We start from the raw sequence: 576716 nt of genomic DNA, 5'->3' as shown, positions 1-576716 counted from the left end.
GCGCATGAAAGGTTGCTCAACATCATCAATCATGGGGAAAATGCAAATCCAAACCGTAATAAGATATCATTTTATACCTGTTAGGATAGACATAATTTTAAAAATGATTGGAGAAACTGAAATTCTCATTCATTGCTTATATGAATGTAAAATAGACCAACTCTATGGAAAAGTTTGGCCATTTCTTGAAAAGTTAAACCATATATGCCAGCAATTCCACCTTCAGATATGTACCCCCCAAAACTGGAAACAGGTCCAGAAAGTGATGCTTGTATATCAATATTTATTTCAGCATTACACACATTAGTTAAAAGGTGGAAATGACTCTAGTATCTATCAATAGTTGAATGATGAATCCAAATGTGGTATATGTTCACAGTGGAATATTATTCAGCAATAAAAAGAAATACCTCTGATGCATGTTACAACAAGGATGAACCTTGAAAACATTATGTTAGTGAAATAAGCAAGATAAAAGGGGACTATTATTATTATTGCAATTTTATGAAATATTGAATGGAAAAATGTGTAAGTAAACTAGGGATTACTGGGGCAAAGGTGAGGGGTCATTAAGGAGTTATTGCTTAATGGTTACTAAATATCTGTTTGAGATGAAAACATTTTGAGATAGATAGTGATGCTGGTTGCACAATATTGTGAATGTGATTAATGTCACCAATTTGTACACTACAAAATAAGTGGCGACTATTTTACCAAAATAAAATTTTATGCCATATATATTTCATGTTACAGAGATATTTTTACCAAAATAAAATTTGACTCATATAATTAATGAATATTTAAGTTTTGTATTAAAACCATGCACAAATAAAAGAAATTCTGCTGGGACCAAAAACAGAAAAAAAAGAAAGAAGTTCATTCCTTGCTCTTCTTTTTTTTTTTTTTTTTTTTTTGAGACGGAGTCTTGCTCTGTCACCCAGGCTGGAGTGCAGGGGCGCGATCTCGGCTCACTGCAAGCTCCGCCTCCCGGGTTCACGCCATTCTCCTGCCTCAGCCTCCCAAGTAGCTGGGACCACAGGCGCCCGCCACTACGCCCGGCTAATTTTTTGTATTTTTAGTAGAGACGGGGTTTCACCGTTATAGCCGGGATGGTCTCGATCTCCTGACCTCGTGATCCGCCCGCCTCGGCCTCCCAAAGTGCTGGGATTACAGGCGTGAGCCACCGCGCCCGGCCTCCTTGCTCTTCTTTACAGGGAAATTAATTGAATCGCATATCTTGAAACCACAAAGTCATGGTTACACTTACAGTCTGAACAATGTATTAAATTTTAGAGTCTCCACAAAAAATTTAAATGCAGGGGTGAATATTTATTTTCAATAAGGAAGTGCATCACAGCAAATTGCAACTCAAAAAAACTGACATATGTAAAAAAATCCCAAGAATCTGCACATACATGGTTTTTATTAATTGACTTTCTGATATACCTCTATGCTTTTCCTATTTCTTTTGCTCTTTATTCTTTGAAATTTTCTTCATATAATTATGATTTCTGAACCATTTTACACAGGAAGAATAGAAAGATGATTCAATATTTTCACTAGTATAATCTGCACCAAAAAGTTTACTTTTGTGATAAGAGTTATTTTCATGCCCTAGGAACCTCAGTATCCCTTCAGGGAATCTTTATTTGCAGCCATTACAGTTTACTTTCCCTCACCCTACTGACCCCACCTGTCCTGCAGGAGCAAATGTTTGCCCTAAAGGCCATGCTCATATTCTAAGGGATTTAATGCACATCTCAGATAAAGTTCTGAGCTTTCTTAGGCGATCTCTAGATGGAGTTTTTTGATACTATTTCCATATACACTTCAGCCTCAGAAGTTTCAGTGTCTCCCAAAATAACGAGATTTCATAAAAGCATTTAATGTTACAGCTCAGAATGACCATGAAAAGCATCTAGTCCAGGACTTTTTAAACTTTACTCACCTAAATTCCACTATCACAATTTTGCCACTTCCATATACCACCTTTGCAGTTATTTGCTTAGAATTTATTTCCTAATTGTTTACTTAGTCATGCATGTTAATCTGGCTTGACACAATTATATTCATAAAATCTCATGCTTAGATTGAAATGTGTATATATATATGTTTGATGTACATTAAAATACATTTATACATACAAAAGAAAAAATGGTTGATGATTTAGAAATAAGAAATCTCAATGATGAAAACTACATAGAAATCTTGCATTTTTAAAAGTAATTATCATTTTTATTTAAGTGAAGTAGTGAAACAGTAATGTGTTTTCTGTTTTTCTCTAGGAATTTTTTTTAACAAGAATGATGTTGTTCATTAGATTATAGTAATGCTCAGTGCACTCAAAAATCATTTTAATCAAGTGAAAAAAAGGAATAAAATTGAGTAATAAAGAAAGCAGGTGAGGGAGCCAGGCCCAGGGTTAACGGGGGACAGAAGAAATGCTTTGCTTTGGCCACTTCCTCTATGAATCTATAAAAAAATTCCCTCTCATTTCTACATGTAGAAACAATCATTCCACACTTTACACACTATATAGCCTTCTGAACTTTGTTGTTTACCTTTTTCTCCCACAGCCTTCAAGCTCTTGGGAGCACTGAATAGGCCTTACTATCATAGACATTTCTATTGCCTGGTATCATGTTAAGTATCTGGGAGGTATTCACTATTATTGAATAAATGGCCAGAAAAGTATGTATAAAAACAGACACCTAGAAAAATCACTTTAATACTTATTGTAAATATGGATAAATAATAATAATAAATAAATAGAATAGCAAATCTAAGATCGGAACACCCATAAGAAGAACTGAACGAATACAGATTTAAGATGATAAAGACTAGAAGATTTTTTTGTAAACTTCTGTGCTCTGACATGTCAGTAAACTCCCAGTTTAAAAAAAAACTCACAGAACACATATAATTGGCTTAAACCAAGACACAACAAGCCATGCATACCTCTGATTCTTGACACTAGGAACAGATACTTGCTGAAGACATAGAAGACATGGTCTTACCCTCCCATCAGCTACGTTTTCTTTACAATGTTATATTTTATGTCCAAAGAGACTTCTGCCAATATGAGATTTCTAACTGGACAGCCAGTATATTTCCTAAAGGATTATTTAAAACACAACTCCATTTGTTTTAGCACTTTGCCAAACTTCAAATATTTTTTGATCAGGAAAACAGACACCATCCCTACCACTATGATGGTTTTTGCCTAATGAGAGAGAGACAATAAACAATTTTTAAAGCCATGCATAATTGCAAATTTTGATAAATGACAAGAAGAAAACACCCAAGATGAACTGAGGAAATATATGGGGAACTTACATAGGGATAAACAAGAAAAGACTTCCCAAGGAACAGAAGATCAATTCCAGGTCTGATGGAACAATCCTTATAAAAGCAGCAAGACAGAGAATTCTAGGCAGAAAAGTGTTTGAAAAGTCCCTGAGTTGAGAAAGTGCTTGGTTGAGCCTAAAAATGTACAGAAGACGAGGGAGATTAGTGTGTTTCAAATGTAGCAGAGAAGGAGCTGAGATGAGTTTGGAGAAGAAATTCAAGCCCAGATTGTACAAGGTACTATAGGCAGTAAGAAGTTTTGCTTTCATTCTATGTGTAATACAAAGTATGCTAATGGTTGTAGATATGCACGGCTATGCAGGATGAGTAAGATCTGGAGGCTATGGTTAATAGTACTGTATTGTACATTTGAAATTTGTGGACAGTAGATCTTAAATGTTCTCATCACAAAAAGCATGGTAACTATGAGAGGCAATGGATATGTTCATTAGCTTGCTGGTGGTGATCATTTCATAAAGTAAACCTATATTAAAACATCCATGCTGTATACCTCAAAATTATGCAATTTTTATTTGTCAATTATACCTCAACCAAGCTAGAAAAAGTAAAAATTGAAAGGTAAAAAGGCAAGATGCAAGAATGCTAATAATAATTATTTCAGCTGCTTGGTGAATAATAGATTAGAAGAGGTAATGGAAAAATTGGGAAAACCATCAGAAATCCATTAAATTGCTCAGGAGATAGGTAACAAAATTTAGGATAATTTCATTAGGATAATGATGGTGGATGATGATGGTTGGCATGGATAGAAATGGAAGATTTAGAGGCATTATTTGGGAAGTCGATATTAATATTGCAGGATAAAATTTAAGATGTCGAGTTTCTGTCTTGACTAACTACATGTGTGCCATTTACTGGAAAAGGTAAAAATAAAAGAGCAAGGGATATGCAGAGGAAAACCAGTAGTTTAGTTTTGAACTCATGAAGATTACAATGCTTGTAAAACATCCACGTTTTAGGTACGTAGTGGGCAATTGGAGACACAAGTCTTTAAAACTTGTATATATAAATCTCATGATATAAATATGGATGATATAAATCCAAATTACACATAAATATAGAATATGAATGATGTAAATTTTAAATGAAATTAATTAGATCCAGTAGAGGGAAGAATTTAATAATATAGGAAGGGTCAGTAGCAGAGATAGAGGGAGAGAAGTCCTTAAAAATGCAGTAGGAGTTTGGTTTCTAGATTGGCTTTTTATAGATGAGGTGACATCTTGTGTTTTTGAGAAGACAACAAGTAGCAAATTGGTGCAGAGAAAGAAAAGTGTGCAGTTTTGGTGTCGGGAAAGTGAAGAAAGTCTCTTCTAAAGGTTTCATTATTTTTTCAGGTTTGAGAGACAAGAAAAAAGGTAAAATAGTCATCATACAAGATGAATAAAGAAAACAAGAAACTCTTCAAGTTTTACAACCAAAAATTACCCAAACCTCCTAAATGGGTTGGATGTCCTCTTAGTCAGGACATTCTGGCAGAGTTGTGCCACACTTAAGAGACCAAGGTTGAATCATCTTAGACATGCTGCCTATTAGAAGTGGGGCAATGAAAACCGAATGGTTCCCAGGGAAAGACGGCTTAATTTAAATGTCCCTATTTCACAAAGCCCACTAAAATAAGCATTGCTTTAATGCTTAAATAATCAGAAGGCATTTTTCTTGTTCTAGTTTTCTACTCTGTTGAAGGATTTCTGCCAGAAGAATAAAAGAAATCACACAGAAGAGCCTGTTCTCTCCGGATTTCTAACAGTCACTAAAATGCAGAGCATAATGTTGCAGTGAACTTCAAATTTTAGTACGCATTTTACTATGCAATTTCTGGAGCCTGCCCTCAGAGAATATGATTATATGTTTGGAGTTATATGCAATTTTAATTAGTTCCTCAAATGATTTTGAGGCATGGACTATATTTTGAGAGAAATAAAATAGGGATGAACCTAAATGGTAGATGTAGTGACTTCAACATTCTATCCATGTGCATTATCTTTAAGTTCAGGGATTATTATAATAGGAATTAAGAGCATCAAAAAGCAGAAAAATATATATGTATTTTCTATATATAATTGGGATACATGAGTTTTGCAATCTGATGAAGGCAAATTAAAGACAAACACTATCATTTTAAGATTCTCTGTTTTGACACATCTGTCGAAACCTAAACTCGGGTAGAGGTGAATTGACATCAATTTTATTTAACAAATATACTTTTAGACATAGAACTAAAATTAAAATTGATTTTACTGCAACTAAAGCTACACAGCTGGCATTAAATTGCTGTTGAGTAAGACAAAGCATATGACAAGAACGTATTTCCAAAGGTGCATTATAGAACTGTCAAAATATTCTGAAATATAAATCTTTACAATCACTTTATAACTGTTTCTTTCTTAAGGTAATATTTCTCTCTTTATATGTTAAAATATTATATCTAATAAGTCAAATAACCAGATAAGATAATGTAGAACACAATAAAACAAGTTTAAATGCTTATTTTATCAAGATTTAAAAAATAGCAGTAGCCCAGCAAGCATTTACATTTTCAACTATATTTTTGAAGTTGTCTTAAAAAATAAAGGACACTATACTAGCAATAAAGGAGTAGTAGAAGATAGTATAAGGAAGACAAAAAAAGTTTTTACATGATGTTTACATTTCTGAACTTTTTCTAGAATTATTAAAGCTGGAAGAAATGCATTTTTAATATTCCAAATTTAGGAATTAAACATTTCAATTATTTTTTGCTTTAATTTTATATGTAGAAACCAGTGTTGACTTAGAAACCCAGAGCCTGTAGCCAGGATGGCTGAGAGATCATGAGCAAACGTCTTTCAGTTTTCCCATCTGTAAAATAGGATAACAGTGATACATACTATAAGTCTTCTGAAAGTGTGAAATGAATTAATATACAAAAAGCCCTTACACCAGGATCTGGCACATATTAAATACTCTGTATTCACTCTTAGTAGCATATAAATTTTATTTTAATATTTAATTTGAAGTTTTTCTGCTATTTTATCCAAATTACTCTGAAATTATTCTGAGGGTAGTTTATACACCCAGTGGCAGCTGAGGTTACCATGTGGCAGAGTGCAGACAAAAAAAGATGTGTTTGGAAGTCTACTGGAGATTTAAAGTTTATTTTGGTGCATAAAGAAGGAATCCAGGACATGAATGACATTGTGGAGATGCTACACCTATATTGGACTTACTTTCTTCAGACTTCTTGTAAGTGAGGAAAATACATAGTTATTTGGTTAGGAAATTGTTTTTAGGTCACTACATGCAGCCACAGAGCCTAATTGACAGATCCAGTAAACTTCGATTTTTTCTTAAGAAACAAAGTATCATCTGCATTTTGATCATCTGAAAACTAAAACTAGAAAGTAATTCTCCAAATGCATTCAATAGCTAGATAGCAGAACCACAACATTCAGGTCCCTTGATTCTCTATTCTGTGCAATCATTCTGACATTGCTCTGCTCTGGTTCTCTACTTCTACCTGACAAATATCGCTTCCATCCCACTTCCCTTGAAGGTAAATTATAGATCCTCTTCTTTGCATCTCTGTAAGTTTCCTCAAGGGAACTACATATTAGTGCTTCTGGATCTTGTCTCTTAATCATAAATTTCCTTTTCTATTTCTCTTTGAAGGAAGAAATAATATTTTCCTATGCATTTAAGCACCTGAGAAATGAATGAGCTGAAATGAATGATTTGTTTTAGAAATAAAGAAGCAAAGTTTTAAGAGTAGTATAGAGTTAGTGTCACAGAAATTCCATTTCATGTTAACAGTGACATTGACAACTAGTATTATTGAATGCTTGCTATGTACTGATGATGATGCGTGGCACTTATCAAATGTTTGCTATGCCCCATGTCCTATACATGAATTAACTCATTTAATCCTCAAAATATATTTATGAGCTTAACATTGTTATAATTCCTCTATGATAGATGCAGATATTGAGGTCATGTGATCCTCAATTACATGTTGGTAACCACTAGAATTAACTTACCTCTTATTTCCATTGTCAAAGCATTCTACTTTCCCTTAGCTTGAAGAAAAATGAATTACTTGCAATGTAGCTATCAAGTCTTTAAATATCTCTTTTTCTGTACTACTCAGTCTGACCACATTCTTCCCATCTAAAACTTGCTTTGACTTCTAGGTTCCCCCTTCCAGACAGATACCACTTTGCAAAAAAATATTTTTGTGCCCCTCTATATTCCTACAAATAATTTCCTCATTTGGGCTTCTATCCCAATTTGCCAAAATTATTATTATTATTTATTATACTTTAAGTTCTGGGGTACATGTGCAGAACGTGCAGGTTTGTTACATAGGTATACATGTACCATAGTGGTTTGCTGCACCCATCAACCCATCATCTACATTAGTTATTTCTCCTAATGCTATTCCTCCCCTAGCTCCCCAGACCCCAACAGGCCCTGGTGTGTGATGTTCCCCTCCCTGTGTCCATGTGTTCTCATTGTTCAGCTCCCACTTATGAGTAAGAACATGCCATGTTTGATTTTCTGTTCTTGTGTTAGTTTGCTGAGAATGATGGTTTTCAGCTTCATTCATGTCCCTCCAAAGAACATGAACTCGCCCTTTTTTATGGCTGCATAGTATTCCATGGTGTATATGTGCCACATTTTCTTTATCCAGTCTATCATTGATGGACATTTGGGTTGGTTCCAAGTCTTTGCTGCTGTGAACAGTGCCACAATAACTATACGTGTGCATGTGTCTTTATCATAGAAGGATTTATAATCCTTTGGGTATATACCCAGTAATGGGATTGCTGGGTCAAATGGTATTTCTAGTTCTAGATCCTTGAAGAATTGCCACACTGTCTTCCACAATGGTTGAACTAATTTACACTCCCACCAACAGTGTAAAAGTGTTCCTATTTCTCTCCATCCTCTCCAGCATCTGTTTCCCTTTTTCTTTTTCTTTTTCTTTTTTTTTTTTTTTTGAGGCGGAATCTTGCTCTGTCATCCAGGCTGGAGTGCAGTGGCATGATCTTGGCTTACTGCAGACTCTGCCTCCCAGGTTTATGCCATTCTCCTGCCTCAACCTCCTGAGTAGCTGGGACTATAGGCATCTGCCACCACGCCCAGCTATTTTTTTGTATTTTTAGCAGAGACGGGGTTTCACCATGTTAGCCAGGATGATCTCGATCTCCTGATCTCATGATCCACCCTCCTGGGCCTCCCAAACTGCTGGGATTACAGGTGTGAGCCACCGTGCCTGTCCTGTTTCCTGACTTTTTAATGATCACCATTCTAACTGGTGTGAGATGGTATCTCATTGTGGTTTTGATTTCCATTTATCTAATGACCAGCGATGATGAGCTTTTTTTCACGTTTGTTGGCTGCATAAACGTCTTCTTTTGAGAAGCGCCTGTTCGTATCCTTCGCCCACTTTTTGATGGAGTTGTTTGTTTTTTTCTTGTAAATTTGTTTAAGTTCTTTGTAGATCCTGGATATTAGCCCTTTGTCAGATGGATAGATTGCAAACATTTTCTCTCATTCTGTAGGTTGCCTGTTCATTGTGATGATAGTTTCTTTTGCTATGAAGAAGCTCTTTCATTTAAATAGATCCCATTTGTCTATTTTGGCTTTTGTTGCCATTGTTTTTGCTGTTTTAGTCATGAAGTTTTTGCCCATGGCTATGTCTTGAATGGTATTGCCTAGGTTTTCTTCTAGGGTTTTTATGGTTTTAGGTCTTACGTTTAAGTCTTTCATCCATCTTGAGTGAATTTTTCTAGAAGGTGTAAGGAAGGGATCCAGTTTCAGCTTTCTGCATATGTCCAGGCAGTTTCCCAACACCATATTAACTAGGGATTCTTTCCCCATTGCATGGGCCCCAGACTCCCGCTTCTCTGCCTTTACAACTATCATAACTTGCATCTTAAGAATTAAACTTATCTTTGCTACAGGCCTTAAGGATTATCCTGCCCAACAATTCTTAACAGCTTGAAGGCCCCACTACTATGTAAGTGTTTGGGAAGGATGCACTTGAACAGCACCCACCTTTAAGAAAGCCCAAAATGTTACAGAGATTATTTTAACATAGCAATGACTCTAAAAATGTTCTTGTGTTTAGAGTGCAAAATATTGATATGTTGAAAAAATATATTAAAATATTCTGGAAAAAATCACTTCTAAACATTATAGTATAGTAGATGAAGTTAGACTGCAAAACTCTTGAATGTAGGGACCACTGACTTTTATATTTTATAAAATAAATTTTCTCTCTCTCCCTCTCTTCCACTCTGTTTTAGAAAGTTAATTATGCACCTCAATTCATGGCAAATGACCACCATTAGTCTTTCAATTCAATTATTTAGTATATTTTAACTATTCCTCATGCATTCCTTTCTCTTCCAAAAGGGTGAATTATTCTAATATGTTTGATATGTATAAATTTATTTCTATGTAGTCTTATAAAAGTGAATTGTGTTTGTTCTTATATTTTTAGCTTACTAAAATGATATTGAACTGTAGAGTTAGTGATTTTTACTTTTTTCGCTAAGCATGTTGTTTTCAACATGCGTGTTCATCTGACCTATTCTCTAGTGTTTCCGAGTAGTACATCACAGTGTACATCCACCACATCTACCTACCCATCCTGAAATTACAGATGTTTGGAGATAATCCAACTTGCCAATATCTTAAGCAATGCTGCAAAAAATAACCTGTGCATTTTCTCATGTGAACTTCTATAAGAATGTCTTTGAGCTATACGTCCAGGATATAAATTGCTAGTTCATAAGGCATATGAATATTTGGTTTTACTAAGTACTGCTTGGCTGCTTTCTAAAAAGCCTGCAGCAATGAGAGCTCCTATAGTCCACATCCTGAGATACACTTGGCATTATCCGGGTTCTTAATATATCTAAAATGACATATAGTTATATAGTTGTTATTTCTCTAGCTACCAATAAATATGATAATCTCTTCATAAGCTTTTTTCCTGTGAACTCTGAAGAGAAATATACTAATTAAAAATAATTATTTTACGTGGTCAATCAAAGCCAGTGATGTCCCTCAACTTATTCAGATCATCTTCTATGTTTATTATTAAGTGTGAAATTTTTCCACAAAATACTTGGTTGAAAATTAATTTATTGTATTCTTGGTTAAGCTAAGTCCCAAATACATTGTAGCTACATGGGTATTTTAAGTGTTTTATTGTCATTTATATTTGGTTATAATTGGTATAGAAGGGAATAATATTGATTTTATACTATTCATTATTTTAACCAACTTTATGATTTCATTAAATTATATCATTAATCCAAATAGTTTATTGACTGTGACCGTTTTTGATTGACTTTAGGTAAATGGCCACTTAATCTAACTAAAATCTTTTGTTTATGTTTCAATTCTTACACTTCTGTTTCTTTTTTCTTCAGAGCATTAATAGTGACATCCATAGAACCCTTCCTAACAGACTGGAAGGAGGAACATGGAGCAGACTTTTTTCCAACACAGCCTAGATATTTATGGCTTAAGTCTTTACAGTTAATTCAATTCAGAATAAGGAAATAATTTTGCATAATCCTACAAGTTATTTTTAGTAGATTTTAGCAGAATTGTTTACCACATTTTTAGCACATATAATGCAGCCAACACTTCTGTCATTGGCTAGCACATTTTAAAAATATTTCCATTCTAAAGCTCTCCAAACCTTATTATAAAACCATGCTTAAAAAATATAACTAATAACTGCATTTGGAAGATATGCATTGTGGATGGAAACAGAATTTACATTCATTGGTAAGAAAAATACTTGATATTTTCTAACATGTTTTTTCAATGATAAAAATCATATTATCATTGCCATCTAAAATGTGAATAATGATAAAAATTTATTTATACTGTTTACCATTTTTTTTTTGTCCTTAATAGAGTTCTTAATCAGGACTCTATGAAATCTTAGAGTTTTCCAGTGGCATCTATTGTTTCTGTTGCCATTCTCAGCATCTCATCCCTCACTTCTTTTGCCGATAGTACCTCAATTATTCATTCATAAACTTCCCCCCCGCCCCACTCACCCCTCATTTACTCCAACAATGGATCTGTGACTCATACCCAAACAGCAGAACATCTAGTGCACACTAGTTATAGTGACTGGTTCAAGGATTAGCATATGGGTTGAGCCAGGTCAATGAGTCTCTAACCTGGGATTTTACTGCAAAAAGAAGCTCTCTTTCCCACAAGGATATTAAAAGTGTTAAAATTGAATGTCTAAACTACAGATGGTCCTCTTGCCACTCTTATCACAGGAGAGCAGAGGCACAGATTCCTGATGACACTATTTGAACATCTGGTTTCAACTTTGTTGGAAATGAGCTTTACCCTGAGCTTCTCAGTTTCTTATTAAAATCAGCTTGACTTGGTTTTATATTTTTTCAACTGGGAAAGTCTTAACTAATAATTTGATTCCAATGATTGTTTTTGAGGTTTATAAAAACTATGAAGTTATTTGCAAATGCTCTGTGTGTATGTGAATGTGTGTAACAGGGTATTTTTTTACAGTTTTACAGATTTTTTTACAGTTTTTACAGATTTAAGGTTTGCTCTGATGAATGGCATATTAGACTGCCGATTTCTGTTAAAAGGTTATCTTTAAAGTTTCAAAGAAGATAAGTCAAAAAGTAATTAAAAATCACTTAGTCATTGACATTTTCAGGACTTTATTGTTTGTAAGTTAATTCATGAGTGTTTGCAGGAAGACAAAGATCAGGAAAGCTGTTTCTTAGCAGCCAATGTCAATGGCTAAACAAAATGTTTTTTACCAAAACTTTATTCAGAAAATAGAAACTCTATTACAACTATACAAATAAACATGCATTACATAAACTTGACTTACTATATGCAAATATACATAATTCAATTTAAGGCATAAAAATTAATTTATTAAAAATAAACATAAGCATATGCACTAGTTCATAAAAGACGGTCTAATGTGAATGAGATCATTTTTAAAACTTTCATCTGAAGATAAGAATATAATAAAACTCTTGAAGATAGTGAATTGCTTCAATCACTTAGAAAGAACTTGACCCACATGGGATATTCAGTAAACCTTTTAGGATTTTACTCCTTGAAATTTCAACTAATTATTATATACACAAGAATTAGATACTTGAGGAAGCAATTAATTGTTATAGCACAACTATTGGTAACTAAAAGTGCAGAAGATGTGCTTTATTCTTTGAAAAGCCTAGGAACTATTTTTCTTTAATTATACTTTTTTTTTTTTTTTTAACAGAGACTGGGTTTCGCTTTGTTGGCCAGGCTGGTCTCAAACTCCTGGCCTCAAGCAATCCTCCCAAATGCTGGGATTACAGATGTGAGCCATGGCACTCAGACCAGGAAGCTATTTCTTTATGTAAATATAGGTATGTCTCTACAGCTGGACTTAAACATGCATCATGACGATCAGGTTTGTTGTTGTTTGTTTCCAAGATAGTTATTCAAACACAAAGGTCATCGTAGTTAAAACTGATAGATGCAAGAGGAAGATAAGGGGGAAGGTCCCAGGAGAATTTCCCACTGGTCTGCACACGGGAAGGATGGAGTGGAGCCTTGGGAAGTTCCCGCTGTTTGCAGGAGGAAGGAGCCTGGCCTCTCCTGTTCCTGGGTGGTTCAGTCTGTGAGGCAGAAAACCTGTGAGCAGAATTCTATGTATCTGACTTTGCTGAGAGTTATTTTTCTTTTTCCCCTTTGCCAGTTAATTCCCTTCCCCCTTACCCTTCTAATTGTCTACGTGACTAACTTTTCCTGGTTGTGTGGCAAGAACCCGTTTTTTTCTACAACAAAACAACCTGCATCGTGGTCTTTATAATACACTACAACTAAAGTAGTGATATCATTTGTTGTCCAAACTGTGATAATTTTGAGAGTGAAGATGGTTCTGATAATAATTGTGCTGGGATGAAAACCGAAGCTGTCATGAACAAACTGAAATATATGATTATCCTAGCTACAAAATCCTATCCTGAAATATGTGATTATCCTACCTAGTTCAAAATTATTTCCTTTTTTTTCTGGAAAAACAGATGAAACTTTGGAACATTCTTTACAGAATAGGCTCAGGATGGCAAATCTCCCATTGATTGCTGTTTGGAACACTGAGCTAATTGAAAGGTCATCTTAGAGCTCAGCAGGAAGACTTGCCATGATCAATTTTCAGTAGAGGAGTCAATGATACAGGTGTGGAGTAATTTTTGGCTTTGATGGAGAGTGTTTTTTATGATTGGAATAAATTTTTTATTATACTTTAAGTCCTGGAATACATGTGCAGAATGTGCAGGTTTGTTACATAGGTATACATGCGCCATGGTGATTTGCTGCACCCATCAACCCATCATCATCAACCTATCATCAACCAACCTATCATCAACCAGATAGTATTTCTCCTAATGCTATCCCTCCCCTAGCTCCCAAGTCCCCAACAGGCCCCAGTGTGTGATGTTCCCCTCCCTGTATCCATGTGTTATCATTGTTCAACTCCCACTTATGAGTGAGAACATGCAGTGTTTGGTTTTCTGTCTCTGTGTTAGTTTGCTGAGAATGATGGTTTCCAGCTTGATCCATGTCCCTGCAAAGGACATGAACTCATCGTTTTTTATGGCTGTATAGTATTCCATGGTGTATATGTGCCACATTTTCTACATCCAGTCTAACATTGATGGGCATTTGGGTTGGTTCCAAGTCTTTTCTATTGTGAATAGTACTGCAATAAACATACGTGTGCATGTGTCTTTGTAGTAGAATAATGTATAATCCTTTGGGTATATACCCAGTAATGGAATTGCTGGGTCAAGTGGTATTTCTAGTTCTGAATCCTTGAGGAATCACCACACTGTCTTCCACAGTGGTTGAACTAATTTACACTCCCACTAACGGTGTAAAAGTGTTCCTATTTCTCCATCCCTTTGTTTTGAGCCTATGTGTGTCTTTGCATGTGAGATGGTTCTCCTGAATACAGCACACCAATGAGTCTTGACTCTATCCAATTTGCCAGTCTGTGTCTTTAAATTGGGGCATTTAGCCCATTTACATTTAAAGTTAGTAGTATTATGTGTGAATTTGATCCTGTCATTATGATGCTAGCTGGTTATTTTGCCCATTAGTTAATGCAGTTTCTTCATAGTGGCTATGGTCTTTAAATTTTTGCATGTTTTTTGCAGTGGCTGGTACTGCTTTTTCCTTTCCAAATTTACTGCTTACTTCAGGAGCTCTTGTAAGGCAGGCCTGGTGGTGGCAAAATCCCTCAGCATTTGCTTGTCTGTAAAGGATTTTATTTCTCCTTCACATAAGTAATTTAAAGCAGTTTTTCTAATTCTGTGAAAAAAGTCAATAGGAGCTTGATGGGTGTAGCACTGAATCTATAAATCACTTTGGGCAGTATGGCCATTTTCACGATATTGATTCTTCTTGTCCATGAGCATGGAATGTTTTTCCATTTGTTTGTGTCCTCTTTTATTTCCTTGAGCAGTAGTTTGTAGTTCTCCTCGAAGAGGTCCTTCACATTCCTTGTGAATTGTATTTCTAGGTATTTTATTCTCTCTGTAGCAATTGTGAATGGGAGTTTCCTTGTGATTTGGCTCTCTGTTTGTCTACTCTTGGTGTATACAAATGCTGCTTGTGATCTTTGCATATTGATTTTGTGTACTAAGACTTTGCTGAAGTTGCTTATCGGCTTAAGGAGTTTTTGGGCTGAGACAATGGGGTTTTCTAAATATACAATCATGTCATCTGCAAACAGAGATAATTTGACTTCATCTCTTCCTATTTGAATACACTCTATTTCTTTCTTTTGCCTTATTGCCCTGGCCAGAACTTCCAATATTATGTTGAATAGGAATGGTGAGAGAGAGCATCCTTGTCTTGTGCTGGTTTTCAAAGGGAATGCTTCCAGATTTTGTCCACTCAGTATGATATTGGATGTGGGTTTATCATAAATAGCTCTTATTATTTTGAGATAAATTCCATCAATACCTAGTTTATTGAGAGTTTTTAGCTTGAAGGGGTGTTGAACTTTATAGAAAGCCTTTTCTGCATCTATTGAGATAATAGTGTGGTGTTTGTCATTGATTCTGTTTATGTGATGGATTACGTTTATTGATTCGTGTATGTTGAACCAGTGTTGCATCCCAGGGATGAAGAATTCCTTTGGGAAATGCTAGAGATACTTGGAATTCTGGATTACTGATGCCTATAATAAATAAAAAATCTAAGTTTTATATTGGGCAATTATGATATATACAGTCGCTTCTTTAAAATTATTAAATTTCTATAATCAGAAAAAAAGCATGGAAATGTTGAAGTATGGATAAGATTAAAAAGTCCAAGTTAATATAAGAGGAGGCTTTAAAATAATAAAAAATTTATTGATTTGCTTCAAAGAATCACTTTGTTCACTGTTTTATGCACAGAAACTAGAATGGCGTATTTGGTGCTTCATAAATAATTTAATAATGAATACATGGATATTTACATACACACCTGTGATCTTTTTTCTCTTTCTCTATTTCAATCACTTCCCACAAAAGGCAAGGGTATTAAGGGTTAGAAAAGAGCAAGACTGTTCAGCAAGCCCTAGAATAGTGGAGAGAAATGCCATGCACGGCTTCTGGAAAGAGCTGTGGTGAGACTGGGAGGAGTCCATTCTTAAACAGACGTATCTCCAACTAGCAGTCTGATCTTAAAATCTGACCTCAAGATATGTAAACTCTCTCAGCATCTCTTATCTTTAAAATAAGATAAATAAGCCTAACATTTTAATGTCCCTTAAAGTTTTATAATTTTAAGTCATGGCTTTTGTTCTCATACAAGTGGCCTATGCTGCTGCATATTAACAGGGAGACTGTTAAAGTGGATGGTTAAAGTCTTAAAGGTTTTCTAGCTATTCTATCTCATTTCAATTCTTTCTTCAATCTAATTTCAAAACATTTCATCAAATTTTCCCCAATATTTTTGGTGTTTCTTAATTACTTGGGGTGGAGAATATCTGATAATACTTTTCCAATATTTTGTTAACAAATATCTGAGAAAGATATGCATTTGGCAGAAAATCATAAGAGATTTACTACCTATGACAATTGGTGCCTGAGTAACATTAGTGGCTATGTATCCATGTTGGTAATTTAGAGGGGTTGGTCTGACTGACTGATTATTATTCTCATGTTGTTTAAGGTTATCTCAATTAGCAAACCATGATCCAAGTCTGACACAATTATTAGAATGAACAGATTTTTCTCAACATGTCTAGTAGCTGCTGAGAATGAACTGAGGACCCCAGGAAATCATTTCCAATTCACACAAGGGCTCCAATCTAATTTATATCGTGTGCTCAGTTATCAAAATTAGAATGTTGCTTTCCTGGGGTTAGAGTAGGAAATGTGTACATCTCTATACTGTTTGAAATATTATAATAAATACATAGTACTTTTGCAATTTAAAGATGAAGTAAAGTAGAAGATATCTGACTAAAGGCATCACCTCCTCCACAAAGAACAGAAATAGTGAGTATGTAATCAAACAACAAATGGAGCATCTAAGAGATAACATTGGAATTCAGTAGAGAAATAAAAAAAAAAACCTGAGAAATGGAAGAAGTGGACAGTGAGGTAGCTGGTTCAGTTGGGATCATCTGGGAGCCTGGAGAAGCTTCCCAGTGCAGAGGAAAAAGACAAGTGAGAGATATTCAGCAATCTACAGTCCCACTATGGATTCCTGGAACCCTAGCCACAGAAGAGCCCCTCATTTCTGTGAGCCCTGAGACTAGTATTGGGAGCAATGGCATTGTTCCAGGGAGAGAGATCTCATGCTGGATCCCACACACCCCTGAGACCCAAGCAGTTAGAGCATGGCGCCATTTGAGTGCCCAGCCTCCCAGCCTGCATTCTGCCTGAGGGCCCAACAGCTCCTGCATCTCTACATCCCTGGAAACACTGACATCTCCCCATGTCCACTCAGAGGGCTGCTGCTATGCAATACCAACTGGACCCCCGGGAGTGCAGCAGGGTCCCCAGCACTCTAACCCACACAGTGTACTATATACCCAGAAATGGGAAGTGAAGCACAGAGAGGAGGCTGCCTCCAGGACAAAGGGAACAAAAACATGCACTTCACAAAGCCCCAAAGCTGCCTGCCTGGAGCTGCTATCACTGACAGCAATTCAGCCCTCAACAGCAGCAGGACAACTGTGCACTTGCATATACCTGAGATCAGGCTTCCCCCAACCCTCTCAGTGGCTATCATAGCTGCCACCACAAAAGCACACTGCCTGGAGGGCTGAGTATTACCCTTTCCTGACCAAAAGCACCACTGAAGAGCCTGAGGATAGGTCCACCTGGTGTGGCACTGCTCCTCCAGTGCCCCAGGGGCCTAGGGATTATCACACCCCATATACCATCACTGGCATTTGTGCACTCCTCCTGGAGACCTGAGCATGAACTCACCCAGCCTGCCACCACCACTACTTCTAGCACCCACTTGACTGTACCGCCTGGAGTCCTGAAGACTGGACCACTCAGCTTGTTGCAGCCACAGAAAATATCATCCTGTGCTGCCTGCAAGCCCAGGGTTTTTTCCCATCACTGCTAGTGCCATTGCCCATGCCACACATGCTGCCCAGGGGCCTGAAGACATGCATGCCCACCTACTCAGTGCATTTCTTCCACTGCTGATACCCAAGCAAGCCACCTGGAGGATCAAGAATCAGCCCACCTGGACCCATTAACACTGATGACAGTGCACACTGCCCAAGGGCCCAAGGACAAGCAAGCTCAGGCTACTGTTTCCACCACTGGGGCCTGAGGGCTGGCACGCCTGGAGTCTGCATCCTCAGCAAAGCTTCATCATAGCCTCACTAACAGCTCAAGCCTAAGCCACTAAGGAAATCACAGATATTACTGATATTGTTTATAGCCAAAGAAATTATACAGAGACTATGCTACTGCACTCACTCAGAATCAAAACTGTTCTAACCAACGAACACCATAGATACACTTTCAGGAAAAAATCATCCCCTATGAAAGTCAATCCAAAAATTGGAAGAAATGACTGTTACTAGATGTGCATAAGCATAAGTACATAAGAAACATAAAAAAGCAAGAAAATATGACACCTTGAAAGGAACGTGATAATTCTCCAGCAACAGAGCCAAATGGGGAAAAAAATATGAAATACCACAAAAAGAATTCAAAATAATGATATTAAAGTAGTTCAGTGAGATACAAAATAAAACATATTAAAAATACAAAGAAATTAGAAAAGCAATTCAAGGAATGAATGAGACATTCAAAAAAGATTGCTATCTTTAAAAAGAACCAAATACAAGTCCTGAAACTAAAGAATTCAAGGAATAAAATAAAATACAATCAAGAGCTTAACCATAGATTATATCAAGCAGAAGAATTTCAGGACTTGAAGACATTTTGAAATTGCCAATTCATACCAAGAAAAGAGAAAATAATAAAAAAATAAGTAAGAAAGCTTATGTGACATATGAGATGCCATAAAATGACTAAATACATGAATTATATGAATTTTAAACATTCCAAAATGTGAAGAGAAGCACAATGACATAGAAGACATATTTAAGAAAATAATGCCTGATAAACTCCCAAGCCCAACAAGAGATTTAAACATGCAAATACAGGAAGTTCAGAAAGCCCCAAGGAAATAAAACTGAAAAAGTAATTTTCATGGCACATGGTAGTCAAACCGGCAAAAGTCAAAGAGAGAATTGTAAGAATGGCAAGAAAAAAGCTCTACAAGAAATGCTTAAGGGAGTCTGTATTAGAGTTCTCCAGAGAGACAGGACTGATAGGATATATGTATATATGAAAGGGAGTTTATTAAGGAGAATTGACTCACACAATCACAAGGTGAAGTCTCATGATAAGCTGTCTGCAAGCTGAGGAAGAGAAAAGGCTGTAGTGTCTCAGTCTGAGTCCAAAAGCCTCAAAAGTAGGGCAGCTGACAGTGCAGCCCTCAATCTGTAGCCAACGGCCTGAGAGCCTCTGGCAACCACTGGTGTAAGCTCAAGAGTCCAAAGGCCGAAGAACCTGGAGTTTGATGTCCAAGCACAAGAGGAATGGAAGGAAACTTCTGGCACGGGAGAAAGACGGAAATGAGAAGAATCAACAAACTAGCTTATCCCACCTTCTGCCTGCTTTGTTCTAGCCACGCTGGCAGCAGATTGAATGGTGCCCACACACACTGAGAGTGGGTCTTCCTCTCGCAGTCCACTTACTCAAATTTTAATCTCCTCTGGTAACACCCTCACAGACACAACCAGAAACAATACCTTATCAGCTATCTAGGCGTTCTTCAATCCAATCAAGTTGATAGCTAATATTAACCATCACAGAGTTGTAAACCTGAAAGCAATAGGACAATATCTACCGTCATAAAAACATACTGGTAAAGCAAGTACAAAAACATGAAAGAGAAAGAACTCCAATGTTACCACTACAGAAAGCTACCAAAGAATAATCACAGAAATAAAATCATAAAAAACTAAGGAAAGGCTGGGCACGGTAGCTCATGCCTATAATCCCAGCACTTTAGGAGGCCAAGGCAGGAGGACTGTTAGAGCCCAGGAGTTCAAGACCAGCCTGAGCAAAATAAGGAGATCCAATCTCTACAAAAAAAGTTAAAAATTGTCCAGGCATCGTGGCATATGCCTGTTGTCTCAGCTGCTCAGGAAACTGAGACAGGAGAACTGCTTGAGCCCAGGAGGTCAAGGCTACAATAAGCTGTGATCATGCCACTGCACTCCAACCTGAGCAACAGAGTAAGACCCTGTCTCAAAAACATAAGAAAAAAGAAAAGAAAAGAAAAGAAAAATATATATATACATACACAATATATGTTATGTAAATAATATATATCTTTATATAATATATACATAAAGAACAACTAGGAAACAATTAACAGAATGATAAAAATAAGTCCTAACATATCAATCATAAGCTTGAGTATAAACAGATTAAATGATCCTCTTAAAAATATATATACTGGGTGAATAGATTTTTTTAAATATCCCAATTATATGCTATCTACAAGAAGCACACTTTGCTGTAAAGATAAAATGTGCTTTGTCTTTTAGAAATAGAGACTGAAAGTAAAGGGATGGAAAACATATTCCATGCAAATGAAATCAAAAGTGAGCTGGAGAAGCTGTACTTGTAACAGATAAAAAAAGACTTTAAGTCAAAAACTGTAATAAGATGCAAAGAAGATCATAATGTAATAATAAACCAAGTCAGCAAGATTGTTTAACAATTCTAATATGTGCACCCAACACTGGAACATCCAGATATATAAAGTAAATATTATTAGACTTAAAGTGAGTTATAGCCTCTGTTACAATAATAGGTGGTGATTTCAACACCCTACTCTCAGCATTAGATGGATGATTTACACAGAAAATCAACAAAGAAATATTGGCTTTAAATGGCATTTTAGACCAAATAGACTTAATACACATTTATAGAGTATTTTATCCGACAGCTGCAGAATACAGATTTTTCTCATAGTCAAATAGAACATTCTCCAAGAGAGACCACATGTTAGGACACACATACCAAAAAAAATCCTCAAAAATTTTTAAAAATATTGAGATCATATGAATTATCTTCTCAGGCCATAAGTGAGTAAAATTAGAAATCAATAACCAGAAGAACCTTGGAAATTGAACAAATACAAGGAAATTAAATAACATGCTCCAAAATGACCATTGGGTTAATGAAGAAATAAAGAAGAAAATAAAACATATTTTGAAACAAATGAAAATAAAAACACAACAAATCAAAACCTGTGGATACAGCAAAGTCAGTGCTAAGCAGAAATTTTATAGCAATAAACACATCAAAAAATAGATTTGAAGAAAAATCTAACACTGTGTCTCAAGGAACTAAAAATGCAAGAGCAAACCAAACCCAGAGTTAGTAGAAAGGGAAAATAATAAAGCTCAGAGAATAACTAAACAAAATAAACATTTAAAAAATAAAACAAAGTATTAACTAAACAAAAAGGTGGTCTTAGAAAAGATAATCAAAATCAATAAACCACTAGCTGGGCTAACCAAGAAAAGAATGGAGAAGATTGAAATAAACAAAATCATAAGCTGAAACGGGACATTACAAATGATACCACAGAAATACAAAAGAAGAGACTATTCATAACAAATACTATTCTGAACAATTATATGCTAACAAACTGTAAAACATAGAGAAAGTGATAAATTCCTGGAAATAAGCAACCTACCAATATAGAATCAGGAAGAAATAGAAAGCCTGAACATGCTAAAAACAAGTAATAAGATTGAATCAGTAATAAAAAAGTCACCCAAAAAAGAAAAGCCCAGGAGTAGATGGGTTCACTGCTGAATTATACCAAGCTTATAAAGAAGAATTAAACCAATCCTCCTCAAAGTATTTCATTAAAGAGGAGGAAAAATATCCCCAACTCATTCTTTGAGGCCAGCCTTGCCCTGATCTAGAACCAGACAAAGACACAATAAAAATGAAAACTATAAGCTGATATCCATGATGAACATAGACACAAAAATCCCCAACAAAACACTGGTACATTAGAAAGATAATACACCATGATCAAGTGGAATATATGCCAGAGATAAGTAAATCAAAAATAAAGTTTTAAGCCCCACAACTGACTTAATGGACCCTTCTTCCTATCTAAAGGTGTTCCAAAGTAAACCTGAAGAAATAGTTCCAGCCATGATGGAAAGGGAGGGCCAGACATGCCTCACTATACCCTCCGCCCTTTAGAACTCAAGCACAACCAATCAGCATTAACATTAAAGCAGAGATCTTAAAAGAGACAAAACAGACTCTTTGCAGCAATAAGATACAAAATTCCAACCTGACTGTAGTATAGCATCACATAACAGATAGCAGGCTCTGAAAGAAATCACAGTATTTTACCCCTAAATGTATTTCTTTGACATATTTTGAAAAGGCCCTGCAAAGCTATCTCTTGTCAAAATAAAATCTACATTCTGTAGAGAATCCTATTCCATTTCCAGGTCTTTCTCTGATCCAGAAGAGATTACCTATGAGTCTGGCACATTTTAGCATCTAATGAGAGATATTTACTATCTATTCTCTCTGAAGCCAGCCACCTGGAAACTTCAACTGCATGACAAGATCCATGGCTTCCACAACCCCCCTTATCTTAACTACAAACATTTATTTCTGCTGACTTCAATTCTCTGGACAGAGCTTAGCTCTTTTAACCAATTACCAAGAAATCTTTGAATCCACCTATGACCTGGAAACCCTCACTTCAAGTTGTCCCCTCTTCCTGATGTATACCTTACATGTATTGATTGATGTCTGTCTGTAACTTCTGCTAAAATGTATAAAATCAAGCTGTAACTCAACAATCTTGGGCACATGCTTTCAGGGCCTCTAGATATTGTGCCTTAGACCTTAATTACTCATATTTGGCTCAGAATAAATCTCTGAAAAATATTTTACAGAGTTTGACTTTTTAAATTGTTGTCAATAGATGCAAGGATGGCTCTGTATATGCAAATCAATAAACAGTATGTGTCACATCAATAGAATGAAGGGTAACAAACAATTGTCTTAATAGATGTAGGAAAATAATTTGATAAAATTCAACACCATTTTTATGATAAAAACTCTGAACACATTAGGCATAGAATGAAGATACTGCAAAATGATAAAGATTAGATATGACAAAACAACAGCTAACATCATACTGAATGGGAAAAAGCTGAAAGTCTGTGCACTAAGAACTGAAACAGTACACAGACGCCCACTTTCACCAATCCTATTCAATGTAACACTGGAAGTCATAGCCAGAGCAATCAGGCAAGAGAAAGAAATAAAAGACATCCAACTTGGAAAAGATGAAGTCAAATTGTGTCTCTTCCCTGCTGATATGATCTTATATTTAGAAAAGCCAGAAGACTCCACCAAAAAACCTCATAGTTCAGATAAACACATTTTTTAATGTTGCAGGATACAAAGTCAACATACAAAAATCAGTAGCCTTTCTATATACACCAATATCAAACTAGCTGAAAAAGCTAGCTGAAATCAAGAAGGCAATCCTATTTACAAAAGCAACAGAAAAAGATATACCTAATAAAAAATTTAATGAAGCAGATAAAAGATTTAGATAATGAAAACCATAAAACACTGACGAAAGAAATGGAAGATGGTGTATTAGTCCATTTTCATGCTGATGATAAAGACATACCTGAGACTGGGAAGAAAAAAAGGTTTAATTAGATTTACAGTTCCACATGGTTGGGGAGGCCTCAGTATCATGAAGGGAGATGAAATGCACTTCTTACATGGTGGCAGCAAGAGAGAAATGAGGAAGAAGCAAAAGCAGAAACCCCTGATAAGCCCATCAGATCTTGTGAGACTTATTCACTATCATGAATAACATGGGAAAGACCAGCCTCCATGATTCAATTACCTTCCTCTGGGTCCCTCCCACAATATGTGGGAATTCTGAGAGATAAAATTCAAGTTGATTTTTGGGTGGGGACACAGCCAAATCATAGTATTCCACCCCTGGCCACTCCAAATCTCATGTCCTCATATTTTGAAACCAATCATGCTTTCCCAACAGTCACCCAAAGTCTTAACTCATTTCAACATTAACCTGAAAGTCCACAGTCCAAAGTCCCATCTGAGACAAGGCAAGTCCCTTCCACCTATGAGCCTGAAAAATCAAAAGCTAGTTACTTCCTAAATAAAATGGGGGTGCAGGTATAAGGTAAATACAGCCATAACAAATGGGAGAAATTGGCCAAAACAAAGGTGTTACAGGGCACATGCAAGTCCAAAATCCAGTTGGGCAGTCAAATTTTAAAGCTCCAAAATGATATCCTGTGACTCCAGGCCTCACATCCAGGTCATGCTGATGCAAGAGGTGAGTTCCCATTGTCTTAGGCAGCTTCACCCCTGTGGCTTTACAGGGTAAAGCCTCCCTCCTGGTTGCTTTCATGGGTTGATGTTGAGTGTCTGAGGCTTTTCCAGGTGCACAGTGCAAGCTGTCAGTGGATCTACCATTCTGGGGTCTGGACAATTGTGGCCCTCTTCTCACAGCTCCACTAGTCCCAAATAGGGACTCTGTTTGGGGGCTCTGACTCCACATTTCCCTTCTGCACTGCTGTAGCAAAGGATCTTCGTGAGGGCCCCATCCCTGCAGCAAATTTTTGCCTGTGTATCCAGGCATTTCCATACATCTTCTGAAATCTAGGTGGAGGTTTCCATACCCCGTTTCTTGACTTCTGTACACCCACAGGCTCAACACCATGTGGAAGCTGCCAAGGCTTGGGGTTTTCACCCTCTTAAGCCACAGCCCAAGCTGCATGTTGGCCCCTTTCAGCCAAGGCTGGAGCAGCTGGGACACAGGGCACCCAAGTCCCTAGGTTGCATACAGCATGCAGACCATGAGCCTGTCCCAAGAAACCATTTTTTCCTCCTGGGCCTCTGGTCCTGTGGCTTTACAGGGTAAAGCCTCCCTCCTGGTTGCTTTCACGTGATGGGAAGGGCTGCCATGAAAGTCTCTGACATGGCCTGGAGACATTTTCCCCATGGTCTTGGGGATAACATTAGGCTCCTTGCTACTTATGCAAATTTTTGCAGCCAGCTTGAATTTCACCCACAGAAAATGGGTTTTTCTTTTCTATGGCATAGTCAAGCTGCAAATTTTCCAAACTTTTGTGTTCTGCTTCCCTTATAAATCTGAATGCCTTTAACAGTACAAAAGTCACATCTTGAATGCTTTGCTGCTTAGAAAATTCTTCCATCAGATACACTAAATCATCCTTCTCAAGTTCAAAGTTCTACATATCTCTAGGGCAGGGGCAAAATGCCACCAGTCTCTTTGCTAAAACTTATCAAGAGTCACCTTTATTCCAGTTCTCAAGAAGTTCCTCATCTCCATCTGACACCACGTCAGCCTGGACCTTATTGTCCATATCACTATCAGCATTTTGGTCAAAGCCATTCAACTAGTCTCTAAGGAGTTCCAAACTTTCCCACATTTTCCTATCTTCTGAGCCCTCAAAACTGTTCCAACCTCTACCTATTACCCAGTTCCAAAGTCACTTCCACATTTTCAGGTATCTTTTCAGCAATGCCCCACTATACTGGTACCAATTTACTATATTAGTCCATTTTCACACTGCTGATAAAGACATACCCGAGACTGGGAAGAAAAAGAGGTTTAATTAGTCTTACAGTTCCACATAACTGGGGAGGCATCAGAATCATGGTGGAAGGTGAAATGCCCTTCTTACGTGGTGGCAGCAAGAGAGAAATGAGAAAGAAGCAAAAGTGGAAATCCCTGATAAACCCATCAGTTCTCATGAGACTTATTCATTATCATGAGAATAGCATGGGAAAGACCGACCCCCATGCTTCAATTACCTTCCCCTGGATCCCTCCCACAACACATGGGGATTCTGAGAGATACAATTCAAATTGAGATTTGGGTGGGGACACGGCCAAACCATATGAGAGGGCACAAACAAATCAAAAGACATACCATGCTCATGGGCCATAAGAATTAATATTGTCAAAATTATCATACTACCCACACAATCTACAGATTCAATGCAATCCCTATCAAAATACCCATGACATTTTTTCCACACAAATAGAAGAAAAATTCTAAAATTTGTATGGAATTCTTAAAAAGCCTATTAGCCAAAGTAATTCTGAACAAAAAGAACAAAGCTAGAGGCATCACATTATCTGACTTAAAAACATGTTACAAATCTATAGTAACCAAAACAGCATGGCATTGGTATAAAAACAGATATATCGACCAATGGAACAGAATAGAGAACCCAGAAACAAATTCATGTATTAATAGTCAACTGATTTTTGACAAAGATTCCAAGAACATACACTGGGGAAAGGGCATCCTCTTTAATAAATGGGGCTAGGAAAATTGAATATTTGTATGCAGAAGAATGCAGTAAACCCCTGTCTCTCTCCATTTAGAAAAGTAAACTAAAAATGAAACGACTTGAACATAAAACTTGAAGCATAAAAAATACTATATTTCAGAAGAAATATAGGATGCACTCCAGACATTGTTTTTTGCAAAAAATTTATGGTTAAGACTTCAAAATTGCAGGCAACAACACCAACAATAGACAAATGGGACTCTTCTAAACTAAAAATCTTCTTCATCGTAAAAAAAAACAACCAACAGAGTGAAGAGACAACCTTGTAAACTATTCATCTAACAAAGTACTAGCATCTAGGCTATACAAAGAACTCACACAACCAAACAGCAAAAATAGTAATAATAATAATAACCCATTAAAAGGTGGCCAAAGGATCTGAATAAGCATTTCTCAAAAGAAGACATGTAAATGGACATCAGGTTTATTTAAAAAATGCTCAACATCATGAAGCATTAAGGAAATGCAAACCCAAACTGTAATGTGTTACCATCTTATCCCTGTTAGAATGGCTATTATCCAGAAAAACTAAACAGATGCTGGTGAGAAAGTGGAAAAAAAAGTAAACTTTCATACACTGTTGTTGAGAATGTAAATTAGTACAACCATTATGGAAAACAATATGAAGTTTTCTCAAAAAACTAAAAACTACCATATGATTTGCCAATTTCACTGGTGTATATTTATCTAAAGAAAATGAATTTGGTATATCAAAGGGATGCCTGCACCCCAATATTTACTGCAGCATAATTCACAATATCTAAGATATGGAATCAACCTACATGTCCAACAACCAATGAACGTATAAATAAAATTTTGTATATATACAGAATGGGATACTACTCATTCCTGAAAAGGAATAAAAATATGTCATTTGTAGCAACATGGATGGAACTGAAAGTCCTTAAGTTTAGTGAATTTATCTAGGCACAGAAAGACAAATATGGCATGTTCTTACTCATTTGTTGGAGCTAAAAATGTTAGTCTCATGGAGGTAGACAGTAGAATCATAGTTACTTGAGCCTGAGAAGAGTATGTGTGTGGGTTGGAGGGATAAAGAGAATGTTAGTTACTGCGTACAATTATTTAGTTAGAAGGAATAAGTTTTAATGTTTGATAGCAAAGTATGGAGACTATAGTTAACAACATCATATTGTATATTTTAATGTAGCTAAAAGGCAGGTGTATTAGTTCATTTTCATGCTGCTGTTAACGACATACCTGAAACTGGGCAATTTACAAAAGAAAGAGATTTAACAGACTTACAGTTCCACATGGCTGGAGAGGTCTCACAGTCATGGCAGAGGCAAAGAGGAGCAAGTCACATGTTACATGGATAGCAGCAGGCAAAGGGAGAGCTTGTGCAGGGAAACTCCTGCTTCGAAATCCACCAGGTTTCATGAGACTTATTCACTATCATGAGAATAGCATGGGAAAGACCTGCCCCCATGATTCAATTACCTCCCACAGGGTACTTCCCACAACACGTGGGAATTCAAGATAAGATTTGAGTGAGGACACAACCAAACCATATTCCACCCCTGGCCCCTCCTAAATCTCATATCCTCACATTTCAAAACAAATCATGCTTTCTCAACAGTTGCCCTAAGTCTTAACTCATTTCAACATTCATTCAAAATGCCACAGACTAAAGTTTCATCTGAGATGAGGCAAGTGCCTTCCACCAATGAGCCTGTACTATCAAAATCAAGTTAGTTACTTTCTAGATAGAATGGGGGTATAAGCATCGGGTAAATAAACCCATTCCAAATGGGAAGAATTGGTCAAAACAAAGGGACTATAGGCCCCATGCAAGTCCAAAATACAGTGGGGCAGTCAAATTTTAAAGCTCCAAAGTGATCTCCTTTGACTCCATATCTTACATCCAGGTCACACTGATGCAAGAGGTAGGCTCCCATGGTCTTGGGCAGCTCCATTCCTGTGGCTTTGCAGGGTATAGCCTCCCTTCTGGCTGCTTTCATGGGATGGTGTTGAGTGTCTGCACCTTTTCCAGTGCACTGTGCAAGCTGTCAGTGGATCTACAATTCTGGAGTCTGGAGGATGGTGGCCCTCTCCTCACAGCTCCCCTAGATGGTGCCCTAGGAGGGACTCTGTGTGTAGGCTCCGACCCTACATTTCCCTTAGGCACTGCCCTAGCAGAGGTTCTCCATGAGGGTCCCGCCCATGCAGCAAACATCTGCTTAAGCATCCAGGCATTTCCATACATCTTCTGAAATCTAGGCAGAGGTTCCCAAACCTCAATTCTTGACATCTGTGCACCCACAGGCTCAACACCACGTGGAAGCTGCCAAGGCTTGGGACTTCCACCCTCTGACGTCACAGCCCAGGCTGTACCTTGACCCCTTTTTAGTCAAGGCTGGAGTGGCTGGGACGCAGGGCATCAAGTCCCTAGACTTCACACAGCAGAGGGACTCTGGGCCTGGCCCATGAAACCATGTTCTCTTCCTAAACCTCTGGGCCAGTGATGAGAGGGGCTACCACAAAGGCCTCTAACATGCCCTGGAGACATTTTCCCCATTGTCTTGGTGATTAACATTCAGTTGCTTGTTACTTATGCAAATTTCCTCAGCTGGCTTGAATTTCTCCCCAGAAAATGGAATTTTCTTTTCTATTGCATTGTGCTGCAAATTTTCAAAATTTTATGCTCTGTTTCCCTTTTAAAACAATGCCTTTAATAGCACCCAAGTAACTTCTTGAATGCTTTGCTACTTAGAAATTTTTTCCACCAGATATACTAAATCATCTTTCTCAAGTTCAAAGTTCCATACATCTTTAGGGCAGGGGCAAAATGCTGCTCGTCTCTTCACTGAAACATAACAAGAGTCATCTTTGCTCCAGTTCCCAACAAGTTACTCATCTCTATCTGAGACCACCTCAGCCTGGATTTAATCATCCATATCATTATCAACATTTTGGTCAAAGCCATTCAACAAGTCTCTAAGGAGTTCCAAACTTTCTCACACTTTCCTGTCTCCTACTGAGCCCACAAACTGTTCCAACCTCTCTGCCTGTTACTCAGTTTCAAAGTCGCTTCCACATTTTCAGGTATCTTTTCAGCAGTGCCCCACCCTACTGGTACCAATTTACTGTATTATTTCATTTTCATGCTGCTGATAATGGCATAGCTGAGACTAGGGAATTTACAAAATAAGGAGGTTTAATAGACAGCTTACAGTTCCACATGCTGGAGAGGCCTCACAACCATGCGGGAAGGCAAGGAGGAGTAAGTCACGTCTTACAGGGATGCTGGCAGGTAAAGAGAGAGCTGGTACAGAGAAAAAGGAAACTCTTTCTTATAAAACTATCAGGTCTCATGGGACTTATCCATTACCATGGGAACAGCACGGAAAGACCTGCCCTCATGATTCAAATACCTCCCACTGGGTTCCTCCCACAACACATGGGAATTCAAGATGATATTTGGGTGAGGACACCACCAAACCATACCAGCAGGTCTTGAAGAGTTCCTAACACACAGAAATGATAAATGGAGGTAATGGATATCCTAATTACCCTGGCTTACTCATTACACATTATATGCATGTAAAAATTATCACATGTACCCACAAAATATACACAAATATTATGTATCAATAATTTTTTGAAAAAATCTGCATTCTCTTTATAGCAGGATACAATTGGAAATTTTGGTTATATTACCAAGGCCTTCACTGAAATATCATAGTTGAGAATGTGCCTTAAATGCATGGTTCCAAGAGTTCCTAGCCTGTGTTTATTTTAAAGAAATATTGTCACTTTCTGGCAGGCTCAGGAATCTTAAGACTGTAAGTAAAATCTAAAGTCTGCCTAGGTTTGCTTTCTAGCCTCAATAAATTTTTAAATCTGAGATTTCTATGTGGTCAAAGTGGAGAGAAAAAAATATATTTTTAAAGAAAACTGTAATATATCTGTTATTAGACTGTAGCTCTGTGCATTCTCTTGAAGTTATTATCTACCTGTAGACTACAGTAGATTCTGAATTCTACTAACTTCCTGCATTATTTGGCTACAATTCTCTAACTAAAAACAAAAACTGTCCTATTCCTGAAACCTTGTAAGCTGAAACAAGTTTTAAGAAACAAGTCTCGTATCTGATATGTGGGCCACACAAATAGTTTACCAAGCCAACTGAGGTAGCTGATGGTTTCACTCTGTTAACAGCTTTTTCTAAGATGTCAGAACAAAAATTCATAGCATAAGGAAATTTGAACCCCTCTTTTTTTTTTTTTTTTTTTTGACGGAATCTCCCTCTGTTGCCCAGGCTGGAGTCCAGTGGCACGATCTCGGCTCACTGCAAGCCCCGCCTCCCGGTTGAACCCCTCTTAATGCCTACCATTTTTATTTGGCAGGATAATAGTGTAATAGAAATTTCACTATGAGTATCTTCTAATAATTTGACAGAACCTAACCTAAGGAATCTTTTAATATCCATTGTTTAAATGAGAATATGTCTGTGCAATTGCTAATACTACAGACTGTAACTGGAGATATTCCTCTGGGAATATATACAAAAGAAAACAGGCCACATGATTACAATAGGTATCATCTAATTCCCTAGGGTCGTTTGATTTATTCAACTGGCTGTTTTGAAGCTTAGGATCCGGGTTCAAAATCATTATGCAAGCTGGAAATGTCATATTACTATTAACTTATTCTGCATTTTCCCTTTATAAACTTTGTATATATTACTTGCTGAATGTTTTCAAAAGTGCAACTCCTAATAAAATAATGTTAGCCTAACACTTTGGGCTGATGCTAAGAACAGACAAAATTGAGCTTAATAATGGACTCCAGGTAGACTTAGCTTGAGGTCACGCCCTGGCGAACCTCTCTTCTTGCTCAAATATGGCTAAAAGGGTTTTGACAATGACTCCTAGCCACCATTCTCTTCCCTCACTGTGGAACAAGACCAACAACTGACAAAACTCCATCCTAGCACGGTGGGACATCAACACCTAAGTCCAATATGATTAATCTGACATGCATTCAGAGAAAAACCTCGGTCAAAAGAGGAAAAAGGTAACTATAGTTAACGACAGTGTATTGTATATTTTATTATAGCTAGAAGACAGGTCAAAATCAAAATTGGGTCGCTAGTGTTAACCCTGCCCAACAACCAATGCTATCACAAAAGACTACAAAAATCACAACCTTGCTCAAAGGCCACTGCATTTCACAAATATACTTCTGTGAGAACATCTTCCTAGTAACTTTCTCTCCAACCTCAGACTGGCATCACACTTATTCTTATTTGTAGCTAAATATAATCATTTCAAAACAATTATGTAATCCTCCTAATTTTTTTCTTTAAAATCCTTATTTCCCTGAATATGCACACAGTTTACTATGATACATATATTCCAGTTGCAATACCTGATTTCCAAATAAATATATTTTTTCTGTAAAAAAAGAAAAAACATGAAGTAAGGTAGATTAAATGAAATCAAATGGTTGCTTTTTAAGGTTATTACAAATTTAAGATGGCTAGATGCAAATTAGCTGCTTATACAACCATTAATTGCTATTATTAACTGTTAGATGCAATTAATTACTTTATACAATAATCAAGAAAGTTGATGCTATGCATAGCTCCAATATACAGGGGGTTGACAAGTAGAAAATTTTCCTAGAAATAGGAAGGTTATGTCCAAGGTTTACACATTTTTAGTTTTGAAAATTATTGCTAAATTTCCCTCCAAACATATTATTCCCATTTACATATCCAACATTAAGAACTTTTTCAATTTTTTACTAATATGAATCATCAATTTTTTAAATCAAAGTTTAATTACATTTATTTTAATGTTAGTGAGTTTGAGCATTCTTGCCAGTGTCTATCGGCCCTTAATACTTTATTGCTGGGGACCAATTTCAAAGGAGGAAACACAAAGCAGTGAAAATATGGCCAGATCTTTTTATTTATTTATTTTGTCCAATCCTGGTATCATGATTTCACCCGTGAAATTGTGTCATTGCTAAGTGAATATGATAAATTGTCATAAATGACCCCATGAATTGTATTATTAAAACTCAGCATCTAAATATTTCAATGATTATAATTGACTGGGTGTAGTTAATTGAGACTTGAAGAGAAAATACTTTAATGCAATATGATTATTCCAGATCAAAAGTAAGTTGCACTTTTTAAAAAGAAACCCACAAAAAAGAAATATATTGACTCTCCTTTTTATTTTTCTCTAAATGTTCCAAAACTGGAGTTCAGGTTCTGTTCACCTCTGACGAGCAATACCGCTGTGGAAAAATTACTTAACTCTGTGAGGCTAGGCCTTCCTGTTTACAAAACAGAACTAATGAGAGTTCCTATTTCAGAGGATTGAAATAATAATGGGAGGTAATGCTTGTAAAATGCTTATTACATTAAATATTCTCAATAAATAATGCTATTAGTAAGGCTGAAACATCCAGTTTATCAATTTTTTTATTATAAATTGATTTATTATAATCAATTTATCAAGTGATTATAATAAATCACTTATATCTAAGACAAAATATATAATGAAAACTAGAATATGCTGAAATTGAAACAATATAATATGAATTTGAATGGAAATGGAAACTTAATGCTTCTTCAAGTCGTCTTTACTCATTCCAAGTCTTTTACAGTGTCTGATTAGAAGAACAGATAAAATCATGAAGTCCTGTAGAGGTTGTATTCCATTACATAAAAAAAATTACAGAGCAAGGGTGAATTAATTAAATTCAAAACAGGAAAAAAAGAAAAATGCTGTAATTTTGTTTATAAAATATGCATTTCATTTTAACTTGATTTTTTGCCCAAAACTTTAAAAAATCAACATTATTTTACCAGTAATAATTTAAACTCTTGTTAAATATTAATATTACTATCTATAATGTGAATATGTTTGTCACTTTTTAAATAGCCACTTTAATGCTAACATAATTGTTAATACTAACATAATTGGTAATTACGGGGAAAATCTTAAGATAAAAATGAGTCTAAAGAATTGAATGGAAAAGGAACTCACGAAAAATACTTTGAAATGGATTCTAATTACAAAGTGAATTTAAAATTATCCATCCTGAAAACCAAAACAAAGTCAAAATATAACTATAGCTAATTTATGAAAATCAAATTAATTGGCTCTAAGACTAGACTTCATGGCAAGTTTTCTGTCATATTTTTTGAAGGTTACCATATAAAATAAAATTATACATTTTAAGAGGATTGGTGACAAATTTCAGAAGGCAAGTCATGTTGCTAGATGGTTCTTTGCAATGGAAACCACAATTGACTCACTACAATATAATACTGGGTATCCAGGGGAAGAAAGAGCTATCTAAAAAGTACTGTGTTTTAAGAGTTCACATATGTCTGTAATATTTATTTGTAATGAGTAAAACAACAGTCTTAAAATTGCTTATGAAAAATAATCTATAAGAAAGTTACTCAAGGTAACACAGCACATGAGTAGCGAAGCAGCATTTAAACTCATCTCTGTCTAAGACTAGGAGGCACTAGGATGTATGTGTATTAAATGTTTGGGCTTTAACATCAGACACATCAGATGTGTAGTTTACATCAAAATTTCATTTCATTCTAATTCATTAACTATGACTCTAGTACTCTAGTCCTCAATCTTAGTTCTGTTTTCAGACTTTTTTGGAATATTCAATCCATACAGACTGGGTGATCTTCAAGTTCCCTCCTGAGAAGGGTGGTTGTAAAAATATGCAACAATCTGCATGGCTTCAGTACTACCAATCAGAACTTAGACCAGATGCAAACAACCAGATCCTATGAACAGACGATTGATGGATGAATATTAGTATTGCTCCCAGGCATTTTGGACCTGGGCTTTCCTATTGACTCCCTACATACTTCTTCTCCCAGCCCCTCTGTTCACTCACCAGGCTCTACTTCATCCAACATACACAAACTGGGGAGAGGGAAGTTGTGGGCAAAAAAAGTAGAATTGGCAATTTTAAAATAGCTGCTTAAAAGAAAGACAGACTGTTTTCTTGATTTGTATCTTTTATTTAGAAAATTTTTTAACAGAGTATGCACTTAATTGAGAAAATAAGAAATGGATTATGATTTAACTAAAAATATCTAAATTGGAATGAATAATTTGCCTAGTAAACAGAAATATGTTTATTTTCAATATACTGAAATAGGTTTCAATGAATCATTGAATCCTATTGAATCACTGAATCATTGAATAGGTTTCAGTGATCAAAGCTGGTATATTCAACAAAAGACCAAACATTAACCTACTGCAAAATAAATACTGAAATTAGAGGTGAAGCTTTCAAAGAAGGAAAACTAAGTCTTACTTCAGTTAATAAAACTATGATTTTTATATCCAGAATATAGGAATCAAAATGTCTTTAGTCTGACTTGTGTTCTCTGTATTATACCAGGTGGTTTTTACATGCTATTTATGTTTTTCTCTTAACAACTCTAAAAGACTATAAGAAAGAAACTACTAATTCCCATTTTACAGTTGAAGCTCTTAAACTCAGAAAGTCTAAGTAATTTTGCTAGGAATTAAAGTGGCAGAGTGAGGCTGCACTTTTACTTACCCTTCCACAGTAGAGTTCACAGGAGAAATGTGCCTAGAGGAATTGTTTACAGTCCAATGCAGTGGGAAGAAAAGAGCAATTACTAGTGGAAGACAGAACTTGTAGATATAACTAATATCTAAACGTGGTATCTTTTGCCTGAGAAAAAATGAGTCTCAAATGTAGTAAATACAACATATTCTCACCTACAAGCAAACTTCATGTTAAAGATACACATTTAATTGAACTTTTCGCCTTTAAGATCCAAAGTTTCCCCTTCATTTCCATAGCCACATTCTATTGCAATTGCTGGCACTAAAATCGTTCCATTCTAAGGGTTGTAGTTTAATGATGTTTCATTATAAAATGACATTTATATGTTGAAACACTCTGTTTAGCGGAGTTGTGTGTGCATGTGTTTCTGAGAATTATAACATCTGTGGGAAATCCTGTGTTTTGCAGTGTGTGGTCAACCAAATAGGCACTGCTTCCCAAGAGCAAAACGGTCAAATCTCATAGATAAGATTCTTCAATCTTTATTTCATTCCTCTTTTCAGACTGTTATTTCGAAGTCATGGATCTCCATTAATTAAAAATATTAACAAATTCTTAGGCAATGCCCTCAAGCAAGAGCCTCTTTTGAAGACGGTCCCTCTGAGCTTTATATAACATGAGTCCAGTAAAAGGCCTGAAGAGATATTATGTCTCATGAAATGCTTTTTGGCATCATTTGGAGAGTAATGTTTCTAAGCTGTACTAATAATAGTCTATGCATTATGAAGGAAGGCAGCCTACTATAACAGTTACGTAACCAGCATGCCTGGGGCATGTGCTTTGTAAAGAATGCGCCAATGCCAAGCAAAACAATGAGCCTAATTCTCATGCACATCTGTTGCAGGTCTAAAGAGTTTTTCTCTTGACTTTGTTAAAAGAAGGTAAAAAAAAAAAAAAAAGGTGATTTGCACCTTTTGTAAACTGAAATATTAGGAGGGCGATTTTCAGCCTCCAACTTCAACTTCTTTGAAGTATTCGATGTTACTTGTCCAACTTCCTTCTGCCCTTCTGAAGGCTGGGAGACTGAGCCAGATGTTGGCTCATAAAGGAGCGACTTTGAGTTTTGGCAGTGGAGGGTCTGGAATAAGCAGTTACCACTTGAGAAGAACCGATATGTCAAGATCACTGTGATGAGCAGAGAGTGACATCTGTGATCAAATGACTGAGCTTCAACTCGGCAGGACCTAATTCAAAAGAACTAAATAATATAAAGCAAAAACTACAGAGTGAAGAGTGTAAATATAAGAAGAACAAATTAGAGTAAAATAAGTCAAGAATTAGCTAAGATTGATTCTGAGCAATTTCCCTAAACTTGAACTGGAAACAGTGTCAGGATTCCCAGGTGATATTAGCTGGCCTAAAGGACCCTGTTCTGATTGAACAGCCTCTTCTTTGGCATGTGTTCCCAAGCTTTCCTGTATTTCCCTGGAAAAAAACTGAGATATGTGCAGAGCTCTTAGAGTTATTATGACTGCCTTCCAGACAGTTTAACTTTCCAGATATTGAGACTGGTTTTGGTGCACATGGAGTCCAATATGTTCTCTACTGTGTATTCTTGTTTCCACCATGGGCTATTGAGGATAGATGTGGTGTGGTGGTGTGAAAATACGAAACCATTAGTATTCCAACAGAGTTGCTAAGGAACAGTAAAAAAGATTTAAAGGCCTAAGAAAGGGTGCCAGAAATTTGGTGTGCTATCTATGAAGCATTTGGTTTCTCCTCATAGAATAGGCAGTGTTCTGGATGGAAGTACAGGAATGACAGGGCTTAGACCCTCTGAATTGAGTTTTTATGTTTTTCCAAAGCCTCCTGATGCTTTCAAATCTACCACTGTAAAAAAATGAAAAAGCACATGTTAATCACACAGAATTTCCAAATCACACACACATCTACCATTTTCTCTCTTTTATACACAACTGATCTTGAGACAAGCCTTTGATAAAAAATGGACATGGCTAAGCTAAGCTTAGACTTTTATACTTATAAATTGTCAATAATGGGCCCCACTGCTGGTGGTATTTGGAGTGGTGATAACCCCTTACAGGTAATGGCTTCACAATTATTAAGATTATCCCCAATTTTAAGAATTGTGGAGTAGGGTGGTTTCCATTAATGGAATTGGAAATCTTAACCAAGAAAAAAAAGAAGGTGTTGTGAGGATTCATGTGAGATAATATACAGATATACACAAAGTATCTGGCACATAAAAGTGTTCACTGCATCAAAGATCTTCCTTCTTTACCTACTTTTCAAAAATTCACCTCCTAATATGTCTTCATTCCAGTCTTGTGAAAAAATTACATGCACTACCCTACTTACAATTACTTTGTCTTGTCTATTAAAAATACCTTTTAAAACTGTTAATCCCCTTTCCTTCACCATTATCCCTGGGGCTGGGTGCTAGACTTGTGTTTCTATATCTCAGATCTAATCATGTTACTACTTTCCACTTACTTTAGGAAAAACCAAAAATTCTTTATTATAATTTATGTAAATCATTATACATTTTATTTATATAAATCATTGCCCTTTGTGGAAACAATATGGCTATAGTTAACAAATTATTGAGCTATGACAATCAATCAGTAAGCATTTGCTAAAATTTTCAACTGGGTTTATTTCCAGTTTCCACACATTTTATTTTGGGTAATCTCTCTTAAATACATCCCTTTATCCCCTGTATATTAAAACTGTATTAGGAGTCTCCATATACATATATGTATATGTATGCTACAAACAGAAAGACCCAGAAACAATGTAATAATGTTTTACAGGTTATCTGGGCCTCTCTTAGCCCAGTCAAGTTGACACATGAAATTAACCTTCAAAAACACTCAACGAAGAATTATCATGTCGTGAAAATAAAAGAGATAAAATACATGAAGCATCTAGGACATAATGAGTGCCAGATTAACTTTAGATGTACATGTATTCCTCTCTCCAGCTCTATGTCCTGTCATCGCCCATTCAACTCAAGTTGAGAATTACTTCAGGTTTTCCAGTTCCTAAAATTAAGGTATTGGTGAGGCCGTCCAAGCCTATCTAGTTAATATCTGTACAATAATTGTCTTTGGGTATTGATAATGCTGCCCCTTCTCTCTAAAATATCCTAAATTACTTCTTTACTCAGAAAACGCTTGTATTTTATCTAGGCTAATTCCTCAACTGCTCCATTTAAAAGCAGTATTTCCCTTTCCAAATTTTATAGAACTACTACTTCACTTTGTTATAATACTGATCTCATTGTGAAGCAGTTGCATCTGCCATTGCCACCTGTCATTAGAGTGGATATCTTGGAGGAAAATACCCACTTAATTATTTCTATATTCCCCCAAATCTAAGCAGATTTTGGCTCACATGCTCATACTCAATATATACACAAATCTGACAAAGTTAATGAAAAAGTCCAAATCGGGAAAAAACTTTCAAAGTCTAATTTGGAAAATAAAGTTTTAAACATTTAATGACAAAGATCTATTGAGCTAAAATTTATGGGAAAAACATCAGGTATACTTTATAAAATCATAAAAAAGGAAATTAATCCTACAAAAATGGAGATCATCATATCAAAAGATATGGCAAATAAATTGTTTAATTATGTTATCTAGGTACTAATGAAGTTTTTTTTCCAAGAACCTCATGAAAATTTAGTATTACATAAGACTAAAAAAATTATGAGATGTGAGGCTTAAAACATTATATTTTAAAATATTTATGTTTGTCACTTTCTAACAAGAAAGAGTTACTCTCTCTTGCTATCTTAGTGCCTCGCGTCCGTATATTCACATTACAGTTAACAAGTCTCCTGTGAGAAGAGATAAGAGTAGAAGCAGAAGTCTGAGATTGGGAGTTATTGTCTGTACTGAGTCCCAGTTTAGAAAAAAATAAGGAGAAAAAGCAAAAGTATTAGAAATAGAAAATATCTTCTGAAGAGACAGACATTATTATCCCTTCAAGTTTTGCTTCCACTTGTTCAGCAAACTCCCTTGGCATTTGATAATCATAAAATAAACTCTTAAAATACACACACACACACACACACACACACACTTAACAGTAGAATGAATTCAATGTTTGAATTATTATGTGAGGCTATTAATACAAAGAAATATATGGCAAAAAGGCACTTTGGGAATTCAGTTAAATGCATTCTTATTAAACATTATACAAAGGATCTGACACAGAGAAATTCTATGGGCCTCTTAAATCAATACATGATAAAGGATCTTCCAGATGTAAAGAAAAATTTAGTTCAAAGTAAAGAAAACACATTGCAAGTGCCCCAAGCATTATGCATATAACAAAATATACAAAGACAGACTTCCAGGTTTTTAGATCATTAACTCCTACAAGCCTAGGTAGTTTGTACAATAGTCTATATTGGGCTTTGAACATCACCTCAGACTTCAAGCAATATTTTAAATGCTAAAAATTAAGAGCAGCATTATAAAAAAATGAAATATCCTAAAGTCACACTTCCATAAGCACACAGAGAAACACACACACACAAATTAAACAAAAAATACATAAATTGTAAATTTTCTAATCTGATCCCCTCCAATTCCAGGAGTAACTGGATCAGTTCCATGATTAAAACATAAGGGCAAAGTGGATTAATATGTCATCTTGTGCTTTCAAATTATGATGTGATTGTGGTTTTGCTTAGAGCTCTCTGAGCAAATTACACAGTCTGCACTTTGATATTTATTTAGGAAGTGTTGCCTACATTAAGCAGGTGCTGACCTCTATAACCCTAACAATCTCAGTCATCAGATCTTCCTTGTATATGTTGTTTTGCGTTGTTTTATCAACTAAGAAGTAGGGAGGAGGCTTTTAAAAATCTCCACTGAACTCTATTAGCACCATGTATAGAACTCCCTCTCTCAGACAACAGATCCTTTTCTTTTTTTGTTGTTCTAAGGGATCCTTTTCTGATTGACATTTAATGATCAATTTTCCCTCTAAATCCCCTGCTCAGTAAATAAATCCATTAGCCATAGACATTCACATTCACTATTTCTTGTGTAAACTCATCTCGATGACTTTTTTCAACCCCTAAGCGTTTTGGAAAAGGTACAATTTCTTTGCTTTTTAATAGCTATTAAGGCCCAGGTACATCTGCACCTTCACACACACAAAAAAAATGGCTTAGATCATCCTTTAAACTATATTTGTAAAACTGATAAGCCTTGAGGCCTGTATTCTGAAAAGCATGTAAACTCAGCTCTAGAATGCATACTGTGTATCTGTCCTTTATAAACGTACAAATTAAATTACCTTGGCCTATCTAACCTACTTGTAGAAAAGCATTATCTGTAAAAGTAAAAAAGACAAGCAGCTCTATTTAAGAGAGGCAAGACCTCCTACCACTATTAGACAATCTTATCAATTTTGGGTCATGTGAGGGGCCTGGTGTTCTGCATATCAGTTCAATAATGAAGGAGAGCATACCTATATCACTGCAATATTCACTACAGTAGTTGCATATTGACACTCAGTAAACTGTGCTGTAAGTCCTAAGACATTCTTGACTCTCTTGAATATTTGTAGAGATACAAAATACTGAGGCAAACCTAGTATACCACAGATGTCTGCCCAAACCCTATTTAAACCGGGATTCTGGACAGTTGAGAGAACCAGAATCACACAAGAATAGTTAAGCACTTAGTGATCCTCCATCTCACTCCAGCGTATGCTGAGATGAGATCCCTGAAAGCCTTCCATGTTTTCCAATATCTGATAGTGATGTTTAACTAGAAAAATTGGTTCATAGTGTGGCCAGAATTGGTGGGTTCTTGGTCTCGCTGACTTCAAGAATGAAGCCACGCGGACCCTCGCAGTGAGTGTTACAGTTCTTAAAGATGGTGTGTCCGGAGTTTGTTCCTTCAGATGTTCAAATGTGTCAGGAGTTTTTTCCTTCTGGCGGGTTCGTGGTTTCACTGACTTCAGGAGTGAAGTTGCAGACCTTTGCAGTGACTGTTACAGCACATAAGGAAGGCCTCCTGGACGCAAAGAGTGAGCAGCAGCCAGATTTATTGCAAACAGCAAACGAACTAAACCACCACCGCGTGGTAGGGAACCCCAGCGGATTGTCGATGCGGGTGGCCTGCTTTTATTCCCTTATCTGGCCCCACCCACATCCTACTGATTGGTCAATTTTACAGAGAGCTGATTGGTCAGTTTTGACAGAGCACTGATTGGTATGTTTACAAACCTTTAGCTAGACACAGAGTGCTGATTGGTGCATTTACAAACCTTTAGCTAGACACAGAGTGCTGATTGGTGCGTTTACAAACCTTTAGCTTGACAGAAAAGCTCTCTAAGTCCCCACAGGTCTCAGAAGCCCAGCTGTCTTCACCTCTCACTGGCACTCGCCTGGGGACTTTGCTGCACCTAGCCCAGGCACTCTCCAGCAGCCCAGAGGGAGCTCCTCCCAGACAACCAAGCGGAAAAGAGGCGAAGCCAGAAAGAGACAGAGACCTGCCATCGTGGCCAAGGACCCCACGAAGAGGGAACAGAGGTCCACGCACGGGACCCAACCTCTGATCAAGCCCAGCAGGCACAGGCCTGCCTCGCGGAGTGCAGGCCAGCCGAGCCTGGGCCGCCCATGCCGAGCCCGGGCCTGCCCATCCCGCACCCATCCGGAAACCGCGCCTGCCAGCGAGCACTCCCCGCAGCCCCAGCTCCCGCCCACGCCTCTCCCTCCACACCTCCCCGCAAGCAGAGGGAGCCGGCTCCAGCCTCGGCCAGCCCCAGAGAGGGGCCCCTACAGCGCAGCGGCGGGCTGAAGGGCTCCTCCAGCGCAGGCAGCGTGGACGCCTAGGCCTAGGAGGCGCTGAGAGCGAGCGAGGGCTGCTAGCACGTTGTCACCTCTCAATAGGAATTCTCTAAGGGTATATACAGACTTTTGGTCCAGCTATAAATAACTTTAAAGAGATGTGCCCAAATTCACATAACATTGCAGAACTCTGATAATTCAGTAGTCTCTTGAAATGTCTTTACTTTTCTGGAGCCTGCCAGATTGAAAAACTCACAGGTACTAAGGTCTGAATTTGAATCAAGTGATACATGATCCTGTAGAGAACTTCATGTGTTAAAACATAAGTAGGATGGAGGAGAAACTCTAGTGTGGGTTCTTTGGTCAGTTTTACTATTAAGGTAATGAGCCATGGTCAGGAAAGTGTTGAGGGCACTATGATTTCCTCATTCTTTAAACTGATGGAACCATTTCTATTATAGTCATTAGACGTTTGCAAATCTGCTGTCTTTAGAACATTGCTGGACTGGTTTACTGAGGAGTCTCAACCCTTTGCATAAACATAAAATGGATTGTGTTTTCCTTCTCTTCTTTCAACCTTGCCTTTTGGAACATATTGAAATTCATCCCCCAACCTCCCATGAAATCCTATTTGTGACCAACTCTTTCTAGTTATTTTTGCTCAATAGAATGTAGTGCAATCTGTATAAAACTTCTCAATTCACATGCAAGCAAAAGCTCTGCAACATTCATGCTCCCTTTTATAGAAACTTGCTTTTCTTGGTGGTTGAGAACAGGAAGAATTAAAAAGGGCAAAAGTCTCTACTTGGTTGCTGATCACTGCTCTTTGGAAGCTGCTTCCTCTTAAGCCATATCCTCTCTGCAGCCAGCAATCAAACATTTTTTCTCTTGCAGGATGCACTATTGGCTTTTCTGGAATGCCCCAGGAGGCCTCAGATCTATACAATTTCCTGACGTGAGTTATCTGGACTCAGATCTTCCTCTTCCATTTGTAGCTGTCCATAGACAGCCCCTCACTGCTGTAGGTTGTTTGCCCAGTGAGCAGCCTTCTTGGGTGGGATACTGGTAATATAACCAATCTGAGTTTTTTTTTTATGATATCGACTGCTCAAAGAATATGCTGCTCATATCCTTGACTCAAATAGCAGCAACGAAGTCTGATCTGTAGCCACATCCCCTTCCATCTCTCTTCATTACCTTTTTTTGGTGCCACTTGAAGATGGGTCAAATCTAAACATATATATATATTATATATATAACATATGATATATGACATGTCACATATATGTCTGTCTCTACTAAAAGGAGATATGTCACATATAATGTCACATATATAACATATACCTCACATATATAACATATATCTCACATATACAACATATACGTCACATATGCAACCTATACGTCACATATATAACATATATGTCACACATATATGTTGTTATTTTTTAAGATGGAGTCTTGCTGTTGTTGTCCAGGCTGGAGTGCAGTGGCACAATCTCGGCTCACTGCAATCTCTGCCTCTCAGGTTCAAGCAATTCTCCTGCCTCAGCCTCCTGAGTAGCTGGGATTACAGGTGCCTGCCACCACGCCTAGCTAATTTTTGTACTTGAAGTAGAGACAGGGATTTGCCATGTTGGCCAGGCTGGTCTCAAACACCTGATCTCAGTTGATCCGCCCTCCTTGGCCTCTCAAAGTGCTGGGATTACAGGAGTGAGCCACCACGCCCAGCCCTAAGCATATTTTTAAAGGGGAATTGCATCCTAATTTCCTCTTCTTATCGACCCTCCCCAAATGTTTACAACTATTTTTTCTAACGTTTTATTTTTTCACTTGGCTTCAAAGAAGGGAAAACCAAGTCCCGTCTTCTTGATTGGAGGAAAAAGTACTTTAGCAATAATCCTCGAGTCAATCCACAAGACTCAAGAAGCTTTCCTCAAGTCCTTTTCTCTGCAATTCAAGTTCTTTCTGTAAACTAGTAGAACGGGTGGAGTAGTGCTGAACTCCAGGAGGAACTTTCGACTGTCTTTAAGAACCTGCACAGAAGTCTTTAACCCCAGTTTCTGACTGCTATGACCTCTTTAGAGTGAAAGACTTGTTTTCACTTGTGGATCCTGATAGCCAATTGTAGGTATCTAGAAGACTCTCCAAAATCCAGTTACATAGGTCTTAAGCAGAAGGACCTTACCACCTCCGCCATGGCTACACCCCATTATTAACCTCACCAGTGAGGAGTTCTGTCTTCCTCTTCATGGTAGCCAAGCAGTACAGAAAAATCCCCAGTCTGATTTAAAATTAACATTTGTATCAGTGAAGGTAATGCATATATTTTGTTCCACTTAATTAAAATCAGATTAACAATGTTTCCAGCTTATTAAAACTTTTTGTGCTTTATTCCCCTGGTAGCAATAGCCACAAGAGTCCCAATGGCACAGAAAAACGATCTTGGGTCTAGAGATCATGCAGTGAATCTTGGCATTGGGCCTTTGCCCATAAAGCTGGTCATTTTGCTCTGTTTTATGTTTTACACCTGCACATTACAAAGATCTACTTGTAATGGGTTGGACTGATGACCCCTTCTCCCTGTTATAAAGAAAGGAATCTGGTTTTAAATACCACATTTATCTCAGATGGCTCAAACAGAGCCATTCAGTGCTTATGTGGTGGCACTTTATAATAAAAGCAATCATAGGAATGAATAAAAATTGTTCTTAACACAATAATGAGGTTTTTTTCAATAAGCAGAATCAAAGATATAAATATAGAAAGCATTTGTGTTTTTCAAGTAATACTATTGTATCTTGAAAAAGTAGGGCAAAGAACCATAAGAACTGCAATGAGGAAATATCTTAAGAGGAAAGTGGTTGCAAATTATACTGATGGAAAGAAGGTCCTGGAGATAGAGCCTCCAACATATATTACCAAGTAAACCCCTTAGTCCAGCTTCGTCGATCTCACAAAAGAGCCGTAAGATATTGCTGTTCCCATTTTGCAATAGCATACTAGCTTTCCTGTGTGTGTGTGTTTGTGAGAGTTACTTTTTTCCTAATTGTCACCAAGAAAACCTTATGAACAGCCTTAGTAAAGCCTGTGCTAAAGAAAGCCTAATTCTGCAGGTCACAAGAAAGGAAAGGGTCTCAGATTCCCTCAGGAAATAGGGAGGGGTAGAGTTTCCTGAGGAGGGAGTTTTTGTTTTTATTTTAGCATTTTTATTCTGTTTTAAAAATTGTGTTTTAATTGACTAAGTAGTGTATGTATTCATCATATACAACATACTGTTTTGAAATATGTATACATCGTGGGATGTCTACATTGAGCTAATTAACTTACGTATTACCTCACATACTTGTCATTTCCTCTGGTGAGAACACTTAACATCTACTTTCTTAGCAAATTGCAATAATAAATATATTGTTATTAACTGTAGTCCTCATGTTGTACAATAGAACTCTAAATTTATTTGTCCTATCTAACTAAAATTTTATATCCTTTGGCCAACATCTCCCCAACCCTGAATATCTCCCCAACCCCGAACATCTCCCCAACCCCGACTGCCCCTGGCTCAGTTTCAGATAACACCATTTTACCCTCCGCTTCTAGGGGTTCAACATTTTTAGATTCCACACATAAGTGAGATCATGTGGTATTTGTCTTTCTGTGCTGGGGTTATTTCACACAATGTCCTCCAAGTTCATACATGTCGCTGCAAAGAAAAGAGATTTTTGATGCTTGAAAGATGAGCATAAGAAGGATATAAGGGAAACTGGAAGAAATAGTGTGTGGTTGTGAGGGACATAATTGGTCACACTTTCCAAAGGCATAAACTCTTGGTGTTCCTTCCACCACCTCTGACTCTTTCTGAAGCACATGGAGATGAGCTAATTATTTTTGTCCCAACTTGTAATTCTTTGTGTGGCTTTGGGATGTTGACTCAACTGTTCACCTAAAAACATCAAGACATACATTAAGCATCTTGCTGAGTTAGAGTCTCTTCTCTCAGCAGAAGCTGAGGAAGAGAGAGTACCTGTCTCTAGTCACCAGGTGAGGGCATATCCTCACAAAGCAGAGGAACAGTGTCTCTCCTCCTCATCTGCATTCCTAGGTGTCAAACACAACAGCAAACACTCCCCAGGTATGGGACAACAGATCACTTGTCTTTGTCTTCTTTTCATATCCTACCTGAGGGCATTCTATTCTGGGAAAGAAAGGATAAGTCCTAACACCAACCCTCTACAGTACTAAAAATAAAACATTGAGAAAAGATTTGGAAAAGGTTATGTTTTCTTTAAGTTACTAAATATAATAAATAAAGCAACCAAGATACACCATCCAGCATATAACTCATCTGACAAGGAGTAGAATCCTCTCTCTGCTTCTTTAATCTTTCCCTTGCTACTGGTTCTTTCCCCAGCATGCGCAGAGCTCGTGTCTCTCCCACTCTGGGTCTTCTGGCTATGTTTGTCTGCCTAACTCTATTTTGCTTGTACTCTGTGCATTTTCTTCTAGGTTTCTTGAAATGATAATCCACATTCCACATTTATCTCCTTTAATCTCTCTTCATTTGGTTGAAAACCCACTATAATCTGGCACCTTCACCTTTCCTGAGTTGCTCTTCTAGCCATGGTCGTCACAGACCTCAATATTATCAAATCTGACAAATATTTTCTGAATTTTATATTTTGTACATACTTTGACTATTATCAAAATTCTCTTAAGTCCAGAGCATCCCAGATTTTTCCTCCTTTTCTGGATAGACAGTGCCAGTGTCCTTTGTGTTTGCTGTGTTCACACTGGGAGCCCAGAGTAGGTCCCCGTCCTGTGGTCTTTGCTCCATAACCACACCCAGCTCAGAGTTTTAACTCAACCACATTTATGCCGATGACTCTTCTAAGTCCTAATATGCCCATTCCACCATCACTGGACTAACTCATCTGAAATATCCTAAGAGACCACACATCAACCAATGTTCAAATTTTTCATTGTTCAGAAAAAATCTTCCTCTCTTCAGTATTCTTGCATGGTCTCTGGTTTACTTCTTATCTTCAACAATGCCACAAATATTTTTAATGCATGAATTCATAATGTTTAATAAAAATCAGAAATAGCCGTCTCAATCATATGATGAAAGTGATTCACACTTTCACTCCAAACAATCAAGTTAATTGAGTATACAACTCCAACAGTTAAAAACTTAAAATCATTCACCATTTTCCTTCCTATTTGAAGCTTTTTTTGTCTCTTTTGTTTCTCTGCCACACCATAATCCATAGACAGCTTGAAATGAAAAATTGTTGTCTGTGTTTCCTACCATATTTACTATATAAAAAGTATCAAGCCGATCACATTGAAATATGTTTATTTGTGTACATGTAATTTTTTACTATAATTTGAGCTTCCTAAAGGCAAAAACTATACCTATATAGTTTTTATTTTATCTGTTTCTGGCATAGTTGACACTTAATATTAAATATTTCTGACAAAAAATAAAATCCATTAGATGTTTTCAATGTAGGATTTTCTTCTTGCTTTAACTTTTACATAAGACTTTATTAGATGATGTAATATACCCTTTGAAACATCTCTTTAATTTTAACTAAATGATCCACTATGCTTACAATAGGGACAGGTAAATAGTAACTGCTTCTGCTTAAAGAAAGCACCATAAAGAAAGATGCTGTCATCTCAGCAGTTTGAGAGGCTGAGGTGGGCAGATTGCTTGAGGCCAGGAGTTTGAGACCAGCCTTGCCAACATGGCGAAACCCCATCTCTACTAAAAATACAGAAAGTAGTCAGGTGTGGTGGCACATGCCTGTAGTCCCAGCTACTTGGAGGATGAGGTAGGAGAATTGCTTGAACCTGGGAGACGGGGGTTGTAGTGAGCCAAGATCACGCCAGTCTGAGTGACAGAGCAAGACTTTTTCAAAAAAAAAAAAAAAAGAAGAAGAAAGAAAAAAAAACCCACCATAATTAATGAATGATAGTCCATAAAACTGTAGTAAATTTACTGCTATTCAATTTGAGACATGTGGATGGAAATCTCAATGATTTGGAGAGTTTTTTCAATTATAATTATACACCACAGACTCAGATTCTTCCAGGCACTAGTTTTCATAGCCCTCCAAAAATCTTTGCCAGAAGGGCTACATTGCTGCTAATTGGATGGTGTCCTATCTTTCAGCTGAATTACAGTAAAAAATTGTCAGAGGAAAAAAAAGTTGGAATCACAATCAAACACTATTTTCTCCATCTCTAAAAAATGGAATGAAGCATATTAGCTATTTTAGAGGAATGTTCCAAAAACGAATGGTCACTGAAAATGTTATTAAACCTTCTATAATTTTCAGAGCATTTTTATGTAATAAGATTACATGTATATAATTATATCATAATTCCTAATTCAGTTTTGAGATTTTGGACTAGAATAATGACAACTTTTAATTAAATGGATCACAATATCATTACTCAATCAGTCTTCTGTACATTGATCTAGGCAAAGAATTTATGACTAAGACTTCAAAAGCACAAGCAACAAAAAACGAAAATAGATGAATGAGAGTTAATTAAACTAAAAATCTTCTGCATAGCAAAAGACTTTACCAACAGAGTGACAGACAATCTACAAGATAGGGAAAAATATTTGTACCCTATGGTTCTAGAGGGGACTGATATCTAGGGTTTACAAGGATCTCAAACAATTCAACAGCAGCAACAAAAGCAGATAACCCATTATAAAGTGGACAAATAATATTAACAGACTTTCTTTAAAAAAAGACATACAAATGGCCACTAAGCGTAGGAAAGCAATGCTCAACATCACTAGTTATCAAAGAAATGTGAATTAAAACCACAATTAGATATCATTTTACACCATTATGAAAAAGACAAAAAAAAAAAACAGATGTTGGCAAGCGTGCAGAGAAAAGGAAATGCTTATACATCATTGGTGGGAATGTAAATTAATACAGCCTCTATGGAAAACAGTATGAAGATTTGTCAAAGAACTAAACATAGAGCAATCTCTATGTTAGTTCAATCCAGCAATCTCACTATTGGGTACCTACCCAAAGGAAAAGAAATCACTATATTAAAAATATAGCCGCACTCATGTTTACTGCAGCACTATTCACAATAGCAAAGATATGGAATTAACCTAAGTGTCTATCAAAGTATAATTGGATTAAAAATGTGTAATAAGATAGATGATAGATAGATACATAGATACATGTGGTGTGTGTGCGTATACATACGTGTGTGTGTGTATATATATATATATATATATATACACACACACCTCATACACAATGGTAAATGAAATAATTCAGAAACAGAAAGTCAGATGTTGCATGTTCTCACTTGTAAGTTGGAGCTAAATAATGTGTACACCTGGCCTAGAATGTGGGATAATAGACATTGAAGACTGGGAAGGGTGGGTGGTAGGATAGGGATGAGAAATTACTTACTGGGTACAATGTACATTATTTGAGTGATGGATACGTTAATAGCCCAGCCTTAACCACTATGCAATATATCCATGTAACAAAATTGCACTTGTAACCCTTAGATTTATGCCAAAAATCTTCTGTAGTTATTTCAAATCAAATTTCAGACCTTAAAAAGATCTCTGCCTAAATGAGTTCTACTTTTAAATCTTCTAAAGAAAATCAAGTTAATTACATAGAAATCTGAAGAGTTGGTCATTAATCCATGATTTCTATGATGAATATATAAAACTGAAAGATGATCTATTGGGTGATGTGGCTTCAATGGTTTTATAGTCTGAAAAGTTTTATTTATATAAAAATTTATATTTGTATAAAAACATTGTTACCTAGAGAGTAAAAAGCTTAATTTGTTGTAGTCAACAACTTGAAAATTATTGTGTCAATGATACAGTAATTTCACAATTTTAACTATAATTTTTTTTTAAAGGATAGGAAAAATAAACTCCAGGAGCATCCGGAGTCTCTTGGACCACACATAAACTCCAGGAGATTCTTGAACAAATGGCGCATAAATTATTTGTTATACAAAAAAACAAAAATAGAAAAGGAAAGAAAGGAAAGTCAATACGTTGTTTGGTAAATAAAACTAAAATTCTATTACTCCAAAAATATATGTTTCACACTATTAAAAATATTTATATCCTCAGAATTCACCTGCCAAAATCATGATAATTCACTGATAGAATTTATTTTTCAAAATTTGTTTCTCAGAATACATATAGGTCTAATTCCCTTGCATTTAAAATGTAAAAGCAATTCCTCCATAGAAACAGTAACTTAAAAGATAAGTAAAAGATATAAAAGGCATAGCTTTATAAAAATTCCTTTATATCTGGTAAGAATTTATCTTGACATGAATTTGGCTGCCAGATTTTCATTTCCTACTGTCTAGACAGCCAGTCTAAATACTACACTCTAAAACCTCCCTGGAGCATAATTCCCCCAAAGACTGCTTAAAGCTCCTAGTAGAGGGAACTACTCTAGAAACTCCCATTTTATTACTTTCCTATGGTACAGTTTATGTCCAGAAAAATAGAATACAGACTTCCTTAGAAGGGGGGAAAAAAACACTCAGTCATTGTTTAACTTGTAAAATCAATAAGACCTTAACAATCAATCACCCACTCAGTCCACAATCCTCCTGGTGGCTTTTAAGCTGTGTTCAGCAGTCAGGCTGAGCAGTTTTTAAAAGAGAAAAACTATTTTCATGAAACAGACAATATGTAAAATGTTTCCTGAGAGAAAAAGAAACCCCAGGAGTTAAAATGAATGCTCTCTATAGATAATTATAACACTCGATTTCTAGACAGATGTTTTGTGAAAAAAAGAGAGAATAAAATAAAATAACTTTGTCTCTAACATCATAGGGAGCAGTGAATCATAATCACTTTAAAATCCAAACAAGAAAAAAGGGGTTAAATCTGAGAATAACTATAAGACTTGGAGAAAGTCAGCCAAATTCAAGCAAGATATCCATAGGGGTGCTTAAAGTAAGAATATAATTTAGCAGTCAGGTACGGAAATTAATCTAAGATCAAAAGTCAATAAAAGACAATGAGGCAGAAGGATGGCAAGGAATACAGGAAATGGACACTATCAAGAAACATTCAGAGAAGAGCAGAAAGATACTAAAATATGTGAGTACTAGTTTGACACAAGAAAAGCTGTATTAAAGAATATATGGAAATTATTATTTTGTATTGGCCTCCTGATATGGTTTGGCTCTGTGTCTCCATCCAAGTCTCATCTGGAATTGTAATCCCCACGTGTGGAGCGAGGGACTTGGTAGGAGATGGTTGGATAATGGGGCAGTTCCCCCATGCTCTTCTTCTGATAATTAGTGAATTCTCACGAGATCTGATGGTTTAAAAGTAGCACTTCCTTCTTTACTCTCTCTTTTTCCTGCCGTCATATGAAGAAGGTCCTTGCTTCCCCTTTGCCTTCCACCATGATTGTAAGTTTCTTCACAAATTACTCAGTCTCAGATATTTCTTTATAGCAGTGTGAAAATAGACTAATACTCCTCCCTACAAAATTGTGATATTCTTACATTGAACAATTTTTAAATAAATTGTTATAAACTGCAGTTCCTGGAACATAACAATATATTCAGAAAAAAAAGTTTATAGAAGATATGGAATGGGGCCGGGCACAGTGGCTCACGCCTGTAACCCCAGCAGTTTGGGAGGCCGAGGCGGTTGGATCACCTGAGGTCAGGAGTTCGACATTAGCCTGACCAACATGGTGAAACCCCATCTCTACTAAATACAAAAAATTAGCCAGGCGTGGTGGCACATGCCTGTAATGCCAGCTACCTGGGAGGCTGAGGCAGGAGAATCGCTTGAACCCGGGAGGTGGAGGTTGCAGTGAGCCAAGATTGTGCCATTGGAATCCAGCCTGGGCACCAAGAGCAAAACTCCGTCTCAGAAAAAAAGAAGTTATGGAATGGAAGGAGACAAGAATGGCAGATATATGCACCAAAGTAGTTCTTGAATAATACCTGGCTCCTCTTACTTGTTAATGTCTAGAACTTACAAATAAACCTTAGCCTGCAGCTGAAGAGAGAAGTAGGTATGTAAAAGTTTATAGCAAGAGAAACAGGATCAGCAACTTACAGCTGGCAGATTGTGACATAAGTTTTTCCATAGAGGGATCTCAGGAAAATAATGACTAAATATCACATTCAAAAGGAACTGAAAATCTAAACATTCAATTATGAGTATCACATTCCTAAATGTGTCTTCTTATTTACATTAGATTAATATGTTCTATTTTTTCCTACATTTTTCTTCATTTATGCTTTAAACATAGGATGGCTTTTTTTTTCCTACAAAGAGCCAGAAAGTAAATATTCTGGGCTTTCAGATAGCATATAGTTTTTCTTACATATATATTTTTTCAGGTGTGTGCATATGTAATGTTTTAAAAATGTGAAAACAACTCTTATCTAGAGGGCTGAAAAGAAACATGCCACAGGCCGTAGTTTACCAACCCCTGTTTCAGAATAAATTGCTTTTTGACATCATTGGGATCTCATCAATTGCTGTTGATCATAAATATATCAAAGGCAAACACAATCAAACAATAATTGGGTATGTGAGCATTCAGTTTGCTTCCTTCTCTCATTTCACCCACATACATATGATGTTAATATTCAAAATCTTGTGCATCTATTAAGCTGGCAAAGAGTAAGGATTGACATGCTGATGTGTCAGTGGTTTTCTTGAGTTCTGGGCTTGGTTTGTACATATTTGTAAGTTAATGGAAAGCAAAAATATTTAGCTAAGCTTGGAAATACAACTATGTTGTATTTGCAGGCATGTTTTATGCTAAATGGAGATGTTTAATTTACATAAGTTTCTGATAAGTTGAAATTCAATATGACCCAAATAAATGTCAGTATAGATATTGTACGATAACACCCCCTTTTTTTTTAAGAAACCAAACCACACACATGATTTTTAAAATTTTCATTGAAGGCATGTTTGGAAAGGCTAATGACAATATTTTCAACGTTTATTTCCATAAAGCACAAATATTTAAAACTGCCTTATCTATCCTCATTTTATTAGGGGGAATGTGTTAGGATTATTATTCATGTATTCAGCAGATGTTTATTGAACAGCTAACTTGTCTACTTAGAATATAATGAGGAACAAGATAGACATGGTCCTTACCATGATAGAGTCTATTTCCTATAAGATTGAGAGGTGATTTTTAAAAAGAAAAAGAAAAAGTAAGGTATAGTCTATGAAAAGTGAAAGATGTAAGCATAACAATCTGGATAAATGTCATAGCCTCTAGAAAGAAGTAATATTAAAGCTTAGAACTAAATATGGAAGAAAAAGAAAAAATTTAAAGAAATGTGGACAAGCATTCCAAGCCTGAAGAGGATCAGTAAAAAAGCATCACACAAAAACAGTTTAGTGTGTTAAAGGAATTATTATGAGGTCAGTTGTCTGAGGTAGTGAACAAGCGGCATGAAATAAAACTGAGGAAGAAACTGAGATTAAGACTCACACTGCTACTCGGAGAGAAGACTGGAGGAGGAAACAGTAGAAGCAGAAAGACCAGTGAAGAACGAATATGCCCCCTTCCCTCTGTGAAGAATCTATATATTTTCCAGGTGATAGATGACAATGGTTCAGAATAAGTTAGTGGCACAAGGATGGAAAGGGATGAATGGACACGGAGATGTGGGGCAAGGGGAAGGTTGAGGCCACAGTCTATTTTCATATCTGTGGGAATTATGCAATAGATAGAGAAAAATTAATTACGCAAAAGCAAGAAGACATAACTAAAAATTCAAAGTTCTTTCGAACTCAATTATATTTTATTTAACATATTTTAAATAATAAAAATAATGGGGGAAATTTGTTTAAACTCATAGAAAAATTTAAAATGGAATTTAAAATGTAACTATGAACTCTTCCCTATGTTCAAGTTTAAACTCATTAAAGATAAATATTTGTCACATGCCAGCCTATCTGCTAGATACTGAGATTAAAAATATATATAAATCTTGACATTTATGAGCTTATATTTCAGGTACTACTTTTCTTTGGTAAACATATTTAAGAGTATTTCATATTTTTTCTTTCTATTTTCTGTTGTATCTTAACCAAGCAAATCAATGAGATGCTTTAAGACTTCACAAGGACTCTGCCTCTGCCTCTTGCTTTTCTTCCTCTCCCTTTCCCTTCCTAAATAATTGATTTGTCAAACCATTAAGTGAAGCAGAGCAGTGTATATCTGCATTGGGGATGGGAAATCTCTGGGTCCAGAGTAGGGTGTTGAAGCCCAAGCAGGGTGATGAGGATATCTACATAGAAACATGGGTGTGGCTGGACAGTTTTGTATGGGGAGTCAGGGCTAGAGCAAGCTGAGGTGGGTATGCATACATTGGGGTGGTCCTGTGCAGGGGGTTGGATCTCAAGCAGGATGTGGAGGAAATGCATCATCCTGCTGCAGGGTTTGGCGTCCAAGTAGGATGAGAAAGGTGTCCATGAAGGCACCTTATGTATGGAGTAAAAGCTCAATCAAGGTAAGGATGGCATCTGTAAAAGAGTCAGCCCAGCATGGGTTATCAGAGTTGCAGCAGGGTGAGGAAGGAATCTATGCATGGGAGCAGACAGGTGTAGAGGTTTGGAGCTCATATATGGCAAGGAGAACATCCATGTGGGCAAGCACTCTACTATGAGAGACTGGAGCTTGAGTGGAGTGGGGAAGGCATCCATGAGGCAACATGCCCCAGTGCCATAGAAGCCGAAGCCATGAAGAGGATCTAGTTAGAGTGGGGTTCAGAGGGCATCTACCTGGTGGAGGAGTGGTCATGGAGATGGGAGATTTGTTACTCTCAATCTCCCAGAGGAATCAATTGACTAAATATATATAAAGTGTAATGGGAGCTAGGATTCTCACTATCAAAGAAGGAATGGAAAGGAAAAACTGGAATGCATGCTGAGGTGTTGAATTGGAATTAGAAGTGTCATTGTGAGCCAGGTATGGTGGCTCATGCCCACAATCCCAGCTATTCTGGAGACTGAGGCAGGAGGATTGCTTGAACTCAGGAGTTCAAGGCTGCCATGAGCTATGATTGTGCTGCTGCACTCCAGCCTGGGCCAAAGAGTGAGACACTATACCAAAAAATAAATAAATAAATAAATAAATAATAAAGAAATATTATTGTGAATTTATACTACATAATACTTATAGATAAAAATATAATACAGTGTATATCAATATATATAAGATAATACTATATATATAAAATATTTTCTGTAGCTCTGTCTACTGAGAGGGCCTGGGAGTAGCAACACCCCAATGGCAATAAGCATATGTAGTATATAAATTGTGGCTTCTGAACACAGTCTTCTCTAACAGAAACTAGGGTTCCTTGGAGATTCAGTGAATTCCAGTGCTGGGGCAGGAAAAGTACAGAATAAACCTGGAACTTACTGCTGGGCCGGAAACTAAGAAAAGCTGAAAGTAAGGTGGAGACGTGCTAAAAGAATACAGAAACCAGCTTCAAGAGGCTCCCACTTCTCAGGCCAGCAACCATATGAGTAGCATTAAAAGCAAACAAAACAAAGTGTTAGCACTAGATTATAAATTGGCTAACAAAATAAGAAACCATAATCTATATAGATATAAGCTAACAAATACATGAAAGTATATCAATTTAAAGCTTTAAAACGGAAGAGGTATCTATATAGTTTTAAAGTATCTTCCATAAAATTCATATTGTTTTGAAAGTAGAAAAGAGACTCTTTTAAATGGAGGAGTCAGGCAGATACACGTTTAATTAAAAATCAAGTACTATTATTTTCATTAGTAGGACAAATCAAAATTATGCATCACCTGATAGGTTGGACTGGTGAAAACAAAGTGTCACTTTTGTGGTATTTCTGCCAAAGGTGCATAAAATGAATCTAATCATGAGAAAATATCAGAAAGAACAAAATTGGAAGACATTCTAAGGAAGAACAAACAACAAATGAACAACAAACTAGCCTGTAATATTTTAAAATGTGAAAAATATGAAAGTCAAAGAAATGCTAAGAAACCCTTTCAGACTGAGGAAACTAAAGACACATTACAACTAAATGCAATGCTTGATTCTAAACTGGATCATTTTGAATTAAGAGATTTTTATTAAAACTATTGGTGAAACTTGAATGGGGTCTATGGATTGGATTATAGTAATGAATCAATGTAAATTTCCCTGATTTGGGTTGTTATATTGTGCCTGCATACGTATATTCTAAGACATCGGGCATTAGATCAGTAGTTACTTTCTAGTGGTTATAAAAACAAACATTCTTCTACAATATTTAAAACATTTCTGTAATTTGAAATTGTTTCAAAATTTAAAATTAAAATACAATTTTTTAAAATTAAAAATACAAATCTACTTTGCTTTAATAATGGTCTCTGTTCATTTATTCAGTTAATTCATGTATTCATTTACTTTCATTTAGTCATGCAGAAATTTGTGTTAAAACTATTCTGTGACAGGCTTAGCATGAGAAGTTCAAACATTTGATATCCATGTTTCATTTAATCATAACATCCTTGCAGCGTATGAATAGTTACTCTAATTTGTACACAGAAATAATGTTTGGCTAGTTGTGAAAAAACCCACATACAATATAGGAGAGCCTGAGTTCAATTCCAAGCCTTATAGATTCCAGTCAGAACCTAATATTTAACTCAATGAAAGACATTTTAGATAAGTCATGTATCCTTTTGATTAAGTAGTCAATTAACAAATAATTGTGGTATAATTTAAACTCACCTTAAAACCACAGTATCATTTTTCTACCTTACTATTACTGTTTTACAATAACTTCTAACAAGGAAAGAGAAATAACAGGTGAAAATATAATTAGGAAAAGACATGAAGGAAACAAATGTATATTACACAGTGAAAAAAGCCAACCTGGAAAAATTACATACAGTACAATTTCAACTGTATGACATTCTAGAAAAGGCAAAACTATGGAGACAATAGAATGATGAGTGATTGCCAGGGGTTGGGGAGAGGCAGAGATGAATAGGCAAGCACACAGGATTTTAAGGCAGTGAAACTATTTTGTGTGACACTATAATAGTGGGTACATGTCATTGTACCTTTGTACAAACCCATGTAGTGCACAACACCAAGAATGAATGAATGTGATTGAAGAATTTTTGAAATTTTTATCACATGCAGTTTGTGCAATGAAATTATTGAACATCACCTAATATCAATATGATTATATATATATATCATACACATATATACTACCACACATATGTGTTTCATGATTTATTTTTACACATGTGTATGTATACCCACATGTTGTAGGTATATACATACACAGTAAAGAGAGAAAACATACCCAATAAAGTTTTGCTTTATAATGAGTTTGGTTCCACAATGAAGAGTCAAAGGCTCTTGGAAATACTTTAGGAAAATGCCTGATTTAAAACACACTCCCAGCCACTTTTATTAATTACGGAACAACAACATTTCCTCCATTAGAAATAGGTCATTATTTCTTTGATTGAGAACCATATAAAATTGGTTGACATTTGTGTGTCTTTCAACAGAATTACATGTAGCACTGTGAGTTTACACTGACAGATGATTTTCAGAACTGAGACTAAGGGGCAGCAGATTCCTAACGCCTATGCCTCACTCACCCATTAAGGGAACTTGGAAGACAGTAAACTGTAGAATTTAATTTATAAGCATGTTTTGTTTGTGAAACGAGTATTTAAGTGTAGATTCACATAGGTTTAATATATAAGACAATACTCCATGAATGTGTGTCTGTAGGTATGGATTCTGTTATAAGTCATAGAGTAGGCTCTGAAATTTATGAAGAAAACCTGTAAAAATACACCAGGAGAAAAATTGGTTAAAAAAAAAAGTTTTACTTGGTCAGCCACTTCAACAAATAGTTATCTGTTGCTAGTTCAATACTGCATGCTAAGTAGTGTGAGATGTTTCTGTCCCAAAGAAGTATTTTCGATGTGAGAACAAATTGAGTGAGAAGAAGAGTAGGAAAAGGGAGAGAGGACAAAGAAAGAAATTTTATAATTTTAAAAAACATACCTTAACTTTACAATATTTATATATTATACTAATCAATTTTGAATCATAGAATGTTTCTTAATTTAACAAACTAGAAATTTGTACGCCCATTAAGCATCAATAGAAATAAAAAATCTGGACAAAGAACTACATTAGAAAATTGAAAGCATAGGCAATGGGTTAAATACAATTTGATTGAGCATGTCTGACTGCAAGATTGATGAACAAAATAAGTTCATTGCTAAAAGTGTGTGTGTGTGTGAGAGAGAGAGAGAGAAAGAGAGAGAGAGACAGAGAGAGAGAGACAGAAATATAATATTATTACTATCCAAGCAGCCTTGTATATTGGAAAAATATAACTTTGAAATCAAACTATAGAAACAAAAACTTTATTTAATATCTGAAAGTGGACTAAAAATACAAAAATAAAGAAAAAATGTGACTGCTCTATAAAATCTATCCTTTTCTCTTTTCTTCCCCTGTAGGCCCATAGGGCAATTCCCCATGCAACAGCTCCATTGCTGATGTCTGTGTGGCAGCAAGTGACATTACTGGCTCATATAAATTATCCTAAGGGTGGATTGATGGTTGTTAAATCACTACTGAGTCACATCTATGTTCATCCTATAGAGTTGCAGAGGCAAGTATTACAACCAGTAACTGTGTGTAAGTTGCTGGCTCTGGTTCAGTAACTCCACAAAAGTCAAATCCATCTTGTTTCTTGCGGAGAATATCATAGAATGAGGGAAACCTCTCCTGCAGCAGGCACATGGGCACATGAGTGCAGCCTAAATGTCTTCTGGGGCCTCTCCAGCCCTCAAGAGCAAAGTAAGTTTACTATGAAGCTGCATAGAACAACAACAACAAAAAAAACTCACTAAGTTAAATTTCTGCTAATTCCTGAGAATTACCTCCTATCTCCATTTCTGTGGTTTCACACATGCTACTCTTTCACATCATTACTTTTATTCTTCCCAAATATGGGTGTCCACAAAGCTCTCAATAAGTATATCATGAATTTTAGTAAATTTCACTAGAAATGAAAAATAGAGAGTGGGCTTACAGCCACATGACCTCTAAATTGCATACATTCCCCTCATTTCTCTTTCTTATACCCTTCTCCCGTTTTCAAAAAAAATACAAATAGTCAAAACATATTCAAAACAAAACACCTTGTCATTTGGAATGCAGATTAACTCCCTTCTCTATAAATGTCAGTATTATCTGACACTCAGGCTCACAATGATTCAAATTCCATCTTAAATGAACCTATCAAGAAATCACTCAAATATTACATGTACTATCAGAAGAATTCTAGTAAATGGGACATTCTCAACTTTATCACCTGTAGTACATATTGATATACAGCTCACATGTACTCAACACAAGTATAAAAATCTGTACACACATGACAGCCACTAAGTGTTTTCTGGGAAACCAGATGATTTCGCAAGAGGTTGAAGAGTCAAGAAAGACATTTACCTCCCAGTGTCTGCCTCTAATAAGATTACTCACTTTTTGATGTGGGAGAACTGGCCCAAGTTTGGTCCTCTGCTTTTCTCAATATATTTATTCCCTTTTGAAGCTAAATTTATTCAGCCTTTGATTTTCAGAAATATTGCAGACTAAATAACCCAAGACCGCTGCCTCTGAACAAAATCTATTTGTAAAGATCGCTAATACATGGCTCTCACATGATAGTAAAGGAAAACCTGTAATAGCTTTGATGTTCAGATGCCAACACTGATATTCAAATATATCTAAAATATGGTATCAATTTGTCTTCTAGCTCTAGGATTGCTTCTTTTGTAGCAATGGCCGCCAAATAGAATAGGTGTCATGTTACAGGGTAATCACCATTACTTTGGGATTGTGCTTTCTTGAGATTTCTTCTAAAATGCACTATTGGCCTCTCTTTGCCTGCCTCTCCAAACCCCTGTTTCTGCCCAGGGCTGGCAAATTTGGAAGAGGAAACTGAATATACCCCGAATGCAGCTAAAAATCCTATGAAATATTTCAATTAACCTTATACATAAAGAGTAGAAAGCGGTTGCCCATCTTTATTGATGTGTTCAAAACTGTGGGCACAAGGATAGAGTGTAAAAACAAGAGTTGGTTATTGCTCTCTCCAAAATGCCAGCAAGATGTAATGTAGAGTCATGAAAAACACCTAATTTCCAATCACTATGAACTCATCAGTAAACTGATGACTGGTTTGCAGTACTCTGCAGGTTCCCAAGTCTATAGGCTGTGTAAAATACATCTTATTTACATCATAATCCTAATTTCATAAAATCTCCCACTGTAAACTTTCTCTAGTGAATAGTTGTCATGTTTTAATTGTCCAGGGTATTTAGATAATCCATTTTCTGTTTAGAGAATTCTTGAAATTCTAAGCTATGGAGTTAGCTATCTCTTTGTTGATTAACCAACACCATTAGCCTCTAAGCCTGACTTGAACCCTCCTGAAATTGTGTAACTTTCTCAATAACCTTTAGTTGATGCCTTTTCTACTTCAATGGCTGTGGATACTGTTAAATATATCTGAAAATCTGAATAAATCCTCTGAACTTCTTTTAGGCAAAGTTAGGCAGAACTGCCTGCTCCCACTCTCCCACCTATACTGGTTGCAATGGTCTTTGTTAACCTGTGGCTTTGCTCCTAATAATATCATTAAATTCAAGAGAGGAGCTTTAACGAAAGTTCAGTGTACATCAGAGGTAGTTGTGCTTTTCAAGTCTTAGGAGAACTGTCCTTAATGTTCAAAAACTTTCTCTAAATACATCAGCCCCTCATTTGTTTCTTTTTTGAACTCTAAAAATACAAACTGCCTGTATAATGCAATTACCTTTTCTGAACTTAGATTCCTTTTTCAAGAGAGCAGAGAAAGCTAATTTTATCGAATTTGTACTATGGATAATGCACTGAGATAAATGCTTTATGTAATCATGTCCTTTGACTTTCCCTTCCTGACTACAAAAGCTACATCAGTTCTCTACTTTTACATTACAGAAAAGGAAAGCAAGGCTCACAACAATTATACAACTTGCTGACAGTCACACAGTCAGGACTCAAACACAAGTCTGTAAGATTCCAGCTATTTTCTTTCACTACACTTAGCAACACAGATCTCAGTTTTAGATCCAGCTTATAAAATATTGAAGACCATGTCAGGTATAATACTTTGTATTTCAGGGAAAAAAAGCCTCAGGGGATGATGGTTCCCATGGAAACATGGGAAAGCAGTAAAGAAGGGAATTGAAACTAGATTGAGCTCACACTCTTGGATAGGACAATCCTAGTTGGTAGGTCCTTAGGAGCAGGCTCCTAGGTGAACCTCTCAAAACACAGCAGCTTCATTTGCATCGTAGAAAATGGTTTACATTATTTAATGATGGCCAAAAGAGAAATTTCTATAGTGGCTAACCCCAGGAAACCAGGATTATGCCATTCATAAGCCATAACTGGACTCCGAGTCAGTTCTGCTCGTTTGTTATTGAGTGTCTGATATATACTAGTCATTATTAGGTATGGAAAATACAGAAGATAAGTGATTTTTGCAAAAATTAGCAACAACACAATCCAAAACCTAAGACATATACCCCTCCTTGCTATATACAAAACTCTAATTTTATGATGGATTTTATTATAAAATGATGATGATAGTGATAAACTAAAGAATATACATTCAGAAATTATTTAGACCAGGAATTGGCAAACATTTCTATAGAGGTTCAGATAATAAACATATTAGGCTTGTGGAAGATACAGTCATTGTTGCAAAAACTCAACTTTGTTGTTGTAACATAAAAGCACCCAAAGACAGTAAACAAATGAGTGTGACTATGTTTCAATAAAAGCAGTTGGCAAGCAGATTTGGTCTATGGGGCATAGTTTGCTGACCTCTGATTTATATACTGTTTACAAGAATGCTATAATTTATTTAACAGTAAAAATTAAAATTATAGAATGTTTTTGAGCAAAGCTCAAAGATTGAAGTCAAAGGTACAATTATTCTCACATTTAAAAATTGCAAAAAAAAAAAAAAAAAAAAAAACTGAGCCAGACACAATTCCTGAGGGCTTAGCGTCCTTAAAATCTTACCACTGCCACATTCCACTCCTGGCTAACTTAAAGAGAGGAGAAAAAATGGGACAGGAGAGAGGGTTTTTCAACATAAATATACAAGCTTTCTATTTTATGAGAAATAAATGTTAGTAATGGGAACAAAAGTTCTTCTGCTAAAGGAACAAGAATGTCTTCTGCCCCCAAGTCAAGTTTCATGGCAGAAAGTTTTAGCTCAACCACAACCAAAGATTTGAGAAGGGAAGGTGATCACTTCATTCCTTGGGTGGATAACTCATGAGCTGTAGGATCCTGAGTTTCATCCTTGTGCCACAATTAGAATGAAATTAATCATAGGGAGGTAGTTATTAGGTGCATTTGACATATAACCTCTGCAATTTGAGGCAGTGTTTACACATTAAGATTGGTATCCATTTCTAGTCTATGGGTTTCTAAGAACTTGAAACTTGCTAGAAAATCTTGTATCAAAAGAAAGAGCAACAAACCAGTTACAATATTTTGGTGAAGAAGTATAATCCTAGTTCTTGGACACCTTCCCTTAAAAGCAGTAGAAGAAGAAGTTGGCATTTTTCATGAAGGGGTACAAACATTCAAATAGATGTCAGGCACTAGGAAACACCCAGGGACATCAAGTCTCTTGCGTGGACAATTTACCAAGAAAGACTTGGGGACATGAACCACTGATGAGATTAAAGGAGAACCATCTGACTTTTTCTTAAAGGTTCTTCAGTAATGAAAAAGAATTAGATGAAACTGATCACTCCTCCCAAGGAAACTTGTGCAAATCCCATAAAAGACAATCACATTGGTGGAGCTGTGTTCCACCAGCAGAAGATGACCTCAGACAAATTGACACTGCCCTGTGACCAATACAAACTTGCTTATAATAGAAATTATTATCTCTCATGTCTGTGTGACTACAACACTTGTAATAGCTCAAAAATGTTAAAGATGTGTTTAGCATGGTTGCCCACGTCTTCCCCCTTTACTCCAAACAGAAATACAACTCAAGCCTATGATGGAGAGAAGAAGGTTACATTTAAATTGAGTTTGAGGTGGAACTTTCAAAATGACTTAGAATTTTATTAACTAAAGGATAAGTGAAAATTGTGGAAACTTCAGAAGTTAAGAGATGTGAAAGGAGTACTTTGCAGGTTATGCCTGGAAACAGTAAAATTAAAATATTTCTTATTCATTAATAACAGAACAACTCAAAATATGACACACAGAATGGTGGTTAGTTTGCTCAAAATATTTAAACAGATGATAGGATGGTTCAGGGAAACGTGTTTTAAAATTAGAAAGAACTTAGAAATTACTATATATGTATAAATTTTAACTAGACCACCCATCCGTGATATTGATCCCCAATTATGTCTATTGTTTAAGTTTATTCATTCAGGAAAAGAAGAAAATGCTGATTCCGCTCCTATTCCACCCATTTTTCATGGATTCTAGAACATACAGGGGAAATTTCTCTGGAAATAATTTATTTACATGGGTCACCTACACCTCAAGTAAGAGTCAAGGAGCAGTATTTGGATCCTGGGCATGTTTGAAGTAGCACTGCATTTTCAAATTGTAATTGAAGCTTGTTCTGTGACCATGTAATAAAGGCAAAAATATTATCATGTATCAATGGGATGAATATACAATAACCCACTGGATATTCACTATGTGCTAATTCATAACAAGATGTTCGCAGTTACTACAGTATTAGTTACTCAGTATGAATGCAGTAAAATAACCAGGCCTTTTATTTATTTATTTTTATTTTTTATTTTTTCAAGTGGCTAACCTTTTTTTTATTATACTTTAAGTTCTAGGGCACATGTGCACAACGTGCAGGTTTGTTACATATGTATACATGTGCTGTGTTGGTAACCAGGCCTTTTAAATATCATGTGATGATTAAATACCTTGTCTCACAAGATCCTCTAACAAAATAGCTCTGCTTTCACTAACAATGTTAATTCCAAATTTAAACATCCCCCAAATATAACTGTTTTGAAAATACGGGAGAGTTAAGTTTCACTTAATACGAGAGAAATAAATTGTCATTTTCCATTTTCCTATAAGTAAGTCAATATACATTGACCAAAATTGAAAATTCAAAAAATATTAGAAAGCATATCATTAAGCAAACAGTTGAAGGTACTGCCTCTGGAAAATGAAACACAAAATTGTGTTACAGTGAGTGTGTAAGCTGGGTCTCTGTAAAGATCCAAATCCTTGGTGATTAAGAGTTCAGAATTCAGTAATTTTCAATTTAGAGAGGCAATAGAGTGCAAAAAATAATATGTATTATGTAACACTTCCAAAGGAGTATTGGGCAGCACCCTATAATCAATCACATTTATTCATATTTCTGATGTGAAACATTTGAAAGTTCATAGTTCATAGATTACAAAAAACAAAGATTCTAAATAGCCTTATGTAACTTTAGGTACGGTTTTACAACAAATATGTTTTATCTTTTATTTTTCAAAGCTTTCTAAAAACTTGAATTGTAGATAAGGAATATTTTTACCTGTTTGAAATTTTTGGTTTTAAAACCATGTACATGTTATTTAATTAAAATACAGACACTTTTTTAAAAAGGTAAATAGGTAAAGAGTAAACCAATGTACAATTAGGAAAAACTGAAGATTGTTTATAAACATGCAGTAAATTAAACATAAAAATAATCAACATGATCAATATATATAGAATATTTGAATGACTTTACAATGGCATCAAAAATGTTTCTTCACTTAATGATTTTATTGGTTCCACATTGAAATTCTACAGTGTACAAGAAAGGATTAAATTAGTAGGACGGGGTTGTTGAAACCCCACAGGTTCCCAAGAGAGACCTTTTTTTCAGGACTAGGCCTTGACTGGCTCCTGACAGCTGAGCTCTGAGCCCTTGGAAGGTTTTGTCTAACAAAATGTTTCTGTATGCAGGCAGGCTTGGACCATGCTAACGATTTGACCAAATAGCTTATGCTAACAATGTGGTTTATGCTGAACAATTGTTCTTTTCTCTGGTAGTCTGGGGTCTGAGTAGCAGAATGGCTGAGCATTAAGTAATATGCAGTGCTTTACTGACTGACCCCCCAGTAGAAACCCTGGGAGCCAAGGCTCAAGTGAGCTTTTCTGGCCTGCTGGCCAGAAGAGTTGCTACTCTTCACACATGTTGGCCCACATCATTGCTGGGAAAATTAGGTTTCTCCTATGAGACTGCACTGTACTTGGCCCATGTACCTTTTTTTTTTTTGGCTGATTTTAATCTGTATCTTTTCACTCTTTTCACTGTCATAAACTGTAATCCTGAGTATAAGACCTTTTGAATCCTGTGAGTCCACTTAGTGAATAACTGAAACTGAGGACAGTCTTAGGGACCACCACATGTGGTGTTAAAGATTATCTTAAAATAGTAACATTTGGCATCAATTATGTATTTCTGATGCCAGAAATTAGGTTACCAGGACTTCTTTGTTTTGTTAAGTTGGCCAGCGATTGTTACACTTATGTACTATACATTTCTTTTAACTTTTGATCTTATGTTTTGTTGTTGTTTTGCATATTAATAGCCTCTCTGAAGTCTAAAATTCTGTCATTTGAGTAGGAGCAATCAATGGCCACTACCTTACGTTCTGATGCCTTCTCAGGAGATGCATTACACCAATTTTTCAGGTAAAATTTAATCCTGAGTTTTGGTATGAGCCATAACAAGTAATATGTGCCATGTGGGAGAAACTATTGATCCTTTCAGCTGGGTTCACACAAGCCAATATAGCAGAATCTCATTTAAGCTACAAGTAATGTAAAATTGCTAGCAACAAGTACCAAGAACAAATACACGTTGCTTCCACCTAACTCATACTTGCTGTTTAGAAGATGGCCCGAAATAATGTATATGGGAAGGGCATTGTAAATTCAATAAAGATGCTAGTTCCTACCTTTACTATGCATTTATAGATTAAAGCAGTTGCCAAATTGCTCAGTTTCTTTTCCTCAAGATAGATAGATACCCTCTTCAGCTCCGTAAAGAAGTAGTCTTGTAAGATTGCTGGTGTCTGGATGATGTCCCAGTGAGAAGGGAAAGGATTTCAGAGTAATATCCTGCTTAACAAGGTAGGATAGAATCTGCAATGAGGCTTCTCCAAAATCAGGGATAATAAATTTCTCTTGAGTGATCTATTATCAGATAGCTGGAATGGACCACATTCCCAAAGGAATTTCTAACTTGAAGAATAATTACAGCAGATTCTTTCTGACTAATGAGCCTGTTTTTTCAAGGTTGAGCACAAAATATTCGAAGACTAAAGGTTTTGTGTAAACCAAGTTTCATCTGCTGTGATCATTAACTGAACACCCTTCTCTAACACATAACTGATGTTTTATATCTTGTTTTATATCTTTTGTCTTTGAGCTGTATTTTTCTGCCAAGCATGCCCTGCCGCTTGCTGTGTTGTCGGGTCCTTCCACTTCTAGTCACAGTAAAAAGAAGCAAACCTGCAGAGAGAGAGCATCAGATATTTTCTTTCCTGCTGTGCTTTCAAAAATGTTCATATAAAAATATGTCAAATGTAGAAAATTGTTACTGTAACCTGTGAAAAGCATACCTTGAAAATAAATTTCAAATACAAATGTTTTATTTTCCTAGAGAAAAAGACATAATACATTGTAATTTGGAAAGAAAAGAAAGATTCTCTGTCCTCCACAAGTCTATTCCTTTCATTTTCTTCACTTTGCCTCTCATACAGAAGTCCACTGACATTAAGTAGAGTAGAATTCAGCCCATATTCCTCAGCACCCCATTGAAAGACAGAAAAGAAAGTATTGACGTAACTGAAAAGGCAGAAAGGAGTATAGTATGAGTCTGATCTATACCCATTCTCTTTCTATTTTCTGCTTCTTAACACTTCTATCTATTTCACATCCCTTAGGATTTGATTTTAGAAGAATGAAGTTATGAATGTGAAGGGACGGACTATTACCAATGCAAATTCAGCGAATACATATGATCATGGTTATTTACATCATCAAGGACTATCTATTAAAATGAAGAGTATCTCAAGTAAAACAAAACAAAGTCAGGTATCTAATTATACATAAATAAAAGGACAATAGCTAATCAAAAATCCACTGATTTTACTTTCCAATGTTTAAAGTCTTTGATAAATTTAGGATCTCATTTTGCTTCCAAAACAAATCGCCATCATTTAATTGGTATTAAATTTACTCATGCCAGATACTTTTCTAGGCACTCAGGATATAGCATTTAACAAAACAGACAAAAATCTGTCATGACAGAATTTATGCTGCAACGGAAAAGATTAGACAACACACAAAGTAAATGAATACATTAGATAATTTACTGGAAAGTAATAAGTGCCTTGGATAGAAAGAAAGCAAGTTGGTGTGGCTGGGGAGAGCAAGGGAAAGAAAGGGGAAAAGCAACAGGACCTGTGGTGAGAGAGGCAACTGGGCCAGGCTCACCATGGACTTCGCATAATTCATAATGACTCTGGCTTTTAGTTTGAATGAAAAGAAGGGTCACTAGGTTGTTAAACAGATGAGTAACATGTCTCAATTAAGAATTTTTAAAATCACTGTGACATGAAATCACAGAAAGAAAGAAAATAATTTGTAACCTCAATTTCTTCTTTTTAGAAAGCTGGGGAATCAGATTGTTTATGTCATTAACTGGAAAGTTATGAAATGAGCCAGAAGACTGGATTTACAATTCTTGGGGACAAGAAATAGATCCAAAAATGAAAATGCTGAGGGAAGCAAATCATTTAGAAAAAATGTCCCTGGGATATCAAGAAATTTCTTGGGAAATAAAACAAGTGGAATCATTCCATCCCTCTTTTTTTTCTTGAGAAATCCTCCATTATTGTCAACTCCTGGCTCTCACTTCACTCATCACCCTGGTGGCTGCAGTCCATCCGGTCCTCCTGGCTTGAATGCACCTGCCATCCTGAACATTCTGTGATCAGGCTACTTCACAGACACATTATCCACCTACCTCTGCCATAGCCTAATTCACTTCACTTATTGAAGTTCCCTTTGATGTAATGTTTCTAAACTGCTGTTTCAGAGGCTTTACTCACATTAATCTCACAAGCCTTCTGAAGTACATTTTGTACTTTAACCCCTTCATGTTCTTCAAAGCAGAAGGGATCTTAAGAAAGTGCAATGTAAGTTGTTAACATCTAGGATAAAGACATGCAGGGCAACTTACAGGAAACAAACCATATTAATTAAGTATTTAAAAATTATTTATTTTGTTCAGGAAATGAATAATTCTGAATAACAATAATAAAGATAGGTTAAAGACAGAGCAAGTTCCGTGAGTCATCAGACAGCTTAAAAGTGTTACAGACTGAATTATGCCACCCACCCCCTTCCCCAAATTAATAGATTGAATCCCTATCTTTCCCACAATGTGACTGTATTTGGAGAAAGGGTCTTTAAAGAGGTAATTAACAATTAGCAATATGAGACCATAAGGATGGGACCCTAATCTAATAAGACTGGTGACACAATAAGAAAATGAAGAGATACCAGGGTCTTGTGCTCATACATGGAAAGAACCCTGTGAGGACACAATGAGAAGGTGATTCTTTGCAAACCAAGGAAAGGGGCCTTAGGAGAAAATCAACTTGCTAGTGCCTTGATTTCAGACTTCTAGCCTCTATAACTGTGACAAAATAAATTTCTGTTTTTTAACCCCCAAAATACCAGTCTGCAGCAGACTATCATGTGCAACACAAACTGACTAATACAAAGAGATTGAAGAAAGGCAGGACTTCAGTAAATAAGACTAGAGGTTAGGATGTGGGAAAGGGTTAAAAAATAGGGATTGGCGGCCGGGCGCGGTGGCTCATGCCTGTAATCCCAGCACTTTGGAAGGCCGAGACGGGCGGATAACGAGGTCAGGAGATCGAGAACATCCTGGCTAACACGGTGAAACCCGGTCTCTACTAAAACTACAAAAAAATTAGCGGGCATGGTGGCGGGCGCCTGTAGTCCCAGCTACTCGGGAGGCTGAGGCAGGAGAATGGCGTGAACCCGGGAGGTGGAGCTTGCAGTGAGCGGAGATCTTACCACTGCACTCCAGCCTGGGCGACAGATGGAGACTCCATCTCAAAAAAAAGAAAAAAAAAAAGGGATTGGCTTGTCTTAACTGTGGAGAGATTAGTAGTTATATGACCATGAAGATGATCTCTAAGTTTGAGCTGAAGCCCTAGAGAGAAATCAGACCTACACAGGTATAGAAAATGCATACAAGTTACTTGCAACTTGTTAAAGACTGCATGTTTGTGTCCCCGCGTAATTCATATGTTGAAACCCTGACCCCTAATGGGATGGTATTAGGAGGTGGGCCGCTGAGAGGTAACTGGGTTTAGATGAAATCATGAGGGTGGAGTCCCACAATGGGTTTAGTGTCCTTATATGAAAAGGAAGAGATTAGAGCTAGTGCTCTATGCCATGTGAGGATATAACTAGAAGGAGGATGTCTACAAGACAGGAATTAGGCACTAACCAGACACTACATCTGCCAGTGCCTTGATCTTAAACTTCAGTTTCCTTGAATAATGGATTGTTGTTTAAACCACCCAGTCTATGGTATTTTAATTATAGCAGCCTGAGTTAACAACGACTATTTCTAAAAAGTAGACTTTTTTTTGATAATATAGTTCTGCCTGAACTGTGCTCAAATGGATAAAACAATGAATTGCAGTGAATTGTAACCCTATGTAATAAATGTAGATTTTCTCATTATGAAATATGAAAAAATTTAATATTTTACAATTTTGATTTTTTAACTCTACTAGTTATCACAAAGGTTTTATTACACTCTCATTTTTATATGACTCTATTATCTCCATGACAATAGGTAAAAGAATATGTCTAGTGGACAATAAACAATTATGCTTAAAAATTGGAGAATTATACAAATAAGATACAGACTTATAGAACACTCTGACAAGAAACATTGGAATCATTTGGTGTAGTTCTCTCATTTTACAAATAATATAAGTGAGGTTTATGTAAGATAATAGGTTAAAGACTTCCTTATGATGGCCGTGCAGAGGAGTCGTTAGAGCCCAGGGTTTATGCTTCCTACAGCAGTGTTAATGTCTATCTCCAAACATGGGCTTCATAAACACAAACACATTCCAACATTCCTTATTGCTAAATGCTAAGTAGTTGCATTTTAGAGCTTGAATTTCAGGAATTGTGTAATCTGATTGTCTTTATTTTGCAGGTGAGGGAATTGAAACACAGATATTTAGTGGATGGAGCATAACATCACACATCATTCTCCTTACAGACACAGAGCTACAACTGAGTTACTGACTTACAGCTCTGTTAGCTAACAGACTCCCTTGTGCTGAAACTAGTGGCATGCCAATGATTGAGCAGCCAAAGCAGGCAATAAGATAATTCATTGTCTGTAGAGAAATTAAAAACAATAATAAAACAGACTCATTTGGTCTGTTTTTAATTATCCCATGCACCAGTAATTACAAAGAATTTCAGTGATAAAATGTTTCTCTCTGAAAAAAATGTTATTAGTGAATATCCTAAACAATTGTTGAAGACATCGTTTAATAATATACATGTAAGCTTCAAATTCGCACATATTTATTATTTATCCATTATAAACATTATCTTATATATGAAAGTAAATTTGGAGAATTTCCAGATATGCAGCTACACAATGAATCCCTGATGTACCTGAACTCATTTTATTTACTGAAAGCAATGTAGTCTATGTTTAGCTATCAGGATAGTTTTGTTCAGCCTTAGAGAGAAATCAGACCTACACAGATGTAGAAAATGCATACAAGTTACTAGCAACTTGTTATATAAAAGGACACATTTTGTTCAACAACTTGCCTATAAAGAGAATTTGAGTATATTCACTCCTGCTTTTAAATCAGTTCTCAACACCCAGAAATGAAGCAAATGGTCATACACAACATACATTCATATGTTCAACAAGAAATTAAAAAGTTCCATCCAAATGAAAGAAAAATCAAAAACAAGAAGTGACAGCTTTTCAGATGAGAAAGAATCAGTGCAAGATCTCTGTCAATACAAAAATAGAGTGCTTTGACACCCCTAAAGCATCATACTAGCTCTTTAGCAATAGACTGTAACCAAAATGAAAATTCTGAAATGACAGGTAAAGATTCAAAACATGGGATTCAAGTAAGTTCAGTGATTAAAAAAAAAAAGAGGGAGAAAATTTAAAACCAACACAAAGAAATCAGAAAAACAAGTAGGGATATGAAAGTCAAGATGGATATATTTTAAAAACAACAACAACAGAAATTCTAGAAATAAAAACATCTCTGAAGCTATTTTGAAATATTGTTGAAAGCATTAAAGATAGGTTAGATGAAGCAGAAGAAAGAATTTCAGGTCTTGAAAACTGGTCTCTCAAATGAACTCGGAATAAAATAAAGAAAAAATAATGTTAACAAATGAAAAAATCTTAGGAAATTTGGGACTACGTGAAGTGAACAAACCTATGCCTTATAGGCGTTCTTGAGTGAAAAGAAGAAAAAGTTTAAAAAAATTGACAACCTATTTGAGGAAATAATTCAAGAAAATTTCCTCAAGCTTGCTAGAGATGTAGAGATTCATATATAAGAAATTTGGAGAATACCTGGAAGAAACTCTATGAGATGAACATCAGCAAGGCATATAGTCATCAGACTATCCAAGGTCATTGTGAAAGAAAAAATCTTAACGGCAACTAGAGAAAAGGATCAAATCACCAATAAGGAAAATCATATAAGTCTACAATAAACTGTTCAGTAGAAACCTTACAAACTGGAAGAGATTATGAGCCTATCTTTAGTTTTCATTCAACTTATTTCCAAAAAGTCATTCAACAATTTTATACCATGCCAAAGTAAACTTCATAAATGATGGAGAAATAAAGACTTTCCTAGACAAGAAAATGCTAAGGGAATTTGTCACCATTCTCAAAGGAATTTTAAACATGGAAATAAAAGGATGATACTTGCCATTATAAAAGCACATGCCAAAATAAAGTTCATAGATTCTATAAAGCAGTTATACAACTGAGATTACAAAAGAAATAGCTGACAACAACACTATGACAGAAACAAAACTTCACATATTCATATCAACCTCGAACATAAATAGCCTAGATACTCCACTTAAATGATCTAAGCTGTAAAACTGGATAAAAACAAGACCTAACCATCTGAAGAAATACACAGGCTCAAAGTAAAGTGGTGCAAAAATAGATATGAAGCACATAGAAAACAAAAGCAAGAAGGAATAACTATTTTTATATCAGATAAAACAGACTTTAAGTTAACAACAGTATAAAAAGACAAAGAAGGTCATAATATAGTGATAAAATATTCAACAAGAAGATTTAACTGTCCTAAATATATATATATATATACATATATACATACACAAACACCAAAGCGAACAGATTTATAAAACAAATACTACTAGACCTGTGAAAATAGATAGCAATACAATAATAGTGGAGGACTTTGAAACCCCACTGACAGCACTAAACAGATCATTGAGGTAGAAAATCAACAAAGAGACTCTGGACTTAAAGTGGACCCTATACCTAATGGACCTAATAGACATTTACAAAAAATTCTACCCAACAGCAGCAGAATATACATTTTGTCATCTGCACATAGAACAGTCTCCAAAATTGGCAATATACTTGGCCATATAGCAAGTCTTAATAAATTTATAAAAATCAAAATCATATCAAGTATCTTCTCAGACTACAGTGCAATAAAACTAGAAATCAATGTCAACAGGAACTCTCAAAAATATACAAGTACATGGACATTAAACAACTTTCTTTTGAATGACTTTTGGGTAAACAATGAAATTAAACAGAACTCAAAATAGTGTTTGAAATGAATGAAAATAGAGACACACAATAGTAAAATTTCTGGGATACACCAAAAGCAGTGCTAAGAGGAAGGTTTATAGTATTAAATGCCTACATCAAAAAGATGGCAAGATCTCAAATTAACAGGCTAAAATTGTGTGTCAAGGAACTAGAAAAATAAGAACAAACCAAACCAAAGGCAAGCAAAAGGAAACGAATAACAAAGATCGGAACAGAACTAAATGAGATTGACACCAAAAAATGATACAAAGTATCAATTAAATGAGAAGTTAGCTCTTTAGAAAGATAAACAAAATTGATAGACCACTGTCTGGATTAACCAATAAAATAAGAGAAAAAATTCAAATAAGCACAATCTAAAATAATAAAGGTGACATTACAACTGATACCACAGAAATACAAAGACCGTCAGAGACTACTGTGAGCATCTGTACAATCACAAACTACAAAACCTAGAGAAAATGAGTACATTTCTTGAAACATACAGGCTCCCAAGATTGAACCAGGAAGAAATAGACACCCTGAACAGACCAGTAATGAGTAGTGATATTGAATCAATAATAATAAATTTCCCCAAAACCAAAGCCCAGGACCAGAAAGATTCATAGATGAATTTTACCAGATGTACAAAGAAAAGCTTTTACCAATCTGCAACTATTAAAAAAAAAATGAGGTGAAAGGACTCCTCGTTAAATTATTCTAGGAAATCAGTATTATCCTGATACCAAAATCCACAAGGACACACAAAAAAGAAAACTACAGGCCAACATTCCTGATGAACATAGATGCAAGAATCCTCAACTATATACTAGTAAACAGAATCCAATAGAACATCAACAAGATAATACATCATGATCAAGTGGGCTTTAATCAAGAGATGCAAGGATAGTTCAACATGCACAAATCCATAAATGGGATTCACCACATAAGCAGAATTAAAAAGAAAAACTATGTGACCATCTCAATAGATGCAGAAATAATTCATTAAAATTCAACATTCCCTTCATGATAAAAAAAATTTCAACATATTAGACATTAAAGGAACATACCCTATAATAATAAGAGCTATATATGACAAACCCATAGTCAACATTACACTGAATGAAGAAATGTTGAAAGCATTCTGCCTAGGAACTGGGACAAGGCAAAGATGTCCACACTCAATACTCCTATTTAACGTAGTTTTAGAAGTTCTACCAGATCAATCAGGCAACAAGGCATCCAAATGGAAAAAAGAAAATACAATTATCTCTGTTCACTGATGACATGATCTTACACCTAGAAAACCCTGAAGACTCCTCTAAAAGACTCCTAAACCTGATAAATTACTTCAGTAAAGTTTCAGCATATAAAAGTCAATGTACAAAAATTAATAGAATTTCTATACGCCAATAACCATTTCCATACAACATTGCTTATTGGTGTATGGAAATCCTACTGATTTTTATACGTTGGTTATTGGTATATAGAATAATTGGTTATTGGTATATAGAATAATTGGTTATTGGTATATAGAATAATTTGTTATTGGTGTATAGAAATCCTATCCAATAATTGGTTTTTGGGGTATAGAAATCCTATAATCTAATAATTTGGTTCTCAAGCTGAGAACCAAATCAAGAACTCAACCCAATTTATAATAGCTACAAAAAATATATATCTAAGAATATATTTTACCAAGAAGGTGAAAAATCTCTGCAAGAACTACCATAAAACATGGATGAAAAAATTTTAGATGACACAAGCAAATGGAAAAACCTCCCACACTCAAGTATTGGATGAATTATTATCATTAAGATGACCATACTGCCCAAAGCAATCTATAGATTCAATGCAATTCCTATCAAATTACCAACACCGTTTTTCACAGAATTGGAAAAACAATTCTAAAATTCCCTTGGAGCCAAAAAAATGCCTAAATATCCAAAACAATCCTAAGCAAAAAGCACTAAGCTAGAGGCATCACATTACCTAACTTCAAACAATATAATAAGGCAACCAAAACAACATGGCGTTGGTACAAAAATAAACACATAGATCAATGGAACAGAATATGTGATGCAGAAACAAAGCCACGCACCTACAACAAACTGATCTTTGACCAGGTTGACAAAAATGAACAATAAGGAAAGCACACCAAATTCATTAAATCGTTCTGGGGTTGGGCACGGTGGCTCACATCTGTCATCCCAGCACTTCGGGAGGCCAAGGCTGGTGGCTCACTTGAGGTCAGGAGTTCAAGACCAGACTGGCCAACATGGTGAAACCCCGTCTCTACTAAAAATACAAAAATTAGCCAGGGATGGTGGTGGGCACCTGTAATCCCAGCATTTTGGGAGACCAAGGCAGGTGGATCACTTAAGGTAAAGAGTTCTAGACCAGCCTCGCCAGTATGGTGAACCCTGTCTCTACTAAAAATAGAAAAATTAGCTGAGTGTGATGGTGGGTGTCTGTACTCCTAGTTCCTCGGGAGGCTGAGGCAGGAGAATCACTTGAACCCAGGACTAAATTAGAACCACTATTCAACCTAGCCATCTCACTACTGAGTATCTACCCAAAGGTAAAGAAACAATTATATATATATTATATATAAAGACACTTGCACTCATATGTTTACCACAGAACTATTCACAATAGTGACATCATGGAATCAACCTAAGTGTCCATCAGTTGATGATTAGATAAAGAAAATGTGGTGTATATATACACTATGGAATAATATGCCGCCGTAAAATAAATAAAATAACATCCTTTGCAGCAACATGGATGAAGCTAGAAGCCATTATCATAAGTGAAAATACTCAGAAACAGAAAATCAAATACCACATGTTCTCACTTATGTTTAAGAACTAAACATTGGGTAAACATGGAAATAAAAGTGAAAATAATAGGCACTGGGCACTCCAAAAGGGAAGAGGGTGGGAGGGGGATGAGAGCTGAAAAATTATGTTGGGTACAATATTCACAATTTGCATGATGAGTACACTATAAGCTCAAACCTTACCATTATGTAATACATCAATGTAACAAACCTGGACATGTACCCTCTGGATCTAACACAGTAATAACTAATTAGCTAATTAATTGGCTTTCATTATAGAATAAGTGACTCATATTTGGGAAGTCAAATTCAACTAATCTGAAATGTTTACTGAAAAGTAAACATTTTTTGAGGTAGCAAAATTGTATTATATAATATTGAAAAAAATACAACTTTATTTAAAAATACCTATTCACCTTTATTTCCTTTGTGTTTCCCACAGTGGCTTAATGTAGAAACTATGGTGGCTTAACTGAGCTGAACATGATAGAAGAGATGTATTTTCACCTCTACTCTCCCTAGTTTTCGTAGTCTATAAGAGGATACCCTCAAATAACTTGTGCACACACGCACACGCACACACGCACACACATGACAGTGTTGCACACTACTTGCAACAAGTTTCTGGATTTTATTTTAGTACCAAGAAGTTACTTGAAATGATATAACTAGTTATTCAAACAATATTTTTAAATTATCTCAGTTATTTTAAAATTCTATAATTTTGAATCTTGATTTTCTAAACAACCGGCTGCCTTGTATTATTACGGACTCACTTATGTTTTATAAAATAATTGTGTCTATGGAAGCTCTGAAGTTTATTCACAATAGTTAATCCAGAAAAGGTTCTTTTTATAGCACAAGTTCTTACCTTGGACTTTGGACAATTCATAAACACTCTGATATGGGATATAACATTTCATACATGTGCAAATTTTTCTGAGAGAGAATTCATAGCTGTCATCAGCTTTCTCAAAGAAGCTGGAAGTCTAGATGAGTTGAGAAGTTGAAGCCTCGTAAGTGCTATTAACTACTGGATTCCAAGAATTAAAAAGTCTCATTTTAAAAATCTGGGTGAGAGACATACAGACGTTTGAAATAATATTTTCTCTAAATGTCTGATTGCTTAAAATAGTTCATAACCAAGTGTAATGCATTTATAAAGAATGAATTTCCTAAAGACAAAAACGATCAATAAATTTTTCTTTAATCAAAACATTGTATCATTGTTGCAGAGTAAGTATTTGATATATAAATACAAGCAGATAGACAGATAGGTATGATTCCAAAAGGTTTGTATTAAAAGAAGTCTTGATCTATTTGCTAACCTCTTACAGAATACTGGAGAATTGAAAAAGCTTTAACTATTTTATTGTGAAAGAGCTGTCATTAAACCCTGAGGCATTGTTGAGGCATTGAGCGTGGCCATTGGGATCTCTATGATGTCACCTTCTCACCACAGTGTAAAACCTATGCTCTAGAGGAAGTTCTGGCAGGGAGTGTCAGTTCAAAGCTGTTTGAATTACAGATACAATTTGTTTACTGTTTTTGAAAATTAAAATTATTCTTTCTCTTGTTTTGATAAGTACCATTTGGTACCAGGGCAATTTTACTTACTTTGTACCACTGGAAGCTGAGAGAGAGAGAGAGAGAAAGAAAGAAAGCATTTTTCTTATTGAAAAAAGCAAAATTAAATATTCTATAAAATAAAACCATCACTATTGTTCTATGTTTAATCAACATAATTGAATTTACTAATTATTTGTTTTATACAAATTAGGAAAATTTTAAAAGGTATCTTAAATGTCAAATTCACTTAAATTATTATAAGTCTTAAATTCACAACTTAAAAACTTTCCAATTCAATGCAGTATGGAATTAGAAATAGCTATTATTTGCAAATTGCTGGGTTAAACAAGGGTAACAATGCAAAAATGAATATGACATCATTTCTTCCCTCTAAAAGACTACATTCTAGTGAAAAAAACAGAAATTTAAGAAATTAATCACAATTTTAGCAAAAGTAAAGACAGAAACATTTAAATTTAAAGAACTGTTTCTTTTTCTTTCAGAGGTTAACCTTGTGTCATATGTATTTGTTTTTTAAAAATAAGATATTAGATATGTTATTGCTCCACCACCACTATCCTTTACTTCCTCCGACTCAAACCCTTCCCCAAATCACCACCTTGAAGTTGTGCTTATCATTGTGTAAATGCACCTATAGCAATATACAGTATTGTTTTGTGCAGATTTAAAATATTCCATGAAAAGCATAGCTCCACTTAATTTTCTAAAGAAAGTAGTCTAGCTTCTGTCTTATCCTTTATTCTGCATCTATTACCAAAATTTCAATATTTGTTAAAATTTTCTCATTTGGAAAATAAGAATCTTTTCTTACCTGTGAAAAACCGATATAGATACAAGTTAGTCCGCATAAGATGGACAAAAATCCTGTGAATAACTGATATAGATACAAGTTAGTCCACATCAAATGGACAAAAATCCCTGTGAATATTAATGGTAAGCAAAATGATTAATAAGATCTTTACATTTACAAATGAAACTAACATTAGGAAAATATGCTTATCTTGCATTGATTATATTAAATCTTTATGTTATTTTTTAAAATAATGGTTCAATTACTTATATTTATGGTATCTTTTTCTGGCAATTTATGTGATAGCATAAATCTACATTAATGATTTTGCATTTGACTTTATTTTCACTATGTTTTTGTTAATCATTTTTATTAAATTTTCAAGTCTTCCTTAATCTATTGATATTTTAATTATTCTCTACTGAAGCCCAATTATGTCAACACTCTTGCCAATTTTCTTTTTCAATGGTTAGTTGGCCTATCTCTGTTATAATTTTTTTTTTTTTGAGATGGAGTTTCGCTCTTATTGCCCAGGCTCACTGCAACCTCCACCTCCCAGCTTCAAGCGATTCTCCTTCCTCAGCCTTTTGAGTAGCTGAGATTACAGATGCCCACCACAATGTCCAGCTAATTTTTATATTTTTGGTAAAGACAGGGTTTCATCATGTTGGCCAGGCTGGTCTTGAACTCCTGACCTCAAGCGATCCACTCGCCGTGGCCTCCCAAAGTGCTGGGACTACAGGCCTGAGCCACTGAGCCTAGCCTCTACTATAATTTTGTCAGTGCCTTTTTAGCTTGAGCTTAATACCACCTTCATTAAGTAAAATTATTTAATTTGCAATTAGTTTGCATTGTCTTTTCATTGTGTCCTCAGATATTTAGCACATCAGATTATCAGGAAAGACAGATCAACAAGGATATTGACAGAAAATATATTATGATAGAAAAGAGGGTTGAAATCAGATTCCCTTTGTAGTATACAATTCATTGGCAAATAATGTCATTTATACAAGTTTGTGTTATGAAATACCAAGATAACCTTAATGCTTCCTCAGCTTTACTAAATTTCAGTTAAATTTCTTTCTAAATATAGGCCCCTGACTTTCCTTTTCTTACAGCATTTACTCTAGATTACTTAATTGCAAATTTTTTACCTGCCTTCTTGTGCATATAAATTTCTTTAACAGATTTGCCATAGTTAAGCTTCTTGGCATCTTTAAGACAGAGGGAATGTCATATTCAAGTATCTAGGAACCACCTATTTGAAATGTAATTTTTCATGAAGATAAGTCTTTTACATCTCAGTATCTTAGAAAGGGTGGGTGCCTAACTTTGGTAGGCACCTTGCTTCAGTCTTCATTAAGATATTAGAAAGTTTTCTTTTGGGCAAGACCCTGTTAGTGAATACAGGTGGCCTAAGATTTTCCCCTCACTCCACCACAATTCATAGAACTTTAGACCTTTGATGCAATGGTATGATGTTCAATCTCTTTCCCAGTTGGAATATCTTGAATAAAGTCTTTCTTGCCCATTTAACTTTGCCCACTGCAATTTTTCTTTGACAATGTTTTCTCTAATTCATTGACCTAATTACTAGGACTCATATAATGGATTCTAAAGTAACCATATGTATTTCAAAATTTGGCAGTTGGTAGAGGGTTACTGTTTTCTACAGGAAGTCAAGAAACTTTGAAATGAATAAATTATCTTTATTAGCATGTTTACAGTTTATCCTTAAGAGATATATTGTATCTTTATTAATCAAATTGCAAGGTTTGATTCTAAAGAGCAAGGGCTCTGCCTTATGTTCTTTTAATTTCTGTAATGCCTAACACAATATCTACCACATAAAGAGAACCACAAAAATATCATGTTACATGAATATAGTCATTTGTTTCAAAAATTAATATCTCAAAACAGTTAAGACATAATCACAAGTTATATTTTAATTTCAGTGTACCTACTTACATTTCAGAGAACACAAATATAAAACAAGTGAAAATAATCTAAATGTCCAATTGTAGAGAATTAGTTCAATAAATAATAATAATTATGTATGAAATGGAATAATGGGCAAAATGTATATCACAATATGTGATTGGAGGAATGGCTGATTACAGACCTGGGATAAGAAATAGACAAGATCAGACTGTGATGTTCTGTTATTACTGAGAAAAGAAGCTATCAAGTAATTTGGCTCTGGTGAAAATGGCATAGAGCCAACATGAAAGGGCCGTGAACAATTCAGTGTACAAATAAATAATAAATTAATGAATACAACTGATCAAACACATTAATATTTTAAAGACCTAGGAGTTCATAGTGCTATTTTTAACAAGGAAGGAAGGAAGGAATGAAGGAAGGAAGGAAGGAGTAAAAAAGGAAAGGAAGGAAAAAAAGGAAGGAAGGAAGAAATCTGACTAATTTTACACCATCAGGATAACCATAGCACCAACTCCTTATTCTAAAACTTGACATTTAAAAGAAAAAAAAAGATATTGATTGTGATCTTCTGCACAAATTATTTTAGTTTTACCAAATCATCTGAGTTGATAGAAGAAAATTCTTTAAGTTAAATTCTAACAAATAAATATGGAATGATGAAATTTTAAAAATCAATATTTACAATTGCTGTTAAAATCATTGATTCAGGCAGTGTTTATTAATAAAATGTTAATTGGGAACCTTATAATGAAAGAATAAAGTTGCCACCACTTGAACCGAATGATCAGTCTCAGCCCTCCTAAGCGTACGAAATGTAGACATTTAACATTGTATGACTGTATGCACTATAAAACTGAAAACACCACCTGTGATGTGTTTTCCAGGAAAAGAAATGTCTAATCTAAATGCACTCAAGCTTCTAGAGCTAAAATATATTACAATAAATACAAATAAAGAGGAAAAGTTCATCAACATCACAAAGAAACAAACTAACTCACAGTGGAATACTTTGTCAGTCAACTGTACTGATTTTCTATGGGCAGCATATTACAAAAGATTTAGTGACCAACACAAACTTTGTTGTCTTACAGTTCTGTAGGTTAGAAGTTTGAAATGAGTCTCACTGGGCAAAAATCAAGGTATTGTCAGGGCTATAACTCTTTTTGGAGTCTCTATTGAAAAAATCTGTTTCTTTGTTTTATCCATGTAATAGAGACCACTCACATTCCTTGATTCATGATCCACTTCCTTTATCTTCAAAGCCAGAAAAGTTGCATCCCTCTGACCATTCTACTGCAATCTCATTTCTCTCTAACTTTCCTCTTGTGTCTTTCTCTTTCACTTTAGGACTCTTGTGATTAATTATATTGGGCCCATCTGGATAATCCAGGATAATCTCCACCTGAAGGTTTTTAATTTTATCACATCTAAAAAATCCATTTCTTATGTAATGTAACATATTCACAGGTTCTGAGAATTAGGATAGAACATCTTTCAGGGCCATTAATCTGCCAACCTCAACAACTGACCAATTTTCTTTAGTAAATCAATGACATTGAAAAGTTAAAGGTAAAGATCATTGTGCTAGGTTTAAATATACATAAGAGACACAAAAAATTGTTACATTGGTTATTTTCAATACTAATTCAAACTTTAAAAGGTAATTTTGTTAGGTGTAATGCTTCGTTTATGATGATGTGAGAAAATGTCCTGGTATTTTAGAGATACATACTGAAGTATACAGGGGATTATATAATTTTTGGACTGTCTTTAAAATACCTCAGCTACAAACAAAAAATAAAAGTGAGGCAGGGTAAGAGAACCAAAATGTAGCTATACCTATATATTAGTGAATATATTACAGGGATCCATTATACTGTCTCTTTATTTTTATGTATACTTGTGAATTTGCATACTAAATATTATATACATGTATATTTGTTGAAAATAGATTATAAAGTTCTATGTACAATATAAACCTATTCTTGCTTTTTTTTAAACAAACAAGTGTGGGTGTGGGTGTGTGTCAATACTATGTGGAAAGGTATATAATACATTAACTAGGTTATTTCCTAAAGAAGCAAATATGGATAACAATCCCCCTTTATTTTTTTTTGACTTGCCTATATTTTATAACTACAATGAGTATGTATTTTGGGATAATTAGAGTTAATGATAAAAATGAGAGGCAACAGAGGCATAGATTTATATCTTCCCAGGTTCAGAAAAACAGAAACACAACATGTTGACCACACACTTTCTGCCAGACATTGTACCCGAAGCTATAGTATATATTTCACAGGATCCTTCTGGTAGTCTCAATAGCTTCATACCATTTTCCCCATAAAGTAAATCCTTCAGTGGCATACAGCAAGCAAATAATGATTTGAGATTTAAATCCATATCTGTCTGATGTTAAATCCTATTGTTTTTTGAAATGCCATGCTAGCACTACTCTTTTTCCCTATGCTCAGCACAAACAGGCTCATGCATACATTTATCAGAGAGAGTTCAAGTTCCAGCTATTTGTTGATCTGGAAAACTGGGTCATTTCCTTTCAAACCCAGCTTGCACTAGGCGTCTCAATAAGCAAAACTGCCATCCACTTGAGAAATAAGTACCACTTAAATGGCATTGCCATACTTACTCCTACTATTCTAGAGCCTCTTGGGATTATTTTTAATTTCCTCATCCCTGCTGGAACTCTGTAACTGCATTCCACACAGCTATAATTCTAAGAGAGGTCCACTGTAGAAAATTCTGTCCTTCCCACAAGGCATCATACGTGGTTCCCTAAAGGTCCACTCAGTACTCCACCACTATGGTTTTGGACATGAAGCATCTAAGTCACGTCTTATTTGTCATCATAATGTTCAGTAGAAAAAGTGGTATTTGTTTTACCTAAACATAAGGAAGGTGAATACTGCATGGCAAAAACAGTGTTATTTACAGAAAGAGAGCAGATCGCTTTTACTTACTTTCAATGCAACTCACAACCCTGCCTTACAAAAGCAGCATCCATCCAAAATGCCTATGACGTGACTGTAGAAATAAATATCAATAAATTTATTAAATTGAGTCTATCAAAATAAAGGCAGGACTAGATTGTGGAAATCTAGCATTAAGCTTTCCTCACTAAAAGCTAAAATTTGAAAAGCTTAATGCTAAAAAAGGTGTGGATGCTCTCTGATTTGGGAATTTATTAGAGGATTTATGTGATTTATCCTTGGTCTTTTAGAATAAAATAAATTAATTCTATTTAAAATCCAAGTTCTTAATAAGCCTGATGTCTTTTGCACTGATTGTACAACAAAAAGAGACTACATCCCTAGCAACAAACATGCTTAGCAGCACACAAATTTCCAACCTGTTATTCTCTAAGCTCTGCTTTTTTCTGCCTCATAACATGTATGTCATCCACCCACATCCTTTGGAGCCCTCCCACCAGAATTTTAGTTGTATTATCTTTCACTAGAGCTATAGATGTAGACCCCAGTGGATCCAACTGCTTCCAGTCTTACCCTTCTTCAAACCACCTTGCACAGTAAAGCCAGTGGTTTTCCAAAAAGCAAATATACTTCCAATATGCCAGTTATAATCTCAGTTATTTAGCATGATGTATACAGTCCTTCACAGTTTTAGCCTTTGCCAACTTTTCAACTTCATCTCCTATTATTTCTCAGTCTTCACACTGCATTAAATCAAAAATCATTTGTATTTTCTTCAAAAAAAAAAAACTAGGTTCTATCTTAAACCTCAGAAAGGACACCTTTCCACCCACACTTTTGCAGCTTTTTTCCCTACCCATAGACAAAAAAAATTGATCTGTTTCTATTCAGCAATGGCCTTTGGGAGTATCTCCAGATACTTTAGGAAAACTACATTCTGTTTTCCTAAACCGACTGCCTTAATGACCCTACAATAGGCCTTTGACGCTCCTCTCACTTTTCTCTTCTTCTCTATATGTCTCCCCCAACTAGGCGTTGCCTTATTCCCAAATTCTGTGCAAGTTAAAAACATTGATCTGGACAAAACAGAGAGATTCCTCAAAATAAAACTGCCATCTTAAATGTCACCTTAATGGGATATGCCTCCCACAAACTCTTGGTTGGAGTTAAAATATTTCACAACTTTCACAGGATTTTTGTCTAAATTTAACAAATATTTTCAAAGTAGTCATAGTCAAAAATACTCTTAAAATTTCTCAGAAGGGTGCCACTTTAGAGGATAATAGACTATCTCTCAGTATGTCTTTCATCATTAGGAGAGACCACTAATCAACATCTGAGCACCAGTGAAGGGATTTCTAGGACTGTGCTGTTCAATACAGGAGCCACCAGTCATATGTGGGTATTGAGCACACGCAGTGAGGCTAGTACTACAAGTTAAAATGATGACATGTGAATAACTTGGTTAATAATAAGATATATTATTAAAATGATTTAACCACTTTCAGCTTCCAGTCTGGCATGTAAGGAGCTTAGAAGTTGCCACTCTAACAACAAGTAAAAAGTTGAACAAACTGAAAAATCAACAATTCTCAAATCCATCAGAGAAATGAAGCCACAAGTCAAATCACCACCTCCAAAATTGGAGAGACCAATAGTTGAACACAGAGAATCACAACTCACTAGAGCAGAAACTCTTGACCATAAATCTCTGTAAGAATCAGTGCCAGATTAGAAAAAACTGACCTGTAATTGATGAATTACTGGAGGTTCCGTGCGGGCAGATCTGTGTGTGAAAAACAACAAGCAGATCTCGCCATAGAGAGGTCCTCACAGTTTTGTGAGGTTCACCTCCAGGAACTCTACTGTTAGGTTCTCACAGAAAATATCAGGAAAGTCTCCCCTGTGCTTCCGGCAGGGAGAAGGGAAAATCAATCATTCTGGAATAATCCAGAGAATTCTGTTTCATGAAAAAAAAAAAAAGGTCTGCCCTCAGGAGCCTCAGGAGAAACTATTCTACCAGAGCCTAACCTGTTAGAGTTTTATCAGAGCCTAGAAGAAAGGCGAAGGAAATATTTAACTCCAGGACCCTCAAGCCATCCTCTCGCACCTAAGGTGTGTTTGAGGCAAGGGTAGAACTGAGTAGTGCTGATGAAGTTTTAGTCTGGGGCACAGGCTCACCGACAGACTGAGGCCTAATGATAGGACTATAGAATACCTGCTTTCCCCATACTACCACGACATTATTAAAGACTTAATTACTACAGTTATTTTCACCCTGTAAATTATGCCAACTTTTAACAAAAAATTACAAGCCATAATAAAGGGCAAAAATAACACAGTTTGGAGAGACTGAACAAGCATCAGAAGCAAAGTAAGAAGATCTCGCAAGAATGTTGGAATTATCAAACCAGGAATTTAAAATAACTTGCTGGGCCATGTGCGGTGGCTCATGTCTGTAATCCTAGCACTTTGGGAGGCTGAGGCAGGTGGATCACTTGAAGTCAGGAGTTCGAGACCACCCTGGCCAACATGGTGAAACCCCATCTCTATTAAAAATACAAAAATTAACTGGGCATGGTGGCTCGTACCTGTAATCCCAGCTATTCTGATGGCGGAGGCACAAGAATCACCTGAACCCTGGAGGCAGAGGTTGCAGTGAGCTGAGATCACACTACTGTACTCCAGCTTGGGCCACAAAGCAAGGCTTTGTCTCAATAAATAAATTAGTTAATTAAATTAAATAATTTGCTAAGTGTTTGGGGTTTTTTCCTGCAAGATGGCTGACTGGAGACATCAGCCACCAGTTCTCCTCAGAAAGTAGAACCAAAGTTACAGGTGAAAAATCATGACCCAAGTGGCATACTGAGTGAAGAGTGCTAGAATATATCGGAGAACCTAAAGGAAGAAGTTGGAGAAGTTGGGGAACATACAAAGGAGGGTAGAGTTTGGCAGAAATCTATCCCTGAACATCTTGTAGTCCCAGAGAAAGGGTAGGTGGAGGCATTTTACTGCTTCACCCATCCCTGTGGCAGACTGCTGACTTTCAAACTGTCAGAGAGACCTCTACTGTCATGAGCCCAAGCCTTGAGAAATTTGGGAGCTCCTTCAGGGCGGAGTCCTGGTCTGGTGGTTTACACAGTTTCATTCACCCTCCCCCCAGAATTGAGCTGAGACCATGAGTGCCATGCTGGATGTACACTCACTGTGCATCCCCCCTATCCTGTCCAGGCATTGTCAACCCTTGTATCACCACACCACTAGTCTTCCTGCAAACTTTCCCCAGAATCTGCTCAGCCTGCAGCAATCACAAAGGACTAGCAGGACCCAGGAGATCCGTGGGATTCCCAGAGATCTAATCTGTAGGGTGGGCTGCTCCTAGGGGAAGAGAGAGTGCAGCATACCAAAGTGACCCTTAGGACAAAGGAAGCCAGAGCATGTGCTCTCCTCTGCTTGAGAGCGCCCCACTTGTGAACTGAAAGTGATTGTGCTCCTCCCAGCAGAGACACAGGTGTGGCACTAGGCTCGGTAAAGGAAGAATATGATTCCATCCCAGTGGCCAAGCAGCACAATTACCTGGGAATGAACAAGGAGAGGGGGATGTCTCTTGTCACCCCCAATGGTATGGATGCAGCCACAGCTGTTTCCAAGGGGGTTAGTGCAGGTACACCAAAGGCTGGACATTCTAGGGCTATTATGCATGGCTGCACTCGCACTGATGGTGTGTTCACTGGCCCAGGCCTGCACAAAGGCGAGAGCCCCTTCTGCCTCCCTACATGGAGCAGCAGCATTCCTGCAGTGGAACACAGGTGAGCCACAAAGTTGCTGTTTTGGGCTGATGGAAAAGGTTCCACCCTGAAGCCATTTTGGCAGTAGCCACAGGATAGGCATTTTTCACAGCCATCAGTTATATTGCGATCTGGAGATAAATGACAGTGTCTATCTGAACCAAAAAATTACAAGCTCTTGGGAAAGAGTGTGATAGGGAGATATACTATATTTGTCTGAGCAGGATGTGTAGCTGGTACAGTACCCTCAGCAGGGACCTGGGTACACTTCACCATGAGCTCTCCTGGCCACCCCTATAAGGGCAGGTGCTTTGGCTCATCATTGGGATATCCAAGAAAGAGCTTAGTGATCCATCTCCACCCAGCTTTGTCCCCCACCAGGTACTGAGCAGAGAACTCAGGACATTGAGCATTCTGCAGACAAGCTCATCATCTATGACAACAGAGGTTCCCTCCCAGAAAAAAAGATCAAGCACATACCCATCAGATTCTGCCACAGCCAGCAGCTCTTACCCATAAGCACCACCTACTGGATTGGAGGTTAAACTATACAACCAAATAAAAAATCTGGGCCAGGCGTGGTAGCTCACAACAGTAATCCCAGAACTTTGGGAGGCCGAGACGAGCACATCACGAGGTCAAGAGATGGAGACCATCCTGGCCAACATGGTGAATCCCTGTCTTTACTAAAAATGCAGAAATTAGCCGGGAGTAGTGGCACACACTTGTAATCCCAGCTACCCAGGAGTCTGAGGCAGGAGAATCTCTTGAACCTTGCGGGTGGAGGTTGCAGTGAGCCGAGATTCGGAGATTCGTCATTGCACTCCAGCCTGGGCAACAAGAGCAAAACTTCATCTCAGAGAAAAAAAAAAAAAAAAAAAGTTTCCAAAATTGACCATATGCTTGGCCATAACGCAAATCTCAATAAATTTTTTAAAAAGATCATATCAAGTAACTTTTCAGATCATGGTGGAACAAAACTAGAAATTAATATCAAGAGGAACTCTTAAAACATACAAACACATGGAAATTAAACAACCTGCTCCAGAATGATCTTTAGGTAAATGAAAAAATTAAGGCAGAATTTAAAAGTTTATTGAAATGAATGACAATAGAGATGCAACATACCCTAACTTCTTGGATACAGCAAAAACAATGTTAAGAGAAAGTTTAAAGCATTAAATGCCTACATGAAAAAGAAAGATCTCAAATTAACAACTTTATGCTGCACCCCTAGGAACTAGAAAAATAAAACTAAACCAAACTCAAAGCTAGTAGAAGAGAAAAATAACAAAGACCAGAGCAGAACTAAATGAGATTGAGACCAACAACAACAAAAGCAAAAATACAAAGGATTAACATTTTTTTCTTTGAAGCAGTAAAACTGATAAACCATTAGTCAGATTAAAAAAGAATTAAGGAAAGAAGATTCAAATAAACACTTAAAAGATAAAGGTGACAATACAACGGATACCAGAGAAATATAAAGATTACTATAGACTACTTTGAGCATCTGTGTGCTCCCAAACTAAAAAATCTAGGTGAAATAAATTCCTATAAATATGCAAGCTTCCCAGATTGAACTAGGAGAAGTAGACATCCTGAGTACAGCAATAATGGGCAATGAAATTGAATCAGTAATAAAATAATCTCACAGTTCAAAAAAAAAAGCCCGGGACTTTTTGGACAGGCTTTTAAATTACAGCCAAAATTTACCAGATGTATATAGAACTGGTACATCTACATTCCAATCCCACTGAAACTAAGGAACCCTTCCTAACTCATTTTTTGAAGCAGTATCACCCTAATAACAACCCAGGAAAGGACACAACACCAAAAAGAAAACCGTAGGTCAATATCCCTGATAAACATAGATGCCAAAATTCTCAGCAATATAATAGCAAACAGAATCCAGGAGCACATCACAAAGATAATACACCACGACCAAGTAGGTTTTGTTCTGGGGATTCAAGGATGGTTCAACATATACAAATAAAAAATGTGATTTATCACGTAAACAGTATTAAAAGCAAAAACCATTTGATTATCTCAATAGATGTAGAGAAAGCATTCGATAAAATCTAGCATTGCCTCATGATAAAAACCCTCAACAAATTAGGCATCAAAGGAACATACATCAAAATAATAAAGGCCACATATGACAAACCCTCAGCCAACATCATACTGAATGAGGAAAAGTTGACAGCATTCCACAAGACAAGGATGCTCACTCTCACAAATTGATCTATAGATTCAATGCAATCTCAAGAAAAATCCCTGCAAGTTATTTTGTGAATATTGACAAACTTATTCTAAAATTTATATGGAAAGATAAAAGACTTAGAATAGCCAACTCAGTGCAGAAAGAAAAGAACAAAGTCAGAGGACTGAATCTATCCTACTTCAAAACTTACTATAAAGCTGCGGTAGTTAAGATATTGTGCTATTTGCAAAAGCACAAGAATGGACAAATAGATCAATGGAACAAATAGGGAGCCCAGAAACAGACCCACATAAATAAAGTCAATTAATTTTTGACAAAGGCACAAAGGCAATACAATGAAGCAAAGATAGTCTTTTCAACAGATGGTGCTGGAATAACTAGACATTGAGATTCCATAAAATAAATCTAGACACAGATCTTACTCACTTAGCAAAAATTAAGTCAAAATTACCACAGACTTAAACATAAAACACAAAAATAAAACTCCTAAGAGATAATTGTGTTAGTCTATTTTGCATTGCTGTAAGGGAATACTTGAGACTGGGCAATGTATAAAGAAGAGAGGTTTATTAGGCTCAGGGTTCTGAAGGCTGTACAAGCATGGCATCAGTATCTGCTTGTCTTCTGATAAGAGACAGGAAGCTTCACTCAGGGCAGAAGGCAAAGTGGAAGCAGGCATCTCACATGGTGAGAGAGGGAACAAGAGAGAGATAATAAGGTTCCAGGTTATTTTTAACAATAAGTTCTCTTGTGAACTAATAGAACAACCAAACTTACTCATTAACAGGGGGTGGAGGCCGGGAACAGTGGCTCATGCCTGTAATCCCAGCACTTTGGGAAGCCGAGACAGGCGGATCACCTGAGGTCGGGAGTTCAAGACCAGCCTGACCGACATGGAGAAACCCTGTCTCTACTAAAAATACAAAATTAGCTGGGCATGGTGGTGCATGCCTGTAATCCCAGCTACTTGGGAGGCTGGGGCAGGAGAATGACTTGAACTCAGGAGGCAGAGGTTGCAGTGAGCCAAGATCACGCCATTGTACTCCAACCTGGGGAACAAGAGTGAAACTCCATCTCAAAACACACACACACACACACACACACACACACACACACAGACACACACAAAGAAAGAAAAAAAAAAAGCAAGGGGTAGCACCAAGCCATTCGTGAAGAATCTGCCTCCACTTTCCAGCACTTCCCACAATGCTTCACATCCAAAATTGGGGATCACAGTTCAACATGATATTTGAAGGAGACAAGACATCCAAATCTTATTGATAACATAGATAACTTTGGGTATGGCCATGACTATGTAAAACATGAAAGGCTTGTTACATAAAAGAAATAATTGACAAGCTGGATTACATAAAAATTAAAAACTTCTTGTCTAAGAAAGGCAATGACAAGGAGAACACAAGCCATATATTAGGATAAAATAACTGCTTAAGACCCATCTTATGAAGGATGTTATCCAAAACATACAAAGAACTTCTAAAACTTAATAAGAAAACAATCAATCCAATTAAAAAATGGGCAAAAGACTTGAACATACAGCTCACTAAAGAAAATGTATGAATGATAAGTAAACATATGGAAAATGTTCAGCATCATGTGTCATAAGAGAACCAGAAATTAAAATAATAATGAGATACCACTATACATCTATTGGAATGGCTGAAATCTGAAACTGATGAGTGTGAAGCAACACGAACTTTCATTCATTGCTGAAAAGAATGCAAAACTGATGGTAGTGGGAAAAGATAGGTTCCTAGGCAGGAAGGGGCAGGTCCTTGGTGAAACCCTACCTTCAAGCCAGGGAGGGCCTGAAGCCTGGGGACTGGACTGCCAGTTCCAGGTGAAGTCTATGAACTGGAGTGAGAAATTCCTTGATGTCATTCAAGCAGTACTTTTTCTGGGCCCACCCATGGACCAATTAGCACATACTTCCTCCTGCTCATGGATCAATCATCACACACTTCATTCTGAGCTCATAAAAACCCTGGTTTCAGCCAGCCTCCGATTCTCATCACGACTACCTACCTGCAGATAGGAGCTACACATTTCATGTCTCCTCTCCTCAGAGAGCTGTTCAATCACCCAGTAAAATTCTTCTCCACCTTGCTCACCCTCCAGTTGTCAGCATAACCTCATTCTTTCTGGATACAGGACAAGAACTCAGGACCCTCCAAAAGGCAGGAGCAAAAGGAACTGTAACACTTTCCTGGATGGCTCACGGAGCTGTGGGCCGGAACTAAAGGGGCTGTAATATGTTCCTGGCTGGCTCACTGAACTGCAGGTGGTGACATGCTCCCGACCTGTGGGAGTGAAGAGTGGTGACCATTCTGGGGGCTCAGGCCTCAGGATTCCCTGAGCCAGAGCAGTAACACTATAGTCCTTCTACCCTCTGCTGGTGCTGAGTGGCCACCCCACACAATGGGAAGCAGCAGTGGGGCTGCGCTAGCCCAGGAGCTGTGGGCCAGAGTGGGGCAGCAGGACTGAAAAAGCGGTGACACAAATGGGCTGAAACATACCCCCCCGAAATACGCTCCCCCATTTTGCCACACTGTGGGCAATGAAAAGGAGAGAAGAGCTGCAGCCCTTCTGGGAGCCCAGATATCAGGGCTCCCTGAGCCAGGGCTGTGACACACTGTAACAGCCTCTTTGGGGCTCTGCAGTTCCTGGTGTCTCCAAGCTTTTGGGCACCACCACGTTCCCTTCATCCAGATGCTGGTGCCCACGGTGGAAGCCTGTTGTGGCACATCTGGTCCAGCTGTAGCCTTGCACAGAGCTAGAACCTATGCCAGTGCCAGGAGCTGCCCACCCCACAGCAGCAGCTGGTGTACCTGACTGTGTGTAGTGGCCAGACCCTGCACTCACTTGCTCACACACCCCTCACCACTCTGCACCTGGCTCGCTCTTTGCAGGTGTGGGATCTGGGCTGGTAGCATGAGCCAAGCACAGACTGCCTGGCCGAGTGTGCAAAATGAGTTCAGCAGGCAGGAGCAAAAGTCAAGCAGAGGTGCTGCCAACCACAAAAGTTTCCGGTTGGCGAAGCAACACCCAAAGGATCCTGTGACGAAATGGTACAGCCAATCTGGAAGACAGTTAGCAGTTTCTTGTAAAATGAAACATACTTTTAACATAGGTTCCACCATTGCTCTCATTGGTATTTATCTAGAAGAGTTGAAAACTTTGAAAACTTAAGTCCACATGAAAATCTTCACATAGATGTCTATAGCTGCTTTATTTATAAGCGCCAAAACTTGGAAGCAACCAAAATGTTATTTTGTAGGTGAATGGGTAAATAAACTGTGGTACATTCAGAAAATGAAATGTTGTTCTTTGCTAAAAAGAAATGATCAAGTCAGGAAAACACATGGAGGAAACTTGAATGCATATTACTAAGTGAAAGAACCCAGTCTGAAAAAGCAACATACTGTGTGATTCCAATGATATGTCATTTAGAAAAAAATAAAACTATAGAGGGAGTAAGTCAGCAGCTGTATAGGTTGGAGTGGGGGAAAGAATGAATAGATGCATCACAGAAGATTTAGGGGACAGTAAAAATATTCTGTACGTACACTTTAATGGATACATGTTAGTGTATGTTTGTCCAAATCTATGAAATGAATGTACAATACTCAAAGTGAACCCTAATGTAAACTATGGAATTTGGGTGATTATATATCAATGTTTAGAGATTTTAATACATGTATCATTATGGTGCAGGATGTCAGTACTAAAAGAGATTGTGGATATGTGTAGAAAAGAGGTATATGGGAACTCTGTGAGTTCTGCTCACTTTGGCCATGAACCTAAAACTGTTTTTAAAAAATAAAGTTTATTAATTTTTAAATATTCATGTTCACAAAGAAAATCAGAAAGGTCTTTTTTGATGTTTTAATTATTTACATTCTCAGATAACTGACCCATATTTTCAAATCTACATGGATGGTATTGCAATATTTTAAAACATTTTTATCAAAAATTACCTATTTATTTTACTTTTTAAACATATTCAGTAAAATATTTAAAATTACTTATGTGGCCAATATAATACTTCTTTTGGACGGTGCTTCTCTAGAAAAATAGCAGATTTGTATTTCCCATGTCAAGCTACCCCCAACTGTAAGATTCATTGAAATAAATGGTGGATTCTTTTTCTCTTTTGGTTAAATTGTAAAGTTAATTTAGTAAATAAATGTGTGAAGGAGATCTGGTCTATTATTTCTACTCTGTTCATTACGCACATACTTTCTAATGTTTCTCAAATAAGACTTTTAGTCCTTCCTTCTCTTCATCTCATCTCTTTTTATTATTATGTGTTGTGGGTATGTTTTATAACATCATGTATATTTTTCAGGAAGCAATTTAAGGGCATAGGCCTTTACTCCAATAACATCTGGCATGAGGAGAAATATATATATTATAAATATGTATATTATAATATATATAAAGTCTATTATAATATATAAGATATATAATGCTTAATATATTAACTGTACATTATATTATAAATATAAGTATATATGTATATGTGTGCATGTAATATTTTATATAAATATAAAGTGAATAAAATTACAAGTTTATTTATGGCCAGTTTCTTAGACAATGCCAGTGACTTGAAAGAATAAACAAATGTCACATAAATAACTATTTCAAAAGTAATTTATTTTATTAAAAAGATACTAAATTTCCACTATAGACATTTATTTTTGTATGTGTGATTGAATTTAAAAGGAAAAATCATATATTTACATTTTAACTACCTACATTAAGATTGGATGTTTCCAAACCAAAATTATCATTTTTGTGTGATTCTTTGGAGCAAAGAAATTTTGCCATTGTCTTCTAGAAGTCCTTCTTAAAAACCAGCAACCTGGCTGAATGTCACATAATAATAATTTTTGATAGGCTACTGTGAAAGCAGAACATTTATAGGTGTAAATGTGTATCTGTTTGTGATGCATTGATTGATTGACGTTTTTAAAAAATATGTCATTTACTCATTTGATAGTTCAGACTATAAATTAATTGAATTGAACTTCTTTTGATAGCTGTAAGATAGCTTGTAGAAAAGACGCTTTCCCCAAAAAATAGCTAGGAAACATCTACCAAGGCAACTAGGATTTGACAGGTCAGAATTCTGAAGAGAATGAAAGCTCACTGAAGTGAGCTCAGCATTAAAGTACGCTATACTTTTCCTATAAGTTATATACCAAATCATAAGCTACACATGGAAGAGAGGTGGCCTGAGGCATCAGCTAGAAAAATCAGAATATGAGATGAGGGTTCAGCAGTCACATGTGGTTGGCAACCTAAACTCAAGAATTCAGGTGTACTGAGCATACAAGGCCTCTGGGGCAACAATCCCAAAGAGAAAGTGCATTAAGGTGAACACACATATTGTGTTGCTTTCCCCAATATGCTCTTTACAAATATCTAAGTAGCTTCATGGCCAAAGGCTAATAAACTAAGTAAAATGCTGGGAAAGCTCAAAACTTTTGGAAGTTTCATAGATTAGAGGTAATAGAGTTAGAATTCAGTCTGTCAACGGAGAATGACCCTGGCAAACACACCAGCCTTCCACATGGGATTCTACTATTGATGTAAGTTAGGAATAAGTAAATCTGAACATGAATTTACCCTAATAAAATATTTGAGTCCAATTCTGCATGAATTTAATCCCAAATTGAATTATGGTAATTTATCCCTACTCTAGCTGCATGGCAGAAAGCAATTTTAATTCATTGTTCACTGTGGCTAATAATCTCGACAAGGCTTTATAAACAATGTCTGATAGTCGATCAAGGATAACTATTATATCAAATAAAAAAGACCATATGACTGAAAACCCAGGGGGAAGAAAAAACAAGAGAGACAGACCCAAAGATTATCTAGATGTTAGATCTTACATATGGATTTTAAAATAACTGTGATTGACATATTTTTAAAAGATGAAAAGATTGAAATATAACCTGAGAACTGAATATATTTTAAAAGATAATTACATGGAAATTTGAAAAACTAAAAATATTATGTCTAAAATTAAGATACCAAAAGATTGGTTTAATAGGAGATTGGATATAGAAGAAGAGAGAAGGTAAACAGAGAATGCAGATCAATAAAAATATTCAGATTGATTCATGGGAAGCAATAAAGGATGGAAAATATATAGCATAGCTAAGAGAAATTTAATAATAAACTTGTATAATTGGAGACTAAGTAGAAGAGGGAGATAGAGAAGTGATAATTATTTGGAGATACCAGTGAAAAATTTTCAAAAGCGATAAAAAATATAAAGCTACAGATGTAGGACTCTTTAAGAACCAAAAATGGCAAATGCAAAGAGAATCACACCTAGAGACAACATAGTAAGACTTTTGAAAACCAAATTTCAAGAGAAGATCTTCAATAACAACAAGAAAAAAAACATATCCTACTGTCAAAGAAGCAACAATCAGACTGATAGTTTTCTTTTCAACAGAAACAATAAAATCCAGAAGACTATTAAGTGACAATTTAAAAGTGCTAAAATAAAATAACTGTCAACCTAGAACTCTGTATTTTGTGAAATCAGATGGTGAAATGATAACTTTTTTTAAAAGTTAGAATTTGTCACTAACAGGTTGACACTGGAAAACACTTAAAGGAGACTATTAGTTGGAGAAAAAATAATTACAAATGAAAGCAAAAAATTTCAGAAAATAATAGACATAATTAGAAAGCACATGCTTGTCTAAAATAAAGATAATTGTTGCAGGCCAATTTCCCAGGTGACCTTGGATCGACAAAGCTCCTCCCCTTTTCTTGCTTATAGTACTCCAGAGTACCCACAGAATGTACTGGGAATGCAACATCTGAGATAGGAAGGAGCTGGCTGAAAGAGGCCAGGCTTTGTTCCGCTCCATTCCTCCAAAACAGGATGTCTTTCAACAGTTTACCCCAGCAAGTCACAATGCCCTTGGGCATAAACCCCAGAGCAGGCTGCTTTCCTGGTCCCTCAGCTGCAATGCAAGTGGGTCATGTGCAGATGAGATTCCAGCCACCTTAGAAAGCTTTCCTGAGCCTTAGGGAACCAGCTTGTGATGAATTCTTGGCTTCTGTTGTTCCTTGCTACCTAGCTGTAAGTAATAAATTTACTTCATGTAACTTGGTATGTGTGTGGGGGTGGTGGGGCATGTTCTGTCTTACCAGATTCAGACAAGTTGGTAATCAATCAATAGAACCTGCCTCGCAATGATAATGATGATGATGATGATGATGGTGATGGTGATGATGATGACAACCATGATGGCAATAATGATGATGTTGCATTTTGGGGTTTAAAATATAGAACTGTAATATTCATTTCAACAATAGCACAAGAGGCTAGATCTTAAAAGAAGACAAATTGTATAGGAAGTGGTAAAAGTATTAAATGATATTAGATTGTATTAAAGAATCCACGTTGTAACTTCCTGGGTAACCATTAATGATTAATAAAATAATATTTTTCAAAAAGTCATTAAAGGGAAAAATGGAATGATTGATGACAACAACAACAAAAGTCCCAGATTGATCCAAAAGTAAGAAAGGAAAGAGAAGCAGAACACAGAGAAATTGAAGGGGAATTTGAAGGGGGAATTTGAAGGTAATAGACTTAAATTCTAATATAGCAGTATTTTATTCATAAAAAGCCAAAAGATTTCCAATTATTTGTTAGGTATTACTGAAGCTAGACATAGGCATGGCCGATGAACTAGTAATTGCACTCCCAGTCCTATAGCCCACAGAATGCATATGTACCTGTGTCAAGACAATTACAAGAATCTTATAGCAGCATTATTTAGTAATAGCTGAAAACTGAAAACAATCCAAATATCTATCAACTACCAATCTACTAAAATAGATAAATTGTATATTTTCAATAAATTACTATACAGTAGAGAAAATTTAATTACTACTAAAGGAATCACTTAAATGAATTACATAAACAAAATGCTAAGTGTAAAAAGCAAGACATAAAAGAGTATATAATCCATGAATATACTTAATTCAAAAAGAGTGAAAACTAATAGATTGTTTTAAAATCAGGATAATGTTAATCCTTGGAAAGATGAAGAGGTACTAAATGAAAAAGTGCCGTGGGTTTACAGTATGTTGGTAACGGTCTTTCTTTTTTATTCTTGATATTGGTCATTTTTTGAAAATCTATTAAGCCATACACTTACAATTGATGTACTTTTCTGAATGATGTTACAAGTGAATAAATAAAATAATTTAATGTAAATAGGTAATGAGAGCTCTCCATATAAGGCAAATTTTAATATGTGGTATTTTGTAAGTTAAATAAAATGAATTATGAAAATATTTAGCCAATATGCAAACTTTATTATTCTGAAAATATTATTTCTTGCTTGTCATCAAAATAATAAAAAATAGATTAGGCCTATTTTTTAGTATAGTCTCAACCCAGCAAAACAGATGTGTAAGTAACTTTCTCTTTATCTAATCCTTTAGCCAGTACTCACTGTCTAATCTATGTGTAACTTTATGTACTTTGAAGAATATAAATATATAAATAGCATAGTAGCACTCTAGTTTATGTGAAGTGTGAATGAGAGAAAAATTTGCTTCCTGGTTAATTTTCTGTTCTAGTCTAGCTTACTACCATAGCAAGCATCTCCTCCAAGGATGGTAACTTTTGTTTAGTCTAGGAAATTATGTCCAAAGCAGTCAGCAAGTTTTGTTAGTTGTTCTTGAGTCATATAATCACTTTTGGAGATGTATAAAAAATGTAAAAGGTTTATTTTTTGTATTTAAAATACACTTTACTGGAACAAATCTATCATGATTTCCCCTGTTAATAACATTTGGGAAGAGCAAATACAAATAAAAATGTGTGGTTTAGAGCTCACATGTCAGGAGAAATATTCTAGAGCACTCTTCATGAACTGCTTAACCAGATTTTGTCTCAAACTTCAGGGGCTGGTGTGAATTTAAGTTCAGGACTAACACCAGAATGATTATTTGATGGCAGCCTGAAGGGGTTCTTCTGAGAGGTCAGAGGTAATGCTGCATTTCCAGTGCAACGTCTTTCACAAGAGATATTAAATTCAAATTATCCCAGGGAAACATTAAGTCACTTGTTCCACTGTTGATAAATAGAAAAGGTATGTGTACCATCTCTAAACAATACCCTTTCTAAACTTCAAGGTCAGCTTCTGGCCCTTGGTGAGTCTTAAAGTGCTGCTACATCTGCTATAAATCCCCAAAATTATATAATGCATCTCTTTATAGGGTGAGAAAAGCATGCGGGTTTGTAGATGAGGAAATGTGCTACTCTGAAACTTGAAATCTATTAGAAATTGATTTAAAACTCTTGCCAAATTATTCCTGAAGTAAACTGAAATCTGGAATTATGTATTTATGAAGCTTTGAGGATTAATTTGGAAAAGAACTTCTGTTTTGCTCAGGAAAGTATGTGCTCTCTCAGTCTACACATATACTCTGCAATAGTGTTTACATTTCATACCTAAAATTTCCATCTTATTTCCAATAAGCAAATTAAACAACATTGGTTAAGAGCTTAGTCTCTGCTGCTTTCACGTTGCTGGGTCAGTAAGGGGCTCATAAATTTGTGGGAGTTATGAAACAGAAAAAGCAGTATCAGTGTAATCAATATAGAACCAAATGCCAGACAATCAACACTAAGGAAAGCATGGTTAAGGAACATTCCAGGCAGGATAAAGAGTATAACTAAAGATCAAAACATTAAAAAGGTACCTGCTGTATTTGGGAGACAGAAAGGTGAAAGCCTGAGGGAGTAGAAGTTATCAGTTTGAGAAATAAGTAGTAAAGTATAATGAAAGCTAATAAAGTGCAGGGGATGGCAAAATTTGAATGCCAGAACAAGCATTAGGGACTCACCATTGACTCATTTCTTTGGACAAGACTTGCAGCAAAATATTAAATAGACTAAAAAGAGATGGAAGGAGTTTGAAACAGATGAGCCAGCTACAACATTTGCTGAGTTAGCCCAGCATGTGGTCTACAACAGTATTAACAAGAATGGAGAAAACAGAACCATTGAAACTTCATGACAAAATATATACAGCAGGTGAAAGGAAACAGAGGGATTCCAGTATATTAAACATGCATATTGTCCTTCATTTGTGTTGTAATAATACTAATTCATAATATCAGTCTAGATTGTTTTAATTCTAATGACTAGTTCAACACATTTGACTGATAAGACTGAGTTGTTCACATAATTGTCTGTTTACTGATAGTTTAAATTACATAGATTAATAGGAAATCTCAAGGGGTAGGAAATCAGAGAGTATCTAAAATCTTAATTTCAGGCCTTCTATTGAGATAAGCTATTTTCAAAGGCTCGCAGCTTATTTTTTAGCATGTTCTAAAGAGAAAACAACAATCATAAACAATGACAAAAAATATTTATGCAGCACTTAGCATGTGCCAATCACCACGCTAAGCATTAAAATAAATTTTTCCATTTGCTCCTCACAAAATCTTTATTTATCACCATATTATAAGACATAAGCAACATAACCATTACTCCCTGTTGACAAAACTCTGTCCTTACTATATGTACAGTCCTAAAATAATTTTTTTTTTTTTTTGAGATGGAGTCTCCCTCTGTCGCCCAGGCTGGAGTGCAGTGGTGTGATCTCGGCCCACTGCCAGCTCCACCTCCAAAGCAATTCTCCTGCCTCAGCCTCCCAAGTAGCTGGGACTAAAGGCACATGCCACCACGCCCAGCTAATTTTTGTATTCTTAGTAAAGGTGGGGTTTCACCATATTGGTCAGTTTGGTCTCAAACTCCTGACCTCAGGTGATCCGCCTGCCTTGGCCTCCCAAAGTACTGGGATTACAGCTGTGAGCCATCACGCCCAGCCTAAAATAATCTTTTATAGCACACTCTGCTTGGTACAGTTGAAAAATCACATCACAAGAGTGAGTTAAGATATCTGTTTTGAAAACTTTGGTCTGTTAATAACTGGTTGTGTGACTTTGGGTAGGTGAATTAATCTTATTGGCTTACAATTTCCCCATATATAAAACGAGAAGATTGGGGTACCATGATTCCTTTAAGCAAGACAATTATATGACTAAATGATATACCATATAGCATGTTATTAAGTTTGCAGCACTGAAAGAATTTATAATGGGCACTTACTCTTGTGTTGATATTCACAGCAATAATGATCTCTTCTTTTTCTCTATAGTCAGAGAGTTAAGGATCCTGGCTGCTTGCAACCTCAACTTTTAATTACTCAGCTTTGTAGATGATGATAAATACTGTTTTTGAAGAACATTATTTTGCTCTGCTCAGTCCACATGTTTTATTTTACTCTACATTTCATTATGTAGAAGAGCTTTGCATCTTTACTCTCAGCATTAATATTCAATTATGAGTTATCATTGATGCTAGTGATATTATAATGTTAAACCCGCTTAATGCATAGATACATTTAGAAAGGACATATTTAGCATGAATTGCACTGGCACTTTACAATTAAGGTTCAGTCCCTTCCAGAAAGTTATAACTATGAGCATTGTGCATGGGGAAGTTGGGAAACGAGATTAAATTATTTTTTAAATTTTAAAATCGCAGATATGCATGTACACACACATATAGAAAATATATTTTTGCTACTCAACATCTGTTAGTAATCTGAATCACAACTTGCACTTGCTTGAGTTTGGCAGTAACTGTTTTCTTTAAATGTTAAGCATAATCTCTATGGATTTGTTCCAAAAGCAAATATCAAATTCATTTAGACAAATTTTTAACTAATTTGTCTAAACTAATTAACTAATGTATAAATAAATTATTAAGATTAAAGCAAATCTCATTGTATTCAGTTAATTATAATAAAAATAAGAAGTGACACATTTTATATGTACTGACTTTTAAAAAAAAGAAAACAAATTGATTCAAGTCTTCCCAAAATATCAAGAATAATGAAATTTTATTCTTATCAAACATGAATTTCCAGTGTGTTTCATTATGACACACCGTAAGTGTGGGATTCTTCAATTACATGCAAGTTGGTAGAATTTTTCAAAATCTAACTTAAAACATAGGAAGCAAACTGGCATCAAGCTGAACACACATTTCACTTGTACTAACTCAACACTGCATTTCAAAAAGATGTGAATGGGACTAAAATATCAATTTAAATAGTTGGAAAAATCACTCCCTTTTTGCATAAGCTTAGGCATGAGATGGGAGACACAAATTTGCTATCTTCCAAATGAGTCTTCATCCCCTTGTGCATTTCAGCATGAGCATCTTCCTGTGTTTAGCATAATCCTGTTGGTTAAAGGTGTATATTTTACAACGTGACCCCAAATAGTAGCCAAATGACTTCAACATGTTTTTAACCAAAACAAAACCAAAGAACGTTAATGTGTTCTCCCAATGGGGAAACATCAACTAGTTTTGCTGGAGTTATTAAAAGACTGTATGTCACCAACATAGTGCTTTCCCAAGGAATTTTCAATGGCAAGTTTGCTAACATATCATTTTTTATTTATTTTGTCTACTGGACTTCATAAAAAAATTAAACTATAGTATATTTTTAAATTTTGAACACACCTGTGCATTTCATTTGACACTTTCTATAGCAGTATGATCATACATTATCATTGATCTTTTTTCTCCCATCCTTTACTGCAGTACCACACAACTAAAATGATCTTTTTGATAAATTCTAGAGACGATATCTGTTGTTCTGAAGACAAAATCTCTCCAGGGTACAGCTGCCATATTTTATCTTAGAGAAATAAGAAATATGAATTAGATTTTGAGGCAAAATATTGCAAATTCCCAGCCTGTGCAGACCAGAGAACACCTAATGTCTATAGAGAATTAAAGTACTTGCCTCTCTCCTGAATTTAGCCATTTTGGAAGACTTTTGGAAGACTTTTTGGAGACTTTTGGAAGGCCACTGGATCCAACTGGGCATCAGCAGCTCTGATGAGCAAAATTTCTCCCAGGTCATGTGGTTGGGAGAGAATGGCCTCTCCTCTGCTCTCATCCAAAGAGACCTCAAAAACAGAGGTCTCCGTGTCTTTCCACTACTTTCACACTCACCTTATTCCTAATGTTTGCTTCCATGTATAACTATTTAAAAATTATACAATTAGGCCAGACGTGGTGACTCACACCTGCATTCCAGCACTTTGGGAGGCCAAGGTGGGCAGATCACCTGAGGTCAGGAGTTTGAGACCAGCCTGGCCAACATGGTGAAATCCTGTCTCTACTAAAAATCAAAAAATGAGCCAGATGTGGTGGTGCACACCTGTAATCCCAGCTACTCAGTAGGCTGAGGCAGGAGAATCTCTTTAACCTGGGAGGTGGAGGTTGCAATGAGCCAATATTGTACCACTGCACTCCAGCCTGGGAGACAGTGTTAAAATCTGTCTCAAAAAATATATATATATATATCCAATTGGAAATTGAGACTTTTCAAAATAATTCATCCATCAAAGAGGAAATCAAAACAAATTACAGATTACTTGAAATTAACAAAAATAAAACTATTTCATATCAAGAGGTAAGACCACGTTGGTCTATGTTTATTAAGAACCTTGGACTTACTCAGTAATTGGAGACAACAGATACCTCTGGAGGCAAGTAACTACAGCAGAGTTCAAAAGTGAGGACTTTTAAAGTCTTAAACCTGGAACATTCTAACTCTTCTTGGACTCCAAAAGGATTCTGGAAGAAAGTTGATTATTTCTGGAGAAGTTGATGAAAAGTGTTTTGACCTTGGGGATACCAGAAAGGTTGATAGAGAAAGTGGAGACAATTATGGAAAGTAGATTGAATGATCGCTTCATACTTAATGGTGGACTCCAATCAAGCCAAGAAAAATAAATTTTATGAAATATATGTTTATATGATAATCTATAAATTTTACAGGATTATATTTTGGTATTAAAATTATTGGAGCATCAACATGTAAAATAATACTTAAATACAGTCACCTTTGGCATTTTGCTGACTTTTAGTCATATAAAAACCAGAGCTTTTACACATATTTTTTATTCTGTCAATACAAAAGTATTTTCGTTGAGGGAGAAAGATAAAACATATTTTATGTAGTAGTTTGTTGGCTAGTCTTGTAAATTTTAAGTATTTAGACATTTGAAATGTGGGCCTCCATTTGTACTTTTGTCACAAGTCTTGTAGATATGAGTAATGGACCTGTTTTTCATATGCTACTTTTTAGATAAAATCTGCTCAGATAAAGTATAAATATGTGTATTTTGAATGGATCACAGGTCATATTTTAACTGAAGTAAGAGCTTCTCTTAGCACCACTACTATTACCACAACACAACTCAGAATACCAAGTCAATAAGAGATATAATAAAGGTGATATCAGAAGTCAGTGTTTGGTCTTTATTTTTATTTAAATTTTTATCTTTAGAGTTTATTCATATTGATAGGATTTCTCATATAATTATAATGAAAGAAAAATTTATTTAAGTTAAAAACATTTCTTCAAAATAAAATTTATATGAACCAAACAATATTGGCAAATGGGCTTTACTGAGTATAGATTCCAAAAATGAGATCTTAATGGTATGTATTACCCATTAAAACAATTTTCATTTTACACGTGATGTTTTAAAGAAGCAATTACGATTGTAGGGTAATTTTACCATAATTGTATTATTGGCAGTTTTTTAGGAAGCTGAAGCTACACTAAAATCTTTAACATGCTCTCTGTGAAAAAATGTGTTGAAGGAGCCTCATGCATACATAATTTAATGTGTCCATAAAGATAAATTCATTAAAAAACCCTATCTTGAAAATCAGAAGAGCCTCATGGTCTTCAATCATAGAGATTACAGCCTTTCTAAGCCATATGTGGAAGTAACATCTGGTTCATAAATTGATTAGCATTCCTTAGGACATCAGAAATTGCCTATGGTAAGAAGTCCAGTATGCCAGTATCCATGTCCACTAAATATTTAGTGACAAAGCAACTTTACATATGTCCCACAATACTGATTCTATAAATTTCATCTACACTTACAATTTAGAAAGGAAACAAATTTTTAAATCACCTTGTGTAGAACTCAACTATTAATAGATATAATAAAAAGCACATTTGGTTTATTTCCATCAGCATTCATTTGAGAGGTAACAGTTTGTCTCAGAATTAAGTGGCAAAATAAACATCAGTTACAGGAATTGCCTAATCACAGATTCCTTTGTGGAATACAAATACTACTTTATATTTTGGCTATAACTGGATGGCACATTCTTAGTAGCTACTTCATAAATCACACTTTTTCTCTTTAAAATGTTTTGGTCAAACTGGAAGCTTGCATTGTTCCACTGCCTAACTGTAGCACCCCCTAAAAAAAGCATAAGTTCAAGAGAGCACAGCACAGCTGATGCATGTAAACAGTAGCCTTCTCTTTGTATAATATATTGATAGAGGGTAATTATCTGCCATAGCTCTGTGCTTAAAGACAGGTTGGAAGATGAATAATGGATGCTTGCTTTTGGAAAGATTGATTCTTAGCAATACATTTATAAGAAATTCTACAAAATGAATATGACCAATATATAATTACATATAGCAAATGGAAAGAACGGCTTGAATAAAGCCACATACAGGAACATGTCTCATGTCTGAAATGGTGAAAAGCAACACAAAGTCCAATGTAAACACCTCATATTTCTAGTGAATCTGATTTAATTTAATTTAATTTTTAACATTTAGAAAGTGTTTGTTTTCTTCCTCACCAGTTTGCTAAAAGTTGAAGAAAAATGAGTGCTATCCTTGTGTAAATGTGCACACGCTTTTTATTCTGTTAACAGTAGGCTTATTCTTGTATTCCTGTAAAATACTGGTAGTCTCTTTAATCTTGATATTGTTTAGTTAAAGGAATAACAGATGGTTAAAATTTTATGTATACATTTGTTGCTGGCTACAACATTGCTTCCTTGGAAAAAGTAGGGAATATACTTGTATACTTGGATAAAAGCACATAAATGTTTAAACAAAAAACAAAACCTTGGTTTCAATCTACTTTTTGATGTAACAAAAATAAAATGAACAAATACCACCTACAAATAATAGCTCAGGCCACCCTCATGAACTTCGCCTGAGGAGAGCCCATGCCTTTGGCATGAAAGATGCAGCTACACTGTGAGAAGACTTTGGTTGGTAGATAAATAGTGCTGCCTTAAATAACCTGCCAGACTCAGGAACTGAAGCCAGGGACAGAACACCACAGTCAATCCTGTGAGTCACTCTGTAAGAGGAAAATATTGCAGAGAAGTATAGATGTTATCTAAAAATAAGTGGGAATGATAGAAAAAAAAAGTTAGTGAGTATAGAACATGTAGTGCCATTTAAAGAAAATATTTGTATAGATATAGAGAATGTGTGTGCATATTCATGTTTATATCTGTGGGTATGTGTGCTTGGTTTGTGTGAGTCTGTCAGGTGTGTGTTAGATGTGTTTTCTGTGAATTATCTTTCCTAATGTAAAAAACATATTGGGGATATGTGGGTATGCTGTCTTTTAGTAATATCATATTAATCTTAATGTTTAAGTATGTGTGTTTGAGGCTATTCTTTGTGATAATATGATATTGCTATCCGGAAATGAATGTCTTTCAATACTTACTTATAAAGAAAACAGAAGCCTCTTTATCTTTTCAGAAGTCAATGTACGTATCTGCTAGAATTTTCTCATTTATACTCAGTGTAATTATACATGCTCTCTACAAACATCTGGGACTCTTTTTCCTTCCATTTATTTCATTTCTATGAAAAAAAAAACAGAACAAAGTATTTTGTTCAGGGTTTTCTTTTTTCAGGCAGGCATTTTCTTAAAATGGACATGAATATTTTTTCAATTAAAGTGCATGTAATAAAGTATGTGCAAAAAAAGACCTGAATCAATGTATTTCTTCCAAGAAAGAAAGAGAAATGAACTTATGGTTGTGCAATTTGGAAGGCAGAAACTGGGTTAGAGCCACGTAATAGAGAACAATGTCAGAGAGGCATTTTGGGAAGAAGCGTAGAAAGGCCAGGCTGCTGGGCATTGTGTAAGAAAAAGGAGCTAACAGGCCAAAATGTCTTGGGCAAGTAGGAGAAAAAAGAAATTTAGGGGAAATAAAAGGTATCATACTATTTTTAGGTTGATACACACACTATGTCAGGCTGTTCTTACATTGCTGTAAAGAAATACCTAAGACTGGGTAATTTATAAAGAAAATATGTTTAATTGGCTCACAGTTCTGCAGGCTATACAGGAAGCATAGTAGCAGCTGCTTACGGTGAGACCTCATGAAGCTTCCAATCATGACAGAAGGTGAAGGGGGGAGCAGGCACATCTTATGGTGAAAGCAGGAACGAGAGAGAGAGGAGAGGAGCTACACACTTTTAAATGACCAGATCTCCTGAGAACTCATTCACTATTGCAAGGACAGTACCAACAAGATGGTACTAAAACAATCATGAGAAATTTGCTCCCACTAGGCCCTATCTCCAATACTGGGGATGACTATTCAACATGTGATTTGGCTGGGGACACGTGTGTGTGTGTGTGTGTGTGTGTGTATATTCACTCACACATATATACATACACTGGTTCTAAATTTGGAATATGGATTTATAGAGGAAGAAAGGCAGAAAAAGAACAATAAGATAGCAGATATTCAGAACACATACGTTATATGATAATATTTAGTGCACTCTGTCCTAAATGAACTTGAATTTACTCTAGTAGAAGAGAATTATAAAAAGGTAGGGGGTTCTTTTAATGCACTGGTGAATCACCTAAAGTCAGGAGTTTGAGACCAGCCTGGCCAACATGGTGAAACCCCATCTCTACTAAAAACACAAAAATAAATTAGCAGGGCAGGTGGTGCATGCCTGTAATCTCAGCTACTTGGGAGGCTGAGCCAGGAGAATCACTTCTACCCAAGAGGTGGAGGTTACAGTGAGCTGAGATCGCTCCATTGCACTCCAGGCTGGGTAACAAGAGTGAAACTCTTGTCTCAAAAAAAAAAAAAAAAATCTTCAAATAGAGTTCTGTCTCCTGGGGCCATTTATACCAGTGGACTAACACAAGGCAAAATTACAGGTTTATCAGTTGACTTTATTTAGTGCTGCACTGGGAAGTAAATCCCTTTTTTTTTCTTTTTTTTTTCCGACAAAAGCCCAGGCTGGAGTGCAGTGATGCAATCTTGGTTCACTGCAACCTCCCCCTCCTGGGTTCAAGCAATTCTCCTGCCTCAGCCTCCCAAGTAGCTGGGATTACAGGTGCCCGCCACCATGCCCGGCTACTTTTTTGCATTTTTAGTAGAGACAGGGTTTTGCCATGTTGGGCAGGCTGGTCTCGAACTCCTTACTTCAGGTGAAATCCTCTCTCTTATATCTACCTACTATCCATTCTAACAAGAGGTATGTGGATAAATTCAACCTAGATATGTGGAAAAAAATTAAGGCTGAAACATTATTAAATTACATTACATTACAAATTGCAACAAGACACAACTTTTGATTAGACAATTTTGAATATTGTTTCACAGGTGTTAACAAGACTTTTAAAAAATTTGACACTATTGAAATTTTGGACCATATTTCTTGTTCAAATATTGGATCATATTCATTGTATGGGTTTGTCCTGTACATTGTAATGTACAGCAGTGTCCCTGTCCTCCACCCAACAACTTCAAGGCATGACAATCAAAAGGTATGTCTTAAGATATTGCCCAATGTCTCTGGGCTAGAGAGTAAAATTATCCCTAAAATTGATAGCCACTGGTTTAAACTAAGTAAGTTTAAACTCAGCACTAAAATTTTGGGGAACAGAATTTTACCAGAAAAAAATAAACTTTAGTGCCTATTGTTCCAAGGTAAAAATAATGTCTTCTAAATAGTCACTAAATAGTTTCAGTAATGTCAAATTTTCAAGTGTGCAATTGAAATTTGTGTGTTTCTATGCACCACAAAGTAACTGATACACATGAATCCTAATGCAGTAGGTCATAATACAATATTTTGGGCAAAGAGTAGCTTGAATACTGTTTGAATAACAACTATGTTGGATATCTAATTAAGATGTCACCATCTATCCACACCCTCAATATATATTACCGGTGTTCAAAAGACATGCTAATCATAAGCAAAATATTAAAAGAGAAAACCAGAAACAAAACTAGAATCAGATATTAAATAAAAATTTTTTGTAGTTTCCAAAGACAGAAGAGAAACTCAAAGCAGAGAATGGAGCTGTACTCACAGATTCATCCTCATAACTTGCTGGAATCCAGGTGCAGAATCAGGAAAGAATGGCTGGAAGGTGAAAGTGATAAGGGAGACTGAGGTTTGGCTCAATGATGGAAGTCAGTAGTTAGATTAGTATCTTTCTGTTCAACAAGCTTTAAAAAAAATAGCCATTGTGAAACTCTGCCCAAGGCTTCAATTTACGTATAGAGAGAAACTTCCTCTCTTTCATTTGAGACATTCCTTATGAGATGATTTTATTTCTTCCTAAAGTTTATCTTATAGAAAAGAGCTTCCCACTAGGGGTGTCAAGAATGGCTTACAGATGTACATGAGATACTGATATCCTCAGCCCTTAGCATAGCTGTTGGAGATTAGAACAGGGGTAGCCTTGGGGCTGATCTCTGGCCATGAGTATCCTCACCTACTTAAGCCAACACACTGCAAAAATATTATCATTTTATATGTGTGCTGTGATCTGAAAATGTTTAGGAGTCAAAGCATTAGTACTTCCCTTTATAAGGGTCTGTATTATTTTGTTAGGGCTGCCACAACAAAATACCAACACTGGGTGAATTAACAGAAATTTATTTCTCACAGTTCTGGGAACTATAAGTTCAAGACCACGGTGTTGGTAGGTTTGGTTTCTTCTGAAATCTCTCCCCTGGTGTGCAGATGGCCATCTTTTTTGCTGTGTCTTCACATGATCTTCTCTGTGAATGTCTATTTCTGATGTCCATTTTGTGTCCATATTTCCAGTTTTCTTTTTTTTTTTTTTTTTTTTTAAGACAGAGTCTCGCCCTGTCACCCAGACTGGAGAACAGTGGCACGATCTCAGCTCACTGCAACCTCTGCCTACTGGGTTCAAGCGATTTTCCTGCCTCAGCCTCCTGAGTAGCTGGGATTAAAGACGTGTGCCACCACGCCCCGCTAATTTTTGTATTTTCAGTAGAAACGGGGTTTCACTATGTGTGCCAGGCTGGTCTAGAACTCCCGAACTCAGGTGATCCGCCTGCCTTGCCCTCCCAAAGTACTGGGCAGAATTCCATTTTTTATAAGGACTCCAGTCAAACTGTATTAGGGCCCATCCAAATGGCCTCAGTTTAATGTAATCACCTCTTTAAAAGCCCTCTCTCCAAATACAGTCACATTCAAAGGTACTGAGGATTAGGGCTTTAACATGAATTTGGGAGAAACACAATTCAACTATAACAGGATCTACTGTTGGTAAACCCTGTTAGTATTTTATCTGAAAATGTCTTTCTTTCACCCTCAATATTAAATGATAATTCAATTGGATATGAAATTGTCAGCTAGAGTTTTAGCCTTCACTAATAATGAACTAAGAAATTTGGATAAATCTTCACGCAAGTTACAATTTTTTAAAAAAGCAGAGAAAAGAAAAACCTGCACATAAAGGCACTGCAGAACTAGTAAGGAAGTGGAGATAAATGGGGCCAAGATCTAGGAGAAGGAGCTCTAGAAAGATGACCTTGATGCTCCCCTGTAAGCATTTGACAATTCTGAAAGAGGTGGCTGAGATGCGGAGAGGCTGAGCAGTGATTTCCACAGGCTGACAGGCAAATGGTACAATACAAAGTAAAAAGCCTCATAAAGAAGGCAGTGTCTGGTAAAGCCTCTCTCCAGATTTGGGGCTAGAAAAACCCAAAAGTAATTGAAATTTGACCTTTGATGATACTGAAGCCCAGCTTTAAGTCATTTCATTCTCTGATTGGTTTATAGTAATTTGCCATTGCTGATGCCACTCAGTGCCCCTTCTGCTCCTGAAAAAGGAAAAATGAATCCGTTTTGGAGGAAGATACCATCATTGCAGACTTCAAATCATCTTTCATATATATATATAATATCTAGCATATATATATACATATATATGTAGTATCTAGCATATATATATACATATATATATAGAGAGAGAGAGAATCTAGCATACATTTTTAAATGACTAGACATTTGAAGATAAAAAACAATGTGAACAAAATTTGTAAGAAATAAAAGGTAACAGAACAGATTGCAAGGGCTTCCAGATAATACAGTTATCAGATACAAATTTTAAAGTAATTATTATTCTGTTCAAGAAAATAAACAAAAAGATAAAATATTTATGAACCGAACATTTTAAAAGATCTAACAGAATTTTTAAAAATAAATATATATAATGACTGAACTGACCATTTTATAAATATATTTACTAGTAAATTTTACATAATAAAGGAATTAATGAGTTGGGATGGGTCAGAGAAAATATGTTAAATAAGCACAGAGGAAAACATTAAAATGTGAAATGCTGAAAGAATGTAAAGGTTCAGTCAAAGATATGCATAGGAATTCCAAAGGAGAAAAGACAGAACATAAAATAAAAAGCAATAGTTGAATAAATAATAGCTGACAATTATCCAAAACTGATTAAAAAAAAATCAAGCATCTGATTTAAGAATTCTCAGGCAAGATAAATATAAACAAAACTGAAACTAAACACATAGTTATAAAACTACCGAAAATCAAAGACAAAGATAAAATCTTATATGTAGGCAGAAAGAGAAGAAAAATAACTTTGAAAAGAACATCAAAAGAAGGTTAATTTGCAGCAAACACATTGGGAGTCAGAAGACAATATTATATCCTTCTGGGTCCTTTGGGACTCTTTGCAAGGAAGAGGCAGGGGTTGGGAGATTGCTAACAAATGTTATAACCACAAAAATATCAATCAAAAATGGAAGAGAAAGGTTTTGGAAAGAGATAGAGGTGGTGGTTGCACAACATTTTGAATGTACTAAAAGTTACAGAGTTGTTCATTTTCAAATGGCTAATTTTGTCCAGTCACAGTGGCTCACACCTGTAATACCAGCACTTTGGGAGGCCAAGATGGGTGGATCACTTGAGGTCAGGAGTTTGAGACCAGCCTGGCGAACATGGCGAAACCCTGTCTCTACTAAAAATCAAAAAATGACCCAGGCGTGATGGCGTGTATCTGTAATCCCAGCTACTGGGGAGGCTGCAGCAGGAAAATTGCTTGAACCCAGGAGGCGGAGGTTGTAGTGAACCAAGGTGGCGCCACTGCACTCCAGCCTGAACTACAGAACGAGACCCTGTCTCAAAAGAAATAAAAAATAAAAATAAAATGGTGAATTTTATGTTATGTTTATTTCACCTTAAAAAAAATAAAAAGAAGTTAAAATAAATCTCCAATAATTAAAATTAGAGAGGTTTCATCATCAGCAAATTCATATTAAAAATATTTAATTATCTTAAAAGATTAAGTGATTATACCTGTAAAGATTCAATGACTGTTCATGATATAATCTTTTAGCACACTAGCAAGTAACCTCCCTAAGTTAGAGTAACATCATGCTAAATGGGAAAATTTTGAAAGCTTTCCCTCTCAGTTTGATAAGGAAACATCATTGTAATAGAGGTTACTGTCAAATAAATTCAAGAACAGAATATAACTATAATTGTACACAGACATTTAGTAGATTTTTTTAATTTTTGAAAGCAAGTCTCAAAATACAGTCACTAGAGGAACTTGTGAAGTTTTTATGTTCATTAGTAAGAATAATTAGTAACATCTCAAAGTGTTTACATCCGCTTTTGAAGCTATATAATTGAAAAAAGACAGTATATGTGAAAGTAGAGTTTTGGACCTAATGGGGAGGAAAAAGATAGGTAATCTTTTTGCGTTAGTACGCACACAAAAGTGTTTATAAAGAGACAAACTTCATCTGCATTATATGCATTTTTCTGACAGACTTAACAAGTAGATAAAATTATGTGATATAAGATTTATATCACATAATTTATATATTAATACCAGATTTATACTGGTATTAATTTCGGAAAAGAGAGGGGAAGCTATTGAAATTAGGTTTTAATTTTTCTTCATTTTTAATTTTTTATTCTAATCTTTAAAAATTTTACATACAAAAGCTAAACCAATAATATCATTTTAATGAGAAGGCGTGTTTCTTTTGGAAGCATATGGAGTATGAAAGCATTTGTTTTATGTGATTCCCCTTTATTTGTTCTTGATGAAAGCCTAATTAGATGTTCAAATTTGTATCAAGCTCAAGGTGATAACTCTTAGACATTAGAAAATTTTTAATCATTAATGAACTTCAGCAAATTTGATACATATAAAAATACTTTTTCAAATGTTTTTAAATATTAAAACATATAAGAAATCCATCCAAAATAACTCTATATATCAGGAGTGAGGATTTATGAAAATGAGTATACCCAGACCAGTAACGTTCATGCCTTCACTTCTCCATCTCCCTTGGAATTGCAATGTGAGGAGATAATATTCTTACAGTAATGTTTCTTTCAAGATTATATAGGGGAATTTGGGACCAGAGAGGTTTCTTCATAGTACAGCAGCAAATGAGATTCTTGGGTCCTCTTTTGTGGATTTATATTTTTCTCTTTCTCTAAAGTCACTTGCAGGGACAAAAATTATGTCCAAATATGAGCTCAGAAACCAAAAATAAGTACACATATGAGAAGTACGATTCTATAAAACAAGAGAAACAAAATGGACAAACACCATACATGATGCAAAATTTCTACAAAAAAAAAATGGTCAAGAGCTTTTCATAAAAATAATAAAATATCCTAAATCATATTAGAAAATGTACAGTAGTATACTTATGATATATTACAGTAGCAACATGTGAAGTCAAGATCCCATCCAGAATAATAACTGTAAAAGATGTGGATAAGTATAGTTTTGAGCTTTCCATTGTTGCTGTACTCCAAAGCAGGCCAGAACATATAGAAAATAGGTATTGAATGAGTTCATTTGTAGTGTTTACTACAAAAAAAATCAGCTGCAGAGTAGATAAATAATTTCTGGTGTAGTCATATGCTACATTACTATAGAGTATGGAAATAAATTATGTATTCACACATCAAATGGATTAATCTTCAGAATAGAATGGTAAAAGTAAAAAACAAGTCAGTAGATTTGATATGATATAATTTTTGTAAAGTTCAAAACCATGAAAAAGGAAACAACATTCTGTTTAGGGATACTCCTATATGTGGTAAAGATATTTGCAAAAATTAATTGAATTATAGGCTTTGATTATTTACATCTGTGAATACAGAAAGAGAATGGGATCTGGAATAGGCCTTCAGAAGCCTCAAAAATTTAGTAGATTTCTGGTATTTTTCCCCTGAGGTAGAAAGTGAGTAAAGGGATGTTTGTTTTGTTGTTATTATCTATATTTGAATAATATGCTAAATATGTTATTTTGTGTATATTCAATTTTCATAGAAACAATTTTGAAAATGAAAAGAAAAAGTAAAAAATCAGCCATCATAACTAGAAGAAAATTAGTATGTAAATTTTTAAATTGCTGGAGGAGTGGGGAAGCTCAAAGAACTCACTCAATCTAGCGAATTCAGGAGAACAAATTTGAAGAATGAATACAGGGATACAATCTCAGCAAGTGGAAAGGGAAAGTGCACACTTGGAAAAGGGAACAACTGTCTAGGGAATGGCAAGGAAACTGGTGATTTTGCTCCAGAGGAGAGGTAACCAAATATGTGAGGTTAACCTAAAAACATAGGTGACAGCCCAAAGGAACCTCAATGCCTGGTTAATGAGTTTGTGAGGTTTATTTTTGTTCTATATGTAAAAAGCACTGGGAGTCTGCTAAAGATTTTTAGATAAATAGTGTATCCTCAATACATTATGTTGGAAAGCTAAGCTGTTTGTCCTGAAGAAGATGAATTGCAAAGAACAGATAAGAAATAGACAGCAGAGTAAAGGTCTTGAAATCATCGAATCAAGGCTTGACTGTTACTTTTTGGCATTTAATGCAAGCATTGATTTTTGGTATTTATGCTTAGACCTTTTAAAGAAAGTACATTTCCGCAGTGTGACTTGCTATGTACCTTTGCTTCACGGATACAGGCAATTGGTCTGCATTTTATATGCTTGTAGTCCAAATGTTTATTGCAGTAAACAAACATTATTGGTTTCTTTCCCCCAGAAAGCACAGTGAAAAAAGGCTAAGATAAATAAACAAAGCAAAAGTCAGGTAAGAAGAAAAAAAAAAAAAAGAGGAAGATAAAGAGGGAGGGAGAGAGAGAACACAGTAAAGAGGGCATAAACAGTGGGCTGGGGACCAGAAAACCAAGTTCAGAGAAGGTGGCTGGCCTTAAGCAAAGCACTTAACCTTTCTTGCCTTCAGTTTTCTCATCTGTTAAAAAAAGGAGTTCAGCTAGATGACCCAAATTCCCTCCAGATAAGTGTGTGGCATTATTCTATTACAGTTTATGATTCCATTACAGAGTTTACAGTCATTCTTAGAGAGTTTTCTTTGAAGATACTGAGGCAAGAATTCAAAAATGTTAAAACTGTATTACATAATTTTATATATATAGACATAAATTTCTTCAGTTTCAGAGTTTTACATTTTTTCAAGAGCTTAATTTGTATTTAGGAACAAAATGAGGACATTAAGGACAGTGTTCCAGCCTCCTAGCAAATTGTTGTTACTTTGTTGATAGAGAGCAAGAGGAGAAATCCAGTGATCTGCCCAGAACTGCTCATTATCACATGTTGTTTTCAAAACCAGAATTTAATTATCTTTTTGCCTTTGCTGTTTTAAAATGATGGTATTTTCAGCAACATATGCAGAGCTTTTAATTCTGTAAAGATTTGCCTTTTTAAGGTACCCAACCCTTGATCCCTAATAAGTATTCCAAAAAGAATAATTGTACTAAAAAGCAGCAGAACAATTAGAAGATTTGATGATTAAGAAATTCAAATTAATCAAAATGAATACCATTAATAAGCTAATAATGGAATTACTATTATAGTAATCACAATTATAAAGGATAGGGGACCAAGAAAGCTATTCATAGAAAGTCAGTATCAAGTAGATTAACTTATTTTTGTCTTTTCATTTCAACTCAGAAGCAGAGAAAAATATTGGTTGTCCGGTCTAATGTGTCTTTGTTTATATATTTTATGTTTCCTTACTGTAGTGTCTTTTCTACTGGTGACTCGCTAACAAATTTACATAGGTAAAAAAAATGCTAATAAAGTAAATCAGCAAGTGTGATTTAAGATAGCAAATATTTCGGGGAGCTTATTTGTATCAAAATTTTTGCATAAAAATTTTGGGTACATTAGTACAATTAATTCTTAAACTGATGACAAAGATCTTCTCCTTGACCAAACTGTAGCCAGGCTCCTCTGAACATTTTCTTGACTAGGCCTCAATCTTGCCCTATAAAAACCTGATCAAAACACTAACATAGTTTCCAGTAGTGAGGTCACTTTCCTAGGATGACCCTAGCCCCCACTTAAAGTGCCTATCTGTCACTCCTTTGGAGCCCATCATAGTACTCGAAATGCACTCCCATATTACAAAGCATTCATTCTTTTAAACGTCTCATCTTTTTCTCTTAACAACAGAGGTAAGAAGTAGATTATGAGGTCCCATTTTAATTACCACCATTTTTTAAATTAATTTCAAGACTATCTGGGGAAAAAATAAACCTTTACTATTGTCCTAAATTCCTCAGTTTCTCTTTTTTCTACTCAAAATTTTCACATTCAATTTTTAAATATTAAAAGAATTCTCACATGCAGCCACCTTTTTAAAGCTACACTCACGTGGATGGGTAATTTCTGTTGCAGAGCAGCATTTTAGTTAGAATCTCTCAGCTACAAATTAATGAATACTTAACTAAGGTTGTTTAAACAATAAATATATTTATTTATTCCACACAAAAAAGTTAAAAATAGACTTTTATTTAGCAGTCAGAAACTAGATTCTTTCCAATTTCTGTTGTGCCATTATCAGTTGTTGGTAAAGGTTTTTCTTGGCACAAAATGGCAGTTGCAGTACCAACGACCATATTCTTTTTTTTTTTTTTTTTTTTTTTTGAGACGGAGTCAGGCTCTGTCGCCCAGGCTGGAGTGCAGTGGCGCCATCTGGGCTCACTTGCAAGCTCCGCCTCTCGGGTTCACACCATTCTCCTGCCTCAGCCTCCCGAGTAGCTGGGACTACAGGTGCCCGCCGCTACGCCCGGCTAATTTTTGTATTTTTAGTACAGAAGGGGTTTCACCGTGTTAGCCAGGATGGTCTGGATCTCCTGACCTCGCGATCCGCCCGCCTCGGCCTTCCAAAGTGCTGGGATTACAGGCTTGAGCCACCGCGCCCGGCCGCCCAACCACCATATTCTTAAACGATAGCACCCCAGGCAAGGAAATGAGTGATGGCATAAAGACCTTTACTATATGCTGTTCTTTCTTTTATCATAAGTTAAACCTTGAAAAATTAAAAAAAAAAAAAAAAAGGCACTCCAACCAAGACTCCCGTTTTAGCTAAAATGCAATTCCAAAATTGTTGGCAATTAAGTGGACTATGGTTGGCACAGACAAACACAACTTATTTGCCAGAGCTAGACATGGTTGCCACTCAAACACATTAAAATGTCTCAACTTAGAAATATGGATAAATGGCTATTTCCTGAACTAACAACAATTACCACAAAAAGAAACTTTTTCTCAATGTTGTGCAAATTGCGGCTGTTTTTAGTCACTATTTGCCTTTCACTAGGGCTTGGAATAAATTTTATAAAATTCTATGATAATATGGATTAAGGAATGGCTTTACTGAGAAAAGGAGAAACATAAAACATAAAGGCTAAGTCTGTAAGGTAAGAGAACGTAACTATTCTACATTCTCTATTTTTTTCCATAAAATTGTATGTTGGGGCCTGGAATAAATTACAAGTTTCTATTTCAGTGAAGCGATCCTATTACCCCATAACTCTTTATTCTTATACTTAGTTAGAAGATGCACAGACTCTGAACAGCAGGGATTGGGTATCCACGTTTTTGAGGAGTTTTATGGGAATGACATAAAGACAATGTCACCTGAAGATAATGGGTCTTATAAAAACTTGTAATCTATGTGTCAACAGGAGGCCATTGCTCCTATGGAAACTTGCAGCCCTTCCAATAGAAAAGTTGAACAGAGCTGTTACAGCCAGCTCATTTTTCAGGCAATTCAGAATGACAATATATAATCATTTTCAGAAAATTCTTCCCCGTGGTCTCATCACGTATGAATTTTTCCAACATGAGAATTGGCCTGTCTGGATACTGAATAGGAAGAGAATGAAAGTGGTGTTACTTTTTATCTCTTCATCCTAATCTCCCATTCCCTGTTTGACTCTGGGGTCCAATTAATTGGAGTTCATCTTAGTTAGTCCAGGTTGCCATAATATAGCATGTATACAGTCACACACAATCAGTCATCCCTTGGTATACCTGGAGGATTGGTTCCAGACACTCCCACTATGTCCCCTAGTATACCATGTATACTCAAGCTCTGCAGTCAGTCAACCCTGCAGAACCCACATATATAAAAAGTTGCACCCTCAATATATGGGGGGTTTTTCATCCCACCAATAATGTATTTTTTAATCTACTTTTGTTGAAAAAAATCCAAATGTAAGTGGACCTGTATAGTTCAAACCCATGTTGTTCAAGGGTCAACTGTTTAAGGAGGCTAGAAAGTCCAAGGTCAAGGTGCCTGTTGATTAGCTTCCTGGTAAGGGCTCTCTTTCTAGTTTGCAGACAAGCATCTTACTGTATCCTCAGATGGAGGAGAAAGAGAACATCTCCTGTTTTTGTTATAAGAGCACTAATCCCTTAATGAGGGCTCCACCTTCATGATCTAATTACCTCCCAAAATCCCCACTTCCAAATACAGTCATGTTGGAAATTAGGGACTCCACATATGAATTTTGGGAGGATCCAAACATTAACTCCATAGCAGAATTTATTCTTCTCCTTGGGAGTGAGTCAGATTATCTATTTTTTGTTTTGTTTTGTTGTGCTATTGTTGCTTAATAAGTTCTGTGAGGGTAGAAAAGTTGAATTTTGTCACCTTTAGTGACCTCAAAGGACAAGTGAGCATGGGTTAGTACCACCAAAGGCAAAGCCCGTGTCTCTCTTGGCTCATTTAAACATAACCTGCCATTTTCTCACTAAGGTCAAGGTAGTAAAAGTACAAGGATTATTATTTCTTCTTGCCCATTCCTCACAGATTTGTGATCCTGCAAAGGGTCCAGAGCCTTCAGTACATCAACCAGCAGGAATCACTTGATAAGGTTTGTCTGTGTGCCCATCCAAATCTCATCTTGAATTGTAGTTCCCATAATCCCCACATGTCATGAGGGGGCCCAGTGAGAGGTAATTGAATCATGGGGGTAGTTTCCTCCATGCTATTCTCATGATAGTAAGTTCTCACAAGATCTGATGGTTTTATAAGGAGCTTCCCCTTTATTCAGCTCTCATTCTTCTCTTTCCTGCCATCATGTGAAGAAGGACATGTTTTCTTCCCCTTCTGCCATTATTGTAAGTTTCCTGAGGCCTCCCCAGCCATGTAGAACTACGAGTCAATTAAACCTCTTTCTTTTATAATTATCCAGTCTCGGGCAGTTCTTTATAGCAGTGTGAAAATGGACTAATACAATCATCAACTCAATCAATCTCAAAGTACCAGCTGTTGGTAATCTCAGGAATGCAGGGGTGGAAAGGGCATGATACATTTTCTCCCCATCATAAGAGTGATAGTCAATACTCCTGTAAGAACATACAGGCTAAGAAAAAAAGCATAACAAATTTATCTAAAATTTTATGTGCCATGGAAACCTTCACAATGAGGAACCAAAGATACAAAGAAAACTATCCATTTTTATGCTTAGGTTTGATGAAGAATGGACAGCTATGTAGAAATAATAATATGATTGGACAAAAGGGTATAATCTAATGCTAATAGACTGAATTGGGAAACCCAGAAAGGATGTCAGTTTAGATTCTTCTTGACCCCTCTGTATAATATTCCTTTCTCCTGGGAATCGGGTAGGACCCATCTGGAACAAGGGTCTCATGACTTATTATCAGGCAAGAGTAGGTCAGAGAATTTCTTTATAGAAAGCTCCTAGATAGGCAGAAGATTAATAATACTGGTTAGTATGACTGACTTTGGAGAAAATGGATTGTAGTTTCTATGACTTGCCTTGAATAAAAGGAATTCTGGTTTCTATGACTGGCTTTGGGGGAGAATGAGAGGCAGGTGGCAGGAGGGCAGAAGAAGGTCAAAGAGACCTTGGTTCTGAGGCTGCTTCTGAGGCTTTCCAACATCTTTTCATTCATCACATTTAGCATGCCAAGGGGCCATACTTTGGGGTATTATTTTCTGAGCTACAACAGGATCCATGGCTACTTACACAGAGGATGATTTCTGAAGTCACAATTACTATTGTGGTGTCAAGCATGGATGACACTGCTGTCTGTGTTGGTCAGAACAGTGGTCATCACCTCTATCCCCTTAGGCAGTGTCAGTGTTGATGACGATTCCAGCTCCTGAGCTGCCGATGGCCACATGGATGTTATAAATGTCAAGGTTCAGGTGCTAATTTATACACAAAAACCAATGACCCCTTGCTGTTGACTTTTCTACACAAATTCTACAAATATCTGTCATGACTTAAGTCCTAAGCCCCTTTATTTCCTATTTCACCATCTTAAGGTTTTTGTCATAACGTACAGGAAGATAATGAGTAAATTGCCCTTTACTGCCATTGTAATACTCTATATCAATGACCTGTCTGCTTCAACCAACTTCCCTTATAATCAGTTCTTATTAGAAGTTCCCTGATTGTCTCACATAAATACATAAATCCCTGCCTTAAATCACTAGTCTTCCAAATATGCCTGAATGATAGGATGAACACAGCATAGGCTCAATTTAATCTCCTCCCTCCTTCCACCTCCCAACATTAGAATCTGGAATCATTATCCCTTTCTATATTTGCTGTTTTTATCTGTTTCCCTATGAGGATTGTCAGTGAAGATCCTTAAAAGTAAATAAGCTTAAGTGATTATTTCTAAGATCATCAAATAAAAAAATGACTTTAATGCTCCCCAATTGTATTTCTTGCATTGCTTAAAGGTTTTTAAATAGTAATTCCTGTTTTTACAGTTTAAAAAAAATTAAAGATAAACAAAAAACACAAAGATCAGCTATCTAGAAATAAAGAGAAAAACAATGTTTACAAAATAGGCAGTTCAGCGATAGCTACTGAGATAAAAGAAAGAAGGCAGAATGTTGGAACTAAACAGAGATTCTTCCTAAGCGATCTGGGCAGAGGTCTGTGGTCAGTTGACAGAAGCGCCCCTGTGCATTCCCTTACAGCTCCCTCCCCACTTCCTCAGCCTTTTAATACACTTTTCAAACCAAAGTCTCTATATTCTGTGACTAGTATCTCAATTCTGGCCCTGTGTTCTGTTTTTATTTTATTATTATTATTATTATTATTATTATTATTATTATTATTATTATTATTTTGAGACAGAGCCTCACTCCGTCATCCAGGCTGGAGTGCAGTAATGCGATCTCAGCTCACTTCAATGTCCACTTCGCTGGTTCAAGAAATTCTTCTGCCTCAGCCTCCCCAGTAGCTGGGATTACAGGTGCTTGCCACCACGCCTGGCTAATTTTTGTATTTTTAGTAGACACAGGGTTTCACCATATTGGCCAGGCTGGTCTCAAACTCCTAACCTCAGGCTATCTGCCCACCTCAGCCTCCCAAAGTACTGGGATTACAGGTGTGAGCCACCATGCTTGGCCCCTGTGTTCTGCTTTTTACATGTATCTGTATGAACCCTGTAACCATATATACAATGCAGAGAATGTAGTATTCCAACCTCATGTGAAACTATAATTAAATATCATTTTCTGGAACAATATGATCAGAGAACAAGATTAATTCACACACACACGCACACACCCACATGCGCACACACACAAATCACAGAATGGCAAATTGACCTGAGTTTTCTGCCTTCCACTGAAATCGTGTTTGCCCTTGGCAATTTGAAAAACATTACAAAAGAAAATGAGGAAGAGACTCTGACAGACAAATTAATTGGAAGAAAATCAAAATATGCTGGAACTAAAAGAAATCTTAACACTTTAAGTACATTACATTAACATCCTCAATTGATCACTCTCTCCTAATCCACATTCTTTGCCATATGATGTGGCTGTTCCTCATCCCATGAAAGAAACAGAGATATCCCTTGCTTTTGAGTTTGTCAAATGATCTGTTGTGGTTAATGGAATGTTAACAGAAGCTTGTGCTGTTGTACCTGCTCTCTTTTACATCTGCCATAGCATGAGAAGAATAAGCCTATGGTCTCCCAGGAGGAGAACCGAGACAAATGGAGCAGAGCCATCCACAGAAGTACTCAGCCTGAATCAGCTGACCCTCAGCTGACCTGCAGATTTGTGAGTTAGGCAAATGCACATCACTATATGCCACTGAGAATGTGTAGTTGATTGTTACACATCTTTTTTGTGGCCATAAATTAACTGACACTGAGCCCACCAACTTCAACTCCTCTAATTTAAAGAGGATAAAATTGGACCCCAAAAGTGGAACAGACTCACAGTAGTGGCAGGACTGAAAGTTAGGCCTTGAAATAGAACCATAAAGATCTGGGTTTTACCATAGGCTCATATACTTGCTGACCACATTGGCCTTAGAAAGCCAGTTAGCTTGCCTGAATTTCACCATTTCATTTTTAAATGGAAATAATGAAATGGGAAAAGTTCCCTTATCCCCCTTGCAGGGCATGCGACAGGGGTGAGACTCACTTCCTCAGTGCCCCTCTGCTCAAACGCCTAAGGAGAGCATGCAGTCATGCAGTTTGTGGGGAGCATTTTGGGCTCCAACCCCATGGAATCGTCTAAGGTTGAGTGTTTACAGCTCCCAAAGCCCCGATGGGCTTGTGTTACATCGTGCTATTTCAGTTTTGCTGTCTGCAAGCAGCTTGTGTCAATAAGCTCAATTAGACCTTCTGTCTTATCACAAGGACTAGGGCTTTCTGTATCCCATGTTCTTGCCTTCGTGTAAGGATCACACGTGGGCTTGGAGAATGGCTGCAAGGTTTTACTGAGTAGAGGTAGCTCTCATCAAGGTGGATAGGGAAGCCAGAAGGGGGATGGAGTGGGTTGGTGGTGTTCCCCCGGCATCGGGCCGCTCAGCGGCTGGTATCTCCTCCGACCACCCCCGACTAAATTCCACATTGTCCCACTGTCAATGTCCCGTTGATGTCTGCTGGTGCCTGTCAGTGTGCTCTTCTGTTCCTCTACTCCTCTTGATGTCTGGCCACCTGTGTGTGTGCCCACCAGCGTCTTGGGGTTTTTATAGGTTCAGGATGGGGAGTGTGGTGGGCCAGAGTGGTCTTGGAAAGTGAAACATTTGGGTGCAAAAACAGGAGTGCCTGTCCTCACTTAGGTCTGTGGGCACAGGTCTGAGGGTGGAAGAGCCCTCACCAGGGTTCCTGCCCTTCTCTACCCAGCACCTCCCTGTCCCCTACTGTATCAATAATATATACAGTACCCTGCATAAACAATTATAAATTACATGGCCTAAATAAGATAATCAATGTGAAAACACTTTGTGGAAGAGAGAGAAAGAAGCTAATGTGAATTTAGTGCTTACTTTATGCCAAGTACATGATTAAACATTTATTTATATTATACCAAATTATCTCCTTTAGTCCTATTAATACCTATCTATTAGTAAGGTAGGTGCTCATTCATTTGGTCAACAACAGCTGATTATTACATGCTTACTCAGAGCCATTATTTAATGAATGAGTAAATTAAGGCTAAGGGAACTGGTGTAACTTACCAAGTAACTTAACCTATAGTACTTGGGATGATTTTATTAATCAGTAGGTAGCCTACTAGTTGTAGCTCAGGAAAACTGTTAACCATTGCTAAATAAATACATTTTTGCTATTGGTGACCTAAAAACATTACAAAGTTATTCAAATTAGAATGTCTGTTTTTATATCTTTTAATCTCAGATTGTATTAGAAAAATCTTTAGTTTTGGTATCCAAGGTGTCATGATCTATACATTATATCTCCTCCCATTAACAGTCACTCTGTTCTCTAATTATAACTCCATTTCACCTACACTGGAAGATGACTGCCCTTCTCTCTGAGGTGCTCCTAAAAGCATAAGGTGCATTTCAAATGTGCCACATGGCCTATATTATTATTCAAACTACACCAAACAAAACTTCCAAAGTCATTAACAATAAATAGATTTAACTTCTCTGGATGAGGATTGCCTATTTTTTCAGGTTTCTCCTAAGAGCTTTCAAAATGAAATATATCAAGATATGTACCGCAAATTGGGAGAAAAACATAAGAGAAAAACAATTTTTATTTATACCAATAAATATTATTTGAGGAAATATGAAGTCAGTTCTCTAAATTACTGGGAATGCTTATTAGCAGTACAGAATCTTGCCTTGAGTGAGACTTAACAGAAAGCCATAAGAAGATTGAACATTGTATGAGGGCACATAAACTCTCTGACTTTTTTCTCAGCTTCAAGAGTATTGAGTTAAAACTCCTTCTCTATTACATAGTGGTTTTACATATGAGAAGAGCTTTTTTTGAGATGAAATCTTATGCAATTTCTTAGGGTCTTCAGGCCTTTTTGTTAATCCAGATTAAAGTAAATCACTCAGAATCTGAGAGGATTAAATAATATAATTTTATTCTACCTCAAAATCTCTTCCCCAATAAAATTTATTTGACATAGATTCTATTAGCAGGTCTTAAAATTTAACAATATTCTAAAGAAAATGAGGGAGGACACCAGAGGGAAGTGGTGGAACCCTGACAGAATCTGAGATGGCTTGCCTCTTGGCTAGGTTTCATTCTGATTATTTTCATTGCACTGAGTCAAAATCTTCAGAACACAAAGAAATGAAGGGACAAGCAATGAGGGCTTCCTCTTCACCTCCCAATAAAGCTTTGCAAGTCCATTCAGCTCTTTATTTTTGAATAGAAACCTTCAACTCATAATTTCTGAACAAAAATGGGCTATGGACAAGAACTGTGTAAACATTTCCTATTCTTTTCATTGATGAAAGAATTTTATTCATATTTTGGAAGGGAGCATGCAGTTGGAAATAATCTTATATAAATTGTTTAATAATAATAGTTAACTGACTTAATAATAATAAATAACGGCCGGGTGTGGTGGATCACACCTGTAATCCCAGCACTTTGGGAGGCCGAGGCGGGTGGATCACGAGGTAATGAAATCGAGACCGTCCTGGCTAACACGGTGAAACCCCGTCTCTACTAAAAATACAAAAAAATTAGGTGGGCGTGGTGGTGGGCGCCTGTAGTCCCAGCTGCTTGGGAGGCTAAGGCAGGAGAATTGCGTGAACCTGGGAGGCGGAGCTTACAGTGAGCCGAGATCGCGCCACTGCACTCCAGCCTGGGCGACAGAGCGAGACTCTGTCTCAAAATAATAAATAAATAAATAAATAAATAACTAGTTTAATAGTATATATATGTATATGTAAAGTGGCAGGGCAGTCTTTCATTTCACGAAGGGACTATTAACTTAAAGGTCTTCTTTAATTAGGAAAACATGCAGTATTTTCAGTAGAAAAATATTAATGTATACTGTGGAAGATGCAGGTGGCTTTGTGGTAGTATCCTTTCTGCAGTCCACATGGGATAAACTCTAGTAAGTGCTTCCTTATTTCCTGTCTGCATTTCAAACAATGCTTAAAACTGACTATGTCAGATTTAAATTATAATGTATATTTGCAAATCCAAAAGTGCTCTTGAAAAAAAATTTTTATTTCAAATGGAATTCATCCCTGGGTAAAGTGAGTTTTGTGTTTGTTGTTTTTAATCCCTACCCAAATCAATTTCCTTTTTATTTGGGGTTCAGGAAGAGGAATGTGTAAAGCTTTTATATCTTTTAAGTGGGCTTTTGCTTAAAGATAATAATAGATAGTATCTACACCAAAACACCTCCCCCATAGCCAAACTATTTATGTCAATATGCATATGGTGGCATGATATTTTGAAATATTGTCAGAGATTCTCTTAATTTTTTTGTAATACTTGGCCTTTCTTTCATTCGAACACCTAAACTGTGGGATCTGCTTTAGGGTAATGATTTCATAAGTACAGAAAAGAAATTTGAGATTTTAGGGGCAAAAAATAAAAAGCCTAAATCAGAGCCTTAATAAATTTGTAAGATGAGGAGTCTCTGCCTCCTACCATGATAGCCAAAGATTTGATTGGCATGGGGGGTAGGAAGATGGCATAGGTCAGGAAAGAGCAGCAAGGAGTCAAAGTGCGGAGGAAATAAGGAATGATTAGAACCTACAGTTCCCTAAGATAGGTGGATTTTGGGCTCTGTCCAGTAGTCTGATAATTGAGGGGTACTTGAAACGCCAATTTGTTTGGGGATAGTGATGGATGTACCCGGAAATCACTAGATTTATATCAAATAACATTTCAAAGGCAGGTGAGGAAAGAGAAAGTATTCTAAGAACCCACAATTCTTAATGCCATCATGAGATTGAGACCCATTTTTTTGAAACACTCAGTCTTATCTGTTGGCCTGAGCTGCTCCAGAAGCAATTCTCAGCCATGAAGGCCTTAGCTAGTAAAAAGGAAGGAGACAGAGAGAAAGTAAGCCATTTGCAGCTTCTACTAAACTTCCTGGCAACTGGTCTGCAATCCACAGAGTCATACCTGGTGTGTGAAGGTGGAGGGACAATTTAATGAGAAAGCAGCAGTAGGCATAAATATTAAACATTAAAGGGGAAATTTACATTTTAAAGGGATTGGTAAAGCAATATGCACACAAGTGAAATATGTTGAAGCACTATTAGGCAGGTCTGTGTTATGCCTCCCTTGGTGGTAGTGTGAAGGTGCATACGTGCCTGGCAACCAGGAATGTACTGACTTTGCTTATGCTAATTATGGGCAAGAGCATGGAGTTCACTGCCCCAGAGAATCTGCTAAATAACAATGGTTGTTTGCCTCTCATAAAGCACAGCTATGTGACATAACTTGCAAAAATGGATAAAAGTTTGGAGAACTAAAAGGGAATAACTTTATTTTTTAATATATACTTTGCAAATAGTGCTTTTGTATTTACAAAAATTCAAATGACTAAGTTCATTTTCAATGACACCAATAAAACTAACCTGGGGTTCTCTATAAAATCAATCTGCCTTCTTTCTAATCATAGAACAAAGTAAGAATATCTAATACATGAGCAAAGAGCTTGATAGCTAAGAATCACCTCATGTTAAAGTGGTATTTGAAACAAGAGGCATGTACCTACAGATTGATGTTGCAAAGAAACTGGGAATGAGCAAGTGTCAAAGAAAAACTGTACCAACAGTTAAACAAGACAGACTTTGTCCAAGACTATTGCAGTAAGAGGGGAAAGATTGAACTCAACTTTGTTAAAATAGAAAGTGGGAGAGTTTTTAAGCTACTGTGAGCTCCAGTGAGCTACTGGAAAAGTCCTGAAGGCCCTTAGGGTCACAGGAGAGCTATTCAATGTGATTAGTACATGTGTGTTTGCTAATTGGTGCTTATGGAAGTTAGGCTCCTACCCTCCCTCAGAGACGGTAGAGAGGGACCCTATCTTTCTTGTTGATTGTTTTTCAAAGAGATAGCTCCTATGACCTTGAGAAAGACATTATTGGGTTGTAAAACTAGCAAGAGGCTAGGAGAAAATGCACATCACAAAGGGGCAGAGAAATAATTTGCAATAAGTTTTCTAAAGTAAATGCTCTAAAGAAAGGGAGATAAGGGGTTTATAGTCAGGAAGAAACCTGTTTTAAAGTCTAGCCAAGATAAAAGGAATGATAAGGCTGCCCTCATCAGAAGGTGGAACTGGGTTTGGGATGGATTTGGAGATACTATCACCTCCTAACAGTAAGACATAGCCATGAGGACATGGGGACTCAGGACTAGCAGTCTCCTATGCTGTTATTGGGACTAGAAGAAGGAGGCACATCTCTGTTTCTTTCTAGGCTCTTTTCACCACTAGTAGGCTAGTGAATGTTTCCAGAACAAAAAAAAGTTTATTTTGTAGCATTTGCTAATTTCCATAGTGTAAATACTTTCACCATGGCTTGTCTCAAGCTACCAATCTGATCACATTGAAAAGTGAATTTGGGAGGAGATATGCATAATTGGCTCTTCCAAGGCTGAAGACCAGTCTGCTCAAGCATGCCTCTGCTCTTCAGCCACACATACTAGAAAAAAATAGGAAGGGCAGACACCGAGAAATGAAAATAATATATGCTAAGACTCAAACTCCTAGTTAGTGAGATTTTAGACAACTTCATATAGATAAGTTTAAGGTATGCATAGCTTAAGAATTATAACAGACTTACTGACTTATAACACCTTATAAATTACAGCTGACTTGATTCTCATTATTGATTTCAGATGAAAAACCTGAGGCTCTCACCTTCTTATAACTAGTAAATAGCCACACTGGTAATGAACCAAAGGATGAACCTGCTTCCCAAAGCCTCTCTCTCTCTGTGCTATGTAGAGTACAACCTGTGTGTTAAGTGGCACCCATAAGCTTGACCACGAATGACATTTACAAACCGTTTTCCCAAGGTCCACACCCTCAAGAATATGCTTTATTATTTAACTGAAGATCTCACAATTTCTACAGATTGATACCCCCTTTAAGGGTAAACGTTCAGAATATTTGTCTGCGAGGTGTATCATTACTCCATCGGCTGCCTTTGCAAACTAGCAGTGGATATTCTGATATTACTCGATAGGTTAAAGAGGAAAGACATTCTTTTATTTGGGAGGAGAAAGGTACAGGAAATCTTTGTTATATTTTTTGTATGTATGTATCTTTTTAGAAGCAGGGTCTTACTCTGTCACCCAGGCTGGAGAGCAGTGGCACAACCCTAGCTCACTGCACACTCAAAATTCCATCTTAAGCAACCCTCCTGCCTCACCCTCCCCAGTAGCTAGGACAACAAGTGTGTGCCACCAGGCTAGGCCTTTATTTTGTTATGATTATTTTCTTTTTTGGTAGAGACCAGGTCTCACTATATTGCCCAGGCTAACCTCAGACTCCTGCCTTCAAGCAATCTTCCTGCCCAAGCCTCACAGATAGTAAATTTTAATAGTTTGATGCTCTATTATAATAAGTTGGAAAGCAAATACAAGTCTAAATGGAAGAGAAACAAAAATAAAGGCTTTTGGAAACCATAATCAGTAGACATTCATCTTTGTATTCTTAGTTTTCTGCATGTTGCTTGATATGGTTGGGCTCTGTGTCCCCACTCAAATCACACCTTGTAGCTCCTATAATTCCCATATATTATGGGAGGCACCTGGTGAGAGATGATTGAACCATGGGGGTGGGTCTTTCCCAGGCTATTCTCATGATAGTCAATGGGTCTCGTGAGATCTGACGGTTTTAAAAACAGGAGTTTCTCTGCACAAGCTCTCTTTCTGCCTGCTGCCATCCACATAAGACGTGAGTTCCTCCTCCTTGCCTTCCGCCATGATTGTGAAGCATCTGCAGTTATGTGGAACCGTAAGTCCAATAAACCTTTCTTTTGTAAATTGCCCAGTCTCTGGTATCTCTTTATCAGGAGCATAAAAATGGACTAATACAGTAAACTGGTACCAGTAGAGTGGTGCGCTGCTGAAAACATACCTGAAAATGTGGAAGTGACTTTGGAACTGGGTAACAGGCAGAGGTTGGAACAGTTTGGAGGGCTCAGAAGACAGGAAAATGTGGGACAGTTTGGAACTTCCTAGAGACTTGTTGAATGTCTTTGACCGTGATGTTGATAATAATATGGACGATGAAACCCAGGCTGAAGTGGTCTCAGATAGAGATGAGGAACTTGTTGGGAACTGGAGCAAAGGTGACTCTTGTTATGTTTTAGCGAAGAGACTGGGCATATTTTGCCTCTGCCCTAGAGATTTGTGGAACTTAGAACTTGAGAGAGATGATTTAGAAGAATGGTAGATTTAGAGTATCTGGTAGAAGAAATTTCTAAGCAGCAAAGCATTCCAGAGGTGGCTTGGGTGCTGTTAAAAGCATTGTTTTAAAAGAGAACAGAGCATAAAAGTTTGGAAAATTTGCAGCCTGACAATTCAATAGAAAAGAAAATAAAATCACATTTTCAAGGAGAAATTCAAGCCAGCTGCAGCAATTTGCATAAGTAACAAGGAGTGGAATGTTAATCACCGAAACAGTGGGGAAAATGCCTCCAGGGCATGTCAGAGACATCTGTAGCAGCCTCTCTCATCACAGGCCTGGAGATTTAGGAGGAAACCATGGTTTCATAGGCCAGGCCCAGGGTCCCTCTGCTGTGTGCTGTCTAGGGACTTGGTGCCCTGCGTTCCATCCACTCCAGCTGTGACTAAAAGGGGCCAAGATATAGCTGAGGCTGTTGCTTCAGAGGGTGGAAGCCCAAGCCTTGGCAGCTTCCACGTGGTGTTGAGCCTGTGGGTGCACTGAAGTCAAGAATTGAGGTTTAGGGACTCGGCCTAGATTTCAGAGGATGTACGGAAATGCCTCAATGCCCAGGCAGAAGTTTGCTTCAGGGGTGGGGCTCTCTTGGAGAACATCTGCTAGGGCAGTGCATAAGGGAAATGTGGGATTGGAGCCCCCACACAGAGTCCCTACTGGGGCACCACTTAGTGGAGCTGAGAGAAGAGGGCCACCATTCTCCAAACCCCAGAATTGTAGATCCGCTGACAGCTTGCACTGTGCACCTGGAATAGCCAGGAGGAAGGCTGTATACTCTAAAGCCAGCCCATGAAAACAGCCAAGAGGGAGGCTGTACCCTACAAAGCCACAGGGACGGAGCTGCCCAAGACCATGGGAACCCACCTCTTGCATCAGCATGACTTGTATGTGAGACTTGGAGTCAAAGGAGATCATTTTGGAGCTTTAAGAATTGACTGCCGGGCCAGTAGCCCCCCATGTTTTGGGCTAATTTCTTCTATTTGAAATGGCTGTATTTACCCAATGACTGTACCCCCATTGTATCTAGGAAATGACTAACTTGCTTTTGATATTACAGGCTCATAGGTGGAAGGGACTTGCCTTGTCTCAGATGACACTTTGGACTGTGGACTTCTGAGTCAATGCTGAAATGAGTTAAGACTTTGGGGAACTGTTGGAAAGACATGATTGGTTTTGAAATGTGAGGACATGAGATTTGGGAGGGTCCAGGGGCGAAATGATATGGTTTGGCTCTGTGTCTTCACCCAAATCTCATCTTGCAGCTCACATAATCCCCATATGTTGTGGGAGAGACCTGGTGGGAGATGATTGAATCATGGGGGCAGGTCTTTCCTATGCTGTTCTTGTGATAGTGAATGGGTCTCACGAGATCTGATCATTTTCAAAATGGGAGATAACCTGCACAAGCTCTCTCTTTGTCTACTGCCATCCACATACGATGTGACTTGCTCCTCCTTGCCTTCTGCCATGATTGTGAGGCCTCCCCAGCCATGTGGAACTGTAAGTCCAATAAATCTCTTTCTTTTGTAAATTGCCCAGTCTCGGGTATGTCTTAATCAGCAGCATGAAAATGGACTAATGCCTTGCTGAACTCATGGTAGGTGCTTGATACTAGTTTGAAGGAAGGAGAGATAATTGGAAGGGAGGATGGGTGGAAGGAAGAATGGAAAGACAGAGAAGGAGAAAGGCCAGAAAGTGGGGAGAGGCACTTGGTGGTTTACACCCTTTAAGGATCTTGAAGAATGAAAAAGCTGTCATAGCAGGGAAAGTAGACATATTTTGACATTGAACTATGTGCTGGCTTCTATAGGCTTCCTAAAATTAAGTGAATTTTATTTAAAATATTTAACTTGCCAAAACATAAAATTCCCGTAGTCAGTCTTATTTGTAGGGCGTGCTTGTTAACTTTTATACTGGACAAAGGGAGGGCTATTTTCATTGAAAATAATTTCAATGAAAAGTATATATATTTGTATTTCAAATTGCATATACATTGTATGTGTATTTTTTTACTGTGGAAAATAAGAGAGTTTATTTTATTCAAATTGCATAGCCATAAGGAATCAAATAAAAGTGCTAGAAAGCATTCCCTCTTTATTTAATAAAGTCAATGAACTGCCTAACTGGAGGGTATAGTTTTTATTGGCATCGCTGTTGTAGATTAATAGCTTCTCTGATGCAGCCACTGATAAAAAGTATTTTTTTTTGGTTTTTAATGGAATACTGTTCTATGGGGAATATTATAATCTTCCATTGCAGTTATTTGTAGAGTAGTTTATTTTCTCCCATTTGCAAAATTTTCATTTGCTATCTAGACAATACTACAGTTAGATAACACTGTACACTTAGGATTAATGGATTTTGTCATAGTTTTCTTTTTTTAATTAAGCAATTATCAAGCATTAAATACTTACCTGTTAATAAGTACTCGTTGACTAGACAATAGTATTTATGTTATGAACACTTACATTACAAAAGAATGTAAGGCCTCTCGAATTCTCTATACAACCTAATGTTATTAGTCGATAACTTTTCCAAGACCCTAGGTAAATAAACCATGCTATACTACAACTATAATCATCAGGATCAGCTGCTCATTAAATTGGAGAAATTAGTTTGCAGAAGCAGAATCTGATTTTGATTAAGTTGCAAACTATAATTTGTTTGTTGGTTTAAAATCAGTAAGAAGTCTTTCATGTGTTTTCTTCTTCTTTATCTCTATCTATTCAGAAGAAAAATGATTATTGTCAGGAGGCACTAAGCACCTCAGGAAAAGTAGAACCTCTTGATAGAAAGTGCTTCTGCCAGATAAGAGAAGATGATGAACTAAGGTCATTTAAGGTTAAGCTTCAAAAATAAACCAGAAGAAGACACCCAAGATGTATTGGATGAGCTGTTGTGATGATAAGGCTAGCTCTAGGCCTTAGAGAAATGAGGCCTGGTAGAAAAGACAGTAGGCAAACAAGATTTAAAGAATTTATCAATTTCTACCTTAGGAACTCTAAAGATACTGAAAAGACACCAAAATGGCTGTATTTTATTAATATTTAATTTAATAATATTTCCAAGATTTTTGCTGATTAACATATTTAAATATACATGCACATTGGGGTAATGCTCGGCAGGGCACCCACCATCAGAAAGAACAATGGTGACACTGATGTAGGGTCCTGGAGGAGCCCTGCTGGACCAGGTATTAACCCTTTAGGTCTTGGATTATGGAGACCTGGTAGATCCCTGGTAGAGAAATGTCTTAGTCCATTCAGGCTGCTCTAGCAAAGTACCCTAGACTGGGTGTCTTATAAACAACAGAAATTTGTTTTTCCTAGTTCTGGAGGTTAGAAAGTCCAACTTCAAGACCCTGGCAAATTCAGTGTCTAGCGGAGGCCTGCTTCATGTTTTATAGATGGTGATTTCTTGCTGTGTCCTCACATGGTGGAAGGTAAAGGGCAGCTCTTTGAAGCCTCTTTTGTAAGGCACTAATCCCATTCATGAAGGCTCTATCTTCATAATGTAATCACCTCCCTAAGGCCCCATTCCAAATACCATTATATTGTTGATTTCATTTCAACATATGAATCCTAGGAGGACACAAATATTGTGTTCTATAGCAAAGAAGTTAGTGAATATATACAAGTTTCAGCATTTTATTATCAATGTGTTCTAATTTAATATAAGCACCTTCACATGTTTAATTCTATGGGTATTTATTTCTGCTAGTAGGTGTTCTCCAGGGTCTTTTGACTAATATACATTCCTTCATACCCTCCAAACCCTGACACACTTTTAATTATGCAATATTTCATCATGCCATCCAATCATGATTTTTAAATACTGTGCCCTTATGTTTTCCTCTCACTCTATGTTTTAAGAGTAACTTGCACAATGACACCAATATCATGAAATAAATAGTGAGGCCCTTATAGGTTGAATTTTTTTCCTGATTTCACTCATTCTCCCCAGTAAGTTTGCTAATCGCTACCCTCTTCATCCTGCAAATGAGAACTATTAAACTCAAAGAAAATGTATAATCAACTTATCTCGTGAGCCAGAAATATGCATCTTATGCAGAAATATATGTAACAGCCACAAAAAAAATCAACATATAGATATTTATAGTCCCTTCTTCCTCCCCATACACACATCTCATGGAAGATTTTCATCAGCATTGTTTATCCCTTGCCAGCTTATTATGCAAAGAAAATAATGGGAAATAGTACTTGGGGGTCAGGAAGGGAACACAAATATTAATACTCATGTCATAATTCTTGTTACACACACAAACACGCACACCCCTTGAATGTGATTATCTTGTCTAACCGAAATAGTAATATCTAAAGGGATCTTGCACATCGCACCTTCTGAATGATGGATTTAACCAAATGAACAAATGAACAAGTGACTATCCAACCAGAAAGTAGTTCTTTCTAGGAAGAGTTCTTTATTTGATATCTCTGTTCTTCCCAGATCATCAGTATTATATTTCACTGCGCAGTCAGCCATGAGTATAACCAAATATCAGAATTTGAAAGAAATCTTTAATCAAATTCTTTTAGACTCACCAATGTTCATTACCCACATTCTGGCAATGTCACTATCTTTTTTTCATTTACTGAGTCCCTTGAGATGGTACGGTCAGTGCAAAACTAGGGGGAAAAAAAGAGTTTTATTAATTCACTGAGCATTTTTATAGTACTTAATACGTACTGGCACCAAATCACTCAATATCTCTTTTAAAAGTATGTAAAGTATAACTGCATCAGACACAGGCCTTAAATTTTAGAAAATTCCAGGGCATTAGTAAGTCCAGATAAGCATACAGAATAATAATACAGGATTAAAAGTACCATGATAAATGGAGAAATGTACTATAGTAGCTATAAGATCAACACAGGATGGCAGCCCATGGAAGGGCAGTGGATAGTGACAGGGGAGGACCAATGAGTCTCTAAAAGAAAAAGAGAACAGGTGTTTCAAGCAATTTAACAAAATTATAAAGGGAACAGGCTATAAAGTTGTAAATGATTCAGAAAGATGTGAGTTTGTGTTTCATGGTTTAATAACTATAGGACCTAGGCTGACAACTTTTCTTCTAAGAAACTGTTTACTCAATCTATTTACACCTTAGAGAGTGAGAGAGCAAAAGAGAAAAATAGCACTCAGCAGCATGTAAGTACTCAAAAAAATCGTGTTTTTTATCTGCAAATTTATGGTGACAAATCCAGGTGACTGTAAATTATTTCTGGGTATCTAGAGTGAAAAGCAGCTTAGATAATGATAAGGCAGAAAGAGTTCGGAGTTAAAGGAATTTCTGGTAGAAATTACTAGTTGTTGCAGGTTGAGATTTCTGGAAGCAGATGTAGAGGGACAGGTGGCTCAAAATATTTATAAGGGATTAAAACCTACGACAAGAGGGAACAGAAAACAAGAGAGAGCAGAGAAAGAAGTCAAACTGAGACAGAAGCTTGACAAAGCCTCAGCCACCCATATAGAAAGTGGAGGCTTATTGCATGGGCTAAAATGGCCAGGCCTTTATACTCCTACCTCCCTCAGTCACTAAATAGGGGCTCCCTCTGGAAGGGCATGGCCTTGAACAAGGAAGCTCTTCACAGCTGAGATAAACTGCTGGAATATGTTTGCTAACCAAACTTCCAGCAGCTTGGCAGCAAGAATAATTTGGGTAGTACATCACTTCAGCAGCCCACCCGTGTTGGCCAATAGGCTGTATTCTCCCGCTTCTGGGGGGAGTCAGCCCTTCTAAGTTCCCTTGGAGGTGATCTGAGCAAATGACTCAGTGATTCTTTGTAGACAATAGAAATCCCAGGTGTGAGTCTTCCATTTCTTTTGTAAATGTGGCATTGTTAGAGACTGTTAAGGAAGACAGCTACAAGATCAGATTTGCCTTAAGAAAGATCAATCTGGAAACAATATACAAATGTTTTGAAAGAGGATGAGGCTGGAGGCATAACTAATTAGTTGCTGCTTGGGTGAGACAAATAGGATGACCAAGGAAAAGGATTTAGAGTAAAGGAAAGCAATTAAAACTACAATTAAGGGTTAACTACACTATTTAATAACAGATTGGTTGTAGGGCAGAGTATGCAGTCTGGAGTAAGATTAGTGTAATGCTGGTGTTGTTTTATTTCCCATCAGAGTGGCTCTGATAGAGCAACAATAGCAGGTAATATTTACTAAATGCTTCTGTGCACCTGCTACTCTGCTCATCACGTTTCACACATTGCCCTATCTTCTGGATAGTCACTAGTTATCTCTTCTACCTTGCTGACAGAACCCTGGCTTTATGTAGTAACTAGTCATTCATGTATATTTATGGGGCTTCCCTCTCCCCAGGGGGCAAATGTTCATTAGTCTATGCCAATCATAATAATTCTATTTCTCTTATCAATGATTTATTAGATATGATCATGTGACAGGAAAACAAGAGAACGAGAAAAGCCAAATCAGAGGCTTCTGGGATTGCTTTCTCCTCATAATTAAGAAAGGGAGAACTAAGGTAGGGACTTGGTTACTGGTTTGGGCCACTACCAGGTGAAGCCCAATGCCAGCAGTTTCCCCTTTTTGTGGTCAAGAGACTACCAGAGAGACCGACACAGGCCCTTCACATCCCAGCTCCGGACTTACTTGTTTAACCACTTGGGGTGTCTTCAGTTACTTGCAGCTTATTTTTCTCATTGTTTAAACCACATTTGGTGTATTCAGTTACTTGCACCTAAGAATTCTAACTAATATTAATGTGTTTAGCATTATCTGTGTATAGAGGAGGAAGGAAAAGGAGCAAGCAAAAGCCCCAGGCTTCCCAAATCTTCCAGGGAGAGTGGAAGGCCCTCTAACATATTTGGAAGTCATGCCAATGAAAACATTAAAATCTTAAATGCTAGTGTTTGAAAAAATAATTTCCTTTTTGACTTTTTCCTACAACCTGACCTCAGGCTTTCACAGTCTTGAGGTTTCTTCTCAAATGTTAAACATCTTTATTTCATAAGATTTCAACATCCCAGCTGTTTTTCCTCACTTCATACTATGACCCTTAAACATTGACTGCCACCCACGCCCCACCTTACCAAAGTAAATGAAAAGTGTCATTAGCTCTGAATAGTTGTTAGTGGCTCCTAAAGAACTGACTATACAAATTCAACTTTTCATTAGTAACTGTGTGTGCAGTTTTACAACATCTAATAGGGCACTATGCTCTGCAGATCCAAGGACTAGGAGTGGCTGTTTCTGTAGCTGTATATTTTTCAAGGACTGTATTACTTAGAACAGAAGATGCTGCTACCAAATTCTCAGGTGGTGTCTTCTGGTTTCACAGTCTCATTAGTGGCTAGGGTGAAACTATACTTTACATCAGGATAAAATTGTCTATGTTTTCTTCCTTCAGTAAAAATAACTTCAGTCAGTAACACCTTTAGAATTGTATTCTTTTTATTTTAATTTTAAAGTGTTTTTCTAATGAAGGCAAGGATAATCCTGAAGGGTAAACATGACTGGAAAAAGCATGTGTTCTAAACCAAAAGAGGAATTAGAGAATGTTAAGCATTATAATAACTGTAACCAAATCTTATCTTTATGATTTTCTAAAGGAAGGTTTAGTTCTAAATTGAGTATTTAAGTATAGACAATAATAATACATTATCTTAATAAGATGCTATATTTCCCAAAAATGAAATTTGGTATTAAATGCCAATTCCTCCACTTGTGGTTTAGATTTTGTCTTATCTCCTTCTCAAAGACTTTCCTCAAACACATCTCTTTCTTGCATCAACAATTTCTCAATTATTTATAGAATATTACACCAGCTGAAAAACAAGCATTATTTTTTTCCTTGAAACAAAACCTCCACATCTTTTGAACTCCACATCATCTTTCTACTGCTGCCCCATTTCTTTCTGCCCAATTCATTGTAAACCATCTTGACAAACTTAGAATCACCTCATATGATCTTCTAAATCCACTATAATCAGCTTTTTATTCTCTTTCCAGCAGAGAAAAATGTTGTCATGGTAACAAAAAGTTTGCTCAGTGGTCACTACTCTTTCCTCATCTTATTTAGACACTTCAATTCCTTTAAGCATAGGTGAGCACCTCCCTTCCTAAAACCCTCCCATTTCTTGGTGTCTAGAACCCCACAAGCTTCTGATTGAGTGCCTACCTTGTAACTGCTTCATCTCAGTCTCCTTTGTGGGTTCCTTTTTCCTTCTGAGCCACAAAATGTCCTTGGCTCCGTTATCTTCCTTAAACATGCTTTCCCTCTTAGCAATATTTTGTGAGTCTATGGCTTTAAATATAACCTGTTTGCTATGGCTTCCACATCTATAACTTAAGATTCAAACTTGCCCTAAAACTTCAGACTTATATCCAACACACTTGATATTTGATTTATTAAATGTTATTCAATAAACATTTTAAAATTAACACAACCAAAACAGAACTCTTGATTCTCCACAGGACCCAACCCCCTAACCGGCTTCTATCTCAGACTAATTAGGGTTTATTTTATTATTATTTTTAAATAAACAACTCCATCTGGTTTCTTTTTCTGTTTTGAGACACGGTCTCACTCTGTTGCCCAGGATAAAGGCTGGAGTGTGGTGGTGCAGTCTCAGCTCACAACAGCCTCTACCTCCTCAGCCCAAGTGATCCTCCCACCTCAGCCTCCTGAGTAGCTAGGACCACAGGCACATACCACCACATCCAGCTAATTTTTGTATTTTTTGTAGAGATGGGTTTTTGCCATGTTGTCCAGGCTGGTCTCAAATTCCTGGGCTCAAGCAATCTGCCCAGCTCAGCCTCCCAAAGCACTGGGATTGCAGGTGTGAACCACTGCACCCGGTTTATCTGGTTTCTTAAGCCATACACTGGGAATTTTCCTTGATTTCTCTCTATCCATCAGATATTCTTGTTATTGGTGGCAGAGATTCAAGTTACTGGGAGCTGCCAGTTGTGTATCTGTATGGCTCCATAGCAACTTTAATTCTTGCCTCCTCAGATGAAAGAATTCCACTGAGGGGCATAAAGCAGAAAGAGACCAAGGCAAGTTTCAGAGCAGGAGTGGAAGTTTATTTTAAAAGGCTTTAGAATAGGAAAGAAAGGAAAATTCACGTGGAAGAGACCCAAGTGGGCGCCTGAAGGTCAAAGAGAGAGAGAAAGAGAGAGAGAAAAAAAGGACTTTTAACCTTGATCCTTGGAGTTTGTAGGCTCACCGCTTTCCCATGATTCTTCCCTTAGGGTGGGCTTCCCACATGCCCAGTGCTTTCTTTGCCCTTTGGAGTTGAGCAGCTGCAGTGTGTTTAGGGAGTAATAAACAGAGGCTTTCTTTCCTCTTCTGATGACATGTAGCTGGAGATCATACATTGCCATTTTTGTCTCTTAACACCCATGTCCAGGAAGTTGCTTCTCCCAGGGGCTGGCATTCAATTAATATTTTAAATGTTAACAGTAGGTTCCATCAGGAGATTGTCACTCCCTGGCTGCCAAATTATCTTTTTAGAGAGGCAATGCAATAATTGCCAGTCTATCACCCGACATTCCTAGTGGGTTGTGACAGGGAGCCCTCTCCTGCCCCACTCATGCCTATCTCTGCCTATATCATCCTCACCCTCATATATGCATATCTAAATCATCAACATATCATATGCAATTTGCTTCCTAGATAGATCCCACATCTGTCTTCTTGTCCTACATTTCCTCTATTATAACCATCATTACCTATTCAAATTATTCACAGTACCTTACCTAGCCTCCCTGCCTCAATTCTTGTCCCACCTCGATAGTGTTTGGTCCACTTGTTTTTCTACTTATGCAGTTAACATCACTGAAGTATGAGTTACATGCATGAAAAACCACCTATTTTAAGTTTACATTTGATGAGTTTATATACCCCCTCACACCAATCAAGCAATGAAATATTTCTATCACCCCCCCAAATTGTTCCTTTTGTCATTTGCATTTTACGCTTGCTTACCTATGGCCCAGAAAACAACTGATACACTCTCTGCTACTATAGATTAGTTTTACCTGTTCTGGAATTAGTTCTACATGAATTCATATTGTGTATGCTCTTTAATGTCTTTGGTAGCTCAGCATAATGTGAAATTCATCAATGTTTTATGTCTAAATAGTTTGTTCCATTTTATTGCCGAGTAGTATACCATTATTTGCATATATCACAGCTTGTTTATCCATTCATCTATTAAGGATCCTTGTTTTGTTTACAGCTTAATGCTATTATGAATAAAGATGCTATTAACATTTGCATGCAAATCTTTTTGAAGACATGTTTTCATTTCTCTAGGGTAGATAACTAATAGCAAAATTGCTGGAACTCATGCTGACAAACTCTTTCCCATGGTTATACTATTAAACACTCTTACTAGCAAGTATGAAGTTCTTTTTCCACATTCTCACCAATCCTTGCTATTTTCACTCTTTTCAACTGTTACCGTTCTCATGGATATGCAATGGTATCTCACTGGAAATTTTAACTGGCATTTCACTGATGACTAATGGTGTTGAGCATCTTTTTCTCTGCTTAGTAGAAAGGATATCTTATGTATGAATTTTAGTAACATAACATTTATGTTACGTTATGTTAAATGCAATGTTTGGTAACATTTTTTGCCCTTTACATATCATATATATCATATATAAAAAACATACATATGATATATATATAAAACATATATATGATATATATATGTTTTATATATATGATATATACAAAACATACATATGATTTATATATGTTTTGTATATATGATATATACATAAAACAAAAGGGTTATAAATACATATAAAAGGGTTTTATATATGTAAAAACAAAACATATATATAAGTATATATATATATATATATATATACACATACTTCTTAAGTCACACTCTGGGAATTTTCCTTGATTTCTCTCTATTCATCAAATATCCTCACTCTCAAAAGTACATATCAAAATAATCAACATATCATACACAATTTGCCTTCTATGTATATATAGAAGAATATCTACCATTTTGTAGTTTGCCTTTTCATTTCGAGTGTTTTAAAGAATAGAAATGTATAATTTTGATAAAATTTTAATTGACTTTTTTCTTGTATATTTAGTGAGTTTTGTATCATTTCACTAAGCTCTCTCTGCCCCAAAGTAACAAAGATTCTTTTATGTATTTTCTTTTTTTTATTATTATTATACTTTAAGTTTTAGGGTACATGTGCACAATGTGCAGGTTAGTTACATATGTATACATGTGATATGCTGGTGTGCTACACCCACTAACTCGTCATCTAGCATTAGGTATATCTCCCAATGCTATCCCTCCCCCCTCCCCCCACCCCACAAAAGCCCCCAGTGTGTGATGTTCCCCTTCCTGTGTCCATGTGTTCTCATTGTTCAATTCCCATCTCTGAGTGAGTATATGCGGTGTTTGGTTTTTTGTTCTTGCGATAGTTTACTGAGAATGATGATTTCCAATTTCATCCATGTCCCTACAAAAGACATGAACTCATCATTTTTTATGGCTGCATAGTATTCCATGGTGTATATGTGCCACATTTTCTTAATCCAGTCTATCATTGTTGGACATTTGGGTTGGTTCCAAGTCTTTGCTATAGTGAATAAGGCTGCAATAAACATACGTGTGCATGTGTCTTTATAGCAGCATGATTTATAGTCCTTTGGGCATATACCCAGTAATGGGATTGCTGGGTCAAATAGTATTTCTAGTTCTAGATCCCTGAGGAATCGCCACACTGACTTCCACAATGGTTGAACTAGTTTACAGTCCCACCAACAGTGTAAAAGTGTTCCTATTTGACCCAGCCATCCCATTACTGGGTATATACCCAAATGACTATAAATCATGCTGCTATAAAGACACATGCACACGTATGTTTATTGCGGCATTATTCACAATAGCAAAGACTTGGAACCAACCCAAATGTCCAACAATGATAGACTGGATTAAGAAAATGTGCCACATATACACCATGGAATACTATGCAGCCATAAAAAATGATGAGTTCATGTCCTTTGTAGGGACATGGATGAAATTGGAAATCATCATTCTCAGTAAACTATCGCAAGATCAAAAAACCAAACACCGCATATTCTCACTCATAGGTGGGAACTGAACAATGAGATCACATGGACACAGGAAGGGGAATATCACACTCTGGGGACTGTGGTGGGGTGGGGGGAGGGGGGAGGGATAGCATTGGGAGATATACCTAATGCTAGATGACGAGTTAGTGGGTGCAGCGCACCAGCATGGCACATGTATACATATGTAACTAACTTGCACAATGTGCACATGTACCCTAAAACTTAGAGTATAATAATAAAAAAAAAGTGTTCCTGTTTCTCCACATCCTCTCCAGCACCTGTTGTTTCCTGACTTTTTAATGATTGCCATTCTAACTGGTGTGAGATGGTATCTCATTGTGGTTTTGATTTGCATTTCTCTGATGGCCAGTGATGGTGAGCATTTTTTCATGTGTTTTTTGGCTGCATAAATGTCTTCTTTTGAGAAGTGGCTGTTCATGTTCTTCACCCACTTTTTGATGGGGTTGTTTGTTTTTTTCTTGTAAATTTGTTTGAGTTCATTGTAGATTCTGGATATTAGCCCATCTGATATTAGTCAGATGAGTAGGTTGTGAAAATTTTCTCCCATTTTGTAGGTTGCCTGTTCACTCTGATGGTAGTTTCTTTTGCTGTGCAGAAGCTCTTTAGTTTAATTAGATCCCATTTGTCAACTTTGGCTTTTGTTGCCATTGCTTTTGGTGTTTTAGACATGAAGTCCTTGCCCATGCCTATGTCCTGAATGGTAATGCCTAGGTTTTCTTGGAGGGTTTTTATGGTTTTAGGTCTAACGTTTAAGTCTTTAATCCATCTTGAATTAATTTTTGTATAAGGTGTAAGGAAGGGATCCACTTTCAGCTTTCTACATATGGGTAGCCAGTTTTCCCAGCACCATTTAGTAAATAGGGAATCCTTTCCCCATTGCTTGTTTTTCCCAGGTTTGTCAAAGATCAGATAGGTGTAGATATGTGGCATTATTTCTGAGGGCTCTGTTCTGTTCCATTGATCTATATCTCTGTTTTGGTACCAGTACCATGCTGTTTTGGTTACTGTAGTCTTGTAGTATAGTTTGAAGTCAGGTAGTGTGATGCCTCCAGCTTTGTTCTTTTGGCTTAGGATTGACTTGGCGATGTGGGCTCTTTTTTAGTTCCATATGAACTTTAAAGTAGTTTTTTCCAATTCTGTGAAGAAAGTCATTGGTAGCTTGAGGGGGATGGCATTGAATCTGTAAATTACCTTGGGCAGTATGGCCATTTTCACGATATTGATTCTTCCTACCCATGAGCATGGAATGTTCTTCAATTTGTTTGTATCCTCTTTTATTTCCTTGAGCAGTGGTTTGTAGTTCTCCTTGAAGAGGTCCTTCACATCCCTTGTAAATTGGATTCCTAGGTATTTTATTCTCTTTGAAGCAATTGTGAATGGGAGTTCACTCATGATTTGGCTCTCTGTTTGTCTGTTATTGGTGTATAAGAATGCTTGTGATTTCTGTACATTGATTTTGTATCCTGAGACTTTGCTGAAGTTGCTTATCAGCTTAAGGAGATTTTGGGCTGAAACAACGGGGTTTTCTAGATATACAATCATGTCGTCTGCAAACAGGGACAATTTGACTTCCTCTTTTCCTAATTGAATACCCTTTATTTCCTTCTCTTGTCTAATTGCCCTGGCCAGAACTTCCAACACTATGTTGCATAGGAGTGGTGAGAGAGGGCATCCCTGTCTTGTGCCAGTTTTCAAAGGGAATGCTTCCAGTTTTTGCCCATTCAGTATGATATTGGCTGTGGGTTTGTCATAGATAGCTCTTATTATTTTGAGATATGTCTCATCAATATCTAATTTATTGAGAGTTTTTAGCATGAAGGGCTGTTGAATTTTGTCAAAGGCCTTTTCTGCATCTTTTGAGATAATCGTGTGGTTTTTGTCTTTGGTTCTGTTTATGTGTTGGATTACATTTATTGATTTGCGTATATTGAACCAGCCTTGCATCCCAGGGATGAAGCCCACTTGATCATGGTGGATAAGCTTTTTGAGGTGCTGCTGGATTCGGTTTGCCTGTATTTTATTGAGGATTTTTGCATCAATGTTCATCAAGGATATTGGTCTAAAATTCTCTTTTTTGGTTGTGTCTCTGCCAGGCTTTGGTATCAGGATGATGCTGGCCTCATAAAATGAGTTAGGGAGGATTCCCTCTTTTTCTATTGATTGGAATAGTTTCAGAAGGAATGGTACCAGCTCCTCCTTGTACCTCTGGTAGAATTCGGCTGTGAATCCATCTGGTCCTGGACTCTTTTTGGTTGGTAAGCTATTGATTATTGACACAATTTCAGCTCCTGTTATTGGTCTATTCAGAGATTCAACTTCTTCCTGGTTTAGTCTTGGGAGAGTGTATGTGTTGATGAATTTATCCATTTCTTCTAGATTTTCTAGTTTATTTGCATAGAGGTGTTTGTAGTATTCTCTGATGGTAGTTTGTATTTCTGTGGGATCAGTGGTGATATCCCCTTTGTCATTTTTTATTGCATGTATTTGATTCTTCTCTCTCTTTTTCTTTATTAGTCTTGCTAGCGGTCTATCTATTTTGTTGATCCTTTCAAAAAACCAGCTCCTGGATTCATTAATTTTTTGAAGGGTTTTTTGTGTCTCTATTTCCTTCAGTTCTGCTCTGATTTTAGTTATTTCTTGCCTTCTGCTAGCTTTTGAATGTGTTTCTCTTGCTTTTCTAGTTCTTTTAATTGTGATGTTAGGGTGTCAATTTTGGATTTTTCCTGCTTTCTCTTGTGGGCATTTAGTGCTATAAATTTCCCTCTACACACTGCTTTGAATGTGTCCCAGAGATTCTGGTATGTTGTGTCTTTGTTCTTGTTGGTTTCAAAGAACATCTTTATTTCTGCCTTCATTTCGTTATGTACCCAGTAGTCATTCAGGAGCAGATTGTTCAGTTTCCATGTAGTTGAGTGGTTTTGAGTGAGTTTCTTAATCCTGAGTTCTAGTTTGATTGCACTGTGGTCTGAGAGACCGTTTGTTATAATCTCTGTTCTTTTACATTTGCTGAGGAGAGCTTTACTTCCAACTATGTGGTCAATTTTTGAATAGGTGTGGTGTGGTGCTGAAAAAAATGTATATTCTGTTGATTTGGGGTGGAGAGTTCTGTAGATGTCTATTAGGTCCACTTGGTGCAGAGCTGAGTTCAATTCCTGGGTATCCTTGTTGATTTTCTGTCTCGTTGATCTGTCTAATGTTGACAGTGGGGTGTTAAAGTCTCCCTTTATTAATGTGTGGGAGTCTAAGTCTCTTTGTAGGTCACTCAGGACTTGCTTTATGAATCTGGGTGCTCCTGTATTGGGTGCATATATATTTAGGATAGTTAGCTCTTCTTGTTGAATTGATCCCTTTACCATTATGTAATGGCCTTCTTTTGTCTCTTTTGATCTTTGCTGGTTTAAAGTCTGTTTTATCAGAGACTAAGATTGCAACCCCTGCCTTTTTTTGTTTTCCATTTGCTTGGTAGATCTTCCTCCATCCTTTTATTTTGAGCCTATGTGTGTCTCTGCACGTGAGATGGGTTTCCTGAATACAACACACTGATGGGTCTTGACTCTTTATCCAATTTGCCAGCCTGTGTCTTTTAATTGGAGCATTTAGTCCATTTACATTTAAAGTTAATATTATTATATGTGTATTTGAAGCTGTCATTATGATGTTAGCTGGTTATTTTGCTCGTTAGTTGATGGAGTTTCTTCCTAGTCTCCATGGTCTTTACATTTTGGCATGATTTTGCAGCAGCTGGTACTGGTTGTTCCTTTCCATGTTTAGTGCTTCCTTCAGGAGCTCTTTTAGGGCAGGTCTGGTGGTGACAAAATCTCTCAGCATTTTCTTGTCTGTAAAGTATTTTATTTCTCCTTCACTTATGAAGCTTAGTTTGGCTGGATATGAAATTCTGGGTTGAAAATTCTTTTCTTTAAGAATGTTGAATATTGGCCCCCACTCTCTTCTGGCTTGTAGAGTTTCTGCTGAGAGACCAGCTGTTAGTCTGATGGGCTTCCCTTTGTGGGTAACATGACCTTTCTCTCTGGCTGCCCTTAACATTTTTTCCTTCATTTCAACTTTGGTGAATCTGACAATTATGTGTCTTGGAGTTGCTCTTCTCGAGGAGTATCTTTGTGGTGTTCTCTGTATTTCCTGAATCTGAATGTTGGCCTGCTTTGCTAGATTGGGGAAGTTCTCCTGGATAATATCCTGCAGAGTGTTTTCCAACTTGGTTCCATTCTCCCCGTCACTTTCAGGTACACCAATCAGACGTAGATTTGGTCTTTTCACATAGTCCCATATTTCTTGGAGGCTTTGCTCATTTCTTTTTATTCTTTTTTCTCTAAACTTCCCTTCTCGCTTCATTTCATTCATTTCATCTTCCATCGCTGATACCCTTTCTTCCAGTTGATTGCATCGGCTCCTGAGGCTTCTGCATTCTTGATGTAGTTCTCGTGTCTTGGCTTTCAGCTCCATCCGCTCCTTTAAGCACTTCTCTGTATTGGTTATTCTAGTTATACATTCTTCTAAATTTTTTTCAAAGTTTTTAACTTCTTTGCCTTTGGTTTGAATTTCCTCCTGTAGCTCGTAGTTTGATCATCTGAGGCCTTCTTCTCTCAACTCGTCAAAGTCATTCTCTGTCCAGCTTTGTTCCATTGCTGGTGAGGAACTGCGTTCCTTTGGAGGAGGAGAGGTGCTCTGCTTTTTAGAGTTTCCAGTTTTTCTGCTCTGTTTTTTCCCCATCTTTGTGGTTTTATCTACTTTTGGTCTTTGATGATGGTGATGTACAGATGGGTTTTTGGTGTGCATGTCCTTTCTGTTTGTTAGTTTTCCTTCCAACAGACAGGACCCTCAGCTGCAGGTCTGTTGGAGTTTGCTCGAGGTCCACTCCAGACCCTGTTTGCCTGGGTATCAGCAGTGGTGTCTGCAGAACAGTGGTTTCTCGTGAACCGCGAATGCTGCTGTCTGATCATTCCTCTGGAAGTTTTGTCTCAGAGGAGTACCCGGCCTTGTGAGGTGTCAGTCTGCCCCTGCTGGGGGGTGCCTCCCAATTAGGCTGCTCAGGGGTCAGGGGTCAGGGACCCACTTGAGGAGGCAGTCTGCCCGTTCTCAGATCTCCAGCTGCGTGCTGGGAGAACCACTGCTCTCTTCAAAGCTGTCAGACGGGGACATTTAAGTCTGCAGAGGTTACTGTTGTCTTTTTGTTTGTCTGTGCCCTGCCCCCAGAGGTAGAGCCTACGGAGGCAGGCAGGCCTCCTTGAGCTGTGGTGGGCTGCACCCAGTTGGAGCTTTCCGGCTGCTTTGTTTACCTAAGCAACCCTAGGCAGTGGAGGGCGCCCCTCCCCCAACCTCGCTGCCGCCTTGCAGTTTGATCTCAGACTACTGTGCTAGCAATCAGCAAGACTCCATGGGCGTAGGACCCTCCTAGCCACGTGCGGGATATAGTCTCCTAGTGCGCTGTTTTTTAAGAGTGTCGGAAAAGCGCAGTATTCAGGTGGGAATGACACGATTTTCCAGGTGCTGTCTGTCACCCCTTTCTTTGCCTAGGAAGGGGAACTCCCTGACCCCTTGCGCTTCCCGAGTGAGGCAGTACCTCGCCCTGCTTCAGCTCGCACATGGTGTGCTGCACCCACTGACCTGCGCCCACTGTCTGGCACTCCCTACTGAGATGAACCCGGTACCTCAGATGGAAATGTAGAAATCACCCGTCTTCTGCGTCGCTCACGTGGGAGCTGTAGACCAGAGCTGTTCCTATTCGGCCATCTTGGCTCTTCCCCCTCTTTTATGTATTTTCTTTAAATTTTAGTTTAAATTACTCTTTTACTATACTTTAAATAACTGCAGGACCTTTCATTCTGTCACTGTCAAATTGTGTTTCTTTTTTCCTCTCTCTCTTTCTTTCTGTCTCTCTCATCAATCTAGCTGGGGGTTTAACAATGTATTTTAATATTTTCAAAGAACTAACTTTTGGTTTGATCTACCTTTTATATTATTTGTCCATTTTCTAATTTATTTATCTTTAGCCTTATCTTTAGTGTTCCTTTCCTTTTGCTCTTTTGGGATTTGTTTATTCTTTTTCTAGTTTCTTTGGGTCCATGCATAGATCTTTGACTTGAAACAATTATTCTTTTCTAATATAAGTATTTGTTGCTAAAAATTTCCTCTTATGTACTATTTTCAGTACATCCAACAAAGTTCAATGTGTAATGCTTTTCTTTACTTTCAGTTCAAAATACATTTAAATTACTTTTATAATTTCTTTTTCAACCTATCAATTTTTCAGAAGGGTAATTTCTCAAAAGTTTGAGATACGCAGATTTTTTGTTATAAATTCCTCATATAATTTTGTTGGTTAAGGTATCTTCTATGATTTTAATACTTTTGAAGATATTGAGATGTTTTTTCAAAGTAATTACATTTGAACACAGAAAAGCCTCCCCTCTTACATCCAGAAAACTTTTTACAAGATTTTTTTTTAATTTCCACTTAGTTGAAGGTCTTATAAGAACCCATTTCTCACACAATCCCTGAGGCATAATTAGGAGAAAATTTTTATCAAATGCTATTTAGAAATGGCAGAAAATTATTCTATCAATAAAACCAATAAATAGGTCATAATAAAAACTAAACACTTGGAAATATAATGCTAGAAAATTCACCAAATGAAATAGCCATTTAAAAAATCATATAATCAAGGGGATATATGCATATAAGCTCATTCTGTAATGGGAAGTACTAATGTACAGTAAGTAGTTTAAACATAGTGAAAGAACAGTGAGTTTATGTGAAAACAGGCTACATTTTTCTGGGATAATAATGTACCAGGTTATTTGTGCTAAAATAGAATAAAATATTTTGACCACTTGGAACTCCTTACATCAAATAGCCAGGAATATGAAGCATCAGCATTAAAAACAGTTTTTTTCTTCTCAAGATAGGAAATGGGAAATTAGTTGTAGGATATTTCATCCTACAACTAATTGAAATCGTTATCCTACAACTAATTTCCCATTGTATTCCATGGGAATTAGTATTGACTACATCATCAATATAATGATGTATATTCCCAACTAATTTTACATTAGTATTGACTACAATGTAATAGTAAGTAGTAATGACTACAATGATGTATTTGGCCTATGAGACACCTGATTTCACATTGAAGGGAGGCATATTTTGGAAATGACTTCCTAGTTGTTACATAGACTTCAAAAGTGTACCCATCATTTGTTAAAATTGGTAGCAATTTCAATTCTGAAAGCAGGCCTTTATTCCCAACTAATATTACATTAGTACTGACTACATAGTTGTAGTAAAAAAAAAAAAAAAAAAAAAAAAAAAAAGGCCTGCTAAATAAAAAATTTGGATAAAAAATTAGCCAGGCATGATGGGACTCTCCTCTAGTCCTAGCTGCCTCAGGAAGGTGAGGCAGGAGGATTGCTTGAGTCACAATTTTGAGGTACAGTGAGCAATGATCACACCGTTGCACTGCAGCCTGAGTAACTGAGTGAGAACCTATCTCTAAAAATAATAATCGTAATAATAATCATAATGAAATAAAACATACTTCTTCTAGATGACACACAATTGTATTTAGCCTTTTAATTAAGTGTAATAGTCTCTGGATTTATTTGGAAAGTTTTGATTATTTATAATTAATCTATTTATATGGTTGTTTTGGGGTATATCTGGCTATTGGTTTTCAATTTGTCTCATACATTTTTTGTTCGTTTACTCTGCATTTGACTATTTAAATATTTTAATTATTCATTTTTCTCTATTATGGCCTTACTAGCTATAACTCTTAAATTTTATATAGTAGGAGCTCCAAAGTTTGCAGTGTGCATCTTAACTTATCATAGTCTATTTTCAAGTATGTTATTCCACTTCAGATAAATGTTAGAAATGTATAATCATATACTTCTATTTCACCTTTCTCTTCTTTTTACTATTATTGATGTGAGAGCTACATCTACTTATGTCATAAACCCAACAGATATATTATTTTTTATTTAAATAGGAAAAGATATTTTAAATAAATTGAAAAATGAAAGAATTAAAAAAAAATCACATAGCTACTATTAACACCTCATTCCTTACTACAATTCTTGATGAATGTTTGTTTAGCCAGAAAAAACTTTCTTTAAACTTTCTTAAAGTGCTAGTCTTCTGATGAGGAATTCTCCCAGCTTTTCTTTTTCTGAAAATGTATTTATTTTACCTCCATTTCTGAAGAATATTTTTTTCTGAAAACAGAATTCTAGGTTGGTAGGCTTTTTTCTAGGAATTTAAAGGTATTGTTCCAGTATATTCTGGTTTGTATTGCCTGTGGTGAAAAGTCAGTGTTAGGTTTATTTCCTTGCATTTAATCCCTCTTTTTTCTCTTATTGCTGTTCTCTTTAACAATAATTTTATGAGATTTGAATTGCATGCCTCAGCTTCTTTTGTTTGTTTCCCTGGTTGGAATTTGTTGAACTTTCTAGAACATGTGAGCAAATTTAGAAAATGTTAGCCCATTTTTCCTTCAATTTTTTGTCACCACCTTTCTGGAAGTTCAATGGCACTCTTGTTCAACTTCTTAGGATTATCTTATAGTTTACTGAACATATTTAATGTTAATATAAATATATGTCTTATTATTTTCAATATTTTTTCTAGTGGTGCTTCTGTATGGATAATTTCTATCACTATATTTTTTAAGTGCACTGATCATTCTTCTGGAATGTTTAATCTGCATAAAGTTTAGAAACACATAAAATGTATTTTCTAAATGTCTGGAAACTTTCCTTTTCCTGTGGCCCTAGAGCCGGTGTCCACGGTAGGGGCTCTCTCACGGTTTCTGAGCCCACAGTACAATCTGTGATGACACACAGCTTGTTCTGTTTAATGCACATGTAACACAAAAGAAAGAAACTTCCTATACCATCTCTTCAGAAGTCGTGGAAACTTGCTTCCTTTGGTTCCTCAGAGGGAGCTATCTGCTTGGAGCAAATTCCCCGATGCCCTTGACCACATTTACCTTGTGCAAAAATCACACCTGGCCAATGAGTTCAAAAAGCACGTTTGCAAAGCTTCCTGAAAGCCGTCGAGGCATGGCTTCATGAGGGCCATCGCGGGCACCCCGATGTCTCTGTGATTCCCTGGCAGGGTGCGTTTCTCAATACTGAGACCCTAGTTTGCTCAGGCATTTTGTCTCCAGGGCTCCCGCTGGATAGGCGCATACTGCCCTGGGGAGTAAATGCGGGGAGTTCACAAACTGTGCCCGACGCATGTTTTAGCCAGGGTCCTACTAACTACTCAGTAAAAGAACGTATTGTATTCCTCCAGTGTTAAGCTATAGCCATGTTAAAAGTCACTGTGTATTTTTTTCTCAGCATCAAATAGCTTATAAGTTCTTCTCTGCCTTGTTAGTGCATATTTTTACATTTCTGATACTGTAAAGAATATATCCAGTATGTAAATGAATGTTCTATAAATCCTTTGTATAGTCATTTTCTCTGCTCTTTAAATATCATCTCTATTCAGAGTATAATAAAATTATGAACTTGGTAAAAAAAATGTATTTTCTAGAGGGTCCTAGAGGTTCTATCTGGTTCCTTTTTAATATATTTTATTTTTCTGCTTACTACATTCATGTTTATATCGATCTTTGAAAGACTGGATATTTTCCTTTCCCAGTGCTCAGGTTACCATAATGAACATTTGTGGGTCGTTCTGGTGAAGCATGGAGAGTTACTACTAGTTATTTGTCATAGTGGAAAATTACCCTTTATCATAGGCCTAGACTCTATTTTAGTCAATGAGGTTATGGTCTGAGCAATGGACAGATCTGGAACCTGGGGAAAGGATAGTGATTTTTCAGTGGACAGTTTTCCTGTTTCCTGATCATCCGTCTTTGATTTGCTTTGATTTTATAAATTAAATAAAACCCTAGTTGACTGCCTGTTAATTTTTCCTCAAGGACTGACATAAACTGCTGTTTTCATATCTCACTGTGAGTAAAGACTCCTCTGCCTGCCACTCAGATGTTGCCAGTCACTGTACTTACCTTGCTTCTGATAGCTAAGCAACACCATCTTGTCTTTGTTATTTTGAGGTCCAATCATTCTAATAACTATCACTCAGTTCTGTAACAGCATCTCTTGTGTTCTCTAGACCTTCTATGCAACACTGTCAGCAGTTTATCAAGACTTACTGTGTATATTCAATTTAGCATGCCCACCTCTCTGATGCTTTTTTTTCCCCACTATCTGCCTGGCAACTCTAGCATTTCTACTTAATTTATTTGGGGTCAGCAATTTTTTCATGTTCCAAAAACTATCCTAGAAGATTAGTATGATCTCACAGGGTAGATGCATTAAATTAGGTTTCCTAGGATGATACTCACATTTTGATAAACTCTCACCTCCCTAACTTCCTGTTCTGTTCTGTTCCCTATGATTCAGGATTCTCAGCAGCAATCTCATGCACACAGGCTCATCTAATGATGGAAAATTGATACATATTGGTCAGATTCTACAGTAACTTCTGTATATTTTAACCGTTTTCCTCCTTAGCCAACCTAACAGGTGTCCATATGGATGTTTTGAAATTTATGCTGGTACCATCTTAGGCTGAGTTCTCTGGAAATGGGGATTTGAAATGAGAAGGTTAATTGAACAGTGTTTTTAAATTTGCCTGTAAGAATGTGAGAAAGGCAGGATTTGGCAGTAGAAGAAGCTAATCCACAGTGCAGTTGCAGTTGAGTGATCAGCCAACTTACAGAAAGTTTTGGAACTTGGGGTACCCTTTAGAGTTTTCCCAAAATAAGATAGTGATGACAGATCTTCAAACCCTGCATCACCCAGTTATCTATCACCCAGATACCAGATCTTCAAACTGCATCACCCAGTTGTCCACAGGCATCCTCCTTCATCTTCTCACTTTACCACAAGAAGGAATATAATTTTAAACAATGCAGCTTTTTGATGAAGGAAAATCCATTGGCTTTGTGTTATTCTGTCAGCAGTTGGCAGATAGATGCATTGGCCCTGAAGAGGTGATCTGAGAGGAAATCATAATATCTACTGCAGATATATGAAATGTTGAAAGCAAGTTTTCTAGTTTTTTCTCTTACTATTTCTACACTTACATTCAGCAATTGTTTAATGCTAATTAATCATCTTGGTCAAGTTTAGTTTCATGTTATAACTTAGTAAAATCTACCTTTTTATGTTTTCTATTTTCTATTTCAGTTTGTGGCATTACTATTCACCTCATTTAATGAGGTAAAACTCTGGGATTCATCTTTGAATCCCTTATTTTTCTGTCCCTGGTCTTGCTTTTTCTGCTTACAATGCCGTTTCACCCTCTTCTCTACATAGTGAAATCACATGCATCCTTCAAGGGTGAGCTTTAATATATCTTCTTTTTTGGAGTCTTCTTTAATTGCTCTAGGTAGCATTAATTATTCTTCCCTCTGTGCTACTAATATAGTTTCTACATCCTATTAGTCAGCTTGGGTTGCTATAACAAAATGCCCTAGATTGGGTAGCTTCAACAATAAAAATTTATTTTTTTATAGTTCTGGGGGCTGATAGTTTAAAATTGGCATGCCAGCATGATTAGGTTCTGGTAAGGACTTTCTTCCTGGCTTGAAGACAACTGCCTCCTTGCTATGTCCTCACATGGCAGAGAGTAAGAGGAAGCTCTCTGGTGTCTCTTATTATAAAGGCACTAATCCTATCCTGAGGGTGCCATCCTCACAACCTCAGCTAACTCTGATTACCTCTCAAAGTTTGCATCTCCAAGTACCATTATATCGGGTTTCACTTCCACATATGAATTTTGAGGAAACATAATTTCATCTGTAGCATACTTTATTCTATAAAAGGTCTTACCACATTGTGTTGGTGTAAACAGTATATATGTGTAACTTCTCTTTAAATGAGATTCTAAAAAGCAGGCACAGTCTCATTTTCTTTTTTCTCTTTTTTTTTTTTTTTTCTCTTAGAGACAGACTATGGTTTTTGCTCAATCACCCAGGCTGGAGTTCAGTGGTATGATCATAGTTCATTGTAACCCTAAACCCTTGGGCTCAGGCAGTCCATCCACCTCAGTCTCCCAAGTAGCTGGAACTACAGAAACACACCACCAAGCTTGGCTAATTTTATTTTTATTTTTGTGGAGACAGGGTCTCTCTATGTTGCACAGGCTGGTCCCAAACTCCTGGCCTCAAGCAGTCCTCCTGCCTTGGCCTCCAAAGTGCTGAAATTACAAGCATGAGCTACCACACCCAGTCTCATTTTCTTTTGATCTCCAGTGGCTAGCACAGAGACAACTATTGGGATACGTCTAAGGCCTATTTGCTAAATTTTGAAATAATCTATATTATGCATGTGCCATATTTAATATAAAATGACAAGCCAATATCTCTAATCATATGGTTTTTTATTAATGCTGGTATATTGACAATATTAATATTGCGGTAGTGATGAATTAGTTATGCTTAGGTGGTAAACCTTATTTTGCATTCATAGAACATTGTACTTGCACTTCATAGCACTTTTCACAAATGTAACGAATTAGATGTATAATGAACTCTTTAGCATTTTTACTATAGTTGCACAAGGATGGGGAATATATATGTCCTTTTTACCTACATATCTTATGCGGAGTGCAATGCCTTACACTGAAAAGGAACTCAATAATTTTTTTTTTTTTTTTTTAAGACAGAGTCTCACTCTGTCGCCCAGGCTGGAGTGCAGTGGCACGATCTCGGCTCACTGCAAGCTCTGCCTCCCTGGCCTGGAACTCAATAATTTGTATCAAATTATAGGCATAAAAGTATTGAGCTTGCAACTGTGGAAAACATGGCTATGGAAAAATAGAACATTTCAAATATTCACTAAGGAAGAAAATTTTACACAGGTTAGCCTGGGTATTGATTGCCAGTGTTAAATAATAATAATAATAATAGTAGTCGCACTTAGAAAAGAAAAAGCCAGCTTTCTTTGAGAGTAATTATGAAGATTTTGAGGCTAAACTTCTGAACTAAAAGAACAATCTTTGTAAGGAATAACTGTAGTAACTAACCAGTTGATAAAGCTTTGAAAATTCCAGATATTGAAAGCCCTGAATGCCCAAATCACAATTTAGTCACAGGTAAACACATGGGTAGAAAAGATGTAAATTCCAAAGAAAGTGTGGTGATACATATAGTGTTTTCGGAAACAATAACTTAGTCTACACTAAGGTAAAAAGTTATGTAAAGGAATATTAGGGTACACATATTTGGTGAAATTTATACATGAGATGTTTACAAACTGACACAGTAAATGACTAGAATGCTAAACTGTCAGTGATTAAGAAATGGTAAGGATTATTATTTCTATATGTTTTATTAAATATTTTACATAACATCTATTTTTCAAAAATGTGAAAGAATATTTAAAATTTCAAAAATTTGGTAAACTTATTATTGCTAATCTTGAAAATCAACTGAGTGCAGAATTGTCCATTTCATCTCATGTATCCCTCTGATGACTCTCTCCTTCAGTTGACTACAAACACTACCATAATACTGGCTCTTTTGAAGAGCACATTCAGTGGAAGTAACTGGGGCTTATAAACTAAAATTGACATTTGGCTTAAACTATGATATGAACCCATTAGCCAAAGGACAGTAATAAATACAAAAAGCACATATGGGACCCTGAAAATTGATGACTCAATAGGCTGATTTAAATAAGGATGACTCACATTCCAGTAAATCTTCATTACTCTGAGGAAACTAGGTTGTAACCTTTTAGTGTTCTAAGAATAAATTGGTTATTGATCATAAACAAAAGTCAGAATTTGATGCACGCATAATGGAATAAGAAACAGGGAAATATTCTTCATGATAATGGCAGTTAACACTTCCATGGACCTTCTGTTGAAGTAATCCAAATCTACTTTAATGAGCTTTTCTCCCACAAGAAACATTTTCTAACTTGTGTTCCTTCTGTGTGCCGGATGGCAGGATTTATTTTCTAGAGTAATGGCATCGAGCCCATAGAGCTTTCTTGTTTTGGACTTATAACCTCCTCATTCTCATTTCTTTCTTAGTTTATAATTAAATGGAACAGCACATATACATCTATGCAATTAATCATTAATATTGTAGCATTTTTCCTATGCAGTCTCTGAAAGTAATTTTCAGATATGTAGTTTTAAGTGTATCAGCAATTTGTCTTGGAGAAACACTGAGCAAAATGTGTTTTTACCTTATGTCTGAAATTACGGATGATTGTTTGTGTTTTTATAAAATTTCTTTTTGTGTTAGCTGTTCCACATAAAATAACAATAAAAATTTCAATATTAATACAAGAAGTTGGAAAATGACATTTTAAAATAACTTATTTTTAATAATTATTAATTATAAAAATGGCTTAATACAGTCTGAGCCATAAATGGGATTTAACTTTTTACTAAGTTAAAAAGGAGATATTATGAATAAAAATCCTTAGTAGGAAAGAATAATTACTTTATCAATGACTACAAACACTGTATGTGAGTTTAAGGAATAATTTATGTGCCAGGCACGGTGGCTCACACCTGTAATCCAAGCACATTGAGAGGCCGAAGTGAGCAGATTGTCTGAGCTGAGGAATTTGAGACCAGCCTTGGCAACATAACGAGACCCCATCTCTATTAAAAATTAAAAAAAAAATAGCCAGGCGTGGTGGCGTGTGCCTGTGGTCCCAGCTACTTGGGAAGCTGAGGTGGGAGGGCCATTTGAGCCTGGGAGCAGAGGTTGCTATGAGCCAGATTGCATTACTGCATTCCAGCCTGGGTGACAGAGCAAAAATGACAAATTACACTTTAGGCAGAAATATATCTATATGAAAATATAAGCTTAAATTTTGGTTGCTACATTAAAACAGAAATATATTGCCATGTTAATTATCAATAAATATTAACACTTTAAGCAAGATACTGTTTAAGCTGATAAATTCTATGAATGGGTCAATGATTATTCATTACTTTGTACATTTTCAGAACTATGTACATTATTAGAATTAACATGTTTATTTGCAATGACACACAAGGAATCTGATTTAACCTTTCATACATTTGTACAGTAATTACATCAGTTGATCTTTTAAATGTATTATTTTAATTACTTAATGTATTACTTTAAAATATCATCTGAAATTATATGGTACTCTTTTACCAGAATGAGATAAACAAGATTAATAAAATTAATGTGACTTTAGTAAAAAGTGATCAAGAAAAAGTAGAGAAAACACGAATTATTAATATTTGAAATAGAATAGGGATGTTTTATAGATCATTTGTACTTAAAAAATTAAGAGTCTATTATAATCAACTTTATGCTAATAAACTTGACAACATAGATGAAATGGAAAATCCTTTAGAAAACACAACTTGCCAAAATTGATAAAAGACATAGAAAGTTTTAATTTCGTCTTAAATGCTGTAGAAATTTAGTTAATTTTCAGAATCTTATTACAAAAACTGAAATAGTTACATTGTTGAATTCTATCAAACACATAATGAATAAATCATGCAACTTCACAAAAACGCTTTTAAAGATATAAGAGGAGAAAAGCCTTTACAATTTATTTTATGAGGCAATCATAACTGTAACACCGAAATTTGACAAAGTCATTCTAAGAGAAGGTTATATAAATTGAAAAAAACCTTGAATACAAATTGAATCTGACAACGTATAGAAAGACAATATATTATTAAGTTGAGGTTACCCCTGTAATAAAAAGTTGGCTTAACATTTGAAAAATAACCAACAGAAATAACATATTAACAGAATACAGGAGAAAATGTCTTTATTTCAATAGTCTCAGAAAAAAACATTCAACCCACATGGGTAATAAAAAAGAGCAACTTTTATTCAACCTACAACCTACAAAAAGGCACCTAAAAATACAACTAAGATGATTTATATGATGAAATATTGAACTTTTCCCCCTAAAGTTCCCCCTGCATGTGAATTATACTGTAGGTTGTTCTAGGTGGTGAAAGAAGACAATAAGAATTAACTAAATATAAGGCATTAAGATCAGAAAGAAAGAACAATTCTGTTTATTTGTAAGTGACATGATTATCTTTGCAGAAAATTCTTACTAATTTCCAAAGCAACTATTAGGTTGGTGCAACAGTAAATGACAAAAACTGCAATTACTTTTGCACTGACATAATAAGTAACAGTAAGTAGCAAGGTTTTTTGGTACAACATCAATATACAAGAGTGTTTTGCCTTTCTAGATATTGCGGAAAACAATTGAGAGATGAAATTTTGAAAGCTTTATTTTTAATAATGTCAAATAACATGTAAAAAGAAATTTATCAAAAAATACAAGATCTGTGCACTAAAACGTTGCTAAGACAAATTAAAGAAAACAAAAAAGAAATGGGAAGATATGCTTTTTATGTATTAGAATATTCAGTATGATTAAAAATGCAGATTATTTCAAAAATTGACCTAAGATATGATACATCCCTAATCAATATCCCAAGTAACTGCTTTATAAAACCGACAAGCTAATTCTAAAATTTACATTAAACATTGTCAAGGGGGATGGAAAGGATTTTCAGTAGCCTAATTTTGCAAATAAATAAATAAATAAATAAAGGTCCAAGTTGGAGGATTTACCATGCCTAAATTTAGGGATAAATATATAAATATAGATCCAGTGATCAAGACGTATTGACATAAATAGGGCAAACAGATCAACAGTACAGAGTCCAGAAATGTAGCTATACTATACCGTAATTCAAGAGGGTCAGTAAAATTTTTAAAACAAATGATATTTAAACAGTTAACTGTATATTAACTATAAAACTAACTCAATATTTTGAAGGAGGGATGGTAAAAATTCTTGACTCTTACCGATACAGGAGTTAAGAAGAAATCACTTAGGCAGATAGTAAGGGTATGGGAGTCCTCGTAAGGCTTTTCTTTTTAAGGAAAAGCAGCCCCAAATCATTTTCTACCGAAGAGCAGCCTGTAAAGTCAAGCTGCAGACATAGGCAAGCAAGCTGGGAGCTTGCACTGGTGAATACCAGCAGGAACTAGGGACTAGACATGTTCAACATGGCGGCTCCACCTTCCCTTCTCTTTCTCAGCCACGTGTCCTGTAAGGAACAGACAAGATAGCCCTGATCAACTGGAAAGTCTATTTGCATAATAAGACTAGGGGGGGGCCACCAGCCTTTCTTGGGCACTATGTAAATGTCATACCTGATTGAACCAATTTGTGAGCCCTATGTAAATCAGACACCACCTCTTCAAACTGGACTATAAAATCAGGTGCTTTTCCTGCCAGCCAGTCCTTGCGGCTTGGAGATCCCTTTCTCTGTGGAGAGAGCTGTTTCTCTTTCTCTTCTCTTCTGCCTATTAAACCTTGGCACCTAAACTTTTTGTGTATGCCCTGTCCTAATTTTTCCTGGCACACAATGGTGAACCCCAGGGTATATACCCCAGACAACGTAGCTGCTTCATTACCTCACAGCAAACATAAAATACACGTTGGAGAAGGATTATTATAGTCCATAACTTTTGAGGTAAAATTATAATGCTGTCAATGAAATCATAGGAGAATATCTTTGTGACATACAAGTAAGCAAATACATCTTTGGCAGGACACAGAAATAATTCTAGAAGAAAGAAAATAAAGTATCAAAACTTTTAAAAATCTGTAAATCAAAGGACAGTATGAAAAAGGATAGGAGCCAGGGGTGGTGGCTTATGCCTGTAATCCCAGCACTTTGGGAGGCCAAGGCAGGCCGATCGCCTGAGGTCAGGAGGTCAAGACCAGCCTGGCCAACACAGCGAAACCCTGTCTCCACTAAAAATACAAAAATTAGCCAGGTGCAGTGGCGTGGGCCCGTAGTCCCAGCTACCCGGGAGGCTAAGGCAGGGGAAGTGCTTGAACCCTGGAGGCGAAGGTTACAGTGAGCCAAGATCGCACCACTGCACTCCATCCTGGGCGACAGAGCAAGATAGTCTCAAAAAATAAAAAAGGATAAGGGTTCTGGTTCAAGATGGCTGACTAGCAGCAGCTAGTGCATACCTCTCCCACAGAGAGGAAATAAAATCACGTAAATACTCTTCACATGGATCATTAAGGAGATCATTCTGAGATTCATAAGAGAAGTGACAGGACCCACAGAAAGCAGAGAAGAATGAAGCCAAGAAGCTGAGTAGTGGCTGACTGAGGACCAGCGCAAAGCCAGAGGAGGCTAATGCATAGAAAAGATGAGTGATAGTTAGATGCCCAGGGATCCACACCTCTGCCATGGACCTTTACATTCCTATTCATGGAACCTCCACATTGACACAGAAGACCACCTGGAGAATTCAAAGGCACCACCCAACCTTACTTGTAATCCTGTAGGTCTTTGATCTGTAAGCAGCACAGTGCCAGCTGCCACTGTGTCTGGAATTTATTCCTTCCAGTGGGTTCTTGGTCTCGCGGACTTCAGGAATGAAGCCATGGACCCTCACGGTGAGCGTTACAGTTCTTAAAAATGGTGTGGCTGGAGTTTGTTCCTTCAGATGTTCAGATGTGTCCGGAATTTCTTCCTTCTGGTGGGTTCGTGGTCTCGCTGACTTCAGGAGTGAAGCCGCAGACCTTTGCAGTGAGTGTTACAGCTCTTAAAGGTGGCAAGTCCAGAGTTGTTTGTTCCTCCCCGTGGGTTTGTGATCTTGCCGGCTTCAGGAATGAAGCCTCAGAACCTGGAAGTGAGTGTTACAGCTCATAAAGGCATTGCAGACCCAGAGTGAGCAGCAGCAAGATTTATTGTGAAGAGCCAAAGAACAAAGCTGCCAGAGAGTGGAAGGCGACCCCTAGCTGCAAGCTAGGGTGGCCAGCTTTTACTCCCTTATTTGGTCCCGCCCACATCCTGCTGATTGGTCCATTTCACACAGCGCTGATTGGTCCATTTTACAGAGTGCTGATTGGTGTGATTACAATACTTCAGCTAGACACAGAGTGCTGATTGGTGCATTTACAATCCTTTAGCTAGATACTAAAGTTCTCTAAGTCCCCATCCGGCCCAGAAGCTCAGCTGGTTTCACCTCTCACCACCACCCTGCCAAGAAAGGAAGCCAGGCACTTCCGTGTGCTCCTGGTGTAGTTTCTGCAGCCATGGTACGGGAAACAGCCAGAATATGTACCACAGGACTCTACATGCTGCTTCTGCCCCTGTAGTTCCTGGACCAGGGAGGGTTGGGGGAGGCTGGGCAATATCACGTGCCTCCAGCACAGATACCGCAGCTGAGGTGTAGAGGAGTAGGGGGCAGACTAGGTGACCCACGACACCCTGCCTTGGCTTCTCCTTACCAAAAGAGGTTTGCTGGCTTCAGTGACAGGAACCCAATGCAGCTGCCACCCCTACATTGACCGAAAGGCAGTGCTCACCTCCGCCCCCCACACGGAGCCGCAGTGTTTACTGCCTTAGAGAACAGACAAAACATAAAGCTGTCTGTACTGCGCTGAGTGACTATGTTCTGCCTCACAAACTACAATCATGGAGAGTTGCAAGACAGGCATTTTCCATGGATCTCAGTCACACCGTGACCTGGAGATAGAGCATAGTGTGGATCTGAACCGAATGTCCTGAGCCTCAACACATGGATAGAAAAGGGAAATAGATCATGTTCCTGCCTCTAGGATGTGGAGCTGATGTAGACCCCTCACCCCCCCAACAGAGACCACAGTGCATTTCACATTTCACCAGGAGCTCCCCACAACCACCCGTATCGGGACTTTTGCCTGTGCTCATCACTGAGTCATTCATGGGCAACCCAGGGTGTCCAGTTCTACCAAATTGGGTTCACCCACCCAAGCTGAACAGGAAGCTCTGCACACAGGGCACTCTACTGTCCAGACCATCACCTGAAACAAGAGAGAGTACCTCATAGTAAACAAAGATTAAGTATATACTCATCTGCTTTTGCTGCAACTGGCTCTTCCCCATCAGCACCACCTACTGGCTTGCAGGTTAAACCACACAGCTCAATATAAAATGTGCTGACAGAAGTGTACACAGCTATAGAAGCTAAGCCAAAAAGACTCTATCCAACATATTCTACAATTCCATTCCCTGTAGAGGGTGAGAAAAGGGAAAGAAAAAAATAGCAAAAGAAAACAAAATCATGTTCAAATGAAAATAATTTCAAAAAGTAGAAGTTACAGCCTCTGAGAAAAAATCAGTGCAAGAATTCCAGCACCATGAAAAATCTGAATGTTGTGGCACCACCAAGGGATCACACTAGCTTTCTAGCAATGGACTCTTACCAAAATGGAAACTCAGAAATAAAAGATAAAGAAGTCAAAGTATGGATTGCAAGGAAACTCAACAAGAGCCAAGAAAAGATTGAAAATTAACAATGAAAAAATACTAAAGCAATTCAGGAAATGAAAAAGATAAATTTCAAATAATCAGACAGAAATTCTGGAAATAAAATAAATTTACTTAAGAATTTAAAAATGCAATTGAAGGCTTTAACAGTAGACTAGACCAAGAAGAAAGTTTCAGAGCTTAAAGACATGTCTTTTGAACTAACCCAATCAGACAGAAATAAGGAAAGAAGAATTTTAACATGAACAAAGCCTTAGAGAAACAAAGTATTACGTAAAGTGACTACAACTACATCTATGAATTATTGAAAGTCCTGAGAGAGGAAGAAGAAGAAATAAGCAACATGAAAAACATATTTGAGATAATAATTCAAGAAAATTTCCCTAATCTTGCTAGAGATGTAGACATCCAGACACAAGAAATGGAGAGAACATCTGTGAGACAGTATGCAAGACAAACATCATTAAGGCGTATAGCCTTCAGACTATCCAAAGTCAATGCTTTAAAAACAAAATATTAAAGGCAGCTAGAGCAAAGGGTCAAATCAGAGAACCAATCAGATTAACAATAGACTTCTCAACAGAAGCAATACAACCCCAAAGAAGGGGCCTATTTTTACCCTTCTTAAAGAAAACAGGTGCCAGCCAAGAATTTTATATCCTGCCAAATTAAGCTTCATAAATAAAGGAAAAATAAGGTCTTTCCAAGACAAAAGAGAATGTTTTCCCACTACACTGCTCCTACAAGAAATTCTCAGTGGATTTCTAAACATGGAAATGAAAGGACAATACTTACCATCAGAAAAGAAAAAATAAGTACAAAGCTCACAGATCCTATAAAGCAGCTAAATAATGGAAAATAAAAAAACTACTCAATAAGAACATTATGTCAGGCACAAAACCTCACATGTTAATATTAACCTTGAATGTAAATGGCCTAAATGCCCCAATTAAAAGTTACAGAGTGGTAAACTGAATAAAAACAAAACAAAACCCAACCACTTGCTGTCTACAAGAGACCTACCTACTGGGTAAAAACACATTCAGACTCAAAGTAAAAGAGTAGAAAAATATATACCACACAAATGAAAAACAAAAGTGAGCAGGAGTAGCCATTCTCATATCAGATAAAACAGACTTTAAATAAACAAGCATAATAAAAGACAAGGGCACTACATAGTGATAAAAGATTCCATAAAATAAGATTTAACTATCCTAAATATATATGCACCCACTACTGGAACACCCAGATTCATGAAACGAATACTACTAGACCTAAGAAAACAGACAGGAATACAATGACAATGGGGGACTTCGGTACCCCCACTGACATGACTATAGATCACTGACATGGTTTGGCTGTGTCCCCACCCAAATTTCGTCTTAAATTATAGCTCCCATAATTCCCACACCTTCTGCCATGTTTGTGAGGCCTCCCCAGCCACATGGAACTGTGAGTCCCTTACACCTCTTTTTCTTAATAAATTATCCAGTCTTGGATATATCTTTATCAACAGTGTGAAAACAAACCAATGCAATCATCAAGGCAGGAAACCAACGGAAAAATTCTATATTTAAACTGTTGTCTAGGCCAAATGTAACTGATAGACATTTACAGAGTATCGTGCCCAAAACTGCACAATATACATTCTCATCTGCTCAAGGAACATTCTCCAAAATTGACCATTTGTTTGGCCATAAGGCAAGTCGCAATAAAGCAAAAAAACAACAACAACAACAACAAAAATTATATCTAGTATTTTCTCAGGCCACAGTGGAATAAAATTAGAAATCAATACAAAGAGAACACTCAAAACTACACAAGGGCATGGAAACTAAACAACTTGCTCTGGGACAACTTGTGAGTAAACAATGAAATTCAAGCAAAAATTAAAAAGTTCTTTGAAACGAATGAAGATAGAGACACAACACACCAAAACCTCCGGGTACAGCAAAAGCAGTCTGAACAGGAAAGTTTATGGGATAAAATGCCCTAGATAAAAAAGGTAGAAAGCTCTCAAGTTAAGCAAACCTAAAGTTGCACCTAAAGGGACTAAAAAAACAATAAACTAGACCCAAAGATAGCAGAAGAAAATAAGTAATGAAGACCAGAACAAAACTTAATTAGATTAAGATGAAAAGAATCATACAAAGTATGAATTTAAAAAAATGGTTCCTTAAAAGGATAAATAAAATTGACAGCCCACTAGCTAGGCTAAGAAAAAAAGAAGATTCAAACAAACAATCAGAGATGATAAAGGTGACATTACAACTGATAACAGAGAAACAGAAAAGATCATCAGAGACTACTATAAACACCTTTACACTCACAAATCAGAAAACCTTGAAGAAATGGACAAATTCCTGGAAACATACAACCTCCCAAGAATGGAACAAAAATAAATCAAAACCATGAACAGACCAATAATGAGTAATGAAATTTAATTAGTAATAAAAACCTTTCACCAGCAGAAAATGCCCAGGATAGATGGATTCACAGCCAAATTTTATCAGATGTACAAAGAACTGGTAACAATATTACTAAAAGTATTCCAAAAAATTGAGATGGGATTTATCCCTAACTAATTCTACAAGTCCAGTATCATACTGATACCAAAATCAGGCAAGGACACAACAATAATTGAAAACTACAAGCCAATATCCCCGATGAATATAGATGCAAAAACCCTCAACACTATACTGGGGAACGGATCCAACAATGCATCACAAAGATAATTCATCACAATCAAATGGGTTTTATTCCAGAGATGCAAGGTTGGTTCAACATATACAAATCAATAAAGATCATCTATCACATAAACAGAACTAAAAAGTCATATGATCATCTCAATAGATGCAGGAAAACATTTGAAAAAATTCAACAATTCATGATAAAAACCCCAATGAACTAAACATAGACAGAAATACCTCAGCAAAATAAGAGCCATATGTGACAAGCCCACAGGAAACAGCATAGCAAATGGGGAAAATTTGAAAACATTCCCCCTAAGAACTGGAATAAGACAAGGATGTCCACTCTCACGATTCTTATTCAACATAGTCCTGGAAGTCCTAATCAGGTGAGGGAGGGAAATAAAGTGCATCCTAATTGGAAAAGAGGAAGTTAAATTGACTCTGTTCACTGAAGACATGATCATATATTTAGACACTTAGACTTGATAAGCCCCTTCAGTAAAGTCTCAGTATACCAAATCAACATAGAAAAATCAGTAACATTTCTGTACATCAGTAACGTTGAAGCTGAGAACCAAATTCAGAGACCAATCCCATTTACAACAGCCACTCAAAAAAATAAAACACCTAAGAATACATTTAGCCAAGAAAGTGAAAGATATCTACAACAACTACAAACACTGCTGAATGAAGCCATAGATGACACAAGCAAATGGAAAAACATTCCATTCTCATGAATTGGTAAAATGAATATTGTTAAAATGACCTTATTACCCAAAGCAATTGACAGATTCGACACAATTACTATCACATTTCCAATGTCATTTTTCACAGAATTAGTAAAAACAATCCTAAAGTTCAACCAAAAACAAAAAACAACAACAACAACAAAAAAAGACCAAGCTGGGCTCAATGGCTCACACCTGTAATCTAAGCACTTTGGGAGGCTGAGGCATGCGGATCAACTGAGGTCAGGAGTTCGAGACCAGCCTGGTCAACATAGTAAAAACCCATCTCTACTAATAATGCAAAAATGAGCCAGGCATGGTGGCAGGCACCTGTGATCTCAGCTACTCGGGAGGCTGAGGCAGGAGAATCTCTTGAACCTGGGAAGCAAGAGGTTGCAGAGAGCCAATATTGTGCCCCACTGCACTCCAGCCTTGGTGACAGAGCCAGACTCCATCTCAAACAAACAAACAAACAAAAGCAATTCCAATAGCCAAATCATTCCTAAGTGAAAATAACAAATCTGGAAGCATCATATTTCATTTCCTTTCTTCAAATTACAGTACAAAGCTATAGTAACTAAAGCAGCATGCTACTGACAAAAATAGACACATAGAGCAATAGAAGAGGAAAGAGCACCCAGAAATAAAACTACATACTTATAACCAACTCATCTTTAATAAACTTGACTTAAATAAACAATGAAGAAAGGATACTCTATTCAATAAATTGTGCTAGGAAAACTGGCTAGCCATATGCCAAAGAATGAAACTGGACCTCTATCTCTCACCATAAACAAAAACTAACTGATGGATTAAATATCCATATGTAAGACTAGAAACTATAAAATTACAAGAGGAGAACCTAGGAAAAACTCCTCTGGATATCGGTGTAGTCAAACAATTTATGAGGAAGACTTCACCAGCAAGTGGAATAAAAACAAAAATACACAATCAGAAGTTAATTTAACTAAAATGCTTCTGCACAGCAAAATACATAATCAACAGAATAAACAGCCTACAAAATGGGAGAAAACATTTGCAAATGATACCTCTGGCAAAGGATTAATATCCAGAATCTGTAAGGAACTCAAACAACAAGAAAAAAACAATTCCATTAGAAATTGGGGAAAGGCCATAAACAGATATTTCTCAAAAAAAGAAATACAAGCAACCAACAAAGATGAAAAAACTCTCAACATCAGTAATCACCAAAGAAAAGCAAATTAAAACCACACTGAGATATCACATTTCACCAGCAGAATGGCTTTTATTTAAAAAGTAAAAAACCCCACAGATATTGATGTAGATACAGAGAAAAAGGAATGCTCATACACTGTTAGCTGGAAAGTAAATTAATTCAGCATCTATAGGAAACAATATGGAGATTTCTCAAAGAACTAAAAATAGAACTACCATTCCACCCTGCAATCCCACTGCTGGATATCTACCAAAAGGAAAGGAAATCATTAAATTAAAATGATATCTACACTCTTATGTTTATTAATAGTGTTATTTACAATAGTAAAGTCCTAGAACCAACCTAAGTGTCCATCAACACATGATTAAATAAAGAGAATGTGGTATATATACATATATATATGCACCATGTAATACTATGCAACCATAAAAAGAATCAAATCATGTCCTTGGCAGCAACATGCATAGGACTGGGTGATGGGTACACTAGAAACACAACCCCCACCATTACACATGTAATTCTCAAGTTACAAACAAGTACATGCACCCCCTGAATCTAAAATGAAATAAAATTAAGAGGGATAAGTAATTATCATCTGGGAGAAAATGTAGCAAATATTTATCTAACAAATAATTTGTATCCATAGTACATTAAATAATTCTACAACTCAGTATAACTGACATAAATAATTCAATATAAAATGAACAAATACTTGACATTTCACAAGGAAATAAAAATAAAAGTAAATAAACGTATTGAAACATGCTTAACATCATTAGTCATTAAGAAAATTTAAATTAAAACCAGAGAAAATATCATGACACACCCACTATAATGGTTGAGCTGCGTTTAAAAAAACAAAAACAGAACACTAACAACCCAAGTGTTTACCAGAATGGGAAACACCAAGAACTCTCATAATGTACTATGGGAATGTATACAATAAAAGAATTTTGAAAAACTGCTTAAAAAATTCAGCATATACCTTATTCATTACCCGGAAATTCTAATCCTAGGTATTTGTGCAAGAGAAATGAAAACACACAAAGCCTTGTACAAAATACACACAGCAATACTCAGAAGCAAAAACTAAAAACAACTGAAATATTCATCAAGAGAAAAATGAATAAATGTATTTGATTGTAATATAATTATATTTTAGAATATTGCTCAGCAGCAAAAAGGAATACAATTCTTACATATACGACAATATAGTTGAATCTCATAGACAAGCTGAGGAAAAGAAGTTGGACATGAGAATATACACTTGATGATTCCATTTATGTAAAGATATAGAAAAGTCAAAACTAATGTGAAACAAATAGTCGCCCCAGAGTGAGTAGACATTGAGTGTTAGGGACACATGAGAATTTCCATAGTGATGGAAATTTATATCTTGACAGAGTTGTACAAACATCTATCAAACTCATTAAATTTCACATTTTAGATCGGTTCATTCTTAATGTATCTAAAATTTACCAAAAAATAACTTTAAGCAGATATTGAATTTTAGTTACTAGGTTTGCTTTTCTTGATATTATAAGTTGGCAATTTTGAAACTATTCTGTCTATATTCTAGAGTTGAGCAAATGAATATAAATTTTGGGAATAGTGGGAGCCATATTTTTCACTGTTGGGGAAATAAATTACAAATATGGAAAAGGGAATGTCCAAAGAGTATATTGTGTTGTTGATTTTGAAAGAGAACCATCAGTATTAACTCATGGCTTTTAATATATAGGTAAAACAAAGAAACAAATACAAATAAAGAAATAAATACAGTGTGTATATGTATATATACCTTAATATCTTGTGTATATATATATTTTCACTCTGCCTAGAAGCAATAAATTACCAGTAGCAATGAATACATTTAGCACTCAGAAGCTTGGTTACTAAATACTATTTTTCATTTGAAAGGAGCTAGACTTTCTTAGAGAAGACTGATTCCAGATCTTGGGCAAGGAAAATGCAAAATAAGCCTATAACATATTTGCCAGAAAGTAATAATATTTTTGAAGAATTACAGTAATACATAAAAAGTCAAATTGAAGGGGTTCCTAATTCCCAAATCTGTATGAATTTGACTATTATCCAAAATACATAATTATAATATTACATTATAACCCATAGTGTAAATTAAGAATCCATTATTCCATTCTAATATAAATTAACAAGCAAGTAGGACAATTTCTTACAGAAAAATGTCAAATGACAAAGAAGGAATCACTGAATTAGGGAATCATCAATGGATGCTAAAACTAGTCAGTAAACGTTTGACTGATAGTTGAATATCTACATATTAAACTCCTCCAGACTACTGATTAGTTGCAAGTGAAAAATAGCCACATTACAGTGGAGAAGAATAGTAGTCTCCACCTTAAGTAATCAAAGTTAATATGAGCAATATAGGTATAAAACAAACTCATGGGCCTCCTGATATTCACTAAAAAGTCTATATCAATTTTGTGATACATCTGACACAAATGCGTAACCCGGGTCTATCCATCACAAAAACAAATCAGAATAACCCAAATTAAGAGACATTCCACAAAATAACTATTTTGTACTCTTTAAAAATGTTAATATCAAGTAAGAAAAGAGAGTCATTTTCAGATTAAACTGAAGAGATATGACACATAAGTGCAATGTGGGATCTTAGGCTGGATCCTGGACTGGGAGCAGGAGATGGAATTTAGCCATTTTGAGATATTTGATAACATTTGTACATGGGCTTTCAGTAGGACCATATTGTTTTAACAACGTAAAATTTTCTGATCTTGATTATTGTGCTGTTGTGTAAGAAAATATCAGTGTTTAACAAATGCAATTAGAAATCTTTAGAGGTAAAGAGACATAATATCTACAACTAACAAATGGTTGAGGGGTAGAAAGAGAATGAGAACAAGTGACTGCAACTGGGGCAAAAAGTAAACAAGTGAGAAACATACATATGGGAATTCTCAATATTATTGCAACTTTTCAATAACTTTATATATAGAAATAAAAAGTTGCAAAAATTAAAAGAGAGGCTGAGAAGTAGTAACTAGTAATGTTGAATATAAAAAATATATATATAGCCCTGGAATCTAAGTGCAGAGAGTGTGTCAAGGATGAGAAAATGTGATCAATTGTGTCAAACGATGATGACAGCCCAAGTAAGATGAGAATGAGAAATAACCACAGATTTTTTTTTTTGACCAAGTTTTTATGCTGCTGATGGGAATAAGTCAGGAGATAACAAAAACAAAATAATGATCCAGGATAGAGAGGGGACAGTCACTGGAGGGATATACTTAAGTAGGTGAGAATGTACTCTAGTGCATAAGTAGATGAATTAGTTTTAGACATAAGCTTGGGTGGATCATCTTGTGACAGATGGGAAGGCAGAGTCAGCCAATGCAGATACTTGTAGATGGGTAAAACTGGGGGTGGGAGTTTGTGGAAACTTTCTTCCTTCAGTTTAAATGTTCAGTCATCAGTTAAGAATGAGGATATGAAGAGACATAATAGTGATTAGAAAAGAAAGAATATATATAATTTGAGTAGAAAAATAAAGGAAGACTTCTAAAGAGCATTAAAGACACAAACTCTTCTTGTTCATGATTTTATAGTGGAATGGAGGAGCGAGTTTATTGTTCTTTCCAGACTTATCCAATTTTATGGATATATATCTACATCAATTTTATGGATATATATCTACATCTATATATGGGTATTTGAAGAGTTAGATTTAACCATAGCTCTAGTTTAGCCTACAACTAGCCTAGAAGGGAGGGATAAAGGAATTGAAGTTTTATCAAAAGGAGTGTTTATAATAACTAAGTGAATAATTTAAGCTATGTAAGGAAGGAAAAATGTTAAGAATGTAAGTGGCTGTGGCTGCAATTGATTGAAGTGTGGGACAGGCTTTTGGAATGGGAAATGAGGCACTAAAGGAAGGGGAGGAGAAAGAGAAGAGGTATTCAAAGTGAAATACAGAAAATAATGAATAATGTAGAGTTTGGGGTAAAAATAAGATCTAGAGTATGGTCAGAAATGGTTGATGAAAGATTGAAGTCAAGATGAGAGGTACTCAAGAAATAAGGGGGAAAGATACTGGAAGATCCATCTATGTGTATATCTTTACATTGTCAAGAATTAAGACAATGGAAGTGTTGAAGATAGCAACAAACAGCCAGGAGCTAAATATTCAAGAAAGGAAGAGGAATAGCCAGGGCATAGGCAAATGACAGAAAGAATGAAAGATAAAGGTTACTGTAATCTTTTATCATAAGATTTAAGTCTAGGTGGTGGGGAGGTTTCCAGAGGATCAGACAAGAACGGTCTGAAATGGCCTGAAAGCAAATTGCATTATAGATGACACCAACCCTCTCTTAAAGCTCAGTGATAAAGACAACTAGGGGTGAAAAAGCAGCCAGTGATTGGACGCTTCAGGGGAAATTGATTCTTTCAGGAGAATTCTGGATTTTTTTTTAAGAACTGGGAAGTGAAGGGAAGTTTAGAAAAGAGTTTGTGAATGCATTTTTTTTTTTTTTGGTATTGATAATGTACTGTGAATTCCAAAGAGTATGTTAAACCTTTCTGAGAAAGGGATAGAACAAGAGATAGAAAGGGTAATTAGAGTGAGGTGACCATGATAGAGAAATCTAAGGTTCTTGGTGGTAATTATATAAAGACGAAGGGAAAGTTTAATAAAATTACTTGTTTTGGATTTAAGACAAATAGAGATAGCAAGGTTGTGAATGTAGGGAATAGGGAGTGATGAGTATCTGGTGCACCATCTTGACCCAGTTGATTGAGGAAAGCAAATCTGGGAACTTACGTCTTACTCACTCTGTGAAAACCTATTTATGGCTGGAATTTTAGGAGTTCAAAACCTGAAGAGATCTTAGACCAGTGGGTGTGTTTACCCCTGAATCCTATTGACAAAGGGGCAATTTTACGTCAAATTCAATCCAACTTAAAGATTTTTATATTCTGTAAAATAAAAAGTTACACATTCTAGCTAATATTAATATTTGTTTAGTACTAGTACTATGCTATGTACTGTAAATGTATACTAAGTGTGTACGTGTTTTAATTCAATTAATCCAGACAACATTAAGAAATAGGTACAATTATTTATTTTAGAAATAAAGAAACTGAGGTAGGGAAGTTTAAGTAGCTTATCAAGATCACAAATCCAGAATTGTTTTTAAGCCAGGATTTTATCCCAAGGAATTCAGCTCTATAATCCATATATTTATGTAAATGACAACAAATGAAAATACAATGCTCCTTTATAGTCTCTCCTAGTAGAACTTCATTTTTATATGTTAAAAGCTCACCTACAGGACTTCCAAACCAGTGCAATGGAATGAGAAAACTATGTTGTTCCATTTCAATTCCTACCTTTAATAGAACACCTGGAATCATCATCTTTTATATTTGGTGATGAAAGTTATGTTTAATGGATTCACTTATTTCCTCTTTGCAAATTTTAACTATTGAACTATTAAAAACATTCGTTTTTTATGTTAATTACAGCTATTAGGTAACATAGAAACACGTTCCACCTCAGGAAGAGACATTTAAGAAGTATTTTTAACAACAACAATGCTTCCAAGACTGTTCCTTCTCTTTGGCTAGAGAACAGTCATCAGAGATACAGCTGTGAAAGCAGCACAGAAGTGGAAGTATCACTAGAAAAAAAAACTGTAAATAGCTCCTCAAGGAACAAGGCAATAGAGAGGTCAATTATTTGGAAAGCCGTTAGACAAGAGCCTGTTCTGATTTGCATGTCCCAAGACTCTGCATTTGGGAATCTAGGGTGATAAGTGTGATCAAACATTATTTTAAGCAGCAGCCAGATGGATGCTCAAATTACATGCTTTGGCTTCCAGCAGTTTTCATGATAGGTTGATTGTGCAATGTTTCCTACACTTAGCGGGTGCCTTACTGTCCACTCTATGCAATTCAAATTGATGGCAAGCCAACAGTCATCAAACTAAACATAATATTGTCTTGGATTAATATTTTCTACAAATTTTATGAGTTTGTAGCAGTAATTATAAAATATATCCTCAATTTTGCAAATTTAAAATTTATTCTATTAAATTTGGGGGCTATATGGGGTAAGGGGCACACAGGCACATACTTCTATTTTATCATATTTAATTTTTCCTTGCTATGAGTTATTATTAATTTTATTACTCTGAACAGAAATGGAACATAAATGTCCACAAGTGCTTCCCCAGTTTCTAGATGGGAGAAACTAGACTAAAAATCAATAAATGCCAGACCGAAGAAAAATCAGTAAACCGAGGTTTAATACAGTACGCATGACCAGGAGAATTTTATCTTTACTTTTAAAAAATGTACTTAATAAGGCTTAATTATGCCAGTTTATTTTTACTTTGTCTTCATGGAAACTAAGTGCTTAATAATCTTTTCTTTGTAAGCATTATTCACACATTTGAAAATTATTTGTCGATTTTTCCCTGACTTGTTTCTTCTCTAAGTTAAATCATGTCCAATTCTTTTGTTATCAATCTTCTTATCTAACCCTGTAACCACTTCTGTATGTTTTTGGCATTATAACTAACGAGTCCTTTAATGTTCTCCAGAGTAATAGTTTAACATATGAAGACTTCAAGAGTAAAAAATAAAGAAATAAACTAAATGGAAGGTGAAAAATACATCAACCACTCCTATTACCTATTATCCTGCTGATGATCCAGGACTATCTTCCACTTCCTAAGATATAGTAATTACCAGATGCACTTTCTATATGTACATAGTGTTCTTGATACTCAGAATTCAAAGCTTATTTGCTGTTTGCCAGTAGTGATGGTAAAGTTAAATCAAACAAATCTATTTCCTTGCTGTCTCCCTTGAGTAGTAAACGTTGCTAAGAAAGCTGGAACAGATCCTGGAACCATGGATACTTGCATGTTGAAGTGTTTTCCTCTTTCGCAGGAAACCTTGAGGCTTTCAGCTACTCACACCCTAGATACAGGTTCTATGCATGCAGAAGAGCATATTATTTGATGCTTCCAAGCTACTGGGAAAGCTGAAGGAAGACCTGACTACAACTGAGCCAGCTGAGCACTACTCATCCCAGACTGACAACTAGAAGTTTTGCACAGAAAAAGAGGGATGAACTGGGATAGGAAGGCAGGCTCAGGGAAAGCAGCATGGTATCAGGGATCTGGAGTGAGAATGAGTACCAAAGGAACATGGTTGAGATCTTCACATTTGTTCCAACAAAGAAGCGTGATTGGTCATCCATTATCAATGCCGCCTTGGTAAAAGAGTCTTTATAGCCCACTCCATTCACATCCCCAAGTTTTTACATAAATCAATCATACAACCTTTCATTTGGGACCCTAAGCTCTGAGCGTGACATCTCTCCCCTATTGTGTTACCTACCAATTATCATGAGGCCCTCTCCCTGTCCAGATGAGCACCACAGTAACAGCCCTGCAGAACACACCAGTCCCTGAGTAACACTGCATCTAATCATCAATTATTGGATGCTCCTTGTTGCCCCTTTCTACTTTGTCTCTTATAATAAATTAGTTTTGGTTGCTTTTTTAAAAAAATTAACACTACAGTCTTGGCCTCAGACTTAATAGTAATGCAAGCTGCCTGGATGTCTGTTCTTTCACCCTTCCAAAGCAGGTGTAATATAACTCATAATAGAGTGGCTCACAAATATCACGTGAATTGAATTTGTTGATGGTTGGTGAAGCTGCAGAGTTAAATGTGATTACTCACCATGTCTAGTTCTAGACCAGCATCACTATTGCATGCATAGCCAGATAGAATATGAGCCATCATCATGATCACCACGTGTAACCCTTGTAGCCTTGCCTATAAGAAGCTAATTTGCTCCTAACACATAGTTGAATATTAAGTATATAAATAGATTGCCCTTTGATTGACTACTATGCTTTTTGCTAAAATGAGGTTAGTCATTTTCATGTTATTTGGGATTTGACCTCTTAAAATACATTTTTATAATTTTTCATTTATCTTAGTTTTTTTTTTTTCTATTTTACTAGCCCAATCAATGTTCACATAGCTCCTTGGTGTTTCCTCCTCATCTCTCTGACTTCCAAATAACGGACTGTCCTAGGATTCTATTCTTGTATACTGCTTTATATAAAATATTGTTTTAATAACACTTACTTTCCCAATCTTCATCATTTTCTATTCACCACACACTGCTGTATTTTTCTTTATATTTCTTATTAGCATTGGACATATTCTGTATTTGCTATTACATTTGTGTTTACTGATCATCTAACTATTTTCATTATAATACAAGCTCTATTGTTTTTCTTGCGTTATTTTATCCCAGTTCTTAAAATCATGCCTCAGTCTAGTAGACACTGATTAAATATTTGTAGAGTGTTAGTATCAATCCTGGATTTCTAACATATTTGTTTCTTGTATAATTAATACATTTGTAAAGTAATTAAACATACTGTATTCCCTCAAATGATTTCTGCCCTACCAAGTTGATAGAATTATAGAAATATTTGATTATTATGTTTTGTAACTACCAGTACAGATGATAACTTAAGCCATTAATGTGAACAGAAAATAAGACAGGCCTTTACATTTTTTTTCTCTCTCTCTCTTTCTCAAATAAAATATAGGAACAAACAACAAAAAGAACAAGTTTAATGGTAAGTTTAATGGTTAAGTTAATCATTTTACCACAAGAGGGCATAAGTTCATTTATAAAAATCTATGACAGTGCTCCATGTAATTGGAGAAAAACAAAACACAAAAAATGAAACATCCACAGTGAAATCGTCAATCCTTCTCCTACAACTTCTGAGGAATTTCTTTGGACAGATGAAAAAAATAAATATTTCTATTTATTTTCTATCCTACCAGGTGCCTGCCTAAGAATTTCATTGTTTTAAGAAGCACTCTTTTAATTTCAAGCTTTTAGTGGAAAGCATTATATAGATGGGAGTTTATTGAAGAAATTATCTCAAAGAGTTTTCTTGGCTTTGCAAAAGAAGGTCTTAATGATAAAGTGCTTTATTTAAGAAAGTGACAATAATTGGGGTTTGAAGGCAGTTAAAGACAGAATGGTCTGAAAATGTGGTCAGCTGAGAAGATGGCTGTACTTTGGATATGAAAGACGACAATGCGTAGGATATGAACAAAGAAAACCTCACATTCTGCAATGCAAAATGTGAAAATTTAGATTAATACTATTAATCTAAACACATTAAAATGAGTGCTGGCCCTTGAGCTAGGCTATCATCCTCCCGTATTTCTCTTGTTTCAGTAAAATTTGCTAGACCCAGAAAAGCCATGTGCTATTTGTGCTTTGGTGAAGGAGAATAGAGGTGGTGTTCAGTCTGAGGAGAAACAGTGTGGAGAAGGACACCAAGTCCAAGGGGTGACCTGAGGAACCGAGCAATCAGTGGCAACAGGCAAGTGGAGCAGTTGGGGAAGGGAGAAAAGAACATTCTGCAGAGAGGCTGAGAAGGAACTGGTTTATCCTACAGTTGTGACAAGCAGGGGAAGAGGGAGTTTACTCAATGTGGAAAAAAACAGATATTTAGAGGATTTGGGAACTCCAAAGTAGCAAAAAATTGGCTTATACAGAAGAAAGGCTTTTACATCCAGTCATCTAGTTATTTCAAATTCTAGTCTTGAAAAAATAAGAAACAACAAACAGAATGCATTAGCATGCTCACTTACAAAACTTCTTTTACTGAAATGTACAGTACTTCATTGTTAAGCTCTTGGCTTTTATTGCATTTCTTGGCACTTTGTTTTCTTCTTTCTAGTGAATTAATTATATAGCTTAATATTCTTCAGTTTTGCCCTGATTTCTAGGAAGTTAAATTTTATGCTTTGCAATGCAAATGTATTAACCCTTACAGTAAAAGCATCTGCTTTATCTCCTGTCTTTTGCTACTAGGTTCGTGTTTGTGACCATGAATTATTTTGCATGAATTGCCTTTGGTATAGGCTTCCTCAAGTCCTTTTTGGAAGGGAGCATCATAAAATAAATCATTTCAGAATACCACAGGTCAGGAACATATCACCCGATGGGCAATCCAGAAAGGACTCTACCTTCCATGCCCAGTTGGTGGAGTATTGACAGAAGATGCTTCTTTCGGTGATGTGCCACTCCAAGTGGTGACTTTAGATATAGTAGTTTATTTAGAAATGGAATGGCTTCCTTTAAAGCAATCTTAATTTCTCTCTAAGAAAATATATATGCTTTCTGGCATCTAAATTCAATGACATCAAGGAAATGGTTTGAGTATGAGTGAGCTCTACCATCCGTACCAAAGGTCTTCTCAGTCTGTATTTTAATTGCCAGATTCCTTGTCTCTCTCTAAAATAGATTCTAGGTTCCATGAGGGCAAGCTCTCTATTTGGTTCTTCATTCAATCCCTATTCACCTGATAAAATTTGGAACATATCTGCTCAGTATTTGTTAAATGAGTAAAGGAGAATAGTGAAGAGCAAGATTTTAAATTGGACCTAGCCTAAATTCAAGGATTATGAGTTTCCTGGAAGAAGGGTTGATGACTTTAAAGTGTAGTATTTCATGAAGACTCTTAGAAGTTAAAGCCGCCAGTAGGTTGAGATAATTTGCCTCTAGAAAAGGCTGAAGAGAACTACTTTGGGGCTTCCTTTGGTAATTTAATATTCATGTTATTTTTGTCAGTATTTGCAGCAGGTAATGTTGATAGATCTTTTCTGCTTTGAAAAACCTATATCTAAAAGAGCCTTCTCACAAAAACGGGAGGCTGCTTCTCAAATCTCAAGTGAAAGCAAACTTTTATCTCTTCCCTCTTTTGCTTTTAGTTTTGCTTCAGTTATTTTAATTTTCTTAGCAAATTGAATTATTTAGGAAAACATCAGTGTCCAGTTTATATCACATATGCTGAAGAAAATAAACCATGCCAATAAAAATCCATTGGCAAAGGCAATTTCCACTTCAGCACCTCTCAGTATTCTCTCGAATGGTCTACATGGAAGGAGTAGTTTAGAACTATTTCCTTTTTCTTGGGGGATGGGAGTGTTTTTCTCTGAGAAAAATAAATGATTTTAACTTCTTAACCATCTGCTAATTGTTCATGACAATACAACTTTAATACCTACATACATTAGTTAATATTTGGTAGAGTATTAATATTTTTAATGTGCAAATAGAATATTCTGACATTTGAAATTCAAATGGATACTTTTTATTTCCTTTAAAATAACTGTTAGGCTACATAGTGGACATTTTTATTTGTTCTACATTAATTACTATGTACATTCTCCTGTTGAAAGTGTTGAATTTCTAAGAGAAGCAATTTTGTGACTAAGCCACAATGATTGTAAGAACACATCTCCTATTTTATGCCATAATTAAACAACTGTTTGTTTGTTATTCTTAAAAGTATGATTTCATTCCAGAGGGGGATAATATTTAATGGTATCTTTAAACAGAAGCCTTAACATTAATTGACATCACACAGCAAATAAAATTTAACAAACATAGTATTTTCTGATGTTTTGTAAATATCCCTAAGGAGGATGCTTTGCTTTTTGAGATATATTTATCTTATTTCCTTGTGTTTCCTTAACTAATGTCTACATCTGTACTTTTGGAAAATAATAATTACTGCACCAAAGGCCATTTCTCCAGTGAACGTTCCTATTATCTCTCAAACTTAGGTTTTTCTCCCTTCTTAATTTCATTTCTTGTTAATTGAGTAGAATTTCCTGAAATGAATGAAAGACTTTTCATACATCACTATCATTATTATCAAATAATAAGAATATAGTTCAAAAATCTATAGCATTTATAAATGCTATAACACTGGCTATGGATATTCTTGAAGAAAGAGGTGCTCTCAGTTTCTACACTGGAATATACACAAGTGCATGGAAAATCAACTACACCAGTGGCCCATGCAGTGTTGATTGTAAGAGCAGAAAATAACCTAAATACCCCATGACTGAGAAATGAGTGATTACATTCTCATTTAAGATAGATAAAGCATTATCATGAGATACAAGTAACAATTTAAAATATATATATAATATATATTTTATATATATATATCTTTTCATATATAGACAAAAAGATCTCCAAGATTTATTCTTTTTAATTTTTTTAACTTTTAATTTTGTGGGTACATGGTAGGATGTATATTTATATATTTATGGGGACATGAGATATTTTGACCAGGTATGTAATGCATAATAATCACATCAGGATAAATAGGGTATTCATTACCTCAAGCATTTATGCTTCGTATTTCAAACAATCCAATTACACTCTTTTAGTTATTTTAAAGTGAACAATTGCGATTTTTTTTTTTTACTATAGTCACCCTGTTGTGCTAGCAAATACTAGGTCTCATTTATTTTTACAACTATATTTCTGTACCCATTAACCAACCCCACTTCCCTGCTACCTTCACTGACTACCCTTCCCAGTGTCTGGTAACCATCATTCTACTCTCTAAGTCCATGAGTTCATTCATTTTAATTTTTAGCTCTCAGAGATGCATGAGAACGTGTAATGTTTGTCTTTCTGTGCCTGGTTTATTTCACTTAACAAAGTGACCTCCATCCATATTGCTGCAAATGACAGGATCTCATTCCTTTATAATGACTGAATAGTACTCCATTGTATGTTAAGTTTCACGTTTTCTTTATCCACTCATCTGTTGATGGACACTTAGGTTGCTTCCAAATCTTGGCTATTGTGAATAGTGCTGCAATAAACACGGGAGTGCAGATATCTCTTTGATATACTGATTTCCTTTCTTTGGAGTATACAGCTAGGAGTAGGATTGCTAGCTCATATGGTAGCTCTATTTTTAGTTTTTCAGGAATCTCCAAACTATTCTCAATAGTGGTTGTACTAATTTACATTCCCACCATCAGAGTGTGAGAGGTCTCTATTCTCTGCATCCTCAGCAGCATTTGTTATTGCCTGTCTTTTGGATATAAGCCATTTTAACTGGAGTGGGATGAAATCTCATTGTAGTTTTGGTTTGCATTTCTCTGATGCTTAATGACGTTGAGCACACGGCCTCCTGTAACCATGCCCTGGGCTACTGCCTATGTTAGCTCAAGGCCCTGGAGCTCTACAATTAGCAAGTGGCAAAGTTAGCAAGGTCTGTTACCTTTCCTTCAGGACAGTTATCTCCCCCTGGCCAAGGCTGGGGCCAGAGGTGCTGTCTGGGAACCAAGGACTAGAGTAAAAAAACATAAAAGTCTACCTGACGTTCTATTGCACTGCAGCTGAGCTGGCTCTCAAAGTACAGGATGCAGTTATTCCCACTCTTCCCTACCCTTGTCAAAAGTAGAGGAGCCTTGCCTCATGGCCACTGCCACCACAGACCCATGGGGAGTACTGCCAGGCTACTTCCAATGTTCCCTTAAGGCACGAGGGCTCTTTAGTCCACTTGTGGTGAATGCTGCCTGGCCTGGGACTCACCCTTCAGGACAGTGGGCTCTCCTCTGTCCCAGGGAAGGTATAGAAATGCCATCTAAGAGCCAAGTCCTGGAATCAGGAACCTCAAGAGCTCTCATTTTGTTCTATACCCCTGTGGCAGAGCTGGTACCTTTGGTACAAGACAAAGTCTACTTTATTTTTTCCTTCATTTTTCTCAATCAGAAGGAGTTCTCCTTATAGCCACCACTGCTGGGAATGTGCTGAGACTCACCTGAAGAAATCAAGTCTCAGAATATCACCCAAGGCCCACAATGTGCTACCTGGTAGGGCTGTTGGTTATTTCAGGCCCAAGGGCTCTTTAGTTAACAGTTGATGAATGCTGCCAAGAATAGTCCTTTCCTGCAAGGTAGTGGGTTCCCTTCTATCCAAGGGTGTGTCTAGAAATGTTACCTGTGAGCTAGATCCTGCAAAGGGGGCCTTACAACTATGATCAGTGCCTTACCCTGCTGTGCCTGAGCTGGTATCCAAGATGCAAGACAAAGTCCTCCTCACTCTTCCCTCTCCTCTCCTCAAGCAGAAGGAAGGGATCTCTTTTGGAGCCACAAGCCATGCTACCTGGGGCTAGGGGAGGGATGGTGACAGCTCTCTCCCAGCCACCCTGGTGGTGTCTCAGTAGGTCATGTGCCACCACCACCCCCCACCACACACACACACACTGGCTCTGAACCGAGTTCATCCCTGGGACTTGTCTAGGAGTTGCAGTTCTTGTGACCTAGACGAACTTTGAAGTTTATTTAGGGCCCCAGAGCACTCCAGCCCAACGTGGCAAGGCTTGCAGGAAGTCAAGTTTCAATCGCTGGGATAAGTGATTCCCCTCTGTCTAGGGCCGCTGTAATCACTCCCTCTGTGGTTGGGCATCAGCTGTGTTCAGTCCAGTTTTGCTTTCTGAGATCAATGCACTGTCTCACAATTACTTTTCTCTCCCTCTCCCAATGGCACAGATTCTCTCTGTGCAGGGTAAGGCTGCTGCTGGGGGATGGGGATGGGTGGCATTGGTGATTCAAGACTGTTTCTCCTACCTCTTCAGTGCCTCTTTCAGCAATATCAAGTTAAAACCAGGTACTGTAAGTGCTCACCTGATTTTTGGTTCTTACAGTGGTGCTTTTTATTTGTAGTTAGTTGTTAAATTAGTATCCTTTCTGGGGCTACGATTGGTGTAGACTTCTATTCTGCTATCTTGCTCTACCCCTCTCTCCCAAGATCCATTTTTCAGTGGAACAAATTTAAGTGGTAAAGCATTATATAAATTATGATTCTATGAATGTAAAGCATGTATGTACTCATATTCATATACACACAATACTATTTTTCTGTTGACATTTATATTTACATCAAAGATGACAGTGATTCCCTCTAGAGAAGAGCGTGCAAATGGTGGCATACGGGGACTTTTGTTTTATATGTATTATTTTTATTTTTATAATAATAATGAATTTAAAATATTTCTTATGTAAAGTGAAAACTTGAATTTAAAGTAATGTAAGACACTATGTATCTTTCTCATATCATGGTCAAGCTTTTTTCCCTCAATTTCTAGTTATTTCAAGTTAAAGTATATTTCCTTTAAATATGATAAAGTACTGCATATTTCCTGCTTCCTAATTTTCCAAAGGAACTGTTGTTAGTGCACTAAATATTATTCATTTTTGCAGTCTTTCATGTTTCACTAAAAATTTACTATATATTTTATTTGGATTCAATTATAGAAACATGGAAATTATTCAGAAATAGATTCGTTAGCAAATTGCAGATTCAATTTGTACATTAAATAATATAAGAATAAACACTATTGAAATATTTAGATACTTTTCCAAATACACTGTAGAGCATCCTCAGGGAAATTGACTGGTGCTTGCACAACATATGTGTCCATGGCTTAGAACACTCATTTTGATTATAAGCATTGGTTAAATTAGTCTTCCAAGGATTAGCTTTAGATTATGATTAAAAAGACCGCAGTGTCTTTAATTCTGTGGACTTCCTTCTCTCTGATGGATCACACTGCATGCCATAATGGGTTCTATTTTTTCACTTCTAAATCTCAAATATTTCGATTGATGTAGTTGTTTTATAAATTCATAGCTGGCAAAAGACTAAAGAAAGTATATAACTGGTTAGGCAAGTGCTTATAACTGTGGAGACCTGCGTTTTCTGTGGAACCCATGGATCTCCTTTACATAATTACTTTTAAATTTTGAGTGTTTTTGTTTCCTCAATCAAAGCCTCAGGAATACCTGAATACTTTGACTATCCTCAATAAACAATCACTTCTTTAGACATGCCCAAACCAAAAAGTATGAGGGATGCTTTCATAGAATCAGCATAAAATGTGCCCCGACATGTTAAGTACTTGTTGAGTAAATACAATGTTATACTACTTTAGTGTTCCTTTTTCCAAAAAACAAGCGATAAAAACACCATACTAAAATGTGCACGTCAGTTATTGATAAAATATATCTACCAATACATTAAACTATCATGATGGAGTGTGAATGCCCATAGTTACAATTTCCCTTACAATCCCTTTTGTCACCTATAAAGTGTATTGTGCATTATGAACCAGAACTGCAGTGTGATGAGCTGTTCACAACAGGAGATATGAGTCTCACCAACTGACCACTCTTGTGCACATATTTACAGAAACGAATAAACATTAGTGTAGTAGAATCCTCGAAGATTAAATGTGCATATGCTGTGACTCCACTTTATCAATTTGCTCTTGAAAATACACGCTGAAAATTTTATTTTCTCATGTTTGCATATAATTTAATGCCTGAAATCCTCAATATTCAAACTAGTGCATGATGAATTAGTGTCACATTTTGAAAGTCTTGTGGCAGAGTTAGATGGTTGTGTATACCATCATTTATTTTCTGCAGCTTCTTTAGTGTCAGAATGCCAAATTCATTCAACGTGGCCAGCCAAAAGACTAAATTCCTTAATTCTCCTTGTGCTTCAGATTTGAACAATGCCAAACATACCAAAATATTGTATGAGTAGTTTTCAGTAAGTTTTCTTTAAAAGAAGAAAATAGCTGTCTCCTCATCCTACTGCCTGGAACATGCATACAATGTCTGGAGTTCCATCTACTGTTGTGCATCATGAGGAAAAACATTATAGTTTAAGGATGTCAGAGCAGAAAGTTGAAAGAAGCCTGATTCCTGATGATTTCATAGAGTTTCCTTTTCAGGTATAAACAGACACTTACTTATTATTTTAAGTTTTCTGGCAAACATAGGCAAACAATTTAATGCAAGTTAGTTTCAACACATTTTTATATATGTTTATTGTAAGTCTATCTGCAGTTGCTGAAGTCATTATGAATTAATACAGGCCTACTGAATAAACTTTTTATCTCCATTGAGTATTATATCCTATAAAAGTTTGAAAATGCTTCCAAGGCCATTCTTAATTTTTTAATTTAGAATTTTGCTCTCTTTGGTATAGACATACCTCAAAGATGTTGCTGGTTCCAGGCCATTGCATGAAGTGAATATCTCAACAAAGCCAGTCACACAATTTTATTTTGTTTGTCAGTACATATAAAAGTTATTTTTATAATATACTATGGTCCATTAATTGTGCTATAGCATTATGTCTAAAAAATATATATATGAATTTAAAAGTACTTTATTAGTAAGAAGTGCTAACAATCATCTGAGCCTTCATGAGTCATCTTTTTGCTGGTGGAGGATATTGTCTCTATGTTGAGGGCCTTGCTCTGGATTAGATTTTGGATTAAGGGAATGTTGTGGATGGTTTGATCTTCTATCTAGACCACTCAAACTTTCTCCATGTCAGCAATAAGGCTGCTTCACTTTTTTGTTTTATCATTTGTGTTTTTACTAGAGCAGTTTTAATTTTCTTCAAGAACATTTCCTTTGCATTCACAACTTGGCAAACCATTTGGCACAAGAAGTCTAGTTTTCAGCCTATCTCAGCTCTCAATATGCCTTCCTCACCAAACTTAACCATTTCTAGCCTTTGATTTAAAATGAGAAACATGCAACTCTTTCTTTCATTAAACACTTAGGGGACATTGTAGGGTTATTAATTGGCCTAATTTCAATATTCTTGTGTCTTAGGGAATAGGGAGGCCTAAGGACAGAAGAGAAATAGGGGAACGGCTGCTTGATGAAACAGTCAAAACACACACATTTATTGATTAAGTTCGCCATCTTATATGGGCGTCATCCTTGGCACCCAAAAACAATTACAACAGTAACATCAAAAATCACATATTACCATAACACATATAATAATATGAATATCAATATACTAATGATGCATATGCTTGAAATAGCGTAAGAATTACCAAAACATGACATAGAGACACAAAGTAAATGCATGCTGTTGGAACATGATGCTGATAGACTTGCCCCATATAGGCCACAAACCTTCAATTTGTAAAAACCACAACATCTGTCTGAAGCACAACAAAGCAAAGCACAATAATATGAGTCATGATTGTATTCATTTTGAGCCTCTTTTTCTTATAGTTTATACTCAGTCAGATATATTTTAACCTATTGTTTCAAATATGTAACTTTCTGCATCTCTTTGTTTTGGCAGTGCAAGTAAATCTTTCCTGTTGATGAGTGAGAGAGATTATAGTGGACTTGGTGGTGGGAGGAAAATGTCATCTTAGTCTTTTCAGGAGTTAAACATACCTACATTTGTTGTACTGGATACATTCAGCACATAACCACATTCTATTAACAAGGAACCACGTATATTATACAATGGTGGTCCCACAAGGTAATACCACATTTTCAATGTATCTTTTCTATGTTTAGGTATGTTTAGATTCACAATTATCATTGTGTTACCACTGCTTACAGTATTCAATACAGTAATTTGTTGTACAGGTTTGTGCCCTGCAAGCAAAATAGGCTATAGCATCTAGGTTCATGTAAGTACATTATATGATGTTAGAACAATAATGAAATCACCTAACTCCTCATTTTTCAGAAAGTATCCCTGTTTTTAAGCAATACATGACTATACTTCTGTCATTTCTGCATACTTAACTGTTTTTACCCTTCTTATTGTTTTACTCTTCGTACTGTTTTATTCTTTATATTGTTTTTACTCTTCATATTTTTGTTTCTTTACCTAGGATGTAGATAGGTGAGATCTGATTTCCATCTAACCAGTCTTCTCTGCACTACTCTCTTTTTTCTCTTTGCACAACTCTAGATTTTTTCAGGTCTTCTGATGTCTTACCTTCTTCCTCTTTGCAGTGCTTTGCACATGATTTTTCCCTTTTTATCCACTAGTCACCCTTCAGATCTCAGTTCAAAGCTTTCTCTACCCACTGGGTTAGAGCCACTGGACATGTGATATCTCCAAACCATATACCTTTTTTTTTCTTTTTATTTTATTTTTTTCTGAGGCAGGGTCTTAATCTTTTCAGGAGTTAAACATGCCTACATTTGTTGTACTGGATACATTCAGCACATAACCACATTCCATTAACAAGGAACTACGTATATTATACAATGGTGGTCCCACAAGGTTATACCATATTGTCACTGTGTCTTTTATATGTTTAGGTATGTTTAGATACACAACTTCTGAAGGTCTTGCTCTGTCATCTGGGCTGGAGTGCAGTGGCACAATCTTGGTTCGCTGCAAACTCCTTCTCCTGGGCTCAAGCCATCCTCCCACCTCAGCTAACCAAGTAGCTGGAACTACAGGCACCCACCACCGTAGCCACCTAATTTTTTATTTTTTGTAGAGACAGGATTTCACCATGTTGTCCAGGTTGGTCTCGAACTCCTAAGCTCAAGTGATCCCCCTGGCCTCGGCCTCTCGAAGTTCTGGATTAACAGGCGTGAGCCACCACGCCCAGCCCACATCCTTTTCTTTATAGAATTTAGCATATTGTAATTTTTTTGTTAACGTGTAATTAAATGTTTAATGTAGTTCTCTCCAACTAGATTTTAGACTCTATTAAAATAGTCTATGTATTTTTTCTTACCCTTTTGTTCCTAATGACCTGCATAATTCATGTCCCATAGTGAGCACTCAGTAAATAAGCAAGATTATCTTACCTAAGTAAACATAATAATTATGTGAATAGGGGCCAGCAAGGAGAGACTTGCATGTTATGTGTAAGACACCAGCACTCTAAAAGAAAATGTTAAGAAGTGAAGATTATCTACATTGGCATTTCGAGATAAAAATGAAACCTGTTAAGTAGTACTTCTCAGTGGGAACTGGCAATTGTTTAATAGATTTGTAAAAGTAATACTGACTTGTGAGAATAGCAGGTTTAAAAGTTGAAGATGAAAGAAGAAACAGTGATGGACAAGTGAAATAACTAAGAAAGTAAATATAATCAAAACTTAAGAGAAAAAACAGACTAAATTCAAAGAAAATTTTAGACACTTTTTCTAGTCTGGCCACCTCCAGTCTCTAACTCACTTTATAAACTACTACTGGAGTTATCCTGCTGAAGAGCAGGCCTGATCATTTCACATATTTGCAGTCTTTTAGACATTCGTGAGAGAGTACAGCTGGTAAAGTGCTGCTTATCACTGAGTATATGCACAAAATAAAGAACTATATTTTTTATCACATATGCTTGATTAATTTTATTGTCAAATATTTTTGGGAAAGTTGGCTTTCCTATTTATAAGTTCAAATAATTTACAGATTGAAGCAATCAGCATGGATTGCTTCATGGATGAGTTCAGGCATCTATACTTCAATGCCTATCATCTCACAGGAACTGGCAATTTGATTCCTTGCTTGATTATTTTAATGTACAATATATTACTTTTCAGAGGTTCAAATCATGCAAAACAAACTAATTTTCTTCATTACATTGCAAGGTATTCTAAGTACCAGGAGATATTGCAGAGTGTAAACCAATTTAAGTGTACAGAACAACATGTTGGGAGTTTGATTTTATATCATAGTTTGGGAATAAGCCTAATGACCTATTCTTTTAATTGTTATAAGCAATTTGTTTGAATTGTACACTACAAACAGCCCTTTTTGATTGAGTTCCATTTTTGCTCCAGTATGATTACCTACTCATAGGTAGATGATAGATAGATGATAGATAGATAGATAGATAGATGATAGATGGATGGATAGATAGATAGATAGATAGATAGATAGATAGATAGATGATAGAAGTTCTTAGCAGACTTCTGGATAACAATAATGAGAACACTTAGGATTAGTGACCTTTTTTTTTAATCTAATTATTATGTTCTAAACAGAATTCCAGAAACAAAACTTAGAAAAAATCCTTACTGATACAATACCTGAGCTTTCTGTTTTCTAGCAATGTTCCCTTGTATTAAAATTAATTCTCAATAGTTATAACTATAATGTTAAAATAGCCCTTCACAAGAAAGTCATAGTGAAAAATATACCATGTTTTTCAGAGCTTAGAAAACAGAAAGCACAATTTTATACTACAAAAATACTTGAAATATCAATCTTCCATTAGTTCTGAATTAATATGACAAAAGCTTGCCAATAAACCAAAAGAAACTTGTTTTCTTGGTAATGAAAACCAAATCAAATAAGCAACTACAAACAATACAAACAACAGATTTATTTAGAAAAATAAACTGAAAATGCTGTTTGGCTATAAAAACTGTTATATGCCAAATACAAATTACAAATGACTTTTTAATTAAGAGAACAAATAGATGTTCAACACAAATGCTTAGTGTGCATTTCACTGTATTTGACTTCTTGGTTTTTAATGATATCAAATGATGGTCATTAAAAACTTTGGATCCCTTTTGGATTCATTTGACCACACTGATGCTTTTTCATTGTTATTCTGTAGATGTTTTTAAATTTGTTTTAAAATCAAATCCATTTTTTATTAGATAACTGATTTTTTTTTTTTGAAAGAAGAAAAATCAATGTCTTGAGAATTCTTACATTTTTCCATTTTGGATTCCTGCAAAAAACTGCTTGCTGTGGTCTCAAAACTCATGGGACCATCTGTGCAAATAACAGCACACATCATTACCCTGAATGGAAGTGACAGTGCAAATATTAGAAGTTCACTGAGAAGTAATCAGTAAGAACTGACTTCCCTCCTCTTCCAACCAATATAGCATGAAGGATTGAATGTGAAAATTTTTCAAGCAATTGACAACAATGCTATTATCTCAGTATGGCTTTGAGGCTATACACAAGATGGCAAACATTCTCTGTCTGCAAACAGCAACATTCGTCCTAAGACTGTGCATTGCTGCAATGTTTCTCTGTTCATTCAGTTTTCTTTTTGTCTACATATTTTGAAATGATGTGTAATTCTGGCTACAGGTACCTCATCTCTCTGTACTTTAAACTTCCCAAATGATAAATCAGTTTATAATTTACTGGTTTAATTGCTTAATATTAATTTTGTTGGTCTCACATCTGGGAACAGTTTATTTCCAAAGTGAAACAAGATGAGTTGGTTTGGTGTTTATGTTTTGTTGGCTTCTTGATAGTCCTTTCCATTTATTTATTTTATCTTCATGGTAATTTCTGAGTGAAGAGATTTAAGGCTGTGGCTTTTTTTACCCCCAAGGCTCTGCTCATGGCTGTCAGATAGAGGAAGATGATTTTATGCAGACTCTATCAGCGATCATTTGTGCTCCAAGGTTGAGGGATTTGCTGCTCTGAGATGGCCAGGCTTCTGGTTACTTTAGAATTAGATCTGTCCTCAGGAAGTCATAAAGATGAATCAAGTGAGAAAAACGAATTGACATGCCCCCAAGTAAAGGTATTCCTTCCAACCTGAAGGAGCTGTCAGAAGAAGGAAAACAAAATATAAATATGATCAGTTTAAACATAAGTATGGTTTAACAAAAACACACAAAGATTATTAAAAATGAAGCAATCATTTGCTAATAATAATCTTAGATTATTTACATTGTCAAGCATTTTATTTTAAATGTCTAAACATACTTTAAATAAATATTCCATTTAAATTGTATATATTATTTTATAACTTAGTTATCAAAATTTAAGTACAGTAGTATGATTATACCTAAATTAAAAGATCTTCCCTTATTCCTAACAGTGTTTAGAACTTCAGATAAATTTGTCATTAAGTATAATAAGTTCTCAAAATAGTTAAGAAATGCTTTTCCATTGAGGTAGATCTTTCATTTGAAATAATAACCACAAAGTGCATTTTCACAACACTGTATAATGTAAGAATGATGTAATTTTTATTGCAGTCTATACAGTTTAAACTTATTACCAGATTAAAAAAGGGTTATTTTTTCCTTGATATAGCAGAGAATTAGCCATATAATTAATCTTCCTTCACTTTAGGAATATCTGCAATACTTTTAAATAAGTACATTAAAATATATCCATATCTCTAATTAATGATTTTTTGGAAAACAAAAAGAAATGCCACAATTATCACCCTGACAACCCAACATCAGACATGTTTAGCACCACTTAATGTGGAGTGTGTCTGTGGTCTTCTATTTAAGTTAAGATGTAGTAAAGAATATTGATGCTTACACTCACAATAATAGGTTCAGAATGTTATTACTATAAACCTAGTATAATGATTAATTGATTTATAAGTTATCAGAAAAGTCAGAGACAGAGGAATGCCTTTAAGTGTATTTTTTTAATCTTAAAGTCCATCTGAGAACCCCCTGTTTTAACCCTTTCATTTGGGGTTAGGCAAACCCCAAAGAGAATGTGGTTTTCTCCCATGTAGACACACGAACATACATACAGGCAGCACAGTAAATAATTTAGTCATTCTGTGACAAAATTACTAGTCACTATTCTATTAGATTAATAAGTGATAATTTTCATTATGTTACCCAACTACCAAGACAATGTTTTAGTACTAAATGATCTAAATGAACAATCAAAAAGGAAAAAAAATCAGTAACTCTGCTATCTCCAAGATTAAAACCAGAAAAATCACTGAACACAGGTCAGTGAGACTCGAGGGCTTACTCTGAGTCATTACTAAAGGTGTTCATGAAAGATAAAGAAATAGTAAAAAACAATCTTTCATCATGGAGTTGCTTAAGAAGATGCAAGAACTTATCTGTACAAGAAAGTGGAAAAGCCTGTTTGGAACTGGCCTAACTTTATATAATCCCAGCAGCATTGCTTGCCTCTATTGGTGCCATTTTTGTATCATCTAGAAATATAAGTCTCTATGTATGTAAAGGAAACCAGCACTCAAGCTGTTATTAATGAACAAGCAATAGTCCCACAATAATATTTTTGTTTTACTATTAAATAAAAATCTTAAATAGTATGAAAAACACACAAAGCCGACTTTCCACAAATGTGTGGGTACATAATTCATGGATTTGAAACAAAGATAATTAAATGTGCCAATTATAGTTTTAACGGTTATGTAATATGGGAGTCTTCAGCAGCCTTTGATAAGCTGCTACAGCTTATTAAAACTTCAATCTATTATTTGTTTAAAAATATTGATTCATCACCTACTGTGTACTACTCTAGAGTCCATGGATACAAAAAACTTATTTCTTGCTCTCCAAGGAGATTAGTATCTGAAAGTTAAAAAAGCAAACATTCATAGTAAAAAATTGGTGACACAATATATGTAAATATAATATGTTAAAATGAACACGGCGGTAGTGAGCCTACAAAAGGTGGCATTTGAATTGAAATTTAAGGGGTAGGTTGGAATTTTCAAAAATAGTAAAATGTTACTAGTTATGAAATAAGGGTATTTCAAGCAGAGGGAGAAGCATGATCAAAGGCATAGAAGCAAGAGAGAGAGTAAGACCTTTAATATTGCATAGCATAAAATTATAAAGAGAAAATATAAGTTTCTGAAGAGCTTGACAGAGGACAGGGTGTCCTTTTATACTATGTAAAAGTAGATATTTATGCTAATGGTACTGGAAAATGTTGAAAAATTTTGATGAGGAGCGTGCCTAGAAGTGTGGAAAGTACAACGGAGGAGGAGGAAGTACTTACGCTCCATATTTTCAGTAAAGACATGGCGAAGACACCGGCTGAAAGCAATTAACTATGAGTACAGTTGCAGATGCTTTCTTAATGGTAAATTGAAGTGAGCAAACTAACCCATTCCTTCTTCCTAAATTAAGAGATCGTTTTATTCAATTACCATGCATTCAAGATAAGAGCAAACATTATTATAGGCGTTTCTTGTTCCACCAAATTTTTAGGTATCTTATGGAAGCGGATATTTGCCTCTCAGCCCTCAGTGGCCATAAGTTAAAAGTAGAAAACAAAATCATCTTACCATTAGAAGTCTATATCTCCTGATTAGATTCTAAGATTGGATATTAAAGGAATGTATTTTAAAATATCACTGAATTTTGAAGATTTGTTACATATATCCAGGCTTCTCACTGGTTGGTATGAGATACCACATTTGATCCATTACCTCAGACCCACTAAACAAAGCCTCAAATTGCTTTTCATGTAAAATTTTGCCTATTTAATAATTTTATGAACTTCCATTATTGTTAGTTATAAAATACACAAATTTTTAAACCACATTTTTTTGCATGTTTACTTCAAATATAGAGACATAATATACCATCACTGTTATACAAGTTAAATAAGTCTACTCCACATTGAAATAATAAAAAATAAATGATCAACAGAAAGATCTTGTACAATCAAAAATGAATTGAAGCATTCTCTATGGAAATGCCTTCTGACCCATTCTTCATATCAACGGGTTAATTGCTCTATTCTGTTTGAAATGACTTGGCTTAAAACCATATAAGTTTTACTCACTTTTTGGATGGAATAGGTCAAAGTTTTCAAGCACTTCAAGGGTCATATTCTCATTCTTGTAAATGTTTGGAGGCCCAAATGCAATATGCAAAATGTGAATGATGCTAGATAATTTTTAGTCTTGAAGCATTAAATGTCAAGTTAATTAATTTATGTAAGTAACATATTAAGTGACTGAGAACATTTCTATGCAGTAAGGGCAGTATGATTTAAAAATGCCAAAGACAGCAAGCAAAGCTAAGGACATGCTAAAAATAATACAAAAAATTTTTCTAAACAGACATGTCTCATAATTATATATTTATTTGCATTTTGGTAAAATTTTTATAATTTTCTTCTTTATAATCTATATTTATATATTTTAATTACACACATTTTTGTATATTATAGTTTTGAAATATATTTTATAAAATATATGATACTTAATTTAAAATAATATATATAATATACAATTTAAAATATTTTAAACTATAGGACAATGTGTCATGTGTCTGTTGCATTATAAGAAGTAGTAACTGTTAAGAGACCAAAATCATGTTAAAAAAAATCTGTCTTATTTCTCCTGACTGTTAAAAGCAGCCCTCCCAAACCAGATACAGTTTATCCATTCTGCTTTATTCTTATTATAGGCAATGTTGTCTAGTAATATGGCTGACAATCTACCAGTATCTGGTTTCCATGAAAATAAAACTTGAAAGTTAACCCAGGGTAATTTTTATTTTTATGGAAAAGAAGAATATGTTTTGCTATCCCTCTATTCACATTAAGAAACAGAAATATTTGGGAATTTAGATTACCAAACAGACAAGATTTTGTGACTCATAAAACAATAAAATTCAACATAACAGGTATGCATTTAACCCAAGAAACCAAAAAAAAAAAACAAAAGCTTTCTTCCACAAACTGTGAAATACTAATGAAAATTTAAAAATTAATAAAAACTAGCAAAGCTACAAAAAATGAAAAACTTGATTTTTTAAAATCTTTTTTTTTTAAAGAATGACTAAAATATATATATTGCCATGGAAGAATAAAAAGAAAAACATAAAAAGCAAATGGGTAACTTTAGAAATCAGGAAAAAAGAGCATTTAAGAGACTTCTAGGCCAGGCGCGGTAGCTCACATCTGTAATCCCAGCACTTTGGGAGTCCGAGGCGGACGGATCACAGGTCAGGAGTTCGAGACCAGCCTGCCCAATATGGTGAAACCCCGCCTCTACTAAAAATACAAAAACTAGCCAGGCATGGTAGCAGGTCCTGTAGTCCCAGCTACTGAGAAGGCTGAGGCAGGAGAATTGCTTGAACCTGGAAGGAGGAGGTTGCAGTGAGCTGAGATCGCGCCACTGCACTCCAGCCTGGGTGACAGAGAAAGACTCTGTCTCAAAAAAAAAAAAAAACAACAACAACAAAACACACACACACATACACAGAGACTTCTATGTGTACAAGTAAATCAAATAATTAATCTGATAGAAAAATATAAATTACTAACTTTGCCTTAGGAAACATTTAATCAATACCAACAAAAGAAAATGAAAGGCAGTCAAAGCTTTCCCACTGAAATAAGGCGTCATGATGAGATGAGCTTTCTTGATGCTGGGCATTCTTGTAATTGGTCATGTTCTTTGCTTATGGGCTGTTATAATAGATACTGATTCCTATTTGGGACCTAAGTGTCAGCCAGGATAACTCTCATACCCACGTATGGTCTCCATCTTTCATACTTGTCACTTTGCAGAGTTAGAAAAAGGTTGTAGCCCTAGACACTTGTCAAAACTCTCATGGAAAAAAAATAACCAATACTGCCTTACTGGCAAGCTTTGTTTATGATATTTGTATTATTCTAATGAAGCCATTAGCAAGTGTGGCCTACTGTAGTCATGTGAGATTGTTCAGTTGAGCCTACAACTACTGGATGTTATACACAGGGAGAGATTCCTTTTATTTGCACTTATCAAAATGTTACTGGTTTCATCTAATAGCAGCGGGTGGTCAGGCTAGGTGTGGAGTAGCCTGTGTAGCACCTGCAACTAGTTACATAGTTTAAAGATACACCTAACACCTGAGAACCATTAGGATGGTGCCATGGATATTCCTGTCCTGGTCATAATGAGCCCATGGTTTTGTGATTCTAAGAGAAGAGAGAATTTTGAATAAGATGTTCAATGTCATTCTTCTAGGAAGAATTAGCAAAAAATGTAAAACGTGCTATAATAGAGAGTTGAGCAAAAGTTTCCTTGAGACCTGGGAAAAAAGTTTCAAAGAGCTTTCATGGATAAAAATTATATTTAATCTAGCTCTTAAGACAGGTATTTCGTCTTTGAGAAATGTCTACTCCGATCTCTTGCCCATTTTTATTCAGATTTTTTTGCTATTGAGTTTTTTGAGTTTCTTACATATTCTGGTTATTGAGTTCCTTATAGATTATTGTGAGTTGAATAGTTTGCAAATATTTTCTCCCATTCTATAGGTTGTCTCTTTGCCAACAGGCATATACAAAATATGCTCAACATATATAATCATCAGAGAAATGCAAATTAAAACCACAATGAGATATCATTTCACTCCAGTTAAAAATGGTTTTTATGAAATAGAGAAAATAATAAATGCTAGCAAAGATGTAGATAAAGTAAAGCTCGTACACTGTTGGTAGGAATGTAAATTGGTATAGCCATTATGAAAAATAGTATGAAGAATCCTCAAAAAACTAACAGTAGAACTACCACATGATCCAGCAATTCCACTGCTGTGTATATAGCTCCAAAAGAAAGAAATTCAGTATATTAAGAGATATCTGCACTCCCATGTTTATTGCAGCACTACTCACAATAGCCAAGATATGAAATAAATATAAATGTCCATCAACCAATGAATGGATAAGAAAAAGTAGAACATATATACAATGAAATATTATTCAGCCATAAAGTAGAAAGATATCCTTTGTAATTACATGGTTGGAACTGGAGGACATTATGTCAAGTGAAATAAGCCAGCCACAGCAAGACAAATACACATGTTCTCGTTCATAGGTGGGAGCTTAAAAAATTATCTTATGAAGGTGGAAAGTAGAATGATGATTACCAGAGGCTGGTATGGGTAGTGGGAATGGGGGGAAAAAGGGGTTGGTAAATGGGTACAAAAATTCAGTTAGATTGTAAGAATAAGATCTAGTGTTTGGTAGCACAGTAGAGTGACTATAGTTAACAATAAATTATTGTATATTTCCAAATAACTAGAGTGGGTTTGGAATGTTCCCAACACAAAAACATGATAAATGTTTTAGGTGATGGGTGTCCAGATACCCTAATTTGAGCATAATACATTGTACACTTCTATCAAAATATTTCACATACCCCTTAAATACATACAACTATTATGTACTCATAAAAATTAAAACAATTTAAATTTTTTTAAAAGATAGATAGGCAGCATATTACCAGTTTGAAAAAAGAAAGTTGAGGGAAGCATCCTAGGTAGACAGAGAAAATGATCTCAATGCAGTTTTTAAAACATGATGCCATTCTACCTATCTAGTACGTTCTACTTTCTGCCCATGTATCAGTTCTAAGTTTTGAGAAGTTTGTTTTGGCTATTATGTGGATATATATAGAATTAAATACCTATGATTGAATTAGAAAAAGTCATTTATGGGTGCACTTCATTGTAATCTTTAAGTCTGATTAAATAGCTGCTTTAGAAAAAACGTTTCATTTCATGCTTCGCAAACTATGAATACTGAGTAAATCACATTGAAAATGATTATTGTAATGTGAAGAAAATGATATTACTAATTCTATCATTGGTTCTAAGTTAACACAAATAATTCTTTCTTATGAATTATATATGACATTTTCTAAAATGCAATTGTGATTCTGATGGCTGCACCTGTTTTCCTGAGTCTGAGAGCAGTGCGAGCACTGCCTAAGGAATCTGTACATCCACCAGCAAGACATACTGCATGAACTTTGAGTAAGTTCTTCTTATATTGAGGATATTTAGTAAGTGTGCATCTGCCTGACAAGCAACAACTTAGAGAGATGACAATTTAAATCTTTAAGATTAGATGGTCATTTTCTAAAGTAAGCACCTGATACCCTGAAAAATAATGCACTTCAGAATTGCCCTTCTCATCTGAACTGGTGGGTTCAGACAGTTATATACATTAACATTAGTTCCAAATTACCAGGACCAGCCACAAAATTTGCAGGGCCCAAAGAAAAATAAAATTCAGGGCTCTGTTTGTTTGAAAAAGCAGGATAAAAGCTCTTTCTTTCTCATCCAGTCTCTCTAGATGTACCACTTAATGCCTGTTCCACTGGACACAGGGATGCTTACAGAGTGAACACAGACCTTCACAATCCCTGGAGCCCTACCTTGTAACTTATGACTGCAGTGCTTTGGTCCCCACTGAGATAGAGGGAAGCAGCATATGGGAGGGAAAATAGGTAGCCAGGAACTTATCCAGGGAAATGTGGAACCAACCCCGAGGGGAAGCGCTGAGATCCTAGTCACGTGTCACTGTCCCATCAGGCTTCACTTTTAAAACACAATTTGAAAGATAAAACAATTAAAATCATCAAGATGGTGACTGTAGACCTTAATAAAACCCCAAGTGCCATGGGGTGCAGTTATGAGGGTGGGCTGCATGTATGGAGGGATTGTGGTTTTGGAGGGGGGTACTTCTGAACACTGAGCACAGGGGCCTGTGCAAATGCACTGGTCAACTGGTCACACACTTAATGAAGCTAATCCTGCAAGTCTGTTGCAAATTGATGGTTTAATCTGTCCCACTCCAAACTTTTACATTAAAGTCCAAAATAACACCAACCACACACTCAGTTTAGATTGGTATTATGGTTTATTGTGGGTGTTTTTTCATTCAAGAGTCACTACAGAAGAACAATGTGCATGAAAGAAAAGTAGTAATATGAACAATAGTAGAAAGAATGCCTTGAACTATTTATATGCAAATCACTGTTTTTATTAGTAAATTACAAATACCCACTTGTTAAAGTTTTTACAATTTTACCTAGAAAAATAGAATTTTTATCAATTCTTGCAACCTTTTCCCTTTAAAATAAGGACATAATTTGTAAGGTCTATCTACAATATTCAAATACTTGAAAAATGAATTTGGTGAAATTCCCTAAGAAAATAAGCTATAGATATTAATGAAGATATAGAAGCTCTGTTGTCCATGAAACATCAGTATTCGCACAAGAAAAAAACTGCTTTTATTACTATCTGAAACTGTATCTCTTTTTTCACATATGTATATTGACGGGGTTGAGAACATGGTACTCCAAAATATGGCTCCTTGTCATACTGGGTATTTTAAGCTTAAGAAATGTGAGAAAACCACAGAAGCAGGAAGGTGTCCCTGACCTTCTCCTGATCTCCCTGAAGCAGATCATAAAATCCTTATGTGAGAGATGCCTCCCATACACCAAGGAAAGGAGCACTTACCTCTGAAGACAAAGCATCACAGAGAAGAATCTGAACAGACTTTGCTCTGTTTCCTCTAGTTTATTACCATTAGATCATATTTTTTTATTCACTCATGCGTCTCCAAAAGCATTCCCATTTTCATCAAAAGTAGCATAAAAATACCCAGGTCTACCCGTTTCTTCTGGTCTTCTTTTCTTTATAAATGCTTCTATGTCACATACAACTTATATTTTAAAAATTTGTATGTTTTTCTCTTGTTAATCTCGTTAGTCTTGTTAGTCTTGTTTCAGACGCTTCAGCCATGAATCTGAGAAAGCGGATAGAAAAGAATATTTTCCTGTCTATGATATGCCCATGTAGAATATCATCAGTTTGAAAAAAAAATTGTCAATTATTTTGCCAATTAATTCAGTTGAAATAAATGTTAACATAATATTTAATAATTATGAAAATTAGATAGATACATAGATATTTCTGAGATGGAGTCTCGCTCTGTTGCCAGGCTGAAGGGCAGTGGCGCGATCTCGGCTCACTGCAACTTCCGCCTCCCAAGTTCAAGGAATTCTCCTGCCTCAGCCTCCCAAGTAGCTGGGATTACAGGTGCCTGCCACCACGCCCAACTAATTTTTGTATTTTTAGTAGCGATGGGGTTTCACCATGTTGGCCAGGATGCTCTCGATCTCCTGACCTCGCGATTCCCCCCGCCTCGGCCTCCCAGAGCGCCGGGATTACAGGCTTGAGCCCGCCCGGCCGGAAATTATATTTCATGAAGGATGTCATTAAGGTTACTACGATGTAGTAACTTTTTAACATACTGATAATATCCTTATACAATTATTCGATATGTGTATTGTAAAAAAACGTTGAAAAGCTTATCTTAGAAGCCTAGCTCAGACTTAATTTGGGATTTTTTGACAACCTATTGAAAAAATTGTAATATTATTATATACATTTTAGGATTAAATATCAAAGTCAAATTCTAGCACAGAAAAGGAGTAAATGATGTAAAACGAAAATGTTTTTCCGTCTCTTAGATCCAAGTTGAAAATATTATCATGAAAAATGTTTTCTAGAAATCCCTTTCTACTGCCTGTTATGGGCACAAATAAACAATTAAATTAGTTAAGATCACCACCAGCTTCTTATAATTAAGTGTAAATTCCAATCACTTACACAGTACTCCTTCTACAGGAATTAAGCAATATTAATTAAATCATTTATTTTATGTGCAATTCTATAGTACTTCCTTAGTTATAGGCTAACATTGAACTTTTTATATAAATTGGTTAATTAGCAAATGCTGATGAACTCTAAATACAGTGCCTGGTAGGATGTGATGTTTTTGGAGTCTGGGGCTCATAAGTAAGTTCCATCCCATGGTAGGTCTGAGAATCTGTACAAGATAGTTTTTGAGACTCAGTTTTCCTTTCTGTAAACAACAACAACAAAAAGGATAGACATTAATATCTAGCTCCCAAGGTTGATGACAAAAGTAAATGAGAGCATAGGTACAAATGAATATGCAATGTTCATTTATTTCCCCTTTATAAAGAGACATAAACAGTCAACAGATATAAATTTTTGTAGATCACTCCACAGGAATGCTGAACAAGCTACCCAAGAGCTTGATTCTTGAAAAGGACCCAAGGCTACTTGGCACACGTCGATGGGAGAGCTGTCATACACCCTGAGTCCAATCTCTGACAACTGAAGGAGGTGGCAGTAGCAGATATGCCAAGAAATGAAACTAGAATCAAAGTAATTCTCTTGCTTTTTCCTTTGCTGTTATTAAGAATATCAGCATGTGCCATTTTTGCAATCAGAGAGTTGTAAATACCCTCTAATATTTAATTATTTTGGGGTAATACAATACAGAGCATAAAAAGTACTACAGTATAAATGCTAAAAGACCCAATTTAGAAAGTCACCAGAATACTGTGTCATTTTGCACGAACACAGAAAAGCACACGAAATGCGAACATTTACTGCATCATCTGAGGAAGTGGGGGATTCAGCTATATAAAACAAGGATGTTTTCTCTAGGATGTTTCTTGATCCTAACTAATGGTGTTCAGAGGATAGTTTGTTGTGTTTTTTTGTTTTGTTTTGTTTTGTTTTCCCTGAAAAAGCTCTGCTTTCAGAATGTTTCCATCAACCTAAGCTAAGCAGGGATTTTATTCATGATAATGATTGTGAACTGTTTTCTCTAAAGCCAAAAATGTTTTTGAAAACTTTTTCATCCTAAATCCCTGTTTTCCTGCTCCTCCTTTTAATTTCCTTTTTATTCACTGATGTGCTGCTTACAGAAACTGTTGCAGCCAGATTGGAGAGCGCTGTGAAATGAATGGCTGTGATATTTATCCCTCCTTCTGGCAAAACTTCTTTGTGTAACTGCATTAAACCCTGCGGAATCTAATGTTAACGTGTGCATATTTTACTAAGTTCCATTGGAAATGAGGCATGCTGGAAGAATGACATCATTTTTTCATGGTGGAATGAGAGTACCTTCAATCAGAATAGAATCAAAATGCTAACATTTCTCCCTCCTCCTTGTTTAAACATTTTTGTCAAACCATTTCATTTCCATTTTTAATTTATTACTTGAAACAAGTAATAACAATACTTCCCTCTCTAATATCCACTGATGCTTTTCAGCCATAAAATGCATTAGACAAGCGATCAAATGCTGCTTTCATCTTTACAAAACCCCACTTCTTTTTTCCTCTGGCTTTCAAATAAATGACAAAATGCCTTCCATGAATCAGCAAGTTGGATTTTGTGGGTTGCAATTTTATGAATTTAATCAGGTTAACTTGTCTCCCTTACCAAAACACAAGCAGGGTTAGAAGTCAAAAACAGTTTGGTCAGCCATGACTAATCTGCTGAATACAATCACGTTAAATTCTGGAAAAGGAATCTGGGATTTTCCTCTGTTATTAAGGTCCCTGAAGCTATTGGACTTGGGAAAACATCTAGTTGTCTATTCAAGACGGCGTCTCTATTCTCCACTTCCTTTTTTAAAACATTGTACTCAAAAGACATTAGAAATAAAGCAAAATAAAATATATACAACTTAAATTTTATTTTTCTTCTAAAATGTTTTTCTCTTTAGGCAAACATGAATAATGTAAGATTAAGGATAGGAAAAATGTCTTGCTCCAACTACAATAGAATGGTGTTTCTTGAAAGCTCTTGAAAGTGCAACATTAATAAAATCTCTTAAAATGGTTCTGTTTTACTTGAGCAGAATAAGATATCCTACAAGTTTAATTGGCAGGTATCTAGGATATTTTTTACTTAACCTGAGAATGGGTCAATTCCTTACCACCTGTCTTTTTTTAACACCTATTATTCTTGTAAATTAGACAAATAACTGAATGATCAGCAGTCTTTATTGCCATTAAACTTGTAATTAATTTTAGGTTTTAGGCATCTTAACATTGCCAGGATATTTCCCAAATAGTATTTAATAACATAGTGTTATTAATACTCCAAAAGAAGTAAACTACACTATCGAAGTGCCACTGTCATACTATGTTCAGAATTAAATATAATAACTTCCATAATGGTGAAACCAAAAGTAGTTTCAGTGTTTGGTTCTCAATGTATTTTTGGTTCAGATAGAGTCTAATAAAGTCAACTTAATATTTTCTCTTTTACTTCCATGAACAATATGCAAACATATAGCACGTATGATTTCCACATTTTTAATTTTGCATTATCAATCAGCACTGACTTTAATAGATTCGCAGTATTCAGTGCGCTTCTGTATATATTGGATTCAAAGGACAATAAACTTAGTAAGACACTGTGGTATGTATAATGAAATAAATCAGAAGGCCTCTTTTTAGTCCTGGCTTTTTCACTTCCTATGTATATCACTAGTCTAGATATTGAAATTTTATGGTTCTCAGATTCTCATCTGACAAGTGTAGATTTGGATAATAAAACCTGGAGAAATGCTTCATAATAAACCATAAAGGACAAAACTAATGAGAATAGGGAAAAGTGAGCAAAAAGGAAGGAGCAGGTGGGGAACTTATTCACGTGAAATTCAAGTCTTGCCTGATAGCTCAAAATTGCTAAAAAATACCAAATTTGAGGCCGAAAATAATTATGTTTTAAGTACAAAATAAAATATACAAAATAAAACACAACAGCAATTTTAAATTTGTATTACTTTTAGAAAAAGTTAAGTAATAAGCGTATTTAACCTCTTATTGATAAATGTTAACAAGCACAGTGTCCGACATATGGCTGGCACTCAATAAGTAGATTGAATAAATATATTGAACAATAAAACTCATTTGGTTATTTTCATTGCCTTAAAGTTATTAAACTTGATGATATGTTAAAAATTATTCACATCAAGTCTGCGAAAATGTCTCTTTGCCCTGGTGTTAACCTCCACTAATTTCTCATAGAGGTTCTCTATGAGAACCAAGAGCTTGGGGACCAAGCTGTGGTAATAGAAGTTGTTGTTGTTGTTTTAATTTACACCAAATTTCCTCCAGCCTTCTAGGATTTCTGAATTTAATTCAGATCACATAATATCTTAAACAAAATTTTGGATAGTGTTGCTTTATTTATACAATTTAAGCCTGTAAACCCCTACATTCTACAACCCCTATTACTGCATAAACCTTTAATCAACAATAATAAGAATTACGGTCAGAATAAAAACAGAGCAATACTTTTAGAACATTAATACATATGTATTTTACAATTCATTATTAATTTTGACCCTATTCTGCAAATTTTGATATGAGAGAGACTTTAACAAAGATTGCAATGAAGTACAAATACAAATATAATCTATGAGAAATTTAAACAATATCTGTTATCTCTCTGTTTTGAAATAAATGATTTTAAATCTCAAATTCTTTTATTTAGGTGGTATTGTATTCTATACATGAAACAGGAAATCATGTGAATTGCTCAAACTATTTTGGAACCTTATTTATCTATGCTCTTAATAACAGTCATTTAGAAAACTGAAATCCAAGCTCTAATGTTTAGAGCTCATATTGAACTTTTCATTTCACTCCTTCCATGAATTCATGGATTTTCTATTACTTAGTATTAAGCAAAGTCTAGAATTTCCATAGAGTTTTCTCTAATCCAGTTATAGAAATATTTATTGAAAATGTACATTTGTGGCCTGAACTGCCCAAAGTGCTTGAAAACCAAAGATGAAAAGATGTTAAAGTACCAAATGATTTTTGAGCAGAAATATAAGAATGATGAACTCCACTTTGGGGAACTGGAAAAGACTTTGAAGCCCAGCTTCCTTATGAAGGATGAATAGAATTTCAACAAGGGAGGGAAAATCACTGAGGCAAAGTAGGAACAGAGTAAAACATACATATCCAATGATGACGAGAAATCAATGTAGTTAGCCCCTAGACTCCAGTGGGAGCAGCAACAGTGAGAGACAAGGCCCCAGAGGGAGCTTAGACCTGCATTTATAAGATCCTGACTGCCCTGCTGTAGTTAGGATGTTACCATGTAGACAGTAGGAAGACAGATCTTTTAGTGTTTTTATCTGGAAAGTAAGCTGGTTAGATTTATAGTTTAGGCCAGGCATGGTGGCTCACACCTGTAATCTCAGCACTTTGGGAGACCAAGGTGGGTGTATCACCTGAGGTCAAGAGTTCGAGACCAGCCTGGACAACATGGTGAAACCCCATCTCTACTAAAAATACAAAAAAAAAAAAAAAAAAAAAAATAGCCAGGCGTAGCAGCAGGTGCCTGTAATCCCAGCTACTCGGGAGGCTGAGGCTGGAGAATCGCTTGAGCCTGAGAGGTGGAGGTTGCCATGAGCCGAGAATGTGCCATTGCACTCCAGCCTGGGCAACAAGAGTGAAACTCCATCTAAAAAAAAAAAAAAAAGGAGAAAGAAAAAGAGAAAAGGAAAAGATGTATAGTTTAGAAAGATGTCTATCCAGTGGTGTGAAGAATGAAATAGAAATGAACAGAATCAGGAATAGCAGGTTAGGAAACTATTAATGCTATATTTCAACTAAAAGAAAATGAGATATTGAACTGAGAAAATGGCAGCAGGGGTAGAGACGAGGGGGTGGATTTGATTATTATTTAGGGTGTAGAATGGACAACACATGAAAAATAATTGAAGTTGAAAATGAGGAGGTGAGGAAGATTTCCTATTATTGTTTCTGGTCTAGTGACTTGGACTGATAGTAATGCCATTTCCTAAGACAGGAGAAGAGGACAAAGAGGAGGTTATGGAAAAATACCTACTTAACTGTATAGTATATGCTATTATGCAAAATAATAAATGTGTATCACAAATAATATGTAATATATCAAGAGTAAATTTTCAACATGTTGGTTAAAGTGGAAAGTCTAATTTCTTAAATCACAAGTTGTCCAAAAGGAACTCTTTGTTGATATTGTTTCTGTTAATAAAAAGGATTCAATTGGGAATCTTTAAACTTTATTTTAGTAAGTGTCATGCCTTTAATGAGTAAGGTTAGAGTATGTGCGGAAAAACAATGCCTAAAAGAGAAGCTTGGCTGCATGGAAGGAAGATAATGTGTGATTAATACAGTAAAACTCTTTGAGGTTGTAAATAAATCCAGTGGCTGGTTTTTGAAGTCATAAATACCTTAAGAGAATCAGATGAAAGCTATAGACCTGCTCTCTTATAAATATTCAGATTTATGTACATAATATTTTGCTTATGATTGTAAGATGGCTATTCATGGACTCCCTTGTATTGCAGGGACCTTAGCTTAATTAAGATCCCTTGGTTTAGAGTTTAGAGTTGAACAAGTTTAGTTGTAGAAAAGTATTATTTTAAAAATCACATATAGATTTAGAGGTATCTTTTTAGTACTAATAGGGAATTTCTCCCTTCCAAGTTAATTCCTAAAGATCAGGGTTTTACAACTCAGCAGGATTGACAGTTGTGCTAAATAATCTTTTATTGGGGTTGAGAAACAGAGACTTGCCTGTGAACTGTAGAATGATCAGTAGCATCGGGTGGCTTCTATGCACTTTGTCAAATTTCTCCTAGAAGTTAAAATTGCCCCCGTTTGAGAGGTCTTACTACAGAGAATAATATTTATACATATAAAACTCCAACATAAGAAATCAAGTTAGGTATTATTTTTCTGAAGAAAAAAATTCATGAGAAAATTTTCTAGAATAGAACTACAAAGTGAGTAAGCAGACAAAGCCATAGTTGAGCTTTCCTGTTTTGGGGGAACAACACAATCTTTTCTCCTGCATCCCTATTCTGTTATATAAGTGAAACTTATCCCTTCTCCATAGGTAGCTAAGAATCGTACAATTAAATCATGAAACCATAGCAGCTGCTTTTTACCTCTTTGCTTTCCTCTTGTTTAGAAAAAGTAATCTCCTCTTTAAGAAATTAAATACTCAACCTTAAGAAACTGAGAAACTGATATTTTCATAGCAACAGGAAATCAACTCAAAAATAAAACATTATAAAAGCTAGTTAGTAATACTACCATTTGCAGTGTGACTTTATAAACACATTAACTTTATCAAGTTTTGTAAGTGGTAATCTGCAAGCTACGGAATATCAAGTACAAAAATATGTTAATACCCACACATAGAGATGCTTATTAATATTCAATATAAAGGCTGTTTACATCTTTTTGCTATTTCTGCCTTGCTCCACAAAACAATGCATTTAGTCTGCCTTTATCATAATTTATATTTCTTTGTACTTCATATTTTTCAGTAAACTAGACATCTGTGTTTGTTCCCTGTACTCATTTACTTGTCTTCTAATAATATCCCCCATCTTTATTCTAGTGGACATTCCCTCTCCAACTCTTAGCTCACATGATTCTGATAGTCTGGCAGAGAGATAGCCATCTTTCCTTCAAAAAAAACAAAAATAGAACACCTAATTTTTAGTTAAGTAGTTGACCATGTAGAATAAATTCTAACTTGAAGTTAGGTGTGGCTGTGTGACAAAGTCATAAAAGGAAAGAAATGAAAGTATTGAGTGGCAGCTTCTGGAAACCTTTTGAAAAGAAAGCTAGACCCATACCTGTGGCCAACAATTTTCTTCCATTCCTCCTACTACTGACTAGAACATTGATTTGATAGCTGTAGCTCTGGCTGCCATTTTAAACAGTTAGTATGAACTTACTATGTCAGGAATGGCCAAGAGAAACATTCAAAACAAACTCAGTCCTTATGGACTTTGCAGACCAGAGCTGCCATATGAGCCCTCATCTGCCTCAAGGCTTCTTTGTAAGAAATACACTTGTACCTTATTGTTTTCAAGTCACTGTGATTTGGGGACTCTTATTCATGTGGGAACCTAATCTTAACTGATACTAATAAAAATTTTAACTGACACTGGGTAAGAGTCTTAACGGATACTAGTAAGAATCCATTCTCAAGTCAGGTTGGAGTCTGTGATCTAAGTCAAAGCCACACACAGATTACATTCCTTTGTTTCAGAAGTAGACACATGCTATAGCAATATCTATATAATATAGTATACTTACAGTACCTCAAGACTATTGTTCTTCCAGAAAAATTTGGGTGAAAGAGGTACAAAGATGATGTGAATCAAAAGTCCAAAATGTCTAGTATATTTTGGCTTAAATGTAAAAATTCGTATGAGCTTCAGATAAAGTAAAATCTTCATGTGAAAACTGTATATGGCTTGAAGGGATGGGACTGAACAGCCTCAGGGTTATGCTATTAAAACAAATATTTAGAGAGCCATGGAAGATGTTTTGTGAGCATCAAAGACTGTAAATGAGATAGTCTGATGTGAACTTAACAAATTCTGGAATTTGTAGAAAACCATGGTATTTGGTGCCTAATTGCATCAAACATTTTGTGACAAAGCGTTATCCATCAAGCTAAATCATCTTATATCCATTCCAGTCAGCCCTTCTAGGTGGTTGACTAGTCTGTGAGAAAGAATAAAGAAGTTAGTAGCTTTTAAAATGTGGCAGAATTTTTTAAAGTACTAATAATGCTAGGAAATATTGAGTTTATTAATAATACATAAGCTTTACATTAACGGTATATCTCAAGTAATTATTACTGATGGCCACAATCACATTCAACCATTATTGAATTATGCATTCTATATGTCAGGTACTATTGTATATACTCCAGATACAGTAGTAAACAAAAGAGATTAAAGATTACAGATGAGATTACATGGTAAAGTAAGCTAAGTCAAAATTCAGGAGGGTTTTGGAGTTTGAGTGAGGAGTAGAAGAGGCAGAAAAACGCTTCTCAGATGAGAAGAAACATCTTAGGATTTTGGAACAGTTAAAAAGGAAGAAAACAGGGCTTGCAATACTGCATGTTTTGAGTTTTGCATATTGCTTAAATTTGAAAAGATTCATTTACTTGTCAAATCTCAGAGATAGGACATGGCAGGTACATGATATTCCTATGCTTGTTTTTTAATGTTAACATATTCTTTAATCTTTGAATTAATACATGATTATTTAAAATCCTTGGAAAATAAGAACAGCTTAAAGAAAGGATATAATATCAATCTGACACTCAGAGGCATCCACTATTATAGCTTTCTTTTATTCCAGTTTTTAAACATTTTTTCTTATTTGATCTAATTTTCAATGCATATTTTTATAACATAAAAATCACTGGAATATAATTATTTAATGGCTACATAATTCATATAATATAAAGTCGTGTTTCTAGTCATTTTTAAAATTAAAGTATATATTTTCATAATATAAAATATACTAACAAATATCTTGGACATAGGATTTCAGCATTTAAGCAGTGCTGAGTTGGTACGGTTCACTGTTAATCCCCTTCAGACTGGAGCACTCTGAGTTGAGAGCTGGTGATTGCTGCTTCCCCTCCCTCATTCACCACTCTTGACATCCAGCCATCTCCTTTGCATAAAAGTTCATTTATGAATAATAAAAATGACTTTATTATGGTTTCACCCTTAGTGTCATATTCCCTGACAAGTTTTGAGATTGAATTAGGTTTCCATAGAGACATCTCTCGATTGTATAGTGGCCTGTCCTAAAGCCCAAATCTCCTCACTCTACTAAAGGGATGATGATGTAAACTGCCAGAATCAAGACATCTGCTTTTGTGTATAGTATGCTGCATCATCTCTTAGGCTATTCTCTGGCTCATACCTGGTCATGGTCAGAACTACTGCAATGTGTTTGGGTTGTTGCTAATGCATGTTGCATCATTTTGAGTATTAGTGCTCATTTTTAAGTAGAAAAATAGCTTTAAAAATTCCTTCTTTTAGCAGTCCATAACCAGAAAGCACATTATTTGCCTATAATCTTTAAAATGTTTAATATATATTTAAAGTATACCTAAAGATGGTTCATGTATTATCAGAAAGGATTTCTGTCCATTGGTTTATTCTTTACTTAGTCAACAAAAATACATCTAACTTACTTAATTTGAACCATGAACAATACAAGGTACCAGAAATGAATAAATGAATGTTATATTATCTTAAAAATTAAAGAATTCTCAAATCCAATAATAAAGATAGACATTCAAATAAATAGAAAAGATGCAAGGTGTGTGTGTGTGTGTGTGTGAGAGAGAGAGAGAGAGAGAGAGAGTGTTCCAATGAGTCAAATACTCACAGAGTTATGGGAATTCAGAAAAGCTAGTAAATGAGTTGTATGTCCTTGCAAAAAGATGATGATATCTCAATTTTGTTATAAAGTATTTGTAAGAATTTACAAAGCAGAGGCAAGTAGGGAGAGCTAGTCAGTGAAAACAGTGTGTGCGATAAAAGTTATGAAAATTGGGTTATTTGTCTACTTGAGTTGTAGGTGCTCCCTATATTTTTTATAAATCAACCCTTTATCAGATACATGATTTGCAAGTATTTTCTCTCATTCTTTAGATTGTCTTTTTATTCTGTTGATTATTCCTTTTGTTTTGCAGAACATTTTTAGTGTGATACAGTCTCACTTGGCTATTTATGTCTTTGTTGCCTCCTTTTCGTATCTTAGTAATAAATCATTGCCAAGATCAATGTCAAAAAGCTTTTCCCTTTATGTTTTTGTCTGGTAGTTTTATAGTTTCAGACCTTATGTTTATGTCTTCAATCTATTTAAAGTTGATTTTTCTGTATAATGTAAGGCAAGGGTCCAGTTGCCTTCTTCTATATGTGGATACCCAGTTTTCCCAACGCCATTTGTGGAAGAGACTAATATCTCCATCATGGATTCAACTGATCGTGTATGAATGGATTTATTTATGGGCTGTCTATTCTGTTCTACTGGCTTATGTGTTTGTCTTTATGTCAGTGCTATAGAGTTTTAATTACCAGGGCCTCATAATACATTTTGAAATCCGGAAGTGGGATGACTCCAACTTTGTTCTTCTCTGTCAAGATTGTGTAGGCTATTTTGGGTCTTTTCTGGTTTCACATGAATTTTAGGATTTTCTTTACTTTATAAAAATGTAACTCAACAATTAACAATAACCCAATTTAAAAATGGGCAAAGGACTTGAAGAGACATTTTTTTCAAAGAAGACATACAAGTGACCAACAGCTGTAAGAAAAGACGCTCAACCTCATTATCAAAGAAATGAAAGTCAAAAGTACAACGAAATATCACCTCACACTTGTTAAGTTGGCTTTTATTAAAAAATCAAAAGAAAACAAGTGTCAGTGAGGATATGACAAAATTAGAACCTTTGTACACTGTTGGCAGGAATGTAAATTGGTACAGTCATTAGAGAAAAGAGTATGAAGTCTCCTCAAAAAATTAAAAACAGGACTACCATATAATCCAGCAATTCCGCTTCTGGGCATATATCCAAATGAATTGAAATCAGTAAGTCAAAAAAAATCTGCATTCCAATGTTCATAGCAGCTTTAGTCGCAATAACCAAGAAGTGGAAACAGCTCAACATCTACTGACAGATTAATGGATAAAGAAAATATGGTACATACATAGAATGAAATATTACTTGACCTTTAAAAAAAGGAAGTTCTGCAATAGAAACAACAGGGAATGGAAAATGAGAAGTTGTTCAGTAGGGTATAAAGTTTCAGTTGTGCTACATAAATAAGTGCTAGAGATCTGATGTACAATATAGTGCCATAGTTAACAATATGATATTATGCCCTTCAAAATTTATTAAGAGGGTAGATCTCATGTTGTGTGTCCTTACCACAAAAAGAGGGAGGGGGAGACACAAGAAAACTTTGGCATGTGTTGTATACGTCTATTGCCATTACTGGTGATGGTATCATAGTGTTTGCATATGTCCACATTTACCAAATTATATACATTAAATATATGCAGTTTTTGTGTATCAAATACCTTAACAAAACTATTAAAAATCAGCTGTGTAGAAGTGTTGTTCCGAGGACTAAAGAAATTTAAAGGTTCAACATTGTCTGATATTAAATAGGTGTATGAACCTCAAAAAAAAAATAAAGGCATGAAGACATGAGGTATCTTAATTTGAGGACACTGAGAAGTATTTTATTATTTTGTAGATCAGGTACATGTTGGCGGATGGGTGGCTGAGTTTGCATATATAAATTTTGGTAAGACTGTCAAAGACTTTGGGTTGTACTCTTAGAGTAATGATCAGGAGATAATGAATGACATCGTTTTAATTAATTTTTTAATTAGCTTCACAGCAATACATAAAAGTATATCCACTGAAGACCACAGCTGTAGGCAATGTCTAAGCGGGGAAAGGAATCAGTCAAACCTATTCTCAGATTATTTTCTTGCTCTTACTCTTAAATTAAATTTGCCAGATATGTGCTCCTTTCAAATATTTTTTGACTTTAATCAAAGTCTTAAGAAATGTAAGCTGCAGCAACTCTGACTGCAACCATTTATTTTTTTTCAAAATAATTCTGCAAACCTTTGTTTTTCTCTTTGTAATTTCCTTCTTATAAAACCTCAGGTGAATACGATGAGTAAAGTGTATTATTCTCCCCATACTTATTGAGTATTAATTCAGGATTCGGAGTTCCTGAAGGTAGGTATTCACACCAGCTTCTATAATCAATTAGAGACAAAGTCGGAAAGTCAATAAATTCTATATATATATTTTTTTACCAAATAACTGATAATTTTCAAGGAATGAAGGTAAAAAAATCATTGCTTAAAATACTATAGAGACATCTCAAAATAAGGAAAATATGAGGGATTAAAATGAATAATTTATATTGAGAAAATAACGAATAAATTACAATAGCTAGCACTGTTTCTTTAAAAAATATTCTAGAATTATATTGTGTGGTGCATTTTATAAAGACCTATCTACAATCACTGAAAACAAGAATAAGGGAAAATTAAGATTTGTTTTTGAAAATTAAAATATGTATTAAGGTTGAGTGGAAACTACATATTGTATTATTTCATTTATGTGATATGACCAAATGAGGCAAATTGCTAAAGATAATTACTGGTTGATTTGGGCTGGGAGTAGGTGGATGAGAATTAACTTTCAATGAGGTTTCTTTCTGGGGTGATAACACTATTTTAAAATTAGATTGTGGTGATGGTTGCATAATTCTGTAAATATACTGAGAAACACTGTACCCTTTTAAGTGGTGACTTTTATAAAAACACTTTTATTGTGATATAATTGATATATCATAAAAGTGGAGTAGCAAGAGCTCAGTCACTCTAAGTTGTGAATTTTTTTAATGCAAAAGTTGTATTTGGAAGGGGTATTGGAATTGGGATGAGATATAGTGAGAACCTTGTTTCAGTGAAGTCTTATATTCAAGATTGCCATATCTGCTATAGCTTTTTCATTTGCCTTTCTTTAAATAGTGCCTTTTTAATAGGCAATTTCTTCCTGTGACATCATGTTTGTTGGACTGTTTTCAACTTCCCTTTGTGATTTGGCTGTTGTGAAATAGTACTTCCAAACTTTATGCAATCAAAGTAATTTCTGTATTCTCAGGGAGGTGAGATTACTGAATTTAGGACTCAGATGACAAAAAATCTTTGACTCTTCAAATTGGAGTGAAGGAGAACAGCTAATGCTGCATTTGTAACCCTTCACTTATGTCTTTCCTGACATCACTTTGCCCCAGTCATGACATTTGCTCATATTGGTGATTGTAAAGAGCCATGCTTGAAAGGATTGTGAAATACAGTATTTTATTGGAGAGTATAATTAGCATAGAACTTTGTGAAGGTTTGCCTTTGATTTGGGCATGACAAAACATATTGCCTACTTCTATGGTGCCCTGAGGCATCACTAAGTCAACCAATGTCCTAAAATCCTGCAATCTGGACTGAGATGTTTTGTCTTTGTAATAACAAGACATTATTAACAGCTCTTAAAGATGAGAGCAGCCTAACACAAATGCGAATGTTAACTTTTAACCCTTTAAAATTATTTGCTGTTAATTCTTGCTGTGTTCACATCAAAATGTTGTTATCCAGTTGTGACCATCTGTTCCCAAAATTTAAGCAAATGTAAGTGGAGTAACTTAAAGAATGGATACATAAACATTCTTGTTTTATTAGTGTTTTTACATCAGATTTTAAAACATTTTCTCTTAGTATTCCAATTTCTGAAATAAAAAATCACTAATATTTGTCTTCATTCAGTCACCACTGAGGAGGAGATAAAACAGGTACTTTGAAATAAGTTTAAATCAAATATTCTACCTGCCAGAATTGACAATTAACCAGGATTATACTAACCCCATTTTTTTCATTTACTGGCATTAATAGAAGGGGCACCATTTGGGGAATTGTCAATTTGTAGCAATATGTCCAAAGGTCATTAATTTTTATCAAATGTTTATAATCATCTATTGTATACCCAACTCTATAATTAGCTGCTTATAGCCTTGTGGAAAAATAACGGTCTTGTGCTATATTGAGGATTACAGTTACTAGAAAATCAGTGCAATGGAAAATCAGAGTGAGCTGATTCACTTAAGAGGGAATTAAGCTGATTAATTAAAAGTGGGTAGAAATAAAAGTCACCACTTTGATAATGAAAACATAACCCACAAAGAAAGATGTTTGCAATGTATATATGACACAATTGACTAGTACTGAGTGTGTCAAAACTATGTGCATCAATGAAAAAAAGATATAATAGAAAAGTAATAAAATAGTTGAATAGAGGGTTCACATTGGATGAAATCCAAATGGCCAATAGATGTGTTTTCTTAATGCTTAACTTTATTAAGAAAAAGAAAAATGAAAATTAAAACCACAACATGATACCACTACATACTCTAGAATAGATAAAACAAAAGCAGGCAATGACTAGTTTTGGGAAGGAGGCAGTGCAACCAGAACCCTGGAATGCTGCTGGTGTCAGGTGTAAATTTGCATTAATACTTCGGAAAGCTATTTGAAGTATGTACTTAAGCTAAAAATACAGACACAAAACTCACGGATTCCATTTTTTGTGTATAATACCTAGATAGATAGCTTTACCAAAGTACAGGTACTAAAATATTTACAGCATTACTGTTTATAATAGCCCTAAACTGCAAAGGCCACTTATTAACTATACCTATAAACACTGGAATGGATAAATAAATTGTGGTATGTTTCCATAACAGTAGTATACAGCAGTGAGAATAACCATCAAAATCCACACGCAACAACATGGTGAAGATTGTAAACACAGGATCACTCAAAATAAGTTAGTTATAAAAGGCTATGAACTTACCTCTCCATGTATAAAACAGACAAAACTAAACAGTGGGATTAGAAATCAGGAAAGAAATTATCTTGAGTGTGAGAAATAGTGACTAAAAGGCATATGGGGGCTTTGGAAATGTTGGTAATAATCTATTTCTGGATATCAATGCTAGTTACATACTATGTTTAGTTTGAGAAAATTCATTGAGTTGTAAACTGATGATAGGTGGACATTAATGTATACATATTGCAATTCAATAAAGGTTTTTAAAAATGGATAAAAGAGGTTTAGAAAAAGAAAAGAAGGTAAAGAGGTTAATTTTTGTATTAAAGAATACTTTTTACAGCCAAATATTTTCAGGAAAAAATGTTCTTTTAAATGAAAGGCAGAACTTTGAAAACTCTAAAAACTACCCCAGAGTTGGATGTTTTTCACAGTTTATGTGATGCAATCTGCTTAAGCTGATTTATTCTAAACAGCTTTTCACCACTGTCACAGTCCAAAATCAACAACTGTTATTTATACACGTAAGAGACTTCCAAGGGACATTTGAATCATCAAAAACAGACTAAGATACATTCAACTTCTTTTAAGTCTATTTGGTTACACTGTCTCTCTTTAAACATCATTAGAGGCACATGCGATATGTAAGGGAAAATATTTCACAGATTATTTTCTGGTCATGCAATTGTTCATGACCCATTATTTATATTTTAAAGACCTTTTATTTCATTTTAGAACCATATAATTTTGTTCTCTTTTATGGTGTTATAAGTAGAACATACATATTTGAAATCAAAATAAATATGTCAGGTTTCAAAAGACAGAGGATATCATTCAAACATCTTGGGAAAGGGTGAAGAATAAAGCACTCAGGAGGTAGGCTCTTCAGTCTTTTGCAGTCATGGTTATTCCTCAAAAAGGAGAAATGATCAACACAGGCATCCTAGGAAATGATGCAAATTTGGGGGGAGGTTTTACATTGTTGTATGATGAGAAAGGTTAATGAATTTAAATTTCAAAGTAGAACCATAAATGCCAGTGGGTGGCAGAAAGTGCTAATTATTAATTATCTAATTTTCTTGATGTTAATACGAAATGAAATACCTTTGACAGGTAATTGAGGATGACCTCTACAAGTAATAAGGTGCTTAATTAAGAACTTCTAAATGCATTATATACACTTCTTTGACTTCTTTGCATTCTTCAGTTGTCAACACTAAAATAAAATTTAATCTTTTCCTTGATTAATCAAGGATTTAAAAATCTTCATCGTATGTTATCCATAGTTAATAGGCCACCTCGCCAACTAGTTTTGAAAAGCCTGACACCAAAATCAGAAAAGGACAGGAACACACAGCGATAAAACTACAGGCCTATATCTAGAATATAGACACAAAAAATCTTCAACAAAATACTAGCAAAGTAAACCCAAGAGCACATTAAAAAAAAATTAAATAATGATCAAGTGGGATTTATCCAGGGATGCAAGGCTGGTATAACATAGACAAATTGATAAATGTGACATATTACATCAAGAGACTGAAAAGATGAAAACATATGATAATCTCAATACATGCAGAAAACGCATTTGGTAAAATTCAATATGATTTCATGATAAAAACTTTCAACAAACTAGGCATAGAAGGAACATACTTCAACATAATAAAGGCCATGTATGATACACCCACAGAAAACACCACACTGAAAAGGGAAAGCTGAAAGCTTTTCCTCTAAGAACTAAAACAAGACAAATATGTCTTCTTTCACCACTACTACTCAACATAGTAATGGAAGTCCCAGCCAGAGCAATCAGACAAGAGAAAGAAATAAAAGTTCTCTAAACTTATAAACGTGAAGCCAAACTGACCCTCTTTACATTTAGAGGATCCTCTTACATTTAGACGATCCTACAGATTCCACCAAAAATCTCTGAGACCTGATAAGCAAATTCAGTAAAGTCTCAGGATACAAAATCAATATAAACAATCAGTAGCATATCTGTATATTAATAATAAACTAGCTGAAAAAGAAACGAAGAACCCAATTCTATTTATAATAGTTACAAAAATAAATAAATAAAACACCTAGGAATAAATTTAACCAAGAAAGTGAAACACCTCTACAAGTAAACTTACAAAAAACTGATGAAAGAAATTGAAGAAGACATGAACAAAGAGAAAGAAATCCCATGCTCATGGATTGGAAGAATTAATATTGTTAAAACGACCATACTATTCAAAGCAATCTAAAGATTAAGTATAATTTTTATCAAAATACCAACATTATTTTTCATAGAAATAAAACAATTCTAAAATTAATATGGAACCAAAAGAAAGCTCAAACAGTCAAAGCAATCCTGAGCAAAAAGGACAAAACTGTAAGTATCACATTACCTTACCTTGGAAAATATGTCCAAGGTTATAGTAATAAAAACATTATTGCAGGCCAGGCGTGGTGGCTCACACCTATAAGCCCAGCACTTTGGGAGTCCAAGGCAGGCTGATCACTTGAGGTCAGCCTGGCCAACATGGCGAAACCTCATCTCTACTAAAAATACAAAAAAAAGAGCCAGACGTGGTGGATTATGCACCTGTAATCCCACTTACTTGGGAGGCTGAGGCAGAATTGCTTGAACCGGGGAGGCAGAGGTTGCAGTGAGCCGATATCATGCCACTGAACTCCAGCCTGGGTGACAGAGTGAGACACTGCCTCAAAAAAAAAAATTGCTATTAAAATGGACACATAGACAAAAGGAACAGAATAAACAATCCAGAAACAAATCCACATATTTACAGCCAACTGATTTTTGTAAAAGGTGCCGAGTATGCCACAGACACATATTGGGGAAAGTACATTATCTTTAGTACATGAGGCTGGGAAAACTGGATATTCATATGCAGAAAAATGACACTAGACCCATCTTACCACACACAAAAATCAACTCAAAGTGAATGAAAGACTTAAACCTAAGATCTCAAGTTACAATGTTAGTAGAAGAAAACAGAAAAATAACGACATTCGTATTGGCAAAAATATTATGGCTAAGACCTCAAAAGCACAGATAACAAAAACAGAAATAGACTAATGAAAGTATTTTAAATTAAATGCCTCTGCACAACAAAGGAAACAGTCAACAAAGAGACAACCTGTTGAGTGGGAGAAAATACTTGCAAAGTATTCATCTGACAAGGAACAATATCTAGAACACACAAGGTACTCAAGCAATTCAACCAGGAGAAAACAATGCCCTTAAAAAGTGGGCAAAGAACCTGTATAGACATTTCTCAAAAGGAGACATACAAATGGCCAAGATTGCTTGAGCCCAGGAGAGCGGCCTGAGCAACATAGGGAGATTTCATTTCTAAAAAACAAAACAAAACAAAAAACAACATTAGTCAACATATTTAATCATCAGGGAAATGCAAAAATGCAAATCAAAACTACAACAATCACAATAATATATTATCTTACCCTACTTAGAAAAGGTGTTGTCAAAAATAGATGCTGGCAAGGATGCAGAGAAAAAAGAACTCTTACATACTACTGTTAGGAATGTAAATTAATACAATTATTATGAAAAACAGTATGGAGATTTCTTTAAAAACTAAAAATAGAACTACCATGAAAATTTGCATCTCCACTGCTGGATATTTATCCAAGGAAAGGAAATTAACATATCAAAGTGATACTTGCCCTCCACCATGCTTATTAAAACACTATAGCAGTAGCCAAAGATACATGCAATCAGCCTAACTGTCCATCAACGAATGAATGAAAAGAAAATGTGGTATGTATAAACAGTGGAATAATAGCCATAAAAAAGACTGAAATTCTGTCACTTTCAGTAACATGCATGAAAACTGGAAGTCATTATGTAAAATTAGCCAAGCACAGTAAGATGAACATTGCATATTTTCGCTCATATATGGGAGGTAAAAATGTTGATCTCATGGAGGTAGAGAATAGAATGATAATTATCAAAGGCTGGGAAAGGTATGTTTTTGGGGGGAGGTAAATGAAGAGAGGTTGGTAAATGGGTACAAACATACAGTTAGACAGAACGAATAAATTCCAATGTTCAATAGCAGAGTAGGGTGAGTATTGTTAACAACAATATATTGTGTATTTTAAAATAGCTAGAAGAGAGGATTTGAAATGTTCCCAACACATAGAAATGATAATGTATATCTTTAATACCCTGTCTTGATCATTACACATTCTAGGCATATAACAAAATATTACATGTACCACATTAGTATGTACAAATATTATGTACTGATAAAAAAAGATAAATCTAAACAAAATATACCTTGATTTTAAAATAAACTTTTGATTTATGTATAATTTTGCAACCTCTAACTAGTAGATCTAAACACTTATGCATGATTGCTAATACCACGAACAAAAGAGAATCGGGCATTTCCGTTATGTTCCTCTTTATAGATATAGTCTTTGAGATATAGTCTAGGGGTAGTTTTGCCAAGGGGAAAAAAAATCAAATCCTTATCTGGGCAAGATTCTACCTCCAAACACCATTAACAAAAAATGATCCTGTTATAAACTACACCTTGGGGATGTAATCAGCAAAGTTCAGGCCATGAGAAATGTATGAGTTAAACAATCCAGTTTCCTCAAAAAATAAACTAGAAGAAATACAGAAGATATGGAGGGAACCATGCATAGAGATTAATTAAAATAGGCTTAAAATACATATGAAGCAATAGATACAGGAGGGCCTTGAGTCTTGATTTTTAATATAAAATAATGTATAATAAAATAATAAATTTTATATGTATAAGACAATTAGAAATGTTAACACTTAATATTTTATCCCATTAAGAAATTATCATTAATTTCTTTAGAAAATGTGACCTGGTTTGGTCTCCCTCCAAAACAGATTCTGAAACAAGAACTGTAGGACAAGCAACTTGTTTGGGAGGTAATCTCAGGATACAAATAGAGAAGTGAGGAAGCAAGGCAAGGAAAGGAAGGGATTCCATACAAGATGCACTATCCATCAGGTTTTCATTGTGCTACCGGAGCTCAATCCTGCTGTAATGTATATCAAACTTCAGAGGTATTTTAACTGAGGGAGGCAAGCTGGGGAATTTATCCACTAAATTCCTATTTGATATTGGTCGAAGGTTGCTCCCTGGGGCCTTAACTCTCCAGCCCTTGCAGCTTATTCTACACAAAGGTCTAATGTGATCCTGTGGTCAGGAAAAATGAAAGTATTTATTAGGTAAAGTCTCAGGTAATTAAGCAACATGCTTTGGCTTTAGAGGTAAATGCTAAGGGGATATGAAAGAAGCACCAGGCTCAGTCCTGTAGTACCTTAAAGATGTAGTGGTGATGGTGAATAAAACAAGGGGTTTCTTGTTTTAGATATAACTACCAAAATTTTATAAATAAAATATGATACCTGGAATATGCTTTAAACTAATATGAGGGGGAGGGAGAAGATGCAAGTATAGATGAGACAGGTTTGGTCAGTAGTTAAAAATGGCTTAAGAGGGTATGGGTATATTGTATAATTCTATTTTCATATATATTTGAAACATTATTTCTATATGTCACCATATTTATATAAATTAATTTAAACATGAATTCTTACTGATATGCCCAACTTTTATCCATTACAACATGGCTCATTCTACCATCCTCCTCTTACTAATCTGTACATTTACTGCAACAGTGAGAAATATGGCTCCAATCATCCACCATTCATTTGCTTAATTATTCAATTCAATTATACATGTGTAGTAATATCAAAATTAACTTACACCCTGTTAAGAAACAACTTTATCAACAAGTACGCATATTTAGGTCTTTTTGCTTTTAGACTTAGAGACTCTAGTCCTATACAAAATGACTTAGATTAGCACCTTTTACACACACCCCCTTCAGAGAGCAATATTATTTCATACATTGTTATTAGAGTTAGGTTCTGTTGTCATATTATGCATTCCTTTTGGGATCCCCCAACCTTCTAAATGATTTTCAAGAAACAACTTTAACAACAAGTGTATTTATGCAGTTCTTTTTGTCTTTAGACTTCAAGACTCTAAATCCTATCCAAAATTACTTAGGTCAGCACCTTTTACACACACCCACTTCAAAGAGATTGTTTCATATTTAATTTAGATTCTGTTATTATGAATTCCTTTGTGATCTCCAAAACTTTTAACTGATTTTTTAATTTGTATACACTAAGGTTCACTCTTTGTACTATAAAGTTTTATGAGTTTTGACAAATACATAATGTTACAAGTCCACCATTACAATATCATAAAATTTAATTACTCTTTCTAAAGACAAAATCTTGTGCTTCATATATTCAACCCTCTATGCCTCCTCCTGAGCCCATGGAAGCCACTTATATTTTTACTGTATCTATATTTTCTGCTTTTTCATATAATGTTATATAATTAGAATCATATAGTATATAGTCTTTTTTAGACTTAAGAGTTCTTTATATGTTTTGGATACAAATCTCTATAAGATAAATGTTTTGGTAAGATTTTAATATAGCACTAAAATTATTGGGGTGATATGAATTGTAATGTATATCATAAGGGAAATTTTAAGAAATAATGGTATAGGCTGGGTGTGGTGGCTCACGCCTGTAATCCCAGCACTTTGGGAGGCCGAAGCGGGCAGATCATGAGGTCAGGAGATCAATACCATCCTGGCTAACACGGTGAAACCCTGTCTCTACTAAAAATACAAAAAATTAGCCAGGCATGGTGGCGGGTGCCTGTAGTCCCAGCTACTTGGGAGGCTGAGGCAGGAGGATGGTGTGAACCTGGGAGGCAGAGCTTGCAGTGAGCTGAGATTGTGCCACTGCACTCCAGCCTGGGTGACAGAAGCAAGACTCCGTCTCAAAAAAAAAAAAAAAAAAAGAAATTATGGTACAAAAATCAATGTACAACTCTTCAATAACTGCAATTTCTATTTGTATCAGCAAGAATGTTCAAAAGGAAATATGCTCAAAATAAAAAATATGACAAAGTTATATAACTGATAGACAAATATATTTTTTAGACTAATGTATTAGTTTGTTTTCATAGTACTATAAAGAAATACCTGAGACTGGGTAATTTATAAACAAAGGAGGTTTATTGACTCACAGTTCTGCATGGCTGGGGAGGTCTCAGGACAGTTACACCAACAGGAGGCCAAGGGGAAGCAAGGCACGTCTTACATGGCAGCAGGAGAGAGAGAGTGCAGGAGAAACTGCCACTTTTAAACCATCAGATCTTGTGAGAACTCCCTCACTGTCATAAGAACAGCATGGAGAAAACTTCCTCCATAATCCAGTCACCTCCTAGCAGATCCCCCCTTCAATATGCGGGGATTACAATTCTACATGAGATTTGGGTGGGGACACAAAGCGAAACCATATTAACTAAGTAAAAACAAAGCTTTCATTTTTCTCATGCTCTACAACAGAATGAAAATAACTTTCCAATTTCTTGAAGAGATCATATATAAAAGCTGATAACATCTAAATGAAATTCAAGAGCTGATGCATATGGGGCCTATGATACAGAGCCCAGCAACAATAAGTCTTGAGAAGTATTTGCTATTATTACTTTCACTTATTATGAAAATCAGTACTCATCTAAAAATACTACATTTGAGAATACAAAAAATTTGCGTAACATATTTCATAATAAATATAAACTATTTCCATTATTTTTGCATCAAATTTGATTCCAAATAAGTTACTGACCTAAATGCATAATTACAAATACCTACAGTGAAAAAATAGTTAATAATGTTAATAAAGTTTTAACAATAAAGTTACAAGAATAATAGAGTAACATGTTAATGAAGTCTTGACAATAAAATTACAAAAGTAGCCATATTAAAAATAGTTTTACATTCTAAATTTACATGTAATTACTCACTCCTTATTTATCTCATAAATCATAGGTTAATGATAATTTTTTACTCCAATGCATTTGTCAAAATCTTCATAGAATGGTTATGAATATGAAAACTATAGTTCCATTTTTCTATTTAAATCGAGGCTAGCAATATCACCTTCATTTTGAGTATATCAGTCACTACAATTTCTCAAAATAAAAGCAGTAAGAGATTTATATTTGCCATTAGTTACACATCGCCAATTCACCAAACCTATGATCTCAATTCATCTGGTATTATCTATAATTATTACTTTATTATTTAAAATTAAATGAAGAATATCATGATTCTGTGTTTAGAAATATTTGTGTCAAGGAGTATTTATAATCATATAATAACGACAAAATAAATTTAAATTATTTTCTTGATTTCAAACACCACATTATTTTTCTTTTACTATATAGCAAAAGAAAAAGAAAGCCAGTAGATCAAATTTTCACCCAGAAAACACTGCTGAAAGAACTCACAGATGAGACAAATGGAGAAACATTCCATACTCATGGAATGGAAGAATCACTATCATTAAAATGGCCATAATGCCCAAAGCAATCTACAGAGTCAACGCGATTACTGTCAAACTACCAATGTTATTATTCACAGAACTAGAAAAACTATCCAAAAATTCATATGGAACCAAAAAAGAACCTGCATAGCCAAAGAAATTCTATACCAAAAGAACGAAGCCAGAGGCATCATGTTACCCAACTTCAAACTGTACTATAAGGCTACAGTAACCAAAACATCATGGTAGTGGTACAAAAGCAGACAAATAGACCAAGAAGAGAATAAAGAACCCAAAAATAAGGCCACAAACCCACAGCCATCTGATCTTCAACAAAGTTAACAAAAATAAGCAATAAAGAAAGTACTCCCTGTTCAATAAATTGTGCTGGTATAGCTGGATGTCCATAGGCAGAAGAATAAAACTGGACCCCCTACCTACGTGTCCCCATATACAAAAACTAAATTAACTAAATTAACTAAAGAAGGATTAAATAATTAAATGTAACACCTTAAACTATAAACTTTAGGTTTCCCCAAGAAAACCTAAAGAATACCATTCTGGATATTGTCCTTGGGAAAGAATTTATACTAAGTTCTAAAAAGCAACTGCAACAAAAACAAAAATTGACAAGTAGGACCTAATTAAACTAAAGAGCTTCTGCACAGCAAAAGAAACTATCAATGCAGTCAACACACAACCTATACAGAATGGGAGAAAATATTTGGAAACTATGAACCCAACAAAGGTCTAATATAAAAAGTTCTATTCATAAGGAACTTAAACAATTAAGCAAAAGTCAATCCCATTTAAAAAAATGGGCAAAAGACATGAACAGACACTTCTCAAAAGACATACAGGCAACCAATAAACATGAAAAAAAATGCTCCACATTACTAATTATCAGAGAAATGCAAATCCAAAACATAGTGAGATACCATCTCATACCAGTCAGAATGGCTATTAAAAAGTCAACAAATGGCCGATGCTGGTGAGGCCGCAGAGAAAAGGAAATGCTTACATACTTCTGGTAGAAATGTAAATTTGTTCAACCACTTTGGAAGGCAGTTTGGAGGTCTGGAGGAAGGGAACCTAAGGCCAATTCACACCAACTTCCTACAACTAAATCAAAAGGAAAATTCCAACTTCCCATGCTCAAGTAACAAAAGGATCAGAGGGTACTCCCTTTGCAAGCCCCTCCCCACTTCTGTGCAGATGAAAAATGGAAAGTACCTCTGATTGGTCCCCTACTGCAAACAATCAGACTGGTTGCAGGCCAAGTCTTCATGTGTAACTTTGTAACTTCACTTCATTCTCTGATTGGTTCCCTCAGGCAACCAATCAGACATTTACATAAAGTGTAACTTTGTAACTTCATTTCAGCCTCTGACTGGTCACCTTCCACAACCAATCAGACTAGTTGCAGGTCATTCCTTCATTTACATAGGGTGTAAACTAAGTAACCAATGGGAAACCACTAGAGGGTATTTAAACCCCAGAAAATTCTGTAACCAGAGCTTGAGCCACTTGCTTGAGCCCCCTCCCACTCTGGAGTACACTTTTCTTTCAGTAAATCTGTGCTTTCATTGCTTTATTCTTTTGTTGCTTTTTTGTGCATTTTCTCCGATTCTTTGTTTAAAACAACAAGAACCTGGACTACTCATAGTCAAGAGTCACCACCAGTAACACTATTACTGGGTATGTATCCAAAAGAAATAAATAATTCTACCAGAAAGGCATGTGTACTCATAGTTCATCACAGCATTATTCACAATAACAAAAGACATAAAATCAACCTAGGTGGTCCTCGACAGTGGACTGGATAAAGAAAATATGGTACATATACACCACAGAATACTATGCAGCCATAAAAATGGATGAAATCATATTATTTGCAGTAACATGGACACAGCTAGAGATCATTATCCTAAGTGAACTAACACAGGCATAGAAAATCAAATACTGCATGTTCTCACATAATTCGGAGCTAAACAACAGGCACTCATGGACATAAAGATAGCAACAATAGACTCTGGAGACTGATGGGAGGAAGGAATGAAAAAGATAAGGGTTGAAAAACTAGGTATTGGATACTATGCCCAGTACCTGCCTGACAGGGTCAATCATACTTCAAACCACAGCATCTTGCAATATATCCACATAAGAGGCCAAACATGCATCCCTTGAATCTAAAATAAAAGTTGAAATTATTATTTTTTATTTTTTTTAGATTTTTTTTAAATTTTATTATTATTATACTCTAAGTTTTAGGGTACATGTGCACAACGTGCAGGTTTGTTACATATGTATCCATGTGCCATGTTGGTGTGCTGCACCCATTAACTCGTCATTAAGCATTAGGTATATCTCCTAATGTTACCCTCCCCCCTCCCAAAATGACAAAAGAAAGAAGTGAAAAAAACTTAGTCACATAATACAGCTGAAAAATGATCAACCCTAGGTTTCAACACAAGCATTTTCTCCTCTCTGGTTTGTACACTCTATGATATTCTATTCCCAATTTTCTATAGCATTATCAAGTAAAATATTTTCACTCTCCTTATACCTCATGGTTTCTGACTATTGAACTACGAGGTTTTGATCCATATCTTTTGACCTTGCTCTTAATTTTTAATTTACCAATGGTATAGAGTTAGCAATAAAGAAAAGTAAAGATGTTATCAATATCATATTCATCTGCTGAGGAAGACAACTTTTTACAATTTTGCTTATGTTTTAGTTATATCAGGAAGAAAACAATATTTCTAAAAATATTCTGCTTAATATATAATATATAAATACTTTATATATTATATATAAATATATAATAATATATAACGATATATATTATATATAATATATAAAATATAAATATATTATATAATATATATTATATATAATTACATATAATTATATAATATATAATATATAATATACATAATAAAATACATACTATATATTATATAATATATACTATATACTATATATTATATAATATATACTATATACTATATATTATATAATATATAGTATATAGTATAATATATAACATATAATATATATGTTATATATTATATATTTATATACATCATATAACATATATTTATATATAACATATAATATTTATATGTTATATATTATATATTATATATTATATATTTATATATTATTTTATATTTATATTTTTATATTATAATATCTAATTATATATTATATTATATATTATAATATATAATTTATAATATATAATTATATATTATATATTTATATTTATATTTATATATCATATTTATATATTATATATTAAGCGGAATATTTTTAGAAATATTCTATTTTCTTCCTGATATAACTAAAACATAAGCAAAATTGTAAAAAGTTGTCTTCCTCAGCAGATGAATACGATACTGATAAATCTTTACTTTTATATATTATATAATATATATATTATATATGTTATATATTATATTATATAACATATATTATATATAATATATAACATATATTATATATAATATTTATATACATTTATAGAGATTTATAAATATATATTATATATAATATATAAATATATAATATATAAGATATTATATATAATATATAAGTTATATATATTATATATAAATATATAATAAAACTCAAGGGATGTTAGAGTACATATAATTACATAACTGAAGAACTTTTTTATTCAAATTTGAATAATGATATTATATATCTCATATGGCAGTTGTAAGAATTGAACAAGGCAATGTATGTGAAAGAATCTGGCACAGTGATTGGCATATAGTAAGAACTAAAATGTTTCTTATACCTAATTCATCACTATCATCACCATCACCATTGTCACCATTCTCACACTGATCTGAATTCTGAAGCAAGTGTAATTTTAATAAAAAATAAACACACAGATATAGATCACTCACCATTCTTTACTCATCAAGTTTCTAAGACTCCATTATTTAACTAAAAATTTCTAAATTTATTCAAGCAAAACTCATGGCTTCTGACTTGTCTCAACAAATGGGGACATTTCTTTTTGTTCTTGGCTCAGTTACGTACCTGTTCTTCCTCTTACTTGAATGGTAACTTATTATTTGCAGCATGCAAAAGACGTTTTAACCTCCTGTGGTCTTATTTCCAACCCTATTTCTGTGCTGAAATTATACTTTCACAAATGAGTGACTGATTGTCAGATTCAAAGGCCATTTCTTATTCGCTCCGCTCCTGGGCTTCTTTAGACCATTTAATTCATTTGACTTGTATTTTCCTTAAATTTCTTTGGTTTACTTCCCTCCAAATCTACTTTGTACACCAGATTGACCTTTTACAAATGCTCACTCATTGCTCTGCTAACTCCTCTGCTCAAAACCAAAGTCATATCATTCCTCTGCTCACAACAATTAATGTTTCCTCATCTATTCGTGGAAAAATAAAAAATCCTTAGTGTGACATTTGACATCAATAATATTATCCTAATTTATCTTTATATAACTTTTTAATGAAAGAGATGAAAAAGTCTTACATTGTTGTCTGATCTATTTCACCAGCATTTTGCCCATTCTGTACCTGAGAAAATATATTATATACATTATTGAAACTTCAACTTTCATTTTTTCATTTTCCATCTACTGCTTTCCACTGACTAAGCTAAATAACTATCTCGTAATGAGTATTTTCCCTACTTGAGCTAAATTGATTTATAAACCTACGAAGAAATAGAAACTTATAACCAAATATCATTCTTTAAACTTCTGAGCTAGATATAAAAGAAATAATATATTTATGACTTTTTATCCTGTTACACAATCTAGGAATATAGAAGTTAATAATTGTTGGTCTCACATAATGGTATCATTTCACATAGGAAATTTTTAAGGAAAATCTTATTTTCCCTTTTCTTTTGGGTCTCACTAAGTCAGTTTGGTCTAAGCACAAATAAGCCTAATCAGTGCATAGATAAACAGCAAGATGAGAAAATGTCTCTCATGTACAAATGTTAGGCCCCTTACTGTCCCTCCTCACCTTCAAAAAAACAATAAACAGGTTATGAAGCCAGGTTTCTCTGTTATTGTGTATTATTTCCCCGCTTTCCTCAGGCCCGCATTATCTCCACTGTTATCTATTCTGTAACCCATCATGGATGCCAAGGTCTCGTCTGGAATTAATGTATTTATAGCTTATTTCACATGGGTCTTCTCTTGTCTAATGGTCAAAGAAGTTGAAAATATATTTCCCTGGAGTAGGCAGTGATTCATAAAAAATGACCAATTTTCTATTTGGAATTCAGTTTTTTTAGCAAGTCTTCCTATAGTAACAAACTCCTAAATGATGTATAACTGTGTATGACTGTAATAACCAGGACAATGTAATATAATTAATATTAATTTATTTAGAGGTGTTTCAAGAACTACATTAAGATACCACAAGCTTCTTCAGAAAAAGTCAGTTCCTCTTGACAATGAACAATTTTAAAGATAAAGTGGAAATCTTTGAACTATCTAAATAAAGAAGTTACTGGAGTTTAATATCACATAATTCTGAGGAGGCAAACTTAAATGAATATTCCAGAAGTACACTGAAAACATAAATACATAAAGGCCTACCTGTGAGCCTGTGTTAATGGAGAACACTAAAGTACTTCCACCCACCCCCTACAAAGATGTCCTGATAGTGAAATGAGATTAGTATTTCCATATGATTGGTTCATTTTCATCCACCTGTTCTTTCAAAAAATGTTGTCATAAACTTATAAGGTCAGAAAGAAAGCATGTTCATATTTGAAGTAATTCAAATAAAAATATTTTACTTATTATATTTCTTTTGTGGATCCTGAGAGGTAAGTTCTCTGAAAATACACCATTATGAAAAGGAATTTAAACTGTAAAGCTAAAATTAAAAAAAAATGCCCAATATCACTAATCATCAGAGAAATACAAGTCAAAACCACAATGAGATATGGTCTCACTGCAGTTAAAGTGGCTTTTATCACAAAGATCAAAAAATAGGGAGTGCTGGTGAGGAGGCAGAGAAAGAGGAATGCTCTTGATACATGTTGATTGGAATATGCAAATTATTATAGTCACCATGGAAAACAGTATGGAGCTGTCTCAAAAAAACTAAACATAGAATTACCATATAATCCAGCAATACTTTTGCTAGGTGTATCTCCAGAAGAAAATAAATCAGTATGTACACCCATATTTATTGAAGCACTCTTCACAATAGCCAAAATATGAAATTACCTAAGTGCCCATCGATCAATGAATGAATACGGAAAAGTGGTTCATATACAGTGGAATACTACTCAGCCATAAAAATGACATTAATGAACTCTCATCATTTCAGCAAGATGGATGGAACTGGAGGACATTATGTCAGGTGAAAGAAGCAAGTCACAGAAAGACAAATATCACATGATCTCCTTCATATATGGAAGCTAAAAAAATGATCTCATGGAGACAGAGAATAGAATGATGGTTACCAGTGGCTGGAAAATGTGGTAGGGAGTAGGGGATAAATAGGGGTTGGATGAAGGAATAAGTTCTAATGTTTAGCAACACAATACTGTGACCACAGTTAACAATGATTTACTGTGTATTTTAAAATAACTAGAGAAGTGGACTTAGAATATTCCCAACACCATAAAAAATGATAAATGTTTGAAGTGGTGAATATCTCGATTACCCAGATTTGATCATTATACATTGAATTCTTATATCAAAATAACACATGTGCCTCATAAATATGCACATATGTATGTATCCATAATTTTTTTTTTTGAGATGGAGTCTCACTCTGTCACTCAGGGTGGAGTGCAGTGGCGAGATCTCAGCTCACTGCAACCTCCGCCTCCCATGTCCAAGCGATTCTCCTGCCTCAGCCTCCTCAGTAACTGGGATTACAGGTATGCGCCACCACACTGGGCTAATTTTTGTTTTGTTTTTTTTTTAGTAGAGACAGGATTTCACCATGTTGATCAGGCTGGTCTCGAACTCCTGACCTCAGGTGATCCACCTGCCTCGGCCTCCCAAAGTGCTGGGATTACAGGTGTGAGCCACCGCGCCTGACTCTGAAAAACTTTTTAAATAAAATGAAGTGTTATCCAATATGTTGACGGGGTAAAAGTATTGGTTGACTTGAATCTTATGGAGTTTTTAATTGGCTTGTATCATATCAGGATGAATCAATAATTTACCTATTAGGCTCTTATATTAATTTTGAAAAAAATCAAATGACTGAGGCTGAATATATTTTTTCAAGAAGCTCTTTTACCAGTCAGTTAACAGCTTATTTGTTGTAAACTCCCACAAAAATATTACACTCAACTAAACCATACTGCTGAATGTTTTGCTACGTAAAGGTACCCAATTTTTCACAACAAAATAAATGAAAAAATTTTAGAGAATGACTCATGTTGATTCATATGTATTTTTTTCTGGCTTCAAACATATTCTAATCTTCATTATACCATGGGGGTAAGGAGAGGTGGTTAGACAAATAAATTGTTACATGATCTTTTCTAAACAAAGAGTCTCTATAAATCTACAGAAGAAAGTTTGATTTGAAATTCGATATTAGAACATTTCAACATGAAAATACTCTTTGGTTCTTTTGTACCATTCATTTCTCAAGACACAGACTATTCAAACGAGAATATCCATGTGCATATTCCTTTCTGTAAACACTGTTTGTTGCTATTATACAGAATTCTTTCTATTTACTCTTGCTCTTTGAAAATAAAATTTCATAGCTTAACATAAATAACTAGGTTTTGGTATTAATTATTTTGCATTATGGATGAAATCAGTGATAATCTTAGCAGCTCTCAATGCAAAGAGATTGAAAATGCCTATTGAGAATAGCACATAGCATGACAGTCTAAAATAAATACTCTCATTGAACTGAAAATGTGTAACTGACAGTACATTGTTATGAATAGCAACACTTGGAAAACAAAATATTAAAAGACTTACATTTGACTTTTCTATAATAATTTATAACTATTCTATAAACATACTCAAGCTCAGGTAGCAACAACAATTTTGCCCATGGATGGATAAAAAATAATTTATGTGACATAATTATTCAAACTCCTAACATAACAATTTTGTCTTACTTGATATAATTTCAAGTTAAATTTTGTGCTTCTAAAATTTGAATGCTCAATTTAATCCTGCACATTTTTTATGTTATAGAGAACTAAGAATGTTTATGATGATGATATAAAATATATCATAAAATTTTCAAATCATACCTTTATTTTTCTAGTGTTTTCTATGAAAATGAGTTTAACGTTGCTTTAGTTTTAATTTATAGATATATGCATTATATGTTTTCAAAGAAAATTTTCATTACATGTTATCTATAATTAAATCTTACTATTTGACATATGGTAAGGCCTTGACATACTACTGCCACTTGGAGGTGGCATATAAAACAGAAATATCTAGAATTTTTTTCAGCAGGAGTAAAATTGTTTAAAGTGTACAATTATAAAATCAAATGTAAGAAATTGCTAACAACAAAATATCACTCTGATTCCATTTGTATCTTTTCCCTTAAATAAAAGTAAATTTTCATTCTGACGTTTCTAGATTGCTGCACGCTCTCATAGTCCCTGGGTCTTCTCTCCCTTACTGTCTGTCCACAATGAGCCTTCTTTCAGTTCCTTTAATTCTTCATGCATGCTCTTTTCTCCCTCAAGGATTTATGACATCTCATTTATCTATCTGCCTGACATGTTACCTATTAAATGAATGCCATTTCAATCCTCTGAGTTTAGCTCAAATGTCATTTTCTTCTATAAGTTTTCCCAGATTTCAACCTTGGATAATGTCTCCCAAATGTTTCATAAGACCTTGTATTCTTTTCTCATAGACTTATTAAAATTTTAGATTAAATAATTATGTCTTTGATTAATGCCTGTTTTTTTCACTATTCCATATTTTCCACATTGAAAGATACTTTTTTTAAGCTATTAAAGTCCCCAAATATACTACACACATATAAAATGTCAGGTGAATGAATGAATTTATGAAAGAATAAGTTATACATGCAAAAAAATGGTGTAAGGAAAATATGTGATATTTCAGCATTAGTTTGTCAAAAGTAAAGCAAATATGTTTTAGAAGAGAATTACTATTTGTCTGAAAGAGATAGATATTAACAAATCTTGTCTATTTAAAAATCATCAACCTCACTACAGTCTGAACATGTCATGAAACCATGTAATTTAAAAATAGGTGCAAAGAAGCAACTTAGTTTCCTATTTCAGTATTTTGCTCTCTCAAGGCAATATTAATAATCATTATTAAAAATCCCATCTATCCTGGAAATTTAATCATTCAATAATATATTGTCAGAGGGACTCCCAAATAGAGATCTGATAGTGCACGGATCATTCACATTTTTAAATTGTTGGATAATATATAGAGAAATATATGGCAGCAACGATTCGTAAATGACATACTTTCATATAATTATAAAAAGAAGTAATTCTAAAATGTGGGGAATCGATTGCACAAAATGTAGATTTTCTAATTTTTTGGAACTAAGAGTACGCATAATTGTTTTTTTTACATAAAGTCTAGTAATCTAAGGAAAACATAAATTACAAATATCAGGAACTGTTTGACAAACTAAATGACTTTCTTTCTTTCCTTCTTTTTCTCCTTCCTTCCTTCCTTCATCTTTCTCTTCCTTCCTTAAATTGTTTTCTATAAACAGATTAAAAGCCTAGGCTCTAAAAAGCGCCTTATTCTACATGTACCTCTTGCTTTTGACTAAGCAATGCCTGTCACTTTAATATTAGATTATGTATCTGCAGGCATTCATTGTGGGTACAGAATGCCAAGGGTAGCTTTCTTAGTTAACACACAATGTTGCTCCTTTTTCACAGTAATATCTACCACTGGCCATCTTACAACACCTTGAGAATCATTGATATGATTGGTTCTACTGGAGACTGAAGCATTTTCTAAAGGATGAAGCTTTCTACATCAGATGCAATCTAATTGAAAATGCAGCTCACACATTTACGGAAGTTTGGTTAATGGCATTGGTTCTTAGAGGAGTAAAAGTTGGTGTGCTTAATTTACATATCAAATTAACTAAAAAGGTAAAAAATAAAACTTGAATGTATGAAGCATGCCTAGGTAAATTGGCTAGTAGGTCAGTTAATCAACTGTTAAACGTAAATCTCCTCAGCTGTCCCCTTAGCCCCACACATGCAGCCAGTCTCTAAGCATAAATCTGTATGTCCTTTGGGGTCTTGTATGAAAAAATATGTTTGGGGTTTTCAATCACAATTAACTTTGAATGCTTTTTCTTCACAGTAAGTTTCAGGTAAACCTAAAGGTGAACTTTCTCTTCAACAGCGAATAACGAAATGAATCTCTTGGCAACTCTGATGAAGTAAATTACTTCAAATGGAGCTGACTTTAAATTAATATTTTAATTTTTTCACTTAAATTGAAACGAAAGCTTGCTTTTTATTCCTTCGAAGAAAGATGATTTTATCCAATAACTATGTTGGACAATAGTTTAAGTCAAAATAATTTCTCCTGTGACTCCCGATGAAGAGAACATAATTTGTTTTCATTTGTTCTCAAATTGTGGTCCAGTTAAGCCAGTATTCCCTCGCCTCCCTTCCTGAAAATGAGTATTCCTCCTGATTGGTTTTCCGTTACAATGTTTCTCAACTCTGGCTCTACATTAAAGACCTCCAGGAGCTTTTGAAAAAAAAATACCACTGTCAGAGTGGCACCCAGACAAATTGAAAACAAATTTCTGGAGCTAGGACCTGGGCAGCTATTGTTTTTAAAACTTCCCAAGCAATTCTCATACACAGTGAAGGTTGCAGACTACTAATCCAGTGTTTCATGTGAAAGAAATTCGTAAAAGATAAACACTGATAAATTATGGAAAAATATTGACAAAATTGGGAAGGATGTAGTTTTAGTTCCGAGTTGGCTCAAGAAGTCTTACTAAGATACACTTCACTAAAAAAAAAAATCTCTGAGTTCCTCTTGTAACTCCAAATTTCTTACTTTTTTAAAGACTTAAGGGTACATTTCAGAAAATCAATTATAACTTCAGAAGAAAGTTGTTTCCCAAATCAAAATCACACTTAACTGGAACAATAACAGGACTAGGAGCATATCTCATTTCCCTCAGTATCATTAGCTTTATGCCAAATTCAATCACAGTTCTGGTCACCTGGGCCACGGAGATAACATTCAGCAACATGTTTCAGTGTCAATCATTGTATGGAAATGATCCGAAGGAACAAAAATGTAATATAATTAAATAGAAAAAAAAAAGCTTTTAGAAAAAATTGAACAAATCTAAATACAAGCCTCTAAAGATGACAGAATTATGCCAAATCTCAAAATTTCACCGCTTCCAAACTAAAATTATGAATGCAAAGGCTAAAGGCCACACGTGGTGGTTCACACCTGTAATCCCAGCATTTTGGGGGGCAAAGATGGGTGAATCACTTGAGGTCAGGAGATCAAGACAGTTTCACAGCCTGGCTAACATGGTGAAACCCTTGTCTCTGCTAAAAAAAAAAAAAAAAAATTACCCGGGCGTGGTGGCGGGTGCCTGTAATCCCAGCTACTCCAGAGGCTGAGGCAGGAGAATCACTTGAACACGGGAGGAGGAGGTTGTAGTGAGCTGAGATCGCCCCACTGCACTCCAGCCTTGGTGACAGAGTGAGACTCTATCTCAAAAATTAAAAATAAATAAATAAATAAATAATAAAATAAATACAAGGCTAAAACAAAACAAAACAAAACAAAGCAACAAACACAACCCTCCACTAATACACTGGAGGCCATAAAATCAAAATCTGATACCCAGAGAAAGACAGTATTTGTTGTTGTTGTTGTTTTTGTTTTAATATTCCACAAACCCTGAATGCTTCACGCAATTCCTAACAGTCCAATCAGAAGCAGAGGGAGATAAAGGTGATTCTAAGACATCCTGAAAAAATCTGCTAAAAATCCATGGATGGAAAGAGCATAATGAGAAAGAGTGGATGCTGCTTAAAGAGAACAAACTTCCAAAACACCTCAGAAAAAGGAAAATGGTTGATCTTAATGATTTTGGTTTTCTGGATGGGAGTAAAGCAGAGAGAAAAAGCAGAAACATTTCAAACACTCAGAAGCAAGATCCCATGCATAAACAATAATTTCATCAAACAAATATAGAGAAGAATAAAAAAAGAGATTTCTGGGGTAGTAAGAAGCAAAAGAATATGTAAAATATATCTGACCCACTTTGGACTCAGCACAGTGCCCTAAAATCACTTTGACAATCTCATTATCTTCTTATGATTAGGGAGGATTGGGAAAGACTTTTGGGAGAAGCCAGGGTGAAACAGGGTTAAAAACTGCTTCAGCAGCTGCTCTCTGATAAATACCAAGACTCTAAGGTTCTGCACCAAATTCATAGGTGTTCCTTGAAACCTGAAGATCTTCTGGCACGGATTAGGATACACCTTCTCTACAGTGAATTGGGTTAGAGGACATTAAGATACAATTCAAATTTTCCAACTAGTTTTATATCTAGTTTCAGTTGATTCCCACTTTACCCCCCATTGACAATCCCTTTTCCTCAAATACATGCAAACCACACACAGAGGCGAGCTATAGCTTTGAGAAAAGATGACTAAAAGTCAGATAAGGGAAAAGAAAGTATTTATGACAAATATATGCAAAAATAATGATACAAATAGAAAATGTGGACTAAGTTGTCCATGTTATAAGTGAGTCAGGTGAGAAATGTCATGAGCTCTATTTTAAAAGAAAATAATGGATAATTTACATTGAAAATTTTAACAGGAAATATGAATCTAACATATCAATATTGTAACTGCTGGGCCAGTCTTATCTGGCTGTCCTCTATTGATAATAGAATGTCCAGTTATTTTGCAGGCACAGAGCTAGGAGGATGCAAGATATGCAGACAGAGCATATGCAGGAAAGAAAACTTAGACTTCAGGTAACACCCAGAACTAAAGATCTGTCTCCTTCCCCAATCCCCTTCCAACCCTGTGGAACTGAAAGATTGAGACATGGCCTGCGCCAGACAACTGGAACACTTTCAAACGTAAAGGGTCCCTTTTCTAGGAATGTCTGGTGAGAAGACTCCACCCCATGCCTTACTACAGTCTTGTTTGAAGTTCTTCCAACAAAACCTACCCTGCCAGCGCTTTCACATACCAACTTGTCCTCCTTAACTCATAAAACTTGCCCCAGGCCCCAGATTGAAGAGACAAATTTGATCAGTGCCTCCTGTCTGCTTGCTGGTTGAAATCACAATAAAGCCTTCCTTTTTCTCAAAAGCAAGTGCCATAGTATCAGCTTTTATGTACATTGTACAGTGAGTCCATTGCTCAGTAACAGTCTCTTGAAGATAAAGTTATAAAACAACAGAAAGAGATGAAAAGGAAAATTGAAGTATAAGAAGACAAATATAGGACCAATGCTACACTGCTACTGAATTATTACATATATTAGATGCATAAAGGAAAATAATAGGTAAAAATGATTCACTAACAAATAGGAAAAAACAACATATTCAGAATGAAAACAAAGGATAAAATAAAGTGATTAAAGCAAATAAGAAGAAGACTATGAGTATGAAAGTTAGGCAAAGTTTATCAAACCAAGGATAACTGGAGTCCCTGAAAGAGCAAATTCAATTAATAAGATGTAAATGCTTTCAGAGACAGAAGAAAAATTTCCTAAAATACAGCAAAAAGTAAAAGTAACCATGAAAGAGCACAACATTTTCTAGGAGAAACATCTGCTACAAAACTATTAATAATAAAATATATCTCAAGTAATTAAAATTAAAAGATAAAGTTTGCAAAGTTCCTTACCATTGTAAAAACTGTCAGGCTGTCTTCAGACAGTTCACTACAATATTCGAATGCAGAAGACAGAACAATAACTCTGAAATTCTAAGGGAAAGAAAATTTAACCCAACACTATTACACCAACTAAGCAGACATTCACAATGAAAGCTACAGCCCACACCTTCAAACATTTTTTTTTAATCACCTATGAAATATACCAGTGGTGAGACTTTCTTGAAAAAAACAATCAAACAAAAGCTTCTCAAAACTAAATTTTACTAACCAAGATATAAAAGGAACACTGAATTTATTTAAATAAAAGTGAAAATAAAATAACTGGGGAAATGGGATTATAGGAGGTGAATGCCCGAAAATAGACCACATAAAATACATTAGAAGAAAATATTCAGAGAAGAAAAAGGAGAAAAGAGTGTGGGAGTTGGAATAATGACACCAAAGATGTTCAGTTTCTAATCCTGGGAACCTATAAATAGTTACATTACAAGATAATAGGTAGAACAGGAACTTTGCATATGCAATTAAATTAAAGATTTTTAGATGGAAGATTTTCCTGGATTATTCAGTTGTGTTTAGTGTAATCACAGCCTTCTGTCAGATGAAGGGAAAAGCAAGCTGTTATGATGGAAGCACAGGTTGGAGTGGTGCACTGATGGCTGGAAGGGGGCCATGAGCTAAGTTATGTGGGCAACCTCTAGAAGTTGAAAAGGGCAAGAAAATGGATCCTTCTTTAGAGCCCAGAGGGAGCCAGCCCTGCTGACACCTTGACTTTAGTTCCATGAGACTCATTGTGGACTTATGGGGTCCAGAGCTTTTAACAAATAATATATTTATTTATATTGTTTTAAGCCACAGAGTTTGTGGTAATTTGTTAAAGCAGAAAGGAGAAACAAATACAGATAGAAAGAAGTTTAGATGCATTATTTTAAAATTAATCTTTCTTTGAAGAAAGCCAATAGGTATTAAATACATGAATAAATTATGAAACTATGCTTTTAATCTCTTTTGTGAAATTAAAATTAAGAATTTTTTGTTTAAAATTAAAGCAAAAATAAAACTAAAAAATAATTTAAAATTAAAAAATTCAGAGATCAAGGGGTAGCTAATATTAAAAAATACATAATGAAGATACTTATCAAGAATCTGATATGCAATATCAAAAGTTTTGAATGTAAGAGCTGAGAAAAAGAGCATTATAAACTTTCCAAATTTTCTGAGGAAAATTGGCATACCTGCATACACAGACATCTAAACTATAAAAGACAGATGCAAAAAAAAAAAAACCCACAAGTAACAAAACATTGAAAATAGAAGCATTAAAAATAAAGCAGACAACAGAAATTCAAACTAACATGTTCATTACATTAGCAAATGTAAATGAATTTATTTATAGGCTTCAAAACCCATGTATTCTGTAAAAATAATGAAATATTATATATTGTATAAAAGAAATGCAGTTAAAACAGTGATACAAAAAGCTTAATTGTAAATAAATGAAGATGTATCAAACAAATGCTAACAAGAGGAGAGAAAATCATCTTAATAGACACAGAAAATGCTTTTGAAAAAATTTAATAACAAATTATGATTAAAAAGAAAGACACTTGGCAAAAAAACAGAATAGAACTTTCTAAATCTTATAGTATCTATAAAAACCCACAGAGGCCTGGTGCGGTGGCTCATGCCTGCAATCCCAGCACGTTGGGAGGCTGCGGCAGGCGGATTACCTGAGGTCAAGAGCTGGGGACCAGCCTGGCCAACATGGAGAAAACCCGTCTCTACTAAAAATACAAAAATTAGTCGGGCTTGGTGGTGCGTGCCTGTAATCCCAGCTACTCGGAGGCTGAGACAGGGGAATCGCTTGAACCAGGGAGGCGGAGGCTGCAGTGAGCCGTGATCGGGCCAGTGTACTCCATCCTGGGCAACAGAGCGAGATACTGTCAAAAAACAAAACAAAACAAAACACTCCACAGAAAGTATCATACTTAATGATGAAATATTGAATGCTTTTTTCTGAGATGTGGAATAAGACAAAAATGTTTACTATCATCACGGCTATACAACATTGGCCTAAAATGCCAAAACTTTGTAATAACTGAAAAAGAAATAAAAGTTTCAAGAATGAAAAAAGATGAAATAAAACTTTCCTTGTTTATAGATGATAGATATGGTTGCATAAGTAAAAATTATGAAAGAAAGCTGGGTTGAGTAGCAGGTGCCTGCAATCCCAGCTATTCTGGAGGATCTCTTAAGCCTAGGAGTTTGAAACTAGCCTGGGCAACACAGTGAGACTCTGCCTCAATAATAAAATAAATAAATAAATATATGAAGGAATTTACATGTAAATTATTAGAATTAATCAGTGAATTTAGCAAAATCAGCAAATTTAAGGTCCACATGCAAAATTAACTGTACTTCTATATATATAAAAAAATTTTTAATTTAAAATATGCCATTTATGTTTGCAGCATAAAATATCAGATACAGAAGAATATAGCTAAAGAAATATCTTCAAGTGTTCTATATAAAATACTACACAATAATGCAAGAGAAATTAAAGAAAAATTAAATACATTGAGGTATATATTAATAGGAAAATTAATTGTGCTCTTAATTTTTGTTAAAAAGATCTATGATTTTGCTATGAAAGTAAAATGTAAAGTTAAATGATACCTTTTTATGCTATCATACAATAAAAATAACATTTTAAAGTACAGAAAAATAAAAATAAAGCAAAATAAATATAATGCTGCATATTATAAAAATGTAAATTGTCCTTCAGTTAATCTAAATGTTCAAGGTAATCTGTCCCCCTCCCCCAATTCCTATGAACTTTTTTGAGGATTTTGGAAAACTGATTCCAGAATTTATATAGAAATGAGAAGGTTTAAGAATAGCTGAAGATTTAAACTACCATATATTGGCACACTTTGCAGAGCTGTTATAATTAAGACAGTATGGTATTGATATAGTCATACAAAAGTAGGCCAAAGAAACAGAATACAGAGGCAGAAATAGACCCACACATGTATAGTCAGTTGATTTATGACAAAAGTGACAGTACAGTACAGTACTAAAGTGTGGTATTTTCAAATAAAATGTTTAAAAGAGAAATGAACACAAGAAATTTCCAATAGAAAGTCTGTGTGAATTTATTTATAAGTTTCACATGGAAGTAGTCTTTTTTAGCCATAACATAAAATACAAAAGCCATAAAGAAAATGTAGATAAACTTGCCTATATAAATGTTTTATGAATTCCAAACAGAAAACATTTAACTTTAGTGAAGAAATCTGACAGACACCATACAGCTGCATGAAATACCCAGAGAATGGGTCAGTAAGAAGAGAAGAGAAATGAACCAGGGCACCATTTCTGCTTATGTGCAAATAGCATCTCAACAGAAGAAAAGCAAAGACCAAAGCCCCTTAAGTATTCAATGGCATTGCCATTATTTTAGAAGTAATAATCATTGTCCCATTAGTGTGTCATTCATCTAGCTAAGCTAAAACTTCAAACATTGAATAATAGTCCGGGGTCCTAGAGGTTATAATATAACCATTTAAGCATATATTTGCCTTTGCCATAAAACATTTTAGTGGATCAAATCTGCCATTTCCAATTTTATTCATCTATTATATAAATTTTAAAATATGTTTTAGTATTTCAGTAATTTATTTGAAGCTTACTGAAAAATCGCTTCCAGAACTCTACTGCCTTGAACCTGTTAGGAATTGCAGAATTTCTAGAAGGCTAAAAATATGAAACATCCAATGTATATTTAAAGATATTTAAGGCACTACTTCCTTCTTAAATTGATAATTTGTGCTAATGATTTTTTCCTAATGAGAGAAGAAGCAAAGAAACTTCTATAGCCAAAACATTTTTTGAAAGTCTTAGAGAGTGGTGCTATTGTTAGGTTTAAATTTAGGGTTGTTGACGTCCTATGTACAATGTAAAATAAACCAATTTGTTAAAACTATCTAAGTAGATTGTATCACTTGTTAACTCATTTTGGTCCCAATTTTACCTTTCAGTATACTGTTCTAAAAGACTGATTTTTATATGCACAGCTCAGACATGGCAACTGTCTTTGTTTTAAAGACTTGTTCTCATAGTTGAGTTAGACAAAGAAAAGTAACCCATTGCCCTCTTATAACCATGTAAAGGCTTGTGATCTGCAGTTTCAGCCTTGTCTTTTGACAGCAACTCAATATTTAATGATGTGTGTTTAGATACATGCAACTTTGAGAGACCAAATCTATATTCATATTTCAGCATTACAAATTTTTTTATAACAGTATCTAAATATCTCATAATATAGAGACCATCTTTTATATAAGCATCCTATTAAAGGATTGTTCTTGTTACATACTCACTCACAGAAACTTTGGTTTTTCAGCATCTTTCACTAATTTTTTCTGTTAGAGTGGCCTCCCAAAATTATACCTGCCTCATTATTCCACTTGCTACTGCTTATCTCTATTTATTTCAATTTACATTTATGTTCCCTGAAGACATGAGTCATATCTTATTAGTGTTTTTATTCTTTGTTAGTGCCTGAAGAGTGCTAAATGTAGTATGTAAATGATAGTTTTCTATGCAGGAAATATTAATGTCATACAAAAATTCCAGGAAGCAGATCTCCTCTGCAAAATTAGTATTTGATCCAGCCAGTTCCTTTTAGTTCATCTTGGTTTGTCTCATTAGGTGTCCCTGTCTCTCTGCTCACTGCTATTTGCTAAATAGCCTCTTGCAGTATGGAGCTATCTGCTAAAAGCTATGATTACTGACACTCAGCACAAATCAGTCAGTCACTCTCTGATGAAGTCCAATCAAGTCGGTACACAAATGCACCTACCAAGATAATAGGCCAAATTTTGAACTCTGTGCTTAAGAAGAGAAATCTAAGATAAGCTGTGAACCCGTGAACTTTTAAAATGGTTTGGTTTTATATGTTCATAGGTTTTTACTAGTTTAAAAGGGCTTTGTAACACATGCAAAAATCATTCCCTCACTTTCAGCCATAATGATGATGTTATTAAAGTTATTAAATGAACAAAGTGGAAGGGGGTCGTCATGTAAATATTAAAACTTGAAAAGTTAAAAGCAAGTTTCTAATAATTAAGAAAAAATGTGAAATAAAAATATTAAATAAAAAATTTTTTTTTCATTAAGAATATCATATCTAGGTTGGAAACCCCAGATACTAGGCTGGCCAGGTTATTTTCATTTGTATACCCACCCTCCAACTTAATGAAATATTTAACTTTATTCAATAAAATCAAAGAGAAGATTAGCTTACAGCTATACCCACGAGCCCCCATAGATGTATTACTGATAGGAGCAATGCTTTACAAAAGGCTGTCAAATAATTCCATATTCCATATTCTACTGATTAAATATATTATTTCCTATATGGACAGGCTTTTCATCTTTTTTTTCAGAAATGTCTTCTCTTATGATTCTTTATACTACTCTAATACCTAGTTGCTACACTTTTTGCCCAAAAAGGCATTTTCTTAGGCTTTCTTTGTTTCATATATTTCCTGAATTGATCTCCGAAATTTGTCTTCTCTTTCTTTTTAAAGAACAAATTTCTCAACATCAATATTGTGTTAGCATTCTAGGGACAAGTAATAGAATACTAAGAATTGTAAAATGCAAACAAAATAAATAACCTAGCAAAAATGGATACATTATTAGAAATACAACCTATCAAGACTGAATCATTTAGAAATTAAGAAACCTGAACAGAAATATCACCAGTGAGGTGATTGAATCAGCAATCTAAAATATCCAAACAAACCAACAAAACAAACAAAATAATCCCGTACTGGATGGCTTTACTGAAGAATTCTACCAGAAACTGAAAATAGAATTAACACTAATCCTTTTCAAACTCTTCCAAAAAAAAAAAGAAAGAAAGAAAAAACTAAGAGAGGGAGCAGTTCCAACAAGTTCTATGAGATCAGCATTATTCTGAAAAGTCAGGTAAAGCTATTACAAGAAGAGATGTACAAAATACTAGCAAACTAAATTCAACAACACATTAAAAGGATTATACACTATGATCAAATAGTATTTATTCCTGGAATACAAGTATGGCTCACCATATAAAAATCAATCAAGGTAACGCACCACATTAACAGAATAAAGGACAAAACTCACATAATTATCTCAATTGAAGCAAAAAAAAATTGACAAAATTTGACACCCTTTCATAAAAAAAAAAAAAAAAAAAAAAAAAAAAAAACTCAACAAACTAGGAATAGGAGGAATCTACTTCAACCCACTAAAGCCATATATGTAAAAGCCACAGCTAACACCATACTCAATGGCGAAAGACTGAAAGTTTCTCCCAATCAGTCAGGACTAAAGCAAGGATGTCCATTCTTACCACTTTTATTCAGCATAGTACTGGAAGTCTTAGCCAGAGCAGTTAGGCAAAGAAAAAAAGTAAAAGGAATCCAAATTGTAAAGGAAGAAATAAAATCATTTTTCTGCATAAATCGTTTCTCTTCATAAATGACATGACCTTCTGTGTAGAACACTCTAAAGATCTCTCTCACACACACACAAATACATTGTTAGAACTAATAACAGACTTTAGCAAAGTTATAGTATACAAATTCAATACACAAAAATTAGTTGTTTCTGTTCACTGATAATGATCAACACCAAATGGAAATTAGGAAAGCAATACTATTTACAATAGAACACAAAAGGATAAAGTATGAATAAACTGAACTAATGAGACAAAAGACTTATGCACTAAAAACTATAAAACATTGCTGAAGGAAATTAAAGAAGACACACATAAACGGAAAGACATCCAATGTTCATGAGATGATTGAAAGACTTAATATTGTTAAAATACATACTACTCAAAGTGATCTATACATTCAATGTAATCCATCAAAATCCCAATGACAGTTTTTGCAGAAATAGAAAAAAACTCTAAAAATTCATATAAAATCTCCAGGGACCCCAAATAGTCAAAAAAAAAAAAAAAAAAAAAAAAAAGCCTTTACACTTTGGGAGGCCGAGGAGGGCGGGTCACTTGAGGTCAGGAGTTCAAGACCAGCCTGGCCAACATGGTGAAACTCTTTCTGTACTAAAAATACAAAAATTAGCTGGGCATGGTGCTGCATGCCTGTAATTTCAGCTACTCGGGAGGCTGACTCAGGAGAATCACTTGAACCCGGGAGACAGAGGTTGCAGTGAGCCGAGATTGCACCACTGCACTCCAACCTGGGTGACAGACTTTTTCGTATAAAAAAATTAAAAAGAAAAGCAAAGTTAGAGGTCTCACGCTTCCTTCTTTCTAAACACAGTACAAAATTTTAGTCGAGAAAACATTGTGGTACTGGCAAAAAGACAGGCATATATGCCAATGCAGTAGAATCAACAGCCCATAATTAAAACCTTGCGTGTGTGGTCAAATGATCTTTGACAAGGGTGTCAAGCCTATTCAATGAGGAAAGAATAGCCTCCTCAATAATTTCTCCTGAGAAAATTGAGTATCCACATCCAAAAGAAAATAATTGGATCCTTACCTTCCATGGTGTACACAAATTAATTCACAATTGATTTAAAAATATATAAGGCCTAAAACTGGAGAATTCCTAGAAGCAAACATAGGAGAAAAGCTTTATGACATTGTATTTGGCAATGATTTTTGAATAACACAAAAACACAGGCAATGAAAGCAAAAATACACAAGTGGGACTATATCAAATTTAAAAGCTTCTGCATAGCAATAACAGTAAAAAAATCAACCTACAGAATAGGAGGAAATTTTTGTAAATCATATGTCTGATAAGGGATATATAAAGAATATATAAAAATCCAGAATATATCAAGAACTATAACTCAACAATAACAACAACAACAACAAAAATATGAGTAAAAAACTGGGCAAAGGACTTGAATAGTCATTTCTCCAAAGATATGCAAATGGCCAACAAGCATGTGAAAAGATGCTCATGATCACTAATCATTAAAGAAAAGGAAATCAAAACCACATAAGCTCTCACTTATACCTACCAGGATGTCCACTATTTAAAAAATTCCAGAAAATAACAAATATGGGTAAGGATGTAAAGAAACTACACCACTTGTACACTGTTGATAGGATTGTAAAATAATGCAGCCACTGTTGATATATATATATCCCCACTTTTGAATGTATATCCAAAAGTATTGAAAGCAGAATCTTGATAACATTTTTGCATACCCACAGCCTTTGCAGCATTACTCACAATAGCCAAGAGGTGGAAGCAACACACATGTCCGCCTACAGATCAATGGATAAGCAAACTCTGGTATATACATATAATGGGACAGCATTTTGCCTTTAAAAAAGAAGGAAATTCTGTCAAGTGGTACAACATGAATGAACTTTGAGGACCTCTTGCTAAGCGAAATAAGCCAATCACAAAAGACAAATACATATGCTTCCATTTATGTGGTATTTAAGAAAGTTAAATTCATAGAAACAGAAAGTAGCATGGTGTTATCATAAGCTAGGGTAATGATGAAATGGGAACCTGGTATTCAATGGCCATAGTTTCAGCTTCCCAAAATGAAAAAGATTCTGGAGATCTGTTGTGAAACTGAAGTTTGAAAGAAAAATGTGTCTAAATTTTATTCATTCATCCAACAAATACTTGTCAAGCTGAATGTAAACATTGTTTCATTTTTTATGTCCAACAAAGTATTCTTGATTTGTACCGATATTCAATATGCTATCTCAAACTAGTGAAAATCTCTGTAACATTGTTTTAAACTTGGGAAGATAAATATTTCATATTAATAGTAACAGGCACAAAGACAAATAAAAGGACTACAGTTCTACTAGCAGAAATATGCTAGGTGCTGCAATATATACAACTTTGCCTTTTAATAAAGGAATAAAGTCAGAAAAAAATGTAAAAAGCATTTTGTTTTCTAATCAGAGGACATCAACCAATGTTTACTAGGTACTGCTATAAGAATTTTCAAAAAAATAAAATCCCAGCCGGGTTAGCATTCTTACTGTCTTTCATGTTTAGCAACAGCTGCTGCAAAATAAAAACTAAATAACATTTTTTTACTAAGTTCTAGATGTAATGACAATTATCAGGCTCAAGGGCTTTCCTTCCTAGTGAAAAGAACATATTATAAATGAGAAAAACTGTAACGAATAAACATGCACTTACACACACACATACACACACACACAGAGAGAGAGAGAGGAGTGTGAAAAATGTGCCCCAGCCTCCTGCTCCCTCTTCCCTCCTCACTCCTGTTTTTGTTCTTCAGCTACTTCCCCTTATGCGGCTTCTCCCTGGGAAGCCCAGATGGTCACCGGAGCCAATACTCTGGCCAGGCAGGCCCATGCCAGGAGCCCTCCCGCTTCAGGCTCCAAGCAAGAGAGGAATGAACACATGTGCAATGAATCCTAGGGCTTACATCCCCTGTGTGCCACTCCTTTCAGTTGAAGATTACAGATGTAACACATTTAAAAATAAGGGCAAAAAAAAATCAGTCACACAGTTGTATTAATGAATAAGTAGATTTTTTTTTCTGCCTACACAAATGTACACACATCACCGTAAGTAAGGGATAACACAGATTGAAATAAAATAAATGTAACTTTTAAGTATGTTTTAATGCATTGAAAGTATAGTAAAAACATTTTACTTGGTAAAGGGCCCCTTAATCTTTTTTGTTTGTTTTTTCAAACCAAGGGATACATTGTAAACACTCAAAATGAAAGAAAACAATTGATAAAAAATTACAAAAATTTTTAGAAACTATTTTAATCAATTCATTAAAACTGTGGAAAGGCTAGGTAATCAGGCTGGATTCTAAAGGTTCTGTATTAATTACAGTTTGAAAACTCTAGCCGCTTCCCAGTTGCATAACAACAATGTTACTGAGAGAGCGGGGCATAGGTTTAATGCCGTTCATGATTATACAACTTCTTGAGCTACTGAATGAGTAATTTAAATAATTTTCAGCAATACAGGTAGAAATTTTGCACAAATAGGGATTTGGGGACTTATACACTGGGAAATGGGGTCAAAAACCAAATATATATTTTATAATATTACAGTCTACCATCTTTTTTAAACCCAGATTCCTTATAACAAAAGAATACACAATTTGAGATGTTAAAGTGGGAGGATTTCTTGAGGCCAGGAGTTCAAGACCAGCCTGGGCACCATAGTGAGACCCCATCTCTTTAAAAAATTTTAAACTTAATGGGCATGATGGCACACTCCTGTAGTTCCAGCAACTCAGGAGGCTGAGTTGGGAGGATCACTTGAGCTTGAGCCCAGGAGTTCAAGCTGCGGTGAGCTATAATTGAGCCACTGCACTCCAGCCTGGGTGACAGAACAAGACTCTGTCTCAAAAAAGAAAAAACAAATGGATATACAACTCCAAAGATACCACCACATTATTAGAATACTAGAATACTTCAGTCTTATTAATAAATAGTCCACTGCATCATCACATTGTATGTTGGGTGAGGCCACTCAGGTTTGCAGGCTTCCATTCCATTTTGTCAGGTTCCAACAGCAAAAGTTGTCTCAACAAACATATAGCTTTACCCTTTCACGCATCTGGTATAATTGAGCTAACAGACATGTCATCTCTTACTCTGAGCCTCTTGTGAAGTGTTTTTATAATATCTGATTTTCCCTAATTAAAACTCATTTATTCATTCCTTTTTCTTCCATTTATACACAAAATTTTCACCTTTGGAAGGGACATTAGAATCTGCCACTGTACTGGTCTAGATTGCAAACAGAAATACTGGTCTACCAGTACCTCCTCCTTGGTCCACTCCCTTTCACATGGGGTAAGGTTACACAGGTGCTGACCTAGTGGGCCATCTTTACTATCAGGCAGTATATATGCATTCATTCTTAGCTCCAATTTTGCCAGATGGGGTAAAGGCACAACCTATCCCCATCAGGCCCTTGGGAATTTTGGAATGAGTTTTAAAAACATAGTTATAGTTTCTGCTTAGGAATTATATATGCTTCCAACACTTGCAGTTGCAGCCTTGATCCTAGGACCACTGCATCAGGTAGGGAAAAAAATCAAGTGATAGTGGGAAGAAAGAAAAAATAGTATAATCAATATATCAGGGTACTGCTCCCTTGGAAAGAATTATATAGCCGCACCAGCATCCATACCCACTCCCTCGTCTTCAGATCAACCAAAAAAATGGAGGAAAAGTCTAGTGGGGACATTCCTTTACTCCTACTCACGTTAAGCGTGAACATACTCATGAAGATGTGTAAGCCAGCCCTACATGTTGTAATTTTCTCCTCTTTCAGACAACTGATAAATTAATTGTTCATTATAATTCTTACCAAACTATTACTCTGAGGAGGATATCTCTATGTGCACTGCTGAACACTATGAGCTGTACAGTGTGTCTCTTGGTCTAAAGAAATGATGATTGGCCATCCAAATCTGTGCAATGTCTTTTTGGTTTTCCTATAGTACTCTGAGCACTTGCATCTCCTACTAGGAAAGCAAAGCCCAGTCCAGGGTCAGTGACTATTCCTGTCAAGACCCATTTGTAGCCCCCTAGGGCTACCAGCACCAGTCTGTCTTGCCAGCTATGTTCAGGGCCTTTTCACCAGGGAATCTTCTACATAGTTATCACCAGTGTGTCTCTTTGGCTAGTAAACAGAGCACTTTTTATTGGCATTACTGATTATGAACCTGTTCATATTAATTTGATGCAATGTTCTAAATGAGTGAGCATTCAAACAGAATCAGTCCTATTTAATGTATAAGGCACTGTCATTGCCAGCCTTGTTTTGATGTGAAAATTAAGAGTGGATACAACACTTTATGCAATTATATTTTAATGTTCTAGGGCACAAAAAAGAGTCCTACTAAAGGAGCAGATAAATGCCCCTTGCATTTTCTGTCTTTTCTGTCAGTGGTGCAAATCCAATGATGTGCTGGTAAATTTTAACAACTAGCTTTTCAGGGGTGGAAACAAGCCTTCATCTGTAGTTTTTTTATGAGTTCCATGGTGTTAATATTTCCACCATGCCTGATTGCAATTACCAACATAATATCACTGAATGTGGACTTGAGAAAAAGTATATACAATTGGTTTCTATGAGGTGGTACAAGCCAGATCCAGCACACCACTGTGACAACAGCAATCCCCAAATTTTATTGGAATTGAAGCTCCCAATCATTATATGCAAGGCTTCTCCTATAGTTTAAGAGCATGTGAAGAACTATGAAGATTTCTAATTCCCATTCTTGTTCCCTCTATTCCAGAATTACATATTTTAGTTTACTATAGATTTTTGAATACAAATATCTACTGTCCACATATATCTCTATTTTTTCCAGGGAAATATTCTATCAGATTCATGCACAGAACTTGTTAGATTCTGAGATCTGTTGACATATAAAGTATAACTTATACCTCAATTTTCTCACAAATGGGAAACCTAAATGCCATATTTTAAACATGTGATTAAAGGGCTCATATTTAAGACAATCCTGTTCTGGTGTATAATTTATGCTTTAATCATACTCCTCAATATTCATAGATGACCAAACAATTAACTCTAATGACCATATGAACAGTTTTTAGACTAAGTAAAGATAATTGAGTCCAGAGGCAATAAAAAGAGCAAAAGATTCTCAGCTGAGCATTGCGATAATTTAAACATAGATGATGTGGTAGTGCTAGAAAGATCATCTCAGGGTAAATAACAATTTTGTTTTCCATATGCATGAAGCATAATTTTGACTCTCTATTTGATCAGTTCAACAGACATCTTATATTTCATACCTTCACTTATTCTTTTTAAACTCAACATGCTCATGGCTTCCAAACTATCCTATTACCTTAAGTTAGTTAATCAAACTATCTCAGTTTTCTTTTTTACACTGCTTACCATTGCTTCATCTCCTTGCTGGACTCCTTATCCAGCAATTTGGTCTCTGAAGAGCCAGTTATTCCTAAGAATCCATCCTTGGTCCACTGCTCCTCTTCATGAACCTTCACTGGTTAATTTTTATCAACTCTTATAATTTGACCACTATGCAAATGACACCCAAATCTATGTATTCAGCTTAGAAATTTCCCCAGTCATCATATTTATCTAACTAACTTTTAGTTGGACACCTATTTCTGGATATTCCACAAGTTGTGCAATAACAGGAAGGACCTAAATTAATTGCACATCTTCACACTAAAATCCATGTGTGTCTCTGTTTTCCACCCTGGTTGTATCATGATTAATTCTTTTGCTTACCTTAAAAGCCTGAGAATTCATCCTGTAGAGAGCTGCTAAGATTAAATATCTAAAGTATAAAATCTTCATACCATTCTCCTACACCAAATACTCCATTGTCACTGCTAAAAAGCTATTTTTCTATCTATCATAAAGTAGTACAATGATTTCTAAAACGAAGCATACAGAAAAGCTCAAAAAGTAGTATGTAAATGCATAAAGAAAATAACATTTCTGGTTGACGTCTCATACTGGGATTAGGGGAGAGAAATGGGAGTTGTAGAATAAAGCCCTGTCTATATGGCTATCTCTCCATTTCCTTGGCATTTTTGAGGTACTGTGAGGAGACTATCTGGACCCACAGAGCAAAGATTGAAAGCCACTTGACCACAGAAAAAGTTAACTTCTTGATATGGCATGCAAAGCCCTCCATCACGTACAACTTTTCCCCATCTTAACCTTCACAGCCCAGCAAGATCAAACCAATGGCAGTTTTCCCAGGAACCATGCTGTTTGTCATTCCCTGTCTTCGCTCATGTTTTCACTTTGTGAGGAACTTTCTAAGACTCTCCACTCAATATCATTTGGATATACTATCCAGTTTTAAGACTTATATGGGAGGATATTTCACTCATTCATTTATTTAGTCAAACATCCATGCGTAAACAAAATAAATAAAATTCTTGCTTTTATGGAGCTTATAATCCAGTGGAAGAGAAATAGACAATAAGCAAACAAATACTCAAACCCTAGTAAATGAAGGACTGCTCAATCATCATTTATTAGCGCCATGTTGGCCGCATAATAGACACCCAAAAATATATTAGTGAGCATCTTTTAGTTGTCAATCACAAGGCTAGATGTTTTCATACAACTCTTCATTTTAACTCTCAAAATTATATTAAGAAATAAGTATTGTTCTGCCACTTTAGTAGGTAAGAAGACGTGGGCTCAGAGAGACACGAATTTACCTATGGCCACACAGCTGGAGAGCATGAATCTGAATATAAATCTGGAAATCTCTGATTTTAGAAACCATCCATGTTTATGATACTACTGGCTTTGTTTAGCTATAAAAAAAATATTGAGTCCTTCCTTAAGTCAATTCACATGTTCACATTTGTCCTGCCTAGATGGATTCTACTAAATTTTGTGAAGCTTAGAGGAAGTTTTACAATGTAACACTTTAGAATTCAAAGGATTTAATCATGAGCAGTGAATCAGCAAAAATATGCTATCAGAACCCCACTGGTTTCAGCAGAAGGAAGGAACAGTCTCCTGCAGCATCTGTTAGAATAAAATGGCTTAGGGAAGGTAGGGGAAAGCATAAATGATATACTGAACAAATGGTATTTAAGGTATTCTGTGCTATATAAGCACCAAATTAAATCTTCATTTATTTACTTTGAAAATGCATATAGCCTTGCAGTAAGATTCTCAAATAATAGATGCAGGCTTCAAACATAATCACCGACATATGATTTCAAAGTAATATGTGGCTGCTATAAGAATAAGTAGAGTAAACAATGCCAAAAATTAGGCACTTGAGTGCCTGGACTGCAGGTTACTCCTGCCCAGATGCAGAAAAGCACGCCATCCAGCTTGACAGACAGATGAAGCATTTCGCTGTAGAGTCTGAATAAATTCTCTTCTTGAAAATACCAACATAAATTCCCAAGAGAAAACAAAACTAGAAAGCTCAAGTTCATATTTGATTCCTAATCACCCCCTTATATTCATTGCTAAAATAAGGATACCATATGGGAATTTAGTATGATCTGGACAGGTATAATTGCCATCAATGGAGAAAATACCCTTAACATCACTTCATAATTATGTCATCAAAATTTAATAACTTTAAGAATTCTCTCCTTAATAGAAAACAGAGAAAAAATAATTTGTTGTCTTTGTGTCTCATGTTTAATATGAAACATCCTTCCAGGATCCTGTGTAAAAAAAAAAAAGGTTATTTTTGAAAAAATAAACTTTTTACTGTTACTATATCAAACTATTGTAGTATGTCTTAATGCTTATAATTATTTGGGATTTTTTTGAGATCAGAAACTCTTGCTTCAGCAATTTGATTTTGTTTTCTAAATTATAAAAACAAATTACAGTAAATACTACTTAAAAAATTAATCTCAGCTTCCACAGATACTTACAAGCTGTATTTTGAAATTTACTTTATGTATAATTTAATCAAACAATATATGTAATTCTATATAATAATTTTTTCATGTGATATTATATCACAAACACTGCCCCTACTTTCAATAGCTGCCTAATATGTTGTTGAATAGATATTCTATAGATAACTTAATCTTATTTTTGAATATTTAGATTACATTCAGGGTTTCTTCTATTATTAACACATTTGTCTAATCTGTAAGAATGTTCAAGCATTTTATGTATTTAAAAGTTTTCTTAATGATTTAAAAAATGAACTTATAGGAAGCTCTACTAGTAAACTTTCTTATTTTCTATATTTTCATATTTTAACATGAATATGTTACATGTTTAGATATCTAACATATCTATGTTAGAATATATCAAAATATGTTAGATATTTAACATAAATATCTACAGTCTTAATTGTATACATTACACAGGCAACAATAAAGAGTTTCAAAACCACATTGTTTGTTAAATCCATTGCATATCTGCAAAGTAATTCTTCAAGACAAATATTATTCTCATTTCACAGATAAAGAAATTTTTCCAAGTGTTTAAACAATATTCTCCTGGCTTTCTAAAATGGGTATCTGCTGGGTGATGTCGGTGAAAGGTTGCAAAGAAAAGAACAGCACAGGTTTGTGGGGAGGAGCCTGAATTCTGTCTTAGACACATTGGGTTCACATTGCCTTCAGGATACCCATATGGAGTTATGTGAACATACAGATTAGGCAGGTGACCATACAGATTAGAAACTTGGAAGAGCAGATTCTTCGGAAGACACCAACTGGGGAGTCCTCAGCTTGTAAGTGGACTTGAAGCCATAAAACCAGAAAGGATTATCCCAGAAAAGTATGCAACATGTAAGGCAAAGGGAGACAAGTACAGAATCTTGGAGCAGCAGATATACTTGGCATAAAGAAAAAACAAAACTTGAGACACAAAAAAGAGAAAAAAGTAAAAGAAAATACCAGTGAGTGAAGTCTTAGAAATCAAGGAAGGAGAAAATTTCGGGACAGAAAGTTGATCATTCAGTGGATGATCAACTGGTGATTAACTGGATGCCATTGGCTTGAAAGAAAGCTTCAGTGATGTTCTGGGGCTGAAAGGGGATTTCACTGGGTTGATGAGCAGCTGATCCATTTAATATGAATAAATATTTTAGAAGACAAATGTAGAAAACCAGAAAAACATTTTGCTACTCTTCTAAACTATAGTAACAATGCTACTACATAGGCGGGTAGAAGAACAAGGCAGTTTGCCATGGAGATACTCAAACAGGCCTTCTAAGTATATACAGCCCTGAATTCAGCCCATTTCTATGACAAGTTGACCCTGAATGTTTTCTCACCATCAAGAGTGGACATGTCAGTCAGAAGAGGCAATAGATATGACCTGTCAATTATCCTACATTCCAAATGAGTAAAACCAAAAGCAAGTACTCCTTTGTTGTCTATTTTGTTCAAGGCATTATTAACTATCAAATCATATTAAACCATGAGCTATTAAACATACTAAACTAAGAAACATTAAAATTTGTAAGAATCAAAATAGTAAGTTATGATGACGACAGCTGCCTTTTCCCATCTGCATGCCATTTCTGTTTGTCAGGAGCCAGAAGAGAACAGTTTGAAATTTGTTAATATATGATTCTTAAATATCTGTATTTTAAAAAAATCAAAATACTATGGGGTATTGAGGAAAGTTGTGCAGACGTTACTGTCTCCATATTCCCTCCCTGGATGACCTTTAAACTGTCAGTCTTAATGTTTACCCACAGCTGCACTGCCACAGAAGGCTTACAGAGGAAAAGGGCAATTGTGATTTCTTGACATCCACAGATAATTACTACTGCTGTTTGAATCCAAAGGATATAATCTTTGCTCTGCCTTTTCTTTGTTTAGTAGAAAAGAACTATTTACATCCCAACTTTCCTTATATTTTCAATGTAAAGCGTTATCAGCAACTACCAAAATCACATGCAGTCTATGGAATTCTCTTATTCACTATATTCAGTACTGAACTGTGTAAAAAATACTTTTAATGGCATAAAATGAACAACCTTAGTGCCAAGTACAAGGCAAGTGTTTAGCATAATAATCTCCCCTCTTTCCCGAGACCTTTCCAAAACATTGGCATGACTACGTCACCCACAGCTCTGGAGTCTCAGAGAGGATGGATTAATAATATGCTGCAAGTGGAATCTATTAATTTCCTTCCTTAGATGGCAGGGGTTCTTCTGCCTTCTCACTATAGTATTCATTCACTCATTCATTAATTCATTTAAGAAAAATTTATTGAAAATCAATTTTACCCAGTATTTTATTTTTTAGGACCCTAAGCTCTCAGAAGAGTAAGATAATTTCTGCACTCAAGGCTATCACATTACAGTAGGGAAAGGTGTATAAACAGTTGAGAACTACAGCCTGAAAATTCCACAGTAAGAATATTTTTCCTCTGTCACTCAGGCTGGAATGCAATAGTATGATTATAGCTCACTTTAACTTAAAAATCCTGGGCTCAAGCAATCCTTCTGCCTCAGTTTTCCAAGCATCTAGGGTTAAAGGCACATGACACCATGCCTGACATGTGTGAGTGTGGGTGTGTGTGTGTTTTAATTTTGTGCGGAGATGGAGGTCTTACTATGTTTCCCAGCCTGGTCTCAAACTCCTGGCCTTAAGTGTTCCTCCTGCCTTGGACTCGCAAAGCACTGGGATTACAAACGTGAGCCACTACACCTGGCCTATTTAACTGAAGATGCGCTGTGTGTCAGATTCTGGGTTAAGTCTTGAATATGGAAAAAAAAAAAAAAAAACAACATCAAATTTACAACCACAAGGAGTTCAGAGTCCTGAATATGAGACTTAAGTTAATCATATAGTCCTGATCTTGTCATGATATAACTCTTATCTACTCCTAGTTCATCACTCTGCTTCAGCCTCCAAGCCTCATAACTGGCCAAAAGGCCCAGTTGGCTCTCACTTCAGCACCTTTATACAATGCTGCCTTTGGTGGAAATACTCTTCCTCCAGATAGCACCATGTCTTGTTTTCTTATTTTATTCAGTTATCTTTTCAATTATCTTCTCTCTAATAATCTTTTTCAAGATAAAAGGATGACATGTTCACCTGTCATGTTTCAAATGTTTGTCTTCAAAATATTTATTGCTACTGAAATTATACTATATATATTTTTTTTAATTTTCATATGTCCTCCACCAGAATACAGATACCATTAAGGCTTGAACTCAGTTTATTAGTCATTAAAGCTTAGAAGAATGCCTGGTATGTGGTAGACTCTTCCTATGTATTTGATGAAACAATAAATGAGTTACATGGAAATTTAATTATGCCCTGAGACGTTGTGCTAGGAAAGTCCGGGATATTAAAAGAGCATAATAGATGTGCAGGTAGGGGAGATATCTGAAAGGTCCCCTGAAGGAGTGACATTGTGACAGGTAAGTTTAGGTCTGAAGAATGTCAAAGAGTTAAACAGGCAAAACAAAAAATTATCATGATTCATGGAATCTATATGAACATAAATGTAATGAGTGATTTAATCAGTCTCTGAAAATCGTAATATAAAATCATGTAAAATCAGTAGCTAATATTTATTGCGAATTCACAATGTTCCAGGCACTATTCTAAGTGCTTATCTGAATAAACACATTTAATTTTCTCAGCAACCCTTAGGAATAGATGCAATCCTCATCCCCAGTTTACAGATGAGGAATCTAAAATAGAGAGAGGAGAAGCAACTTATTAATCATTATAGGCACAGCAAGTGGTAGAGTTAGAATTTGAACGCTTGGTCTGTGGCTGCAGGTCCTGCGTTCTTAATCACAATTCTGTGGAAAGACTAAATATAGTGAAAATAAGTTAATTATTCCCAAATTAATTAATAAATTTCATGCAATTCCCAGTAGGGTTTTAGGAGAAAGTAAATTTGCAGGGAAGAGAACCTAAGAAAGAGTGTCTGAAGTTAATTTGCAATTAATAGCCAGTTGGAAAAGCTAATAAAAGTTTGAGAAAGCCATATGCTTAGGATGTCAACCCTGAAAAACATATTCAAAGACTGGAAGAAAATATTGCAAACAGAGGTCACCCACTTTTTAAGATTATGGGTAGTTTTGTGTTTTTTTTTTAATGCCATAATTGTCTGTATTTTTTCATTTTCTTATTTGATAATCATAAAATTAAAAACCACTTCATATTAATGCAAAACCTTAAGAATAAAATAAAATTAATAGCCTCAAATAATTCCACTTTGGAAGATAAAGTATTTTGAATATTTACAAATAATAGCATAATACCAAGAAAAAGTCCTAACTAAATAAATATGTAATGCATAGGGACAAAATAAATGAACAAGAAGTACATGGCCTGGAATGTCAGGCAATTCAAAAGCACAGGAAATTTACTAGTCTGGAGTAATTGCAATAAATGCTTGAGTAAATTATAAACAGTGTGAAGTTCAGGCTTTGTGAAAATCAAGAGTCTTATTTCTGTCTGGCACAAATATTAATATAAATGACTTGTATTGTCAAATACAAGTACCAGCACATTTGCTTTACTGAATATATACAATGTTATTTGACATCAGCACATTGCTTGTATGCTAATTATATGGTTAAAGTCATTAAATTTTTGTAATTATGCTTTTTTAAATTATTAATTTACTTAGGAAAACTATTTCTCATAGACAGCATAAGAATTTTCTTTTTTCCGTGCTGAAATTACTGATAAGATGCATAGAAATGAATGTGGTTTTACGTTTTATAAAAGCACAATTGAAATTGCAATGAGGTTACTCAGAAAACATATAAATTGAGTACCAAATACATACCAGGTATGAAGCATAATGCTAGCCACTATCATGTAATCAATTCTTCTTAGTCCTGTGTAAAATCAACCATTTTATTAATAATTACAAATTACTTTAGATCACATATCCTTAGATATAATTCTGTAAAATTCTTATAGAATGAACTACAATGATGGTATTGCTACAAAAGCGAATGTGACAACTCAAAATATGATTTATATAGATTATTAAATTGTATCCAATTTTTTACTTTGATATCACTGCATTAAAAAATTTTAATATTTGTTAAAACATCAGTAAAACTTAGTAAAAGTTTATAGCTTATTATATATATAATTCTTAAAATATATGGAGAGTATAGATGTAAATATAGAGATAGATACTTTCAGAATATATATATTATATATATGTCTGTCTGTATATCTACAGATCTGCAGAGAAAGAAAATTCCAACTCCAGGTGCTATTGCTACCCATAATTTACAGATAACAAAAGCTTAGAGAAAGAACGATTAAGTAACTTATTCAAGTTCTCACAGCAGTATGTGGTAGAGACAACTATGGTAATGAAACAGTCTGCTCTAGAGTTCATAATCTTCACCATCTTGATACACTGCTCAGGTTAGTGAAAATTTGAGCTTCCAAGGTAATTGAGATATCAGGACTGTTCATTAGTTCTTTTACCAGGATTTTAGTGATTTCATATTTTTTTACATTGGGATTTTCCATTGGCTTGAGATAGAAAAATACTAGAACCCTCAGATATTGTAAATCACTGAAAGATATAATGTCTGTAAGAGCATTTTCTACAAAACCTGGACCTTACTATACATTCAATAAATGTGAACCACAGTTACTGTGGCTGTTGACTCTATAAATCCTATAATTTATTACATTAAAGTTTAACATAATATATCTTGCCAGGACCTTACCCCATATTTAGATTCCTGTATTGTTCTTAAAGAGAATGCTTAACCCTGAGATATACAGAACGATAGTATCAGAGTCTTTTCTTTTTCTCTCACAACCTAGGAAATCTTGGCTCTATAAGAATACTAACAGACGGAATACTATGCAGCCATAAAAGAGGATGAGTTCATATCCTTTGCAGGGACATGGATGAAGCCTGAAACCATCATTCTCAGCAAACTAACACAGGAACAGAAAACCAAACCACATTCTCTCACTCGTAAGTGGGAGTCCAACAATGAGAACACATGGAAACAGGGAGGGGAACACCACAAACCAGGGCCTGTTGGCAGGTAGGGGGCTAGGGGAAGGATAGCATTAGGAGAAATACCTCATGTAGATGACAGCTTAATGGGTGCAGCAAAGCATGTGTATACCTTGTAACAAACCTGCATGTTCTGCACATGTATCCCATATGTATCCAAGTATAATAATAATAAAAAAGAATACTATTAGTATTTTATAGATTTTATAACTTCCAATGGGGCTATCTGGTGCAAGCACCAGTTTTTTTGTCTGAATTACTATAATAGCCACTTAACTGCTGTTCCATCTTGAACTCTTCCTCTTTATAGTATATTCTCAACATGGAAGCAAGAACAATAATTTTAAAATGTAAGGCAGTTCACATTAGTTTTCTTTATAAAACCCAGAAACTTTACAATGGCTTTGAAAGTCCCATATAACATGGCTTCCTTCCACTACTTGCTCACAACAATTTGGCACACTGACCTCCCTGTTCTTTCTCACTCAAGGGTGTTGCCTCTTTAGGGATTCCACATTTGCTTTTCTCTCTGACTCCAAAGTTCATAATGCATATAATTGCATCGCTTAGTCTCTCATCTGCTGCCAAGTTCTAGCTTGAAAATACTATCTCCTCACTTAGGTCAAACATGATACCGCTATTTGAAATTGCAAATTATATGCCCCTTCTTCCTAACCTGTCATTCTAGATCATCTCACCTTGATCTATACATATTTTTCTATGGAATTTATCACCTTACAACATGCCCCATAATGTAATTATTTAATGTTTATTATGTAATTGATTATGTTTCCCCCTAAGATGAGCTTCAACAAGAGCAGGAATCTCTGTTTTGTTCACTGATACATCTCTATGTTCTTAGAAAAATCTGTAGTAAATAATAGTCACTGAATAAAGTCTTATTTAATAAATGGATGAATGAATAAATGAATTCCATACATTTTATTGAACAACTATTTATGGAGCATACACTTACATGTGTAATTTGGACAAGAAATTATGATGTTTAAAAGTTTCCATATGATGATGGTCATCAATATAACCTTTTTCGGTAAATGGTGAGATAAATGATGAAATGATGGAATGAGATAATGCATTAATTACCATTGAAAGATTACCATAGTTCTCTGAGATACGAGAGAATCCTTTTTCATACTGATGAAATCTGAAGGATAGGGTATTTGAATATTCCATCTTTTTACCCCAAAAAGGACACTTACAGTTCATTTAAGTAAAACTATGAAATGGGAAAAATATAAATCCATCATAAAACTGTTCAAGACACACTTTGAGAAAACATTTGCCTTAAATATAGAACACACATACAAATATAATAAAATTTTGCATAATGCAGAATTTTCTGTTATTTTGAATCAACTATTCAGGAAACATATTTATTTTCCAAATTTCAAGTTTTATAATCTCCTCATCAAAAAGTAGGAAAGAGAAATGAGAGTGGATTCCAACTATCCACCCAAAAATAATTATACTATAAATTGATAAAGCCAGAAAAAAATTGGCAGATATTGAGACCAGTTATGTGAATGTTAGAACAATTCTGATGTGTCTTGGGGTAAGAACTAATATTCTCTGACATTTCAAGAATTAAAGCATGTGAGAGGGTTGGGAGGACTTCACTTTTTTATATGTAGAAGAAAGATGCATATATTTTCACTTGGAAAAGATGAAGAAGATGGTAATGGGTCAAAAGGAAATTTAATAAACCTTAATTTTGGTGGAAAAATGGCAGAATAAAAATTCAAAAAGAAGAATGATGAAAATGAAAAAGGAAGGAAGAAAAGGTGAAATAAGTAGGGACATTAAGGTAGAGAACATGCTGAATCCTGAGTTTGGTGTGCCACATTCACAGAGACTGACGTCCCATTTAGCAAGTCAGGAGAGAGGAAGCAAGACTATTATTCTTATGGCTATGAATAATTACTTCACTCTTGCCACCAGTTGACAAAATGAAATATCAATAAAATAATATAGACTATACAATAAATGTGTGCTCTACTTTGGGCCTAAGTAACTGATAAAACCTTCCACTATGTGCAGGGGTTTATAGAAGGTTCTTTAATTTGGGGGCAGTATGTGCCATGACTTCTTCCAAATTAAGAACAAATTTGGTAAATATTTTATTTTAGATAAATGTTATACAATTTTCTGGGATTTCAAATCAATTAGATATAACACATGTCATTCTCACCTAACATAAATTCATATGTAAGATCAAGATAAAATAATTTTTTAAAAACAAACTTAACTGAGTCTAAGATGTGCCAAAGACAAGGGTCATAATATCTGTGTCAGTAATCTATTTTATTTGAACATTTCTACAAATAGAAAATTTAAATTAAAGTTTTTCTCTTAGAGCTGCCATGCTATTTTTCTAGTTTTACCTAGAATTGGACATATGCATTTCATCAGACAACTGGCTTCTTTGGTTGCTATGCAATATGTCACAAATCATCGTACTATTCAAAAATGGATTTAATGAGCATAAAAATCTTCCCATCAGCAACAAGTCCAGAATCTCATATCTCTCTGTCCTTTTGCGATTATAACAGAAAAATGGAAAAAGACAACCTGTTTTCTGCTATTTATGTGACAGTATAATTGACAATTACCTTGATGAAGTTAATTTATTGTGTAATACTTTAATGATGTTTAGTATACCAATACAAACCTTAGAGTAAAATATTTTCTACAATTTATCTGACATTACACACAATCAAACCAAAAATGCCATCACATCTATCTGTAACACTATGATTATCTATCATTATTGTCATTATCACTCTGGTCAATCAAACTCACTAGGTCTGAAAAAATTAAGTCTAACAATATAATGAAGATTTATATTTCATCTTACTTGTAAATATATATCCCAAGAAAAGTATATAACAATGATATTTTACTTGTAACTGAAGCAATAACAAAAATCTTTAAGATACCTTACACAATTTTGTCAAAACTTAATGCACTGAAGAAAATTATGACATATTGCCCAAACAGCATTCATTTATAATCAGGTAGAAATAATATCTGTCCTCTAATCTTCTCCTCAGCTGTACTATCTCTGACTGCTCCCCTTAATCTAAAATTACATGCCCCTTCTTCAGTGAGAGCCCCAGTAGCTTTCCCTATACACTTCTATTAGTGGTATGCATTGTGGTAATGGTTACAATCTTTTACTGTTTCATTAGTTCCCCACACTACACTGTAAAATATTTTAGGGACAGAATCTAGTTTAATTGTTGAGGTAATACTTGCCTGCCTACCTAAAGCTGAACCCTCATAACTCATTGGTAGGAGAGTCCTGATTATATTCTAGGTTCACCCCCATGCACTATGTAATCCATGGATGAGTGATGGCTTTCCTGGACCAGGGGAAACCATGGATTGTAACTACGTATTGTAGTTCCCTTCTATTTCTAACAACTTTAGGTATAGGTGGTAGACACAATGTTGGCCAATTAGAATATAAGGGAAGCCTGCTGGATGGCTTCTGAAAAATATTTAATAAGCCTTAAAAAACACACACAAGAAAGAATTGACTACTGCTCCTTTGGAGACTTTGGAGTCTGCATGAGATATCTATAACAGGGGCAATGACTTAGCAATTGTCAAGGGAGTTGAAATAAAGATTAAAAAGATAGGTTTCTTGCCTATATTATTTGCTCCTGAACCACCATTCCCAGAGTTGTGTGTCTTCTTGGTATAAAGGATAATTAATTTTCTCTATGTTTAAGCCAGTATATTGGTGTTTTCTGATACGTGAAGTCAGAGGTGTCCTATATGACATAGATTTTTTCCACTTAATTAAGTAGGGCCACAGAAATGGTAAATGAATATTAAACTCTAGGTTTCACTGCAGGATGTGAACATTAGACGGGAAAATTTTGTCGAAATATTATCTTATGCATTAGTGAGGCACATTATGATATTTTTGAAACTCCTCCACTCTCAATATGAACTTTCAATAATGTTCTAACAAGTGTAGGGCATTATAAAGATGATGGGTTGAATCCACAAGGCTTTTATCTTTTGTATTATTAACAATAAATTTTTAGATTGAGGAGGGAAAAAAGCAGAATATTAAATTGCTGCTACTTTACATATTTAGTACTGAATGCAAGGCTCAGTTAAATGTATAAAGCAAACCTCACTAAGTATTTCTATTTAGATTCGGATATTAAAAGATCAAACCTCAATAGTTGTTTATAAAGTTTTCGTTCTGACATTCAAATTTAATTAACAGTCTCTTCATTCTAGACTGTGTGTTTTATTTTCAAACACTGATTTATAAAGAGCACAGAGTCACAGAGAGCCGCAGATGAGGGAGGATATTACATCAAATTCTTCACAAAGAAAATATAGCACAATGCTCAGATTGGGCCTTTTTCCTTTTAAAAGTCAAATGCCATCATCTTTCTAGATTATTACCAGGCAAGAAGAAAAGGACTGCATATGTGACAGACAGCACTGTCATTTTGTTTTCAGCCAGTGGATAAGTAGAAAATAAATTGAAGATACACGGGTGTAAGAAGTAGCTTTGTGATTTCTATGCAAATATCTTCTGCATGAGATTATTAATCAAATCATCATTTTCATCAGGTTATTCATGAGTTTCTTTAGACGGTTTCAAAAATAAATAATGAAGGATAACTAGAAAAAATCAGAAACAATGACTAGATCAGAACTAAAATATATGCAACTATAAAATTTCCTTTCAGAATTATTTTTTTCCTCTGGCTAAAGACATATACAAGAATCTGCCACTAGTTAGAAATCCTTATTTTATTAATACGTGAAAAGTGGAGGAGCTAGTAAATAGTTAAACCTTAAAGTGTTTGTACTTTTTCATCCATTAATCTATAACTGAAAATGTATTCCAAATTATTAGTGTAGAAAAACATTTTTTAGTAATATGTTCATCACAGCATTATAATAAAACAACTTAACATCAAAATACTTGTCAAACTATGGGTGACAAGGTCACAAAAAATTGTTAGATTGTAAATTCACTGAGTATATGGGCCACGTCCATCTTCCTAACCTGTACCAGCACATTGCCTGGTATAGACTAAATGCTAAGGAATATTGATTCATTCACTCACTCCTGCATTCTACTCATTCATTCAAGGACCATGATTTTTGTTTGTTTTATTTTGTTTTGTTTTTTTGAGATGGAGTCTTGCTCTGTTGCCCAGGTTGGAGTGCAGTGATGCAATCTCAGCTCACTGCAATCTCCGCCTCCCAGACTTGAGCAATTCTCCTGCTTTAGCCTCCTGAGTAGCTGGGATTATAAGCGCCCGCCACCACACCCAGATTTTTGTATTTTTAGAAGAGATGGGGTTTCTCCATGTTGGCCAGGCTGGTCTCGAACTCCTGACCTCAGGTGATCTGCCAACTCAGCCTCCCAAAGTTCTGGGAATACAGGCGTGAGCCACCATGCCCAGCCCCAAGGACCATGTGTTAAGCCTTGCATCCATTTCAGGAACTATGCCAGCCACTGGTGGTACCAGGCAGATTAAAACGCAATTTTGTCTTTAAAGGGCTAGGGCTGGTGATACAGTTGCTGAAACAGCTGGGGTAGGAAAGAAGAAAAACATGTAAAAGGTTGATAAAGTGCTAATGCTCCACAAATATCTGATGCTGGTTTATGGAGTAGATAGTGGAAATATATGTATGTTTCCTTGGCAAAATGAGAAGAGTTAAAAACAAAAGAGGTGGAATTCACTTGATTCGAAGAACAAGAGGAAATCAGAGCTGCTACCTGAGAAAATCAGTCACATAGGCAGGAAGACAGATCTCTGCTGGTCATAAAGTCAAGGAGGGTGGCAGATTTGGAAAAGGGTTTGACAAAGAAAGACCCCAATAAATATATGTTGAGTAACTGTAGCAAAGATGTGGGAGAAAATGATTTAGTGAGAACATTTCCTCATGTTGGAGAATTTCTGGAGATGCTTTTTTCTAAGCTCTCCTGATTTGTTGTTGTTGTTGCTGCTGTTTAGATTTGTGATATGAATGCAGATGAGACATATTGGAGGCTGAACTAATCCTCGCCACTGCTAAAGCCTAAACCCTAGTTTGATGTTCAGAATTCCATGAAGGAGAGAGATTTTTCTAGTGCACAGCAAGCAAAAGGGGAGTGGCGCTTCAACGGCTACTCTATAGAGAGAAGGCCTATGTGAGCAAAGCAGCAAGCCTTGATAAATGTCTCCCTGTATTATTTCTACTTACTCTTCATCTGAGATGATGTTGGGAAGGAGAACAGCAACAAATTCCAAATATAGTGTATCTCCTGAGATGTTCAAACATAAAAAATAACAAAAGAAAAATACCAGTTTAATTTATTTTGATTTTCATACATCCCACCACTGCTTTTACTTGCTTTGTTTTAACATGATAATCAGGCTATTATAGGGCAAAATAATTTGGTATTTGAATTATGAAATGAAATTCAGAAGTGAAATTGCAGATAGCATTGATAAGGAGTTTGTTAACACACAATAGTCCTCAATAGAGATCATAGTAATACATATGAAGAATTATCATTAAAAATATTTTCATTAAAGTTTGACTTTTGAATGCACCTGTGAAGCATTCAATTATAGCTTACTTAATACCCAGTTAAGCCATAAATAGAATGTGTGTGTTTATATAGTTTTCATTGAGTAGTAAGGGCTATAAACGTGAAGCACTGAAATCATAAAAGCTTCCATGGACTTTTCCACAGTGCTTTGTGCCACTCATAATAAAGTCCAGTAATTAATTTTAGACTCAGCATTCAGAGTTCAAAATTTATTTTTTATACTGTCTGTAAATAAAGTTTTATAGAACACAGATCTAAGTGTAAAACAGAAAACTATAGACTCCTAACAGAGGAGATGATAACAAAAGAGAAAATCTAGATGACCTTGGCTATGGCTACGACTTTTTTTTTTTTAAGTTCTGGGATACATGTGCAGAATGTGCAGTTTTGTTACATAGATATACGTGTGCCATGGTGGTTTGCTGCACCTATTGACCTGTCCTCTAAGTTCCCTCCCCTCACCCCCCACCACCAACAGGCCCTGGTGTGTGTTGTTCTCCTCCCTGTGTCCATGTGTTCTCATTTTTCAACTCCCATTTATGAGTAAGAACATGTAGTGTTTGGTTTTCTGTTCCTGTGTTAGTTTGCTAAGGATGATGGCTTCCAGTTTCATCTATGTCCCTGCAAAGTACATGATCTTATTCCTTTTTATGCTGGATAGTATTCCGTGGTGTATATGTGCCACATTTTCTTTATCCAGTCTATCATTGATGGGCCTTTGAGTTGGTTCCATGTCTTTCCTATTGTAAATAGTGCTGCAGTAAACATATGTGTGCATGTGTCTTTATAGTAGAATGATTTATATTCCTTTGGGTATATATGCAGTAATGGAATTGCTGGATCAAATAGCATTTTTTGGTTCTAGATCCTTGAGGAATCACCATACTGTCTTCTACAATGGTTGAACTAATTAATATTCTCACCAACAGTGTAAAAATGTCCCTATTTCTCCACAACCTCACCAGCATCTATTGTTCTTGACTTTTTAATAATCACCATTCTGACTGGTGCAAGATGGTATCTCATTGTGGTTTTGATTTGCATTTCAGAGTTCAAAATTTAAACAGAGTTGTCACTTACAGGAGTCATACACAGGCAACCAATAAATTTCTATACCTCCCACTCCAAGTCAATGTTGGCAAAAGGTGATTTTGATCACAATACCTTCTTTATCAGAATATTAAATTAGTTCAGATTATACATTTTACATTATGTTCTATTATATTTGATTTTAATAAATATTCTAATAAATTGCTCAATATTAATTATCAACTATAACAATCACACTTGCCATTTTGGCTATTTCTTTTAGTGAACTTAATATTGTGATTTAATATCATATTATAAATATATCAAGCACAAAGAAGAAATTGTTTTCCTAAAAAAAAAGACATTACATTACAGAATTTTTCCTTATAATTGTTTTCTGATTATAAAATATCAAGTATATAAATCTAGGAACACTAGGAATTTTCATGGGTCTCGGAAATGTATCAAAACTTTGAACAGGGAACAGTTTTCAAATATAAATCTGGTTTTTGATACAGGAGAACCACTTGGAAAAAGATTGCTTATGAAAGTTAAAGTGCATTCACATGCTTTCATGGCACTCTAAATATGTTCTTATTTATTAATTGTACTATTACATATTTAAATGCTCAAATTGTTATAGTAGTCATATACTATTAATCTTAACAATTATTAACCTTAAAATTATCATATAAAAAGATGTACTATGAAACAAACAGAAAAGGAGGAAAAACTACTGAGCGAAAGGCCCTGGTTCTAGCTCTGGGTCACTGTGGAGCTATGGAAACTTGGGCAAGCTACTTACTGCCTTTCGGACTCAGATTCTTTGTCCACAATACGAATGGTTTAATCACACAAGTTTTAAAATTAAAACTTCACAAATTTTCTGATTTTCAATTTCTATTTCCCACATATAATATGGATTTTACTATTTTTTAAAATGGAGAACTATAAAGATCAAGAAAACAATGTTATCACTTTATATTTACTATTTCTTATTAAGAAAAAATAATTCTTCTGTGTACCTGAAAACTTGTCTGGATTAGTCAGGATGTTCTTTTCCTAGCCCATGAAAGGAAAGTTAAGAGCCTTGAATATGTACAGATTATAGATATACTATGCTACATTTATGTATCTAGGTTACAAGAGTCTGAAAATAGATTTTACACGTAAGTGAAATTATGCAGTATTTTTATTTCTATGTCTGGCTTATTTTACTTAGAATTATGTCCTCCAAGTTCATCCATGTTGTCACAAATGGCAGTATTTTCTTCTTTTTTAAGGTTAAATAATATATGTGCGTGTGTATGTGTGTGTTTGTGTTGTGCCTCACAATTATTTTATCCATTCATCTGTCCATGAGCCCAGGTTGTTTTCACATTTTGGCTATTGTGAATAATGGTGCAATGAAGACAGGAGTGCAGATATCTCTTCAAGTTACTAATTTTATTTCCTTTGGTCATATACGTATATGCTAGGTCATATGGCCGTTCTATTTTTAACTTTTTTAGAAACCTCTATATTGTCTCCAATAATGGCTGTACCAATTTACATTCCTATCAACAGTGTGCAAAGGTTCCCTTTTCTCAACACTCTTGCCAACACTTATTATCAATTGACTTTTTGATAATAGCTAGCTAACCAAGTATAAATGATAACTCATTGTGGTTTTGATTTATATTTCCCTAATTATTAGTGATGATTAGTGATGTTGAGCACCTTTTCATATATCTGTTTTTCATTTGTATGTCTTCTTTGGAAAAATGTTAATTCAGATCCTTTTCCCATTTTAAAATTGGATTTTTTTTCTTTTACTATTGAATTGTGTTTGTTATATATTTTGAATATTAAACATATATTTATACACCCTTATCAGGTATATAGTTCACATATATTTTTCCCAATCTGTAAGGTTCCCCTTCTTTTTGTTGATTACTTCCTTTGCTGTGCATAGTCTTACTCATATGTGGAATCTAAAAAATAAAATGAAAGAAAGAAGAGAAAAAGTCAAATACATAGAAACAGTACAACAGTGGGAAAGAAACGTATAGCTGTAGGTCAAAGGGTACAAACTTGCATTTATGTAGAATAAATAAGTCTAGAGATCTAATGTACAATAGGAAAACCATAGTTAATAGTATTGTATTATTGCATATTGTGTATTGTGTATTATATATTGAAAATTTGCTAAAGAGTAGATTTTAAGTTCTCTTACCACGCACAAAGGAGGTAACTATAGAAGGTGATGGATATGTAAAATTGCTTACACGTAGTAAGCATTTCACTATGTATACGTATACCAAAACATCATGTTGTATACCTCAAACTTATATGATAAAAAAAGTCTGAATTTAGCCCAGTCATTAGTGATATACAGAGCACTAAAAACATACAGTCAGAAACTTGTCAATAAGAGGAAAAATATGACACACAGGTGGTCAAATTAAGGCTAACATAATAACTTAGACACAGAATTTTCTGGGTGTGGAAATGGGAGAGGAAATTGCCTTTTCTCTCACTTCAAATGTCCATGGGAGGGGCTCCATAGAGACACATTCCTGGCCTCTCTCTGTAAATCCCGTATCCCTCCCTGTAAAGAGAAGTGTAAGTTATCTGATTGGTGAATTTGGAGGAAAAGAAGGTCATTCTTGGCTTAGCCCCCTCTGCTTTGCAGATCATAGACTATCTCATGGACTATCTCTTATGCACTACAAGGCTTGCCTCTATAATAAAAGCAGGACTTTGTACAGCACAGCTTCAGGCAGCTTCAGACTTGGTGGCCAAGTGTGTCCAATCCAAGAGAGATGTATCTATAGGACTATATGGCCCAGATCGCATATCTAAGTTTTATGAGTAATAAAGTGACATACTGATTAATATCCTTCTGCTGAATGTTTGGGTAAATCTCAAATAGTTCTTAACTTAATCAGCTTGGGGTAGTAGTATTAATTTGGCAAGCTAAAATCATGGCAAACATCACATTAGATACCTCATATTGTTTTCATTCCTTTATTCAGTCTTCATCCAACCAATAGTTAATCACCAGAAAATGAAAGAGACAGACATGATTACTACTCTACACTGAGTCTATAATCTGGTGGGAGAAAACAGAAAAAATCAAGTAAATTATAAATTAAATAATTGTAGTTGTGTTAGGCACAATGATGGCTCTCCAAAGATGCCCACATTCTAATCCCCATACTCCATGAATATGCTGTTATATGGCAAAGGGGAATTAAAATTGCAGATGAAATAAAAGTTGCTAATCTACTAACCTTGAGATGGGAAAAAATTTTTCTGCATTATCCAGTGAGACCAATATAACAAAAGAATTTTACATGTTGAAGAGGAAGGCAGAAGACCCAGAGTCAGAGTGATGCAATGTGAGAAAGACTTAACCAGTCTTTTGCTGGCTTTGAAAATGGAGGAACAGACCATGGGCCAAGGACTGCAGGCTGCCATTAGAAGCTGAGGGGGGAAAAAAAAAAGAGTGGATTCTCCACAAAGGACCAGAGCCCTACTAACTCTTTGATTTTAGTCCAGTGAAACCCATTTTAGACTTCTGCGTATAAGAATTATAAGATAATACAAACTTCACAAAGAGGCAGTATTACACCCACTGAGGTTTATCCAAGGTATGATTCTTGCTAACTGAAAACTTTTCTCAATGTCTCACCATGATGACTTGAAGTCTGATATTCGACTTTGGCAATTTTTAACAATCACTGTGGGACTGAATTTAAAAAATAATAATAATACATTTGTGTCTTTTTGAGCGACTAATCTTGTCATACTTGTTACAGCAGCAATAGAAAACTAATACAGCAGCAGTAAGTTCTATAGAGACATCTGTAATACTAACACACTAGAGTGTAACTTGGAGTGAGATCAGTGAGCTACCATGCATGTGGTAGTTCAGATAAGCTGGCTAAAATTTTTAAAAATATTTCTAATTTTAATCCTTTTAGAAGGTCTATAAACTTTCCTGCTTGTCACATGCCCCCATAATGACTATGTTTTTTCCACTGGATACTTTGGGAAGAGTACCTAGAGCCTATGAGATTTTCAGTAACCAAAAACAACTTCGAGATCCTCCCCTTTCCTCCCACTAAAATGATAAATTTTTTAAAAAGCCTTGTATGTACTATGCACCAGCCGGTTGTACCCCTGGAGCTATGATGCTAAACATCACTAATCATCAGAGAAATGCAAAGTCATCAGGGAAATTCACATGATAAAAATATATCATTTCATCCAAGTCAAAACGGCTTTTATCAAAAAGACAGAAAATAACAAATGCTGGCAAGGATACGGAAAAAGGGGAAAGCTCATACACTGTTGGTAGGAATGTAAATTAGTACAGCCACCATGAAAAATAGTATAGAGAAGCCTCAAAAAACTAAAAATAGAACTACCACATGATCCAGCAATCTCACTGGTGGTTATATATCCAAAAGATAGGAAATCAATATATTGAAGACATATCTATGCTCCTGTTTATTGCAGTTCACAATATCCAAGATATGGAATCAACCTAAGTGCCCATCATGGATAAATTTATAAAGAAAATGTGATATTTAAATACAATGGAATATTATTGAGCAATAAAAAATGAAATCCTGTCATTTACAGCAACATGGGTGAAACTGGAGATTATTATGTCAAGTGAAATAAATCACGCATAGAAAGACAACTATCCTATGTTCTCACTCATATGTGAGCTGAAAAAAACCTGATCCTGTGAAGGTAGAGAGTAAAATGGTGGTTACCAGAGGCTGGGAAGGGTAATAAAGAGTAGGGAGGAAGAGGGTTTGGTTAACAGGTACAAAAATATAGCTAGATAAAAAGAATAAGATCTAGTGTTTGGTAGACTAAGAGAAGACTATAGCTAACAATAATTCATTGTATATTTAAAAAAACTGGAAGATCTAGAATGGTCACAACATAAAGAAATGATAAATATTTGAGATGATGAGCATCACAATTACCTAGATTTGATCATCTCATATTGTAAGCTTGTATCAAAATGTCACATGTACCCCATAAATATGAACAACTAATGTGTATCCATATAATTGTTTTTAAAAAATAACAAAGTAAAATAAAATTAAGAAGCTTAATTGCGGCCGGGTGCGGTGGCTCACACCTGTAATCCTAGTACTTTGGGAGGCCCAGGCGGGCAGATCACGAGGTCAGGAGATCGAGACCATCCTGGCTAACATGGTGAAACCCCGTCTCTACTAAAAATACAAAAAATTAGCCAGGCGTGGTGACGGGCGCCTGTAGTCCCAGCTACTCAGGAGGCTGAGGAAGGAGAACGGCATGAACCCAGGAGCTGGAGCTTGCAGTGAGCCGAGATTGCGCCACTGCACTCCAGCCTGGACCACAGAGCAAGACTCTGTCTCAAAAAAAAAAAAAAAAAAAAAAAAAAAAAAAAAAAAAAAAAAAAAAAGTACCAAAGAGTAAAGAGTAAAGATAAATTCAGAAGATATTTTGAACAAACAATAAAATTATTTCCCGCAAAGACTTCCTACAAGTTTTTGCATCATCTGTAAATGATCAATTAAGAATGGCCCAGGGATTCCAGTATAACCAAGTGCTAATTTAAACTAAATGCGTTTGATAATGCTCAGGAACCTCCTTTTACTCTGCAATTTCCACAAACTCTTAAAAAAATCTAAGTTGTGCATGTAAACTTAGTTTAATTCTGGTCTCCTTTGGTAGGATTGGGTTCTGAAACTGAAATGCTTAATCCACAAATATCTTTCTTTAATGTTTACAGAATTTGATAATCGCTTTGTACACTTACTTCATAAAATTACAAGTGTCTCCTTTACACTTTCCCTTTTATTTCCTCAACATTAATAAAATTTTTAGCTTTTCCTGTCTGAGGTTTACTGGAACATTCACATATTCAAGTAAAGATGTTTTGAGAGAATTTCATGCAAGATATCCTAAGGAAATCATTTTCTGACAATTAAAATTCAACCAGGAGCTCATTACTGCTATTATAAAAAGAGGATAAAAGCAACTAATCACCACTCTATTGAAAAGTTGAGATAAATAACTGCTAGCCATAACTAGAACATTTGATTTAACTTTTAAAGTTTTTGATAAATTCATTACCACAAAGAGGAACTTTTTGTCTTTCATGTAACCTAAGGTAAAGAGCAAGGAGTAATGAACAACACTGACTACTTTATAGTAAATACATGACTGGGAATTCCCAAGGCAAATGTACAACCCTGAAGGCTACTAAATTTAGGAGATTTAACTGGGATGAGAATGGCGTTTTCACTGTCATCAGAAATACTGACAAATTAGATGGTTATCATTTGTTACATTAAAAATCAAGACAAATTATTACAGTGAAAATATTTATCTTTTCATGTACACTGATCCTGTACAGAGAAAATTATACTTTTGTTTTTTCATTCTTAGAAGCTAAAAACCAAACAGTAACTAATTGAGATGAAGACTTCTCTCTCACCAGGCCATTGGTTTATAGCCCACCACCTGGATCTGACCCCAGGATGTTTTCCCAGCTGACAAGCCTCATTCCCATATGCAAGAGAATTGCCCCTTAAGAGCCCCTGGCAACTTTTTCATACTGTGTTTCCCTTAAGGTTTTAATAAAAGAAATTATCTTTACTAACAATTGAAATAATTGTCTTTACTTGTTCTTTTCTTCTTCCCCTATCAAAAATAGTGTCTTAACTCTTGAGTAGTGCAGACCCAAATTTTCATTTAAAGAGGGTAAACGGAAATTTCCTAGAGCTATGTCATAAATATCCTAGAGACTCATGTGCTGTCTGTAAGAAGCCGTTATTAAAAATACGGAACATAACAGTCAGGCAGATTATATGGCTCTTCCTGCCTTAAAATGTCATCTGTTTTTAAGTTGGTGAAATATTCCAGTTGTTGAAAGCCATAGAACATGTGGCTTACAATAGTTTTAAATGAACAGAACTTTAGAGAGAACTTTGTTTCTCCAAAAGTATCTAGAAGAGCTTTGGGACCCATTCTCTGACAATCCCTCCTATATGGGCCAGCATTCTCCTCCCATGGAGGACTTTTGTAAGCCTGAAGTGTATTGGTAAAATCACAAGCTATGGAACATATTAGAATTATGGTCACGTCTCTACTCCATCATGTAATAGCTGGGAGACTAGAGCAAGCAAAAGTAACACCTCCAAGCCTCAGGCTCTTAGTAAGTAACTTTAATGGTGAACAAGATGGCCTTCATAGCCCCCTAAGCCCTTCTAAATGTTAAATAAGACTGCAAGCCTCTGACATCACTTTTCTTAGAGCATTTAGTTTAGAAACCCTTCAATTGTAGATTTCCCTTGCTCCTTTGAGATGTAAATTTTCTCCCAGCCTCTTTCCAGTTTTACAACCTAGGAAGATCTTCTCAATCTGGGAACCATTCCTTTGAAATGTAATCATCAAAAAAGATAGTGTCCCTATGTATAATGTCCCTATATCCCAGTGTCTATCAGAGGGTAAGAGCTTAACTTTGATAAGTGGTAATTAGCAAACACAGATGACCTAATCACATTGACCAACCTCCTTCCCACAATAGCTTAGAGCAGTGGCAAAAACAGCCTGCCTTTTTTCTCCAAGAAGTTGAATTCGATCTTTCTCCTTATTGAACTAATCTTAACTTCTCTTGAAACAATTTGAATAAAATCTTTCTTGTCTGTTTAACCTGTCCTATGCAATTTTTATTTGACAAGAGTTATTATGAGAATTAAAGTAGCATATGTAAAATACTCAGCATTGCATAAAATGGTTGCTTAGTAAATGTTACTTTTTCTCAGACCCCTCTCTTTTGAACCACAGAATTCTTCTCTGAATGGAGATCCCTGAAAACCCAAAATGTCTCTTTTCAAAGATCAGGTATAGTGGTGTGATACGGCAGTTGAACAACTTAAAAAAATTCCTTGTGTGTTTGCTGTTTTGTTAAATGAAGAAACAGGCTGAAGGAGCGTATCAGCAAGTGCTATTTCTATCCACTGAGCCAATAAACAACCTGGCCAGAAAAAGCAAAGGGTCTTCAATATTAACATAAATTTCAAGTACGGAGTGAAAATATGTCCCCAAGTCAAACTGACAAAAATCAAGAGGTAAGAATATCTACATGTCATTACATCAGGAGGCCTGGTGATGACTTGCTTAGCAACTATCAAAGGTAAAATCGTGAAGTCCATTTTAATCTAAAGGTAATACAGAGTTAAACCAAAGAAACCCTTCTTTCAAGTAGCTCTCTGAGCACAAAAGAATAAAATTGTCATCTTCACTAATATGAAAATGGTCTCTTTCTCTTGTTATTATTTACCGGGATCATTTGTAAGGCCATTGGAAGCCATTTTTGTACCCATTTAATTAGATTACATGTCTCCGAACTTTGTTATATGACTGTTAAAGCACAATGATGAAAGATACAATGTGAATTTTTGAGTAAATATGTTTTTTCAAAGGTTTCTGTTATGCCATAAGCAACCAGTGATGTACCAAGCTCTTTGCTGTTAGAATACTTCATATTTTTTAGGGTCTCTTGTGTTACAATTTTTTTTCTATCCACATCATCTTGTACCAGGCTCCAGTTCAAGTTTATTAACTGACAATATTGATTTCTACCAATAATTACTACAGAGTCAGAGAAGAGCATTGTGAATTGTTTACACTTACTATCTTTCATATTAAATGTACATTCAAATATACATAGTGATCATAATGATTATAATGTTGTTGTTATTAACTTATATCCTGAATGTCAGAAAATGACTTTTATTGTCTTAGCTAAAGAACACAAAAACACAAGAATAAAAATTTAAATTTTGTTAAAGCTAGTGTGGAAAATATAAGCTGATTATAAAGAAAAAACATAATGAACAGAAAATATCATTTGGATATTTGATGTTGAAGAATATCATTTTCCTGAACACTGAAAATTGACTTCTATTTCCTTAGAATAAAAGTTTAAAAGATGAACAGATAAACTTTTTTAAAAGCACATGTGGAAAATACTGATATATATGTTTACTAAAATTTGTCAACATGATATATAGAAAAAAATTTGAGGGAGATCATGAAGAATATAACATTTCTGGCAATGTTGGGATATTTTATTGGATAGTTTAGCTTAACTGCACCATCAGAAAATCTGAATAAAAGCTATAAATGAATAATTTTCATATAATTAACATAACATTATATATACATAATCACTTTAGAATTACTCATACCTAAGCATATTACTGATACCTAAGCAATATTCTTTGAATGCAAACAATTAAAACTTTGCTCTTTTTAACAATTTATTGTTGAAATGTACTCTCCTTTTTTTTTTACAATGGACATTGAGCCAGTGAATCACACAAACTTAAAGTGTTAAAGTAATGCATGGAAGTCATATATTTCCCACTCTAAACTAATCTTAAATGGATCTCTAGCTCAGGAATTACTTCTTAATACTGCATTAAATTAAAAAAACGTTTTAATGCTCCACGTAAACTTTTTGAAATATAAATTTCTAAGTACATTCTTGTCTCTTACACATATGGTGAAAAAATGCGTAAATAGGCTTCATAAGTACTGACTATATACTGTCTCAATTAGGATAAAATAATAACAGATGTGCCATTCTCTGTATTGTATTATTTAATTATTGTTAATTCTACTGATATACTAGAATCACCTGGTTCATTTGAAGCCTACTGATGTCTGAGCGCACTGTAAAGAGATTCTGATTTAATTGGTCCAGGTTGGGGATCAGGGTGTGAAGCTTCCCAAGTGATTCTGATGTTTAGGGAGGATTATGATTCATATTGGTATATAACGGAAAGCAAAGAAATAAGGCTCATGAGTTTTAAAATACTCTTGAGTACATTGGTGCTCTAGTTTCTATACCATAAAATGCTAAGAATTTTTAGAACATATATTCTTAGATTTGCTCATCTCTCCATCTGGAAAATAAAATCATGTTCTCTTTGGTGCAAATAGTACAAAACTTATATAGAAACCCTGCATTCTTTCAGGCTTGCAACACATCCTTAGGCCAGGAAAGGAGGGAAAAAAAGAAAACAGTCTCAAGCCAATAATGTCAGTTTCCCACACTCATAGAAACCAGGCCTCCCCTCCATCCATCGCTGCCCATTTCCAAGATTCCAGATTGGTTGGGAACTCAGCTTTCCATAGCACTATCTGCTCAGAATCTAGAAGTGTCTTTTGTCCTTCTCCACCACCAACAAAATTTTTGTTTCCCATACCCCTTTTTTAAAAAGCTGTTTTCTACAGAGTTTTGAAAGGAGCCTGTGTTCTCTTAAGAGAAAGCTTCTTTCTTATGTTAACTTCTGTGTTTGAATTTTGACAATGGAAAAACAAAGAAACAAAAGCCCCAAATTCTATTTGTCTACCTAAGTCCAGCTGTATCATCAGTATCTAAATCTTTATAGAAAAGCTCCCAAAATACCTAGAGACAGTACATACTGACAAATCCAATTTCATCTCTGTGTACAAAGAATTGGGGTATATTACATAATCGACAGCTATTTATGTGGGCCTTAAATTATAAGAAATCCAGAATAACTTTCCTTATTTCATGGATTAGGAAATCTATGAGGACTAACCTTTAAAACTGCAAGCTAAGTAAATGTCACACTTTTTAACCATCAATAAGAAAACTCTCACACAGAGAACCAGAGACATAAAAATAATATTTTCAAATCTCACTCCAATCTCTTCAAACATTGCAAGGAACAACACATTAAATAAAAGCAATAGACAAAGCCATGAGAATAGGAAAAGATAATCAATAAAGCACTTTACATCTGATTGTTCATTCTATGAATTCAGTAAACAAATACATATTGGGATGGCAGCTGTATCTTTACCAAAGTGATTGCATCAAACACAAAAGAAACAATGCTGTGTATTCAATGCACAGGATAGCACTCCCCAGGAAATGAAACAACATGAGGCTTCAGTTCACTAGGCTTCGAAAATAAATTTGATGTATGTCAGGCCTCTGAGCCCAAGCCAAGCCATCGCATCCCCTGTGACTTGCACGTATACGCCCAGATGGCCTGAAGTAACTGGAGAATCACAAAAGAAGTGAATACACTTTGCCCCACCTTAACTGATAACATTCCACCACAAAAGAAGTGTAAATGGCTAGTCCTTGCCTTAAGTGATGACATTACCTTGTGAAAATCCTTTTCCTGGCTCATCCTGGCTCAAAAGGCACCCCCACTGAGCACCTTGCGACCCCCACTCCTGCCCGCCAGAGAACAAACCCCCTTTGACTGTAATTTTCCTTTACCGACCCAAATCCTATAAAATGGCCCCACCCTTATCTCCCTTCGCTGACTCTCTTTTCGGACTCAGCCCGCCTGCACCCAGGTGAAATAAACAGCCATGTTGCTCACACAAAGCCTGTTTGGTGGTCTCTTCACACGGACGTGCATGAAATTTAGTGCCGTGACTCGGATCGGGGGACCTCCCTTGGGAGATCAATCCCCTGTCCTCCTGTTCTTTGCTCCCTGAGAAAGATCCACCTACAACCTCAGGTCCTCAGACCGACCAGCCCAAGGAAGATCTCACCAATTTTAAATCAGGTAAGCGGCCTCTTCTTACTCTCTTCTCCAACCTCTCTCACTGTCCCTCCACTACTTTCTCCTTTCCACTCTTCAACCTCTCCCTTCTCTTAATTTCAATTCCTTTCATTTTCTGGGAGAGACAAAGAAGACACGTTTTATCCGTGGACCCAAAACTCCGGCGCCGGTCACGGACTGGGAAGGCAGCCTTCCCTTGGTGTTTAATCATTTCACGGACACCTCTCTGATTATTCACCCATGTTTCAAAGGTGTCAGACCACGCAGGGACGCCTGCCTTGGTCCTTCACCCTTAACAGCAAGTCCCGCTTTTCTGGGGAAGGGGCAAGTACCCCAACCCCTTCTCTCCTTGTCTCTACCCCTTCTCTGCTTTTCTAGGGGAAGGGCAAGTACCCCTCAACCCCTTCTCCTTCACTCTTAGCGGCAAGTCCCACTTTTCTACAGGAGGGGCAAGTACCCCAACCTCGTATCTCTGCGCCCCAATCCCTTATTTCCATGCCCCGACCTCTTATCTCGGCGCCCCAATCCCTTATTTCCATGCCCCGACCCCTTATTTCCGTGCCCCGACCCCTTATTTCTGTGTCCCGACCCCTTATTTCTGAGCCCCATCCCTTATTTCCACACCCCAACCTCTTATCTCTGCACCCCAACCCCTTTTCCCACTTTTCTGGAAGGTAAGAACCCCTGAACCCCTTCCCTCCATTTCTCTGCTCTCTCTTTTCTCTAGGCTTGCTTCCCTCACTATGGGCAATCTTTCACCCTCCATTCCTTCTTCTACTCCCTTGGCCTGTGTTCTCAAAAACTTAAAACCTCTTCCATTCACACCTGACCTAAAACCTAAATGCCTTATTTTCTTCTGCAATGCCGCTTGACCCCAGTACAAATTCGACAGTCGTTCCAAATAGCCAGAAAATGGCACTTTGAATTTTTCCATCCTGCAAGATCTAAATAATTCTTGTCATGAAATAGGCAAACGGTCTGAGGTGCCTGACGTCCAGGCATTCTTTTACACATCAGTCCCTTCCTAGTCTCTGTGCCCAGTGCAACTCGTCCCAAATCTTCCTTCTTTCCCTCCTGTCTATCCCCTCAGTACCAACCCCAAGCGTTGCTGAGTCTTTCTAATCTTCCTTTTCTACAGACCCATCTGACCTCTCCTTTCCTCTCCAGGCTGCTCCTTGCCAGGCCGAGCTAGATCCCAATTCTTCCTCAGCCTCTGCTCCTCCACCCTATAATCTTTTTATCACCTCCCCTCCTCACACCTGGTCCGGCTTTCAGTTTCGTTCCGTGACTAGCCCTCCCCCTCCTGCCCAGCAATTTACTCTTAAAAAGGTGGCTGGAGCTAAATGCATAGTCAAGGTTAATGCTCCTTTTTCTTTATCCCAAATCGGATAGCGTTTAGGATCTTTTTTATCAAATATAAAAATCCAGCCCAGTTCATGACTTGTTTGGCAGCAACCCTGAGACACTTTACAGCCCTAGACCCTAAAAGGTCAAAAGGCCATCTTATTCTCAAAATACGTTTTGTTACCCAATCTGCTCCCGACATTAAATAAAACTCCAAAAATTAAATTCTGGCCCTCAAACCCCACAACAGGATTTAATTAACCTCGCCTTCAAGGTGTACAATAATAGAAAAAAGTTGCAATTCCTTGCCTCCACTGTGAGACAAACCCCAGCCACATCTCCAGCACACAAGAACTTCCAAATGCCTGAACTGCAGCGGCCAGGCGTTCCTCCAGAACCTCCTCCCACAGGAGCTTGCTACATGTGCCAGAAATCTGGCCACTGGGCCAAGGAATGCCCGCAGCCCGGGATTCCTCCTAAGCTGTGTCCCATCTGTGTGAGACCCCACTGAAAATTGGACTGTTCAACTCACCTGGCAGCCACTCCCAGAGCCCCTGGAACTCTGGCCCAAGGCTCTCTGACCAACTCCTTCCCAGATCTTCTCGGCTTAGCGGCTGAAGACTGACACTGCCCGATCGCCTCGGAAGCCCCCTAGACCATCACCGACGCCGAGCTTTGGGTAACTCTCACAGTGGAAGGCAAGCCCGTCCCCTTCTTAATCAGCACGGAGGCTACCCACTCCACATTACTTTCTTTTCAAGGGCCTGTTTCCCTTGCCTCCATAACTGTTGTGGGTATTGATGGCCAGGCTTCTAAACCTCTTAAAACTCCCCAACTCTGGTGCCAACTTGGACAATACTCTTTTAAGCACTCCTTTTTAGTTATCCCCACCTGCCCAGTTCCCTTATTAGGCTGAGACACTTTAACTAAATTATCTGCTTCCCTGACTATTCCTGGACTACAGCTATATCTCATTGCCACCCTTCTTCACAATCTAAAGCCTCCTTTGCATCCTCCTCTTGTATCCCCCCACCTTAACCCACAAGTATGAGATACCTCTACTCCCTCCTTGGCGACCGATCATGCACCCCTCACCATCTCATTAAAACCTAATCACCCTTACCCCACTCAAGGCCAATATCCCATCCCGCAGCACGCTTTAAAAAGATTTAAAGCCTGTTATCACTCGCCTGCTACAGCATGGCCTTTTAAAGCCTATAAACTCTCCTGACAATGCCCCCATTTTACCTGTCCTAAAACCAGACAAGCCTTACAAGTTAGTTCAGGATCTGCGCCTTATCAACCAAATTGTTTTGCCTATCCACCCCGTGGTGCCAAACCCATATACTCTCCTATCCTCAATACCTGCCTCTACAACCCATTATTCTGTTCTAGGTCTCAAACATGCTTTCTTTACTATTGCTTTGTACCCTTCATCCCAGCCTCTCTTCGCTTTCACTAGGACTGACCCTGACACCCATCAAGCTCAGCAAATTACCTAGGCTGTACTGCTGCAAAGCTTCACAGACAGCCCCCATTACTTCAATCAAGCCCAAGTTTCTTCCTCATCTGTTACCTATCTCGGCATAATTCTCATAAAAACACACATGCTCTCCCTGCCAATCTTGTCTGACTGATCTCTCAAACCCCAGCACCTTCTACAAAACAACAACTCCTTTCCTTCCTAGGCATGGTTAGTGTGGTCAGAATTCTTACACAAGAGCCAGGACCACACCCTGTAGCCTTTCTGTCCAACTTGACCTTACTGTTTTAGCCTAGCCCTCATGTCTGCGTGCAGCGGCTGCCACTGCTTTAATACTTATAGAGGCCCTCAAAGTCACAAACTATGCTCAACTCACTCTCTACAGTTCTCATAACTTCCAAAATCTATTTTCTTCCTCATACCTGATGCATATACTTTCTGCTTCCTGGCTCCTTCAGCTATACTCACTTTTTCTTGACTCTCCCACAATTACCGTTGTTCCTGGCCCAGACTTGAATCCGGCCTCCCACATTATTACTGATACCACACCTGACCCCCATGACTGTATCTCTCTGATCCACCTGACATTCACCCCATTTCCCCAAATTTCCTTCTTTCCTGTTCCTCACCCTGATCACGCTTGATTTATTGACGGCGGTTCCACCAGGCCTAATCGCCACACACCAGCAAAGACAGGTTATGCTATAGTACAAGCCACTAGCCCGCCTCTTAGAACCTCTCATTTCCTTTCCATCGTGGAAATCTATCCTCAAGGAAATAACTTCTCAGTGTTCCATCTGCTATTCTACTACTCCTCAGGGATAATTCAGGCCCTCTCCCTTCCCTACACATCAAGCTCGAGGATTTGCCCCCACCCAGGACTGGCAGATTAGCTTTACTCAACATGTCCCGAGTCAGGGAACTAAAATACCTCTTAGTCTGAATAGACACTTTCACTGAATAAGTAAAGGCCTTTCCTACAGGGTCTGAGAAGGCCACCACAGTCATTTCTTCCCTTCTGTCAGACATAATTCCTCAGTTTAGCCTTCCCACCTCTGTACAGTCTGATAACAGACCAGCCTTTATTAGTCAAATCAGCCAAGCAGTTTTTCAGGCTCTTAGTATTCAGTGAAAACTTTATATCCTTTACGGTCCTCCATCTTCAAGAAAAGTAGAACGGACTAAAGGTCTTTTAAAAACACACCTCACCAAGCTCAGCCACCAACTTAAAAAGGACTGGACAATACTTTTACCACTTTCGCATCTCAGAATTCAGGCCTGTCCTCAGAATGCTACAAGGTACACCCCATTTAAGTTCCTGTATAGACGCTCCTTTTTATTAGGCCCCAGTCTCATTCCAGACACCAGACCAACTTAGACTGTGCCCCAAAAAACTTGTCATCCCTACTATCTTCTGTCTAGTCATACTCCTATTCACGGTTCTCAACTACTCATACATGCCCTGCTCTTGTTTACACTGTTTCTCCAAGCCATCACAGCTGATATCTCCTGGTGCTATCCCCAAACCGCCACTCTAAACTCTTGAAGTAAATAAATAATCTTTGCTGGCAGGACTTTGCTGAAACCCCTTAGGCACTCTCTAATCAGATGTCCTGGGTCCTCCCAATTCTTAGACCTTTTATACCTGTTTTTCTTCTCTTATTCCATTTAGTTTTTCAATTCATACAAAACTGTATCCAGGCCATCACCAATCATTCTACATGACAAAGTTTCTTCTAACGACCCCACAGTATCACCCCTTACCACAAAATCTTCCTTCAGCTTAATCTCTCCCACTCTAGGTTCCCACGCCACCCCTCACCCTGCTCGAAGCAGCCCTGAGAAACATCGGCCATTCTCTGTCTCTCCATACCACCCCCAAAAAGTTTTCGCCGCCCCAACAATTCAACACTATTTTGTTTTATTTTTCTTATTAATATAAGAAGGCAGGAATGTCGGGCCTCTGAGTCCAAGCCAAGCCATCGCATCCCCTGTGACTTGCACGTATACGCCCAGATGGCCTGAAGTAACTGAAGAATCACAAAAGAAGTGAATATGCCCTGCCCCACCTTAACTGATGACATTCCACCACAAAAGAAGTGTAAATACTTCTTTTGTCTTAAGTTTGTCTTAAGTTTTGACTAACTTAAGGTCCTTGCCTTAAGTGATGACATTACCTTGTGAAAGTCCTTTTCCTGGCTCATCCTGGCTCAAAAAGCACCCCCACTGAGCACCTTGCGACCCCCACTCCTGCCCGCCAGAGAACAAACCCCCTTTGACTGTAATTTTCCTTTACCTACCCAAATCCTATAAAACGGCCCCACCCTTATCTCCCTTCGCTGACTCTCTTTTCGGACTCAGCCCGCCTGCACCCAGGTGAAATAAACAGCCATGTTGCTCACACAAAGCCTGTTTGGTGGTCTCTTCACATGGACGCGCATGAAAATGTAAATGCTGAACATAACCATACTAAAACTATTAGAATTTTCTCACTGGGAAGAAAACTCATGTAACTTTGTGTGTTTATTCCAGTAAGTGGACAGGTTTAGGATGGTTTAAGGAGAATGCCATCTGTACAATTCCAGTTGCAAATTGTATTTATCTCTTATATTTTTATCTTCGTGTCTGACACGGAGATCATTTGCCAGCAGGGAGTACTCATTCTTGTCCCATCTACATCACCATAGTGATTGGGACGGAGTTTAGCGTGAGATGGATCTTTAAATGTATGAAATTGAATGACTAAATATAAACCTAACTAAAAGCCTCATCCTCAGAGGAACATTTATACAAGGGACCTGTCTCTCAGAAATCCCTCTTATCAGCTATATGCTTCCTGGGAGGAAAAAGCAACTTTTTCTCCAAATAAAGTCACTCAAAGTAGAGAATATCTTCAAATTTGTTTTCCTTTCAAACTTGTTTTAAAAAAGTCAACATAAATATTATAATCTAAGTGATAAAAGTGTAACTAAATCTTCATACATTAATTTAAGGGCCTAACTTTTTATTTTCTTGGTTCAGGTCAAATTTTAAGCACAATATATTAATTGCTTATTTCTTTCATAAACTATTTAAACAGATAAAACATTTATATGTATTTGTCAAGTATAACATGTTTTGAAATATGTATACATTGTGGAATGGCTACATTGAGCTATTTAACATATGCATTACTTCACACACATATTTTTCTGTTGAGTGTATATTTCTTAATTTTGTTTATTTTTCACTTCCTCTCCTTCTTTTTGTTGGTTACAGCATTTTACATCATTAGCTCAAATTTTTTTGCTTACCTCTTCAGAACCAAGATTCAGATACTAACACACCACTTTGTAGCAGTCCATCTTCTCTAGAGAACCACTTTGTTGGAAGAAATAGGAATATATTTTATCTCAAATGAGGAAACTTACATTTCTGTGCATGTGGTTTCACAAGTTTATTCAGCCTATTAAGAGGTCAATAAAGTGAAGGAATTCAACTTAATCATTTTAAATTTCTTCAACTTGAATACACTATACAATTTCTTCAACTTGAATACAACTTGAATACAAGAAACTATATGTTTCTTGTTAGTAAACGTAGGTATGGTAAGTACTGCCTTTAATAATACTGCTAATTTAAGAAAAAGATGCACACTACAAAAGCATATTTAATTACTAATTTTTTTATATATATTTTGTTTTGTTTGTGAATTTTTACCTGTGTTGTACTCATTATACCACTGTGGGTTTTTTGTTTTTGTTTTTTGAGATGGAGCCTCACTCTGTCACTCAGGCTGGAGTGCAGTGGCACGATCTCAGCTCACTGCAACCTCCACCTCCTGGGTTCACACTATCCTCCTGCCTCAGCCTCCTGAGTAGTTGGGACTACAGGCGCTCGCCACTACGTCCGGCTAATTTTTTTTATTTTTAGTAAAGACGCAGTTTCACCATCTTTGTCAGGCTGGTCTCGAGCTCCTGACCTCGTGATCCACCCACCTTGGCCTCCCAACGTGCTGGGGTTACAGGCATGAGCCACCGTGCATGGCCGGTTTTATATATATATATATATACACACACACATATATATGTTGGAATAAGATTTTTTTTTACAAGTTATGATAAGATTCAGATAAATGGTGAAAATCTACAGAGCAAGGCTTACAAAACGAAGTTATTTCAGGCTGGGCCATAAATCCAGGAAAAGGTGCAGCAAGGCATGTCAGAGGAACAGTAATTAGACTACTCAGCTGGAGCAGCCTTCTCAGTATTGGGGTCGCTAGATTGGGAGATTATTAAGATAGACTTTGAAGTGTTTTTGTTAGGACTGCCAAGACCAGACGTAAGAATTTTAAATAGCAGATAGTCCTAAACCATCAAAATTTTTGGATTGAGATGAAATGGCGAGAGGAAAGTTTCTCCATTGGGTATTGGCAGGATGGAGTAGAAACTAAGGCAAGAGGTCAAGTGAGCAGGCAGGTGGGAAATGCAACTTTCAGAAGGGAGATGATAAAAGCCCATCTGAGGACAGTCATTGGGAATGACTTTACAAAGGAAGACATGGCAAAAAGTTAAAATTACTTAGATTTAAAAAAATGAGAGAGATTGAAAAGCTAACTATAGCTGAAATTTGGAGTTTAGGTAATCAGAAAAATTATTGAGAAGTCATATGGAGGAGCTAATTTTAATATTAATTCTCTAATAACTGATAAGTCCACTTAGAAAAAAAATCTGTTTTATACAGCCCAGAACTTCAGTACTGTATTTTCAATATCACATAAGATATAGTCATTATTTGATACAACTATAAAGTTTTTAAAAAAAGATAAAATAAATCAATCCAAATACTCGATTTTTGTCATAAAGGGTGGTTTGAACGGGTAGAAAATAATAGTGCCAGATGATATTTTTGGACTTTTATTGGCAATATTCATATTGGTGAATGTATGAAACCATAAATCACTGTAACCATAGGACTCCAGTTCTCAGTCCTTTTGAAATGCACTTCACTGAAATATGTATTCAAATATATCACAAACTTTTATGCTTGGTCAGAATTTTTTAAATATCACTGAAAAATTAAGTTTTAAACCACAAACCTAGATATTTTTTTAAAACAAAAGATGGTTTATTCTTGTATGAATATTTTTAGAAGATGTAAAGATGACTAGTGTATTAGACTTTAGTTTCACGAATTATACTCTAAATACATTTATTCATGTGCTATTACAAGTTATTGTAATTAAAACTAGGCTACACTTGTCAAAACAGTTTATTAAACCATGCTTTTTGTTTCAGTTTTCTTAGAATTCTTTTTTTTTTTTTTTTGAGACGGAGTCTCGCTGTCGCCCAGGCTGGAGTGCAGTGGCGCAATCTCGGCTCACTGCAAGCTCCGCCCCCTGGGGTTCACGCCATTCTCCTGCCTCAGCCTCCCGAGTAGCTGGGACTACAGGCGCCCGCCACCTCGCCCGGCTAATTTTTTGTATTTTTAGTACAGACGGGGTTTCACCGTGTTAGCCAGGATGGTCTCGATCTCCTGACCTCGTGATCCGCCCGCCTCGGTCTCCCAAAGTGCTGGGATTACAGGCGTGAGCCACCGCGCCCGGCCAGAATTCTATCATGCTCATTTGCCGACTTTCTAATTCACAAAATGTAATCCATCAAAAATGAGACTTCTACAGATGAATTGGTAAGGTTCTAAGAGAATTATTAGGCTTACCTGATAATATAAACTACAAAAATATCTAAGTAAAATGATTACTTTATAAATAAGATGAAAACAATATCATTAGCATCAACTAAGGCAAATAAAAAACAATCCACCATATTAACAAAGAACACGAGTAATTTGGTAAGAAGTGTCACAAATTAATAAGAATGATTTGTATTTGTTCAAGGTTTTACTCTTAGTATTTTCACATTCATTAAGTAATTAGGACCTCATAACAACATGTTGGCAGGTGGTGTCCTTCAAAGGAGGAATACAGGCGAAATTGTTAGGAAACTGGGTGGTAATAGAAGATAATTAATGTTACCAGAGAAATAAATATTTAGAAATAAAATGTGTGAAACCATGTAATTTGAGGAATGAGTACTAAGCTTTTAGCAAGGACCACGACCTTGTGAAGGATTAGATAAAATTAAGCAGGGGTAATACATATCATTTCTATAAATGTTACTACAAGAAAGACATGAGTTGAGAAAGAATTGAAGTTTGAGTAAATAAAGGAAACAGAAGATACAACTGACCTTAACTATGTGTGTAACCCACTCTGTGTTAGCAGAAGAGCTTTTATCCCATGCAAATAACACAGTAAAATTTAAAGCAAAACATTGAGTAAATAGTAATTTCCTATGAGACCATACATAGTCTAGTTAGCACCAATCTAGAAGATATTATAAAAAAGTTTGGGAGACGTTTCTGACCTATACAAAGAATGAAGTAGAATAATTTAGTGGCTCTGTCTATTCAGTAACTCTGAAGACTGCAGACTTGTTGAATTCTGAAATTGCATATCCGTTTTGCCTCATCCATTTTGCATTTCAGCATTGCTGTCTAGGAAAGAACTGAAGCTTGTAGTCCCATTGCCTTAGAAATTCATCTGGGGTTTATGTTATTGTAGCATCCTTCTGTTGATATTGTTTATTACATTGTAATGGAGGAGTCCAGGTGATCTCAGGATACATACTTAATGACTCAACATCCCCATTAAGTGGAAAGAGTGGCACCATTATCTACGTTTTAAACCAAATCTCAAACCTGGTTGAGTAAGTGCTCTATCAGGAGCACTTAAGATCTAGAAGGACTGAGACTCAAACACGGGCTTTCTTGTTTCGAGTTGATATTTTTATCCAAATACATTGTCCTCTAGATTAATATTATATATACATATATCATAATTTACATCATCACAGTCCTAAATTTCTGTAGTAAGTCATGATATTTATTTGGCTATTCTGGAGAGATAAGTATGTATCTTCAATTTAGGTTTATGTAATATTTGGGGGACAATTCATTTAGGAACTTAATTATAATTGAAAGATTATTTATTCAGAAACTTGACAACTGAAAATTTAGTATGCAATTCTAAAGTGTTTAAATTAAAAATGCCTGTTGGTGACTATTCTCAGACAGAATTCAAATATGGTTGTTAAAAGTTGTAATAAAACTCAATCCTCATCATATTAAATGTTGTTAATTCCCCCCACTAAGCTTTTAGCAGGGTTATAGTAGACTCATTTCTATCTGTGTTTAAAATAAAATGGCATCCTAGTTTATGGTGAGGTTAAGTGAACATTAGGTAATATAAAAAGAAAACAAAGTCTTCAAGAGTCTATAAAATATTCAAATTATTCAAACACTAAAAAATTACTCCTTTGAAACTGTGATGGGTATGACTTGGGCCCACACCCATATGCACATCTCCTTCCATTTCTGGGCAAGGGGACTACAAACAAGACCATGTGACTAGTTTTGGCCAATGACACATGCAAGGGCGTCAAAGCACCAATCTTTGGTGCATAAATCTTAACTGATGTAAAAGCGCCAGTAAGATTCTCCAGTTGCCCCTTTCTATGTTGTGATGATCCTCAATGAGAATGTTGGATTCCCAGAGTCAACACAGTCTTTACTTTTTAATGACTACTTGTGAGACTCCTGCTCTAAAGATTCTCCCAGGCTCAGGGTGAACTCTGACAGAGTTCGTAACAAAGAACTCAGATGTTTTTGAGATACTGGGGTTATTTGTTACCATAGCATACAGCCTAGTCTATCTTGGCTAACACAGAAATACGTTTATTTTTCTACCTTATATCTCCCAACAGCCTTCTAAGGCAAATTCCAGAAAACGATGATGTTCAGCTCTACAGATTACCTGTACACAATGCAGGATCGATGTTTTTAGGTGGTGCTGAAAGATGGTGAAGAATATGGATTGTGGAGGCAGACTGCCTGACTTATAATTCCACTTGACCACTTACTGGCCCTAAGATCATGGGTAGCCAGTTTCCAATACCACAGTTTTCTCATATGTAAAATGTGGATAATAATTGTGTCCAAGATATTGGGTCGTTATGAAGGAAAAGAAGATGTTTTGAGGAAATGATGTTTTATATTCACGTAAAACCCTTCGAAGAGTGTTTAGAATAAAGTAAGCCCTTGATAAGGATTAGATAGCATGTGTCTTGATGCCATGAACCCTGACCCACTTGAGGCACACATTGTTTTATTTAGCTGGTCTAAAATCCCTTTGATTGGTTAGGATAATTGACAATTATATTATGAAATAGAGGGAAATCATATCCATAGCCTAATAACAAAAGTATAGAAATGCTTTTATTAGAGAGAGTTGTAAGCACGCTTTAGAGGTTCCATGGAGCAGATCTATTGCTACTTTTGGCTTTAGGGGTCAATGTTAAATAGATGAAATTCACAAATGAAACACCAGTGTATGATAGTGACAGAGTCAGGGTCAATGGCATAATTCTGTGGAATCAGAACTTCTTAGGGAAAAGATCCAAAATAATAGTCTTTGAACTTAGAGAAAAAAAACTAAAAGGTGAAGCCACTGGTATAATACATGAGAAAATGAAGCTTTCATTATTCAGCAGCTGATTCATTTTAGATGGTAGCTAAATTGCCTGAAATCCCTTTCATATTCTGCAAAGATCAAACACATTAAGAATGTCAAAACAACATTAGGTAACCCCTTTCAAGCGTCAAAATAACTGATCAGAATAAAGGAAAGATTTACGAAGTTCGGGGCTATGAAGAACACAATTAAGTGGCGATATTGTGGAGAGAAAAAGCATGCTGAGTCGTGCTGGCAGCACAAAATGCCAGCCCAACACTTACCAAGGGGCAAATTTTGGCAGAATATTGAAACTGAGGTCTGGAATTTCTACATTTTTAAATAAGTGTACTAATTCCTATGTTATATATTAGTATTAGAGATATGTTAACTTTGAGAAAGAATATATATACCTACATTTGATGAGTCTAGAAGTTATAAATTATAAGCAATATTTCCTCCTTATTTTCCCTGTGTCTTTACACAATTCCATACCCCATGTCGATTTAACCGTATTTTAAAGAGAGAGTTATTTGTAAAGCTTCTTTATGTTACACTTCAGGTTTTTTTTTCCCCAGTAGATCAGAATGATAAATCCAAGTGCTTCAAATGAAATGACAGCCTACATAATTGCTACTCCTGATTCAAGATAAGGCTAACTGCAGTTTTATGTTCAACACTACTGTGTGCCCGAATTGCAGCATCACATCTGCCATTATTTCAAAATCATGTAACTTGAAGAATTCGAAGACTCCAAAATGTTTACTGTAAACATTTAAACTTGTCACAGTTACACATTGACCCAGAAAAGGTGATGTGATTTTGTGAAAATGTCTAGTAATTGATGCTGTGCACTTTATCTACTTTCGTGATATGGCTTTTTATAGAAATTTATTGCTCATAAATCATTTCCCCAGTTAGAAATCATCCGTATTTTATCAAAGTACATTACAATGTAAACTTTTGCTACAACTTGGAACATAGGCTATAGCAAAATGTGCTGGGGACAGAGAATTAGAAGCAAGAAACGAAATCTTCAGGATAATTACAAGACTCAGCATCGCATTATCACATAGAATCCATGGAAAAAAAATTCAGTCACGGCAGTGATTCATGACTTGATCACACCATTCCTTGTGCAATTATATGCAGAACTACGCAGATTTTCTTCACAGAGCACCCAAAAAGAGCTATAGTTAGACTCTGTAGATTCAAGGTCTTGTATAGTTTCAGAGACTGTGAGTAGCTGCTGCTCTAGTCATGCTGATCTGTCCACAGAAAGCCATATCAACTGTATCATATTCCTTTATTCATTTAATAATTAGGATGCAGTTATAATTCAAACACAGGATAATTTAGGTTAATTAAACCACTTCTGCTGATAGTAGATTCATTTCTTCCAATATTATTCAATGAATGAGGGAAGAAATGGATATAATAACGTCAAATCAGAAGAGTGAAAAATTTCTGTTTTTGTATGCCCTTGTATTTTTGTGAACATATTTTTAGATTTGGCTTAAGCATGACCTTAAAAATGTGTTTCATTTCCCTTTATAACTGCTATAACTATTGGTAGGTGGAAGATAACTTTGGGCAATTTTTATTTTCTTTTCAACTTTCATCAGTAGAAATACAACACAGCAAAAATGGGAAAATCTTTGTCTAAAGTAAAAAAAAAAAACCAAAACACCCTGTTTATTCCAATTTAATTAATGATTACCATGCCTTTTGAAATATGTCCTATTTTTACAGTATGGATATTATCACATTATTTTATTTAAAATGAAATGTATTACCATTTTACATTTTGTGGAAACATCACCTTCAAAGGAGTATGAAGGCTGGCTCTGTGATAAACGCTATGTGTAAATAAAAGTGTTCAAATGCACATTGTTAACAAAACGTAGTTTCAAGTATTTGAGGAAAACATTTCTGTTTATGGTCTTTAGGAAGAGGAAATATGTACTATATTTTATGATGATTTAATGGATGATGTGTAGAGCTTGCACTTCAACATTTACATTTTGAAGCAATGTTGGCTGATTGCAAAAACTGTGCTGCCACTTATGATACTTTAATTACAAGTTTGCAGACAAATATTATGAAGCTGTATGTTAATTGCTTTCTGTTTTACAAGTTTGTATATATGCAAAAATATAACTAAGTTCCAGTGAATGTGGCAATATTATCACTTGGGCAAGAAAACATATTGGTACAATATATTCCATGCATTAATAAAAAATGAAATAGCATGGAGTAAATAAATTCAAAATAAGTCCTAAGAGTGCTGTAATCTAACATTAAATGTTGATTATAAATAAACTGTCATAAAAGAGTAAGGTCCTTATTAGCAAGGTCAAAACTATAACATTTGGGGGATGGTATTTAACTCACATTTCTAAGCCAGTAGTTAGTTAGTTATTTATGTGTTGAATAAAAACAAGTGTAGTTTTGGTATATGTCACCAATCACACAGAAAAATATGGTCTTTCATGGAGAAGCTTTGCCTATACTTAGAGAAAGAGAAACGGATTTGGAACACTGAGATTGTTTCTAGGTGTCTGGCTCAATATCCTTACTCAACCAGCTTGAACGATTAAATTTATTCATCTTGCTTTATCGCAAGGAAATTATCTGTTCTGTAGGTGATGTGTGGTTGCTAGAAAGCTCTACCTTGGGATCGGGCTTGGATCCCCGACATCGAAAAGTGTCACAGTCTTAAACTATAGGGTGATTATTAGGTCACAGTAACTGGTGGAAGAGGAAAGATGAGTTGAAGAAAGAAAACTGCATGTCTTCTACAACTGTTTATAATATTGAACGGTCTAGCTTTTGATAGACATGTGAAAGGAAGTAATTATTTAACCCTAGAAATATGATAAAACCCTGGCTTTATTTATATCAAGACTAAATGCATGCATTAAAAAGTTAAGAACACATTATTTTGGTATTTAATAAGTCTATAATTTACCTGGCTCATATCTATTAAACATATTAATAATACAGATAACAAATTTTAGATTATGGTCTTTCTTGATTATGGATCTGTTTTGTAACTTTCTGATTATTGTAAGTCGGATTATTTTGCTTTCATTATCTTCATGTCCAACACCTATGAAACATAACGCATGCTGAGTAAATATTTAACATGACATTCTGTTTTTTACTCATTTGATTGTTCCTTCAAAAAATAAGGCCTATTTTCTTTTTGTATTCCATCTAAAATATATAATCATTTTTAATAGGAAGCTGTCAAAAACACTATTCAAATTACCATGATCTAGCTTGAAAAAGGCAGGAAAGAAATACGATTGAAGGCTATCTGCCTGTGCAAAGATTACAGTTTTGAGATCAAAAGCCAACTATTCATAAAAGTCATTGGATTCTTTATCAAGTTATGCCATAAATACATTTCCACAAAAGATGACTCCCTCTACTCTTACCACTAATGAACCAATTTTGTTTTCAGGAACCTGTCCTCATCATAACTCTAGGGGAGAGAAACTCATTTCCAGCTCCAGGACAAAATATCTCATCAGTTGAAATTAATAAAATTGGAAGTTAAATTTGGACCATGGGTGGGTAAAGTTTGTTAAGTTGGTAGATAAGACGGAAGAGGAGGATTTTTATTTGATGTTAGAAGGAAAGATTTCTTCTCTTTCTTTTAGAAGACAGCAACGGCCCATGGTATCTTTCAACTCTGAGGGGGAAAAACTTACGCCAAATGCTGAACACATCCTGATACCAGAAGCATTCAGATATCCCCCTATAATTCTCCTATAAATGTGGGTCCACTTGGGGAGGCAGAGAGCTTGCTAATGCAGGAGGCAAAACACCCTACAGCCTCAATGTAATAGTTTAGGGTACATCCTGGAAGAATGCTGAGTATGAGGAGGGCTTGGCAACATAGGGAGAGTTCAACAGAAGGCTCTTGAAGTACCAAATGGAAGTATAAAATATGTAGTGTGTAGATTTTGATTTATGATGTGGAATATGATATTTCATTTAGAAAATTCTGATATACACTCACTGTAACTTCTCCAAACTCTGTCAGATTTGCTGCCCATATTGAGGAATGTTAAGTGAGATTAAATGAACCACTACTTCATTTTAATTCTGAGGAACATTTGCTTTTGTCATTATTTACTATTGTTTATTGATTTAACAATATTTCCACAGACCAAAGTATTTTATTACATATATAGCTGAGCATGTAATTCATAATTGTATAATATAGAAAATAAACTTCTTGGTATTGGCCTCAGCATTTAATAATGAAAAACTAGTGACAAACATCTTTAGAAAAAAATAATAAAATAGTCCTTCAGTATTAAAATTTCCTAGTAAAAAGCATTAGATCAAAGTTAAGAATATGACATGTTAATGCATAGATGACTTAGGCATAAATAAAATGAATCAAATCCCAGCTCTTATAGTAAATCAAAATAGGTGAAATCTGCAGGTTCACAGTTTGTCATAGGTCAATTGCAAAAACAATGCATCATTCATATTTTTCATCATTCTGAGGTTTTTAATGATACAACATTTAAAATAATGCATACCCAGGATATAAGCAATGTGCTGCATACTTACCAGGTGATTTTTATGCCACTTTGCTGAATGCAGGATTAATATATTTGGGCTTTTTATTGCTTGAGTAGAAAGTGCTCATTACTTATTTTATGTTTATAATATAGAAAATTAAAAAAACAATTTTTTTAATGGCATACATCACACGGTTGTAGTGGTTGACTTCCTCAAGATCGTCTTCTGTGGTTTTGGTGCAGTGGGAGGAGGCACAGTTGCAGGTCTGATAGGGGGGAAGCTGTTACTGTGGCTTATTCCCATTCCCCCATTTTCTAGTGGGAAAGGAGGGAGATGGGGTGTAGGAGGGAGGGGAGGGCCTTGGTGAGGAATCTTTCCCGGTGGGTGGACAGGTTCACTGTGTAAGTGGACCTCCCTGTTTTTTATGTTATACCGGGTATCACAGTCAGGACAATAGCCATGGTACTGTACTTTTTCATTAAACCGAACTCGTTCTCGAGGCCCTGCCTGGGGACATCTGTCTTTTTCAGGTCTATGCATCAGAAGCTGGACTGGAGCCTTGTCCAAGTTACTGTTGGGTATGCAGCAGATATCTCCATTTGGAATTTTGTTAGGTCCACCTGGTAAGCCTCCATTTCGTAGAAGGGTGCCATTGGTTTTTACAGGATTGGCAGTTGGAACCACCCTTTTGGGGTCTTCACACTTCACAGGTGTCAACCTTGGAGGAGGTGGTGGAGGGTTTGGCTTTCTCAGGACCGTGAGGATAGCAGACGGGTGTGCTGGGGGTTTAATAAGCGGTGCATTAGCCTGCACTTTGATCTTCTCTAGGCTGGAGGCTGTTGTGCCACTTGAGCTACTATTCAGCGTGTCCGTTTTGGAGCTGTCAGTCATCTCATCCTCCAGCTGTAGGTCAGAGGTCAGGGTGTCAATCTGGTCAACCACCTAGTGGAAAGGACAAGGTAATTGTTTTGAAGAATGACCCAAACAAAGTATACTAGAAACAATTTATTTTTGTCTAGGGGAAATCTGCTATGGAAGCCTTAACTGATATTGAACTGAACATTCCATTGCTGCTTGATGTTTTCAGTCAATAAATTTACAGAATAGTGACCATCACACAGAGGACCAACTGTATGATAATATAATTTAACATGCTTAGAACATAACATATGATTTATATATACATTCTATTTCTGACTCTGATATACCCACCCATAAAATATGAAACCTGATGCAGGAATATAACTGATTTTTAAAAATAATCAGAGGGCATTTCCCTTCTGCTTAACATGCAGAAAGCTGTAGGAGAACATTGCTTCCAATCTTGAAATTAAAAAAAAAGATAATCTGCAAAATCATAATTTTCTTGAGACCAACAGAGACTTGACCTCACAAGGCAACCAAATGAACTCAACTGTTGAGAGTTTCAAGCCCTCTGAGGATATACAGAAAACATCAACTGTTCAACCTTTAGAAAATCACAGGAAAAAAAGGCAGCAACCATCAGAGTGAATGAAGAAAGCAACTAAAACTTTGATGACTAATTAAAGGTTGAATATGTGCTATTATGACAATTTAGAATCCTTGGGAGTCTCAGACACAGTATCATCTGTACTCACTCATGGCCTCCTTTACACAGACCTCTCATGCTGAGAGGAGGAAAGAGATGGAAGAGAGCCCCTGGTGGGCACACAGGCACAAAACCCCATTTACTTCTCAGACTGTTCTCCCTTATAAAGCAGAACCTTTACTGGTGCAGTAGCAAGAAACCCTCCAACCTGTAAGACACAGGCAAAGATATTTTGCTTCTGAGAGAGGGTAGAAGCAAAAGCTGTCTCGCCTTGGAGAAAGGGAAAGAAAATTATCTGGGCCCAGGACCCTAAACTAATACAAAGCAGATGTTTACTATCACTGGGTGAATGACAGGAAGTCACACCAGTCAAGGGCTACTACAGGTACCAGGCAGAGGAGCCAGGGACTCAGATAAGGCTGGCAGAGGCATCAGAGCATAAGACAGGTGGGAACCCACGTTAAGGAGAGAGGTTGTGAAGATAGGAACATTGAATGGAAGTATCTTAGACAATGCAGTTCTAAGGAGACTTTGGCAAGGATACTGGGGAGTCTGACATCTCCCATAACAGGGCAACCTTACTGTCTCTGCCCTGTTCAGTCATTGGCTGGGAGCAGCAGTGTGGTCACTGCTCAAATGCTGACTTTCAGAGTACAGCATCAGGGTCCTCAGTCATTTACACTCTGCATTCAGAGGTCTTGGAGGCCATTCTCATAGCCACCATACCTGCACTGTTATACACATATGAGAATGGAAAAGTTATGGATTGTTTTAAAAATAGTTTATGTAAGGAGACAGTTCCTTCATTTCACACATTTCCATCACATTTATTCCATATGGAGATTTTTCCCTCCTCTCTTACTTAGGTCTAAGTTTAATCAACTGTGAAGTTGGCTCTTTGTCACATGGTGGCAGGATTGGGCTCAAAATGAAAACACCAAAAGCATCTAGACGTTGGACAGGATATAGACTTTACTTCCTCCTCATGAGGCTCTTAAGTGATTGATTCCACCAGGCAGGTAAAGGCCACCAGGGCTCAGTCTTTGGATGTCTCGAAGGCCTGCAAACTCAGCAGTTTCAAAACATTCAACAAATATAGTAAATTCAACAAATTTCTTCTAGTATTTTCTATTTTAGCAAATGACAGCACAAACCTCACATCTGAATAATCAGAAATCCAGAAACTCTATTTGATATCACCCTTTCACTCACCTTCTGGTCAGGAGAACAAGTCCTTCTATTTTAGCTCCTAAATAACGAATCTTAAATCCATTCACTTTCCTCCATTTTCACTTCTGTCATCCTACTCTGAGCCTCTATGATTTACTGTATGGACTATCCAAAGCCACTTTGCTTTTTTTCATTTCAGTAGTCTCAATGACTTTTTTGGTTTTTTTTTTTTTTGAAGCAGAAGTGTGCTTTTGTTAACTCCCTGTTTAAATCCTTTCTATGTCTGCTCATTTCTCCTGTGATAAAGATCAATTCTGAAAACAGACTTCAGGATTCTGCATAGTCTCACTCAATGGAATACTGGTGTTTATCAGCTGGCTCTTGGCAGTGTAAGGAAGTCTTCATTTGAAAGGTTTTGTGTAAAATTCCACTGTGGTTGATTTCAGGTTAGTCATGTGACATTACTGAACCTGAGGTTGGGAATAAATGTACAGTAGCATACAATTAAAAAGTGTACTATACATAAATAAACTCAGGAGCACAAATAATAGTGAACTGCAGTAAAATAATTAAAAATAACAGGGAACAATTAGAAAACCTTTGTTTTTAATGTAATTAGTTTGTTTATACAGTTTCACTTTTTTTTTTTTTTTTGAGACGGAGTGTCACACTGTCGCCCAGGCTGGAGTGCAGTGATGCGATCTCAGCTCACCGCAACCTCCATCTCCCAGGTTCAAGCAATTCTCCCACCTCAGCCTCCCAAGTAGCTGGGATTACAGGCAGCCACCACCACACCCACCTAATTTTTTGTATTTTTACAAAATACAAAAAGAGACGGGATTTCACTATGTTGGCCAGGCTGGTCTCAAACGCCTGACCTCATGATCCACTCGCTTCAGCCCAGTTTCACTTTTAGTAACTGTTGTGTTTAACAACCAACCAGCTCACAAAATTTTTAAAAAATATGATTGATTTTTAGCTAGTATGAGTCAGTTCTAGTCATTGTCTCATGCTCCTAAATAACTCTCAGTCCTCAACTCTGTATTTCTGTTCCCAATCTCTCTGGTATTCTTTAGGCCCTCAAAATTGCTTGTCTGCTTCCTGCCACAGAATGTTTGCACAAACCATTATTTCTTCTTGAAATGCTCTTCCTTCTTCTCTTAGTCAGGTTAACTCTGACACATCCTTAAAATTTTTCCTATTGCATTCTAAAGGCCTAACATAACAACCGGTACTAATTAGGGGCTCAGCAAATATTTGTTAAGTAAATGCTCCGAGGGTTATTTCTTCAGTTTAAGTGTGAGCAAAAGCATTTTCTCTCCAATTTGATTCTTGGAAGTGGTTGTTACTTCAAAACTTATTCAGTTATTCTAGAAGAAAATGGGAAGGAAAGAATTTATCCATAAATGACCACTGAGTTGGTTGCATATTCTCAAGCTCTGTCTAGAAACTAAAGTGAAAGGCTATCTAAAGAATGTGAGAGGTAGAGAGACAGTCTTGGCTCATGGGTCCTTGTCCTATTTCACCTGGAGGTTATCTACCCCACACATTTTATCATAGTAAATTCTGCAGCAAATGAGAGAAAACAGGTCTTTTAGGAGGGCAGTGAAGCTGATTTTCAGAGATGAATAAATGCCACCTCAGTTCCTGCTGGTTTTATGCTTCCTACCTGGTTTCAGTCTCTACGTTATTTCCTGAGTGCCTATAAAATTCCAAGAGAATAAAAAACAAACAAAACACTGCTTTCATGGAGCAGACAATCCATGAAAGGGCCTCACTTTGACTAGATCTTCAAACAAGTAATTTTAAAAGTGCAACTAGCTCAAGCGCTCTGAAGAATATAAGATGTTATAAGAGAAGAGGAAGACCCCATCAGAAAGGTTAGTGAAGCATTCTGTAAGGATGAGTTGGAGCTTACTGGCAGAAGAGTGGTTCAAGCAGTCTGCTCAGAAAAGAGCCTGATAAAGGTCCTCTGACAGAAGAGATCACCTGAGTGTGAGTGATTTAAAGACTGTTTTGGCTCAAGGGCACTGTGAGAGATGAGGTTGGATAGTTAGGTAGCAGCTATCCTGTGAGAGCCTTTGAGATGATATGATAAAGTACCACATATTTTTCTTTTAAAGAGTTGCAGAAGTGAGAGATGTAGTATTCAAACAGACAATGAATTAGTACTTTCAGAACTGAAGTGTCCTCTAAAGTACACAGTTTCAAACAAGAAAATATAAACAAACTCTCACTCAGACATACCATAGTGAAACCAGAAAACACTGAAAAGCAATGATAAAAGTTTTACAACCACAAAAAAGGGAACACCAAGTATTTATAGAGTAACAAAAATTAAGCTGACAGATCTTCCCACAAGTAACAGTGGTCCCAAGAAAATTTAGGAATAGGTTCATACTGAAAAATAATTGGGAATGTTAATATAGTTTAACTGATATAGAAGTGAGAGAAATAGACATTTTTAGACAACAAAGACTGAGAGAGTATTGCTCTTATAGCTCAGTATTGAAAGTATTGATAAATGAAAATTCAGTGAAAGGTAAATAATCAGAAGGAAGAACTGGAATGCAAGAAGCATAGATAAACAAAGGCATTGGTAAACAAGTAAGTCAAGTTATGCATTGATTACAAAACATAATATATTAATGACTAATTTGGGACAGGGTAAGAAAAATGTGAAGCTAAATACTAGGAAAAAGAACATGTCTGTAGGACAATCAGAATTAAACTATTTAAGTTCATTGTCTTTGTTGTGTGTGTGAGGAAAATTATTATCTATCTGATACTGATTAACTTTATTAAGTCAAAAGTGCATGTGTAAATTTTGCAGAAACTATTGAAATAACAGATATAAAATTATCACTTCCAAAATAAATAAGAAATAAAAAGTGAGCAAAGGAAACTCAATAAATCTAACAAGGCAGAAAATAAGAAATCTTAAAAAATGACAACGAAAAGCATCGTAAATGAAAGTCACTCTATACAATAGAATAAATGATGCCAATATATTTGCAATTACAAGAGTGTAAATAGATTAAAATAATGTATAAAAGTAGTGATTGCTGCCAAAAAGAGACACAGAAAGACAATATAAAGTTATAGAAATAAGATATTATCAGGCAAATATCCAGATGCAACCTGATGCAGCCATGTTAATTCCAAGCACAGAACTTAGTCCAAATCTTTCTTAAGCAAAGCAACATATAGTATCTATACCAACTTAGGTGAATAAATAAATAAAACATAATTTAGAGTTTATGTTCATGTGTACACACACACGAGTGGAAAAAAGATTATGAAGTAGCAATTCACGTGAAGTGAACACAAATTTCCAAACACTAAAAACCACACACTCAGTCTTACTAGTAATTGAGGTCATGCAAACTTGAGAAAACAACATAACATTTCAAACTCAATGATTTGGTAAAAATGAAACAACCTGATAATCCCAATTGTTGGTGATGATATCTATAATTGGAACTTATGCATTGTCAGTGCAAATGTAAATTCAGTCAGTTCAGACAACTTTTAAAGAATATCTTATAAATTGAATAAGGTACACACTTTGTGGCAATTCTACTAGGAACACAGCCTCGAACGCCAGGGAAAGTCCAGTAGATGTTCACAGGGTTGGAAATACACAAGGATATTCCTTGCAGGTTTTTCACTTTTGGTATAAAAAGAAATTGGAAACAACCTAAATATCTATTAACAAGTGATTGTGTTAGCAAATATAAAGTAGTTAAAATGAATTAACTAGTTCTATATGTATCAGCAGGGATAAATCTCAAAAACCTAATGTTGAATATTTTAAGAAATAATAAAAAGATATATTCAGTAGGTATATCTTGTTTATGCATACAAGCACAGGTAGTTTAGTTAATACCTGGAAATAAATAATACACATCAAATTCAGAGAAGGAGACAGGAACGAATGAGGGAAGGCATCAGCTACATAACATCAATATTTTGTTTCTTTTAAAAGGATATAAAGTCATGCTGAGAAAATGTTAACATCTGTTAAATAAATTTTATTGTGGATATTTAAGGTACACATGAGGTTATAAAATGCATATACAGTGAAGTGGTTTCTTCAGTGGAACGAATGAGCATATCCATCATCTCACATAGTTACCCATTTCTCCCCAACAAGAGCAGCTATAATCTACTAATTTAGCAAAAATCCTGAATACAATACAATATTATTAACTATAGCCCTCATATTGTACATTAAATCTTTCAATGTGTTCATCCCACATATTTGCTATTTCGTATCCTTTGACCTACATTTCCCCATTCTCTGTCCCCCAACTCAGACCATGGTAACCACTGATTTTGTTGTTTTTGTTGTTGTTGTTTTAGATTCCATATATAAGTAAGATCATGCAATATTTTTCTTTCTGTATCTGGCTTATTTCATTTAGCATAATGTCGTTCAAGTCCATCCGTGTGTGGCAAACGGCAGGGTTTCTTCCCCTTTCTCTTAAGGTTGAATAGTAAATATCTAACATTAGCTAAATATATTTAGAAAGAAATAAAATAAGTAAATCTTTCAGATGCTATGTGGAAAACATACTGAAGGGTGCTGTGTTTTATTTACTTAACCAATTAGATTTTATTACAGCCAAGTGAGAAGTAAATAAATCACCTAGAAAAGGAATCCACTATATCCTTATAATTGCACATCTCTGTTTTGCTTAAGGTATTTCAAAGTATGAAATTGCACCTAAAGAAATAGTAACCACAGGCATGATAGAAATTAAAGATAAAACAAAATGAGAGAAAGCAGGACTGAAGGGATAGATTTTTTGCAGACATTTGGAGGTGAGAAGATAGCATGGCATCAATCATAAATCTAGGAACATCCACAACTAAACATCAGGTATCTAGAAAAAAATGTATCTGAAACTTGAAATTGAGTCATTTGTCCAAATAATTGTGGTTATTTGGGTCTGTGGAGGACTTTGTTAATCACAGTGAAACAAAGAGAGTTTTAAAACAAGGATAATGGCAGATGTTGTGTTTGACAATCCCAGGAGGTTTTTTAAACCATGTATACAAGGAAGCTATAGTAGACTGTGGAATAATTAAAAATAGTGATAAATATGAGTTAGGAATCACAATATTTTCAATATTTCAATATTTCAATCTCAATATTTTCACATATGGATAAATATATCTAATTTCAAAACAGAAAAGCAGATTAAGAAGAAATTAAATAATTATATAATCTAAGTTATTTGTGGAAATCCAAATTCAGTTTATATTACTTCTATAAATCTTAAACTGCAATGAATAAAGGTAATGGCACCATAGAGGTGTCATTAGAGTGGAATTCAGATGTCCTAGCTAGAGCAATTAGATAAGAGAAAGAAATAAAAGGAATCCAAATTGGAAAATAAGAAGTTAAATTATCTTTATTTGCAGATGATATGATCTTATATTTAGAAAAGACTAGAAACTCCACGAAAACACTATTAGAATTGGTAAACAAATTCAGCAAAGTAGCAAGATAAAAAAACTACTAGTAGATCCTTTTCCTAAGCTCCTACTCTGCTTTGTCCTTTTATTACTACAATTGCCTTAATGTATTGGGACTGTCTATTTATGTGTATTCCCCTCAGAACATATAAGCACGTGTTTCCATCCTTTATCCCTGGCAGAGAGCACAGTGACTGCACATAGTAAGAATTCACTAAGAATTTGCCTAGTGAGGTAATTGAATAAATGTAGATACTATGGAAAAAGTCATTTGTTGCCTTTATTTCCATCCTACCCCAGCTTTCCATGGTTAGGTCTGATTTTCAACATCTTTAATCCCTCCAATCCCAGATGGCCCAGAAAGACACATAAAAATGGATTAGACAGAGAAAAATATAGAATTGGTGAGACTTGGTGAGCTCTCTTCCTATTTTGCCTAACTCGTAAAGCCTTGCTCCAAAGCTTGACATAAAAAGCAGTTTACAGCTTAATCCCAGCACTTTGGGAGGCCGAGGCAGGCGGATCACCAGGTCAGGAGATCGACACCATCCTGGCTAACACGGCTAAACGCCGTCTCTACTAAAAATACAAAAAATTAGCCAGGCGTGGTGGCCGGCGCCTGTAGTCCCAGCTATTCGGGAGGCTGAGGCAGGAGAATGGCGTGAACCCAGGAGGCGGAGCTTGCAGTGAGCCGAGATCGCGCCACTGCACTCCAGCCTGGGCGACAGAGCGAAACTCCGTCTCAAAAAAAAAAAAAAAAAAAAAAGAAAGAAAAAGAAAAAGCAGTTTAGTCCAATTCCAAAACAACTAAGAGAGTTTAAGTATATACTTTTCTTCAAATAAATTTCCATATAGCACTAAGTGCATTTAGAACCTAAATCTTACTTTTTTAATAAAAAAATATAATTCAATTGCCTTAAGAACAAAACAAAATGAAAACCTCTTTCAATTTGAGTGAATCTTTAGCTCCTCCTTGTCAACAATTCTCAACCACAAGAATTTGCAATAACAAACTTAATGGAGAGAAAAAAGGAACTTAACCCTGACTGAAACCTTTCCAAGAAGATTTATAGATTCCTGTAAGATCTTTAAGATTGACTTAGAAAAACAATCACAATTTAAATATGGTGGCATTATCAGCAAAGAACTGAAAAGAGAAATTAATGGGAGCTATAGGAATTTCTAACAAGAGAAGAAGACCGGTAAATACACTACCTTCCCCTAACTATTTGACCTTTCTCAGTAGCTGAGTCCAAATGCTGGTCGGTAAAAGAACTGTGTCCAACACAGGCATAATATATAGGATAGCAAGTGACATACCCTCCTCTGGAAGAGCCCTCATATAAGCCTAACAGAGGCGAGGCAGGAAGTAGTGAAGTCAACAGTGAGGATATTCCAGCAAGGACACAGTAGGGCCACTTTGCCCTGAGTTCATAGTCATCGCAAACACACTTCATATAAAATGTTAAAAATCTCTACCCACCTATCCTAATGATCTACTGACAGGATGAAAATAAGCACCTCATTATACAGCCTACAACTTCGTGTTCTGCTGCTAGATCACAGTATTTCTGATAGACTGTATATGAATTGATATGTGTGAATAAACACTGTGGTTATCTTCTGAAAGGTAAAATTATATTGAATTCTACTTGTGCTAGAAACAATGTAATAAATGGAAACATTTAAATTATATCACAGTTTGGTTAACTTCTCTTTGGTATTTATTTATTTAGAAGAATCTATACAAACCTTAAAAATTAGGAGTGACTCGGGCCTCTTTTGACTTCTGAAAATGTCCAATGTCCATTATGAAAAAGTCGCTCAGGGGAACTTCACTAAATGCTTTTTTCCAAAGGGAAGACTAGAACTGCATTGGGTTCCTGGGCCTGTCTTTGGACTTCTAGAGGAATCATATTTCGTTAACAATATTATTGTTTCTTAGAGATGAGGCCAATCGACTCCTTACATATTTCCACATTGTTCTTAAGTTCTCCCTATCACCTAAAGCAATTAAGCATGTCTGTCTTTGCTGTCTGAAACATCTCAAGCACCATAATTGTATTATTTAACTCTTTCTTTTTTCCTTGATATATTTGAAAAAGCATACATATATACACACGCACACACACACACACACACACACACATATATATATATATATAAAATAAACATAATCCAGAGTAAGTTAGACAATCTTGATGTTGTTAGAGACCCAAGGTCTAACTTTCTGCTCTGCTATACCAAGGGGGTGTGCTCCATTTTCATGTCCAAATTCAGGAACGGGGCCCCGCCTTCACATATACATTTCAAAAGGTAGAATGAAATAGGGTGGGGAAGTCATAACTACTCTTTTTTAAGGAGATGTTTTAGGAGCAATACATTTTATTTGCTTACATCTCACCAGTCAAAATAAAGTCATCGTGATACATGGATACTGGGGAATGTAGACTTTTATCTGGGATATGGTTCTTCTACAAAATTAAGAAGAAAGGATATTCCAAAGCAACAAGCTTTCTCTGAAAGAGATACTAAAACAAACAGTGACAATAAAATACACACACCCACACAGAGGCACATATCTAATCATACTGTCAGAAAGTAAATATGGAGGATATATACTTAAAAATTTTTACTAAATTCTTTTTTCCAAGTTTTTTTGGAAATAGAGTAAGGTGGATTCTTGGGAGGTGTTGTGTTGTTTCTTTTTATAATATGCATATAAGTGGCAACTTACATCCTGTTCTCTGGAAATAAACTAGATTTTAAAATAGACAACAATCATTATTCATAGTTGAGCCTAATAAATTAAGTATTTAATACCTAATAATATTTTTGGTCAAAAGCAAGTAAAACTATAATGCAGTTTGTCTTATTTTTCTGTGTGTTCAATTGGATTCAATTATAATTTATTGTGCAAGTACTATTCATCTGGTAATATGTAAGACATTGAAGATAAAAAATAAGTTTCTAGTTTAAATGAGACTGACCATATGTACTTCATGTCTTCCTCCTCAGATCATCTTTAAATGAGAGTAAAGAAGTAAGAATAGTAATAAACTCAGAAAACTTTCAGAGAAAAGTGAAATCTAATCAGATATTTTATAAATATACAGATGAGTTAATAAAAAGGTGGAAAAAGTACTGATGAAGTCCCAGAAGGATTTCAAATTTGAAAGTGGAATACAGAAAAAGTGGAAGTGAGAAGTAATACAAAAGTTAGAGTGGGGCATTGTTGAATCACTGTATTTAACAAGAACACATTGTGTCTAATGGCCCCACACTCTTTCACATACAACACGATTGGCAACATAGTAACAGCTAATAACCTTAAAAAAAAACTGAAATCCTTGCTATAAAAATATGGAACAATGTCACTGGATAAGAATGCTCTGAGTACGGGTTAACAGCAGCTCCGAATAAAGCTCTCCATTTTTTTCATTGGGAAAGTCATGAAGATGGAGTCACAGCATCCAGCCATTTGCTCTTGCTCCATATGTGGGAAGATTCTAAAACATCTATATTATAAGAACATATGACTAAGTATCGTGAGATTTTTGAAATAAGCAACAACACAAAACAGAAAGACCAAAATGAATGAATTGATCAATGTTAAAGATGAAGCTGCCATTATTAGTGAACTAAATAGAACTTTGTAGTAAGTCTAATTAATCTATTTAGAGATGCTTGAAAATGTACTGCAGTTATAAAATAATAACACATACGTAAAAAAAGCAATAAAATAAAAAAATTGGAATATAAAACAAATGTTAAATTTTAAAAATATTAATGGCTTAAAAATAAAAATAAAATCTTAGAAATATTATTAAATATAAAGCAAAAATACATTTTAAAAATACAAGAAAAAAGTTAAAAGACATAGAGCAAAAAGATCAATATTGGAGCTTCAAAAACTGATTAAGGAGTTCCAGAAACAGAAAAAGAGAAATTGTGAGATGGTAATAATAAAATAAATAATGGAAGAATAAAAATTTCATGGTTGACAACACAAATGCAGCTTCAAATGTAAAGGGCCAACTGAGTGCTGATGAGAATGAATGAAAAATAAAGAAAAGTCAATTTCAAGACACTCAGAAAAAAATACAAATCACATGATCAATACAGTTTCTTCAGGAGGAATAGACAGTGAAAGACATTTTGCTAGTAACTTCAAAAGTTCCAGAACAAATTATTTCAACCCCAATTTTAATTCCTGGCTAAATTAATAATCTTTTGTAAAAGTAAATTAAAATATTTTTAGCTATTAAGGACAAAGACACTTACTTCCTTCACATCCATTCTTTAAAAGTTAATTAACGAGATATTCTGGCACAATAAAAATGGAATCCGAGAAAGAAGAGATGCATAGGATCCAAGGAACATTACATTTAACCCAGCCTTTTTTGGAGGGCGGGCAGGGGGGCAGAGACAACAGCATATACAGCGGCATGCAGGTATGAAGGACAATTTTTTTCTATATTGGTAAAAAATAAAGTAGGTAGATGGCATATCAGTACCACACATGGCAGAAAAAGCAGTTAAGAGGTTTCAGGAGGCCCTGTAGCGTCGACATGTAAGAGTTTAGATAGTAGTTGAAATTTTAGAGCTCAATTTCCAAAAGATGTGTATTTACAGCATTGATAAAAAAAATGTAGGAAGTATTTGTACATAGACTGTAGATGAATGCACATGTTTTAGTAGGTTTTTTTTTTTTCTTTGAGAAAGGGTCTCACTCTGTCGCCAGGCTGGAGTGCAGTGGTGCAATCTCGGCTCACTGTAGCCACCGCCTCCTAGGGTGAAGTGATTCTCCTGCCTCAACCTCCTGAGTAGTTGGGATTACAGGCATGTGCCACCATGCCGGGCTAATTTTTTTTTGTTTTTTATTTTTTATTTTTTTTAGATATGGGTTTCTGCTATGTTGCACAGGCTGGTCTCAAACACCTGAGCTCAAGCAATCCACCCACCTCATTCTCCCAAAGTGCTGGGATTATCGGCATGAGCCATTGTGCCTGGCCTAGTACGTTCATGTTTTAAGTCTAATTATTTTATAGCCATAGCATAGATAGTATATAGACAGCCCATATCTAAATATAAAATTCCACTCTAGATAAGATTTGTATAAAAATGTTAACAGACACTTGTAGCCTTTAAAAATTACACAAGATTCAGGAGTTTATGTTAATCGAAACACTAAATGATGTAAAAATTTTAACTCTATAATTTGTAAAACAAGATGTTTATGTGCTTTTTAAAGACCCATAAAATAAGACCAAAGTACCTGGTTTCATTTAATTCATTTTGTCATACAACCATAAGCATTTGTGAGCTGCACTTGAAATACGTAGAAATGCCCCAAATCATCATGCACCACTTCTAACTTCTAATTGGCACATGCCGAAATGCTGTTTAGGAAAAAGAAACATAAAACAAGTACTAAGGGAGAAAGTGATACTAAAGCATCACATAGTTCCATATAGTTAAATGTATTGCATGTTATAGTCACTACATGTAATTCTCACATTTACTTGTCTATAAGTTTTAGTAAATGAGGTTTTTACTTTTCTTTCCTTTGTAACAAACATTATCCACAGATTATAATGGCTGAAATGTCATTACTAACTTTAATTCCTGTTTTCATCACCTATCTTGTGATTTTAACAGACTCATGCCTCTACTGAGGCTTCCTGTAAAGTGTGGCAAAGGAAACATCCTTCATCACAATTGCTTTAGTAACCTAATAGATGTACAAGATGCAACTAGTTGCATTTTGTGTGTATACACTTCAAAATGATTCTATTATGTTAATCATGTTCAGAAAGAAATTGTAACTCAAGATAATGGAACTATAAACTTTAACACAAGCTTATAGCTTTCAATATCTATAATCTCTTTTCGTATTTGTGAAGTATGAATTAAACAAATCCTCAAGTTGTCTATTTTAATTTCCCCTATAGATGTTAAACTAGCTCAATAAAAAATATTCTGCAAGCATCACAGTAATGTAATAAGAATAAGAGTATGCTGTATCCAATCCACTCTTTCTTCCATTCAATCCATTCTTTGCCTTGCAGTTACAGAAGACTTTCTTTAAATATGTATCTATTACACACACACACACACACACACACACATATATATCTATAACATAAATTATTAAAAGCCTTTAATTAATTTGCAATTGCTTTTAAGATAAAGACGAAATACTTAATAAAGCTACAATACTCCCAGGATCCAGGTCCTGCCATCCACACCAGGAGGCTCCTGTGCCACCCATCCTCACTCCACACTCTTTTCACTTCTCTTAGTGCTTAGAAGATGTTAAGTTCCTGCCTGTGGGTTCTTATATAAGGCATTCTCTACTTAGGACTAGTTCCTCTGTTTCCCCCCACAACACACACACACACACACACACACACACACACACACACACACAGACCCCTCACCTGCCCTTCAAGAATTAGCCCCTGTATCTCCTCAAGGCACTCTTCCCGATTGCCTTCAAGTCCTGTTATGCAGCCCTAGAGCTCCTGTCCGTGTGCTTCACACCTTGTGCCACTTGGTGATCCAGTGATTCATTGTGTAATTAGCCCCTTAAGGTTTGTCTCCTTGGCAAGACTGTAACCTCCCAAAGGGCAGGAAATCCTGGGCATTTATGTCTAGAATAAGAATATATGTTGAATAAATGAACAATAAACATACAAGAATCAAAGGAAAAGTCTTACAACAAAGTGTTTTTATATTAGACTCTTATTGCTTACATTTTGTGCTTGATTATAAACTTTTGAAGTAATAAATCTGGGTGGTAAATAAGTTATGTTCATGAGATTTCTAACTTCTCTCTTTTTCATACATATATATGTACACACACATATTTAAAAAGTATGGCACTTTCATAGAGAGAAGATTCACGTGATATATTAAAACAAGTTTGAAATATACAGTATTACACTTATCAATATTTTTAAATAAATATTTACATTTACATTAAAATGACATTTTGACATGTTTTTACTTTTTACATCTCAGATACTGAGCAAAATGTTTAGTATACAATGCAAAGGAAGGCAAATTTTAGTAAATTATACTTTATTTGCTTAAATTATCTTAGTATCTATGCACAATATTAAATTACTTGTTAAAAAGATCAGAAAACTCTATCCTCTCCTTCATATCTCAGGCATATATTTTCACTGTAGAAATAATAGCATTTATCATGAATTCCAAGTAATATTACTAGAAATGTTGATACTGATAACACTACTGCATGTAAAGGTAAGATGGTAGGATGTATTCATGATTTGGACTCTCACTAGCTTGAGATGATAAAACTGAGTCTTTTTTCTAGCATTAGTTCTGTACTTTGCAATTTTTTTAAAAGAAAGAAAAAAAGAAACTCTGATATCTGATCTTTGAGAGAAGAGGTAGAAAAAAGTAGGCAACACATTAGGCACAATAAAATGCACAGTAAAAGAAGAAGATTTGAAAAATTAAATGAGAGTTCTAGGAATACAAAATCATCCAATGTAGTACAGTGTAAGGGGTATGGTGTGTGTGTATATGTGCACATTTTAGGATTTTAGTAAATAAGCAGGCAAGCTAGAAAAAGGAGGAAGTGTGTAAAGACAGAAAGGGAAAGAGATGCAGGTAAAGAGGTTTGAGAATGCCTAAGGGTCTTCAACACCATGCTAATGAGTGGGGTTTTACCTAAAGGTAATAGGCAGTCACTAGCAGTTGAAACAGAAAAGTGTCATAAAGCAAGTCATAAAAAAAGGATTATTCTTGTCATAAGCAAATCTACGGAAATTACAGAAAATGATACAAATTGGGAGATTACATTATATTATTTTTGCGTTAGTGAAAACATCTGAAAATCTCTAAAGCCCATCTTTGGAATATCCTCCACAACTTGAGAATACCAAGTTTGGTTCAACCATGAAGGGAGTGTGCTTAGCATGAATGCACATGGGGACATTATCCTTGGTTTAATAAAGGTATACAAGCATTATGATATTCCTTTCTGTGCTAGAGTTCTAGCATTCTTAATGGAGTAAGGGGGTTGCATTTTAAAATATAATACCTTCCTGACTGATTTAATCATCCAGAATACGTGACATGAAAGAGAGGGTTTAATATTTGAAATTCTTGTAGAATAGGCTTTCTAACCATTTGCTCTCACTGTCATGGGGATGCAGAGATATTTTATAAAAATAAGTTACATAAAATTTGAAAACAATGAAAGTCTACATCATAAATATAATGGTCATTTAAATCTGCCAAGAGATTTTGAAAATTGATATTTTACAGCTCTCATTCTGTTGCCAAATCCCAGAAAGACTTCAACATTCACTTTTTTTCTTTATGAAAACAGAGAATTTAGTGGATCCATAGCAAAAGCCATTCATGTTGTTTAATTTTAACAAAACTGTGTTGGGAGATACTATAAATACACATGTTCTATATGTGGTACTGAGAAAGGCAAAACATAGAATATTTTTTCTAACTTCTAAAAATGTTAAGGCAATGAACATATGAAAACTGTAAAACCAATCCCATTGTGAATCTGCATTATTTATCACTTTTCACATGTCCAAATATAAAATTTGCCTACATCACCTACAGTGCATCAAAGACATTACATATTTTGCTTATGGTCAGAATAAAAGTATTGTTTATTTTATGCATTATAACATTTAAAACATTGTAATTATACCCTAAAACCTTTGGTAGTCATATAAACGCCGTTGTTTATCTTCATAAATATACTATCATTAGTTAAAAAAAATCAAAGCCCCCAGTGTTCAAAACGGTATATTTCTATTGTACTTCATTAAATTCTCTATGAATTATTACTTTAAAAAATCAATTAGCATATTTTACGTTGTGAATGTAAAATCTAGAAACACTTTTTTCTTTCAAAACAAGACTTTCTCTTTTACTGAGTTCTAATTTAAAAGAAAAGGTGAAACAATTGTGACGTTTAAATTAATATCATTATTTAAAAAACACCTCTTAAAATATGCTGGGTAATTTAAAATTATAAGTTTGAATAAAATGTTTTGAAATTTCAATTTTAGTATGTGGAGGATTAGATATATGGGCTCTAGGACACATGATTTTCAAATGTAAAAACCAAAAACTAGAGGATAATATCTAAATATTCTGAGTAATTTGTAATATCTACCTATTCTAATAACACATTTTTCCAGAAGGCTAATGTTAATAATTCACATAAGAGCTATATAAGGATTTTTTTAAAAAACAATAAGCCATTTTCAAATACATGACAAAGTAGAGTTGGCAAACTAAATGGGGGAGGTGTATGAACACACCACCATCAAGCAGGGAACTATGGTAAAGAGGGGAGGGTGTGAGGGCCTCATATTGCCCTTTTCCTACGGTTTTCAGAGAAACTTAAACAATTTTTATGTGAAATTTACAGATATTCAAACACTGGGGTAATAATAATAATTTTAAAAACTGATTGAGCAAGTTGTACCAAATCTGCTTGAAGGAGTTCATCAGCACACACACAGTTCAACATTTTGAGACTGTTTGCTTAAAAGACTCAGTGTCATTACACGCAGTCACCACAGAGTTATCCTCTTATGGCACATTAGAAAAAAACACTTGGATAAATCTTCCTCAAAATTAAAATATCTGCATTAGTCTTTCCTAAACAATAAGCTATCATAGGGCATGCCCTTTGCAGACGGTCACTTTATTTTCTTAAAACATTTATTTGATGCGGACGCGTTATTCCCATCAGTTGAAATGAAGGAAAAAATGTTAAGGGCAGCCAGAGAGAAAGGTCGGGTTACCCACAAAGGGAAGCCCATCAGACTAACAGCTGATCTCTCGGCAGAAACTCTACAAGCCAGAAGAGAGTGGGGGCCAATATTCAACATTCTTAAAGAAAAGAATTTTCAACCTAGAATTTCATATCCAGCCAAACTAACCTTCATAAGTGAAGGAGAAATAAAATACTTTACAGACAAGCAAATGCTGAGAGATTTTGTCACCACCAGGCCTGTGCTAAAAGAACTCCTGAAGGAAGCACTAAACATGGAAAGGAACAACCGGTACCAGCTGCTGCAAAATCATGCCAAAATGTAAAGACCATCAAGACTAGGAAGAAACTCCATCAACTAACGAGCAAAATAACCAGTTAACATCATAATGACAGGATCAAATTCACACATAACAATATTAACTTTAAATGTAAATGGACTAAATGCTCCAATTAAAAGACACAGAATGGCAAATTGGATAAAGAGTCAAGACCCATCAGTGTGCTGTATTCAGGAAACCCATCTCACATGCAGAGACACACATAGGCTCAAAATAAAAGGATGGAGGAAGATCTACCAAGCAAATGGAAAACATAAAAAGGCAGGGGTTGCAATCCTAGTCTCTGATAAAACAGACTTTAAACCAACAAAGATCAAAAGAGACAAAGAAGGCCATTACATAATGGTAAAGGGATCAATTCAACAAGAAGAGCTAACTATCCTAAATATATATGCACCCAATACAGGAGCACCCAGATTCATAAAGCAACTCCTGAGTGACCTACAAAGAGACTTAGACTCCCACACAATAATAGTGGGAGACTTTAACATCCCACTGTCAACATTAGACAGATCCACGAGACAGAAAGTTAACAAGGATACCCAGGAATTGAACTCAGCTCTGCACCAAGCAGACCTAATAGACATCTACAGAACTCTCCACCCCAAATCAACAGAATATACATTTTTTTCAGCACCACACCACACCTATTCCAAAACTGACACATAGTTGGAAGTAAAGCTCTCCTCAGCAAATGTAAAAGAACAGAGATTATAACAAACGGTCTCTCAGACCACAGTGCAATCAAACTAGAACTCAGGATTAAGAAACTCTCTCAAAACCGCTCAACTACATGGAAACTGAACAACCTGCTCCTGAATGACTACTGGGTACATAATGAAATGAAGGCAGAAATAAAGATGTTCTTTGAAACCAACGAGAACAAAGACACAACATACCAGAATCTCTGGGACGCATTCAAAGCAGTGTGTAGAGGGAAATTTATAGCACTAAATGCCCACAAGAGAAAGCAGGAAAAATCCAAAATTGACACCCTAACATCACAATTAAAAGAACTAGAAAAGCAAGAGCAAACACATTCAAAAGCTAGCAGAAGGCAAGAAATAACTAAAATCAGAGCAGAACTGAAGGAAATAGAGACACAAAAAACGCTTCAAAAAATTAATGAATCCAGGAGCTGGTTTTTTAAAAGGATCAACAAAATTGATAGACCACTAGCAAGACTAATAAAGAAAAAAAGAGAGAAGAATCAAATAGACACAATAAAAAATGATAAAGGGGATATCACCACTGATCCCACAGAAATACAAACTACCATCAGAGAATACTACAAACACCTCTACGCAAATAAACTAGAAAATCTAAATGGATAAATTCCTCGACACATACACTCTCCCAAGACTAAACCAGGAAGAAGTTGAATCTCTGAAGAGACCAATAACAGGATCGGAAATTGTGGCAATAATCAATAGCTTACCAACCAAAAGGAGTCCAGGACCAGATGGATTCACAGCCGAATTCTACCAGAGGTACAAGGAGGAGCTGGTACCATTCCTTCTGAAACTATTCCAATCAATAGAAAAAGAGGGAATCCTCCCTAACTCATTTTATGAGGCCAGCATCATCCTGATACCAAAGCTGGGCAGAGACACAACCAAAAAAGAGAATTTTAGACCAATATCCTTGATGAACATTGATGCAAAAATCCTCAATAAAATACTGGCAAACTGAATCCAGCAGCACATCAAAAAGCTTATCCACCATGATCAAGTGGGCTTCATCCCTGGGATGCAAGGCTGGTTCAATATATGCAAATCAATAAATGTAATCCAGCATATAAACAGAACCAAAGACAAAAACCACATGATTATCTCAATAGATGCAGAAAAGGCCTTTGACAAAATTCAACAACCCTTCATGCTAAAAACTCTCAATAAATTAGGTATTGATGGGACATAGCTCAAAATAATAAGAGCTACCTATGACAAACCCACAGCCAATATCATACTGAATGGGCAAAAACTGGAAGCATTCCCTTTGAAAACTGGCACAAGACAGGGATGCCCTCTCTCACCACTCCTATGCAACATAGTGTTGGAAGTTCTGGCCAGGGCAATTAGGCAGGAGAAGGAAATAAAGGGTATTCAATTAGGAAAAGAGGAAGTCAAATTGTCCCTGTTTGCAGATGACATGATTGTATATCTAGAAAACCCCATTGTCTCAGCCCAAAATCTCCTTAAGCTGACAAGCAACTTCAGCAAAGTCTCAGGATACAAAATCAATGTACAAAAATCACAAGCATTCTTATACACCAATAACAGGCAAACAGAGAGCCAAATCATGAGTGAATTCCCATTCACAATTGCTTCAAAGAGAATAAAATACCTAGGAATCCAACTTACAAGGGATGTGAAGGACCTCTTCAAGGAAAACTACAAACCACTGCTCAATGATATAAAAGAGGATACAAAGAAATGGAAGAACATTCCATGCTCATGGGTAGGAAGAATCAATATCGTGAAAATGGCCATACTGCCCAAGGTAATTTATAGATTCAATGCCATCCCCATCAAGCTACCAATGACTTTCTTCACAGAATTGGAAAAAACTACTTTAAAGTTCACATGGAACCAAAAAAGAGCCCACATTGCCAAGTCAATCCTAAGCCAAAAGAACAAAGCTGGAGGCATCACGCTACCTGACTTCAAACTATACTACAAGGCTACAGTAACCAAAACAGCATGGTACTGGTACCAAAACAGAGATATAGACCAATGGAACAGAACAGAGACCTCAGAAATAATGCCACATATCTACAACTATCTGATCTTTGACAAACCTGACAAAAACAGGAAATGGGGGAAGGATTCCCTATTTAATAAATGGTGCTGGGAAAACTGGCTAGCCATACGTAGAAAGCTGAAACTGGATCCCTTCCTTACACCTTACACAAAAATTAATTCGAGATGGATTAAAGACTTACATGTTAGACCTAAAACCATAAAAACCCTAGAAGAAAACCTAGGCAATACCATTCAGGACATAGACATGGGCAAGGACTTCATGTCTAAAACACTAAAAGCAACAGCAACAAAAGCCAAAATTGACAAATGGGATCTAATTAAACTAAAGAGCTTCTGCACAGCAAAAGAAACTACCATCAGAGTGAACAGGCAACCTACAGAATGGGAGAAAATTTTCACAACCTACTCATCTGACAAAGGGCTAATATCCAGAATCTACAAGGAACTCAAACAAATTTACAAGAAGAAAACAAACAACCCCATCAAAAAGTGGGTGAAGGATATGAACAGACACTTCTCAAAAGAAGACATTTATGTAGCCAAAAGACACATGAAAAAATGCTCATCATCACTGGCCATCAGAGAAATGCAAATCAAAACCACAATGAGATACCATCTCACACCAGTTAGAATGGAGATCATTAAAAAGTCAGGAAACAACAGGTGCTGGAGAGGATGTGGAGAAATAGGAACACTTTTACACTGTTGGTGGGACTGTAAACTAGTTCAACCATTGTGGAAGTCAGTGTGGCGATTCCTCAGGGATCTAGAACTAGAAATACCATTTGACCCAGCAATCCCTTTACTGGGTATATACCCAAAGGACTATAAATCACACTGCTATAAAGATACATGCACACATATGTTTATTGCGGCACTATTCACAATAGCAAAGACTTGGAACCAACCCAAATGTCCAACAATGATAGACTGGATTAAGAAAATGTGGCACATATACACCACGGAATACTATGCAGCCATAAAAAATGATGAGTTCATGTCTTTGTAGGGACATGGATGAAATTGGAAATCATCATTCTCAGTAAACTATCGCAAGGACAAAAAACCAAACACTGCATGTTCTCACTCATAGACGTGAATTGAACAATGAGAACACATGGACACAGGAAGGGGAACATCACACTCTGGGGACTGCTGTGGGGTAGGGGGAGCAGGGAGGGATAGCATTAGGAGATATACCTAATGCTAAATGACGAGGTAATGGGTGCAGCACACCAACAGGACACATGTATACATATGTAACTAACCTGCACATTGTGCACATGTACCCTAAAACTTAAAGTATAATAATAAAAAAAAAACAAAAACATTTTTTCTCAAATTTTCATTGCCTCATCGCATCTAACAAGATCTGCTCATATGGCCATGCTTCCCAGGGTTGCAGCACGAGTACCTTCCCAGGATTGCAGCACGAGATAAGGATTTGTACATTTTGTTTTGTTTTGTTTTGTTTTCTTTTGAGACAGAGTTTCACTCTGTCTCCCAGGCTGGAGTGCAATGGTGCGATCTCAGCTCATAGCAACCTCCACCTCCCAGGTTCAAGCAATTCTCCTGCCTCAGCATTCTGAGTAGCTGGGATTACACGCATCTGCCACCATACCCAGCTAATTTTTGTATTTTTAGTAAAGACAGGGTTTCATCATGTTGGTAAGGCTGGTCTCGAACTCATGACCTCAGGTGATCTGCCCGCCTCGGCCTCCAAAAGTACTGAGATTACAGGCATGAGCCACCGCGCCCGGCCAGATTTGTCCAGTTTTTTACACATTAACTGTTTTAATCAACATACTAATGAATATAGTTGATTTTTTAAGTAAATTAATTCCACAACTTCAATATTTATTATCAGTAAACAATAGTTACCTTTAGTCCACTTGAAAATGGGTTGTGACCCACCAGAGTCTCATTGCATGTCACTGAGGAACTTTCTATTACAAGTTGTTTTATTGCTTAGCAAAGTGTGCCAAGAGGTTGAGAGGTAGCTTAGACTCAACTGTCTAAAGGAACAAAGTAATAATAATCCTTTCCCAAAAATACATATACTCTACAGTGATATGAATGTGTATAACAGAGAGGCAAGAGCTTCTTAGATAGAAGAAAAGTTGTTTCTAAGCTCATTTTCCTTAACTTCAAGTGTTTTAGCTTGAGCTAAAGTACAAAGTCTACTTAAGATGGCATGATGAAGAATGAAATCTCTAGGAAGTAATAACAAAGGAAAAGTTTCTGGGCAGTAAGAACAAATAATTAAAGTAGACGGTGTGCACAGAAGAAAAGTGGAAATAAAATGACTTATAATTTTTTTTCTTTTACTTTTTGTATCCTGTTCAACCTTTTTAACCTTTTCAACAGCAAACATGCATGATTTTTACTTATAAAAAGTGAGGTCATAGTGAAAAGTTTAGAAAGGAGATGATGGAATAAAGTAGAATTCCCTTCATCAGTAACCAATAAAATCACAAACAGCATAAATACTTACTAGCGGAAACCAAAAAAACTAAGAAGGCATAATTCACTGTGTTGAGTTTGAAATACTATCAGCTAAGGGAAAAAAAAAGGGGGGTTTTATCTTGACTTGGTACAGACCCTAAAACTGGCCTTAAGCCTCACACTGGTACCAGTGAAATAACAAAAGCCCTCGCATTTTCACAAAGAATACCAAAGATGGACAGTGTATAGGGCAGACTGCAGGGTTGACAATGGTGAAAGAAGAACGGTGAACAGGGACTGAATTATTGAGGCAGAAGTGTGGGGTCACACTGGACAGTAGGAATAATACAACACAGAAAGACATTTCCCACAAGCCTATGATAAACCCTGAATGTGGTGGTGGAATGAACTGGAACACATGTACTTATTCTACAATAAGTACAAAGAGTAGAAATTCCTTGATTGTCCTCCACCCCTATTCCTGCCCCCAAGGTCCCCAGGCCTTCAAGCTATAGGACTGTGTCTGGAATGAAATAAGCTCACCTTCGTGCTGGGCCTTGCCTAGGAGGATCATCAATCTTAGACATGAGAGAAACACGTTAAGGAAAAGTTACCACACTTTTCAGGTCCAGTGGAAGTTCTTAAGCAGAGCTTTTTAAATTAAACATAGCAAGATGAAAAGAATTGGCAAGGTGACTCTATAAACACTATTGTGATATGGTGTGCGGAAGGGGAGAAAAGAAAGAAAGGAATACATAGTGCAAAATGCAGATGAAGAGCTGTTTGGAAGAGAAGAAAAATTTCCCTGAGCGTTTTGTGCTACAAAAATACATAAGATATACACTTATTAAAAGGGAATAAAATAGAAGAGGAATTGAAGAGCTAAAGAAAAAAACTGAGTTCCAGAATAGTACTACTGACAAACTAATAAATAATATGCATGAAGTAAGATGGAGAATAGACATGATTGCAACTGAGTTATCGTCATAATCACTGTGACTACAGAAGGGAAAAAATCAGATATTTCTCACACAGACCTGTTCCTAACATTTCCAAAGCCTATGGTAAGAGTAAAATACAATATATCCAAATATTAAATAAAGATCATTTCAAGGTAAGAAACTATTTTAAAATGTTTACATATTCTATCCTGTCACCTTGAAAAATATACCTTAATAAAAGATCTGAAAGGCCAATTATTTTAGACAGAATTTATGGATAACTCAGCATTCCATGTCAGGATGTAGCAGTGAAGAACCAACCCTAGCTACCAAGGCCTGACTATAGCCCATTACACTCCATTTTCCACCCCAGCTGTGCCTATACCATGAGGAACCTCATATGTACATATGTGGATACCCCAGCCCACATTTCCAAGCTCTTTCCATAGTCCCTGCAAATAGTCAAATTGTTGAACCATTTCTTAGGTCTAAGGATAAACATACTAGTGGTTCCTCAGACAGAAAATTCATGACAAGGAGCTACTACGAGTCCTTGAAATGTGTTTTAAAACAATGGTTGGGGAATTCCAGGGTCTTGGGTACTGTAGCGTGATCTAGAGGGGAAATACAGACTTTGGAAATACAGATTTTAGGTGGACAGAGATGCTTGGCCCCATATAGCAGCTGGCAGAGGACAGAGTAGAGTGTTCTGGAGGACAGTACCCAAGGCAAAGATCTCTCTGTATTAAATTTAAATAAATTAGAAAGGAAACTGAAAAGGAAAGAATAGGTATGGAGGATATATAAAGTTGATATACATCATAAGGAATGCTACTTTTAGGATTAGTTCCATATTGACTCCATTATTACAGAACAGAAAAAAAAAGAGTATTCAAGAGGCTAATTTCTCTGAAAGGAATAAACTACTGAATTTGGCCATTTAAATTATACAACGTGTTCCAATAAAATCTGTTGGCAAACAATTGCCACTAAGAAATTATCCAGCACTTCAATGGAACCAAGCAAAAGGAGCAATTCAAGCACAAGGGAGAAAAGTCAGGTTGGTCTCAGATTTTCCCAGCAGAGCAACATCAAAAGACAGGAGAGGGAATAGCAATGGGTACAAAGCTCTGAGGAAAGAAAGTGTGACCCAAGAAAGTCATATCTGGTTGCTGTAAAGTGTAAAGACAACAGACATAACAGTTTCAAACCTCAAGTACCCAAGAAAGATATGAAGCTCAAAATGTACCTTCCCAAAACATGAAAGGACAAGCTATGATAAAGAGACTGTAGCAACATTCAATGTCCTGGTGTCTACACATTGTGAAGAAAATATGCTATCTTGGACTACTTTAAAATTGCCAAGTTATCCTTCAAGTATAGAGACAACTGACAGAAACTCTCAAAGATCTAAGAAAACACAGATTACAAAATCTCAAACATTTCTTTAAAAACAAACACACAAATAAAAAAGCAAAATGACTTGACGATATACTTGACACCATAGGATCATATCAAACATAGAAAAGAATTTCAAATCCTTTTTTTGCTTTTTATATTCCATAATCACTAAATACTATCATAATTTAAAATAAATTCTGAAATTACACCATTTATGCAAATTCTAAAAACACACATAAGACTGCATAATGTCATGAGTGCCTATATAGTAAAAGTTCAAAAGCAACAGGAAAGATAAGCTACAATGTCAAGGAGATGGAGGAGATTGGCTTGACAGCAAGGGAATCAGGGGTTTTGTTGTATCTGTGTCATTTAAATAAGAAAAGAAAAGCCCTAGGCAAATATGTCAAACAAGAGCATGTCTTAAATCTGGATCATTAGTACCTTGTATTATTATATTATTTTCTGTTGTAACATATGCTTAAAAGTGTTCATAATTTAAAATGTTAAAAAGTGAAAAAGTATTGGCTTGCCTTACCATGGAAAAGTTTTGAATACTTTAATTCTATAATATGTGAGATTATTTAAATGTAGATTCTCAGTTAAGAAAGCAAATAAACATAAAGGGCACTGTGGCATGCTTCCTTTAAAGTGATGTCTGTCAATGACAAAATTTAGAATTATAAAATATGTTGCCACTAATATCATATTATTTAAAATGTGTTGACAAGAACAAAACTGTTCCTAAGAAATACAATTTGAAATTATGTAATAACTGTAACATATATGTTTGAGGACTAGAAGATGGAAAATTTCTAAGTATACTATAAAATTCTTGGTTTGCCTAAAGTTGTGAGTGTCTTATACTGTCCTTATTCTAGTTTCATAAACTTAGGATGAGTTTAGTAACGAAACACTCTTCTATGCCCTACACTCCACACTCAATCTGGATGGAGCAATCTAAGCCATGAGGAAGAGTGATCTGAACTACAGAATGCATGGCAGTGCCTGTGTAGTGAGAAGTACTGGGGCTCTGGGTTGGAGGACATGCATATTATCTCAGGTACTTCAGCAACCTGCTCAGTAGCCAAAATGTGAAGGTGTTTCAGCTATAACATCTGTCACTCTTTTTAAGCATCAAGTGATCTGGCTCAATGGTACATTCTCAAACCACTGCAAGTTAAGCCAACCTTCCCTCAGATGACTGTCTCTTTTTGATCCAAGAATGTCAACTTAGCCAAGCTGCCGTTCAAGTATAAATACAAGAGACAAGATAGTTTCAAACCTCATGTTCTCAAGGAATATAAAAAAGACCAAAATTTACCAACCCAGAAGATGAAAGAAAAAGCTATGTTGAAAGGATTAAATCAATATTAATCTACTGTATATTTCAAAATAGCTATAAATGCAATATTCCTAGCATAAAGAAAAGATAAATGTTTGAGATGATAGATATCCCAATTACCTGCCTTGATCATTATATATCACATGAATGTATCAAAATATCACATGTACCCTGAAAATATGTACAAGTATTATATATCAATGAAAACATATTCAGTGGGTAGGTCTATACATTCTGAAGGAGAAAATATATTACATTTTATATTTGACATTTAAAAATTGCCAAATTATCCAATTACAGAGAAAACAAACAGAAACTCTCAAGGAACCAAGAAAACACAGACTACAGATATCTTGAATGCTTCTTTAAAAAATAATGGAATTGACAATGAAATCTAGCCAACAAAGAAATAGAATAAAAATAAAGGATGGTCTTTGAAAAACCACAACTACTAGGTCCTGGAATCAAATTGGTTCACCTTTGAACTTTTATTTTGTGGGGCCAGTGCTTTTGATAATTGTGTACATCCAATGAACCCTTTGAGCATTTTAAAGTATGGTTCATGAAAGACTTGGAATCAAACTAATATAACATATGAGACCTTAAAAGAACTATGATGGGGGGTCGCAGGTGAGAGAGAAAGAGAAAACCCACACTGAACTGCTGAAAGAACCCTGATTGTGACCAGAGGGAAGAATAAGAAGTTGGCAAGGACTGGGGAGGGCAGGAGGGAGAGAGAGATGAAGAAATAAAAAAAGAAGGAAATACTACTTCTTTAGACTTTTAGATGAACAAGTGCAAGATAATTTGATTTCAGACTATATTTCTGGATTTCACCTTTAAAAAGTGTTAATTTTTAAATATGATTTCACTCTCATATAATTAGAAAAATGGGAGCAGATTTATTTACGTAGGGACTCCTACTGCTGGCATTTTATTATTGGAGTTCCTTATATAAATTTTATCTTTATGTCTTGGAGTTCCATATGCATATGTATTGTTGTAGTATCTTATTTTTGTCTTTCATCAAATTTCAAAGCTTCTACTAGACAGTGAGATTGGAAATAATACAGGATCAGAAAGAGATTAGCAAGTAAATTTTTAGACTTGAATACAGAGAGCCTTCAGAATTTATTTAATTATATTATTTGGAACAATTTCAGGGCTTTATGGGGAAAGTGAAATAGTGAACACGAGTATTTCCGATTTGCTTAATGTTTCCCTAGTGCTGTCTGGACATCGTACAAGTGTTGGTTCCATGAAGAACAAGAGAATTCAGAGCTTTTTTTTTTTTTTCCCCCACTCATGGGAAACTGTTACAACAGCTGCAGAAATATCGAAAACCTATAAACCTAAGTGAGGCTGGAGTTGATATACTGGGCAGACATACATGTCACACTGGAGAGTTACCCGACTGTGAGCTTCTCAGTACAATGTGAGGGATGCCTTCCATTGTGAAATCACATATTGTTGCAGAAAAAAAAAGTGCAAGAAAATTCTGTAGTTGTATTTGCAGAGGGAAAATTGAATTTAAATCTACTAATATTTCATTTTCAAACATGGGTCCAATAGTTAGAGCTCTCTGGGAACAACAACAACAACAACAACAACAACATCAAAACCCACAAAACCTCATCACCAGTATTCCCAGGAAGGTACTCAAAGAAACAATGGTTGGTATTGGGATAGCACGTTGGTGTTGGGATAGCATTAGAAAATGCCCTAAAGGAATGTCAATATCCTTCCCATATGGCGACAATCACACCCTTAGTAAAGTTCAGTTCTTAATGGTAAATTCCAAAAAATGAACAAAAAGCAGAAGGTGGGAGGCAATAGGTGGGGGAACATGCGTTCACATTCCTAATGCTTTCTTCCAAGTTGTCACATCCTCACTTCTTCTGTCCTTGGGAAGGCAGAATAAACAGGAGAGTTTGGAAAGAGCATACATAATTAAAGGTCTTCCTTTTCCCTTCCTCTGATGAATAAGTTATGTGAAGAGAAGCCACTTGTTTAGCTCCAGGTGCAGGGAATATTCATCTTGTGGGACTGAATGGGTAACTCTGGGATTCAGTATTTAGACTAAGATATCCTTGCAGAAAGTGGGTAGCATTCTGTTAAATGTCTAACAACCAGCTCTCCAGGGTAAAAAAATCCCCAATGTGTCATTTACCAATTTTCATAGTGCAAATATTCCCACACAATTTGATTTCAAGGCACCAACATGAGGTCACTGAACATGGAACTAGGAGAATGTGTAAATAATTAGCTTTCACAAGCCCCCTATGAGCTGGCTCAAGCACACCACTGCACAAGAGTCATTCTTCAAGCTGCCGTTTATCAGAAACTTAGGTGTTATCTCAGCTTCAATCTGCTTACTCTAAGTTTATCCTCAATTGGTTTAAAACCTGGGCTGGCAAGAGGCATGCTAATTGTTTGTCTCCCTTAAACACCAAAATACATGTAGATCATTTCTAATTTACCTTTAGAGCTCTATGAGCAAAACAGTAGCTGAACTATACTAAGAACTCAGCAAGTTAAAAGAAATAAATCAGTTTGATTTTGTGATGATTTTTCCATATATAAAAATAACTGAGGTGCAATCTTCTTTCGAACAATCTAAGCTCTTTAATTTAAAAAATCACGTGGCTCCTATAAAGTTAAATGCAGACATTTCTCATTCCAAAGCCCCAAGGAATAAAAATTCTAACCTCTTTTATTTTAACCTCAAATATTCCTACAAAAATCATTTGGATATGTTTTCTTCTTAAAGAAGCCTTCAATAAAAGGAACATTATTCTGTGCACAGACAGTTGGTAATCTCATAATAAACGTAGGTTGAATGAAATAAATTCCCAAACAGTTTACTACAGAAACATTAAGCACAAATATATCACTTATGTATGATACTAAGTCAATAATTGGCTGATTACTTAAATTGCTTATATTTGTTTATAATAGACACAAAAATTATAGAAGTGGCTATTTTTAAAACTGGTAAAAAGCTACTTTGGCAAGGTGTACATAAATATGTTAACTGAAATGTGTGCTTTTCATAGCATATTTTTTGTCACAACTAATTATACTGGATTTTAGATATTGGCATCATACTTATAACGATTTTTCCCTTATTCCAGAGTGTCTGGTAAGTACTTTAGTAATTTTTTTTTTTTTTTTTTTTTGAGAGTGATTACTACTGTTAGAATGGCTTTCTATTTTCTTTGGAGCTTAATGTGACATGATAGATTATGGAGGAAGATAACAGTTTTCACATGATAGCTACCACTTATCTTACATCCGTTAAGAAGAGAGGTGCTATAAGAAAAGAAGTAATTGAACCAAAGATAGGCAAAGATATTATAAGTTAGCTATACAAGCTAACTACTCAGTTGACTTCTTCCATGATTGCCTGAAGATAGTGTACTTGCAGAACTTCAGTCAGCAGAAATTAAAGCGCAGTAAAATCCTTTCATAATGTGGTAAGAAGGCTCAAAGACAGTCATTGGTGAAAAGGTGGTGATGATATTTTGAGAATAACGAAATGAACCAAGCAGTTAGGGGGTTTGGAATTCTGGGTCTGACTGTGTACTCCAAATCCAAGTCCCAGTTGGAATTTGGCACCACCTGGTGGCAACTGCATGCTCTGTCTAAAATATAAAACAGGTAAAAGGCTCGGTTCAGTAACTGGCTGGGGTTCCTGGACAGTGATAGTGATTCAAGGGATCTTCTGGTGGCTGGAACCTGTCTTATCATCCCTATCCAAGGAATTGGGAATGATGGATACCAAGAATATAACGACCTTTCCTAAATCCACCTAGATCTTCAAGAGGGTGTCTCACTTCTCTTCACATTTAGCCTTCTCATTTGACCACCTTCATTTGAAAATATGGGTTGCATTCAGAAAAAAAAAAACAAAAAAAAAAAGTCAATTGCTATCATCCAAATTCACATTACCATGAGTCATGTGATTGCATGGTTTTATTTTATTGTGTTCCATACTAGGGTGTTTTAATGTACAATCCCACAGACCATATCCGTGAGTTTTCATAAGACAAATTGAGTAAAGAAATATTTTGGGGGAAAATGAAGCACTAAATTTGGTTATCAGATATTGTCAAACTACTACTTCTAACACTTCCTCTCCTTCTTTTTACTTGTTTGTACAAATGCTTCTATATATGTCTATAATAATAGGTCCATCTCTTTTTATGCTTTATTTTGACGCTAAACTATTAGGGACCATAAAAACCTCTTTTTTTTTAAAAAAAAAAAAAAGGTCAATTATTGATTTGAAGATAAATCATCCATTGAAAATTCTTGCTAACATTATACATTTCTTTTTAGTAATTTGTACAGGTAAATTTTATAGACTTAATGTCTATCAGCTAATATACACAATCACCAAGAGAAAATAAGCATTCATTATTAAGTATTGTATTATTAAATATTTATCATTACCACAGGCCTGAGTTAACATAAAAAATAAGTGAGCAGAGGGATGGGTGGAGACTGGAAATCAGAAATATCATTTTATTTCTCTTTTTCTTTTCAGTAGCTAGTATATATTCTGGCAGGTAATATATGATCAATAATTATGATTGGTGTACATGAGATAAAGAATGCATATATGAATACTTCAGTAAGTATATATTGAGCATCATTTGTTTTTGTTTTGAGATGTGTTTATATATTATGTTTTTGATCGTTCTCCCTTCTCTAATCCTTCCCTCTCTCTTTCTGATAATCTCTAATAGTTGGGTAATGGATGTCCTGGGTTGTTCCTACAATGTTTTTATCTTTTTTTCCCTCATTTTTTCTATTTCTGTCTTGTACTGTTTAGGGCTTTTACCATTCAACTCTTTTACTGAAGTTTTAAACATGGTCATAATATGTTTACATATGAGGACCCTTTCTTATTTTTATTACATATTTTCATAGAATCATATTCTTTTTAAGGGATGTAGTATATTCTCTCTCACTCTGAAATTATTCATAATATTTGAGGTTTACCTTTTCTCTCTGTTGTGTATCTTTCAAATTCCTTCTTATTTTTCCCCTCCTGAATCAATGGAGATGGAAGATAATTTGAGATTTTTTTTAGCTTTTCAATGTATCTCTGAATTTAATTTTTGTTGGAGGTGATATTTATATTTAACCAAGTTAAAAAAAAAAGACACTTTTTGTGGCAACTCTTATGTGTCAAGTAGTTTGTTATATACTAGGGAAAAAAAGGCCATTAAATTTTGTCTTCTCCTAGTAAGTCCATTATCTAGTTTCCTATGCAAAGAAGCAAAGGTTACATGGGGGTAGAAACAAAAAAATTAGGATTAGATTCAATACTCAAAATAAAAGGAGCTTGAATGAGTTAGAAGTCTCTTATTCTCATGTAAAGTAGGTAGTCCAGTGCATATTCAATTTGCGTCTTCTAACTTGTGGTCCAAGATGACTTGCAGCCATCATGTCTGCATTCCAAGCAGCAAAAAAGGGAGAAGGGGCAGCAAATCAAACACACCTCCTCAGAGGATATTTCCTGAAAGTTGTTCACATCACTTAAACTCTATTGGCTGGGTCTACATTATCTGTCACATCTACTAGTTACAAAAGAGTTTGAGAAATGTAGGTTTTTGGGACAGGGTGGTCATTTGCCTAGCTACCTTTTGGATATTACTTTATTGAAGAAGAATCAGTAATTTGTTAAGGGACAATTAACAGTCTGTGCCATAGTCTTGTTTAGGAGTTTAGATTTTTATCCAGATAGTGAGGAGGGGTCATGAAAGAGGTTTAAGCTAAGGCATTACTCACTTTTAAAAGGTCATTTTGATGTGTGCAGGCAGGTCATCATGAGAGGCACATAAACATGAGGTGTATGGCACAAGAGGGCTGCCCATCAGGGACTGGAGAAATGCATCACTTCTAGTGAGAATAAATGACTGCATTAACTTTGTTCTATTTTTTTTTAATGTGAAGCATTGTACAGTTGATTTATAATTATTTACAGAAGTACACTCACCATAAACCTAGGCCTAAGTCAAATAAATGGTAATCAGTGCTCTTGACTGCAGATATCCCTTCCTACCTCTGATTAAGATTTATCTCTTTATTTCTAGAATACCTTTGTTTTTCTAAGGATGTGTATTGTGATTTTTTTAAAAACAGACATGGTAAAAATTTAAATAATGCAAAAAAGATATACCAATATAACACTTATTATTATACTTATGGGTTAATACTATACTGTTTCTTAATTTTAAAAAATCATTTTACACAAAATGCATTTTGGTGTTTAATGCTTAATAACCCTTTATAATGTATATAATCCAAATGCCAGTGAAAAAATACTTTTTTTTTTTACTTTTATTGAATTATATATACAGACAAATATAAAAATCATAATTATAGCTCAACTGTTTTTTTTCCAAGGTGAACATCCATGGGACCAACATAGAGACCAAGAATCTGAATACCACAGGCCCTCCCAGAAAACACCTTGTGCTCCTTCCACAGTCACTTTCCTCTCCCAAGTGAAACCATTTTTCTTGATTTATAATAGCATGAATTAATTTTGCCTATCCTTGAACTTTATCTAAATAGATTAATATCTCATACACACTCTTATGTCTAGATTACTCGGCTGCATTTTAGGTGAATGATGAAATATATCTGCACTGTTATTTTAAATAATCTTTTTATTTTAGAACATTTTTAGATTTACTGAATTGTTGAGAAAATAGTCCAGAGAGTTAACATACACCCTTCACTCAGTTTCCCCTATTTTTAGCATCTTACATTAGTATGGTACTTTTTTACAATTAATAAACCAATATAAATATATTAATATTATTATTATCTAATGCCCATACTTCACTGAGATGGCCTCAGTCTTCACCTAATGTCCCTTTTCTGTTGCACGATCCCATTGAAGATACTGTATGTATCATGTCTCCTTAGGCTCTCTCAATTTCTCAGATATTCCTTGTTTTTCATGACCTTAGCAGTTTTGAGGATTATTAGTCAGGCATTTTGTTGAATGTCATTCAGTTGGGGTTTGTCTATACTTTTCTTATGGTTAGACTAAGGAAATGTGTTTTTGAGAAGACCACAGAGGGAAAACGCCATTCTTAACACATCACATCAATAATACTTACTAAAAATATGATTTATTACATTGATATTAAGCTGGTCCACTTGCCTTCAGGTAGTATTTGTCAGTTTCTCCAATATAAAGTTCTCTTATTTTTCCTCTATCTTTCCCTACTGTACTTTTTGGAAGAAAGTAATACATACTAAAAGTAACAAGCTTATATGACTCCAAAGTATATCATGACTGCTATACTATACAGAAACCTACAGGAAACAAACATTTACCACAGGTCCAATTCATGATGTCCATGTAGAATATCAATAAACAAAAAAAACATAGACACCATTGCAAATATTTCTTTTCCATAGAATCATCTAAATCGATGATCAAAACAGTTGACTTGATCTTTATATTAATGTACATCCATAGAAACAGTCATAAATGAAGTCTACACAAAACCAAGTGAAAGAACTTGAAAGTATAAAAATAATCCAGGTATAAAAATCATTTGACTTACAAGGGACGTGAAAGACCTCTTCAAGGAGAACTACAAACCACTGCTCAATGAAATAAAAGAGGATACAAAGAAATGTAAGAACATTCCATGCTCATGGGTAGGAAGAATCAATATCGTGAAAATGGCCATACTGCCCAAGGTAATTTATAGATTCAATGCCATCCCCATCAAGCTACCAATGACTTTCTTCACAGAATTGGAAAAAACTACTTTAAAGTTCATATGGAACCAAAAAAGAGCCCACATCGCCAAGTCAATCCTAAGCCAAAAGAACAAAGCTGGAGGAATCATGCTACCTGACTTCAAGCTATATTACAAGGCTACAGTAACCAAAGCAGCATGGTACTGGTACCAAAACAGAGATATAGACCAATGGAACAGAACAGAGACCTCAGAAATAATGCCACATATCTACAACCATCTGATCTTTGACAAACCTGACAAAAACAAGAAATGGGGAAATGATTCCCTGTTTAATAAATGGTGCTGGGAAAACTGGCTAGCCATATGCAGAAAGCTGAAACTGGATCCCTTCCTTACACCTTATATGAAAATTAATTCAAGATGGATTAAAGACTTAAATGTTAGACCTAAAACCATAAAAACCCTAGAAGAAAACCTAGGCAATACCATTCAGGACATAGGCATGGGCAAGGACTTCATGTCTAAAACACCAAAAACAATGGCAACAAAAGCCAAAATGGACAAATGGGATCAAATTAAACTAAAGAGCTTCTGCACAGCAAAAGAAACTACCATCAGAGTGAACAGGCAACCTACAGAATGGGAGAACATTTTCGCAACCTACTCATCTGACAAGGGGCTAATATCCAGAATCTACAATGAACTCAAACAAATTGACAAGAAAAAACCAAACAACCCCATCAAAAAGTGGGCGAAGGATATGAACAGACACTTCTCAAAAGAAGACATTTATGCAGCCAAAAGACACATGAAAAAATGCTCATCATCACTGGCCATCAGAGAAATGCAAATGAAAACCACAATGAGATACCATCTCACAACATTTAGAATGGCGATCATTCAAAAGTCAGGAAACAACAGGTGCTGGAGAGGATGTGGAGAAATAGGAACACTTTTACACTGTTGGTGGGACTGTAAACTAGTTCAACCATTGTGGAAGTCAGTGTGGCGATTCCTCAGGGATCTAGAACTAGAAATACCATTTGACCCAGCAATCCCTTTACTGGGTATATACCCAAAGGACTATAAATCATGCTGCTATAAAGACACATGCACACGTATGTTTATTGTGGCACTATTCACAACAGCAAAGACTTGGAACCAACCCAAATGTCCAACAATGATAGACTGGATTAAGAAAACGTGGCACATATACACCATGGAATACTATGCAGCCATAAAAATGATGAGTTCATGTCCTTTGTAGGGACATGGATGAAGCTGGAAATCATCATTCTCAGCAAACTATCGCAAGGACAAAAAACCAAACAACACATGTTCTCACTCATAGGTGGGAATTGAACAATGAGAACACATGGACACAGGAAGGGGAACATCACACACCGGGGCCTGTTGTGGAGTGGGGGGAGGGGGGAGGGATGGCATTTGGAGATATACCTAATGTTAAATGATGAGTTACTGGGTGCAGCACACCAACATGGCACATGTATACATATGTAACAAACCTGCATGTTGTGCACATGTACCCTAAAACTTAAAGTATAATAAAAAAAAAAGAAAAAAGAAAAAAAATCATTTGATAATCTGAACTAGTTGAAGTTTGAATGATTTATTTCTTATTCTTTCTTTTTGCATGTTTCAGATTTTTTCTTTCTTTTTCTTTTTTTTTTTTAGAAGGAGTCTTGTTCTGTCACCAGGCTGGAGTGCAGTCGCATGATCTTGGCTCACTGCAACCTCCACTTCCGGGTTCAAGCAATTCTCCTGCCTCAGCCTCCTGAGTAGCTGCCACTACAGACGCGCGCTGCCACACCCAGTTAATTTTTGCATTTTTTGTAGAGAGAGGGTTTCATCGTGTTGGCCAGGATGGTCTCAATCTCTTGACCTCGTGATCTGCCCACCTAGGCCTCCCACTAGTTTCTGATTTTCTGAAGAAAATGTCCAAAAATATACACTATATAATATTCAGAGTTAATATCACAAATACAGAATAATGATGAGAGAATTTATTCATAGAAGATTAATATAAGTTATATAATTTAATTTATTACGGGGTGCCTTATAAAAATATAATAAGCAAGATACTACCATCATTTTTATCTCCCAAGAAAACAAGTATTTAAAAGTCTAGTGGGAAATAAGACTGAAGAATATATTTTCACCATTTCTGTAGTTTAATATGTAAAATATTTTCTTAATCTAATAACCCAGAAAATAACATGGTAGATTTTTCCCATATTATATTGCAAATTATAAAATGTACTCCCCAGCTTTTTAATGTCATTCAGTAATCTAAACCAGCTTCCAAATGGCCATAGGCTGGAGCTACATCTGTTTACTTTATGCTTAAACCCAGTTATCATATTTCTTTTTGAATTGAAGTAAAAATAAGAAGCCAGATAACTCATAAACCCTGTATAGTCAATAGTAGTAAAAAATCACAATGATCCTCAAAAATAGATTCTGCTATTTTCATTCATCTCTGGGGTAAAATTACTCTTGATCTTCATCCTAACAGTGAATCATGTGGGCTTCCTTGACTGTCATACACTATAAATCTGAGTGATAAATGTAAATCGGCAAGAAATGCATTGTTAACTTCCTAGAGAAAAATACCACTGTTTCCATTACCTTAAAATTAATACTCATACTAACTTCAAAATAATAGGAGAAAAGAATATTAAAATAGACCTAAAATATTCCCTTAGACAATTTATTTCCAACATGACTTAAGTTATATCTTCTTCCAATCCACCCCAGTGGTGTGCTCGAGCCAGCGTGCACTGACTTGCAAGAGCCATTTCTTAAAATTTCTGGAATTTGTGAGCCAATTGTTAAACGATTATTAAAAATTAAACTATATAAACTCACAATTAATCATATTAAAAACAAAAGCAATAACCATTCAAAACGTGTTACTTCCTAATGGTTTACTATTATCCATGGTCTTGAGGGCATTTATATCTATTGTGTAACCTAAAAATTCCATATAAAGGTGTGCTCTTGTGCATCTCTTTCCAATTCCACATTCAGTGACATCAAGTTTGTAGCTTGAAATAAGCTACCATGGGAGTACTGACACTGTAAGAACGGGCAAATACTACAAACCAGGGCTTTGCCTTCCCACCTCAAAAAGCCGGTTGTAAAACATTTGCCAGCACATCACTGACTAACCCCGTATTTAACCCTCCCATCAATTCTCTCTCTGAAAGAAAATAAACTTTTAGTGTTGGTTCTCTTTAAAGATATTTGTTTTGGGGAAATGTCCTGGTTGTTGCCACTTTCAGCTCTGTATGTAATAGTCATTCATTTAAAAATAATAGAGATATTTATTCTCTTGAAAGAAAAATAGAAAAATAATGTTACTCCAAACAGCCATCTCTCAGGCAGAAAGCTTCTATACTGAGCTTAACAAATTCTGAATGTAAGGGAAGGCAGGGAAGCATACTGGTGGTGGAACAAACAGTTTAACTCTGATTTTGCCATTTGCTACACCAGGAACATAACTGATCTTTCAAAGGCTTGAATCCTTATTTATTAAAAAAAGCTAATACCCTACATTACAGAGTTATGAACAGTGAAATGAGGTAAAAAAAGTGAAGCTACTAAACATGAAACTATTAAAGACACTCAATAAATATTAGCTGTTATTTATAGCATATAACTAGGTTCAGCAAAGTATCACCACTTTGAAAATAGAAGCCATGATTTAAAAACATCTAGTGACTACAACGTATAACATCCTTTTCTAAACTGTATATTTACATTGGAAATTAGCATATTAATACTCAGAGAAGTTCTATATACAAGGAAGCTAAATATACTTATCAGTAATATATATTCCAAAAACTTCTCATATTTTCCTTAATCTTCTAATTTTAGTTAATTGCTAACCCATTCCTTTCCAAAATGCTATATCTAATAGTGTAATAAGTCCTCTCTGCACAGCTAAATATGCATTTATTGCTGTATTATTTCTCTGCTAGCCCCTAACTCAAGATCTCAATACCTCTTCCCTCCAAACAAAATTATGTAAACTGGCAGTTTTCTCTTGCTACTTATAAACACGAGTTTTTTGTAAAGTGCTTTAGTAAATGGCATGAAGATGAGGCTTGACATGTGGATACTTATGCAAAGATCTGCAACATTTTCTAGGCTGTATAAAATGTAAAAGGATCATAAACTTTTAAGCAGGGTTCAGAAGTAAGCCAAAAGCAATTACAGGTTTTAAAGACTGAATTTATGAGTAACTCTTTCAGAGATTAGAATTAGTAAAGAAATAATTTGAATAGTGATATTATAACATACTTGAAATAAGTCAAGTATTACCAAAGGCGTCGGTCAAATACAGTCTATACAGAGTGACAAACTAAAAATGAATAACCTTACTTTTTGTTATATGTGATTAACTCTAGTTGCAAGAATAATTTCTTGGTAGAGACTGATATTTGTCGCCCAGTTACATACAGACTATTTATGAAATCTCTTTTTTTTTTAAATCTCTTAAAAAATTAAGCAGGTTTTACACATCCAAACAATTTTAATTGTTATCTGTTGAATGCAAAGCAGAAGATTGGAAGACATCATAATACCCTTTTCTGTTCTACAAATATATGGTTAAAGCCAAGACATATTAGGCAACAACTGAATAATTGTTAGGCAAAATTTGTTAATGTATTCCAACATTTCCTTTTTAATTCCCATTCTATACTTCTCCCGCCATAACGTTATTCTAACTCTTTCCTTAATCATAGACTCCTTTTGAGGTTTCTATAAATCATTAATAATTTACTTAATTTTCGAAGGCATTTAATCTGACTTTTACGATTGTGTCATTCTTAAAAATTTCTAATATTAAACATTTTTTAATATAAATGACTCAGGAATCTGGACCCAAGTCATTCAACTAGAGGAACTATTGCCTTTTTTCATTATAACATGCTGTCTCTGCAACCCATGATTCCTGGAAAAAAATCCAACAAAACAATATAATGCTTGTTTCTGATATCTATTATTCTGTTGTTGTTTCTCTTAGTTATTCCATTGCTAATTTATTCCTTTCCTATTTATTTATAATTCCTCTCAATTCTCACCTGTAACATTGTTAGATATGTATTTATTGCATTTTTCCCATCTGTTTATCCCAAATCAGGATCTTAGCTCTTTCCAAATATTGATACAGCCTCTAGTCAGGAGTCCCATATTGACTTTCTTCCTCTTATAATATATCTAACATATCATTGCCTAGATTTTCTTACTAAAACAGTGCCCTTACTCAATCACCATCCAACTCTGAAATATTAATTCTCCTTAATGGAAGCTAAAAAATCATGCATTTCATCCTCTGAACTGTAATCCCAGCGTAGATTCTCACTCTTCTACTATACTTGCCTGGAGATTCAGGCAAGTGTCTGAGCTTTCCTGATTTATAACTTTGCTAATGACGGTCCCTGTACCTAGAATACTCTCATCTTGGCTGCTAAAATTCTACAAAGTCTCCAAAACCATTCACTCACTCTTTGATTTATTTAACAAAGAGGGGCATATTGATGAATAAGACTGTCACTATTCCTGTCCTTATGAAATTCCAGTACGGTGTCACAACAGAAAATAAATAATCCTGGTATGATAGATATGATAGATGTAAGATGACAAAAATTCTATAAATAAGGTGACTGAAAATTTTTTGACACTTTCTTCATTTATCTAATAACCACAGAGATTATTGTCATTTTCCCCTGCCTGTAAACCCCATGCCACTTTTACATTTCAATAACACTTCAATAATATTCCTATAATATTCATGAAACTATGATATATATATATATATATATATATATAAAATATGTATTTTTTTTTGTAATTTGAGCTTATCTTCATATTTTGGCTAACTCCTGAACATTGATCAATTGATCAGCTCCAATCAATTATGATCCTCATATTGGGCAATAAGAGATAGAAGGGAAGACTCCTGGGCTATCTCCAGGGAAGGATTTCCTCTGTTTTACGAAAGATATCCACAAGATTACATGGTGTATATTTATTTTCTTCTAGTCATTGTTATTCGAGATGTAATGCCTGGAAGTGCTGCAGATAAATTGATCACTAGAGTGAGCAGAACACCAAAACCAAGGATGACATGACGGAGCAACAAAAGAAACTTGGCTCTTGAGAAAATAATTGGGCTTTTGACTTAACCAAACATGAAGGACCCACAAACATATGTATCCTTAAACCACTTATTGAGCAACTTCAAACATTTTCTTTTTTTGTTTAAACTAGTAATTTGCAGCAAATATCATACTTATATATCACATTACCAGATTATAAACACTCTGAAATGGGGAATATGTATTTTTCATCTTCATTATTTCCACAGGATCTAATATGACTTTTGCCCCTAATAGCTGATCAAAAATAGTAGTTGGGAAAATTGAAGTTGCACTTCAACTAAAATAATTTATATTCTCTCACTCTCTTTCTGCCTGTGTGTGTGTGGGGGGGGGATGGGTGGGTATTCGTGTGTGTGTGCATGTCTGTGTGTGTGTGTGTATGCATGTGTCTGTGTGTGTAACCAAACTTTCATGTATTATACAGTACCAGCCTTAAAGTCTCAGCTCCATTACAATATGTTTCCTGTGATATTGTAACACATACGTTGAAAATTTATGATGACATAGACAAAGAAGAAAGTATTTACTCAATTTTTCTAATCTTTACTGGTTTAGTAAATAAAGGACTCATGTCTTGTTTCCATAACAGACGCTAAATGGAGCCAAATAATCTGCATTTTAAAAGAGAATTAAAAAGGTATAGGTTTCAGAGAAGTTGCAAATAACTGACCTCCAGAGATAACAAGAGATACAAACGTTGGCAAAGCATCTAGTCAGAAGAGAGGCACAGGAATAAATATTTGATATTGGTCAACAGCTGGCTTTAGACGAATTAGTTGCAGAGATGGATCTTTCTATTGTAAATGACCAGGTAAGAAGGCTTTGTATCAAAACTGCAAAGTTATTTAAATTCCCATGTGGTTCATGAACTTACAAAACAAAGCAACTGAAGTACATAAACCAGCAACACTGTTTCACCATATCAAATACCTTCAATGGCAATATTCTATCTGAGAAATACAGGCATCATCCATTATTCTAAGAAGGGAACTCAAATGCCTTTCCAAATGCCATGTCAAATGAAGAATCATGACTATGCATCATAAAAAATGAGGTAATGCTGGACTTCATCTCAAAAAAGATTATGAAATATTTTGACCCAAAAGGCAAGATTGAGTGGAAATATAAATGTGATTCAGTTTTCTGTTGACTCAGGTGTAAAAGCAATGGCTAACTCTCAGATATTTTGCAAAGTCCTGTTTGCACTCCCTGTCTGTGTTAACCTTCACCATGTATCTTCCCAATATATTTCCAAATCCCATGAGGTTCTTTTAATAAGAATATGAACAAAATTAAACATCATTTGTTATAATATCAATGTTTGACATTTTCCAAGATTCTTAACATACTTGGGCATTTCCTTTTACCTTTTTTCTTGGCAGCCCTGCTATCGGGATTGAGCTTTTCAGAGGACAAATATTCTATAAGTTAAAGTTAAATAATAAAAATAATAATCATTTACTGAATGCTTACCCTATGCCTAGAGTTAAGCTGAAAACTTTACAGACATTACCTCAATTAATCTCAGTATGAGATAGTCATTCCTGTTTACCTGAAGTAGAAACTAGGTATTAGAGAAGCAATTAGCCTGAATACTCACACAGCTAGTAAGAGAAGGAACAGTTTTAGAACCCAAGTCATTGAGCTCTATCCAGGGAGTTCTACGTCCTCATCTAAAGGGCATCAGCCTTGTTTGTTTGTTTTTCTGTTTTGAGACAAAGTCTTGCTCTGTCACCCAGGCTGGAGTACAGTGGCATGATCTCAGCTCATTGCAACCTCCACCTCCTGGGTTCAAGCAATTTTCCTGTCTCAGCTTCCTGAGTAGCTGGGACTACAGACACCCACCACCATGCCGGGCTAATTTTTATATTTTTAGAAGAGACAGGGTTTCACCATGTTGGCCACGTTGGTCTTGATCTCCTGACCTCAAATTATTTGCCCACCTCGGCCTCCCAAAGTGCTGTAATTGCAGGTGTGAGCCACCATGCCCAGCCTAAAGAGCATTAGCTTTAAGGTTATCTTCAATTCTCTAGTTCATCCAGGTTTACTGAGGTCCTATCTGGAACGGAGATGACCTGTTGCTTACACTGAAGGCTAATTAATCAATGTTATACTTTTAGGACATATCCTGTAATATTCATCAGGTTTTAATAGTTAAAAAAGATAAACTCTATACTTTAGAATTTACTTTTCTAAGGATTTGTAGCATTTTGACCAAAATAAAACAATGAGTGAATATTTTTTTAAAAATCATGTTCTCATTTTTCTATCACTTCTGAGTTTAAACATCCAGTTACTGGAATGTAAGCTAAACTTCACAGTTATATGTAGTAATACTGACTACCAGGTCTCAAAGTACAACAATGTAGAGATGAGAAACTTTGAATGGGCTAGAGATTGGGCATGCTATTTTCAAACGACTTAACTCATAATAAAATAGAGAAGCTAAAAAGAAAATCTCACATCCAATTTGTGGGTCTCAAACAATTTGAAAAGGACAGTGATAGAGTTTTGTTTTGTTTTTTTTTAGAAAACCTGTATGTCTCTTCTTTGTTTCAAACATTTTATTATCAATAAGCTTACATTTGAATTCTCATTTAATCTAAAAATGAAGGCCCATATCACTATGTCAAATATTTTGCGAGTATATTTATCTTTGAAAGGAATTTTATTCTAATTACAGTAATTTAAAGAGCAAGCTATCCATTTAATTCATGTCACAAATATTGATTAATGACTAACTATGGGCAGAAAGACTGTGTTAGGTAATCAGAAATCAAGAATGAAGACATGGAAACCAGCAATTGGCCTCACCAAGTGTCTTAGAGAAACAGATGTCAAGACAGAGTTACAAAACAATATGTTATACAGGTGAAGGTAGGAATGCAGTGGGAGCATACAGAGAAAGAGTGTTTTCGTGTGCCTATGGGTGGGCAGTGGTAATGTGACATGGAACAGATGATGCTCACTGAGCTTCAGAAGGTGAGTAGCCAGTTGTTTGAAGTTCTTGATAAGGGGACACATTCTGGAAAGAGGGACCAGTGTTCAGAAAGTGGTATGATAAATCTCAGTGTACATGTGAAATAGCAAAATTTATGGTTGCAGCATGAATTGTAAACATGCAGAGTGTAGAAAATGAGCCTGAACAGGTGAATAAGTAAGAGTTTACATACCAAGCAACAAGACAGTTTATACATTTTTTTATACAGATCAGCGATTTTCAAGCTGTTTCTGTTCTTCCCTGCAGATGCACTGAGGTACCTTGTGTTATCCAGCAAGATATCCAGGGAGGTTATCATGAAAAAAACCTGAGACCACCATCTCTTTACATCTCTGTACCACAGATTAAACTTTACATCTAATTAATTCCATGTAATTGGAATAAAATATCTTTTGAATGAGGTTTCTGCCCACTATAAACAACTTCAAAAACCACTGTTAGGGGAAAAAAAAAAACAGCTGTTGAAGAATTTTAACAGGGAAATTACAGTATCAGATTTGCAAATAAAATATTTAAAAAGATCTTTTTGGTGGCTGATGGAACTGAGACTGATAAGTGAGAATGGTGTCTTCATCATCCAGATGAAAAATGGTGACAGCCTAAAAGAAGGAGCAAAGGAACGGATAAATAGAGAAGTGTGGGAGGTAGGACTGACAGGACTTGGTGATTGATTAGATGTAGAGGGTAAAGAGAAAAGGAAGGCTACAGAAGGCACCTGAATTTCTGGCTTGAGTAAACGGATGGACAATGTAAGTCATACCTAAAGAGCAGTAGGTTTGAGGTGCCTAGGGTAAGGACAGTGGAGAATCAGATGGACTCCATTCTTGACATACTGGATTTGAAGTCCTAAGGACATCCAGATAAATATCTACATGCAAAAGATGCCAACCTTGAGGTCAGGACTGAAAACTAATCTGCAGATTCCAGTTAACGCTCTCTGCAGACGGAGGGTGAAGCTGCATATGGATGATTTGTCCCTGGAACATTTTTTCAGAGAACAGTTGCATTTTCTTTTACTTGCTCTTTTGATCGGAAAGAATGAAAGCCATCTAGAGCAGATTGAAGCCCAAGGTAGTCAAGGGCAGTTGAGAGGGTGTCTCCCTGTAGGCATAGGTAGCATTCTTTTGCAAGAATCCTGTGTGGGGTTCATTTTTGCCACACCTCACTTCATGCAGGGCAGTGTGATGATGCAACCTGGAAGTAGGGTTTTCCTTCATTGTAGAAGGGCTGGATAACATAGTTAAAGGAAAAGGAGGAGAAAAGAAAATATTTTCTTCCCTTTCCTATGCCCTTGCAATTTCTTAGAAACTATACAGTACTTACATATTTCCACTGTTGCTTATGTTTATCTAACAGCATTATAATTATTGGTCTGTCTGCCTCCCTCATTAATGTCCTCAGTTAATCTGTTAGCACCAGCAGACCAGGTATCAAAACTTAACTGTTGATCCCCCAGGCCTTTCACACTGGTTGACACATAATCTTCAATAAGCATTTGCTGAATGAAAAAAGTAAGAAAAATAATTTTTCTTGCATACAAAGAAGGCAAGTCATATTTGCTATTGCCTCAGCACAATTTTAAGCTAGACGAAAGTTGTGTTTAGCCTCTCACCCTCACGGTTTCCCTTTACTTGTTTGTTATTACCCTTTGGCTCCTCTCCTCTCCCCACCCATACTCTGCTCTTCTGGTTGCCAAGGCCTAGGCCTTACAATCGCCTCTTCTTAAAAATTTTGGGCAATGGATATTTCTCTCATTCACTGCCTCTAGGCTCTGCAGAAAGTCAGCCAAGTCACTGAGAGCCAATTCACAGACTGCCAAGTCACAGAATGGCAAAGTGAAAACTGCCTAGCCAATAAGCCAGTTCAATTTAAAGAGTTAATGCCTAATAGTAGCTCTGTAGGTGAGAGACTCAGACAGAGAAGCAAGGGAGAAGAATTGTGTTTTGTTTTGATTTGTTTATATTTTTTCTGAGTAGTGAAGTCATTTGACAGTACCATTGAGCTACTTTTTAATAAAGATGAAGGAGTTGGCCAAAAGTTACCCTGTGAACAAAACAGCAGTTAAATTCATGTTCTATTCCATATGTAATGATCCACTGACAAGTACATGCAACCAGCCTAAATGTAATTCCAATTCCCCATCTGTGTATAAATAAAACACTATTTTTCCTCAGAATATACTGCCTTAAAAACTGCTACTTCACTGATGGTGAATTACAAGACTATTATGGGGGGCATTATATTAGAATGACCACCTTCATGAAAAATTTATGTGTGCGTGGCTCATGTTTCTCTTTCTACATGGCACCAAACATGTTAATGCATTGAATATAAAATTCATTGTAGTATTTGTAGGTCACAGATTTAAATTCAGTGGCAATAACTTAAAATGACCATGAGAATTTTTTTTCAACTTTTATTTTAGGTTCAGGGGTACACGTGCAGGTTTGTTAAATGGGTAAATTGTGTGTTGCTGAGGTACGAGGTATGAATGATCCTGTCATCTGGGTATTGAACATAGTACCCAATAGGTGGATTTTCAACCATTGTTGACCTGCTACCTGCTACCCTACCCCCTCTAGTAGTTCCTAGTATCTATCATTTCCACCTTTATATCCATGTAAACATGCTTAGCTCCCACTTATAAATGAGATCATGTGGTATTTGGTTTTCTTTTCCTGTGTTAATTCATGTAAGATAATGGCCTCCAGGTGCATCTATGTTGCTGCAAAGGACATAATTACATTCTTTATTAATGGTTGCATAGTATTCCATGGTGTATAGGGACCATATTTTCCTTATTCAGTGCAATGTTGATGGACATCTAGGTTGATTCCATGTCTTTGCTATTATGAACAATGCTGTGTTAAACATGCAAGTGTGTGTGTCTTTTTGGTAAAATGATTTATTTTCTTTTGGGTATGTATCTAGTATTTGGATTGCTGGATTGATTGTAGCTCTGTTTTAAGTTCTTTGAGAACCCTCCAAACTGCTTTCCACAGTGACTGCACAGTGTATAATTCCCATCAACAGTGTAGAGGTGTTCCCTTTTTTCTGCAACCTAGCAAACACCTGTTATTTTCTGACCTCCTGATCATAGCCATTCTGACTGGTATGAGATGGTATCTCATTGTGGTTCTGCATTTCTCCATAGATGCAGAAAAAGCTTTCAATAAAATCCAGCATCCCTTCATCATTAGGGTATTTTAAGGCAAAAAAGAATTAGAACAGCTACCATTCTTTTAGGTCTTTATATTTTGAGCAGGCAAAAATCATTTCTACAGACATTTTTCACTTAGTTTAGCCAGTCAAATGATAAAAGAAAATAGAATATGATTTACCTGAATATATCATGAAAGAAAACAAAATGTTCTTCCTATTCAGTTAGAACATTATTTCCATTTTTATGATCTTCTTAAAGTTGACTATAATTTAGGTGTATTTTCAAACAATTATATGGTTTAAACAAATTATAATCACAAAAAGACAATATTAAACAATAAAAATAAATTAAAACCAAAATAAGCATCAAATATCTGATATCTGTAAATAGGTAATCATTATACATAAGATGACTAAGCAACAAAAATAAGTTATTGCTAGTAAAAAATGTCATTCATTTGTTCTGAGTTAGAAGACAGCATAGATTCTATATTAAGTCACTACATACTCGTTTGAAATAAAATATATTGTTTGCCAATAGTTACAAAATCAGAGTTGTAATAATTTGAGAACTCCATGAAATTAATTGCACAGATAAGATATTGGCTTCAATCATATAAAATATGTACCTCAACTCCTCTAAAATAACATCTTCCTATATTAGATTAGATGATTCATTATATTGGGGCCATTATTATAAATTGAAGAGTGAGAAAATTTTTCCCTTTTCTTCCCAATCAGAAAAACAGAGAGATAAATCAAAGTAGAAACATTGCTAAGATAATCATCACGCCATAGGCTGTGTGTGAGTGTGTTAGGGTATATGTGTTGCTACGCATGTGTATTGTGTGTGTTTGCCTGTGCGTGAATCTGTGTTTAAAAAAGAGAAAGTGCAGAGCTGTAGCTCACAGCTAGACTGTGGAGCCAGGCTGCAGATGGCCTGGTTGTAAATCCCAACATGTCTTTGAGAAAGAGCTACCTCAGAGTACTTTGTCTTTTAATGGGATTATAATAGAATCTCATGACCTTGTTAGACTTAAATAAGTCAATAAATGGAACATTTCAAACAGTGCCTGGTTCACAGTGGTATTATCATATTGACTACCATTACTGAAATTCTTCTAGCCTCTATGTGTCATGAATTCCAAAAAATGGCTCAAATACATTGTTTAAGCAGCTTTTAGATATACTTCTGTTTGAAAATACCACATTACTAATAACTGAATGCATGACCTTGGCGAAATAACCTGTGATGCCATTTCTATATAGGTTGGGCATCCTTAATCTAAAAATATGAAATCTGAAATGCTCCAAAATCTAAAACTTTTTGAGCACTAACATGTTGCCCCAAGCGGAAAATTCTACACCTGACCTCCTGTGACAGGTCACAGTGAAAACGCAGCCCAAGCTTTGTTTCATGAACAAAACTATTAAAATGTTGTATAGCATTACCTCCAGGCTATTTGTATAAGATATATATAAAACATAAATGAATTTCATGTTTAGAATTGGGCCCTGTTCACCAGGTATTTCACTAAGTAAATACAAATATTCCAAAATCTGAAAAAATCTGAAGTCTGAAACATTTCTAGTCTCAAGCATTTCAGATAAGGGATACTCAACTTGTATTTTACAAAAGGTTACTATTATGTCTGCCAACACCTTTAAGGAATTCAAAAATTAATGAATCTGGCTAACATTTCTTTTTTTTGTTGTTGAGATGGGGTCTCCCACTCTGTCACCCAGGCTGGAGTGTGGTGGCATGAATGCAGCTCACTGCAAGTGATCCTTCCACCTCAGTCTCTCCCAAGTGGGTGATTTCTGAGATTTTGGCATACCCATCACCCGAGCAGTGTGCCCTGTACCCAATGTATAGTCTTTTATCTCTTGCCATCCCTCACCCTTCCCCCCAAATCCCCAAAGTCCAATGTATCATTCTTATGCCTTTGCATCCTCATAACTTAGCTCCCATAAGTGAGTGAGAACATGTTTGATTTTCCATTCCTGAGTTACTTCACTTAGAATAATAGTCTCCAATTCCATTCAGGTTACTGTGAGTGCCATTATTTCATTCCTTTTTATGGCTGAGTAGTATTCCATGATACATACATACCATATTTTCTTTATTCACTCATTGATTGATGGGAATTTGGGCTGGTTCCATATTTTTGAAACTGCAAATTTTGCTGCTATAAACATGTGTGTGCAAGTTTTTTTTTTTTTTTTTTTTTTTTTTCCGTATAATGGCTTACTTTCCTCCGGCTAGATACCTAGTAGCAGGATTGCTGAATCAAATGATAGATCTACTTTTTGTACTTTAAGGAATCTTCACACTGTTTTTCCATAGTTGTTATACTAGTTTATATTACCAACAACAGTTTAAAATGGTTCCCTTTTCATCGCATCCATGCCATCATCTATTATTTTTTGATTTTTTGATTATGGCCATTCTTGCAGGAGTGAGCTGGTATGGCATTGTGGTTTTGATTTCTACTTCCCTGATAATTAGTGATGTTGAGCATTTTTCCATATGCTTGTTGGCCATTTGTATATCTTCTTTTGAGAATTGTCTATACATGTCCTTAGCCCACTTTTTGATTGGATTTTTTTCTTGCAATTTGTTTGAGTTATTTGCAGATTCTGGATTTTAGTTCTTTATTGGATGTATAGATTGTGAAGATTTTTCTCTCACTCTGTGGGTTGGCTGTTGACTCTGCTGATTATTATTATTTATTTTTGCTGTGCAGAAGCTTTTTAGTTTAATTAAGTCCCATCTATTTTTCTTCGTTTTTGTTGCATTTCCTTTTGGGTTCTTGATCATGAAGTGTTTGCCGAAGTCAATGACTAGAAAGGTTTTCCCAATGTTATCTTCTAGAATCTTTATGTTTCAGGTCTTAGACTTAAGTCTTTGATCTATTGTGAGTTGATTTTTGTATAAGGTGAGAGATGAGAATTCAGTTTCATTCTTCTACATGTGGCTAGCCAGTTACCCCAACACCATTTGTTGAATATTGTGTCCTTTCCGCACTTGATGTTTTTGTTTGCTTTGTCAAAGATAAGTCAGCTTTAAGTATTAATATTTGGCTTTATTTCTGGGTTCTCTATTCTGTTCCATTAGTCTATGTGCCTATTTTTATACTGCTACTATGCTGTTTTGGTGACTATGGCCTCATAGTATAGTTTGAAGTCGGGTAATGTGATGCCTCCAGATGTTTTCTTTTTCTTAGTCTTGCTTTGGCTATGTGGGCTCTTTTGTGGTTCCATGTGAATTTTAGGATTTTTTTTTCTAGTTTTGTGAAGAATGATGGTCATATTTTGATGGGAATTGTATTGAATTTGTAGATTGCTTTTGGCAGTATGGTCATTTTCACAATATTGATTCTACCCATTCAGGAGTATGGTATGTGTTTTCATTTGTTTGTGTCATCTATGATTTCTTTCCGCAGTGTTTTATAGTTTTCCTTGTAGAAGTCTTTCACATCCTAGGTTAGGTATATTCCTAAGTATTTTATTTATTTATTTATTTATTTGCAGCCATTGTGAAAGGGGTTGACTTGATTTGATTCTCAGCCTGGTCACTGTTGGTATATAGCAGAACTACTAATTTTTGTATATTTATTTTGTATCCTGAAACTTTGCTGAATTCACTTACCAGTTCTAGAAGCTTTTTGGATGAGTCTTTAGTGTTTTCTAGGTATACAGTCATACCATCAGCAAACAGCACCAGTTTGACTTCCTCTTTACCGATTCGAGTGCCCTTTCTTTCTTTCTCTTGTCTGATTGCTCTGGCTAGGACTTTCAGTACTATGCTGAATAGAAGTGGTGAAAGTGAGCATCCTTGTCTTGTTCCAGTCCTCAGCAGAAATGCTTTTAACTTTTCCCCATTCAGTATTATGTTGGCTGTGGGTTTATCATAGATGGTTTTTACTACCTTAAGGTATGTCCCTTCTGTGCCAATTTTGCTAAGATTTTTAATTATAAAGGGATGCTGGATTTTGTCACATGCTTTTAATACATCTACTGAGATGATCATGTGATTCTTGTTTTTAATTCTGTTTATGTGGTGTATCACATTTATTGACTTTATGTATGTTAAACCATCCCTGCATCCCTGGTTTGAAACCCACTTGATCATGGTGCATTATCTTTTTGATACGCTGTTGGATTCATTTAGCTAGTATTTTGTTGAGGATTTTTGCACTGATGTTCAGGGATATTAGTCAGTAGTTTTCCTTCCTTTTTCGTTATGTTCTTTCCTGGTTTTGGTATTAGGGTGATATTGGCTTCATAAAATGATTTAGGGAGGATTCTCTCATTCTCTATCTTTTGGAATAGTGTCAAACAAATTGGTACCAATTCTTCTTTGAATGCCTGATAGAATTCAGCCATGAATTCATCTGGTCCTGGACTTTTATTTGTTGGCAAATTTTTAATTACCATTTCAACCTTACTGCTTGTTATTGGTCTGTTCTGAGAGTCTATAACTTCCTGGTTTAATATAGGAGGGTTGTATATTTTCAGGAATTCATTAATCTCCTACAGGTTTTCTAGTTTATGTATGTAAAGATGTTCATAGTAGCCTTGCATATTTTTTTGTATTTATATACTATCTGCTGCAATATCTCCTGTTCTCATTTCTAATTGAGTTTACTTGGATCTTCTCTCTTCTTTTCTTGGTGAATCTTGCTAATGGTCTACCAATTTTATCTTTTCAAAGAACTAACTTTTTGTTTCATTGATCTGTTGTATTTTTGTTGTTGCTGTTGCTTCAATTTCATTTAGTTCTGCTCTGATCTTTGTTATTTCTTTTCTTCTGCTGGATTTGGGTTTGGATTGTTCTTGTTTCTCCAATTTCATGAAGTCTGACCTTATACTATCTGTTATCTTTCAGACTTAATTTTTTAATTTTTTGAGACAGAGTATCACTCTGCTCCCCAGGCTGGAGTGCAGTGGCATGATCTTGGCTCACTGCAACCTCCACCTCCTGGGTTCAAGTGATTCTCCTGCCTCAGCCTCCTGAGTAGCTGGGATTACAGGCACATGCCAGCATGTCCAGCTAATTTTTATATTTTAGTAGAGATGGCGTTTCACCATGTTGGCCAGGCTTGTCTTGAGCTCCTCACCTCAATTGATCCCCCTGCCTTGGCCTCCCAAAGTGCTGGGATTACCAGCATGAACCACCATGCCCGGCCCTCTTTCAGACTTGTTGATATAGGCATTTAATGCTATACATTTTCTTCTTAGCACGTTTTTGCTATATCTCAGAGGTTTTGTCACTACTATCATTCAGTTTGAAGTAGTGATAGGTTGTGTCACTATTATCGTTCAGTTCAAATAATTTTTTAATTTCCATCTTGATTTCATTGTGACCCAGTGATCACTCAGGAGCAGATTATTTAATTTCCATGTGTTAGCATGGTTTTGAGGACTCCTTTTGGAGTTGATTTCCAGTTTTATTTCACCGTGATCTGAGAGAGTACTTGATATAATTTCAATTTTCTTAAATTTACTGAGACTTGTTTTGTGGCTTATCTTAGAGAATGTTCCATGTGCTAATGAATAGTATGTATATTCTGCAATTGTTGGGTAGAATGTTCTGTATATATTTGTTAGTTCTACTTGTTGTAGGGTATAATTTAAGTCCATTGTTTGCTGACTTTCTGTCTTGATGACCTATCTAGTGCTGTCAGTGGAATATTAAAGTCCTCCACTATTATTGTGTTGCTGTCTATCTCATTTCTTAGGTCTAGTAGTAACTGTTTTACAAATTTGGTCCTCCACTATTATTGTGTTGCTGTCTATCTCATTTCTTAGGTCTAGTAGTAACTGTTTTACAAATTTGGGACCTCCAGTTTTAGGTGCATATATATTTTGAATTGTGATATTTTCCTGTCAGGCTAGTTCTTTTATCATTATATAATGTCCCTCTTTGTCTTATCTAACTTCTGTTACTTTAAAGTTTGTTTTGTCTGAAATAAGAAGAACTACTCCTATTCACTTTCAGTGTCCATTTGCATGGAATCTCTTTTTTCCACCCCTTTACCTTAAGTTTATGTGAGTCCTTGTGTGTTAGGTGAGTCTCCTGAAGACAGCAGAAACTTGGTTGGCGAGTTCTTATCCATTCTGCAATTCTATAAATTTTAAGTGGTGCGTTTAGGCCATTTACATTCAACTTTAGTATTGAGGTGTGAGGTACTATTCTATTCATCATGCTGTTTGTTTCCTGAATACATTGGTTCTTTTTCATTGTGTTATTGTTACATAGGTCCTGTGAGATTTATGCTTTAAGGAGATTCTATTTTGGTGTATTTCAGGATTTAGAGCTCCTTTTTGCAGTTTTTGTAGTGCTGGCTTGGTAGTGGAGAATTCTCTCAGCATTTGCTTGTCTGGAAAAAACTGTATCTTTCTTTTATTTATGAAGCTTAGTTTCCTTGGATAAAAAATTCTTGGCTGATAATTGTTATGTTTAAGGAGAGTAAAGATAGGCCCTCAATCTCTTCTATCCTGATGGTTTCTGCTGAAAAATCTGCTGTAAATCTGATAGGTTTTCCTTTGTAGGTTACCTGATGCTTTTGCCTCCTAACTCTTAAGATTCTTTCCTTTGTCTTGACTTTAGATAACCTGATGACTATATGCCTAGGTGACAATCTTTTTACAATGAATTTCCCAGGTGTTATTTGAGCTTCTTGTATTTGCATGTCTAGATCTCTAGAAAAGCCAAGAAAGTGTTTCTCAATTATTCCTTCAAATATGTTTTCCAAACTTTTAGATTTCTCTTCTTACTCAGGAACACTGATTATTCTTAGGTTTGGAATTTTAACACAGTCCCAAACTTCTTGGAGGCTTTGTTCATCTTTTTAAAATTCTATTTTCTTTGTCTTTGATGGACTGGGTTAATTCAAAAGCCTTGTCTTCAAGTTCTGAAGTTCTTTCTTCCGCTTCTTCGAGTCTATTGCTGAGACTTTCTGGTGCATTTTGCGTTTTTCTAAGTGTGTCCTTGATTTCCAGACATTATGATTTTTTTTTAATTTATGCTTTCTATTTCACAGAATTTTCTTTTTATATCTTGTATCATGTTTTTAATTTCTTTATATTTGACTTCACCTTTCTCTGGTGCCTCCTGGATTAGCTCAATAATTGACCTTCTGAATTCTTTTTCTGGAAATTCAGAGGTTTTTGTCTTGGCTTGGATATATTGCTGGTGAGCTGGTACAAAATTTTGGGGGTGTTAAAGAACCTTGTTTTGCCATATTACCAGAATTATTTTTCTGGTTCTTTCTCATTTGGGTAGATTATGTCAGACAGAAGATCTGGGTTGCTGTTCAGATTCTTTTGTTCCACAGAGTGCTCCCTTGGTGTGGTGTTCTCTCTCTTCCCCTAGGAATGGGGCTTCTTAAGAGTAAAACTGTAGTAATTGTTTTTGTTCTTCTGGGCCTAGCCATCCAGCAGAGCTACTGGGCTCCAGGCTGGTACTGGGGAGTATCTGCACAGAGTCCTGTGATGTGATCCGTCTTCAGGTCTTGCAGCTGTGGATACCAGCACCTGCTCCAGTGGAGGTAGTAGGGGAGTGAGGTGGACTCTGTGAGGGTCTCTGGTTGTGTTTTCATTTAGTGTGCTGGTTTTGTGTTGGTTGGCCTCCAGCCAGGAGGTGATGCTTTCAAGAGTGCATCAGCTGAGGTCCTATGGGGGAAGGTAAACTTGCCCTAGGGACAACTGGTTAAGTATTCAGGATTCTCAGGTGGTGGGTGGGGCCATAGATCTCCCAAAAGATTATGACCTTTGTCTTCGGCTACCAGGGTGGGTAGAGGCAGACCATCAGGTCGGGGCAGGGATAGGCCTGTCTGAGCTCTGAGCTCAGCCTCTCCTTGGGCAGGGCTTGCTTTGGCTGTTGTGGGGAATAGGAGTGTAGTTCTCAGTCCAATGGAATTATATTCACAGGGAGATTATGGCTGCCTCTACTGAGTCATACAGGTCACCAGCGAAATGGGGAAATGCCAGCAGTCACCAGCCTCATCCCAATCCCATGCAGCTGGCAGTCCTAACATCCAGTCCCATTGTGCCCCCATAACAACACCAAATCTATTTCTAGGCCACCAGTGACCAGGGCTGAGAACTCATCCCAGACCATGAGCCTCCTGTCCAGAAAGCAAGCCGATTCACAGTTTTTCAGTGTCTCAGGGAGCCTGCAGTGGTGATCCAGTCCTTCAAAAGGTCTGTTGATTCTCTTGGCTTTCCTGGTATGTTCCTGCAGTAGTTCTTGGTGCAAAAGTTCACGATGTAAGTCTCCACAAGCTGCTCTGTCCACCCAAGCTAGTTTTGTCTCTTATCTGCCATCTTAATCATAATCCAGAATCATAAATTTTAAATCATCAACTCTTATTTTACTGTCATGATATATAATGATAAGGATGTCTCTATTTTAAATCCTTTAAATCCCCTTTGAAGTATTAAGTTTTAAATAAATCTTCACTATCAATTTATTTTATTGTCACCTGCTTCTTTATGATGAGTTGATTACAAACATTAAAAATCAGTTTATTTATGGGTGATATTGGTCCTCAATATTTAGAGAAACCACAGCTAAATAATTTAGTATTCTGGGAGACTTATATTTATCTCAATTTACTAGTCTAGCTAGACTAGATAACTTAAAACATCTCTCAAAATGCGTATCTAGATTTACTTAAAAAGGAAAGGGACTTTCCAAGGGCAAGGAACGATAGTGCAAACCAATGAGCTGGTGTGGAAATAAACCTTTGTTGGGGAGGAAGTTGATCATTTGCTGGGTAACTAAACAATTTGGGGTTGACACTGATGTAGACCACGGATAATGAGGAAGTAGAGATATCTCAATCAAAGAAGGAACCTAGAACAGCTGCACCATCTGTTAGCGGGTAGGCAGGAAAAATAAATATATCTATTCAAGGTAGAAGACATGGATGTTTTCCTCATATTCTGGGTGCATGAAAAAAAAAAGGTGTTCGTTTTTGCAACATTTAAAAAACTTTACCTAGGTTTGGGGTTCAAATATATAGAACCTATACATCTTGGCAATCATCTCCAGCAGTGGACTGTAGCAATAGCACAGGAACATCTGCCAGAGTAGATGAAAGTCAGACCCTAGGTGATTTCAAAGCTTAGGATGACCTTACAAGCCAAAATGACAAAATGTATAAGACAACAGTACACTGTGCCGGAAAGTCAGCCCAGAGAACAAGCAATAGGAATGGAAACCCAAGAACTTAGGATAATAAAAAAAGACAATCTGTGAAGTAGTATGTTTAAATTGACTAAGGACGTGAACAAGAAAATGAACAAGACAAAATGAAGTGGATAAATATAGATATATTAAAATTAGAAAAAGTGGTTAGGAGATGTAAATGATAAAATAAGAAAAAACAAAATTGATAGAAATTGAGAAAGAATAAAAGTAAGAAAAATGAAAATAAATTAGTATTTAAAGAATTATAGCTCAGAATTGGCAAAAATCATGAATCCTCAGATAGAAGAAAATCATCAGACACGGGTATAATTTTTAAATTACACATCTCGGATCATCATAAAGGCCAATGACAAAAGAAAATAAAAGATCTTGAAAACAACCAGAGAGGAGACAGATAAAGTGCCAATTAATGAAATTGTGCTGATAGCTGATTTTAGACTTCTCGAAAGCAACAATGCAGCCCAGAAAATAATGGGTTAATATTTTTAAAATGCAGAGTGGAAATAACTGTTCGCCTAGAGTCCTATGCCCAGTAGTAAGTCATAATCTAAAATGAAGGGTAAAGTAAATATAATTCAAAAAAACAAACAGAGTCTTCTACTAACTGATCTTAACTGAAAGAACTAAAGGTTGTATTTTAAGAATATGAAAACTGAGACAGAAAGGTGTGTGAAGGCATAGCGAGCCAAGAAATTGGAAAGCATGTCAGTAAATTTAAAGAAGCAATGTTGTATAAAACAACTCTAGTAATGGTTAATTTATGAAACATAAAACAAATGATTCTAAAATATTAGATGGTAAGGTGGTGAGCAGAATTAAAACATTCTAAGATGCTTTCAATGTTGAAGAGGCATAATAGAAATACTTTATAGCATTTGAAAATTGCATTTTAGAAATAATGTTACAAAAAACATATTTAGAAATAATGCTCAGAAATCACTTGCAGAAATCATGTCAAAATTACCATTTCACCCAGCAATCTCATTATTGAGTATATTATTGAGTATATACTCAAAATTATATAAATCATTCTACCATGAATACACATGCACACATACATAAATAAATGTGGTATATATACACCATGGAATAATATGCATTCATAAAAAAGAATAAAATCATGTCCTTTGCAAATCTCAAAGGATGGAGCTGGAGGCCATTATCCTAATCAAACTAACATAGAAATAGGAAACCAAATACGACATGTTCTTACTCATAAGTGGGAGCTAAACATTGAGTACATATGGACACAAGGAAGGAACAACAGACACTGAGGCCTATTTGAGCATGGAGAGTGGGAGAAAGGTGAGGATTGAAAACCTGTCTTTTGGGTACTATGCTTATTATCTGGCTTATAAAATAATCTATACCCCAAACCCCTGTGACACACAATTTACCTGTATAATGAAACTACACATGTACCTCTGAACTTAAAATAAAAGTTAAAAAAGTATCTCTTTAAGTGACATATTCAGGAGTTACATATGTGTTTATTTCAAACAAATTAAGGAAATTCAACAACTAAACTCATAGGCTTCTACCTTAAGATGCTTACTGTTAGATGGGAAAGACAGATAGATGATAGATAGATAGATAGATAGATAGATAGATAGATAGATAGATAGATAGATAGATGGTAGAATGATAGATAGATAGATAGATAGGTAGGTAGATAGATAGAAGGTAGAAAGATAGAGAGATGAGTAGAAAATTTCATACAAAAAATAAAAGATACAAATCTGCTTTATCCTGGGGAAATCTAATCTCTCTTACCTACAATTTTTTTATCCTTTTCACTTTATCACCGTATGGGAGAAAAAGTTCCAATACATTGATATGCTTCCTAGCCTTTAAAAACACAGTGCTAGGCTTCATGAGAAACACGTAACAGAAACAGAATCCATTATCCCACATATGCTCAGAGAGCTCTAACAAGTGCCTGCAAACTGGCCAACACATGTGCTTTACATTAAGTCCAGCCCACTCAGTCTCACTTATATCTAAAAAACAACTGTCTTAAAAACAAAATAAATAAATATAACTAGAAAAGTGTTTCCATAGTTCCCATGCATATTGCTTTATGAAAAAAGATACCCATCTTTGTTCCCTTACTGTCAGCGCATCAGGTTCTGAATACAGAAAACATGAAGTGAAACAAAACAACTGCAAATAAAAAACAAAATATGCAGGCTTGATGTCCAACCTTTCAGGGAACAATCCATCTTCACATGTAAGAAACATAAATTCACATGATAACCACAGCAATTGAAAAAGTGATTATAGGATACATGTTTTTTGCTAAAAGAAGCAATACATTCACCAGAGTAAGGACAACAGAAAGGAAATATTATTAAGAAATATAATTATGCTAAGAATAGATCAAGAGATATTGTTTTAAAGAAACCACAAACTTATTTCTTTAAGACAAACACTAAGAAAGAAGAGAGAAAATGGATTTGTAAGCTTTTGACAAGTCTTTCTTTAATAGTAAGTTGTTGAGTCCATAAGAAATGGACTGAGATCTAAGGCTTTTAAGCATTAGGAAATCGGCCATTCAGAATATTTTGGGGGAAGAATAACTTGGAGCTCCATCAGAGCCTAATTACACCTTTTGTAAAAAGCAGCAGGGTGGCTCTCTTCTTTTGCTGTGATGTATGGCCAGCCAGCACAATAGTTAAATAATCTATAATACTTTCCTATTTTTTTTCACAAAGCTTAAAGCCCAGTAGTGAAAAATGATGCATTCAGGAACATTATTTTCAGATGAATATGTTGTGTATGTGTAGGATCATTCTTTTCTCCATCTGTCTATTGGTAGATGCCTGAAGCACATCAAAGACTATCATAATTCATCAGTCTCAAGTCACATTTTAAACCCTTATAGCTTGCAGTTCCCATTTACTATATGCTGCCAAAAGAATCTTAAAATATGATAGTAATATAACTGTTAAAGAATCCAGCTATGATATCTACTATGGCTGTACAGAATTAATCAGTACTTGTTAAGTATCTACTAATTTGAGCAATGAGTGCAGCATAGCAGGATCATGTACAGATTGTATAAGACTAGCATTGAGGAAAACGGAGTGCTAGCCACATCTCGGCCATTTAATAGCTACATGATTTAGGCTTAATCCCTGTATGACTGTTGTCTAAACTGTGAAATGGGAGAAATAAAAAATGAATGCCCTGCATATATCACAAAGTACAATTTAGCGAAAATCAAAAGACTGAACATAATAAAATTGGGTGATTGACTATAAGGAAGTGTATTAGTTACTCACCCAGGGTACAGGTAGTGGATTTCTTTTAAGCTTTGCAGCTCTTCCTTTATATATAAATATAATAACATGATAAAACTTCCAATTAAACATTTTCATTTGAAAAGACAAATTTTAAATGAAGGACAAAATCTAATTTATTTCCAAAGTGAGACATTCAGTTTATCATATCCAAGAGAAATAAGGTCAGTATCAAATTCTAAATAAATAAGATTCCTATTTTATTGCCAATTTATTTTTTATGCTAGATGTTAAAACAATTACTTTTTATCTTTTATTCTACAAATTATGGAGGGAACCACAGATAAGTTTAAAAATTACAATGAATTGTAAAATTTAAACTTCGAGTCTGCTTTATGCTTATCATTAAACTATGGTACTTCTGGGCCATGATCCAATCTATTTGTGTCTTTTTTAAACTTTACTGAGACAAAATTTGCATATGATAAAATTCTTCCATTTAAGTGTACAATTCTTTTAGATAAATGCTATTTAGTAAATCTACAGGTTTGTGCAACCATTGCAACAATCCAGCTTTAGGACATTTTCATAGCCTGCAAAAGATCCCTCATGCTCATTTGCAGTCATCACTATTATAACTTGTAGTCCTAGGCCACCAATAATCTACTTTCTGATTCCATAGATTTGCCTTTTCTGGACATTTCCCTATAGTCTTTTATATCTGGTTTCTTTTACTTAACATACTGTTTCTGTGGGGCTTTTTTTGTGGTTCATCCATGTTGGAGCATGTGTCAGCAGTTGTTTACTTTTCATTGCCAAACAGTATGCCATTGTATAGGTATATCATATTTTTTAATCCAATCATCAGTTGATGAACATTTGGATTGTTTTCATTTTTTGAATATTATAATGTATTTATGGACATCACAACCCAGTTTTATGGGTATACACATGTTTATAACGCTTACTGAGCCTTGGGGAAATTGTTACTAAGATATACAAAGCATAAATTTAGATGTTCCAGGTGCTTGATTATTATTCTAAGGTTTCCAAGAGAGACTGAATTATAGTGTGGTTAATAGCACAGATTCTGGAGTGGGATTCTTTGGGTTTCTAAACCAGTTCAATATTGTACTAGTTCTAAATTAAGCAAGACATCCCTTGGATTCCTTTGCTGTAGAAGGGAAATAATGATAATGGATCCTTATAAATAAGCTTGTCATGAGGGTTAGATGATGCTCATTCGATGTTAACTATTATAACAACTACGCACCAGATCATCACGTAAATACATTAAGAAAGTGGTAGTGCTGATAAAACCAGATGATTAGAAGATTTCTGACTCTATTGTCCTACTAAGAGGTGCAAACCTCACTCTTGATTAACATGGTATACTACCAGGCACAAACCCACATGTTTTTATACGGGGGAGAGCAAAGAACTTATTTTCTGGCCACACACAGTGGCTTTTACCTGTAATCCCAGCACTTTGGGAGGCCAAGGCAAGAGGATAGCTTGAGTCCAGGAGCTTGAGACCAGTCTGGACAATATAGTGAGAACCTGTCTCTACCAAAAATTGAAAGATTAGCTGGGCATGGTGGATCACATCGATAGTCCCAGCTACTCAGGAGGCTGAGGTGGGAAGATCACTTTAAATCTGGGATGTTGAGGTTGCAGTCTGCATTGAGTTGTGATTATGTCACTGAACTCCAGCCTGGGCAACACAGCAAGATCTTGTCTCAAAAAAATAAAACAAACTAAAAATTTATTTTCCCATCTGACCACTACCGCACAGTCATTGGTGGGGAAGAAACTCTCTAATAACCACTTGCTTCAAGATAGAACATCACTGAGTTCAGAGACAAAGTACCAGAATTAGATTTCTACCAGTGAACACTCATTCTTCTTCCTGTCACCTCCTTGTGAATATGACAGTAGACACAGGACAAAAGAAAGGCAAAAAAATGTAAAAAGTAATTATGTAGCTGTATTAGTCCATTTTCATACTGCTGATGAAGACATATGCAAGACTGGGCAATTTATAATGGAAAGAGGTTTATTGGACTTACAGTTCCACGTGGCTGGGGAGGTCTCACAATCATGGCGGCAGGTGAAAGGCACATCTCACATGGTGGCAGACAAGGGAAGAGAGCTTGCGCAGGGAACCTCTCCTTTTTAAAACCATCAGATCTCATGAGACTTATTCATTATCACGAGAACAGTGAAGGAAAGATCCACCCCCCATGATTCAATCATCTCCCACCAGGTCCCTCCCACAACATGTGGGAATTATGGAGGCTACAAGATGACATTTGAGTGGGGACACAGAGCCATACCATATCAGTAGCCTTTCTACCTTATTTAACAAATAAGCAGTGCACATTATGATCAGGAGCAGTTCTTAATACTTTAAAAGTAGTAACTCATTTAAAATCTATAACACCCCTATGAATTAGTATCTATTTATTATCTCCACTTTCAGATAAGATAACTGAGGCACAGAGATGTTGAGTAATTTGATCAGTGTCACACAGCTAGTAAGGGCAGAGCTGAGTCTCAAACCAGGCAACCTGGCTCCAGTGTTTACATTTGCACCACTATGCTATGCTATCTCTTTTAGAAGTAGAAACATTTTACTGAAGCAAAATATATTACTGGAAAAGGCAAATGGAGGCATGATCAGTTTTGTTCTACATACATACCATACCAATACTCTTTAATCACTCTATTTGGTTTACTTAAGCCACAGGAAGAGGTCTCTTTCAAATATGAGTGAAACAAGCCAGGTCTAAATTATATCTTACTTTCGGTTTCATCTTAAATCCTGTTATCCATTTTATATGAGTGTAATGATGAAAAACTAAAGCTTTTCAAGTTCAAAGATGTGTTTCTTTAATACTGCAGAAAGGATCCCTAACCTGACCATAAGAATGTTCTCTTCCTAATCAGTCATTCTTTCCTTATCTGTGAATTAAGAGCAGCAGAGCCTCTGTGGAAAAATACCCCACTGTGAAAAATCTTGCACAATTTATGTCCCTTGGGAAGATAGTGATGCATATTAACATTTTTTAACTTTTTAATCACACAAACATTAAGCATACAATTGTAAAAAATTAAAAACCTACAGTTGTTATGTATCTCTACATTAATAGTTGTTATATACAAATAATATATTATTATATATTATGTAGAATGATTAAATCAAGCTCATTAACATATTCATCCTTATTCACATTTTAAAGGCACTGAAAAGTCCTGACTAAACGTATTTAACTCAGTAGTTATCAAATTTTAAAATAAGTCTGCTTTTCCTCGGTGTAACACCCATTTACCTACATTGGAAAACACTGCTGCTCTGGATGTCTAATGAATCCATGGCAAATTAATGCAATTACTTTTTGTTCTAATATAAACTTTGAGGTCTATGACATGGTAAAGACAAGAGCTAATAATATATGATAACATGGGTAAGGGTAAAGATAATAATAAATAGAGTAATACTATATTAGCTAACATTTCCATATGTAATGCTCAAAACAACGGCATAAGGTAGGTATTTACCAATTAATCCTCATTTTGCACAAGAAGAAACTGAGTAATGTGCCCAAGCCACATAACTAGTAAGTAGCGAAGCTGGGTTTCAAAGCCGGGTATTCTAAACCCAAAATCCATGTTCTAATAATTACACTGAAGTACCTCCCACTTTGTGCTAGGCAATCAGTTTATTTATATAGGTAGAATCCTGATTAGTAGGAATGAATTAGGACATAGATAATTACATAAAACTACCAAGAAAAATCTAGGAGTGGTAGATATAATTTATTCATATTAATTAATGTTGTCTCTTGATACTGTTGCCATTATAAAATCTTTCCCCTTTTATATGTTTTTTTCTTTCCTCACTGAGGAATCTAATGACTATAACATTTTCTTTCTTCTTCTCTTTCTATCCTAAAATAACTGTAGTAACAGTACATTTTCAAGTGGTGGTATATTCTGTAAATAGTTGAAAATAATAAAATGCGTCTGAAGTCAATACATTACTTTATATTACCTTTCGTTTTTGTGAAAAAAAATTCATAAATTAATCCCTAATTCCAAGACATAAAATGTGTTGTGTTTATAAGTAGAAAATTACACATTTTTATTGTTCTCTCTCCCTACTGCATTGTTTCAAAGTGCTAACATTTAGTTTCTGCAAATCAAATTCCTTTTTGACACATAGTCTTTTAAAGAACAAAAAAGAAATAATGTAAAAAGTACAGGATTTAAAGAGTGCAAGAAGTAGCTAAAATATGAAATGCCAACTTGTGGCTGGGCGTGGTGGCTCACGTCTGTAATCCCAGAACTTTGGGAGGCTGAGGCGGGTGGATCATAAGGTCAGGAGATCGAGACCATCCTAGCCAACATGGTGAAACTCTGTCTCTACTAAAAATACAAAAATTAGCAAGGCATGGTGGCGCATGCCTGTAGTCCCAGCTATTCGGGAGGCTAAGGCAGGAGAATCACTTAAACCCAGGAGGTGGAGGTTGCAGTGAGCCAAGATCATGCCATTGCACTCCAGCCTGGCGACATAGCAAGACTCCATCTCAAAAAATAAATAAATAAATATAAAATAAATAAATAAATAACATATGGAATGCCAACTTGTGAAAAATAAACACTTGTCATGCTTTGCTCTCAGAAGACAATATTAGAGTAATGAATAAGACACAACTTCAGCTCTGTGTATCTCTTAAAATATATATACTGGTAATCTCTTTAAAGTTTCTAAAGATAGAAAACAAGAACTAACTGTAGAATCTCCTTCCTTCACTCCATACACACTTATTGTGCCATTACTTTTCTAGATATTGAGGTCTCAGAAATAAAAAAGGGAGATGAGACTCATGCTCTTAAGGGGCTTAAATTTGACAGGAGGAGGCAGTCAGCAAAGAAGAAAAGAAACACACAAACAAGAATTCATAAAGTGATAAGTGCCATGGAAAAAACTACAGGTAGTATTGTCAGACATAGAATTGCACCAAGAGACTAAGTGTGTGAGTGGGAGAGATGCACATGAACGGCTAATGCTCAGGTCAAGTGATCAGCAAAGACACCTCTGAAAAAGGTGACATGAAATGGAACTGAAATAATACAGTGAGCCAGTTTGTGCATGCTAAGTGGAAAAGGCCAAAGATGTTGTATTAGTCTGTTTTCCTGTTGCTCTAAAAGAACTGCCCAAGACTTGGTCATTTATAAAGGAAAGAGGTTCAATTGACTTACACTTCAGCATGGCTGGGGAGGCCTGAGGAAACTTACAATCATGGTGAAGGCCAGGGGGAAGCAAGGCACCTTCTTTACAAGGTGGCAGAAAGGAGATGTGCTAACCAAAGTACAAAGTAGGAAGAGCCCCTTACAACACCATCAGATCTCATGAGAACTCACTCACTATCATGAGAACAGCACTGGGGAAACTGCCCCCATAATCCATTTACCCCCACCTGGTCTCTCCCCTGACACATGTGGATTACGGGGATTATGGGGATTAAAATTCATGAAGAGATTTAGGTTGGGATGCAAAGCCTAATTTTATCAAGTGGAAATGAGCTTGAGACCCAAAACACAGCTTGTATAGTAGAGTACTGGACAGGGGGATCAGAGACTGAGACGAGATTAGCTCTGGCTGAGAAGAGATCACAGGGTTTGATTACAAGGTAAACAGATCACAGGGGAATGATCACAAGGTAAACAGACTGATCACAAAATAGAGACCTCCAAGACAAGCAGCAGGAAGAAGCCCAGGTGGCAATGGCAAGTGGCAAAAGTTTTCAATGTAGAATAGCATGAATCCCTTTATATTTCAAAAAAATCCCCCTTATTTTTGCTGCTCTGAGAAAAGTGAATTGTAAGAAAGCAAAAGAAGGAGTAGAGTTTGGTAAGGAATTCATATAAGGGCAGTCTAATTAAAAGATGAGGACTGAAAAGTTGCAAGTAGTGAAGATAGTGAAAAGAAGGACTCAGGATTTTGGAGGAACATTTGACAAAACTTTCTAAAGGAGAACACTACCCAGAGTTTTGGTCCAAGCAATTTGTTTGATGAGGGAGTGATTTACTGACATAGAGAAAACTAAAGGAGAAAGAGAATTATGGGCCTGGGTATTGATTCTGAAGTTCTGCTTTCTATGTGTTTATTTTAAGATGCTTATTAAACATCCAATGGAGACGATGGGGAGAAGCTAATGATACAAAGTTGGAATTCATTCATATATAGTTGGTATGTAAAGCTATGGGCTGGATGAGATCAGCAAAAAGAGCTGGGATGGGGAGCAAAGAGAGAAACAGGTGGAGGGGGAGTAAACTAGGGAGAGACAAGGCTTGCTCTGAGTATTGGGACCCTGTAACATTTAGCAGCTGAGGAAGCAAGGACCCAGCAAAACACACTAATGAGAGGTGGCCAGAGAGGTAGAAGAGGAAATGTAAATTTATCTGTTCCATACATAGAACCTTGACAGACAACATTTTAACAACAATAACAAAATGTAGTACTCTCTGGTATTTTCACATACATCATTGCTATCACAGCAAGTTCACTGACCTACATCACAGAACTACTTATTTTCTGATTAAGGCCAGGTTAAAGAATGCTTCTCAGGAATAATATCTATAGTTGTTTTGATTTGACAACAAAATCAAGCAACCTCACCTCATAAGCACATTTTCCTGCAGGTCATCAATCACTGTACCCATTTGTGGAGCACTGCAACATAATCATGAAGCTCGTCTGCCTGTTTCACCATTACAACTTCTGGCTTTGGTGTTACAATGCTCCATAATTCTTTGCTGTTATAATATTCAAGGTCACTCTTCGTGATAAATAAATTAAAGATTAATTTTATGCACTATGTTATTATGGAATTCCACAATCTTGCAAAAGTTCTGGTCTGCATTTTTCGTCTTCTTTCCATTTCACAGAAACACCAAACTTTACCATGACTTGCCAATTTATTGTGAATCTTTCTTTACAAATTCAGTTAACAAACAATACTTATTCCAGTTTTTGAGGCACATTAATTTTAGCTCCGCTCTAATAACACTATACATTCTTATTTCATAAAACTCAATTTATTAACTTTCATATTCTCTCTGACCTACCTCCAACTCAGGCAGAAAACAATTATTTTTACGTAAACATTGATTTACTCTTGTATTACATTGTTTTAGTCTTCTACTTGACTGTGAACATATCATGGGTAGAACTGTGTCTTATTAATCTTTATATTTCTTTTTTCTAGCACAGTGCATAGTGCAAAGTGCATGTTCAATAACTACTGAGTAAAATAATTAATTGATTAGATTAGTTTAGACTGTTAATTTTTGGTTTGACAAAAATGATAAAGATATCAAACAACTGCTTTACTATATTTTAATATAGATTCTTAGGAGAAATTTTTGCATTCCTGAGATTCATCAGTTCCTCATGTTTTCTTACTTCCTCTTTATTTGGGTATGTAATTTTCATTAGTATGCTAGTATAGCAACAAACCATTTTGAGTGACAACTGCTAGTCGATTAACCTATGATGTTTTCAATTCTCCAGAACTAGCTCTGTGATTGAAATCAATAGTAACATTAAATGGTTGATTCTCTCTTTTGCCAATGCAACAAATACTTCTTGTATTTTAACAAAATGTATAGCCCCTATAATAAATATGGAAAGACATTGCACATTCCATACTATTATTTTTCCTAGTCAACTTTATAATTACTTCAACAGTCAATTCATCATTTTTATTCAACTGAACTCAGCTCAAACAGTTAAATATTTAGATCTGATTCTTTTTTCAAGAAAAATTAGAACTATGTTTGAGAGATGTGTCTGTCTGATAAGTGCAGCGGCAATCTAAAGGGCACAAAATACTTGACTTTAGGAAATTATGTGTGGGGCATCACGTAATATGTACAGAGGATTGCTTCTGAATACATTGCCAATGTGGCAGACACTTTTCATCCCCAAACAACATGAGTTATCAATCTATGCCCATGTAATTTCTTCTAGATAAAGAAGGATACTGTCTGTTTATAGACCATCAAGACTTTATTCCAGTGGGAAAAGCTGGGCCTACAGCACTTTTTGTTCTGACTTTTTGCATAAAAGTCATGTCAAACAGAATACATGGACACTATGTCTTGAATTTTCTGGTCCTTTAGGTCAGGTGAACGTCTTATGAATTCCATTGAATAAGGTCTCAGGAATTCAAGTTGAATAAGTGACTTGGCAAACTGCTAATTGGGAAGTTAATATCAGAGTTGTATAGCTTCGAGGTGAATTCACATAATTGATTAAAAAAAAAAGGAAAGGAAACAAAAAAAATAAGAATCCCAAGTATTTATCCATTGGTCTCTCTTAGCAATAACAGACACAGGCAGACTTTTAAATTTACTTTTTCCTCTTTATCCTGAGATAATCAACAATTTATTTTCTTTTCAGTATACCTTTTTTGTCCATTTTATGTGATTTGCTATAACTTCTTTTTTACTTACCTCTGAAGTAGAATTTGATTGAGAAGATAAATATAGCTAAATTCCAAATACCATTCCCTCTTGTTTTACAACAATTAGAACACATTAAAATGAAGACTTGATTCATGACACAGCACCTAACAAACTGTTAAAAAACAGTATAATTACTATAATCTCAAAACTAAAAATAGTTTACTTATTACATTCTTAAAATCACTATATGCTAATATAGAAATTTTATTTAATGGCACTCAACAACAAAATCAACACTACTCATGAGAATTCATTCAAATAGAGTGTTGTCAAATGCATGACAAAAGAATGCAACTGATTAAAGAAAAACAGTAATTGTAAACATGTTAATATATCTCTAATATTTGACATTATCCAGACATCTTTTATATTTGATTTTAGATATAACAGATTTATTCTTAAAATCCAATAGTTGACTAATCATGGCATCTTTCAGGTTTTATCTACAAGTGGAAAAATTTGGTATCCATATTTAACACAAAAAATAACTAGAGTCTTACATAGATTAAGGTGTTGAAATGATTGTCCCAGAAGCACCAGAGCATAATGAGCAATAAACCCACGTTCTTTTATATGCAGAAAAATACTGAGACCAAAGAAACCTGTACTGACAGCCTTTGATGATGGGAAAATGGAAAATTGCAATAAAAAAAATTATTGACCTTGACTATGCATGTTTTCACTTTGTTAGGAATTCACAGCTGTTAAAGGTAATGATCGTTCTTATGGTCACATATGGCATAACCAAGATTATGTTATGAATATGCTTCTGATGTCATGAATGAATTCTGTGCACCATAAACCAATCTTTAAAAAAAGACTATTGTCTTAATATGTGAATTTAAATTATCATATCTTTTATAAAATTTTTGTTTTTTAATGACTAAAATTAATTTCCTACAATTGACATATATAAAGATAACTTATCAAAATGTAAACTGATTTTGTTAATAAAAAGTGTGAATATTCTAACATGACCTCATTAATTGTGATACCTTGGACGTTAAATCTTGCGGTTTTGAACAAACAACAAATATTTCTTAAAATATTTTTGGAGCCTTAAAAATAAAACATTGCTGAAATTTATGATATTATTATACTTATTTCCTTATGTGGAATTTAAACATAAAACACAGACTGAAGATATGACCATTTATATGATGATAAATAGTGTTGTGAGTGTTAATCATGTTATTCATGGTCATCACTTGATAACTTTAATATTCAAAGAGACCTGATTGTTAATTGCAACTCTTACATATATTTTGAATTACAAATGATATATTGGTTTGCATGTTTCTTAGAAATGTTGGTATGTGCTGTCCAAATTCCTGCAAACATCATGTTAAGGTGGGGCTGACCTTCTTGGGCATTTCCTGATGTCCTGTTGTCACTGTATGCCTGCAGCACTGTTTCCCTGTTTCATCATGTGGGGAGGTGGGAGTAGGTAATGGAGCTTCTGTTAAAAAAATTAGAAAACTTTAAAAAATAGTTCATTTACTTTAGACTTTCCAAAAAACACTGGACTGGACATGGTGCAGGAGGTTATGAATGGATGGGGAGGCATTCGTCATGAAGGAATAGGATATACTGATGGAAATTACACATGGATGGAAGAGAAGAGTGAACACAGAACATGTCTAGGAAGGAAGTGCATGTGAAAGACCACGTATTGTGAGTGAAAACATAAGAAGTATGAGTATTGATCAGTCAATCAATCAAGTCTTCAAGAACATTTACTGAGTACATATTCTTTCTGAAAACAGTATACCATAGCAAATCACTGGATGCTTTGTAGGTTACCACTGACTCATCATTCAATATTGTTTTTGTCTTGCAGCCCAATGAGTTATTAATATAGACATATTAGGACCAGCTCTAAGGACAGTCATCAGGAAGAGACAGTCAAGCATATCACAGAAACGGATATAAACACGCAACTAATGTGGTAGTATAGAGTAGCCTCTGGAAATGAAGGCTATCCTCCAATATTTAAAGGGATACCTTGCATCAGGAAACCTAAGCTTGCTGAACAAAATGTGAATGGGCTGAGCCAACCTCAGGGAAACATACTCTGGGGTCATGGGAACTAAAGACTACACTAAATCTACATGACAAAGGAGGTATTAAAGCAGAGGCTAAGTGATCTCTTGATGTTGATACTATAAGGATTCTAAGTTCCAGAGGGCAGTTGGAGCTTGGCCTGTGAGGCTGCACTCAATTCAGAAATGCAAGATTGTTGCCGCCGGAATGTGTGGCCCCTCATTCCCACCTTACACTTTGGTAACATGCTCCCAAAACACTACAGTTTCTGCATTTGAGACTTGTTCAAACGAGGTATGAATAAAAGAGTAAGAACTTAGATCATCCAGCTTGCTCAATTACTGACTCATTCTTTGTTAGCTACTTGTAGAGCACTACGCTGTGTCAGTACTAGGAATGCAGAAATGAGTGAAAAAGTACTCTTCCTCAAGGAGCTCAAAAGAGTCAGTTTGGGGTGGGGGTTGAGAAAGGGCACGTTATTCTCAGCTTCTTGCTGCTTCTTATGTTATTGACTTTCTTCATCAACAATAACTTGAATATTTAGTAAAGAAAAGCAAAATTATACATTTGAATAAGCTCAAGGAGTTTAACTTCATCATTCATCCACACATGAATATAGTCAATAAACTCTCACTGGGAACTGAGTATGTGCTAGGAACCCTCCTGGTTACTGGGAACGTGACAATGAATAAAACGCCCAGAATTCTCACCTACATATTAATTATATACACATGGATGACAGAAAACACTTCTGTTAAATTATAACTAAATTATAACATTTGACTGCAAAATACTAATTAAAAATAATAATCTAATGAATAGAGTATGCAGGCATTATTTAATTATCATACAGTATTAATTTTATGGTTAAAACATTTAACAAGACCAACAATCAAAAACAAAAACTGTCAAATTTTCTAATCATATTTCACTTTAAATCTACAACGAATACTCCTGACATTATTAAAAAAATTAGACATTCATAAAATTATAATGCTGAAGCAGAAAAGCAAAAAATGGCAAACACTATTTTCTCTATTTTAATACTTCAGAAGGAAATTACATATCTCTGTATCCACCTCCACTCTCCCAAAAAAAAAATTTTATCAAAAAAAAAAAAAAAAAAGAAAAGAAAGAAAAAGAAATCCATAGAAAGTGGCCTAAGGGCCTATAGAAGAGAATATAGATTTTCCTCTTGAACTGTGTTCTTCATATCGAGACACTAAAGAATGGTGGTAGAAGTGTGGTTTCTATAATCAGACTCATTAGCTATGTAATCCCAGGCAAGGTACTTGGGGGCTATTTCTCTGTACTTCTGTTTCCTTATCTTTGAAAAGAGGGCTAAAAAATGTACTAGCTTCATAGGGTTAATGTGAGAGTTAACTAAGTTAATATATGGAAAGAATTTCACACTTTTAAAAGCACATAAGTGCTTACAAATGTTTGCTATTTTTTTTTCCGTTATACAGTCAACAGAATAGGGAAGTAACAATGCATGTCAGAATCTTTACTGACAGAGGTTCTCAGAGCACTTGAATGAAGAATTCTGAACCAAGAACTTGGGCTTTGTAATTAATCTTCAGTGTCAGATATTCTCCGGGCAATACAGCAGCAGAGCAAGCTGCTATAGCTGGTGCCTATATGTTCCTCCTCATGGCAAAGTGAAAGAGCCAAATTCTGCATGTACTGCCAGAATCCCCCAGCTTCATAATTGCCACTACTTTTTCCATTTTGACAGTATAGATTCTGTTCTGCTGGTTGGCTGAGATTGTCTGGCTATGCACAGTGGAAAAACTATTACCAAATCATTCCAGCCATAACTTGTGAACTTATTCAGCAATAGAACATTCCTGCCAACTACAAGCTGAACAATTCCTTCTTTTGTTCCTCTCATGTATATTAGACACAGTCTCAGACAAGGCTAATCAAACCAAAGTGGAAAAGGCTTGAAAATTATCTGGTGAATGTTTGAAGTAAATCATTAAAGTGTTTTCAATTATCCAAAGTATGATGATCCATACTACAAGGAAAATGTCTGAAATTTAGGCTTGGCATTGGCCATTGGAAAATAACAGAAAATGATTTGAATTTGTTGGAGGGGAGTGTACCAAACCTGAATTCGTGACAAATGTGCATTTACATTTTTGGCCTGTGCAGAATTAATCAACATCCCAAATCTGTTTTAAAAACTCCACCGTAAGCATTTGCTTATTCTTCCAATAAGAAGATACAAAAAAGCCCACAGTATGAGAACATAACTTGAGTAGGTTTTTGAGGAATCATGATAGGTTTTACACTCAACTTGCCACATTTCCTTGTTTCCTTTATGCTCAATGACATATATTTTTAAAACATGTCTCACGTGCAGGGTCACAGTTTGATTACAGAAGAAAAACATGTATCTGTATTAAGCCATCAGATTTATCTGGAGATCAAACAAACACCCATAAACTACAAGCTGCAAATACTTACCAATTGAATCTGTGTGTGTGAAAATGCTTTACTAAGGAAAGCTCTGTTCAAATGCTAATCATTATCCAACTGACTACATTAAAAGTTCCTTCAGAGAATTAATAACCTCTTACTCATCTTTATAACACCATCCTCTGAGAATCAAAGGAAATTTGTTTATTGCCTAAACACAACTAAAGCTCAGCTCTTAGGCTAAACAGCAGAGGGCTATTGGATTCTCAGTCCAGATTTCTTAAAGGAGCCATATATGCCTGGATATAAAAAATTGAAATGCAAGGTTCAGTCTCATTATTAGTGGCCATCATCTAAACGATGTGTTAGTGCCTTAAAGGAAAAGTATTTTAAAAGTACTAGAATATAAGTATGCTGTTGAAATTGCATAGAAGACCCAAGAAAAGCCTACAATACAAATGCTTAAAACTGGATTTAATTATATAATAGATCATATATGTAAACCAATCATATGAATTAAATAAAATACTAAAAATTTTTATTATGTTCTATTTTTTCCCAAATGGAAGCCTACATATAAGTTATTTGATAATGTCTTTGTGGGGTTCAAGACATGAATCTTAGTAATATGCTTAAGTAATTATTGAAAAATACAGAGCTTGACTTTCTATAATAATACATAATAGGATTTTAAAAAATGTAAACAGAAAAAAAATAAATTATGAAGCTTTAAATTTTATTTCCACTGAAGTTACCAAAAAAGCAATGATAAAATATGATATAAAATCTAGTATTTCTTTTTTATAAAATACCAATTCTGGTTTGAATTATGTATTCTATGAATATTCAGAAAATCAGCAGTTAAATAACAAACACAACCCTTGTTTTAAAATTCACGCTTAATTGCTAGGTTTCCTTCATTTTACTTGACATTATAGCCATGTTCCATGTGTAAACTCATGGGCAAATATTTGCATTATAAGTTTTTTCAATTTCTGCTGAACTGCCAACTGTATGCTTTGCTCATAATCTTTAAAACATATACCTCATGCTTATTTGTCTTTGCCCAATAAGTGTTTGAGTTACAGAAAATAGCACAGAGTGACTTCTTTATTAATCCATCACATTAGCAAAATAAAAATGTGAGTTTTCAGGATTAAAATATGATCATCCCATTTGAGTGCCCAGTCTCAAGGGAATACATGCATTAATACTCAAATTAAGAATTTTATGATTTGTGCAAGTAATATTATATACATATTTCACTAAATAATGCAATAAAAAGAATTACATTTATTAGCATTTTAGAATACAAACTAGTATATCTGCAAAAAGAATCAAATCAAATAATATGTATGTGTATTAGTCTGTTTTCATGCTGCCGGTAAAGACATACCTGAGACTGGAAAGAAAAAGAGGTTTAATTGGACTTATAGTTCTACATGGCTGGGGAGGCCTCAGAATCATGGAAGGACCCAAAAGACACTTCTTACATGGTGGTGGCAAGAGAAAATGAGGAAGAAGCAAAAGTAGAAGCGCCTGATAAACCCTTCAGATATCGTAATACTTATTCACCGTCACGAGAATAGCATGGGAAAGACTGGCCCCCATGATTCAATTACCTTCCCCTGTCCCTCCCACACCATGGGGGAATTCTGGGAGATACAATTCAAGTTGAGATTTGGTGGGCAGAACACAGCTAAACCATATCATTCCACCCCTGGCCCCTCCAAATCTCATGTCCTCACATTTCAAAACCAATCATGCCTTCCCAACAGTCCACCAAAGTCTTAACTCATTTCAGCATTAACCCAAAAGTCCACAGTTCCAAGTTTCACCTGAGACAAGGCAATTCTCTTCTACCTATGAGCCTGTAAAATCAAAAGCAAGCTAGAAACAATGTTTCTTCCTAGAAACAGTGGAGGTACAGGTATTGGGTAAATACAGCCATTCTAAATGGGAGAGATTGGCCAAAACAAAGGGGTTACAGGGCTGTGCAAGTTTGAAATCCAGCGGAGCAAATTTTAAAGCCCCAAAATGATCTCCTTTGACTCCAGATCTCACATCAAGGTCACGCTGATGCAAGAGGTGGGTTCCCATGGTCTTGGGCAGCTCCGCCCCCATGGCTGTGCAGGGTACAGCCTCCCTCTTGGCTGCTCTCACCAGCTGGTATGGAGTGTCTGTGGCTTTTCCAGGTGCACAGTGCAAGCTGTCGGTAGAGCTACCATTCTGGGGTCTGGAGAATGGTGGCCCTCTTCTCACAGCTCCACTAGGCATTGCCCCAGTAGGGACTCTGTGTGGGGGGCTCCAACTCCACATTTTCCTTCTGCACTGCCCTAGCAGAGGTTCTCCATGTGGGCCCCACCCCTGCAGCAAACTTTTGCCTGGGCATCCAGACATTCCCGTACATCTTCTGAAATCTAGGCAGAGGTTCCTAGACCCCAATTCTTGACTTCTGTGTACTTGCAGGCTCAACACCACATGGAAGCTGCCAAGGCTTGGGGTTTCCACCCTCTGAAGCCACAGTTTGAGCTTTACATTGGCCCCTTTCAACCAAGGCTGGCACGGCTGGTACACAGGGCACCAAGTCCCTAGGCTGCACACAGCATGGGGACCCAGGGCCCAGCCTACAAAACCACTTTTTCCATCTGGGCCTCTGGGCCTGTGATGGCAGGGGCTGCTGTGAAGGTCTCTGACATAGCCTGGAGACGTTTTCCCCATGGTCTTGGGGATTAACATTAGGCTCCTTGTTACGTATGCAGATTTCTGCAGCTGGCTTGAATTTCTGCCCAGAAAATGTGATTTTCTTTTCCATCACATAGTCAGGCTGCAAACTGTCCAAACTTTAACGCTCTGCTTCCCTTATAAAACTGAATGCTTTTAACAGCACCCAAGTCACCACTTGCACACTTTGCTTCTTAGAAATTTCTTCTGCCAGATACCCTAAATCATCTCTCTCAAGGTCAAAGTTCCACAAATCTCTAGGGCAGGGGCAAAACACCACCAGTCTTTTTGCTAACACGTAACAAGAGCCACCTTTATTCCAGTTCTCAGCAAATTTCTCATCTCCATCTGAGACCACCTCAGCCTGAATTTTGTTGTCCATATCGCTATCAGCATTTTGGGCAAAGTCATTCAACAAGTCTCTAGGAAGTTCCAAACTTTCCCACATTTTCCTGTCTTCTTCTGAGTCCTCCAAACTGTTCCAACCTCTCTGCCTGTTACCTAGTTCCAAAGTCACTTCCACAATTTCAGGTATCTTTTCAGTAATACCCCACTCTATTGGTACCAATTTACTGTGTTAGTCTGTTTTTATGCTACTGATAAAGACATAGCCAACACTGGGAAGAAAAAAAGGTATAATTGGACTTATAGTTCCACATATCTGGGGAGGCCTCAGAATCATGGTGGGAGGTGAAGGGCACTTCTTACATGGCAGTGGCAAGAGAAAATGAGGAATAAGCAAAAGCAGAAACCCCTGATAAACCTATTAGATCTCGTGATCTCTTATTCACTATCGTGAGAGTAGCATGGGAAAGACTGGCCCCCGTGATTCAATTACCTCCCCTGGGTCCCTCCCACAACACGGGAAAATCCTGAGACATGTAACTCAAGTTGAGATATGGGTGGGGACATAGCCAAACCATATCAGTATGTATTGAAACTAATTTTAGCTTTAAGTTTTATTTATTTTAAATAAATATTTATTATTTAATAAATACACTTTATTAAATTCATATAATTTAATAAATTATATTAATTTAAGTATAATTTAAATTAATATTGCCTGAAAACTAAAAACCCATGTTGTGACATTAGGCATTCAGAGTCTAAATAAAGAAAGAGTACAGTATTGATAGAGAATATTTTCAGGCAGTATTTAATTTTGGACCAGTTATTTCTGTAGAGCAAGAGAATTTATTCAACTGGCACTAGCAAACAGATGAAGAGCAATGGAGGATACTTCCCCCCACCGAAAAGGAAATGAAATGCTTTTGCACCTGCCTCTTCAGGATAACGGTATAGGTGCTAAATGGGCCCGTGAAGGGTGCCACACAAAACTGGGATTAGACTGTGGCAGGACTGCCTGGAGATAAACGTCCTTATTTATGAAATGTAGGCAGAGCAGGAAGATAAGCCTCAAAACCAAAGAGACTAGCACTTCAGGAGGTGCCTGAGAATTTGGAAAGCTAAGTGCGGTGCAAAAAGTAATTCTGGGACCATGGGAACAGAACTGACATTGTGGCTGCTTTCCTTGAAGTTTAGACTATTATTATTCCAGAAACAGTCCAGAGAAATGGGAAAGAAAATGGAGTAACAATTTCCAGACAGTAAAAATGACATGTTTATTTTTCTTTTCTGTCTTTTCATTGCATGAGTAATGTAGGTTATATGCAAGTATCACTCACACATATCAAATTCTCAAAATAACATGTTTTAAAAATGTGTAAGTGTTTCAGATTTCACCTAAAGAAGAAAATAATTCAATAAGATAGCCATTATTTTACTTTAATATTACTGAGAAACTTTTCATTGTCGAAAATCTTAGCTAAATGGCTCTTCATCTTGAGATCATTTCTGTTTCTATAATAATTTGGCAATGATCTCAAAACAATTTGAAAAGAAAAGCTAAGTAAACAACTCAATAAAGAATATTCCTTTTTTAAAAATTTTTTTTTTAGAAAGTAGGATAGAGCTAACCAGGGGCTCTAGGGAGAGAGAAGTGGGGAGTCCTTATTTATTGATTATGGAGTTTTTGTCTGGGGTGATAAAAATTGTTTGGAAATAGATACTGATGATGGTTGCACAGCATTGTAAATGTAAATGATGCCACTGAATGGTACATTTAAAAATGAATAAAATGTCAAATTTTACTTATATATATCTAACCATAATTTTTAAAAATTAATAATGCAATATACCAAAAACAATTGAATTGTACAAATAAGTGAACTGCAGGGTATGTGGGAGTATATCTGAATAAAGTTGTTGAAAAAAAAAGAACATCTCTTCTTATGAAATAAAAGAAAATGTTTTTAGAAGATGTGGTCATTTTAGGATGAATAATCAGCTCTCTTTTGAATACGAAGAGTTTCAAGGATTAATTTTCTTAACAGAATACCAAGACCATCAGGAGAAACCCTCTTTGGGACACCTTTCTGATTCTGAAAGAAGTATAAAGGAAATGAAGACCGAAGTATAAAGGAAATGAAGACCTCAGTTTATATTCCAGAAATCCACCAGAAATAGGTTAATCCCAGCTTATTTTCGAAGGTCAAAATACAAATAGAACCTGGATCATGGCAGGAATTTAAAAAAGCAATGAGAGATGAAACACCGTCTAGGGGGTTAACCAGATCTAATGATTGCTGCAATACACTTTTTAAAAGAAAAATAATTCTATAGTTGAAAATAAGTTAGAAAAAAATCTAGCCTAATAGAAAAATTCCTGTTATGAATAGATTTAAATCATTTATTTGGTATATTAAGTCACAAATAAGAACTCTAGCCTTTTTTTCTAACTGCTAAAGTAGTTGCAACATTTGGACTGTTAAGCAGTAAACAAGTAATCATCTTGTGAACATGTCTATATTTTTGTCTTTATGTTTGCATTAGTTGGATAGTTTTGCATTATTCACTTCTGCCTCTTATGTTGAAAACTAATGTAATCAAATTAAATTCTGAATACCAGTGCTGGTTTCAACATTCCTACATAGGAAGAGCTCAGGGGCATCAATCTGCTCAGGGACCTAGTCTAATAAATCTGTTTTACATAAGTAGCACACTCTTTTTACTTCAAGACTAGGCTCATTTTAAAAGGCCAAGAGCAACGAAAAAAATGGATATTATGCAGGGAAGGCAAAATTTTACTCCATTCTTGTGCTATCAGAAACCTCTGGATTTCATTTCTTATAAACCAAGATTCAAAACTAAGTGCTGGGTATATTATCAGGAAACAAAAGGAAAGGGCTTCCACCAAAATATGCTCCCCTCTTCCTGTGACCTTAAGATGCTGAAGCTCAAGAACATGTAGCCAAATTATTTCCATTGCCTGCATGCCTGTGACTCCAGCATCACAACTCCTAGATTTGATATCTACTGGATGGATAAATTGGAGAAAGTCGTGATTCAAAGATATAAAAGAGTAGAACTCTACATACAAGGTTTGCTACTATTGATTTATTTCTTTATTTACAAGGGGAGATTAAAAAAAAGAAGGGTGAGAATGTCTTAGAATGTGTCAGGTATATAAGATTCATCTTGTTTTATCAAAAATGAGTTTACCAGAATTGAAACACTCACACAAACACACATGGTTATCACCTCTAGGAAAACAAAAGCACCACCACCACAAACAACCCTAATGATAAGATTTTTTTTTCAAGTTAGTAAAAATCTTTCTTAGTATGCTTTGGGAAGTGGAGAAGCTCTGGTAGGAAATTGCTATCCTTGTGAAGCAGATGGTAGAAAAGATTTTGAAACCAAGATCAACCATGGAAATGATTACAAGACTCTAATGAAGCATAGATCAAGGGTCCCTACTGCAGCATCCATATTCACAGCACAACTCTGGGAGCCAACTCCATCTGCACCCATGAATCTCTGTAATTCTCAAATGAAATCTTCTTTATATAGTAAAATATCTTCAAAGAAACTATTTATCTCCAAAAGAGAAAAACATAAAAAGTTTGTTTTAGTTTCTTCCATTTACAGCTGACAAGATAAAAATAGTTATCATATTTCACATCATATCATTGAATGTGAAACAGAGTATATAAAAAACAAACACTAAGATCTCTTCACTTTTCAGTAAAAGGGGAAAAAAGACAGCCTCTCTTTGAAAAAGAAATCTAAGATATATATTCTACATCTGCCTACATGAACAATGTTGTTTTAAATTATGGGTACATTTTACTGTCTCAAATAGTTTATTGAAACAATTGAATTGGGAACCACTATTTATAGGTTTCAATGAGGCGATTACAAAAAAAAATTCACTGATACTTAAAATTTCTACATGCAACAATCTAATAGAATAAAATGATCTTTTCCAAATGGATCCAAAAAGCACTGCCCATGTTTTGGAAATTATTTGGATCTTTGCATTGTTAAATGCCTATAGCCAATAATACATAATATTAGGTAAGGGAAACAGTATGGCATACCCCAATTTTTTTTTTTAAGAAAGGGTCTTGCTCTGTCTCCCAGGCTGGAGTACAGTGGTGATCATAGCTCACTGTAGCCTTGTGTTTCGTGGCCCAAGTGATCCTACCACCTCAGCCTGCTGAGTAGCTGGCACCACAGGCATATTCTACCATGCTTGACCGATTTCTTTTTTCATTTTCTGCAGAGATGAGGTCTCACTATGTTGCCCAAGCTTGACTCTAACTCCTGGTCTCAAGTAATTCTCCCATCTTGGCCTCTCAACATGCTGGGATTATAGGCAAGAACCACTGCACTCAGCTGGTTTATCACATTTGTCCTAAGAGCATCAACTGATGACCAAAGTGACTTTAGGTGATTAATGAAAAAAATCATTAATAATTATGTATTTATTTTAATATTACTTAGAAAAACATAACTAGTTTACCAAACCAGTAATAAAAATTTTCATTTTCAAAGAAATATATTTAAAAGTCAATATAAAAAAGTATATAAAAATGCAGGTGATAAATCAATGTGATTAAAAAATACATATTTGAAATATAAATGACTAATGTGTGGGAAATTTCTTTTATATAAGTCAAATAGTCAAAAAGCCATATAACTGGATGCCTACTGCTCTGTTTCCTCAGCTCTGGGAGTCCTGAGGAGGCTCCATCACAGCCTCTGTTGCCCTGTTACCTGTAGGTACTGGGAGATATGTAGAAAGGATGCTGGCACATTCTGGAAACCAGAAAATGGCATTATGTCAAGACTTAACAACTCTGAAGTTTCTTTGAAGTTCTACCCTTGCCAGCACACACGTGCCCATGACTGTCCCACCATCATGCAGCATGCACATGCCCCACTGCCACACCAACACAAATGCACCCACAACTGCCCCACCACTGTTCACTCACCTGCATCCCCCCTGCCTCTGTTGGTGTGCACTTGCCCACAGCCCCCTGAACACAACATACTGCCTGGCTGGAGTGCTTTTGCTGGCAGCCCCATTGGAGTGTTGTTGCCAATGGACTGTGAATGCATGGCCCCCTACTAAGTGCAGGAGGTGCTTGACCTCCAGGGACCAGAAAACAAAGCTACATTCCTGGTCCTAGCCTGCCAGGGTAAGAGCATGCAGCCCAGGAGTGCTGAGCTGAGCCTTGGCCCTGGAAAGCATACAGAAATGAAGCAATAAACTAAACCCAACTGATATCACAATCAAACCCTAAAGGGCATCAAAGAATATAAAAGCCAAAAGCCCCATCCAAAAAACTTCAAAGATTAAAGGTAGATCAGTCCACACAGATGGGAAGGAGTCAGCATAATGATTCTGACAACTCTAAAATCCAGAGTATCTTCTAACCTCCACGTGACCACACTAGCTGTGCAGCAATGATTCTTAACCAGATGGAAATGGCTGAAATGGCAACACAGAATTCACAATCTAGATGTCAAGGAAGCTCAACAAGATACAGGACAAAGTTTAAACCCAATCAAAGGAAATCAGTAAAACAATTCAAGCATTGAAAGACAACATAGACATTTTAAGAAAGAACCAAACTGAACTTGTGGAAATAAAAATTTCACTATAGGAATTTAATAATGCAATTTGAAGCATTAATATACTAAGCTGAGGAAAGAATCTCAAAGACTTCTCCTATGAATCAACTCAAGTAGAAAAAAATAAAAATTTTTTGAAATGAACAAACCTCCAAGAAATACAGGATTATCTGAAGAGACCACACCTATAACTCATTGGGATTCCTGAAAGAGATGGAGAAACAGCAAGCAAATTGGAAATCATATTTGAGAATACTGTCCACAAAACCACAAAAATTTCCCTAACCTTGCTAGACAGGCTGACGTGCAAATTCAGGAATTTCAGAGAATGCCTGTAAGATACTACACAAGACAACCATTCCAATGCATATAGTCATCAGATTGTCCAAGGTCAATGTGAACAACAACAACAAAAATCTTAAAGGCAGCGACAGAGAAGGGACAGGTTATATACAAAGGTAATGTCAGCAGTCTAACAGTGAATTTTTCAGGAGAAACCTTACTAGCTAGAAGAGATTGGGAGCCTATATTCAGCATCCTTAACAAAAAGCATTCCAACAAAGAATTTCATATCCACCCAAACTAAGCTACAAAAGTGAAGGGGAAATAAAATCCATTTCAGACAAGTAAATGCTAAGGTAATTGTTTACAACCAGATCTGCCTTACAAGAGGTCCTTAAGGGAGAGTTAAACACAGAAACTTCCACCACAAAAACATATTTAAGTACATACCCCACTGACACTATAAAGCAACTATACAATCAAGGCTACATAATAACCAACTTACAACATGATGACAGGTTCAAATCCTCACATACCAATATTGAACTTGAATGGAAATGGACTAAAAACTCCACTCAAAAGGCATCAAGTGGCAAGTTGAATAAAGAAGCAAGACCAACTGTATGCTGTCTTCAATAGACCCATATCATCTGCAGTGACCCTACAGGCTGAAAATAAAGGGATAGAGAAGGATCTATCAAGCAAATGGAAAACAAAAAGGACAGGGCTTGCTATTCCTGTTTCAGACAAAACAAACTACATCGTCAATGATAAAAAAGGACAAGGAAGGATATTACATAATAATAAAGGGTTCAATTCAAAAAGAAGACTTACATATCCTAGAAATATATGCTCCCACCACAGGAGTACCTAGACTCATGAAACAAGTTCTTAGAGACCTACAGAGAATTAGATAACCACAAAATAACCATGGGAGACTTCAAACTCCACTGACGGTGTTAGACAAATCATGGAAGCAAAAAATTAAAAAAAAAAAATTTGGGACCTAAACTCAGCATTTGAACAAATGGACCTAACAGACATCTACAGAATACTACACCCAACAACAACAGATTATACATTCTTCTTATCTTCAGATGACATATACTCTAAGATTGACCACACACTCAGCCACAAAGCAATTCTCCACACATTCAAAAAAACCAAAATCATCCCAAGAACACTCTTAGACTACGGCACAATAAAAACAGAAATCAATAACAATAATATCTCTCAAAACAATATAATTACATTGAAATTAAATAACCTGCTCCTGAACTACTTTTGTGAAAAAAAGTAATTAAGACAGAAATAAAAATTATTTGAAACTAATTAAAACAAAGATGCAACATACCAGAGTCTCTGATACACAGCTAAAGCAGTGTTATGAGGAAAGTATATTGTACTAAATCCCTACATTAAGAAGTTAGAAAGTTATCAAGTTAACCTAACATCACACCTAGAGGAACTAGAAAAACAAGAGCAAACCAACCCAAAAGCAAGCAGAAGTAAAGAAATGACAAAAATCAGATCTGAAATGAATAAAATTGAGACAAGAATATCCACATAACAGAACAATGAAACCAAATGTTTGTTCTTCAAAAGAATAAGCAAGATTGATAGACTGCTAGCTAGGATGATAAAGAAAGAGAGAAGATTCAAACAAACATAATCAGAAATGGCAAAGGTGACATTAACACTAATCCCTCAGAAACATAAAAAGCCATCAGAGACTAATATGAACACCTCAATGCAGACAAGCTAGAAAATCTAGAAGAAATGGATAAATTTCTATAAACATACAACCTTCCAAGATTAAAACAGGAACAAACTCATATCTTGAACAGACTAATTACGAGTTCCAAATTGCATGTGTAATACAAAACCTACCAACCAGGAAATGTCCTGGGCCAAACAAATTCACAGAAAATTCTACCAGACAGGCAAGGAAGAGTTGGTTCCAACTATACTGAAATTATTCCAAAAAATCAAAGAGAAGGAACTCCTCCCCACCTCATTCTATGAAGCCATTATCATTCTGATACTAAAACTTGGCAGAGACACAGCAAAAAAGGAAACTGCAGGCCAATATTCCTAATGAACATAGATGCAAACATCCTCAACAAAGTACTAGCAAACTCACTGCAACAGCACATCAAAAAGCTAATCCACCATGATTAAGTAGGCTTTATCCCTGAGATGCGATGATGGTTTGAAACACGAAAATCAGTAAATGTAATTCATCACACAAACAGAACTAAAAATATAAACCACATAATCAACTGAATAGACTCAGATATGGCATTGATAAAATTTGACACCCATGCATGTTTAAAACCCTCAACAAATTAGGCATCAAAGGAACATACCTTTGATGATAATAAGAGTCACCTATGACAAACCCAAAGCCAACATCATAATCAATGGGCAAAAGCTGAAGCATTTTTCTTGAAAACCAGCACAAGACAAGAATGCCACTCTCATCACTCCTATTCAGCATAATACAGGAAGGCCTAGCCAGAGCCATCAGACAAGAGAAAGAAATAAATGGCTTTCAAATAGGAAAAGAGGAAGTCAAACTATCTCTCTTTGCTAATGATATAATTCTATACCTAGAAAATCCTAAAGACTCTGCCAAAAGGCTACTGGAACTGATAAACAACTTCAGTAAAGATTCCTAATACAAAATCAATGTACAAAAAAATCAGTAGTATTTCTACACACTAATAACATTCAAGCTGAGAGCCAAATCAAGAAGGCAATCCCATTTACAATAGCCATGAAAAGAATAAAATACTGAGGAATATAACTAACCAGGGAAGTGAAAGATCTGTACTACAAGAATTGCACAACACTAGTAAAAGAATCAGAGATAACAAACAAATGGAAAAACATTCCACGGTCATGAATAGAAAGAATCAATATTGTTAAAAGAAACATATTACTCAATGTAAATTTACAGATTCAATGTTATTCCTATCAAAATACCAACATCATTTTTCACAGAATTAGTAAAAACTATTAGAAAATTCATATTAAACCAAAAAAGAGCCCAGGGAAACCAAATCAATCCTAAGCAAAAAGTACCAGGCTGGGCCATCACACTACCTGACTTTGAACTATATTACAAGGCTACAGTAACTAAAACAGCATGGTACAGGTGCAAAAACAAACACATAGATAAATGGACCAGGTTACAGAACCCAGAAGTAAAGCCACTCATCTATAACCATCTGACCTTTGACAAAGGTGACAACAACAAGCAATGAGGAATGAACTCCCTATTCAACAAATGGTGCTGGGGTAACTGGCTAGTCATATGTGGAAGACTGAAACTGGACCCCTTCCTTACACCATTAAAAAAATCAACTTAAAATGTATTAAAAACTTAAATGTAAGGCCTCACACTATAAAAATTCTAGAAGAAAACCTAGGAAACACCATGGTAAACACAGGACTTGGCAAAGATTTCATGAGAAAGAATCCAAAAACATTTGCAACAAAAACAAAAATTAGTAAGTGGGACTTAAAGAAACTAAAGAACCTCTGCACAGCAAAGAAACTATCAACAGAGTAAACAGTCAACGCATAGAATAGAAAAAATATTTTCAAACTATGCATCTGACAAAGGTCTAATAATCAACATCTACAAGAAATTTCAACAAATTAAGCAAAACAAACACCATTAAGAAAATAGGCAAAGGACATGAAGAGACATTTCTCAAAAGAAGACATACACAAGGCCAACAAGCATATAAAAAAGTTCAGTATCACTGATCATCAGAGAAATGCAAATCAAAACCACAAGAAAGCATCATCTCCCACCACTCAGAAGGGCTGTTATTAAAAAGTCAAAAAATAATAGATGTTGGCATGGTTGTGAAGAAGAGGGAATGCTTATACACGTTGGCAGGAAGGTAAAATTAGTTCCGCCACTGTGGAAAGCAGTTTGGAGATTTCTCAAAGAACATAAAACAGAATTACCATTTTGACCCAGCAATCCCATTATGGGGTATATATTGAAAGGAATATAAATAACTCTACCAAAAAGACATATGCAGTTGTATATTCATTGCAGCTCTATTCACAATAGAAAAGTCATGGAATCAACCTACATGCTCATTAATGGTGGGCCGGATAAAGAAAATGTGGTACATATAAACTATACAATATAACACAGCCATAAAAAACAAAATCATGACCTCTGATGCAACACGGATGCAAGCTGGAGGCCATTATCCTAAGCAAATTAACACAGGAACAGAAAACCAAATACTTCATGTTCTCACTTGTAAGTGCAAGATAAACATTGGGCTTACATGGACATAAAGATGGGAACAGTAGACACTGAGACTACTTGCAAAGAGAGGGTAAGAATAGGATGTGGGCCGGAAAACTACCTATAAGGCACCAGGCTCACTATCCGGGTGATGAAATAATTTGTACATCAAACCCCAGAAACACATAATTTTCCCTTATAAAAAACCTCCATATTTACCCCCTGAACCTACAATAAAAGTTGAAAGAGAAATTATAAAATTAAATAAAATCATTGGGAAAAAAAGAACTATATCATTAGACATTAGTCTTAGCCCTGCTACCTCTTACATGCTGCTCTTAGCAGGTCTCATATTCTCTATTCAGTTTGCAAATTTCTGAACTATTGAAATAATCCCAATTATCATTATGCGTTGTTGGAGCAATAAATAAAGGACAAAACTAAAAACACCTTGAGAAAGTTTTTAAAATATGAGAAGGTATACATATTGTATCAGTTTAAAGTCTTTGGGGTTAAACAAAAAAGATAAGTCAAAGGGGCTTAAACAAAAAAGGAGACATTCTAGTCAAATTGGCATAGAATGGCATCTCTTAGTACAACCCATTCTCCTACAAACATAGTAGATAATATGATTGATAAAACATAAACAGAAAAAAAAATTAAACAAAAATGGAGCTGGGCTACGAAACGAAGAGCATTTCCCTGAAATGGAATCATAACAGAAAAGATAATTGATGAGCCGAACTTAATCAGAAGTGTTATGCTTCAGAAGTGCACCTAGATGTACATAAAACTCTGGAATTTTTAAACAGAAACTTAAAGGGCTTAAAACTATACAGAGGATTTGAGTCATTCACAGGTGAAGGCTGAAGAAAATCTGTTGCAAACCTTGACATGAATTTTATATGGTCCTGTGGGCATAGGGTTAGAGAATATCAGGAGCTCCTTACAAACCAGAAAGAGGAAATTGACCCATCTACCTAAGATCTGAGTCACTGGTTGGACTATGTCAGCAATAATACATGGGGAAAGACTTGGTTCTAAACTGAAAGACGCTGGGCTAGAGGCCAGGTCAAGGCAACCACTAATCACTAGATGGGGAAAGGTAAACAGTGAGTGAGAAAAACACAAGCAAAAATAAACTCAGAAAACGATAATACATGTTAAGAAATTGAATGCTAATCTAGGCAACAAAATCAGTAAGTGAAACAAAAAGTCACTCCAAGTAAAGATGTTTTAGAATACTGTGACAAAAACTTGAAAATAAGCATATTTATGTTTAAAGAGATCTAGGAATACAAACTGTCTCAGAGGAGAGGTCAATAAATTTTTAAACAAATGAGAGGTTAAAAAGTGTTAATGTTTTCTGTCTCCTTAAAGAAGGGGAAGGAACCAGTGAGTAAATATAAATTTAATTGAAAGAATTAATATTTCAGTAACTATATTCAAAATTTAAAGAAATCCACCACAGTAATAGAAATTTTTTCGTTAGGGAGAATGCAAAATTTATAAGTTTAGACTCAAATATTTTACATGGTTACATTTTTATGTACGACTTATGCAATGGTTTTGAATTTAAAGCTGGGGTAGGAAGGAAGGAATCAGCCCACATGGCTTCCAAATTACAATAGGAAAAAGCATAGCATAGAAAGTTTTATCTGTCAACCAGAAGGCAAGAGAGAAAGAAAAAAATCAGAAAAAAAGCAGCAAAGCAAGACAATAATAGGTAGAATGCACAAAATATAATCATAGTAATGAGACTAAACATATTACAAGAACAGCAAGTTTGAACAAAAAATCCCATGAAATATATTCTCAGACTTTCCAAAAAGCTACACTCTGATTTTAAAGGCAAACCTATAATATAAAGAAATTAAGATTAATTAAAAAGATGAACAAAAAATTCTAACAAAGTAAGCTAACTTAATTACATTAATACCAAATTAAATTGATTTTAAAGCCAAAAGCATTAATAAGAACAAAGAAGACTGCTGGGTATTGGATAAAAAAATGTGGCATATAAACACCATAGAATACTACACAGCCATAAAGAGATTGAAATCATGTCTTTTGCAGCAACATTGATGCTGCTGGATGCCATTATCCTAAGTCAGCTAACACAAACGGAAAACCAAATACTCCATACATATTCTCCCTTATAAACGGGAATTAAACATTAAGTACACATGGACATAAAAATGGGAACGACAGGTATCAGAGACTACTAGAGGGGGCAGTGTTGGAGGGAGGCAGGGCTGAAAAACTACCTGTTGGGTTATATGCACACTAGCCAGTTGACAGTTTCAGTCATACCCTGAATCTCAGCACCACACAATATAGCTTTACAGCAAATGTGCATATTACCCCGATTCAAAAATAAAAGTTGAAAAAGAAAAAAAAAGTACACATTCACATCCTTTTGCATAAGAAAAAGACAGGAGGCAGCCATACCAAAACATTTTCAATGGCTACAAGATAGAATATCTTGGAGATAATTCTTTTTAATTAATTAGTTTATTTTAAACTAACAAAAATTGCCTACATTTATGCTGTATAAAAAAGAGGATTGCTACATTAATGTAAAAGAAATAATTAACAAGAAATGTATAAAAAATCTGCACACATGCCCTCAATCCAGTAGTTCCAAATACATAGAAAGGCAGAAATTGACAGAATATGAAAAAAATTCTCACAAGGTAACCTATACATAAACTAACAAAAAAGTATTTTTTAATGATGAGGTAGATCTTCATGGACAATATTATGAAACTTCTTCAGGACGGTCCTGTATGTTTGTATACATAATCCATATTCATGACTGGGAGACCTCCATATTCATAATCCATATTCATTACTGGGAGACCTCCATATTATAGCAACAGCCATTCACCCCAAATTATTCTACACATCCAAAGAGATTTCACTAAAATTCTAAAGGAATATTTTACAAAAATTGACAAGTTGATCTTACATTTCAAATGAAAAGGCAAAGGGAGAAAAATATCCAAAAATATTTAGAAGATTTAGAAGGAGGAGATGGAGGAAGAGAAGTAGAAAGATAACTGAGCCTTACAGATTTGGAAGAATCACGCTCCTAAATATCCAGACACTATAGTTACAGAAATTAAGGAAATATAACATTGTTACATAGTCTATGATCATGTTACTCAGATCAAGCAAGAGAACAGAATCCTTGAAATACACCCATACTGATAGGGACCTGATGTAATAAATCTGTAAGGGGAAAGACTACACGTTGTTTGAGAATATGCTATAAATATGGGATATTAGAATACCTTTATTCCTGCTTCTATGACATTCCAAAATAAATCTGTATTAATTAAACATTTAAATGTGAATGTCAGAATTTTAGTATTTTAGAAATTATAGAGAAACATTAATACACAAAAAATTCTTAAAATACATAAAATTTTAGAAAAAACACAGGAAAATATAGTTTTATAACCCTGGAATACAAATGGACTTCTTAACAAGACTCACAAAGCACAAAGCATAGCAATGGTGAAAATTTTTACTGTAAATTATAAGATATAATATTAACAATATTAAAAACAACCAATAGAATGGAAGAAATTTTTAAAGCATACACCTTATAAAGTACTAGTACTCAAATACAATAAATAAAGTCTTCTATAAATCAATGTAAAAAGAGAGATGATCCAGTAAAAATATAACTTACGTAAGCAAAAAAATTACTGAATGGCAAATGAACACTTGTTATCAAGAAATAAACATTCATTACATTAAAAATATAAAATCCTTAATAAGAAAAATTAGAAAACCATGATTGTGACTCAACAGGTGAGTAGATAAATAAATTTTTGTATATGTATAGGATGTAATGCCCTTCATATTCTATAAAGAAATAGTTCCTGGAAATAAAAATGCATAAACTATAACCAGAAGTTCTAGAAAGAAGACTGTTGCATAATTTTTTTTTCACAAATACATATAATACAAACCAGACAGAATTTTAAAATTATGCATATTTTATTTGGACTTATACATACATGGAACATAAATACAGAAAAAATGCATTATAATAATAAATATGAAATTGAGGATTTGGTTAACATGCAGGGACAGAGAAAGGGAGAACGAAGAGAAGAGCTGAATTAGGGGGCTTACACAAATGATATACGTTGTATTTGTGATATTTTGTTTGGTGTAAAAAAGTTTAAAATCAAATACAAAAAATATTTGCTTTAAGTTGGGCAATTGATATAGAGGTATTGATTATCTCATCCTCTGCACTTTTCATATGGTTGACATATTTCATTATGTTAAAAAAATGAAGAGAAAAATGCTTCCTACAACAAAGAAGAAAAACGAAAGTAATTAAATGGCCCCAAATACATAGAAGTTTCAATGGTAAGGGAAACTCTAGGAAGAGTTTGGTCCTCAGGTTTTTCAATATAATCAGGTTCCGGTTTTGTGGAAATTGTTCAGCTCTTCCTTCAGATGTTTTAACTTCACCCTGGGGACTGAGTCTGTCCCACTGTACCACAGTATCCAGATGAAGTTTAGGTACCTTATGTAGGAAAAGAAAAAGACTTTCCCATAAGCTTCAGCAGGTTCCTTCTCATATTCCATGAGCCCAAATCAAGATTGTATAAGTAAATTGATCACAATGGCCGATGGATTAAAAAAAAAAAAAAGACAAGAGATAAAAAAAATAGAACATCTGGAATGAGACAGATAAATGGATGGATGAAGAGACACAGAGATAAAATTGTAAGTCATAAAAAGGCTGTCCTATTTCCCATCTTTAGTTATGATAAGAACATTCTGCAAGTTTCACAATCACTGCTCATCTTTTGATTTGCTATGAAAACCTCAAACTGAAAATGTGCTTACAAAATATTACATTTTGACAGGAAATATATTAGGTAATTTTAACGATAGAAATACTAAAGGTATATGCAAGTTGCAAAGTTAAATTTTTCTAAATAAGACTACTGTCAAGATAAAGCAATATTAGAGATCCAAAACTCTTCAAAGTATTTACATGAAAAAGGTGTGTACTAAATGGCAAAAGGAGAATCATAAGAACATCACAAATTCTATTAAGACCCTGAGAACAAAGTGATTGAGTCATTGAATTTTTTTAACTTTTATTTTAGGTTCACAGGTGTGCGTGTGCAGGTTTATCACAGGCAAAGTTGTGTCATGGAGTGTGGTGTACAGACAATTTTGTTACTCAGGTACTAAGCATATAACCCAATAGTTATTTTTACTAATCTTCTCCCTCATAAATTGTCACACTACTTCCGACAATGGTTGAACTAATTTACACTGCCACTAGCAGTGTACAAGCATTTCCTTTTCTCCACAACCACACCAACATCTTTTTATTTTTTTTTTGACTTTTTGATAATAGCCCTTCTGACTAATGTGAAATGGTATCTCATTGTGGATTTGATTTGCTTTTCTCTAATGATTAGTAATGTTGAGCTTTCCTTCATATGATGGTTGACTGCATATATGTCTTCTATATGTCTATATACTGTCTATTCATGCTATTTGCCCACTTTTTAATGAGATTGTTTGATTTTGCTTGCAAATTTCGTTAAGTTTCTTATAGATTTTGGATATTAGAATCTTTCTTCCATTTTATAGGTTGTCTGTTTACTCTATTGGTATTTTCTTTTGCTGTGAACAAGCTCTTTGGTTTAATTAGATCCCATTTGTCAATTTTTGCTTTTGTTGCAATTGCTTTTGGCAACTTGGTCCTTCGTCATGATGCCTATACCAGTTCCTATGTTCAGAATTATATTTCCTAGGTTATCTTCCATGGTTTTTATAGTTTTAGGTTATACATTTAAGTCTTCATCCCATTTTTGGTTGATTTTTGTATATGGTGTAAGGAATTGGTCCAGTTTCAATTTTCTGCATATGGCTAGCCAGTCATCCCAACACCATTTATTGAATAGGGAGTCCTTTCCCCATTGCTTGTTTTTGTCAGCTTTGTCAAAGATCGATGGCTTTAGGTATGCAGCATTATTTCTGGGCTCTCTATTCTGTTCCATTGGTCTACCTGTCCGTGTTTGTACAAGTACCATGCTGTTTTGGCTACTGTAGCCCTATAGTGTAGTTTGAAATCAGGCAGCATGATGCCTCCAGCTTTGTTCTTTTTGCTTAGGATTGCCTTGGGTATTAGGGCTCTTGCTCTGTTCTTTATGAATTTTAAAATAGTTTTTTTCTAGTACTGTGGAGAATTTCTTCAGTAGTTTTATAGGAATAGCATTGAATCTGTAAATTGCTTTGGGCAGTATGGCCATTTGAATAATATTTGTTCTTCCTATCCATGAGCATCAGATGTTTTTCTATTTGTTTGCAACATCTCTGATTTCTTTTCAGCAGTGTTTCATTGTAGAGATTTTTCATCACCTTGATTAGCTGTATTCCTAGGTATTTTATTACTATTATTTTTTTGTGGCTACTGTGAATGGAATTGTGTTCCTGATTTGGCTCTCAGCTTGGATGTTGTTGCTGTATAGGAATGCTACGGACTTTGGACGTTGATCTTGTATCCTGAAACTATGGGGTTTTCTAGATATAGAATCATTTCATCTGCAAATAGGGATAGTTTGACTTCCTCTCTTCCTATTTGGTTGACTTTTATTTCTTTCTTTTGCCTGATTGCTCTTGCCAGGACTTCCAATACTATGTTTAATAGGTGTGGTGAGAGAGGGCATCCTTATCTTGTGCCAGTGTTCAAGGGGAATGCTTCTAGCTTTTGCTCAGTCAGTATGATGTTAGCTGTGGGTTTGTCATAAGTGGCTCTTATTATTTTGAAGTACGTTCCTTCTGTGCCTCATTTTTGAGGGTTTTTAACATGAAAAGATGTTGTATTTTATCAAAAGCTTTTTCTACATCTACTGAGATTATAATGTGATTTCTGTCTTTAATTTTCTTTATGTGATGAATCACATTTATTGATTTGCATATGTTGAGCCAAACTTGTATTCCAGGGATAAAGCCTATTTTATTGTGGTAGATTCACTTTTTGATGTGCTATTAGATTCGGTTTGTTGGTATTTTCTTGTGGATTTTTGCATCTATGTTCATCAAGGATATTGTCCTGATATCCTTCCTTTCGTTGTGCCTCTACCAGGTTTTGGTATCAGGATGGTGCTGGCCTCATGGAATGAATTGGAGAGAAGTACCTCCTCCAGAATTTTTTGGAAGAGTTTCAGTAGGAATGGTATCAGCTCTTTTTTTGTACATCTGATAGAATTCAGGTGTGAATCCAACTGGTTCTGGGCTTTTTTTTTCTTGGTAGGGTATTTATTACTGATTCAGTTTTGGAGCTCATTACTGATCTATTCAGGGAAGCAATTTCCTCCTGGTTCAGCTTGGGAGGGTGTTAGGTGTCTAGGAATTTATCCACTTCTCCCAGATATTCTAATTTGTGTACATAGAGGTATTCCTAGTAGTCTCTAGTGATTATTTGTATCTCTTTGGGGTCAGCGGTAACGTTCCCTTTGCCATTTGTAATTGTGCTTATTTGGATTTTCTTTCTTTCCTTCTAGTTAGTAGTCTATCTTATTAGTTTTTTCAAAAAAATCAATTCTAGATTTCTTCATCTTTTGTATGGTTTTTCCTATCTCAATCTCCTTCAGTTCAGCTCTTATTTTCATTATTTCTTGTCTTCTGCTAGCTTTGGGGTTTCTTTGCTCTTGCTTCTCTAGTTCTTACAGTTGTGATGTTAAGTTGTTACCTTGAGATCTTTCTAACTTTTGGATGTGGGCATTTAGGACTATAAATTTCCCTCTTAACACTGCCTTAGCTGTGACCGAGATTCTGGTATGGGTAACAAAGTTATTTCTTAAGTTAGTAATTAAAAGAGAAATTGCAAATGCAGTAAATTATATCTTAGGTTTTTGTAATCTGTTAAAGAAGGTAACTTCAATTATCTCATGCTTCTCTAAAAAAAGAGTAATATATTTTTAGAAGTTAGTAATTTAACATTGACATTTTGGAACATTACATGGGGGACAATAAAATGTTAATAATGTAATGAAATTCTTCTACATACCCTATGAATTAACAACCATTATTATGAAATCTAAAGTCATTTGTTAGCTAAGTTATGGAGACAAAAATCTCCATTTAAACAATAAGTTGTGGTCTTCATAGGGATGGGTTACATGCACAATGGGCAACAAAGACAAAGGAGAGATGAATAATGTGTAAAGCAGTTGTATTTGAGATTGCTTTGGAAATAAACCACCACAAAAGATTATGGCTCTGTCACTCACCGAAAGCCTATCTTCTTAAATTCATGATATAAAAAATTCTTATTTACCATGAATTCACTTCATATGAATTTAATGTATTGTTTGAAGCACTATCTGTCAAATCAAAACCAAAATTATGTTGTCCAGAATATACCATTTTGCAACTTAGTTGCATTTACTATCAATTCAGTCAAGAACACTAGGCATCCACTTGCAGTATACAGCTCCTACGACAAGAGTTATTCTGCATTTTATTCTTCAGATTTACAAGTATATTTTCCATGTTAATAAGTCGAGTATTTTAATCTGAAATTTATGTTAGAAAGACAGTCTTTTGGAAGCAGCATGCAGACTTCAAACAAGCTAAGTTTGTTAGCAAAATTTATGGAAGGGTAGTATGACATCTTTATCATTATGTATGGCAAAACTGCAACACAGTATAATGCCTTGGTTATGCTACTTTGTCTTTTCAGACATTTTGATGATGAAAGTGATAGACGTCCAAAATGCTACATAAAGATTCAAGCTGTTGTACTGCATAATAAATAAAGACTATAACAGCAATCCTGGGCTTTTTATCTTATACATATCAAATAGGGACACAAGCTACTCTTACAAAACTGTTTCAGCATGTCTCTTCAAGAAGATGCCATTGTAAAATTTGTATCTTTACTTGGTACTTTCGAAGATTCAAGAGAAGAACTCCTCAGCCCTTCTGCATTTTTATTTACAACACGATTAATCTCTAAGTTTACTATTTTAAAATTATCCTTACCATGATATGACATATCAATTGCTATAATTCTGAAAATTGAAATCAACGAAGGCTACTTATATGTCCAACACAGGCTATGAGGTTAGTTCTGAGAAAACAGAAAGTAATTATACAAATAATTCAGAAAAAATAAAATAAACTAACATAAGAATTATGTTTGTTTCTACTTAAAACCACAAAAGCAGTTATTGCATATATTAAAATAAATTAATAAAATCTATTTTGTATTTTACTTAATAATGTATAATTTATAATGTATAGAGTTCTAAGGACACCATGAAATGCAGATACACTGTACATCTTTCATAAACGAATAAGGATTATATCCCTTTATAAAAAACATTTATATACTCTCTAATATAATGATTTTGACAAATGAAGAAAGAGGGATATATGGAATATACATATATATTCTCTTAGAATTATGTGAAAATCGACGACTTGTTATAAAAGGATATATACAGTACAATTATTTTTTATTTATTTATTTATTCTTTTTTTGGAGATGGTGTCTCGCACTCTCACCCAGGCTGGAGTGCAGTGGCACGATCTCGGCTCACTGCAACCTCCACCTCCCAGGTTCAAGGGATTCTCCTGCCTCAGCCTCCCGAGTAGCTGGGATTACAGGCGCCCACCACCACACCCGGCTAATATTTTGCATTTTTAGTAGAGACGGTGTTTCACTATGTTGGCCAGGCTGGTCTCAAACTCCTGACCTTGTGATCTGCCCACCTCGGCCTCCCAAAGTGCTGGGATTACAGGCGTGAGACACCACACCCAGCCTACAGTACAATTATTTAATTTGAATTAGAACAGTTTGGAATAGGAATACTATAAGATCAAATCTAAAGAATAAAAAATCAAAGAAGCTTTGTTTATTGTGCACTACTCTATACCAGAACTGTGGTGAACAATTATGAGTAATTGATATACACATTCATTTTATTCATATTTATAATAACAGCTAATCCTTACTGAATGCATATCATGAGATAGGAGCTTGACTTTATAGTCAAGGTCTCATTCTATGTTCAGCAACACCATGTTATAATTTTACTTCTCCATTTTATAATTATAGAAGCTGGAACTTGGAGAGGCCACATATCAAGAAGCAGCCACATAGTGATATGAACCAGGATTTGTCTAACTTCTAAGTCTCCCAATAACTTCATTCAAGTGTAAATCTTAGCTTCTAACAATTCTAGATAAATTAGCTATAATTTAAATTCTCAAGGTTTTTAAAGAAAGTAAAATTCTCTAAAACTTCAACACTGAATCAGGCTTTATAGAATGAGTATCAAATATTGCCAATCACAACAGAATAAGTATAAAGTAAAATATTTATTAAGAAATTCTTACTGACAAAATACTTGTGGATAACACAAAAATGCAGCAAACTTCCCCCAAATTTGCTCACTATTTCTTAATGAGATAAATCAAGTGCAAAAATAACTTTAGGACACAGAAGGACTGAATGGGTTCAACAAGACAGGCAAAAATTATGATGGGCATTCAGAAGAAAGAGATGAATGAAAAGGGAGGATCAAGAATCTGAGCTGGATCCTGAAGGATCAAATTGGGGAGAGATTGGGGATCAGGACTTGTTAAGGTAATACAGCATTCAATATTGTTATTTAGGTTTTGTTTATAATCTGTTGAGAGTAAAACTACTCTTACAGCTAAATGTTTTCTGAAAATCATGTGTTGTAAATGAAACAAAAAACCTAGCTCTTCAGGTCCTAATAAGTACATCAAATAAATCAGGGAAGAAACATAGAAATCTTTTGAGTAGGGAAGGAAAGCTATCACCATACACTTAAGGGAAAACTACTCTCAGTTCTAAGTAATCTTCTTGGCAAGCAAATTCCAAATCCAATTTCTCTTTAGCTTGTGGCCTTTGATCAGTTGGTCAAAGGACTAATGCCTGATATGGTTTGGCTCTGTGTCCCCACCCAAATCTCATCTTGAATTGTATTCCCATAATTCCTACGTGTTGCAGGAGGGACCTGGTGGGAGATAATTAATTTGAATCATGAGGGTGGTTTCTGCCATACTGTTCTCATGGTAGTGGATAAGTCTTATGAGATCTGATGGTTTTATCAGGGATTTCCGCTTTCACATCTTCCTCATTTTCTCCTGCCACCACCATGTAAGAAGTGCCTTTCACCCCCTGCCATGGTTCTGAGGCCTCCCCAGCCATTTGGAACTGTAAGTTCAATTAAACCTCTTTTATCCTCCCAGTCTCAGTATGTCTTTATCAGCAGTGTGAGAATACACTAATATACCACCCTAAATCTACAGCCTTATACTAAGCCTGTGTGTGAAGTGGTAATAGAGTTTGTACTAAGTTGGACATCCCTATACCTTGAGAATTTGTGAGTATTATCCTAGGACTAAACTATGTTATAGCAAATGTTAATAGATTCTGGCAACTGGAAAGCAGATAGAGGATATTTTATTTAAAGAGAGTGGCATCCGCAGAGGTGTGAAAGTTGGAGCCAATAAGAAATTAGGCATGTTTCAGCTTAACTGGAGTATGCATATTTTTAAAAAAGAACATACTTTGCAGAAAATGCCATTAAATTAGATAGTAAAAAATCTTGAAAATCAGGTTAATGAGCTTAATTTTTATTTACTTATTAGGATAAAAAGCTTACTCATTTAATCCTTATAATAATAACCTTATCCAGTGGGTTTTATTATCATCTCTACTTTATAGATCATAAAATTGAAGCACAGAGAGATTAAGTCACATTGCTAGAAAACGGTAGAGGCAAGATTCTAATCCAGGAAGTTTACTAGGACTTTTCTGCCTAGAAATTAATGGTAGAACTGGGCTTTAGTATAAAAAAAAATCTATTGGTTAGACAGAGAGAGATAACCTATTTGAGACTTAGAGAAATTAAAGATTGGATTGTCCTATTATTTTAAAAAATGAAATTAGGAACAGAGAAAAGGAAGTTTTATTCCGGGTTAAGAGCATGTTGTCAGAATTTGTGCTCTACATTCAATGATGAATTACTTAAGGTCACAATAAAAAGCTAAAACCAAGGCATATAATTTACAAATATAGGCATACCTTGGAGGTATTGTGAATTTAGTTCCAGAGCCATACTATTTTTTCTGTTTCCCACTGCATATAAAAATCAACTTTATACTGTAGTCTATATGTATGTAATAGCATTATGTCTAAAAAAATGTGCATACCTTAATTAAAAATACTTTATTTCTAAAAATGTTAATGGTCATCTGAGCCTTCAACAAGCTGAAATCCTTCTAATGGTAGAAGCTCTTGCCTTGTTAGCAATAGCTGCTGAATAATCAGGGTGGTGTTGGGCTAAGGTTGGGATGGCTGTGGCAAAGTCTTAAAATAAGACAGCACTAAAATTTGCCACGTGAATGGACTCTTGCTTTCACAAAAGACTTACGTGTAGCATGAGAGGCTGATAGCATTTTACACACAGTAGAATTTCTTTCAAAATTGGAGTCAATCCTTTCAAACCCCGCCATAGCTTTAAAAACTAAGTTTATGCAATATTCCAAATCTGTTATGTCATCAATGTTCACAACATTTTCACCAGAAGTAGATATCATCTCAAGAAACCACTTTGTTTGCTCATACATAAAAAGAAATCTCTCATCCATTAAATTTTTATCATAAAATTGCAGCAATTCAGTTATATCTTCAGGCACTACTTCTAGTTCTCTTGCTATTTACACATAGGCAGTTACTTCCTCCACTGAAGTCTTTAACCTCTCAAAGTCATCCATGAGGGTTGGAATCAACTTCTTCCAAACTCCAGTTAATGTCAACATTTTGAATTCTTCCCATGAATCACAAACGTTCTTAATGGCATCTATAATGGTGAATCTTTTCCAAAATGTTTTTAATTTACTTTTCCCATATCCATCAGAAGAATTACTATGTATGGCAGCAATAACCTTATGAAATATTACTCTTAAATGATAAGACTTTAAAGTCAAAATTACTCCTTGATCTATGAGCTGCAGAATGGCTGTTGTGATAACAGGCATGAAAACAACATTAATTTATGTACATCTTCATCAGAGTTCTTAGTTGACCAGGTGCATTGCCAATGAGCAGTGATATTTTAGAAGAAATATTTTTTTCTGAGTAGTAGGTCTCAACAGTAGTCTTAATTTATGCAGTTTATCGTGCTGTAAACAGATGTGCTTTCATTCAGGCTTTGTTGTTCCATTTCTAGAGCAAGGGCAAAGTAGATTTAGCATCATTCTTAAGGGCACCAGGATTTTCAGAATGACAGATAAGCACCAGCTTCAACTTAAAGTCATCAGGTGCATTAGCCCCTAAAAACAGTGTCAGAATGTCCTTTGAAACTCTGAATCCAGGCACTGACTTCTCTCCAGCTATGAAAGTCCTAGGTGGCATCTTCTTTCAATAGAAAGCTATTTCATCTTCATTGTAAATCTGTTATTTAGTGTAGCCACCTTAATCAATTATCTTAGGTCTTCTGGATAACTTGCTACAGCTTCTCCATCATCTGCTGCTGCTTTATATTGCACTTTTATGTTATAGAAATTGTTTATTTCCTTATCCCCATGATAAAACCATTGCTAGCTCCAAATTTCTCTCCTACATCTTCTTCACCTTTTAGCCTTTATGAAGTTTCTCAGCCTTCACAGAATTGAAGAAACTTAGGGATTTGCTCTGGACCAGGTTTTGGCTTAAGGAAATGTTTAATCGTCTATCCAGATCACTAAAACTTTCTCATCAGCAATAAGGCTGTTTTGCTTATCATTTGTGTGTTCACCAGAGAAGTACTTTTAATTTTCTTCAAGAATCTTTCCATTGAATTCACAACTTGGCTAACTGTTTGGTGCAAGAGGCCTAGCTTTTGGCCTGTCTTGGCTTTAGACATGCCCTCCTCACTAAGTTTAATCATTTCCAGCTTTTCACTGAAAGGAGAGATGTGGGACTCTTCCTTTCACTTGAATGCTTAGAGGTCATTGCAGGGTTACTAACTGGTCAAATTTCAATATTATTGTGTCTTAGGGAACAGAGAGGACCAAGGAGAGGAAGAAAGACGGAAATGGCCAATGAGTGTAGTAGTCAGAACATACACAACATTTCTCAATTAGTTGGAAGTCTTATATAGGCATTTTTGTGGCACCCCAAAGAATTACAATAGTAACATTGAAGACCACTGATCACAGATCACCATAACTGATGTAATAATAATGATTATTATTATTGTAGGGATTACCAAAATGTGACAGAGAAATACAAAGTAAGCACACGCTGTTAGAAAAAAAAAGTGCTGACAAATTTGCTAGACACAGGGTTGCCACAAACCTTCAATTGGTGAAAAACACAATAACTGAAGCACAAAAAAGTGAATCGTAATAAAATGAGGTATGCCAGTATTACTTTAGAAGATAATTTATTATTACAGTTGAAATAAAGATAAAATTATGCTTTCCTTCCTCTAAGTAGTTTGGTAAATTAGGTCTCTCTTTTTTTAAGACCTATAACCCAGTCAATTATTTTTTACAGTTGTTGCACATATTCCATTTAACAATTAAGATGTTGTTGTGTTCATCAATCAAAAACATATTTTTTTTTTTTTGAGATGGAGTCTCGCTCTGTTGCTGGGCTGGAGTGCAGTGGCACAATCTCAGCTCACTGCAACCTCCACCTCCCTGGTTCACATGATTCTCCTGTCTCAGTCTCCTGAGTAGCTGGGACTACAGGCACGTGCCACCACGCCCAGCTAATTTTTGTATTTTTAGTAGAGACAGGGATCACCATGTTGGCCAGGATGGTCTCGATCACTTGACCTTGTGATCCACCCTCCTCGGCCTCACAAAGTGCTGGGATTACAAGCATGAGCCATCGCACCCGGCCCAAAAATACATTTTTGTATTTTATTTCTCTATGTAGTAAATAAACTTCAAGATAACAGGGATCCTGGAAATGAAGGTAATACCTTCATTTCATTTCAGGAAATGTACCTGAAACACATACGTTCAGCTTGAAATGCTAACTTGAAGTATTGAATAACACAGCTGAAGTTCTTCATGGAATGCAAATATTATGGGAGACAAAAAAAATTAAGCTACATTATCTAGGGGAGATGGCAAAGGAGTGGGGTAGTGTGAAGAAGGAGCTTTTTTTTTTTTTTAGACCAAGTCTCACTCTGTCTGCCAGGCTGGAGTGAACGACACGATCTCAGCTCACTGCATCCTCCAATTCCTGGGTTCAAGAGATTCTCCTGTCTCAGCCTCGTGAGTAGCTGGATTACAGGCACTTGCCCCCTTGCCTGTGTAATATAATATAATTTTTATATTTTTAGTAGAAGCGGGGTTTCACCATGTTGGCCAGGTTGGTCTCGAACTCCTGACCTCAAGTGACCTGCCCATCTCAGCCTCCCAAAGTGCTGGGATTACAGGCATGAGCCACCATGCCCAGCTGAGCTTTTTAATTCTAAACCAAACAGAAAACCTTGTCCTTCATTCTTCAAATCAGCTCAGTTTTCTTACATTATTGTGTAATTGTATGTGCTGTTAGCCCAACTGACTCAAAATTTAAACAATAAGAAGCATAGCCCTCAATAAAGAAACACATTTTCCTCAGGCATATAGTTGGAATTGACATATCTGTCTTATTCTTATTTAACAATTCAAAGTCCATTAATTTTAAAGCTGTTTTAACAATTGAGTCTTTCCCAAGGTGGAAGGGCAAATATTTTGTTGTTTAGTTGAAAGAGTACTTTCGAGAGACTGAAAACAACAGCTAAGATGATCTAGTGAGGCAGAAAGACCAGGGGCTTGAAATCAGAGGAGAGGAGTTTCAGCCCCCTTCTGCTTTGACGAAGATTGAAATGATCCAGTGTCTACAAGTCTTGGTGTCTCTATAGCACCACCTGTCTTATGGGATCATTGGGAAGGAAAATAAGATAACATATGAAAGTAGCATCCAGAGGCCCTTCTACATAGAAGACTCTTAAACACAGACGACTACTATTTTATAAGTATTGTGATCTTAAACATGACATTTGAAGTTAGAAATCAGAAGTATTACTCCTGGTTGAGGAAATTACTAAGTGTTTGATCATGGGTTATTCACAACCCATACAAAATATCTCTTAGTCCATTATAAAATGCAGATAATCTACTCTCTGTGCCTATCTAAAAAAATGATTTAAGAACAAATTAGAAAATGCCTGGGGAACAGAATATCAATATAAATTTAGTATAATTAATTTCAAATAGCATTCATAAAATACTTTTTAAAATTCAAGAATAAGAGCAAGAAAAAATTTTAGCAATTAAATGTTTAGTCTATTAATCAACTGTGGTATCTTTTCATTTTCATAGACCAATTTATTACCCTATATTTAGCTAGAATTATACAACTACGTGCTACATGCCCTCTAAGATTCTTTCCAACTCATAAGGCTTATAATTTTTGATGTCCTCTTTTAAAAACTCCTTACCAAGTCTCTAAGATAGTTCTCAAGAAAACAAAGGCATTTTATATAGTCATTTCAGGTAAGTCTTTTCAATAATAAACTTCTCCTTTATGTCCTAGATACTACTTACCATGTAAGCCTCAACTCCTATCACTTCCCACATAGTCCTGTAATATATAATTAGTCCCTGGGACATCATTTCTCCATTCTTTTCAAGTGGCTTCCCTTCGCCTAGAAGACCTCCCTTGCTTTTACCTTTTATCATGGCATTTCCCATCCTGCAGTGAAATGGCCTTATTTGCATATCTCTGTCTTTTGGTAGATCTGACCTTGTTCATCTCTCTTCTTTCATCACAGCACACAGTGCTTGACCCATAACAGATACTTAGTAAGTGTTAAATTAAATAAATTTTTTGAAAAGTCATGTCAATCTTGAAAACTTCCTATGACTCCCTAGAGTACCAATGACAGCTTGGGTCAATTGCCTAAATGATTACAGATACGGTGCCAGTGGTCTGAGATCCCTTTGTAACATCAGACAACTAGTGAATATCCTACAGTCTGAGTGCCCAGCACTTAAGAGGTAACTTCCACTCAAACAACAAACAATACCACCCTCAAGGATCCAGCAACCTCCAGAGGTGTCCTTGTGTCAGCCAACTAAGCTTAGCATTGACAGTTCATCATACCCAAATCTCAAGATTTACAGTTCTAAAGGCAGTCTTGACACAGTTCTTTCATTCTTAGACCTGTTTCCAGTCATGGTCCATAAAGAAAATTACCAGTTTCTCAGTACAAATACCAATTTAAAAGACACAAAATAAAGTCTCCCCTTGTGAGCTGGCCTAACCCCTACCAAGTTTAATTAATTACCTTCAGAAGGAAAATGTGGCTCATTGTTTTCTACCTGGTTTTCTAGACTTTCTCAGATGGAAGAACAGGTTATATTCTCCAAGCATGGTGACATGGATTACTTGCACACACACACACACACACACACACACACACACACATTATTTTGTATTACCCATTAAAATGTGACACTGAAAATCCTCCAGTGAAATGTGAAATCTATGCTCCCTTCTTAAATCTGGCTGGACCTTTGTAACTGCCTCTACCAATACGATACAGTGGAAGAAATGTTACATGACTTCTGAGGCTAGTGTGTAAAGGACAAAATGACTTTAGCTTGGCTGACCCTCTAATTTGAGACAGTTGTTCTTGGAACACAGCCACCATATTGTAAGGTAGCCCAGGCAATATGAAGATGCCCCACATGGGCCTTCCAATTAAAAGCCACAGCAGGGCCCCACCATCAGATCTGTGAGAGAATGACAGTATAGATAATTTCAACCTTCAATATTTGAGACTTCCAGCTGAGACCCACACAAACTGTTAGAGATTATAGGTGATTATTGCTGTTTCAAGCCACCTTGCTTTAGAATGATTTATTATGCACCAATAAATAATCAATGTAGATCTGGCAAACTGCCAAGCCTTGGAAATACCAATTTATAGCTAGACTTCAGGTGGTCTGAGACCTCCCATACTCTGGGCAATTTCTTATTGACAGACTATTTGAAAATAACCACTCTGAACTTCACACTCCCACATTAAATATTACTATTACGAAAGAAATTTTTAAAAAATCGTTCAGAAAATACTATACCAAATTCCTGTTTGGTAAAAGCCTCCAGATTGTTTTTAAAGTCCTTAACAATATTTCTTTATCTATTTGTAACTATATTTTCTCTAGCATAAGTCAAAGAGCATAGTTTATTGCTTTTGTTATTTGTTTTGCTTTGGTTCTTAAAATTTATTTCCTTATTCTATTTTTTTAAAAAAAATAAGAGTATATAAATTTTAATTTATTTTATTTTAGATTCAGGGGTACATGTCATGTTTGTTACACAGGTATATTGCATAATGGTTCGAATTAGGTTTCTAGTGTACCTTTCACCCAAATATTGAACATTATATTCAATAAATATTCCTCCAACCCTCACTCCCCTCCTTATGCCCTTTTTAGAGATTCCACTTTCTATATTTCCAACTTTATATCCATGTCTACCCATTCTTTAGCTCCCACTTATAAGTAAGAACATGCAGTATTTCATTTTCTGTTTCTGAGTTAGTTCTCTTAGGATAATGATCTCCAGCTCCAGGCATGTTGCTGAAAGAAGGTGATTTCATCGTTTTTATTGCTGCATAGTATCCTGTGTTTTATATATACCACATTTTCTCTATCCAGTCAACTGTTGATGTATACTTAGGTTGGTTACATGACTTCAGTATTGTGAATTGTGCTGCGATAAACATACCATTGCAGGTGTCCTTTTTATATAATTTCTTTTGAAATTACTCTAAAATTGGCCACATAACTGGAAGTAAAACACTCCTCAGCAAAATTCAGCAAATGCAAAAGAACGGAAATCATAACAAACAGTCTCTCAGACCACAGTGAAATCATATTAGAACTCAAGATTAAGAAACCCACTCAAAACCACACAATTTCATGGAAATTGAACAACATGCTCTTGAATGACTCCTGGGTAAATAATAAAATTAAGGTAGAAATCAAGTTTTTTGAAACCAAGGAGAACAAAGAGACAACATACCAGAATCTCTGGGACTCAGCTAAAGCAGTGTTAACAGGGAAATTTATAGCACTAAATGCCCATATCAAACAGCTAGAAAGATCTCAAATCGACATACTAGCATCACAATTAAAAGAGCCAGAGAGGCAAGAGCAAACTAATCCAAAAGCTAGCAGAAGACAAGAAATAACTAAGATCAGAGAAGAATTGAAGGAGATAGATTCACGGAAAAACCTCCAAAAAATCAACGAATCCAGGAGCTGGTTTTTTGAAAAAAATTAACAAAATAGATAGACTGCTAGCTAGACTATTAAAGAAGAAGAGAGAAGAATCAGATAGGCACAATACAAAATGATAAAGGGGATATCACCACTGATCCCACAGAAATACAAACTACTATCAGAAAATACTAAACACATCTATGCAAATAAACCGGAAAATCTAGAAGAAATGGATAAATTCCTGGATGCATACATCCTACCAAGACTAAACCAGGAAGAAGTTGAATCCCTGAATAGACCAATAACAAGCTCTGAAATTGAGGTAGTAATTAATAGCCTACCAACCAAAAAAAGCCCCTGACCAGACGGATTTACAGGTGAATTCTACCAGAAATACAAAGAGGAGCTGGTACCATTCTTTCTGAAACTATTCCAAACAATTGAAAAGGAGGGACTCCTCTCTAACTAATTTTATAAAGCCAGCATCACCCTGATACTAAAACTGGGAAGAAACACACACACAAAATACTTCAGGCCAATATCCCTGATGAATGTTGATGTGAAAATCCTCAATAAAATACTGGAAAACCAAATCCAGCAGCACATCCAAAAACTTATCTACCAAGATCAAGTTGGCTTCATCCCTGGGATGCAAGGCTGGTTCAACATATGCAAATCAATAAATGTAATTGATCACATAAACAGAACCAAAAACAAACCACATTATCTCAATAGATGCAGAAAAGTTCTCTGATAAAATTCAAAATCCCTCACTCCTGTAATCCCAGCACTTTAGGAGGCTGAGGTGGGCAGATCATGAGGTCAGGAGATCAAGACCATCCTGGCTAACACAGTGAAACCTCATCTCTACTAAAAATACAAAAAAATTAGCCGGGTGTGGTGGCAGGCACCTGTAGTCCCAGCTACTCGGGAGGCTGAGGCAGGAGAATGGCGTGAACCTGGGAGGTGGAGCTTGCAGTGAGCCGAGATCGCACCACTGCACTCCAGCCTGGGCGACAGAGCAAGATCCTGTCTCAAAAAAAAAAAAAAAAAAAAATTCAAAATCCCTTCATGTTAAAAACTCTCAATTAACTAGGTATTGATGGAATATATCTCAAAATAATAAGAGCTATTTATGATAAACCCACAGCCAATACTATATTGAATGGGCAAAAGGTGGAAGCATTCCCTTTGAAAACTGATACAAGACAAGAATGCCCTCTCTCACCACTCCTATTCAACATAGTATTGGAAGTTCTGGCCAGAGCAATCAGGAAAGAGAAAGAAATAAAGGGTATTCAAATAGGAAGAGAGGAAGTCAAGTTGTCTCTGTTTGCAGATGACATGATTTTATATTTAGAAAACCCCATCATCTCAGCCCCAAAACTTCTTGAACTGATAAGAAACTTCAGCAGTCTCAGGATACAAAATCAATGTGCAAAAATCACAAGCATTCCTTTACAACAACAATAGGCAAGTACAGAGCCAAATCATGAATGAACTCTCATTCACAATTGCTACAAAGAGAATAAAATACCTAGGAATACACCTAACAAGGGAAGTGAAGGACTTCTTCAAGGAGAACTACAAACCACTGCTCAAGGAAATAAGAGAGGACACAAACAAATGGAAAAGCATTCCATGCTTATGGATAGGAAGAATCAATACTGTGAAAATGGCCATACTGCCCTTGTAAATTCAATGCTATTCCCATCAAACTACCATTGACATTCTTCACAGAATTAGAAAAAAACTATTTTAAATTTCATATGGAATTAAAGAAGGCCCCATACAGCCAAGACAATCCTAAGCAAAAATAACAGAGCTGGAGGCAACATGCTACCTGACTTTAAACTATATTACAGGCTACACCATGGTCCTGATACCAAAACAGACATATAGACCAATAGAGCAGAACAGAGAACTCAGAAAGAATACCACACATCTACAACCAACTGATCTTCAACAAACTTGACAAATACAAGCAAACGGGAAAGGATCTCCTAATCAGTAAATGATGCTGGGAAAACTGGCTAGCCATATGCAGAAAACGGAAACTGGACCCCTCCCTTACACCTTATACAAAAATTAACTCAAGATGGATTAAAGACTTAAATGTATAACCCAAAACTATAAAAACCCTAGAAGAAAACCTAGGCAATACCATTTAGGACATAGGCATGGGCAAAGACTTCATGACAGAAACACCAAAAACAACTGCAGCAAAAGCCAAAATTGACAAATTAGATCTAATTAAACTAAAGAGCTTCTGCACAGCAAAAGAAACTATCATCAGAGTGAACAAGCAACCTACAGAATGGGAGAAAATGTTTGCAATCTACCCATCTGACAGAAGTATAATATCCAGAATTTACAAGGAACTTAAACAATATTTATAAGAAAAAAATAAACACCCCATCAAAAAGTGGGCAAAGGATATGAAAAGATACTTCTCAAAAGAAGACATTTATGCAGCCAACAAATATATGAAAAAAAGCTCAACATCAATGATCATCAGAGAACTGCAAATCAAAACCACAATGAGATACCATCTCATGCTAATCAGAAGGGCAATTATTAAAAAGTCAGGAAACAATAATAGATGCTGGCGAGGGTGCGGAGAAATAGGAACACTTTTACACTGTTGGTGGGAATGTAAATTAGTTCCACCCTTGTGGAAGACAGTATGGCAATTCCTCAAGAATCTAGAACCAGACATACCATTTCACCCAGCAATCCCATTATTGTCTATATACCCAAAGGAATATAAATCATTCTACTATAAAGACACATGCACACATATGTTTACTGCAGCACTATTTACAGTAGCAAATACATGGAACAAACCCAAATGTCCATCAATGATAGACTGGATAAAGAAAATGTGGTACATATACATCATGGAATACTATGTAGCCATAAAAAGAAATGAGATTATGTCCTTTGCAGGGACATGAATGAAGCTGGAAGCCATCGTCCTCAGCAAACTAACACAGGGACAGAAAACCAAACACCACATATTCTCACTTGTAAGTTGGAGTTGAACATTGAGAACACATGGAAACAGAGAGGGGAACAACACAAACCAGGGCCTTTTCGGGGGTGGAGGTTGAGGGGTGGGAACTTAGAGGACAGGTCAATAGGTGCAGCAAACAACCATGGCACCCATATACCTATGTAACAAACCTCCACGTTCTACATATGTATCCCATTTTTTTAGAAGAAATAAAGAAAAAAATTATAGTAACTCAGAAAATTAAGGTATTATTATTAGTGAGGAAATAAGATAGCAAGAGTATTTGTAGTAGGACAATAAAACCACAATCAAGCAAATTTATGCACAGCATATTAACTGGGGAAAAACTGCTTTAAAAGGTTTCCTTGGATTTGGGGTAAGTAACTGATCTGTTTCTTTTCTATTTTCTGTTATTTTTCCAAATGTTTTCTAATGGAAGGTATTTTTAAATTAATTCTTTTTCTTATCCTTGCTTTCTCTTTCTTTTCATTATATTTATTTTTTCCACTCATAAGTTAGCATACCACTTGAGTCTGATCTCTGGATTCCGAAAGTGCTAGTTTACACACATCCCAGCCACTTTCTATCAGTGTGAACTTAAGTAAGTTAGTAACCTCATAGGTTTCCAAATCTGTAAAAATTAATATACTAGTAGCATCTCCATCCCCAGTTGCTGGGAAAATTAAATGAATAATCGAAAGAAAGCTTTTAGTACTGTCCCTGCTACAGAGTTCATCATTCAATAAATGAGATCTGTTACTATGTAATATTTTGCCTGTCATTTGTCCTACTGTGTCCTCCTTTACCTAATTTCGGAGAAATACAGTCTTGTTAATAGAAGAAGGCACACCAAACGTTACCTACCCAAAGTAAACATTTGTGTTCTTTCCTGTGGCATTGACTTGTGCAAAAAGATTTGCCAAACTCCTAAGAGGTAGTGTTTGTGAAATGGTGTTCCCTGAAAATATCAGGAAGGTGTCCATGTTACAAAAAAGAAGAAATCCACCCAATGAACATTGGTATTATTCCTTTGCCCCTATTTGGTTTCCTCAAAACTGAACTAGTATGCCAGTCAAATTATTGTCTGTGGGCGTGATGGGTGCACCAAGATCATTCTCTAAACCTCAATAAAACAGTCTCTCTCTACTTTCTACATTTTTCTGAATTTACAACATTTGCCAAGTCATATGCAAGTGACTTCTCAATATAAATGTTGCAAGGCTTTAAACAAGGACATGTCAGATAAAATACAAAAACCTTGCTATTAGGAATTTCTTGGTTATAATTTCAGTGCACATCCTTAGAACACATATTGATTTTGTTTGGCTATATCATGATATATATGTGAATCATATTAGTATAAACTCACAAGAATATGCAATTATTCACACATTTTTAACCATTTCCTGAAATTCACCCATGCTTAAAAAAAAGAATCTTTCAGCGTTGGAAAACGAAATCATTTAAAAATGCTATTTGCATTAGAGTTTTCCAGAGAAATAGAACAAATGGATGTTATAAACATATATATGTGTATATGTGTATATACATATATTTATATGTAAGAGAGAGAGAGAAAGCACGTAGAGAATTATTATAGGAAATTAGTTCACACAATTATAGAGGCAGAAAACTCTCAAGACCTGCAGGTGGCAAGCTGGAGACCCAGGAGAGCCAATGGTAGAGTTCCAGTCAGAGTATTAAGGCCTGTAAGCCAGGAGAGCTTGATGGTGTAAATTCCAGTCTGAAAGCCAGGAGGCTAGAAACTTAGGAAGATCTGATATCAGTTTGGGTCTCAAACTGTCCTACTCAAGGAAAAGACCACTGTCCCAGCTCAAGCAGCCAGGCAGGAGTCCCTTGTGACACACATAGGGTTAACCTTTTTGTTCTATTCAGGATTTCAACTGGCTATACTAATTTACATTTCCGCCAGCAGAGTATAAGGGTTTCCTTTACTCCACATCCTCACCAACACCTGTTATCTTTAATTTTAGGACAGTGGCCGTTCTAACTGGAATGAAGTAATGTCTCATTGTAGTTTTAATTTGCATTTCCCTAATGATTAGTGATATTGAACATTTTTTCATATACTTGTTGGTCACTTATGTATCTTCTTTTGAGAAATATCTACTCAGGAACTGCTGTCCAGTTTTCATTCATGTTGTTTCTGTTATTGTTGTTGTTGTTACTGAGTTGTTTGAGTCTTTTATATATTTTGGATTATATTCCTTTACCAGATGTAGAGTTTACAAACATATTCTCCCAGTCCATAGTTTATCTCTTCACTCCGATGATTGTTTTCTTTCTTGGGCAGAAGATTTTTAGTTTGTCTTCGCTTTTGTTGCCTGTGCTTTTGAGGTTTTATCGAAAAAAATCTTTGCCTAGACCAATGTCATGGAATCATGTCCTTTATGCTTATAGTTTTGTAGTATAGGGGTCTTCCATTTAAGTCTTTAATCCACTTTGAATTCATTTTTGTATATGGTGAGGGATTAAGAGTCTAACTGCCTTCTTCTGCATCATATCCAGTTATACCAGCACTATTTATTGCAGAGGTTTTTCTTTCTCTATTGTGTGTACCTGGCACCTTTGCTTAAAATCAATTGGCTATAGATGTGTTTACAAACAGGAATAATTTGACTTCCTCCTTGCTAATTTGAATGTTTTTACATTTTGTTCTCTTGCTTGATTGCTCTGACTAGAACTCCCAGTACTATGTTGAATAAAAGTGGTAAAAGTGGGGATACTTATCTTATTCTCAATCTTAGAGAGAAAGCTTTTTCAGCTTTTCCCCATTCCGTATGATGGTAGCTCTGTGTTTGTCTATATGGCCTTTATTATGTTGAGGTGTTTCTTGTATAGTTTGTTGAGTTTTTATCATAAAAGAATGTTGATTTTTTCAAATGCTTCATCTGCATCTATTGAGATAATTATGATGTTTTGGCCTTCATTTTGTTGATCTGACATACCATGTTTATTGGTTTGAGTATGCTGAATAAACTTTGCATCCTTGGGATTAATCCCCTTGGTCATGATAAATAATCCTTTTGATGTGCTGTTGTATTCAGTTTGCTAGCTAGTATTTTGTTGAGGATTTTTTTCATCTATGTTCATCAGAGATATTGGCTGGTAGTTTTCGTGTGTGTGTGTGTGTGTGTGTGTGTGTGTGTGTGTTTCCTTGTCTGGTTTTGTAATCAAGGTTACATCCAGTTTTTGATTATTTGAATAATCCTACTATAAACATTATTTTACATGTCTTCTGGTAAATACATCAGTCCTCATTTATCCATGTTCCAAGATCCCCAATGGGTGCCTGAAACCATGCATAATATTGAATGTCATAAATTCTCTATATTTGCCTACACATACATACCTTTGACAAAGATTAATGTATAAGGTATATTCTGAGATTAACAATAATAAGTAATAATTAAAAGGCTACAACACTATAATAAAAGTTATATGAATGTGATTTCTCTCTCTCAAAACACCTTATTGAAATGCACTCACCTATTTCTAGACCATGGATGACCATGGGTAACTGAAACTGTGTATAAGGGGAGACTGCTGTATACGAACAAATTCCTTTGTTATGTACCTATAAATGGAATTTCTAGGTTTTAATGTTTGCATTGTTTTCAGCTTTAGTACACTCTCGAACAGTTGTCAAAGTAGTTGTGTCAATTTACATTTTTACCAACAGTGTATGAGAGTTCTTGTTGCTGCAAGTCTTCACCAATATTCAATATCTATTTTTTAATAATTTTAGTTTACAAATATTATAAAGTGGTTTTAATTTGCATTTCTCTTTGACTAATGAAATTGAGTACTGTTTCATATATTTATGGTTAATTTGGATATCCTTTTTTCGTCGTTGTTGTTTTTGTTTTTGAGACAGAGTCTTGCTCTCTTTCCCAGGTTGGAGTGCAATGGCATGATCTTGATTCTGCAACCTCTGCCTCTCGGGTTCAAGTGATTATCATGCCTCAGGCTCCCAAGTAGCTGGGATTACAGGTGCATGCCACCATGCCTGGCTAATTTTTGTATTTTTAGCAGAGACAGGGTTTTGCTATGTTGGCCAGGCTGGTCTCGAACTCCTGGTCTCAAGTAATCCACCTGCCTCTGCCTCCCAAAGTGCTGAGTTACAGGTATGAGCCACTGTGCCCAGCTGACATCCTCCTTTATAAAGTGGCTATTCATATCTTTTGTATATTTTTTGTATATGATTATCTTTTATTATTATTGACTTGTTGCAATTATTATATTCTCAAAACAAGTCCTTTCTCAAGTATAGATATTACAAATTTCTTTCCCTATCTGTTCCATGCATTTTAATTCACTTTATGATACTTTTGATTAAACATTAGTTTATTTTCATTTGGTCCAATTGATGTTTTTGAGGTTATTAATGTTTTTCCATTACAGTTAGAGCTTCTGTATTTTTTTGAAATTGTATTTGTCTACTACAAAATCATGAATATATTCTTTTTTTCTATACTCTGTAATGTTTTTCTGTTCACTTTTAGAATTATATCATTAATTTATACCATTTTTGCTATACTAAATGGTGTTTGATATATATATATATACACACATATCATACAAATTATATATATACACATACCATATAAATTCGCCTTTATACTATGTTTGTGATAGTATAAACTAAGGTTCAAAAATTAAGGTCAATTCTATATATTCAATTGACATGGCGTTATTTATTGAAGGAAACATTCTTTCTCCATGGCTGCAGACATTTTGAGTACTAACTTTAGCTCAGTTATTACACAAATGCAAAATAACAAGCATTGTTTTTATTTTTATCATGTATCATTTTATTTATCATTGTTGTCATTTATCTTCCAGTTGAGTAACAGAGCCAGGTCTGTAACTCAGGTATCCTATAAGCTGGTTCAATGTTCTCCAAGTTCACCGTGCTCTTTCTAAAGCTTTACTAAATTAGTCCAAGAGAGAGCTGCAGCATTGCCACAATAAAATTAGCATCTGAAATGCAAAATGCCTTCAGAAACAAGGCAGGACATATTAATAAGACAACAGATAATGGTGTGAACTATGGCCAGTTGAGAAGTACAAGTCCAAAGGCTTTTAAGTTCATTTGTTTTCCTCATAGTTTTAACACTGGAATTTATTCCTCTTGCCATTTTGAAATAAGAGTAAGAAAACATCTCAAAGCAAGAATTTGAATTCAAAGTCATGACACTTTCTGGATATTTAACAGTGTGAGAGGGAGACAAACAGAAACATATACAATGGCCAGAAACAATTCTAGTAAACATTTTTAATTCACAGACTTAAAGTCACAGACATTAGTTTTAGCATTTGACCTTAATCTGATGCAAATGCCCATGGCCCTACATTTGCCTTGGTTCAGAAATAGAGGGCAAAAATGAGAATATTGGTGTTTCATTTTGGGAGACAAGAGGCATACTAAAAAAATGCATTATGGATTTTGTCCATACTAGCTTTCTCCACTTGCTCTCCTCACATTTTGTCTTGAGATCACTCTGATTGGGCTTTTTGTTATCCCCTGGCTCAAACACAATATCTACTATAGAAGTCACCCATGAATTCCACGTTCCAAAATGACATTCAATTTGCAGTCCTCATCTTATGCAATCAGCAGTGGATAACCAATTTGACCATTCCCTACATCTTCAAATATTTTCACTAGGCTTCCTATATATAGTTTTCCCTTGGTTCTTCTACTTCATGACCTATTATTTCTTGATTTCTTCATTAGCTCCTTCTTGAATCTGTAATTACTAGCATTTGAATTTTCATTTGGCACAGTAAGTAGATCTCTCATCCACCTACTTTCCTCATTAAATGAAACTCATGTAGTCCCATTAATTTAAATACAATCTATACACAAATATCTCTCTGCTCAAAGCTCTTTCCTCATCTCCTGACTTATATATCTAACAGCCTACTTGTATATCTACGTTGGGAATGGAACAGGCAACTCAAACTTAATATGTACAAAATGAAATGTCTGATTTTCATTTCTACAATTTTCCCTATCCCAATAAACAGTAGTTCCTCCAGTTGTTGAAATACAAAAATTAGTTCAACTCTGATTCTTCCTTTACCCTCAAGTGCTACATCTAATTCATTAGCCAAACTTAGAAGATGTTCACTTAAAATTCAACTGGAATTTAACCACTTCTTACAACCTTGTACTATGGCCAGTTACATATGGCCACAAATTCTTTGAGAGTTCTCCCATCAGGAAATGAGGTTTCAATTCCCTGCCATGGAATTTGGGTGGGCTGTCTGACTGCTTTGACCAATACAATATGAGAGACTCCTTTGACCAATACAATATGAGAGACTCCTTTGACCAATACAGTACGAGACAAAGAATATGCCAGTTTCTAGATCTAGGTCTTAAGACACCGACAGCTACCACTTCTGGTCTTTCGGGATACTTGTTCTTGTAGTCACAAACTGTCATGCAAACAGTTTGGATACCATGCAGGGAAGCCCATGTTGGGAGGTCCTGAGACTATATGGATGGAGGGAGACACTCACCTGAGTCTGACCTTCTAGATGTCCCTGTCAAGACACCAGGCATGTATGTGAAGCTGTCTTGGATCCTATAGACAAGCCATCAGCTGAGTATCTCCAAATGAACTCACTTAGGCCCTCATGGAGCAGAACTGCCCAGCTGAGGGACCAGCCCATGTCCTTCACCCATTAACATGTGATACATAATACAACAATTGTCATTATAAGCCACTAAGTTTTGGAGTAATCTTTTCCAAAGTGATAGATAACCAGCTCATACTCTTCCAAGGTACCTGCATGCCTCTCTTAGATAACTTAAAGCCTTCTAACTAATCTCTGATCTCCTTCATTCTAAGCTTGATCTCTCCATTCTCTTTACAAATCATCCAGAGTAACCCTTTAAAAATATACCACCCTTTTGATCAAAAACCTCCAGTGGATTCCTGTCTCACTAAGATTAATAGCCAGGTCTTCACAACAGCTTTGATAGCCCTACATGATCTGAACCTCCTCTAATGTTCTGACCTTATATCTTACCATTATTTATTGTACTCACTCCACTTCAGAAATACTGGCTTCACTGAAGTTCCTGGAACACACCAAGCACACTCCCACTGCATTCACAATTGCACTTCCATTTACTATTCCCTCTGTGCAGAAGACTTCCTCTCATCACCCACATGGCTCACTCATAAACACACTGCATCTGTGCAAAAACTAAAGCAATGCACATGCCTTAACCTTTGCATATCAAGGACCTCTCTCCAGAGTATCAAACTGTATGCTCTGTTTGTGTATTAGTTTTATAAGTTTTTACAGGAATAAAATTCACAAGCTTATAAAAGCACACATTTTTAAAACATGGCTTATTACTTCCCTCCATCCTCTGCTCAAATGCCGTCTTCTAAGAGAAGACTCCAATGACCACTGTATATAAAATAACATCACAATAACCCCATTCCAGCTTGGCCTAACATCCTACATTATTCATTTTCTTTCCTGAACCATAAACATTGCCATCTATAATACCTATTCACTTGTTTATTTCCTGTCTCATACTTTTTTTATAATTTTATTGTATTCATATTCTTCTTTAAGAACTTTAAGAAACTATATATATTTAAACCTTAGTTGTTTTTAAATTTACAGAAAGTCTATCATGTTTATAATCTTTGGGAATCCATTTTTCATATAATAATTTATTATTAAGATTTATCCATACATTTCATGTTTTTATACTTTGTTCATTTTGCCTGTGGTATTATTTTGTGAATATACATCAAAGTACTTAATGCACTATTGTCTAGTTGGGATTGAGATGGTTTTCAGATTTGCCATTATGAGTAGAGCTACAATAAATACTATTGTATATGTCTTCTACTGTATTATGTATGAGAATTTTACTTGGCCATACACCTAGCATTATCCTGGGTACTTGCATGTAATGTTTTATCTATTACTCTTCTTGCATTAGGTCATGTTTCCCCTGAAAACCATTTAAGCTTCGTAGGTCCCTACATTATACATCTGGCCCAACATATCAACCTGTGCAGGGCATTTGGCGGTTGTCTTTTCACCATTTATCCCCTCTTTCCTCCATCAAGAGTACCCTACTTTTTTCTTGATAAATTCCCTTCATTCTCATTTTCAGCCATTTAGGATGGTGCCAGACCTAGGAATAGAACTGAGTGGCAGGGCCACTCAATGCACCCTATCCTCTCTATCCACAGGTATCACTGGTTCAGGGATAGCTAGGTAAGCCATTTAGAGATCTTTGCTGCAGCTTTTGGGAGGAAGGGTTTTATTTATCTTCTATGTAATTTATCAACCACATGCTCTCATCTCTTCATTTGGTAGTGAAAGATATGAGGCTTATAATCTGGGAATGAAGCAAATCCTGGGGACACAGTGTCAAGAAACAATAACAGAGAAACCAGGTCCTGGTCACATCTGGAGGATTACTATGGTCCAAATAAGCCAAATCTAAATTGAATTCTATCCTTGGAATTGCAAGCTTTTATGATCTAACAATCTCCATTTTTCTTTTTCTTTAAGCAGAGATTATGTTACTTATTTCATTTTATCCCTAATTTTATCTCAATTATTTTCTGTATATCAACCCTTTACTCAGATGTTCCCAGCCAGGTCCCTTGTTTTCAAATACTTAACTGGCATGTATTATTTTCTACCTCTGACTGGCAAATTGTCACCCACTCTTCAAATCCCAGCTTTATTCTCATGCCTTTTATGAACCCTGCCTTGATCACTCCGGAACATGACAGGACACCGTGGCATTTTTCTGCTGCTTCTTTGTGGGGTGATGTTTTGTTCTTATCATCTCTTAAAAGAGTCTTCTGTTTAATGGACATCTTCTCATGTGTTTGTCCCTTCATCCAACCTGTAAGTTTTTGAGTTCAGGGACCATGAGTTTTATTTCATTATCTCTTCCAAGACAGTAAATCTTTATTAAATAAACACACTGCATCTGTGCGTATTACATGTGGTAGCCAAATTCTCACTCCGGTTTCTCCATTTCAAGTATACAGATTCTGTTTTGAGGGGAAAACCCTGAGACCCCATCACTGCAAAAACTAAAGCAATGCACATGCCTTAACCTTTGCATATCAAGGACCTCTCTCCAGAGCATCAAACTGTATTCTCTATTTGTATATCAGTTTTATAAGTTTTTACAAGAATAAAATTCACAAGCTTATGAAAGCACACATTTTTAAAACATGGCTTAATACTTACAGACGATACAGTAAACAATTGGTTAAAAGTCTGTCATGAGTATACAGCAGAAAAACTTGGCACATCTGACAAAATGTTTACAAGCATTTATAAACAAAAAGAAAAATAAATAACTCCTAAAAACAGGATACTGATTAGAGGCATGTATAGAATGTGAGTATCAAACTATGAGTGGAATCTATTGATCTAATGTGACCCTAGGGTCACATTAGAGAAATAAAAGATTTAGAAGTTGGGGCATAAAAAAGAGGACCTATACTCAAAGCTTTGAGAGATGGCTGGTGATGCTATTGTGTTTGTTTGTCAGGAACCAGTGATGACAGCATTCCAAAAATATTTTACTGTTTTTTCTAAATTTAGCTAAATTCATTTCACAAAAATTCTACTCAGATGGTTCTGAAAAGTTAATGTAGTGATTTAGACAATTAATGTCTAAATCCTGTTCTCCAGAAAAGCATCTGAATCACTTAAAAAAAATTTGTGTTGATGTATAAGTTATAATTACCAAAGAATGTGTAATTCTCACATTTGTATTACCCTGTTCACTACAAAATTTTAAAATACTATAGCATATCTGCTATGGTATATAATATAGACAACAAATCAACAAATATTAAACAGTATTTTCTATTTAGAATGGGTTCCCTTGATTAGGTGGTAGAGAAAGTGGTGAGATTGAGGGAAAGGAGATGGGCTTTTATTTTTGCTTTTATATAGAACATTAAAAAGTCATTTTTTTCCCAGACAACTTTATTTTGTTTTCTTTCAGGAAAGATCTTTCCCATAAATATCTCATATCCCTGATCATAAACAATGACATTAAGTTCATCTCTTGCTCCATGGGGTAATAATTCCCCACTAGCTGCACAGACTTATTACCTCAGGAGTTTTTAACAGTACAGGTACTTCGGGCCCTATCCCAGCTCTATCGATCCACAATGTCCCTGAGTGGGACTGGAGTCCTTTAATTTTCCAAAGCCAGCTTACTAGGGTCATGTATCTGCCTTTGCAATCACTGGTATTACTGCTCACTGCCTGGTCACATCTGTGTCCGTTTTTCCGGGTTCTCCAAACCTCTAAAATGATGATTAATATGCAAAGAAATAATTATATCATCACATAAATCTTGTAATCATTTGTCCAGAAGGTACTACTAATGTGTTAAATGTGTTAACAATCCAAGCAATGCAGTCATATCATATAGAAATGAATCTTGAAACTGCAGCTATATCCAATAGACATGTTAGGCCTGAGTGGGATGGGTGGAAAGTGGAGTGGACCTGGGTAAGAGAGGGCCTGATCCAAAGTGATAAATCATGTATGTATTAGTCTGTTCTCACACTGCTATAAAGAACTAACAGAGACTGGGTAATTTATAAATAAAAGAAGTTTAATTGACTCACAGTTCCACAGGCTGTACAGGAGGCATGGCTGGGGAGGCCTGAAGAAACTTACACTTATGGCAGAAGGGCAAAGGGGAAGCAAGCACATCTTCGCATGGTAGCAGGAGACAGAGAGTGAAGGGGGAAGTACTACACTTTTAAACAACCAGATCTGATTACCAGTCACTCACTATCATGAGAAGAGCAAGTGGGAAATCCGCCCCCATGATCCAGTCACCTCCCAGCAGGCCCTTCCTCCAACACTGAAGATCACAATTCAGTGTGAGATTTGAGTGGGGACACAGAGCCAAACCATATCAATGTGCTGCACAGGGCTGACCCTCAGAAGACAGGAAGTTGTAATAATGATAATATCCTACCACCCTCTGTGTACTCTGACTATTTCATATGAATATTCTGATTAAAGAGGTCAAATGTGATAGGTAAAGCACAGTGGCAGGAGGGTGAACTTAAGAGCCAAGCCAACGTCCAGTCTCTCAGATAAGAAGTCCTATCAGAGGTAGGCAGGTTGTCAGGACCCTAGGCAAGCAGATTGTGCTGCAGAAAAGAGAAAGTAGGCCAAAACCCAGTGGCATAGACTGGGCATGCATTTTCCAGTTATGGGCCAAAACTGGTCACTGGATGAATAAAAGAATGTTATTATAGGCTTAAATGGCATATGTGAGATGGTAGACATAGGACAATGGATTTATTCCTCTACACCAATTTATAAGGTATGATAAGTATGAAAGCATAGCACAAAATGATTTGATAAACATGAAGGGCCCAAGACAAACTGCTGAAAAACTGTTAGTTTGAAACTGTGCAGGAACTGGGTATGCCTTAGGAACAGGAAAAAAAAAATTAACAGAATTTCATGAGACATATAAGAAAACCACATTTATATCAATTTAAAAGTAATATATCAAAGACCAGAGTGAAATCTAAAAACAGAATAATGCTGGCTAAGTTAAGGAAAGAGTTCTTTCCTGACTGAATTCATAGAGAATAGCTTCAATAACATTTATGGAAAGCTATTTAAGAAATCATTAACAGTCATTGAAAGAGTGACAAGCATGGACATTGAGAGAAAAGAATCTTACTGTAAAGTACATGCCCTTTCACAACATTTAAATTTTATAGTGTGTACAGCTATTCAAAAATTAATCACTTTTAAAACAAGAAGTGTTTCCGTTTCTCCCTTTTATTTTTTTATACATGGATAAATTGATATTCTGAAATCAGTGATCTAAAATACTTCCATCAGCCAATAGCACCTCAGCAAACAACATAGTACTAAAGAGTTGTGGGACCAATAAATTCTAGACTTTTGGTAAACACAAACACCAAAATAATATACATAAAGCTCAACAAGATTCAAAAGTATATGGCAGTCATGCTATTAGTTTGGTAACATTCACTAGAATGGGCAGGAAGAGTCACACAACCTGGTCAACTGTCTTAGTTTATTTTCTGCTGCTGTAACAGAAAACCACAGACTGGGTTCTTCATAAAGGAAAGAGATGTATTTGGCTCACAGTTCTGGAGGCAAGGAAGTCCAAGATTCAGAGTCCACATCTGGTGAGGGCCTTGAGGAAGGGATCACACAGAGACAAGGGTGAGAGAGAGTGACAGCACACTGAACAGACAGAAAAAATGGGGCTGGGCTCCTTTTTATCAGGAACTCACTATGGAAATAACAGCATTAATCTATTCATGAGAAAGGAGCCCTCAAGGCCTAATGACCTTGTGAAGGTCCTGTCTCTAACTTAATATTGCTGCAATGGCAATTAAATTTCAACATAAGTTTTGGAAAGAACATTCAAACCATAGCATCAACCATGCCATAGTTATATATTTAACACAGAATATGTTGTGATCTGTGTGACACTAAGCTAAATCAAACTATCAAAATTCAGGGGAAAAATTATTTGAAATAAATTCAGGTGTCAAATACTGTGACAGAAAGAATGCATGATGCAAATGTAAAGTTAATTGCAATTATAGTAAGTCCAATACTCAAAACAATAAAATAGAATGATATTTCAGTGGTATTCATTTTGAAGAAGATAATTACTAAGGCTTATAATGCACTTTAGAATTAACAAAGCTATTTCACAGGAAAATCTCTTCTTACATCCTATAAGTCTTTTAGTAGCATGTATTATTTATTTTTATGTTTTATGTGAGAGTAGAGATTTGCTAGAGATCTTGCAACCAGTGTTAGAGATAGGAGTTAAATTCAGGATTTATTTCAATTATGTATGATTTTTCCAGGTCACCTTTTGATGAATTAGAAATTCAATCAAACATGGCAGAACCAGTTCTTTTTGAAAATTCTAGTGCTGAATGTCTTCTGCACATTTAGGCAAGGTTAATCAGATTAATCTGAATGGGCTAGTTTCTACAGACGTAGAGACTAAAAATTTCATCTCATCTCAATGACATGTGTAACTACACCAACTTACCACTTTCTATATCTAGGTTATTCCTGGCCTTAATGTTTTTTAATTCTTTTTTATGCAGTTAACTGATAATATATCACACATAAAGAAATTGAAAAGTTCAGCTAGGATTTTAGCACAAGTATCAAACACATGCATATAAGTGGATCATCAGACTACTCCTCCCCAAAACATGAAAGTGCTTAAGTAATCTTAGGTTAAAAAAAAGCCCTGAGAAGGAGGGCAGAGCAAGACGGTGGAATAGAATCCTATACCATGTGTCTGCACTGCAAGAACACAAAATTTTAGCAACTATATGTACACAGAAAAGCACCATCACAAGAACCAAAAATGAGGTGAGGAATCACAGTACCTCTATTTTTTTTTTTTTTTTTTTTTCTGGAAACAGAGTCTTGCTCTGTCACCCAGGCTGGAGTGCAGTGGCGCGATCTCGGCTAACTGCAAGGTCCACCTCCCCAGTTCAAGCCATTCTCCTGCCTCAGCCTCCCGAGTAGCTGGGACTACAGGCGCCCGCCACCACACCTGGCTGATTTTTTGTATTTTTAGTAGAGATGGGGTTTCACCATTTTAGCCAGGATGGTCTTGATCTCCTGACCTCGTGATCCGCCCAACTCAGCCTCCCAGAGGGCTGGGATTACAGGCGTGAGCCACCATGCCCAGCCAGTACCTGGTTTTAACTTCATGTCACTGAAAGAAGCACTGAGGAGGGCTTGAATCACTGACACCACCTTTCCACCCCCCAATAGTGGCTGTGCAGTGTGGAAAGTCTGTGTACTTGGGGAAGAGAGAGCACAGTGACTGGGGAACTTTCCATTGAACTCAGTGCTGCCTTGTTATAGCGGAGAGCAAAGACATGCTTGCCTCAGCCAGCGCCCTTGCATGTAGGGAGCATTTAGACCAGACCTAGCTAGAGGGGACATGCTCATCCCAGAGGTCGGAAGGTCGGAGTTTCACGGGAAGCCTCGCCACTACAGGCCAGAGTGTTCTGGGGTGCTAGGTAAACTTGAAAGGCAGTCTAGGACACAAAGACTGGATTTCTTAGGCAAAGTCTAGTGTTGGGCTGGGCTCAGAGGCAGGGGACTAGGGTGGCATATGACTTAAGGAGACACCAGCCAGGAGCAGTTTTGGGAATGCCTGTACCACCCCTCCCCCAACCGAAGGCGTTGCAGCTCACAGCAACAAAAGTGACTCATTCCTTCTGCTTAAGAGGAGAGCAAAGAGTAAAGAGGACTTTGTCTTCCATCTTGGATAGCAGCTCAGCCACAGTAGGACAGGGCACTAAACAGAGTCGTAGGGCTCCTATTCCATGCCCTAGCTCCTGGATGAGATTTCCAGACACACCCTGGGCCAAAAGGGACTCACTGCCCTGAAGAGAAGACGACAGTCCCGGCAGGATTCATCACTGGCTGACTAAAGAGCCCTTAAACCTTGAATAACCAGGAGTAATACCCGTTTAGTATGCCATGTGCTTTGGGCTCTGAGATATGCCAACTTCAGGGTTGAACCAGCACATTCCCAGCTATGGTGGCTATGGTGAAATAGTTCCTCTGTTTGAGAAAGCAGAAGGAAAAGTAAAGGGGACATTGTCTTACACCAGATAGACAGATAAATATCAGATAGATAGCAGCTCAGCCACAGTGGGGTAGAGCAATAGGCAGGCATTTGGATCTCCAACTCCAAGCCTAGAGTCTTGGACAGCATTTCTGGACCTGTCCAGGGCAGAGGTCACACTGGCCCATGGTGAGTCTTAAACATGGCAGCATTCACCACAAGCTGAATGAAGATCCCTTAGGCTTTAAATGAACATTAGCCTGTGGCCTGGAAGAACCCTTCATGGGCTGTTGGTGGTGGTGGCCACAGGGAGAAGCTCCTCTGCCTTTAAAAAGGGAAGGGAAGAGCAGGAAGGATCTTTGTATTGTGGTTTGATGCCAGCTTAGCTTTAGTAAAACCAGAACATCAGGCTAATTTCTAAGGTTTTTGATCCCTGACTCCCAGAGAGCATCTCTAGACCCTACTAGGACCTGGGGGATCTGGCCATCTTGAAGGGAAGTCCACAAATGTCACTGGCATTGCCACTTGCTGATTGTAGATCCTTAGGGCCTTGAGTGAACATAAGTAGTAGCAGATAGTGGTTACAGCAGGCCTTGGTGAGACCCAGTGCTCTTCTGGCTTCAGATCTGACTCAGCATAAGAAAAGAAAACTTTACCATAGAATAATATAGCTGGCAAAAATATCCCTCAAGCATGAAGAAGAAATAAAGACCTTCCCAGACAAACAAAAGGTGAGAGATTTCATCAACAATACACCTGTCCTATAAGAAATGATAAAGGGAATTCTTCAATCTAAAAGAAAGGGATGTTAATAGCAATAGAAAATCATTTGAAGTTACAAAACTCATTGGTAATAGTAAGCATTCAGAAAAACACAGAATATTATAACACTGTAATTAGAATATACAACCTACTCTTAAATAGAAAGACTAATGAACCAGTAAAAAATAATAACTATAAAAACTTTTTAAGACATAGACAATACAATAAGACATAAAAAAACAAAGTTAAAAAGCAGATGAACAGAGTTAAGGTGTAGAGTTTTTATTAGTTTTAATTCCATGTTTTTGTCTGTTTATGCCATCAGTGAAAAGTTGCCATGAGTTTAAAATAATGAGTTATAAGACAGTATTTGCAAGACTCACAGTAACCTCAGATCAAAAAACATGCAATGGATACACACACACACAAAGTTAGAAATTAAAACATACCACCAGAGAAAATCACTTTAATTAAAGGGAAGTCAGGAAGGAAGAAAAGAAGGAAGAGAAGACTACAAAACAATCAGAACATAAATAACAAAATGTCAGGAGAAAGTCCTACTCATCAATAATAACATTGAATGTAAATGGACTAAACTCTCCAATAAAAAAACAGAGTGACTGTATGTATATAAAAAAAGTCACAGTAATCTGTTGCCTACAAGATATACACTTCTCCTATAAAAATACACATGGACTGAAAATAAAGGGATGATAAAAAATGTTCCATGACAATGGAAACCAAAAAAGGCCAGGAGTGGTTATACTTATATCAGAAAAAATAGATTTCAAGAAAAAAATATTTAAAAAGACAAAGGAGGCCATTATATAATGATAAAGGGATTGATCCAGCAACAGAATACAATAATTATAAATATATATCCACCCAACACTGGAACACACAGATATATAAAACAACTATGATTAGAGCCAAAGAGAGAGATAGACTTCGATACAATAATACATGGAGACTTCAATATCCCATATTCAGGATTGAACAGATCTCCCAGACAGAAACTCATCAAAGAAACATCAGACTTAATCTGCACTCTAGAGAAAAACAATAAACCTATTATATTATATTAGTCTGTTCTCACGATGCTGATAAAGACAGATCTGAGGCTAGGAAGAAAAAGAGGTTTAATAGGCTTACAGTTCCACTTGGCTAGGGAGGCCTCACAATCATAGTGCAAGGCGAAAGGCACTTCTTACATGACAGTGGCAAGAGAAAGAATGAGGGCAAAGAGAAACAGGTTTCTCCTTATCAAAGCATCAGATCTCATGAGACTTATTCAATATCATGAGAATAGTATGGGAGAAACCACCCCATGATTCAATTATCTCCCACTGGGTCCCTCCTACAACACCTGGGAATTATGGGAGTACAAGTCAAGATGAAATCTGGGTGGGGACACAGAGCCAAACCATATCATAGACATTTACATAACATTTTATCCAAAGGCTACAGAATACACATTCTTTTCTTCAGCATATGGGTCATTCTCAAGAACAGACTGTATGTTAGGGAACAAAACAAGTTCTTAAAATATTCAAAAAATTGAAATACTATTGAGAATCTTCTCTGACCACAATGAAATGAGACTGGAAATCATTAAAAAGATTAATGTTGGCAACAAAACAAAGACATAGAAATTAAACAATACACTCATGAATGACCAGTGAGTAAATAAAGAAATTAAGAAGAAAATTGAAAACTTTATTGAAACAAATGATAATGGAAACATAACATTCCGAAACCTATGGGATACAGTGAAAGCATTCCTAAGAGAAAAATTTATAGCTATAAGGTCTACATCAAAAAAGAAGAAAAACTTCAAATAAACAACCTAATGATGCCTCTTAAAGAACTAAAAATGAAAGAGCAAACTCAACTCAAAATTAGTAGAGAAAAAGGAATAATGAAGATCAGAGTATAAATAAATAAAATTAAAACAAAGAAAACAAAAAAATCAACAAAGCAAAAAATTTGTTTCTTGAAAAGATAAAATTTACAAACCTTTAGCCAGACTAATCAAGAATGAAGAGAGAAGACACAAACAGAATCAAAAATAAAAAAGGAGACATTGCAACTGATACTTCAGAAAATCAAAGGATCATTAGTGGCTACTATGTACAACTATATGCCAATAAACTGGAAAATCTAGAGAAAATGGATAAATTCCTAGACACATACAACCTACCAAGATTGAACCAGTAAGAAATCCATAACCTGAACAGACCAATAACAAGTAATGAGATCAAAGCCATAATAAAAAGTCTCCCAGTAAAGTGTGGGACCCAGTAGCTTCATTGCTGAATTCTGCCAAACATTTAAAGAAGAAATGTTACCAGTCCTACTTGAACTATTCTGAAAAATATAAAAGAGAATACTTACAATCTCATTCTATGAAGTCGGTATCACCCTGATACCAAAACCAGAAAAAGACACAACAAATGTAAAACTACTGGCCAATATATCTGATGAATATTGATGTGAAAATCCTCAACAAAATACTAGCAAACCAAATTCAACAATACATTAAAAACATCAATTATCATGACCAAGTGTGACTTACTCCAGGGACACAAAGATGGTTCAACGTGTGCAAATCAATCAGTGTGATACATCATATCAACAGAATGAAGTACAAAAAAAAAGATCATTTCAATTGATGCTGAAAAAAACATTTTATAAAATTTAACATTCCTTCATGATAAAAACCCTTAAGAAACTGGGTATAGAGGTAATATATCTCAACATAATAAAAGCCACATATGGGAGACCCACAGCTAGTATCACACAGAACAAAGAAAAAACTGAAAGCCTTTCCTCTAAGATCTGGAGCATGACAAAGATGCACACATTCACCACCATTATTCAACATAGCAATAGAAGTCCTAGCTAAAAAAATCGGACAAGAGAAAGAAATAAAGGGCATCCAAATTGGAATGAAAGATACCAAATTATCCATGTTTGTAGATTATATGATTTTATATTTAGAAAAACCTAAAGACTCCACAAGAAAAATATTAGAACTGATCAACAAATTCAGTAAAGTTACAAGATACAAAATCAACATACAAAAATCAGCATTTCTATATGCCAATACCAAACATCTGAAAAATAAATAAAAAATTATCTATTTTACAATAGCCATACATAAAGTTAAATTTCACCCAAGAAGTGAAATATCTCTACAAGGAAAACTATAAAATACTGATGAAAGAAATTGAACAGGACACAAAAAACTAGAAAGATATTCCATGCTCCATGCATTGGAAGAATCAACAATGTTAAAATGTTCATACTACCCGAAGTAATCTACAGATTCAACGCCAATTCCTATCAGAATACTAATGACATTCTTCAAAGATACAGAATAATAATAATAATTCTAAAATTTATATGGAACTACAAAAGACCCAGAACAGCCAAAGCTACTCTGATCAAAAACAATTACCAAAAACATTACCTTATTTCTGATTATACCACAGAGTTATAGTGACCAAACAGTATGGTACTAACATAAAAACAGGCACATATAGCAAAGAAACAGAATAGAGACCCCAGAAACAAATCCACACATCCAGAGTGAACTCATTTTCAACAAAGGTACCAAGGATATACACTAGGTAAGACAGTATCTTCAATAAATCTTCAATAAGTGGTACTGAGAAAACTGGATATCTATATGCTGAATGAATGAAACTAGACCCTTACCTCTCATCACATACAAAAATCCAATCAAAATGGATTAAAGACAAATCTAAGACTTCAAACTATAAAACTACTCAAAAAAATATTCGGGGAACTCTCCTGGACATTGGCTTGGGCAAAAATTTCTTGAGTAATATCCCACAAGCATAGACAACCAAAGAAAAAAGAAACAAACGGGATCACATCAACTTAAAAAGAAACAATCACTGCACTGCAAAAGAAACAATCAATAAAGTGAGGAGACAACACATAGAAGGGGAGAAAATATTTGCAAACTACCCATCTGACAAATAATTGACAACCAGAACATAAAACGAGCTCAAACAACTCTACAGGAAAAATAATAATAATCCAATTAAAATGGGCAAAATATTTAAATAGATATTTCTCAAAAGAAGCCATATCAGTGCCAAACAGGCAAATGAAAAGGTGTTCAACATCACTGATCATCAGAGAAATGCAAATCAAAATTACAGTGGAATATAATCTCTCTAGTTGAAATGGTTTTATCCAAAGGCAAGCAATAACAATTGCTGGAAAGGATGTGGAGATAAGGCAACACTGGTACACTGTTGGTGGGAATGTAAATTAGTATGACCACCATGGAGAACAGTTTGGAGGTTCCTCAACAAACTAAAAATAGAGCTACCATGTGATCCAGCAATCCCACTCTAGGTATACACCAAGAGATAGGAAATCAGCGTATCAAAGAGATATCTGCACTCCTATATTTGTTGCATCACTGTTCACAATAGCCAAGACTTGGAAGCAACCTAAGAATCCGTCAATAGATGAATGGATAAAGAAAAGGTGGTACTTATACACAACGGAGTACTATTTAATCACAAAAAATAATGACATCCTGTATTTTCTACAACATGGATGGAGCTGGAAGTCATTTTGCTAAATGAAATAAGCCAGGCATAGAAAAACAAATTCACATGTTCTAATTTGTAGTAACTAAAAATCAAAACATGATGAGTTCATCATGGAGACAGAGTGTAGAAGGATGGTTACCAGAGGCTGAAAAGGGTAGTTGGGGAAGAGTAGTGGGTAGGTGTGGATGGTTAATTGGTACAAAAAATAATTAGAAAAATGAATAAGACCTAGTATTTGACAGCACAACAGGGTGACAACAGTCAAAATAATTTAAAATTGCACATTTAAAAGAACTAAAAGAGTATAATTGGATTATTTGTAAAACAAAGGATAAATGCTTTAGGAGATGGATACCCCATTTTCCATGATGGGATTATTATGCATTGCATGACTGTATCAAAACATCTAATGTACCCCATAAATATACACACCTACTATGTACCCACAAAAAATTAAAAACCCTGAAGATGGTAATATGCTTAATTTCTAACAAGAACCTATACTTTGTGCTATTAAATCTAAACCTTAACCCAACACCTTACGTCCTCCCCCTCTCCAAATTTGAAATATTTTCTAAACATTATGAGGTTCCAAGTAGCATGAGTTCCAAAATGATTTTTCAGAAGTATCTACATTAAAGCATGTTATTTCAAGAGATGCTAAATAATTTCAAATTGTCAATAATCTATCAGATATGGTTCATATTGCTTTTTCAAAGTATTTAATGGATTGAAATGTAATGATATATTAAAATCCATAGTTAAGAATAAAAAGAGACCATAGGAAATGCAACTATATGTAATCAAACCCTTTGTTTTGCATGAGAAAGTGAACCACCAGAACTACCAAAGAGTTGCCCAGAGTCACAAAAATAACTAATGACAGGGTGAATTATTTGAACCCAGATCTTCTGAAACCTAATGCATATATTTTTTCATCACATCAGTGCAAGTTTAATTAGTTGTATTAGTAATGATCATTTGAAGCAATTTGCAAAAAGAACACAGATACAATAAAATCAAATATCATGTAAGTAGAAGAAAATATAAAGAGGGAGAAAAAAGTACATATGTATTATATAGATATATGCAAGTATACATTTAGATTTAGAGCTATACAAACTCTGAGGAAAACTATATCAAACAAGCAAAAAACTGGAAATTACATCTAGAATTTCAATTTTACAATTACTTCCTACTTACTACTGAAAACTTCCTTTTATGAAAAATATATCAATACCTCAGAAAAGACAGATATTTCTTGGTTCTGAGACCTGAAAAATCTTTATGAGTGTTTAAGAAAATTTCCCCCTCTTCATAAACAACACCTGTCTTCAACAGATTTCAAGAAATTAAGAAATTTTATTGTTGTGTGTCATAGCAATCTTCATTAAACACCCAGGGTCCAGTGTTACATCTGGGTCTATAAAGGCTATTCTATAATGTAGTAGAAATGAATAGTGGAGAATCTTCTAAAATAAACATACCCTAGATGACTTTTTTTTTTTTTCATGTAGCAGTTGGGTCTACTGGTTATTTATGGGAACTCTCAGATAATTCAGAGCTGAAAAGAAAGTTGTTTAATACTGTTTGGGGAAAGGACCAGGCAAGTAAGCAAGGATTCCACATATGATTTTGTAGGTTCAGCCCTGAAGAGAGCTGGTTGAGGATTAGTGAGGGCAGAAATCTAGCCAGTTCTCCAGTTTCCAAGATGTGCAATAGGCTAGTCAACCCAGAAGAAGAGGGTTTTTATAATTTATCTGCTCAGAGGGAGTTTCTTTTTACCTGAATTGAATAAAAACATACAAGCTGTGCCAGCAACACTCTTACATGCAAATGGCAAAGATGAAACTGTTGAGAAAATGAAAGAGCCTTGGTTTCCTTTAATTGGTGGTAGTATAAATGAGTATCTACAGGCTATACCAGTATTCTTCTCAGGAAATAGCTTTGCATCTGTTTAATTCTTAAAGCAAATCAAGTCAGTCCCAGAGATGTATACTGGAAAGCAGAGAAATAATGGCCTTGAGCTGAAGGATTGTGATCACGGAAATTATCAACGTAAAAGTCGACATGGGCTCCTGGTTAGTATGAGCAAGACTGCACCCCAAAAAGCCAACTGGATAAATTAAATTACAGATTATACAGACCTCCAGATAGTCAATGGTTTTGTAAATTGCTTAATGTTTTCATCTGGATAGCATGGTACAAAAAAAAAAAAAAAAAAACAATGAAATTGACCCTGGTAGAAATGGCACTAAAAGCTCACTGGTAATTGGAGAATAGGCGAGTTGTTTACTGAAGTTTCTCTTTGGACTTCAAAACATGCTTTCTGTATGTTTTGGAGTAGGAAAAAAAAAAGGAGAGTTGAGATAGTTCTATTCTATGCCATTTAAATTGCAAATTTTCCATTTCAGCATTCTCTGAATCTCAGTATGGTACAGGTGAAAAGTTTGATGTTTATAATCAAAGAATATGACTTAGCTGACATACAACTTCTGTCCATGGAAATAAAGTCTTTTTTAATCAATTTTTCAAGATGAAAACATAAAGGTGACAATGGTTAGGACTGTCTTTCATCAACTAAAACAAAAACCTTACTGTGCCTTATGGGAAATTTTTTTTTTTTTTTAGAAACTCAAACATAAAAAAAAAAAAAACCTTTCTAGGTTATTTAGAAGATTGTGTCTACAATTTGGAAAAACCAGGAACTTACCCATTTTATAGATAGGCCTTATTGTGGACTAAATGTTTGTGTCCTGCCAAAATTCATATGTTGAAGCCCTAACCCCAAAGTGATAGCATTTGGAAGTGGGATCTTTGGGAAGTAATTAGGTTTAGATGAAGTCATGTGATACGGCCCCCTCCTTCCATGATGGGATGAGTGTTCTTGAAGAAGAGAGATCAGATCTCTCTCTCTCTCTCTCTATCTCTCCCACACACACACCCCACCCCACCACCATGTGAGAATACAGCAAGAAGACTTTCCTCTGTAAGCCAGGAAGCAGATGCTCACTCAGAACCAAACTGGCCAGCACCTTGACTTGGAACTTTCTTGCTCCAGAGCAGAGAAATAAATTCCCATTGCTTAAGCCACACGGTTTATATTATTTTGTCGTGGCAGCCTAAGCTGACAGGTCCAAAACAATGTTATTCAAAACTGACTTATTTTTAACAGTGCTCGATTCTTTTCAAATAAATCTTATATGACACCTATGGGATGAAAGAGCTTGTTAGAATATGAAAAATTTGGAGCAGAGAAAATGTTCTGAATGAGAAAATCAACTCTGCCTTCCCATGAATAAGAATATAGCCTTGTGAATGCTGAATTTGCTCAGTAAATTAATAAATAAATAAACACTAGATATTTAAAAGTTTCTCTTGAAAGAATGTATAGAGATTATTAACATAAATCCTCTCAAATTGGCAATATAAACTTGCATAATAATAAAGGAGCAGTGACCTAGCAAGCATTTGGCTTCATCCTCAATGCTAGTACCATGCTCCCCAAATGGAGAGTGTCTCTCTCATGCCTTCCCCTTACTGGAATGTGGAGACACAGAAAGATATGCTGTAGCTGCTTCTGCTGTGTTTAGGTATCTTTCTTGTGTTCAAGAAAATTCTTAAGAAATTATGAGAGGTGTTTCTGGTATGTTCCTTCCTTCGAATCCCAACCTAACTTGCAATGCTTCAGATTATTGTCCTATTAAACTGGGGACAGTAGAGCTACTCTGGCTAATGTAAGCTGGGAAGGCTGGAATCTAGGCTGTTGTGAGACTTACATGAAATACTATATGCAAAATAACTAACGTAAGATCTGAAACATAGTCCCTAGTCACAAATGCTAGTTCTCTTATTTACATCTGACCAGCCTTGTCCCCATTCAGGCAATAGAATTGCCTCTCAGATTGAATCCAAGTTGCAATTTCAATTTTATTGTTACCTTTTCTTCCTATCCCTGAATTCCTGTATTACTATTCCATTGTCTCATACCTTCATTAAATATTAACAAAACAATCCTTAAAGTCCTTTAATACCTAGTTTTGTTTAAAAAATGTTTGCCCATTCTACAGTTACATAACTAAATTTTTAAAATATTAGTTTAGTATTTTAAATCCTCTGTTAAATGTGTTCATGATTTCTGCCCACCATTTCAGATGGTAATCTTGTAAATGATCTTGTAAATGTGACAAGCAAATAAATACTATATATTTATGGACACCCCCGTAAAAGAAAGCACAGAGTATATTGGCAAATATCCTCCCAAGGTGAGTTTGCAAGGAGAACCTACAAAATCTTAGATGACAGTCCTGCCTACGCATCTGGTTCTTTCCACACAAGCATTAAACAAACTTGATTTTAAAAATTTGATTCTAAATTTCAGTATGTTTACTATTCTTTCATGATTGTGTATTATCTGTGAATTTAGTTAGTATTCATTCCATGGATTTAACTAATTTTAAAAAATGTTAAAAAGGGACAAAACAAAACAGAATTTACTGCAGCATGATTAGAGAAGGTGTTGGCAGTTAGACTTAAGTAGAATATTTACTGAATTCCTACTGTATGACTTGCTAGAAAATTTCCTATATCCAATCTCATTCAATGACTACTATTAGTTGATATAATCTGAGTATGTTTTTTTCCATTGGTAATAATATACCAAGTTGTAATGTCGTTGAGGTTATTATTTCAAGCATGATAATTGATTGTGGTGTAGAGAACTAGAAAAAATTCAACACACAATCAGAATTGCGGAATGAAAGACGGTTATTATGTCTGTATGTGTTAGTAACATATTACATATTGCTTTGAAACATAATAAGAGATTACCAACTTTTGAAAATGATTCACTCATTGCTGTGAGTTTGGCTTTAAAATCTCTCTGCAAGAATGTGAAGAAAGAAAAGATTATAATGATCTAATGATCTTACAAATACCTTGTGAAGACAATGGAGTATATTTACCTTGAAAATAAAGATATTCAGATTGAAAATTATTTTTTAAACAAGAGAAAGTACTTCCACAACAAAATCAAGAAGCTGCCAAAATTCAGGCCTGCATGCATCATTATTTGGAAAGATTATGTGTTTGATAAACTGTGGACAATAATCCAAAACAATCCTTCTTCCTGGGTTTGAGAACAGTCCTTCCTATGTAACATGAGACCCTTTGTAAAATGCCTCACTAATATCAAGTTATGGCGCAGACTAGTCCTTAATTTATTTTTTAGTAGTCCTACCAAACATTAAATGAATGTGATGAGATTAGTTCTTAGGGAATCTACAATATACTCTGGTCATCACTGCTTTTTTTTTATATCCTCAAACCATGGTTTAATAAATCCATGTAGAATTTTGCAAGAATACTAACCTTTATATACCTTTCATTATATTTTATTTTTCACTAAAGGGAAGAAAATGATTTAAAGGGAAGTAGTCTGAGTTCGGAGTTATGTGGTCCATTCTCTGAACTATGTCATCCAGAGGGTTGAAAATATTTAGTGAAGATCATATAACTGGTTAGTTGCAGAGGTAAGCTCAGACCTCAGGTCTCCCCATTTGAATTCTAATCTTTCACTATCAACATGCAGGGAATGACTTTCAAAGTCAATAGGAAATGTGTGCCAAATAACTTCAGGTATGACACATTATTGAAACAAAAACAACAGTCATGATGTTCTCAAAGATTTCATCGGCAAAATTTTCATTACCGTAAGATACAATTTGCATAAGCTTAGAAAATTGCAGGAAAAAATGCATGTGGTTCATTTCCACAAGGATGCTCCACAACCAAAAAATATGGTTTAGTTTATATATGAAAAATACTAGTTTTTGATTGACAAGAATGTTCTAAAACTGTTTTTGGCTAAAAACAAACAACTACGTCAGTTTTTTCAGAACAAGCTAGAAATAATCTATATATAATCAGAAAATATATTCTTATTTGCAAGTTTATCTTAAAATGATATAAATGGGATAAATTCTAAATAGTAAAAATGATAAATATTGTGTTTCAGTAACTGCCTTACAATTTCCATCTGACTTTGTCCAAAATAATATGTACACCTTATTGTTTTGACTCCATTTATAGTTACTCTATTTTATAGGTCATATTTATGATAATCCCAGCAAACGTCAATAAGAATCAAGCACCTAGTTCCCAGTGCAATCACTGGAGGCAATATAATGAGCCTGAAAAAAGAAATACCTCCCAATGACAACAATGTCTTTTTAACCGTGTCAATAAAAAGAGCCATGGGAGGTTTTGAAAAATATAAATTGAATCTTGACTCAGTATGAACTTCAGAGGTTCACATGATCTTCTGAAAATGGTTCACTCATTGTATAGCCTGCCACTACTATGAAAGATACATGTCACTTTTATATGTCCTCAAATGTCATAGAGGATTGTGAATTGGGATCTGAGAGGATGTCTAACACTCACTTCTATTTATGGCTCCTTCAGCAAGAAAGTTATTTTCTGGTCCTAAATGAGAAAGTAAGTCCATGAGATGCTCTGTATATCCTGAGCTGAATTCTTGGTGAAAATATTCATCCATGAACTCAAATAGTGGCTATTTATTAAATGTAGAAGACATGATGCTAGCATAGCAAGAGACCCTGTTCTACCAAGTCAGAGAACCTACTAGTATCTTCTCTCTAGTGAGCCAAGCAACCCTTCCAGTGCAACCGAGGTCTTTCTCCACACCCCTGCATTGACATTAGTTCCACATCAACAGCAGTTTCTCTTCAGCATGTTCATCATATCCTACATTTATATACATGCACAGGTCTTAACCACTGATCAAAACAATCATTGGTAGTTCGTAGAAAACATTGCATTTAACACACAGTGATATTTGCTAAAGCTTAACTTTAAGTTTGACTTATTTCCAGTATACAAAAGAAACTACCATGCATTCATCATACATTGATTATATGCCAGGCCCTATGCTAAGAGAACAACAACTTGATGAGGCAGTTCTTATTATCCACATTTAATAGACGATGAAGCGGCAAGTGAAATGATATAACCGGCTAACGGTCTCACAACCAGTTAGCGAAAGAGCCGGCATTTTAACTTAAGCTCATCTGACTATAAAAGTCAAATTTTCATTTGTCTTTTAAAAGAAGAAACATGGATGAACCTGGTAGATATTATGCTAAGAGAAATAAGCCAGACTCAGGAAGACAAATACAGCATGATCTTATTTATATACAGAATTTTAAAAAGTAGAACTCACAGAAATATAGAGTAGAAGATTTCCAAGGATGACAGGGAAATGAAGACATGTTGTTCAAAGGGTGCATAAGTTCTGGAACCCTAATGCACAGCACAGTAACTATAGTTACAGATAATAACGTATTATACAGTTGAAATTTTTAAGAGAGTAGATTTTCCATATTCTCATCACACACACACAAAGTTAACTATGTGAAGTTATACATATGTTAATTAGCTTGATTGTATGAATCACTTCACAATGTCTACATGTATCAGAACGTCACATTGTATACTTTGAATATATACAATTTTTTGTCAGGTATACTTAGTAAACTTGAGTAAACAAAAAGGAGAAACGGTATTGAGAGCTGGTAAAGAGGAATGAAAATACTGAAATAATCAGGCATCTGCCAATTTCTGTCCTTCCCTGCTTTAGGCACACTGAATTTTAAAATTCATGTTAACAATGAGAAAGGAAGGAATGAGGGTTAAGAAAAACACAAAATAATGGTGGAAATGGCTATGTTGAAGGTATTATGCTGAGCACTTACACAAATATTAATTAATCCTCTTAGTGTTGTTTCTATTTTCCAGTGGGGAAGTCACTCCATAACAGCACCAGGATTCAAATCCAGGCCTGACTCAGAGATGATGCATTTTTCAAACACCCTTTTACTGCATGCGTTGAAGTCCACTCATTTCTGTCGGTCTTAATCAACACAAGAGGCAATGGAAATGTTCTTCCTCTCATCAGAGTGGAATAGGAGTGTAGCTGCTCTCTAAAACTTTATTTCATCTTCAGTTATTCACCACTGAACTCAGGAATGCCCTACACCCTGTGCCTGTAAAATTAACATAACCCACACTTTGTCACTTACTTCTTTGGGCTTTTCCATATTTGTTACAGTCAAGTAATTTCTATTCTACTCAATTTTTTTGAAAAACTAAGACAAGCTATTCAAACCCAACATGCACATCCATTATTTCTCAAAAAATGTTGGGATGTCTCGAACTTCATATTTAGAGTGGTTATTAAGCAGGAATACAGGACTATTTGCTTGAAGATGCTTTTCTAGTAATAATGACAAATAAATGCTATGGGACTTCCTGTGCAATATCTCATTTTTCTAATAACATTTTTATGAATCACATTTTCTCTGTTTAGCATATACTAATCTCCTCTTGTCATTCAGTTAATTTTGATACATTCTCCAATTTCTTCTAGGAAAGTTTTGATCTGATTTTCCTGAGTAGGCCACATCCCCTTAGTCATCCTTTACCATGTTTATGAGAGTTACAACTGTACATTTCTGTGAGGAATTATAAAATTTTAGTACCTCAGGATAAAACATAAACTCCAGAAAGTCAGAGACTTGACTACTTTTACTCTGCATTGTATCCCTAGGTGTCTGGCAATGTTTCTGTGGATAGTACGTGTTCCAAAAGCATTTGTTAAATTAATTAATTTTCAAATTAATCACCTAAAGTCAAGGTAAAACAAATATGTACCCATAAAATATAATAAGCTTACGAGATTTGAATTTTACTGTAATTGTTAGTGTCCCACCCTATCTACTTTAGCCAAGACATGTTTAGCTCCTAAATTATAAGATGTTCTGAAGGAAAGAAAGGAGGCCTGCCTGAGTCCTGCAGACAATGAAAAAATAGTGGAAATGTTTCTGTAAATAGAAAGACCAGAGATAAAGAAGGGTCTTACAACCCAGTCTGAGATTTTAGTTGATGGAACAGACCACAGAGAGCCACTTCCAATTCTTAATAATGGAAGGACACATTGGAATTTGTGTTTTGAAAAGGTTATTCTAACAAGTGTCTCTTTTAAAGAATAAAGGAGCCTGGGCCCTGGGTGTGGTGGCTCACAACGATATTTTCAGCACTTTGAGAGGTCAAGGCTTGTGCCCAGGAGTTTAAGACCATGGCGATATGCCATCTCTACAAAATAAAAACAAAAAAATTAGCTGGGTGAAGTGACACACACACATACACCCAGCTACTTGGGAGACTGAGGCAGGAGGATCACTTGAACCCAGGAAGTAGAGGCTGCAGGGAGCAGTATTCACCCCATCACACTACAGCCTGGAGGAGCCTCTCTCAATCAATCAATCAATAAAAGAGAAACATGCAAGTTTAGGCAACTTGGAGGTATGAGGAAAACAGGTCAATATGCTCTTTTAGAATGGCAACTTGGCTTTATAATAGGAAACGAAGTCAAATGGATATATGAGTGTGCATGTGTGTGTGTGTGTGTGTACATGCATGAAAAGACAGTAAGAGGCGACAGTTTATTTTCAGCATGTCTCAATGTTTTCAGCACTCAGGTATCAGTGCGTTTAAACTCAGTTCGATGCATCAAAATCAAATTTGTGGAATCATACTAAAAACAGATAGGATGGCAGTCACGCAGTGGTGTATATCACTGTCTGTTCCCTGATTCCTTAGTCACCTCTTGGCCAATAGCAAGTCAGACGCCTTCACAATGATACATTACAATCAATCCATGAAAAGAACATGTCAAGCCCTAATTTATTTCCAGTTCTACTGATAAAAGATAGTTCCAGGACAACAAAAGAACAAGCACAAAACTTGAGGGCTAATAGTAACATCTGACCCTTAAAACTGAAGTTACTCTGTCATCCAGAAAGAACACAAACAGCCTAAAATAACTGAGTTGTTATTTTTCTAGACACTTCCCAATTTATCTTTATAACAACCCTGATTCAACTAAAGTGAAAAAGTTACGCTTAGCCAGTAGTGAAAAGTGCACACTATTTTTCAATATTTTTCTTTTGATTATTGATTGTTCTAAAAATTTGCTCAAAGAACTGTAACTAAAGGCTAGCTGAGCTTTAAGGAGAGACTTGTATAAGTGTAGCAATAATGTAAAAATGCTGAATAGAAAACATTGACATATCTACCTCCAAAAAATAATGTCTGCATGTGCTCAGGTAAGCAAGCATTGCTGAGTATCAAGAAAGTGAATATATTTACAGTTGGTTACTGAGAAGTAGGTACAGTTTAGGAAACAAAGTAAATGGTTATGTAAATCATGTCTGATCTATCTACAGTATTTGAAAATAGGGCCATACATTTTTGTGTTTTTTTCTAAAATCAAGGTTCTTTACTTGAAAAACACTTTCTACTGTCCTCAGTATCTCTTTAGACTTAGCACTGTCATTGCCAGCAAACAGAGGCTGAGGAAACTCATCCTAAATCTATAATTTATCATAGTTATTCATCATAAAGTTTGGTATTTTTATTCTCATTATCTGGCTTTTTTTTCATATTGCTAAAGTAAACTTCTATGAAAATTGAATAACATGTCTCATCTACTGCCTGTATGGGTGCATTCTTTTTATAAAAATTGGTAAAGTCATTGGGCATTTTAATCAATTTCTGAAGAAATAAGTATATATTATATCCATATAGACTCAGAGATCTTCACACTCCTTTGAATGTTTACAAGTCTCACAGTATGAAAGGACTTGCTGTAGAAATTTTTAAGTATTTTCAAATAAGTAAGTACTTTGCTCACTTCAGTGACTGACATTCTGTTCTTTTAACATCCTGTGGCAGATAACAAAACACAACCTTGTTGTTATCAATATGTTCTTACAGATAATGCCAAAAGATAGTAGCTACTACTGTAAAAAAAAAAAATGAAAATGCATCGAAATGAGGATAATTTGCCTTCCAAGGGCAGAAACACATATAAAAGTAAACAGAGGCTCTAAGTTTAGAGAGACTCAGCCAACCTTCTTAAGTAGGCCATGAGTGTATGGGATTCGGTGAAGTATCCTTGTTTCCTGTCTCACTTGGAAACCAAGATTATATACCAAGAATTTACATATTGCCACCCACCCATTTTTAAAGTACTTTCTCAGGAATAAAGGATTTAAGACTCTAGGAGTATTTTGCCAGCCTTGGAAATGGATAATGGTTTGGGCTCTTTAGAATTCATCAAGGCCTGCTTGAGGTAGGAGATAGGCCTCACTTTTTTTCTGGTTCTGAGCATGCTAATTGGAGTAGGATCTGGTCAATGAGTAAGCCAGGTAAAGCCTGGAGATGGTGACAAAAGGAATCTCTAGTTGCCCTAACTGCTCATTAACATGAAGACACTCCCACTTCCCTCCAGCACCATGACAATTTACAAATGCCATGGCAATGCACCATAGCAACATCTCAAAACTTACCTTTTATACTTCCAGCAACTCCCCATCTCTTTTCTAGAAAGTTCTAAATGACCTTCTCTTAATTGGCATGTAACTAAGAGTGAGTATCGATATAACTAGCCGATAGCCCATATACTGCCACTCTGGAGACACGGCCTATGGGTTAGTGCTGCTAGGCAAGGAGAAACATCTCTACTGAACACTTAATAACATTGCTTTCTTTTACCAGTGGGCCACCCTTGAGGTCTTTTCTGGGTGAAGCCAAGAACCCTTCCAGGCTAAGTCCCAGTTTGGGGGCTTGACTGCCCTGCATCACTTCCATTGAGATGACTGAATTTCCATGTTCACTCTCAATTCTCCTAAGAACTGAAAAAAAAATCTCTAGCTGAATCCTTGTTCATCTTCACACTGTGTGCTTTTACTTCAGCAGATTAAGCAGTGTTAGTTGACAAATCATGATACCTGTCTCCTCAAGTTAAACACTGACATGCAGGGATGATTTCAAACTATATAGCAATCAATTGACCAAATCAGCCATTCAGAAACAACCTGGGCCTGAGCACAGGGCCATGCTGTTGCTGGTTCCTGCTAATAACAGGCAATCAAGAATCTTCTAGTTTTTAATGATGGAAGACCTGTTGAGGTACTGGGGAGAGACTTTGAGTGGTAGGGAGGGAGCACTATGGAGCAACAACTGATTTTGATTTATAAAAATTTGCAGTATTTTCATAATCCACCAGGTACATCATTACCATTGTGTATTGAATGAATATTAACCATGCTTATGTATATAACCATTCCCACTGTATTCTAAGAAGTGTGGTGATGTAATTATCAGCAGATTGTGAGTAGATCTTTGTTACACTAAATATGGATATAGAGCAACATGATACTTAAGAGCATGGGCTCTGCCACTAACGTTGCAACACTGTTATTAACTCCAGCTTCCTTACTAGTAAAATGAAAGTGATAAAAATACCCTTATGCCAATGGTCTCAGAATTAATAATGTATGAAAATCACTTTTCATCGTGAGAACTCAACAAATGCTGGTCCATGTCGACCTTAATAGTAGAAGGCCATACCATCACCTAACCATGCTATCAAAATCAATACAAAATAGAGCCTCTGGGTATATTTTAAATTACTTAATAAGAAATTGGCAAGAACTCATCCTACTTTTCAAGCTGTTGAGGAATGACATATTCCTTCAATTTAAGTTTGGGAATTAGGAATCAAATGTGTTTTAAAGAAAGTATTTTTAAAAAAAGATCAAATCTAAGGCTACCCAAATTTTTAAAATTTTATTTGTGATGATACAAATGATTCACTAAGAGCAGTGTAATATGGTATTAATATTCAATAATTCATTAGCAAAATATATGGTTTTAGGATATTTCTCCACAGATATCTATAAAATTATAAAATACACCATGCAACATTTTCAAAAGAATTTAATTCATAAAGCACTAAATACCTTATTTAGTGCTTATTTTATATATGTTTAATAATTTTTATCAGTAAATGTAAGCCCTATTCACATGAAGAATAAAAAGTATAAGGTGAGCTTTTTCAGACTTCTTTGTGACATTATAAAAGCCACCACCATACATGAGTTTTCAACTGTAAAATTATAAGATATGAAAGCTGAAACTTTACTGATGAACTTGACATTATGTAGAGAACACTGATTTATTTCAAATAAAGTGTCTAGTAATAATATAAATCAAATGGACAGAATCCAATCTATAATGTCACGTATAATTATTATCTAACGAAATCTAATTTTATTTGCCAGAAAAACACTAAAACATTTGGAAGAGACAAGGATGCTTATGGACACAGCTCTGTGCATGTGAATAAGCACGAAAAAAATGCCATCTGTAGGCAATTAAAAAGAAGAAAAAATGTGATGTTCAAATTTAGATTCCTAAATAGCATATCTCTGTCTCTTCTCTCCTACCTCTGTGCTCAGTCTTGTCTTCTTGGAGACACTACTATTTCCCAGTGTACTGATGACTTGGGCTACAAGGAAATCTCAAATCATCAGCAAACAATAAATATACAGTGGTTTTGGAATGTTTCTTAAGATTAAGCTGAGAAAATCACTTGTGAGATATTTCAGATTTCTGATCTGTATGTGGGAAAATCATATTCAAGTACCAAGAATACTGCCATCTAAATTTTTCAAAAGAGTACTGAACAAGAAGTCAACCCTTGGCCAGGTGTGGTGGCTGACACCTGTAATCCCAGTATTTTGGAAAGCTGAGCTTGAGGCCTCCTAGTCTCAAAACCAGCCTGGGCAACATAGTGAGACCCTATCTCTACAAAAATAAGTCAACCCATTGGTAAATCACGAATGACTTTATGAATGTGAGTGTGATTACTTTTTTCAAGAAATAAAATAAAAATATACAGAACAGAATTTAAAAATGTCATATAGAATAAAATAGAAAACACAATTGTATTATATATATTATTGTATAAAGTTTTGGTTTTAGTGTCATATACATAAATAGCTGTACATATACACACATGCATACACATACATGTGTGTGCATATACTAGGTTTTGATGAGAAAGGCATTGCTTAATGTTGGAATGAGCAAAAATGTTTGAAGTCTACTGAAATAGAACAGAAATTACAGACTAGCATACAAAGGATGGGTTCCGGCATACTGAATATTTAATTTAGTCCACAGAGTGAATTTCTTTAAATAAAATTATGTGCTAACATTTGAAGATTGTGAGAGTTCACATAAATAGCCTTTTGTGTAGCATCCTTTGAAAGGTCAGAAGATCTGGCATTCCTCTGGGCTACAGTCCCTAGCAGCTGAGTAATAACTGCACCATTAGAAAGAGCATGGATTCTCTGGGTCATCAGGGCCCTGTGTTTTCCTTTTTCACTCAGTTCTGTACCTAGCAGACAACTTCAAGCATTTGTATTTGTCACTTTTGGTTTAGACCTCTGCTCCCATGATGATCGCACAGACCAAGGGGTTATTACAGAAATCCATGATTTAGCCTAGATTATCTCCACAGCCAGACAAACACTGAATAACAACTCTTCATGATTAAAAAACAAAGAATTACCAAATCATCCATCTGTAAAGCCAACACACTCCTTAGAGGTTTTTAGTCTAAACTTTTCATTTCACAGATGAGGCAACTGAGACTCAAAGAGGACAAGTAAAATACCAGAGATCACAGAGTTAGTGTAATAGCTCCATGATGAGAAGTAAGTTCTCCTCACTCCCATCCTAATGTCATTTGAATTATGCATAACTGCCCTTAGTTACATAATTTTCAGAAATAAAAGGCAGTAAAATCATTGCTGAGGCATAACAAAGCCAATGTAATGTGGTTATGTGTAAATGATCTATCAGTAATATGGACATTTCTGATAGAAATAAAATATTAGCAATCATTATTCTGTTCTTTCCGACATCATATTTTGTTCACATCAGTTTCCTTATTTAGCTACAATTTCCAAGTGTATGTTCAATTGAAGGACTATATACTGGTATAGATTAATTACTACATAATGTATATTCTTAAGTATGAACAATCCAGTTACACTGCAATATCTAGAAATAAGTGACTGATTTCTAAGTGACTAAAATGAGAAGTGTTTCCATAATATAATTTGACATAATGGTCCCCAGATAAAAGTCAACACCAGGCTCATAAAATTACTGCATCAGTTAAGGAAGAAAATAACCCCACGATATGCTCACCAAATGCCACACTCTTGCATCTACATATAATTCTTAAACACCTATTAAGTAGTTTTAAGCAAGTTTTCATCCGTTTTTGACGTATTTTACAAAAATTTCCCAAGCAAGTATTTTACAATATAGGAAAAGCTCAACCGTTTTCTTAAGAGTTTGATAATTACAAGTTGAATCTCTGCATCTGAAAGGTAAGGGGACTATATTTCAGCCTATGGATTTATAATAAAAACAAGTCATGCCATACATATTACAATCAGATGAATTATTTAAAAGGACAGAAATGTAATAATCCTCAGTAAAGGCTCTATTCTTACCTATTCTAAAACTTAGAATCTTCAAAAGTCATCAAATAGTTTCCTAATAGTTAAAAACACAGCAATAAAACCACACATTGAATAATCACTCGTTAATGACTGTATTATTTCTATTCTTGATTCTTTAAAGAATGACTGCTAATAATATAAACACTATCTTAGGTGTCGTCACAAGAGAGACAAATAAATGTGAATAAGCAAAAACTTATCCACCTTCAAAGAACATTTTCAGTACCAGCTACACAATACTGCAAGGGGATGACACTGCCTTCAAAATACATACTTATGTAATTATAAGATATACCATCCTGGTTCTTCTCATTACTGACATAGACCATGACACCTTGGATCCATCAATCTTTTGGTTAATCTCTATCTCATTTTTTGTCTGTTTTTGTTTTTATGTTGAAAAGATGGAGATTAAATGAGAGGTGGTATCTTGGTTTGGGTCCTGAAATAGAAGAACATTAATGGAAAAACTGGTAAATTCCAAATAGAGTTTGGAGTTTTGTTAATATTAATTTATCCATGTTAATGTCTTAATTTCTGACAAGTGTATCATGTAACGAAAATGTTAATAGTGATAGAGGGTGAAGAGTATATAGGTACTCCCTGTACTATCTTTGCAACTTTTTTATAAATCTAAAATCATTCCAAAATAGAAGGAATATTTAAAAATACTGAGAAACCATTAATAAAGATGAGAATGCCATACGAGTTAGAAGTAAAAACAGAAGTTATATATTTATCTTGAAGAAAATATTTATTTACTTTTTCAAAAAGCTACTCCAGCATAAGTATCACCACTCAAAACCTTGCAACAAGCTGACTCGAGGCACTAACAAGGCCCAAAAGTTGCTGCAAAAATTGAATTACAGTGCCCCTGAGAAATATAACACACACACAAAAATAGTTTCAGCTAATAAAGTGGTATCCCTTTCCGAGGTTCTTTGTAACACCTAGAGGAAAAGAAATGTCAATCATTTGGTTTCAACAAGGGAGTATCAAGAAGCTATATTGCTTATTTTTAATCTGTGGCTAAAATGAGTGCTCAAAACTGTAATTAAAAAAAAAAAGAGGAAAGGAAGGGGGTAAATTCTGCCTGATAACTCAAAAATGATCAAGAGAATAGGAAGTGGCAAAGATATCCTGGAGGAAATGTCTTTTTGGTTGATGAAAATATCTATTCCACAAAGCCTATTTAAGCCCTGAAAGTTGTATGACCCCAGTTATACTGGCAGGAACACTCCCATATCTAGAGCCACAATTCTTTCCAAAGACTAACTTTCATTATAAAAAAAGAAGGCAGAAATGAAAGTATAAAACTCTAAATATTAGGAAACAGATATATTTTTAAATGCCCTTGAGCAATCATTTTAAAGCCCGAATCTGCTGTAGCTGAATATATTATTTAATTGCTTGTCATTAGTTCTTGAAAGTAGAATGCACAGTTTAATGTCCATACTGGTCTAGACGTAACAAAATCACACCTTGTGACGAGAAATGACACAGAGTTGGGAAGCAAAAACATTCAGGCTTTTAAAAAACAGTCATTGGCTGGGCACAGTGGCTCACGCCTGTAATCCTAGCACTTTGAGAGGCTGAGGTGGGCAGATCAGCTGAGGTCAGGAGTTTGAGACCAGCCTGGCCAACATAGTGAAACCACATCTCAACTAAAAATACAAAAATTAGCTGGGCATGGTGGCATGTGCCTGTAATCCCAGCTACTCAGGAGGCTGAGGCAGGAGAATCACTTGAACCTGGAGGCAGAGGTTGCAGTGAGCCGAGATTGCGCTACTGCTCTCCAACCTGGATGACAGACTGAGACTCCATCTCCAAAAAAAACAAGAAACAAAAATAAACAACAACAACGAAACAGTCATTTATTGTTATATATCTAGTCTGTATTACCTCTGTCCTGCCTCAAATACTAAAGCAATCAATTATAAGACCTCTAAAGAATCTCTTTATAAAATACATGTATGTGTGTATGTGTACGTCTAAATGCATTTGTTGCATATCCCCATGCTCATGGCACTGTTCCAGGTGCCTAAACAGAGCTTACATTCTGTCAGGGTGGGCTGAAAATGAAGTTCCAATCACAAAATTAATAATTTAATTACAGTTGTGATATGACACGTTAGAAAGTAGCAGTATATAATATTAAGAGCAAAAAGAGAGTGTTGATCTATTCTGTGGTCACTAGGAGGCTGAGTTCTTATAACCCATTTATTCCTGAGGTTGCAATTTTTGGAATTTTTGCAATCAGACCTTGGTGATGACCTTGAGCAGTAGGATATAAATAACTCCCAGATGCTTAGCGTTCCAATAATGGAACACTAGGCATAAATAAATTGTCTTGAAGGATGGGAAAGAGTTGGTCAGGACAGACCAAAGGAGAGAGGAAGGTGGAGGGCAATACCACATATCTAAAGTCCAGGACAGGAAGGGACATCATATTTTCAAGGGACAGTATACAAGGCTACGTGACCAAAATACTAACTGCCTAGGGGCACATGGTACAAAATGAACCTGGTTAAGAGAGGCCCGGCCAGGGCACATAGGGCCTTATAAGGACTTGAGAAAGAAATCTGGATGGTGTCCTAAAAACCTCAGATTTTCTGATTAAAGCAAGACCAAGCCCGAAAATCATGTTAAGGAGGAAAGAGACATTTCTAGATTTGAATTCAAAAACATACAATCTAGCTGCTGTGTGCAAACAGATAAGAGGTTCCTCAGGGGCCTCTGCAATTGCCCTGCTGAGAATTTGTGTCCTGGCCTGAAGGGAGGCTCTCCAAGAACAAAAAAATGGAATGTGTAAATGTGCTTGGCTCAATTTAAAAAATAAATAAATAAAATAAAACAAAACACTGTTACTGCTGTCTTTTCTTCTAATGAACCATCAAAATAAGAAGCCCTGTTAGGTTCACCAAAAGTAAACTGGTTTCAAAATAAACTCAAAACGTGGCAAGCTCTACCCAGGTATGAGCCTCTGGAAAGGCAGCTGTACTCTCAGGCTTTAAAAGTGCCAGGCATGAATTTCAACCAAAAAGGGATTTTGAAACAGCAAGAACCTATAATATAAAACACAATAGACTCTAAAAATGACTCGGTCATCTCTACCATTACACATGTTAACTACTCATCCAAAAAAAAGAAAAAAAAACCTAATATTCATACAGTGTTTTTCACAACATCCAATTACATTATACACAACTGATAATTTAAATACTCATTAACCAATGAATAATACAAGAATCTCATGACTCAAAATGCTCTTCCTACACCCTTTTTTACTGACACAGATAGCATTGTTTTTTTTTCTTTTCAAGTTCTATTTCAGGTTCAAGGGGCACATGTGCAGGTTTGTTACATGGGTAAATTGCATGTCTCAGGGGTTTGGTATGCAGATAATTTTGTCACCTGGTAATCAGTATAATACCCGATAGGTTGTTTTCCATTATTCACCCTCTTCCCATCCATAGCAAAATTTTTCCTGAAGATAACATATAAATCCACTAAAGTATTAGATGGCTATTCAATAATTATTTAGTAGTAATTTAAATAAATTTCAGAATAAAATCTATATTAAAATCCTTTGGAATATCTATGGGCATTACTTCTTGGCTTTGGTTTCTTTGTTGTTATTATTTTAAATATTTGATATTAATTTAAAATATTTTTAATCTTCCAGGGAAAATATTATTAGAAAATAATATTTAGAAAATATTTAGAAAAAATATTATTTTCTAATATTATTAGAAAATAATATTTACTGTTTCTTTGTTTTGCCAATACTATGATTTTAAAAACCTAGCATTCTTCAAAAGAAAATATTCATGAGAACCTCCTTCAGTTTTTCTCTTTATGGTGTAGAAATGGCGTCAAAGTTGCCTGTCAGAAATTTCACAAAATGCTAACAGCCATACTGAGCCACTCCTTTCTGTTTTCTCAGGAGCCCAAGTACCTTCTCTGTCCTTGGAGTGGTCTCGTCTGCTCCTAATTTAGCCATTTTCCTTCAAACCAATTTTCCTTCTCTGTATTTTACTTCACTCATTTTTTCACAGTCTTCCTCCAGGGAACAAACTCACGATGCAATTGCTAGTCAGCAGCCAACACTTTCTCCCAGCAGTAGCCCTAAGCAGGCTGCACATGCTCAACCTACTCCAGGCCCAACTATAACTACTGGGAAAGAGAGCAGTGAGGTAATTCAGATGACTGATACCTTAAAGAACAAGATTATTTGGAACCATTTAGGAGAGTGTGGGAAGCAAGGACAACCTTCTTTTTTTCTGCAACTGCAACACATTAATGCAAATGCTGAAGATGCTTTCAGTTTATAAAAGCACCCTATAGACCTGTACTTCTTTTATTTCTGAGAAATTCAAACCACCAAGCAGTTATCAAAATGTTTTAACAGCAGAAACCTTTATTTGGTCCCCTATATCGCCACTAAAAGTGGCATTTTAATAGCATATATTAATGTTTGTAAGTTCGAAATTGCAGTATGTGTATCCAATAAATTGAATTACATGTATTTTAACAACACAAAATTTTGCAGTTGAGGTTTATAGATGACTGTTGTTCCTACAGACAAATTACGTGTGGATTCCATTTTGGTTGCAAAGTAGTGACAAATCCTGACTCATAGAAATACAACTGAAAATGCTATGTTTTCTCAAGAGCTTCCCTTAAAAATCTCAGAATGCTTATCAATTAAACTAAACCAGTAGCTTGAAAGAGGATGGTAGAAATATCTTGTTCAAATTTAAAATGGAAACAATAATAACTTGCTTGTATTTTCTAAATATTAAGTATTCAACATAAATGAAATCAATGAATAGACAACTCAGTCTTAATCTCTTTATTTAGCAGAAAGTATGTTTCAAAGTATCTTCTAATATTATGCTTATATTATAAACAACGGCCGGGCGCGGTGGCTCACGCCTGTAATCCCAGCACTTTGGGAGGCCGAGGCGGGCGGATCACGAGGTCAGGAGATTGAGACCATCCCGGCTAAAACGGTGAAACCCCGTCTCTACTAAAAATACAAAAAATTAGCCGGGCGTAGTGGCGGGCGCCTGTAGTCCCAGCTACTTGGGAGGCTGAGGCAGGAGAATGGCGTGAACCCGGGAGGCGGAGCTTGCATTGAGCCGAGATCCCGCCACTGCACTCCAGCCTGGGCGACAGAGCGAGACTCCGTCTCAAAAAAAAAAAAAAAAAAAAAAAAACATTAAAAATTCCAAGTTATATGGGTCACCATCTCTGACTACAAAATTATTTGAAAGTTTAAAAACAATTTATTTTTTGCTGTCTCCAATTTTATTTCACTTCCACTAATAGCACTTTAACTTCAGTCATGGGCAAGGTAATTCTGTAATCTTGCTTGGCCAAATACAGCTCATTTAGCTTAATAGCAATTGGTGTGGGGGTCGGGGGCGGGGGAAGCTTCCAATATAATAATAACCACTAGTACAATGAATAAAATATTTTTATATTGGTATGGGTAACATTTGTGCAATACTTGCTGGAGATTCACTGAGTTTTGCCTGGTATGCAACATGTGTACTGTAGTAATTGAGGAATTTTATATGGTGGCAAATTAAGCAAATGTAACATTATACCCTAGTCTAGTTAATAACACCTCTTCCAAAAGTGCTAAATATATGCCCAAACATATTAGGGAAAGTTTTATTTTAAGAGTTAATTTAGTAAAACGAATATACTTGTAATTTTCCATGTATTCAAATTCAATTCATAAATGAATGTTCTTCTGGGATTTTTATATGGTTAACATTTTAACTTTTATTTTAGGTTCAGGGGTACATGTGCGGGTTTGTTATATAGATAAACTCATGTCTTGAGGGTTTGTTGTACAGATTATTCCATGACCCAGGTATTAAGCCTAGTACCCAATAGTTATTTTTTCTGTTTCTCTCCCTCCTCTCGCCCTCCATCCTAAAGTAGATTCCAGTGTATTGTTCCCTCCTTTGTGTTCATGAGTTCTCAACATTTAGCTCCCGCTTATAAGTGAGAAAATGCAGTATTTGGTTTTCTGTTCCTGTGCTAATCAGCTAAGGATAGTAGCCTCCAGCTCTACACATGCTGCCACAAAAGACACGATCTTGTTCTTTTTTATGGTTGCATAGTATTCCATGATGTGTATTTTTAAAATTATATTTGAATCAAATAATTATCAATCACATTACAGTGCTAATTGCTCAGATTAAAAACATTAATCTAAGTAAATCTTAAACAAAGGGAACTATATTAGTGGATCAAAGGCAGACAATAGGTCATCCTAGTATTCTGACTTAATTCATCAGTGCCCAATGAGGACAGAGGTAGATGTACTAAAATGTAAACATATATCACACCTTTTTCCACATAACAAAACTGCCATCCTTTCTCATGAACATGTTTTCTCTTCATTCATTCACATATGTTTTGTGTAAACTATACAATGTATATGTGTACTTAACTTTTAAAAAAAAGAGACATTTTTGGACATTTCATCTGTAGGAGTCTTTGAACTAGATAGTGTCAAATATTTAACTGGAAAAATAAAGTAACTTTATAAAGTTTATTGTAATAGAAAATATGTGCAATATTGTAGCACTAAAAAAGAGGTGACTACAACCAGCACAAATTTTTGCAGCTGAGGTTTATAGATGACTACTGCTTCCATAGATGAATTACTTGTGAATTCTATTGCTAGAGTCCCAGCATTATGGGAATCAGTGCATCACTAATATTTAAATCAATTGGTTACTAAGGAGATCCAAGCAGTAAGAACTCTCACTCTGCTGATCACAGAGAGGTTACACACACAATGTCATTTGCTAACTAACTATGCCAACTATCACAATTCTGTAACTAAACACCAGCACTAGTTGATGTGATATTTTATAAACAAGGTTGGTCACTTAATGAAAGTAAATGATGTGTGGTTAGTGACTAAACATGAGATAATTGGTGAAATTCGGCAAAGGTCTATAGACTACATAATACCATTGTATAAGTGTTCATTTCTTTTTAAATAATTTATTTCTTTTATTAAAATAGAGATGGAATCTCACTATATTGCCCAGGCTGGTCTTGAACTCCTGGGCTCAAGACATCCTCTTGTCTCGGCCTCCCAAAGTGCTGGGATTACAGGAGTGAGCCATCGTGCCTGGCCAAGTTTTTTGTTTGTTTGTTTTTTGACAGGATCTCACTCTGTCACTCGGGCTGAGTACAGTGGCACAATCTTGGCTCACTGCAACCTCCGCCTCCCAGACTCAAGCAATTCCCATGCTTCAGCCTCCCAAATAGCTGGGATTACAGGAGTGAGCCACCACACCTGGATAATTTTTGTATTTTTAGTACAGACGTGATTTCACCATGTTGGCCAGGCTGATTTTGAACTCTCGAGCTCAAGCGATCCTCCCGCTTTGGCCTCCCAAAGTGCTGGGATTGCAGGCATAAACCACTGCACCCAGGAAGTGTTAATTTCTTACTCTTGGTTAAGTGTGTTGTTGTTATATGTAAGTGAAAGTCATTATTCTATGGAAAATGTACACAAACATAGTTAAGAGTTAAAGGGGCATCATGTATACAAATTACTATCAATGTTTTGATAAAACAATTACAGAGTAAGAAAGAATAAAGTAAATTGGTAAAATATTAACATTTGAGGAATTTGGGTACACAAGAATTCCAATTACTAACTGTACAAATTCTTTGTGACTAAAAACCTTTCAAAATAAAAAGTTTTTTAAAAATATCTTACAAAACATATTACTCTTCCTCATGACGATACTCAGTAAATAAATTATTGCCAAAATCTGCAATGCTATTCATGACTTTGAGGACTGGAGCAAAGCAATAGACAACAGCATCCTCACATAGGCTTTTACACACACACACACACACACACACACACGTGTAAAGTGAGTTCAAATAATCATTTCAATTACATATCCCTTACAATCTGGTTCATTACATTATTTAGATGCATGTATGTTACTCCTCACGATACATACTTTTAAAAATAATTATGCCCTGCAAAGTCCTGATAAAATATTTAGTTCAATATAATGTCATTTCTAAAACAATAAACACTTCAACTACCAAGAAAATCAAAATCTTTCATGTAAATTTTTTTATTTTACACGTACTTACATGACTTAAGAAACTGTATTTCTCTCCTCTCTAACTTGGCCAGTTGAGGCTCACATCTAAATACATAGAGGCAACAAACATGCAAAGATTTTACATTATAAAGATCTGTTTTAAGACAATCTTTGGAAATTCACTGAATCTTTAGAAATATGCTGAAAACAAAATGATGGACCAACTTATGCTGAGTGTGTAAGGAGAGAAGAAAAAGGTCAGAGATAGAAATAAGGTGACAGATAATACATTTCTAAGTACAGATAGATTCATAATTCCATCTATAAAATGATATATACAAAAAAGATACATTCCATCTATAAAATGATATATACAAAAAAGATACAATAGGATACTTCAGGTGCAGTAGAGTGTAAAACAGTTGTTAGACTTAAGTCTAACATGAGCATTTCTATTAGGTGCTGTGAATATCACATTTATATCCCTTATATAGACATATTATCAAAGAAGGAATATTGGAATGTAACAGATAAAAGGAAAAATATAATATCTTTTAAGATATTCAAAAACCAATAGATGTGTGTGGGGCAGGTACTCATTCTCCTAATGCTGAATGCCCCAGACTCAATCTTTGACCCTCTGCTCTATCTCTCTTAGTGATCTCATTAGTTTTATGGCTTTAAATAAAGAGTATCCATTTGCCAATGGCAACCCAATTTATATCTCTCAGATCTCTGCCACAAGCTCTTAAATTGTTTATACAATTGCTTATTCAAGATGTCTATGTGGATGTCTAATAAGCAACTCAATCTCCACCCGTTAAAACCTGAACTCCTGATTTATCTCCAAACCTGTCCCACATGCAGCCTTCTCCATCTTAATGGAGGCACCTAAAAATGCTCAGGCCACAAAACTTAAATTCACCTTGAACTCCAATCTCTCAGGAAGCCTTGTTATACTTTCAACACATATCCAGCACCCAGCCACTTCTCACTACCTGCAGGCTATTTTCAACACAAATATTAGAATGATCTTTAAAAATGGAATTCGTGTCATGTGTTGTTCTACCTAACAGTCTGAAGTAGTCTCCTATTTCACTCAGAGAAAAGTTAAAAGTTTTGCAAGGATTGCAACAGCCAGCGGACAGACTCTTTCTGCCTTTTTGTTTTCATCTCCTAGTGAAAACATCTCCTTGCTCCCTCTGTTCCAGCCACACAAGCTTCCTTGAATATACCAGGCACGCTCCTGCTTTGGAAACTTTTCCCTGGTGGTTTTACTGGATAGAATGTTTTTCCCAAAGATAGTCACATGGCCAACTCCCTGGCCTTAAAATCTTTGTTCAAGTATCATCTTTTCCACAATTATTCTACTGAAAATAGCACTTATCCCTACCCCTCCCTTAGCACTCAAATCCCCTTCATGCCAGTCCACCTTTCTTTTTTCACAGTACTTATCATTTTCTAAAATGCAATATAATTTACAGATTTATTATGGTTATTGTTTAATGTCCATCTCCCCTTTTAAATTTTAAGCTCCAACAGAGCTAGAATCGTTGTCTGCTTAATTTACTGATATATCTCCAAGTCCCTACAACAATGCCTAGCACATAATAGACACCCAATAAATATTTCTTGTGGAAGATTAGGTTGATTTGTAATTACCAAATTTGATTCCTTGAAGATATATTCAGTGGATGAAGAGAAAACACATGAAAATTTCTCCGCAGAACTCTAGATCACTCCAAAAGGGCAGGAACAATGGATTACAGGGTAAACTATCCTATTATCTTCTATCTGACACCTAGAGTGCAGTTGCCGTAGCCCCCACAAGGTGGAAACAGCCAGAGATGAAGGGGGGATGCAAAAGCAAGGAAGCAATAATCTGCCTGTGACTTCGGGGAAACTACTGCTCTGAGACAGAACGACCCAGAAACACTAAAAGGTAAAGCGACATTACCCAGGTCCACTCATTCTATTCATTTTATTTGTATAGAGAAAAGTTTCTGTAATGACATTTACAAAAGTTACTAATTACTTTTTGGGGGTAAATGGCTTTTGGGATAGGTTTTTGCTTCTTTGTCATTTCTCTAGTATGTGAATTTTTTCCTAAAAATTCTTATACAATTAAAAGTTAATTCTTAAAAAAAAAATTTCCAATAAAATCCTGTATGTTTCCTAATAAAAAATAAAGTTAATATTCTTGAAAGAGAAAACTGAATATTTCAAATTTCTTCTAAGATCCTTCAGTGCAATATTGTACATTATAAGACTTTTAACCACCTTAGTCTAAGGAACAATGGTTTGCATTAGGAAAATTCTCAAAACCAGAAAAATGAAATTATTAAGAATTGCTATAAAGTCTGATGTCATATAAGATTCAACAAATATTATTCTAATTAATTTAATTATCTCTATAAAGGAGTGTAAATTTTGTTGTTTTTTTCTTATTTAACACCCATAGCATTCAGGGATAGTTATCCTACTAGTCCTTGATAAAAGCTAGCCCATAAACTTAAATAATTTTAAAGACTACTATGTAAATTCAAGGAGAAAAATTATCTTAATATCCTTCAAAGGAACTATAGGTAGTTTTCCTAAAGAAACTATATATAAGTAATAAATACAGAAAATTTTTCCAAACACTTGTATAATATCTTTACCTAAAATGGCATGGCCGGATAAGCATATTTCTGTGTAATCATGCCTAAGAAAGGAATTGGGCAACATTAGTTTCCCTGGATCGCAACCCATAGGATTTTGATTTTGAGAACATATTGTACAATCATCATATAAATTTTATTTTCATTTTCTCTGTTGATAAAAAAATGCAACTCATGCTAACTTTTTCATAATATGAGAAGAGAGCCCAAACATAACCAAAAAGGGAATTTCTAATGGAGCTTCTTTATAATTAGCTCTCTAATTAACTATTAACAAGTTGGATATCATTGTCTTCAATGCATTACATGCTAATTAACAACACTTGTATCACTGTCTCATCAACTTAGTATACAATAGCTCAGCAGTTATGTCAATGAATTAATTATGCTTTGTAGCATATTTACATATTTACATATATTGTACAAATTAAATATTTATAATTTATCATTCTGCTTGGGAGATATTCCCTTTCTGTGATTTTTGCTTGTGTTCTTCTCTATCAAATGCATGCCAATCTAGGGAGTTGTGAAGTATCATTTAGATAGTGACAATGGCAAAACGTCAAAAACAAAGCTACCTAAATAAATGAAGATACAAACAGGAAGGTGGAAATCAGAAGATTCAACTAACTTCATACAGGAAAACACCACAAATGTAGCTTACCTGGAATGACCTGCTAGAGAATGCATGCATCAGTTGATTGGTTCCTTTTATTTGGGAGTGCCTGGCATTACGGATTAAAAGCTGGATACCAGACATGCTGTATCTCACTACAGCCCATCCTGCATTTAGGTCACAATGACCCCTGGCTGTCTGGGGCTTTGCAGGGTGTGGAAGAAGCCAGCAAGCTTCCCCGAACGATCCTTTTATAGATCTGAGCTACTCCCCCTAAACAACTCTATCCATGGTAAAACAATAGGATAATTTAAGTCATTTGCCATCAAACTACCACCACTAAAAAGGAAAATATGGCAACCTATCATTTGCCATAAAACTACCACCACTAAAGAGGGAAAAAATGTTATATTCTACAAAGGTTCATGGTGGACAGTTTTACTTCCTATGCATGGGAACAGACAACTTGTAATCTGAGTTTTTAAACTACCTAATTTTCTGAGCTAGTATAATTTGAATACAGAGAAAGTTAAGCTAAGCAATGAGAATGTTTGATCTGGCAGAAAGAAGAGGCTGCCAGTGCATATCTTTAATATTTCAATTATTTTTACCAACTGTATATCTATTTCTGTTTCTAACTTTTGTTGCACTAAGGTATGCACTTCATGAAATGACATAGGTAAAATTGCAAGATTCTATCTTACTCGAATAAAGCCTCATGCTAAATCCTTCTACTATTTTGGTAGCAGGGATTGTCTTAAGCTTCCTGGCTTAGATGGGAAAACAGAAACTTCCACCCTGGGTGATGGCAGGCAGTCTCTTTCCTATCCCTCAAATAACCTTTACCTTTCTCCTTTGAACTAATTTCACCCTACCATCCCTTTCTCTTACCCATCTCCCCAATATCTCCTATACCTTACCTCATCCAGAATCAAATGCTGCTCAGTTACACTGTTTTAACAATATGCTGCTTTATGACCATCAAGTTATCCTAGAACTAGCTTCATGCTAGTCGCTCACACTTAATCTAATTTTTTAACTAGTTAAGAAAAACATAAGTATTTAAAGGAAAACAATGAAGCAAACAAAAAAGAAATTAAGAGGCAATATGGGGGACTACAAAAAGTACACAGAGATATAATGAAAGAAAGTGAATGATGAACAAACAAAAAGAGAGGAGAAATCAGAAGAAAAAGGAGATCGGGCAAGTAGAGAATTATTGACATTCATGTATACTGACAGCTTACTCCGGGAAAGAATTCTGCTAACTGTTTTACATGCAGTGTGTGTAGTAAAATATAAATAAATAAATAAATAAATAAATAAATATATATATATATATATATATATATATATTTACACACACTTCAGGTAAAACAGCACAATTCTTTGCTAATATATAATATTATATATATATTCTATATATATAAGCACTGCATATATACACACACACATATATATGTCTGTAGCATATTTACAAGGTCAACATTTTTTACATGAGAAATATGTGTACTTGATTCTTAAATAGGCCTTGTTAGCTTGCTATATGACAGAAAAATTGTTTTAAGAATATAAACTTCATAAAAAGTGAAACAAATATGTTACAACACACTTTCTTTTTCTCATTTCCTCCCAGCACCCAAAACTCAATTTTATATTATTTTTGCATAGTAAAAAAGTTAATGTTAAAAAAGAAAAAAAAAGCCTGCTGTATTGTGTTTACTATTTTCTGGTCTTATAAGAGTGACTTTACTTACATGCTCTTGAAATATGGTAAGTTACCATGGTAACTAGATCCTTTGACAATTATTCTATTTTAATACAAACCAATAAAAGGGGTTAAAAATACTCTATTCTTAAATCCTTAGACTCACAGTCACTACTAAAGTTTGTCCTTACCTTCCTTGCCACATTTTTCAAGTGGATGTTTAAGGATTTTTTCCCTGTCCTATTTCACCCCTCATCAAGCTGATTTGAACAGGAACACTTCTCAAGCCATGAAAGCTGATGCACTCTGCGATAGTAAATGCCCAGCAGGAATTTTTGCACTTAATTCAAATAGATAAATATCACCAGAGTTTGTTATATAACCAAGAAGGTTATGTAGTGTGCTCGTTGTTTTACAGAGGACAAATCAGATTTTTGTTTTAGAGACAGATACTTTTTAAAAATAAAGACACAGCATAAATTATTTTAGTACACTTATGGTCTAAAACATGATTTGAGTTGTCAATAAGCCATTGTTGAACACTATCAGAAAGAAAAAAATAGGTAGCTACTATCCCCCTGTGCCTCCGCATCAATTTTATGTATCTCTTCGCTAGTAGTGATCATATCATAATTAACAAAATTTCTAAAGCTATTTTATTCAGAAATCATGTCATATTTATCTTTATAACCCAAGTATATCACCTGGTATTTAGTGGGTTCTCAATTAATGCTATAAAGAGAAAAGCAAATATAGTGAAGATTGGTTGCCTTGTTCTTCATCAATGGAAGTGTACTGTTCTAATACATATTAAGAACTAATGCTGCTAAGTTGAGATTAAGTTTGTTTTTCAGGGAGGAGACAAAAATTGAATCATAAAAAAAATGATTTAATTAAATGGAAAAATATGATTTTCCACTCAAGATACAAAATACCAGCCAAGTAAATCTGTGGCAGGCTAAGCCAAACATTGCCTCTTTTCACAAGGGCTCATAGTTTTAGCTAGCTTATGAAGAACATCAAAACTATTCTAGATATTTGTGCAATCCATAATAATCTGTCTCTTGTACTCCTCATCAGTATGTCCATCCCCATTCAGCGTGTGGGTGTTAGGGACTGTCAACCGTCTCTAGACAGCTGCCTCAGCCTGCCTCTCAGGCTTCAGGAGTAAAACATGGTCTTGCATCATGCTCAGACTGAACTTTCCATAAATCACCTCTGGATTTGGGGTCTCTACTATAGCTCCTTTGTACTCTTAAAATTGAGGTCCCCCATCCTTCCCCATTCTGCACTGGATCCCTAAGCCACATCTGGAAACTTGGATGCCTTCACTGAGCTCAAATTCATAATTGATTTACAGATTATTTGTATTTCCTCTGAGATACCACATTTTTCCCCATTTTCTCCTTTTCCACAGCCTCCCTGTTATGTCAGGTTCTTTTCTCTACCCCATCACCAGAATATGGCAAAGTTGCCAGAGTTGGTCAGTATCTTGAGTCCTACAAAATAATGTGTCTGGCAATCACCATTCATTGTACTGAAATGCAGGTCTTCGTAAGGTAACACCAAATCTACCACACTTCACCTGACTTTCCTCAACTATTGCTCTGTGTCTTCCTCTCTCTGACTCTCCATGATGCTGACTTAGTTCAAAAAGCTAAGTATTTTTGTCCTGGTTGATGACATATTTAGATTCCATTTATTGACCTGATTTCTCCATTCTACCTACCTTTTAGAATGTGCCACAGCATCAGGCAAATGACACTCTATCCATCCCAGGATCATAAGATGTTCAACATTGCATGGCAGGAGAATATAAGCATCCTATCACTATTAAGACTTCTGTACACCTCTCCATTCTAACTTTTACCTAAACTAGTATTTACCAAATAACTCAATTTGAGATCTTTAAAAACTATAAGAAAGGAATCTGGGGAATATCTGTGGATTTCCCTTCACCTCTTCATATTGTTTTTACATTAGGCATATACAAAGGCAAAGTTAATTTCCATTCTTATTGTCAATTTCCCTTCCAGGCTAGCATGTACTTCTAGGGAGGAACTGAGATGAGCATCATTTGGCATTGCCTTTGATGTATTCTCTCCCTTCTGCTAAAACAGCCACTATATCTGGGAACACTCAAATAGGAAGGCATTTGTCAACCCTGTCTAGCCCCTTTGCAGAACACTCATGCAAGTGCAAAAAGCAAAAGGAAATTCAGTTGTAGATCCAAGAACCTTCTTTTAGAAATCAGGAACCCATGCATATTCCCAAATTTTGTTTCCAATTGCACTCTACATCTAAATATGTTCAGACACTATTACAGCTATACTTCTCACTCCATAACTCAAAATTAGCCTGAGGCTACTTAAACTGTTACTTGCTGGCGTGTTAATTTGATCAGAATGTCTCAGAGCTCTCCTGCTTTCTTAATCCTTTTAAGACCAGGGTCAGCAAACCACAGCTGTGTGCCAAATCAGGCCTGCCACCTGGTTTTGTGCAGCCCATAAGCTCTAAGAATGGCTTTTACAGATGAACATTAGCAATCAATTTGATGATAGGGAACATTATGTTTGACCAATAATTAAGGAAAACACTAACCACACGAATAAAGAACTCAGTTACTCTCATCTGTAGACTTACGTACAAAAAGTTGGACTCAATTATTTTGAATTTCATCATTAAAATTGTGGAAATTTGTTTGTTATACAAATATTGGTGATTTTGCCTCTCAGACACAAAGCCTAAAATAGTTCCTATCTGGCCCTTTACAAAAAAGGTTTGCTGATCCCTACTTGATTCCACTTACATGAGGTATCCAAAAGAGTCAAATTCATAGAATCAAAGAGTAGAATGGTAAACAGCAGGACCTGGGGGGAGGAGAACTGAGTAGTTACTAATCACGGGGCATAAAGCTTCAGCTAAACAAGATGACTAAGTTTTACAGATCTGCTGTACAATATTGCCACTATAGTCAACAACAATATATTGTATACTTAAACCATTTATGGAGGGGCTGGGAGTGATGGCTCATACCTGTAACCCCAGCACTTTGGGAGGCCGAGCCAGGCAGGTCAGGAGATTGAGACCATCCTGGCCAACATGGTGAAATCCCGTAGATACAGTCTCAGAATGCTGGGAAACAGCAAATAATTACTGTATATTCTTTCATCTTTTTACTTTGCTATGATTTTTCAGAGATCAGGGCATTCACAATTTTAAGAGTGTGATTTAACCAACTATTGCACTTCCAGACAATATTATTTTGTGATTTCCAATCTCTGGTAGAGAGCAGAGTTGATACATGTGGCAGTGGCTCTACTACCAATTATGTTCCGTACCCAGGGTTGGACACACAGTTGAGCTCAGTAATACACTATAACACGAGTAAGTGAAGGAGGGAACGGCAATAATTCATGTTATTGCCAGGATTTGTTGCCTGAGGGGAAAATATAAATGGCACAGAAATGTATTCCAAATTCAGAAAGAGAAAGAAATGGCATGCAATTATATTTAAATAACATAAATGCTTATTTAAACACAGATCTGAAAGTCATGATATGAATAGATTTAGGAATGACAACAAGAGGCTAAGATGCCCTAATTCGTGTTCTTACTGGGAAGGAGAAGACAGGTGGAACGGAATCTGGTGTATGAAAAGGAAAAAGTCTGCAAAGCTTACATATTAATGACAAGGAGCTGACCACAGGATGAGATCTTTATTATCCAGACCCACAGTACCTGTGGGAGTTTTTCAACTCTGCAGCTCATACAGTTGAATGACCTATACAGTTACTTTGCAGCTCATACCATAGGTAAACTTCCACCTCAGAACAGAAAGACTAGATCTGAAATTGTGGATCTAACTGTTTCTCGGCCCCTTTCCCAGCCAAAAATGAATTAAATCAAATTTTTTCTTCAGATCTGGTTTAATCTGTTGTTATTGCATGGGGAAACACCTGTCCAAAAATGTTGTTTCTTCTTTTTAATTGTTGAAGCAGGGAGCAAAGCTTATCATTGCCTAATAATCATAATCAATTTGTTGCCTCATTAAAAAATGTGCTCAACATCTATTGCACCAACTTGACCCTTTGAACTATCCCGGGTCCTCCTAAAGGCTTATGTTTTAAAGTCTACTAATGACTTTTAAGCACTGACATGTTCTTTACCTGTTTCATGTGTGTCCATTTTATCTACATTAATTACTTTCAAGTAAAAATTTCACAAGACAATGTCCCTGACAATACCTAGCAGAATTTCCTGCCTAAGAGTTACAAAAAAAAAAAAAAAAAGCAATATTGATGTTGCTACTAAAGGAAATACATGTGTTCTTAAATTAGGTCAATATTGTATATTCATAGTAGTCTGTGGAACTGATCAGTATTATATAAAACTTCTATTTAATATATTTATTTATAGTAAGCTATGTTCCAGATATGATTTAAATGGCTTGCACACATTCTTAAAATACAGCAAGATAGCATAAATTTAAAAGGGAAAGAAGAAAGAGAAACAACAATGAAGCTACAATTCATATTTAATTTATTAAGTTCGAGCCTGGATATGGAAGAACTGGCAGAAATAGGGAGCTATAATGTGTCCATGTAATGTAGCCTAGTCATTAAGAATGAAAGAATTTGAAAAGAGTCTGGTGAATTTGAAGACAACCTGATTTAACATACTAAAATATATAATGGGGCCCTCTCATATTTACATATCACTTTGAAGTTTACAAAGCATATTAAGTATATTTATTTCCTTATATCAGTAAGACTGCATTAGAAATAAGGAAACTCTCATAAGAAAGAGTGACTTGCCAGGACAAGTTGCCTTCTAGAGGTTATCATGGCAAATATTTTCAAGAAGACTTATAGACTGGCAAAAGAGGATTGAAAGACCTACTATAAGAAACCTCCATATGACCTTACTAACAAATAAGATATTTTTATATTATCATATTTTAAGATACTCTTCTAATATTAGGCTGAGCAATACAGTAAAAAATGGTTAACCTTTTTGCCAGCCATTTCAAATGTTCAACCTAATAGTTTATTTGCTTTTTTAATTTTAAAAATGTGTGGGTACATAGTAGGTGTATATATTTATAGGGTATATAAGATATTTTGACACAGGCATACAAGGCATAATGATCACATCAGTGTAAATGGGATATTCATCACCTCAAGCATTTATCCCTTCTTTGTGTTACAAACAACCCAATTATACTCTTTTAGGTATTTAAAATGTACTATGAATTCTTGTTAACTGAAGTTATCCTGTTGTGTTATCAAATACTAGATGATATTTATTGTATGTAACTCTATGTTGTACCCATTAACCATCCCCACTTCCTCCCCTGTTCCCCACACTACCCTTCCCAGCCTATGGTAATCATTCTTCCACTCTCTATATTCATGAGTTGAATTGTCAACATAATAGTTTGGATATCAGTGAAAAAAATGTGTATCTGCATTTCCTAAACATCAAAATCCGTTCAATCATACTGAATTTTGTAGCTTGTACATTAGATATGTTATATCTTTACTAAGGAAGAATTAAAAAGAAAGGCGTGATTTCAATTAGCATTAAATACACTAAGAACATTTTTCAGAATGGTAATTCGGCTACAACTCTAGACTTTGGTACTATATTTTCTGTAAGAACATTTTGGGAAGATATTAAAAACTATATCCTGCAGAAAGATTTTAAGAGTTTAGACACAGGAGTCAGCTTAGCAGTGTTGAAATCCTGGTTCCAGCTGCTATGTGCCACTGAGGAGTTTACATAAACTTCTGTGTCTTAGTTTCCTCATCTGTACGTTGAAAATAATACTATTACTCTAACAATGAATGTTATATAACTGAGCAGTTTTCTCTTTCTAGTTTGGCTCCTGGAAAAGGCAGAGCCAAGTTCAAAGTTCATATCCAAGTACCACATTGACCCTTGTGATCTACATATGAACATTCTTCCCTCTCTGCTTTTCAAATATTAATTCTGTATATTTCTCTTGGGTTGAATTATCTATTTCTTCTTTGCCCCACTTTTATTAGAGTGTTTCTGACATGAGCTTAAATCTTTTATGGTATAAGTTAGCTTTAAAAGTATTCAATATATCAATACATATATACACACTCACTCTGAAAATTTTGACTTACAGTGACTTTCACTAGAAAAGATGTTGTATTAATTTAAATATACATATAATTTTAAGCATAATAAGTCACTGACTATAGGTAGTAATGTTTATAGTTTAGTATAATGTTTATAGTTTAGTATGAAGAAAAAATTCAACTTGAAAATAAAAATTAAATCAGAATTTAAAATAATTTTTTCTTCAGTGAATGTCACTGCAACTTAAGGATAAAACAAACAGTATAAAAATAAACCATATTCATTGACATGGACATTAAATGCTGTTTATAATACTCACAAATACAAATAAATGTATTATACTGTGCTATGGCAAAGTTCATATCTGCAACTCAAGACAGTACTTGCCTCATTAGTAAAAAATAATAATAATGATGATGTCAACCATTAAGTAACAGACTTAATACCATAGGCTACAACTAAATTACTCTAACAAAATATATCTAACCTAAGAGGCAATTATACCTTTAAAAACCTTCAAGTATTTTCATAACACCAGTGTTGAGCTATTTATTAAAATTAGATCAGAACCGCAAATAAATGTAATGATGAGATGGACTACTTTCCAAAAATGCACAAGCAGTGAAATCCACCTCTATAAGATAGCAACAAATAAATGAAAGATTTAAAAGCAAATCATTCCAGTTAACTCTTTTGAAGTTAATTTAGAATCTTAGAGCCTGGGATACATGTCTATGATTCCAAATTAAGTCAAAAAGCAGATAACAAGCTCAAAGTTTTAATATAAAAATGACTCCTATGAATAAGTTCTATACAAAGTATGGTGACTACAGCAAATTACAATGTAGTATATATTTAAAGATAGAAGAGATTTTGGGCCGGGTGTGGTGGCTCATGCCCGTAATCCCAGCATTTTGGGAGGCCGAGGCAGGTGGATCACGAGGTCAGGAGATCGAGACCATCCTGTCTAACACGGTGAAACCCTGCCTCTACTAAAAATACAAAAAAAATAAAATAAAATAGCCACGCATGGTGGCGGGCGCCTGTAGTCCCAGTTACTCAGGAGGCTGAGGCAGGAGAATGGTGTGAATCTGGGAGGCAGAGCTTGCAGTGAGCCAAGATCGTGCCACTGCACTCCAGCCTGGGCGACAGAATGAGACTCCATCTCAACCTACAGAATGGGAGAAAATTTTTGCAATCTACCCATCTGACAAAGGGCTAATATCCAGAATCTACAAAGAACTTTAACAAATTTACAAGAAAAAAGTCAAACAACCTCATCAAAAAGTGGGCGAAGGATATGAACAGACATTTCTCAAAAGAAGACATTTATGCAGTCAACAGACACATGAAAAAATGCTGATCATCACTGGCCATCAGAGAAATGCAAATCAAAACCACAATGAGATACCATCTCACACCAGTTAGAATGGCTATCATTAAAAAGTCAGGAAACAACAGGTGCTGGAGAGGATGTGGAGAAATAGGAACACTTTTACACTGTTGGTGGGACTGTAAACTAGTTCAACCATTGTGGAAGACAGTGTGGTGATTCCTCAAGGATCTAGAACTAGAAATACCATTTGACTCAGCCATCTCATTACTGGGTATATACCCAAAGGATTATAAATCATGCTGCTATAAAGACACATGCACACGTATGTTTATTGCAGCACTATTCACAATAGCAAAGACTTGGAACCAACCCAAATGTATGACAATGATAGACTGGATTAAGAAAATGTGGCACATATACACCATGGAATACCATGCAGTCATAAAAAAGGATGAGTGCATGTCCTTTGTAGGGATATGGATGAAGCTGGAAACCATCATTCTGAGCAAATTATTGCAAGGACAGAAAACCAAACACCACATGTTCTCACTCATAGGTGGGAATTGAACAATGAGAAAACTTGGACACAGGGTGGGGAACACCACACACAGGGGCCTATGGTGGGGTAAGGGAAAGGGGGAGGGATAGCATTAGGAGACATACCTAATGTAAATGACGAGTTAATGGGTGCAGCACACCAACATGGCACATGTATACATATGTAACAAACCTGCATGTTGTGCACACATACCCTAGAACTTAAAGTATAATAAAAAAAAGAAAAGAAGAAGAGATTTTGAATGTTATTACCACAAAGAAGTGATAAATGTTTAAAGTGATACATATGATAATTACCCTGATTTGATCATTGCACAATGTTTGCAAATATTGAAACATCACACTGTACCCCATAAATATGTACAATTATTAAGTGCCAATTATAAATAAAAAGTTAAGAAAAAAAATGAGCCCCATAAAGATCAGCAGACTGTAATTTGTAGTTCTAATCTTATACATATACAGGTCATATGGAAACAAAGTACACATATCCCATTAGAACCAAATAACAATAACAACCACAACGATTGTAATAAATCAAAAAATCTATAGGATTAAAAAATGGTGCTACTAAAGACCTGTTCTTTCTGATTATTCTAATCCATTTCATGAAACATTTTAGATAAGACCATAACATACATTAAAAAAAAACACACACAAAAAATAAAGGACTCATCTTGTCCCGAGCCAAAGGCAACTGGCTCATCCAAGGTTATGCTCCTTTCATTGGGGAATCCTGTATCCTTGGTTTGGTTGATGCAGAGGAACAAAGATCTTTGTCTCAAATCAGACATTTCTAAAGGGCCGTACCAATTTTAGAGATTCCACTAGAATTGACTGTATCCACCGTCGCAAATACAACACAGTTCAAATTATCCCTCTGCTTTACTTATTCCCTTATTGATGTTTCCTGTGGCACTTCTAATAAGCCTCTTGTGGACAAATTTCCATCTAATGGGGGACCATGACCTATGATGCTGTGTATAAAAAAAAAAAGTAATGTTTCCCAAATTCAAAATAAAATAAATTAAAAGAAAATATATAATCAATACAATATTTAAGAGTTTTTTTGGTAGAAAGAGACAGAACTCCAAGTGGAATAGATCCTCAAAGCTTTAAACAAAATACTACCATTTTAACTCACACATTTTATAATACTGGACTTTGTAATTTTCAGATGTAACACATATGTGACAACTCACGTAAGATGGTCAAATTGAGAACAATAAAATGCAACAGTGAAAACTTCACCCAAACCAAAAAAGACTCCTTCTTCATGCGCTACAAGTAGTAAAAGTATTAGAAACTTCAGATGTTAAAATACGGAACCATCATGAACCAAGATTTGAATAAAGAGTTTCTCTCACCCTGGGTTCTTTTAAAGTAAAGTTCTGATCTACCTAAACGTGCCTTTGTCTTGCTTCCTTCTTATTCTGATTTTACTATAATTTCAGGAATAGCAAACTATGCACAAAATTATTTTTTATTTTTATTTTTCTTTTGGAGACAGAGTCTTACTCTGTCATCCAGGCTGGAGTGCAGTGGCATGATCTTGGCTCACTGCAACCTCCACCTCCTAGGTTCAAGCGATTCTCCTGCCTCAGCCTCCTGAGTAGCTGGGATTACAGGCGCCTGCCACCATGCCTGGCTAATTTTTGTATTTTTAGTGGATACAAGGTTTCACTATGTGGCCAGACTGGTCTCGAACGCCTGACATCAAGTGATCCACCCGCCTTGGCCTCCCAAAGTGCTGGGATTTGTGTGCAAAATTCTAATAAAATATTAGACATTACTGCTTCAAAATAGGAACACTTGATTCTACACTTTAATAAACCTATTGTGCTTTCATTCCTGCAATGTTTCTTAACAATGTTCAGGATTAATGGTATCTAAAGAAGATTCAGAATAAAACTACTGAAGAAATGAGTGTATGGATGTATCAAACTAAAAAAAAAATTAGATTTCTTCAGTAAAGAAGGAGAAACCTGAAAAGTGGTATAATGAAGTGTTTTTTAAAAATGAGAAAAAAACCCATAAAAATTATTCTTTTTCAGCTCTAGGAAGCTAGGGATTTTATTTATGTTATTTACCCAGAATCTTAAGGGCCCCCCAAAATATCTGGCACATATTTTTTCTTTTCTCTTAATTTCTATTTTTTTAAAAAATAAAAGCTGCTCTTTCATTGTTGGCACAAGAGATGTTTATGCTGAGACATACAATAGCTTCCTGAGAGTTTTAAGTTTATAAATGAAAATAATCATAATTAGCATTGCTAAAGTTAATTTCAGGAAAGAAAACTGGCCTTTTAACATCATATGATGTGGAATTTTCATTGAGTGAAGTAATACAGGATTACTCTTCAAAAGCTTCATATTTGAAGTAGAATGCTCATGATAGAAAAACAATTACTTATATATAAAATTGCTAGAGAAAAATGGTTTATTTCATCACTCAATGCCTATCATATAAAGATTCCTAACACAAATTCTAATCAGTTCACGTCTAAGAAGCTAGCATTCTTCTTTTTATTACGTAATTATCACTATACAGAATATCATTTTTTATATTTGCCATTAGCACATCCAAAGCTAACTTGTATACTCAGTTACAATGATAAATTGTAACTGATACAATTTATTATTCATTACTAAATAATGAATAATAAATTAATACTGTATTGAATCAGCATGGATCTTTCTCCTGAGAAGCACATACCTGCTGTCTTTCATGTCCTAGGGTCTAGATTCTCTCTCCATGCCCTCCAAACTCAATGATCTATTGGGAAATAAGAAGGTATACTCCCTCCTTGCAGGTTATATTCAATTAGGAATGGGAAGAATGGGGGAAGGTTCAATCGTAGGCTTATTTATCGCCAAACTATTAAGATTGTATTAGTTAAGACATAGGCTTAACTAATAAAATAAAATAACTACAGTATCTTAAACAAGATAAGTTTATTACTGCCTTTTCTATCTTGTTCTCAAACATCCTTAAAAGGTGATTTCCATCTCACAGTTCAAGATGACTCCTCTAGTTCCAGCCATGACATTCATAATCTAGCCAGCAAGAAGGGGAAAAGAGGCAAGGGGAAGTCACATACATTCCCTTTGCATTCCATACATGCATTTGAGAACAAAGTGTAGCAATTACACACATCACCTCTGTTCAGACCCGTTGTTCAAAATGTAGTCATCTTGCCACACTATACTACAAAGGGGGTTGGAAATGTGATGTTTATTGTAGAAGGCCACATGTCCAGGAAAAAATTTATTACTACACAAGGTGGGCTAAATACTGGAGACAACCAGCAGCCTCTATTAAAAAAAAAAAAAAGATTTTAATGAGGATAGCCTTTCAACTCACAAACACAATTTTCTTTCTCTGAAGGTAAACAAGCTTTGCAAAGATGACTGGGTCAAGATGCATTTGGGTACCAGTTTCCATGCCACTCCTGGAACCCAAATTGAAGCCTCATCCCTAGTCTCCTTCTTATACAAAGAATTCCCTCTCAAGGACCCCACAGTTATCATAATTTGTCTCCTACAGAGTCAGTATATTCCTTTACAAATATATATATATACAATTAAAACAAATAATTGAAGATTAGGAAATTATTGCTCCAGGAAGTGAATAGATACCTGCAAAATTTAATGAGAATTAAGATGTATTAAAAACTTGCTTTTCTGAGTGTTCTTTATACATTACCTCATTTAACCCATAAGCTGCCTATGAGCGATATGTATTACTGTCACTCTCTTTCTAGATAAAAAAGATTGACGTAAAAAGAGGGTAAGTCACATGTCCGGGTCATAGACATCTGAAAGCAGACAAGATAGTTTCAAGCCCAGACAATTTAACACCAGATCCTGTAACTCAAGAGCTATCTATCCATCATTATAGTGACACAAAACTTTTTCCCCAGCCAAGATAATTTATACAGCTTGGAAAAATACTGATGCATTTTAGAGAATCCTAGAACTTTACAGTACAGGAAGTCCTCGTAGATCTCATAGAGGTCAAAAGTAGAAAGATCACAAAGAGAGCAGTGGCAAAGATGAAATTACAACCCAGGCCTTCTAGTACTGAAAACAGTATCCAGCTACCACTTCACACTGGCCCCTCCCTTTAGAAACAGAGTAAAGAATTACTGAGACAGATATAAAGCCAAGTTTTCCCTAGGAACACTCTTCTACTATCTACAAAGTATTAACCAGGATATTTTGGAGCTCTACTGTCGAAAAAGAACAATCAATAAAACTGTAGCTAAGTTTTAAAAGAAAAGAAATCCATGAAATTATTAGTTTATTAAACCCTGGAGATTTTGTAAGACATTTTTATCAACATCAAATGTTTCTTTCCTTACGATTTATGTTCTTTAAAGAAGAATAGAAAACTATATATTTTCTATGGGAACCCATTTCTATATGTGAAAAGGTTTTTTAAAAAAACATATGTCTCCAGGAATACAAGCAAAAGTCTCAAGCATAGTTAGTGAGGGTTTGTGGGAATGGGTAGGGGTGAGGGAGAGTAGGAAAATAAAGAATCACTCTGTGGTGGATGGTCAGAGCAGAATTCTGCTTCAAGTGTAATGTTCTAATTTATTTACATGGAAATAAATTGAATTCATGCATTGATTGTACTACTCTAGTAAAGTAAATTAAACATTAAAATTAATAATTTAAAATGAAGAAAAGTAGCCTTCCCAAAGGGATTCAAATCAAGCAAATCACCCTCAGTATATTCTCTGTTGTAATATTTTCTCCCAGACTATTCCTGCACAGCGGGATAAAAGTATCTGCTGCCAAAGATTTTTTTGCTAGCAATTTTTTACTCTGACTCAGGGAAATCCCAAAGCAGCCTTCTCTTTGGGCTGTATTTACCTCATGAGAATTTTTCACAGAATTTGCTAACAATAGAAATTGTTCTTGGTTATGATACAAACCCAGCAGGATGTTCAAAATGCCACAGGTGACTCAGTGGCCCTGCCTGACAAAGCCTGCTGGTAGGTACCATATGAGCCATATGGAAATTGCTAAAACGGGAAATAAAGCAGCAGGTTCTGAAACCACCAGCATCCCTTGCTATGGTGAATTAACATTAGTCTATGGTGCAAAATATCTCTGCCTTTGAAATGTCCAAGATCTATGAAATATCACCAATCCATGGCAACATACCAAGTAGTTTTTCAGTGTATTCTGCTGATTCCCGTTTTCGCTTATTTGATTAGAGCCTGACATAACCACGTTTTTAAAGAAAAAATATATAAAAGCGTCCATGCACGCCATACTTTTCTCTGCAGCATTCATATTCTTTAGAAACCAATGTAGTGACAGGATGACTTTAAAGCATAGTATAAATGCCTTCTAATTGTTAATGTATATGCGTGTGTGTGTGTGTGTGTGTGTGTGTGTGTCCTTCCCTCCTGAGAAATAATATCACAAGACATCTTGCTTTTTTTTTTTTTTTTTTTTTTTGAGACATAATCTCACCCTGTCACCCAGGCTGGAATGCAGTGTGTGATTTCGGCTCATTGCAACCTCTGCCTCCTGGGTTCAAGTGATTCTTGTGCCGCAGCCTCCCGAGTAGCTGGGACTACAGGTACCCGCCACCACACCCAGCTAATTTTTGTATTTTTTGGTAGAGATGGCGTTTCGCCATGTTGGCCAGGCTGGTCTCGAACTCCTGACCTCAAGTGATCCTCCCACCTCCACCTCCCAAAGTGCTGAGATTACGGGCATAAACCACCACGACCAGCTTTTGTTTTGGTTTGGTTTGGTTTGGTTTGGTTTTGCTTTCTAGCAGAAAATTTTCAGTCTTGAACTGCATTGTGGAGACAATCTAGGGAAGCAGTTGTACTAAAAAGAGGGAACTTTCAGGAAAGTGAAAATTGTTTACACAAAATTGTCAATATAGAAAAAGAAAAACACTACAGATTTAAATTTGATAGATATTTTAGGTGAGGCTCTCTTAAACAAGAGATTCTTGAAGAAAGAAATTCTATCAACATAATATATACAAAAATAACTTCCAACTGAATAAAGCATAAAATTCTCATAATACATAAATGCTATAAAGGCAATTAATGCAGCATCTTTGCATAAACCTTGTTCCACACAAGGCACACTGTACTTCTATCACAACATACTCCTTCAAATTGACTGTGAGAAACATGCTGTATTTATCATTTGAATAAATATCCACATACATACAAGTATAGATTATATCAAAGATTGGTAAAAAATGCTATTAATCTGGGTTTTTTTCAGTGAGTAAGAGAATAAAGATTTTAAAAAGAAAGTGATCAGAATGTAGGGTATCCCTGAGGTTATTTAACACAAGTGGTTTCTAAGGAAAGGTGCCATGCTCAGTTACATTTTACAAAGTTCCCATCATCCCTTTCTTCACCAGTTTATATCATTATTATTAATCAAATATCAATTTTCAATGATTTATAAGAGATTATTTTAGAAAGGGACTTGTGTTGAAAATAGGATAAAATATATGACATTTTTGCTATGGTTTGAATGTGTCTCCCAAAGCTTAAGTGTTGGAAACTTAATCCTCTGTGCAAATGTATTGAGAGGTGGGACCTTTAAGAGGTGATTGGGTTATGAGGCTTCTGCCCTCATAAATAGATTAATGTGATTATCATGGGGGTGGGTTTATCATGAAAGTGAGTTCCTTATAAATGCAAGTTTGGACAACCTCTTGCTCCCTTATGTGTTCTCTCTCACCCCTTTAATGCCTCTGGGATATTATGACACAGCAAGAAAGTTGTCACCAGATGCAGCACTTGATCTTGGCCTTCTCAACCTCCAGAACCATGAGCCAAATAAAATTCTGTTGTATATAAATTATCAAGTCCCAGGTATTGTTACAGGGGCACAAAACAGACTAAGAAAGAAAATTGATACTAAGAAGCTAAGTGGGACTGTTGCTATAAGAAATATCTGAAAGTGTGGAAGCAGATTTGGAAGTGGGTAACAGATACAAATTGGAAGAATTTCGAAGAGCAGGCTAGAAAAAAAACCCAAATTGCCATAAACAGAGCATCAGTGGTAATTCAGGTGAGAGCTCAGAAGAAAGAAAGAAATGGAGAAAATATCTGGAGCTTTTTTCTTAAATTATTGTGATCAGAATCTGGTAGAAATGTGGACAAAAAAGGACATTGTGATGAGGTCTTGGATAGAAATGTGGAATACGGTATGGGAAACTAGAGTAAAGGCTATCCTGGTTACACTTGCAAATAACCTGGTGAAATTGTGTCTGTCTTATGACTTTGTGAAAGGTAGAACTTAAGACTTAAGAGCTAGGACATCTGGCAGAAGAAATATCTAAGCAGCAAAGTATTCAAGGTACTTACTACATGACTTCTTTTGGCTGCTTAGAATAAAATGGCAGAAAACAGAAATAATTTAAAGATGGGATTTATAATTAAAAAGGAAGCAGAATGGAAAGATCTAGAGAACTCTCAGCCAGGCTATGTAAAAAATAGAAAAGCATGCTGTTCAGGAGAGAATACTAAGGGGACCAAGCAACCCTTTGCTAAGGAGATTAATATGGATGGTAGGAAGCCACGTTCTATTCATCAAGACAATGGAAGAATGACACCAAAGGCATTTCAGAGAACTTCCAGGCAAGCTACCACCTTGAGAGCAAGGTTTCCAGAGTGCTGCCTGCTCCTTTTTACAATGGCATAGAGAATCAGTAAATCATTAGGCTAAAAATGGCATCTTAGGTTCATATATTCATCATTATTCATAAAATACTTATTGGGCACCTAATATATGTGAAACACGATGCTAAATGCTGGGCATATGATAATGAATAAAACAGATGTGGCAAGGTGCGGTGGCTCACATCTGCAATCCCAGCACTTTGGGAGGCCGAGGTGGGTGGATCACGAGGTCAGGAGTTCGAGACCAGCCTGACCAAAATGGTGAAACTCCGTCTCTACTAAAAATACAAAAAATTAGCCGGGCATGGTGGTGGGCACCTGCAATCCCAGCTACTCGGGAGGCTGAGGCAGGAGAATTGCTTGAACCCAGGAGGCGGAGGTTGCAATGAGCAGAGATCATGCTATTGCACTCCAGCCTGGGCGACAGGGTGAGACTCCATCTCAAAAAAAAAAAAAAGAAAACAGATGGGATCTCTATGTTCTTAAGTCTGGCCATCAATTGAGAGAGACATTAAATAAAACTATATATAAATGTATGTAAGTCTAATTTGTAACAAGTTCTATGAAAAAAACACAGAGATGTAATAGAGAATACTGTGATGAGGAGGGCCAGTAGGGGGAAAGGTGGGTAACGAATGTCTGAGGATCAGAAGCCAGGTAAAGAGAAGAAGAGACAAAATTCCAGGTGGAGGAAACATGTGAAGGCCATGAGTCTTGAGAGTATGAAGTATTCAAGAACTGGAAGAGGGTCAGTGTGGTCACAGCACAATGAGCAAAGGAGAGTGAGGTTTGAGAAAAAGTTGGAAAAATAGACAATAAGACATTACCATCAGGAGAAGTCCGTCTTCATCAGGAATTCAGTGAAAGGATATAAACAGAGGAATTGAGGCAGGCAGTTAGCAAGGGAACAAACATGATTACCTGCAGGTAGCTAAATACAAATGGAATCAACGCAAGTACCAGTCCCCTAGTAGAAAGAAACTGTTATGAGAGGTTGCAACAATGAAGACAGGTTGCAGACATCCTGCTTTAGGCATAGATAGGAATGCAGCAAAGAAGAAACCAGCCACAACCGGTTAAATCCAAGACGGCTGAAAGCTTGACTGACCCCCATCACTTGGCTGTATTACTCCCTTATTACCCTAAAATTTCCGAACGGAAGCCTCCCACTCCCTTTATACACCTGACGCCATGACAGTTCCGGAGTGACCATATTTAGTCTAGAAAAAGGTGGCACCCCGATTCAGGGAATTGCCTGTCCATTTACAGGAAATCCCCTCCCTTTATTATAGCATATTCTGCACCTTCATTATGCTTATCTATATAGTATGTGAGTCCTGACCACGTCATGCTGTCTTATTCTTTTGAACACGCCTGCGCTCCTCTCTTGAGTGTGTACTTGCTTTCCCTCCCCAGTAAAGCTTCTATACTCTCACTTTGGTCTCCTTTTCAAATTTTTTTGCGTGGTGAAGACAAAAACCTGAACCTCCCTACCAGCAACGGAATGGCTTCATTGTTACACAGGCTGTTTGGAGAGTGCCTGAAGGAAAGATAAACTGAATATCCTAGACAAGCAGAAAATATTCTAATATAATTAGATATCTTAGATCTTTACGAACATTCCCAATTCCATATTCTTGTCACAGGTAGGAAAACATATGATTCTAGTCTCAGATTCTTTTTTCTATGCCGCCAGAAACCACCGACCCATAAGATGCAATTCATCCCTTTCTGATTACTGGGAATAACGGTCAGAAGCAGGCCTCTCAGAGCAAGAGATGTCACCTCATCTCAGAGCAAGAGTCTCAGAGCAAGAGTGAGAACTGCCACCTCCTCTCCAAGATTGCTGACTTTTCTAGCTAGGAGCAGAACCACAGCCAGGCAATTGTGATCTTTAAGGGATTTGGTCGCCTGGAGCCCTCACAACCTCAAGCTCTCAAAGCTACCAGGAAAGTCATGTCTCACAGAAAAATTAAGGACAATAGGTGGGGGAGGGAAGGAGATGTGTCTCTTGAATGCTATCTCTGTATCTGGAGGGGAAACAAGGTCAATGGATGGGGATTCCAGGAACAGCAGGATGCCTGAATCTAGGGCACTGCTGAAATTCAGCAGCGCTGTGGTAGGGAAAGTTTGTGAAACTCCATTAATGCCTTTCCTCTCAGGGTTCCTTGACTACACTAATAAAATATTACCTAATTGCAAGGGTGAATGATAGAGCTGAATAATTTAACTGTGGAGCTTAGAGGCTTCAGACAGATTTCTCTTTCATCAAAACGTTTAAAAACAATAGCTCTTCATTTTCCTAGAAGACCCCTAGAAGGAGCAAGCTTTCTCACTTTTCTAAGGTAAACCAAATTGATGTGAAGCACACAACTGCAGCAGTTCCTCCAGGTTTCTCTTTGTCTTGTTATTCGACACTAAACTGTGTCAAAAAGATAATGCTATTTCTCCTCTGTTGCCTAGCTAGTGTTTCAAACAAACTTTTTTCTATAGGATGAGACTAAAATCTGAAAAGTCTAATTGTCTCTTAAACACTAAGAACTCTCAAAATAAATACATTAATTGAGTAGAAAGTTGCCCTAGATCTGAGTTCTTTAAATACTGAATTAATCTACCATAAGCAGTGACAGTAGGGGAGCGGAGGCAGCAAAAACTTCCATGAAGAACTTAGAAATAAGGGAGATAAGCTTTCCCTCTGAAAATTAAATTATAAAATCACTACATAATAGGTCAGAGATAAGACAAGCCATTTGGTAAAGCCCAAAGTGGCTCCCAGACACAGAAAACTGGCTATAACGTGACTAAAATAAACAATAATAAATGAGAAGGAGAGTCAGCAATGAAAGTTTGGAAAAATGTGGAAAATGAACATTCTCAGAGGCTCAGTCCAAGAGAGAGTCCATTTTGGCCCAAAAATATGGGTTTTTTGGTCCCAGTGACAGACAAAACTTTATTTGCATGAATTAAGTTACCTTAGATTGATGTCATTCATCCTAAACTGATTCCATGCAACCTGTACAGGCTTTTAATTATATTCTAGTTCCTCCAGGCTTTAGGGAGAAAATCAGATAGCTAAAAATGATAGCCCCTTTGGCAGTGCTATTTCTCGTTACACATTTAATACACTGACATTCTGCTTTGATTCATTAGTTTCTGGGCGCTTGTGTATGGAGCCCTAAGAGACAGATCCACATTCAGTATGCCAATAAGTCAGGTTTCTGAGATGGCAAAGCTGAGAACCAGACCATATCACATAATATTGTCCTGTACTCTCATCCACATCATATTAGTTTCCCCAGGCAAGTAGGGATGAGGCAAGCCACATATTTCTCAGATGAAAGAAACACAGTCACATATGACAGAACCAGGATCATAATCTGAGCCTCTAATTTTTTGTTTACCTTTCATTCCATTACAAACTTAGTGCATCAGAAATCTATATAACACTGTATTTATTGACTCTGTCTCAATTTCAAGATTTGAGGTAAGCATAAATCCTGTAGATATTCCAATCTGGAGACCATGGTAAATAGAAGTCATTTATGTAATTAAATCATTTTTAAGTCCCCACCCATCACCCAGTGCATTCTATTTCCTTCATTTGCTATATGTAGGCTGCTACCGATAGTTTGAAAAATTGTAGCATCACACAATGTCTAATATCTAACATGTGAATACAGATGCCATTTCATGGGACATAGTCTTTTTCTACAAATGATAGGAAGTGCAAAATAATCTCTCACAGATAGCAGGCTCTGTTGCACAATGATAAGCATGCCAGGCAGTAATTTTTCATTTTAGCAATTTCAACTAAGGAGCAGTTTCAACTGTCAAGACATATCCATTCTCATATTTCCATTATGAACTGTAATCTCACATACATTAACAAGCTCCTATGTAACACGTTGAATGTTATTATTTGGTATTTAAATAGCTTTCTGAGAACACAAAGTGTTCTGCCAATCATAAATACTTTGCCCACAATGCCATTGCTTCAGAGACAGGTGTAAATCATTCTCTTACTTTAACAGTTGAGAAATTAACACTAAGTCAGAGTAAGTTAATGACAAAAGACAGGGCACATTTAAGTGATAAGACCAGCTAAAGCAAAATGTGTATTTACCCAGTTTTGTGCATTCTAACCTAAGGACCTTTAACTCTTCATAAACTAGCTCTTTTTGAAAGCCTCTTTTGCTAGTAAAAGCCTCACTTATGCACTAGTCCAAACATGGATGTGTAAAGAACAGTATACTGAATAGGGAATCAGTTATCTTGTCATATCAGAAGCTCAGCCTGTCCAATTGGGATCACGTCGCAGAAAAAAAACTTGAAGACCTTCAAGGCCATTATGAATTAAATATTACTCAATGCTGACACAAAATTCCAATTTAGAAGGTAATTAACTCCCTGTTAGTGAAAGTTTCTGACTGAACAGATTAAAAAAATGAATTGCCTTGATATTCACCTGACGACTTCAGGCCAAATTAATTTCTTCCTGCTCTAATTCAAATACTATAGGGTAAAACTCTGATGTCTATAACAGCAAAAGACAATTGAAAATTCGAAAGCAGTCGATAGGCTAAAATTTATAGCTCCTCTTCTCAAATTTAACCCCTTCCAACCAGATAATGCCTAGATACTACTACATTTAACTATGAGAAATGAACAAAGGAACTGGCAATGGATAGATAAATTCTCAGTGGAGGAGCCCTTCTTAACCATTCTTATTTACGCCTCACTCTGAGAAAAACAGAACCTCAGCAACCAAGCAGACATTCTAGCATGTGACTATACCCAAGCGAACCATCTCAGTAGCCCCAAAGGATTGGCCATCCTTTTTCTGGTGGCCTCAGTCAATCCTTTTATTCTCACTTGATACCAAAAGCATATGGTTGTAAACAGTTCTACAGACGGATGAAGAGACCTCAACAGAAACCAAGGAGAAAATCTGGCCTACAGATGTATGATTACACCATAGAGGGCCTGTGGTGCTTATAAACCATGTGAGCTAAAGTATTTACAAGATGAATACTAGAAACACAAAACACATGTGTACATAAAAGACAAAGATTTACTGTGCTACTACATTTTGCCAGCTAATTAAAAATTCACTATCGAGATTCACAGGCAACATAAACATAAGACAGAGCTATATAATCTAAACAACCTATTTTACAGAAAGCTAGTCCCATCAGTGTATATTTTCAACTTCACAATTTTTATTTGACTAAGCAAATTATCTTTACTATCCCCCCCCTCACCCAACTAAAAGTTACAGGTTATATACAAAAAGGAGCATATAGTAATAAATATTTATTTTCAGACAATGATAGCCCTAGACCTTCTTATGACATGATTTAGCTTATGCCAGGGCAGCATTTATATATTTAATATATTCAGTGGTTGATAAAGTATATAATTGTATGATAGCTATTGTCCTTAAACTAATGCTTTAAAACCTAAGATGATCCCTGTATATGGGGAAAACACTCAAAGTAAAAATGTAAAATATTTGCAGAATGACGTTATCCAAATAAGTCTCTGTTAATTAAAGACACAATTTATAAGGATATTCTGGATATACTGGAGAAGATTGAGCCCTACAAATACGGAAATCTAATGATATGGGGAGGGGCTAACACCATTGTTCTAAAGCCTTTCTTTTTTCTAATTTCTAAAGCAACTGAGGCTTCCTGGGTTGTTACCCGTCTGAAGAAAGCATCAAATACACTACTTATATAATATTGCAGCAGACTGCTACAGAGATTAAATTGTCATCAGACTCCACACATTCTCCTTTAAGTTATTGTAACAGTTAAAAATTGTGTTCAATTGCATATAAAAGAAAACCCAAACAACACTGTTTTCAGCACACAGAGTTTTGCATAACAAGAAGTCAAATTTCAAGCAATCCAGGATGATGTAACAACCACAAGTGTATAGTAACTACTGCAGATGCCATTCATCTCAGCATATAGTTTTCGTCCTCATCTTCTCAAGATGGAAGTTTTGTCTCCTTGCATGATATTCCTATTTTTATTCCAGGAAGGGGAAAGGGAAGAAAAGGAAGGAAAAAGAGGAAAGGTATGTGCAGCTGAGTCTGCTCCCTTTAAAAGCTTTCCCAGAAAACCCGCCAATGACATACTTAGGCACCACCAGTCTGACTGCACCACAATTTAGTAGGAGAGGTTGAGAAATATAGTTATTTAGTGGGCACATTAGTGTCTCAAACCAAAGTGAGGTTCTGATGTTAAGGAAGAAGGAGGGAATAAATAGTGGGTAGGCAAGTAGCAGTATCTGCCCTTGTTATAAATGCACTGCTTTGTCATCCAGCTGTCATCTAACCCAATAGAATATGGTTTTGAAAGTCTCTGAAAAATAGAAAGTTTACATTGATTCTTGCATCAGACAGTAATTTTTTTTAAAGACACCCAAGCTCAAACTGTCATATTTAACAATTCAGACCAACCTTAAAAAAAATGGTTAACTAGCGTGCCTTTTCCTTAGCAGTTGTTGGTAAGAAAATAAAAAAGCAACTTTTAATTAAAAAAATATAAAACAAAGCAAAATGAAACCATAACAATGACAAAAACACTGAATATGAGTCTTCAGGCTTTATATATACAAACTATGTCTAAGTCATGTCAGTCCAACATTTTGTCATCGTTCTCTCCTTACTATTAATCCTGAAGGAATCACACTTTTCTGTAAGATGATCAAAATAAATTGATGAGGTACTCCATCTGTTCTGCATGCAGTCACACATTTGCCACTTTTGCTAACTGTAAGGTTTTTCACACTGAGAAACACTGCTGATAAATCAGGAATGATGATCACTGAAACATTTGTTTCGCAATTTAAGTAAAATACTTCATGTACATATTCCATCAAAAATGGAAATAAGTTGTTCATGTCTGTTTTATTTTTCACAGCATAGGTATATATAACATAAAAATGCCTTAAAGGGTAGAAATCTTTAAATATTGTAGATGCAAGGTATTATATATCTCATACAAACTGCATTTGTGGCATACTATGCAAGGGATGGTGCCCTTATGTTTCTAGTTTCTTTAGGGATTCTAGATATATTCTCAAAAATAAAAATAGGAGTGTCCTTTAAGACAAATCATCACAGAAAGGATTTCTCCTATTGTATTTCTTTAGCCTGGTATTACCACTGGTAGAAAGTTGAAATGAATGGAGCAGTAGACATTAAATTTACTTCCCAAGGCCATTAACAGTTGCCTTGCCTTCTTCTATTGAGGCCAGAAAGCTAAAATACTGACCCCCATTAGCCTCCCTTCTGATCTTGGGACCCCACTGTGCTCAAAGATAAGATGGGAACAAATGGGAAACTTAAAAGTATAGGCTCAGTTGGCAAGCTCTTCTTAATATTTTTTTAGTCTTTTCCTCCTCTGCCTTTTTTTTTGGCCTGGAAACTGATGTGACACATAGAGATGCAGCAGCCATCTTGCCACCATAAGAGAAAAGTCATACAACATGTCTAGAATAGAAAGGATGAATGGATAGAGAAATAGAAAGATAGAAGATGCCTGGGCCTTTGATAACACTGTGGACCTGTTGCTGTATCCCTGGACTGCCTGCCCCAGAGTAATGCAAATCAAAACTATGATACGGTATCATCTCACTCTGGTTAAAATGGCTTTTACCCAGAACTTCTTGTTATATAATAAAAATGGCCAGCATAACTTTAAGCCACCGTTAATCATGTTTTCCATAATTCATGGCTGAATACAGTACTAACTGATACAAATCAGTTGAGCTTACGTTATATTTATTCATTGTACATCAGGCCATATCTCTAACAGATTTTTATTTATTTATCTTTAGAAATAGGTAATCAAAATACATTTCAATATATTTTAATATTGTTATGCAAGAATTTATTCTAAAATAAAATTGTATTTATCTTTTCCTTAAAAAAAGATATATGTGAAATAAGTTATAAAGAATACCTAAAACCTACTTTTTATGAAAATTGCAAATTAAAACAAGCATACCCACATGGTAACTCAATGAGAACTCATGTGAAAGACCCTCCACAGCCTCTGTACAGAATATGTATTTGTGTACTTGTTTATTTGTAAAGCATCATTTCTAAGAAATCAATACTTTTAAGTTCTGAAGGCAAGAAAAGTTTCATTGGTTGTCATATGATACAGGCTTACAAGTGAACATGATGAAGTAAATGTGATGAAACTAGATGCACTCTATGTAGAAAAAATGTGTATATATATATATATATATATATACACACACACACATACACACATATATATCATCCCTATGTATGTATATATATACATATTACTCATACACATATGTATACGCGTGTGTGTATATACATACATATATACATACTTTCAGAAGAGAAGCAGTAAATTTAAAATGTATATATCTATATCAGTTTAAAGTAGACATGCTAAATAATTCATGAAAATTTATTTGTTTTATAGCTTTTGAGAAATTAATCAAAGACAAAGGGACAACAGAAGGTTCTGAACTGTTTAAAACTTGACTCTGCAGCAATCTGTTATAAAATAAAAGTGTAAAATCCCAATTCACTTTTTTCATTGAAATAACTGACACTTGTACAGTCGCCAAATGCATTCAATCTTCATCCTCCAGTGATGGATAGCCTGATCTTTCTTATGATAAATAATCTCAAAGTAAATTTTGAGAAACAAGTTCTGGAATTTCAGTTTCAACTACTCAAGTCCTCTCCAAGTATAAAGTGGGGTACAAAGGAGCCCATTTGGGAAGTCCATTTGTGATTGGACACCTGCCCAAGCAGGAGGCAACAGCCACATTCAATACCTTTTAAGCAACCTATTCCCTGCCCTGTAAGTGTTCTTATCCAGGACTTGGATTGTTTTAATGCATTTGCTCAGGAATGCTTTAATAACCAAATGCATTAGAAATTGTTTCTTTATTAAAGACCCCTTCAGTATTTCTTTAGACATTAGAGTTTTCAATTCAAATATTTATGAGAAGCTTCATTAAGTTTATATTATCCTGCAACTCATTTCCACTAGTCAGAAAAGTGTTTGGAAAGGGAGAAGAAAGAAAGCAGAAGGAAAAGAGGGGAGGATTAAATTAATCACATGAAATTCTTTTTTAGTATTATTTTGAAATGATTGAAATATAGCATGATTCCCCAGATTATATTCCAAATGTCCAGGAACAAATAACAGCCTGAAGAACCTGAGAGGTGCTACAATAAAAGTATTCTTGCCTTCTATTATCAACCCCTCCTCCTGTTCCCATGAGTTTCTGCAATCAAATCCTTGAAGATGCAAGGCATTTCTTTGCCTACAGATCTGTAACTATGGGCCTTGGGGGATTTATTGGAATGGCACAGGTAATCCCAGGGTATGCGACTCTTTGGCACTCAATATACCTAAGAAGCAATATGAAAATTCCTCAGTTTTTGTCATACCTTTAAGAGTCTTGGCTTCAAAGGGGATCCCTGTAACTGAGGGACCTGCTTGGCTGGGAAGCAAGAAACTGGCTCAGTGCCCTTCTCTGAATTTTTGCTTGAGCTCCTCTCTTCTGACCACATCATTTTCTTCCAAAGACTGACCTTCTTACATCAATGATCACCGCCCATGTCAACCCCGTGAAGGGCGACTCACTGCTCTTTTTAAATTGGAACTACTTCTCAAAGACATGTCATCCCAGTCAGTATGTGACAGACTACTTCAAAGCAGGCAGTCTCAAGACAGTAGATGAAAAAGACTTTAGATATATCCCCACAATTTCTTCAGTAAATTATCAGCTCCATGTTTAAGAAACACTTGGCAGGAATTCAAAATAATTCCTGACCCTTTTGTTTTGTCTCCACTAGAATCTGAATGTAAGACTTCAAAAGACTACTGATTCGAGTGTGTTGCCAATGCCATTTTTACAACTTGAGGTGATGCAACATGGTTGGTTGTTTACTTCTAGCAGAATCAGCACCAAGGTCAGGGCAGAGGGAAGAAGAGAGTGGGTGAAGAGCCTGAACCTCTGCCAAATATCGGGAGTGGGGAGGGATAGCATTAGGAGATATACCTAATGCTAAATGACAAGTTAATGGGTGCAGCACACCAGCATGGCACATGTATACATATGTAACTAACCTGCACATTGTGCACATGTACCCTAAAACTTATATAATAATAAAAGAAAAGAAAAGAAAATGTGGCACATATACATCATGGAATACTATGCAGCCATAAAAAATGATGAGTTCATGGCCTTTGTAGGGACATGGATGAAATTGGAAATCATGATTCTCAGTAAACTATCACAAGGACAAAAAACCAAACACTGCATGTTCTCACTCATAGGTGGGAATTGAACAACGAGAACACATGGACACAGGAAGGGGAACATCACACTCTGGGGACTGTTGTGGGGTGGGGGGAGCGGGGAGGGATAGCATTAGGAGATATACCTAATGCTAAATGACGAGTTAATGGGTGCAGCACACCAGCATGGCACATGTATACATATGTAACTATCCTGCACATTGTGCACATGTACCCTAAAACTTAAAGTATAATAAAAAAAAAATCACTGCCTCCAACAGCTGGATTATTATGCAAACAGGTTTTCCCTAAAGAAGTGTAACTCCTACTTGAGTGATAACAAATGTTCTCAGCTCGTAAGTTTTCTGAATCTCATTGCTCTCTCTTTTATCTTACCACACAATAGGTCAGAAAAATTCCATATTTACATAAGAAAACTTCCATGGTTTCCCTGCAATAACTCTGAGTCTATTATTATTTCTATTAGGGCATTCACACCACATCAACAAACTAATTTTTCTTAGCTCTAAGTGAAAACATGGAAAATTAGGGCACTTTACAGAAATTATAAATGAATGAAATAATATTATTTAAAGTAACTTCAAATCTTTAGAATTTGCACCCCTTTTTAAGTAAATATTTTTCTACAATTTTGCTCCTTTTCCCTCACTCATCAAATATGAAATTTAGGCCCTAGAGTCTGAAAACTATGCAAGACTTAAGATTTTTTAATGATATTTACAAAAATGTTCAGTACTCATATTTACTAATTTATTCTTAAACTTTCTTTGATTTATTGAAGGGCTTTCAATGTCTTTAACCAAGATTAACTAAAATTGTAACAATTATCTTTTTTAACCTAGTGGCTTCTAATATTTTATATGTTTCAATGCATAACATGGAATTGCGAACAGAAAAAAATCTTTTTTTAGGTGAAAGAATAGGTCCTAGGTTTGCTGAGCTATATGATATGAGAAGGTTTCTGAATGGCCAAAGGAGCTCATTTGCCTCCTAAAAGTAGACTATCTGAATAAGAAGAAACCACTTACTATTATTTTTTGGGACGCAACAGCATTAACTTTACAATAGACCCATAGTTTGTTGGAGTTATGAGACAGTCTATTACTCATTTTTATTAGGTTGAACTAGAAATTGCTGGTATGAAACCATTTTGACCGACAAAAATGGCAAGGTCACATGCTTCGACTAATAAAAAGAAAATTGTCTCCAATAGGGATTAAAAGATTTGCCCAAGGTTAGTAACAGGGCTAGAATCTAAACCAAGACCTCTGAATTCCCACAGTAGATGGCCTTGCATTTTAAGCACACAGAGCCTCTTCCTGTATCGGTTATCCTTCCATTATAGTTTCTGTTTTCTACCATTTAAAACATTCCTGTCACAAACACATAGAAGATATAAAAGAACTATTTTTTGGCCTGAGAAGTAACAAAGACAGTAAGAAAAAAATTTAACCCTTGAGTGACTATTACATGTAGTTCAAATGGATTAGAATTCAATTTCTAACATATATATATAATATATAAAATATATATGGAAATAATATTTATTGGGGTTCTTTACTAATTAGGAATTAATATTTTTGGTTGGCTAAAGTTGAAAAACAAGAATAGAATAATGAAAATTAAAGAACAAAGGAAAACATATAAAAGGAAACTGTTATGGATATTCTGATGTATACTCTTTTATTTAAAATTTTCTATGCTTCTCTGATTATTTCCTTAGGACAGATTTCCTTAAGTGAAATTATTGAAACAAAGGGCTTCCAAAGCTTCCAATAAATTTTGGCAAACTTCCCTCCAGAACTGTTGTTCCAATTCACACTTTTATTAACGTACTTCATTTGAGGAGTACTTGAGTCCCCCTTCTCTTCCACAGTAATTTTTTATACTAGCTATTTCTTTCTTTTTTTTTTTTTTTTTTTTTTTTTTTGAGACGGAGTATCGCTCTGTCGCCCAGGCTGGAGTGCAGTGGCGCGATCTCGGCTCACTGCAAGCTCCTCCTGCCAGGTTCACACCATTCTCCTGCCTCAGCCTCCTGAGTAGCTGGGACTACAGGCACCCGCCACCACGCCCGGCTAATTTTTTGTATTTTTAGTTGAGACAGGGTTTCACTGTGGTAGCCAGGATGGTCTCAGTCTCCTGACCTTGTGATCTGCCCGCCTCAGCCTCCCAAAGTGCTGATATACTGGCCATTTCTTTTTCTTATTTTATGAGCAACTGGACTACATTATGTGTTCATTTTTCAATTTGGATAGTTCCACTCATTTCTATGAATGACATCTGCACCAAAATACGGAAATACCATCTTAATGTAAATATCTTTTAAACCATAGGGAAAATGTTGTTTATAAAAGATGTTCCCTAAGATGACAAACAACTACTTCTTTAATATACTACAAAAAAACTAGACTTATTTTTACTTTTATCGTCATCAAGATTCAATTTATTTGAGTGTGTGTGTGTATGTGTGTGTGTTTAATATCTCCAAGTCACATTTTGTTTCTTTCTAGACAAAAGAAATATCTGGCAACTAGTTAAGCTTTTGATGGATATACTCCCTCTTTTCCAATAATATTCCAATGTATATTTAAACCTATTTTCACATAAAAATTAATGGTAGAATTCTCCAATTAATTTGTGTTATTAAATTAAATGTGACACCTACAAAGAGTTAAGCCCAATTCTGAGGATTTTGTCATTAAATTAATGCTACGCATTTTTCTAAGCCTTTTCACCTTTGCTTTATATATTCCTGCAAAACCTTTTGTATTATTTTAAATTAAAAAACTTTATGCTTCTGAAGTTAAATGTTTCCTCCCTGAATTCTTTAGGAGAAAATACTTAATCTATCATTTTATATTTCTGTTGTATTTCATTTAATAGTCGCTTCCTTTTTTAAGTATTCTGAGTTGTTATATAGGAATAAGATCAGAAAAAAACAAAAAAGGGAGTGTTATCCAATAATTAAATTCTATCTAATTTATAAGATAAAAAAAGAAAAAACATAAAATTTATAGGATATAGCAAGAACTTAATAAATTATGATTATCTCCTCATGGATTTACTTTGTCATGCTTAACAATGTGTTATTTTAATAACAGAAAATAAAACATGTTATGTCCTTTAGTAAAATTTGAAAGTTTGGATTTTATTTAGTGATACTGACAGGATATCAAAATCTTATAAAAAAGAATAAGTTTTCCATGTGGTGTTTCCATTATCTAATTTGGAATAGGCAAGAAATCAAGAATAAATGCTTCTCTTTGGCACCTGCCATACTTTTGAGATTCATGACATAAAATTTAACATTTTAGGCAAAATTTTATTTTTTAGGACATTCATGTCTTCATTATCAAATACAGAATAAGTTTAATGTTTTGGTCTTAAAATGGAAGGCATTAACGATTCTGCTTCCAGACAGACGCACTAAATGTAATCTCGTCTTTAACTTCCACAAAGTACAACTAAAAACCCTGGACATTATATATCACACTAAGATAAGACACTTCGAAAGGGTGATAGAAGAAGAAAGACAAGCTAGGGACTTCAAGAACCAATCCCCAGCCAAAAAAAAGAGATGGTGAGTTCCCTTGGGTTTTCTTTTTGCCTAATGTATTCCAGACTTGTAGCTGAAGAAACTAGTAACCTGGAAATATCATAAGGCTTGAGAAAAGAAACAGTCTAGCAAGACAGAAAACTTTCAGACTATTGTTGTTCTAATCCCAGCAAACAGCACAGAAAAACTGGAGTCCCACCCTCATGTGCACCAGCAAAAGACAAGAGGGTAGGCTAGAGTCTAACCCTCAAGAAACTGTAAAGAAGCACCTCCACTCCACATTGGCATGGTATCAGAAAAAGCTGAGTAAGGATAGAGACTGGAGGTTAATACTCAAAAAACAGTAAAAAGTAGCTTCACTCCTCCACTCTACTTTCCCTCTTTCCAGTGTTAACAGAAGAGTGTTGGGAAACTGAGCTTCTATACGTTCCTGGGAGTAGTGACATGTTACACCACCTTCCGAGACTCTCATAATGTAATACCTAAAATGTCCAGGTTTTATTTTGAATCACTCATCACACCAAGAACCAGGAAGATCCCAAATGAAATGGAAAAAAAAAAAAGATAATCAGTAGATATCAACAGCTTGATGACAGAGGTGTCAAAGGTTTTAAAGCAGCTGTCACAGAAAATGCTTCAAAGAATAATTATAAACATGTTGAAACAAAATAATAGAAGTAGAAAAGAAAAAGAAAGCCTCAGCAAAGATATAAGATATAGAGAGGAGTCAAATGTAAGTTATAGTGGTGGAAAATACAAAAATCAAAATTAAAACCCCAGGGAATAGAATCAATAGCAGAACAGAAGAAACAGAAGAATCCATGAATTGAAGATATAACAATAGAAGTAGAAATCATCCAATGTGAACAACAGAGAGAAACTAGCCTGAAAACAACAACAAAAAGAGACTCGGGAATCCATGGACCATAATCAAAGAGCTAATATTCATGTCACTGGAGTTCTAGGAGAGTTGAGAAAGAGGGTAGGGCTTAAAAAGTGATTACCAGCCTGACCAATGTGGAGAAACCCCGTCTCTACTAAAAATACAAAAAATTAGCCAGGCGTGGTGGTGCCTGCCTGTAATCCCAACTACTGGGGCGGCTGAGACAGGAGAGTCGCTGGAACCCGGTAGGCAGAGGGTGTGGTGAGCCGAGATCACGCCATTGCACTCCAGCCTGGGCAACAAGAGCGGAACTCCGTCTTTAAAAAAAAAAAAAGTGATTAAAAAAAAAAGATGACTGAAAATGTCCCATATTTGGCAAAAGACTTACAAACCTACAGATTGAAGAAACTGAGAAAACCCCAAATAGGATAAATCTGAAGAAATCCAAACTAAGATACCTCATAATCAACCTCAAAACTAAAGACAAAGAGAAATAATCTTTAAAGTAGTAAGAGAAAAATAACATATTATCTACAGGGAAAAATATAATTTAAAAGACAGCAGAAATTTTTATTAGAAACCATGGAGACAAGAAGAAAATGCCATACCATTTTTAAATGCTAAGAGAAAAGAACTAGCTACCTAGAATCCTATAAACAGTGAAAATATCCTTAAAGAAGAAAGAGTAATCAAGATGTTCTTGGATTAAAAACAAACAAATAAAAAATAAGAGAACTGGTCACTAGACGACCTTTCCTAAAAGAATGACTAAAGAAAGTTCTTTAAACAAAAAAGGAAAGAAAAAAAAAACAGCCTTCGAACATCTGGAAGAACATAGTAAACAAAAATACGGATAAATGCAATTCCTTTCCTCTTGAGCTTTCTCTCTTATGTTTAATGGTTGAAAAAGAAAGTATGGCACTGTCTGATGCGCTTCTACATATATGTAGAGAAATAGTTAAGGCAAATATAATATAAATGAAAGAAAGTAAAGGGAAGTAAAAGGAGTTTTAAGGTTTCCATACTTCATTTAAACTGACAAAATGGCAATACAAGAAGACTGTGGTAAGTTTTATATATATATATACATTTATAGATATATATGTATATGTATATATGTATGTGTATATATATAACATAGGTATTTTTATATATATACACACACATATATCATATATATAATGTAATACCTAGGAAAACTGTTAGAAAAACTACCCAAAAAGACTCTATAAAAGGACAAACACAGAAAACAGATGTCAAAATAGATCTCTAAATAATAAGTAAAAATAAACTTCTAAAAATTTTCAAGTAACCCACAAGAAGTCAGGATGAAGAAAACAGAGAGAAGGAATGCCAAAAACAAAACAAACACAAAAACAAAAATTAAAATGGCATACATAAACCTTAACATATTAATAATTATATTAAATGTGAATAGCCTAAATACATCAATTAAAAGAGAGAGTTAGTAAAATGGATGACTATATTCTGTCTATTAAAAACTCACATCAATATAATGATATAGACAGGAATTAAAGATGGGAGAAGATATGCCATGCAGACATTAATCAAAAAGCAAGAGTGACTATATTAATATTAGAGCAGGTAAATTTCAAATAAAAAAATATATATAATGTTATGTATATGATAATATTAAATAATATGATATGTTATTTTTATACAATGTTGTCTATGTTATCATTATATGATGTTCATTTCTGAGGAGAGACAAATATTATGTAATAAAAGAATCAATTCAGCCGGGAGCTGTGGCTCACGCCTGTAATCCCAGGACTTTGGGAAGCTGAGGTGGGCAGATCACAGGGTCAGGAGTTCGAGACCAGTCTGGCCAACATAGTGAAACCCCGTCTGTACTAAAAATACAAAAAATTAGCTGGGTGTGGTGGTGTGCACCTGTAATCCCAGCTACTTGGGAGGCTGAGGCAGGAGAATCGTGTGAACCAGGAGACGGAGGTTGCAGTGAACCAAGATCACGCCATTGCACTCCAGCTCAGGTGATAGCGTGAGACTCCATCTCCAAAAAAAAAAAAAAAAAAAAAAATCAGTTCATCAAAACAGGGGAAGCAAAAACTGATAGAACTAAAAGGAAAACGAGAAAAAAAAAACACAATTATAGTTGAACAGTTCAACATTCCTTCCTCAAAACTGACGGGGTAACTAGAAACATACAGCAAGGATACAGAAGAAGTAAACAGTACCATGAGCCAATAGAATCTAATCAATATCTGTGCAACACTCCTTGAAAGAGCAGAATGCACATTCTTCTTAAGTGTCCGTGAAACATATACAAAAATAGACCATATTCTGAGCCGTGAAACAAGCCTCAGCTACTTTATTAGAATTGAAATCATAACAGAGTCTGTTCTCTTACTTCAATAGAATCAAATTAGAAATTAATAACAAAAAGAGAACATTAAAATCTCTAAACTGGTGGAAACTATACAACACCCTTTCAAATAATTCACAGGTAAAAGAATAAATCTCAAGGAAAATTAAAAAATACACTGAACTGTGTAAAAGTGAAAATACAACAAGTCACTATATGTGGAGAACAGCTAAAGCAGTGCTGAGTGGGAAATGTGTAGCACTGCACACTTAAATTAGTTAAGAGAAAAAAATCTAAAATCAATAATCTAAGCATCTACTTCAAGAGCCTAGGAAGAGAAAAATAAACCAAAGCAAGCAGAAGGAAGTTAGCAATAAATATAGGAGCAAAAACCAATAAAATCAAAAACAATATAGACAAAATCAAAATAAATCAAATATAGAGCCCTTTTTCTTCAAAAAAAAATAAATTTACAAATCTCGAAAAAGATCGACAAAGAAAACAAGAGAGAAGATACAAATTACCAATACTATGAATGAAACTGGGAATATCACTACAAGTCTTGAAGATATCTAAACAATGAGAAGGGAATACTAAAAACAACTCTACAAACATAAATTTGGCAACTTACATTTAATACATCAGTTCCTTGAAAAACATAAACTACCTCACCATATCCAATATGAAATAAATAATTTGAATAACTCTATAACCATTATGGAAATTGAATTAATAATTTTTAAATCCCTAAGTAAGAAAATCTGCAGTTCCAGAGGGTTTCACTGGGGAATTCTACTAAACATTCATAGAAGAATTACTACAAATTTTATACAATATTTTCTAGAAAATAGAAGACGTGGGAATGTCCACACCATATCTACAGATACAAAAATCCTTATCAATTGTTTTTACCAAATAGAATTGAGCTATATACAAAATTAATTATACAGCATGATCAAGTAGCATTTAATCAAGGGATGTAATACTTTTTTAATCAACCATATTAAAAAGCTAAAGAAGAAAAATCACATAATCGTATCAATTGGTGAAAATATTTGTGAAAATTCCATATCCATTCAGGATAAAAATTTTCAGAAAAGTAAAAATACTGAGAAACTTCTTTAAGTTGACACAGAGCATCTACAAAAAAAAACTACAGCTAATAATTTAATTTTAATTTAATTTAAACAGTGAAAGAATAAACACATTCCCCCCAAAATTGGGCAAAGAAAAGGATATTCAATCTCACCACTCTTATTGAACATATTCTATTCAAGGGAATAATGCAAGAAAAGGATATAAAAGCCATACAAATTAGAAAGGAAGCAGTAAAACTGTATTTGCAAAGGGTACGATTGTCTACATAAAATATCCTAAATAATAGAAAAGTCACAGAATACAAGGTAATCATATATATCTCTCTACACTAGCAATGAGCAGATAGATACCAAAATTAAAAATAACATACTACAGTCAGTCTTCTGTATCTGTGGATTCATCCAACTGTGAATGGAAAATATTTATGGAAAGAAATTCCACAAAGTCCAAAAACCTAAACTTGAATTTTCCATGTGCTGAGCACTATTTTGAATCCACATGAATGAAGTGATATTGTAGGCATTGTACTAAGTATTATAAGTAATCTACAGATGGAGGCTGTGTGTAGGTTATATGCAAATACCATACCATTTTATATATGAAACTTCAGCATCAACAAATTTTGGTATTCTCAGGGGATGTGGAACCAATGCTCCATGGATACCAAGAGACTAATGTATTTACAATCACTCAAAAAAATAGGTAGAAATCTAACAAAACATACACATGACTTGTACATTTAAAACTACAAAATGACAATGAAATAAATCTAACATGATCAAATAAATAGACAATCATGTTCATGGATAAGAAGATTTAACATTGTAAAGTTTTTAATTATGCTCGAAAGTATACAATTTCTCTAACTCCAGCAGTATAGTAGATATTGACACAATTAGCCTAAAGTTTTATTCTGAAATGAAAAAAAAACATAAATTATAATAGCGAAAGCCATTTTGAAAAAGAATATAGTGGGAAGAATCAATCTATACAGTTTCAAGACTTACGTGGCTACAGTAATCAACACTATGTGGTAACAGCAGAAGGACAGACACACAGAACAATGGAACAGAATACAGATCCATAAATAGTACAACAAAAAGGTGGAGAACTGATTTTTTTATAAAGGACCAAAAGCAACTCAATGGAAGAAAGCTAGTTTTTTCACTAAATGGTGCTGAGCAAATGGACATCCTTAAGCAAAACGACACACCTCAACCTATGCCTCACACTGTATACAAAAATTAACTCAAAATAGATTACAGAATTAAATGTAAAATATAAGGGAAAAGATAGAGGAAGACCTTCAGAATTTAGGGCTAGGTTCTTATACTTAACACCAATAGCCTGATTCATAAAATTTGCAAATTGATAAACTGAACTTCATTAAATTTAAAACTTTTGCTCTAAGAAAGACCTCGTGAAGAGGGAGAAAAGACAAGATACAGTGTGAGAGAACATATTATCAAACCCTATATCTGACAAAGAACTAATATCAGATATATAAATAACCCTCAAAATTCAATAGCAAAAAGAAAAACCAAATTTTAAAATGGACAGAAGACATAACAGACAAGGCAAGAAGATCAATTAAGGCCAGGAGTTTGAGACCAGCCTGGGCAACATAGCAAGACCCCATCACTACAAAAAAATAAAAGACATGAACAGACCCAGAGACGCTATGTGTACAGCATATAAGCAAATGAAAAGATGCTAAAACATTATTGCCATCAGGGATATGCAAGTTAAAACCACAATGAGGTAGCACTACACTCAGAATAACTAGAAAAAAGTAGTGACGATATCAAATGCTGGTGAGGAAGCAGTGAAACCAGATAACTTATACATTGACGGTAGGACTGAAAATAATATAGTCACTCTGGAAAACTATTTGACAGTCTCTTATAAAACTAAACATGTAACTGGCATTTGATCCAGTAATTGTATGCTTGGACATTTATTGTAGAGAAATAAAAATTTATATTCACACAACAAATTTACATAAATGTTTATAGTGGCTTTGTTAATAATAGTGCAAAACCAGAAACAACCCAAATGTCCTTCAGCCGGTGAATGTTTAAACAAACTATGGTACATCTATACCATGGAAAATGGGTTAGCAAAAAAAAGAATAAACCATAGATACACATCATAACCTGCATGAATCTCCAGAGTATTATGTTCAGTGAAAAAAGCCTAACCACAAAAGATTACATATAATTTTATTCTGCTTATATAGCAATCTTGAAAAGATAAATTATAGAAATGGAAAACAGATTAGTGATTGTCCGGGGCTAGGAAGTCTATGTCAACAGTAGAGAAGTGGGTATAGCTGTAAAAGGGCAATAGGAGAGATCCTTGTGGCAATGGTGCTGTTCTGTAACTTGCCTATATCAATGTCAATATTCTGATCATGATCTTATTCTGTAGTTTTTCAAGATGTTACCACTGGAGGAAATTGGGTAAAGAGAAATGGGATCTCTCTGCATCATTTCTTATAACTGCATGAGAATCTACAATGATCTCAAAATAAAAAGCTTAAATTAAAAAAATAAACAGTATCAACTTATTAAAGACTGGTCAAATGAGAAGAAAAAAGTGTAAAAGCGATGCTGTAGTCTATAACACAATCACATTTCTCAAAAAAAGATTACAAATAGCCAACAACCATATGAAAAAATGTTCAACATCACTAATCATCAGGGAAATGCAAAATAAAACCACAATGATATACCACCTTATTTCTGCAAGAATGGCCATAATTAAAAAGTAAAAAAACAGTTGATGTTGGTGTAGATGTGGTGAAAAGAGAACCATTTTACACTGCTGGTGGGAATGTAAATTAGTGCTAACACTATGGAAAATAATATAGACATTCCTTAAAAAACTGAAAGTAGATCTACCATTCAACCCAGCAACTCTGCTGCTCTGTATCTATCCAAAAGAAAAGAAGTCATTATATGAAAAAGACACTTGCACACACATTTATAGCAGCACAATTAACAATTCCGAGGATGTGGAACCAAACTAAGTGTCCATCGGCCAACAAGTGGATTAAGAAAATGTGGTATATAAACACCATGGACTACTACTAAGCCATAAAAAGGAATGAAATAATGTCTTTTGTAGCAACTTGGATGGAACTGGAGGCCATTATTCTAAGTGAACTAACACAGGAATGGAAAACCAAATACCATATGTCCTCACTTATAACTGGGATCTAAGCTATGAGGACCCCAAAACATATAGAGTGATATAACGGACTGTGGGGACTCATGGGCGATGTCAAGGGGCAGGGATAAAAGACTACATTGGGTACGGTGTACACTGCTCAGGTGATGGGTGCACTAAAATCTCAGAATTCACTATGAAACAACTCATCCATGTAACAAAAACCTCCTGTACTCCCAAAACTACTGAAATTTTAAAAAGTAAAACATATAGAAATAAAAATAAATTAAAAGAGTGGTCTATAACACAATCAATATGGCTTTTAAACTAAAAACCAAACAAATAAGCAAAAACCAGTAATAGTTACAAAAATTATCCTTGGAAAACTGAACACTATGTGTTTTCCACATATGAATTAAATGTAAAGATGGCTTGTAATACCAGCATTTTGGAAGGCTAAGGTGAGACAATCACTTGAACTCAGGAATTAGAGACCAGCCTAGAAAAAATAAGGAGACCTTGTGTCTCTCCACACACACACACACACACACACACACACACACACACACACACACTCAAATTAGCGGGCATGGGGATGCATGCCTGCAGTCTCAGCTACTTAGAAGGCTGAGGTTGGTGGATCACTTGAGCCTAGGAGGCTGAGGCTGCGGTGGATCCTTATTCTACTGCACTCCAGCCTAGGTGACAGAACAAGGTGCTGTCTCAAAAAAAAAAAAAAGAAAACAAACAAATAAAAAACAGTAAAGGTGAACAAAGAGATTGAACACTATAATGTACAAACCCTATTTACATTTTGTAATAATATTTATATTGGTAATTGTGTCATTCTAAATGCATTGATTCAACCAAACACTCCTCATGAATTTTGTTATCAAAGTTGTATGATTTGGGAAGTGACATAATTTCCTTAAAATAGGAGATAGTTTTAAAAAATGAAATCAATAAAACGAAGAAAAAGTGTATGTCAGCTGGGCACAGTGGATCACGCCTGTAATCTCAGCACTTTGGGAGGCCAAGGCGGGCAGACTGCCTGAGGTCAGCAGTTCAAGACCACCCTGGCTAACATGGTGAAACCCTGTCTCTAATAAAAATACAAAAATTAGATGGGTGTGGTGGCGGGTGGCTGTAATCCCAGCTACTCAGGAGTATGAGGCAGGAGAATCGCTTGAACCTGAGAGGCAGAGGTTGCAGTGAGCCAAGATTACACCACTGCACTCCAGCTTGGGCCACAGGGCAAGACTCCATCATGTAAGGAAGAGAAAAAGAGAGAAAGAGAGAAAAAGAGAGACAGAAAGACAGAGAGAAAAGAAGGAAGGAAGGAAGGAAGAAAGGAAAGGAAAGGAAAGGAAAGGAAAGGAAAGGAAAGGAAAGGAAAGGAAAGGAAAGGAAAGGGTATATGCCTTTAGATCTTGTACCTAAGTTAATATAGAATGTACAAGAAGGGAAAATGATTAAGAAATATTATAAATAGTATTTATAATGCACTTTCAATATCAGGCTTACAGATTTCCCAGAAAATTAATCTCAAGGCCGAGTTATTTTCCATTCTTTTCCAGTGACTTCTCATGCTATATTCAGTGTAACACCAGGGAAACATTAAAAACTAAATCTAGAAATGTCCCTGTCTGACAGATTTGAAGAGAGTAGTGGTTCTCCCAGAACATAGCTGGAGATCTGAGAACGGACAGACTGCCTCCTCAAGTGCGTCCCTGACCCCGAGTAGCCTAACTGGGAGGCACCCCCCAGTAGGGGCAGACTGATACCTCACACGGCCGGGTACTCCTCTGAGACAAAACTTCCAGAGGAATGATCAGGCAGCAACATTTGCTGTTCACCAATATCCGCTGTTGTGCAGCCTCCGCTGCTGATATCCAGGCAAACAGGGTCTGGAGTGGACCTCCAGCAAACTCCAACAGACCTGCAGCTGAGGGTCCTGACTGTTAGAAGGAAAACTAACAAACAGAAAGGACATCCACACCAAAACCCCATCTGTATGTTACCATCATCTAAGACCAAAGGTAGGTAAAAGCACAAAGATGGGGAAAAAAACAGAGCAGAAAAACTGAAAATTCTAAAAATCAGAGTGCCTCTCCTCCTCCAAAGGAACGCAGTTCCTCACCAGCAACGGAACAAAGCTGCACAGAGAATGACTTTGACAGGTTGAGAGAAGAAGGCTTCAGACAATCAAACTACTCCGAGCTAAAGGAGGAAGTTCAAACCCATGACAAAGAAGTTAAATACCTTGAAAAAAGATTAGACGAATGGCTAACTAGAATAACCAATGCAGAGAAGTCCTTAAAGGACCTGATGGAGCTGAAAACCACGGCACGAGAACCACGTGACGAATACACAAGCCTCAGTAGCTGATTCGATCAACTGGAAGAAAGGGTATCAGCGATGGAAGACGAAAAGAATGAAATGAAGCGAGAAGAGAACTTTAGAGAAAAAAGAATAAAAAGAAACGAACAAAGCCTCCAAGAAATATGGGACTATCTGAAACGACCAAATCTACATCCGATTGCGGTACATGAAAGTGACGGGGAGAATGGAACCAAGATGGAAAACACTCTGCAGGATATTATCCAGGAGAACTTCCCCAATCTAGCAAGGCAGGCCAACGTTCAGATTCAGGCAATACAGAGAACGCCACAAAGATACTCCTCGAGAACAGCAACTCCAAGACACATAATTGTCAGACTCACCAAAGTTGAAATGAAGGAAAAAAGGTTAAGGGCAGCCAGAGAGAAAGGTCGGGTTACCCACAAAGGGAAGCCCATCAGACTAACAGCTGATCTCTCGGCAGAAACTCTACAAGCCAGAAGAGAGTGGGGGCCAATATTCAACATTCTTAAAGAAAAGAATTTTCAACCCAGAATTTCATATCCAGCCAAACTAAGTTTCATAAATGAAGGAGAAATAAAATACTTTACAGACAAGCAAATGCTGAGAGATTTTGTCACCACCAGGCCTGCCCTAAAAGAGCTCCTGAAGAAGCACTAAACATGGAAAGGAACAACCGGTACCAGCCACTGCAAAAACATGCCAAATTGTAAAGACCATCGAGGCTAGGAAGAAACTGCATCAACTAACGAGCAAACTAACCAGCTAACATCATAATGACAGGATCAAATCCACACATAACAATATTAACCTTAAATGTAAATGGGCTAAATGCTGCAATTAAAAGACACAGAATGGCAAACTGGATAAAGAGTCAAGACCCATCAGTGTGCTGTATTCAGGAAACCCATCTCACGTGCAGAGACACACATAGGCTCAAAATAAAGGGATGGAGGAAGGTCTACCAAGCAAATGGAAAACAAAAAAAGGCAGGGGCTGCAATCCTAGTCTCTGATAAAACAGACTTTAAACCAACAAAGATCAAAAGAGACAAAGAAGGCCATTACATAATGGTAAAGGGATCAATTCAACAAGAAGAGCTAACTATCCTAAATATATATGCACCCAATACAGGAGCACCCAGATTCGTAAGGCAAGTCCTTAGAGACCTACAAAGAGACTTAGACTCCCACACAATAATAATGGGAGACTTTAACACCCCACTGTCAACATTAGACAGATCAACAAGACAGAAAGTTAACAAGGATATCCAGGAAATAAACTCAGCTCTGCACCAAGTGGACCTAATAGACATCTACAGACCTCTCCACCCCAAATCAACAGAATATACATTCTTTTCAGCACCACACCACACGTATTCCAAAATTGACCACATACTTGGAAGTAAAGCTCTCCTCAGCAAATGTAAAAGAACAGAAATTAGAACAAACTGTCTCTCAGACCACAGTGCAATCAAACTAGAACTCAGGATTAAGAAACTCACTTCAAAACCACTCAACTACATCAAAACTGAACAACCTGCTCCTGAATGACTACTGGGTACATAATGAAATGAAGGCAGAAATAAAGATGTTCTTTGAAACCAACGAGAACAAAGACACAACACACCAGAATCTCTGGGAGACACATTCAAAGCAGTGTGTAGAGGGAAATTTATAGCACTAAATGCACACAAGAGAAAGCAGGAAAGATCTAAAAATGACACCCTAACATCACAATTAAAAGAACTAGAGAAGCAAGAGCAAACACATTCAAAAGCTAGCAGAAGGCAAGAAATAACTAAAATCAGAGCAGAACTGAAGGAAATAGAGACACAAAAAACCCTTCAAAAAATCAATGAATCCAGGAGCTGGTTTTTTGAAACGATCAACAAAATTGATAGACCGCTAGCAAGGCTAATAAAGAAGAAAAGAGAGAAGAATCAAATAGACACAATAAAAAATGATAAATGGGATATCACCACCAATCGCACAGAAATACAAACTACCGTCAGAGAATACTATAAACACCTCTACACAAATAAACTAGAAAATCTAGAGGAAATAGATAAATTCCTCGACACATACACCCTCCCAAGACTAAGCCAGGAAGAAGTTGAATCTCTGAAGAGACCAATAGCAAGCTCTGAAATTGAGATAATAATTAATAGCTTACCAACCAAAAAAAGTCTAAGACCAGATGGATTCACAGCCGAATTCTACCAGAGGTACAAGGAGGAGCTGGTACCATTCCTTCTGAAACTATTCCAATCAACAGAAAAAGAGGGAAACCTCCCTAACTCATTTTATGAGGCCAGCATCATCCTGATACCAAAGCCGGGCAGAGACATAACAAAAAAAGAGAATTTTAGACCAATATCCCTGATAAACATCGATGCAAAAATCCTCAATAAAATACTGGCAAACCAAATACAGTAGCACATGAAAAAGCTTATCCACCATGATCAAGTGGGCTTCATCCCTGGGATGCAAGGCTGGTTCAACATACACAAATCAATAAACGTAATCCAGCATATAAACAGAAACAAAGACAAAAACCGCATGATTATATCAATAGATGCAGAAAAGGCCTTTGACAAAATTCAACAACGCTTCATGCTAACAACTCTCAATAAATTCGGTACTGTTGGGACGTATCTCAAAATAATAAGAGCTATCTATGACAAACCCACAGCCAATATCATACTAAATGGGCAAAAACTGGAAGCATTCCCTTTGAAAACTGGCACAAGACAGGGATGCCCTCTCTCACCACTCCTATTCAACATAGTGTTGGAAGTTCTGACCAGTGCAATGAGGCAGGAGAAGGAAATAGAGGGTATTCAATTAGGAAAAGAGGAAGTCAAATTGTCCCTGTTTGCAGATGACATGATTGTATATCTAGAAAACCCCATCGTCTCAGCCCAAAATCTCCTTAAGCTGATAAGCAACTTCAGCAAAGTCTCAGGATAGAAAATCAATGTGCAAAAATCACAAGCATTCTTATACACCAATAACAGACAAACAGAGAGCCAAACCATGAGTGAACGCCCATTCACAATTGCTTCAAAGAGAATAAAATACCTAGGAATCCAACTTACAAGGGATGTGAAGGACCTCTTCAAGGAGAACTACAAACCACTGCTCAATGAAATAAAACAGGATGCAAACAAATGGAAGAACATTCCATGCTCATGGGTAGGAAGAATCAATATCGTCAAAATGGCCATACTGCCCAAGGTAATTTATAGATTCAATGCCATCCCTATCAAGCTACCAGTGACTTTCTTCACAGAATTGGAAAAAACTACTTTAAAGTTCATATGGAACGAGAAAAGAGCACGCATTGCCAAGTCAATCCTAAGCCAAAAGAACAAAGCTAGAGGCATCACGCTACCTGACTTCAAACTATACTACAAGGCTACAGTAACCAAAACAGCATGGTACTGGTACCAAAACAGAGATATAGACCAATGGAACAGAACAGAGCCCTCAGAAATAATGCCACATATCTACAACTATCTGATCTTTGACAAACCTGACAAAAACAGGAAATGGGGAAAGGATTCCCTATTTAATAAATGGTGCTGGGAAAACTGGCTAGCCATATGTAGAAAGCTGAAACTGGATCCCTTCCTTACACCTTACACAAAAATTAATTCGAGATGGATTAAAGACTTACATGTTAGACCTAAAACCATAAAAACCCTAGAAGAAAACCTAGGCAATACCATTCAGGACAGAGACATGGGCAAGGACTTCATGTCTAAAACACCAAAAGCAATGGCAACAAAAGACAAAAATGGCAAATGGGATCTAATTAAACTAAAGAGCTTCTGCACAGCAAAAGAAACTACCATCAGAGTGAACAGGCAACCTACAGAATGGGAGAACATTTTTGCAATCTACTCATCTGACAAAGGGCTAATATCCAGCATCTACAATGAACTCAAACAAATTTACAGGAAAAAAACAACCCCATCAAAAAGTGGGCGAAGGACATGAACAGACACTTCTCAAAAGAAGACATTTATGCAGCCAACAGACCCATGAAAAAATGCTCATCATCACTGGCCATCAGAGAAATGCAAATCAAAACCACAGTGAGATACCATCTGACACCAGTTAGAATGGCAATCATTAAAAAGTCAGGAAACAACAGGTGCTGGAGAGGATGTGGAGAAACAGGAACGCTTTTACACTGCTGTTGGAACTGTAAACTAGTTCAACCACTGTGGAAGTCAGTGTGGCGATTCTTCAGGGATCTAGAACTAGAACTACCATTTGACCCAGCAATCCCTTTACTGGGTATATACCCAAAGGATTATAAATCATGCTGCTATAAAGACACATGCACATGTATGTTTATTGTGGCATTATTCACAATAGCAAAGACTTGGAACCAACCCAAATGTCCAACAATGATAGACTGGATTAAGAAAATGTGGCACATATACACCATGGAATACTATGCAGCCATAAGAAATGATGAGTTCATGTCCTTTGTAGGGACATGGATGAAGCTGGAAACCATCATTCTCAGCAAACTATCACAAGGACAAAAAACCAAATGTCGCATGTTCTCACTCATAGGTGGGAATTGAACAATGAGAACACATGGACACAGGAAGGGGAACATCACACTCTGGGGACTGTTGTGGGGTCGGGGGAGGCAGGAGGGATAGCACTGGGAGATATATCTAATGTTAGATGACGGGTTGATGGGTGCAGCACACCAGCATGGCACAGGTATACATATGTAACTAACCTGCACGTTGTGCACATGTACCCTAAAACTTAAAGTATAATAATAAAAAAAAAATAACTAAATCTAGGCATAATTTACACCAACATCTGCAAGTCCCACTAGTAACTCATTATGAACAGTTCACTGTGTTTTACTCTATTCTGTGCACAATACGTCATTGCTTCCATTTAAGAGAACTTCAGCAAATACATTGCAAGAACAAACAGCATATGTTGTAAACATGTAGATAATCACGTCAATGTCTGCTTAATGTTGGCATTTGCCATTAACCAAAATGCGTCTAAGAAACGTGCGGAAAAGTATACCTAATTACTTATATGGTCTTTTTATAATATTTCATTAATAAAATGTCTGAAACAGGATGATCAATATTTATCCTAATAATTTTTCTGGAATCATGCAAAACATTTTAAAGAAAAGCATTTCACAATTATTTACAAAAGCTCAATTATTATATAAAACATAGGGAAATACTTTTAAATCCACTCTTCTAAATGGACTAAGACATAAAATATAAATGTTTAGCAAGTTAATTAATATTTCATTATAATTGTAAATTAGGAGTGCTTAACTGCTCATTTAAAATGCGAACAAAATTGTGTATGTGAAATAATTACACTAAAATCAGATAATCAGCTACACTATTTAAATCAGAGTAAAGATTACTTTCCAAAAGTTCAGGAAAGAAAAACCTTATCTATTCCTTCTCCCATGGAATCATATGTATTTTTATTGACAAAAATATATACAATGTTTTAAATCGCAGAATTATATTTAAATGATATAAGAAATTAAATTACATTAAAATATATGTATGTATACTCTTTAAAACAGCTCCTTACAAGAATAGACACCAACTTCCTAATTATTCCATCATCTTACTAGGAAAGAAAATAAGAAAAAAATATATATGACACATTTTATTTTACAAATTCAAGACCACATTATGACATTGTGTTGCAATTTAACATTGATGGAAAAAATGATATACTCTGAAAATCCCATGTTTCTGAAGGTTCCAGTTTTTAGGAATAAAATATATATATAAAAATGTGTATATATATTATATATAAGTGTATATACAATATATGTATAATATATTATATATTATATACTATATATAAATGAATATATTTCATATATACAATATATAATTATATATGACATATTGTACATACATTTATATATACAATATATAATTATATATTATATATCATATCTAATTATATAAACATATATTAGATATAAAATATATCTAACATATAAGGTATATATTATATATAAGAATTGGTATATATTCTTATATATTATAAATGATATATATAATATTCATGTATTATATATTTTATATGTAATACAAAGTATATACATTTATATATAAGATAAATTATATATTATATATTATACATAAGACATATATTTATTTTCTTTTTTAACTTTCAGTACTAGAGTCGGTAATCATTTCGAATGTTTTATACATTTGCCTCACATTTTAAAAGTGAGTATGCTAATGGTAATTAAACTTTGTTCAGATAACTTGAGTAGTTAAGAAATAGGAATATTTTCTTCTATTAAACAATATTGTTAGTTATACGCTTGCTTTTTTAAAAATGTCATCCTGGGTTTTTCCTGTGTTGAGCTATATGCTGTTTCATACCTCTGACAGTATGCAAATTTTTAGAAGGAAAGAAGACTTGTAACCCCTTCTAATTTGGTATCTACAATCTACTATAGGCTGAAAATTAAGATTGTTAATGTTCTGTGCCAATTAAGGCCAAGTTGGAACTGAATGAAATAAAGTAAGTTTGTTTGAGTGCATGATCTTCATGCAAATTTGTTAAGAATCACTTACACCAACTGTAGGTATTTCTTTGCCCACTTAATTCCAGGTTCTTGGCCAGATTTGTTATCTGAGATATTCAGAAATTTATATTCATGATAAACTAAACAATATTTTATTTTTTAATTTAAAATTTTACTGACAAGCACAATAAAAGATGATATATTTGTGAATTTACTATAGGCTAAAGACTGCATTAAAAATTAGTTTCTTCTGTTTATGACACATTCTGACATTTATTCAATCAACATGATCAAGAACAGTGTTTCCTAAAACTGCTTCATAGAATGCTAGCTCTGACATATGGTCTCCGAAAATCAGAATCTTTAGCCCAATAAATTTGAGAAATAATGTCAAATGTATTGAGTTTAGCAAATCTTCTGTGAGAAGCTGTGTTTGTATGTATGTATGTATGTTGAACCTATCTGATAAAATAAATATTCCATAAACCTTACTTTGAAAAGGAAGAATCCAAAAATAGTAAAGTTCTGGCCAAGACAATACAGGGCTCACCAAGTCCAAACTGATTTTTTTTCATCATAGATTTATAAGAAGGCTTTATTTCTCTTGCATTTCACTTGGGGATACAGTTCTGTATGCACAGGTAATCTGTGTCATTTACAAACTAAAACACATAGGTGTGGGTATGAATTCTTGCATTCTTTTTTCCCTGGAAACCATGTGTTGAAATAGGGTATCACAAGAGGCTGGATTCCTGAGTGACTCTTTGGAGTAGAGCTCCTCGCCAACTTGCACTGGAGAATATACCATGTTAGACAAATGAACGTTTGTTGATTTAAACCACTGAAATGTCACGGTTGATTTATTACTGCAGCATTCCCTAACCTACCTAACCTACCATAACCAATAATATAGTTGAATTCTAAAATAATGAAAGTGACACAAAGGGAGCTAACTTAAAACTAAAATTACAGTTGTTCAGACACTGAAAACTCCTTATTCATCCTATGCCATCTAAATATACTTGCCAAGAAAAAATTTAAAATGTTATGTTCGCAGATCGTCATTACATATACTTTGCTATGTTGCTACATGATCAGCACTATGGTAAGCTAACAGGGTAAAATAACATAAAAGGCATACAAGGTTCTTACTCTGATGGAGCTATAAATTAGTTCAGTCACTGTGGAAAGCAGTTCGACATTTCTCAAAGAACTTAAAATAAAAATACCATTAAACCCAGCAATCCCATTGCCAGGTATATATCCAAAAGAAAATAAATCATTCTACCAAAAAAACACACATACTCATATGTTCATCGCATCACTATTCATAATAGCAAAGACATAGAATCAATCTAGGTGCCCATCAATGGTGGAATGGATAAAGAAAATATGGTACATATACACCATGGAATACTATACAGTCATAACAAAGAATGAAATCATGTTCTTTGCAGCAACATGGATGCAGCCGGAGGCCATAATCTTTAGCAAATTAACACAGGAACAGAAAATCAAATACTGTATGTTCTGGCTTATAAGCAGGAGCTAAACACTGGGCACTCAAGAACATGAAGACAGCAGTGATAAACACTGGGGACTAATGGGGGGAGAGAAGAAGCGGGAAAAGTGTTGAAAAACTATTGGGTACTATGCTCACTACCTAAGTGAAGGGATCAACTGTACTCCAAACCTCAGCATCACACAATATACCCATGTTAAAAACCTGCACATGTACCCCCTGAATGTAAAATAAAAGCTGAAATTATTTTTTTAAAAAAGAAACAAAATATCCAGTGGGCAATAAGCTCATTTTTTAAAAAGGTGACAAATTTTTCATTCTTTGTATAACATACTAAATTGGATAATAATTTAGCATGGGAGTAATTTCTGCTCCCATGCTAAATTTCATTTAAAGACACATTAAAATTATGGCACTCATAACAACAATAAAAAAGAACCATTAGTCAATTTTCTGTTAGAGTGACAGATTGTGACCAAATCAAATTAGATACTTCTTGGTTCTCTCGTGTAATGGAGACCTATTTGAATATAACCATTAAACAATTTCAAAATTTGTTTTGAAACAAAATTATTCTAGGCAAATTGAAACAAATTTCACAAAAATGCTACAATTTAAAATTTTATCACTAACCAAATTCTGTTTTTACGACACAGTACATGAAACACCATTTTTGTTAGAAAACTTCTCTTAAATGTGCAGAAACATCTTATTTTTAAATTATATTTCTAGCCATGTTAATCTAACATATTCCACTGTATTGATTAATGTAATCTGCTTTCTACAATTAAAAGGAACGTTATTAAAATAATACAGTATTATTTTTCAAAAAACAGAAGCTCTTCCAAAGACTTCCATAATTTTATAATGCATACAATACATGTATGCTAAATTCCTTTCCTATACTAATCATGGAAACAACATCGGCAATGATATATTTTAAAACGGGCCAGGCGTGGTGGCTCACGCCTGTAACACCAGCACTTTGGGAGGCTAAGGCAGACAGATCACCTGAGCTCAAGAGTTCAAGACCAGACTGGGCAACACAGTGAAACCCCGTCTCTGCTAAAAATACAAAACTTACCCAGGCGTAGTGGCGCACTGAGGCAGGCTGAGGCAGGAGAATAGCTTGAACCTGGGAGGCAGAGGTTGCAGTGAGCCCAGATTGTGCCATTGCACTCTAGCCTGGGCAACAGAGTGGGACTTCATCTCCAAAAAAAAAATAAAATAAGATATATTTTAAAACATTGGTAAAGTAGCTGTGTTTAATTTGAAAATTCACAAATATCAAAGGGAATTAGATGGGCCAAAGTATTGCCTGCCATGTACTTTATATTGAAAAATACTTCAAGTCAATGCTAATTTGATTAGTGTGGTTTAAAGGAAAACTTCTGAAGACATGAAGTGAATCGGACCTCATCTATTTACTGTTAGCACAGAGTGAAAAAAAAGAATATTTAATATTATAATTGCATAGGAAATCAAAGTTTCTTAATAAAAAATACTTAACTGGTTTACTTTCCTCACAATTTAAGACAATCATCATCTTGTTTCAGCTCAGTAAATAATGGTCTATCTGTAGGTTCACTAAATATTTTAACAATAGTATCTTGTTTATACAAAACAAGACTTAAATATATTCTTCATTCCCTGTTTTTCCTTGCTCTCTGCAACTCTGTTCAGTTGCCAGTGTTTTTTCATTAACTCTCTTTCTTCATCAGTTTGCAGACACATTATCAGAAGCCAAAAATAACATAATATGGTTAGAAACATTTCAAATCTAAGCAACAGCTAATCTGTATAGTACAGGAGTTAACTCCATTAGATAGTACTACATTGTCAGTATACTAAGTATGACTTCACTTTTTCTGTGGGAGCACAAAAAGAAAAACATTATGAGCAAAAATTGTCTTGGATGGTTTCTTGGTAACTATCCCCCTCCCTGCAAAAAAGAAAATTGTATAAATATTATTGGCTAACGCAGTACTCACGCAAAGTAAATCTTAGGTTACCTGAGCTACAGAACTAAGAGGTTATTGGTGAGTATTGGAATTCATTGGACAGTATGAGTATTAGTAACTTCAGGAAGCAGATGTTAAACTCTTGAACATTTTGGTGCATACTCTATGATTAATGAAACAATCACAAACACTGGGCTCACTGCAACCTCTGCCTCCCAGGTTCAAGCAATTCTCCTGTCTCAGCCTCCTGAGTAGCTGGGATTACAGGCTCGTACTGCTGTGCCATATTATTCTGTATTTTAACAAATGTTAGTTTCCCCAAGGGCATACAATGCAGCCTGTTATGAATAAGGTTTCAGTATCGAATATAAATCTCCCGAAAAAATGTTACAGGGTGTATGTCTAGTTTTGAATTTTATTTTAAAATGAATTAATCATTATAGCATAAAGTACTTCCACAAGTGAATACAGCTTACAAAACAATGTCTCATAAAGTTATTGAAAGTAATTTATTCTATTTTTTTTTACTTCATCTAATGATGACTAACTGAACTAGTAGGTATCACAGTTACTTAAGAACTAGTAGGTATCAAAGTTACTTAAAAACTATGGGGCATCAAACAAATTTGAATACTATTAGATGTCAATTTAGAATAACTTAATTCAAACACTAGTCCCTGATTTTAAAAAAAACAGTAAACGGCAATAAGTTACTTTTACAATGTAAAGTTATCTTCTTCTTTACAAGTGCTAGCAACTATTAATATTCTATATTAAATGCCAATAGTATATATTTTTTCTTTGACTCATTTTTTAATTCCAGGGATTTCTTGGTGATTTGTTAAAGCAGTTTGAAATCAATATATTTAAATAACATTTTAATATATTAAAGCAAAATGATCTCATTAGCTTATTTAATTTCTATGTTCAAAATAATCCAGTAGTGGTTATTCCGGTATATAATATTTCTTACTTTGCATAAATATAGCATGCTGGAAGGTTTATGTTCATATTCAAACTGCACAACTAAAACCTGGACTTCAGTTATAAAAACTGAGGGAGAGTTTGCAACATAGCATGGTCTTTAAAGACAGAGGTCCAACAGTCTCCCTGATTGAAGTGGACAGATTGAAAACGCATATGAAAAGGCCTCGCATGACTCAATCCCCACAAGCAATGAAAGAGAGCATGTGTTCTTAGACAATATACTGAAAGTTCAGTAACTTGATAGGATAATCTCCAAACAATATTAGGTTAGGAAAGCCCCATTTCTACCTTAACGACTGTAGTACTTTAGTATCTGAATAGGCTGATTATAAGTACCCATATTTTTGAACACTAGAGGAAGTATATAAAAGAGAAGAAAAAGAAGCCAGAGTGATATTACCTAATTTCTCGGTGTTTTAAATTGCATTAGGTCTTACCAATCTGCTTGCTTGTTTCTAAAGCACATAAGTAGAGTGCTTAAAACTTACTTAAACTATATCCAATATCCATTTTTAAATGTCATTTTCCAGTTAATTTAAAATTTGTAATGGCTAAAGGCAAGAAAAATGCATGATATTCCAGAAGCAGAAAAACAGAGAAGGTTGTAAAAAGTAGACATGCTTTCTCCCCATTTTAGTTTATATATTCTATTAGAAGAAAATAGAATTACATCTGATTTAGAATATATAATTCTAAGTGCTTCAAAGAGTTTAAAATTACATTCCTAGGCAAAAAGGAAAAATGGGCACTCCTAAATCAGAGTCAGACTTTTGCCTAAAGATGAAATCCTGAGATTACAGGCCACGTTTAGGGTTTACATAGACAAAATGTCTCCAAAATTTCTACATAGGAGGGACAATGTGGGAGCCACTGGTTGGGAGGTGAGAGGTGTCAGGACTTCATGAGTTAATATTTTTTAAAAACTCAGAACTATGACACACAATAAGCATTCAGGATACTAGCTATTGCTGAGAGATCCTTTGTCTATTCCAAAAAACAAGAACATGGGTTGAGTTGAATGGGAATGAGATGAGTTTAATGAAACTAGTAGATTATGGAATCAAAGTAGGAGAAACAAGAGCTCCCGCCAGCCAATCCAAAAACCACCACCATATATATTAGGCAAGAAGATAAATAATTCATATGAAATCTTTAATAAGTATCTATTTCTTGTTCCTTCTCTGCAAATATTGGATTGCAGTAGAAACTAAAAGGTAATAGCTTTGATCCTTGAGAACTTTGGAAGGATGAGTTTAGAGCTGAAAGAGATCCAGTAATTTATTAATTCATTTAATGAGCATCTACTACATGCCAGCCACTGCTCTAGAAACTTGAAATATAAAAAGAGAACAAAAACAGGTCACTGACCTTCAGAAGCTGGAGGCAGGAAATAATAATAAATATGAGAAATAAATTGTTCGGTATATAAATAACTGATGATTATTAAGAAAAAAGGAAAGAAGAACAGGAAATGCTGCAGCATTCAGCAACATGTGGAGTTGCCTGAACAGGCTGTGGTGTTCTGCCACTGGAGCAAAGTTTGAGTGAGGTAAGCGTTTGCTCAGGTGGGGATATAGGCGTGAAAATGTACATAGCGCCTTTGTTCCTGTAACAGCCGACTACTGTGACTGAGCCTGAAGTAAGGAGAGCCACAGAGAAAGTAGTAAATTGGGGAGGACATTAGAACCATAACAAGGAAGGGAGGACAACTGTGAAAGGCCTCAAAGCTACAGTAAGTGCTCTGACTTTGAGTAAAATGAGAAACTGCTACAGGGATCTGAAAAGAGTAATGTGGTCTAACTTCACACTTACTGATAATGCTGAGAAAGGTTTAAGAGAGCAAAGGAGAATAGTCAGGAGGCTATTGTAGCAATCAAAGTGAGAAATAAAGTGTGGCTTGGACCAGGATGGTAACAGTGAAAGAGGTAAAAATTGGTCAGACTTTGGAAACATTTTGAAGATGGGGCTAACTAGGCTTTCTAGTGAATTGAACATAACGCATGAGAGAAAGAGGAATTAATAAAGACTCCCAGGTCTAAAAGGATGGAGATGCCGTTAACTGACAAGGGAGGGGAAGAACTGCATGGGATTAGGTTTTTGTGGGAGGGGGGAGATCCGGGTTCAGTTTGCTATATGGTAAAATTAAGATGTCTCTTAGCCAAGTAGAGATAGGGAGTAGACTGTTGGCTACACAAGCTCAGAAAAAAGGTTTGGGTTGGAGATACAAATTTGGGAGTCGTGGACATATAAATGGAATTTATCCACAAGGCTGAATAAAACACCAAGAAGAGTACCTTTTTTTAAAGAATAAAAATTTCAGTTTAGACATCCTAGAGGAGGAATAAGTGAAGGTAACAAAAAGAAAAATCAGTGAAGTGAAATGGTAATTCTTCAAGCTAAGTGAAGAAAGATTATTAAAGAGACTGTCAACTGCTGCTAGATTAGGCCTGAAGGTTGACTATTGGATTAAATAACATGGAGTCACTGACAACCGTGATAGAGGCAGTTTTGGTATGGTAGTGAGAGTACAGATATGACTGGATTTAGGAAAGAACAGGGAAAAATAGGTGACAGCAAATACAGAGAACTCTTCCAAGTTTTTTTTTATTTTTTATTTTTATTTTTGTAAAGAAGAACTGAGAAATCAGATAGTAATTTTTAGGGGAAGAGGGCTTAAGAAAGGGTTTTAACACTTATTTCATTTGTATGCTGGCAGGAATCATTTAGGGGAGAGAGAAAACAATGATGGTATATGAGAGGTAGGGGAGGATTGTTCATGATGTTCTTGAGTAAATGGGAAATAACAGGCTCTCACACACAAGTAGAACGATTGGCTTTTGGTCCCTAATAAGTATTACATGCAATTGAATTTTCAAGTTCAACTTCCTGATCAGATAATAACAGTGAGACTTTCAAAATGTTTTCTTGAAGGTTACATAGTTAGTAATCAATAGAGAAAGATTACTAGATCTTAAAGTAATGCACAACCAGGGAATAACTGTGAAGTGACATAAGCAAATCCAAGATAGTGGGGTAATGATTATAAACATAAGGAGCACAGATATCAAGTTGGGTAAAATATTGTGATAATATCAAGATTGCCTGGGATGGTCTCTGTGTTACTCACTGAAGGAAAGACAGAGACAAGGCCAAATTGGAAAGACGGGACCACTGGATGTCAGGCTGGAAGGCTGGGTTTGATCATTTGACATTTTAAGTAACAGGAGATAGTGGGTGATCTTTTAAGCAGGGGACTGGCCCAAAGAAAGCAGTACATTAGATTAATCTGGCAGTGTTTAGAGAATGAACTGGCAGAGGAGAACAAAAGGCAGATAAATTAGCTCTAGGGCTATTAAAACACCATCTATGAAATTAACAGCATAGGGATTAGAGAGGTGGCAGCGGGAAAGAAAGCAGCTAATCAAAATCCTCTTCTCAGCAAGAATCAACAAGACTTATCAATGATTTTATGCTCTTGTTGCATCATGTACTTTTCTTTTATAACCCTTAATACTCTTCCATAAATATTATTTATATTATTATTTGAATAATGTCTCTCTACTAAAATATAAGTTCCAAGACGGCAGGGGCTACATATGTTTTGCTGACTATTTTATCTATATGGAATAGCCCAGTACCCTGCATATAGTAGGCAATAAAAGAAATATTTTTCTGGGTTTATTTTTATTTTTTGAGGCAGAGTCTTTTTCTGTCACCCAGGCTTGAATGCAGTAGCATGGTTACAGTTCAGTGGAACCTTGAACTCCTGGGCTCAAGCGATCCTCCCAGCTCAGGCTCCAGAGTGGCTGGGACTATAGGCACATACCACAGCACCCAGCTTATTTTTCATTTCTTATAGAAACAGGGTCTTGCTCTGTTGCCCAAGCTGGTCTTGAACTCCTGGCCTCAAGCAATCCTCCTGCCTCTGCCTCTCAAAGTGTCAAAAAAAATTTAGTAAATAAGATATGGATTTCAAAGAAGAGGATAAGGAAGCAAAAGGCAGAAAAACAGAAGAAAAAAAGTAAGACAGAAAGTAGAGGAGAAAGGATAAAAACAAGAAAGGAAAAAGAGACGTGATTTAAAGAAGGTAGAGGATGAAAAAGAGTAAAAAGTAACTATGTTGAAGTTAGAAGACTGAAAAATAGCAGAGCAACTGTGTGGCTGCCAGGAATTGGGAAGCAGGTCATGGACTTCAGCTTAAAGGGGGAAATATCAGGAGTTCAACTCCAACACTTGCTCTTAATTAACCTCTCTGTCTGTGCTTCTTCATCTATAGAATAATTATAGGTACCTCAAAGGGTGGCTATGAGGATTAAGTGAGTTAACTCACAATAGTCCCTGGCACATAGTGAGAAGTTAACAGTTGTCAGTCATCTGTATCATCATCATCGTCATCATCATCATCTATAATTTGTCCCCCACTAGACAGCAGTGAAACCATTCTAAATTCTCTTCTGTCTACAGAAATGAAAATGGCAGAAGCAGCATAAGACTAATTGATGGATGAGACAAAAGTCCTTCCACTAGTCAAGGTTGCCTCTGATCTCACTCACAAACTAACTGGCAAGAAGACAAGCAGCTCAGCCTCAACTGCTCCCTTCATTCTTTCTGAGTTTCTCCTTTTTTTCTCCCAAATCCTAAAACACACATATTTACCCAAATCCCTTAAAAAATACCAATTTAACTTTTATTTCATTGTGAAAACAAAATGGAAAGCAAAAAAATGGAAGTGGTGGATGGAAATTGGAAGGCATATTTTTAAAGTAGGTTGAATTAAGGGAAAAAGAATGAGGTAAATGTAAAGAAAAATACAGATAATGGGTTTTTTTTTTAAAAAAAAGATAGCAAATACAAGACACAAAAGAGACATGAAGTCTGAATGTTTGATGGCTAAGCATAAAGAAAGAAAAAGGTAGGTAGCAAAAACAATATTAAGTAATATGGAATAAGATGGAAGAGCAAGAGCAGTAGTTCTCAAAGTAGTCCTTTGGGTTCCTAGTTCTACTATTGCAAAGTAGGAAGAGGACATGTGGCATCATCTAGAAACATTTTCCATTGTCACATTAACATTTTGGTTGCTACTGGCATCTAGTTGTAGATGCTGCCAACCATCCTACAATGCACAGGACAATCCCCCCAACAAAGAATTATCCACTCAATATGTCAATAGTGCAGAGTTTGAGAAACCCTGAGCCAGTGATTAAAGGTAAAAAGATGAAAGTATAGCAGATTTAGTCACCTCCCTGCTCAGAAGTCCCATTTTACTCTAAGGAAGAATCAAAATCCTTAGACATGTCCCCCATATCTATCTGACCTTATCACTGCTACTCTTGCCCTGCTCGTCCACTCCTGCCACCCTGGGCCCTTGTTCTGCTGCAAATGCATGGGAAACTTGTCCACTATAAGGCCCTTGGGCTGCTATTCCCTACTTGGGAAAATGCTCCCCTAGATTTCCTTACTGCTTGCTCCTTCACCTTCAAGCATTTTCCCCAATGCCACCATGCCACTTTCTCAGTGAGGCTTATTCTGAACAATCCTATTTAAAATTGCACTTCCTCCTCATCACTATTCATCCCATTATAATCTTCTATTACTTCATAAGATAAATCACCTTCTAATATTTGATGTAAACTAGTGTTTATTTTACTGAGCTATCTTCTCCCTACCCTCCCCATCCACTATGTAAACTCCATGAAGGAATTTTGTCTGTTTTGTTCCCCACTATATCCCTAGAAACTAGAACAGTGCCTGGTGTACAGTAGGTGTTAAACACTACTTGTTGAATAAATGAATAAAGGGGCTCAGACAAATTCAAATAATAACACTAATGACAGACACACATACAATGCTTGCTTTATGCATAGGAACCATTCTAAACGTTCTACAAAGAACTCATTTAATCTTCATAACCAACCTATACTGCACATAACACTGTCACTATCGCCACACTATGGAGAAAATGAAAACAGAGAGAAATTAAATAATGTGCTCAATATTGCACAGCAGAGCAATTTGAAAAAAAGCAGACTGGCTTCAGAGTTTGTGCTCTCACCCTTCTATACTATGCCACCTTACTGAGCAACACAGACTAAAAATTCTCCTATTCTTTAAAACAAAAGATAACCCCAAATATTTATCAAAAACATTGAGCTATGCAATAAAGAGGCAATCAAATTTATACTTCATTCTATATATAATTGGATAAACATAAATATACCTCTGATATTTGGGCTTTAAAATTACAAAGTTATGTCAATTCATAATAGCCTACAGTGTTATCACTGTCATCAAAAGTAAACAGAAAATAGTTACTTCAAGGGCAGATCACTAAGCTTATTCATATATGCATCTTTTACTTTCTTCAGCACAGTGACTTACACATATCAAGAATTCAATATGTCTTTCATAATTCATGTTAATGTGACATAAGAAAAAAATAAAACAAATAAAAATGCTGATCTGCAATCAGTTTTAAGAAGAGAATATGCTTAATTTACAATGAGTTCTGAAAACTTTTTGTCCATCTATTTACTGATATACTATGGCAAACATCATAAGAAACGACAAAATGAAAGAGTTAACTTTCAGACACACAAGCATTCTACAGCTTTTGCAAAGTCGTGAATTATAAATATACCACCTATTTTCACACTGACATCACATCCTAAGAGAAAGAAACTGTTGATATGCCACTCATTTTTTTCCCCTACATAAAAAACATCAAACCACAGCCATCAGTATTTCTTTTTTTTCTTTTTGTAGGGCCAGGACTTTTAATTCTGAAAATTATGGAGCCAAACCTCAAACAATTAGCTAAAATTTCTAAAAAATAAAATGGCAATCAACCACTTGTTTTGTCTCTTTACCTGAGTCATTCCCACCCACCCAAGATTCCCTGAACATGTGCAGGAACCACGTTTGTGTGAGCTTTTGTTCCAGAAGAAATAATCCCAACTTTTTTTCCTTTTTTCAAAGGGGTTTGTGATATGGGGGGAGGGAGACTATTAAGAACCACTGATGCTAGAAGGCAATTGATTTGACTGATATTGTTTAACCCAGTATTTTTCTCTCATATAAACACACAGTTTGAAATCTTGAGATAAGGTGATATTATGAAAGGGGAAAATGCACACCAATGTATCTGTTAACATTTGTGTGGTACTACAAAAAGAACCTGTCAGAAATCATCAAATTTTCTTTTTCCAGACAAGGATAACATATGTTATCTGTAGTTGAAAATCTATTTATAGTGTCCCAAACATCATGATAACTGTGTCATTGAGCATAAGTATGTAATTTGCCTAACTTCAATTATTCTACAAGTAAACATTTATCTCAAACACCAATCTGAAGCAGCATTTGCAAAGTAGAAAGAGAGAAAACAAAGATGATGAATATAAATTCAGTCCTAACAGTGTTAATATTTCTTGCCTGAAAGTGAGGTCTGGGAGTTTAAATTCTTTGGAATCCTCATGTCTTTCCATTCTAAATAAATAAATAGCTTATCCCATATAAGCAAGACAACATTTGTCCTGAGTTGACAGACTACCTTGTGAGTCTACTTTGATTTGGATATTAGATATGTCTTTATTTTCTCATTTCAGTTAATGCTACTTTCTGGTTCTTGTTTAAAGATGAATTTCTGCTGACTTTGGGTTCCCAGTTCCTGTGGGAAATTTAATTCAGAGTAATTATCCTAATGAACTAACTTTTAATACAATAAAAACATTTCTATTCATAACATACTGGAAAAGAAAACAAACAATTTTAGAATAAGGCCATTTCTTATAACCCTTATATGTGGGAGAGAGGAGGTGGTTTATAATCGATAGCACTAAAGTTAATACAAGAAATCGAATTATAATATATACATATGACATCATTAGCCAGTTCAATAATGTTGTTCCTAGTAAAGAATTCAACAAGATTCTCTAATTCATCAGTCATAGCAGAAAGCAAGAGAACTGTCAAACCTCAAACATCTCAGAAAACTTAAGGATAGTGCCTCTCTTCTAAGGTAATTTGATAGCAACAAAAGAGAATAATATATTCCAAATTATTTGTATTCTTTGAAACAATTATATACAATGCTAAGTATCAACGAGCTTCCATATTAGTTGTTCCTTTATTTTCTCAGCCAGAATATTAAAAATCTATGTAATATTCTTATCAACATTTTTGTTGAATAAGTTAAAGGTAATTAATCACAGCACATCTTTATTTGCAAATTTTAAATTGCAAGGTCTAATTTATTCACTATTAATTTTGTCTCAATACTGTTTTCTGCAACCTACAAAAATAATGACTGTTACCATGAAGATAATAAACTACACAGCAAGCCTTAATGAAATAATGAAATGGTTTATTAGCTTCACTCCCAATTTAAGAAACAGTGTCCATACATACGCTGCTGCTGCAAGCAAAAATTTGTGAAAACTCCCTGGAAGACAGTTTGGCAATATGAATTGAGAATTTTAAAGCTTTTAGATCCTTGACTTCTAAGAAAATGTTAAAAAAAAAATAGGAAACGTGAAAGAGCTTGGCGGTTAATGCTGTTCTTTGACACCAAGCTACCTGGCAATGAAGCTTCACTTCTCCACTTACAAGACAAGTGAGTTGGGCAAATGACTTACTATCTCGGACCTCAGATTTCTTATGTGTAAAATGGGCAATATCAGTAACTTCCTCATCTACCTGTTTTGAGAATTAGATAATTTAATATAAATAAATGCGCTGAGAAGAGTACCTGGCAGAGAGTAAGACCTCTGTTAGATATTCATATTGCCAAAACTGCTCTTTCTAGTGACGTTTAATAACCATGAAAAGCTGGAAATAAATAGAATACCCAATATTAAGGGAAGTATGAAGTAACTTATAGCAAATCTGTGTAATAGTTACGATCTATATCATTCAAGAAAGTAGAAAATGTCATTGCTTATAATTTATAACTTTGTATAACTTCATCTATGTTAAAATATGCATACAAAAAGACTAAAAGAAAATATGACAAAATGTTTAGTATACTTATTTTTATGTGGTACTAAAGATAATTTTTGTTTTCTCCTTTATATTTCTTTAGATTTTTGCAAACTTTCTATAATATTCATGTGCTGCTCCTAACATCAGAAAAAATAAATTTGATTTTTTTAATAGTGCCCTTTGTTGTTTGTTAACTTTGTATTTGCAGCTTGATGTCAGTCATGTATATTTCAATCAGAGTTGAATCAGCGACCTACTGGAATTTTATTACTCTAAATCTCTAAAATTGCCCCTGAAATTTTTCAAGAACTATCTCTACAGAAGAAAAGTTCTATAGTTTGGGAAAATATGTTTTGCTCAAACTTGCATTTCTATCTTTTTTCCTACATTTAGATTTAAGTACCTGAGATCCTCAGAGAAGCAAGGATGAAAATAACATAATCCAGGTAATAATGAAACCTATTACACTGGCTTTATTATCTATTACTTCACTGTTGCCTGAAACACACTATCTATTACTTTAAGGCTGCTTGAATTTCTTATCAGCTAATTCTCTAAGTGTTGAATGTTTTAATTCATTGGAAATAGACAGTGATGGATGATTATTGGCTACCTCTATGTTCTCAAAATTATTTTTGGTAACTGCTAGGCCATCATGCCTAAGTAAAGAAAAATTTCAGAGCATTTTAGCATTTGGTAAATATACCACAGTTTGGGGAGGTAGACTGTGGTATAAAGTAGTAAAAGTATGACTATTGCTACAATTAAAAGAACTACTAAATTCTATTTATACACAACTTTAGAACTTGGAAAATACTTCAAGCCAGACATGGTGGCTCATACCTATAATTCTACCACTTTGGGAGGCCTAAGCAGGAGGATGACTTGAAGACAGGTGTTCAAGATCAGCCTGGGGAATATGGCAAGACACCATCTCTATCAAAAAAAAAAAAATTAAAAATTAGCCAGGCATGGCGGCGCATGCCTCTAGTCCCAGCTACTCAGAAGGCTGAGGTGGTAAGACTCCTTCAACCTAAGAGATGGAGGCTGCAGTGAGCCAAGATCTCTAACACTGCCCTACAACCTAAGTGACAGGGCAAGATACTGTCTCAAACAAAAAGAAAATAGTTCCGAGATTATTCTCTATAATTTTTTCTTGTAACGAATTTTTTATGCATGGGCTCATTAACCAAAAAATACTCGGTAGGAATTTCCAGACAATAAACTATAGAACATCAAGTGGTTAAGACATTAAAAGAGGGAACATTTAGAAGTGAAAATATTTTTCAGATAATTGTTAATTCTGTTTTCATCAGTTCAAATCAGACTGTTTCCTATGGGGTTCAAATTGTTCAAAATTCAACTTAAATTTATTTCAGTTTATGCCATTGTAAGACAAATTATGGGTGCTTTCCAGTCCATGGCAACAATGCTGACATACTTCTCACCAATGGAGATCCAGTCACTGAGTGATTCTAAGGCAACAACAAAACAACTTTATTTTAGTTTCTCTGTTAGAGTCATGTCTATTCAGAAAGCCTCTCAAGAAATTATTTACATATGTTTTTCAACTCATATAGTAGCCTTGTTACTTGAAATCATAAAAATAAACACTACAAGAAAAGCTCAAGGTTATAACAAGTCTAAACTAAAAGAGAATCCAGCTAAAGCTGCAATTAGTTTTGTTTCCAGATAAAAGGCTGATTATTACAGATTCCAGTGTCACTCTGACCAATAAGATATGTGATCCCATATTAATACCAGCATTTAATGCAAAATAGTTTACCAGTGAGATCTTCATAAAAGAACAGGCATATTGCTACTCAAAGGCATTAGATTATTTGAGAACTATTTTAAAAAGCAATTGCTTTGTTTCTACATTTCTTAGTGAAAAAGTATCACTCACACCTACTCTACCAGTTATGGTTAATTTTATCACTAAAACTCTAGAGTTTCACCACTATTTTCTTCTTTTTTTTCAATGTGTAGAAAAATGCAACATGGATTACTCTTGTAGTCCAAACCTATTTCCTTTTACCTGTGACTACCTCTTAAAACCCTATTTACATTAAGAAAAAGAAGAATTCAAAATCTTCCTTTTTAACTCTCCATTTCTCCAAAAGACTTAGCTTTCATGGAAATCTTCAGTATTTAGTTACAACATTTGAATATGTAATCTCCTGTATATGGTATTGATCCATTTATGTTAACCATGACAATCTAAGTCAACTGTAAATTTCTTAAAATTCATATATTTTCATCTTTTTAAGCTTATTTCTTCATCAAAGACTTGCCATACTACTAAGTATGCAGCACACATCATTTTATAAATCAACATATACTCACTCTCATTCTCAATTCTCGATTTCCCCAAGCCTGCAGTGAGAGTGGCCACTAAAGGCCACAATGTCTTTTTATACTGCTGATGTTGGAAGACAGGATAAATATATCCCTAACTAACCTTTGGAGCTCACTGAGACCAGAAACTATGCCTTATTCATCTTGGTAGCAATTTAAAAGGTGTTATAGTACTTGGAACATGGTAGGTGCTCAATAAGTATACTGAATTATATTTAAGGCTTTTCCAATATATTAATAGCATAGAAAACAAAAGGACCCATATTATTTCTGAAAAGTCAAATTATTTGAGATTTTACTAAATTCTGAGAGTAGAATAAGGCTGCTCTTTGACTTTCTAGAAAGCCTGTTCCTCTGCTTCTAATATATAATCCAATTATAACTGATTAAGTAATTATAACTAAATAATCATAAAACAGATACCCAAAATAACAACTCTTCTTGCTGAGCAGACTAGAGTTTTGTCACTACTTATTAAAGTGTTTCAAGCAATTACTATTATGTTTGATTCTATCCTACTACCTGAGTTTTCAGATGACTTAAGCCCAGAAAACTTCTATGAAGAAAAGCAATTTCAGAGTAACCTCAAACCAAAGTTTAATATTGTTGGTGCAGAAATTACACAAAAACAAAGAACAGAATTAAAGAAGATTGCATTTTAACTAGATATTTTTTAAAAGCAGAAAGAAAAAATAAATACTATATGATGACTGCCATAGTGATATAGTCATAACTACTTTTTTATTTTTAATTTCTGTTGCAAGTTAAGAAGAGCTCGCCGATAATTTATATTAAAATATATTATGGTCTAAAAGCATAGCATTGCCAATAAAGGAATTAGAATTCTAAATATAGCAGTTTATATTTAACACGTACTAATTTTAAGCTGCCAGAATACTGAATATGATGAATAGCAACATTCATGTACAGCAACCAACAAGCTTTGTAATGTACAAAGTTTTGTTATTTCTTTATCCAAAACTATACCAAAGACATGTTCACTCACATATGCAGGATTATCCTAAAAAGATACATGCTGGACAACTGCAAGATGTCATAGGTTAAACATACCCTATAAATACTTTGTTCTCAAAATATTTTCATTCATATTCTATGAATAGCCGATGTTTTGGGATTTGGCCATTGTAGGTACATTTTCTTGTGCAAATCTAGGATGATGATACCCACACAAAAGTAATTAACAATCACATCACATTATTTATGTCATAAATTTCAGTTTCATGGTGAGATTTTTACTCAAACAGATCCTTAAGACAAACAAATCTTCCAAAATGTTGAGTCAAAATTGTATCTCTAGATCTGTCAGATAGTTTCATCTACTGGGTTGTACATTATCTCTGCTTTTTATTCCTCTTATAAACAACCTTTTTTTTAACCTTAAAAAATCTTCAGTAATGAAGACACAGAAAGTGGTATCAACAGATTTCCTGACTTACATTTTTGTGATTCTAACCAATAACCACAGGGAGGTTGAAGATTTCACTACTTAATCTCTAAATGTCCATAAATAATGATGCAAAGCAAAACCAGGACCATGTGCAGTTTCTTGTCATTTATTCTGTGCAAAAAAAGTGAGTGGACTGACATTAAAACATAAGGAAGTATGGCTCACAGATGCAGAATTCTGTTTAACTACCTTTCTTTTAGTCTCAGCCTCATGAAAACAGTAAATACGTTTCTGTGCCGCTGTAGGTTTTCCACATCGCCCATAGAAACCTCACCAACTATTAAGCACAATTCTGCCGAAAGGAACATGCCCAATTTCATTTTTTAAAACGCCATGTTTCAGATGAAAACACAGTCTACCAAAGATGTCATATAAAAGAATAACAAAGAAAGGGACAGCATTTTTAGAATTGAATTTCAATGCATAACCCCACCATCTGTCAACCAGTTGTGAAGCAATAATCCTACAGAAACCCTGAAAACACGAACAAGTTTTATCCCTGAATCTATGTATACTAACAGCCACTCTCAGGACCTCAGTACTAATTATGTTCTGTCTGTGGAGTAACCTACAGGAACGACATTTACCACTGGCAAACTTAACCCTGGTGACGAATGGCCCATTTTAACAGACTTGCATTAGGTAACAAATGCAGAGTTCAGTTCATAGAGGTAACGGGGGAAGGGGAGGAAGACGAGGGGGCTCTTGAAATTTGGTTTGGAAATTGAATACAGGAGGTTAATCTCTAGAGGCCAGTCATCCAAACAACCCTCAGTCTCCTCCCCGTTGGCTTCAGAAACAGGATTACAATTTTGGACCTAGACTACGCCCCACCCCTTTTCCCGCTGCAGCCACCGCCACCTTCGAAGTTCTAGTCTTAGCTCTCACGCAGCGGAGCTGCGGACTCCCTCACCGAGAACCGCACCAGGACCCCATTCAGTAGTGAGCGGCGCGCTGGGACTCTGCTACCAGCTCCGCGACGCCGCCGGCAGCCAGCCTGGCTCGGGAGACCCCACCCCTCCCAGCCCGGCCCCCGCCCCCGCCCGGAGCCGCCGCCTGAGTTACGCAGCCTCAGCCCTGACACCTTCTCTGCTTCTTTCCATCTGGATCACCTGGGGCTAGGGGCGGGCGGGAGTAGGGCTGAACCGAAGTGGGATAGGAAAAGCGGGGAAGAACCGAAGCAGTCCCAGCTGCAGAGAGCCAGGACGCCAATGGCAAGACCCCGGCCACACATACACTCTCCTGCGCGTCCTGCTTCTCGGGTTCAATGCCAAGTGGCGACAGGGTGGAAGGAAGGAAGCAGAGGTAGGGTGGCGGGAAGGCCCAGAGTTACTGGTAACGACGTTCGGAGGAGAGCAGGGGATGCTTCAGAAACTGAGAAAGTGAGAAAGTCCCAGACCCCCTCCTTAGCCCCAAGGCTGCCAGCAGCCCGGGTCGCCTTCCCTACAGCGAGGCTCGAGAGACAGGGAGGGTAGTCTGAGCCAAGCTTCCTCCAGGCTGCCCTCCCTGATCTGGCCCAGGGCCCAGAACCCGGCCCCTCTTCAGCCCTGACTTGGGGAGGCTGACAGATAGGCAGCGGACTTGCCAAAGGACTCTGGGGAAGCAATAGGGCAGGAGAGGAGCATCTTGCACGCTCCAGCCGGGCTGCTCACGACTTCCTCTGCCGACACACCCCCAGCTAACCCTCTCCCCCGTCGTCACACACACAGATTCAGAGACACGCGTGCGTTCATCCCTCCCACCAGCCCAGGTCCATCGATTAAAACACTAGTTGATTTCTTCCTGATTAAAAAAAAAAATTAAAAAGTGCAACAACAACTCCTCTCAGGACTCCAGGAGCAAAGAAAGTCCGTCTGCAGGCGCCTTTTCTGTAGTTTCCCAGGAGTTTGGAAATCTGGCTGTCCCTGCTGAAAATCGGAAAGGGGACCCCGGAGGGGTCGAAGGGTGCCGAACTCCCTCCCCACCCCTGCGCCTCTCACCTCCTTAAGTTCCTTGGCCACGTCCTTCAGGTCGCCCAGGACTAATTCCAAATCCTCCACGATGATCTTGATCTGTTCCTTCACCTTGGTTTTGGAGGCTGCCGGCGGTCCCTCGGCTGGACAGGACGAGGAGGGGTTCCCCTTGGACTTGGCTGACATTCTTTGGGGGCAAGCGAGGCAGGTCAGGACAGGCGGGCGAGCGGAGGCTGCTGCGTGCCCCCGTCCCTGGCGCTGCTACGGCCGCTGCCGCCCCGGTCCCCCCACATCTTGGGCGCTCCCTGGGCAGCGGCGAGTGGCTGCGCTCCGCGCTCGGCCGGGCGGCCGCACAGTGGTGCTGCCATCAACTCCCGAGACGCGGCGCTCGGCTCGGGGCTGCAGACGGGCGAGCAGCGCGCCTGCGCCTCCTCCCGCCGCCGCCCGGCGCTCTCGCGCACACGCGCTCGCTCCCCGCCCGCGGAGAGGGGCGCCGTGCTGCCGCGCCAGGGTTGACGCTTGCAGTCCCCTCGACGTTGCCCTTCGAGATATCTCCCAGATGCCACCTTGGCATCAAGGTGGGGGAGACAAGTCCGTGTCCTGCCCGCCCCCTCCTCTTGGTTCTGAAATGTCCCCATCATCTCAGCCTGCTTGCTGTATGTCATCTCACAACTAGCCTGGATTCTTTCTGCTTCACTTGCTAGCAGGGACCTGGATCAATTCAGAAAGAACCACAGTGGGATCAGGAGTTGGAGACAGTCTGTAAAGTGGCCCTACAGATTTATCCAAACCCAAATGATGTCCAGAGGCCTTTAATCAATCTCTTGGTGACCTGCGAGTTAAGCAGACTTCTTAACTTCTGCAAGAAAAAAGGGGGGGGGGGGTGCACATAACAGCTAATGGTCATCTATTGAAACCATGAAATTCAACCAGTGTTCTTGAAAGAGGTACCCTAATCCTGCTAATTCCACAAAGCTAATACCGGATTTATTAATTTGAAGTCCCCACACCCCAAATCCTCTCTGATTGTCTCAGTCATCTTGGCTGTATGTCTTATTTGGCCCAACTCTTTTTTTTTTTTTTAACTGTCCTTCCTCTTTTTGTGACCTATGCTGATTTACATTTTGAGTGGAGTGGGGGAGACATCGTATTTGGACCTCGTGAAGGAGCTGAGTAAGAGATTGCCTCCAACTTCTCTTTCATCATTTTTTAAACCTCCATTTCAACTCTTTTGCTACTAAACAAATAGGAAACAACTTTCTGACTGTTCTGTCAAAAAGACCCAAGAAGGGAAGTTAATAGGAAGCCTTCGGTTCACTCTCAGTAGGTGTCTACAATTCTCATTAGCTAGAATTTTAACTTCCTTAGTTGTAAACCCATGGGCTATTAGCTACTGACCCAGCAGGCTGGCTCTACTTTATTTTCTTCACTGCACACTCCTCCAGATCATTCTTTTAATAGGCTTCCCCTTTTCGTCGTGCCTTAGCAAGGCTCTCTGTTTCTTGCTTCTCACACTCTGGGTAGCTCCACTGTGCTACACATAAAGAAAAGCTTGGCAGCTCTCCTCTTCCCAGTTCTGTAGGCTCTTAATCAATCACTCTCTTAATCCTGGACAATTCATCTTTACAAAACCTTTGGAAGTCATATGTGGAATATAGAGGAAGAAAGAGAACAGAAGAAAAAATTGAAATTTGAAAGTGGTGTCAAAAGAAAACCATTGAAAACTGCATTGAAAAATCAGGGGAAGAAATGAGAAAAGGTGAAAAGCAGATGCTGCTGGAAAGACTTAAGAAGAGATTATAAGAACAAGTCTGCAGCATGCAAACTGGAGAAAAGAAAAAGAGAAGAAATGATTAAAAGTGTGAAATAAGTAATATGCTTGAGTTCTCTGAGGTAGGGAGAATTAGATTTTTAAAACATCCTTTTTCTCCTCAAATTCTTTATTTTATAAAAAATATAACATTAAAATAATTATATCAGGTTTACAGACTCCCCAAAATTGTCAAAACTAGCAAAAGCTAATGGTAGGGGAAAAGAGAAAGTACTATTCTTCTAGATTGGAATTATTTTTGACTCTTAATAGTAGGCAAGTGTGTAAGAAAGCCGCCAAACTCAAAGTTAAGTGACTTTAGACAAGGATATGGGAGAGGAGGAAAGGAAATTGTGATTTCCCTCACAGTGACAAAATAATCCTCCCACAATATAAGAAGATGTCCATGCTACTCTGAATCTCATTCACTAAAGATTAAAAAAAAAAAAACAAAACAGGCTAGGCACAGTGGCTCATGCCTGTAATCCCAGCACTCTGGGAGGCCGAGATGGGTGGATCACAAGGTCAGGAGTTCAAGACCACCCTGGCCAAGATGGCAAAACCCCATCTCTATTAAAAATACAAAAATTAGCTGGGCATGGTGGCAGGAGCCTGTAATCCCAGCTACTCAGGAGGCTGAGGCAGAGAATTGCTTGAACCCGGGAGGTGGAGCTTGCAGTGAGCTGAGATCGTGCCAGTGCACTCCAGTCTGGGTGACAGAGCGAGATTCCGTCACAAAAACAAAACAAAAAAAACTGTTCTCTTCTGATACTCTGATATCCACTGCTGCTACTGAAACAAATAATTCTGACTTAAAATCAAATCATAATTATTGCTTAGAAACACACCACCCACACCCATATCACAGTTCACTCTGAAATAATCACTATCATCTATCTATCTATGTCTTTATACAATATAGAGTTAACTGAATAGGGAAAAGTTAAAATTGGCTTCCAGGCCCAAACTGAGAAAGCTGGTAGGATTGCAGCAGTGGTGTCTGTCCCTATCTTCTAGTCATTAAGGATCACTTAAAGCAAATCTCCATAAAATATGTCTAAAGAAGAAACTTTTATAAAGGGAATTATAAATATTGAGGAGAAGAAGACAGAATAAAAAGGGCCCATGAATATAAATCAAGTGTATTTACTTCCTATTTTTGTATTACCCTATGGAAAAATCTTTCATTCCTTTGGGTAATCCTAGACTCTCTCAGAGATCAGTATATAGGATGTTTTAGACTCCAGTTATAGAGACCAAACAGCAAAAGTGACACCTAATAAAATTTCTGGTAAATCTTTCTGTAAGTTCGTTAATGTACTAGTGCTAGCTGCAAATGTACACAACCAAACCACATTACTTATAAACTTAGACAGGATAATACATTTCTAAATAAAGGAGAGTCTTACTCATTTATAGAAGTGATTGCAAACCCAGGATTTTATTCTCCCTGTCTCTCTATTCATCATTTTCTGAGTTTTGTAACAGGAAGAATTGGATAATTACAGGAGATCATCTAGGTTTTGTTTCTTTAGTTACAAGCCTTTATCAGTATTCTCATGTGTATGCGTGTGTGTGTGTGTGTGTGTGTGTGTGTGTATGTGTAATCCACTGCAGTTGATCCCTAGTAATTAACCCACAGGAAAAAACTCTGTGACACTGACATAATTTTAAATTCACAAAAAGCATAAGAATATTCCCAAAATATTTTGTCTCACAGTTCAGCATAGCTGGGGAGGCCTTAGGAATCTTACAATCATGGGGGAAGGTGAAGGGGAAGCAAGGCACCTTCTTCACAAGGTAGCAGGAAGGAGAAGTGCGGAGTGAAGGGGGAAAAGCCCCTTATAAAACCATTAGATCTCATGAGGACTCACTCACTGTCATGAGAACAGCATGGGGGAAACTGCCCCCATGATTCAATTACCTCCACCTGGTCTCTTCTTTGACGCGTGGGAATTATGGGGATTACAAATCAAGACGAGATTTGGGTGGAGACACTAAGCCTAACCATATCAATGATATAGTTATGAAAAATTAGAAACGTTTTCCATACATATATTTACTATTAAACATATTTTATATGTCCAGGCAGTGGTTGAGAAAGCCTAGTACCCATCAGAACTTCTTTAAAAAAAAGATTGCTATACTCCCTGCCCCAAGGTTTGTAGTTCAGTATGTCTAGGATGAGGTCTAAAATGTGTATTTTAACAAATTTCTAGGATGCTGGTAGGGGACCACACTTTGAAAACCACCAATTTGAGAGATTAAAATAAAAACTTTAAGTTTCTTTTTACCTGGAATAAGCCTTAAAAATAATTTAGTTAAATTTCTGTTTGTTATAAGCTTTAAAGAGCATCTAGATAAATCTTAAATAAGTATAACTCTAAAGAGCATCTACTTAAATGTTAAGGCCTTAGTAGGCTAAATGGCATATCCAATATATCACATCTAGGGAACAATAAATTGAGAGCTAGAACTCCTTGTTCACTCATACATTTTATTAAATTGTCTCTATTGTTCTGGAGAATGTCTCCTTTTAATGTATCAACTGCTTCTGGCATGATGGCTATGTACTGTTGATGTATATAGGTTTTAAAAAATGAGATCTGGGAGTTTAAATGCAAGTACTCAACACAATATCCTGAGTAATTAGAACTGTGTCTATTGCAAAAAGGCTGATCAATAAATACTTAACAAAATGAATGAATGAGTAAACAGTTGTCTCTGTGTGTTTTGAAATTAATTCAACAAATATTTTTAAATGCTTGAGCAAGAATCAGTGCTAAGAGTAGTTGTGCCACTAGGTTTAATTAGACATAATCCCAGCAGGAACCACTAGATAATTCTCTACATGACTCTAATAAATACAAAGTGGGATTACTCCGAGTATCTCTTCCTGCCCTCATTCTTAACTATAGTGAGTTCATTTTATTTGACCTCTCCTATGGTCTGACTATCCCTCCAAAATTAATTTGAAATCCTATCTCCCAAGATAATGGTATTAGAAGATGGGGCCTTTGGGATTTATTAACTCATGAGGACAAAGCCCACATGAAGAGAATTAGTGTCCTCATAAAGGAGGTGCCAGAGAGCTTCCTCCCCATTTCCATCATGTGAGGCTATAGTGAGACCTGTCTCTAAAAGGAGGCAGAACCTCACCAGACACGAAATCTGTTAGTGCTTTGACCTTGGGATTCACAGGCCCCAGAATTGTGAGATATGAATTTGTATTGTTTATAAGCCATCTAGTCTGTGGTACTTTATTATAGCAGCCCAAATGGACTAAGAGAACATCCAATGTATGTTAATTGGAAGACTTTTTAACCATGTGACAAAATCTGAACTTTTGCACAACTCAACAGAAAAAATCGTCTCATAGTTGAACCATAGAAAAGTGAGGATAAAAATATCCTCAGGTAGAATTGGAGGCAGAAATTCTAGAATCATTGGGACTATTTCTTTCTGACTCTATTTCCCACTCCTCTTTTGTGGATTGGCCTCTTGCCTGTATACCATTTTCTCCACAAAATTGAACCTTGATCACTAGTAAGTTCAGGCTCACATTTTCACAACTTTACAACTAGAAAAGGATGGTCATCACAGCAAGCTCCCAGGAGAAAATTTTTATAGATCTGGCTTAGATCATGGACACACACTACAGCCAATCACTGTGATTTGGATGGGGTTGTAGAGTACAAAGCTACTATTACATTTGTGCCATTCTTATAGAAAAGTCATGGGTGTGTATATTTATTACTATGATTTTCCAGCAGATGTCCGTGAAATGAGTTATTCTCTCAAAATATGTATATTATGATAATTTTCTGATAGTTGGAAATTATGTATTTTTAGAAAGTGATTCTATTTTCAAAATTAATGCAAAGAAAGACAACATATGAATTAGCAGTCATCCTTCATGGGTCAGTAACCGGTAGTGAAGAAGTATAATGATTCACTCAAATTGGATAAAATTGCCTACCCTGCGGCCTATTTCTTCCCCCTCAGAAGGTGACATACCTCTGAAAAAATAAAAACTATATATATATATATATATATATATATATCTCCACCATATAGTATTTATATTGGATTATTGTGGGCAGCAAGCCACCCAGGTGCCAAGGTAAGAGACCGAGGGCACAAGCTGTTCCAGTATCATAAAGAAAATATATAGAATAAGAATAGTTATACTAGAAATAGAATATAGATATGATTACATATGAATATTATTAATCATTAATTTGTAGCATTACTCTTTATTCCAATATTATAATAACCTCTGTTCTACAATTATAACCTAGGAAAAACCAGACCATACAGAGATAGGAGCTGAAGGGACACGGTGAGAAGTGACCAGAAGGCAAGAGTATGAGCCCTCTGTCACGCCCAGACAGGGCCACTAGAGGGCTCCTTGGTCTAGCGGTAACGCCAGTGCCTGGGAAGGTGCCAGTTGCCTAGAGGACCTTGGTCCAGCGGTAGCGCCAGTGCCTGGGAAGGCACCCCTTATTTAGCAGACGGGGGAAGGGAGTCTCCCTTTCCCCGGGGGAGTTAGATAAGACTCTGCTCCACCACCTCTTGTGGAAGGCCTGACATCAGTCAAGCCTGCCTGCAGCCATCTGGAGGCCTAAATGTCTCCCTGTGATGCTGTGCTTCAGCGGTCACACTCCTGTTTCACTTTCACGTTCCGCTCTATACACCTGGCTCCGCCTTCTAGATAGCAGTGGCAGAATTAGTGAAAGTGTTAAAGTCTTTGATCTTTCTGAGAAGAGTGTAGAAGAAATAATGACGTAAGCTGTCCTCTCCCCACCTCAGCTACCTAAAAGGGAAAGGCCCCCTGTCCGGTGGACACGTGACTCACGTGACCTTATCAATCGTTGGAGATGACTCACACTGCTTACCCTGCCCCTTTTGCCTTGTATACATAAATAGCAGTGCGGTCAGCCATTCGGGGCCACTACTGGTCTCCGCGCCTTGGTGGTAGTGGTCCCCTAGACCCAGCTGTCTTTTCTTCTATCTCTTTGTCTTGTGTCTTTATTTCTACGATCTCTTGTCTCCGCACATGAAGAGAAAAACCCACAGGCCCTGTAGGGCTAGACCCTACGGATTATATACTTTACTTTTATCTCACAGATGGACATTTTTTAGTTGTTTTTGCTTCCCCAAATTAGCATCTATCAAGTCCTAGATTTGGCATTCAGTTTACCCATGCCAAGAGCCACCAACCCCCTCATCCTTTCCAATCTCAGGCTCAGGTCCCATCTATAAATATCTCACCTCAAACATCCCAGTCCTCTGTTGAACTGCCTACCAAAAGAGCAAGCAATGCTCAAACGATTACTCCATTTCACTCAAGTTTTTAGGAATTACCACTTGTCCAGAAACCCTGAGGCCAGTGCCTAACAGGGTAGTCCCAAACTCATTCTACCTCACAGCTTCAAATTGCTGGATTAAGTGGTAAGAGAACCTAGGACTTTACATATTCCAGGACACTCACAGCCGTGGCCAGGGAGTTGTTCCTAAAATTTGGCCAATTGCCACTCTACACAGCTTAACAGCCCCTTTCCTTGGAAGTGGATTCAGCTAGAACAGAGGACACCTTAATCACTTAGCAGAACTCAATACACGCATGCATCAAGATAATTGAAAGCCCTATACAATCATTCAGATACCCAGATAATTTTGAAGGTACTTGGAGATTTCTGTCCTTATTAAGTTTCAAGGTCCTTTCCCCGCTCCAAGGAAATGAGTAACTGTGATCAAGGATAAAATCACAGAGGACAAATAAGTTGTCAAAAGCTATACCCCATGACCTTCAGATATAAAACCATACTCCATTAGGTGTTAGGTGGTCACCAATACTGTGTGTGACCACATAGAGTATGCAGTTTTAGTTCTTCATCCAGGAACTGGAATGGAATGACTGACATAGATCTGCAGCCTGGCAAGTACGTAAGGGCATTCTGTGTAAGGCTAAAGTGTAAGGCCTTAGACAGCATGCCAATCTGAACTGGTGGACCTTGATAAAATCATTTCGATCTACAATGATGCCACTAATCTATTTAATTGGCATGCTGCTTCCACTATCTACCCCCTCCTTACCACAAGTCGGTGAGCTATGATTTATGCCTCAAGCCTGTCTTCAACTGTATAAAATGATATTGTTATCGATTTGATGTTTGTGTCTCCTCACCAAAATTCCTATGTTGAAGCCCTAACCTCCGATGTGAGAATATTTGGAGATAAGGCCACTGGGAAGTAATGAAGGTTGTATGAAGTGGTGAGGGTGGGGCCTTTAATCTAGGACTAGTAACCTTATAAGAAGAATAAGACCTCTTCCTTTTTTCAACAGTAAAGCAGCAGGTTATAACGGAAACGCGATGGATTGGACATTTTACATTTGAGACTAATGTTCTGCCAACAGCTTTGTAATTTTAGACACTAAAACTCCAATAGCATTTGCTTCTTTATCTGCACACGTGGATATAATACTTATTTATCAAAAATGGGTGGAGAATCAGAAGAGATAATTATGTGAGAATGTTTTATTATCTGTGAATTACTGAACAAACGTTAGCCATGGTTATTCTTTTCGGTGTTTACTTTGATTGATCTTCTGTGTGCATCAAGGAACTTGCTAACTTCACTGTTTAGGATTTGGCTGCTTTCCAGAATTACTTGATTAAGCAAATCCCTCTATAACAGCATTTTTCAAAGTATGTTCCAGCAGTTTCAACTGACATAAAATTTTGGAAACTCTGCCTTCTCTATACCCCACTTTTTGTAATGATGAGGTTAAATATCAGGATATTAAAGTTTGAAAAATCTTACCAGTTTAAATTTAGTCTCCAAATTTATTTTATTTGACAATGGAATCTCCCTTTTTTTGTCTCTCCCTCTCACCCTCCATCCTTCCACTCTTCCTTCCTTTAACCTAACACTTATAAATAGCCTGTTAAAAGAATTTCCATGAAATACATTTTGGTCAATATGGTAATAAAAGTTTATATTAATTACTTTCATCATATTTTGCCTTCACAAATGATTGATTCCGTAAGCCTTGATTATTCTGTATAGAAAGGCTTTGTTGGGAATCGTGTGTGTGTGTGTGTGTGTGTGTGTGTGTGTGTGTGTGTGTGTGTCAATAGTATTTTTATGTCCATGTACATTTTCATATAACAATTTATTTCTGCTATTTTTATTTATGTTGTATTTGTACAGAACTTTACTATTTCTGTAGCATTTTCCAATGTCATAATACAATCTCCCTTGATTCTCAGTATAATCCAATAAACTAGAGCAGGGAACTGCTATTATCCTCAATTTTCGATAAGGTTTCCAAAGCTAAAAGATTTAGTTGGCATTGTAGGACAGAATTAAGAGCAGAACTCAGGTGTCTTTATTCTTACTCATTGAGATTTCTCCTACAACACATGGCTTCTTAGACTCATTGCCTCATATTCTGCACCTCCAATGTCTTTTCTGTCCTTGAGTGCCAAAAAGTAGCGTATTTTCTTCTTCAGTACAGAAATGTGAGGGTAGAATTTGACTGGGTATGGTAGCTCACACCTGTAATCCCAGCACCTTGGGATGTTGAGGCAGGGGGTTCACTTGAGGTCAGGAGTTTGACCAGCCTGACCAATATGGCAAGACCCTGTCTCCATTAAATATGCGAAAATTAGCCAGGTGTGGTGGCTTATGTCTGTAGTCCCAGCTACTGGGGAGGCTGAGGTGGGGGAATCACTTGAACCTGGTAGGTGGAGGTTGCAGTGAGCAGAGATCGTGCCACTGCACTCCAACCTGGGCAACAGAGAGACTCTGTCTCAAAAAAATAAAAAAGGGTAGAATCTGCATGCTTAGTTTTAGCTCCCTGATTATTGAACTCCTATCTTTATTTGCTTCTGGATATTTAGAAATAGGGAAAGGAGGTTGGCCAGTAGATACTTGGTTTGAATTACTAAAGGAAAAGTCTCCTATTCTCAACTTCAGACTGAGAATTATTCAAGAAATTTCAAAGCCTGTGGCTATTTCCGATTTTTGAAACACAAGACTGAATCCTCAAGGGTTTGGGTTAATAATATTGTAGTAAAACAGAATGTACTACAACAATGGATATTTCCCTGTCATAATGGCATGGCAATATTTTACAAAAAGAAAAGCACTTCTTCAAGTGGTGCCCATCTGGAGCCACAAAGGAGCTCAGAATACACTAATGTAATCAAGAAAACAAAAGGGAAAGCTTTCCACCATGTACTTTCTACCATGCATTTGACATATTGGCAGCTCAGTAACATTCCTGACATTTCTGAGCTGTTCTGTGGAGCAGCACATGAATAGAAAGTGTGACTTAGACTATGTTGGCAAATAACCATGCTGCAGCACACGGTAAGATTCAGTCAGCTTTTCTTTAATAGGCTGAATGCCTGGTAATTTACAGCCAAGTGAATTAATGGTTGAAACTCTGTGAAAAAACATACTGTGTACCAAATTCTGCAATAATGTGACCATTGGATTCAACTTCTTCCTGACCCAGGAGTTTTTTTGATCTAGTAAGTGCAGCATAAAAATCAGTGACTTATGCAATATTGTTTCTAATGGGGTACATACTGTTCCTTATCTAACTGGCATCATATATGTTTCCAAGTTTGAAAATCATTGAAAGGTATAGTGTTTCACTAAATCTAGTGATAAATTGCATATTAGAAAATTAATTTTATTATTTGTATTTTGACATAGTATATACATTAAAAATTTTCATTCAATTTTGTAAGGATAACCCTAATAAAGTTATAAAAATAAAATGGGAGTCATATGTCAGTTTCTACTGAAATTATCCTACTGTTATAAAATATTAACTGGAGGGCAGGTGGAGGGTAATAATGTGATGTATGGAGCCTGACGGGGGAGTTACCAGAGTGAGGATTTGAATTAATAAAACCAGATGCGCTGTCTACTTTTCTTTGCAATGATCTGTGCACAGCTGACTTATCCATATAGACTACATCCGTGTGTTCTTTTGTTCTCTGTCTTCCAGATTGGATCAGGTAGTGGGAACTAGAGAAAGAATATTGATTTATCTTGCGTATTTTCTGTAAGTCTGGCTGTACCCCTGAGTCACATATCTTGACAAGGACATTTCTGGATTCTGGTTACCTTTATTCCCTTCAGACCTGATCTTCTTCTGAGTTTCTGCATCACTGCTTGGTTTTACTACACCCTATGCAGAATTTTGTCAGCTGTCCCTTATTAAGCTCTTTTCAAATTATTCACTAGGAAAGTGCCATCTTTTACCTGACTGTGCCTGATATAGACATGTTTGCACATATCTGGCCACCCAACCAGTTAGGTCCCTATTTACAAAAATATGAAAGAAACCCAAAGTCATTCAGTCTATGAGAAGAGAGACCTGGAGTCCCCAGTCTTGGTCCAAAAGTCATCCTCCCATCAACATTTTAGCTTATCCTAAAATGTGAGGGCATTTGTAATCAGTTTATTTAATAAACCAGTTATATATTAGGTCAAAACGTAATACTGATGAGTTTATATGGTGCATACAAACATGTTTTTACAGGTGCACAAAATTTCACGTTTTTCTTGTGATTTTTTTCTTCAGTATTCATGAATTGTGCAAATAACTCTACCATCATAGACATCTAGTACAGATTATATTCCTAAACCATTAGATATATTCAGAAACCATTACTGTGCAGAAGTAGTGTCAATTGTTTCTTCCATAAGCAACATAAGGCAAATAAAATATATTGGATAACCTAATCATAGATGAAAAGGAATATTTTAAAGTGCACTTGGATTATTTTTAACTTTTGTGCTTATACGTTTTCATAGAAGAATAGTCAGTTAGACTGCTGATGAACTTGAAAAGAACATATTAAAATTTATTTATTTGTTAATTAGTTTAGAAAGTCTATTAGAGGTTCAAGTTTCTTTTCATGCTGTGCAGGCAAATCTTCTCATTTGAGTGTTCTCACCTAGATACTTTATAATGATACATGTATCTCTATATTGTATGGTTTCTTATATCATTCTAATGTTTAGAACAGTGTTTAGCATGCTTTTGTATAGAGTTTTGTACCGTTGGACCCCTCCAATCTCCAAAATATATCTATATAATAGAAGACTGGAGAAGAAATGTTGAACAGATTCTCACTGGGGCATGAGGAGGGTGGGAATGTTGCTGACCATATCCCTAAGGAATGTTCTCAGGGCATGTAGAGAGTGTGAATTTGTCTTTATCCTTTGGGAAAATGTAGCTAAAGTTAACACTACATTGAAAAATATCAAAATGCAATTGATTGGTTATAATTTTAAAAAGTTTCTTGCTAGTATTGTTTGATTCTGCCCTCCCCCCAATTTTCTTTTCAAATTTCTATAAAGACAAAGAAAAAAAGAAATTAGGTACCTGGCTACTAAAATGATATTAGGCAAAACCAGTCTCTCTATCTATTTGGGGGGACTTCTTTTCGTGTGATCAGAATACTTCTAATGTACACTTCTACAGCTCCACATCCATGCAGACATTGTGGCTGACAGATAACAATGGACCTGCTCTGTGAAGAGGACATGTAGATTAAAATGCTGGTGGAAGGGTAAAGTCCTTGAGAACAAAATGAGTTAAAAAATGAAAGGACCATGAGGTACCCCTGGATACTAGAAATTGTACTTATTAAAGTTGGAAATATAAGAAGAAAGGCAGAGGATAAAATAAGACCATCTCTTAAAGCAGAAATACACCAAAGAGGTACCACTTATGCACCAAGAATTAGCCTGAAATCACTTATCCCAACCTGCCTTATTGGTTATGTACTAAAGTTTTCAACAGTACCCAAGAAGAATGTGCAAAGAACAAGGAAACTGACATACCGTGATTGTTGGCAAATTCTTAGGTAGAATCCATAGAGAGGAGAACCAAAGAACACAGGGACTATGATTAAATACTGAACAAAATAAGTAAAGAAAACTATTAAATTATGAAAAAACAGGAAGAAAATGATTGAAGAAATAATTTAATGAAGAAACCAGCCAAACAGTATTTTAAAAGACACCTCTTTAGTAATTTCAATGAGTAGCAATATGGCATCTATGTGATGGCAGTGGTGGCCCCAGACGCGGCTGCTGCCATGATGCCAGCAGCAGTAGGGGAGGTGCAGCTTGGGCTTCATGTGTACCCAGCTGGTGGGAGCCAGGAACAGGAGGAAGCCCTACCCCCTTCCGAGCTGGCAGGATGGAGCCTCTCGATCCCTGGGCGCAGTTGCAGGCACCTAGTTGCCCCTGCAGACCCAGGCATCCCTCTGCTCTTGCGGGTAGACAGCAGGCAAGAGACCTGCCCTCCTGGGTGCAGCAGCAGCCGTCCAAGCTGTGGCTGCGGATCTGGCCACCTCTGCACTGTCGGTGGCCCTGGAAGTCAACAGAGTTGAAACACACCCCTTGCTTGCCACATTACTGGGGACAAGAAGGAGAGAAGAGCTGCAGCCCTTCAGGAAGCCCAGACCTAGGAGTTCTCCAAGCCAGGGCTGTGACACCCTCTTTGGAATTCTTTCGTTCCTGGCATCTCCAAGCTTCTGGGTGACAATGTGTTTCTCCGGTGCCAGCCATGGAAGCTGCTAGCGTTACGCCTGGTCCAGCCACAGCCTTGCAGGGAGCCAGAGCCCATGCCAGTGCCTGGAGCTGCCCACCCCACCATAGCCCTCAAGGAACCTGGCTGTGTGCAGTGGCTGGACCCCATGCTTGCTCACATACCCCTCAGCACTCCACTCACCCTTGGCAGGCATGGGATCCAGGCCAGTAGCGCAAACCAAGCACAGTCCACCAGGTTGAGTGGGCCCAGTGGGCCTGAAGAAAACTCAGGCAAAGGCACCACTGTCCACAGTGGCTCCTGGCTGGTGAAGCAACACCCCAAGGATCCCATAATATATGGAACAAGACTAGAAAAGTATGGTAAAAACCAGGTTGAGGAGTCAGGTAATATACTTTCTCTCTGAATATTTCTAGAATACGTATGAAATGTTTTAAGCTCCTAATACATTTTTCCTAAAGCAGATCTTATATGACATATTCTATGATCAGATTACCATAAATTCAGAAGCTAATGTCAGAATAATTATGACATTAACAAAGGTATTTTTACAAACTACTATCATTTTTGATTAATAAAATACCTAGTAAATAACACTAGTGAGACCACAAGCCTCTGAGCCCTGTGAAACTGGGTAAAATGTTTGTCTTGTAAAATGTTTGTCTTGTTTGCCACTGCATGTTGAATGTAGGCATGTCTGGCACTTGACACATATTCACTAAATAAGTGATAAACATCATTACTATCCTAAGTTGGGTCTTGTAGGAGCAGATCCTGAGATGGGAACTCTTGATTGAGAGAGTGCTCTCGGAGAAGCCTGTAAGGACGAGAAGAAAGCAGGACGGAATATGAAGAAACCATGCAAATGCATTGTGTTAGCTTGGGCTGCCATTACAAAATACCGTAGACTGTGTGGCTTAAATAACAGAAATTTATCACAGTTCTGGAGGCTGGAAGTTCAAGATCAAGTTTCCACCAAAGTAGGTTTTATTCTGAAGCCTGTTCTCTTCACTTGTAGGCAGCCAACATTTCCCTGTGTTCTCAGATAACCTCTTATTTGCATGCTGGGAGAGACAGAGAGAGCTCTCTGGTATTTCTTCTTACAAGGACATTAATTGCTTCATGAAGGCCTGACCTTCATGACCTCATCTAATCCTTATTACCTCCTAAGATCTCATGTCCAAATACTATCACTTTGGGGCTTAGGGCTTCAATATATGAGTTTTAGAGGAACGCAATCAGTCCATAACATGTAGTTTCAGACAAATCCCAGCCCTTTGTTGAGACTTAATCTTGTCCCACCAAGAACTCTAAAATATAAATTGAACCACTGACGTTTTGTAGCTATATACAATCAATATTCCTGTTGGGTACCTCTGGTATATCGTGCTTTATGTGTCATCTTCTGGGTCAGATATGAGATATTTCAGGGCTACCATTCTAACTTAGATGCCCATTATGATCATTACACCCACTTTACTTCTAATGATTAAGGACTTCTCCCTGGCTGTTGCTATTCTGAGATTCTCTCACCCCCACTGTTAAGGGGAAGTGACAGAATCTCCCACGGTCAGCCCTGTCATACACAGGACAACCATTACTAAGGCATTCAGGAATTCTGGTGCTTCTTTTGCCAGTGCATCCTTTATTGCTTTGACATATTCAGCTGGTGTGTCTTTGAGTCTTAGAAATATTCATTCTAGCATAGGCTCTTCTCTGAGACTTTTGATCCATTCTTGCGTATTCTTCCACAGCAGTTCTGCTATTTCCAACTCCATGTAGGTCACTGCCTTTTCCAAGTTTCTAAGAGTCATCCAGGAAGTATATTAAAATCATCTCCAAAGGCCTGTGTGTGGGTCTTAATTCCTGGCATGGTGGATGGACTCCAAATGGAAAACTCTTTCATGTTCATAATTATATTCTTGTGATTTCTGGTTCAGTACCTTCAATATATATTCCCAGTCATACCTACCAATTACTTTGGGTACGTATTATACATTTTAACCAGATCTGATGGTTCCTTTGGTATAAAATTCCTCTTCTCCTTTCACATGGGGAGCTCTTCCCCATTCAGCTTATTCTCAGATATGACAAAATTATTGGTCTGGTGGCAGGAAGGGTAGGTACTTGTTACATTTAAGGCCTCTACAGAGTCTTCAAACAATGGGTACCATTACCTTCTCACAAGGCAGAGTAGACCAATCCACAGGCCTAGAGGTCTAAGGGGAATCTTGAAGCAATGTATTTCAGCCACCTCAGGACCTCTAACTGAAATGCTTTTCTTTCACTCACACAGCTACAAGATGCACTTCCTCACATTTTGGTAGTTTTATTTATTTATTTATTTATTTTTAGACAGAGTCTTGCTCTGTTGCCCAGGCTGGAGTGCATTGGTGCCATCTTGGCTCACTGCAACCTCTGCCTCCCAGGTTTAAGCTATTCTCCTGTCTCAGCCTCCTGGTTAGCTGGGATTATAGGGGCCCACCACCACACCCAGCTAATTTGTTTGTATTTTTAGTAGAGACGGGGTTTCACCGTGTTGGTCATGGTGGTCTCGAACTCCTGACCTCAGATGATCCACCCGCCTTGGCCTCTCAAAGGGCTGGGATTGCAGGAGTGAACCACTGCATCTCACCTTTGGTAGCCAGTTTTAAAATAGTATCTTTATAGTGATATCTTCCTGGACCACACTACTTTTGCCTTTATGATGACTACTGATAATATTGATTATATTTTTTTCTAAATGAATGCTAAGAATTTGAAAAACCCATGACATGTTTGCCTTGACTTTGAGATAAATTATGCCTATCATGCCTGGCACAAATTCCAATTACATATCGTTTGATCCACTGTATTACAACAGAACTTCATGAACACCAATCATATACAAATCATGTTACTAAACATGGCCTCCTTTTTTTTTTTTTTTTGGCTTATTTTGTATTAGCAGTGTGGCAGAGAATTGCCCCAGACACTCATATCCACCCCTCAGTGCAGAAGCCACCTAGCGTTGTCCCTACTGAAACTCCTCATTACTGCATCTTTAATAAAGGCTTAATTTGTCCAAATATTCTAAAGATTGCAGTGGCCAGTTTGCTCTTGGGTAGCCTGTTTATTATGGGTAATAGAAGCAATCAGGGTAGAAGAAATCAAGGCTGGATAAGAATACCTTCATGATAGTGGGAAGACATTGGAATGAGTCATAAAGAAAATATTACAAGAGCATTTGAGTGACTGCTGCCTCCCTCTATAGGTCTCCATAGGGATGTAGACCGTATTTTCAACTTGAATGCTTAGCTAGTCAGTGCTTGATGGAAAGTCAGGGAGTGATGCAGAACAAGAATAGGATAACATCTGCTGTGTCCTTATGTACTCTGCTCAGTGCATTATATGCATTATCTCATTTCATCTTTACAAATCTCCTATGAGTTAGGTAATACATTTATCTTTATGTACAGATGAGAAAAGTGAGGCAAAATAGTTTAATTGTGTATGATCACACAAGAAGAAGTAGCAGAGCTCTGAATGATTTCCCAGTTCTGGCTGACTACAATGTCAGCTCTGGGACCAACTACAAGCATTTGAGTCAATAAAAGGAACTCTTTTTTAACTGTTATGTACATACAAACTGGAATATGTTTTGTTCTTTTTTGGTCTCATTTTTCATCTACACAATAAGGATATTTTACTTGATGATGTCTAAGAAATTTTCCACCTGCAAAACTTCAAATATTTATTTAATCATTTACCTACTGAGCTTGCATCAAGTGCCCAGATATTTTAAAATACAACACTAGATTTTCTTAGCAATATAAATTCAATTTATTCATTTTTTTCTTGCATTCCCTTTTTTTAATAGGAGATTGTACAATGAGACAGAAATAAGATATCATTTGTGGTTTTACTTTCTTTCCTGGGTACCTTTGATGTCAATATTACAGATACACAAACATGTAATTTGTTTCACCAAGAGTAGGCAACATCCTCTTTACCCTGATAATATTTTCTTTATTCTAGAGACAGAGCCTGCTTGTTGAATACCCTGCATATTTATGTAATTGACTATGTTACTCTCATTTCCCTTTTAGCTCTTTAATGAAAACATGCAAATAAAAAGTCTGGAATGTTTTCTCTGATGGTTGAAATTTATTACTTGCACCATAAATTTGAGGTCCGAGAAACACAAGATTGTTCAGGATCACACAGTTTTATATTCCAGAAGCTGTAAATGTTTCCCACTTAAGTAAAAGCAAATACTTTTGCCATTGTGCGTTTTGTGTTTCTAGCAGCCTTACATACTCTACATGCCAGAAATAATTACTCTCACCATGTTTCTTCTTTGTTTATGGGTATAATCCATTTCACTAATTACTCAAAACATGTTTTCCTATACATCATGCTGGTAACATCTTTTGAACAAGTGTAGATTTAATGCCTGTATAACACTTTCATTTCTAAATAGAAATATTTTGTTCCATTCTCTTTTGAAATAATAATGTCAGAAAAGACATCTACTCTGAATTTTTCTATACTGAATTATTTTTGTGTTCCATTGGCTGCAGGTTAGCTCCCTCAGAAATCAGTCTACCAGGTAGCTTACAGGATCCACTGTAGTGGGCATTTGTTAATGACTCTAGTAATCATTTTCCTGTCCCTTTCTCCACTGTTCTACATCACAAGGAAGGCCATTTTCCTGCCAGCTAGCTTTTTTTTTTTTTTTTTTTTTTTTTTTTTACCAGTCAGCCTCTGAGCAAGTTTATTAATGGTGAAAACTGGAAAAGAGGAGTAAGAGAGAAACAAAAGTATTTCTTCATCTCTTAGGAGAGAGTTAGATACCATGGCAACATCTTTAGCAGTGGCTGTATCATCTCAGCTCATAACAGAACAGCCCCTCTCTCTAGGATATGATGGTTCCTGGCAAGGAATCTAGCTTCCCTTATAGATTTGTTATCATCATTTCTTCCCTTTGTCCCTGCTCCAGGGTTGTCCTGCTTCCAGCTGCTGTTAATCTCTGGCTTGCCTCACCAACCCTTTTTGACTCACCAGCTCTTCTATCACCCATGTAAACAATTCCATGAATTTTATTTTCTCTGTTTGAAACACTTAGTAGTTTCCGTTTCTGGGCTGTTTATGTTTTTACACAGATTAAGCCACACTTACTCATTTGACAGGCATTCACAACTACTGCATTATGAATCGAGCTTGGGTAAGGCATTGTAAGAAATCTATGGTTAAGGGTGTCCCTATGGATAAGTACACATTTTTCCTATCTTTTATGGAAATTATAGTCCAGTATGAAAGGGGGTATTTTATAATAAATTGAGCCTACAATTAATTATTGAAATAATATATATTTCTCTTTACATATAATTAATGATCTGATATTATCACTTTTTGGTTCATAAATGGAACATTCTAGCTGTGTCTTTACATGGTGGAAGGGGTAAGTGGTCTTTAATGCCTCATTCATAAGGACATTAATCTCATCTCCCAAAGTGTCTACCTCCTAATTCCACCACCTTAGAGATTAGCATACAATAAAATAATTCTGGGGAAAGGGAAGGAACACAAACATTCAGAACATAGCACTTACCATTCTTAGTTTTCATTTCACCAATGCTGAATTTTTATCAATACTAACGTATCTCAGTGTAGATAACAATGCAGTTGTTCCTTTCCATGGGTAATTATTTTACCTTGGCTCTTCTTCACAGCTAGGACTCTTAAATAAACCTGTCAAATTCTCCTCTTTCATTGTTCCACTATTTTCTTTTAATTTTCCCTGTCTATTGTTAATAAACATGTGATTGTTTCCACTTTATACAAAGGGCCACTGCTTAATTCCACCTGTGTATGTTTCTGTCTGCTTGCTTCCAACTTTGTTTCTCTCTCATACAATGTGAACACATTCAAAGTAACATTTACACAAATTGCTATACTAACAAAGAACAAGGAATGAGCAGCTGTGGAGTCAGGAAAAGGCTTTTTAAGACTGAGGTCCTGCAAAATGCATAAAATATTTCTAGAGTAGTGGTCCTCAAACTTTTTGGTCTCAGAACAATTTTATACTCTTAAATGTAACTGAGGGAGCCAAAATTCTTCTGCTTACATGCATTATATTTACCTATATCTACTATATTGTAAATTAAAACCAAAATTTACAACATATTTTTGTTTATTCACTTACAGATAAATAAAAATCACTGCATGCTAACATTAAAACATATTTTTCTTTTATAAAAAGTTGCAATATTTTCAAATAAATCAGTGATATGAGTTTGAAGAATATCATTGTTTTACAATTTTGTGAATCTTCTTAATGTCTGGTTAACACTGCTGGTTTCTCATATCTGCTCTGTATTATATCTGTTGCAGAATATTGTTTTGCTTGACATATGTAAAGAAAGTCCCACCTCATACAGGTATATAATTGAACAAGGGAAAATAACAGTGTTTTCAGATAACTAAAAATAGTATTACACTAAAACTCAAGTAGTAGTAAGTTCTTACATGTTCATTGTAATGTGCATTCTGAAACTGTATCAGTAACCTTATTTTACCCTGCCCGTTTCATTAAAATCAATTGGTCTGTCCTGCACTTTAATAGTTTATCTTTAAACCATTATATACTGATCATTTGAAAAATATTTGTTTGTGGAATTATGCAGAATTAGAATTTCAAAATTTTGACACATTTCATTATACACTATAAAAATCACATCCATTAATATCATTACCAATATTCTCAGAAAGGTCTTTAAGTACTGAGAAACACTCAAGCTCACAGTGGAAAATAGAAGTTTTTCAATATTCAAATTTTCCTGTGAAAGCTCAAATGTTATCCTTGGTTGTGTATAACATCAATAATTTGTTTTTTTGGAGTGATAGGGTCACTTTGTTCATTTTCCAGAAAATGTCTGCCAAACTCCCAATTCTGAATAACAATTTTCAGTTATTCCTTTGAGTAAAAATGATGATCAGATCACAACTCAATTGCACAGTGTTTTTGGAATAACCACTGTTTTTTAATGCCCAGCCTAAGTGCTTTATTTGTATTTCCCCTTTTGTCATACAGCATATTTTTAAGTTCAATAATTGAGTCAAAATTTAATAAAATTTATAATCTTAATAGCCTCATTAAAGACATTCTTGAATAAAATTTTCTTTTTTAAAAAAAGCTGTAAGTGCCTGGCTGTGAAGACTACAATAATGATGTATGTATTTCTGCGCCACTGTCTTGATTGGTGCTGTTTAATCTACCATGGATTGCATAAAATCAGTACCATGTCAGCATACAGAAAAAGCCAAATAATGTCATAGTATATTTTGAAAATATATTTGACTTCCTGGAACCCTTGAAGGGATCCTAAGAACCCTCAGGGTTCCACGGACCAAACTCTAGATATTGCTGCTGTATACAGAAGCCTGAAGAACATTCTGGCAGAAGTAATTGCATACCTAAAGACTGAAACCACACATATTTATCAACAGCACCTAGTTAACAAGAGCTTATAATTATAAATAGCACACAGTCTGCCCCCATACATGATTATTCTTTTTCGTCTCCATGCCATTGTACTCTCAAAAGGGCAGGGTAGATAGTAAGAAGGCCAGAAAGATATATGGAGAAGATTATGAAGTTTGTTTGCATCCTTTGGTCCACTTTGGTGGGAGAGTCAGCAATGTGCTACCTTGCTCTTAATATTTTCAGTTCATTGTTCTTACAGATCTGTAGAACTATACAGTCCAATATGATAGCCATTAGCCCAATGTGCTTATTGAAATTAAAATTAAATATACTGAAATAATTTTAAAAATTCAGTTCCTTGGTTAAACTGGTAATATTTCAAGTGCTCAATATCACATGTGGCTAGTAGCTAGTATACAGCATTTCCACCACTACAGAACATTCTATTAGAGAGGGTTGCTGTGGAATATCGTACTTATTTTCTTCCTCACAAAAAAAAAATGTATTTCATTCCCCTTATGGTAGTTACCTCAAATGAAAAATTTTACATAATCTGCCTTATTGTTGGTACTTTGCTTTGTTTCTGTTATTTTGTTTAATATAAACCCCCATGAGAATGCACTTTCCAATACACTAGACTCACAATTTGTTGATGTTCTATATTTCCAATCTCCTTTACCTCTGTGTTTCTCCTTAAATAAGCCAGAACTGCTCCATCTCTGAAACTTCATTGTCTCATTCCCAGATCACATATCCATCTTTTATCTCCCATTTCCTTATGTCCATCTTACTTGGTATTTGAACTTATTAAGAACAGAGCATAGCCATAGACCTATTTTACATGATTAAGTAACCGCTCTCTCTCTCAAAATAGAAAGAATTTTCTGGCCTGGACTCTTGGATGCTATCACTTGAATGGAAACTCTGCCAAGTACCTCAAGTGGCGCCCATGAATAGTATCATCCATGCCAGTTTAATTGTTTTAGGGCCTGCATTTTTTCTTTTCTGTCTGTGTTCTGTCTGATGTTCGCTCTACTTTCATTCTACCCCTTTGAAGTTGAACATACATCAAGAATTTTGAAATATAATCATGACAGTTACTGAAGCCTTTTAATCCTCTTCTCTTCTCCCCACCTACTTGAATTCCTATACTCTGTCTTCTACCCACGTGCCTATAGCAGAATCCAGAAAATTGACCATAACTCCATCCAGTCTACCATACAATACATACAACTGGTCACTAAGTTTTGCCCTTTCTGCCTTCTAAATGTCTCTCATATCAATTCTCTCCTCTCCAAACCTCTCAAAACAAATTTGCTGGTGGCATTGGGAAGGGGGATTGGTTGACTAGAATTAGAAGTTGTTCCTGGAACAGATGAGGCTCCAAAAGGGTAATTTGGGTTTTTAATGAACTTCCAGAAGTCTTCTAGAAAAAAAGGATATAGAGAGAATTTCAGATCATGAGACAACAGGATCAATAATTTGTAAACATGTAGAGGCAAGTTGGAAAGGTATAGCCCACAGCTTCTTGAAGCTGTACAGAAAGAAGAAAATAAGCTATTACAGGCAATGAAAAGAGCATTTTGTGGAGAGATTTTGCAATGAAAAATCTATGCATGATGGTAGCCAGCGGTGAACGACGGTGATGGTTGTGTAGAATACAGCAGCTGTCTCAGAGGGAGCAGAAGCCTTGGTATTAAAACTCTTGTTTCAGTCTGTGACATAAAATTTTGCCAACTTTATCTGCACAAACTCTCAGCACCCAACTTCCTGCCTAAGGCAAAGGAAGAGTATGTGTGGAATAGCATCCCTTCACATCTCCTAATCCCTGTTGCTGCATGGGAGGCTGGTGGCTGAAACAGCTGATTGTGAACTTTTCCAGCAGCACTTGATCCTCTGAGAGATGTTGGGGGAAACCAGGAGTAGGACAAAGTAGTAGAAGACATCCAAAAAATAATCCTTGTCCCTTAAATCCTCCATTATCCTTGTTGAGACAGAAGGAAGTAGGTGAAGAATTTTCAGCATCAGAGCAGCTATAGTGCTAACTTCTTAACATGACTCCTATGCTGGTGGCCTGGAGATATGAACTTTACAGGGCCATTTCTGTAGTTTTATTGTTTCTACTATAATACAAACTCCTTGAAGACAGGGTGTATGTCTTAATAATAATTACATACTCTCTGATAATGTATTTAATGAAATCTCACTGTTTGTGATTTACAGAGAATATTCAAGAGGGCATTCTGTCATCTGCGAGAATACTGCATAGAAATTAATTTAGTAATTAGCTCTCCTATGTAATTTATATTATATTTTATATTTCCTTCTCTTTTCAAAGTTACTCTCAAGATAATAAAATCTGACATCCACAATATTTTAACACCAGTAGTGGTTTATAGCATTTATAATATATTTAGTCAAATCTCCCTCACTCTCTCTGTACTCCCATTCATATATATCCCACACCTTTATGTCATAGAAGTACAGAATTAGAAGGCAACAAGAGTCTATTATACTATCCCACACTTTCAGGCAGGCTTGAACTTATAAGAACAGAGGCAATATGTAAAGTTTATTACGTTTAAGCATTGCTGTGGAAGCTTAGCCTCTGTTGCAGCTGAATATATATATATGTATATATATTTTATATATAGTATATATACGTACTATATAGTATATATAAAAACTATATATATTTATGTATATAAATATATATATGTGTATAGATACACATATATATACACACACACACACACATATATATTCACCAGGTCCATATTTACTAGGAGGTGTTGGCAAAAGATATTTGTTCTACTTCTAAAGACAAAAAGCATTTGAATGGCAAAATTTGAACACTTAACCTTGATGAATTAATGGAGAAAATAGGCCATTTTCTCCATATGTCCATTTGTATGTATGGCAGCCTCATATAACTTTCTAACTCTTCATGTGTTTTCTTTTTCTTTATCATATTGATCAATCCCTGACATCATTTTATATATTCACTTTTTATTGTCTATCCCTTCCATTAGAATAAGCTCTGTGAAGGAAGCACCTTTGCTTTGCTCAAAATTTCCACCATCTGGAATAGCACACATATCTGGTGCTCAAGCCATATTTGAGTGGATGAATGAATACATGACATATAATCACTTTTCTTCAAAGACAGGAATAGTTTTTTTTTTACAAAATGTCTTCCATATGACAAAAATTACATTAAACACTTTATGCACATTTTCTTCAATGCCAATAAAATCTTGAAAATTAGACAATATTACATTCATTTTAAAGAAAAGACAACTAATCTCAGAGAAGGTGAGTTGATTGTGAAAAATCAAAAGCTGGTTAGAGGCGGGCTAGTTCTTGCATTACAGCATAAAGATCTCCATGGATCCACTCCCCAGTCAAACTGGCAAACATTATTTTTATAAAACAAACATTTAACTTTCTAGGGTTGGTTCTAAGAGCATAGAACAAATGAAGAAATATTTATTAAAGAAAATATACTAAACTTCACTATGGCATTTGAATTAAGCCCCTACTCCTTTCATTGTCTCTCCCTGGTCTGGAAGAAGGAAACTCCACCCTAGGCTGGTGCAGCCAAGAACAGAGCCCTCTCCATGCAGCTCCCAGCTTATGTTCTAGGGAGGGGAAGGCCCTCATTCCTCATCCTTCCCCCAGATTTCTGATGCTGAGGATGTTTTAGGGAAGTACCACCAAGGGATGGCAGTCTTCTGGGCTCCATTTTTCTGCAAGGCCCCACTGGAGGGATAAAGGCTCTACTTTGGGTATGCCACAGCTAAAACTACTGGACACTGATTGTCCTTCCCCTGGCTCATGTTATTTTTAAAATTAATTACATTATTATCAAAGCAATTACTATCAACTCTCTTAACTGTTGTTTATGGTATTCGCTGAAAAAAAAATACTTAGATAGTTAAATTTAACAAAGTTAATTTGAACGACAAAAAAAGATTCTAGAAGCAGGCTGCTTCCAACTGAAGATGGTTCAAAATGCCCGTGCCTACAACATGAGCAGCAAACTGATTAGTACAGTTTGGCCTTTGCCTTATTTGGGCAAAATTTGGCAGCTTTCTGTTTGAGATCAGTGAGACTAAGCTGCCTAATTATAAGGATATACTACTAGTTAGGTTACAACTTGTTTAACCATCAAGCTAAGGTACAGCTCATTGTGTATGGAGGCCACTTTGAGCCAAACTGAATTTAACATATTTATATCTGCATTTCTAATTAATAGGCTTATACTGTTATTTCACGATTCATCAATATTACAGATGACCCCTTTACTTCTGGCCATGATGGATGATGCTTTAACTTGTCAATACTCGCCTCAACCACATAATCTCTCCAACCTCCTCCTACATAGTTATAACTTGTGCTTTCTTTTTTTTAGTAAACCACTAGTCACTGATTACATTACATGATTATGACTATGCAGGTGTTTTTGTTTACTGATAAAACAACTAAGATATGAAATGTATTTTTCCATTCCTGTTTCTCCATTTTTTTCCTGGAATTGATGATTGCCAAATTGATTTATTCACCTTTTAAAAAAAGTCTATCATTTTTTCCAAATGTGGAACATTTTTCACCGCATTTATTATTGCCATTTATATACTGAAGTACATTATTTCTATTTTTTCCTCCCTTGATTCTTCAAATCCAATTAAATTCATTTCTTTCGGCACTTGCTATGCATTTGTCCATTTGGGATGTTTCTTTCTCATTGTCTTGGAAATTAGTTTTTTCAGTATCCTTTAATGAGTTGCCTTTTTCCTGGATCCTAAGTCTATCATTTTCTTAATTTAATGCTTCATTTGGCTACAGTACATCCTCTGGAAATGTCCTAAAAATGCATGCATAGCAGACACATTTTTAGTCCTTGTATCTATGTCTTTATTTTGCTACAACAGGTGAATAAGAATTAACTTGGAATTCTAGCATAGAAATAATTTTTCCTCAGAATTTGGATGGCATTTTTATGCTATCTTTTAGATTCTGAGGTTGAATACGTGTTGCCAGTGTGTACGATATTGATATTTCTTGAAATATCTTAGTGAGCCTTTTTCTTTTCTTTTTTTTAGTATTTAACATTGTCTCTAACATATTGTATTTTATTTTTCAAAATTATATAATGTAAGAACAAGCAATGGTTTTTAAAATTAAGCCCCAAATAGATGACTTCAATCCCTTCTAGTTTATCCCAGAGTATCTTACAATTTTTTTTTTTTTTTTTTTTTTTTTTTTTTTTTTTTTTTTTTTTTTTTGAGACGGAGTCTTGCTCTGTCGCCCAGGCTGGAGTGCAGTGGCACGATCTGGGCTCACTGCGACCTCTGCCTCCTGGGTTCAAGCGATTCTTCTGCCTCAGCCTCCTGATTAGCTGAGATTACAGGCATCCACCAGCATGCCCGGATAATTTCTGTATTTTTTTTTATATATACTTTAAGTTCTGGGATACATGTGCAGAACGTGCAGGTTTGTTACATAGGTACATATGTGCCATGGTGGTTTGCTGTACCCATCAACCCGTCATCTAAATTAGGTATTTCTCCTAATGCTATCCCTCCCCTTGCCCCCCACCCCGCGACAGGCCCCGGTGTGTGATGTTCCCCTCCCTGTGCCTGTATGTTCTCATTGTTCAACTCCCACTTATGAATGAGAACATGTGGTGTTTGGTTTTCTGTTCCTGTGTTAGTTTGCAGAGAATGATGGTTTCCAGCTTCATCCATGTCCCTGCAAAAGACATTAACTCATTCTGAAGACATATGTCTTTAGTTTCAATATTTTTTCTTGTGTAAGCCTTGTTAGTACTTTTCCTTCCTTTTTTTCTGTTACTAAAAATATCATATTTCATATGTTGGCTTTCTTGGATTGGTCCTGAACCACTTTCTTATTTTAAATATTTTGATGTATACTCAAATTTCTAGGCAATTTCTCTGATTTTATTTTCCAAAACTTCTATTGATATTTTTCTTATGTATTTAATTAATTTATTTATTTTGTTGTTATTGAGACAGGGTCTCACTCTGTCACCCAGACTGAAGTGCAGTGGCACAATCTTGGCTCAGGGCAACCTCCGCCTCCCAGGCTCAAGCGATTCTCCTGCCTCAGTCTCCTGAGTAGCTGGGATTACAGGTGTGCACCACTATCGCCTGGCTAATTTTGGTATTTTTAGTAGAAACGGGGTTTCACCATGTTGGCCAGGCTGGTCTTGAACTCCTGACCTCAAGTGATCCACCCACCTCAGCCTCCCGAAGTGTTGGGATTACAGGCGTGAGCTACAGCACCTGGCCTCTCATGTATTTTAAATTCTTAGAATCATGTTTTTGCTCTCTGATTTTTATTTTTCCTTAGAATTCTTCTCTAGTTTCATAAATGAACTTTATATCTCTATGATGATATCTAGAGCTGTACTCTAGCTGTACTTTATGTTTTTTTTCTTCTTAATATCTGTTTTGGTCTCTTTCATGTAGGAGGCTTCCTTCAAATGGATGGTAATTTTTATCTGTCTACTCATATTCAAGAATGAAGTAGTAAAAAGTGGCTAGTTAACTCTGAGTACAAATGTACTTTGTTGTCTTTTGCATTTTTATTCAAAGTGTGACTCATGGACCAGCAGAAATGCAGAAGTATTAGAAATGGTGAATCTGAGGCCATACCCCAGAACTAATCAACTAAAGTACGTATTCCAGTAAGACCTCAGGCTCTTGCAATGTGCACATTCAAGTTTGAGATGCACTGATTTAGTTCATTTCACTATAATAATCATAAAATCAGGCTTTTCATTATCCCCATCTCATTTATCAATATTAGTAGGTATTTCTTCCCTGGGACCCTTTAGTTTCTGTCATTTTCTTGATTTAATAATTTTTTCATTTTGAGGGGATGGTGGTGGCAAGCAGTGCATGCTGGCTTCCGGATTCTGGGAATTAAGATAGTAATGGACTCCAAAGATCTACAGAACTTTGCTTTTGACCAATCCCTGTTTTTAGTTCCACATATTCCTCGCACTTTGTCGATTTGATAGCTCTAAGGTTTTAGCTTTTCTGGAGTTATTTAGGGCAAATTGCCTTACTTGTCCTTTTATGCATCCCTGAAAGTTCTTTGGTTTTAACTTCCTCCATTTTGTTAAGTCAATTATGATTCTCCATTCTATTATGTTGTCTGTGCTCCAGTTCTTTTTCTTCAATGTAATGAAGCCATTGCAAAAACTCATTTACTGTCATTGAATTGAGTATTTGAAAAGAGAACACATAAACACCAATGGTCAATGAGGGACGTAATTTTGAAGCAGTGGAGGAGTAAGTGTTGGAGTAAGAAGGCTCTGAATAAGAAGAGAGAAGGCTGCCCAAGGGTTCCAGGGAGATGGTTGGCTGGAATATGAGAGTAAAGGAAAGACACTGAAAAAGGAGCTACTAAAAATAAATCACCGGCTTTGTATTTTTGCCTGCTTTGGTCCTAATGTCAGGTGTCAATCCTTGCATGAAGCAGAATCCTTGTTAACTTAAGAGAGAGGAGAATTTGGGTTAATGCAGGTCACTTTGCCCCATTGCCTCTAACTGTTCAAAGAATAAGACCTCTTTGGTGTCACTATGTGTTGTAAATGCTCCTTGGTCCTTGTATATTCTAGGAAGGTGGCTGAATTTTTCTTTTATTAGAGAACCCTGAGACAGCCACATCAGACTCCTAGTTATTCTGGGGAATTGGTGGTGTTAGAAGCTTCCAAGCAGGAAAAATATTTTAGTATCTTTAGATGAACAGAATGGCAAATGTGGTAAATGGGATTTTGAATGCAAGTCTGTAAACTTGTTCCATGCAACATTACCCCCGGTAGATCCTCCTTGAAAAAAGAGTTCTGGATCAATTCCATTAAAGGCCGTTAGCACTGAAAAAAATCACGTTTACACCCAGTATGCTTACCAAAATAAACACATTAGACGTGGAACAAATGTAACCAATCCAACCAAATTTTTATTTTTCCTGGTGTTAACTTCTTTGATGCCTTAAGCAAATATCAGATAACAAAACAATTTTTTCCAACTTTGCTTGTCCCAAACATATATTTTATCTAAAAGTTAATGGTTATTCTGGCATGTGTTCTATAATTAAATAATTTGGGGGAAGTTATGCATTTTCTCTAAAAAATCCATAATGCATGTGAGTACATTAAAGAGTTGACAATTCATTGGAGAGAAAAATGTGCAAGCTTAACATAGCATTTCCAAATCCTATGTGATCATAGAACTTATTTTTTGACAAAATTCCTATTAGTATTTCATTGAACTAATGGTCTGCAGAAGATACTTGGAGACCACGGCTTAGCGGACTAAAGTTGAACAAGACAGATATCTGGCTCATGCAAGCCACCCTGTGTCCAAGATTATGCACAAATAGACATGATGGCACCAAAGACTAATCTTTCAGAACATTTGTTCTTTTAATATGGAACATGAATCTCAACCATCTAAATATAATTCTTGCTTTTACCAGACAAAATATTTTCTGCACCTCACTGTAGTGTAACATTACTGGTGCTATTTTAATTGCCACTTGATATCATTGCAGAGGCAGCTGGTTATGTTTAGACTGTGACAGAATTGACAGAAGTTGTATTTGTGTAATATAAATTGTAATTCTCTGAAGTTTTCATTTATGTTTTAAAAGTGCCATGCACTTCAATAAGTGATAGATTTCTCAAGGCATTTGAGAGTCCAACAATCTGGTTTTAATTAGATAAAATGTAGATTTAACTTATGTGTAAATTGAAAGGTAAACAAAAATAAGTATGTTTTATTGGCTCAGTTATATTCTATGTAGTATTACAAGGTTATTGAAGATTATAATTTTAGATTAAGTTCATCAAGGTCCAATGTGCTAATGTGGCTTCCTATTGGATGCACTAGAATATGTATCCCTGATATAACCATCAAATAAAGCAAAACCAGCTCGAGGATTGAATTCAACTGTATTATGTAGTAATGAAATGCTAATAAGGAAGTTGGAGTTAACAGCACTGAATAACTCTGCTAGACATATATTTTGAGCTATTTTTTCTAGTATAATTTATGGATGTGTTTTCATTCATCACATTTGTTCTATTTCTTCTTTTGACCAACTGAATGAATAAAATAAGTCTGATGGAGATTCAGGGTGTGTTCTATGATTATTAAAACCATTCAGCTAACTTGTTTGAGTCAGTGTTATATCACTAATTAGCACTTTATTACCAAATAAATTAATGAGCTACAATATATGGCTTCATAGTGCATATAATATAGAAGTTCTTAGTGTTGTTCTATTTTTAAAATGGAAGCTAAATGGATGCTAGGAAATCTAAAAGCACTGTGTTCCCTATAGTCAAGAGAAGACTGTATTCATGACTATAATGATAATGCTAATATGAATAATGGCCTACTGTTATTATAAAACCAGTCTTAGGCTATTTTTAGAGCAATTTTACGTTTACAGCAAAATTGAACAGAAGATACAGAAATTTCCCATTTACCTTCTGCCCCTATGTATGCATAGCCTTCCCCATTATAACCATTCCCCACTAGAGTGGTACATATGTTACAACTGATGAATCTGCATTGACATATCATTATCACCCAAGATTCCACAGTTTATTTTAGCATTCACGTTTGATGCTGTACAATCTGTGAGATTAAACAAATTTTTAATGACATGTACCACTGTAGAATATTATACAAAGAAGTTTCCCTGACTTAAAAGTTCTCTGTGCTCTGCCGATTCATCCCTATCTTCTCTCTAATACCTGGAAACCACTGATTTTTAAAAACATATTTATTTATTTCAATTGACTGATCTTTTCATTGTGTCCATAGTTTTGCTTTTTCCAGAATGTCTTATATTTGGAATTATACACTATGTACCTTTTTCAGATTGGCTTCTTTCACTTAATAATACACATTTAAGTTTCCTCCATGTCTTTTCATTTTTGATAGTTCATTTCTTTTTAATGCTAAACGGTATTATCTTATCTGTATGTATCAGTTTATTTATCCAGTCACATAGTGAAGGATATCTTGGCAACTATGAATAAAGCCTCTATAAATATCTGTGTACAAGTTTCTGTGTACTTGTGTGTACACATCAATAAATATCTTGGTACAAATTTTTGTGTACTTATGTGAAAATGTAAGTTTTCAATTCTTTTGGGCAATTACCAAAAGTGTGATTGCTGGATCATATCATAAGAGTACGTTTAGTTTTTTAAAAACTACTAAAATGTCTTCGAAACTGACTATACTATTCTCATTCCCAGCAGGACTGAATGAGAATTCCTGTTGCTCCATATCCTTACCAGCATTCGATGCTCTCAGTATTCTAGATTTTGGCCATTCTAATAGGTGTGTAGCGGGACCTCATTATTGTTTCCCTTTGCATTTCCTTGATGACATATGATGCGGAGTGTCTTTTTCTATGTCATCTGCACATCTTCTTTGGTGAGGTGTCTGTTAAGGTCTTTGGTCCATCTGTCAATCAAATTGTAGTTAAAAGTTCTTTGTATGCCCAGAGTTTCAGGACTGAAAACTACACAAATAATACCATTATTGTATAATTTATTTTTTGGCCAGTGAAGTAAAAGAGACCATTCATGACTTTTTCTTAATTTTCCAAATGCCATATCTTAAAACCTTGCTTAAGAAATTTCTTCCTCTTAACCACACACCAGTCAGTACTAAGCCCTAAGAGGCTGTTGGAACTATGATAGTTTATTGGAATGACCTAAAAATAGAAAAAGGATCCTGTTTCAATGACATGTCTTTAATTCAGTCCTAGCATAAATAAAAATAATTCTTATACTGGAATAGATATAAAGTAAATCTGGATTTCTCTATAAAAATATGAAAAAAATATGAAACACATTTTATTAAACTTATTAATTAAACCACTAAAAAACAGTTTTGGCTGATGGCCTCCATGGCAGCCTGTGTGGTTCTGGGCCTAGCCTCATTCTTCTCTCAAAGTGGGGGCTGCCTTGCCTATTCCTCCATCCCCCGTTACTTAGCAACATTGGTGGCACCCCATAAGTGGTGACACAGCCACATCAATTTGCACAGTTCTGGAGAGTGAGAAGTCCAAGATCAAGGTAACGGCATTTGATGTCTGGTGAAGGCCTTCTGGTTGCATCGTCACATGGCCAAAGGGATGAAAACTATCCTCACATGGCAGAAGGTGGAAGGGCAAAAAAGGACCTAAGCTAGGCCTTCTAGCTCTTTTATAAGGCACTAAACCATTCATGAGGGGTCTGCTTACCCAAACTCTGCCACAACTCTCAATGCCACCACAATGAGGATTAAGCTTTAACAAGAACTTTGGAGGGGACACATTAAAATCATAGCACTGGGGGAGCAGCTGCTGAATAGAAGCAGCTCTGCTCTGCAGCTCCCACCAAGAAGGGTCAAAACTGTGAGTAAGCTCTGCGTCTTCAATTGAGGAACGAAGATTCTCTCACTGGGAGTGACTCGGTGGTTGGTGTGAATCCCGGAGAATGCAGAATAGCAGGGTGGAGCGAGGGCCCACACGGGAGCTGCATGGGGGAAAAGGGAACTCCCTTCAGCAACCAATGGAGACGGTGAAGGATTGTGCTTCCCCTCCCTGAAATCATGCTTTTCCCGTGGATCCTTTCAACCCATGGATCAGGAAGTCCCCTCCTGAGCCCACTCCACCATAGCCTTGGGTCCCAAGCATAAAGATGTAGAAACTCGCCATAGGCGGAGGGGCAGCTGTGACATCATGGATCAGCAATCTTAGTCTTTTCTGCCTCTTGGTACTGGAGAGTCAGAGGAGCCCAGATGAGGAGATTTCCCCCAGTGCAGCACACCTGCTCAGCCAAGGAGCAGCCAGACTGCTTATTTAAGTGGGTCCCTAATTCTGGTCCTCATGACTGAATGAGACCTCCCAACAGGAGTCTCCAGGCACTGCATAGAGGGGTGTTCTGGCTGGCACCAGGTCTGTGCTCCTCCAGGACAGAGCTCTGAGAGGAAGGAGCAGTCTGCTCTTTTTGCTGCTCTGCAGACTCCACTAGTGATATCTCCAGGGGTGGGAGAGACCCAGCAGAATAGGGTCAGGAGTGGACCCCCAGCAAACCTCAGCAGCTCTACAGAAGAGGGGCCTGACTGCTAAAAGAAAAACAAACAGAAAGCAACAACATAAACATCAAAGAAAAAGACCCTACAAAAATGTCATCCAAAAGTCAGCAGCCTCAAAGATCAAAAGTAGATAAACCCATGAAGATGAGAAAAAAATCAACACAAAATGCTGAGAACTCTAAATCCAGAGTGTCTCTTCTCCTCCAATTGATTGCAACATGTCTACAGCAAGGGCACAAAACTGGGCTGAGGCTGAGATGGATGAATTGACAGAAGTAGGCTTTAGAAGATGGGTAATAATGAACTCCACTGAGCTAAAGGATTATGTTCTAACTCACTGCAAAAAAGCTAAGAGCCATGATAAAATATTAGAGGTGCTGTTAATCAGAAGAACCAGTTTAGAGAGGAACATAAAAGATCTGATAGAGATGAAAAACACAACAAAGGAACTTTATAATGCAAACACAAGTGTTAATAGCTGAATAGACTAAGCAGAAGAAAGGATATCAGAGCTTGAAGACTATCTTGATGAAATAAGACAGGCAGACAAGATTGGAGAAAAAAGAATGAAAAGGAACCAACAAAAGCTTTGAGAACTATGGGATCATGTAAAAAGACTGAACCTACGACAGATGGGGTACCTGAAAGAGATGGGGAGAATGGAACCCAGTTATAAAACACACTTCAGAATATCATCCAGGAGAACTTCCTCAACCTAGCAAGACAGATCAACATTTAAATCCAGGGAATCCAGAGAACCCCAGTAAGATACCCCATGAGAAGATCAACCCCAAGACACACAATCATCAGATCCTCCAAGGTCAAAATGGAGGAAAAAATGTTAAAGGGAAGCCAGAGAGAAGGGCCACATCACCAATAAAGGGAAACCCTTCAGACTAACAGCAGACCTCTTAGCAGAAACACTACAAGCCAGAAGACATTGGAGGCCAATATTCAACATCCTTTAAAAAAAGAATTTCCAATGTAGAATTTCATATCTGGCCAAACTAAACTTCATAAATGAAGAAGGAATAAGATCTTTTTAAGACAAGCAAATGCTGAGGGAATTTATTACCACCAGGCCTGCCTTGCAAGAGCTCCTGAAGGAAGCACTAAATATGGAAATGAAAAACCATTACCAGCCACTACAATAAAACATACTGAGTACACAGACCAATGACACTATGAAGCAAATACATAAACAAGTCTGCAAAATAACCAACTAGCATCATGATGTCAGAATCAAATTCGCACATAACAATGTTAAACTGAAATGTAAATAAGCTAAATACCCAAATTAAAAGACGTAGAGCTGCAGGCTAGAAAAAGAGTCAAAATCCATCAATGTGCTGTATTTAAGAAACCCATCTCACATGGAAAGGCACACATAGACTCAACATAAAAAGATGGAGGAAAATTTACCAAGCAAATGGAAAACAGAAAAAAGCTGGGGTTGCAATCCTAATTCCTGACAAAACAGATTTTAAATCAAAAAAGATTAAAAAAAAAAAAAAAAAAGAAGGGCATTACATAATGGTAAAGGGGTCAATTCAACTAGAAGAGCTAACTATCCTAAATATATATGCACCCAATACAGGAGCACCCAGATATGTAAAACAAGTTCTTAGAGACCTACAAGGAGACTTAGACTCCTACACAATAATAGTGGGAAACTCTGGCACCCCACTGTCAGTATGAGGCAGATCATCGAGACAGAAAATTAGCAAAGATATTCAGGACTTGAACTCAGCTCTGGATCAAGTATACCCGACAGATATCTACAGAACTCCCACCCAAAACAACAGAATATACATTCTTCTTGGTGCCACATGACACTTACTCTAAAACTGATTACATAATTGGAAGTAAAACACTCCTTGGCAAATGCAAAAGAAGTGAAATTGTAACAAACAGTCTCTCAGACCACATCACAATCAAATTATAACTCAAGATTTAAAAATTCACTCAAAACAACACAACTACATGGAAATTGAACAGCCTGCTTCTGAATGACTCCTGGGTAAATATGAAATTAAGACAGAAATCAAGAAGTTCTTTTAAACCAATGAGAACAAAGATACAATGTACCAGCATCTCTGGGACACAGCTAAAGCAGTGTTAAGAGGGAAATTTATAGCATTAAATGCCCACATCAAAAAACTAGAAAGATCTTAAATTGACACTCTATAAAAGAACTAGAGAACCAAGAGCAAACAAACCCCAAAGCTAGCAGAAGACAAGAAATAATCAAGATCAGAGTGGAACTGAAGGTGATAGAGACATGAAAACCCCTTCAAAATATCGATCAATTCAGGAGCTGGTTTTTTGAAAAAAATAATAAAATAGACCACTAGCTAGACTAACAAAGTAGAAGAGAGAAGAATCAAATAGACACGATAAAAAACGATAAAGGGGTATCACCACTAACCCCACAGAAATACAAACAACCATCAGAGAATATTATAAACATCTCTACGCAAATAAACTAGAAAATCTAGAAGAAATGGATAAATTCCCAGACACATACAACCTCCCAACATTGAACCAGGAAGAAATTGAATCCCTGCATAGACCCATAACAAGTTCTGAAATTGAAGCAGTAATAAATAGCTTACCAACCAAAAAAATCCCAGGACCAGATTGATTTACAGCTGAATTCTACCAGAAATATGAAGAGGATTTGATACAATTTTTTATTCTGAAACTACTACAAACAATTGAAAAGGAGGGACTCCTCCCTAACTTATTCTATGAGGCCAGCATCACCCTGATACCAAAATCCTAGCAGCACAGATACAACAATAAAAGAAAACTTCAGGCCAATATCCCTGATGAACATTGATGCAAACAATCTCAATAAAATACTGGCAAACTGAATACAGCAGCACATCAAAAATCTTATCCACCATGATCAAGTTGGCTTCATTCCCAGGATGCAAGGCTGGTTCAACATATGCAAATCAATAATGTAATTAATCACACAAACAGATCTAAAGACAAAAACCACATGATGATCTCAATAGATATAGAAAAGGCCCTCAATAAAATTCAACATACCTTCATGTTAAAAACTCATGATAAACTAGGTATTAAAGGAACATAACTCAAAATAAAAAGAGCCATTTATGATAAAACCACAGCCAATATCATACACAATGGGCAAAACTGGAAGCATTTCCCTTGAAAACCAGCACAAGAAAAGGATGCCCTCTCTCATCACTCCTGTTCAACATAGTATTGGAAGTTCTGGCCAGAGAAATTAGGCAAGAGAAAGAAAGAAGGTGTATTCAAATAGGAAGAGAGAAAGTCAAATTGTCTTTGTTTGCAGATGACATGAACCTATATCTAGAAAACCCCTCATCTCAGCCCGAAAGCTTCTTAAGCTGATAAGCAACTTAAGCAAAATCTCAGGATACAAAATCAATGTGCAGAGCATTCCCATACACCAACAACAGGCAAGCAGAGAGCCAAATAATGAATAAACTCCCATTCACAATTGCTACAAAGAGAATAAAATACCTAGGAACACAGCCAACAAGGAAAGAGAAAGACCTCTTCAAAGAGAGCTACAAACCACTGCTCAAGGAAACCAGAGAGAACACAAACAAAAGGAAAAATATTCCATGTTTGTGGATAAAAAGAATCAATATCATGAAAATGGCCATACTGTTCAACGTAATTTATAGATTCAGTGCTATTTCCATTGAGCTACCACTGACATTCTTCACAGAGTTAGAAAAAACTATATTAAAATTCATAAGAAACAAAAAATGGGCTCATATAACCAAAAAAAATTCTAAGTAAGAAGAACAAAGCTGGAGGTATCATGCTACCAGACTTCAAGCTATACTATAAGGCTACAGTAACCAAAACAGCATAGTACTGGTACAAAAACAGACACATGGACCAACGGAACAGAACGGATAACTCAGACATAAGACCGCATATCTACCGCACATCTGATCTTTGACAAACCTGACAAAAACAAGCAATGGGGAAAGTATTCCCTACTTAATAAATGGCGCTGGGAGAACCGGCTAGCCATATGCAGAAAACTGAAACTGGACCCATTCCTCACATGTTATAAATTAACTCAAGATGGATTAAAGATTTAAATGTAAAACACAAAACTATATAAACTCTAGAAGAAAGTCTAGGAAATACCATTCAGAACATAACCACAGGCAGATTTCATGATGAAATCACCAAAAGCAATTGCAACAAAAGCCAAAATTGACAAATGGAATCTAATTAAACTAAAAAGATTCTGCACAGCAAAAGAAACTATCACCAGAGTGAACATGCAACCTACAGAGTGAGAGAAAATTTTTGCAATCTATCTATCTGACAAAGGTCTAATATCCAGAACCTACAAGGAACTCAAAAAAATTAACAAGAAAAAAACAACACCATTAAAAAGTTGGCAAAGGATCAGAGGAGCCAAGATGGCCGAATAGGAACAGCTCTGGTCTACAGCACCCAGCATAAGCGACGCAGAAGACGGGTGATTTCTGCATTTCCATCTGAGGTACCGGGTTCATCTCACTAGGCAGTGCCAGACAGTGGGCCCAGGTCAGTGGGTGCACGCACCGTGCGTGAGCCGAAGCAGGGCGAGGCATTGCCTCACTCGGGAAGCGCAGGGGGTCAGGGAGTTCCCTTTCCTAGTCAAAGAAAGGGGTGACAGATGGCACCTGGAAGATCGGGTCACTCCCACCCGAATACTGCGCTTTTCCGATGGGCTTAAAAACGGCGCACGAGGAGATTGTGTCCAGCACCTGGCTCGGAGGGTCCTACGCCCACGGAGTCTCACTGATTGCTAGCACAGCAGTCTGGGATCAAACTGCAAGGCGATAGCGAGGCTGGGGGAGGGGCGCCCACCATTGACCAGGCTTGCTTAGGTAAACAAAGCAGCCAGGAAGCTCCAACTGGGTGGAGCCCACCACAGCTCAAGGAGGCCTGCCTGCCTCTGTAGGCTCCACCTCTGGGGGAAGGGCACAGACAAACAAAAAGACAGCAGTAACTTCTGCAGACTTAAGTGTCCCTGTCTGACAGCTTTGAAGAGAGCAGTGGTTCTCCCAGCACGCAGCTGGAGATGTGAGAATGGGCAGACTGCCTCCTCAAGTGGGTCCCTGACCCCTGACCCTCGAGCAGCTAACAGGGAGGCACCCCCTAGCAGGGGCAGACTGACACCTCACACGGCCAGGTACTCCAACAGACCTGCAGCTGAGGGTCCTGTCTGTTAGAAGGAAAACTAACAAACATAAAGGACATCCACACCAAAAACCCATCTGTACATCACCATCATCAAAGACCAAAAGTACATAAAACCACAAAGATGGGGAAAAAACAGAACAGAAAAACTGGAAACTCTAAAAAGCAGAGCACCTCTCCTCCTCCAAAGGAACGCAGTTCCTCACCAGCAACGGAACAAAGCAGGACGGAGAATGACTGACAAGCTGAGAGAAGAAGGCTTCAGAAGATCAAATTACTTCGAGCTACAGGAGGACTTTCAAACCAAAGGCAAAGAAGTTGAAAACTTTGAAAAAAACTTAGAAGAATGTATAACTAGAATAACTAATACAGAGAAGTGCTTAAAGGAGCTGATGCAGCTGAAAACCAAGGCTTGAGAACTACATGAAGAATGCAGAAGCCTCAGGAGCTGATGCGATCAACTGGAAGAAAGGGTATCAGTGATGGAAGATGAAATGAATGAAATAATGAAGTGAGAAGGGAAGTTCAGAGAAAAAAGAATAAAAAGAAATGAGCAAAGCCAGCAAGAAATATGGGACTATGTGAAAAGACCAAATCTACGTCTGATTGGTGTACCTGAAAGTGACGGGGAGAATGGAACCAAGTTGGAAAACACTCTGCAGGATATTATCCAGGAGAACTTCCCCAATCTAGCAAGGCAGGCCAACATTCAGATTCAGGAAATACAGAGAACGCCACAAAGATACTCCTCGAGAAAAGCAACTCCAAGACACATAATTGTCAGACTCACCAAAGTTGAAATGAAGGAAAAAATGTTAAGAGCAGCCAGAGAGAAAGGTCAGGTTACCCTCAAAGGGAAGCCCATCACACTAACAGCAGATCTCTCAGCAGAAACTCTACAAGCTACAAGAGAGTGGGGGCCAATATTCAACATTCTTAAAGAAAAGAATTTTCAACCCAGAATTTCATATCCAGCCAAACTAAGCTTCATAAGTGAAGGAGAAATAAAAAACTTTACAGACAAGCAAATGCTGAGAGATTTTGTCACCACCAGGCCTGCCCTACAAGAGGTCCTGAAGGAAGCGCTAAACATGGAAAGGAACAACCGGTACCAGCCGCTGCAAAATCATGCCAAAATGTAAAGACCATCGAGGCTAGGAAGAAACTGCATCAACTAACGAGCAAAATAACCAGCTAACATCATAATGACAGGATCAAATTCACACATAACAATATTAGCTTTAAATGTAAATGGACTACATGCTCCAATTAAAAGACACAGACTGGCAAATTGGATAAAGAGTCAAGACGCATCAGTGTGCTATATTCAGGAAACCCATCTCATGTGCAGAGACACACATAGGCTCAAAATAAAAGGATGGAGGAAGATCTACCAAGCAAATGGAAAACAAAAAAAGGCAGGGGTTGCAATCCTAGTCTCCGATAAAACAGACTTTAAACCCACAAAGATCAAGAGACAAAGAAGGCCATTACATAATGGTAAAGGGATCAATTCAACAAGAAGAGCTAACAATCCTAAATGTATATGCACCCAATACAGGAGCACCCAGATTCATAAAGCAAGTCCTGAGTGACCTACAAAGAGACTTAGACTCCCACACATTAATAATGGGAGACTTTAACACCCCACTGTCAACATTAGACAGATCAACGAGACAGAAAGTCAACAAAGATACCCAGGAATTGAACTCAGCTCTGCACCAAGCAGACCTAGTAGACATCTACAGACCTCTCCACCCCAAATCAACAGAATATACATTTTTATCAGCACCACACCACACCTATTCCAAAATTGACCACATACTTGGAAGTAAAGCTCTCCTCAGCAAATGTAAAAGAACAGAAATTAGAACAAACTATCTCTCAGACCACAGTGCAATCAAACTAGAAGTCAGGATTAAGAATCTCACTCAAAACCACTCAACTACATGGAAACTGAACAGCCTGCTCCTGAATGACTACTGGGTACATAATGAAATGAATGCAGAAATAAAGATGTTCTTTGAAACCAACGAGAACAAAGACACAACATAACAGAATCTCTGGGACGTATTCAAAGCAGTGTGTAGAGGGAAATTTATAGCACTAAAGGCCCACAGAGAAAGCAGGAAAGATCCAAAATTGACACCCTAACATCACAATTAAAAGAACTAGAAAAGCAAGAGCAAACACATTCAAAAGCTAGCAGAAGGTAAGAAATAACTAAAATCAGAGCAGAACTGAAGGAAATAGAGACACAAAAAACCCTTCAAAAAATTAATGAATCCAGGAGCTGGTTTTTTGAAAGGATCAACAAAATTCATAGACTGCTAGCAAGACTAACAAAGAAAAAAAGAGAAAAGAATCAAATAGACGCAATAAAAAATGATAAAGGGGATGTCACCACTGATCCCACAGAAATACAAACTGCCATCAGAGAATACTACAAACACCTCTATGCAAATAAACTAGAAAATCTAGAAGAAATGGATAAATTCCTCGACGCATACACCCTCCCAAGACAAAACCAGGAAGAAGTTGAATCTCTGAATAGACCAATAACAGGACCTGAAATTGTGGCAATAATCAATAGCTTACCAACCAAAAAGAGTCCAGGACCAGATGGATTCACAGCCGAATTCTACCAGAGGTACAAGGAGGAACGGGTACCATTCCTTCTGAAACTATTCCAATCAATAGAAAAAGAGGGAATCCTCCCTAACTCATTTTATGAGGCCAGCATCATCCTGATACCAAAGCCTGGCAGAGACACAACCAAAAAAGAGAATTTTAGACCAATATCCTTGATGAACATTGATGCAAAAATCCTCAATAAAATACTGGCAAACGAAATCCAGCAGCACATCAAAAAGCTTATCCACCATGATCAAGTGGGCTTCATCCCTGGGATGCAAGGCTGGTTCAATATACGCAAATGAATAAAACTAATCCAGCATATTAACAGAACCAAAGATGAAAACCACATGATTATCTCAATAGATGCAGAAAAGGCCTTTAACAAAATTCAACAACCCTTCATGCTAAAAACTCTCAATAAATTAGGTATTGATGGGACGTATTTCAAAATAATAAGAGCTATCTATGACAAACCCACAGCCAATATCATACTGAATGGGCAAAAACTGGAAGCATTCCCTTTGAAAACTGGCACAAGACAGGAATGCCCTCTCTCACCACTCCTATTCAACATAGTGTTGGAAGTTCTGGCCAGGGCAATTAGGCAGGAGAAGGAAATAAAGGGTATTCAATTAGGAAAAGAGGAAGTCAAATTGTCCCTGTTTGTAGACTACATGATTGTACATCTAGAAAACCCCATCATCTCAGCCCAAAATCTCCTTAAGCTGATAAGCAACTTCAGCAAAGTCTCAGGATACAAAATCAATGTACAAAAATCACAAGCATTCTTATACACCAACAACAGACAAACAGAGAGCCAAATCATGAGTGAACTCCCATTCACAATTGCTTCAAAGAGAATAAAATACCTAGGAATCCAACTTACAAGGGATGTGAAGGACCTCTTCGAGGAGAACGATAAACCACTGCTCAAGGAAATAAAAGAGGATACAAACAAATGGAAGAACATTCCATGCTCATGGGTAGGAAGAATCAATATCGTGAAAATGGCCATACTGCCCAAGGTAATTTACAGATTCAATGCCATCCCCATCAAGCTACCAATGACTTTCTTCACAGAATTGGAAAAAACTACCTTAAAGTTTATATGGAACCAAAAAAGAGCCCGCATCGCCAAGTCAATCCTAAGCCAAAAGAACAAAGCTGGAGGTATCACGCTACCTGACTTCAAACTATACTACAAGGCTACAGTAACCAAAACAGCATGGTACTGGTACCAAAACAGAGATATAGATCAATGGAACAGAACAGAGCCCTCAGAAATAATGCCGCATATCTACAACTATCTGATCTTTGACAAACCTGACAAAAACAAGCAATGGGGAAAGGATTCCCTATTTAATAAATGGTGCTGGGAAAACTAGCTAGCCATATGTAGAAAGCTGAAACTGGATCCCTCCTTACACCTTATATAAAAATCAATTCAAGATGGATTAAAGACTTAAACGTTAGACCTAAAACCATAAAAACCATAGAAGAAAACCTAGGCATTACCATTCAGGACATAGGCATAGGCAAGGACTTCATGTCTAAAACACCAAAAGCAATGGCAACAAAAGGCAAAATTGACAAATGGGATCTAATTAAACTAAAGAGCTTCTGCACAGCAAAAGAAACTACCATCAGAGTGAACGGGCAACCTACAAAATGGGAGAAAATTTTTGCAACCTACTCATCTGACAAAGGGCTAATATCCAGAATCTACAATGAACTCAAACAAATTTACAAGAAAAAAACAAAAAAACCCATCAAAAAGTGGGCAAAGGACATAAACAGACACTTCTCAAAAGAAGACATTTATGCAGCCAAAAACACATGAAAAAATGCTCAGCGTCACTGGCCATCAGAGAAATGCAAGTCAAAACCACAATGAGATACCATCTCACACCAGTTAGAATGGCAATCATTAAAATGTCAGGAAACAACAGGTGCTGGAGAGGATATGGAGAAATAGGAACACTTTTACACTGTTGGTGGGACTGTAAACTAGGTCAACCATTGTGGAAGTCAGTGTGGCGATTCCTCAGGGATCTAGAACTAGAAATGCCATTTGACCCAGCCATCCCATTACTGGGTATACACCCAAAGGGCTATAAATCATACTACTATAAAGACACATGCACACGTATGTTTATTGCGGCATTATTCACAATAGCAAAGACTTGGAACCAACCCAAATGTCCAACAATGATAGACTGGATTAAGAAAATGTGGCACATATACACCATGGAATACTATGCAGACATAAAATAAGATGAGTTTATGTCCTTTGTAGGGACATGGATGAAATTGGAAATAATCATTCTCAGTAAACTATCGCAAGAACAAAAAACCAAACACCGCATATTCTCACTCATAGGTGGGAATTGAACAATGAGAACACATGGACACAGGAAGGGGAACATCACACTCTGGGGACTGTTGTGGGTTGTGGGTAGGGGGCGGAGGGATAGCATTGGGAGATATACCTAATGCTAGATGACGAGTTAGTGGGTGCAGTGCACCAGCATGGCACATGTATACATATGTTACTAACCTGCACATTGTGCACATGTAGCCTAAAACTTAAAGTATAATAATAATAAATAAATAAATTAATTAATTTAAAAAAAGTTGGCAAAGGACATGAACAGACACTTCTCAAAAGAAGACATTCATGCAGCCAAAAAACATGTGAAAAAAGCTCAACATCACCGATCGTTAGAGAAATGCAAATAAACTACAATGAGACACCATCTCATGCCAGTCAGAATGGCAGTTATTAAAAAGTCAGGAAACAACAGATGCTGGTGAGGTTGTGGAGAAATTAAAAAAAATAAAAACTGGACCCCTTCCTCACACGTTATAAATGAACTCAAGATGTAGTTTTACACTGTTAGTGGGAATGTTGATTAGTTCTACCTTTGTGGAAAACTGTGTGGTGATTCCTCAACGATCTGGAAGCAGAAATGCCATTCAACCCAGCAATCCCATTACTGGATATATACCCAAAGTAATATGAATTATTCTGTTACAAAGATACATGCATGTGTATGGTCATTACAACACTATTCACAATAGCAAAGACATTGAAGCAACCACAATGCCCATCAATGATAGACTGGATAAACAAAATGTGGTATGTATACATGATGGAATACAGTGCAGCCATAAAAAGGAATGAGATCATGTCCTTTACAGGAACATGGATGGAACTGGAAGCCATTATCCTCAGCAAATAAATGCAGGAACAGAAAACCAAACACCACATGTTCTCATTTATAAGTGGGAGCTGAATAATGAGAACACATGGACACAGGGAGGGGAACAACATACACTGGGGCCTATCGGGGGTGAGGTGGGGTGAGCAAAAGCATTAGGTAAAATAGCTAATGCATGCTGGGCTTAATGCCTAAGTGATGGGTTGATAGGTGCAGCAAACCACCATGGCACATGTTTACCTATGTAACAAACCTGTGCATCCTACACATGTACCCCAGAACTAAAAATAAAAATTTTTAAAAAAGTAAAACCATAGCACCTTCTGAAAAAATTTTTAGGATGAATGGCATAACGTTTTGTCTCTTAGCATAGAAAAAAATATTTACTGAATATAAGATATAGAAAACAATCAGGTTTTATAATATGCAGTGTTTCCCAACAAAGTCTATATTTCTGGAAAATAATATTTTACATGTTAGGATAATATTCATGCTTTTGAAGATATCAATCTTTATATGCACTAGAGCTTTTAACATGATGCATGATACCAGGTAGATTTTCAATAAATATTTATAGATTACATTATTTTTCAGCAAATGTATAATTTTACTTTAAGAAACTTTAAATATTCTGTCTTACTAAAGGTGATTATTAAATTCTCAAACCAAACATGTATTACCTGCTTTGGACATTTCTCTGAATGAGAAAAGGAAATCTTCACCCGTGATATTCACACCACATCCCCTGTCACTATATCCCCTTAACATCAGTTAAGTAGACCCCATCAAAACCACTCTCAAATCCTCTCCTCAATTGCCTCTTAGCACACTCCAGCTCCTAGTCACTTAAACGTCACTCCCAGAGACAGTGCCCAGGCCTTGCCCAAATTCTTAGACTTACAGCAATTTTCTCACCTGATAAACCTATACGAGAGTCTCATTTTCTAATTTAAAGCCCTGTTTACCTATCCCCATCTTCTCCTCACTGCACCACAGCTTCTAAATTGATGATTTCTTCTACTTTTATTCTAATAATTAAGAGATGGGTTCCTCTTTTAGTGTTTGACCTGGCGGCTTTCAGATTCCCATCTTTCTTTCCTGCTACCCGACACTGGGCAACTAAGATAAAGGAGTTTCTGTGCTCCACTCATCCTTTGCAGCTGGGTACAAACTCTGTGGTGAATTCCCACCCTGCATGTGGTCTCTTCTCCAGCCACAACCCCTAGCCATTATAAGGACCCCAACGTCTGCTCTCTGCTTTTCTCTTGTTTCGCTTCTTTCAAAATCTGAGCCCTTCACCTTGGGAAATATTTTTGTGGCTTACTGTGTGAGTAATAAAATTCATTTCATACCCATTAGTGCCTACATGTCATTTGTCCTGGCATCTGTTATAAATTCTTAGGAGTAATTTATAGCAGGAGACACTAGTCACCCAAATAAAACAATTCTTTTACATTTTTTTATGCCAAATAAATCTTAACCTTGTTATTCATACTTTTCATTCAAAATATTAAAATTATTACTTATTTTCTTTGTGTCCAATGCAGACATTTATCTAACAATGCAGGATATAATGTATATAATAAATGTCTCCACCTACACAAATGGTTCTCTGTCTTGTTGTGAAGACTATTAGTAGCCAAAATTAAATCCTATGTTCTTATGTGATTGGTATATTCAAATAGTACTTAATCGATTCTACTTAATTTGTACATATATGGATTTAATTAAAATGGAAATAAACAGCATAGCAAAAATATGGTTTTTTTACCCTCTAAAGACTAACATTGTATCTTACACTTGATTGTTCAGTACCATTTCTTGATAATACGATATTCGTTTTTTCAGTTTGTTTTGTATCATGGCTTAGTACATTCACATGCCTCAAGGTCTAATCCCTCATTGAAGTTATTCTTTCAAGCACTCATTGAAGTTATTCTTTCAAGCCCCCTTCCTCAGTTTGTTCTCCTTGTATATTAATCTAGTGGCAGATTTGTGTGTATAGCTCTTGTGTGGATTAGCAGTCATTTCTTTAACATTACAACCTTTTCTAACCACACCTCTTTATATTATTAGTAAATGTAACTTACAAACTATTTCCTGTGAAAAATTGTCTTCTTATTGTTAGAGTTTATGCCAGCCACCAATTATTCCATATATGTGGAAAAGAGCAGAAACACTTGGTATCTTTCCCAAAAATGTCTGAAAGACTAAGAAACAGTATTATACAGTCAAATGAACAGTATAAATGTACAATGGAGAAAAGTGTAAAATCATTGAGGTTATTTAAAGATGTGGAAATGTAATCACATAGCTTCTTTCATGTGACAAATGTAGCAATTATACAGGCTACCTTCATTTAGAAATCACAAAATAATTTTTTTTTGACAGCAGTTTCTCCAGTACTTTTTTACATTTACACAATCCTGCCAAGGGATTGCATGAACACAACATCCAACTCAATGACATTCAAATGACCATGGCATGAATAAAAGTGCTCCAGAGCCAGAAAGGAAAGGTAAAACAATAGTATTGGGTGCCATGATCTTGCAATTCTTGTCTTTCTTGAATCTTGTCTAATAGCAATGACCTTTCTTGTCTAGTAATTTTCTTTGTATTTGACCTTAGTGAAACTTTTTCTAAATAAAACTAATAATTAAATGACTAAATAGTTACTTCAGAAACTTGAGTGCTATTTTCCATTCTCAGCACACTTCTGATAACTTTTTAAAATGCAAATAAAAGTTAGCTCCAGGCAAGTGAAATAAAATTTTAATCTAACAAAATATACATTTTATGGATTTTACATGTGTTGAAATATTTAACAGATACGAAATTAGCTGAAATAAACAGTTCAACCCAACAAGGGAAAAATTTTAATAATACCTTGTTGAATCATGATTTTAGCAAATGTATTAATAAAGAATACAACTGGTAAACTCTCAGAGAGACTAATACATCATCCAAATTTAATGGGCAAAAAAAGAGAATTTTATATATAACTACTGATACTGAGGAAAAAGTAGAGAGGAAAGAAAAACATCCGGGTTAGACAAGAAGTTTCGGAGACTTAAGCATGACCTGTGTCATTAATGATTCACTATCTTACCATGATGGCCTAAGAAAATAGTTTAATATATTCTGATGGCTTCCCTTTCTCTGGAGACAACCTCAACACAGCAGACCCACTAACTCTTAACTGCCATGTCACCTGGCCTCTGCCTTCTCAAATCTACTCTCTTAAAAACAATTTTAAACTGAGTCAATCAGAGAAATTACCCAAGGAATTTGAAAATGGACAATGTAACAAAAGAATTTGATGGAACAGTATTACTTTGATGAACAGTTCTTAGAAAGACCTGTTTATTACTGTTGTGAAGGTCTCCAGAAATTTCCGGATTCAATTTTTCTCCTGGCATCACTTTTTCAGTTGTTTCTTTGATTTCTGTTTTCTACCCCAGCTATTTTTCAAATAAATCTTTGAAATAAATCAAATAAATTTTCCAGCGTTGGTTTCTTTTCCTTGTCAACAAAGTGGAATCTTGAATTACACAGTTATAGGTCCCAGAGAGTGAATATTAGGCACAGATCTTTAGGGACATGTGGAATATTTAGAATTAAATGTCTGGCCAAGGAAGATTGATATGTATTTAGTCCTTTTCAAATCGGAGGATGGCAAGTAACCTATGATACATGGGGACAAAACAAGTTAATCAGGCTGTCTCCTGTGATCCACTGACCATATAAGTTCACTGAGTTTGAAACTCTAGGGAAGTGAACAAATGATAGTGTAGAAAATTTTAAAGCAAATAGAAAGGGGCCAGAACAAGAGAAATACACAATATATTTTTTGACAGCATTAAATAACATAAAAGACTCAAATCTAGATCCCAAATTCTGGACTGATGATGTCATAAAATAAAATTTAAGCTTCTGTGGGTTGCTAAAAATAAGTCCACTCCATCTAGATAGAATCTTGTGCCATTACAGCTTGTATCATTGGTGTACCGAAAGGGCAATTGGCAGAATATTGAGTTGGACACTTTTATTATTTACTTGACTTAGAAGAAGAGGTAGAGCAGCCAGTGGCTAACAGTGTAGTCGGATGGTCAGGGGTTGAGAAGATATCTCAATCTGGAGGTAAAGACAATCTGGAACCCCATGTGGCAACTGAAGTCACACATTTTTAAGCAATTCAACCATTCCTGAGACTCCTTCATGCTAACATGAATTAAGGTATGCTACATGTCACCTGGTGGCAGATTGATTCTACTAGGTCCCTTTCATCATGAAGTGAGCAGTCAACATTTTATTTTCTTTTAAGACATAGTTTGAATTTACCTCTGGCAGTCATTTGTGGGCTTACCAAATTCTCTACATTCCATCGTGTATTTCCACACAATAGTGCATGGGCATACCAATGCACTTAATGGGGAAATAAAGTAAGTTAATAGGTACCTATGTCTGAGATTCACTGGTATTGTTATGCAATCCAATATCTGGAAACATTGGAAAAGTAATAATGTCCTATTGAAGTCCTCTCAGTGGCTTCAGGTAGATAAAAACTGATGAGCTTGGAAGCTCTCTTGCAGAATGTTTTATCTGTTTTCTACTCTGGGCTCTGGTAGAGTAGAGGTTTAATTATTCAGAAAAGAAGTAGTTTTTCCCCAAGAGTATTTTATATTGTAAATGAACTGCTCAATACCCATTCCAAACCACTTCTCATGTGGAGGAGATAGAATAATAAAAACTACATCTTTTTTTCAGATTCTCTTGCAGCTTTAGCTCACTATGTGATCACTGTTGAGCCAATCAGATGTGAACACGGAAGATTTTTTAACACAGAATTAGATTTTGTAAGAATGGGATCTATATTTTTCTGGTTGTGTTGTCACAAAGTCAAAATCCTCTTGGCACCAGCAACTTTTGCTATGGCTTGCTGATATTGTAATAGCCTGACAATGGCAGAATTCGAAGCATCTTTGAAGTGCCTTGTTCTTTGAGGTGCAAACAAGAGTTAATGCTTCAGCTCTGATGATAATTTAGAAAAGCTGTCCATACTCCTTAGAATATTCCTTTCTACTAAAACTAGCCAAAATGAATTCATTTATTTTCAACTAAGAACCAAAAATGATAATGATTGGAAACTGAAACTAAAACTTAAAAAACTGAATCTCATCTGATCATTTGTGATTATTAATGTCATTATGAGAGGAGGCCGAAAATAAGGTCACATTCTCTGGAATAATACCTCTGGAATATCAAAGGAAAATAGATTTGCTAATAAATATTTTAGGAATGTTACTACTTTTATCAGGAAGAACTATAAAGTGCCTTCCATATCTAAAAAATAAAAATATAAATCACTCTGCTTGGCAAAGCATCTAAAAATGCTGGCTAAAGAGCTGCATAAAGGAAAAGTAAATGGGGAAAAATATAATAATATAACAGACCAGTACTGTGTTTTTGCATGTGATGAGCTGCATATACAAGGGTTATATTTTTTCCCTTATATTTTTCTCCTTGAAGGACAGTGATTTTTTTTCATATATTATATGCCACTACTTTGTGTGGTGTTTTTCAAATATGAGTGGGGTGTGTGTGTGTGTGTGTGTGTGTGCATATGTGTTAAACATGCTAACTAGGCTGGTATTTGGAGAATTAAACTTCTGCAATATTAACTAGCTCAATAGAAATTAGACAAACAGCAATAGCTGTTACTGATTATAGATTAATCTACACTTTTCTAAGAATAAGGAAGCAGGGCTTGAATAGGGAGAAGGATATGGAAGACATAGATATTTGAATTTCTATCTATCCATTTCTCAATTAGCTAAGAGGAAATTCTGATTGCAAGGAAGACTGTACTGACATTTACATCATCTTTAATAGATGAATGAACTCTACTTTAATTTCGAAAAATACTGTTCCGTTTGTCTTACCCACATAAACTCTCCTGATCCTTGAAAAATTTGCCTTTATAAAAAGAAATCAGAACAACTGACTTCCTGTACTAATACTACTTTTAAAAAAACTTTTAAGTTTTATATTAGTTTAGGTTTTAAACTTTTATACTTTTATAAAAAGTAGTATTATTAGTACAGGGGTACATGTACAGGTTTGTTATATAGGTAAATTGCATGCCGTGGGATTTTGATTTTTTCATCACCCAGGTAATAAGCATAGTACCCGACAGGTAGATTTTCAATCCTCACCTTCTACCCTCCACCCTCAAGTAGGCCCTGGAGTCCGTTGTTCCCTTCTTTGTGTCCATATATACTCGATATTTAGCTCCCACTCATAAGTGAGAACATGCAGTATTTAGTTTTGTTCCTGTGTTAGTTTGCTTAGGATAATAGTCTACAGCTCCATCCACATTGCTGATAGTACATGGTCTTATTCGATTTTATAGTTGTATAGTATTCCATGCTGCATATGTACCACATTCTCTTTATCCAGTCTACCATTGATGGGCATTTACATTGATTCCATGTCTGTGCCATTGTGAATAGTGCAATTATGAACATAGACGTGCATGTGTCTTTATGGTAGACTGATTTATATTCCTTTGGGCATATATCCAGTAGTGAGATTACTGAGTGGAATGGTAATTCTGTTTTAAATTCTTTTAGAAATTGCCACACTGCTTTCTACATGACTGAACTAATTTACATTTCCACCAGCAGTGTATAAACATTCCCTTTTCCCCACAATCTTGCCAGCATCTGTTATATTTTGACTTCTTAACAATAGCCATTATGATTAATGTGAGATGGTATCTCATTGCGGTTTTGATGTGCAATTCTCTAATGATTAGTGATGTTGAGCATTTTTCGTTTTTGTTTTCTTTTTTGTTTCTTTTTCCTTTTTTTTTTTTTTTTTTTTTTTTTGTTTGAGACAGAGTCTTGCTCTGCTGCCCAGGCTGGAGTGCAGTGGCACAAGCTCGGCTCACTGCAACCTCTGCCTCCTAGGTTCAAGCGATTCTTCTGCCTCAGCATCCCAAGTAGCTGGGATTACAGGCACCTGCCACCACACCCAGCTAATTTTTGTATTTTTAGTAGAGACGGGATTTCACCATGTTGGCCAGGCTGGTTTTATATGCTTGTTAGCCTCATGTATATCTTCTTTTGAAAAGTGTCTGTTCATGTTCTTTGCCCATCTCTTAATAGGGTTCTTTGTTTCTTGCTTGTAAATTTGTTTAAGTTCCTTATAGATTCTGGGTGTTAGACCTTCGTTAGATGTATAGTTTATAATACTACATTTGAGTGATTCCTTTAGCAGTTGATGTTCTATTTTGTCCAGCTAGTTTCAATCGCCAGGGAAAATGAAATGCTCTGATGGGAATTTTTAATGACATCTTTATTGTCTTAGTTCTCTTTTTACTCACAATATTAAACAATTACATGAAAAACGAGAGGAAAATAAAAAAAATAGAGGCTAGTGTTAAAGATTGGCAAAATACTTCTTTGTAAGAATTCTTTTATTATTCTTCTCTGTACTTGAAAAATACACTAATTATTCTCTAGTACCAGCTGGTTTCACTGATGAATTATATTCACTTTTAAAAAATAAATAATATTAATATTGTGTAAACTTTTACGCAAAGACATTGAAAATTATAGATCAAAAACGATCATGAAAATTGATACAAAAATCCTTACAAAATATTAGCAAATTGCACACAGCAATATGTAAAATGTATAATATATTACAGCCAATTGGAATTTATCCCAGGAAAGAAAGCTTGATTTAATATTTAAAAGTTAATCAATTGTATTGATTATTAACAGAATAAAGTAAAAAAATCAATACAATCAACTCATTTATAATAAATAAAATACATTCGCAGCATATTACCTACGGGGAGAACTTCCTCAATCTGATCAAATGTATCTACAACAAACCTACAGTTATCAACACAGTAACCTGCCAGTACAAGGAAGTAAGACAAATAAATAAAAGGAATTAAGATTGGAGGGGAAGAAATGAAGCTACCTTTATTCCTAGATAACATGACAGTATACATTGAAAAGCCCAATGAATCAACAAATCAGAAGTGAATTTAACAAGCTGTGGAATACAAGGTCGAGTCAAAAATTAATTGTATTTCTACATATAAGGAGAAAAATTGGAAAGTGAAATATAGAAGTCATTTAAAATAGAATAAAAATAATACACTTATGAATTAACACAAGATGTGCAAGAGCTCTACACTGAAATCTATACAATATTGCTGAGTGAATTAAATAAGACCTGATAAATGAAGAGATATATCATCTTCATAGCTTGGAAGATAATAATAAAGTATGATGTCAATCACTTCCAAAATAATACACAGATTAAATGCAGTCTTAATCAAAATTCCAATGGGCTTTTTTTTTGGTAGAAATTGACACATTGTTTCTAAAATTGGCTTGAAAAATACAAAGGGCCTTGAATAAAGAAAACACTTGATAGAAGGACAAATTTTCAGGAGATGTTCTAGATTATTTTGGAATTCCAATAAAACTGCAGTAATAAAAACCATGGAAATAGTGTAAAGGTAAATGAATAGAGCAATGGAACCGAAGAAAAAGTCCTCGAATATCCCTGCACATATACAAAGCTGCTAAGGCAATTGAATAAGGAAAGAAAAGCCACTTCAACTAATTGTGCTGGAAATACAGGTTAAAACATATCAACTATTTATGAAAACCCTTACTTCAAATTAAATCTGAATTCAGTACTAGTACTCTTACCTTAAATTAGAATAGGGGTTAGCAAAACCTTAGGAAACTCCCACTGGCCTACCTTTTTTTTTTCCCAAATATAAAGGTCAAGATATCAGTCAAGCATTAGGCATGTGGTGGATTGCTGTCAGTTAGTCCTTAGTTATCTGATATCTGCATGAATAGTTTTTCATTTATTATAATTAATAAACAATAATCGAATAAGCATTATAGCTAAGTAACAAGTAAACTATCATGTGTCAGGCCTTGAAAAATATGCAGTGATGAACAAAACCAAATGTTCTTTGTTCTCAAAGGTATCTCAAATGTGATAAATGTTTATCACATTTAAAGATGGCAGAAACACATTAGTCAAATAAACACATAAATATAGAAACAGTTTATTTTGTAACTGCAATACAATTTGTGCAGTTTTTAACATTCATTTTGGAATTAATCTCATCCATATTTATATGTCAGTCTATTTCCTTCCAATCAACTTATACTTTACGTTTAATCTATCCTTTAAGGAAAAACAATGGAACAAAAAATCTGTCAAGGATTGCTTGAAATAATAGAGGACACAAACAAATGGAAAGATTGAAGGTCACTCAATCATGTGTCCCCCAAGTGCACTGGATCCATTCCCAACACAGTACCAGGACTTGTCCAAGAATTGCAGTCCTTGTGGCCTAGACTGGCTTTCAAGTTTATTTAGGATCCCAGAGCTCTCAAGTCCATGGTAGCAAGCATTAATGCAACTCAGGATCCAGCTGCTGTGATGGGCAAGTTTCCTCTGGCTAGGGCTGATCTAAATGCTCCCTCCATTGGCATCAGCAGAGTTCTGCCTGGTGTTTTCCATTGTGACAGGGCAGCACTGGGTTCCAAGGCAAAAATCTCCCAATCACTGCACTCTCCCTCCCTCAAATGCACACATTTTTCTCTCCACACCATGCAGCTGCTGCCAGCGGATGGGAGACGGGTGGCGTCTGCAATTCAAGATAGCCTTTCCTACCTTCTTCAGTGCCTCTTTCTGTCATATGAAGTTATGACCTTCATATGTTTCTGTGATATGAAGTTAAAACAAGGTACTGTGAGAGCTCACTCAATTTTTGGTTCTCATGAAGGTACTGTTTTGTGTGTGGATAGTTCAATTTGGTATTACTGCAGGGGGGACAATCACTGAAGGCATTTATTTAGTTGTCTTGCTCCAAGTCCTCTGATTTCTATCTATTTCTAAAATAGCTATTTGCATTAGTCCATTCTTACACTGCTCTAAAGAACTGCACGAGACTGGGTAATTTATAAAGGAAAGAGGTTTAATTGACTCACAGTTCTGCATGGCTGGAGAGACCTTAGGAAACTTACAATCATGGTAGAAGGGGAAGAAAACATGTCTTTGATTACATGGCAGCAGGAGAGATAAGTGCAGAGTGAAGTGGGGAAAAGCCCCTTATAAAACCATCAGATCTTGTGAGAACTCACTCACTACCATGAGAACAGCATGGGGGAGCCACTCAATGATCTAACCACCTCCCACGAGGTCTCTCCCTGAACACATGGGGATTACAATTTAGATTACAATTCAAGATGAGATTTTGCGTGAGGACACAGCCAAACCATATCACTATCCTAGCGTTACAATGGTCAGTATTTGCCTGGTGTGCTCTTTTTTTTTTTTTTTTTTTTTTTTTTTTGAGACGGAGTTTCGCTCTGTGGCCCAGGCTGGAGTGCAGTGGCGCGATCTCGACTCACTGCAAGCTCCGCCTCCCGGGTTCACGCCATTCTCCTGCCTCAGCCTCCCGTGTAGCTGGGACTACAGGAGCGCGCCACCATGCCCGGCTAATTTTTGTATTTTTAGTAGAGACGGGGTTTCACCGTGTTAGCCAGGATGGTCTCGATCTCCTGACCTCGTGATCCGCCCGTCTCGGCCTCCCAAAGTGCTGGGATTACAGGCGTGAGCCACCGCGCCCGGCCTGGTGTGTTCTTTTCTCTTTATTTTTCATTCTTTCTGTATGCTTATTGTTAATTACATTTCCTTTAAACAGCACATATCTGAATTTTACACAGTCTCAATAATTGGCTTACATGTTAGGCTATATATAATTATACATTATATATAATTTCAGTTAACTTCAAATTAGGTAATATTGCTGTTTTATATTTTCCCAGTTGTTTACCAATTTCTTTTTTTATTTTTTCATCTAGCACCCTTAGATCTTCTTTATTGAATATTTTTTCTTATTTGTAAATACATCCGTCAGTGCTTTCTGTTATAGGATTTGCTGTTGGTATGTGATCTCAATTTCTATTTGTGTGAAAATTGTAAACTGTAGCACTTACCTACAGGAAGCAAGTTTCCTTTAGCTTTTTTCATAGACAGCACTGTCATTAGGCCGTTTCGCTAAGCACCTTAAATACTGTTTGAAGTGTCTGTGCATGGTAGAGATGATGGGTAAGTCCCACCAGCTTAGCTTGCAAATGGCTTTATGCAATATGGCTGTGCTTTCTGGAAGTGGATTATTATTGTATTACCACCCCACCTGGACTTGGCCCTAAAGAGCAGCAGAGTAAATTTCCTTATAGGCAAAATATAAATTTTTTCTTGGAAATTACATATATATATATACACACATATATATACACGCACACACACACATACACACACACTAAAGTTCAGCTTATACTTAAGTGTTAGAGAATCACCTAAAAATGGATTGTTATGATAATCATGGACTTGGAAGGGATAAGAATGGAGATTTGGCAAAAATGTGGAAAGTTTTGCTTTTGGAATGAGTTCAGTTTGATAGAAACTTTGTCCTACAAAAAAGCTTATGCAGCTGCTAAGGATATGCTCAGTAATGAAGTTAACAAAATAAAGTGTTGTATGGCTATTAATCAGTATTTTTTTTCAACAGCCCCAGAATTTGTATAATGAGTTCATTAACAAATGGTTACAGTAGAAGGAATAGAGGTAATACGTAGACACAGAAGCACAAGCTAGCCATCATTGAAGCTGACTTTTCTCCACCAATTTTTACCTGATTTAATAGCAGTAATTCTGGCGCCAAGCCCTCCACATGGCTATACAATTAAGAAACAAACCACCTCATACCAGATTTCCTTGTAATAGGAAGCGCATTAGAAGGAAATTTGTTCTTATTGTAGTAAACACATATGTGGTATATAGTTATAATTTTCTTGCCTACTGCACTTCTAAGAAGAGTAATAACTGTACTCATATCTTATAAAATATTTAATACCATGATATTTATTTATTTATAATATTTATTCTGATTAAGAAACTCATCTTGCAAAAGTAGTAAGGCAATGGAGCTTATGTTCACAGATTTCGCTGTCTTCATTATGTACCTCATCACTTAGAAACCATCTGAATTAGAAACCACCAGAGGAAAAGAATATTGAAGACAGTTACAGCACCTGCTAGAAGATACACCTTGAGATGCTTTGGAACAGTTCTTCAGGAGGTAGTATACACTCTGAATCAGCAATGAATATAGAGTGCTATTTTCTTCTTTCCCCAAACCAAAATATGTGGTCCCAGAAACGTTGTAAAGCATCAAAATGAGTGTGGCTCCTCTAACTATCATGCCAAAATGCTACCCACATGTTGAATGTCCTGTAATTAATTTCATTTATCTCAAATTAGTGTATCAGTCTGTTTACATGCTGCTGATAAAGACACACCCAAAATTGGGCAATTTACAAAGTAAACAGGTTTATTGGACTTACAGTTCCACATGGCTGGGGAGGCCTAACAATCGTCGCGGAAGATGAAAGGCACTTCTCACATGGTGGCAGACAAGAGAAAAGAGAGCTTGTGAAGGGAAACTCCCCCTTATAGAACCATCAGATCTCATGAGATTCATTCACTATCATGATAACAGCAGGGGAAAGACCTATCCCCATGATTCAATTACCTCCCACCGGATACCTCCCACAACATGTGGGAATTCAAGATGAGATTTGGATGGGGACACAGCCAAACCACATCATTCCACCCCTGGCCCCTCCCAAATCTCATGTCCTCACATTTCAAAACCAATCATGCTTTCTCAACAGTCCCCCAAAGTCTTAATTCATTTCACCATTAACTCAAAAGTTCACAGTCCAATGTCTCATCTGAGACAAGGCAAGTCCCTTCTGCCTGCGAGCCTGTAAAATCAAAAGCAAGTTAGTTACTTCCTAGATACAATGAGGCTACAGGTAAGTAAAACCATTCCAAATGGGAGAAATTGGTCAAAACAAAGGGGCTACAGGCCCTATGAAAGTCCAAAATCTAGCAGAGCAGTCAAATCTTAAATCTCCAAAATGATCCCCTTGACTCTGTGTCTCACATCTGGGTCACACTTACGCAAGACATGGGCTCCCATGGTCTAGGGCAGCTCCCTGTGGCTTTGCAGTGTACAGCCTCCTTCCCGGCTGCTTGCATGGGTTGGTGTTGACTGTCTGTGGCTTTTCCAGGCATACAGTGCAAGCTGTCAGTGGATCTACCATTCTGGGGTCTGGAGGATGACAGCCCTCCTGTCACAGCTCCGCTAGGTGATGCTCCTGTAGGGATGATGTGAGGGGGCTCCAACCCCACATTTCCCATCTGCATTGCCCTAGCACAGGTTCTTCATGAGAGCCCCACCCCTGAAGCATGTGTCTGCCTGGACATTCAGGTATTTGCATACATCCTTTGAAATCTAGGCAGAGGTTTCTAAACCTCAATTATTGACTTCTGTGCATTTGTAGGCTCAACACCATGTAGAAGCTGCCAATGCTTAGGACTTGCACCCTCTGAAGCCACGACCTGAGCTTCATGTTGGCCTTTTCCAGCCACAGCTGGAGTGGCTAGGAGGCAGGGCACCAAGTCCCTAAGCTGCACACAGCACAGGGACCCAGGGCCTGGCCCACAAAACCATTTTTTCCTCCTGGGCATCTGGGCTTGTGATGGGAGGAGCTGCTGTGAAGACCTCTGACATGTCCCAGAGACATTTTCCCCATTGTCTTGGGGATTAACATGCGGCTCCTTGTTACTTATGCAAATTTTTGCAGCCAGCTTGAATTTCTCCTTAGAAAATGGGATTTTCTTTTCTATCACATTGTCAGGCTGCAAATTTTCTGAACTTTTATGTTTAGTTTACCTTTTAAAACTGAATGCCTTTAACAGCACATAAGTTACCTCTTTACTGCTTTGCTGCTTAGAAATTTCTTCCTGCAGATACCCTAAATCATCTCTCTCAAGTTGAAAGTTCCACAAATCTCTAGGGCAGGGGCAAAATGCCACCAGTCTCTCTGATAAAACATAACAAGAGTCATCATTGCTCCAGTTCCCAACAAGTTCCTCACCTCCATCTGAGACTATCTCAGCCTGGATTTAATTGTCCATATCATTATCAGCCTTTTGGTTAAAGCTATTCAACAAGTCTCTAAGAAGTTCCAAACTTTCCTGCATTTTCCTGTCATCTTCTGAACCCTCCAAACTGTTCCAACCTCTGCCTGTTACCCAGCTCCAAAGTGGCTTCTACATTTTCAGGTATCTTTTCAGTGGTGCCCCACTCTACTGGTACTCATTTACTGTATTAGTCCATTTTCATGCTGCTAATAAAGACATACCCAAGGCTGGGCAATTTACAAAGAAAAGAGGTTTATTGGATTTACAGTTTCACATGGCTGGGGAGGCCTCACAATCATGGCAGAATGTGAAAGGCACCTCTCATATGGCAGCAGATAAGATAAAAGAGAGCTTGTGTACAGAAACTGCCCCTTATAGAACTATCAGATCTCATGAGGCTTAGTCACTATCACAAGAATAGCACAGGAAAGACCTACCCCTATGATTCAATTACCTCCCACTGAGTTCCTCTCACAACATGGGGGAATTCAAGATGAGATTTGGGTGGCTACACAGCCAAACCATATCAATTAGCAATAGTGGGTTCTTTTTTATGTAAATAAGAATAGAATGTTGATAAAAATTTGGAAAGGTTTTTCTTGAAATGAGTACAGTCTGGGAGAAACTTTGTCCTATCTCAGTGTTCATCCAGCTGCTGAGGATATGGTCAGTAATCAACAAAATAAACCACTTTACTGATATCAATTAGCCTTTCTTACACAACCATCTCAGATTTTGCTTGAGTTCATTAACGAAGTAGCTATTGCAGGAGGAATGAAGGTAATGCATAGATGCAAAAACATGAGCTGGCCTGACAGATACAGGGGTTAATGATACCTATCCAAGATATACTGATTAAATGTTTCTGAAGCCAAAAATGGGATTATATGAAACCTAAATAAGATAATGTATGCAAACTTTTATAGTCAGTGTGATTCACTGGCCCAATTAAAAAAAAACCCACACATTTATTATTAGAAACTGTGAGTACAAATCTGGACAGTAGTTGCATGACTCATCAAGATTTTCCAGAGCCTTAGTTTTCTCATATTGCTTTAGTTTCCTTTCAGAGTTGAGGGGATGTAAATGCAGATCTTGCTTGTGAAAGAGCTGAATTGTGAATTTCAATTATTTGCAAGGACTATGACTTCCATATTTGGATATACTCAGCATCTACCATGATATCTGACACATAGTGTTAATAAATAAATATTAATAAATAAAACTGGTCAAATTGCAAAGTTTTTGTACCATGAACATGTTAATTATTCATATTAATAAATTTAGCCTTTCAAAATACCTTAATAATATTCATTAATTTATTTATAAGGATCTGGATGTAGAAAAAAAAATTTTCTGTGTGTGTGTATAGTAACAAAATACCAATAGTTTTATTGAGGTAAAACATGATAAACTTGGAATCTGCTATGATTTGAATGTCCCCTCCAAAACTCATGTTGAAATTTAATTGCCAGTATGATGGTATTTGGAGGTGGGGTCTTTAAAAAGTGATTAAGTCATGAGGGCTTCACCCTCATGAATAGACTAATGTTACCACAAGAGTGGGTTGGTTATCATATGGCAGGGTAGTTATAAAAGTGAGGCCAGCCCCTGATGTTCTGCTCTCTTGCATATGCTTGCTCTCCCTTCTGCTCTTTTGCCACGGGATATTGCAGCATGAAAGCTCTCACCAGATATAAGCACCGTGCTTTTGGAATTCTCAGCCCCCAAAATGGTAAGAAATATACTTATTTTCTTTACAAATTATCCAGTCTATAGAATTCTGTTATAGCAACACAAGACAGACTAAGAGAGAAGCTATATGTCCAGGGCTATGGGTGGCACTGTAGTAACAGTGTATCCTGGCACTGTAATAACACAAAGAAATTCTGAATAAGCAATTGGGCAGGAAAAAATAGGTTTAGACTGTGGAAGGAAAGTTGACAGAGAGGTGAAAAACATGTGACAGGTGAAGAAGAAATTTATGGGAGGATTGAAGTGCCAAATGAGATATTTACTAAAATATTTTCCACACGGAATTTGTTATAAACGTTTTTTATCTCCTCTCCTAAATATGACTCCTCTCCCCGCTTTTTTTTTTACTTAAATCTACACACAGCCCACTAATGATGTGGTAGTGGACTTGAAGTCAGAAGGCTTCTCAATCTTTTTCAGAGATCATGAAATAAATACAAAAATTTTTAAAAAGTAAAGTCAGAGGGCTAAGATGAAAAGTCAAGTCCTGCTTCAAGGTTGGGAAATAAAAATTACAGACTGTTTAAGGAATGATACAAACTGGTTACACATTCAAACTGTTGTTTGCTAGTGGCCTCCATAGAACCTGCATTAGAAATGGTTGGCGATATCTAATTAATATAGCAATTAGAATAGTTTACATTTTCTTTCATTAAGCATACAACAAACTAACATACTTAGTATATTTATTTTTAAATATCTTCAATATTTACCATTATTTTGAGTATAATTTGTTCATTCAATCTTTCTTAAACATCTTTATTGAGAAATAATTCATATACCATGCAATTCACCAATTTAAAGTGTAAGCTTTAATGTTTTAAAATATTTTATAGGGTTGTGAAACCATTACCACAATCTAAATTTAGAAAATTTTCTTCCCACCTAAAATCAGCTCCATATCTATTGCCTCTCCACAGCATCCCTATCCCTCACAAATCTCTAATCGGATTTCCTCCACAGATTTGCCTATTCTGAACATTTAATAGTCAGTAATACTGTATGTGGCATTTGTCACTGGCTTCTGTAACTTAGTATAGTGTTTTCAAGAATCATCCAGGTGTAGCATGTATTAGTATTTCATTTATTTAACAAATAATATTCCAGTGTACCAATATACTACTTAGTACTTACCTATTCTTTAGTTGATATTTGCATTTTTTCCACTTTTTGCTATTTTGAATAATACTGCCATGAATATTCACGTAGATTATTTGTATGGACATATGTTTTCACTTTTGGGCAGAATAATTGAGTCATATGATTATTCTATATTTGAATTTTTGAAAGAATTGCTGCCCTTTGGTGATTTTACACCATCACCAGCAAGGTCTGCAGATACTAATTCTCCACATCCTTGCCAACACTTGTTATTGTATGTCTTTTTTATTCCATCCATAATTGATGATTGTAGGAGTAAAATGGTATCCCATTGTGATTTTAATTTGCATATCACTAATGAGTAATGATGAGTATCTTTTCATATGCTTATTGAGCATTTGCATATCTTCTTTGGAAAATGTCTATTCAATCCTTTTTCTGCTTTTAATTGGGTTATTCACATTTTTATTATTGAGTTGTAAGAGTTCATTCTATAGTCTGGATACAAGTATTTAATCAGATACATGATTTGTAAATATTTTTCCCATTCTGCAGATTATCTTTCACTCCCTTGATGGTATTACTGAAACACATAATGAATATTAAAAAATTTTCTTATTCAATTTACCTATTTTTATTATGTTTTTGTTGTCTTTTCTAAGAAAACATTGCCTAATCAATAGTTAAGGAGGTTTATTCTCATATTTTCTTCTAAGTAGTTTATAGATTTTAATTCTTACATTTAAGTCTACGATCCAGTTTGACTTAATTTTGTTTATGATTGAGGTGAGAATTCAACTTCATTCTTTTGCATGTGGATATTCAGTTGACTCAGCAACATTTGTTGAAAAGATATTCTTTCCCATTTAATTGTCTTGACGTCCTTGTTGAAAATCAACTGACCATAAGTGTAAAGATTTATTTCTGGGCTCTCAATTCTTTTCCATTGATATATAAACTCTCCTAATGCCAGTACTATATTTTTTGATTACTGTAGCTTTGTAGTAAATTTTGAAATAAGGATGTGTTGGTTCTCAAACTTTTTTTTAAATTTTGTTTTGGTTATTCTGGATCCCTTGCATTTCTACATAAATTTTATGGCCAGATTGTCAGTTTCTACAAAAAATACCAACCTGGCATTTAACATTCAGATAGGGAATGCATCAACTCTTTAGATGAATTTGGCATTATTGCCATCTTTACAATATTATGTTTTCTAATCCATGAGAACATTATGTTCTGATCCAGGAAATCATGGTATGTCTTTCCACTTATTTATATTTTCACTAATTTATTCCTTTGTAGCTTTCATTGTATAAGTATTGTAAGTATTGTACTTCTTTTATTAAATTCATTACTAAGCCTTTTGTTCCTGATGCTATTTCAGATGAAAATTTTTTCCTTAATTTTATTTTTGGAACACTCATTGTTATTATATAAAAATACTCATATTTTTGTACTGATCTTTTATCCTGAAATCTTGTTGAATTTGTTTATTAGTTCTAATAACTTTCAATAGATTACTTAGGATTTATCTATATAAGTACATGTCATATACAAAAAGAACTAATTTTATTATTTTTTCAATCTGGATGTTTTCTGTTGTTGTTGTTTTGTTTTGTTTTGTTTTATTTTGTTTTTTTGAGATGGAGTCTCACTCTGTCACCCAAGCTGGGTGCAGTGGTGTAATCTCGGCTCATTGCAACCTCTGCCTCTCTGGTTCAAGTGATTCTCCCACCTCAGCCTCCTGAGTAGCTGGGATTACAGGTGCGTAACACTATGCCTGGCTAATTTTTGTATTTTTAGTAGACATGGG

General features: G+C 35.8%; 1 protein-coding gene, 2 long non-coding RNA genes and 2 pseudogenes across 11 annotated transcripts, besides 13 other annotated features; 2 read left to right on the top strand and 3 right to left on the bottom strand.

Moving 5' to 3' along the window:
- Positions 35509 to 36045: an enhancer, noted in NCBI's record as "OCT4-NANOG hESC enhancer chr5:120278184-120278720 (GRCh37/hg19 assembly coordinates)". NCBI's record gives its function as "activates a minimal SCP1, AML or CMV promoter by ChIP-STARR-seq in primed H9 embryonic stem cells {active_cell/tissue: H9 hESC(primed)}" and the evidence as "EXISTENCE:reporter gene assay evidence [ECO:0000049][PMID:30033119]".
- LOC105379147 (uncharacterized) lies at positions 105470 to 110046 on the bottom strand. The gene is made up of 3 exons (XR_948710.2): positions 109964 to 110046; positions 108293 to 108345; positions 105470 to 105807 (listed from the first exon to the last, which is right to left on the bottom strand). It is a non-coding gene; the product is annotated as an uncharacterized LOC105379147 (long non-coding RNA).
- Positions 146486 to 146780: an enhancer, noted in NCBI's record as "tiled region #293; K562 Activating non-DNase unmatched - State 24:Quies". NCBI's record gives its function as "activates a minimal TATA promoter and a strong SV40 promoter by Sharpr-MPRA in K562 cells {active_cell/tissue: K562}" and the evidence as "EXISTENCE:reporter gene assay evidence [ECO:0000049][PMID:27701403]".
- PRR16 (proline rich 16) lies at positions 183940 to 514256 on the bottom strand. Of its 9 annotated transcripts, XM_047417290.1 has the most exons (6): positions 361342 to 361439; positions 359969 to 360092; positions 306306 to 306518; positions 305141 to 305264; positions 301615 to 301765; positions 291202 to 292580 (listed from the first exon to the last, which is right to left on the bottom strand). In XM_047417290.1, exon 6 carries the CDS (start codon positions 292527 to 292529, stop codon positions 291825 to 291827), a length of 705 nt encoding a protein of 234 aa, XP_047273246.1. In that variant the 5' UTR covers positions 292530 to 292580; positions 301615 to 301765; positions 305141 to 305264; positions 306306 to 306518; positions 359969 to 360092; positions 361342 to 361439; the 3' UTR covers positions 291202 to 291824.
- Positions 215994 to 216494: an enhancer, noted in NCBI's record as "H3K27ac-H3K4me1 hESC enhancer chr5:120097735-120098235 (GRCh37/hg19 assembly coordinates)". NCBI's record gives its function as "activates a minimal SCP1, AML or CMV promoter by ChIP-STARR-seq in primed H9 embryonic stem cells {active_cell/tissue: H9 hESC(primed)}" and the evidence as "EXISTENCE:reporter gene assay evidence [ECO:0000049][PMID:30033119]".
- Positions 216495 to 216995: an enhancer, noted in NCBI's record as "H3K27ac-H3K4me1 hESC enhancer chr5:120097234-120097734 (GRCh37/hg19 assembly coordinates)". NCBI's record gives its function as "activates a minimal SCP1, AML or CMV promoter by ChIP-STARR-seq in primed H9 embryonic stem cells {active_cell/tissue: H9 hESC(primed)}" and the evidence as "EXISTENCE:reporter gene assay evidence [ECO:0000049][PMID:30033119]".
- Positions 267694 to 267836, top strand: RNU4-69P (RNA, U4 small nuclear 69, pseudogene; annotated as a pseudogene).
- Positions 274193 to 274727: an enhancer, noted in NCBI's record as "NANOG hESC enhancer chr5:120039502-120040036 (GRCh37/hg19 assembly coordinates)". NCBI's record gives its function as "activates a minimal SCP1, AML or CMV promoter by ChIP-STARR-seq in naive H9 embryonic stem cells {active_cell/tissue: H9 hESC(naive)}" and the evidence as "EXISTENCE:reporter gene assay evidence [ECO:0000049][PMID:30033119]".
- Positions 274779 to 275617: an enhancer, noted in NCBI's record as "OCT4-NANOG-H3K27ac-H3K4me1 hESC enhancer chr5:120038612-120039450 (GRCh37/hg19 assembly coordinates)". NCBI's record gives its function as "activates a minimal SCP1, AML or CMV promoter by ChIP-STARR-seq in naive and primed H9 embryonic stem cells {active_cell/tissue: H9 hESC(naive and primed)}" and the evidence as "EXISTENCE:reporter gene assay evidence [ECO:0000049][PMID:30033119]".
- Positions 280171 to 280956: an enhancer, noted in NCBI's record as "OCT4-NANOG-H3K27ac hESC enhancer chr5:120033273-120034058 (GRCh37/hg19 assembly coordinates)". NCBI's record gives its function as "activates a minimal SCP1, AML or CMV promoter by ChIP-STARR-seq in naive and primed H9 embryonic stem cells {active_cell/tissue: H9 hESC(naive and primed)}" and the evidence as "EXISTENCE:reporter gene assay evidence [ECO:0000049][PMID:30033119]".
- Positions 320163 to 320457, top strand: PRELID3BP8 (PRELI domain containing 3B pseudogene 8; annotated as a pseudogene).
- Positions 361868 to 362462: an enhancer, noted in NCBI's record as "OCT4-NANOG hESC enhancer chr5:119951767-119952361 (GRCh37/hg19 assembly coordinates)". NCBI's record gives its function as "activates a minimal SCP1, AML or CMV promoter by ChIP-STARR-seq in primed H9 embryonic stem cells {active_cell/tissue: H9 hESC(primed)}" and the evidence as "EXISTENCE:reporter gene assay evidence [ECO:0000049][PMID:30033119]".
- Positions 513359 to 513860: an enhancer, noted in NCBI's record as "H3K4me1 hESC enhancer chr5:119800369-119800870 (GRCh37/hg19 assembly coordinates)". NCBI's record gives its function as "activates a minimal SCP1, AML or CMV promoter by ChIP-STARR-seq in naive H9 embryonic stem cells {active_cell/tissue: H9 hESC(naive)}" and the evidence as "EXISTENCE:reporter gene assay evidence [ECO:0000049][PMID:30033119]".
- Positions 514266 to 514315: a silencer, noted in NCBI's record as "silent region_16267". NCBI's record gives its function as "represses an Ori minimal core promoter by ATAC-STARR-seq in GM12878 lymphoblastoid cells {active_cell/tissue: GM12878}" and the evidence as "EXISTENCE:reporter gene assay evidence [ECO:0000049][PMID:35858748]".
- Positions 520105 to 520674: an enhancer, noted in NCBI's record as "active region_22992". NCBI's record gives its function as "activates an Ori minimal core promoter by ATAC-STARR-seq in GM12878 lymphoblastoid cells {active_cell/tissue: GM12878}" and the evidence as "EXISTENCE:reporter gene assay evidence [ECO:0000049][PMID:35858748]".
- On the bottom strand, positions 526677 to 545466 carry LOC124901054 (uncharacterized). The gene is made up of 2 exons (XR_007058914.1): positions 545075 to 545466; positions 526677 to 528078 (listed from the first exon to the last, which is right to left on the bottom strand). It is a non-coding gene; the product is annotated as an uncharacterized LOC124901054 (long non-coding RNA).
- Positions 551039 to 551598: an enhancer, noted in NCBI's record as "NANOG-H3K27ac-H3K4me1 hESC enhancer chr5:119762631-119763190 (GRCh37/hg19 assembly coordinates)". NCBI's record gives its function as "activates a minimal SCP1, AML or CMV promoter by ChIP-STARR-seq in primed H9 embryonic stem cells {active_cell/tissue: H9 hESC(primed)}" and the evidence as "EXISTENCE:reporter gene assay evidence [ECO:0000049][PMID:30033119]".
- Positions 551599 to 552160: an enhancer, noted in NCBI's record as "NANOG-H3K27ac-H3K4me1 hESC enhancer chr5:119762069-119762630 (GRCh37/hg19 assembly coordinates)". NCBI's record gives its function as "activates a minimal SCP1, AML or CMV promoter by ChIP-STARR-seq in naive and primed H9 embryonic stem cells {active_cell/tissue: H9 hESC(naive and primed)}" and the evidence as "EXISTENCE:reporter gene assay evidence [ECO:0000049][PMID:30033119]".

Source organism: Homo sapiens, chromosome 5 (assembly GCF_000001405.40).
Source record: "Homo sapiens chromosome 5, GRCh38.p14 Primary Assembly".
Lineage (NCBI taxonomy): Eukaryota > Metazoa > Chordata > Mammalia > Primates > Hominidae > Homo > Homo sapiens.
The sequence above is the reverse complement of the archived record's forward strand: the minus strand, read 5'-3'. Positions and strand labels throughout refer to the sequence as shown.

Excerpts from the sequence above, each read along its gene's own strand:
- PRR16 (XM_047417289.1), bottom strand. The coding sequence starts at position 514,047 with ATGTCAGCCAAGTCCAAGGGGAACCCCTCCTCGTCCTGTCCAGCCGAG. Across the intron at positions 292,581-513,888 it reads TGGCCAAGGAACTTAAGGAG|GTGGTTGACCAGATTGACAC; the intron begins GTGAGAGGCGCA and ends CCTTTCCACTAG.